Raw genomic sequence first — 450,384 nt, forward strand, 5'->3', positions numbered from 1 at the left:
GCTTTTTCTTCAGGTATGCGACGTGTGGGCTCCAGATTAGGTCCCGATCTACGATGACACCAAAGAATTTATGACTGCTCTTTAATGCGACTGGTCTGCCATCGATGCACAATGGGTAGAAAGACGTCCGTTTACGTGTACACGCCACCGCTGCGCATTTTTCTGTGGCGATAGTCAAACCTTGCTGGCGAAGGTTATGCCGATGTCATTGTTGGCGCCTTCTGTATCCTTGTGCGCACTTGAGACCATGTCACGCCGGACACCCAAACACAGATAATATCAGCGTAGGGAGATATATAGGCCGTCTGTGGCAGCATGTCGGTGAGCCCCACCAGAACCAGGCTGAAAAGAGTCGGGCTCAAAACGCCGCCTTGTGGCACCCCACGACTTGTGAAATGCTTATTCGTAGACCCATCTTCAGTTAGAATGAACATGAATCTTACCCATCGAAAGACACGACCTCGCTTCGAGAGCATTGAGAACAGCTTCATGTGTCACGTTGTCATTGGTACCTTTCACGTCTAAAAACAGAGGTACCGACAGTCGCTTCTTGATTGATATGTGGGGTTTAACGTCCCAAAACCACTATATGATTATGAGAGACGCCGTAGTGGAGGGCTCCGGAAATTTAGACCACCTGGGGTTCTTTAACGTGCACCCAAATCTGAGCACACGGGCCTACAACATTTCCGCCTCCATCGGAAATGCAGCCACCGCAGCCGGGATTTGAACCCGCGCCCTGCGGGTCAGCAGCCGAGTACCTTAGCCACTAGACCACCGCGGCGGGGCGACAGTCGCTTCTTAGCTTTCTGTTGCTAAACAGAGGTGACTAAGTCAATGACGCTATCGATTGAAGACCGACCCCGTCAAAAGCCAGTCATAGTATCAGAATAGATGTTATAATGTTCCAGGTACCATTCCATACGTGGAAGCAGCATCCTCTCCATGACCTTGCCGACGCAGCTTGCTAGTGCTATAGGCTGGTATGGGGCCAGAACTAATGTACACTTTCAGGGCTTCAACAAAGGCACCATGTGACTGCACTTCCACTCATCAGGCACCATTCCATTGTGCCAAGATTTATTGAAAATTCCCAGGTGACAGCGCTGCGCCTTCGGGCCTAGGTGACGTAGGGCAGCATAGGTCACTCCATCCGGACCTGGGGAAGATGAGCGCCTGCATGTGTTCAGTGCTCCATGAAGTTCTTTTATAGTGAATACAACCTCTATTTGCTGATCTCGTGTGACTGCGACGTCCTGTGGCAATAGGTCAATTGGTATAGAGATGTCACCAGCGATATTTGCACAAAATTTGCCAGAAACATCAAGCTGTGAGCGACGTTGATGCAGTGCCAGAGCAGCGAAGGGATGACGCTGTTGCAGATGCGAGTGAATGCATCGAAGAGTCCTCCATATGCGAGACAAAGGCTTTCGAGTGTCTAGCAAGTCACAAAAACTCTTCCATCGTTGTTCCTGCACTTTGTGCATTCGACGCTGGATTTTCTTCAGAATGCGTCTGGATTCTTTGAGGTCATAGATAGATTTCGTGCGTCTGTATCGTCTTTCTGCACGCTGGAGGACAGCTCGAAGTTGTTCCAACTCTTGGTAGAGTGCGGTACGTCTCGAATCTTGCAAACATATCTTCGTGGCAGTCTCCATCGCACAACAAATCACTTCTTCAATAGATTCCGTTGGTTGGTGCATGCACTTGCTGTCCACTGATATCTGATACTCTGCCCAGTCAATAAGTTTTGAGTGTCCTGGGAAAGGAAAATCGTGCAAACCTCTGGCTGTCACGTACGTGGGGATATGGTCACTGCCGTGGGTTTCAATATCTGTGAACCATTGGACTTTCGTGATAATACTATGTGACACTAATGTGAAGTCCAGGCAACTGCTACAAGTTACTCCTCGGAGATAAGTATGACTGCCATCGTTCAACACATGAAGCCCATGTTCTGAAGTGAGAACAACTAAGTTCGTGCCTTTTAGATTTGTCCTGATGCTTCCCCACAGTGGATGATGGGCGTTGAAGTCACCCATCGATATCCGAGGTGTTGGAGTCATCTGTTCACCTAGTCGACGTGACGACGCTATACATGCGCCTATCAGCGTAAACTGCAAATTCTTTCTAACTTATAGACATGCGTAGTGATTTCCATTGTTAGACTCGACTATTTGGCTAACATAAGTGAGTTCTTTACGGATGTACACAGCCCCTTGACTTCGCTCAAAGCACGATGAAAAATCGAATGATTCATACCCCGACAGGCGAGGTATTTTTGAAAAATGGGGTTCACAAATGACGATAATGTGAAAATTATTCTCGAGAAGGAACTGTCTAAACTCAGGCATTCTTCACTGTCGACCTCTGGCGTTCCACTGAAATATGGGAGCATGCTTGACTTTTTCTCGGAAAGGCTCATGTGGCCTATGGCACGCGATCTTGTTACTGAATGTCGTCAAGAATTGGTTCTAGTGTGTTCAAGACTTGGAGCGCGCATTTATCTGCAAAAATCTGTAGGCTAGCAAAGAGAGTGCGGATAACACTCATGAACGACCTAATACAGAAAAAACTTGTACCTCTTGGGTGGATAGACTGCCTGCTGGGGCGTAGCCGTTGTTTACTGTCGATGCTGTGGTTCCGTAGACACGTGTACCCGCGGTAAAGCGGGCCAGTCGGAATCAGATGTTCCCTTTTGCGCCACACTGTCTTTCGGTACCTCTGGACGTGCCCCGCCTGGTAGCGGGGGTGGGGTAGGTCACTGTGGTCGTGGCGCTGGTGGTGGTGGCGGAGGTGGCGTAATTAAAGGCACATTCGGCACAGGACTACTTTTTTTTTCTTAGAGCACCACCGTCGACCGGAAAACCGTCGTTGAACAACCGCTACCACTTCCTTTCGTTAGGATCCGCCTTTCACCATTTGTCTCAGAATGCTCCTCTCTTTCTATAGCACTGGGCAATCTTTTGATGAGATATTATGGTTTCCGTTGCAGTCGCTGCATTTTAGGCGAGTTGCTTTGCAAGCCTCTGCTTTGTGGGGTCCGGCGCAACGCGGGCATGCTTGCTTGTTGTTACACAAAGCATTAACATGACCCAGTTTTAGACAGTTCTGGCACTGTAGTGCCTTGGGATGAATGGTAGAACGACGTGACAAAAGTGACCAACCTTTACATGTGATGGGATGCAATCACCTCTGAAGGTCATCTTGGTGCAACGAGATTTGCGAAACCGGCACACTTGCAAAATGTCTGTTGCCTCAGTGGCTGGCTTTATGAGCACAGGAAGGTCTGCGTTCGGTATGGAAACATCAACGTCATAAATGACGCCATTCATCGTGTCACTACCCTGCGGAGTGTAAGCACTGAGGTGATGCCTCCAAGCTTCGTAACAGTTCGCAAGGTATGTAGCGCTGCCGGGTGCTCAACGTCTATGGCCAAGATATTCTTCCGTGGATTGAGTCTAATATCACTTATCTCATTAGGCACGATTGCTTCGAGACACACCGATATCACTTGCCTGTTCATGTTTTTCAGGTTGATCAAAGTGCCGACAGGAACAAAAAGCATGGTATGGTGTTTATAACTGTACGCAGCCTTCACGGTAGAGACGCTGACTGGCGAAGACGCAACGGCCATTTTCTTTTTAGCTTTACGCTTAACTGTAGGGATGAAATCGTCGTCGCTGTCTTCACTACTCGCCGTGTAGAGTTTAGTGCTGTCGCTGGTACTTTCGTGCTTCCGGCTGTTGCCCTTGGTTGAGGTAGACGATGAAGGCGACGCCAAGTTCGAAATGCGTACTCTGGGGTCTGGATCCACTGCGGCCCGCAGGAGAGCGATTATCCTCGAATAATGCGTGAAGTCACAAATAAAACACCAAACGAAATAAGCAGTGGTCGGCAAAAAAAACATTTTGTTCGTCGTCGTTCCCGCTTACAGAGAGGGTTCAACGCAAACTTAGGACGACAGAGAGAGTGATAGAAAACAAAATGATAGCTGTAACACGAGTAGACAGGAAAAGAGTATAGTAGTTCAAGAAAAGAAACTGGTGTTAAGCACATCTTAGTCCAAATTAAGTAGACTAAAAAAATCACAGCGTATCCACGGAGTGAATGATGATGAGTGGGGCGAAGCTTCGAAAAGTATTATCGGCAAACTCGTGAATCATCCGCTGGCCGCGTCTGCCTGTCTATCTGTCCATCTGTCTGTTCGTTCACCCGTCTGTCAGCCTCTCTGTGCATCCGTCCATCTGTGCCTCTGGCTGTTTGTCCGTATGCCTGGCCGTCCGTTCGGTCGTCTGTCTGTCTGTCCATCTCTCCGTCCATCTCTCCGTCCATCTGTCTGTCTGTCTGTCTGTCTGTCTGTCTGTCTGTCTGTCTGTCTGTCTGTCTGTCTGTCTGTCTGTCTGTCTGTCTGTCTGTCTGTCTGTCTGTCTGTCTGTCTGCCTGTATGTCTTTCCGTCCGTCCTTTCGTTCATTTAGTGTATACGCCAAGTACCCCCATTTCGCATCTTTCTATCATATATTCATCATATACAAGTACAGCCATCCAGCGGCCATTCGAAGGACTAGAACGCGATATGGCTACTACATACAGGAGGCTCACGACCTACGCCTTTGAGACCTTCACGCCTAAACATAGATTTGAGCAGTATATATAACGCGTAGACAGGATAACGACTGATAGTTAATACTAACAGACTGAATTTTAAGACAAGGTGAACGTGAGATTGGGAGAGCAAAGTTATGTGGGCAGGTGAGAGTTTGTTAGTATAACGTGGCAGGAGCAAGCACCGGACCGGGCTTATTGGCAAAATATCCTTAGTGCTGCAGTGGGCCCCATGAGGCTGGTGGTGTTTCGATGAGTCGGCACGCAATATGAACGTGCATCGTAAATGGCGGTTCTTGGCCGTTATCTCGCCCCGCCGCGGTGGTCTAGTGGCTAAGTTACTCGGCTGCTGACCCGCAGGTGGCGGGATTGAATCCCGGCTGTGGCGGCTGCATTTCTGATGGAGGCAAAAATGTTGTAGGCCCGTGTGCTCAGATTTGGGTGCACGTTAAAGAACCCCAGGTGGTCGAAATTTCCGGAGCCCTCCGCTATGGCGTCTCTCATAATCATATGATGGTTTTGGGACTTTAAACCCCACATATCAATCAATAAATTGGCCGTTATCACACATCAGCCGTTCTTCTTTCGCGAGTGGGAATTTAAGATAAAAGAAGGCAAGTGTGCAACAATCACACAGTGGAAGTCGGAACTACAAAAGCACGAGTATGCAGTAATGTCTGAGGTCACCTTATTTTAGATCAAAATGATGCCATATTTATCAGTCTTTATGATAACACGCGTTCCTTGTACCTGGGCGCCATTCGCCTGGGACACTCGGGCTCTCTGACCATGTGAAGAAATTCTGTCGCGGAACGACATGCACATTCAACCAGATGAACGGAAGTGTTCCTGAAGCATATTAAACGAGCTGAGCTTTATTTTCTCCCAATAGAGCGGTCATTTCTGCGTCGTCGGTCAGTTGGCTGGTGTCATGTGCCACAGGAATGTAGTTGCTGAGGCACGGCCATCCAAGAAACGCGGACTTTCGTTGGTCTTGCTGTCCAACAGTGTGATCTTAGCAACGTCTTCTGCAACACAGGGAGCAAGGAATCAATACTATGCAGATAATCTTACCATAGTGTGACCGCACATGAATATTTATATATGCAAAAGCGACCTCGAGCTTTGTGAAGTGCTTATCTGAACGCTTACTCTCGAAGCCTGTCAAGTAACTTCAGGCTACCAACAGAGCGTTTTAAATTTGTTCTGAAATAGCTTTAGAGCAATACCAAACTCCACACACAGGCATTAAGCTCTGAATATATACTGAAATCAAAAATGAGGTTGTAATAAGAACAGTGCTTTTTTACCTCAGGGTAAAGTTCTTATGATTGCTTGAGTCTTAAAGTAATACTATACAAAGTGAGCTGGGCTTTAAAAAGAGGTCAACCTGTGTTGTAATCACAATATAAAATTAGCATAGTATTCTTGACAAAATTGCACTAGTCTGTTTTCCTTCTTTCACCGCTCATACATCTGTATTTCAATAGATTTCCCATCACTTCTGTCCTCGTTCTGCTGGTATGCGCCTATTTCAAAGTTAGGGGTGCAAACGACCGGTCTGAAGTGACACAGTGACAGCACTTCCTGTGTGCATAGTAGGCTAAGTTCTAGATTGGGGCTTTCAATATGGGTCAATATTACCTCACATCACTCGTGATTTAGGGGCACTTACAAAAAAAAAGTTTGTCATAAAGTGTCCCCTCTCACAACATTTCAGGTATGCAACTGTCCTCTATTGAAATAAATGAACTGTTCACGAGTTTTTGTGGACTACTCATGGCAATGCATCGCCATGTGTGGTATAGTACTTCCGTATCGAGGTTGAGGCTTGCCTACGTAGGGGATATGCGCTGAATTATGTAGCCAGATTTAAAAATAAACCTGCACGCACTGCCCCAAATAGACATCCTGCATTGTTTTGCGGTGCAACTAGAACAGTCAAAGATTTTATTGCTATTTTAAACTGCTGTATTTTAGAAATAGCAAAACACAGAGAACTGCGTCGCTCAAAGAACAGTTGAGAATATTATCTATATAGGCGTGGTCACGAGCGCTTTCTCGGCAGACATCCGCAAAAAGCTCGCATAAGGGCTGTATTTTCAGTGTTTTACGTTTAGGCAAACGTCATCACAATAACCGATCGCCCCCTGGAGCGTCTGTATTGGCTTACACCAGCCTTTTGTAGAGCAGCGCGAAACTGGACACCATAAGTTTACAACAGCAGCGCAACCATTACTTCGTTTAGCAATACAATCTGTTCTTATCGGAATCATTGCTTGGCCATTGTGAGGAGTGATTTCTTTTTGTCTCCAGGCTTCCATGTTCTCCCAAACTTCTGGCTCATTTGAAATAAGACAAAATTTTAGAATGATGCGTAGAGTTCCGCAGTGAAGGCACGTTTTAGAGCAATAGCTCTGCTCCCGTTACAGATCTAGGATACGACTTGCACATGATATTGACTTTGAAGCTCGAAGTCATGGTGATGTACTGGGTCTATTTGTTTGCCTCTTTCACGCACTCCTCCCTGTCAGAGAGCCACGGGGCGGTGTGCGTGCCGACGCCGGTGGCTACGACCTCGTGACCTCCGGCGTCGGCGCGTCGGCGCGGTGGTCCTGTGGCTAAGGTACTCGGCTGTTGAGCCGCAGGTCGCGGGATCGAATCCCGGCTGCAGCGGCTGCCTATACAATGGAGGCGAGATTGCTGTAGGCCCGTGTGCTCAGATTTGGGGCATGTTAAAGAACCCCACTTAGTACAAATTTCCGGAGCCCTCCACTATGGCGTCTTTCATGATGGTATGGTGGTTTTGGGACGTTAAACCTCATATACCAATTGATCATCAAGCCAGTTTTGGCAATGCGAATAGCAGAGGGACCCACTCCGCTTATGATAGGCGTAGTTGGGTTATTTCCCACCCGAGTCACTTATGAACTTGCAGTTCGCTTGCCGTGTTTATGGCCAACCAAAATTTGTCAGTATATATAGTTCATTTACTGACCATAACTTTCACTAGTAACGCGTTTTGTCTTTCATTAATAACGCGTTTTTCGATGACTTGAAGTAGTTGGGTGACGAAGGCAATCATACGTTTGGGGATTCAACAAGTAACGTTAATCATTCTCTGGCAAAAGTGCTCCACCTTGGCGACAACAATAAAAAAGTGAACACGTGCTTGCGTTCTTAGTTACGCATATTTTCGTGCTACCAAAATAATTAGTTGTTTCTTCTAATCTCCTTCGTATTTCACTTAGCACACACAAGTTCAATAAATTCACGCTTCTTTTCGACTTCTTTTGTGATGATGATTGGCTTGTTAGCTAGGTACCATCTAGCGAATTTCGTAAAAAGACAACGTGCAGCTGTTCCTGCCGTAAGGGGGCGCAGATGCGCGGGACACAGCCATGGCTTGCGTAATACGGCAGTTGCGGCTATCGCACTATAAGGTTTGTTTTACACAATCCAACCAAGGCATTCCTTCGGCTGAGAACAACACTGCGTCCTCACCGTATAGCTTTTTTATAGTCGCTGCATCGACGCTACGAGGAGAGCCTGCAAAAAAATAAAACAAAGTTATAGTAGTCATAAACCTGAAAAACGAACATATAGGTCTGTTTCGGGGGAAGCTCCTTAGCACAGGGTCGTTCTCTCGTAGTATGTTGTATTAGCCACTCCTAGTTAGTTTTAAGAACAGCTCACTAGATGGCGTTGTGTGTATATGTCCTTCGAACTAATAGTGCTAGATGGCATTAGTGGTTTTCGTATAGTTCACACTGAAACAGGATAAATGGCGCTATTGTGAAAAAAACTTGTAGCGAACTCATGGAGTGAATGATGATGAGTGGGGCGAAGCGTCCGTTCATCCGTCCGTTCGATGTGTGCGCTATACTGTGACAAGAGCGGACGGATGGACGGGCGAGCCATGGACGGATGCTTCGCCCCACTCATCAACATTCACTCCGTGGATACGCTGTGAATTTTTCAGAGGAGCACTAAACGTGGATATCGGGAAGTTCGCGGCCTGTAAAAAACTATTGCCCCAATATAAATGAGGAAATCAGCTTCCACGTTCGTGATGTCAGTTACGTAGTTTTGTGGGAGGCTTCGGTTATAGACACCTCGAATGATTTTTTTTACTATTCCTGCATAATAAACCTTATCAAAGAAAATTGAGGTGTTTTACGTGTTAAAATCAAAACACGATACGAAGCATGCTGCAGGGGAGGACTCCAGGTTCTTTTTTCTAGGCTGAGTTCCTTTTACGTGCACCGAAATATAAATAAACCTGTTGAAAATCTACATATTGTGTATAATGTGCTAGGAACTACGCACTGCCGTGGTACCACGCAATGGTTTCTGTTCGCACTGCTGAAAAAAAGCCGGTGAGTCAGCATCGAGAGACCTGCTGTCGATGTGGTAAGAAAATATCTTTAAGTCTTGTTTTCGTGCAAGAAGTCCCACCCATTCACGAGCTTTATTTTCTGAAGCCATGTTTTCTTGAGGTATTTCATTTTGTAGAGTCAGTCGGCAATAATTGTGAATTAGTGCAGCTTTTCTGCATCTGGTTGACTTAAAAGAACATGAGATTCTGTACGGATGGCATGCTTTCTCTATAAAAACTAGGCCCAATTTTCGCTACCTACCTCACTCCCCACATCTTTCTTGTGAATGTTTAAGCGCACTGACAACATTGTACACTATCACGAAACTAATATCTTCACGTGGTGTGTGAAAATGTAGCTCTGCTGGTCAAAGCATGTTCGAGTGACTTTATTGAGACTAGTGCTCAAGCAAGAAAATATTTTTTAATCAGCCCGGTTCACACGTGTAATTTCTCTGCATTCTTAGAATCAACAACAAATATATATTTTGTGACCACTGTATTCGCAATTCAAGCGTCTAATTAGGATTTCGTACTTCGATGTTTGTACAATACATGAAATACTTCTCCGTGAAACAATATTTTTCCCACAATGTCATGAAGTGCAACAGATGTGAAGCTACCAGCCCATATATCTAAATTGTTGTTTTTCCAGTAATGCATTGCACGAAATGGCAACACCCAAGTTAAATGCAGAGCACTTCAGGGGCTTGGGTTGTTGTGATACGCCGCTTGGCGTTGGACAGGCAAAACCGTCTATAACATAGCCGTCATCTGAACGTTCATCAGTACTAATTATTTCCTAATGCTCTTTCATTATGGAACAAGTTACCTCAGGAGGTCGTTAATGCAGACACGACACAATTTTTCGCCCATCTCGTCAATGGTCTAACGCTTGATTTTTAATATGCAATATATTGTGTTCCTCATTAGTGCTCAGATTTTTTTGTATTTTGGTATGAATGTCATTACTGCTATGTATTATGTAGATTTTCCCTGATGTTGATAGTTTTCTTATTTTCGTACATAGTATTGTATTTTCTTATATTTTTATACTTTGTTTTGTCACTGACATTTGTTACCCACTCCTTCTTGGGCCCGAACAAGGTCTGCAGTGTTTGTAAATAAATAAATAAACAAATAAATAAATAAATAAATAAATAGCCATCATGGAACAGCCACGTAAGGTACAGTATACTAAGCAGCTGGAATAGGGAAGTCCACAGAGAGGAGCATACATGTGAGGATCAGGAGAATGAGAAACGGGAGTGCAGGAGAGGAGAGTAAGGCATTTCTATGGTGTGGCAAGAAGGTGAGAAGAGAAACTGATATTGATGAGAGATCTTAAGGTGATTGTAAATCATAACACAATCACTTATTAAAGCGCTGGGAAAGAGAAGTGAGATCGAGGGCGAGTGATGAGAAAGTGGTGACGGATTAATGGAGGGGGAAAGAGGGCACCACTACATCCTAAATTAAGGTTTTATTTTCCATCATGAGCGCCAACAGATTTGCACGTATGAAATTCTAACGCCAGCGCCTGCTTCGACCTTCAAAGCAAGCGCCACTGAAGCGCAAGCGAAACACTGCTCCGCAATTGCTTCAGCCATCAAGTTTCGTGCAACTACATACATTTTTTCGTCAGGGCGATAATTTCTTCAAATCGAGAAACTGTACCGTTCGTCCTATGAAAACATATCTTCGTTTAATGTATAATGTTTAATGTATATTGTACAGTAGTTATTTTACTGTGATAATTTACGGTAGTGCTCATCATAAACAACGGTTACACAGAACGTACAGAAGCTTATTTTACCAAATATTGTGTGGTATCGGCCTTGTTTCTAATGCCTCTTGTCATAAATGGTGTTTAGTGTTCCTCTACAAAACAGCGTGACGAATTCGTGTGCGTAGCAAAGGTGCAGACAATATGTATACCAGGTAGATCTACTTTTTCTTCTATTCCGACGTATTGATCGAGTCGTGTTTTGCCTAATCATGTTTCTTAAATTACGTGCGAAGCTTTCAGTTTTGGCTCCAAACAAAGTATGTCTTTTATAAAACGGCCAAATTGATGAAAGGTTAGCACACATTCAATACAGATATCATAGTGGCACAGCTTTCTGTACTCACGTGTATACCAAGGTGCATTGTAATGGACTCCCCAGAGGCCGTAGGAGAAATCTTTAGCGAGGAGAGACTTCATCAAGGTCACGTACCTGAAGAGAATACACGAAACATTATTGTTTAGGATGGTCACCAATGCATATTGAAAACCGTAAAGCTTCACAAAAAGTTCTTTCAGGACCTTCCGTGAAGAACTCTTTGTGACGTCCTAGAAGGACTGCCTCAGTTGTGAGCAATCATTCGGACCGCGTCCGTCACAGAACATAGGTGGTGTCTTCTAAAGATTGCAGCGTTATGTAGGAGGCCCAACTTGTGCAAGTTGTTTGATTACCATAAAAATGTTGCTTTCACCCATAGGATCCGCGTGTTTCGGCGTCCCGCCTTTCATAGAGTTGTGTCCCCAACCAGTGCCTCCTCTATTTTAGAGGAGGCGCTGCGCCACCTAAAACAGATGGTTCGCAAGTAAGTGTGTTATTCAACTAAATCACGTGTTCGAAACATGGCCAAAGTGACACTTCGTGAAACATACTTCGTAAAAAGAGGCACTTGAACGAAGCGGTTGCCAGCCAGGTCAGCTAAGCCAACACCACGTGTGGAAGCATAGCCACCACCAACCACCACACTCTACCAAATACATGTCTCAAAGTCATCATTGCTTTTTAACGTGCATTCAGTCATTACGCAAATTTGGGAAACGATACTGTTCATGCAAATAAAGTGCATAGCACTCCGCTGAATAACGATATTATACGGGATGAGAAAACCCAGATTTATTAACCAGGCCTTTCTTTGAGCGAATCCTAAAATTACTAAGGGCACGTAAATACAATTAACAGCACTGAAAACAGCTTCACTCCAGAAGTTTACCTTGGCCGGTCCTCTTGCAACACACATGTAAAACCAGATCTGTCCCAGATAATCTCCATGGGTCCGGCACACTCGCTGTAACATGAATATCGTTAATTGTAATTCACGCGTTTATTCATTCGAATGCATGCATTATCGGCCTTCTTTGGACACCTAAAAACACAGACTTAACCACGTTTGCAACGCAACACAAAGATTTACTAGTCAGAATTCCGGTCAAGAAACAATGCATGTCAATTTTTTGTACTGCCGGTAAGGATGCTACGTGACGCGTCGTGGTTTTTGAGCAAACACAAGTGAGGTGACGTCAAAAAAGGACACTCAAAACAATAAGATATTGCAGACGTTAACTTTGTTCATTGCAAACTCATCGCTTTGCTGGTATTGTCTCAAAATAAGGAAGAAAAAGGTGTGAAAGTGGATACAGGACAAGACAGGGCTAAAAAGACATTACAGTTTTTTTTAAATACAGGTTCTAGTATACAAAATAGATTGATGGGTAATTTAAGACCACAATATTATGAAGTGTACTTCATTTACTACCTAAATGTAATTGTTGTGTGGGGTTTGATATTCCAAAACCACCATATGATTACGAGAGACGCCGTAGTGGAGCACTCCGGAAATTTCAACCACCTGGGGTTCTTTGACGTGCACCCATATCTGAGCCCACGGGCCTACAGCATTTTCGCCGCCATCGAAAATGCAGCCGCCACAGCTGGGATTTGATCCCACGACCTGCGGGTCAACATCCGAGTACCTTAGCCACTAGACCATCGCGGTGGGGCACCAGCTGGTAGGTGCAGAACATCAGGCGGTCATTTCTTCGAAGTTAGCCGTCTTCTTTCGCTGTGTTACCTACATCACTGCTTAGTATCGATTCAATCTTTCAGACCTTTCTAGTGTGTCCTTCCCCGGTACTAACTAGACCATGTTTTCTAATACTTGGTTCATGCTCAAGAAATGTTAAGGACGCAACCCACGTAACCAGAGGAAAGAGACAGGATATCCCGTCAATTTGCACTGACTATATTTTAAGAAAGGCTCCTTTTTATACGCATGCAGACAAGTGCGCAATTACGGTTGTGCAGGGCAATGCTGAACAATCTCACGCTTACAACATTATTACACAAAAATTTTCAAAAAATTGTGATTTTGTTTTATGCAGGATAGCAGACGTGTCACTGATTGTATACATCTGGTTTTACATTGATAAAATATACCCGGTGCCAGAGTATTTTCTCTCTCTCCATGAATTCGAATACTTCCAAGGTCCAGCCGACATATGCAGGATTCGCAGTGCGTAGGTGGTCACTGATCTTATTTTTAATCGAAAATACCCTGCAATGACGCAGCGTCTAGCCTGGCCTATATAAACTCTGCTTCATGTGAGCGGGCTAAACCATGAACCCCGCGCAAGGCACTAACGGCTTCGAATGCTTTTCACCACAAAGCGTTAGTTTTTGCGGCACTGTGGTGCGTGGATAGAGTTCGGTCAACCTCCATGAGGCTGAAAAAGAATATGTACCTTGTACCTAGAAAGTGCTATTTTTAGGGCGAGTTTGAAAGTCACACTTGGAAAGGTAGCGCCAATGGACACGGGCGAAAAAAAAGGCACAGTGACGAACAGACGACAGCACTTTTAGCAACAAGTTTGTTAATAAAAATCCACCTTTGATACATACAGCTTCCATTTTTGTCCACGTGAAAATTTCAGTGCACTGATGAATTCAAGAACACCATCTTTTTTTCTGACAACACTATCAACGGTGTATTGACATATTTCTCTTCTTCGATATATATTCAATCATTTCGCGAGTGCACTTTTCTTTGAGGCAACTGATTATGATACATTTTGAACTCATAGGTGAACAACTACAATCGTCGCAATGTGTGGACAGGTGCCCATGTCTCTGCTGCCAAAGTGTGACCTTTTGTTAGATAGTTGGCGTACGTGGTGTAATAATATACTAATTGTTTAGGTTCAACGTCCGAAGACCATGGGTGTAATTATTAGAGGCCCCTACTGAAGATTTCTAAAAACGTCGACCATCTGCTTTTCTTTAACAAGCACCTTAATCTAAATATACCAGCCTCAAACACTTTGCCTCCATCGAAAATGTGCCCGCTCTGTCCGAGATTTGATGGGCATTTTTGTTCCCTCCTCCACCCGTGTTCTCCTTTCTTGTAGCCACGCCATGGTGGTATAGTGACTAAGGCACTCGGCTGCTGACTCTCAGGTTGAGGGAATAAATCCCGGCTGCGGCAGCTGCATTTTGATGGAGGCGAAAATGCTGAAGGCCCGTGGGCTAAGATTTGGGTGCCCGTTAGAGAACCCCAGGTGGTCGAACTTCCGGAACCATCCACTACGGCGTCTCTTATGATATGGTGGTTTTGGGACGTTAAACCTCACATATCAATCAATCAGTATTTCCTTTCTTGTATTCGGGTTTGTACGCCTCAGCTTTTTTTTAATTAGTACTGTCTAGTGCTTTTTTAAAGATGAGCGTAAGAACGCTATAAAATTTAGTACACGCTGTCGTGCGTTTTGCACCCCCCCCCAAAAAAAGCAGCCAGAATACTTCCGTTTGACGCCCCATTTGGGAGAATCACGTGACCTGAAAAGAAGCATCCCTCATAACGTCACTAATACAGCGGAACATCAATGTAGATTATGCCACTGAGAGTAGTAATGCTCGTCATTTTAATGACAACTGGGGTGCACCTCGGCAAAGGTTACTGGCCCCGAGTGACACTGGTCGAAGAATCGCAGGTAAGATAGCTGCATTTCTGCAATGGCAGGCTGAACCTATCCAATTGATTCTAAATGCGGCCAGAGTGAAGTCACACGCGACGTTTCACTCAGTGTCACTTGATTCTCCCGCATGTTACGATGACATGTAGTAAGGCCGCTGTGCGTTTTAGACTATATACAAAACATTGGCCCCGTATCTGCATGTCTCCCTGCAAATGTCGTCTCCTGCATGCGGATAGAGTGAACAAAGCGTTTTTTTTCGTGTTCTGCGAAAAAAAATGGCGAATTGTATTCTGGAAGCGCAGGCAGGCAGGCAGGCAGGCAGGTAGGCAGCCAGGCAGGCAAGCAGGCGGGCGGGCAGGTAGGCAGGCAGGCAGGCCGGCCGATCAAAATTTTTGCTCCGAAGTACCCCAAGAAGGACTATCGTCTTTAAAAAACGTCACGTCACCTCGTATGTTCCACCAGCTACGAATAAATGATCACGTTGATATATTTACCTTTTGAAGTCAAAAATATTGCAAATGAATATTCTGACTGACTTGTCAGGCGTCTGCAAAAGAAGGTAGTGTTCGATTTATGTCATTACATGTTAGAAGTGATCTATATCATGCCACAGCCTGTAATTCATGTTTATCGTGCCCGCCATTCATAAGATACACATCCCGTTTAAACCGAGGTAACGAAGCCACCAACACCGCATCGGAATCGTGTTTTGCCATTTGGTGCATAACATGCATTTCAAGAGATTGTGGTTACGTAGCTCACTTTCAGTTCAGTTCTTTTCAGTTCATTTGCACATATTGTGAACTTTTTTTAGATTCTGGCACGTAGTGCGAGAGAACTCGTATAACGGGGAGGGAAAATGAAACAACAAAGAGAGCAGAGATATTACCCCGTTGCATCTGCGGTTGGCTATACTCTGCGCTGGGTGAGTGCGAAAGGCGAGTGGATAGCGTGGAATTGAATGAGATGAGAGCTTGGAATAGAATGAAAAAACATTTTTTCTTGTTCTGCTGCAGAACCAGACGACAGTGTTGTGCTTGAAGGTACTCGGGTCCACGCTACGGAGGACGCGTAAAGCTTGGTCGGAGACGACTTCACGTTTCAATGCTTTGATGGCCAGTCTGGAGTCACTTCAGTCTGCTTCCCGAGTGTTTTCGAGCACACCTATGGCTATAGTTACTGGCTCCGCTACTTCAGAGTTTTGGGTGAGGATCGTGGCAGGGTAAAGAATCTGCTTTGCGGATGAGACCGCGACCCTGGCGAAGGCTCGGCCGTTGCGATAGGCAGTGGTGTCTACGAAGGAGACGTCACCGGCTTTCATGTCTATGGGCTTGAGAAAGGCGGTGATCAGTTGTATTCGGTGATCACTCCATTTTCACAGAATGGGAGTGATCCTGATAAGGTCACGGGTTTCACGGGAAATCAGTGTCAACTCTGGGAGATCCATGGCCGTCGAGGAGAAGCCTAGCTCGCGCAGAATATGGCGGCCCGCCTTGGTGGTCATGAGTCTGGTCAATTGCACTCGTTTTCGAGCCTCGGCGACCGCTTCTGGCGCGTCGCGTATGCCCAACTCGACGAGTTTCTGCGTCGCAGTGGTGATAGTGAGGCCGAGAGTTCGTTTGATTACCTTTCAAATAAGGGTATTGCGTTGATCACGCTCAACATGTAGCCATTTGTGTGCGGTCGTGACGTAAGTAAAGTGGCACAAAACAAACGCATGTATGATACGCAGCAGGTTGTTTTCTTTGAGGCCAGGGTGCTGGTCGGCTACTCTACGTACGAGTCGTATGGCGTTCTTGGTCTTAGTCTTGAGCTTCAATATCATTTGGGTGTTGGTTCCACAGACTCTATGATCATGCCAAAGACCCTGACGGCGTCCGCCCTGAGGACTGTATGACCATCTCTGGTATTTCAGGTGAAGTTCCTTTCGGCCGGCGGTTTTCTCCGTTTGGGTTTGGCACCTCCGACGTATTAGCAAGTATATCAACAGCTCCGACTTTGCGGCTGAGCACTTGTGACAGGTATGTTTGAGGGAGGAGTAGGCGGATTCGTTGTAGGGCGGACTCAATGACGCCATCTGACCCTGTGTAGCACCATATGGTTAGGTAGTCCACAAAGATGGTTTGATTTAGCCCGCCGATTTACGAGAGTCGTCCCGAAAGCCCGGTCATCACGAGGCTGAAACGCGTCAGCGAGTGAACCAATCCCTGATGGGTGCTCCGCTTTCCGAGCTTTACTTCTTCCGGCACCAGCTTTCCCACGTGCAGAACGGTTCTGCGTCGAGTGAGGAAAATGCAGTCAAAATACTATAACGGATGTCCCAGGACGAGATCTGCAATCAACTTCAAAATGGACGAGTGCGTTATGGTATCGAAGGCCTTTTCTAAATTGAGGCCGAGTATTGCCCGAGTGTTTCGAGTGTTTCATCTATCGAGAATTCAATGCTTTAGAAGTAGCAAGGCTCCATGGGCGTATAGTCCTGGTCGGATTGATATAATTGATATGTAAAGTTGAACGTTCCACAACCACCATATGATTATGAGAGACACTGTAGCGGAGGGCTCCGGAAATTTGCACCACCTGGGGCTCTTTAACGTACACCCAAATATGAGCACACGGGCCTACAGCAGTCCTGGTCGGAGGCCAATTATGTGGTGTGGGAGGCAGTCGTTATCTTCGAAGTATAGACCGACCCTATTGACGACGACATGCTCAGCTACCATGCCCACGCACAACGTAAGCCATATGGGGCGTATGTTACCTAGCCTCAGTGCCTTACCCCGTTTGAGAATGAGGATCGTGTGAGCAAGTTTCCAAGCATTGGGTAGCTGACACTTTTCTATATTTATTTAGTGATGTCGCCGAGGTATGTGACGTAGGGGTTGTCCAGGTTGCGTAGGAGCTTGTTTACGATGTCATCGGGGACAGGGGTGCAGTGGCCATTAAGCTAGTGGAGATTTCGGTGCTCTTGTTTGGTGGAAAATTCAGCGTCTAAGAGGCGTTGTCACTACTTTCACATTGCAAGGGCCAGAGGAAAACGGGAGATATTTCTATACAAGTTTCTTTGCGACGTCCTCCGGTGGTACGGTCCGTTTCTCTTGATGGAATATCGTAGCTTATAAGATGGTAAGTTGGGCCAGTTGGTTAGGATCCCTCGCGAACTTACAGCGCAACACCAGAAAAAAATACAGGACAGGGAAGGAGCAAAAGAGAAAGAAAAGACGGCGCTGACCCTGTCCTGTATTTTTTTCTGGTGTTGCGCTGTAAGTTCATGATGGAATATCTTTGCGATTGAATGACGCTGGTTCGCGTGGGTGTTGGTTTTATCAATGATGTGTTTGACTAGGTTCAATGTTTTAACTTTACGAACCTGACCATCAATCAGGTTACAAACTTCGTCCCGATGCTGCTTTGAAACAGTGCGGCAGCGATTCAATATGCTCCTGTTTAGCTGAGATATGCGTAATCGTAACCTCTAATTAAGGCGCCGACCCTTCTAGCGGGCCAGCCGAGACTTTTCGGCCTTGAGCAGAAAAGGAGTAATTCAAGAATCAATTCGCTCTAATGCGTTCGCGGAGGTAACGCTACACATTTATAATAGTCAAAGGCGTTCACACAGGGCTGTAGTCCCCCAAAACGCCAGACCTGAGCAAGAGATATTGAGCAGACCTCCCGAAAGCTGGAAGAGTAGCCTTTGTAAAGCCCGGTCTGAACTAAATTCGGGTACCTACTGCAAATACACTCACAATGTGCGCACTACGCCGTAACTCATCATAGCTTTGTGAAATAGTAAAGCTGTCACTATACTAATATTTGTGATTATGTAGAGAAGAGACGCAACCACAATACATCTGTAAAGCGTTATTCACATTTGTTGATGTTGGAACGAATGACAAAGCACTGCGGTTGAGCTCCGTGCAATGAGTGAGTACCTATCTGCCAGTCATTACGTAGTTGAAATTGTGTGACGCTTGGTGAGCATTAGGTAGATATCCGCTCGACATTCAGCTCCGCGAAAAGGTTGGCCGCCGAGGCACTTTATCATGGAAGGTCATCAATAACAATGTCTCGAGTTTTACTTGCCGAAACCACGTTAAAATACGACGCATGCTATAGGGAAGGACTCTGGAAATTTTGGCCATCTGGTGTTCTTGAACATGCTCGGACATCTCACAGTACACCAGCCACTGGCATTTCGCCTTGGTCGAAATAACACCACCGCGGCGGGGATCGTACCCGCAACCTTCGGGTTGCTGCTGAGCATCGTGACCACAGCAGCACGGCAGGCACACGTTATGCACCTGGCACTAAGACAACATTGATAACATTTAGAGAAGAAACACGAATATAGCGAGGGCGTAAGAAATGCATTCGGCGACCTTAGTAAGTCGCCACGGGTCTCGGGATAGATACGGTAGTGAGCAAATCCTTGCTCCGGCAAGCTTTGTTTGTTCATCTTGTTACCACCGAATTAAAAGGTGCAATTCCTTTTGTATCAGAAACAAAAGTGACATGCGTTTGTCTTACCTGAAGAACCTTGCACTTGATTACAGGACAGACGGACTCCACAACTTGGAGATCGCTCTCACCGAAGTATTCGTGCACACACTCTTCTACGAACTCAACGCCGATGACACGATGGCCCATGTCACGAAACCTGGCAACGAAGGGAATTCCCAGATTCCCCAGGTGTAATTTCGCTTTCATCAACCACATGTGTCTATAGTATAACTATTGATTGTTATGTTATAGCGCGCTACTTAACTACGAGCACTTGTAATGAAGCAATGCGCAACAATGTAACAATGACTAGCTACCAACTAGCCCGAGAATGTACCCTTCTAGAGACACATTTTCTTGAATACAACGGCATGCCTTGTAGGTCGTATCAAGCCCGACGAACCATCTGGAAAGACTATGTCCCTTAAGAAAAACACTCCAGCCTTCTCCACTCTGTAATGTGAGCGACCAGCAGAAAGCCCTGCTGGCGAGTGCGTGAGTCTCTGTCGGGAATCTTCTACAGAAGGAGAGAGAAAGAGAAAAAATAAACATATCTCTGTAGAGGGAACCCTGAGTAGTATGCGAAACAGGAATGGGTCTATTTGAAAGTTTTTTAATTCATTATTTATTGTCATCATCATTCTCGGGCCGTTCATTTTTCATATATAGTTTTAAGCTCACAAGAACGCTTCCCCTTGAGTATAACGCCCTTGTGGTCCATAAATTATAGCTATAATGACTCTTGATGCATCGGCTGCAGCTCAAAGTTTGAGAATGCAATGTCAAAGCACGCTTCCCTGATAGTTATGACGCTTGCAATTGTACGAAGTGCACCAGAGAGCATGACGGGCCATCATGTGTTAGACTAGCCAGTTGTCATTCATGATTTCCGCGTCAAAGTCCCCGCTCAGGACAAAGGGGTTCTTTTTGTATTGAGTATCATTATTGCATAGCCCGCGAAACACAGAAGCGCCGGCAAGCGGATCCGGATGCGGCTCGGGCGCGCAATTGGCGCAGCCGCTGCCGAGCAAGTGCTAGTAGAGAAAGCGAGCACTTGGTACCGCTGCGCCTCTAGCGGGCGCGCTTAGCACCAGCGGTCACGCCGGGGCGACAAGCCTCGTTCAAAAGCTGCTTCCCACCTAAAGAACTTTTATTCGCGCAAATTTAAGCGATCTTCCTCGTTCGGGGGAGCCCTTAGTTCAGGGCCCCATTGGCTCGGTACACACGCGTTCCCGCTGGACCAGCCGACACTGCTCTAGCGGCTCTGAACAGGTCAGCGCTGTCTTCCAAGAGAAAGGTGAGGTCGAAGAGATAGGGGAGTAGCTCACGGGGTGTTGAGATTTTCAGCTGCCGTGATAAACTGGATGTTTCCTTTTGCGGTATAGGGGCAGTATGAAGGATACTGCGTGGAGTGGAAGACGTGTAGTATAAAAAGACGAAAAAGAAGAGAGAGATAGAGGGATAAATAGAGAGGAAAGGCAGGGAGGTTAACCAAGCTTGGCTCAGTTGGCTACCCTATTACGGGGGGGGAGAATAATATAAAAGAGAAAACAAGAGGAGTAAGAAAGAGAAGGATGAATAGTCAGCTCGAGACTACACAACATAATGTCGCACTGTTTTTTCACAAGCGGTCGTGAAGTCTGGTGGTCCTCAAGAAGTGCAAGAGGGCTTTCGTGGCTTTGCGTGTACGGGAGACCGTCGGCCAAGGTCCCAAGATCTTCTCTTCTGTAAGCGGCCCTGAATCCAGCTGACGGAGCTTGGCTTCCATAATACGTCGTTCAGACTGGTGTGCTGGGCAATGGCATAGAATGTGCTCGAGCGTTTCCTCGCAGGCGCAGATGTTGCATGCCGAAGTGCTCGCCATTCCGAAGCGACAAGAGTACGCATTCGTAAATGCCACGCCCAACCTCATGCGACACAGTAAAGTTTTAGCGCATCGTAGGAGCCCGGATGGCAAACGAAGTTGCAAGTTTGGGTCGATCGAATACAGGTGCGTATTAGAGAAACCCGGTGTATTTCATCGTAAGAAAGTTATACGGCGAGCAAGTTATTGCAGCCGCCTTGCAGCGTCCGTTCTCAAGAGTGGTATGGGCGTACGCAGGTCCTAGTCATGAGCCGATCGAGGAACTTCATCCGCGCGCTTATTGCCGACAATGCCGCAATGACTCGGCAACCACCGAAATACAACATCGTGACCTTCCTTGAGCGCTTCGTGGTAGTCATGTCTTATCTGATAAACGAATTGTTCATGTGACCCGTGCTGCATAACAAATCGTGGTGTCTGTAAGGCCGACCTCGAGTCGAAAAGATGGTCCATTGGTTAAGTTGCTGCCGAAGAATGTACTTTACTGCACCTTGCAGCGCTGCGAGCTCTGCTGCTGTCGACGTCGTGGTGTGAGAGAACTTGTATCGAAGCAACACATTATCAGATGAAACAACCACTGCTCCTGTAGAGCGGTTGGAATTAGTGGAGCCATCGGTGTAAACATGTATGCGGTCGAAGTACCTTTCGTCGAACAAACGCAAAGTCAATTGTTTCAGGGCTAGCGGTGACATGCGTGCCTTCTTAACGATTCCAGGAACTGATAAGCGCACGTCAGGTTGACGAATACTCTATAACGCAGCTGCTGGATGCATCGCAAGTTTGAATCCAGACGGTAATATGTCCTGATGTTTTGTCACAATACCGCAGAACTAATTATGGCGCCTCCGCGCTGTCAAAGAGGCTAAATGATGTGACGGCAGCCGCGACAAATGCCGAATGTGCGCTCTCAGCGTCTCGACATTGATATGCGTTGTAACCGGCTGTTCTTGTGCGATAACAATAGTTGCCACTGTCGACGAGCATCTTCGAAGGCCAAGAGATGTCCAAAGTGCTTGGGCTTGTACACTCCTTAGTGCACGGATGTTAGTCTTGCACGTGTTGGACAGGACAGGAAGGCTGTACCGGAGAATTCCGAGAAAGCGGGCTGTATAAAGCTGCATTATGGAGTGCACGGATGGGCCCCATAATTTTCCGTCGACGAACATGAATACACTCTCAATGCCAATGAGCTTTTTCTTCGGGTATGCGACATGCAAGCTCCAGGTTAGGTCACGATCTACGATGACACCTAAGAATCTATGACTACTCTTATATGCGATTGTTCTGCCATCAATGCACAATGGGTAAAAAGACATTGGTTTGCGTGTAAACGCCACCACTGCGCATTTTTCTGTGGCGATAGTCAAACCTTGCTGGCGAAGGTATGCCGATGTCATTTTTGCCGATTTCTGTATCCTTTCGCGCACTTGAGGCGGTGTTACGCCGAACGCCCAAATGCAGATATCGTCAGCGTAGAGAGATATATAAGCCGTCTGTGGCAGCATTTCGGTGAGCCCCACGAGAACCAGGTTGAAAAGAGTCGGTCTCAAAACGCCGCCTTGTGGCACCCCACGACTTCTGAAATGCTTTTTCGCAGGCCCATCTTCAGTTAGAACGTACTTATATCTTAATGTTAGGTAGCTTCTTACCGAACGAAAGACACGACCTCCAAGTTCAGCTGCTTCAAGAGCATTGAGAACAGCCTCATGGGTCACGTTGTCATAGGCACCTTTCACGTCTAAGAACAGAGCTACCGACAGCCGCTTCTTAGCTTTCTATTGCTGAACAGACGTCACTAAATCAATGACGCTTTCAATTCAGGACCGACCTCGTTGAAAGCCTGTTATAGCATCAGGATAGATGTTATGACGTTCCAGGTACCATTCCATGCGTCTAAGCAGCATCCTCTCCCTGACCTTGCCGACGCAGCTTGCTAGTGCTATAGGCCGGTATGATGCCAAATCCAATGGAGACTTTCCGGGCTTCAACAAAGGCACCAGGCGACTGCACTTCCACTCATCGGGCACCATTACATCATGCCAAGACTTATTGAAAATTTCCAGAAAACAGCGCTGAGCCTGCGGGCCTAGGTGACGTAGGGCAGTATAGGTCACTCCGTCCGGGCCTGGGGTCGATGAGCATCTGCATGTGTTCAATGCTGCATGAAGTTCTTCCATAGTGAATGCAACCCCATTTGCTGATCTCGTGTGACTGGAGAGTCCTGTGGCGATAGATCGATCGGTAAAAAGATGTCGCCCGCGATCTTCGCACAAAATTCACTAAAAACATCAAGCTGTGAGCGGCGTTGATGTAGCGCCAGAGCGGCAAAGGGATGACGCTGTTACGGATGTGAGTGAATACCTCGAAGAGTCCTCCACACGGGAGACAAAGGCTTAGTCACAAAAACTCTTCCATCGTTGCTCCTGGAGTTTGTGCATTCGACGGTCAATTTTCTTCTGAATGCACCTGGATTCTCTGAGGTCATAGATAGATTTCGTGCGTCTGTATCGTCTTTCGGCCCGCCGGCGTACCGTTCGAAGTTGTTCCAACTCTTCGTAAAGTGCGGTACGAAGAAGTATGAAGCAGCCGCTATGCAATCTCTTCCTCTCGCTTGATCGATTTGTATTGGGGCGGCACAAAGTTTGTAATGTGGTAGAGTTTCAGTATAGCTCAATGGGGCCATGACATGATCTCTCAGCAATTTCTGGTTTTCAGCGAGAAACCAAAATAGACGGTCAGTAGTTCGTATACGTATATGAAATATGCCATGGACAAGGATATTTCGGTATGTATCAAGCCCTATGAGTTGCCGGCCAAGAGCCATACCACGGCCACGGCCGCTGGATGAAATAGCGCCACGGAAAGTGACCACCCTTTCACCATGGTGTGTGTGACGTCATGTGCTGCATCGAGCGAAGTCACTGTCTTCTATCAAGGTTTAAGCCACTAAAAATCGTTCAATTTGAATAGCAACCGGATTAAAGCTGGAATGGCTAACTAGACAACAAGATTATTAGCCGCAACACGGACGCTTGAGCAGCAAGCTGCTTCTTACGTGATAGCTGGCGCTATGGCTTGCGGGTACCGCTAGCCACCCGCTAGCCATGACGTAAAAAGCAGCTTGCTGTGCCAGCGTTGGCAGTCTCTGAGGCCGCTGGCATCTGTTCTAACTGCGCGACCAAATCAGCTAAAATTTCGTCACGGTGCTTCAGGGCGCACAAAGTTTAACCTACATAACATGGCTTACGATTGAAAATTGGACTCATGACCTATCTAGTGGTTCAGTTTGCCAGCTCTTCCGGCGGCACCTGATTGGTCAGCTTTCCAGCTAGTGGATTAACGCATACATTGCGATGGATAGTGGTCTGCCCAAGTGTCCAAATGGTACGCAGCCTGTTTAACAATGCGGTGCGTATTGATGGCAGGATACGTTGTGTGCAGTGCAATGCCATTCTTTTAAAAAGAATTCTGCAGGCGTTTTGTGAGTCGGTAAGCACGGTGAATGGTTCACCTCGTGCAAGTGTTCCTGGGGCGCGTATGATGTATACCAAGGGCAATAGCGGCTTCATCCGCCGTGCCACTGATTTCAGTGTTAACTGTATCGAAAAACCGCACAGAGTCGGCATTTGGATCAATGAATTTTTCGGACGCGTGAAACTGGCTTGCACAAGAATATACAACAATCTTTTTGTCAGGCAAGGCATTATTCCCTGATTACCGTTTGTCAAACGATATTAGGAGAGTCGGAAAGCGTGAGTCACGTGGGCAAGACGTGTTGGCAGATTTCTTGACTTCACAACTAATGCTTCTCCGCTGACTTCACCCAATATCATTTGCGCAGTGTGCCCTTTTAAATCTCGAACGTGTTATTTGGCTGATCTTCTCCGTATATTCCAATCACATTTAACTGTATAGTACAGAAAGTCAGTGTTGACAGTACAGCGCACCCTGACACTACGTGTCTCGTCAAAAGCTATGCGCAGGCCCAATTGCTGTGTTCTAGTGGCTAAGGTACTCAGTTGTGGACCCGCAGGTCACGGGATCGAATCGCGGCTGCGGCGGCAGCATTTTCTATGGGGCTAAAATGCTGTTGGCTCTTGTGTTCAGATTTGGGTGTACGTTAGAGTACCCCAGTGGTCGGAATTTTCGAGGCTCTTCCCTACGGCGTCTCTAATGATCATATGGTGGTTTTCGGACGTGAAACCCCACATATCATCAAAGGCTATGCGCAGATAAAGTATAGTTTATGCCTCAACTCTTCTTTTCTGCATAATTTTATTGTAAACAATCTACTTGTTAAGTTTTCGGCCATTTGCCAAGAGACTGTTGTTGGAGACAATTTTTTTTATAATTTGACCATTTAATACTACCAGCAAGAAGCATGCCCGCAATAATAGGCGTAGCAATTCATCTTTAAATGAAAGAAAGCACCGAACACGGTAAGAATCACAATAAAAAACACTTCTTGGCTTCCCACATAATTTTCACAGAAAGGAAACTAAATCTGAAACATGTTCACCCCCCACCCTGCCACAAAGGTTCAGATCTGTGTGCCACTTGGGCAGCACGCCCAGTTGGGTTGTTAAAACTAGGAAAACCCACAAATATTTTGACGTTAAAGTAGCGCAAGTCTAGTTCTTGTCCACGTCTTGATATTGTTCTAAAGCATGCGCTAATGTCTTTTTTGTGTAGAACTTTGGTTCTGAAACCTGCACTCAATGCAGCTTCAGTCAGTGCGAAACTTGCGAGAGTGCGTAGCACAGGCAACTGAGCGATTCCTTTCGTGATCGCGCTCTTTCCAAGGAGGTGGCACCCTCTTTCACTTGGCGCTGGAATCGAGCGAACATTTCAGAAGGATTTTGCGCTCTCTTAGGTGAATTATTGCGAATAATTGTTGATTATTTTTGAAGTCTACATATAAGCCTTGGATTATCTCACAGGCTGTGAGCAACGTTAGCCTACTTGCGGGCCTGCCTTGACCACTGCATGACCATACGGCATTAAACTGTTCATAAATGGAAATGTGGGCCCTTGGAGTGCTACTCGCCTAAGACTAAGAGGTCGTTCAGCCATGGAGCTGTTTTCTTGCAGGCACTTGTTTCTATCGTTGAACTCGCTGCGACGAGAACCATTTCTCCCAGCTTAATCTTGAGCTAATTCCACAGAAAAACGGGCATAAACCGGTTCCTCATGCGTCGGGCTTCGGCACTAGCTCAAATTTCGCGCGGCTTTGGCGCCCCCGCGGCACACATTTCGATGTAGAAACTCAGAACTCTCGTAAATGTCAAAAATAAGCTGCGTGGACGAGATTTTCCAGGAGTAGTACACAAAGGTTTTTGCACAGACTGCGAAAATGCATATATCAGTGAGACAGGCAATCTCGTCCGCCGCGATGGTATAATGATCATGGTGCTCGGCTCCTGACCCTGAGTGCATGAGTTCGATCTCGGCCGATATCTTACGAGTGCACGCGAAGTGCTGCAGTGCTGCAGACCTGTGTGGTATGTTATGTGAGTGCACGTTAGAAAAAATTAGGTGCTCGAAATTACCGGAGACCTACGGCATCGCTTAATATCATATCGTAGTTTTCAGACGTTGGTGTCTGAAAAATGGGTCCTGAAACACTTTTTCAAGTAACCATAGAATGAATTTTCTGCAAGAGCTTATTTCCTGAAGAATTCAATGCCGCAAAATTTTTAAAAATGCGTCCAGTGCGAGTGGAGTTACAAAAGTTTGTCGCAAGCTGCAATTACATTCTCCTTTCTCTCACCCCGACGAAAGCTCTGGAAGCTAAGCAGAGAAGGATGGAAGGGCCACAAAAAAACGACACACGTACCTCGTGACCTTAAGCACTTTTTTCTTTTTTTCTCTCAAATGCGCGGCTTTCTCAGTGTGATCGCCCGTGCACACGTGGACAAGTAGCGCCTTCCCGCGGCAATCTCTTTAACGAGTGAGCGCGTCATTTTCAAATCAGCCAATGGCGGATATATGGGCAAGCTACGTCTAATTTTGGGAGATATTTCGTGATTCATCGAGAGAAGAGAAAGCAATTTTTAGCTGACTTTGATAATTTATTGTGAATTCCAGGACACATTTTGCGCTATAATATTTGGCTCTATTGTTGTCGGGAGCTTATACTACTGATCGGCAGTGTTTTCTGACCATGCTCAAAAACTGATGCAGGGCACCTTTAAACCTCAACAAATATTAGGCATGGAATTTCGAAACAGCCTCACACAATGTTTAGTAACGTAAACCACGATAAAAATGCTTCTAATGCTCTGGTAATCATCTGGGGACCACTAAACGCGAATTATCAGTGCGACGTGCGCATCATTGCCACTGAAAGAAAGCTTATCCCGCGATGCAAATATATAATCTCATGGCAATATCCATTGGCGGATTCGCAGTGACCCACGAAGTTTACACTGGAGCACTCCATTCTGGCGGAGGGCAACAGAAGGGAATCTACCAATTGAAGAAACGCGCTCCCACTGGAGCAAATGGCAGAGTCAGATTGAAACCCGATGCGCGCTTCTCTCTTCTTGCTTGAGTAGGCACGCTGGGCACAGCGACGCCACGCTAGCAAAACGTTAGCTCTGACGCAAGGCGCAGCTGACGCGGCTGCGTCTGTTGACGCGCCCAAAGTTGGCACCGCTTCTAGGCACGGGGTGCTTGCGACTTCTGGTAAAATCCACCGATTTTCACGAAGTAAAAAAGTTGCCTCATGAAGTGTATCTCGCGACGGAGCTGCTCCAGATCTGCCAATGGAACATACAAGGAACCCTCTGAATCCGCCAATGGACAAGACTTGCTCCGCATGAACCAGAAGAAAGTATTACCGAAAGCGCTCCGAATCTGCCAATGGATCACACCATGAGATAATTCTAACTAATGCTCAAACAGCCAACAGAAAACAAGAACTCTCCTCTCTTCCTTACCCCGCCAGCCCCTTACGTGTGTATTGCAGTTGAATGTAATGTGCTACGTCATGGTAAACGAAGGAAGTGCTTAGCAGCGCAAACAACAGGAGGGGATAGAAGAGACGAGAACAGATCCCCTCCCGTCGTTTGCGCTGTTAAGCACTTTCTTCGTTCTACCAGGCAGCACCAAGCAGCCCAATCAAGCACCTTGTTAATGTACTACGTCATTTGTTGCTATTGTGGACAAGGCGTCCATCCTGGAGCCGGAACTTCTTTTAAAGTTGTACTTTTACCGCAGTAAGTCTTTTATTGCTATAGCAATAACATGGACACTCTCGGCTGGACTTCGCTGCCGGCGTCGACGCGGATGCACCATATACCTCTATATATATATATATATATATATATATATATATATATATATATATATATATATATATATATATATATATATATACATATATATATATATATATATATATATTGTAGCGAAGCCTCCGAACTCGAAATGGGTCGAACTCTTGAGTACCTTCTAGTGGGGCTACCCAACAAGGACGCCGCTCGCACTGAGAGCCCGTGCTTGGCCGTTACTGTCGCCATTGTGCTTGCTCGCTGTGGACCGGCTATTAAACGCCTTAACATTTTGGTGGAGAGTGCTGTGCCCTTCAAACATCTTCGGTTCACATTCGATGCCCTTGGAGCTTAGATCCCGTACCGTGCCTTCAACCATGCAACAAGACGCCGCCCAGCAAACGCTTCCTCCTGCGCCGACGCCATGTTCCGGTGTCCCCCGCATCCGCGACCCACCTGTCTTCACCGGCGCGGATGGCACCGACGTCGAGGACTGGCTCGTCATGTACGAACGCGTCAGCGTCCCCAATCATTGGGACGAGGCAGGTAAACTCGGCAACCTGGTTTTCTACCTCGCGGGTGTGGCCGGCATGTGGTATAACAACCACGCTTCTGATTTCGCAACCTGGTCCGATTTTAAGACCGCTATCACCAACGTTTTTGGCCGCCCTGCCGTTCGTAAGCTGCAAGCCGAGCAGCGCTTACGCGAACGCGCTCAGCAGGCCGGTGAATCATTCACCAGCTACATTGAAGACGTCTTGGACCTATGCAAGAAATGCAACGACAGCATGTCCGAATCAGACAAGATCCGGAACGTCATGAAGGGCATTGCCGATGATGCCTTCACGATGCTGCTGGCCAAAAACCCAGGCACAGTAGCTGAGGTCATCACGCTGTGCCAGAGCTACGAGGAGCTCCGCCGGCAGCGTTCGATGACCCGTCGCTCCACACCACGAGATGCAGGGCTTGCAGGCTTGGAGGCGAGCTGTGACCAGGTGGCACTGCTGGCAGACCTCAAGTCCTTCATACGTGAGGAAATCGCACGGCAATTCTCTCTCCTGCCCTTCGCCCACCCACCGGCTGCTCAACAATCGGCCACTACCATTTTCCCCCCCATCCGCCGAGCGATTGAGCAGGAAATAGCGGAGGTTATGCCTGCGTACCACCCACAACAGCTTCCGGCTCCTGTACCCCCAAGTTACGCCCAAGTGGTCGCCAGGCCGCCTCCAGTCGTTCAAGCGCCCGCCCCACTGACTTACGCCGAAGCTGCCGCACGACCTCCATCCTTTGCAGCGGGTATGCCGGCTACGTATGTTGACGTCACCTCTCAGACTCAGCTCCAGCACCCCCTGCAGCCTTTCCAGCCACCGTTCCGTCCATCGGCTCTTGCGTCATGGACAAGACCTACCCCGGCGAACCGATGGCGCACATCCGACAACCGGCCCATTTGCTTTGCCTGCGGTTACGCCGGCCACGTAGCACGTTATTGCACTCGCGTACAGACGCCCCATATCTCGTCGCCTGTTGCTGGCCAGATTAGGCGTACCTATCACGAGGAAACGCCGTCTATGCCACCGCCAACTCGCCTAGCTTCATCTTCTCGTAGGTCACCGTCTCCACGACGTCGTTCCCCGTCCCCCATGCGGCCAAGTTCAGCTGCTCACGAGCGGGAAAACTAGTCGTCGCAGTCCCCGAGGCAAGGACTGCGATGCTATCGCATTGTGAAAGCCCTCAGAGCCGCCCATCTAATGTCATTGACGTGCTTGTGGACGGTGTTCACGCATCTGCTCTTATTGACACAGGAGCTGCAGTATCCGTTATGGACGAAAAATTTTGCCGCTTGCTTCGTAAAGTGACGACGCCAATTTCTGGATTGTCCCTTCGTACCGCCGGTTTGCATCGTATCCATCCTACAGCAGGGTGCACAGCTCGCGTTGTCGTTCAGGACGTTCTGTATGTCGCCCAATTCATCATCATTCCCGCATGCTCTCATGACGTCATCCTGGGGTGGGATTTTCTCTCCCGCAACGACGTCGTCATCCATTGTGCCGCCGCCGAAATTGAACTCTCCCCCTTCTCGCATTTGACGCCGGAAGACAGTTCTTCGAAAGTGAGCAAGATTCTCGTGAAAGACGATACCATAGTGCCTCCAAGCTCCACGATGGGTGTATCTGTCTACTGCGCTGGACTCTCCGACACAATTGCACTCGTTTCGCCATCCGACCGTGCTTGCCGAAGGAAAGGGTTGCTAGTACCTTTCGCGACCGTGCAAATCACCCAGGGCAACGCCTCTATTTTCGTGACCAACCCATCCCCGTACACTGTTACCTTGGTTCGAGGGGAATGTCTCGGCAGAGTGGAACCAGTGGATAACGCACAAGTCCTGGACGTACCTGATGACTCGCGTTGTCCCAATTTGCGTACCATCAGTGCTGTTTCCACTTCTGATTCCTCATCTCCTGATGTATTTGGCCCTTGCATTGATGACAACCTCACGTCGGTACAGCGTTCCCAGCTTCTGAACCTGTTGCGAGAATATCGTTCTTCTTTCGATGTCGGGCGAAGTTCTCTCGGTCGTGCGTCCGCTGTTACGCATCGTATCGACACTGGTGCCCATCCACCATTACGGCAACGTCCCTACCGCGTGTCGCCTGCTGAACGTCGGGAAATTAACGAGCAGGTTGATGATATGCTCAGACGCGACGTTATTCGGCCCTCGGACAGTCCATGGGCGTCTCCTGTTGTTCTTGTTGCGAAGAAAGATGGTTCTGCGCGGTTCTGTGTAGACTACAGACGGCTCAATAAGATCACTCGCAAGGATGTTTACCCACTGCCGCGCATCGATGACGCAATTGACAGCCTTCACGGAGCCGAATTTTTTTCTTCTCTCGATCTGCGCTCGGGGTACTGGCAAGTACCCATGGCTGATGACGCTCGACCGAAGACTGCGTTCATCACACCCGACGGCTTGTACGAATTCAACGTCATGCCGTTTGGTCTATGTAATGCACCTGCGACCTTTGAGCGCATGATGGACACCGTTCTGCGCAACTTGAAATGGCACACGTGCTTGTGTTACCTCGATGACGTTGTTGTGTTCGCTCCAGATTTCTCTACGCACCTCCAACGTCTGAAAGAAGTTTTTGCACGTGTCAACAATGCCGGCTTGCAACTAAATCTGAAGAAGTGCCGCTTTGCAGCACGGCAACTCACCATCCTTGGGTACGTCGTGTCCAAGGATGGCATTCTTCCTGACCCAACCAAGCTTCGGGCCGTGGCCGAATTCCCCAAACCTGCGTCCGTCAAAGAACTGCGTAGTTTCGTGGGCCTGTGCTCGTACTTCCGACGCTTCATACGAAACTTTGCCACGATCATATCACCGCTGACGAAGCTCCTTGGAAGTAACGGGTCCCTCAATTCGTGGTCGTCTGAGTGCGACGACGCGTTCGTGAAGCTCCGCCATGTGTTGACATCTCCTCCCATTCTACGCCACTACGACCCTACGGCCCCGACGGAGGTGCACACAGACGCCAGTGGTGTAGGCCTCGGCGCTGTCCTGGCGCAGCGCAAACCCGGATTCCCTGAATATGTCGTAGCATATGCAAGCCGTACGCTCACGAGAGCTGAGACAAACTACACCGTCACGGAGAAAGAGTGCCTGGCGATCGTCTGGGCTCTTACAAAGTTTCGACCGTATTTGTATGGTCGCCCATTCGATGTCGTCACCGACCATCATGCACTATGCTGGCTTTCATCATTGAAGGATCCCTCAGGCCGTCTCGCCCGTTGGGCTCTTCGTTTACAAGACTACGACATCCGCGTGCTGTACCGCAATGGACGCCAGCATGCTGATGCCGACGCCCTCTCGCGCTCCCCTCTGCCTGAAGGTGATGTGCTCTGCTCAGTATCCTCGGCTGCTGTTTCTGCCATTGACGTTGACATAATCACTACCGAACAGCGAAAGGATAATTGGATCGGCCCGCTGATCGACTTGCTCTCTGATCCATCCGCAACGCCATCCACGCGTGCATTGCGTCGTCAAGCTCGCCATTTCGCCATTCGTGACGGCCTTCTACACCGACGCAATTACGACGCCGACGGCCGGCAGTGGTTACTCGTGATACCCCGCAGTCTGCGGTCAGAGATATGTGAATCCTTCCATTCTGATCCGCAATGCGCGCACTCTGGGGTATTCAAAACCTACCATCGCATTCGACAACGCTACTTCTGGCGCGGGATGTACCGCTATGTGCAGCAGTTCGTTCGCTCTTGCCTCACTTGCCAACGCCGTAAACCGTCAGCTCACATGTCGCACGCCAGTCTACAACCGTTACCTTGCCCTGACCGTCCCTTTGGGCGCGTAGGTATCGATTTGTATGGACCACTTCCTCTGACGTCGGCTGGTAACCGCTGGGCCATCGTTGCCGTTGACCATTTAACGCGATACGCCGAAACCGCCGCTCTCCCTGCGGCTGCTGCGCGCGATGTTGCGTCCTTCCTGCTGCATCGATTTATACTGCGCCACGGACCACCCCAAGAGCTTCTCAGCGATCGAGGCCGTGTCTTCTTGTCGGAAGTCGTCGAAGCCATTCTGACGGAGTGCCATTCTGTCCACCGCAAAACTACTGCTTACCACCCACAGACGAATGGCCTCACCGAACGCTTTAACCGCACCCTCGGCGACATGCTTTCTATGTACGTCGCTGCCAACCACACTAATTGGGATAATATACTGCCCTTCGTCACCTACGCCTACAACACCGCCCCTCAGAGCACGACTGGTTTTTCACCTTTCTACTTGCTGTACGGAAGGCACCCGTCGCACACCATGGACACGATACTCCCGTACACGCCGGATCCATCTGATTGTACACCTATTTCCGAGACAGCCAGGCTTGCTGAAGAGTGTCGCGAGCTTGCCAAGACTATTACGACGCAAGAGCAAGAGCGGCAGAAGAGTATCCGTGATGCCAGCACCACTTCTGAGCCCACGTTCCTTCCTGGTGCGCTTGTATGGCTCTCGATCCCGACCTCTGCCGCTGGCCTCTCTTCCAAACTACGTCCCAAATACGAAGGCCCCTACCGTGTCATCGAGCGCACCTCACCCGTCAACTATCTGATCGAACCCGTTGAACAATCTTCGGACATGCGCCGCCGTGGGCGAGACATCGTCAACGTGGAGCGCCTGAAGGCTTATTATGACCCGCTCATAATAACAAGCTGTTAGGTCGCCAGGCGGCTCCCTCTTCGACCCGGGGTAATTGTAGCGAAGCCTCCGAACTATGAAATGGGTCGAACTCTTGAGTACCTTCTAGTGGGGCTACCCAACAAGGACGCCGCTCGCACTGAGAGCCCGTGCTTGGCCGTTACTGTCGCCATTGTGCTTGCTCGCTGTGGACCGGCTATTAAACGCCTTAACAATATATATATATATATATATATCTTTATATATATATATATATATATATATATATATATATATATATATATATATATATATATATATATATATATATATATATATATATATATATTTTTATATATATATATATATATATATATATATATATATATATATATATATATATATATATATATATTCATATATATATATATATATATATATATATATATCGCGGACCGCACGCGAAAAATCCGAAATTGCGTGCGGTAATGGCGGCCCGCATGTGGCCCGCAAGCGCTGGTTTCGAGGCTACGGTGTCGCTGCAATCGTGCATTGCAGATCGCAGCAGGGAGGGCAAACGCTATTCTAAAACTCATATGGCGCCCGCCACGCTCGCAACGCCCGCAGCGCTTGCAAACGGTCTTCTAAAACTCCCTATTTCTGGCAACGTTTTCTAGCTCATGTGTCGTAGCTAACGCCGCTTTATTACTGTACAATTAATATTAAAATCGCGAGCCTTCATAAACACTACATCTGTTATATTCGAAGCACTGGGCTGATCACATCCTGACACAGCACCGGCTTCAGCACTTTCGCGTTCGTGTTTCTTATGAGTGATAGACAAGAAGTGCAGCTGCGCTCTTTATCTGTGAGTATCACCGAGAGGAAGTTAAATAGTTGTTTTCAGCAACCACGCCTAAAGCTGTACGCACAGTTCCATTTTGTGGACGACCACTGGATGCGTGTTAAAACATTCAAGGTTGCCGGATTCAAAACACGAACAAATCATGCTCCTAGATCTCGATGCATCCGCATTTGTGTTTTATACTTTCTACGAACCAGGATACGTAACACCTGGGCGGAACGATAAGTAAGCAGCCCTTAATATCCTTACACCACGTGCACAGAGCAAACATGTCTGCTGTTCTGTAATTCAACTTTGTATCGCAACCGTTTCCACAGCTGTGTTTATTCGTATTCAAAACATGCCCTTGGCTTTGCAGCGCAGACGTACATGACTAGAGTTCCGCGTTAGATATCCTTGGGCGAAACGTGAAAAAATTGAACAAGGTGCCAGCGCATAGGCGTTACAACACCAACAGCCGAAGCCCGGTGGTGGCGAAGCAGGCAGCAAGTATTTCGCTAATAATTGATTGGCCAATCAATCAATTAATCAGTCAGTCAGTTAATCAGTCATTCAAAGCGCTTCTTACACACTTTGGCTATTGTAAGTGTTCCGTCATGTTTGTTAAAAGGGTACAGTGAAATCTTACTAAAAAACACAACTTTCGCAATTCGCTTCGCATTCATGCCCAGATTTCTCTTTTCCAATTTTGAAATGTTAAATTTACTTCTTCTATTCATGGGAAAAGAGAGCGCAAGAAGGGAAAGGTAGGAAGATCAACAAGCCAAGCGTCTTGTTTGCTACTCTGCGTTGGGGATAAGGAAACGAGAAATAGACGGAGAAAAAAACAGGGTTGATCCATCTTTTTAGGAATAGATATAACACGAAAGTGAAACGCGTCCTCGCAGAGGTAGGTTACCGTGCATCCGGTATTGTTCCTTTACAAGAGTGAATAAATGAATGCTGCAGTAACAAATCGGAATTTCATGTGAAGAACAGCAAGCAGCTCGAAAGTCGCAGCGCACAACTTAAGCAGAAATCATGCGCGAAATAGACATACACAACACGAGCGCAAAAAACTGTTACAGCTGGACACTTGGAGCACTCTGCTCATACAGAAAGAAATACGCACAAAAATAACGCACAGGTATGCAGAGGACGAGCGTGACCAACGGTCACAATTCTTACTTCTTCGTTTGGGAGGAGCGCGCTACTTTCGTAAACGCGGCTGCGACAGTGAGCGAAATTACATCCGTGCTCTCTTCAACTACTGTAACTTCAAAGCAAACTTGTGGTGGCAGGACGAAAGCTACAGAGCACCCGAATTGTGAGATAAGCGCGCCCGAGGGAGCCATCGCGCTAGAGAACGCCTATACGCACTTTGACCACGCCAAGTGGAGGCGCGCGATCAAAGCGACACGCGGCGTGGCCCAACAAAACGACCTTTAGAGCACGCGTGTCGGGCACGTGCACCCCTTTTGCTTTCTGGCTACTGGTGACAAAAACACGCTGAAGTACGGAGCTCTGAGTACCACTAGTACACGGTGTGTATAAATGGCTTGCCAGTAACATGATGTCGGATTCGCTTTGGTGGCTTAGTAATTAGCATCATGCGCTGTAGAGCGCAAGGTCACTGACTCAACGCCCCACTGAAGAACTCTTGCTGCTCGTTCTTTTTTCTTTGCATTCTGTTAGTAGTTATTTTACAGCGTCATATTCATGACGAAAATATGTCATCGATCCGTGATGAACCACGACATAAAACATTGTCGTGTTAAAAGAGCGAGAAGGAGAGCAGTTTACATATAATAAGTCAGTGAGACTAAATCATCTGTTACAACCACCACTTCAGCCATAGACATTTGATAGAGAAATCGTGGCTTTTAAGGTGATCCCGGACAAGCCATGGTGATTACGAAATTATGGAAACATTACATTAGGAACCCCCAGCAGTTGCTAAGCACTTCGGCTTGTCGGGGAACTCAAATCGTCTGACAAAAGTAGAATTATTGCGGCAATGTCTCGGTGTCTTCCAGACAAGTCGGGAGGAATCAGCGGAGTCGTAGACAACTTGATCAATGTCTGCTGATACCATTGCAGTCGTTCTGGATTGTGGTCTGGCATGGGCTGTGGCTTCGGTATTCCCGGCTATGCTTGTGTACGTGTGCTCTGGTGCCTCCTGATGCTTGGTAATTGACTCGGACGGGTCTGTACTAGGAAGCAAAGGAGCAGTGAGCTCTGTGAAGTGCAAAGCTGCACTTCACAGAGCTCACTGAGCGTCACGTTCTGGCGACAGCAACGACAGCAACAGCTTCCCGACGAGCCGAACGCTCTCGTACCATATGCTTTAGGATATTTTTCTCCTGTGTCTTGGTGAAGCAATTTGACGAAGCGCGATAGGACCCTACGCAGTCGCGGCACCTAAGGTGCATAGCCACACAAGAGTGGGCAGTTTGTAGTTCAACGCAGCGCGAGCAGATCATTCTGTCATGATACATGGTGCTTATGCGTCCAAACTTCCGACATTTGAGGCAATGAAATGGCGTTGGTATGGACTGTCGTACGAAATGCTGAAAGTACTCTGCCTTGACATGCGATGGCAAAAGTTTACCTTTCAATATTCTCCTTACATACGACTTGTGTCTATGCGAGACTTGTATTATAACGAAGTCAACTATCACTGGCTTCACTACACTAATAAAGTCTCTGCTGCAGACAGAGACGTCCACGCCATAGATGTGACAACAGCAACGCGTTGTTACTGTCCAGTTAGATGTATGAGAGGATGTTTAAGTCATAAGTTTCTTAATATTACTCAAGGTGCTCCGTACAGTCACGTGCAGCATCGATACTCAGAACGTTCTTTATGGGTCCTTCTCGTCTCTGTAGACAAGAGAGTCAACTTTGAGAAACCGGGACCGACTGCCCATTTGGTAGCCTTAGGTCGTCGGTAGCGACTTCTGGCAGACAAAAATAATCGTACCGACTGCAGCTTTCTGAGTAGATGTCAAAATTGACTTGCCTGAAGACAGAGAAAACCCGGTGTTTCTTCGCTTGGTCTTACGTTTTCGTAAGAGCTGAAAGCCGTCTTCTGGTGTGTCTCGCTGCTGAGGGAAGAATCCCAGAGGATACACTTGTTTGGCCACTCTCCGCGGTGCTGTCAAGCCCAGTGAGCTTCGTTGAGATTGCCGCCGCTGACCCCATCATCCCCAGCGGGGGAGCGGGAACGTCTACACTTGCACTGGCGCCAGACGGGAGTTTATATACTGGCTTTTTGCAGTGAAAGGGGTTTGCGGATATCTCTGCACATTCGCGGTGGTTTGACACTGGACACTGTGTTTATAGCGTTATGGTCACTGTCAAACACGTAAGCCGGGTACTTGATTAGGGAGAGCAAAGTTCCATCGCAGCACCTTTCTTCCCCTACTTAGTAAGTCGAGTCTTAAGAACAGGCATGGCAACAGATGCAAAAGAGGAAATGAAGAAATGGCGTCATGAGTCTCATTCTTTGCCCCTGGCTTTCTAGAAGTAGGGATGCCGAGTATAAATAGTTCTTAGAATGTGACAATTGGTGTCTTAGGCTGCCACTATTTTCGAAAAACACCGTGACCATGCCCCGACGCTTCAAAGGATAACGTACAGATCTATCCAAATGAGCAAAACATTGGGAGCACTTCGCACTTCTTTAATAGATGGTCCGTGGGTGCCCCTTTCCTCTTGCCTTCCCTAGGCGCACCCATATGCTCACTGAAAGACACTACCTTCTAACGCAGTATCTTCAATGGCCCCCAACTCGAGAAACTTCTCATGGCAAAGTTTGTCAGTGTCATAAAATATCGTGTGGGTACCATGCCCAAATCACTGACATTTTGAAGAAAATTCTGTCAATGCTTTCTCCTTACGCTCCTTTCAATGCTGTATAGACCGGAGCACGCTTATTTCACTCCAAGACGACCATTTGGTTTTGAACAGCCTAGGCGTATCTGTTGCGCCATATTGCCACGTTCTGTTTCTCAAGTTTTGTTATCGCCCCATTGCACTACACAATTCTCAGCGCCAACCGCACCTGCAGTTTCCGAGAAGCTCCAGGACTGTAGAAAATCATTTCGATAAGATCACGCCCTCTGCGAAGTGTACAAATTATTCTGGAACCTACATCACCGCCAGCGATAACGCTAGAACATTCGATGGCAAGAGTATAAATGCCGACGCACTTCGCCGCTTGTCAGTAGTTGATCGAAGGCCGACGCTCCGTTCACTGCTATCTGTGCAACACTGCTACTATAATCATACTTTCCGTGTAGTGGGCACAGGTTCGCCCCAAATAAACAGTTGAATCCCCAACATAAAGTTTTCTGTGTTCGGCCACAACCCGACCCCATGAGATGTGGTGGAGGTGCTACTTCTTTGATGTACCCGACGCCCCCGTTAAGCCGTGAACCCAGCCCACGTCGCGGAGAAGACACCGACGCCAACCAGGAGTAGCGAACAAGCCGCCGACAGCCAGGTCAACCACCGGAGTACGGGATACTACAAGACAAGGTGCGGAAGACCAAGGCCACGACCTTGACTGCAGTGACAATGACAACCGCCGCGTCCCAGCCTGCGATCGCCATGCATCAACCCAGGGAACCACCAATTTTCCATGAATCATCGTTCGAAGACCCGGAGACTTGGCTAGACACATACGACCGTGTGGCCGCCCTCAACCACTGGGACAATGACGAAAAGCTCCGTCGTGTGTACTTCTATTTGGAAGACACCGCAAGGACCTGGCTCGAAAATTGGGAGTCCATGCTCCGAACGTAGGATGTCTTCTGCAGCGCATTCCTGCAAACGTTTGCGAGCGTCGCTCACAAAGAGAGGACCGCTGCTTTACTAGAGACCTGAGTTGAGCTGCCAAATAAAAATGTCGCCATTTTCACAGAAGAAATGACCCGCTTATTCCGTCCCGCTGAGCCAGACATGCCTGAAGAGAAGAAAGTTCGTTTCCTCATGCGAGGGGTCTAACAGGAGCTATTCGCGGGACTAATCAGGAATCCATCGAACACCATCCAAGAATTTGTATCCGAGGTTACCACTATCGAAAAGACCTTGGACATGCGCACCAGACAATATAATCGTCCCTGACTCCAGAATACGCTGCTGCTCAAGCCAGTGACTCCGAAGGCCTGCGTAAAACGATCCAAGCGATCGTGCGGGAAGAGCTGCGCAAGCTGTTGCCTTCGGCGCAGCCTCAAGTGGATTCGATCACCGACATTGTGCGAGAACAAGTTCGGCAATCGCTTCGAATTCCCCAAGCACCGCTGCCCGAGCCGGAAACTATGAGCTATGCCGCTGCAGTGCGCCACAACACTCCTCCCCGTCCACGCCAAAACGCCACCCCATCGCACTACCGTCGCCAGACGCCACCACCGCCACCATCCCCACCAACGTCCTACCGTTCGCCAGCGGGCCAGCACAGTGCGCTGAGGAAAACCGACGTTTGGTGGGCACCTGACAACCGCCCGCTCTGCTACCACTGCGGCGAGGCTGGGCACACATACCGCCGTTGCCAGTATCGACAGATGAGACTGCGAGGCTTTGCCCTCAATGCACCACGTCCGCAGCCAGAGGATCAGCCACGTGACATCGCCGACTATCTGACAGGAACTCAGTGAACACCTCGAAGTCCTTCCCGTTCGCCGTCACCCTGCCGCCACATGTCGCCGCGCCACCGGCAGTACTCCTGCCTAACGCGGGGCCGGTCTCCTAGCCCGTGTGGTTAGTGATGGTTAGTGATGATGTTATGGTTAGTGGTGTTAGTGAAGAAAAAAATGGGACCCTATGTTTCTGCGTCAAATATCGCCGCCTGAACAAAATCACAAGAAAGGACGTGTATCCTCTCCCACGCATAGACGGCGCACTTGATCGGCTCCATAACGCCAAGCATTTTTCGTCAATGGACCTCAAGACTGGCTATTGGCGAATCGAATTCGACGAAAGAGACCGAAATAAGACGGTGTTTATAACACCGGACGGCCTCTTCGAGTTCAAGGTGATGCCCTTCAGTCTTTGCTCAACGCCTGCAACACTGGCAGGACTGAAGTGGCAGACTTGCCTTGTGTACTTGGATGACGTCGTCGTGTTTTCCTTGAGTTTCGACAAGCATCTTCGGCGCCTTGAAGCTGTACTTCAAGCCATCAAGACGTCCGGACTCACACTGAAACCAGAAAAAAAAAACAGAAAAAGTGCGGATTTGCGTACGAGAAGCTCTTGTTCCTGGGGCACGTGACTAGCAAGTTTGGAGTTCGTCCCAATCCACGAAAAACAGCCGCCATCGCCGACTTCCCGCCGCCCAGTGAAAAGAAGGTGGTGCGCCGATTCCTGGGCCTGTGCGCCTATTATAGGCGGTTCGTGAAAAACTTCGCCCGTATTGCCGATTCACTCACTAACTTTGCCAAGGCCAACGTCGAGTTCAAGTAGGAAATGCCGCAGGATCACGCTTTACAGAAGCTTAGACATCGCCTCCAGAGGCCTCTGTTTCTTGCCCATTTCGACGAATTCGCCGAGACAGAAATACACGCTGATGCAAGCAGCGTAGGTCTCGGCGCCGTTCTTGGGCAGAGGGCTGACGGACTTGAAAGGGTTATTAGTTACGCCAGCCGATCGCTATCCAAAGCAGAAGCCAATTATTCCACAAGAGAAAAGGAGTGCCTCGCCATTATCTGGGCTACGTCGAAAGTTCGTCCCTGCCTCTACGGCAGGCCCTTCAAAGTTGTGAGCGACCACCACGCCTTGTGTTGGCTAGCTAACTTGAAGGACCCTTCAGGTCGCCTCGCACGATGGAGCCTGAGACTTGCACGTTAAAAAACCCCAGGTGGTCGAAATTTCCAGAGCCCTCCACTACGGCGTCTTTCATAATCATATGGCGGTTTTGGGACTTCAAACCCCACAAATCAATCAATCACAGTCGCTTGACAAATCTGCTTTCAGCCAGCGTCACCGTCGCGCAATAAAATTGTGCTCTTCCTGGTCCTTTCCCACCACATGTCAGTGCCTAGTGCCAGGTATGACTGGCAAATAATGAACACATGCGGTGCACGAGCACTAGCCGGAGCGCTTTGTGGCGTTATGGTGACGTTGAATGGAAGCATAAGTTTTGACTAGCGATAGTCAAGCGATGTCGCCGTTCGACTGCATCAAAAGTCACGCTTTTCACTGCACACGTTTGTTTCTATCGCGATAGTACGTACATGATAAATTTGCTCCTGCAGACTGCAATTCATGTCCTGCATATATCCCGGACTGTCGAAGGTCTCCTCAACGTTTCACAAGAAACCAACACAGATTTCCAGAAGAAAAAAAGCGCGAAGCAGGCTCTAAACTGGACTAAGGCTGGGCAGTTTCATGTTTGAATGGTGGAGCGTCTGCTAGCATGCCAGCTCATGGTTTCACTACGCCACGCTTGCGACAGACGGCGCGACGTGGTGCCTAAGTATGGCGACACACACTGAACTCCCTGTGTTCCGGTGTATACAACAATCACCAAGTCATACATACAGTTTGCTAAGACTTGAAGCATGTTTGGATTTCGTGAAGAGACTCACCATTTTAGTTCGTGAGCTTTTCCGCATAGTGGAATGAAAACTTGGGCATTCGTCTTTCCAGCGAGGATCACGTCCTTGTTCGCAGCCAAGCGCCTGCATATTACAACCATGGTCAGTATGATTGCATCAAAGAAAAGCGAGAAAATTTCTATAATTACATTTACCGGCTTTTTAACCCTAATTGCTTGCATCGTGCCGGCAGTTTTTCTCCCAAAGAACTGCCTACGTACGTTGTACCTATATACCAAATAATTTACGACCCGTGTGTGACCTTACAAACGATCTTGTGCTCGAGGTATGCTGGGGGCAGAACCAACCACACAATTAAACGGTGTTTTGAGGAATACCGGCAATTATTTAAAGCAATCTGCTTCGGGGCAGCATATTCCAAGGGTGAACTTCATACGCGTTCTGGGTGATTATCGAGGCTATTGTCAGAACGGCCGCACGATCGACCATCAGACTTCCAAGGCGAAAGAGGTCATCCGACTAACCTCACGCATTTACAACAGTTGGGAGGAGGGTCTTCAAGAGCACAACCTCCTCAGGCTGTTCCATGCATTCTTGATGAGCCACATAAGCTATGTCGCATCTATGCACATGTGGCAACTCCATGAGAGAAATAAATTGAACATCCTCATAAGGAAAAGCATCAACAAAGTTCTTGGCCTTTCTGTGTGCACAAGCACTGGGAACCCTATGAAACTTGGAGTCCACAACACGCTTGAAGAAATTATTGACGCTCAACAAACGGCACAGGTCACCAGGCTTTCGATCACACCAGCGGGGAAAAAGATTCTGGTTGACAACGGAGTTGACCCCCTGACGCTCGAAGTGCAAAATACGCCACTTGATGATTATATACGCTGTTGCGTCAAAGTGTGTTCCCTTACCTGAAATATGCATGAACAGTACAACGTGGGCCGGCCTGTCGCTCAAGCCTCCCCGCTTTTAGCTCAAGCTCCCACCCACTCGTCTGCTTCATGCTTTGTTGATGCCGCCATGTACAGTGTTTTCCCTCACTTTGCAGTAATGTCCGTAAATGCTAAGGGTCAGATTTTATCCTCAGCGTTAGTTCGACCCACTTCTTACAAATCAGAACAGATGGTCATTGCACTAGCTCTCGTTGATCTACAAAGAACTGATATTTATACGGACTCTAAACCTGCTGCTAAGGCCTTCGCTTCTGATTGTGTGTGCAAGGAAGTTTTTAGAATTCTCGCTCACAAGGAACACGCGCATTACACTATTGTTTGGTTCCCTTCACACCTTGGCTTGAAGGTCGGGGGCCTTCTCAATGTCAACAAGCTAGCCCACTCCAATGCGCGAGGCTTAACTTACCGCGCCGGGACTTGTGCTTCGAGAAGAATCAGCCTTCATTTCAGGGACCTTTTGACTACCTTAGCGAGATCACGAAGCACTATCAATTAAGGCATAGGTCCTTTCCACTGCCACACGAAAAGTTGTCTAGGCCACAGGTAATCTCTCTTCGCATGCTTCAGACGGTAACGTACCCTAGCCTCGTAACTTATAGCCATTACACCGATATTTCAGAGGTTTGTCCAGACAGCCACAATCGCAGTGATGTTAACCACATGCTGTGGAGGTGCCCCTTTTCACAAATAAAACATTAAGAATTTTCCGAAAACTTTCATTTAATGCTCATGAGTCCGGTTTTCATACAACAACTCAAAGCTCTCCAGAAGGCCCACGATGCGGTGGTGAGGATGGGCCTCCCCGCCCCTACGTGAGAGCGGCCCGCAATCCTACCCCTAAAAAACGGGGGTGGAATCCTTCCGGACCCCAATAAAAGTTTTTCATCTATCCATCCATTTATCTGCACTAAGTCTTTGTGTAAATGTCATGTTACCATGCGATGTCATGCTATATTTTAAGAGGACATGCAGGTATAAACGATAAATATCAGGGGAAAGAGAGTGTTCCCGGAGCCAACGCGAGTTGGTTCTAACAACAGTCTCCACAAGTTTATGTGGCCTCCTCAGTTGCGTGCGAAGACAAGTTGGCCACTCGGGAGCATCTTCATAATAAACTTCTATAAAGCTAATATCCTACTATACATAAAATCTTCATTTAGCATAAACTCAGTGGGTTGAAAAACAATAATAAATCTAAATATATTACTAAGTGTTTTGCCTTGAAAAATATATGCTATTGTTACAACCAGTAATGAATTTGCAGAGCCTTTGTGAGCTATTTTAGTACGCAGTATTTTTTTTCTGGCTGCAAGCGTTCAAACTTAATGCTTTGATTGATTTTGCGAACAAAAACATAATCAGAAGCACTCATGGTAGCGCGAAGGAGGTATCACGACTATAAGTATTTTATGGTACGACGTCAAAAAAATGACCTTAATGTAGGGACACTCGCGGGCACCAACCATCGCTTACGGGCAGTGCCCGCGCGGCGGCCTGGTGCAGACGGGCGCGAAAGGATATATGACAGGCAAGTGCAAGAGTGGAGAAGAGTGTCACTACTTATCATGTTACATGACTGACTGTTAAAACATGCGGTGGCAGAATACGGCACTTGGTAGGGTGTAATATATTCTGATTTTGCACGGAGCGTGATGGTCACGACGACGGCAACCGCGAAACTGCGTCGAGAGAGCTTATGAAACTGCCATCACAATACAAATCGAAAAGGAGCGTGTGCGTACTACAAAGTGCCCAGTAAAAAAGCAACGCCAGATCCATGGCTTGAGCCTTTGAGTCGTCATCTTCGCACGCGTGAGGGACACAGCTTTTTTTAGGGGTGAAGTTCCTTACGCTGAGGGTCGTACGTCCCGTGTCGTCATAGTCGTAGTAGTAACCAGTTGTATTGCATTGCATGTCAATAAAAATGACGTCACAGCGTGTCCCCGGAGTGAATGATGATGAGTGGGCGGAAGCGTCCATCAGTCCGTCCGGGGTTCCGTGCGTTCGTCCATGTGTGTGTCTGTGCGTCCATGTTTCTCCCATTCTTAGTTTGAAGATCGACTAGGGCGATTAACGTCCCTGCCGAGAGCTTCGCCGCAATCGTCGTTGCTCACATCGTGTTTACGCTGTGATTTCTTTAACCTCTGTCATACTTTCGAGGTGCACCTTCGACCAACAGTTCTTATTGCGTCGATTCTGAAAGCCCGGATAGCAACGCATTCAACAGTAGAATATTAACCTGACTAAAATACAAAAAATAAATATACCGTGGAGGCAAAAAATTACAGACAAAACAGAAAACACTTCCTTTCTGTTCTGTCCGTAGCTTTTCTTCCTCGATGTTACGCGTATTTTTTTTTATTTTCGGTAAGCATGTACTAACTAGCCCAACAAAGAGCTTTATTGTTGGCCTTGTCGGCGTTGCATCTTCAAAAGTTAAGCGCAACACTGAAATATCAAAGCACATTTACAGCTTTTTTGCCCTTTATCGCTGTCCCGTGCTTGTAATTTTATCACCGCGTTTAAATTTAGGAACAAAGCAGCATTGCATGCTCACCTACAAACGCCAGGACGTTGCCAAGTGGGACTACCTTCCTTCCACCATGTAGTCCAGAAATCCAGGCCGTCGTTTACAGCTACAGTCGTCATCGTGCAAATAGCTTTCACTGTTAGGGGTACGGGCACCGAGTGAGAACACTGAATGCGGTGTGCGCCTTTACGCCGCCAGCTTCGTTGGCAATCGAGGTCGATTTTCCTCTGACAGATGGTGCCGCCAGTCAAGGACATTTGAGATGCACCGACGCAACACACTTGGGTTTCACCGGAAGCCAACCTTTGTGTTGCTGCGTATGTTTTCTACTTGAACGCAAGTGTTCACCTTCAGTGGAATGAGGCGTTGTGTCGATTCCAGTTTTTTTAGCTATCAGATTACTGAGGCCAGCGCTAAAATCTGCACACGTGGTGCATGTCGCTTGGCGTGCGGCCTGGATAACATTTCAGCCGAGGCCACTTCAACGATGCTTTCGCATATCAAGGACAAACATACATTCCGTTCCCTCTGCCACCAGCGTATGCAAAGCAGGCCCAAATGTTACCTCAAAATCTACAGCTAAATGAATCAAACAATTAGTTAAAACAAAAACCGCATAGCAGCAATTGATTCCAGTTCCTACCTATAATGATGTAATTATCGCGTAAATATAAATGAACAAAATTGAATGATAATCTACCGCCTCACCTTACGCCGCCTGGCAAAATGTGTGTTCAAGACTCCCAACTTTTTACTGGGGTTGTGGTGGCTAACGTTCTGAAAGATCAGCCGGGTAGAAATACCCTACGAGGCTGACGGAGATGCACCGCCCGTGGTAGCTCTTTTAGTGTAGCATCAGACCCGTAAATCAAAAGCTGTTGGTTATGATCCCACCGATAGAATCAGTGTATAACGTCCATTTTAATTATCTTCCATTCACTGTGGTTGAAAAATACCAGTAAATGTTCTGTGCTTTCTATGGCCTCAGTGTGTCGTATTCATTAAATTGTGTAAAACAAAAGAACGAGCCCTTAAAAAACTGAGATCGTCTTCTTTCATTGTCGCAACAGACAGGCGCTTAAAAGGGCCTTGCAACACTTCTTCACGTAGCCATGGAATGCACTCAACAAAAAAAGCTTACTACCTCACGAATTCACTGCCGCAAAAGGTTTTAGAATTCGCCCAGTACGAGCGGAGTTACAAACGTTCGTCGCCTGCTAAGATCGCATTCTTCCTTCTCTTGTCGTGACGAAAACACTGGAAGCCAAGAAGGGAAGAAGAGAACGGGGAAAAGTGAGTACGTTCCGCGTGCCTTGTGAACTTAAGCGCATTTAGGAGCTTGCTCCTTGTGCTGGGGGATTGTCTCTCGTCGTTGTGCCGGTGTGTACGCTAGTGCTCATTGCTCCCACTAAAGGCATAGTCGTGCCCTTCGTTTCTAGAGTGCTCACGAGATGGTGCGCCGCCAGTTAAGCGATACTCGCTTGACTCTCGGCGCGAGCTCTAGTTTGATGGAACCACGCCTATATATTGTCACGCACCGAGAGCCATAGAGACAAGACAGGAACAACGGGGCAGAAAGACACGAGCATGTTCTACAAATGAAGCGCTAACACACACTTCTTCGTTCTCTTTGCCCTTTTCGGCTGGCTAGGGCTTGCCGGCTTACAACTCTAGGTGGCAATATTCCCCTTTCCATTAGAGCATCGACTCGATGCTCATACACAAGGGGACGGCAGGACCCATAAAGAAAAAATGGAAGAAAAGATACTTATAGTGCACAGGGCATATGCAAGTGCAAAAAAGTCTGTGCTTGGTCATAAAAAAAACATTAACACAGTTCACAGTTCGTTCGAGACCCAACGGACAGTGTAAATAAAAGGAAATGTCAACTGCTCTGGCGCAATAAGGCGAGTATCACCGCGTAAAATAAGGTTTTAGGCGGACGACATGCACAATCTCTGTTCGTGGTGAGTACCGCTGGCTTGTTGCCAAGCATCCGTCTGGAATAACCTCATAGTTGACCTCGTTCAACTGCGAAAATACCTTGTAAGGTCCAAAGTATTTGCTCAGGAGTTTCTCGCTGAGACCTCACCGTCTAACAGGAGCCCAAACCCACACTTGGTCGCCAGGTTGATTGGTGACTTGTCGATGTTGGATATTGCACCTTCGGGCCTCTTCACATTGCTGCAATCTTATGTGCACGCGAGCTAGTTTACGTGCTTCCTCTGAACGCTGAATGTAATCCACGACATCAAAAGTTAGCAGCTCGTGCTTCTCGATGTCACAAGGAATCATGGCGTCTACCATGGTTCGCACGTCTCGACCACAAACGAGGTGGAAGGGTGCGAACCTTGTCGTTTCCTGGGTTGCGGTGTTGTACGCGAACGTTACGTACGGCAGGATCTCGTCCCACGTTTTATCCTGCACATCCACGTACATAGAAATTATGTCCGCCAGCGTTTTGTTTAGCCTTTATGTCAAGCCGTTACTCTGGGAGTGGTATGCGGTTGTCTTAGGGTGCTTCGTGTAACTGAGCGTGACGATGTCGTTCAACAGTTTTGCCGTAAACGCTGTCCCTCGGTCAGTTATTATGAATGACGGGGCGCCGTGACGAAGCACAATGTGGTGCATGAAAAACTGGGTGAATTCAGATGCTGTACCACGTGGCAGTGGCTTTGTCTCAGCGTAATACCTCAAGTAATTAGTTGCGACAATGATCCACTTGTTTCTGGAGCAAGACAAAGGAAACGGTCCAAGGAGGTCTATTCAAACCTTGTCAAACGGCGTACGCGGTGGATTGATGGGCTGTAGGAGACCTGCAGGCTTTACAGGTGTTGACTTGCGACGCTGACATTCGCGGCATCCTTTCGCGTAGCGTTAGACACAAGCTGCGAGTTTTGGCCAGAAATATAGCGGTCGTACTCGGTCGAGCGTCCGTGAGTATCCCAGATGGCCGGCTGTCGGCTCGTCGTGGCAGGCTAATAGGATGCTATCACGAAGGTCTTGAGAAATGACTAGAAGATAAGACCTACAGTCGACACCGGTGTTTTTCTTGTATAAGCAAAATAACGGCAACGTAAGGGAAAGTGGACGAAGAACAGACGCGATAATACCTTCTAAATGATCAATGATGGTCCTTAACTCGGGGTCCACTCATTGCTTACCGAGGAGGTCCGCCCCTCTGAGAGTCCCCAAGAAGGCACTGTCGTCTTCTACAACTGTATAGTCCGATTCCAGAGAAGCTCGTGATAGCGTGTTGGCGTCTTCATGCTTTCTACCTGACTTGTATAAGATGGTTACATCGAACTCCTGAAGTCGCATACTCCATCGTGCGAATCGTCCAGGGGGGTCTCGGAGGTTAGCCAACCAATAATAAAGCGTGGTTATCAGTCACAACTTTAAATGGGCACCCAGAGAAATAAGGCCTGAACTTTGTCATCGCCCATATTACCACGAGACATTCCTTCTTTGATCTTGAATAGTTGGTCTGGGCACGTGATAGAGTGCGGCTCGCGTAGGCAATCACATGCTCGGTCCCATCTTGTGTTTGCACCAAGATAGCTCCGAGACCAATGTTGCTTGCGTCAGTGCGCACCTCTGCGTCAGTGCCCTCAACTAAATGACCAAGTACGGGAGGAGTAGACAATTGATGTTGCAGTTCTGCAAAGGCAGTCGCTTGTTCGTCGGTCCACATAAATGGGGTGTCGTCACGCGAAAGTCTGATGAGTGGCTCCGCAATTTCAGACAAGTTTTCAACAAAGCGGCGATAGTATGCGCAAATCCCTAGAAATCGTCAAAGACTTTTCTTGTCTGTCGGAGCTAGAAAAGCGGCCACAGCGGCAGTCTTCTCGGGATCAGGCCGAACGCTGCAGCGCTCACAACGTGACCCAGGAACTTCAGTTCTCTGTAGCCAAAAAGGCACTTCTCAAGCTTGAGGGTAAGGTCAGTGGATCTTATAGCTTCAAGAACACTCTGAAGGTGACGAAGGTGCTAATGAAACGTTTTTGGAAAACAACCACATCATCTAGATAGACAAGGCAACTTTTTCCACTTCAAGTCAGCGAGAACAGTATTCATCATTCGTTGGAATGTAGCCGGAGTGGAACAGAGGCCGAATGAGAGCACTCGAAATTCGTACGAACTGTCAGGAGTTACAAAAGCCGTTTTTTCGGGATCACGTTCATCGACTTCAATTTGCCAATAACCACTTTTGAGGTCGATTGAGGAAAAGTACTTTCCTCGCTTCAGCCTGTCAAGAGAAACGTACACTCGAGGCAGCGGGTACACGTCTTTCTTTGTGACGTTATTCAGCTTCCTCTAATCAACACAAAAGTGAAGTTTACCATCCTCCTTCTTTACAAGGACCACTGGCGATGACCATGGGCTGCTTGATGGCTGTATTACATCGTCTTAAAGCATTTCCTTCTTTTGCTTTTTAGTCACACGTCGTTCGGTTGGTGAAACGTGGTAAGACTGTTGTTGTATAGAGTTCCCGTCGCTGTAGTTGATACTACGGTGTTTGGTAATCGATGTCGGACAAATTCTCGATGAAGGTGCAAAACACGCGCGGAATTCTATCAACAGGTCGTTAAGTTTTTCTTTGTTTTCGTCAGAAAGCGTTGGATTTATGTCGACGCGCTGGAGAGGTGCTTCAGCAATATCGGTTGCCTCGGTAGCGAAACACTCAGCCACATTGGTTACCGGGTAGGCATAGGCAATGACAGTACCAGGGAAAAGGTGTTGGCGCTCGTAGCTGAAGTTTGTAAGAAAAACCTCGCAGTCGCCAGCCTGGAGGTCTACTTGACTTCGTGGTACGCAGACACCTTGGGAAAAAAGTAGGGATCGATTGCTCTCGGCCAACATTTCACCGTGTGCTGATTTTTTACATGCCACTTGAACCGTAACACTTGAGCGTGGTGGTATCGTCACAGCATCGTCAAATACACATACAGGTACTCGATCGTGGCAGGTATTATGCTCTGGTGTGGTGCTTTTTTGTTGAGAACGTGAGGAGGCGTTGGCATATGTCGACGATAGCACAGTGCTCCCTCAGAAAGTCCATGTCAATGATCAGGACTCGAGAACACTGATGAAGAAGGCTCAAGCTGACAACAAAGGTAGAACCACGAATCTGCATTCGTGCTGTGCAAATGCCGAGTGGCGTGACGATGTGCCCGCCAGCAGTACAAATTGTCCTGAGGGGCCAAGGCATCGTCACTTTCTTCAGGAGAGCAGCCCGTTTTTCACTTATAAAAAAATCCGCACCCGTGTCAACTAAAGCACTTACTTTGCGACCGTAGAGCATCCCTAATGTGTATAATGAAATCTTCGCGGAACCAACTGGTGTCATCATCATCGGGGAATCGTCAGTTTGCGGAAGCGTCGGTAGGAGGCCTTGAACTTGTCCAGTATGAGCTACCTCACCACTGAAGGTCGTTGTGGCTAGTTGTCCCGGCGTGGACGGTGTGACCGACCCTGCACCACACTCAAATAGGTACGGCGATTAGGCGAAAGTCGCCGCGGTGACATAGAGAGCGGCTGGTACATGGATGACAAATTTCCGCGCTGCTGAGCCACATACTCTTCAATTTCAGGGAGCCACTGACCGAGCCTGAACGGTGGTGAGTTCGTCGAAAATCCGCGTAGTCCAAGTTGTCGGTAAGAACACTGTCGGTACAGATGCCCAGCTTCGCCATAGTAGAAGCAGAGAGGACGTCGATCTGGCGCACGCCAGACGTCAGATTTCCGCGAGATCAGGTGAGGTGCACAGTAATGTGGTACCGCATGGACCGTCTGCAGCATAACTGGGGCCACGGTGGAATACGAGATTGCAGGTGTAACAGGTTGCCGCAAAGCTTTAGCATATGACATGCGGGGGAAGTCACTGGGTGGTTGATACTCCCACATGAAAGGCGGTTCTCTTAAGGCATGCTGGACTTCATCTCGGACAACGCTGGACAACGAGGCGATAGTGGACTGTGAGGGCACTGACAGCTTCTGGAGCTCATCGCGGATGACTGAACGTATAATCTCTCGGAAGAAATTCATTTCGCCACCAAAAGCTCTCAAGTAGTCTGTAGTTGTAGCGTTGACGTGCCATTCGTATGACGGGGCCCACTGCAAAGTGCTTCGATGGTGACGGCTTCTGTGAGAAATTCTGACACAGTCTTGGGTGGACTGCGCACAAGCCCACCGAAAAGCAGCTCTTTCAGCCCGCGCTTGAGGTACCTTACCTTTTTTTCTTCTGGCATGCCGGGGTCTGCTCGGTAGAAAAGACGCGTCATGTCTTCGACATACATCGCAACCCCTTTGTTCGGAATTTATATGCGGGGCTGCAGATCGCGCTCAGCTCTCTCCCGACGGTCAGGGCTGGCATATGTCCCAAGAAGTGGTCGTTTGAAGTCTTGCCATGATGTAAGAATACCTGCCCCGTTCTCATACCATACACGTGCGCCGTTCAAAAGACTGAAATAGACGTGTCGCAGTTTGTCTGCTTTGTCCCACTGGTTATGCATGCCAACGAACTCGTAATGAACAAGCCAATCTTCGGCATCCTCAAGTGCAGTGCTATAAAAGGAATTTGGCGTTCGTGGTGTGAGTAAGGTGCAGTGAAGCGGCGTTGTGCCATTCGTGCCGATAGGGTTGGTGTTGGTAGGGCTGGTCGGAGCTGCCATGTTGTTTGCGAGCAGTCCAAACTTAGGAGATCGCCCTCCGATTCTTCTGCTGGCGCGGTGCACAGGAGTGACCACCGGTACGACGCTTGAGTTCTTGCTATGCGGAGGGGTACGGTGCGTAGGTCACCCAGCACGTGCACGAGTTTGTCACGCACCAAGAGCCGTAGAGACAAGACAGAAACAGCGGGGCAGAAAGACACGAGCGTGTATCTTTAAACGGAGCGCTAGTTTGTGTGTTTGTTTCCCTAGACTCATGGCTCATACGCACTCAGGAGGATTGGTCAAGAAAGCGTACTGCAGTTTTTTTCTGTGATCATTTTAACTGTGTAATGAATTTGTATTACAATATGACCAATGTAAGGAAAACCACATAAAAAGAGAGCAAACTAGAAAAAATAGAAAAGTCAAGTTGAGAAATTTTGAGATTTCAGGTGTTGTGATTACCACTCAGCTGCATTGTTTCACTTTGCCATTTAGAATTTTTTTTTGGGGGGGGGGAGTAATAAATAATAATTATTTGATTGAAGATCACATAGGTATACGTTTGGATGCCAGAATTAAATCGCAAACGGCATCGAAAGCATCTCTGTGGCAATGTCCCAAAACTGAGGCACCAAAGCTTAGTGCAGTATCCACCGTCAATCTTAAGCCTATTTTCAGAAATGGAATAACTAGAAACCTTTTTCGAAGTATAGCGTATCGGCGACAATACAAAAAATAATGTTCTAGTGATTCCACTTCTTCGCAGAATGCACATTGTCTGACTAGCTCTGTGTAGATACAGGCTTAGGGGGGAGGGGCACGAGATCGGAATTTAGTAATTAAAACTTCGAGCTTTCTGGACTGGCTCCAGTGGGGTCGCCATGGAAACTTGAGGTGATTATATTCTGTCCATGTAAGTACTTTTTCTATCATACGAAGCGCTAATACACACTTCTTCGTTCTCTTTGCCCTTTTCGGCTGGCTAGGGCTTGACGGCTCACAACTCTAGGTGGCAATATATAAGCTCACTCGTGCGCTTCCTCTCTCTTTCGCCATGTTCTGCCAGTCAACTCGGTCCATTGCTTGCTGCTGCCGATTCACACCCGCAAGCTTCCTAATCTCATCTGCTCACCTAACTTTCTGTCTCCCCAAAACCCACTTTCTTTCTCTTGGAATCCAGTCAGTTACCTTTGATGACCAGTGTGTACCCTGCTTACGGGATACATGCCCTACCAAGTCCATTTCTTATTCGTGATTTCAACTACGATATGTTTAACCCCGCTTTGTTCCCTGATCCACTCTGCTCCCTTCTGGTCTCTGAAGGGCACACAAATCCTTTTAGGTTACCATCTTTTGCTGCTCAATTTAAGCTGAACCCTCTTTGTAAGCCTTCGGGTTTCTGCTGCGTAGGTAAGTATACCGATGAGATGCAGCTGTTATATACCCACTTCAAGTATACCACTACAATGTTAGCCAAATACAGTGACATTGTAATCAACTGACATGGTGCTATAATCAGGTGAAGTAGCCGGCCGAATTGTCCAACTGAGGGGGACCCTGCATGAATGAGAACAAGCCATCGTTATTGAGCGAGCTTAGTCGTCATAGTCATCGGTGACATCGTAGTTCTCATCAGAAAAATCTTCAATCACGGCTCTTCAAAACTCCTCAGGATAGTCCTATACAATGGAAGACTTCGACCATGACTTCTTATTCAGTCTCTAACAATTTTTGTCATTGATCTTGTTTGAAAGCCTCCGCTTTTGCTGAACTACCAAGTGACTGTGGCTGCCCGAATTCGGTTACCCGTTTTTGATCATGATAGTTTCTCGCACAAACCCTTGCCTTTCCCGTTCTCTAGTGGTTGGTTGGTAAGTTGCTTCTTGGAAACCTGGTGCAACCTATCCAGGGGGATCGGCCGTGAATCACGCGGTGTTGTGCTAACTGTTGGGCTTCTTTTAGGGGTCAAGCAGCTTAGGGTCTAGGATTGTCCTTAGAATACAGGGTACCCACTATACGCCCACCGTAACATTTATGAAATAGGGAAGCACTCATTGTGCCACAATGCCATTCGTCATTCGGGTGATAAGTGAACTACCCGCAACACAACTGTAGGCAGTGTGTGAACTTCGACCTGTGGCTGATTACAATGAATAATAAGCATGTTACATACTACACAATACTTTTCTGCCACAGATGAAAATGAACGTGAACGCACGCTCGCGAGCGAAAGGCGATGATCACCTAGAGAACAAGCTAGCACAGAGGAGGGAGTTCGGGAAGCAGCGGCAAGGCGGTGACGCCGACTACAAGCTGCTACTCCGGAGGCGAGAGCACGGTATAGGGCAGCTCAACGTCCAAGCAGACATCAAGCTACCCCGGAGGTGAGAGTTCGGGAAGCAGTGATTAATCACTCCGCGGCTGCCGTTCACGAGCATCAGGCATTTCACGCACCGCAGCAGGCATTACGGATTGAGTAGCTGCATTAACCAACTTTGAGAATAATATTGGAAAAACAACAATGACACGATTCGACTCGAACCCGGGTCCCCTACATTCCAACCCGTAATTCTATCACTCAATTACGCTGGTGCTTGGAACTCTGTGGCAAACTGACCTTATGCAAGCCTCATGTCGTGAAAAAGTCACATTATTATGTGTAATAAAGCGTTTGGAACAGCAAAAGAACAGCCAGGCGTCCAACAATGCAAATTACGTAGCGAGTGGGTCATCGAATGGTACAACTCATTACGAAAGCGCCAGGCATACTTCGTCACCGTCGCAAGCTACAACATAAAAAATATTGCACAATTTCCTTGCAAGTGTGCAGCGGGTATCTGCGCCGACGAAGATTGGCGAAAGATGGCATATTGAATGCCTGGCCTGTAATTATGACAAAGTATGGCATAGAGCGTGCCCTACAATTGTGCCTGTGGCACCAACCCAAATAATGTTTACCCCTTTCGGCCCCAGTGTCCAATTAAAAGGGCACGAAAAAATTCTGCTCCCAATCTGACAAAATTAGCTCACAAATCAAAAGAGGTGTCTGAGGTATTCTCAATACATACGCGAAAACATGGGCGATAGTTTTTTTTTGTCAGCGTCTTTTTCGGAACTCTGCAAAGTGGAAATCAAGATGGCGGAAGGTGAAAAAGACGACGCTCACCACAATCGAATATTTTGTGATATCTTCTGCATTGATAGCTGTCATATGATTCCGTATTGTTTCTAACATTCTTAACTTCTCACTTGAAAAGTGCGCCTTCTCTAAAGCTAATATGTCGCCTGTAGGAATACACAATCTTCGCGCCCCAATACAGAACACCAGGGCTCAGTGGCTGCCAGAGCTCTGAATGTATTGATGCCAATTCGTATTTCTTATTATTCTCTCGATTTCTTGTTATTCTAGTCAAGAAACCTGCCCAGATATGTTATAGTTAATTTGCATGCTCTCTATAATAGCGAGATAGTAGGTATTGTATTTGAATTCGTTTTTTTGCACTTCATGAATGGTGCCTGAAAAAGATAGAAGATGACGACTAGACGACTATGAAATGCAGTTCAGTCAGCTTGTTCTTGCAGACATGGCCAATAATAATTTTGACACTGCGAATCTGAATTTGGTGAATCCTTTATTATGTTGGTGAATCTTTTATTATGTTGAATCTCGAAAGAGTCCAGTTATTACATGACGGCCATTCAAGTGCAATGGCAAGCTGTGTATCACAAGTGCGAATCCTGCATGTGGACCTTCCAGACACTGTAGCTAATGAGTGGTTCCTGCGTGCTAGTTTAAGAACAATTACATGAGATAACAAGGCGAAAATATATTTACTTTACCTTACCATAATTTTTTACGACTATTAAACTCACGGAGTCCTGTATGTATGACATGGCTTCATTTTTTGTATATTGGTGGGGAGCTCAGAAAACATCGTTTTTGAGCTCTTAGGGTTCTGGTAAAGCCAAATCAATTAACAACAAAAACCCGCACCCATTGAAAAATTCAGGGCTGAAATAGTTTAAAAGACTCTGAAAGGCCGCTCTTCTAGCTTTCGCTGCGACTGTGCTGCGCGTTTCGCGCAGGCCTTGTGGTTTATTATTTTATTATTTACTTATTAGGTACCTGCTTCACCATAAGGAATTACGGCAGGGAGGGTACAGTATATATGATCAAAAACATGAAAAAAACATTCACAAAGCATCTAAAAAAGTCATCACTAGAATCAACAGAGACTATATGCGGTTGCAGAGTGTTCCATTCTCTTATAATGGGGACAAAAAAAGAGTAGCGAAAAGCGTCACCCCCAAAAGAAATCTCTCATATTTTTATATAATGATCGCGTTTTTGAGAAACATAGTTGGGTGGTTGAAAATACAATTGCCTGATGATCGCTGTTCTCGAATGATAAATTTTTTGAAGGAATTTTAATCTGAGGTTTTGACGACGGTTTTCAATAAGATCCCAATGTAATGTTTTTTCTGCTCTCTGTCACACTAAGCATCGTGTCGTAATTTCCCAAGGACAAATCGAATTGCTCTATTCTGCACTTTTTCAAGTTTAGCTGTACGTTGCTTAGTATATGGGTCCCAGCAGACGCACGCATACTCCAGTATACGGCGAACGTTTGTAAAATAGAGCTGCTCTTTAAGTTTTTGTGGTAAACTACTGAAGTTACGTTTCAGAAAACTTAATGTTCCAACCGCCTTGTTCCTAACGTAAGTGACATGTTTATTCCATCTCAAACCAGCATTGAAAAATACGCCTAAATATTTATATTCCGTGACATGTTGAAGATTAACGTTATTAATCGTGTTATGATTTCTGCAGTGCCAGAGTTTCCTGGTGAAGGTGACGTGGACGCTTTTTTTTCACATTCAACGACATTTTCTATTTTTCACACCATGCGGCAATTAAATCTAGAGCACTCTGCAGTGCTTGTTTGTCAAGGTCGCTATTGATGGCCCTATATACTTTACAGTCATCTGCAAACATTCTAAATTATGCTGTGATACCGAAAGTGATGTCATTTATGAACAACAAAAATAAAAGCGGACCTAAGACTGATCCCTGTGGTACACCAGAGATCACAGCAACGTATGTAGAGGAACAACCGTTCAGAGCCACAGACATCTGCCTTGAGCGAAGATACTGAGCTATCCAAGCAATAACTCTATCATCCAGTTTGTAATATCGAAGTTTAGTGATCAAGAGACTATGCGTAACGACGTCAAAAGCTTCTCTGAAATCAAAAAAATTACAGTCAACACTTTGCTGGTTGTCGACAGCTGAGGCAAGGTCCTGAGTAAATTCTACCAATTGCGTCGTACAAGAAAAGCCCTGCCGGAACCCATGCTGACTAGGATGAAGAAGGTTATCGGCAACAAAATGAGACATTATGCTGCTATAAATCATATGTTCCATAACTTTGCATACAATACTAGTTAACGACACTGGCCTATAATTCTCACCTCTGTCGCTCTGTCCACTTTTATGGATTGGTACCGCGCGGGCCAACTTCCGATTCCCAGGAACAATGCGGTCATTTAAGGAATTTCGAAATAAACGACAAAAATATAAACACAGAGTGCCCGAATAGTTAATAAGAAACGATGCAGGGATATTATCAGGACTACTCGCTTTCGTGTGTTTCAAGCCTTGCACTAACCACTCGACTCCCGTCGCACTAAACACAACCTCAGGAATTTTGTCGACTTGGACAGAAAAATCAATAACTGTAACTGCACTAGCATCTGAAAAACCAGACTGAAATACCGATGAACAGTAATTAACAAAAATTTCGACCTTACTTGGATAATCATTATTAATTCGGTCAGACCAGTGCAATAGTGGAATATAAGTGTCCTCCTTATAGTTTATTTGAACGTATTTCCAATGTTCATTCAGATCGTCTACCAGCCTCTGGCATAAGTTAGCGAAGTACGTTTGTTTGGCTGATCCAGCGAGCTTTCTAAAATTACGTTTTAACTCTGCTAACTGTATGTAGCAACTATCAGATTTCCGAGTCTTGCTAAGCCGATAGATTCTTCTGAGTTTTTTTAATAAACAACCGACTTGCCTGTTAAACCACGGTTTATCTTTCGAACTTTTGGAAGAGAGTGTTTGAACGGGAACAAATTTATTTGGTTTAGGATCAATCACATTGCTCATGTCATGCGCCATTACTGCTACTTTTCCCCTGTATTTCTTTGTGAATTGTTTTTCTGCTGGCACCGTAAAAATAATGGTCCTGCGAGGCGCATCATTAAGTTGACGATGTGCAGCGCGCCCGCGAACTCACACTCGTCAAACAAAAAAAAACAGCTGCTTTTTCTATCCGCGGGGACTTGGCAGTTGTACGTTAATATTGTAGTTTGTTCTATTAATTTCCGCTTCACTTGTTTCTTTTATGCCCGCATCAACCTCCCCACGCACGGCCGTAATGTTTCTAAAGACAATAAGGAACCACGCTTTCCGTCATGACACTGCTACGTGTGTTGCTTGCGACGTTAACTTTGTTCCAGCTTTGCAATAAATTCTGTCGTTAGAAACGTACATGTCGCACGTTCAAGGTACACATGGGCCCTTCAGACCAATATTTGCGCAGTCGTTTATCAAATGAGATGCGCGACATTTTTGTTACGGCTTCATTTTTTTATTTTTCTTATTAAGACCACTTGTGGGCTTTTTCAAGACAGCAGCTGTGCTAAATCTGCCGCTGAACGCGCCAGCTGTATATCCTCATTTTGTGTTCCGCTACCTTGTTATTCAGCTGTTTCTAACTGCAATTAATGACTAGGGTTCATGAAAACGGAAAAATAAATAGGTGTACGCTTGAGCTTCACCATCGCGAGCAAAGTGTGACATTGCAATCGGGTTCTATGCACATCGTCTTCTTATCTGCTAGCCGCGCAACGGTCCTCCGTGGATGCTCCAACAGCGCCACGAGAAAAGGAACGCCTGTTCATGTAACACTGGTTGTTGCAAAATATATCCTAAAATACCTATGGCAAGCAGAGTTGCGAAGGGACCACTGTGCCGTAATTCTTCGTTTTGCGAATACCCTCTATAAGTATCCTCAAGGCAGCACGCGCATCTACGCAGCTGTTCACTTCGTTCATGTTTTTGCAGCTATCATCATCATCATCATCATCATCATCAGCTTGACTACGTCCACTGCAGGACAAAGGCCTCTCCCATGTTCCGCCAGTTAACACGGTCCTGTGCTTTCTACTGCCAATTTATACCCGCAAACTTCTTATTGTCATCTGCCCACCTAACCTTCTGTCTCCCCCTAACCCGCTTGCCTTCTCTGGGAATCCAGTTAGTTACCCTTAACGACCAGCGGTTATCCTGTCTACGCGCTACATGCCCGGCCCATGTCCAGTTCTTCTTCTTGATTTCAGCTATGATATCCTTAACCCCCGTTTGTTCCCCAATCCACTCTGCTATCTTCTTGTCTCTTAAGGTTACACCTACCATTTTTCTTTCCATTGTTCGCTGCGTCGTCCTCAATTTAAGCTGAACCCTCTTTGTAAGTCTCCAGGTTTCTGCTCCGTAACTAAGTACCGGCAAGATACAGCTGTTATATACCTTCCTCTTGAGGGATAGTGGCAATCTACCTCTCATAATTTGAGAGTGCTTGCCAATTGTGATCCACCCCATTCTTATTCTTCTAGTTACTTCAATCTCCTGGTTCGGCTCCGAGGTTATTACCTGCCCTAAGTAGGCATAGTCTTTTACAACTTGAAGTGCACTATTACTTATGTCGAAGCGCTGCTCTTTTCCGAGTTTGTTGTACATTACTTTCGTTTTCTGCAGATTCATTTTAAGACCTACCTTTCTGCTCTCCTTGTCTAACTCCGTAATCATGAGTTGCAACTCGTCCCCTGAGTTACTCAGCAATGCAATGTCACCGGCGAAGCGCAGGTTACTAAGGTACTCTCTATTAACTCTTATCCCTAACTGCTCCCATTCTAGGCTTCTGAAAACCTCCTGTGAGAACGCGGTAAATAGCATTGGGGAGATTGTGTCCCCCTGCCTTACACCCGTCTTGATTGGTATTCTGTTGCTTTCTTTATGAAGCACTATGGTAGCAGTTGATCCCCTGTAGATTTCTTCCAGGATGTTTATATATACTTCATCGACGCCCTCATTCCGCAGTGTCTGCATGACGGCTAATATTTCTACTGAATCAAACGCCTTCTCTTAATCTATGAAGGCTATGTATAGTGGTTCGTTATATTTTGAGCATTTCTCTATTACCTGATTGATAGTATGAATGTGGTCGATTCTTGAGAACCCTGTTCGAAATCCTCCTCGTTCCGTTGGTTGATTGAATTCTAATGTTTTCTTTACTCTGTTAGCAATTACTTTTGTGAATAGCTTGAATACTACAGAGAGCAAGCTTATCGGCCTGTAATTCTTCAAGTCCTTGTCATCTCCTTTCTTATGTATTAGGATGATGTTAGCGTTCTTCCAAGACTCTGGTACTCTTCCCGTCAGGAGACACCTCGTAAACAGGGTGGCTAGTTTTTCTAACACAATCTGTCCTCCATCTTTCAGCAGATCTGATGTTACCTGATCCTCACCAGCAGCTTTGCCTCTTTGCATGCTCTCCAAAGATTTTCTGACTTCTTCTATCATTACTGGTGGGGTGTCATCTGGGTTACTGCTAGTTCTTATAATATTAAATTCGTGGTTGTCCCAGCTACTGTACAGATCTCTGTAAAACTCCTCCGCTATTTTAACTATCCTATCCATATTGGTAGTTATTTTGCCTTCTTTGTCCCTTAGTGCATACGTCCGATTTTTACCTATCCCAAGTTTCGTTTTCACTGCTTTGACGCTTCCTCCGTTTTTGAGAGCGTGTTCAATTCTCTCCATGTTTTACCTTCTTACGTCGGATACCTTACGCCTATTAATCAACTTCGAAAGCTCTGCCAGTTCTATTTTGTCTGTTGTACTTGAGACTTTCATGATTTGACGCTTCTTAATGAGATTCTTTGTTTCCTGGGAAAGCTTGCCAGTGTCCTGTCTAACTACCCTGCCTCCAACTTCCACTGCACACTCCGTAATGATACTCGTCAGATTATCATTCATTGTATCTATGCTAAGGTTGGTTTCCTCACTAAGAGCCGAGTACCTGTTCTGAAGCAAGACTCTGAATTCCTGTACTTTCCCTCTCAGTGCTAGCTCATTGATTGGCTTCTTGCGTATCAGTTTCTGTCGTTCCTTTCTCAAGTCTAGGCGAATTCGAGACCGTACCATTGTATGGTCACTGCATCGTACCTTGCCAACCACTTCCACATCCTGCACGATGCCTGGGTGTGCACTCATTGTAAGGTCTATTTCGTTCTTATTTTCGCCATTAGGGCTCCTCCATGTCCACTTGCGGTTTCCTCGTTTTTGGTAGAAGGTATTCAAAATCCGTAAATTATTGCGTTCTGCGAATTCTACTAGTAGCTCTCCTCTGGCGTTTCTAGTACCGATGCCATAATCTCCTACTGCCTGGTCTCCAGCCTGCTTCTTCCCTACCTTTGCATTAAAGTCTCCCATCAGTATTGTATACTGTGTTTTTACCTTACTCATTGCCGATTCCATATCTTCATAGAAGCTTTCAACTGAAGCGTCATCATGGCTGGATGTAGGCGCGTAAGCCTGTACCACCTTCATCTTGTATCTCTTATTCAGTTTAATTACGATACCTACCACCCTTTCATTAATGATATAGTATTCCTCTATGTCGCCAGTTATGTTTCTGTGGATTAGGAACCCCACTCCCAGTTCTCTTCTGTCAGCCAAGCCCCGATAGCAAAGGACGTGCCCATTCTGTAGCACCGTATAGGCGTCATCTGTTTCCTAACCTCACTGAGCCCTATTATATCCCATTTAACACCCTCTAGCTCCTCAAATAGTACAGCTAGACTTCCCTCACTAGATAAGGTTCTCGCGTTAAACGTTGCCAAGTTCAGGTTCCAATGGCGGCCCGTCCGGATCCAGAGATTCTTAGCACCCTCTGCTGCGTTGCAGATCTGACCACCGCCGTGGTCAGTTGCTCCGCAGCTGCTGGGGACTGAGGGCCGTGAGTTATTTGACGTATGCATGTGGGAGTTAGTGGCCAGATACTGCACCAGGGTGGCCATTCCTTCTCTGGTGAGGGAGTGCGTTCCCGGCGGTGGTTACCGGTGAGGCCGCACCCCAGGCCTCGTAATGCAGTTCCATCACGATGCAGATTTTTTTTTATCCGGTTGGGAACTGCACGGCACCGGGATTTGAACCACGGACCTTTTGCATGCAAGGCGGATGGTCTAACCACTACGCCAGCGCTGCTTTTTCCACTAAAATTACACGTGAAAAATTACAATGCCCGCGACATAGTTCCTGCATTCAAACAACGCGCCCATCACCACGTGCACAGGGACATACATGCGCCCCGTCTAGTGTTGCGCAGGGAAGATGATGATAGCATGAGAACCCAGCTGGCCCCGGCTGATGTGCGCCACGCGCTTGGGACTCTTCTTGAGGAAGTAGAAGAAGGAGACATCTTTGGCGTCATTCACTGCTGGCCACGTTCATGCAACGTGGCTGAACGTTGAAGCTTGCTCTCGGGGTGTGGCCAAGAATTAAGTAGCTGTGTTTGGTTATTTGATCTATCATCGTTTCTTATACTGCAATAGTTGTTTGATAAGTGTTTTTTGTGCAGTTCAGACAAGACAAGATGCCCTTATCTTTACCAGGGCCAGGGACTTTTCTTTGGTCTGCTTCTACGGATCCGAAGGAGGTGCCAGTGGATCTTTTCTTGCGCAACGGAATATCATCGGTTCCAGTGGCTCTAGTCCCGACCAATGACGGCATCATTCGGATGAAAAACCCAAAAATCATTCAGGTGGAAATACGGTCAGTGATGGCCCATTTCCAGTCCATAACGGAGGTCCACCAGTTCGGCAGAGGAGGCATACTGTGCTTTTCGCCAGACCAGTCATGTGTCCTAAATCTACTGAAGTGCTCGATGTTTGCATCCCAGCCGGTGAGCACGTTCATACCTTCACATTTAGAATGTACCCGAGGTCTAGTGCGTGGCGTCGATGCCAACATGCCACCCTCCGAAGTACTAGAGCTGTTTTCGCCAGCAGGTGCTATTTCAGTTTATCGGTGTGGACGGGTGGTTGATAAGAACAAAATACCAACTGAGTCTGTAATTGAGACTTTTGCGGGATCAGTCTGACCATCAGAAATGAAGGCTTGGCCTTTAAGTTACAGAGTAGAGCCGCTCTCTCCTCGTCCGCTCCAATGCATAAAGTGTTGGCGTTATGGTCACACAATGAAAGGTTGTAGGTAAGCGGTCAGGTGTAAGGTATGCGGGGAAGGTCACAATTCTAGCGACTGTCGGAGTGATAAAGAAAGGTGTTGCCTATGTAACGAAGCTCATGTGGCCGATAGCTCTAGTTGTTCGGCAAAGGTACATGAACTGCAAATTCTAGAGATAGTAAAACGAAGACGGTGTTCGCGTAAGGAAGCAGCACTTGAAATACAAGCACGAACACAAGACTACGCTGGTGTACCAGCTCGTAATATGCCAACAATGGAAGCTCTCTCTGTCCCTATTGCGGAAGCGATTGAGAAGGCAGTGGAGAAAGCAATGGAGCGCATCGCTGGGAATCTTTGTGCGTCCTTGGCCCAGATTCTATCGCACTAGATGGCTCAAATGTTGGGTGCAGCGGAAAACAACCTCCGCGCACCACGTAACATTAGTGACTCCTCGGAGTTTGCAAAGGAGTATGACTCTGATACGCCACAGCAGGCTATGGAAGCCCTTCACATTTGTGACTCCCCTGAAATTTCAAAGGAGTATGGCTCCAATACGCCACAGCAACCTACGGTAGCTGCAGATTCATAGAGGAAGGTAGCGTATCTCAATGCGAGCTTACCAGGAACGTGGAGGACTCGGACGAAATGGAGATGGATCCCCGATCACTAAAGCGCTCGAGATCCCCTTTATACAAAAAAGGCATCGCGCCTGTCAATTCAATAACCAAAATATACCAGAAGAACATCCTGTCTAAAGCTGATTTTCTTAAAGAAAATATCCTAAACAAGGCCATCGCCGAGGCTATTTTAGAGCAACAATAGGGTCACCTAAAATCCTTCATTGGAATTGCCGATCGATTCACTCTGCAACAACTGATTTAATATATTTGGCATCGAAATTTTCTCCAGATATTATTGCACTACAAGAAACTTGGCTTTCAATGCATCAGTCTTTTCAATCAAATAGATTCAGATCTTTCCGTCTAGACCGTTCATCGAAAGGTGGAGGTTTGGCATTCTTTATTAATAATAGAATAGGTCTCAAAGCAAAAATTGCGTATAAGCTCATATCACCTGACAGGGAAATTCTCGCCTTAAAAATAACCTTACCAGACTGCATGCCTTTTTGGTGGTGAATGCATACTTTCCTAAAGGTGTAATTGATACTCGATGTTTAGACGCTGCAGTAACTTCTAGTTATCAAAATAAAATTCTAATCGGCGATTTCAATTCTCATCATACGTGCTGGGGTTTCCGAACTGATCAATGCGGTAAGATATTGTGGGAGTGGACAGCGGATAATAACTTGTCTGAATTCAAGAACACCCACTTACATTAGTGATAGGTCTCATTCAGCCTTAGATTTAAGCTTTGTGAGTTCATCACTCACTAGTTTGTCGTGTAGTGCGTGTGGTTGTGCAACTAACAGCGATCATTTGCCTATATTATTCGAGATTGCTTGCCAAGTTATAATGTCAGGCTGTCAGACTCGAGTGTTTATTAATTACACCAAATTTAGGAAAGATTTAGAATCTGCTTGACAACTCGTTCTGAAGAGCAAGAAGATACGAAAGCCATGAGGTTAAATGCGCTGATCAAAAGAACATAAAAATAGCAGAATTTGTTGTTTAATCCGCAAAGAGCACAACCCGTAGTCTGTGGTGGAGCTCGGACTGTGCCCGGGATTTTCGATGAAGAAAGGAACCTTGGAAAAAAAATGTTGTACAACCAGTGCCCCTAAAACTGGTCTGATTACAAGTATTACGCTGCAAGTTTTAAACGCACAGTCTGTTTAGCTAAGGAACAATATGATAGAAAACATTGATCACCTTTCAAAACCTAGTAACATAAAAGCGCTGTTTAGGTTCATGAGATCACGTAAAATGTTGCAATCTCCAAACAATATAGAATGTGAGATTATGTCCTCAGAAGAAACAAAAAATCGTTAAATATCATAGCTGAAAGCCTGGAGTGTAGATTTACATCAACTAAGCCTTACGATTCATAAAAAGCAGCGTTAACGATTGAAGTTACTGAAATTACAGAGGAAGAGTTAGCACAAGTGATACAAAATTTGCCCTCGTTAGCTCCTGGTCCGGATGGAATCACAACTGCTATGATAAAAATATTATTCAAATTATTACCATCTGATCTACTAAACACTGTAAATTATTCTTTAAAGTATGCCTGGATTCCGTATGAGTAGAAATTAGCTAAAATAGTGCCGATACAAAGCAGACAAGGATTCGGATATGTCATAGAAAACATTCGACCCATTTCTTTTACATCAAATATTGAAGCTCATCGAAAGAGTGCTCAATAAAAGAATTCTAATATGGATGGAGGAAAATTTGACATTAAATCCAAATCAAATTGGCTTCAGAACAGATTGTTCAATCTGGTGTGCACACGCAGATTTAGAAAGCTGCATTCAACTTGCTCGCAAAAAAAGACAACATGCGGCACTAGTGACATTGGATATAGCTAAGGCATACGATAGTGTAGAACATTCAGTTTTATTAGACATATTAGAGAGCCACAATCTCCCAAAATATATATTGGCTTGGGTGAGGGAATTTTCGAGAGGAAGAGAGTTCTATTGTTTTAAGGATGGTTGCGCATCGTTAAAGTGCAAACAAACACGCGGTGTCCCCCAAGGCGCTGTATTATCGCCAGTTCTATTTAACATCTTATTTAGCACTATACCGCATTGCCAGGACGTGAAGGTGTTTGTATATGCTGATGATATTGCATTTTTCCCGGCACATAGTGACATATAGTCTTTATATCAAAAGCTACAGAGATAAGTCAATATGCTGGAGAGATTGCTAGATGCAGTCTGCATGACCTTAAATGTAAATAAGAGTGCAGTATTGATATTTCCGTCATCCGATCCCATCTCAATTTCAGTATGTTATAAACAAGAGCCCATTCCGCAGGAGGAATCTCTTAAATATTTGGGAGTAATTTATAATGCCAACCTAAACTGGACTCCCCACATAGAAAGCATGGCATTTAAAGCACAACGCGCTTAGGAATTCTTCGTAGACTGAGCAGCCGCCGATATGGTCTACGCAGAAGCACAATGGTGATGATCTATAAAATGTATATGCGACCAATCCTAGAATTTGGGTGCGTATTGTTTTCAGGTGGCCCTGCTTATAAAATAAAGCCTCATGTTATGCCGGAACGAGAAGCCTTGAGATTGTGTTTAGGACTTCCAAGGTTTGTAACAAACAATGTTTTGTATCAGGAAGCACGATTACCTACATTGCCTTGCCGTTTTCGTATCCTAACTTTTCAGACGTTTCTGAAATTTTATAGCTATGCGCCAAGACGATCTGAATATGATTTTATAAATGACACAGACAGCTTTTTTCTTGCCCATTGGCCACGCTTTCGAACACCTCAAATTACAACTCGATAGGTTAAATGTAAAAATTCGAGATGTGATTGCGGCGCAGGTTACAAATCAAATTCTTAAGATAGAATTCCATGATATTTTTCCTTCTAAGCCCAAATTACAATCCTATAGGGTCTTAAATCGCCGACTTCAGGATTATCTTGCACACGCAGAAACGAATAATATTATAGCCACAGATGCTTCAGTAATGGATGAAAAGACAGGTGTAGGTATATACTCCCATTCGCTTGACTGGTCTTTTTCATTAAGATTACCGGATTTCACCCCAGTTTTTGAAGCTGAGCTGTTGGAAATAGTTCTAGCGCTGCGAAAGCTACCTTTGAATGCCGCTAACGCGATCATAATCACGGATTTCCTGTCAGTATGTACGTCGATTATGGCGTCAACAAAATCAACGGCCTTAAAGACGCTCCTTATGCTAGTTCCTCCTCACCTGCAGCTACTGAAATTAGTATGGGTACCGGGTCATTGCGGCTTAGAAGTAAATGAAATCGCCGACTCTCTAGCACGAGCAGCATTGGAAGGGCCAGTACTATCAGTCCTTCCCGAAGTGGCCACTATAACTGCGACAAGATACAGAAAGTTTGCGCTCAGTGCAGACGCTATGGAAGCAATATTGTCAACACCAGAAGTTACTCATTTAAGATTTCCATGAAAAGTTCATTGGTGTCCTACAAGACAGTTGGAAACCATAATAACCAGATTTCGATGTCTTGTCCCCCCGTTAAATTTCTATTCACATAGCGCTGGTCTGGCGATATTACCACTATGCAACTTTTGTTCAGAATGGGAAACAATAGAGCGCTATTTTTTATCAAGTCACCGATACAAATTGCTCAGGAAAACATTCTTAGTCCTCCCGTTCGCTAGCCTGGGGCTGAATTTCAGTATAGAAAACATACTTCCCTTTAGTGCTTACGATCTGGGCTTCAGCCATGAGAACGTTTTCTATGCAGTTTGCAAGTACCTTAATGAAAGTAAAAGAATTAAGCTTTTAATTGCGTGATTATTATTCGTGCAAAAAAATTCCAACGAACACAAGAGCACTGTTTAACTATGCTGATTCTTATTCAAGGTAATGAATAATTGTCTTATCTGAACCAGTGACAAACAACTATTGCACTCCTTTCATTCTGCCTAGGGTGTCTTTTCTTTTTTCTTTCTTTTTTCTGGTGGGTGGTTTCGGTATTGAAAAAAAAATAAAAAATCTTAGTTAAGTCATTGATTCTTGGCTGATCCTCTTGAGTGGGTACGAGCCATGGCTGTGAAATCATCATCATCATCATCATCACTTTGGTGTTCTGCTGTGACGTGCTACGACCATCGTCCCTTTGAGTTGTGGGCACAAGTTCACCCTTTAATAAATACGTTTTATTAAACCCCGAGTCCTTCAACATCGTTACATTATTACTGGCTTAGGTTGTTTTGGAGCAGGTTTTCGAGCAGGCAAACATGCATTTGGAAGAACTTGTCAGTAGAAACAATCTTAAGACACGTACTGCGTCCATGACAGACGACCAATAAAAGCACAATTTTCCGCTCACTATTCAAGCATAACAAAAATATAAAAGCACAGAATAATACATATCAACCACGTCTAACCTGACCTAGTAGAGAAAGCCAATGGTGAAATATAAAATCATAGCACCTTGTTGCAAAATGACCAAAGGTGACATTATTATCAATGCTTTCATATTCGAACAAAATAAGAAATGCCTAGAATGACAACTCCATGTTTTATCAATTTCAACCGAAGAAAACACACGACTGATTAATTAAGCTCATCAACCACACACTTATTTTCCTACAGCCTAAGACCATAAGAAACTGTGTAGGGTGTTTTGAACCTTTGAACGACCGTCTGAGAGTAAACATTTCTGAATACAGGGCAGTTACTGTGTCAGTCCAAGAGTAAGCCATGCCCGCGTCATCCCAAGCACAAAAATAGTCTTTGATGCACCAAGCAGAAAGCTTCCTGAACTAGTGAACTGGTCGACTTTGGTCGGTGCAGCAGCTGTCTCAGGTGTGCACCCAGCAACGCGCATGCTGGCCACGTAAATATTTGCAAATATGAACAAGTGACGATTTTCCGGAATCTGAAGTTTTCAGCCATGCTTAAAAATTCAGATGCTTTCGCAGCACAGTTGCAAGCCCCATACACGGCAATGTAAAAAAACGCCTGCAGTTTCAGATGCCAAAACTCTTCGGTGCCCAATTTTTGGACTGCCACTCACATGCCAGGTCTGAAACATAATTACTCAAAGCTTCGTTTCTACTACGTCTACCATTTCATGGACTCGAATTGGCGCTTTCTTGCCACCACAGCAATGTCTAAGTCAGCTTTGTCACCGTGCTTAAATGGTATGGGGAGAAGCAGACCAAAAATCAAAAGGCGCCACCATCACATCACAGTGGCGCGATGTCTTCACTGATATGCACTGGAGTCGCACAGAGGCGAGACGGAAGCAACACAGGAAACGAACTAGTACGAGTTAACAGCGAACATGCCTTTATATTAAGCATCTTCAGTTAACTACTCGGTAGTGCATGTGCCCTGGCCCAGCTGTAAGCGTACGGCACGTTTTTAATAGGCGATAACTCAAAAGTGCTGCGCCACAGTTCATGCTGCCTCTTTGTTCAACACCAATTCACTAACGAAAACAGGTCGTCATCGCAATTTTGTGTGCTGTCACAGAGTTGGCATCAAGAACACTTTTTGACAAAAGCGAACGTACAGCACAGCAAGCGCCCCAGTAGTAACTGGGCAAACTGAGCTTGCAATGTTCTGAACACAACTGGAAACGATCGGCTTCTTGCACCAGAAAATGCTGCTTGTCTGCCGAAATTCTGCATCGTTAACTGGCAGACACGCATCAGAGAAGTCCTAATAATACGAACGAGCCCGCTTTTCTCTCTTTGTTTGCCGAGCCATCGTTTGCAAACACTCGGCGCGTGACAGCCATATAATGTAATCGATGCTTTGCTGGTATCGGCAGCACTCATCATGAGATGCCAATTTGCAACTGGTTGCTGGTACGTGGTTAGGGGGTTTGCGGCAAGTCCCAAATGCATCTACGAGGGTCTGGCCGTGCACCAAAATGGCTGATAAGTCTACTGGGAGGCATTTAAACTATTTCGGTCATGGCTGTGAGCAGCTGACTGCTTGAGCAGGATAAAAACAACGTAAATTCATCTTTTCGGATGATTTCGAGGTTCCTAAGTAGTCAGTGAAATGGGACATTGACCGTATTGCAACAGCGACCTTCTGCTCAGTTTGACTCACATTGCCTCATACGCAGGGTCCACCGTGACGTCACTTTCAATAGAAGAACTGCAAGTAGTTGGTCTTGTTTCTGAAAGTTGAAAAATACCCTTTGGTACAGGTTTGGTACAGGTTGGAGCAGTCTGCTCCAAACCTGCTATATGTAGCCGCTGCTTGTGTGATTGACAGCTAGCCTACTGAATTACAGTTTGAAGGAGTCGCTCTCCGGCTTCGTGACGTCATATAACAAGCAGGCAATTTAGTGCCACACAGAAAATTCTAAAAGCAAAAAAACTAATGAAAAACAGTATGCCGTATCAAAAATAGTTTAGGTTTGCTCTCCCACTCGCGAAAGAGTTGGTACGCCACTGGCGATGGCTATCATAAGTCATGACAGACCCCATACAGACGGACTTGCTTTTAAGCATTACCACAACAGAGCTGTGTAATGCAGTGAAGAACACTATTCAAAGAGAAAACCAACCACTTAGCATGCTACCTGTGACCATTGGTAATCAGAAGTAGCCACTTATAAACTTCTTTGGAAAGGTAGTTGCGTCGCAGCACCCCGACCCAAAGTGCAGTGCAAAAAGCATCAGCCGGCTCCCCAGCTTACTGTACCCGACGCTTCCGTACATCTTCCTCGCTGGATGGATGAAGTAAGAGTTGAGCTTGCCGGTGATTTGCTTTAAATTTGCCATATCATCCTTTGAAAACTTTAAGTGAGCCGAGAATATCTCTAGCCTGCGCAACCACGATGTACAGCATACTTTGTCAGCAACATACAAGCCTGTAGCGTAGACGCTATCTCACAACAGCACAAAAAATTGAAATTAGCAGTGAAATTGGAGGAAGCACTTGCTCGGGCCGGTGCGTTTGCTAGGAATTTTAGTGGCTCAATCTTTGAGATTGTCATTCTTCGGTTCTTCACTTTCCCATGACAATACACTAAAAGTGCACACACATGGACCACTTGCTGTGGTTCTAAACTACATAGTACTATAATATGCTTTAAAAAGGCAATACTGTAGAGACGCTGCCTCACCAGTTCCAAAACTTCGGTCCACTAAGCTGTCAGCCAGAACAGGCAGTTCTCGGCTGATTATGGGATGCCTAACTCTGCGCCCGATGCAGTGAGCATAGCGGGCCTCTTCAGGGTGAACAGCCGAAGCTGTGTCAGCAAGCATCATCTCTAGTCGGGTGGTTGCAACCTCGATCTCTGCCACACACACATAAAGAGTTTCACTGTAAGCATAGCCAAGAAGACTAATTTTACGCCAATGGCTCCTATTATAACATCCTAAAATACACTAAATGAGCCCTGCAACAACTTTATAGATTATCACAGAATGACATCACTATTAGATTATTTATTTGCAAATATTGTGCCAAAAAACTTTTTGGATACATTAATTATTAGGTGAGGTTGCAGCAAAAATTGCATGATTGTGCGATAGTACATAGTGCAATTATGCATGGTGAGTGCCTTCTCACAATTTTTCTAAGGCATAGCTGCCTCTGGCCTTCGAGGGTTAAAAAATCCGAACTACTAGGATTTTCAGATGCAACCATTTGTGTTTCTGATTACTGCTTAGAATTTTCAATTCTCAAATTTTTTTATGTTACGCTTGGCTTTTTTGCTATTCTGTGGTACTCTACAGCAGTGAAGGGTGAGTCGGAAAAAAAATGGGGGATTAATAGCTTGTCAAGCTAGTACATTAGCAAATTTATAGTAACAACAAGCAAGTTGTAATTCAACTGGAATATACCAATAATGTGTTTCATAAGATACAATACGTCGTCTCACAAACGACTGCCACTTTCATTTCGCACGCGCACCCCATTGTCCAAGGAAAAACGCTTTTGTGTTGGGAAGACGACATCCAGCGACTAACGACCGAACAATGGCGCCACCATGTCTTCCCTACACCTATACTGAAAGGGGCAGACATGTGTTCGAAGAAAAAGAAATTAATTCCTGAGAAGACGCGCCACGAAAAAGTTTTGACTGCTTCAAAATCTGGAGTTGACGTGCAACCAGCAAGAAACGTGGTTGTCAGTGTCGCGAGGCTCGCGTAGGCGGCAAGTATCGAGTGACCCGCGCAACGTATTGAGACAGCTGCAATACCGGGCACCCTCGTCGTCTACTAAGCTGGCGAGATCTCCAGCAGCACTCGTCAACTCCCCTACGTGTACCAAGAGCTGGCCTGGTTCGTATGGAACTTTTTATTGTGACTTTTTTTAACTGTTATTTTATTATACCCTGCCTTTCAATAATTGTAGTTGTGTGCACTGCGTGGCACGTAGCAATTCAAAAGCGCGACCATGATTTTTTCGTAATCATTTCTTTGCATCTCTTTTTGATTTCCATCATGTGATTACTTTATTAACAATTCACGAACTTGTGTTTTGTTTGTACCAGTTATAGTTCTTCTTTCATCTCGTATTAGTGTTTTTCCTTTGTTATTTTTGTAATCTCTTGCCTATTGCCCTTGTTTTATTTAAATGCTTGTTCATTTTGTATGAAATTTAGGTGTCTGCTTTAGAGTACGTCGGTCAGGCTCATACATCACCTCACATGCTAACCCGCACGGGTCGACTGACCTAGAAATAAAATTAAGATGTACCTCTTCGAGGCCTTTCAGGTGTCGCAGGCCAGAGCGTAAAGTGTAAGCCTACGAGTCTGCTGCACATCGATGTTAGATCTGCGGGGCCTCACCCGAAGTGTGTGACACTTCGTTAACTCAAACTCTAGGGGTACTTGTTTAAATAAAACAGAATTCAAAGTAAAAAAAAGTTTTAACAGCCCCTGATGACTTGCACAGCAGCTAATAATGATTAAATATGTCTGACTACTTTGTAATGCGTCGGTCTTTACAGGACCCATTCATAGCGCGGTTCACACATTTTGACGCCGGGCGTGATTCCATGCCTCTACCACGCAGTCTTATAAGCTCCAACGAGAATCCTATCGCTACAAAACATTCATATTTGTTTTCTTATGGCGCAGCTGAAAACAGCGGCATGGCAAGTGCTCGAAAACACCTGCTTGCCACTTAACAAGCATGCGTTGGATTTTGAATCGAACCAAACATATTAGTTATCTAATTTATTTTCACCCTTCTCAATTTTTATCTCGCTGACAGAACTCAATTTTCGCACCCTACTGACCACACTAACAACGACACCAGAATTTCGGCGAAAAAAAGGCCCTAAACGCTGTTCTCTCTGAAACCGGGCTACAGATTTTTTGACGGGAATTAAAAGTCACAGCTTTGCCACAAAGGCCAAGTAATGAACGCCATAGCAACAAATTGGAAGGTCAAGTGCAGAATGGCAAGCATATCAAAACGTGGCCCACGTTTCTCACGCACAAATGACGCATGAAACGTACTCACAGTTATAGATAAACGTGCATAAGTGTCTCAGTTGTTACTTCGCTGTATCTCAAAAGTGCACTCTTTTCGCGAATGGAGACTGTGCAACGATAGCAGCTACTTTTGTGTGCCCAGTAATTGCAACAAAACGGTTCCGGTGAAAGGCCAAGCTCAGTAAAGACGTACGATCCTCCCCACCCCGAGATAAGGGCGCGCGAGTGAGCGTCATACTCCCTCCTCTCAGCGGGGCAAAACACGCGTGGGAGATGAGAGCGCGCACCGCTGCGTCATGACGATGTGGCGGCGCGTAGAGTAACTGTATATGGTTCCTACGGGACCAGAGTAGCGCAACTGTTTTCCAACGCCGCTGGCCCCGCCAGCAACCATGCATTGTAGAGGAGCTGACGCTCAAGTTAATTTTGTGTGTTCCGACGCCACTGCGGCATTGGCATGAATCATCGCCAGGCAAGTTCAAAGCGAATCCGGCTTGTCTTCGCGCATTTTCTGAGCGCGCTTTATGGATGCGTGCGGGTGACTGTGGATCAGCTCTATTTGCGCACGAGGCCTGCAGTTCTACGATCACAGTCATCGGAGTATTACAGTGACTGGGTAAACTGGTAAAAGGCATTTTACCAGTTTTACCAGCTGTTGAGTGCTCCTTAGTTTGTAGTTCACATGTTAAAAGAGAACTGCACTGTTCTTTGTTGTGCATTGATAGCTGTTCAAACTGAGCCTGATTACCTATTTTCATGAAAAGAAGATATATTTATTCGATACTGTTGTAGCTAAAATGGCGCGGTTGTTGAATACCCTGAATGTTAGAGCGAAAGCTCTCATGAGATGACAAGTCTATTTCCGACGCCGTAGATTTTCGCCTTTGCCGGTGTCTGTGACCACTATCGCACGAAGTTTAAAAAAAGAAAAAAAGCCTACGTAGAAAAAAGCATGCGTGACGCATTTGGTAATCTAACCCACGTCTTTTGCGTAGCAGTCCTGCACTCTACCGCAAAGCTACGCCAGAAGTTCGAGCTGATCTCTAAACTGACTTTATGTGTAGGCTACATATCAGGCGAGAATTTGCGTTTACATCTTTAGTAAATTGTTTTAGAACGTTGAAGTAACAACCGTGCGTCACACAACGTGAATTGTGCAAAGAGTTCACCGTTTTGCTCTTATACGCACTTCAAAAGCCTAAGGCATAACTCTTCATGGAGTTTTATTCATCATGACAAATCGGGTATTTTCATGTGGCGTCAAGGTCAAAAGATGTCGCATTTCCCCAGCGTAACGTAAATACTGAATGTCCCCCTCGTTATCCGGTCAAAAGTTCTGAAAAGTAGCGAAATGTGCATGTCGCAAGACAAAACAGTTTGGTAATGTTCACGCTGCACTTTTCGCCATACGCTGAGCAAGAACGTCACTTTTTACCACTCTATTTAGTGAGCTCCTACGCTGCACTTTGTTGGCAATCGGGCAAAAAAGTGGCCTTCAATCCCTGCTAACAACGCGTGAATGATGCAAGCCAAGTATGTCGATATGCAACATGACAAAGAAAACAATGGCCGGGGTCGCTTGCAAAAACAAAGGGCGATTTCGCCACATAACTGTGGTTGCTAGCCAGCCAAGATGGCAGACCTATGCACTACTCTGGTCCCATAGGGACCATATGCAGTTACTCTAGCGACGCGTAGGGAGCCTGCATGACCACGTTTTTTTAGGATGGAGACATGTCAAGAAGAGCCATAAAACAAAACTAAACCAAAATCAGCGAGCTGTCGGGCACGCTGTTGCCTGCTTCATGCCAAATTTAGCATAATTTTTTGCATGCCGCCCTTTTGGGGCCAGCCGTACAGTCCCCCCCTCAGCTACTCGTCATCTGTAAGGTTATTAGTGATTTGCTGTGTATTTTCAAAGGCCCTTTTTCAAGCTAATACCTTATTTTTAATGCAAAAGCCTTCAATATATCAGGCGTGAAAAGTCGGTGGCGTCCAGCGTTGGTGTGAACATGAAGAATTAGATGCATCTAGCGCGAAATGTAGCTGTCGGTGGCATCATCCAGCATCGGTGTCAACACGTTACCAATGCCTCCCGTAACATGCATCAAGCTCGAAACGTAATCGTCGGCGGTGTCTAGCGTCGCCGTCAACGCCTAACATGAATCAATCGTGAAACGTAGCCATTGGTGGCCTCGTCCAGCATCGGCGTCAACACGAACCATAAGGTGCATCAAGCGCGAAATGTAAGCGTAGGTGGCGTTCAACATCGGCGTCAAAACGTTACATGCAAAACACGAAACGCAAGCATCGGCCAGGTCGTCAAGCGTGAAATGTAACCGTCGTTGTCGTCCATCGTCGGTGTCAACACGTTACATGCATCAAACTCGAAACGTAACCATCCGTGCGTCCATCCGTCCGTTCATCCGCGTCGGCGCACTCGTCATCATTCACCTCGTGAATATGCTGTAATTTTTCGTGCTACCTGGGACTTTTATGTACCTAACGCTTCGTGTTGACGCCGAAGTCGAACGCCACCGACGGACACATTTCGCGCTTGATGCATCCGCTGTTTCGTGTTGACACCGATGCTAGACGCCATCGCCGGACACATTTTACGCTTGATGCATCTACTTTTTCGTGGTAACATCAACGCTGGACGTCACCGACGGTTACATTTCACGCTTAATGTATCTACTGTTTCGTGTTGACGCCGATGCTGGACGTCACCGACACATTTCACGCTTGATACATCTACTGTTTCGTGTTGACGCGGATGCGGGATGCCACCAACGGTTACATTTCACGCTTGATGCATCTTCTGTTTCGTGTTAACAGCGACAATATACGACAACTACAGTTACATTTCACGCTTGACGCATCTACTCTTTTGTGTTGACCTCGACGCTGGACACCACTGACAGATACCATTCACGCTTGATGCTTCTACTCTTGTGTGTTGATGCCAACGCTGTACAACAACGACAGTTACATTTCACGCTTGACGCATCTACTGCATCGTGTTGACGTCGACGCTGAACGCCACCGACGGACATATCTCACGCTTGATGCATCTACTGTTTCGTGTTGACGCCGACGCTGTACGACAACGACGGTTACATTTCACGCTTGACGCATCTACTCCTTCTTTTTGACCTCAATGCTGGACCCCCCCGACGGTTACGTTTCACGATGGACGCATCTACTCTTTCGTGTTGACGTCGGCGCTGTACGACAAGGACGGTTACATTTCACGCTTGACACATTACTGTTTCATGTTGGCGTCGACGCTGGAGGCCACCGATGGACATATCTCACGCTTGATGCATATACTCCTTCGTGTTGACGCTGACGCTGGACGCCAGCAAAAGACACATTTTAAGCTTGATGCATTTACTGTTTCGTGTAAACGCCAACGCTCTACAACGACGGTTACATTTCATGCTTGACGCATCTACTGTTGCGTGTTGACGTTGATGCTGGACGCCACCGACGGACGTATCTCACGCTTGATGAATCTACCATTTCGTGTTGACACCGATGCTGGATGCCTGCGATGGACTCATTTCACGCTTGATGCATCTACTGCTTCTTATTTACACCAATGATGGGCCACATTCATGAGTACGAAGTCGAGCCAGGCGTACATGCAGTGCAGGCCACAATATGGCGCGATTGCGCAGCATTGTCATCTGGCAACATTATGTTTTGTCGGTCGGAGGAGCGTTGGCGGCATGTAGTGGGTCGATGGGTGCCAGGCGGTCATGTAGGCTCCCTAGCGACGCCCTGCTCATTGCGCCATCTTGTTGGTAATGCTCAAAACACGATAGCTCCCCCCTAGATGCCCGTCACCAGCGGTAAGTGGTAGATATAAATAGCTTGCCGTTTAAACGTTGATGGAGGTGCTTTAAATAACGAAAAAGATTTTCGTAGCTCAGTGATTAACGCGCCTTGCACTCACACCTCACGTATGCATATACGGTGAGTGACGGCGACACTGATCTTGACGCCGGAGGCAAAATCCAGACGAGTGTCAATATACTACTATAAAAAACGCCGCCATGCAAGGATGCGCGTGTCAGTGCAAAGTCATCACACCCTTGGCAGTGAATTTTTTGTAGATTCATGCCTATATGGCGCAGCCTATGGCGAGGATTATGGTGGTGCCCAGGAAGCCATGTGTGAAAAGAACTATAGGCGGCAAAATCGTCGCCGTGGTAGTGTCGATAGGCAGCAGGTGGCGCGTTCTCTACGGCGCGCATACAGCGGCACACGGGCAGCAAACATTATTGCTTCATTGTGAGTGGTTTGAGGTGATTTTGGGCAAATAAATGTGCTGGCCACAGTCCACTGGTAATCTCTGTGCTTTTCCCCGCCAAATCGCTGCAAGAAGCTTATCCAGCGACACTCTTACTATGGAGGGACGCGCAATCTGCCCGTGAAAGGAATTCTGGCTCCAGGTGACAGCCGTCGCTTTCGCACTATATGACGTTTCTTGTTCTATTTGTGTTTAGCTTGTGTTCCACCTTCTACGCACTGCAGTAGCACAATTGAGCTATTTCGGCATTTACATTCAACACATATGGACACAGGAAAAAATACAGTCGTAGGCATGTGCTTTTATTTCAATAGCACTGTTCACACGGGTACGCAAAAAGGTGATCTGCTTCAGTTCTTCATGAAATGAAGGACAATTTATATGTTAGGTAATAACGCTGCGTGACTTATAGCACATATTATAACTACAGATGCGTTTAACAGCTGCAAATATGAAGAACGGGGGTAACATTTCATCGCAGAGCTTTCATGACAGTGATGCGAGAAAAAACTGGCAGATCCCACGTGCCGTGGAAATCGATGATATGCGAAGCACGAATGAGGAATGGTGATAGGTCACTTTAAAATCACCACAACGTTTCGAGGTGAACGTCAATTATGCCGTACATGACTTCCGCATCATGATTATTATGTTTGGATGTGTCTTTTACCTTCTTCATCTATGTACCATGTAGAAATGTTTTACTTGAAACGCATATTATGATTATAAGGTTTGGGGGTGTCATTTACTTTTGTCTTCTATTCACTTCCCGTGATATTAAATTTGGTACATGTAGAGCTAGCGCAACGGCGGCAAGTGCGTCATCAAGAGCCCTTTACACTCCGCCGAAACGTTGACGCACACGCAAGCTGGGCGCAGCGACACCACGCCACCAAAACGCAAGCACTCTATTGTGTGACGTCAGGCGCGACCGGCGCAGCCACCGTCTGTCGGCGCGGCCTGGTGGCAACCGTCGCAAAATGCGACATGCTGCATTTCGCGCCGACGACGTTACTGACAGCACCGCATCTGCCTCACTACGTGACGGAGGGACGCCGTGTGCGCTCAAACGCGCATGCGTCACAGCAACGCAGCGTGGCCCGCGCCTGCGAGTATATGGCATGCAGATCCACAATGAAGGTCAGTGGGCAGATCCACATATCTTTACTAATCTCTACTAATCACTAATCTCTACTCATCCACGCATGACGTGGCGTAGCTGGCGCGACGCAATAAAATGAACGCCGGCGTGCACGCGCGCCGGCTCACGTCGAAGTGTATTGGCGCCTTGAGTGTGGCGTGTATTAATGTTATTACATGACACACAACTCATGATTATCATGTTTGCACTTGTCACACACCTTCGTCATTCATTCACGTGACGTTAATACCAAATTTTTGTTTATGTGAAGGTAGGGAAATGGCCGCGAGCGCATCATAAGTGTGGGACGTAGTCATGTTGTTACATGACACGCATGTCATGATTATCTTGTTTCGACGTGTCATTTTCCGATGTCGCCCGTTCGCGTCACGTAATACCGAATTTGGTACATGCAAAACTAGCGAAACGGCCGCGAGTGCTTCATGAGCGCAGCATGTAGTCATGTTTTTACATGACACGCATCCCACGATTATCATGTTTGCACCAGTCACATACCATCTTCATCCATTCACGTCCCGTTATACCAAATTTGGTTCATGAGAAGCTAGTGAAACGGCCACAAGTCCATCATGAGCATGAAATATAGTCATGTTGTTACATGTCACCCATCTCAGGATTATCGTGTTTGCACCAGTCACATACCTTCGTCATCCATTCACGTCCTGTAATACAAAATTCGGTATATGCCATGCTAGCGAAACGGCAGCGAGCACATCATAGATGCAGCATGTAGTCATGTTGTTACATGACACGCATGTCATGATTTCGATGTTAGGGTCTTTCGCTTGTGTTCGCCATGCAGTCATGTCATACCATACCAGTTTTGCAACATATCATGTGAATGAAACCACCACAAAAGCAGCAAGATCATGACATTAAAATCGTGACATTTATGACACACATGTCAGGACTTTCATGCTGTGACAAGTCAGCTATGTTCGTCATACAGTCATGTTATATCATACGAAGTTTGGTATTGATACCGTAATTAAAACAGCCAGGAAAGCTAAAGGTCGTAGGTGGCTAGATAGATAGATAGATAGATAGATAGATAGATAGATAGATAGATAGATAGATAGATAGATAGATAGATAGATAGATAGATAGATAGATAGATAGATAGATAGATAGATAGATAGATAGATAGATAGATAGATAGATAGATAGATAGATAGATAGATAGATAGATAGATAGATAGATAGATAGATAGATAGATAGATAGATAGATAGATAGATAGATAGATAGATAGATAGATAGATAGATAGATAGATAGATAGATAGATAGATACGCTCACCGTCACCGAAGTTCACCAAGAAATGCTGCGCATTTAAAATCTTACTATTTTATAGGACAAGTTGAATGTAACAGCGCCGTACAAATGCTCCATATAATGTAAAGAATTGGCCCCATATCTGCATGTAATCTGCAAATGCCATCGAAAGACGATAGTCTTGCGTGTGGAGAAAGTGAACAAAACTGTTATTTGATGTCCTGCACAAAAAAAAATTGGTGAATGGTATTCCGGAGGCGCTGCGTTTAAGTGCCTCGAGCATGCAGCAGAGGCGAACGAGTGCATCAAGTCACGTCACACGTGAGACATGAGCGCCATCTGGCAGTTTTTGGAAAACAAAGCGCGTGGCCCTGAAACGGGCGTGCGTGCTCGTCTCGGAGACAATAAGGTGTAGAACGCAAAGCGATGGGTAGGTGCCACCACCATGTCGTCTTAGCAAAGCGTTGGAAACACTCACTTCTTCGTGCAAGCGTTGCATGATCAGCGCAGCGTGATAAACCCTACGGCCCTTAGAATTACTTATGTATGCTTTTTTAGTAGAAGACGAACATGCAGAATATATGTGTGTTGTTATGGCGCCTCAGATATGTGCAATACGTTGCTTTCAATTGACAATCGTACACGCAAGAATGCTGGTCCTTGAGCAACATTGGTGGGCACTGCGGATGGGGTCGGCCGTTCGGGGTATCAGCTAGTGCTGTTTAGAATACCCGATTCGCGGTAACGGTGGACAAACAGAGAAGTGTAATTACAGACAGACAGACAGACAGACAGACAGACAGGCAGACAGACAGAGAGACAGAGAGAGAAGACCAAAGTTTTTGCGTGGAAGGTCCCCAAGAAAGACTATCGTCTTTAAAATGGTGTTACAGAAACATAAACGCCCTAGACATAAGGCTAGCCGACCTAAATTAATTTGAACACTTAAGTTCTTTAAAGCGTAGCTTCATCAAATCACGTTGTTTCACATTATTAAATTGCGTCCCTAGTTTCCCATTATCGTGTTTCGGGTGGCAGCACCTTCGACCGCCGGGATATGTGGTCGGTGGTGCGCGTACAATTGTAGGCAGCACCACTCTTTTGTGAGAAGTGCAAGCCGAATCTCGGTGAATAAAACGCGCTGACTGTGTGTTGCCTGCTCGTAATATGTCGTTTGTTGCCGAATGAATGCATGAGGTTCATCGAATGTCACTATAACTTGTGAGAGAAACGCAATGTGCTATTGAAAGGGGTGTCTGAGCTTGGCGACTGCGTTTTCGGCAATATGTCACGTTTCTTCTATTTTTCTTTGTAAGTGTCGAGCTTGTGTACCGCCCAGTATGCTCTGTGACAGAATTCACTCTTTGCTTCATGCATGCTGGTCTTGGACACTAAAAAAAATGCGGGGCTAAAAGAAAGTCTATACTTTTGGGCAATCAGCGAAAATGACTGCAAATACGCATCCAAATTTTAGTTTTTTTCCTTCAGTTCTCCACGATATGAACGTAGGACAGTTGATAAGTTTATTAGGAAAAGCTACATGGCTGAGATCACCTTATGGCGCTAGTTTTTACTCAGAAAGTTTGGCAGATCTCGCGTACTCAATGTTATGCGAAGGAGGCACATACAAGCTGACTGTGTTGTAACTTTTTATTCAGCGAAACGTTACGAAGTTGCCATAAAGATCTGTACAAATGCAGCCACAGACATATATTAAAGATCCGTATATGTTTTATGCCACCAGTTGTTTACAGGTGCGTAACGATGCCGACAGCAACATGAATCAAGACCAAAAGCGGTAATCTTATATAAAACGCTGCTCCTCGCGAGGATTGTAGTCCTGGATACTGCTACATAAAGTAAGGCGGATCATACCTGACAACAATTGAAGCTTACCCGACGTGTCGGTTGCATCGTAGGTATAAAAAAACAATCACAGCATGTCCATGAGGTGAATGATGAAGAGTTTGGGGCGAAGCTCGTGAAGCAATCATGATTGCAGCGTGAAATCTTAAGTGGTTTCGCCAAGCAGTGATCAAAGCGATAATGTGTGTGTGCAATTAGGGGCAAAGCTCCTTAAAATGGCACCCGTTCGTCCTTCGTCGTAGTCGTAGTACGTAACCAATCTTACGTTTTGACCTGCAAGGTGGTGCCGGTGGGAGATTTTTCTGTGCGTTGTTGAACAATAAGAAATTCGCAGCGTGCGCGTTACCTAAAAGCCGAATTCTCCTGTCTCCCAATCCCCATTAGCAGCCATTGGCATGTACATTGAGCACTATCTGACAAGAAACGGTTGCTACGTTATACTCGCTGGGCGTAACCTCCTTGGTTTTAGAAATTTTTAGCGATCGTCGGGCCGCAGTACCATGAATACAGTGAATTAGTATATACCATGAACTCGAGGTGGTTAAAGGTGGGAAGTAGATACGAAGCAAAAGCCGAATTCTCCTGTCTATTATGCCGCATTAGCAGCCATCGGCATGTACATTGAGCACTATCTCACAACAAAAGCTGGCAACGTTATACTCGCTGGGCGTGTCCTCCTTGGTTTTTGGAAAGGTTTAGCGAGCATTGGGCCGCCGTGCCAGTGAACTAGTATATACCATGAACTCAAGGTGGTTAAAGGTGGGAAGTAGACACGAAGCGCAAGCCGTCAGAAAGTGTGCGTGTGCCACCTCGATCTCGTTTAGTCCTTGGAATGTCCGCTGGATGGTGGTGCTTCTATATGCGGAATTTATGATGAAAAGATGCGAGATGGTGGTACTTGGAGTGTTGACTAGGTGGTCGAATGGACACGCAGACAGATGCATGGATGGACGCATTGATGGCTGCCCGGACGAATGGACACATGGACGGACGCAGGGGCGGATGCATGGACGAACGCAGGGACGGACGCACGAATGGACGTGCAGACGCACGAACAGACGCACGCACGGGCGGGCGGATGGACGCACGGGCGGTCACACGGACGCATGGACGGACGGAAGCAAGAACGAATGGACGGACGCATGCTTTTCCCCACTCTCCATCATTCACTTCATGGATATACGGCCATTTTTTTATTCAAACTTCAACGACCAGTTGTCTTTTCACCTTCATATCTACCGCCTTTTGGTCGGCGAAATAGATCGATAGGAGTTTTGGCCCGGACGTGACTTTAAATTTTGCCAAGACAACTTTTACACACGTTCCTCTGTCCGTGTTGGGATTCAGACGACGAGTACGAGCTCCAGCAGCCTTCAGCTCTCTGCGCTCCTTGTCGTGCATGGTCCGCCAAGTAGCAATATCTGGCAAGCGCACCCGTCCGGCAACAATACGGGATGAGAGCTCGCCGCCAGGCGCAATGACGCGAAGCCCGCGTGCAGCCAATCGGAGATGGATGGATGGATGGATGTGGCTGTACCCTTTAGGTCGGGCGGCGGCTAACGCCACCTAGCCGTAATACTTAGTGAACGAACCATTACATTTATCTTTTTTTTCCTTTAAATAATGAAGTTGAGGATTCGTACTTCGCAGTGAAGGGTTTAATTTTCACTCGTGCCTTGACTTTAACCACCAATCAGATAACCTCCTTCTAGTTAAGTCTACCCACTTAAAGTCTATTTTGCCCTCGCTGTCCCTAAATCCCAGTGCTTTGAAAAACTCTGCGCCATCATCCTGAACTATAGGGTGAAGCCCTTTACAGAACATTATCAAGTGTTCGGCAGTTTCTTCTTCCTCTCCACACGCACTGCATATTGTGTCAACCCCTTCGTATTTGGCCCGATATGTCTTGGTTCGCAGTACTCCCGTCCTGGCCTCAAACAGTAGAGAACTTCCCCGAGTATTATCATAGATCCTTTCCTTGGCAATTTCCTGCTTAAAAGTTCGATAGATCTCTAGTGCAGACTTCTTAATCATGCCCATTCTCCACATCTCAGTCTCCGTTTCCTTCACTTTTTTCTTAACCGATAGTTCTTTTTGGTTTGGCCACCTGCTGTTTTCTAAGTATTTACCAGTCAACTTCCTGGTTCGCTTCCTCCATTTTGTATCGACATTCTTCATGTACAAGTAGCTGAAAACCTTCCTAGCCCAACGCTCTTCCCCCATTTCTCTCAATCGCTTCTCAAATTTTATCTTGCTGCTAGCTTCCCTGCCCTCAAATGATGTCCATCCCATATCACCTTGTACTCCCTGATTTGGTGTATTCCCGTGAGCTCCTAAAGCAAGCCTACCTATTCCACGTTGCTTAATTTCTAATCTTGCTTGAACTTCTGATCTCATGCACAAGACCACATTGCTGAACGTCAGCCCAGGAACCATGACCCCTTTCCATATTCCTCTCACAACATCATACCTATTGTAATTCCACAGTGCCCTATTTTTCATGACTGCTGCATTCCTGTTACCTTTAGTCGTCACGTATATTTCGTGTTCCCTCAGATACTCGGTCCCATTGCTTATCCATACGCCCAGATATTTGTATTTATCTGTTATCTCTAGCGTGACCTCCTGTATTCTAAGCTCACTACCTTCGTTGTCATTGAAAATCATGACTGCTGATTTTTCCCTACTGAATCTAAAATCTAACCTATCTCCCTCATTACCGCAGATGTCCATCAATCTCTGCAAATCTTCCTTGTTGTTGGCCATTAGCACTATATCATCTGCGTACATTAATGCTGGTAGTGCCTCATCAATAAGTTTTCCTTGTTTGACTAAAGAGAGGTTGAAGCCCAGAGCAGCTGCACCACCAACGCCATCTAGCGTACCTTCACCCAACATCAATATTGTACGCATGTCTATGGGCCAGCGCCTTCTCGGAAACGAGATGAGAAATGGGGATGACGACACAGAATCCGTAGAACGCCATCTACTGTATCGTCAGCCTACAGAAGTTTGCTTGCATCTCTATGGGACAGCGCCTTCTATTGCAGCTTAAGACAACACCCGCAGAGGCGTCTGCATAAGCAGGCATTTGGTGTGTAGCGACACCACGGACTCGAGCTAAGGGGGGGGGGGGGGGTCCCACCAGAGAAGGATTGGCCACCCTGGTGCAGTATCTGGCCACTACCTCCCACGTGCATACGTCAATTTCTTCAGCTTAAATTGAGGACGACGCAGCAAGCAATGGAAAGAAAAATGGTAGGTGTAACCTTAAAAGACAAGAAGAGAGCAGAGTGGATTAGGGAACAAACGGGGTTAAGGATATGGTCGTTCGTCGGTCCGCATGGACCGACGAACGACCACTCACCCGGTCCCGCTATAAGGAGCTTCGCTCTCAATATGCAATGCTTATAAAATTGGAAAGCTAGCAGTGCAACCGCAATTGGCACTTCACGAACATTAGGGCCATATTAAAAGGTGGTTCCGAAACCTGGCGTAGCTCTGTGGTAGAATCTTTACACGTAGAATATTGTGGTGCAATGCCTGCTGGGACAATGACAATTATTCTTTGCATTCGTCCGGTCAACGGTGCCGAAGTCCGCTTCTTCCTAACGATCAAGCGTTATACTCACCCTTGTATGTCCTCGCCGTTCGTTGGCCAACATACTGTCTAACACTTGTGGTACATACCTACATACCTGTGGCACTGATTTAGGAGTGTTTGATGACGTACGCGACGGGATTGTGACATTACTCATGTCTTGGCCAGTGAGTCGTATTCGTCAAATCATTATTTCCCATATTATTTTGATTTAGCACACGTTATGGCGGTAGATCATGAAAGTACCGAAACCAAAGCAAATAGATAGATAGATAGATAGATAGATAGATAGATAGATAGATAGATAGATAGATAGATAGATAGATAGATAGATAGATAGATAGATAGATAGATAGATAGATAGATAGATAGATAGATAGATAGATAGATAGATAGATAGATAGATAGATAGATAGATAGATAGATAGATAGATAGATAGATAGATAGATAGATAGATAGATAGATAGATAGATAGATAGATAGATAGATAGATAGATAGATAGATAGATAGATAGATAGATAGATAGATAGATAGATAGATAGTAAAACTGTCTGCAGTACGCAAAGAAATGCTTCGTGTTTAATGACAGTATAAAAAGGTATCAATTCAGCACGCAGCTTTCTTAGGTTGGTGATCTGCATTACATTGATAAAACCAAGCTTTGATTATTTGATAGCACAAAAGATTTTTTTTTTTTTTGTAAGCGAATAGCGCTCCATCCTTCCGTTAAGCAGTCTATTAGAACGTCATGCGGATGGATGGATGGATGGGAAAACGTTCATTACAGAGGGAAAAAAACGAAATAAGGGTTCGAGACAGGTGGGTAGGGCCCTTAGACCAGGGCTCCACTGGCCTCAGCAGCCCCCCACGCCTGGTTCAAGAGCGCCACTTGGGCCTCCTTTTTCTCGCTGGCGAGCAAGGTCTCCCACTGCTCCATCGTGATTTTTTTTCGCCGAAATCTGAGGCGTATTAATTTTAACTCGCCTTGACTTACATTCCTATTTATTGTGTGCAAGTTTTGCCTGTCCTCCACACCACGGGCAAAAACCCGCGTATGCGGTTGGGTGCATCGCATGTTTTAAACGCAGGTGCGGATATGTTTTTGTCTGCATGTGGCGCCACTCATGCGCTTTTTTTTACAACGTCATAACAGTGCTCAAGATAATGTAAAAAAAGATTAAGCTCTGGCATGAAATTATGCGTGTTTGAGACATGCCGACTGGATTTTTTTTTTTTTGACAATCTTGGTTTTCAACGAACCCAAATCTAAAAACACAGGTACGTCTGTTGAAATGTCACGCAATATTAAAATGGTGCAAGATAACTGAAGTTGTATCACATTCATGTGATATTTGCTTTGTTTAAGGACAAATCGGTACCCAAGTGTCCAAATTTACTAGACAGCAATGTCGTGAGACCAGGACCGTACATTAAAAGAATATCTCAAGCACAAATAAAGCTCATCGCACAACTGATGAACAAGAACGCCACAATTAGGCACCTAACTACAATGCAAAACTTCGTTTAACACTGAGTCGCTAATACGCTGTGTTCACACGATGCTTAATATTCATGTTTTGGACGACGCTCAGTACACTTCAGGATGTGCTTCAAATAAAAAGCAGCACCTACACCGACATCATACTGGCGAATGGTGGGTGCGATGACAATACACAGTACTCGGGGCAAATGCAAGAACAGACCTTATTGCAGTGCATGTACAACCCCGCAAGGCCAAGTACTTCTGTATATATTGCTAGGTAAACGCACAAGCAGTTAAACTTGCGCTGAAAGCGGGACAAAGCACCTTTTGAGGACTAGCGCCCCGTACACGCACACGCTAGCCTTGTGTGGTTAGCAGACAACGCGCGGAGTGATCCACCGTGGGAGAACTTCAGCCAATGGCCCCCAGGCGGTGACTCCGCTCGATCTCCACGCTAATAGTTAAAATTGTGAGTATACAATGAGTCTGAGCCCTTCGCAGTGAAGTCGCTTGGGCCCGGGTTTATGCTTCATCGGGAGGTGGATAAAGCTTTCTTTGTTCTCGGTGCTGGCTGAGCCAGTCTCCGTGTCTGAGCGCCAGGTCATTCAGATTTGGTTCCTGGGACCACACCACTTCCCGGTTCATGTTCCGTCGGGCTGTCTGGGGAGCCCGAGGAGGCTGGCCGCAATAGTGAAAGATGAAAAGCTACACAAGTGCATTAACTGTGGCCTAGCACAGGCAGGACAAGACTACGTATGGGTTGGCCCAATAACCCTTCACCCGAGGAGCTCCTGCAGCCATCTCCCTCACTGGAAGCGTGAGAGAGGTCCTTAAAGAGCCTGAATTTGCATATACAGGCCAAGCTGGCGGACTGGCCTGCTAGCGTTGCGGCCCCTTGGGCCCCGACCTAGCCCCTGTCAAACTTGGTTTCCCCCACTTCAAGTTTATTTCTCCTCCAAGTTTATTCCTCCTCAAGTTTATCATGTTTAATCAAGTTTATTCCTCCTCCTCCTCCTGGTTAAAATTGTGCGCGCTGTTACAAATGTGCTGCGACCTACCACTACAAATACTTCCAGAGGCAGTGCCTGCAGCCAGATTACCTGGAAGGTGCCGCACGACTGGCCTGCAGTAGCGTGCGTAACGCGCTTCGCGTTGTGCAGTGCTCTTGTCCTTTGGTGGCCTTCCTGCAGAGACGCTAAAAGCGTCCACCAGAGACACTGGGTGCGTCCCTCAGACGCTGGATGAGTCTCAACCACAAAGATGCACCCTCCTCCTCCAGGGCCTACAAAAGGCAGGCACAGCTAACGTCGAAGCTGCTTCCTCGCCCATGCGTTTTGTACGTACGTTGTAAATTGATCATTTTATTTCCTTCAGGCTGCCCTTCGCTTTTTCACTGGCTGGATGTTCCCTTCTCGGCGTTGGTTCTCGTGAGAAACTACCTAAGAGACAGCATGGCCTTTTAACAACGCCAACTCCGTTTTATCACTTACGCGTGACTTCATCCACCCATGTCGTTTCGGATGGTCTCTCCCACCATTTCTTCACCTCCGTCCGAGAAGCAGACGAAAGCAGAAACGTGGCACCTTGGCTCACGTGATATAGAATGTCACGGCATTCATCACGGCTCATGAGAGGCGGCTGGAGTGAGACGCTGTGCGGACGTGTTTCGCATGAGCTCCGGCCCGGTGACCGACTATCGGTGGACGCGCTTTTTTCTGGACTTGCTGTCAGTGGGCTCGTCTGCAGGAGGTTGCCCTGTACCTACTGACACCACTCGTTTAGGCAAGTTCGTCCCCGTTTTTGGAGTTTCCGAGATTTTCCTATCAACCCCGCGGTGGCAAGGCTAGGCCTAACTCCTAGGCCAAGCCTGGCCTGGACCGCGTCGCCCGGCGTCTGACTTGCGCCCGGTGACCGTGGGCCTTGTTGGGCTGAAGATGGAATACTACGTCGAAGGGGAGACTATAACACCTGAAGATTTTGAAGCGGGAGAGTGGGCTCCAGTGCTGAAGGCACAGGACCGATTTAAGAAGACTCAGCATGGCGACAACGCCAAGAGTAAGCCTTGCGAGACGCAGGCCGGCAGCGACGGGCACAAGACGCACGGAGCGCGGCAAGTCAAGCGGGGGAAAGCGCCGGTATGGAAAAAACGCGGACCGTTTCTCAAGTTGCCAGCCACGGATTTCAAGATTGTGTACAGGCCCCAGAACTGGAACTTGAGTGTTGTGACAGAGAGAGAACTCGGTTGTGCACTGAGAGCAGTAGCGCGTCTAACGAGCGCGATTGCCGCAGAAGAAGACATTGTGCGGGTTAATGGCACAAACAACACGTTGACGGTGAGCACACCGTGCATAAATCGCAGTGGGGCATATGCGACTGTGAAGACGCTCAAGCTGGGTGATCGTGACCTGCCGGTTTCAGCGTTCGTAGCGCCGTTGGAGAACTCCGTGCGGGGAGTGATTTACAATGCTTATGATGGATGCCCAGTGGAGGAAGTTCGGGCGGGATTCCTGAAGAAGAATGAAGGCATAGACATCCTGGACGCGATACTTCTGGGAAAGTCAAAGGCGATTCAGATTACGTTCGGGGGAAAACGCATACCCCGGCAGATTACTTACTGGAACTGTCTGTACGCTGTGATCCCGTACAGAAATTTAGTCGAGACCTGCTACAACTGCAGACGAGTTGGACATCGAGCGGACGTTTGCTATCGTCCGAAGAGCAACCTATGTCACCGTTGCGGGAAGGACCATCCTGCCCCGCCAGAAGGAGAGCCACCTACGTGCACGCCGGACTGCATCGTGTGCCATGGTGCGCATCACACAGGAAGCCGGAACTGCAAGTTTCGCCTGGCTCGCAAGCCACCGACAGGCCGGCAGCAGAACATCGAAAGAGAGAGCGAAGCTGGCAACGATAAACGGTCCTCGAGGGCCACGGAGCGGTCACCGAGGGGTAAAGAAGGCAGAAGCAAAAGCAGGGACCGGTCGAGTTCCTTCCCGCCATTGCCAGGGCGCGGGGACGGCCAAGATGGTGGACGAGCATCCAGTACCAACAGCTGCGCACGCGACACCAACAAAAAGGTGAGCTTGTCAAGCACGGCCTCCCAGAACGAAACCGCTCCAGAGAGGGAATCAGCAGCGCTGGTTCAGCGACAGGGAGACTTGATTAAAAGAATGGAAAACGAAATTGCAGAGCTGGAACGCGCACTTAGAAACGACAAACGGCAGGGGACATAGGCACCAGCAGTGCAAGGCCTACAGAAAGCGACGCAAGAGGCGTCTGCTCGCGTACAGGAGAGTGCAGCTATGGAAGTGGAGAATCGGGGGACAGTGAAGAGACCACTGCCGGGGGATGAAATAGCTAACGCAAAACGATTAGCCGAAACGTCACCAGTAGACATGCCACAGCCTGTTTTTAAGGTCATTAGTCTTAAGTCGGATGTAACAACACTTGCGGATAAAGTAGGCAAACAAGGGAAAAGACAGGATAGGTTGGAGGCTCGAGTCGAAAAGATCGAAGCCAGATTAGACACAATAGAGGAGCGTCTCGGCATGCTCTCCACTGAATTTAGGGATTCCCAAACCCAGGTCATGGGCATGTTTCAGCAGCTTCATACTCTATCGGAGGCAAGACTGCCTCCCGTGGGTGGCCAAGTGCCATTAGTCAACCTGGTGCCTCATCATGGCGCCTCGCCAGCAAATTGAGGTTTGGCAGTGGAACTGCAGGGGCTTTCGTCAAAAGTGGGGTAACCTGCAGTTGCACGTACAAAATCTGGACAGTAAACCAGACCTAATAGCCTTACAGGAGGCTAGTGGTTCCGTAAAATTACCTGAATTTAAGGCATTTACAGCGCCAGGAATTGATTCAAGGGGCGTATCACGCGTCTTCACAGCCGTGCTAGTCCACCGCAACATCACTGCCATTCAGCATTCCGTAGATAGCAGCAAGGAAGACTATGTCTTGCTTGAGATTTTGCCTAAGCTAAAGTATGAGAAGAGTCTGTTTTTACTTAATGTGGATAGTTCTCCAAAAGATAAAGGATTGGGCTTGCCACAACTCCTGATTCAAACTCAACGGTTAGCAGCTCGCGCTCCGCTTATAGTGGTAGGAGATTTCAATGCGCCTCACCCGGAGTGGGGTTATATTCGAGCCAGCCCAAAGGGCAATCGGCTTTGGCAAGTTGCCCGGGATCTGCGATGGACGCTGTTAAACAATCCACAAGATCATACGAGGATAGGCAACAGCATAAGCATGGATACCTCCCCAGACCTTACGTTTTTTAGAGGCATCAGTAATGCAAAGTGGATTAACACGGGACAAGCCCTAGGAAGTGATCACTATATCCTTTCCACGACGTTTAGCGCTGCGAAGCATAAAGACAAAGTGAGGGGGCATAGAATTACAGATTGGGACAGATTTAGGAAAAACAGAGCAGACACTGTAAACGGGAAAATTAATGACCTGGATGCATGGGTACAGGCGCTCAAGGAGGATGTAAATAATACCACGGTAGAAGTGCCAGTCGAGCAGGAGGAGTTCACCGCTGACTCGAGACTATTACACATGTGGGAAGCGCACGCGAGTCTCTTGAGAAGGTGGAAGAAGCAAAAACATAATGGCGTCCTTCGCAGAAGGACTGCCAAGTTAGAACGTAAAATCGAAAATTATACAATTGAGTTGCAAGCCAAGCAGTGGGGCCAGATTTGTGATCGCATGAATGGACAGTTTGGATGCAAAAGACATGGCAGCTGTTAAGGCATCTTTTGGATCCGGCAGCAACAAAATCGGCGCAACGGGGGCAAATGACTCGATTAATGCATCAATATGAAGGCACAATTGGAGAGTTTATACAGGAACTCCGGAATCGGTACATAACTGATGGTGTAGACGGTTGCTTACCACACTACTCGGGGGTGGAAAATTCAGACCTAGATGAAGAGTTCACAATTGCGGAGGTGGAGTTTGCCATGGGGCAGCTGCGTACTACGTCTGCCGCAGGTCCGGATGGAGTTACTAATAAAATGCTGAGAAACCTAGATTTCAAATCGGTCGGGGCGATCACTGACTTGATAAATGAGTATTGGGTGGCCGGGGAGATCCCAGCACAATGGAAGCATGCTAGGATTATATTTATTCCGAAGCCAGGCAAGAAACTCTGCTTGGAAAACTTGCGCCCCATATCGCTGACATCATGCGTGGGAAAATTGATGGAGCACGTGGTTCTCAACAGGCTTCAGAATTATGCAGAGGACAAGGCCATCTTTCCCCCAACTATGATAGGTTTCAGGGCCAATTTGTCCACACAGGATGTCATGATACAGTTAAAACATGATGTAGTCAATGCCGGGCATGGCACGGGCACCAAAGCTGTATTGGGGCTTCACCTGAATAAAGCTTTCGACAATGTTTCGCATGAGGCAATATTGAATAACCTATCGGAAATTGGCCCAGGGGTCAGGACATTTCGCTACATCAGATCATTCTTGGAGGGCTGAACTGCAGAAATTTCAATAGGAGATATCAAATCGGACTCATTCGCGTTGGGAGGCAAAGGGACGCCGCAGGGTTGAGTTTTGTCACCGTTCCTGTTTAACATCGCCTTAATTAAAATACCGCCGAGGCTGGAGGAGATACCGGGACTCAAACACACATTTTATGCAGATCATATTACTCTATAGGTAACCAGGGGTAGTGACGCGCATCTGGAAAAAACACTGCAACAGGCAGTTAATATTGTCGAAGAGTTGGCAGGGGAGGCGGGACTTTCATGCTCTCAGCCAAAGTCCGAGCTCTTTGTGGTTCGGGACAAACCTAGAGGGCTATAGGCAAGACACTATATTCCGCCACCGCCGTTAGAGGTAAAGGTAGGGGGTAGGCCGGTAGCTGAAGCTCAAACGATTAGAATTCTTGGCCTATATCTGCAAACTAACAGGAAGAATAGGGTGGCCCTTGAAAAACTTAAGACCACGGTCAATGCTACTGTCAGGCTAATCAGAAGAATCGCTAACCGTAAGAGCGGGGTTAAAGAAAAAGAACTCTGTAAGCTGGTACAGGCGTTTGTGCTCAGCAGGATTACTTACGCGACACCTTATATGAAGTTGGATGCCGCAGAAAAAGGTAAGGTCGAGGCTATGATCCGGCAAGCTTACAAGGCAGCGCTTGGGTTGCCTAACAACGCGCCTAAAGAAAGGCTGTTAAAACTAGGGGTACACAACACCCTGGATGAATTATGGGAGGCGCATCTGGTGATGCAGCACGCTAGGCTTTCGACAACCAAAGCGGGCAGGATTTTATTGGAAAGGATTGGCATTGGAGCAGAGGCTCCCACTGGGGACACTGAAATTCAGGTGCGGCGAGAGTTACATAAGGCCCTGTACATAAAACCTTTGCCCAAAAATATGCATCTGATTCACCATACGCAGCGCAGGCAGGCAAGAGCCAGAGCTTTGCACGTTGAGTACGGCGAGTACAAAGCGGCAGTCTATACAGATGTTGCGGAATATAAGGACAAAGACGCTTTTGTGATTGTGGTGGTGGACAGGCGGCGGTGCTTGGTCGCCTCTGGATCGGTCAAAACCCGCTCCTCGGAAACTGCAGAGGAAGCGGCAATAGCGCTAGCTATAACTAATTCGCAGTCAGATTAGATTTTCAGTGATTCAAAGACAGCCATCCGAAATCTGGTGAGGGGCAGAATATCGGCGACCACCGCCCGATTTCTGCATGGGGCCACGGGACGAGAAATGAGAGAAATAAAAATTGTCTGGGTACCAGCACACTCTGGGAACCCTGGGAACGAGGTGGCTCACCTGAATGCTCGAGGTTTCGTCAGCCGAGTAGGCGAGCCGCCAGTTCCGGGGAGGTCCGCGAGAGATGGGCTGGTGTCCTTTCATGACATAACGAATCATTATAAACTAGAGCGGAGGTTTTATCCGCCCCCGCACAAGCGGTTGACTAAGGCGCAGGAATGCGTCTGGAGAAAACTGCAGACGCGATCTTTTCCCAACCCTTACGTGTTGAACAAAATGTACCCGGAGGAGATTAAGCCGCAATGCAAATGGTGTCAGGCTGTGGCAACATATGATCACATACTTTGGGAATGTAGCATAGTGCCGCCGCCGGTGGATATTATGCGTGATCTCTCTCTTGACAAAATGGTTGATTGGGCGAGTTGGTGATACATGACTAATTATGAAATGGAAGCGCACAACGTAGAAGCAGACGGAAAGACAGGGACAAGCGCTAACTACCAACTGAAAGTTTATTCGGAAAAAATATGAAATATATACTAAAAGATGATACAGTGTCAAGGCACATACGATAACACCAAAGCACAGACCAAAAATGGCAACACCGATAGAATATCTTAGTGCGTCAGCCCTACCTTACCATCGCTTACTGTGCTTTTCATTGATTAGTTAACTTCTACGGCATCTGCTAATGTTTAAAAACGCTAGCTCCTTATCGGACAAAGCGATTGATGGTTTGCTGACGCAAGCCCCGTGTTCCGCTATGTGTGCTGCTTCAATTATAAGCCTTGTGCGCTCATCTTTGTGCTTTTGGAGAACTACTGTCTTATCAAATTGTACTTCACAGCCACATCTAGTGACATGCTGGGCAAGAAAACCATCATTGCCGCTACGAACATTGCACGCATGCTCACGCAACCTGTCGTTGAGGCATCTTCCAGTCTGCCCAATATAACAGGCACCGCACGAAAGTATGATCATGCTTCTACGTTGTGCGCTTCCATTTCATAATTACTCTCTCTTGAGCACTGGGAGGCCGTGTTGACGAGCTCAGACCCAGTCGTCCAGTTAAGGGTCGTGGAGTGGGCCACACAGGTCGCCGCCAACCTTGGGTTGATGGCCATCTAACACGGAATTTATTTATTTATTTATTTATTAGAATACCCTCAGGGCCCGTAGGGCATTACAGAGGGGGTGGGTACAACATTTATAACACACAAGAAAAAAAAGACAAAATAAAGAAACAAGTGTCAGATGCGCAAATCAGGAAGGCAACATAAGTCAACTAAAAATGTGTAAGTAAGAATTCAAGCACATACAAGACAAAGATAGATAATGGAAACTGCGTATAGTTACAAGCATTGCTGAGAAATTGCAGTCTTGAATAACAAAGGGTCTGTTATTGTTACAACATAGGAATCATCCTCAGTTGCTTTCTGACAAAATAAAGTTTTTCCATCCACCATCCATCACGGCTCAAATGGGCCTATCATGTGTGACTCGATGGAGCGGAACGCTTCTGTCGGGATTTGGAACACGTATAAAATCGGACCGCAAGTGTCACTTGGACCATTAAGTGACCGTGGTGGCACAATGCTTACGCCGGTGAGTTTTACGAGGAACACGGGCACGGTGGCCGGGCGCCGCGTCGACTGCGTGAAGGCGGCGCTCACCGTTTGAAGGCGGTGCATGGCCGATCGTGTTATTTGTACAGTGCGTGAATTTATGACGTGAAAACACTGAAACCACATTCGTCGTTGTCAGTAGATCTTGCGCGTGTTCTTTTGTGCTTGTTTCGTTGTCGGCGAGCTGTTGCTCACTGTTAAGAATCGGTCAAAATGATTTCACCAACGCTGTCGCGCTCGCCAAGCGTGTTGAGAAATAACTTTAGTTTCGATGCTTTCGGTTCACCTCGACACGTGGGCTGTGCTGTGCACGTGCTTTCCGCGCCGGAGAGAGAGTCACGTGCTTCTGCTGCACATTCAGATGAAAACAGGGGAGGAGAATTTGCCCAGTCAATATGGCCGACTTCCGGCTTCCCCACGGCTGCACAATGAATGACGTCAGGGCTTTTCCTCAGTGTTTTTTTTCGTCTTTCATGCACTGCCCCGTCTCAAAGTCGCTAACCATTGGCCGTTAGGGGCACACTGAAAATAGGCGCCCCCAGTGTAGCTCAGCCACAATCCGCCTATTCATGCAGGGCACGAGACTGTGTTCCGATACTTAGACAACACGTGAGCAGTCTACGCAGACAGCTTAGAAGACAACATTGATCTCATGACGTCTGAGAAGTGGAACTGGAACACGTCTAGATGGCTTCTACGCGACAAGGCGCCACTTCGCGTCTAGAAGAGAAAGGTAAAATAAACAAACGTAAACGTCATTTTTTAGCTTATTTCCAGTAAAATCTAAGAAAAATTGAACATTACTTCCATTGAGCATCGGAAGAAACGTCTGCTTGAGTGCAGACGACTACTCGGGCAATATCCGAGCTTTCCGAGCAGTTTGCACTGAGCCGCCATCTTGTTTAGACAGCGAAGTAGCCTGCATCGTATTTGTTCGCGATGCGGTCTTCTCGAAGTTTTGCTGGCTACGTGAAAATTAGAATCGGACTTAACATGGCAGCCGTCCACTTAGCTGTCTATTTAGCTGTCTTCGGTGAGTATTGAAACACACCCTGAGACGCGCGCATCGCGTTCTATTTTGACTGACACCATCTCAATGTTGCTCTTTTAATCCGCTAGGCGATGTGTTGTTGGCGCTGCAGCATGATAAGCTCATGGGAATGCACATAAATAAAGGTGGCTCCAGAAGTCTAGGTAGTGATCACAAACGAATCAAGCTGAGTTTTGGAAGAGCAGTGAAATTGGGAAGGAGACAAGATGAGCAACTACAGAAAAATTTTTATTCAGAAAGGTAAATTGAAATAGCCACTAAACAAATTGAGAAAGTAATCACTGAGGATAATAAAACAGTGTGGACATACACGAACTTAATTGGACTGTTTGAGCTAGAGCTTGCTAAGGCACGTGACAAGTCCCCCCGGAAAAGAAGACACAAAACCAAAAGTTGGTGGGATGAGGAAGTTAAGAGAGCCATAGCAAAACGTCAGGAAGCCTCCAGGAAACACAGACATGCTCAGCAGCGGGGTGAACCGACAGATGATGTTTAAAGAAAATTGGAATCTTTCTAAGCTGTACAAGGGATGCGTCTCTTCTGATCAATGAAAAGATTAGAAGAAAGGGAGCTCAGTGGCTGGCACGAGTACATAAAAAAGGTAGGGAGCAGCTGCGAAATTTTGGAACCAGCTAAACTCCCTAAGAAATGAGACGAGCCTAGTGCAGAGGTTTATAACTAGAGCGCAAGGTGCTAGGCTAGAAGGGAACAAAGCTATTGAATATATAAAAACAAGGGTGACAGAAAAAAATTCAACAAAAAAGTGCTTTATGCACCACAATAGACAAGGATAAATCAAGTGGCGCAATGGCTCCATTTTCACAACAAGAGTGGCAAAGGGCTCAGAAAAGGGTTCCTAGTAGTACATCAACAGGCCCAGATGGCATTCCGATTATGCTGATAACGACATTAGGTCCGAAGTCTAAGCAGGCTTTGAAAGAGGCAGTGAGCAAAATAATAATTCATGGAGAAGTTCTAGATGGATGGAAATTTAGCAGGATGAGCATGATCTATAAAGGAAAGGGGGACAAAGCTGACATAAACAACTACCGACCTATAACAGTGACATCAGTGGTCTACAAGATGGCGATGCAGATTATAAAGGAAAGACTACAGGCATGGATAGAGGGTGAGGGGGTGCTGGTGTAACTGCGGAATGGGTTTCGGAAGCACAGGAGATTGGAAGACAATCTGTTCTCACTGACGCAGAGCATCGAAATAGCAGAAAAGGAACACAGGCCCCGGTGGCTAGCATTTTTGTATATCAAGGGAGCGTACGATAGCGTGGTTCAAGAGGAATTGCGGGGAATTCTGGACACACTAGGCGTGGAAGATGGAGTCACTAATCTTTTAAAAAATATCTATAAAAGTAACAAGGCAGTTACAAAGTGGGAAAAACAGGTATCTAAGCCCACAGAGGTGAAACGGGGGCTTAGGCAGGGGTGTCCCCTGTCACCCTTAATATTCATGATGTACCTACAAGGATTAGAGGCCAAATTAGAGGGAAGTGGACTGGGCTTCAACCTTTCTTTCGTCTAACAAGGAAAACTCATTGAACAGGCACTACCAGCATCGATGTATGCAGATGATATAGTGCTAATGGCTGACAACAAGGAAGATTTGCAGAGATTGGTGGACATCTGCGGTAATGAGGGAGATAGGTTAGATCTCAGATTCAGTAAAAAAAATCAGCACTCATGATTTTTAATGACAATGAAAGTAGTGAGCTTAGAATACTGGAGGTCACGCTAGAGATAACAGATAAATACAAATATCTGGGCGTATGGATAAGCAATGGGGCCGAGTACCTAAGGGAACACGAAATATACGTGACGACTAAAGTTAACAGGAATGCAGCGGTAATGAAAAACAGGGCACTGTGGAACTACAATAGTTATGATGTTGTGAGAGTAATATAGAAAGGGGTCATGGTTCCTGGTCTGACGTTCGGCAATGCGGTCTTGTGCATGAGATCAGAAGTTCAAGCAAGGTTAGAAATTAAGCAATGTGGAATAGGTAGGCTTGCCTTAGGAGCTCACGGGAATACACCGAATCAGGAAGTACAAGGTGATATGGGATGAACATTATTTGAAGGCAGTGAAGCTAACAGCAAGATAAAATTTGAGAAGCGATTGAGAGAAATAGGGGAGGAGCGTTGGGCTAGGAAGGTATACAGCTACTTGTACATGAAGAATGTCGATACAAAATGGCGGAAGCGAACCAGAAAATTGACTGGTAAAACAGCAGGGGGCCAAACCAAAAAGAATTATCGGTTAAGAAGAAGGTGAAGGAAGCTGAGACCAATATTTGGAGAATCGGCATGATTAAGAAGTCCGCACTAGAGATCTATCGAACTTTTAAGCAGGAAATAGCCAAGTAAAAATATATGATAACACTCGGGGTAGTTCTCTACTGTTTGAGGCCAGGACGGGAGTATTGCGAACAAAGACATATCGGGCCAAATACGAAGGGGTAGACACGGTATGCAGTGCGTGTGGAGAGGAAGAAGAAACTGCCGAACACTTGATAATGCTCTGTAAAGGGCTTCACCCTGTAGTTCAGGTTGATGGCGCAGAGTTTTTCAAAGCACTGGGGTTTAGGGACAGTGAGGGCAAAATAGACTTTGAGCTGGTAGAATTAACTAGAAGGAGGTTATCTGATAATAATAATAATAATAATAATGGTTTATTTCCACCAATACACAGTTGATGGAGGGGGTGAGAATAAAAGCGATTATCCGCTTGACTAAGTTCTCACCCCCCTATGTACATAAGGCAGTGGCGGTGGCGGCAACAGAACACCACAGCTGACAAAAATACACAACATTAACAAAATTAGAATTGATAAAGCCTTCAAGAAAAAAAAAACCCACACAGACACAGTGCAATAAACATATATAGTAATATAAATCAAAAGTCGCAATATGTAAGCACGAATACATTAAACATATTATTTACATGCAGCGGTGACTGCATTTTCATCCTTTGTGTTTTTGTTTATTGTTTTCCCTAGTTGTTATCTACGAACTTTGAAGATAAGGTCTTAATTGTCAGGAGTGTTAATAAGATATTGGCGAAGTTGAGAAAGGGTGATATCTGCTATGTTGACACCTGATGAATATAACCTGTTTAATTGTAACGGTAGCTGATAAGTAATTTTTTGTTGTCCATAGTTAGTTCTTATACGAGGAAGCATCCAAGGTGGTTGATGACGGTGAGGGTACTTTGATTGATAACGTATCATGGAAGCGATATCTGTGATAGTAAATGAACGTTTTTTTTGTTCGATCTTATAGCGGCGTAAAAGCCTGTAAATGTATAGGTGATAAACATTGATGATTTCATGTTCACTAAACAAGTGATCTGTTGTATGTCTGTGAGGAAGGTTGTAAATTAGACGGAGGATTTTATTATGGAGTGATGAAATTTTTCTTAAATTAGTTTTAGTCGTTGTCGCCCACACTAACGTGCAGTAGTTCAAGTGTGAAAGGAATAAAGCGTGGTATATAGCAAGCTTTGCCTTTAAAGGTAAAACAGATTTATGTCGCCAAAGTATACCAACCGCTCTCGATGCTTTTAATAAAATGTTGTGGACATGATCATTCCATTGCAAATGTAGTGTGAAATAAACTCCTAGTGATTTTATTGACCTGACAATTTCAACTGGCTGGGATTTATACAGCAAATGTACTAAAGTATCAGATTTTTTATTAATAGAATTAAAAATTATAGCTTTAGTTTTATTTACATTAACTGACAGTGCATTTTCCTTTGTCCAAACTTCTAGCTTACCTAATACATTGTTACCACGGGAAGATAGCTCATTGTGTGTATCAGCTGACAAAAGGATTGTAGTGTCATCCGCATAAATAATAAACCTGGATTGATCATCAATGTTCACAATATCATTAATATAAATGTTAAAGAGAAGAGGCCCAAGTATACTGCCCTGTGGCACACCGGCTGTAATATCACGCGTTTTGGACTGAAAATTGCTGATTTGAACGTACTGCTTCCGATGAGATAAATAGGATTTTATTAAATCTAAAGCGTGCCCTCTAATACCACATAAATCCAATTTTCTAAATAAGATACTGTGTACTATGCAGTCAAATGCTTTGGTAAAATCTACAAAAATGCCTAACACGAACTTATTTTTTTCTAATTTATCAAGAATATATTCTTTTTGATGAATCAAAGCAATTTCCGTAGAACGGTTTTTTCTAAATCCATACTGAGAATCATTGATAATATTGTTAGATTGTAAAAACTTGTCCATGCGTTTCAGTATGATTTTTTCCAGACATTTAGAAAAAACAGGAAGGATACTAATTGGCCTATAATTGCTAAAGTCATTTTTGTCTCCCTTTTTGTAAAGCACAATTACTTTTGCTATTTGCATAGCCGAAGGAAATGTAGCGGTTTGCAGACACAAATTAAAGATATGTGTAAGCGGCACACAGATTAATTCAATGACATATTTTACTGGACGAATTTGTATGTTGTTTAAATCACATGACGTACTGTTTGAAAGCTCAAGAAACGTTTGCGTTACTTCACTCTCACCTACTGGTTCAAGAAAAAGAGTAGATGAACATCTGGCAGTAGGGGTGTCTTGTGAGTTATGTGGTGTAGAATGATCCCTTGCGAAGTACAAACTAAATGCCTCAGCTAATTTTTCCCCTGTGTAATCTTCTCCTTTATGAGTGATCTTGTCGAAATGCGTATCCTCAATGAAATTAGCGTCCAAAGAACGGATTTGTTTCCATAGTTTATCAGGATGCCGAAATGAATTTTCGAATTGTTTTTCATAATATCGCTTTTTGGCATTTCGGATGTCACTGGTCAACTTGTTTCTGTAGCTTTTAAACTCTTGAAACAGCTGTGTGCTTTTGGAGGCAATGTATGTGTTATAGAGTTTATTCTTCTGTTTAATGCGTGTATGAAGTTCATTACATATCCAAGGTTTTCTTATCTTTTTCATAGTACGTTTCTTTTTTAGCGGAAAGTGCCTATTATAAACACCGCAGAATTTACTAAGAAACTTTTCATAAGCTGCCTCTGCATTAGTTTCATTGAACACATCACTCCATGACATAAGTGACATTTCACTGTGAAAATTTTCAAGAGCATTAGGTGTGACGTACTGAACCATTGGGGTACATGTGTGTTTAGATCTAGGCTGCTTTTTCTGAAAAAACAAATAAATGCCCATGTGGTCACTTAAATCGCAACAGATTACCCCTGAATGTATAACAGAATTGTTAATATTAGTAATAAACAGGTCAATCAGTGTTTCTGAGTTAGTAGTTATACGAGTAGGAAGCTTAGTAACAATACTGAAGCCAAAACTTCTTAACAGCACATCAAAATCAATTGCATGGGCAGAATTAGACATCATGTCTATATTAAAATCACCGCCCATAATGACATCATAGTGATGCGCAGAAGTAAAAGAAATATATGATTCAATGTACTCAAAAAATACGTCAACATCTCCACTGGGTGGTCGGTAGAACACTGAATAAACGGTATTATTTGCCAATACAGAAACAACCTCAACAGCAGATGACATGCAACAAAGTTCCGAGATCAATTCACATTCGATTTTCTTATTAACGAAAATGCAAACACCTCCACCACGACCCACATTACGATTGACGGCAAATGTGGAAAATGATGGCAAACAAAAGCTACTGCTCAGCCATGACTCAGATACCATGACGAAATCAAAAGACAGGTTAAAACTGTCTAACAAAATTTGCAGTTCATCAGCCTTATTGTTCAGTGATCGTACATTCAAATGAAAACATTTCACTGATGAGCCCAACCAATCGGTAGGCATGACGCTGCGAATGTTGCAAGGCAACACGAATCTATTGTTAGCCATTTTGACGTGATGTTCACATATTATGTGCTGACGTGCCTAACCACAGTAATTAGCCAGCTGACTCGCGTCCCTGACAACATGGGACGGTTCGCCATCTTTCCTGCGGATGAAGATTTTCCCGTTTGCATACCACACGTAACGGAAGCCATTATCGCGAGCCCATTGCTTCACAGTCCACAATAGTGTTCTTGCCCTGCGCGTTAGGTTTTCCGAAAAGTATATGTTTGCATCCTTTTCCTTTAGTAATCGCCTTTTCTGCAGCCACATATCCCTCAGCTTTTGGCTTTGAAAACGTATGATAATGGCGGGGGTCTTATTTGCCTTCGCCGGAAGGCGATGATAAGCTTCAAGGTCGTGATCGCTGACCTCAGGAACTTGGATCATCCTGGCTATCTCGTTTATCTTTTGGAGTAGATTCTCGTGCTCGTTGAAAAGTTTCCCATGAATTTCCAAGTTTCGGCTCCTGCTACGCATTTCCAGGTCATTCAAGTCAGAGTTTATCTGGTGTAGTTCCTCGTCAGGCCTTGCTCGTTCCAACTGTTCAGTTCTCTTACGGAGCTGCTCAATTTGTTTATCTTGGCTGTCCAATCGCTTCAGAATGGTATCGAAATGATCAGACATTGTTTGCACTGCCTGTTCAATGCTGTTCATCTTTTCATTTAGTGGCATTAGAAAATCAAGTTTTTGACTTAACTCCGCAAAAGCAACAGCAAAGTTAAAATCCTGACGAGCCGCAGCAGCGGCACCTGCACCGACGCATGGCGCACCAGTTTTACACGTGGAACACACATAGTTTTTGCGAGAATTGGTGCCACTTCTCGTCTTATCAAGCGGCTCAGTCAGTCCAGAGCACTGTTCGATGTGATAAGAATTACCACACTTTTTGCATTTCACTTTAGCATCAGTAGTTTCTAAGGTAAGCATGCAAGCAAGGCATATGTCCTCCCCAGAAACACTCATCTCTCATACACCTCGAAAAGCATAACTACGACGACAAGTTTGGCAGTAGCAGCAACCAGCAGAAAAATAGGAAAAGGAAAACACTGTGTGAATGTGTGAAGACAAACCTGTGAAAAATGCAGATGAACACGTCAGAACGGGCGTCTATCGCCGGTCACCGCTACTGCCAAACTGCCGATAACAGGTGGGGGCAGGGGCGTCTCAGATCATGACGCAATCCCAATGTTTGCGATGCCAGATTCCGTCGGCCGCCGAGTCCTGGACATCCAAAAGAAGAATAATGTAGCAGTTGCCGGCGTTGCAAGGTACCACGCTCGTCAGTGCGGCAGAACCAGCTATCCAGAGAATAGGACCACCGGTATCAGCGGCAGGACAGGGACGAACCTGTGAAAAATGCAGATGAACACGTCAGAACGGGCGTCTATCGCCGGTCACCGCTACTGCCAAACTGCCGATAACAGGTGGGGGCAGGGGCGTCTCAGATCATGACGCAATCCCAATGTTTGCGATGCCAGATTCCGTCGGCCGCCGAGTCCTGTGAAAAATGCAGATGAACACGTCAGAACGGGCGTCTATCGCCGGTCACCGCTACTGCCAAAACTCACAGATAGAAAGGCCGAGGCCATTAGTGGCTAAAGCCAAGGCATGAGTGAAAATTAAACTCTTCAATGCAAAATACGAATCCTCAACCTCACTATTTAGGCGAAAAAATAAATCTAGTTTTGGTTCATTAGGTATTACGGCTTGGTGGCGCTAGCCATCGCCCAATCTAAAGGGTACAGCCATATCCATTGATCCATCCATCCAGCCATATTGAAAAATTCGACTGCGCGGTGCCTATAGCGAAGTTTGCTTCGTAAATTCACTTGAAAGGAGGAGGGCAGGGTCAGAAACCTTCTTCCCCCCCCCCCTCTTCGCTGAAATAGAACCGTGCACACGTTTGTGGGTATAACGTATAGCCGCTCTCAAATTCGTGGCAATAACTCAATATGGAAATAGGCGTGTCACGTTGTTCTTGTGTTTTACTTATCGCACTTCTTGTGTAATACAGCATAGATTGCGGTGTTCCCGTTTTGCTATACAAAATCACGCAAAAATTTACACTGTGTTCTTTGATAAAAATCTATTCAAAAGGCCCCATATCCGTAAGATTCAGTGATCACGAAAACTTGAACCGTGCCAAATAACAAACTTATTCAAGGATCATTTAACGCTTCCTGCACTACAGCTCAGGAACAAACTACCCACGCACTGAACTACGCTCGTGTATGTGCTAAAAAGCGTGACTTGTCATATCGACTTCTCCCATATTTCTACCGTTACACACTATTCTCGCGAGCAGTTGAGTTTGTATAGCAGAATATCGCGTCCTATGTCTTTCTTGCCCCCTGTTATTTATACCTTTTTTTCGTCTCTTTCATTATTCCATTCTCTGTGCATTCCTTTTTGCTCTTCTCCCCTTTCTCTCTGTTTTTCGTCTATTTCACTCTCACTCTATTTCTCTCCACTTGTGGTCGTTCTCTCGCCCATTCGATGTGTTGCATCCCATGCCGGACAAATCAGAGGAGGGCGAGTACCGACCGGGTTATTGTATTGCACGCGATAGAAAGGCCGAGGTCATTCATGATGGTGATAGTTTTTGCCGCCGCGTAAAAAGCACCACGAAACTTTGTTTCGCGTCACTCACGTATCGCGTCACTGACGTATCACACCGTGAACGCGAGCAACGCGAAATCGTGTTGGCGCTGTGTTCTGCATGCATTCCACACAACGGCGATGACTACTGTGGCACTTGCACTTGCTGCTAAAAGAATATTGATTCCTCCGACCCAGCATTATGAAATTAAACTTGCCTTATAATATAAAATATTAGTTATCAATATTACTGATGAGAGGACTTTGGCAAATATTGCACGATGTCACGCAATGGTTGAGACAATTAGACTGGACGATTCTAGAAACTAATCTGGATTCTGCTCGGTTATTTCTAGTTGTTGATCAAGTAGTGCAATTGGGTTCTAGATTTTTTTCAAGTTCTTGCGCAGCTTCAAGTAAATAATTCCTCCCCCCCCAACCCGCCCTTGCTGGTTGGGGAGGGGGGGAAGAATTATTTCCAATGCTTATCATTTCCAACGCCAATGCCCGCCGGTGCCCCCCCAACCCACCAAGGGCGGGCTGGGGGGGCACCGGCGGGCATTGGCAGGCACTGGCGAAAAGTTGGCCGAAGGCTCTATGAGTGAGACGCTGCTAGTTACCCTCAATTCATGAATACAAAGCATTCCTGACGCAACTTCATGGTGTACTGTGCGAGTTGAACCGTGGTCGTACCAGTTTTGCAATCTGGCATAAACAACAAAACGACGTTATCGTGAACCTGCGATGAGAGCCTGGCACTCGATCACGATAAGCGGAGTAAAAGTCTCCTCCGAAACTGAGAAAGTAGCCATAGATGCACAATTCAGTTAGTTGGTACCCTGCGGTTCTGGCGTTGTTTTAAGCTGTCCCCATGGCTGTCAAAAGTTTGTGCTTGTATACTGAATGAAAATAAGGAGAGTGGGAGGTGCACTTTTTCAGCAATACTTTCTATGCGCTGGTCGAAAATGACTTCACATTACAGAAAATTATTTTTAGTAAGTTTTACAACCTAATAAGCTGTGACATTAGGTGAAAGCCAGTGCCAATATTTAGTGACACACCTCTTATTGGCGTTAATCCAGCTCGAGTGAGCGCCTTATAAATGACTCTCAACAGACTGTCACTAAAAACTCAAAATATCTATAAATATACAGACAGGATTGCACTTCATAACGAATTAGCTGATCATTGATCGAAAAAGGTGCACTTTCCTCGCGGATTCATGGGCGCTTTCTCGGAACAGTGGAAGGCCTCCGCGAAGTGTCTTGAGTTTTTGAGCGGCACGTTGCACTCGTCGCCCTTTGTCTGCTGCCGCTTCGAGCACATGGCGTAGCAGTACGTGAGAAAAAACACTTGCTTGTCCGTGAACGTCTCCAAGTGTTGAACCTTGTAATCATCGAGAGCGAGGTGGTCCGACGCGACCGCCGTCATATAGTGGTGGTAGGCGGTCTCCAGAGCGACCACTGCTGGAAAGAGGCGCATCGGGCGCCACTCTCCGCCGTACGATGTAGCCCGGACGTTGCAGGCGACCTTCTCGGCGTGCACTGCAGCCGTATGGGGACTCAGCCAGATACCGCTTTGGCCCGTGTGGTCAACCGTCACCCCTATATCGTCGAAAGACTTGACCATCTGGCGAGCTGCGAAGGATCCCAGGCCACCGTGAAGGATGGCGAGGGTGGCGTTCAGGAAGTACAATGGAGGGTACAGGTCGATGAAAGCGAGTTTCATCAGGTTTGGAAGGTACAAGTACATCTCGCGTCCAAAGCGGGCGTACACGCGGATGCTGTAAACGTCGGCAAAGTGCGGGTTGCTGCGGAGTCTGCGATACACATCTGAGGCCCCTACCAGGTTCGTAACAAACGTTTTGCCGGTCATGCTGGGAAACACGCTGTACAGCTCATCGCGATTTTTTCTATTGAAAAAGCTGTCGTTCGGCATCACCACTTCAATTAAGTTTTCCAGTTTGCGGTACGCCGTGCGCTTGCTATTCTCGTCCATCCAGGTCAGATTCTTCACCATGTGTCTGATGTTTTCGTTGATTCTGTACAACAAGCTGCCGATGTGGTTGCGGTTTTCGCTCGCACCGTAGCGTAGGTTGATGGCGTTGGGCAGGCCTAGCAGCCCTAGACGGGAATCCACGTATTCCATGCAGCCGCGATGACCTAACTTGGTGACCATTTCAGTCGGACCGTGGAACCTAATGGATGGTTCGCCGCACACGGCCCACAGGTGCGACTGGATGAACATCCACGAGAGAGCGATGATTAACTGGTCGTGGTTGAATTCTTTCATCAACTTGTCTATGCTTTGGAAAATAAGCGTGTCCTCCACGATCAACGTGCTATTGGCAGCCCACGAGAACTGTTTGTCGTGCTTGGCAAGGAAGCGTAGCCAGAGGGCCGCCGATACCATTTTTGTCCGGCTGTCTAAGTCGCTCAGCTTGAACCACCTTTGACGTGGGGCGTCGTATAGGAACGCCACTTTGGCGAGCAGTATCGCCCTCTCCATCTTGAGCAGTTCGGCGGTTTGCACATCGACCCGTTCTTCGCTCACCCCGAGTATCCCGTAATACTTCTTCACGTAATCCTCGTACTCGTACAACAGCCACGTGTGCTGCGCGCTTCGCTCCCAGCCGACGTCCAGCCGACCACGCGAAAACAGCAACGCCGTGGATTCGCGCACTGCCACGGCACTCAAATCGAAAAGGAAGTTCATTTCCCAGTTTATGGCCAGGTTTACCATGACTTCCACAGGGTGAATGGAGCCGCTGGGCTTTTGCTCGGGCCAAACTAGGCCGATGGAGCGACGGAGATCGGCGAATTCCTGCAGGTTTTCTTTCCTCTGGGTACCCGCTATGATGCAGCTGTGAAAGAACTGCGTCGCCTTACTCTCCTGGCCTTTGTCGTCATTCATCTCGGCGATAGCCACATCAGCGGTGGTGGCCATCATGTGCGCCTCGGTGGACTCTTGGCGATTGGGGTCGTCCCAGCCTCCGCACACGTAGCTGTGGAAGTCAATGCAAGGGTCGGCTGTTGTGTTGATCGCGGCACGGAGCTCCGTGCCGAATTTGGCGCAATCTACCGTGGTGCAGACTCCTGTGCGGGGCGGAATTTTCTGCATTGAGAAGTACGTGGCCAGTGCCGCGCCGATGGCAAGTACAGCGGCGCCCAGTAGTAGCAGTTTGCAGAACTTGCCCGCTTTTCCTTTGCCGTACTGTGAGAGAGAAAAATTTCGGCACCTTCTTCAGACCAATTGATTAAGAAGTAGATACATTACAAAGGCTCCGCAATACTATTGCCACATAAATAGCGTTTATTTGGTAAACTTTTTTGCAATTAGTGCACATCAAAACAAAACTCCCTCAGTTTTCAATTGTCGGAATTCCCTCCAAAAACCTTCACATATTTTTATCAATGTAAGTTGCATGCGAAGACACAATTGAGTGTGCAATTATCAAAATAACAAATATTCCACACTACAAGCTGCACATATGACATATGACGAAAAAATTTAAGGGACCCTTAATGCTTCTTTACCACTCGGCGATATGCGATGTCGTAATGAAGGTGCACTGCCTGTTGGAACTTTTCATATTGCCAGGTTGTGTAATCTGGTGCCTCTGTACAATTTCCAAACCTTCACTGCAGGTTGCTTGTGTCTCAACCCTCATTCAGCGTTCAGCTTTGAGGACGTCGACAGATCATCCGTTGTCATTAAAGGAACAACAAAGTTGTGTTCATAAAGCGTAATGAGCAGGGTCCTGCAAGGGGGTGGCACACCGGCCCGTGCCCCCCCCCCGAAATTTTGTTTCGCAATTGCATGGAGAGTGAAAAATGAGCATTGCAAGGGGGGCCCTCCCTTAAATCGAAGAGCCCTCCCCCCCCCCTCCCGAAAAAAAAATTCTGGCTACGTGCGTGGTAACAGGAGCCATCACAGTGCGCATTGTGTTACCTTGTGTCCTACGTTGAACACTCTTCGGGCCGGCCGCCGCAGAGACCACTTGGACACAATGGGCACAGACACCGACTCCAAAGGCTGAGCAGCAACCTGCGAAGTTAAGTAAGCAGCCTCAAGAATCCACCGATACCGCGCATCAGCACAACTTTTGTTTCGATAGAAACATCTCGATGACGTCACACCATCGCCGCATAACCTGAAATAATTGATTGATATGTGGGGTTTAACGTCCCAAAACCATGAATATGAGAGGCGCAAGAACTTGAAAAAAAAATGAAAACACTTTGCATGGTGCATCATAAGTTTAACCGTTTTGCCAATTTAAGTGGCTGGCCAATGTCACTGCAATAGTTTTCTATAGATAAACTAGGGAGAACTCTGGTGCTATAGTGTCTATGGGAGCTGCGACGCATTGCGCTTCAGCGAGCATACGAGCTTCTTTCTTTTGGAGCGAACGATGAACATTTCCCCTTCACCACCTTGGGCTTTTTTAGGCTCGCGAAATGAAATCAGCCGACGAAGTTCACAACGATTCATTCTTTTATTCGAAACAAACGCAAAAGCATGACAGTAAAGAAACCCGCAGGTGAGTTCGATGCCGCGAGACTGGAAAATTGCTCAAACCACACGTCATTCTCATGGAAGCTGACCCGTCGCAGCGTCTAAGTTCCTTTCAGGTGATATTCGGAAACTATGTGTCATTTACATACACCATGTCGCTTCATGGTCCTCAAGTTTTTCCGTAATCAATACACACTTGACACCAACTAGCCGCTCTAGCCCTTGCGTCGTATATATGACGCTTTTACTCATCCGTTAGCTTCGCTACTGTGTTTTTTAGTGTACTGAAACAAGCTACGTGGCAATGTTCAGTTGCCTTATGGTGTGCGTGTAGATGGCGCTAAAATGGGCAGATATTTTAATTCAAGCTACCTATACACTTAACGATTTTTTCAAGGGCGAGGCGCTTTAGGGTGTGAGTCGTTCCTTCCTCCGCCTATAGTACATACATAGCATGTAACAAGCTCTAGCTTATGAATTGCTTACTAGAAGGCATTGCGTGGTTTTAGGGCACTAGACGGTGGTAGGGTACTCTTATAGTTTGGTTTGGTGTACTCTTATAGGTTGGTTCGGAATGTCACGGTGGATGGACGTGTGAGCGCTCCGAGTCGACTGCGCGGATAAGTGTTTTTGCATGTTTTGAGCTTGTCTGTATAATTATAGGGCAGCAGTTATTTATTAGTTAGTGCGGGTGTGTGTTTGAATTTTTTGTTGTTTTTTTTTGCCACCCCGTGGGAAGGTGCGCGTACATTGAACCCGCAAATTTTTGTAGTAGAGCTTAGACTTTCTTTTTTTTTTCGTAGTGCAGGGCTCGAGTTTAGTAATTATCGAGTATAGGGACAATTGGTGTCAGAAAGGCATGGTTAAAAAGACTGTAAAGTGTTCAGGATGTGGAGTGGGTTTGAAAGTGGACCCAAGCGTAGAAGCGGATGGAGAAGAGGCTGATGCGCAGTGTAGGCAATGTGAGGTCGAGGAAAAAATGGAGAAAATGATGGTTGCCCAGAGTGAACTGCTGATGAGAATCGCCAAACTCGAGACTGCGTTGGCGACAGAGCAAGAAAAAACGAGGGCAATGGGAGAAAGACTGAAGTCCGCCGAGGAAGTGCTAGCGAAGCTGAACAAAGAAGCGACCTACCGAGAGAACAGTAGGGAACCGGCAACCAGAACGGTGGAGAAGGAAAAGCAAGCAAGCTTGGAAAAAACAGGTTTAGCCGGTTCAACTGTCGCAAGGCCCAGCTTCAGCGAGGTAGTGGTGGGGCAGGAAGGGAACAAAAGAGCCGGCGTCACAGGTGCAAGTAGCCCCCAGGTGCAGAACGCTCCAGCGGAAAAGTCACAGCATGTGATAATCGCCGGGGACTCAAATTTAAATCGATGCACAGAAGCCATCAAAGAGAGGGTAAGAGGTGACAAGAGGGTTGCAGTAGGGGCGTTCCCAGGACGCAAGCTGGAAGCAGTCATGAGGCAAGCGAGCGCAAAACTCAAAACTACAGCTGATAGACGAAACCTCGTGATAATTTCAGGTGGTTTAAACGATGTTTTAAATGAAGATACGGCAGGACTAGCAACCACACTGGCGAGAGGCGTCGATGACATGAGCGCCACTTCTCCTAAGGTACAGGTAGTGATATGCACGATACCGGAGGTACCGGTGCGTGATAGCAACCTGCAAAGAGCGGTTATCAACGCAAACCAAGAGATATGGCAGATGAGTCGAGAAAGAGGCTTTGAGGTGGTGGAAATAAACAGAGAGGTGCATAGGTGGGGTGGTTTTCAACGAGACAGATTTAACTTCGATGGGCGGCTAGGTCATGAGGTGGGTTGGCGACACTCAGGACGCGCAGTAGCCTTTTCGGGGGGCAAGAGGGCCCTTCGGGGTGCAGGATAGCTAGTAACGAGGAAAACAACCAGGGAGAGCCTTTGACAGGTGGTATGGACAGATACGATTCCAAAGTGGCACCAGTATCTATGATAGGTAGAGTCCGGGGCATAAATAGACGTAGCCACGAGCGCCGAGCCAATTCAGACATAGGGTATATTAACATGCAGGGTGGTAGGAACAGGCTGAAGTGGGAAGAGATAGAACAGCTAAGGGAAGAGAGGCCGATGGTATACGGTTATGTAAAAACACATCTCAGGGACATGGAACAACCTCCGAACAATGCGGACTACGCGTAAGAATATTGTAATAGAACAGAAGGCAGCAAAAGGGGGGTGGTATTGGGGCATTCATTCATAAAAGTACGGATTGCCAAAGGGTTAAGCAGGAGTGCAAGGAACATCTATGGCTAAAAGGGAAAGTGGAAGGTCAAATTACCTTCCTTGGTTTCGTGTACTTGTGGACGGGAGCAAAGACCAGAGAGGAAAACCAGGCAATGGTAGCGTTTATATCAAAGGACATTCAGGAGTTAGGAATAGACTGCGAGATATACATACTAGGAGACATGAATGCGCACGTAGAAGATATATATGGGTATACCGACCCGACAGGCAATATGATCATGGATATGTGTGAAAGGCTTGATTTGATCATTTGCAACAGTACCGAGAAGTGTGAAGGGCAAATAACATGGGAGGTAGGAAAGCTGCAGTCGACGATAGATTATGCACTGATGTCACATAGGATGTATGATAAGCTCAGGGGAATGCACATAGATTAAGGTGGCTCCAGAAGTCTGGGTAGTGATCACAAACGTATCAAGCTAAGTTTTGGAAGAGCAGTGAAAGTGGGAAGGAGACAAAATGAGCAACTACAGAAAAATTTTTATCCAGAAAGGCAAATTGAAATCGCCTCTAAACAAATTGAGAAAGTAATCATGGAGGATCATAAAACAGTGTGGACATACATGAATCTAATTAGACTGCTTGAGCTAGAGCTTGTTAAGACGTGTGACAAGTCACCCCTGAAAAGAACACACAAATCCAAAAGTTGGTGAGATGAGGAAGTTAGGCGAGCCATAGCAAAACGTCAGGAAGCCTCTAGGGAACACAGACATGCTAAGCAGCGGGATTAACCGACAGATGATGTTGAAAAAAATGGAAAACCTTTCTAAGCTGTAGAAGGAATGCATCCCTTCTGATCAATGAAAAGATTAGAAGAAAAGGAGCCCAGTGGCTGGCAGAAGTACATAAAGAAGATAAAAAGGAAGCTGAGAAATTTTGGAACCATCTAAACTCCCTAAGAATTGAGACGAGCCTAGATCGAGCAGAGGTTTACTACAGCCCAAGGTGCTAGGCTAGAAGGGGACGAAGCTATTGAATATATAAAAACAAGGGTGACAGAAAAATTTCAACAAAGAAGTGCTTTATGCACCACAATAGACAAGGTTGAATCAACTGGTGCAATGGCTCCATTTTTACAACGACGTGGAAAAGGGCTGAGAAAAGGGTTCCTAGTAGTACATCAACAGGCCCAGATGGCATTCCAATTATGCTGATAAAGACATTAGGTCCGAGGTCTAAGCAGTGTTTGAGAGAGGCAGTGAGCAAACTAATAATCCATGGTGAAGTTCCCGATGGATGGAAACTTAGCAGGATGAGCATGATCTATAAAGAAAAGGGGGTCAAAGCTGACATAAACAACTACCGTCCTATAACAGTGACATCAGTGGTCTACAGGGTGACGATGCAGATTATAAAGAAAAGACTGCTGTCATGGATAGAGGATGAGGGGGTGCTGGGGGAACTGCAGAATGGTTTCGGAAACACAGGAGGTTGGAAGACAATCTGTTCCCACTGACGCAGTGCATTGAAATAGCAGAAAAGGAACACAGGCCCCTGGGGCTAGCATTTTCGGATATCAAGGGAGCGTACGATAGCGTGGTTCAAGAGGAATTGTGGGGAATACTGGACACACTAGGCGTGGAACATGTTGTCACTAATCTTTTAAAGGATATCTATAAACGTAACAAGGTAGTTATAAAGTGAGAAAACAGGTATCCAAGCCTGCAGAGGCCAAACGGGGGCTTAGATAGGGGTGTCCCATGTCACCCTTATTATTCATGATGTACCTACAAGGATTAAAAGCCAAATTAGAGGGAAGTGGACTGGGCTTCAACCTCTCTTTAGTCAAACAAGTAAAACTCATTGATCAGGCACTACCAGCATTAATGTACAAAGATGATATAATGCTAATGGCCGACAACAAGGAATATTTGCAGAGATTGATGAACATCTGCGATAATGAGGGAGATAGGTTAGATTTTAGATTCAGTAAGGAAAAATCAGCAGTCATGATTTTCAATAATAACGAAGGTAGTGAGCTTAGAATACAGGAGGTCACGCTAGAGATAACAGATAAATACAAATATCTCGGCATATGCATGAGCAATGGGACTGAGTACCTAAGGGAACACGAAATATACGTGACGACTAAAGGTAACAGGAATGCAGCAGTGATGAAAAATATGGCACTGTGGAATTACAATAGGTATGATGTTGTGAGAGGAATATGGAAAGGGGTCATGGTTCCTGGGCTGACGTTCGGCAATTCGGTCTTGTGCATGAGATGAGAAGTTCAAGCAAGATTAGAAATTAAGCAACGTGGAATAGGTAGGCTTGCTTTAGGAGCTCACGGGAGTACACCAAATCAGGGAGTACAAGGTGATATGGGATGGACATCATTAGAGCACAGGGAAGCTAGTAGCAAGATGAAAGTCGAGAAGCGATTGAGAGAAATGGGGGAGGAGCGTTGGGATAGGAAGTTTTTCAGCTACTTGTACATGAAGAATGTCGATACAAAATGGAGGAAGCGAACCAGGAAACTGACTGGTAAATACTTAGAAAACAGCAGGTGGCCAAACCAAAAAGAACTATCAGTTAAGAAATAAGTGAAGGAAACGGAGACTGATATGTGGAGAATTGGCATGACTAAGAAGTGCGCACTAGAGATCTATCGACCTTTCAAGCAGGAAATTACCAAGGAAAGGATCTATGATAATACTCGGGGTAGTTCTCTACTTGTCTGAGGCCAGGACGGGAGTGTTGCGAACCAAGACATATCGGGCCAAATACGAAGGGGTAGACACAGTATGCAGTGCGTGTGGAGAGGTAGAAGAAACTGCCGAACACTTGATAATGTTTTGCAAAGGGCTTCACCCTATAGTTCAGGATGATGGCGCAGAGTTTTTCAAAGCACTGGGGTTTAGGCACAGGGAGGGCAAAATAGACATCAAGCGGGTAAACTTAACTAGAAGGAGGTTATCTGATTGGTGGCTAAAGTCAAGGCACGAGTGAAAATTAAACCCTTCACTGCAAAGTACGAATCCTCAACCTTACTATTTAAAGGGAAAAAAGATAAATATAATGGTTAGTTCACTAAGTATTACGGCTAGGTGGCGTTAGCCGCCGCCCAATCAAAAGGGTACAGCCACATCCATCCATCCATCCATCCATCCAGTTGACGATCAAAACGTGGGTTGGACGGACGGACGGACGGACGGACGGACGGACGGACGGACGGACGGACGGACGGACGGACGGACAGACAGACAGACAGACAGACGGACAGACAGACAGACGGACGGACAGACGGATGGACAGACAGACAGACAGACAGACAGACAGACAGACAGACAGACAGGCAGGCAGGCAGGCAGGCAGGCAGGCAGACAGACAGACAGACAGACAGACAGACAGACAGACAGACAGACAGACAGACAGACAGACAGACAGACAGACAGACAGACAGACAGAGAGACAGACAGACAGACAGACAGACAGACGGGTGGACGAATTGACGGACGGGCGGGCAGACAGATGAACGCTTTGCCCCACTTATCATCATTGACTGTGTGTGTATGCTGTAATTTTAATCAGCGAGTACTACTTACCATCTGAGTTGGTATTTAGGGTGAAACATTAGTCCATAAAAGCTCCTTGAAAATCAAAATACTACATGCTTATTTGTTCTCGTCCGATTCGACAAAAGGGTGTTTTCCTTGCTTAAAACCATAGGGGTGTAAAGCGGTTTAAAGGGGGCAGCTCTCAATCACAACGTAATGGGGTGGTGCCGCTCAAAAATCTGAAGTCTTTGTTTATGCAAGGCAGCGGCGATTTGTAATTCAATATATCTCTATATAATTTATAAAAGAAGCCTCATATCAAAAACTACGCGTATACGTAGCTTTCCTCAATGTTTTCTCGCGTGAATGACAACTGCCTAAACATACCGTAACCTAATGAGCCGCACAGTTGAACAGTGTGGTTACTCCTTTTGCATGGTCACTTCAGTTTCCAGAAGGATAACCTCGCATACGCGAATGCTGTTTTTGTGTATATTTTAACACAAATATACATATTGCAGGTAACAACGCAAAGTTTGAATATCATCACCTGGCTGGCTAGTAACGGGACCAAGTGTACGACACATCTACATAATTCAGCTAGTAGTTTCAGCAGGGACGAAAGACAATGAAATCAGATACAGGCATAAGAACAGCACTTATGATTCAGCCATACAGATACAGTGGTGAAAAAGCAAGGTAGTCGCCAATGAGCCCTCTCTGGTCGTGAAGCGTGAGTGTTGTTCGGGCGCGAAGCTATAGCGTATACTGCGGGGGGCCGAACACTTCTGCGAATATATTTTGAAGGTGGTCGAAGTGGACATTGACACCCAGCACCTCCAGCACTTTGTGAGGGGGTTTATTAATGGACGTTGATAACAGATATATGAATGGCAGGACAAAAAAAAACATTTCAATAGGCTTGACGCTATCAGCGCTCACGCTTTACTCCAAAAAAGTGTCCCACGGGTGAATGCTTCACTCCTTGACCACTACGGAGAGGGTAAGTACAATCTAAATAACATAATAATTGCCTATTTACTATATATAAAATTCTTTATTAAGAGCGTCGTGAAATGCGATTACACTTCGACCGTAGGCAGTTCTAGCCACAGGTAAGTTAATAAAGCTGTTGGCTACAGCTTTTCTACAGCGAGTAGCTTATGTATAAATTGCTTAATGGGAGGGTGATCGTGTTTGTTCGCCTGTGTCCCCACAATACGCGAGCCACAATGAATACGTGAACAGCATGAAGCGGAAATACACACATCAGTTGAGACACTTGTTTCGTAGTACCCCCCTCCCCTGTTTTAAAATGTAATTATCATATTTACCCTGTTTCGTTAGAGGCTAATAGACCTTAGGTACGTTTATGACGTACTGTCCTACGAAGATATGCATGCAGCAGCTCAAACTACAATGCACGCGTGCGGAATATAGGATGCTCGATACCTTTCCGCCGAAGCATTCGCGGGCTTTTTATAACGTTTTGCAACCATATGCGAGCTCCGAACATAGCTCACCTATAGGATATCGCCAGTTCATACCTGAATTACACATGACTCCTTAATACTTATTGACGTTCCTATCTGCAATAACACAGCTTTTAAAGACAACTCAACCTAAAAATCTTGCTGTTTCTTCCAAGAGTGGAACACGAGATATCAAGCTCTATTATTTGGGTGAATGTACTAACAACTGAGTCGTTAGTAAATTTTGAAACTGAGTTGTTAGCACAACTGAAACAATCAAAGCTACGGAGACAAAGGCATGAAAGACATTAGGAAGTTTTATAATAGCGCACCGCAAGCCCTTGCGGTGAGGTCACTGCCACTGTGCATGCGTCGTAACACGAGCCGCCGTTCGCGTTCGCGGCCCGCCCGCGGAAAATCCGAAAAAGCGGGCGATGTGTGCGGCCCTCATGCGGCCTGCGAATTGCAGTGTGTAGCTTCCATGCATATGGGTTTGAAATCAGGGCGAAAGTCCCTTGACTTTTCTCTATAGGTGAAGCAAGCGCTATTCTTAAGCTCATATGGCACCCGCAGCTAAAGCAACGCCCGTAATACCTGCAAACGTTATTCTAAAGCTTCCTACTTACGTTGCTGTCCTAACAACTCAGTTGTACCAAGTTGTTAATGCAGCAACTTCAGTGTTTCTCCAGCCTTAATCCCCTCCCTACTCCTACGCACACTTCTCTTTTCATTTGCTGCTTGAAGAGTTATAGCTATGGACAGACTTGCTCCGTTGAATACCGCGTTGACGTATTTGCTGTTTTCTGTCAGCACAAAGCGCCTTCATTATTTTCGTTGCTTGGTGGCAGTACAAGATCTGCGTTTCATTGACGCCTGTGGTTGAATCTGCGCGTGCCTGGTGCCCCTGTCCCAATCAGCCCGATTCCATGTTTGTAAACACAGGTAAGCTGATGTCATCATTATGGGTAAAATTATAGCGACGTCCACACGTAACTTACGCCATAAGCGCTGAGGGCTGTGATGTGCGCCAACCAAGGAAGATTAACGAAAAATTGCTGGAGTGGAAGCTCCCGCAATGCCTTGCCAGCAGACGTGAAGCCACCTTTTGCCACTGCCAAGATGGTGGAAACATGTTCTTTTCTGATGATGCCCACTAAAGATCACGTGGCTTTCATATGTTATGTCAATGCTACGTTAGTTATATATTAAAAGATAGTTGTTACCGACGAAATAACACACAGAAACGAGTATAGATGACTGAATCTTCAAAGAACTTTGCCTCCAAGTAAAGGCTCACTAAGGAAAACTAGTAAATGTAAGACGCACTTCGAGCACTGTATGACACCAAAAAGTTCCCAAATTAAACTCGTTGGGCATACGCTTCGTTTTTAATTGCTGAACGGTTATACTTTTTCATGCCCCTAGTAAGACAGCCGCCATAGCCGCCATCTTGCCAAAGGACCGGCTTCACTTCTGAGAAACCATTTCCACTCCAAGAATTTTTTAATCCCCTTTGGCGCCAGCAAACAAATCTAAGTTGCGAGACGCGACTCGCATCCAACCGCGACGCAGCTCGTCGGCATGCCGTTTTTTTTTCCTCGTTGCTTAACTGAGAATACCCCATGCACCATTGAAAACGCAGCAGAAACTGCGGTAGGCAGAGCATCTTCTGCCTACCAAGACAGCGCCACCACATTTTCATGACGTAAGTCTGGTGAAATTTGTCTATAAAAAGCACTCCTAGCGCCGCGGACGCAAACTGCAGTCAGCCGCCATTGTGAGGGCACCGCAGCAAACCAACACCACCTAGACTATTGACATAGTCTTGGTGGTGTTGAGCAGACGAAGCAGGCTGTGTGTCCCAGTGAGGCAGGTGCGCGTTTCTTGCAGCGCACCACAGACACCTCTTGCGTTCCTGCAGGACGCGGACCACGTCGGGAGGGCATGCCGATGCGAGTCTCTTGCAGGCCGGATCCATGCATTGCCAGTCATAACAGCCAAACTGCTCTTGCAACACGTTGAAGGGTACAAAATATTGCTCATGGTGCAGCGGAAGCAGCTCATAGAGCTTGTCGGAGAGTACTAGGAGCTCGTTCAAGCTAGAAAGCGGTGTGATTGCAGCGGATGATACAGAGAGCTGGCCGCCATCACAAACATCACAGCACTCATGCATTTTACGGCCCGCTTTCCATGCTCTGATATGACACAAGCTATCCCACGCTCATTTGCAAAGCGAAACTGACGAAAAGGTCACCGTCAGGTGGCGTATTTATAAAAAGGGTCTATACATTCGTATCCTCACTCTAGCACAAATAGGCTTCGCAAATCGGCCTCAAGTTCACATACAAGACGACCAACAATTGAGCGCGCACACCGTGATAGGAACGCTGATTCTCTCTGAAAAAGATTTCACCTAGAAAAACTTAAATGATTCAGCTACACATTCACCAGTAGAACGCGATAGCATAATGGGGTTTCACACGTATCACTTTCTCATTCCAGCTCAACTTCGGATCGGGGTGCATGCCTCCACCGAGCCGTAGGAAAACGATCGACTGTAAGCGTGACTGAGCCCGTTTGAAGCTATCCTAGAAAATCTACTGCAAAAAAGTTGTTGAGTGTCCATTGCACCATAATTGTTTTTGGGAATGAGAGAGGGGCCCACTGCGTCTGCAAGGAAAAACGCGAACCTGCGCAGCTGCTCGCTCTGTCGACGCTTTTGTAGCTGATGATGATTGAATAGGTCTCAGCGCTTTGTAATGGGTAGGCGGCCGAAATTTCCACTGCCGGAAACTCACAAGCTTTGACTCGTGGCGCACATGGCACACTTACGCCGCGCGATATTACAGTCTTTAAGGAGACCCATATGACAGTTAATGAGTGCTGTTTTCTCACGGCAGTTCTAAGCAAAAGCATGGCTCTGTGTTAGAACACCTGCTTGCCTAGCAGATGGCTGCAGGGCTATAGGTTCTTATTCGAACGGAAGACTTTTATTATTTAATTTGCATCTTTATTTATTATTCACAGGCAATTTTCGCTCACAATCACCAACGCCGACATCGACACCAACACCAGAACGTCTGCAAAATCATTTTTATGACGCTATCGCGTTAAATCCCATTAAATTATGTTCGATTGCTTCGATATCCGTACTGACAAAACATACCGAGTTGGACCATTTATGTAATAAACCCTCTTATGTCGATACGAGGAGCGAGAAACAGCCCTCTATTACAATGGACCACACGAGGAACACTGTCTTCATATCGGTCACTTTCTAGCATGCTTTGTGTCAATCTTATCACAATGAGTGTACAGAAACACTGGCCTTACAGGGCCTAACATTACATCAAAATGGAAGATACAAGACGTTTAATTATTTCTTGTCATGACCATTTTGCTATTAGCTATTAGTATAAGCAAGTACTCTGACGTGTGTGTATGTGTGCGCGCGCGTGCGTGTGTGTGCGTGTGTACGCGTGCGTGCGTGCGCATGCGTGTGTGCGCGTGCGTGCGTGCGTGTGCGTGCGCATACGTGCGTGTGCGTGTGTATGCGTGTGTGTAGCGCGTGCGTGTGCGCGTGCGTGTGTGTGTGTGCGTGCGCGTGCGTGTGTGTGCGTGTGTACGCGTGCGTGTGCGTGCGCATGCGTGTGCGTGCAGCGCGTGCGTGTATGTGTGCGCGTACGTGTGTGTGTGTGCGCGTGCGTGTGTCTGTGTGTAGCGCGTGCGTGTGTGTGCATGCGTGTGTGTGTGTAGCGCGTGCGTGTGTGTGCATGCGTGTGTGTGTGTAGCGCGTGCGTGCGTGTGCGTGCGCGCGCATGTGTGTGTGTGTGTGTGTGTGTGTGTGTGTGTGTGTGTGTGTGTGTGTGTGTGTGTGTGTGTGTGTGTGTGTGTGTGTGTGTGTGTGTAAAAATACTTGCTTTTCTCTTTTCAAGCGCAGTACTTTTGCCAGCTCAGTGTTTTCGAGAGCGTTACTTGCTTTACAAAAGGAAAGTTTTATATTTCCCAGGAAAGCTTAGCTACACTTTACGTCAGACGTTCTGAAGTTCGTTTATACATCGCATCGCAACCCCAATACTTGTCCATTGAACCATCATGCACTCGCATGACGCAATTCGCAGGGGAAGCCGTCATCTTTTTTTTCTTAGTCAATGTAATTATTTGCTCTGCCCCGGCCCCTTCATTATTACCCCTCTGAAGGATCTCTGCCTCTTACGTGGTTTTGCATTGCCTCCGCGATCAGCTAACAATTCAACAAGCGACGATACCAAGTGATGGAGTCATCATGGAACGCCAATGTGATGTGATGATGGCGTCACTGATCTTTGCGACTAATGGCGTCATCGCGTGATGGTGATTTGTTGAATCACATCAGCTGATGCCAGTGCCGCTGACGCTGACGGTCAACTGCCGCATTTGGTTAGGCATCTAAGGATTTGTCCTTTATATAATAATATTGATACATAACAGCTGCTACAACACAGTTGCATGAAGAAGAGGACGAAGTTTGTTTTTAGTTGATGCTGGACTGGCCCCATCCTGCTCGTCGAGTTCTGTGCATTGTGGAGAGATTACTAAAGAAGTTACTCGTAACGTTATTGGTTGAGGTGTGGGGTACTCTACTACTTGGTACCAGCCCCGATCGAATGTCCTCACGAAGCGCCTCAACAGGACCATAATCGATATGCTTGCCAAATACGTTGCGCCAGATCACCATGATTGGGACATTCATTTGCTGTATGTGACGTTCACCAACAATTCATCCCGTCACAACACTGCCGGCTATCCGCCCTTCTATCTCCTATATGGCCGGGACCCAACGATACTCTTAGACACTTTGCTACCTGCAGCCACTGAATGTGCCAGGGAAACCATAGCCCACGCCGACCGCGCACGCCAAGTCGACCGTACCCGTCTACAGGCCTTACAGGCGCGCCAACAACAGCTTTACCATTCTCACCATAGGGACGTGCCCTTTTCCTCGGGTTCTCTCGTGCTCCTCTGGTCACCCACTCGGAGTGTGGGACTGTCTGAAAAACTGTTGTTGCCCGACACTGGACCATTCCGTATCTTTCGCCCAAGTGACAGAGGTCTCGTACGAGATTTTCCCAAGCGATCCAACAAAGTCATCGTCAGCTCCAAGCGACACCGTTCACGTGGCTCGGCTAAAGCCCTATTACCCCACTTCGACATCATCTGCGTAGATTAAGCACCGGGACGGTGCTTCTACCACATGGGGTTGTGATGCATAACAGCCGCTATAACGCGGCTGCTTGAAAAAAGAGGAGGAAGTTAGTTTTTGGCTGATGCTGGAATGGCGTCATCTTGCTCGTCGAGTTCTGTGCATTGTGAATAGATTATTAAAGAAATTACTCGTAACAATATCTTGGCTTTTGCATACCAAAACTACGATATGATTACGAGAGACGCCGTCGTTGAGATCTCCGAAAATTATGACTACTTGGTGTTTTTTTTTCACTGACACTGGCACCGTCTAGCACACGTGTCTCTACCGTTTCAAATTCATCGAAATGCGACCGACGGCACCAGGGTCATACCCGCGACCAACAGCCAAGCAGCATGACCACTACATGCGCTACCATGGTCCTCTCCTTACGATGCTTACAGTATCATTTAGGTATCGAGGAACCAAACCACACTTGCGATTGTAATTAATGGCTATTCCTAACGTCCACAGGGAACTGTAGGCAAAAGCATGGCGTAAATAAAGTTAAAAATGCCGTTGAGCACAACAGCAACGCCCCCAAACGACCGATTACGTTCGGTTCATACCTGGCCAATCAAATCGTGCACGTCGTCGCCTGGTGGCTGCGAAGGCTTGGCGGCCTTCGCGGGAGTGGGTTCACTGGCGACGTCACGCGGCGGGATCGGTTGGTCCCGAGTCGGGGTTTTCCGAGGAACGGAGCCCCGTGCGACGTCCTCGCACGGTGTCTCGGGCTGCTTCGTCATTGGCTCCCCTCCCAACGTGACCTCACACTGCAAAGCTAATGCGTCTGATGTTGGTGTCTTCGCAGGGGTGACGCTGGACGAGACGTCACGCGAGCGGCCTTGCGAGGCTGATCTCGGAGTCTTCGCAGGAGTGGCACTTGCCGAGGCGTCACGCGAACGGCCTAGTGGGGCTGATGTTGGCGTCTTCGCAGGGGTCACGCTGGCCGAGGCGTTACACGATCGACCTTGCGGGGCTGATCTCGGAGTCTTCGCAGGGGTGACACTGGCCGAGGCGTCACGCGAACGGCCTAGTGGAGCCGATGCTGGCGTCTTCACAGGGGTCACGCTGGCCGAAGTATCACACGATCGGCCTTGCGGGGCTGATCTCGGAGTCTTCGCAGGGGTGACACTGGCCGAGACGTCACGCGAACGGCCCAATGGCACCGATGTTGGCGTCTTCGCAGGGGTCACGTTGGCCGAGGCATCACGCGATCGGCCCTGCGGAGCTGATGTTGGAGCATTCGCATTTGCTTCAAGCGGCGTGCTCGTTTCTGCAGATGGTTCGCCCGTTGGCATGCCCCCTGCTTCCTGTGGTTTTAGGTGAAGAGAAAGAAACCAGTACAACGCCGATGGTTTGTTCTCCAAGTCTTGTAGGCACTCGCCTTATAGAAACACTGCACAGATATATGACTGCAACAGATATACGATTGTCGTAATAATACCTAAAGTGTTATTTAGAACCCAGTTGCATGTCTGAGGAGTAACTTTACTGTATGAAAATTACGAAAACCAAAAAAAAACATCAGTGTTTGGCCACTAGGATGAAGCGGTAATGCGGTAGCAAGAAGTTATAATATTACATCACACAAAGAACGACAAACAGCTCGATAATTAGACCGCTGCAGCACGAAGAAGGACGCTCGAGAATAACGCATGGGTATATACAGGACAAGTGAGCATGAACAGTCGTCACATAGTTACGTGCTTGTATTTGAGGGACACGCTAAAAGTGTCTGCGATTCCATGACTCATTTTTTATCACATGCTCTGGCTGTGCCCTGCCCTTCATGCCTATACACTCATCCCAAAGGAGTAATGGAATTCATCTCTCGAGAGCAGCAGTCATCATACCCAACTCAAGGCCGTCCAGAAGGCCCACGACATCGCGATGGAACTTCTACTTCCCGTCCCATCATGGGCGAAGCCACCGGCATGATATAGGAGGGGTGGTCTATGGTTCCCATAAATATCTTTCCTTCAGGACCTAAATAAGCTTTTTGTCATGTCAAGTCGATGCACAAGCTTACGCTGTTTGACTTCACAGTTTTTTTTTTACTCCCCAAACTCGTGCCCGTGAAATGACCCCTCTGAGTTTCCTGCCACGTGGTGGCGTTTGACGCCTAGTATGCACTGTGCCTCCTGTTATTTTTTTTTCTCCTACATCATGAGTGATACAAAAGGGGGCCACTTTTTCTTCCTTGTTTCAAGGGTAGTTTTCAATGTGGAAGAGAATGTGAAAGCGTTGGTGATAGAAAACACGCTCCAGCTGTTTGAAATCTGCGTACCGCAAGCAGTAAATGGTGCATAGGAATAGCTCGCCGTTATATCAACGGCACTAGCACAGCGCATGGTGGTGTTGGCTAGCACAGTGGGCTGCCGAGCAATGAGTCACTGATTTAAATCCTACCCATGTTGCTTTAGAAACTTTTGTAGTGATTATTTTTATTTGTGTCATATAAAAGGACATATACATATCTACGACATGACGGTGATGGCAAAATCAGCCGAGAGTATTCATGTAATTGCCATCCCAATAAAACAATATCAGGAAGAACACTTCGGAGGTGGTGACGCCCCCGTCAGGTTCATGCACAAGCCCGCCTTGATACCACAGACTTTGACGACCTCTGCCAGGGCCCACAGTTTTTCATCGGTAAAACTGAACACCTTTCCTTGAAAGGAAGCCATAGGTTGAAAACGTTTCACAAAATTTAACCGTAAAGTAAGACAAATTCATAACCTTACACTTGCATTCAGGACCGAAGATTCGTCGCAAACTAAAAGTGAGAAATTTGACTTTCACTTACTCATCTGATACCGTGCCAGTTATAATTACGCTGACCACGATACAGATGCCAAAGAACAACATAGTATTAACTAATAAGTTTTTATATTGCGCACTTCAGCTGCTCCAGGTTACATGTTGATTAAGCTGTTTGTAAACAATTGACGATGCAACTTCTCTTTGAAAATTGCCATGTAGTGAGTGGCATTTCTCATCGTGAAGTATTGAAATTATTCAAATTATCATGTACAGCAGAAAGTTTTGCACCATCTCGACTACGTACCTACCCGTCAATCTGACTAACCATGGAAACTGCCAGCATGTTACCCACGCGACGGAATTTTGTCCGCCAAGTTGGCTCATTCTTAAGTGACGGTATATGACCTAATATGGAAAAATTAGAAAATTCGTGTTTCAGGTTGTCCATCACAAGAAAATTTGGACTTCCTGTTTTACGTGGAAGAATTTAAGCAAAAACTCTAATTTTGATTTCTAAATAGCCTAAAGTAAACGCAAACTACAATTTCTGTTTGTTAGAACATCATAACAGCAGTGTGTTGTAACAACAGTTGATCGAAATTTCTAGAGTCCTTCTTTGCGGCATTGCTCATAGCCATATCGTAGATTTGGGACATAAAGCCTTAACAATTATTATTATTATTATTATTATTATTATTATTATTATTATTATTATTATTATTATTATTATTATTATTATTATTATTATTATTATTATTATTATTATTATTATTATTATTATTATTATTATTATTATTATTATTATTATTATTATTATTATTATTATTGCTAGTCCCAGCAAACTACAACAAGAACAGCCCAATAACACGTTTTCTGTTTAGACCTACTGGGCAAGAAAAGAGATACTCATGAGGAAAGGAATCCTCAGATAGCCTTCACAACTATTCCTTTCAAAATTCATTTGACTATCACACTAGTCGAATGAAGAAACTTAATTGCAAACTAAACTCTGCAAAACGCACCTTAACCTCCCTTTCTCTTCACCATAATCATCAGCCTGACTACGTCCACTGCAGGACAAAGGCCTCTCCCATGTTCCGCCAGTTAACCCGGTCCTGTGCTTGCTGCTGCCAATTTATACCCGCAAACTTCTTAATCTCATCTGCTCACCTAACCTTCTGTCTCCCCCTAACCCGCTTGCCTTCTCTGGGAATCCAGTTAGTTACCCTCAACGACTAGCGGTTACCCTGTCTACGCGCTACATGCCCGGCCCGTGTCCATTTCTTCTTCTTGATTTCAGCTAGGATATCCTTAACCCCCGTTTGTTCCCTAATCCACTCTGCTCTCTTCTTGTCTCTTAAGATTACACCTACCATTTTTCTTTCCATTGCTCGCTGCGTCGTCCTCCACTTTCTCTTAGATGCTCATTATATTGCATGTTTTCCTAGACGCACTTGTCTGATAATGCAAGTATGCAAAGCAACTAAGAGCGATGAAAAAGGAATTTTTTCAAGGCACTTCTTTCTTTATCAGACGAAATGAAGTGAATCCAAGAGCATCGAACGCGTTGTTTGAAGGTAATGGGTTAGGATCTCGCCGATGTGAAGTGTTTTTATTCGGCTTTGGTTTCAATGAGCGTTCCTATCAATACACTACAATTCAAGACAACAATTATTGTCTCGTGCATTTTCCTTGGCCTGATTGTTTTACGATAGCATCCAGTGAAAGACGAGCATTTGGTTTACAAGCCTAACAATCGAGCCATGAATCATTGTCATTGCGCAGGGTCATTGTATCAGAGAGCATGACATCAAAAACTTTTCTGCATGGACAGGCTGGTCTTTGTCTGCTTCTGTCCATTTATTAGTCAACGCGCTCGTATTTCAAGTACCGAGCAGCCTATGGACTCACGAGAAGAGAATAGCTCTTAGGGTCGCTTAGACATTCATCTAAGACGGCTGGAAAGCTAAGGTCATTTTCTTTTAACATGAAAGTGTCTTAAGCAAGGATTCAGTGACTAATTTCGGTCACGGAAATTACGTCGGAACACAAACATGATTCGAAGACAAAACGTTCCGCCAACAAAAGCCAAAACCAAGGCCTCTGGGCCCGCAACGAGACATGCTGAGCAAGATATCCGCTGCGCTACAGTAACATACCTTGTAGCTTAGAAAAATGCGCCTTTTGTATATACCACTGCCTCGCCGTGGTGGTATAGGGGCTAAGGTTATCGGCTGCTGACCCGCAAGCCGTGGAACCGAATCCCGGCTGGGGCGGCTGCATTTCTGATGGAGGAGAAAATGCTGTAGGCCCGTGTATGCAGATTTGGGCACACGTTAAAGAACCCCAGGTGGTCGAAATTTCCGAAGTCCTCCACTACGGCGTCTCTCATAATCATATGATGGTTTTGGGACGTTAAACCCCACATATCACTCATTTATATACCACTGCCCTCTCACTGCCTTCTTGGTGAAGTGTAGTATTGAATCTTGACCGTGGCATCCCCTATTAGTTGCTTCTACGCGTTGCTTCAAAGCGTCCGTCCCATTTGGAGCGTTTCAAATGGACATTTTTTACGAAGATGAGGATTTCCTTCTTTCGTAGCTGTTGCACGAAAGTACAAAAGCAGACGTCACAGCCTCGGCAGTTCATTTTTCGGGGGATCACGCGCACTAACAACAGCCCAGAAAGGACTATGATGGTGCCCAGGGAGCCTTGAGTGAAAAGGTCTATAGGAGAAGTGCAATTTTGTCAGTGCTTCAACACACCCCCTGGTGACGACCTCACTGCAAGCATCGGCGTCGCTCATAGCATGCATCTATACCGAACGCAACCAAAACCAGTGACACCCACTGGCTTCACCTGGCTCTCACTACGCGTTGTCCACTTAAGTTCGCCCCGCGAATAATCGCCGCCGACCAAAGGGAATATTCGACGCGCATTGTGTTTCCTTCTGGTCGGGCAGTGGCCTTCAATAACGAGCTGCGAGTAGGCAACCATAGCCCAAGTTCAGAGTTCTAACAGTCACACTCTTTTGACAGTCACATCGCTTTCTCTGTGGAGCAAGGCCTCAGTGGTTTACAAGCCTAACAATCGAGCCATGAATCATTGTCATTGCGCATTGTCATTGCGCAATTTATGAAACCACACCTCAGTGTGGTGTCATAAATTTTGTGTTTGTGTCTTTTTGCATACATATATATAGATACATATACATATCCGAGACTTGAGACCGACAGAGTATCCTTGAGCAAAACTTGTGTGTCAGGCTAGCAGTTATGCAGCACCAAAAGTGAGACAGCTAGTTTCGCCAAAGGGTTTCTGTCTCATGAAACCACCGGTTTCATAACCGATCCCCCGTGGTTGGTTGGAGCCATACATCAAGAAACATGCAAGGAAGCAAGCATTTCCGACCACCCGGTCGTTTCTGGCATCGACGAACTCACTGCAATGTCTGGGACGATCTGAATATAGGCGTTTTGCTTAAGTGCATTGAAACCGTACTTCTCGCTATACCGTGACTGGTATCACCGATGTCGACTGACACCAAGAAAGGAAGCGCCGGGCAAACGCAGGCGAGAACTTTAAGTAGAGTTCGGCCTTTATTATGCCATCGCGTGTCGTACGAACACCTGCGGAACAGCTCGAACAGAATGACAGTCGCTCTGTTGAGAGGCGTGCTCACATACGTGCTTAGAAACAGGAACGTGCGACTGCCTGCGCGAGTAACGCCGCAGCTAAAGCACACATTCGCCCGCGTTCACTCGATTGTGTGTGGTTCCTAAGTCTCTTAGCCTTACATCGTAGAACAGCCCGATGTGTTGCTATCGCATTCATTGCTTCAGCCCTGTGGCCGAACTCTTTTTTTTAACTGCCTCGAAATATCCGAGAAAATGCTAGCTTCCTGCCCCTCAGCTGGTTATGCACTGCCTCCGTGATCAGCCCAACTTCGACAAAACGACGTCACAAGCTTTGAGTATTCGTGACATCATAACGTTACACATCACACTGATCACAGGGCACAACGACGCCATGACGTTATAATTTCCCGCATCACTCGTGCTGACGCCGGTGGTCAGTTCACGCGTTTTAAAAGGCATCTAAAGCTTTCGACCTAATAATGTCATAGCGATAGACACACACCTCAAGAGGCCGCAAGCTTTCCTTGCTGCCGGCTTGATCAGCGTCGGGAAGCTTTGGCTGCTTCCTCTTCTTATCTGCGCTGACCTTGCTCTTCGCAGATGTGGACGACTTCGACGAGGAGGAAGACCCGTACCTCGTCCCGGCGCCACGCGAGCGGGGTGCTGATGCGGACGTTGAGGGCGCCATCTTCGAATCATCCCTCGACTCGGACATGCTTCAGCAACGAAGAACTGCCGGAGCAACTAGGGAAAGGCTCGAAACGCAGGGGGTCCTCGGGAAGAGAAAGCGTCTTGGACAGCCCGAACCTCAGGATCCCCACTTCTTCTTCTGAGCGAGGCACGAGAGAGCACGCTCGGTGACACTGCCGCGAGTGCTGTTGTTGTTGTTCACCTATTGATTGTGGCGCATACCCTCTATGGGGGATCGGCCAAGAATCGAGTGGTTTTAAAAATTACTGTTCAGATTTGGAATGATGGAGATATAACAGAAGGATTACCGATAGCCTAGGAAAGTGTGGTGCTTAATGTAATGCATACAAATATTTACATAAATGAAGTTATTCTTAGAACAGAGCAATATTCTGATTTTATACGTAAATAATTATGTGGACATGTTAGGATAATGGAACTAGTTAATTAGTCAACCTATTATTTTCATAAATATAGTCCCGGACGGCCGCGCATGCTGTCACATTAGAGAGTCCAGAAATGGAAGCCCAAAAAGACAAAATGACAGGCACAGATAAGTCTATACCAATACTACGTAAAGGTATTTCTAAACAGGATTTTCGTACTGTGTTAAACCACCTGTAGGTCAAAAAGAAATGATCTATTGTTTCCAGTTCATCACAGAACGCGCACAGTGGTGAAGGTGCCTGAGCAGACCTGTGTCTATAGAAATTTAGATATTGTACCCGACAACGGAGGCTTGTGATAGCTACTTCATGTTTACGAGTGCGGCAAAAGTCTCTTCGCCAGGGATATAATAAATGGCGATATTCTGTAGAGTTTGTTAGTGCTGAACCTTTAAAGACTTCCATAAGCGTACGTCTGCGGAATCGAGCAGCACTCAAATAAGCGGATGATGGACAGTGCGGTAGAATCGGTTTGCTGATTGACGACTTAGCTAGGAATCGGATATTTTATTTAGAAATAAACGTTTATGTCCAGGCACCCAAACTATTCGTACTTTTCTCAAATGCTCAGGTACTAGTGCACGGAACGCCTTTGTTATTTGATTATCAGCACCAACAGAAAGTGCCGCACAGAGAGATAGGGAATCTGTTATTATGACAGCTGGTGTGATTCCTGTATCTAACTTGCGTAAGCACTACTACCGGAAATTCAGCCACAAAACGGGTATAAAATCGGGTAGTCGAAGGGAATATATCCAATCTAATATCAGGCTGAAAATACCAACTTCTGACTTTTCGTCATATTGCGGTGCGTCTTTAGCAATAATAACGTTCGTTGTAATACTGCGTAGGTGATCTTGTAGAGAGAGAGAGAAAATTTAATGCGGAAAGGCAGGGAGGTTAACCAGAAAACATATCCGGTTTGCTACCCTGCACTGGGGAAGGGGTAAGGGAAAAGGGAGGAAGAGAAGCACAAACACACACACACACACTCGCACACAGTAGTGTCATAATCGTTCAACGAGGCGGGTCGCTCGCAGAAACTTCATCAGCGCCTTCGTTGCTTTCTGGCGTGAAGCTCGATCTTTCCGACATTCCAAGATTGACTGCTCAGAGAATGGCTGGTCGTCGAGGCGAGCAAATACTGCTGAGAGGGACTGTCGCTGAGAGCTGTACTGGGGGCACTGACATAAAATATGTTCAATTGTTTCGTCATTGTCGCAATGGTTGCATGTAGCGCTGTCTCTCATTCCGATGCGGCAGGCAAAAGCGTTCGTGAAAGACACCCCAAGCCACATACGGCAGAGAAGGGTCGTCTCGGATCGGGGTAGGCCAGATGGAATAGTAAGTCGTAGGCATGGGTCCAGGCGGTGAAGACGGGTGTGGAGAAAACCGGGCGTATTCCGCATAGACCTTGCGACATCCTGCGCAAGCGTATTAATCTTTGCTGCTGCGTCGCTTCTTGATAGTGGAATAGGTTCCATCACTCCATTTTCGTGAGCATTCTTAGCTGCAATGTCGGCATGCTCGTTACCGATGATGCCGCAATGGCCTGGTAACCACTGAAAAGATATGTCATGTCCTTCGTCTATTAGGTGATGGTACAGTTGTCGTATTTCGAGCGCCAATTGGTCTTGAGGTCCACGACGTAGAGCATTGTGTAGACATTGGAGAGCTGGTTTCGAATCAGTAAAAATGCCCCATTTTTGTGGTGTCTCTTGGTCAATCCTGCGGAGTGCGCTGCGGAGTGCCGCGAGCTCCACGGCTGTCGATGTCGTCTTGTGTGACGTTCTGAACTGGATGGTTTCGGCTCTTGCTGGGAAGATCACAGCTCCTGCAGATCCTCCAACAGTTGTCGAGCCATCCGTGTAAAGTTTGACATGATCTTTGTATTCTTCGTGTAGCATGAGTAGAATCATCTGCTTTAAAGCTGGCGCCGAGAGCTCCGCCTTCTTGCGAATCCCCGGCACTGTCAAGCGCAGTTTTGGTCGGTCCAAGCACCAAGGAGGTGTTAGTATCCGTTCCGGAGGCGTGTAGACTGTTGGAAGGCACTCACGGAAAGTCAATACTCTCTTACAGAAGGAGGCACTCGGTCGATCTTCTGGAAGCGAAGCTAGGTGGTGGGCAGGGGCGCGAGCAAGGTGTCTAATATGAGCTCTAAGCACCTCCAAAGTAATGTGCACTGTGGCCGGATGATCTTTGGCGATTGCGATGGTTTCCGCTGTTGATGTACAGCGTGGTAATCCAAGACAAACTCTGAGTGCCTGGCCCTGGGCGTTTTCTATTGTGCGTATACTGCTTTTGCAAGCGTTCGTCAGAACCGGCAAGCTGTACCGCAGGTACCCCAGAAACAGCGTTTTGTACAAATGCAACATCGCGTGCACTGATGTGCCCCACGTTTTGCCTCCGAGGAACTTGAAAAGTTGTGCGATGGCCGTTAGGCGCTTCTTTAGAGTGGCCACATGGGGACTCCAGCAGAGATTTCGATCGATCGTGACCCCCAAAAACCTGTGGGTCCTGGCGTAGCAGACACTGTGTCCATCGATGGCGATGGGATATGACGTCATTACCTTCCGCGTGAACGCGACCAGCGCCGATTTCTCAGGAGAAATCTCGAGGCCTTGTTCTCTAAGGTACGCCGATATTGAATTCGCTGCTTTCTGGAGTCTCGCACGTACCTGAGGACGTGTTACACCTGATGTCCAGGCACAAATATCATCTGCATAGAGAGATATCTGCACGGAATCTGGTATGCGTTCAACGAGACCGATCAGAACCAGGTTGAACAGTGTGGGGCTCAATACACCACCTTGAGGAACACCACGGTGTGTATAATGTTCAGAAGTCGGCCCATCATCAGTTTGCATAAACAATGATCTCATATGTAGGTAGCATTGGATCCAGCGGTACACTCGCCCACCCAAACCAACTGACTCGAGGGCGTCAAGTATGGCTTCGTGAGAAACATTGTCATATGCTCCTTTGACATCTATAAATAGTGCGACAGATAACCGTCTGCTCATTTTCTGGTGTTGTACGTAGGTCACCAGGTCAATGACATTGTCAATGGAGCTCCGAAGACGACGAAAACCGGCCATGGCGTCTGGATATATTCTATGGCGTTCTAGGAACCACTCGAGTCTGGCAAGGATCATTCGCTCCATCAGCTTCCCTACGCAACTAGCCAGCGCTATTGGGCGATATGATGTCAGCTCTAGAGGCGATTTTCCAGGTTTGAGAAGTGCAACCAACCGGCTTGTTTTCCACTCTCTGGGGACCGTTCCATCTCTCCAAGACTCATTGAATACTTCCAGCAAAGCACTTCGTGCTCGATCACCGAGATTGCATAATAGGCGGTATGATATGCCATCCGGCCCAGGCGATGACGATCGATTGCATGAAGCAAGAGCCACATTCAGTTCTTCCATTGAAAAAGGCAGGTCCAGGTGCGGGTCAAGTGAATGTGGCGTGTAATCAGCAGTAAGGGCTTCTGTGCAATTTGGCGGGCCCGCAATCTTCCTACAAAAATCTTCCGCTACCTCGATATCCCTTCTATTTTGGAAAAGGGCCAAGGCTTTAAACGGAAAACGTTGTTGGGGAAATATGCGTAGGCCTCGCACGGTTCGCCATATTTGAGAAAGCGGTTTGCGAGGGTCTAGACTCGCGCAAAATTTCGCCCACCGTTGAAACTCCAGTTTGTCTATACGACGCTGGATCTTCTTTTGCATGCGCCTGGCCATCCGTAGATCTTGAATGGATTTTGTGCGTCGATATCTACGCTCCGCACGCCGACGAGTCGCACGGAGTCGCTCTAGCTCCACGTCCGTTTCTGAGGGCCTTGAAGAATATGCCAGCGTGCGCATCGCACTCTGCGCTGCTTGTTTGATCGCTTGCTCAATGCCAGAGGTTAAGCCTTTTTCACAAGCGTGTTCAATGTTGGTTGTGAATGCTGAAAGATCGATCCTCCGTACGGTTTTCGGCGGGTGGTCGCTAGCAAAGCCTTCGATGGTGAGATAACTGGGGATGTGATCGCTACCATGTGTCTCGATGTCTAAAAACCACTTAACGCTTGTGGCGAAGCGACGTGACACGAACGTCAAGTCCAAACAGCTGCTGTACGTTGATCCTCGCAGAAATGTAGGGCTCCCATCATTAAGTAGAGACAGTTCATGAGTAGATACAAATGAAGCCAGCCTCCGGCCCGTGGTATTGACTTTTGAACTTCCCCAGATTGGGTGGTGGGCGTTGAAGTCCCCTATAATTATCCACGGATCCGGGACGCTCGAAAGAATGTCATCCAGTCTTTGGCAATCAAAACGGGCTGAGGGAGATAAGTAGACACCTATTAATGTGAAGGTGAGGGTTTTCTGCTTCACAGTCAGGCAAACATATTGGTTCTCATCATGAGGCGACACAGGTTGAATGATGTAGGTAAGCTCCCGACGAATATACACAATGACCTTGCTGCTTTCGTTTCGGGTTTTGGACGGGATTGATTCGTAGCCGGATAGTCTGATCGGGTTTGATAATTTCGGTTCACATATTACGATGATTGGGAAACGGTTAGAAAACACGTACTGACGAAAATCGGAAATCCGTGATCTAAGTCCTCTTGCGTTCCACTGGATGACTGATGCTTCTCTGACGTCTTTGCGGAACGATTGTTGATCTCCTGCCATGACTCTACGCGAGGGAGGCGAGGACTGGGCTCAGCGCGTCCAACACCTGTAACCCGCTTCGAGCGGTTGGAGTTCCCAGGCTTCTTAGTATGTCTGCCATGACAGCGACGAGGGATCGTAACATCGGGATGATCTGTCGATCGACCCTTGACACATCCTCAACGGAAGTAGACTCGGTGGAAGGTGTAGGGCGGCGAGGCCTCGCAGGAGGCTCCTTTGCAGGCTGCGTACGCGGAAGCGTAGGCCACTCATCCGCAGCTGTGAGCTTCTCCACTTCATTTCGCTTCGTGCTTACTACTTCACTCGTGCTCGGAGGAAATGGGTTATGTGCAACACTCTGTCCTACACGCCTCCGTCGGCGACTACGTCGCCGCCGTACCCTTTCAGCAGCCTCTCTGTGGGTTGAATTGTCCCTAACCATTTGTTTGATAATGGCGATTTCCTTCTTAATCCGAGGGCATTCCTTGGATGCAGCATCATGCGGACCATCACAGTTTCTGCACTTCAGACTTGTTGCCCGACATGCGTCTGCAGTGTGCGGCTCAGCGCATCGGGGGCATACTGTGGTGTTTGTACATACACTCTTGATGTGCCCAATTTTCATGCAGTTATGGCACTGGAGTGGTTTAGGGACAAATGGTCGAACAGGATGTCGAAAGTGTCCCACTTTGACATGCGATGGAATGGAATCTCCTTTGAACATTATCTTTACACAACGGGTGTTTCCGAGGCGAAGTACGTTCGCGATGAGAACACCTTCGTTCGCTGGTTTTATGAGAGTTGGGAGGTCCGAGTTTGCTATGGCCAAATCAATGTCGTAGATTACTCCCGCCATGCAGGCACCGTCCATTGGAATAACCGGTCGAACTTTGATGCCTCCCAAATCTGATACTCTGCGAAGCTTGTCTATGGCGCTGGCAGTCATTGTGTCCACAGCTAGAATATTCTTCCGCGTGTTCACCCGGATATCCTTAATGTCGTTTGGTGCTACCCCCTCAAAGTACATAGAGAGAGCTTGCCTGTTTACTGCTCGAAGGCTGATGGTGGAGTCCTCGGGCATGAAGAGGATGGTGTGCGGCCAGCATTCTCCTTTTGACTGAGACGTTAATGTCCCTGCTGGTGAAGACGGCTTGGTACTTCTTCTTTTGGCCTTCCTGCTTCTCACGGTCTCGAAGTCGTCTTGTAGTAAACCATGCAAAATATTATGGGGAAGTAATTTGGCATTATTAGGAAAAATGTCGTCAAATTGAATTTCCACCGGAGCTGAATTATCACGACTCGGCATGATGTCGCATATACGTACGTTTATAGGCTCCAGTAAATTTTGCACAATTATAATTTGTGGGGTGTGAAATCACGGCCATTTAGCACCAGAAAATGATTCCGGGGTGAAAATAAAAGCTGTTTCTGAATGTCGTAATGGTGGCTCATAAATTCTTAAGAATGTCTGAACAGTGAGAAGGAGAATTCTGCAAGAAAGCGGAGGGACCCTCAATTCGAGATGCAACACATTGTAAGCAACAGTTTTGGGAAGGCCAAGGCATAAGCGCAAAGCTTCTCTTTCGAGAAGAATTAGAGGCCGCATCTAGTAAGCTGGAACTCCAGAGAAAAGTACACAACCAAATTCCAAAATAGGACGAACGTACATGCGATATATCATTACCAATGTGTCTCTTCCTATACCTATGCGGTAGTTGCTTAGCCTACGTAATATGCCAATGGCCCGCACACCTTTTCCGGCGATATATTCGATATGAGGCCTCCAGTTAAGCGATGTGTGATAAATTAATCCAAGGTATTTAACATATTCCTGTGGTATATCCTCATGATAGTAAGACAGAGTTCACAGGGTGTTGCAGCGGGAAAACAAGGAGGTCACATTTACGCGGATTAAGTAGAAAGCAGTTGCCATCGAGCCAGCTCTCCATTATATTAAGGTAAGTCTGCAGCCCTTCATATAAGGTCTCAATGTTATCTGCCATTCCAAAAAACGCGATATCGTCTGCATAAATTTGTTGTTTACGTGGAATGGTGCTCATTAGTAAATCAACAGCACCGGGGAAAGCACTGAGCCTTGCGGTACTCCCCTCGTTTGGGTATGAGTAGATGATGAAAACCCATCTTTGAAATAATAAAATTTCCTATCTGCAAGAAAATTGTGAACCCACGCTACTATGTATGATGGAAAATCAAGGTATTCTAGTCGATCTATCAAAATACAGTGCTCCACGGTATCATATGCTTTAGCGATGTCTAAGGTAACTAAAGCTGCATATTTTTTATGTAGCCGAGCTAATTGAAGACGACTTTCTAAATCAACGTGGGCATCCCAACTTGAACAACCAGCCCTGAACCCGATTTGACAGGGGCTTAGAATTGACCTTATGGTAATAAGTTTATTAATTCGTATATTGATGATTCTCTCAACCTATTTCACTAAGTTTGATGTCAGTGCGATCGGCCCTATGTTATCCAACATGTATGCTTCATTTTCATTTTTTTAGCAACAGTACAATTTTGGCAAGTTTCCATCCTACATGCGACTACTGCGGAGCTGAAGAGACCATCGAACACGTCCTGTGCAGCTGCGCTTGCTACGACACACAGCGATTCCAGCTCCGGATGGTTTTGAATCAACTTGACCCCGGACCATTTTGTGTGCAGAAGATACTAGGACCTTGGGCATCTGCCTCAGTTGCGCAGAAAGCAACTAAAGCACTGCTAATTTACCTAAAGTCAACAAACCTGAGCGACCGCCTATAGACTGTGTGTGCTCCCCGAGTGTGCTCGTGATTGTGTGTACCTTCTCATCTCTCCGCAACCTCTTTTCTCCCCTTTATCTGAATCTGGTTTGCTTCCCCAGTGCAGGGTAGCAAACCGGATGTGCGTCTGGTTAACCTCCCTGCCTTTCCTTGCATCTTTATCTCTCTCTCTCTCTCTTTCATTCTGGGGGTATCCATGCGTTCCCTAACAAATAATTCACTAGTTCTAGCAAAAGATTAGGCGATTCCTGGAGTAAACATTTTAACATAGAGTTCGTAATTCCATCTGGTCCGGGAGCTGTCTTATAGGTAAGCATAATACTGCCTGACTCAATTCAGCTAAAGAAACCTCTGGAAATTCTTGCAACTTTACCATGAAGGACCGCATAGCCGAAAGATTAGCAGTGAAGCGGCGTTCTAAACCTTGCGCTATGTCTTCTAGAGAGGTGTTCGTTTCTTGTGGCGTCAAGACACATGACTGCAACGTTAAAGATGCTGGCAGTGCTATTCTTGTCCGAAGATAAGCGAACAAAGCACGCTTAATTTTCGATTTAGAAAAATAATCAAAATGCACGAGGAAAACACGACAGCACAAAAAGCAATGAATAAACAACTGCAAAACGAATAATAGGATGGCAATTGGGAAATCATACAGTAGGAGTGTGCAGGCAAGCCAGCGTCCCCAGGATTCCGGCCCACGAGCAAGAGGCGCGCTTTCCCGCAAGGTGGGGGCGGGGCCCAGCGTCACTCTATGGGACCGGAGAGCAAAACGATGATGACTTCTCTCCCTTTCTGATTTTCTCATTGCTTTCATGGTTTCAAGTAGCGACTGTATGAACCTTTCTTCGGCTGGAGTTACAGTATTGTAGTTGCAATAGTGCGAGTTCCCTAGCCTATTAAAAGATAATGCACAGCTTCTATGGGTGCTCTCGGAAGTATCGGCTGTTTTACCGCGTTTGAATCGCTTCCCCGGAGAAGTGCCTTAAGATATCCAATTGCTTTCTGGGATGTAGGTACTGGCATATGTCTAGTTTATGATGGTATAGAGCGTGTTTGAATCGCGTGGTAAAAAAACGTTCCCTGGCCAGTTTTGTTCAGGGTGCGACAGCCGTCAAGCCCTCGTAGCTCCATCTAGCATTGAGATGATGTACCTGACAGTGCCACGTAAAAATAAAATAGTGTGCGCGTAAAAAGAGAGCATTCTTGTGGAAGGCACATTCATGACCCCGTGAAACTATATTTAGGGTTCGTTGAGGTAAAGATCGATAGTATAGCACATCAATGAGGTATTTTGAAAAAAAAAAAAAAGACGAAGTGCGTGTTTCCGAACATTCAGTGCATGTACCACATAGACCCCTGAATTAACAGCACATTGTCGAGTTTTACAGCTTACATGGTAATTACAGTAATTTACTGATTGGTTAATTAGTGCTAAGTAACTAACGCATCCCTGGTCAGGCTTTGAAATTGCGAGTAATATTCACCGGGCGCGATATTATGGACGGTGGTATCAACTCGCCGTCCGCGCTGCTTAAATCCGGCATATCTCAGGGATTCGTCCTCGAGTCTCTTTTCTTTCCGGTTTATATCAATAATTCCACCCGTGATACCCAGCAAATCTAAAGCTTTTTGCAGATGCCTGCGTGCTTTAAAGTAATGAACGCTTCCAGCGACCAGGTTCCTTTAAATAACTCTTCATCTAAGATTCAACATTGGTGCACAAAATGACAGATGACCTTTAACGCGAGAAAAACTTTGGCCATAACCATAACCCACAAAAAAGATCCATTAAAATTTCAATACAACCTCGGCAATCAATTCTTGTCCTTTGTCTCACAGTATACGCACCTTGGTCTTGTCATCACATCTGATTTAAGATGGAACTAACATGTGTCTTATACTGAGAAAAGGGCTTTGAATATACTAGGCAACCTAAGATGGGCACTCGCTAAGGCATGCAGTGAACCTAAAGGACCTCGTGTGAAACGTACGTAATACCAATACTAGAATATTCATCGGCTGTCTGGGACGCGCACACGCAAGCTAACACAGATAAAATTTAATCAATTCAGCGAAAAGCTGTAAAATTCATTTTCAATGCCCAAAAGTAAGACATATCCGTCAGTTCTTCTGGAAAGCGCTAAACTGGGGACCCTGGAATGGAGACGTTATCACGAAATAAGGAAGCTGTTCTATCTCATATATGCTCAAACTTCCGCAAAAAAAAAAAAAACTGAACGATAAACAGGCGGTTCTGGGGCGAAACAGGCCGTTCTGGGGCGAACAACAAAATTCGCAGCGCTAAGTCTCGATTCCATTCTGACACGCTTCCATCATTCATGCAGTCTGAGCCAAAAAAGTTTTGGCGCTACTTGTCTAAGCAGCATTCTGATATTACCCAGCTCACATCGTGCAACAAAATTATCACGCAACCAGACCAGATAGCCGATGAATTAAATGCCTTCTTTCACTCAGTTTTCGCGCATGGGTCCTCTGGAGCATCTTTACCATCATATCCTTTAATTAACCCTATGCCAGAATTGCAGATTAATGAAGAAGGTGTTCAGTGCCTACTCCGCAACATTGACACTAAGAAGTCTCCAGGCCCAGACAATATTTCGAACACCTTTCTTAATAATTATGCTGACTGGATAAGCCGATATCTACATAAAATCTACACCACTTCAATAGTTATGCAGACAATCCCTAATGACTGGCGCATGGCAAAGATTATTCCAATACATAAATCCGGTTCTAAACTACAATTCAGTAACTACCGCCTGGTCTCATTAACCAGCACGTGTTGCAAGATATTAGAGCATGTAATTTTTAAAGCCATTATAACACATTTAGAAACTAACAACCTACTCTACTATAGGCAACATGGATATCGATCTGGCTTATCGACAGTCACGCAGCTAGCCGAGATTACCAACGACATTGCGAATGCACTGAATGAAAGAGGACAAATAGATGCCGTTTTTTAGATTTTGCAAAAGCATTTGACGTCGTTCGCCACCCTGATCTAATAACTAAAATGCATGCAATTGGTATTGAAGATAATATTATTACATGGATAACATCATATCTACACAACCGCAAGCAGTTTGTCGCTGTGAACAACCACACGTCAAACAGCCTGAACGTCCTTTCGGGCGTACCACAAGGATCAGTCTTAGCACCAATTTTGTTTCTTATCTACATCAACGACATTCCTATGGTCATTGACTCACCCGTTCAAATAAGGCTTTTCGCAGATGACTGCGTTGTGTACACAAGGGTAAATCGAACTGAGGACCAGATTAACCTTAATCACTCATTGACAAAAATTCAAGCCTGGTGTTCCCAGTGGGGAATGACATTGAACGCGCGGAAAACCGTAGCCATAACTTTCACGAATAAGAAAAAACCACTCAAATTTGCTTATACAATAGACAATTTAGAAATTACTAAAAGCGATCAAGTTAAATATTTGGGAGTTACATTAACATCCAACCTTAATTGGGATCCACGTATAACTGCTATATGTTCGAAAGCGCAAGGTAAATTGGGCTTCCTAAAGAGAAAACTCCGTAACACTCCCCCTGCAGTAAAGCTAACCGCCTATAAGACCCTGATTAGACCAGCACTAGAATATGCCGATATAATTTGGAGTCCACATCATAAATTTCTTATTAGTAAAATTGAGCGAGTGCAAAACTTAGCAGTTCGATTTGTGTTTTTCGATTACTCCAGGTATATATACCAGTGTTACTAATCTGCGTAAAAGAGCCGAACTTCATTGCCTTTCCGAACGGGGAATACATTCTAAACTTAAATTCCTGTATCTTCTTTATCATGGGAAATATACAATATCCAGATCAGACTATCTTCTTGAACCTTTAAGGCATTCCACGAGAACTAACCACAATAAGACAATACGACTGCCCACAAGTCACAACAACATTCACAAAAACTCTGTTTTTCCGTCATCAATTGCATATTGGAATCAACTTCCATTAATAGCTGTGAACTGTGACACCGTAGAATCCTTTATTGAAAAGATTAAAACTATAAGTTTTGAACAATAGACGCAAATGTACGAATAGGGTTTTATTGTGAGCAGTTTCCCTTTGACTGGTTTGTCCTTTTAGCATGATTCTGAACGTTGCATTATGACACTGTTGTTTTGGCTACTTGGAATTCAATAGTTTTTTTTTTTCTTTTCTTGAATTGTGTCGGTGCCTTCCTGTACGTGACATCATTGTTTGTATATCCTATGTACCACTCCTGCTTGGACCGAGAAGGTCTGCAGTATACCTAAATAAAATAAATAAAAAATAAAAAATGTATGCAAACGATAACGTTACGTAGTGTGAAAAAGGCACACTACGTAACGTAGTGTGCCTAGCAAGTGTTGAAAAAGGAATGTGAGGTTGAGGAAGCGGAAAAGAGGGGGTTACGCCCCCAACTCCTCTGCAGTCTTCGCATTACTTGTGCTTGTGCGCAGGTGAGCCACGAGTTTAGGATCTACATCTACATTTACACCTACTTGTGCGCAGCTGGCCCCTCTGTTTTTGGCACTCCGATTTTCGGCAGGCCCATGGAACGTGGTAACGAGTTGGGAATTCCTAAAATAGCAAGCATTTATTGTAATATATTGCCATATCGTCATTAAGGGTAACTAACTGGATTCCCAGAGAAGGCAAGCGGGTTAGAGGGAGACAGTAGGTTGGGCGGGCAGATGAGATTAAGAAGTTTGCGGGTATAAATTGGCAGCAGCAAGCACAGGACCGAGTTAACTGGCGGAACATGGGAGAGGCCTTTGTTCTGCAGTAGACGTAGTCAGGCTGATGATGATGATGATGACGATGATGATAATGATTGTTATATCAATTTTGTCAAGCACAATCAGTTTCTGACATGCATTAGTCTTCAGTTATCATCAAGGAAACGACTGTTTGATGCTGTTGTGAACACGTGTGCCTCAACTCCATCTGAGAATAAATACTAGAAGTCTGTGTACTGCATTACGGCAGTGCACGTCAAAGAACACCACATGCTCAAAAGTTCCGGAGCCCTCCATGATGGCGTCTCTCACATACATGTCATCATTTGAGAACGTAAAACATCACTGGATATTACTATATTATAAAAATGTTCAACAGGATCACATCTTAGCCTGTCTACTTGTCCGCCTCTATTACTATCCTTATCTAAATCTCTAAAACATTTCTAAAACTTAGCTTAAAGATTTTGTAGTGACACTGCCGCTACACCAGAAAATGTGCCTAAAAATCTCACATCGCGCACACCCGAACGCATGTTCACTTTTTCATTGATCGATCCGTCAGTGCCACCTGCTGTCTTCCCAGCCATGCCCCACTTTCATGGAAAGCCGAACGGCGTACTTACCTAGTGCTGGGTCTGTGGTGATCACTGAGGCCGTTAACACTAGTTTCCGTGGCTTAGGTGTTAATCGCTTTTCCACATCTGGTCGCTGCTCACGTAGTCTCTTTGCACGCCTTCCAATAGCTGCGGGAGCTTCTAGGGGCGAAGCTCCTTAAGCCGTGACTCTGTACATGCATGTCGCTTTTGGTACGTCACCGCCTAGTTGTACGACTCACTCAGCAGGTGCGGACGGACGGACGGATGGACAGACAGACAGACAGACAGACAGACAGACAGACAGACAGACAGACAGACAGACAGACAGACAGACAGACAGACAGACAGACAGACAGACAGACAGACAGATGGACGGAAGATTACAGTTTACCGATAAAACCCTGCAAAGCTTCGCCCCGCTCATCATCAATCACTCCGTGGATATGATGTAATTTTTGTGTGTATGTGTGGTGTTATAGGTGCGAAGCTGTTGCAGTAGGTCATCGCCGTCGTGCTCTTTCCGATTCTGGAGCGCTTATACTCCGAACTTCTATCTTTTTTCGTCGGAGGAATGGTTCTTCCTTGGGGAGGAAGAAATTCTTCAACAATAGTCATGTCATTTCCTGTCGGTAGTTGATGGACATGTTCGGTTAGTATTGCACCTGACCTAGTTCCTATAGCCACGTCATCTGTCAATGTCCCATGCCTGTTGTACATATTTGCTAACGTTTTGTAAATTCTGTACATATATTATCAGTCTTGTATAATGTGTACATAAATTCTGCAAATTCGATATGTCTTGTAAATTCTAAACATATATCATGATGTACATTGGGCTTATTGTGACTAGCGTACGTATGCTATACATTAGTAACATGTGTTAGGGACACCCTACGTACTTGGGCATTTTATTTTAAAAGTGTCATGTATGTTATGCTTAGTAATTTGTTTGTTATACTGTGCTTGTTGCATAGACGGTCGTTTTATGGGCTTGTAGTGTCCCACCATAGAATATTTTTAACACATACTTGCTGACATTTTCACAAGTCTTGTATATTTTGTATATATATCATCATGTGCATTGTGTATTCTGTGATAAGTGCGTGCATCTTGCTCATAAGTAGCATGTGTGGACACCCTGTGGACCAGCACTTTTTTTTTCAAAGGTGTCACGTACATTGTGCCCATTAATTTGTTTATGTTATTGTGCTTGTTGCATTGACACTGTTTCCATGTGTTTGTAGCATGCTACGACAAATTATTTTTTTTTCTAGACAAGTAACGTCTCCGCGTTCAGGCCTGTCCATTGCACTGAGGTGAAGCATGCCACTTTCCCAAATCTGGGTAGAAGGAGCATGTATTTTTGGTAGTCGGGCTACGCGTCCACGCCAGCCCTTTCCACAAATTTAAACCTTGATGTATAAGGCCGAACGCTTCACAAGTGCTCGCTAAGTGCGTTGTAGAGTAACATAGCACTGTCCAATCGAATCGTTGCATTGTCTTCTGACACTTTCATAGCCCTCAACTGCCCAATTGACCCTAGAGCACGGGGCGGTTGTCGAGAGCAAATGGCCTGCGCTTCCTTTTTCTGCTTTATTGGCGCAATTTTTAGCGCTACCGCTATAACGAGCTCCTGCATGTCGAAGAAATTCTGGTGTCGGCGTCGTTGTTTGCGAGAGCGAAATTATTATCTTATCCATGGCCGAATCAAATAACATAAGAAATACACATGTAGTATGTCCGCGTGAGAATCCAACCCAGGCCGTCTTTGTGGCAAGCAGCTGTCCTACCATACATATACGCTATTACCTGAAACGTCAAAAAATAAATAAATAAATAACTCTATGACTGTCGGATAGCGCAAAGAGCCTCCTCACGGCATGTAGGATTGCGTGGCAGAAGCGTCGAACAGCACCAGGCGTCAAACATGTGGATTAGAGTGAGAGGGTGTTTTAAAGGCCCGCCTATTACAAACCCATCAGACATATTTTTCGGTCATCAGCGGTAAAGGTATCAATACGATGAGCATCTGCGTACGTTTGCGTGTTGTCTTATGGACGCGTAGGGGGCGTTCACTGATTCTAAAAAGGGTGTGAGATACAGGATGGTAGTGGGCACCGAACTGTACTTGAAGTAGGCCCTTAATGTCGCTTGAAACAATGTCACACAGGTCCCGTTAATTAGGGAGGCGATCGCCGGGCTAATTTCAAGGGCCGAAGTATCGGCCCCCCGAACCGCACCACGAAAGCGTGGACAATTTAGAAGTGGTCCTTTTTGGCGCGCCAGCGGACGCCGGCTGTGGCCCAAAGAACAAGTCAGAGCCGAGAGTTGATAAAAAACAGAATTATATTCTCAATAATGGCAGATCCAAAACAATACACAAGTATGCACACTCTACAATAGTTGAATACAATATGTCTCCCACCAAACAACGTACTACACAGTACAATCAGCCACACTCGAAACAACGGACACAGACAACAATATGCACTACAATGCAGTCGCATGCATTGAACAACCAAGACACTTAAAGACTAAAGAGATAGAAAACCTATTCAGTCCAAAGTTCTTGGAACAAAAGTCTAGATGATACTCTTCCGAGAATGACTCACTCAAAGTCCAGCGTTGTTGTCGTTCCGCTGCCCCCCCCCCGAAGTTTCTCTTCCAGGAAACCTCACGTCTTCAATAGGCCACTCTCCAAGCTTCAAACTTCTTCGCCCGAAACACGTCGGCTTCACACACGCAGCTGTTGCCACGCGTCTTCGCTCAATAGCGGTAGACACACACTCTTGCCTGTACCTCGAGTCGTCACCCCTCAGGTGGAAATCATCTTCTTCTCCTGCTTTGTCTCTACGGACAAAACCTTCGCCGACTACACGGCGGAACCCCTACGCGCTCTGGCGCTAACTTCCGTCTTCTCCTGATCTCTCACCTCGGCTGCTCGATTGAATACCCTCCGCGCGAGATTCCAGAAGGTTCTCGTCATTTCGTCGGCGCGATACGCAGCGAAGGTTGGGGAGAGGGCGAGACGGTTCGAATGCTGGCCGCGACAGATGACTCAACCCGACTTCAACCACGCCCCTTTCCATCTAAAAAATTCGAGTGCTTGCTCGGCCGCCGTGGTGGGGTGAGGAGGTTCGTCGGCGAGACTACGCTTCCGAGGGAGAGAGTCGCGCCCGGGGAGTCTAGATGTTTGTTTTCTCTTTTTTATCGTTGACCTCGCGGCGTCACTCCGGCGTTTCGTCGTGAGGAGTTGGCGGCACGCCCTTTTTTTGAGCACTCGTTCTGCGACACTGCCCCCCACTTTAAGAATATTATCTCATAATATTCAAAACCACACAAACGAGCGCGAACAGTCACCACACACTCTGAAAGACTGTAACACAAACTGTCACTCATGACACTTCACATTCACAATAGATGACTCAATACAACTGTACATTGCAATTCAATCTCACAACACATAGAGTATAGCCACAGGTACATGAATACAATGCTCCATCACATATTCCAGACAATACAAATGTACAAAGTTCTTTCATTACAACCATTGTACAATGCTATACATCACATCACCGTAACAAAAATTTTGACTCACTCGACATACAGTTGTGACACAGAATAACAAAGCACAACACATTGAGGCTCAACACAGACAAACGCATTCCAATTTGACCTCAGCACCTATCCTGAGTACTTCGAGCTGCGCTTGCGCCTTTTTTTGCGGTGCTCGCTCGACCTCTTCTTGTTTTTCCTCGTTCTTTTTCGGCGAGTCCATTCCAACGACGGTATCTGAGGTGGCGTCTCAGCCATCGTTGTCACTTCCTACACCGTTAACGGGTCATAACATTCGACGGGTCCTGTCTGTTTATTTACCAGCTTGATCATGTCTCTACATTTGGCCCGGCTGGCCAACTCCGTCTCCTTTACACTGTCGCTCGGTTGAGGTCGTGCCGACGTAAGTCCAGCTGCCCGGCCCGTGAACTCATCCAACACGATCATCTTCTCATTCACTGTCTCTTGCGCCGCGGCTTCACCTTGGGCTCTAGTGAGATCCGTCACGGGATGCTCCTCCACTGTATCTCGCGGTCGCTGGGTTGGCGAGGGCTCTATCTTAGGGTCTTCTCCCAAACATTCCGGATCGTTCGGTCCTCGCGCCCCGTCGATGTTTCCGATGACAAGGTCGTACAGGGGGGTCGTCATGCATAAAGCAGTAACCTTTCCGCTGAAGTACGGGGTTTTAACCTCAATTTCTGCTTCGGGAAGCATCTGAACCGTACGGTCAATTAGGCAAACCGGTTTCGTTTTGCCTGTTAACTCACTTTCCTGTACCAAATCTCTCCGCACGATAACAGTGGAGCTGCCGGTATCTCTTAACACCGCAATCTTTTTGTCCGCAACTTTTCCAGGCAGCGTTGGCATTCCTTCGTAACACCGGTTGGCTGTTTTGTCATTACAGCACCCACAATAGGAATTTTCTCCCCATTTTTCAACTCTACGAATCCATCTGTGACGGCATTATTAGCGGATTTCGGTGCCGCTCGCACACAGGATACCTGGTGAGTTTGACTCGCTCCCTTTCGACATGCGTCTGCTTTGTGCCCAGTCTGACCACACTTAAAACATTTTACTACCGTAGGGCTCGTAAAGATCGTTCGACAGTTTTTCGCGCGATGACCCACTCGGTTACACAGAAAACATCACAGAATGCTCTCCGGTGCACGCTTCTTTCCTTCGGGAGCCGATTTCTTCGAATCTTCGAGACAATCCTTCTTGACCTTGGCCAAATTAGTGCCACCTTGCGCTTCCAAGAATTGATCAGCCAATTCAAGCATTCCTTAAAGTGACTCAGCCTTCTTCTCTTTCAGGTACAGCGACAGGCTTGGGTGGCAACTAGTAAGAAATTGTTCTCTAATTAGAAGCTCCCTAAGCTCATCGTACTCCTGCGCTGTCCCTGAAAGTTCAATCCATCTGTCGAAATAATGGCAAAGTCGGGCGGCATACTGCGTAGCCGTCTCACCATCAGCTGGCTTTCCTGTCCGAAATCTGTCCCGGAATCCTTCCACAGTAAATCTAAATCGCTTCAGCAAAGCAGCTTTCCCCTTTGCATAGTTGGCTGCATCGGTCGGCGTCAGCCTACCGTACACACTGAGCGCTTAGCCACTCAAGCAAGTACTCAAAGCAGTTGCCCATTGATGTTCCGGCCAATTCTGGTTCCTCGCAATTGTCTCAAATCGGTGAAGGTACGCGTCAAGGTCGTCCTTCCTTTCATCAAACGCTACGAGCAGCTTGCTTGGGTTCAAGCTGAAGCCGTGGTCCTCCCGTTCGCTGCTTTCAACTCTACCTTGGACCGGAGTTTCACTTCGCTGTTCCAAACGGAGCCGCTCGAGTTCCATCTCGTGCTGCCGCTGCCGCTCCCTTTCCTCTCTTTCTTCTTTCAGCTGTCGCTTCCTCGCTTCTCTTTCTTCTCTCGCCCTTTCGGCTGCCAACTTCTCTTTCTCCAGCTCGAACTTCAATTGCTGCTCTCTTTCTTCTTTCAGCTGTCGCTCCTTTGCCTCTCTTTCTTCTCTCGCCCTTTCGGCTGCCAAATTTTTTCTCTCCACCGCATCTTTCTCCTTCTGGCTTACCCACTTCCGTAGTTCGGCGCCAGAAAGACCCATCTTCTCACCAAGAGCTACTAACTTTTCGAGATCCATTGTGTCTCGCAAATGAAGTCTTGCCGCGTGCAAAAAGTATCTGCCTAAATCAGTCTATTGGAACACTCCACTGCACTCGTTAACGAAAACACTGATCAACCCACAAAATCGTTCCGATAGCAGTATACACAACTCGAGGCTCTTTCTCACTACTTTGGACACACGGTGCACAAAAAGGTCCTGTCGCAGACGCCAGATTAATTGTCACACAGGTCCCGTTAATTAGCGAGGCGATCGCCAGGCTAATTCCAAGGGCCGAAGTATCGGCCCCCCGAACCGCACCACGAAAGCGTGGACAATTTAGAAGTGGTCCTTTTTGGCGCGCCAGCGGACGCCGGCTGTGGCCCAAAGAACAAGTCAGAGCCGAGAGTTGATAAACAAAACAGAATTATATTCTCAATAATGGCAGATCCAAAACAATACACAAGTATGCACACTCTACAATAGTTGAATACAATATGTCTCCCACCAAACAACGTACTACACAGTACAATCAGCCACACTCGAAACTACGGACACAGACAACAATATGCACTACAATGCAGTCGCATGCATTGAACAACCAAGACACTTAAAGACTAAAGAGGTGGAAAACCTATTTAGTCCAAAGTTCTTGGAACAAAAGTCTAGATGATACTCTTCCGAGAATCACTCACTCAAAGTCCAGCGTTGTTGTCGTTCCGCTGCCCCCCCCCCCGAAGTTTCTCTTCCAGGAAACCTCGCCGAAGTTTCTCTTCCAGGAAACCTCACGTCTTCAATAGGTCACTCTCCAAGCTTCAAACTTCTTCGCCGGAAACACGTCGGCTTCACACACGCAGCTGTTGCCACGCGTCTTCGCACGATAGCGGTAGACACACACTCTTGCCTGTAGCTCGAGTCGTCACCCCTCAGGTGGAAATCATCTTCTTCTCCTGCTTTGTCTCTATGGACAAAGCCTTCGCCGACTACACGGCGGAATCTCTACGCGCTCTGGCGCTAACTTCCGTCTTCTCCTGATATCTCACCTCGGCTGCTCGATTAAATACCCTCCGCGCGAGATTCCAGAAGGTTCTCGTCATTTCGTCGGCGCGATACGCAGCGAAGGTTAGGGAGAGGGCGAGACGGTTCGAATGCTGGCCGCGACAGATGACTCAACCCGGCTTCAACCACGCCCCTTTCCATCTAGAAAGTTCGAGTGCTTGCTCGGCCGCCGTGGTGGGGTGAGGAGGTTCGTCGGCGAGCCTACGCGTCCGAGGGAGAGAGTCGCACCCGGGGAGTCTAGATGTTTGTTTTTTTTTTTATCGTTGACCTCGCAGCATCACTCCGGCGTTTCGTCACGAGGAGTTGGCGGCGCGCCCTTTTTTGAGCGCTCGTTCTGTGACAAACGATCAATGTTACACCCAGAGTAGTTTGTTAGACAGCAGCACGGTTGAAGCATGCAACGACTGACAAAACAGTCCACACGGATCCGGGTTATCCTATCGGGTTCTACTCTTAATCGCAAAGCTCATGAGTCCTCCAAGTTTTAGACGCGAAGCAGCTCGTGGTGGAGTTCTATCTGGGGGTGGTGACCACCCTTACTACGCATGCGCAGCAGCTGGCCAAAGCATTGCCAGAACACGCTCGCGCTTTCCATCCCAAGTTAGGGGCTGGGTAAGAAGCTGGGAGCTCTCCCCCTTATATTCTCTCAGCGAACATGTGATGGCGTAGGTTGACGAGATTCTGCAGACGCGCGATGAACCAACGCGTTCTATCCTGGCACGCGCGGGCAAATGCTAGCTCATGCGGGCCTGCGTAGATGGTTGTGTAAGAGGCTGTGGCCCCTACCCCTTACATTTCTCAGCTATCACGTGAGTGAGTGAATAAACTTTTATTGGGTCCAGCAAAACGCGATAAAAGGCGCACCTGAATAATCCCATGATGGGGCCGACTGGTCTAGCCTGCCGGCACAATAGCGTGCACGCTGGACGGCCAGGATTTTATCTTCATGAGCGTGACTTCACAGGAGCCTGTCCCACTATTCTTTGGTGAACCACGGGTTCAATGACCTGCACTCCCAGAGCATAGGCGACAAAGTAGTTCCCTCGCCACAGGCTGCGCAAGAGCTGTTTTAGGTAAATGTTCGGGTATGTTCTACTGAGGGTCACCAGGTTTGCATATGAGTCAGTTTGCAGGGGTGTAAGCATGACCGCTTACGGCCTGCTTAGCCTGGAATAAGGCAGCGGGAACACGCTTCTCACTATGTAAATGAATTTAGTAATTTCATTCTGGGTGCTACGAGCGTACTTGTGTCATGGGAGAGAGTCATCTCACCCGAGAGTTGCGCGGTCCGTGTAGCCACGTGAAGCCTCGTGGGCCGGCTCGTTGAGGTTAAAGGGGTCCTGCAACACTTTTTGAGCATAGTCAGAAAACTATATGCCGATCGGTACTGGAGGCTTTCTAGAACACGTGAGCCAAAGAGTATAGCCCAGCACGCGGCCTTGAATTCACAATAAATTACCAAAGTCAGTGAATTATTAGTTTCTCTTTTGTCGAAAAATGGCGGATGACGCTCCAAAATTGAGCGTAGAAGCCATCTATCAGCCATTGGCTGATTTGAACCACGACCTGCTATGAAGTTTAAATAGAAGGTTGTGATTTGAACATGGTGCGCTCGGTCGTTACAGGGATCGCCACGGGAGGCCGCGGCTTGGGCACGCGTGCGTGCAAGGTCACAAGAAGAAACCACGTATTCTAAAGAAAAAAAAAGCGCTCAAGGTCTCGAGGCGCGCGTGAGATATTTACTTTGCCCGTGCCATTCCTCCCTGCTTAGCCTCCAGAGCTTTCTCCGGGACGACAGAAGAGAGAACGCGATCGCAACGTGCTACAATTCTTCGTAACTCCGCATGCACTGGATGAATTCCTAAAATTTTTGCGGCGTTAAATTCGTGAAGAGGAGGAAATAACTTTATTAAAGAAAAAAAGCGGCAAGATGTGGAAGAATCGTCTCCTTCCCCTAGGTGGCAGCCATGAGTCCTTCAGCTCTGGCGGCATTCTCGGCTTGCCGAATGACGTCTAGTTGCACTTCTGGGTCTGCGCTTAGCTGTGCGGTCTCCCACTGATCTCCATTGCTGTATTTTTTATATTGCCCTGACATTGAAGGGCAAGCCCATACTATGTGATTAAGATCCGCCCTTTGATTGCAGAACTTACACAAATCTGAGTATATCTCTGGGTAGATGTAGTGAAAAGTTACCGGGTTCGGGAACCTGTTGGTTTGTAAGAGGCGCCATGCCGTCGCCTGCTGCTCGTTGAGCGAGGTATGCGCCGGGGGGAATCGGACCCTTCCTAGCCTGTAGTGTTTTGTGATGTCTTCATAACTAATCATGCGGTCCCTCTCCGCCTCCGGACTTCGTGCTGCGCCTGTTTGGCCGGCCAGTTCTCGAGCCAGGTCGTACGCGATTTCATTTCCGGGGAGGGAGGAGTGAGCAGGTGCCCATACAATGTGAACTACCCGCTCGTCGCAAAAGTTTGCCAGAATTCTTAGCGCTTCCGGTGAGATCCTTCCATTGACATAATTTTTAACAGCGGTTTCGGAGTCGCTGATCACGACTTCGGCTTTTGTGTAGGCTATTGCTAGTGCTATAGCCGCCTCCTCTGCCACTTCTGCCCTAACTGTACGTACACTGCCACTGACGTTGGTATCCCTTTGAATATTTGTTGCTACGATTACCATGCTTCGGCCATTCTCGTATTCTGCTGCATCTACATAAACCACGTCCCGGGCGTTGCCGAACTTTTTATGTAAGCTTTTCGCCCTTTCTATCCTTCTAGCGCGGTGATGCTCAGGATGCATATTTCTAGGTATTGGAGGCACCACTATATGCCCCCTTGCCTCCCGCGGAATGCCCTTTCTTACCCCATGTTGCACATTGTACGTGGCGCAATTGTGTCCAAAATATGCCTGCCCGTAGGGCTCTGGGTTAACCGATTATACTGCGCTATCATGTGGGCCTCTATTAGCTCTGCGAGCGTGTTATGTAGCCCTAGAGCCAAGAACTTGTCATTCGACATATTTAACGGTAGACCGATTGCTTTCCTAATCATGCAATCTATTTTGCTCTGTTCGGCTGCGTGTAGTTTAAGATATGGGGCAACGTACACAATGGGACTGATCACAAAAGCCTGGACTAAACGAACTAAGTTGTGTTCCTTCACACCATAGTTTTTGTTGGCTATTCGTTTGATCAGCCTGCTTGTTTGGTAGACGCTGTTCTCTAATAGCTTAATAGTTTCTCCATTGTGCTCATTCTCGGATATACGGAGGCCGAGAACTCGCAGGTTCGCTACCATGGGTATTTTACTTCACCCTGCAAAAATCGTGATGTCTGGCCTTTCTTGTATGCTTTTGCGTCCCCTACATGTGGGCCTATAAATGAGCAATTCCGACTTTTCGGGAGAACATTTTAGCCCCTTACCTTTTACATATCTCTCTACAGTGTCAACAGCTTCTTGTAGTATGTTTTCAAATGTCACCGTTACTGCCACCGCGTCTGCATATATGCTATGTCTGAGGCCCTCAATCTGGTCAAGTTTTGCGGGTAGGCCAATCATCGCCACACTAAATAACAGGGGAGACAGCACCGAACTCTGTGGCGTCCCCCTACTGCCCAATTCAATCTCTTCAGACCTTGCCTCTCCGACCGCAATTCTTGCAGTGCTGTCGGATAGGAAGTCTCTCACATATGCGTAGGTGCGCTGTCCTATCCCCAGTCCCTGAAAATTCTCTAATATGGCTCTTTGTGTGATGCTATCGAAGGCCTTAGTGAGATCAAGGCCGAGGATAGCTTTAGAGTCTAAAGATCTGGTCCCACGTCGAGTATTTGATGCTTAATCTGTAACATGATTTCCTGCGTTGATAGTTTAGGTCTGAAACCGATCATGGTATGTGGGAAAAGTCCGTTCTCCTCCATGTAGGTAGTGAGACGCGTAAGGATTACGTGCTCCATGAGTTTGCCTATACACGAAGTCAGTGAAATCGGTCTAAGGTTATCCAGCTGGGCTTTTTTTCCCGGCTTCGGAATTATGATGACCTGAGCAGTCTTCCATTGATGTGGGATAGTCCCACTCTTCCAAGACTTATTCGTGTACTCAGTGAGCGCCTTAATGGATTCGTCGACCAAGTTCTTGAGCGTCTTATTAGTTACTTTATCAGGTCCCGGAGCAGACCTCGGGTTTAGTCGAACGAGCTCGAATCTAACCTTGGCCTCCGTTATATCAAATTCATGAGACAATAAACTCTTTTAGTGAATTCAATTTATGGTTACTTGAAAAAGTGTTTCATAGCCCATTTGAAAGTAACCCCCTCGATTGCCCCGAGGTGGGCAGGGAAATAGAAGACAAAAGATTAGTGTATAGAGAGGCCACTGTTTTTGGCAGCTTTCAGAATTTCAACTACCTGTCAGGCTACCCAGCCTTTCTGGAATGCCCTAACGGGCCCGTTCAACCGACCTTCTTGCATGGTGAGTGCAATGGCCACTTGTTCGGTTACTTTGAGGAATGTTGTCCAAATGCAGGCGCGTTCGATGACTTGGCACACTGAATGGATGACGAAACCGCAAAAGCCTTGCCGTCCCGGTACCCTGCGGCGTCCACAAAGCTTGCTATATTGTAATCGGTGATGTTTTTTAATGGATCATTGAAGGTCTTGCGTTGAGAAGACCTGTGTTCTCTACAGGATCTGCATTGCGGGGCAGCGGAGCGACGACGAGCTTCTCTTTTATTTATCTGGGTATCTGCGCGTTGCCAGCTAATCCCTTGGTATGTGGGCAGATGCGCGGTGAACCCACGTGCTCCCGCATGGTGTGGCGAGGAACTCACGTAATGGGCTCCAACTAGAGTTTGGAACGAGTGACCACAACAAAAACTACACTACATTCAAGGTGTACTTTTTATTTTGTTTATTTGCTATACCACTCCTTTGTGGGTGAAGCCCGCATGCTCGGACAGTCGCAAACAACAGTGATCCCGTCCAATGGACCAATACTGTCACGCTTTGTGTGTATTACTATTGTCGAGAACTGAAATGCTGTGCGCGCTTTATCAACCCATACGGCAGCACTGTAAACACTGCAAGTGCGACGTACATAGGACGGTGTTTGCCCCACACCAATGACAAAGGCGTGCAGCAACTGCCAGCTAAGAAACCCACCTTAAGACTACACTTGCAAACCGGAATGTGCCCTGTGTGGTGGAGATCACCCCACGGTGTCATCGAAGTGCATTAACAAACTCAAACGCGTCCCTCAAAAGAACGCGCTGTCGCACAAACATAGCACACCACAAACTCAAAAGACGCTGATTGAGCACGGACCACGAGGACTCTGCACCACCAGGCAGGGCCCGTTCTAGTTGCCGATCCAGATCTCAGTCCACATCCCGATTCAGGTCCGGCTCTCAAGGCGACTCTAACTCCCGGAATGACCACCAGAAGCGGGCCCAAGCAAAGCAACAACAGCACAAGGGCAAGGAGGCACGGAACAAGAAAGCAATGAACAAGGTGAGCTGGGCAGCAAAATCCTCCCCACACTTACACCAAACATTAACTCACGTGCTCAGAACGTGAATTGAAGATAATGCGGGTGAGAATAAGTGACTTCGCGATAGGCAACTAAAAGCAAGAAACGCAGCAACTGCAACAAGACTGAACCAGCCCAGCGTAGCCAGAAATTGCAGACGCGAGCGAATTCAGGAGGCGACTCAATAACTACCCTGTCGATGCTGAAAAAAACATTACATGTTATACAGACAGTTATAGAGCAAGTCATGATAAAGGTAGATAGAAAGCTGAAGCTTGCGGACTAGAAATTTCACGCACAACACATCGAAATCACGAAAGCCTTGCGAGAGCGCGCCATGGGGGCCAACATCTAACAAAAAGCTGAGAAAATTTGCAACAGGCCTGGACTGTCGGCCATGAACCAGGAGTCGCATAATGGCTAAATATCAAACGCAGCAATAAGAAGAGTGCGAAATATGGCAGTAGAGCTACCGTAGTTTCAGGAGCAAAAGAGGGCAATTGTTGTAGCTGGCGACCGATGATGAATTACAGCAATGCCAGCAATAAGACAATTTAGCAACATTAGTCGGTAACGCAATTACAGCCACATGCCACAAGCCCGTAGAAGGGATAGATATATCCCGCATCTCATAACAAAAATCGCTAACAAAGGAAGTCATGGAAAGAGCGCCTTCGTACTTAATATATAAAGTCCTCCGAAACAAAAGAGAGCGACGTTAGACAAGTTGATTCAAGAGACAACGAAACAGGCTAAAAAGAAAGAGGTTATACTAAAACTTCTGGAGTGGCGGTCCTGCATACCCCCCCATGTACCGAAGTGAAGCCGCGGCGGCCATTTTGCTCAGGGCAGAAGGAGGCGGCGCCTGCCTTGTAGCGCCGTGTACTGCTCTCGGCACTTGCGACCGTGCGTTTCGTTATAGTACAGTGAACTATAGTATAGCTACTACAGCACCGGTTTATTATTCTTAGGTGGCGAGAAAACGTGGGGGGGGGGGGAACATTATTGCACATATGATTTAATTTTTCTCTGACTTTTAGCGTTCTAAGCGTGCGAAAAAAAAAAAAACGCCCGGCCTGCGCAGCACAGTCACAGCGAAATGTAGAAGAGCGGCTTTTCAGAGCCTTTTCTGAACACTCTTTAGGATGCTACAAGCACACTCCTCGGTACCCACAGCACAATAATTATCATAAATTTTGTGTAGTACGGCACCATATGCGATCCTTCGCCATTCTTTAGAGAAGTGTGCGCGCGCTATGTGCTACACACTTGTTGGAAATATTGTGCATTTTTTATGCAGTGGCTGACGACGATGAAGAAGTATGCTTGAAGCGGGTATGCGACACAGTTGATACGTGATGCATTGAAGAAGAAAGGCGATTTGGGCTAGTTGGTTTGAATTCATGATAATAAGGGTTGCAGCGCTCGTGTTGTCCTCTTTGCCTTCCGTGCCTCGACTTTTGTCTGTTTCTTCTAGCACATTCGTGCTCGCACTGCAACTCTTATTATCTTGATACGTGATCAAGAACAAGTTTTCTAATGGTTTGGGGCATTGGACGACCCCGTCATTACGCAATTCGCAACGTGTGATGCCTGGCTGTTCCTTTGATGTTCTACAACGCTTTATTACTCACAATAACGCGATTCGTTTCCCGACATCAAGCTTAGCTAAGGGCAATTTAGAAACGAGTTTCAAGATCTGGCGTGGCTCAGTGGTAGAATACTGGGCAGGCACCCAGCGGACCCGGCTTTGAATCCCATTGTGTTATTGGTGTTTTTTTTCCATTTACCGAGTTTGTTTGTTTTTTCATCTAGTACTGTTTACGGGCAGTGGCGGTGGCGCACAACTACAGCTCCACGCGTGACCCGTAGTCTCATTTCATAACAGCTTTCACTGTAAAAAAAAAAGTACTCCGGGATATCAATTTGCATACGTTTACACAGTTACCTCACAGCAGAAGTAACCAGTGAGGACATGCAGCGAAAATAAGTTTCACTTGCACACAACCTTTGGTGAATAACAGTGCAGACTCTTCTTTAGAGGGGGGGGGGGGAGCTATTCAGCTTTTTACGTACTCGTTTGAGAAGCTCTTGGGTATCCGGAAAAAACGATGCTTGGAAAGCTTCCAGTCCTTCATCTCATAAGATGTTTTGCCATATTATCTGGTCAATAAAATTCCAAGAAGCCTCACTATATTTTAAAAGGCCCAGTTAGTGTGAGGCAACCATTAGCGGCGTGTTGTGTGTAGCGCAATTAATGCGGCTGATGCAGAGTGCGGAGCCAGCTCCCGACCCGTCAACTAACGAAGCTGATCGGTTCCGCGAAGGCGAACGCGGAAAACCCAAGCACGGGAAAGGAAGGAGACTCCTTCATTCACACAATTCCCGAGTGGAGCCGAAAAGGTCGCCCCCGTCTGGGACTAGAAGGGGAAGGCTTCCGTTCGGATGCACGTGCGGAGGTGCTGCTGTTGCGCGACGCCCGCGCAACAGCAAGCCCTCCGCACGTGCATCCAGCAAGCAAGCTCTGTTTCATACGCGTTCACTCAGGGGCGAATATCACAGTGGTACGAAAGAATGAAGTGTCCGCTGAGATTTTGGGTCAGAGTAGTGGCACGATAGCGCTAACCGACGCTTTTGGGCGGGGTGTGACCGCGCATATAGTGTGGGTACTTCTCAGACTTCCAGTCTCGCCAGGAAGTGTTGCTGAGCCAGTGAAATTGCGGTCCATGGTGACCGATCAGTTGGCTACGAGTGTATCCGTTTGGCTCACTCCCGCTGATTATAAGTGCCTTCGTCGTCACCGACATCACAAGACGTTTTTCCCGGAGAGGAGGATCTCCTTCTTTCTGGGCGGTTGCACGAGAGTACAAAAGCTGACGTCAACGCTTCAACCCTACATTTTTGGGAGGTCACGCATGTTAAAGGGGCACTAAAGTCAGATAACCATTTACGTCAGAGTGAAAGCTCAATGTATGACATCTAAAACGGCAATATCATAAACGATTGTGCCCTACTTAGCGAAAAATTGAGGTAAATGCACAAGAACACAAGCGCCGCAGTTGGACATCTTAGAAACGATCCCAATGACATCAGACAGACCACCTACAATTATTCACTAGTAAACGATCTAACTGCACTAAAGAACCTTCCGTGCATCATGAGACGCAATAATATGCTGCCTGTTCATTTTTGTTTGATTCATGGAAAAAAGAACCGCCGGACGATACTATGGGGAATGGAGCGAGTGGTTCAAACACTCAATTTTCGCGTGGTTACACGGGACAGGTGGTACCATCTAGCGGAGCGCAGTTGAAATGAAAGCGCCTGCAATCTCGAAGCCAGTGGCGGGAAATCGATCAATGGTTGTTGTTGCTGCAACGGCTCCCACTGCTTTCGGGCTGCTGCTACTAGCGCAGTGAAGCCGGGCAACATTGTGCATGGAGTCGGTCCAGTGCACGGAGGAAGGGGGCTTTTTCCTTCCTCTGTGGTCCAGTGAGTCCGCTTCTTGAGGCGGGTAATTTGAAGTGCGCTAACCTGATGCGGGGCACTGAAACGTGATTTTATTTCAAAATAGGCCCTTTCTTGGCAGAAAAGTAACACTACGAGGTTTCTGAACCGCCATTTCTACAATCAACTTTGACTTAATAGTTGAATTTAGTGTACTTTTAACAACAGCACAGAGGCGCTTATGGCGGCGCCGAGGGAGCCTTCATTACATTTTAGTGGCGCCTGGGAACTCTAGTGAATTTCTCCGCTATCTTGATAATTCTTTTTAAATTTTCAACATGTGGTATTTGGGGAGAGGGGTTATTTGCGCCCGGACTCACACACAGGTGTACGAGGTCTAGGTCGCAGCTGGTCAAACTGGAACTCTAGAGAACTGTCTCGCGCAGCAGTTAACACTGACTGACACGCGTTAAAAAGCAATTAAACAGCATCGAGCAGCAAAATTTATCGAGCGCATGCATCCTCCGGTCTCATGGCCCACGTTCACGACACTGGGGTAATTCCTTAGCCACGTATACCAGTGTACATTAGCGACCACCGCCCCGTTATGCGACTCTACCTCCTTGCGGAAACGCTGACGGTTCAGAGACCATGGCGTCTCGATTGACGCGTTCTGAGGACTTTCAGACTACGTGAAAAAATCACAGCATATCTACGGACTGAATGATGAGTGGGGCGAAGCGTTCACGAGTTCGTCCGTGCTACCGTCCGTCTGTTCATTCTTGCTTCCGTCCATCCGTGCGTCCTCCCTTCGATGCATTCGTCCGTGCGTCCATCCGTTCGTCCGTCTGTGTGTCCGTTTGTCCGTGCATCTGCATGTACGTCTGCGAATCCATTTGTCTGCTTGTCTGTCTGTCTGTTTGTACGTGCATCTGTTCATCCGTCTATCCGTGCATCCATCCTTCTGTGCGTCCATGCATCTGTATGTCGGTCCGTCCGTCCTTCCGGCTGCTTTTCTGTCTGTACATCCGTGCATCCATCGGTCCATCCATCAAGTGAACACTCCGAGTACCGCCACTCACATCGTTTCATCATATATTCATCATATAGAAGTACCGCCATCCAGCGAACATTCCAAGGACTAAACGATATGTGGTTACTGTTACGACCGGCCCTGGGGAGCCAAGCAGGAAGAGGTTGGGGAAGAACCGGTTCTTGACCTGACGGTGTCGTCCACCCCCACCTCCCCATTCGGGTTCCTCCTCGCCGGGAGAGCTCCGGGGTCTGCTGTGCGTTCGTGACCATGTTTGGTAACATTTTAGGGCGCCGTGACCATATATGGACCTCGTGTTGGGATGTGCCACTCCATGTGTTGTGAGGTGTGTTTCCCCCTCTTTCGTGGCCGAGGGGCCGGAGACACCGTATTGGCTGACGATGCGGACGGGGCGCCCAGTGTCAACGGCGCGGCGCTATAAAATGCCGAAGACGTTTTGTATCACACGCACTCTTCTCTCTTTGGGTCAGTTGACCACTTCTCCACATGTAAATAAATCTATGTTGTTCGTTCGGGCGCTTCTTCTCGCTGAATTGTTGGACGATGGATCCTGCGACGGGGCCAGCTACCGAAAACGAGACCGGCAGGACCCGGAGTCACAACAACTGGATGGCAGCGGTGGGATGCTGATAACCCCGAAAGCGACCACTGGACGGAGTGAGCCCGAAGTTCAACAACGGGACGACAGGAGAAGGATTACAAGAGCTCATCGACTTCCAGAGGGAATCGAACGGCACTTCTGAGAGAAGCACGACGCCGGAGACATGACTGCGAACTGGGTGAGTGCCGGCTTTCTCTGTTAAATTTTACCAGGCATTTACTCTATGTGTTAAGTAAAAGCTGGTAGAGAGGGGCTGTCTTGGTCATTGGGTTAACAGGTAACTTGCGTCAGGCAGAAATTGTGTGATAGCTTGGTTAAGCTCTTTCTGTCAGTGGCGTCAAGGTTAACAGTGACAGGGCAGGATTCCGTGTAAGAGCTTTTGAAGCTTTATTTGTAGACTAAGTTAACGGAAAACTTGAGGCAAGGCAGGTATCTAGAGCTGTCGTTGCCGTCAAGGTTAATTAGTTGCAGGACAGGAATCTTTGTGTAACAGAGACAGCGGTACTGGAAGCAGCCATGAATCTGAAATCCCTGCGAAAGTCCATGTTGTTGCTACTTGCAAGAGAGTTGAATCTGGAGGTGTCGGACTCTCAAAGAAAGCCAGAGCTGATAGAGGCGATTCTCGCATTGGGGGCGGAGGATGACGAGCTGTCAGAATGTGTCGAGGAGATTCAGGAGAGGCAAGCGGCAGAGGCCGAAAGAAAGGCGGCCGAGGCCGAAAGGAAAGCGGCAGAAGCTGAGGTAGATAAGATGCGAAAGCACGAGCTTGAAATGAAGCGCCTCGAGCTAGAGATTAGCCATAATAGTAGAACAGGAGGCAGCGAGGCATCCGGTACCGCAGAGCGGGTCAGGTTCAAAATGACGGACCTAATGAGATCGTACAAGCTAGGGGAGGACAATGGGCTGTTTCTCGTCAACTTTGAGAGAACTTGTGAAAGGCAAGGTTTCAGCCAGGATACGTGGCCTCAACGCTTGTTGTCCCTACTTCCGGGGGAGGCCTCAGAAGTAATCGCGCGCCTCACGAAAGAGGAGGCTGACGAGTACAGTGAGGTAAAGTCGAGCCTTCTCAAGAAATACAGGTTGTCAGCGAAAGGTTTCAGACAAAAATTTCGCAACGCCGTAAAAGAGAGCAATGATTCATACCCGGAGTTTGCTTACAAGTTAATGGCCAACATGGGGGAGTGGCTGAAAGAGGCAAAGGCGTATGGGAATCATGACAAGGTGCTCGAGTGTATCGGTCTGGAACAATTCTATCAAAGGTTACCAGAAAAGGTGAGGTTCTGGGTGCAGGATAGACCGGACGTGAACACCGTAACGAAAGCCGCAGAGCTCGCTGAAGAATTCGTTACGCGCCGCGCCCTCGGGGCAAACAGCGAGCCTAAAAGGGAAAAATTCCTACTACCGAATAAGGCGCCGTTTAGAAAACAACCGACAAGTCTCGCACAAAAGGGTGAGGAAAACAATTCATCTAACCATGGGGCGTCGGCAGAGGCAAGCAAAAGGAAATTTGAGGCGAGAAAACCGGCTGCTTGTTTCAATTGCCACGAAACAGGGCACTTCGCGAAACACTGCCCGAAAGAAAAGGTGGCCTTTTTATCTATAAAAGAAGCCGACGAGAACATGAAGTTGTTAGAGCCCTATATGTACGACCTTACCGTGAACGGCAAGCAGTGTCGGGTTCTTAGAGACTCCGCAGCCACTATGGACGTAGTTCATCCGTCTTTTGTTCAGTCCGGACAGTATTCAGGAGACTGTGCCTGGATTAGACAAGCCGTAGAAGCAAACAGTCAGTGCCTCCCCGTAGCTAAAGTTGTCCTTAAAGGCGCATTTGGTACGTTGGAAACGGAAGCCGCGGTATCGCCATATCTACCCCCTCAGTATCCTTACTTATTTTCAAATAAGTCAGATCAAATGCTGAAGGAGAAAGGTCTAACGTTAGGAGAAGGCATAGTGCAGGCACTGACTAGATCGAAGGCACGTGCGCTGGCTGCGAGAGCAACATTCGCTGAGGCAAACAAGCCTCAAATCGACAACGGGCCTGGTTGCGAGTTGGACACCACGGTAACAAATCGACTTGTGCGAGAACAGGCTGCAGAAGCCGTAGTCGCGGAGGCAACCATTCCTAAAGGCGACGTTGAACCTCCTCCCGAATTGGAAGGGGTCAATTACGCCTCGTTGACCGAGCAAATAGAAAATGCCGTTGCTCTCAAGCTGATTCCTGGTAGTACAGAGGATAGCACAGAGGGTGACACATTCCAGGTACTAGGAAATACAAAAGAGTTGTGTGTCATGCCAACTTCGGATAATTTCAGTCGGCTGCTGCAGGTGAGCCCCGCTTCATTAATAACCGAACAAAAGGGGGACCCGACGCTTAAGCAATTCCAGGACAGTTCGAAAGAGGGAATCGCCAAACGAAATGTGAGATTCCAAGAGAGGAGCGGCATACTCTATCGAAAATATCTAGATAGACGAGGAGTAGAGTTTGACCAGGTAGTCGTACCTCAGGCGTATCGTCAGGATTTGCTTAGTTTGGTGCATGGAGAATCATGGTCAGGCCACTTAGGCGTAAAGAAGACGAAAAATCGTCTTTTACAGGAATACTACTGGCCTGGATGCTTTAAAGATGTAGAGAGGTTTGTAAAATCTTGCGATGTGTGTCAGCGAGTGGGTAAGCAGGGAGATAAGGCGAAATTTCCAATGAAGCTGGTACCCGTAATCACGGAACCCTTTCGTCGGTTGGTAATTGACACAGTAGGTCCTTTGCCCAAGACAACTTCAGGCTACCGTCACATCCTGACCTTAATCTGCCCAGCTACTAAATTTCCAGAGGCGGTCCCGCTAAAAGAGCTAAGTTCCGTCGAAGTAGTGAACGCACTTCTGTCCGTGTTTGCCCGGGTAGGCTTTCCTGCCGAGATACAATCAGACCAGGGCACCATTTTCACGAGTGCCTTAACGACAACCTTTCTAGAGCGGTGTGGCGTGAAATTATTGCATAGTTCAGTCTACCATCCGCAGTCGAACTCGATAGAAAAGCTTCACTCCGTGATGAAGCGAGTGTTAAGAGCCTTATGTTTTGAACGGAAAACTGACTGGGAAATGTGCTTGCCTGCAACGATGTTTGCACTAAGAACTGCACCACATGAGACAACAGGGTTTACGCCAGCGGAACTTGTTTACGGCCGCAGACTGCGGTCTCCTCTTCGTATGCTGAGAGAGTCGTGGGAAGGTCAGGGTGATGATCCTGTAGTAGTGGAATATGTCCTCACCTTATTGGATCGTCTAACAACAGCCCAAGAACTGACCGAGAGTGCGATGACCAAAGCACAGCGGAAGGCTAAGCTTTACTACGATCGGACCGCTAAAGCACGACACTTTGCTGTAGGAGACAGGGTCATGTTGTTGAGGCCCTCCCAAAAGAATAAGCTTGAAGTGCAATGGGTCGGCCCGGCCGAAATTACTCGAAAATTGTCTGACACCAACTATGTGGTAAAATTACCAGGAAGTCGTAAGGCACACCAGGTGTATCATAGCAACTTACTCAAACCCTACAAAGAGAGGGAAGCCATCGTGAACATGACTTTAAATGTTCCGAAGAGGTTCCGGCAGAAATCCCTGAATTAGCTCCCGAATCGGACGAAGTCCCGATCGAGAAAAGAGTTGAGGATTTAGTATCAAAGTCACAACTAACAACGAAGCAGAAGCAGGAATTGCGTGGTCTTTTGACCGAGTTTCAGGACAGATTTGTAAGCGAGCCAGGCCGGACATCCGTCCTCACTCATGACATAGAGCTTACCTCGTCGGAACCGGTAAGATCTAAGACGTATCGGGTGTCACCTCGCCGGCTTGAGCTAATAAAAGCAGAGGTTAACAGGATGCTGGAATTGGGTGTGATTGAGCCGTGTGAAAGTGATTACACTTCCCCGTTAATTCTCGTGGAGGTACCCGGCAAAGATCCGCGTCCTTGCGTAGACTATCGTAAGTTAAACCTCATCACCAAGGATCAGACATACCCAATTCCCCACATTGAGGAACGCGTCGAGAGGGTAAGCAGCGCGCAATTTATCTCAACGCTAGACCTAGTGAGAGGTTACTGGCAGGTGCCGCTTACCGAGAGGGCGAGCCGGTATGCTGCATTTATTTCACCATTGGGGACATTCCGCCCTAAAGTGTTGAGTTTCGGCCTAAAGAACGCGCCTTACTGTTTTTCCAACTTAATGGATAAGGTTTTGCGTGGTCAAGAGGACTTCGCATTGCCTTACTTGGACGACGTCGCCGTGTTTTCCTCGTCCTGGCCAGAACACTTGACGCATTTGAGAGCAGTACTGACACGCCTACGCGAAGCAGGTTTAACGGTAAAGGCGCCCAAGTGTCAGCTAGCACAAGCAGAGGTACTCTATCTCGGGCATGTTATCGGTCGAGGGCATCGCCGTCCCTCTGAAATGAAAGTGGCAGCTATCCGAGACTTTCCCCAGCCCCGAACGAAAACCGATATTCGGGCTTTTCTTGGAATAGCTGGTTACTATCGTAAGTACATCCCTAGATATTCCGACATTGCCAGCACTCTTACGGACGCGTTGCGCAAGACCGAGCCGCAAATGGTCGACTGGGATGAGGAGAAAGAAAAGGCTTTCCGCGTTTTGAAAGCGGCCTTGTCGAGCCAACCTTTGCTTAGTTCACCGGACTACTCGAGGCCTTTCATAGTCCAACGCGACGCTAGTGATAGAGGCATGGGGGCAGTTCTTAGTCAAAGGGATGAGGGGGATCAAGAGCATCCCGTCCTATATGTTAGCCGGAAACTCACCCTTCGCGAGCAGGTTTACAGCGCTAGCGAAAAGGAATGTGCGTGCTTGGTTTGGGCAGTCCAGAAACTGGCTTGTTATATTGCCGGAAGCAAGTTCATTGTGGAAGTGGACCACTGTCCTCTCACCTGGCTACAGACCATGTCCTCTAAGAACGGCCGCCTGCTGCGTTGGAGCCTCGTTTTGCAACAATATACGTTTGAAATACGCTACAAAAAGGGTGTACTCCATGGCAACGCTGATGGCTTAAGTCGATGCCCCTGACGCGAGAGGATGTCTCGAGAACTCTGGCATTTTTTTTCCTGACCTAGACAAGAGCTAGTGATTGTTTTTTTACTCTTTTAGGTGTACTTGTTTGAAAACGTTGAAGACACGGCTATCCAGGGTTTCGGGTTCGGTGTGCTTCCAGTGTTGTTGTTTTGTGTCACCTTAAAGTGTGAGTAACATTTTGAATAAATTGTGTATTTCCTTTAATATCAGTTAAAGGGGAAAATTGCCTGGTGGAGTTTGGCGGAATTGTCCGGCGCTCACCGGCTGAGTAGTTGTGTTTTCATGTGCGTATGTGATGTCTGTTGAGCCCTCAATGAAGCAGGTGTTGCCCTCTACTTCATCAAAGACGGTCGTCACCAAACCGACTGCCGGCGATGATCTCTCCGGACAGTGGCTGCAAACCTCAGCCCATCGAGATCTTCACCCCCCCGCGCGAGAGACTGTTACGACCGGCCCTGGGGAGCCAAGCAGGAAGAGGTTGGGGAGAACCGGTTCTTGACCTGACGGTGTCGTCCACCCCCACCTCCCCATTCGGGTTCCTCCTCGCCGGGAGAGCTCCGGGGTCTGCTGTGCGTTCGTGACCATGTTTGGTAACATTTTAGGGCGCCGTGACCATATATGGACCTCGTGTTGGGATGTGCCACTCCATGTGTTGTGAGGTGTGTTTCCCCCTCTCTCGTGGCCGAGGGGCCGGAGACACCGTATTGGCTGACGATGCGGACGGGGCGCCCAGTGTCAACGGCGCGGCGCTATAAAATGCCGAAGACGTTTTGTATCACACGCACTCTTCTCTCTTTGGGTCAGTTGACCACTTCTCCACATGTAAATAAATCTCTGTTGTTCGTTCGGGCGCTTCTTCTCGCTGAATTGTTGGACGATGGATCCTGCGACGGGGCCAGCTACCGAAAACGAGACCGGCAGGACCCGGAGTCACAACATTACCTACTACTACTACGACAACTAACACAGCATATCCACGGAGTGAATGATGATGAGTGGGGTGAAGCATCAGAGGGTTTTATCGGTAAACCGTGAATCGTCCGTAGGTTCGTCTGTATGTCTGTCTGACTGTCTGTCCGTGCGTCTCTCTGTCTGACCGTCCATCTGTGTGTCTGTGTGTTCATCTGTCCGTCCGTCCATCTAGTGAACACACCGAGTACCGCCATCTCACACCTTTTTCATCACATATTCATCAAATACAAGTACCGTCATCCAGTGGACACTGCAAGGACTAAACTAGAGGTGGCTACCTACTGCTACTGCATACGTTGAGAATGCAGGACACTAAAATTGTGCCGAGAAGTACGCGCATCGCTCGTCGGCATGAATGTAGCTGATTGAGACCGCCTCAAAAAGCAATGGCGTCACCATTCGAGTACGTAGGTCAGGGGACGGCGCACTCGCGTGTCTGAGGACGCGTCAGTTCTAATGAAAAAAAAAAAATTGGCCCGAATCTACATGTCGCACTGTAAATATCGTCAAAAGACGATAGTCTTGCCTCTGGAGAGAGTGAACAAAACGTTTATTTGATGTTCTGCGTAAGAAAATTGGTGAATGGTATTCTGAAGGCGCTGCGTAGAGCTTAGAATGCCTCGAGCGTGTAGCGGGGGTGAACAAGCGCATCTAGGCACGTTAGACACGAGCGCCATCTGGCAGCTATCTTCGAAGGCGTGCGCGACCGCGGAGAAAGATGCGTGCCAGTCACGGAAGTGATAAGGTGTAGAATGGAAAGCGACGGGCAGGTGCCACCACCGTGCCGTCGTAGCAGAGCGTTGGAAACACCTTCTTGAGCATCGCGTTGCACTGTCAGCGCCGCGCGTTAAACGCTACAGTCTTTAGAGTTCTATTTATCCTTGCAGTTCTATTTATCCTTGCATTCGAACCCTTCTTGGGAGCCGTTGAACACGACCCACAGATTCAAGGCTTACTCCTACCTGGTAACACTCAAGTAAAGGTCACTGCATATGTCCATAATGAACATTCACTGCAACATGCACTGAAACTTTCCATCATTTCGGCATTATCTCCGGTGGAAGGCTATAAACTTTGCTTATTAAATGCCAGTATTCCTTTTTTGGCAAACCCAACGGTCGTATCAGCATCACGTAGCCTTTACAGTGCTCTCCAAATGTTACCATACTGGGCGTCACTAGCACTACATTTTGTGCACACGACAACATCTGGTCGTCTGTTTTACAAACTCTTCAAAGTGATGTAAAAGCTGCCAGACACTTCGGCTTCCCCGGCTTAGAACGCCGGTACTTATCTCAATCGGTTTACCTTGGGAAATTTTGATATCTTTGTCATACTGCAAAACCCCCATTCCACGTCTCCAAGAAAGTTCAAAGTTGTATCAGTTCATTTTTCATGTCGGGTGGCAAAGAATCGTTATGTCGTCCGGCGTTGGCTCAACCACGAAATCAAGACGGTTTTACATTCCCCGAAGTTTCCCTCACGACTTCTACCTTGTGCCTCGCACTTTATTGCCAATACTAAGCAATGACGGTACGCCCGCTCAGACACTAGCTCGCTACTGTCTGGGGCCATTACTACGTGTCTTCTTAGCAGCTAGCCAAATTAACTGTGGTCACCAATCAACTGAATTGCCTTCTTTGTAGCGAGCCCTTCTGCCATTTCACCGAGATCTGGAGGCTACGTGCCCAGAAATAGAGCGGTCACCGAATCTAAAGTGGTGGACAAAATGGCCGCCATTCTGCGGCCACGGGTGCCCCATAATAATGTATCTACAATTGACCGCCCATGGAAACGGATAGCTGCAGCTGAATTGCCAGGCAATCTCCGTAACTTAACGTGGTTGGGCTGGAATTAGCTCCCCACTCGAGATCGGTTTGCAACGATGGCAGGCGGTACGCACCTCGACTTGCCCCATCTGTGTAATGGTCGAGACCAATCGACATGCGACCGTTGAATGTGTGGTCGCCCGCCTTTTCTGGCGTGCGGTCTGTGCTGGTTTTCAAGGACAGGGAGTGCGAACATTCGTGTCCGGCGGCGGACGTCCACGTGGGCACTTCTCGGTTCTTTTAATAGTTTCGGGGCTGTACATGTAGCCTTTGGTGAAACCGATGAGAGAGGCCGTGGTGGGGAATTGCTGCCGGCGTGCCTTGTAGCCGATACTGGGGCGAATGAGACGAGATATCTTCACATTCCTCTCAGAGGAGCTTTTCTTCCGCGAGGAGCATGGATTCTTGCGGCTTTAGTCATGTCCTCTCGTCAGTTGATTGATATGTGGGGTTTAACGTCCCAAAACCACTGCATGATTATGAAAGACGCCGTATTGGAGGGCTCCGGAAATTTCGACCAGCTGGGGTTCTTTAACGTGCACCCAAATCTGAGCACACGGGCTGTCCTCTCGTCAGTGTAGAACACGGAAGGATACAATTGACTCATTTTTCGAAATATTGATTCATGCTTCGTTTGTAATAAATTGTTTCATTGCATCTATTGTATCATTGTACCATTGCATTGTGACATTGTGTTCTCATATACAAAATGCATGCCACATCTGCCATGTAAAGCGGAGCCCTATTTGTCACAACAAAGTCGTGCCACGTAGATGTGCCGATGTTATAGAATGTTACGAAATTCTTGTTTTTGTACACAGTGTAAATAACTTTTTTTCTAAACAAGACTTCTTGTCTTTTCTACATATTGTAAATAAACTTTTTTTGTCTAAACGGTACTCTTTAGTGCTTCACGTAGATGCGTCGCCAGACCTACGCGCAACTTGCTCCCATATCACTAACTCTAGGTGCCCTTTACTAAGAGCTTTACGTTACGCGGAAGATTGTTCATCTTTTTAACAATACAGTTCATCTGTGGTTTCTATGAACTGATTTAAGGTCGTGATGGCCAATGCACAGGGAAGCTCCTGGGAAATCACGGCGATGAAATGCAAAGTGATGCAAGGCTGGGCGAACAGAACCTCTGCTTGCCCACCTGCATGTCTCCAACTGGCCTCAGCTCACTTCCACACCTCTTGCTATATTATACATGGCCTGGCTGTGCTCTTACCCTCTCCCCTTGTCTCGATTTCCTTCCACACCAACTTGCTATACTGTACTACACATGGCTATGTGCTACTCTACAATCTCTTGCCACCTCCTCACCCCACTTCAATCACTATGCTGCAGACGACGGATGAATGAAAAAAATTACACAAACTCCCACTAAAGCAAAAGATAAAATATTTGACGCAGCGTGCGCTAATGACTACACTGGCAGTAGCGTTGACACTGGCGCTCATCGTGGCGTTAGGCAGGAGAGAAACCTGAGAAGGTGCAAAGCACGCAATGAACCAGTGTTTCCTACTGGAACATGCCAAGTGTTGCTAATGGGCAATAAGATATATAAGACTCCAATTGGACACAGAGGCCTCCAGTTCGCTTTAAGTCACGCTGCGAATCTTGTTCAACAACTCACAGGATAAATCTCCCACCGGCACTACCTTGAAGTCAAGATCCAGTGCCTTTATATACGGGGTGGCCAGTGAACGGTCGTGCAGCACGAGCAGTCTTTTTTTGTTTTTAATCAAGAAACTCGCTATCAGGTGCTGCCTACGTCGGCGTTGCGAGGTGAGAGGGGCAAGCGTAGAAGAAGACAGAGAGGAGAGGGAACACGCATGTGCAATCGGGGTGAAAACGCCGCTGGGAGGCATGCCTAGAGAAGAGAGGGGAAAGCAAGAGTAGGCCAGCAGACGCTGCCCGCCTCGGTGTTGCAAGGTGAGGGGCAGCATAGAAGAGAGAGGGAGGAAACACGCATGCACAGTAAGGGTGGCCACGCCGCACATTAGATTGACCTTAACCATAAGATGCTTCGCATCTGAAAACTTTGCTCCGTCATAAAGTAGGTGCGGAGGATACTTGGTTCATTCGAGTTCGGCTCCAATCGCTCTGCTGTAAATGTTTCTCCCTCTTATAGAGACCTACCTGTAAGCAATGAACTCTGGTATGGAGATAATTCGATGATCAGTTTGAAGAGTGAACCCCTTTAAATGTTCGATGCTGTTGATGAGCTGTGTTTGTCCACACAGTTTTTGTAGAAACGACCAAGAATTAGTTCGGCTCTCCGATGGTGCTTTTTTTTTCCTGCCATTGCCACAGAGAAGCCGACTTAGTTTCGATGCAGCTGTGGTCTGGCAGATGAGAGCATGCACACATCCTTTTGAGTAATAAAAGCAAGAGTCAATTCACTTGCATTAATAAATTAAAGTGTTTTGGCAAGAGGGGGCCACAATGAGTAAACTCGACCCCTTTCTAGTTGGAGTCGAGGAGCACATCATGGCATGATAGGAGCTAAGAAAGTAAGAAGGCAGACACACTGCTAAACATTAGGCTTGCATTCAACTCTCATTTATTACACCACTCTTATATTCCTCCCACCTCCACTGGGCAATAAAAAAAAAGAGACAGGTGGTGTCTACGAAAATAAAAAGCGTCAACGTAAATGTGGCAATCCTAACATCACAGCTAGCAAAATTGTGTACACACTCGTATACATACATACATATATATATAATACAGATTCATGCGCAGCAACCACGAAGGAAGCCTACAGGAAATTTCAGGCTTATCAAAACCATTACAAGCAGTAATGTGCCTACACATACACACAGGGAAAAACAAAAGTTTGAGTACCGAGAGTATAACTACAGAGGCATCGCAACCCAAACGTACGTCACAAAATCGAGAGCGTGTCTGCTGGCCTGCTTGACTGTTTCAACTTGGCGACCGCTTTTTATCCATACGAGGTCGCACTTATAATTCAACGGTCAATTTTTGATACAACACACAAAGTGCTATATAAAAAAAATCTGGTGACTTCCACTGAAGATACACTACGGAAACTTCAAACGTACAAAACAAAGATGTACATAGGCATCGGCCAAAGTACAATCAGAATTTTGGTCCAATCTGTATCACATACATTTTTGCACAGTGTGCAGAATGTCACGATGATCGACAAAAGTTCCAAGAAATAGTAACCAGCTCAGAAACTCGAGTAGAGTAAAAGAAAGAAAATATGCAGCATTTTCATGTAAGCAGCTCTTTCTGAGCGCTCAGCAGTTCCCGAGCATCCCAAATCTGAGCTAAAGAAGAGAACTCATTGTAGATACGCTCTTAAGTCAATGAATGTGAAGTAAGAAGGGCATCCCTAGCACATGAGGCTAAGAATGGGTCAAAATGGTCTTATATTAAGCAATTTGAGACATTGCATAAGGATGCACAATAAAGTCACTAACAGAGGTGACTGTACCACCCAATCCACTCCACCAAAAAGAACTGTCTTAAAATACTTTCCAGTAGTAAGAGCTTGCATACTGCGACAAACATACAAGCAGTAAAAGCAGCAGTGTGCTTACATGATGCCTACCACTAATTAAGTCGCCCTCCACATATGCTAATGCTAACACATCTTTGCAATGTTGCCACCAGCACAAGTCAGCCAAAAACCAACAGTCTTTTCCACACCGTTTTATGAAAACTATAACACCTAACAAGGATTTTCTCATGAGGCAAGTCTAACGAAGATCAACAACCCAACTAGCTCAAACCATACAAGGTCTGCTTTCCTCATCGCGTCACGGTACAGACAACGCATTCCAAATCCAAACTTCTTCAGTTTGTTCGTCCAGAGTTTACTGAAGCACACTTTCAAGCCAGTGGAAAACACACTTGCTCAGAAATACATTACTGCACTGGCGTGCTTGCTATAACGGGTATATAGATACATGAATGTGGGCATGATGAGAAACGACCAGGATTGAATGTGATCCTAAGAGGTGGGCAGTTTGTTTCACTATGTACACCATCATAACTACGATCTATAACCAGTGGATGAGTCAGAACCATTTTCGACAGCACTTCAAGTGAGCACAAATAAGTCGCTGCTTGAGTTTTGTTGTTTTAGACAATGACCATTGATGCCTACAACAAGTGAGTAAAAAGGCAAGTACACAACACTAGTCCAAACCATTTACTTTTTTTTACCTGCAATTTTTTTAAACGGGTCTTGAGCCCCCCAAAAATTTTCATTATTATTATCAATTGAGATAAAACTTCCTGAGGTTTTGTGTATTTGTGAGCCGATTCAAATATGCAATTGTTTTTGTAGCGCAGTAGTCAGTAGTTTTTTCAAATATCAAACATTTTATATCCTTTCTTGCAGCAAGAGCTTGTCTAAGCTGATAGGGTCACCAAGTAAATAAGCACATCAAAATGACCAGGACCGAGACATTAATAAAGCAAAACAAAAATTGATGTTTCTTAGCCATTAAAAAAAAATTATGGCAACATAAAGATTTGAGAAAGTCTAGGACAAGCCAGTGTATCAGTCACGAATGTTCCACACGTCATAACTTCTGTTCAAATAGGTTCCAATGATCCACTGTCGTTTTCTTGCGCTCGGCTCTCATTGTGAGTCACTCTGATGCACTTATTTCCTTTGTAAATCTCTCTGTTTAAGGAAACTACGGCTCTGAAAATGGCATACGCAATGGATATTTTAATAACTATATATTATAGTAGAAAATATTACATTTGAAATGAGCCCAGGAATACACATAAACTCAAGGAGTTTCCACCGAAATCAACATAGAATTTAAAGGAGAGTTTCAAGTACAGCCTTTAAATCGGTGCAAAAATATAAAACAAATGTCACTTAGAACCACTCTGTGAAATGTCAACTGCATTTTCACAAAGCGCATGCGCCAACTAACCACCGCAGTTTTAAACAAGACTCGAGACGCACTGGCACAGCTGTCTTATAGCGTCTGTGATGAAGTAGCAGAGGATACACGTGCACAATACACGTGCACAGTTTGGTGACTACACAGACGACTCTGTGCGGAGTGTAATCATGGAGGTCTGTCCAAACTGTTAACACAGTTATATGCAACACAGGCGGTTACGGCTACGGCTAGGACTGTGGATACAGTTGCCACATGACCAGCCTGCCACTGCACTAAGCTACATTATCGAAACTTTGTTCACTTATTTACACTCATAGTTCGTCAGCTGGTATGCAATGAATACAAAAATAAAGAATGAACACCAACTAGTCTAACCTACGGTTCTCCTTTAATTTGAAAGCTTCCGCAAAGACTGCACGAAAAGAAATAAACATGAGCGCAAAAAATCAGCGATGGTGAACAGGGAAAAAAAAGAGTATTAAACGAACTCAAAAATTAAGCTTCCCCATAAACAGCCTAGTTCTCAAATGTCAATCAAAAAATTAATATCTGACAGGCTTAGAGAAGTCAGCAATGATGCCAGTAGTATCTCGTATTGACATAGTCCCTAGGCTATATGCTCAAAAACCTCCGATGTCATATTTAATTCCACCCAAACACTATAGCTGAAAAGCTTGAGACGTCTGTATGTTATCTAAATAGACTCTATTGACCATTGAAAATAGATCCTTATCTTATGCTTTGTCTGCTCTTGTAGCTTTATTTCTATATTTGTATGAAGAGTGACTTCTCTTTCAAAACAATTTTTATCAGGAACGTACAATGTCAAAAGTAGCTGCCCCACGGTTAAAGTGACTTGATTGTTTGTCACCCCTTTCTAAATTACAATTACCAATAATGAACCTAGTTATGGATGCACCTCGCTTTACAACTTGTGTTTTCCAAGCTCCTACGAATCACAAATTTTCCCATTCATGACCGAGAGTTTAATGAAAGATGGCATCAGTAGAACTATGTATGCTTTTGGGAACAAGCGGGACAGTTGTATCCTTGTGCCTTCCTGAATGAAAAGAAGTGATACACACGAATTCGATCAATACTTAATAAGACGAAAGGAGGGACGGCGCTTCCGGGAACATGAATCAGAGGTACAGGAAGTACCAATGCATCACTGAATCTCAGCTGTCACCTTAACATGGCTTTTGTCGACACTAACATAAGCAAAACATACTTGCACTAGTTACGACTTATGTCTGATGTTTGAAAAACATCGCATTTTTCTTTTTCAAAAGCCACGAAGTTCAAACTAAAGCTAACCGAAATCTTGGAGTTCTGCAAAAGTAGACTTTTATTATCTCTGTCAAAATCAGGTAGGGCTGTAAGTTGCCTCGAACACAACTGCAAAACTATTATGCACTCAGTAAACTAGTCTATCTTTCTGCCATTCCAAATTATTAACAAAATCTTATGCAGATGCTGTTTTGCAAGCTCATTATACCCGAGGAGCAGTTCGACAATGTACACATCTGATTGTGCTGAAAGCTTGCATGACTTGCGGCTATGGTCGACGTACAAAAGGCACTGGCCTTCACCGACATTACACATAAGCCTGTAGCCCGTACAATTCTCATATGGCCATTCAGTTAGCCTTTTCAAGCAGAAAGAGCCTCACAATTTTTTCATCGCAGTGGGAACCACACTCCTTATCAGTCAGACAAATTCACTTAGTGACACAACCACATTTCAACTCAGTTTAAGGCGCAAGGTTGTACTTTGAAGGCGAGTGGCATGTGTCAATCTGAATCGCCCATCATTGAAACCAAGCGTGGTTTGATCCACTGGAATTAACACAGCAAGACAGTAACCCCAGCTCTGCCCATGTTTTAGTTGAATGAGCAGCTGTGATATAGACTGCAAGAGTTACGAGCTCTATAAGGGACATTGCTTCGAAGCGTAGACAGCATATCTGCAAGAACTAAATTCAAATTACAAATGGGGTAATTAAATATAAAGCTGCACTTGTGAAGATCGGTGGTGTACAAAGTGCAGCCTGAGAGCTGCATGTGGTTTTTTTAGGTCTGCTGGTGGCCAGTGGCCCTAACTATGCCATCAAAATATTGTTAGTGTTTGTTCAATCAAGTATCTTAAACAAATTTTTACATTTGTTATTGCAGACCAGACTAGCACTTTAGCAGCGAAGAAAAGCAGTTCAAATGCTGCATGTGATCGACCTTAAAACTATTGGGTTTCACTGCAACTCTAAGCCATAATGTGAGCTTTCTGGAAACTTTTGGTATGCCTCTATACCTACCCCTGTGTTCAATGGTACATTACCCAAATAGGTTTCAGCTTTAGTATCGAATGAGCATTACCAAGGCGACTGCTGCAGTTTTTATTGTTGTCTTTCCTGCTTAGGCGTAAGTGTGCTCTTCGAAGAAGGCACACTTCATTAGAAAGTCCCAAAATGTAACAACTCTGAAGAGCTGTAGGTTTCCTAAAAGGCTCCCACTGAATTAGGGATCGTGATTCCAAATTCAGTGTGATGCCAAACGACGACACTTGCATTGGGTGTTACAAGATGGAACCTTGCATTTTTTTAAAACATGTCAAGAGCTGGCATGCACTGTTGTATCAACACGTCCACTAATTGGGCCTTCTTCGCTTTACACACGACGTCCTGAATTCGGCCTATAGGTCTAGTAAAGCACGACGTAGTGTTGTCATAACATCTGACTCTCGGGGAAAGCTCGACACACTGACGTGGAAAAAAAAGGCAGGTTTGTTAAGGTGCATAAGTGATCACTGTTCACTGTTAATGGAGAACACAAATGCCCAAGACAAGCAGTAATAAAATTTCTAAACAGAATACTACGGAAGCATAACACAAGTGAATATTTCTGTCACTGTTTACTCATTTTGCATACGGGCATATCTAATAGAAACAATTAAGAACCAAGTTAGAGCGTTCTTTATGCAAGACAGGACTGGGCCAAAACCTCATAGATTATAAGCTGCAAAGCCCCTCGAGACATAAAAAAACAGCTTATGCAGCTCTTTTATGTCTTTATATATTACTCGGTTCTACAATTAAACTAGGAAATTCTTCGGTTCTACAATTAAACTAGGAAATTCTTAAAATGTGACAGGATTGACTTCATATTTTTTCAAGCCATCCGACATGCAGTAATGGTTACGTCATTACAACATCTCTATTCTGAATCAAATCTGACCTTATTTTTTTACTTAGGACTTCTCGGTAGAATTAACTCCCCATTTCATAAAGCAATATACATACAACTTCTATGCAACTTGACCACACTCCCTCAGTAGACCACACTCCCTCAGCAGAGTTCAATAAAGTCCTGTATATTCCGATGAAATCAACTAGGATCTGCTAGCAAGACTTAGGAAATGAAGTTGTTGTGTCCATAGAGTGACAAAATAAAAATGACAGGGCTCTAGCTTGGACAAAACATTTGCTAATGTTGACCTATGAACACACAATTCCACACGGTGTCCAAAACAGCGACCCATCAGTATCTAAAATGACTTCCCATTATTCCTCCACTCATGACTCGCAAGGCTTATAGGACCTTCTATACCAGTCTCTGCACGCTTTCGCTAAGAAGCACCACATGAAACTGTTCAAGGTGTGCTCATAGAAAATAGTAGCTGAAGCGCATGCTTCATTGTGCAACGCTGCAAATAAACAGCTTGTCAACATAAAAAGTCCTAAAACGAGAGCAGCTCTAATAAAACAAAAAACCCCTCCGGAGTCGCTTGACACACTTAAGAAAAGAAGTGCGCCCTAACATTTGTCTACCGCTTCCGCAAAGAGCAATTTCATTTGTCTATACAAAAATAAGTGTGGGTTTCAATATATGTACACAAATAAATACCGACCAACTGTAGACATGGACAGATGAACATAGGGAAAAAAGTGAATGAGACAAAGAAATATTAAAGAAGACCTGAAGAAAGAAATAACTGTGAACAATCACTCCATCTGTACAGCTCATCATCATTGTCGCAGACTAAAGAGAAATTAAAATACAAAGAGAAAAGAATGCAGTGAACAAGAGATGAATTCTATCTCAGAATCTGAGTAGCAGTGACACCTGGCGGACGGCAGATGATGCACTTTCGTCAAAACTAAAATGCCGATGACTCTCTCACTTTGCCGAAGCTGCAAGCTCAGTAACGCTACAGAGTGCCTGCTTCGGCAATGATGAACGCACCCAATGTCGTTCGGACAGTCATTGAAACTGCGTGCAGGTCCCGCTTCTAGCATTTCATTTACAATTTGTCTGCACTAGCCCAAACTCACGTGAGTGTGTTAGAAGACCATAGTTGACTCTCAATTCACTGCGTACCTCATCCAGAAACGAGCGTGCACACACAGCACAAACACATGAAACGCGTCACTCGAAGCAACGTCCCACTGTCTCCAGAATCCATGTGTCTGTCTGTGACATCGCCGAACGAAGTTCCTCGAATCACAGTGTTGAAACCGAAGACCGGAAGGATTCACGCAGTGACGACATTTGCAAACTTCCCGACCAGTGCAAAGAGACCGGCATTTCCCGTCTTGTATCAGTTTCCAAAGCTCTTCGACGGACCACAGCAACGACACTGGCGTCTTCAGAAGCGGATGAGTGAGCTTCCGCCTTGCAGTGAACTTTTTTTCACCGGCCATTGTACTGCTTCGGATGCCCCAGGAAGGTTGCAAACCAGATGCCACACGGCCATTGTCCTAGTAACTGTTCTCATGGCCGGCAAGGATGTAGATGTTGGAAGGTCCGGTGGGTGTGTCCGTCGCTTTACTCTCGAGCACAACGATCCTGCAAAGAGAAAATACTCGTCAGGCTCGTCAATCCTTGATCTCACCATGCAATCCTAATCTACGACGATCAGCCAAACAGCCAACGGGGTTATGGCTCCTCGAGAAAGACACTGTATTTACTTTCTGCAATTAAGCTCCAAGCTATAAACAGCTTTCATATGTTCCGAAAAACCTAATCGCAAAAGATCACGCCAATAAAGAAAACACTGTAGGGTAGATGCAACAAAATTTCAGCGTTACATAAGCACAACAAGGAACTAAACTCCTATACAAGAACTTTAGAACTTTAAGAGAGGAAAGCCCAAACACGCTGGATAACATTCCAAGATTGTAAAGCCTACCAACAGATTAAGTGCTTACTCAAGCAAAAAGACTCACTCAAATATTTAAAGTTAAGACCTCTAAAAACTACTGTATTTGTAAAAAGCCCTATAAAATCTAACTATTTTTAAATCTGGATGGCTCACAGTTGGGAAATCCCGTGAACGTCATTACCAACTGACAAATCGCAAACTGAGAAAAGCCTGAACTTTAGATTAAGAACATGATCGGTGATTGAAATAAGACTGCCGTAACTGTCACCCTAAATTTTATAACCTCATTGTGCACACTCTTCAAACATAATGCACGACACGAGCCAATGCCACGCAAGCCTGTTCTGTAATTCTCACACAGTGCGCCATTATTGCCTATGCATCCACACCAGTTTGAAACACGGCAGCGGATGGACCATAACACCTGATGTGTTACCTAACAAGCTCATTGCCCTGCTCCCCTTTAGCCAGGTTTAAGAACAACACAGGGTTGTCCTTGAAATTTGAAAAAAGTGACAGTTTTTCCAAAAGGGCAAAGCAATTAATGCAATAGCAACATATTCAAGTGTTTTACGAAGCAGGGTTGACTCTTTTAGGAGCAATGGTAATTGTAGTAAACATGTGCTTGCTAAGTAACCAAGTTTCCTTCGGCGCAGCCGGAAGACCACTACAAGCCTCATGCGTAGTGACGACAATGAAATACGAAGTGAGGCTGGTAGTCAACTCATTGAGATCCAATCTCACGTAACTCTACAAAACGCTGGTGTGAGAGAACATGACCATTCCAGGTACACTTCTGGCACCGTTCTTTCATGTTGAGAGCGCAGCCTGTGGAAGCTCCCCCCTGCTGTGGGGGCACAAGCTGAGCGCTAATAGTTGCCATGATAGCCTCCTCCTGTTCCTTGTTCGCTCATGAGATAAGTGCGCGTGCAGACGACCCCAGCGGAAAAGGTGATGTTCGCTTCGCAGAAAGAGGAGGCTAGCGCATCCTTCCCCGCATATATACGTACATTTACTAATACGAGAATGACGGTGACGACGAGGGAAAAAACCAGCCAAGACTGCCGATATAACTGCTATCGCAATAAAACAATACAATGCATACATGGGTGTTTTCTTTTGGTGCAAATTTATGTTCTGGTAAGAATGATTAAGCAGAGAAGTTGGCACTTTCATGCGCCTTATATGTCATTAAAGATTACAAAAAAGTAGAAGTTGGATTCGTTAGTGCTTCTAGTGCCCACCTTGCACATCTATCACTGCCAAGTATGCATTCTTTTATTTCCTGACAAACCAGGTACATAATGTGAAGTACTGCCCTCGCTGATAAAGATCACAAAATAGATTCAAGCACTAACAGACTTCTGGTAAGTGCTAAGCTATGGGTCCAAGTGTCAAAAATGAAGTGTTGTGAGATGCAGTGTTCAAGACGAGAGTAGTGACGGCATACACAAGCTTCCTCAAGCTGTTTTATTTAAAGGGGCACTAAAAGGATAACATATTTTTCATGTGTACCGGTGCACATTGGCGCTAGCTCTGTGCCAGTGAGAGAAAGGACGACGACGTTTGTGTGTAGCGCTCTCTGCCTCCTGTTTTCTGTGCTGCAGCTGCCTTGCTTGTCCTGGTGAGTTTCTTGCTAAAACTCCTCTGAAGAACACGCTTGTTACATTTGGTGGAGCGCTGCTGCGTCGTTCCCCTTTTTGTCCTGGAGCTCCGCAACCGGACTTTACCATCTGCCCCCGAAATGGCCGAGGACGCTGCTCCTTCTCAAGCACCACCTACGATCATGTGTGCTGGGACGCTTCATCAACATGACCCTACGATGTTCAACGGCGCCGATGAACTTGACGTCGAAGACTGACTGGTACAGTTTGAGCGTGTTAGCGGTCCTAACAAATGGGATGACCCTGCTAAGTTGACGCGCTTCAGCTTCTATCTGACTGATGTGGCGAAACTATGGTACTACAACCATGAAGCCGAGTTCACCACCTGGTCGGCATTCAAAGAAATCATCGCTTCGTTCTTCGGTCGGCCCGGATTGCGCAAGCTTCGCGCCGAACATCGCCTCCATGCCAGAGCCCAAAGAAACGGTGAGACGTTTAGAAGTTATATTGAGGACATCATCGATCTGTGTAAGCGCGTGAATGCATCTATGTCCGCGCGGAGTCTGACAAAATAAGGCACATACTGAAAGGCATAGATGACGATGCATTTCATATGCTGGTAGCCAAGTGCCATCAGACAGTAGCACAGGTCATTGAACTGTGCCAAAGCTTTGACGAGCTGCGCAAAGAGCGCCTTTCTACCCGAATATTCAGCGCCAGTGGCGCTAAATATTCCACCTTGCTGTCACAAATTAAGCGATACATCCGTGAGGAAGTAGCTCGTCAGCTCTCTATTGTCACGTCTGTCACCGAGAGTCCCACGGCACTGGATCCCTCGCTCCGTCGTGTCATTCAGGCTCGAGTTGCTAAGGCGGTTCCACCTCTTGCACCACCAACGCAGCCTGCAGCACCTCTCACCTATGCTGAGGCCGTTACCCGTTCCTATGCTCGACCAACGCAAACACCATCCGCCCCCGTCACCAACTTCAACTCGCCACCACGCCCTGTTCACCCAATACGCCCGGTTCTCGCGCAACTTCTCTCGCCTCCCGGACCACCTCACAACCCTTGGCGACTCCAGACAACAGGCCCATCTGCTACGCCTGCGGCATTTCTGGCTATGTTGCGCGTCACTGTCGTCGTAAGCACAGTGTTTATGCCAATGATTACATCCCCAACCTCGACTACATGCCACAGCAGCCAGCATACCATGTTTCCATCGACTCATCGGGCGCTTATTCGTGCCGTGCCAGTTCCCCCTCACGTCGATCTCCTCCTCCCCGGCGCCGCTCCATTTTTCCTATGCTCCGCTGTACCAACCCCACGCAAGAGCAAAATTAAGAGCCGCAGTTCCTGAGGCACAAACTGCGTTCTCGTCGAAAATTTCAAGGCCTCATCTTTCGCCTCCGAACGAGATCGCGGTTAATATTGGTGGTGTCGCGACAAACGCTCTTGTCGACACAGGAGCTGCCATTTCTGTTTTAAGTGAAATTTTGTGCTGCAAACTGCAGAAAGTGACGACAACCGATTCTGATCTGTTATTGCGGACGGCGAGCTCGCTGCACGTTAAGCCTTTGGCGGCGTGCACGGCACGTCTTTTTATGAACGACGCATTCTACATTGTGGAATTCGATGTCCTACCAAATGCGTCCCAGGACGTGATCCTTGGTTGGGACTTCCTTTCTACACATGATGCGCTCGTTGACTGCGCTGGAGCTCGACTCGCTTTGTCCCCTTTCAGTACCACAGTCGTCGACATCCCGAGCCCGGTGCCTAAACTGGTTGCGCTGCTGATGCTATCATTTCTCCGTTCTCTGCCACCCTGGTGTCCGTTTCCTCTGATTCTGTGATTTGACCGCGCCCTGTTTACACCGTCTGAAGACTGTGGACGCCGAAGGAACCTCATACTCCCATTTGCTGTCGTTACCCTTGCGCATGGTGCCGATGTGGTCTACGTGTGCAATGCCTTTCCTTGTTCGGCAAACTCTGTTCGCGGTGAATGTGTTGGACATTTAGACAGTTTTGAGGCCATCTTCCCTTTGGATGTAGCGTGCGAAAAGACACAGTTTACGATAAATGCCGTCGCCTCCACCGTTTACGATAAATGCCGTCACCTCCGCCGCAGCTACAACCTCCCATGTCCAAGACATCCTCCCGCGTAGCATCGATAACGCGCTTACGCTAGTCCAGCGCACAAAGGTCGTTCAACTGCTTGAACGCTACCGTGCCTCTTTTGATGTTGGCCAGCTATTATTGGGGCGCAAGTCTGTAGTGGTCCATCGTATTGACACCAGTCATCATGCTCCCCTGCGACAGCGTTCCTTTCGAGTATCGCAGGCCGAACATCGCATTATTAGCGACAACGTCGTTGACATGCTGAAACGTGGCGTGATTCAGGAATCGAAAACAGTCCCTGGGCCTCTCCTGTCGCGCTGGTGCGGAAAAAAGACGGTTCAATAAGATTTTGCATTGACTACCACCACCTAAACAAGATTACGGGGAAGGATGTTTATCCCCTACTCCGCATCGACGACGCCCTAGACTGCCTTCAACCAGACGAATATTTCTCATCACTGGATCTGCTCTCAGACTACTGGCAAATGCCCATGGCTGAAGCCGATCATCCGAAAACAGCGTTTGTCACCCCTGACGGTTTATATGAATTTAACGTAATGCCTTTTGGCCTTTGCAACGCACGTGCTACCTTCAAAAGGATGATGGCCACAATTCTCAGAGGCCTCAAATGGCAAACATGTTTATGCTACTTAGATGACATAGTGTTTTTTTCTGCAGATTTCCCATCTCATATCGCTCGCCTTGAACAAGTTCTTGAGTGCCTCACTAATGCCGGCCGGCAGTTAAACCTAAAGAAATGTCATTTTGGAGCCCGTCAGCTTACCATCCTAGGCCACGTCATCTCTAAAGAAGGAATTTCGCCAGATCCTGCCAAACTTCGAGTAGTTGCCGAATATCCCAAGCCCAGCACTAACTACGAAGCTTTATTGGGCTGTGCTCATATTTTAGGCATTTCATCCACAATTTCGCTTCCATTTTGTCCCCCTTGACACAGCTTCTCGCCGGCAGCAATGACCTCTCAGCTTGGAATGCCGATTGCGATGAGTCACTTACGACGGTTCGCCAACTCCTCACGTCTCCTCCAACTCTGTGCCACTATGATCCCAACGTGTCTACAGAAATACACACGGATGCTCGCGGTGTCAACCTTGGAGCGGTACTTGCTCAGCGAAAACCAGACTTTGGCGAGTACGTTGTAGCATATGCCAGTCGTACTCTCACAAACGCGAAGTCAAATTACTTTGTCACAGAAAAGGAGTGCTTGGCAATTGTTTGGGCAATCGGTAAGTTTCGCACCTACCTCTATAAGCGTCGGCTTGATGTCCTTACCGACCACCACGCGCTATGCTGGCTGTCGTTCTTGAAAGACCCGACTGGACACCTGGCTCGCTGGGCTTTATGATTACAGGAGTATGATATACGTGTGATTTATCGCTCTGGTCGAAAACACTCAAACGCTGACGCCTTATCTCGATCGCCACTGCCTTCCAACTCTGGCAACTCACCAGCCTCCACTTGTTATTCATCATCTCTGACCATCACCGACATGCCAGAAGAACAGCGCAAAGATCCCTGGATCGCCTCCCTGCTTGACACTGTGTCTCAACGGGCCCTAAACTCCGCCTCACACACCCTACGTCATCAAGTTCATCACTTCGCACTTCGTGAAGGCTTGCTATATTGTCGCAGCTACCTGACCAACAGCCGCAGGTGGCTCCTCGTGATCCCCCGTCATTTGCGCGCGGTCATTTGCAGTGCCTTCCACGACGACCCTCAGTGCGGTCACGTTGGCTCGTTCAAGACGTACTCGCGTCTTCGCCTAAGGTACTACTGACGAGGGATGTATCGATACGTTTGCCGGTACGTTTAGTCGTGCCGTGCAAGCCAACGTCGCAAGGTTCCTACTCACAGCACTGCTAGTTCTCTACAGCCGTTGCCCTGCCCTACCCGACCAGTCGACTGCGTCAGAGTCGATCTCTTCGGTCCACTACCGACCACTATTGAAGACAACCGCTGGATAATAGTCGCCATTGACCACCTCATGTGGTACGCAGAAATATCTGCGCTACCAGCCACCATCGCGAAAGACGTCATGTGGTTCCTTCTTCATCATCTCATTCTGCGCTATGGGGCCCCACGTGAATTACTTAGCGACCGTGGCCGCGTCTTCCTCTCAAATGCAATCAAGGTTATGCTCTAAGTATGCCGCATTGTACTCCGCACCGCTTCTGCATACCATCCTCAGACTAACGGCATGACGGAACGCTTCAATCGTACCCTTGCCGACATGCTGGCGATGTACATGTCTGAAGACCACATAAACTGGGACCACGTACTCCCTTTCGTCAGCTACGCTTGCAACTCTGCCTCTTAAACTACCACTGGCTTCTCTCCCTTCTTTCTACTGTATGGACGTGAACCTTCATGTTCTATGGACACCATTCTGCCGTACCAACCGGACTTTTCTGAAGGCAAACCCATCTCTCAAGCTGCTGCTTACGCTGAAGAATGCCGTAAACTGGCTCGCTCGTACACCACGCAAGATCAGTCGTGCCGAAAATTCCGTCATGACACCTCTGCGTCTGATGCCCATTACTGTCCGGGAAAGCTGGTTTGGCTTTGGGTCCCATCCACAACTCCCGCACTTTCTACCAAGCTTTTGTCACAGTACCACGGTCCTTACTGCATACTGGAGCAGACATCTCCCGTAAACAACGTCGTCGGGCCGGTCGACCTATTGCCCGATCATCGCTGCCGAGGTCGCGAAACAGTTCACGTCACGCGACTCAAACCCTGCTACGACCCACCTATAGCGTCTTTTCCTTAAGTGGCCATCGCCAGGATGGCTCCTTTTTGTGTGGGGAGGAAATTGTACCGGTGCACATGGCGGTAGCTCTGTGCCAGTGAGAGAAAAACTACGACGTTCGTGTGTCGCGCTCTCGGCTTTCTGTTTTCTGTGCTGCAGCTGGCTCGCTTGCCCTGGCGAGTTTCTTGCTGAAACTCCTCCGAAGAACACGCTTGTTACACATGTATTAAAAATTACGATTTCACAGTACAAGAAAACACAACTGTTGCCCCAAGAAGACATTTAGTTAGCGAGTAAATGCACAAAGAGAACATGTGAAAAGCACTACCACCTTCAAATTTTCACACTAAAGGCCAAAACGTAAGACACCTTGACAGTGTTTACTAGGTTCTATGTGGTTTCTATTCAGCGAAAATGATGCCCATTGTACTCTGAGGAGGCCAGAGGACCGCATACCAAGTTTCGGAAAATTTCGTTGAGCCAATACAGCCAAAACAAGAAATAGTACACACTTCGAAAGTTATGACGTTGTACCCGGAGATTTCGGAAAGAAATAAAAAAAATAAAACTTTCAGCTTGATTTTCTCTTTTGTTGCTAAACTGGTGGTGACATTAACGACGGTGGAATTTTCAAAATATAACAAATCAGTATAAACTGATGCATTTCACTTCAGTGCAGTTTTAAAGAGCTGTCTACTACTCTGAAAAAAAAAAGTGTACAGAAAATGAGAACATCGTTCATCACATCGGTGGGAACGAACATGCCTTTCCCCCCCATCACACAAAACAGGAAATCATAATTTTAATGTAACATCGAAAGTCAACAAAAAATGACCGCTAGCGCCACTCAACAGCGATGTGGTCAATCTACTGGCAAGACCGAAAATCCTCCAGGTACGCTCAATTTTTTTTAAAACCAAATTCCGTTCTAAAGTTTTTAAAAAATTTCTATTCACTTTTCAGAGAAACCACCACAAGGTAGGACACTTCAGGCAGTATGCTTATTATAGTTACATACAAAAAATAGAAGCGATGAAGGATGATAGACAGTCTCTTTAAGTACTGACATCAGTGTGTCAAAGTGACAACGTGTATGAGGAGAGACGCAGAAATAGATTTGTTGCTTCAAGAACACCTGATCGAAGAACCTGATGGAATATGCCCATAACAAGACCCTTTGTTGGACAGAGGGACACACACGTCCCACTTCTTACTCCTTTTTTCAGCACTGTTGCTCCTTAGTAGAGCTCACACTACCACTTCTAAACCACCAACTTCATCTATTGAGCATGCTACAACATAGCTTATGCAATTTCATGACATTTCTACAAGGTGGAAGCATGCAACAAGTCAAGAAGCACTTTTCCTTTTTTTGCCTGTCCACATTTCAAGTTTTGTGTTTTTGTGACCTAATTTAGACCAAGACAGAGATGTCTCCTGAATAAACCTAGTTTTTCTTGCACTACGGTAACCACTCAACAAGAACTATCATCAGCGTTTTGCGATGTTTCAGCGTGAATGGATAAACTGAACATGTTTTATGAAAAACAGTGCGATTCACAAGCTCAATGTTAGGCATACAGTGCATAGCGATAGTGTGGGGTCAGTGCGTATCGATTGCATAGTTTTACCTCAAAGCTGCTCAAATTATCACAATGTTGTGCAGAGACGCCAGAAAACTATCAGCATCATGAACCTGCATGCGCTCCCTTTGCGGTCTTCTTCATCTTGCTCTTCACTAAGAACACATGCACCAATTTGCTCGGCACGAGATGCAACAACTCCGATGGGCGAGAATATGGGTGCAGAGAGAGAAAGAAAGAAAAAGAAAGATACATAAATAAATAAATAGGAGAGAAAGAAAGGGAAGGCGAGAGATGAGTATGTAGAGAGAGCTGGAAGAAAAAAAGAGAAAGGGAAGAAAAGCAATAGACAGGGACACAATAGACAAAGAAACAAAGAGGTAGAAAAAGATGACTATGAAAGAGATAAAAAAAAGAGAGGGCACATGTAGCCGTGTATAGTACAGCATAGCAAGAAGTGAGAAAGGCAAGCGAGTGTGAGGAAAAAAGTAAGGATGAGGGCAACATCACCAGCTATGCCATTTACTCCGAGTTCAGACCACCAGTGCATAGCAGCCCCGATTTTATTTAATTTTTTTTCTTTCTAAAGGTAAGACTTTTACTTTAAAGGAACCACTAGAGTTACTCTGAAGCTTGTGAGAGAACTTTACAACAGTTGTGATGACGTAACTTCTGGTCACACTCACTACCCCTTCTTGACTGGCACGCAACGGTGATCCACTGGTGCTCAACTAGCGAAAAAGTGCGCAAGAAGCGCATGTGCACTATGTGCCGCGTTCCGCTACATGCCGATTGCTTCACACCATTTTACAAAAATATATGAATTGTCTCAATAGACAACGGGACATCCGAGTACCACTTTTTTTTTTTTTGAAATAATGAAACGCTCGTTAACTTTCAGGCTGGGTTTTTTTCTTTTTTTTTTCTGGAAATGAAGAGTGACTAATAAGTCACCAGAAATGTTTCCAAAACAATAAGATTTGCTCTTTTATGTGTCCACTAAAGGGTTAATGTGGTTTCAGGCTTGAACAGTAATATATGCCATCATCACACAAAATGTATCTCAATGTTACTGAAATAGCAAAACAGGCAAGTGCTGCGCATCAAACAGCAAGGTTCAACCCAATTTCTTTAACAAAGGAACAGAGGAGCTCAATGTTTTCTTCAAGTGCCCCTACTTCATCTTGAGCTGTCATGATATTAACGGAGGCACCTTGTACATTTACAGTTTACAGTAGCAATACATATCCCTGTGAAAGAACTATTGCTTGCAAGATCTGGCTGGCTTCTTCTGTAATTATAGTTTTTTCAGGGCTCGATGACAATTCGCGCTAAAAAACTGAAACTCAAAAGTGGAAAAACCAAAAGAAAAAAAGAAAAGAAAGACAAACTGCGAAGCAAGAACATGAAGACTGACCTTTCTGCCTGCTCGCACGTTGGGTCGGCTGCCGTGAACCCAAAATACTTTGCGCTGAACGGGCGGAAAGGGAAAAAAAAAGGTGAACATAAAAACTTGCACAACAGGCAAACTGAAAATGTAAGCGAACTTTATAAGAACAAAACAAAAATTAATGGATAAAGAGCTAGCTTCAAGGAATTGTCTGGGGAATTGTGGCCTTACCCGCTCTTTGCCGTTAGCAAGCTCGACTCGCATACATACTTCTCGCAAAAATGGCCACACAAAAACTCAGCTCAGCTCATCGGACAAACTAAGTTTGTCTCAGCGTTCCGTGATGGTTTAAAGAGATGGAAGCACATGTCCCAACGAGAGACAAAAACAAGAGCAGGCTCGACAGTGACAATGAAATGACACAACATGTTAGCAAGTGTGTCACAATGAAAAAAATTGCAAATTCTTGGTCAGGAATTGCAATCCAGTAAAGCCTCGTTGGTTCGGATTTCACAGAACCAAAAATAAGCACCTACATGAATGTCCACCGAGTAGAAATGAAGCCTGTTCACTGCAGTCACTCAAGAGTTAGTGCAGTTGGTTTTTATGGCGCAAGAGCAGCAATGCCCCGGTGGACGGTGATCACACTTTGCTAATGGACTGCTAGAAACACAGTGTCACACGCAGTGGTAGACGTGGCGGCAGTGTAGCAAGCAGTAGCATGGCTTTTTTTAGTTACTTTACAGTTTGAGCTGATGACGATGATAATGTGGATGAAAGAACCCCACTTCACTTGGATGTGAACTTTTTTTTTCATCTGTTGAGTCATGCATTTGCAGTGTTTCACGCTCAGCCCACTCTAAGGATCGTTTGAACTGAATGGTCTGCAGTCAAATATAACCAAAGTAACGATAGTTTGATGCCATTAAACAATGCATGTGCCTACTTAAACAAAAAAGTCCCAATTATTAAGCTTTTACGGCTTTAATAAACAAATATGGTGGGCTTGACACCCTTCCACCCTTTCACCACTTGCAGAACCTGCAAGCATAGCCTTTGAGGTTGAGGCAAACTATTCTGAGACATCGGTGGTGATGCAAAATGGGACACCCTTTAGTGCCACTAAGTCTTATACACCCTGTTCACCTCCAAGCTCTACGAGATGTCCAAACTAATCGAAGTACGAATAAATATGTCTGAATTACCAAGAGATTTGTGCCATAGAGTTATGTACATGTCGGAAGGGACAAGATGACACGTCCAAAATTTACCAAATTAATGAGGCTTTGCTAAAATGTCGAGGAACAAACAGGTTTATAGAATAAGAACATCAAGCAGCTGTTATAAGGGATCATGATTAAGTGCCTTTATAAAAAACATAATTTTTGTTTTCATTAAATAAAAACCTAAGATAGTGTTTAATTGGGACTATCTGCCAAGTGCAAAGTGTGTAAAATGAGCGAATGACTGCTATTAAGAAAACAAGACTTGTCAGCAGTGGGCTATGTGATCAACGTCTCCGATAAAGAAATCAACTCTACTTAAGGGGGGGACACGGGTTGTGGAGACCGAAAAATCGCGAAAAAACTAGTTTTTTTAGCATTTTTGAAATCTACAGCTACTAGTGCACTTATACCGTGAATTTCATGCCTAGAATATCATTATTTTAGCCGTTAAGACCCTTTATACGGCGCTTTCTAGCTAAATCTGAGCTGAAATCGATGTTGAAATCGCAAACATTCCGTGACGCGCCCTTGCCCTTTCATGTGCGCCAGCACGACCCGCTTGGTCTCAGTTGAGAGAGCCGTCTTTCGCCTTCAAATTCCTGCAAGAATGGGTCCGATTCAACCATTGGCAGCTTGTAAAATGAGCGGCAAAAAGAAGTATCAGAGAGCCTTCCTATTCGCTACTTCGCGCATGTGACTTGAGCTTGCCTCCCTATTGGTAGAGGCTCCTGGCTTTGTCTGCTCCGGGTATGAAGGCGCGCGTCCATGCGCGCCATTTTGCCTCAGTGTCAGCGTAGAAGTTTCATGATGTCAAATACTGAGCGCAAATTACGCACGTGGCACAAGTTTGGTGCGAAAAAGGTGCGAAGGAGGCTAGTTGTGAATTTCAAGAAGCGCTCTGTGATACAGCAAAAACCCCCCAGACGCTACACTCTCCGCATCCCATGGCGAAGTCATCGACGCTCCCACGGAAGGCCTAGCTACCGCATCAGTTGTCACGGAGCCTGTGCAAAGTCCGTCAGCCGCGGAGCCTTCGAGCAGCGGTCGCGTGCGTCTAGATACTATCTATCGGCAGCAATCTGACTTGGAAGAGGAGCGAGCTAAAGCCGAAGATAAGTTATCGGAGTTGTCGTCCGCTCAAGCGACGAAGCGGAAACGAGCATTCGTGGTTGACGGTGCCGACGAAGCAGCTCGGCCGCCTGATGGAACTACGTTCACAATTATAGATTTGGACACAGTGAACAGCGCTTTGTTGGCATTCCCAAAGTGCAAGGCATGCAACAGAGAACTGCAGATTGTCCGCGACGACCGGGAATTCGGACTCGCCATGAAGTTGCGTTTTGTGTGTTCGACCTGTGGGGAGACTGCGTCGTTGTGGAGCTCGCCCCGCATAAGTAGCGATGAACGTATCAAACCTAGTGCTGTTAACGTTTTGGCTGCGCATGCCATGCAGGCAACGGGGAACAGACAGACCGCGCTGAATGATGTGTTCTCGTTGATGGGCATCAGCCGTCGCGGTCTTCACACGAAAACGTGGCAACACTACGTGAAGACGAAGTTGGCACCCGCGGCCGATCGTGCTGCACGCAATTTGACGAGCAACTGCGCGCGGTCGGTTCGCAAACTCTACGCCGAACTTAATATAGGCCACATGGGAAACATAGTGGTGTCGTTTGATTGGTTATGGATGACTCGCAATCATTCGTCGCATATCGGTCTCGGCACCGACATAGAATTGTTCAGCAGGCTGGTCCTTGACTTCGTTGCTTTGAGTGACTTTTGTGCTGGATGCGAGTCGGGCCCAAAGGTGATTCTTCTTACGCAGCAGGAAAGAACATCACCACTGTCAGAAACACTGTCAGAAAAACAGTGACAAAAAGGCTGGGGAAATGGAGGTTGAGGCTGCTCAAATCCTCTTCAGGAGGTCACTTGAGCGGCACAACCTTCGCTACACCACGGTGCTTTGCGATGGGGACAGCCGCAGTTACCTTGCGCTACAAGAAGATATGGTTTATGGGTATATCTCAGTGGAAAAAGAGAACTGCATTAATCATGTCCAGAAGCGGGCATTGCTATGCGAAACTTGATTGCAAAACACAAAGGCTCTGGCTTTGAGAGTCTTGGGGGAAAGGGCCGCTTGACAGGAGACCTGATCTCCAAGCTCACCAATTATTATGGGTGGGCTCTGACGACAAAAAGTGGTGATGTTGATGCTATGCACACAGCAGTGATGGCCACTTATCATCAACATCACGTCCAATGATAATGTGGCAAACCACACTCAGTGCCCACCTGGTCCAAATTCCTGGTGCAAACAAAATGCGGCAAAGGCCAAGGAGGCATTCCCAAACATCGTCGAAAGCTGCCTCCACATGTCTGCTAAGCCTTACTTCCCATTTATGAGCGCTTGTCAGACAGAAAGCTGTTGCGATGATGTCAGCGAGAGAAAACCCAAAATAAGAATGAATGCCTGCATTCAATGATCTGGGCGCTGGCACCAAAGGAGCGACATGCTTCGCTATTCACGGTGGGGGCAGCTGTGGCAGAAGCAGTGCTGAAGTTCAATGCAGGCAATAAAAAGGCATAAGAGGACATTATGAAAGAGCTGAGACTAAACCCCAGCTGGCAAAGCCGCAGCCGCATGGCTGAAAAGGATAGACGGCGCACGGCAGCATCAGTCAAGAAGCGACAAGGAACGAAGAACATGCACCAGTCCCTGAAAAAGCGCCACACAGGGACTCATAGTCAAAATGACTACATTCCCGGTGCATACTAAGCATTTTCAAGTGCAGTTAAGTAAACAAATGAGTTTTATTTATTTTTCTGTTTTCTGAAAACGCTTTTTGGTGACTTTACTAGTTTGTTGGGTTGATATCTCGCAATCTAGAACAGCTAGAGCAATAATTTTTTCATTAACGTAAAGCCCAATCTGAGTATTACAAAGTGCTTAGAGCAAAATTTCCATTTCCTGCCCATATAAATTTAGAAAGTATTAAATTTCTTTGTATGTGATAGCCATGAAATGACTCCTCAACTTTCATCATCTGCAGAATCACTAGTTTTTCTTTAATTTGAAATCTGCTTGCACCATTGCACTAATTGCTAATTGCACTGTCTAGCAGCTATGCAATAATATTTAATTTTTGATAAGCCCTTTCTTTTCTATTGTCTCCAAAAACAATAGAAAGGCAGTATTGTGTATATTCTAAATTAATTGACCTACAATGAAAATTTTTGCATACTTGAAATCAGCAGGAGAAACGGAGAAACTACATAAACATGTATATTTTCATCATGTTTGGTCCACAAATACAGAAAATATCTCCACACACCATGTCCCCACTTAAAGGAAACCATGTGTAGATGCAAAGCAGGGGGCGCTAATGCTTACACTGGCGGTGGCGGAAACGTTGACGCTGGCGCTTATCAAGCGAAAGCCAAGACGCCCTTGCTTGAATGCCGAACGCGCAATCCAGTGTCTACATTGAACCACTGAACTGTTGTGCAGAGCGAGCAGTCAGTTTTTTACTAGACGACGGCCTTGCAAGGCAAGAGAGGGGAAGGGGAGGGACAGTTTTTCAGGTGTCTTATGCGGCGAGCGGCGACAGGCTAGGGAGAGAGTGATGTCAACATGTGCGCACTGCGAGGAAAGGCATGACCTACTAGGCACCGCACCAACACCTGAGGAGGGACAGCGTTACACAGGCAGGTCAAAGAGCTGTTTCGCATCTAAAAAAAGTTTCACATAACATTTCACATAAAAATACAATCCCAATACACATGGGAGGTGTATTCCACGTGGAACTTAGCCAGCTGTACAAGATTTGACCCTGGTAAACCGCCTATGTGAGATGGAAACGTGCACTGACCTGTCCGATCCGAGGACACGGAAGATGCGCGTGGAGTCGCTGATCTCCTGAACGACCTCGTTGTTGAGAAAACTCCGGCCCTGCATGCCGTGTTTGTGGAAGGCCAGCACACAGTCTGTCAAGCACACTGCAAGGACCGGCACAAGGGGTAAGCCGTGCACAACAACCAAAGTTTCGCTACTAGGCATGTGCACAAGGTAAATTTTATTTTCGAAGCAAATATGAAGCGAATAGCGATTTAGTTCAATATAAAATCAAATTCAAATACATCTATCACACACTGTAAAAAAAAGAGCATATTTGTCGATGCATATTAGAGAAGACTATGCCTGGGACGGGAGCCCCAAAAGCACTGCCCTACCCTTTCGGTTTCTTTTCTTTGTTGTGTGACCGCCTAGATAGACAGCGCGCACAATCGTGCAGTTTCGGAGGCTATGTCTTTCTGGGCAAGCAAATCTGCAAAACATTTCCTTTTTCGTTAGCCTTATCATCATCATCATCATCACATGCCGGTAGGTTGTTTATGTTTTCTGGTGTTTATCTGGGTAATTGTGCACGTGGTTGTATTAGTGGTGTGCCAAGTGTGGTTGAGCTGTCATGCATGTCAAGGAACATTCGTCACATGCTCACTGCTGTTTGTGATTGCTCAGTAGCACTCTGTGGTCACGGTGCTTGGTTGTACTGTACTAGTATACTGTAGCTCAGCCACTGACCCGAAACACGGGGGTTTGATCGCGGCCGCGACGGTGGCATTTTGATGGTGGCGAAATGCTGGAGGCTCACGTACTGTGCGGTCTTCGTGCAGGTAAAAGAAGTCCAGACCGTGCTATTAAATCCCAACAAACTGGCGAGACGTTGCATGCATCCTTTTGCGACCAGCATGAAGTTTTGTTAGCTTGGTTCCATGGAGCCAACTTTGCCACCCACAAATGATCAGCGGTAGCGATTGTCAACGCACTTGTCACCGATGCCATCGTAGCCCATATTGAACCAAATTAGCCCGTCTCCAAGAACAGCATGAAGAATGGCATTTTGGGTATTTTTTTAAGGCTTTTCTAAACCAAATAAACTTCACTTGCATGGCTTGACCATTTTTTTGGGCCGTTCAATTTTTCAGACCATTTTGCGGTCCCCACCAGGACCGGAAAATAAGTCGGCGACTGTAAATGGCAGAAACGCTGCCACAAAGCTGCATGAAAGGAAACCCCTGTCCTGAAAAGTTCTTGAGCTGTAGCCGAACTTTCTGCAAAGAAATTGTTGGCGTTTGTTGAACTGGTGCTCTTCAAACGCACTTCACAAACGCACAACTAATTGCCCGCACGAAGCAGCCAGCTACGCCACTCCCTTTTGCTAACATCGCTCTCGCCGGCTTCAACGGTACAGTTGCCAGCGCCACCATACAGCACCTGTTCGAAACGTATGGCAGCGGTCCTCTAATCTTAGAGCTTCCGATAAAGACACTAGAGCAGTGGTTCTCAAATTGGGGTCAGCGCAAAGCCTTTTCTATGATCCGCGAAACCCTCACCCGCATTTTTCTTTAAGCGTGACTGTGCCCCGTATTGATGAAATGTCCAAAATAAAGTGATGTGGCATGTTTGTTTGTTTGATGTTTCTGGTAGCAATAAAAGGAACCTGTTTTATGCTCCAGTTGTGCTAATTTACCTACGTACCCCACTCCCCCTCTCCACTGCAAGGGTTCCCCTATCACTTCCACCAGTCCACAAGGGGTCCCAGACACATCCGTGGCTGCGAACGACTCCACTAGAGGGTGCTCTGGGACCAGTGTCTATGGGAGCTGCAACGCCTAACACTTCAGCGAGCATGGGAATGACGGGCAGTACATGGATTTGCCTAGTCATCCCACTTTTGCCTTCGTATGGCTGTGTGTGGCTTGGAGGTGCTTTGTTATGAAACGACAATGAGGCAGTTCAACTTCACCACGTTGGCGTTTCAGTCTCGCCGCTTCAAATTGGGTCATAAACTTCACAACGGTTTGTTCTTTTATTCGAAACAAAATGAAAACACAGCAATAACGAGAGCCACAAGTGCGATTTAAGGACTGCAAGCACGAAGACTAGGCAAATCTGGGTACAACTCCATCATTCCCATGGTTGCTGAACGATCACAGCGCCAGAGTCCCCTCTGTTAACTTTAGGAAACACTGTGCCTCTAATGGCAAAGCTACTGACGTCGCAGGCATAGCATTTTTCTAGGAGGCTTTGTCCTGACCTAACTAATCTACACAATATTTTTTTCAATATGAAAAAAAAAAAAAAAGTCGTGTGAAAATGTCATTCTTTTTGGTTCAAAGAAAAGTGGAAGCAACATTGAATAATAGCAGGAGTTGACTTTCATAGAATGCAAATAATAACCTGTAAAATATGTTATGATTTAAAATTTAGTTAAATTGGAGCATATAAGCTGGTATAGCAGGCTTTTAAACTAAAAAAAGAATGATGTACTGATGTGAGGGTAGTCAGTTCATCTAACCAGCTAGCTGGTTGCTTTGAATTCACTTGATTTGAAAGTTTACTATTCGCACAAACCTACAAATTGGTCCATTTGAGTTTAAGGGGGGGGGGGGGGGAAGAGGCGCTTTGACATAAAGCATTTTTTTATTTAAGTTAGGACGATGAAAAAAACTTAGGTGATTATGTAGTTACATGTGCATATGTCAAATATGAACTCAATTTTTATGTACCCCTTACCATCATTTTTTTATGAGTCATTAATTAAAATTTCATTTGGTCACTTTTTTAATGAACAGGCTACACGGATTATGCTGAATGAAATGTCATTGCATTCTATAGATATCAAAGAGTGCAAGAAGCATAATTTTATGGTTCTAGGCTTCCTGCAACAAAAGTTATGAAGCTTCAAAGTTCACCATTCAATTACCGTGAACACATATTTTTCTTATTTTATCTTTTCTAAAAATTTATAGCTTCCTACAGTAACATATGGCACTTTATTGCACTCACTAGACATCCAGCTTTTCAGCAAGACAAAAATTATCAAAATCAAATGTACCAAAGCTGAGAAACGCTTGACGGAAGAACGAAAGGTGGCCAAAAAATTGAAACTGAGAAAATCGCAAAAAACAAAACTCCGTGTATTTAAGTAGTGCCACACAAATAAAAACTCTTTAATTTGCAAACAAATGCCTCAGAAGGCACCAGGAGAGTAGTCCTTATCACATTTTTGTCGTTGCCGCCGCTTTGCTTGTTGCAAGAACCTGGCCGATGCTGAACGCTTCCGCTCAGCACTCATTATTCGAAGAGAATCTTTTTCTTCTGCCCGTTTCTCACTCATGGAGTTTGGTTCCAGCTGAAGTTCTCCAAGGATACGAGCGGACGCTTCCTTCACACCGTAATTGAAGCGCATCACTGCCTCAGCAACTGCGGTCTCAACAGCTATCAGTGAAGCATGCTTGTCCTTCCGCATTAGAGACCATATAACCGAATGGAGTGCCTCGTTTGCATTTTGCGTCTTTCCTCTCTGGCAGCATTTCAGCAGCTCCATGTCAGAAAGTCGCTCGTAGACTGGAAGCAGTGCATCACGGACATTTTGAGGAAAGTTGTAGGTGTGTTTTGGCAGCGGCTCTCCTTTTGCAGCAGCAGCATTCTGCTTGCACCACGACTCACTCCCACTTGGGCACAAGGTGTGGTTCAATTGTTCATCAGTTGATGTGACATGATAATATGTGGCCATGGCTGCCCGGTGCATCGCATTCACATCACCGACATTGGACTTTAACGCCCAACCATAATATCTAGACAATTTCTCTATGACATCACCTGTCAAGCGGCCTCTTCCACTTAGTGTATCCCCAGAAACTTTATGCTTTTGCACAAGGTTGCGTAGTGCGGTATTCATTCGTTTCTGGACATGGTTTATACAGTCCTCTTTTTGGACCTGTATAAAACCATAAACTTTTGCGTCTTCCACAGCACGAAAGGATCTACTGTCCCCATCACACAGCATCACTGTGTATCGCAAGCTGTGACGGGAAATTGAGCGCAAAAAGAGGGTGACTGCTGCCTCTACCTCCATATGGCCCGATTTGCACTGTGTGTTCTTTTGGCAGGTGTGCGTCGACTCCCAAGCCAAGTAATTTGGGTCCTCTTTTGGTGGTGCGCGCTGGCAGCCGGCACAAAAGTTTGAGAGGACAACATAGTCCAATACATAGCCTGTAAACAGCTCTATAACTACACCCACACCAATGTGCGACAGGTGGCCTCTGGTCATCCATGTGCCATCATAACAGATGGCCGCATTTCCTGGATTGTCAAAGTGCAGCTCTTGGTACAAGTTTTTCACGGTCGTGGCACAGTCAGAGAGGACCTTCTCTGCAGCTCTTGTTGCAGCAGAATTCAGTTTGTTTTTCAGATGGCTCTGGTAGCTTTTGTGATGAAGTCCCCTGTGGGAAATTCCCATAACAGAGAAGACGTCGTTGAGGGCTGCCTGGCCATTCCCTGTGCTTTGCATGGCACGAGCCACCAGGAGATTCACTTCAAATTGGGCGCATTTAGCCTGACTGGGTGCCTGCTGAGAGCTCCACTCACTGCCAGTAGGTCCACATTTGGTGCACTCTAAAGTCAGTTTCATCGCAAGTCCATAGTCACACGCACCTTTTTCAATCGAAACGGTCCCATTGCACGTCCGGCACTTAGTAGTTCTTTCAAGCAGCTTGTTTGTTGCGGAGAAATCGACGATCCCGTAGGTAGCCGCCGACGGGTCAGAGTCCTCGCGCGCTGTCACGAGCGTTCGCAGCTTGCGCTCGCTCGCGGAAGTTGCAGATAAGCTGGAGATCTTATCTTCGGTCTGCTTCTGCTGTCGCGCACAATCGGCGCTCATCAAGAACGTCGTGTCGAGCCTTGTGCCACGCTGTCTATCACTGACGTCGTCCGAGGCGGCCGCCGAGACAGGTGGAGAAATCGACATTTCGACCGATGAAGTCGCCACGCCGTCCTGCGCTGGTTGCGCTTCTGGTGCACCCGCGCCATAATCTCGCTTTGCCCTAGTCTTTTTGCGCTTCTTTCCGAATTTATGAGCAGTGCGGAACTTTTGATATGGCTTCGCCATGATCAAAGGTTCAAAACGTGTCCGAGAGCGTAGGCCTAACTCACTCTCGGCGGCTGCGACGTACTTCGGCTAGCTCGCTTGGCACCGTGCCAGTACGCCGCCGCAACGTGCAGTTTTTGTCGAGGAAGATCAAAAACGCTTGCTCTAATTTCTTGCCAGCTTGCGCAGGTTGGGTAAACCGACGAGAACAACACAGATACGACAGCGAGGTGAACTTGCCGCTTCGAGTGTGCTGCGCCGCTGCGCGCAGCAGACAGCGCGAGAGGCGCGGCGAATCAGAAGGCGCGAGTTGGTCACGTGCGCTCACTGCGCCAATAGGCTCACGTCGTGAGATCTTTTTTCGGCGCGGATTTTCTGCACGAATTCCGAGTGGATGGAAACAAGCGCGGCGGGATATTCAAGAAAAAGCGCGGCTCGTTCGAATGACACCAAGATGGCTGCCGTACGAAACGTAGAACGGCAACTGCGCGGCGTTGAAAAAGCCCGTTTTTCACGCGTCCTTCGCTAAAAATTTAGCTCGCTGATGTCACATAAAACGCTGTCACGGCTAAAATACTGATCTGGGACGCATGAAAATTGGCGAGGTTATGCATCAGTAGCGGCAGAATCCAAAAATAACATTTTCAAAAAATCTATTTTTTTCGCGATTTTCGGTCTTAAAGACCCGCTTCCCCCCTTAACTGAGAGAAATGCAAAGCATGTCAGCATATCAGAATATCTTTGAATGACAACAGCATGCAATATAAAACAAACAATGATGTCCCTAGCCCATTTGAAGCAAAGTTGTGGCTGAACATTTGCAAGTTTTGATGCCAGGCTGTGTTTTGACAGCCAGAGGCTTGCTCCCAAGAGAAGTGCATAAGGAGATCTTCAGCTGCATATCGATCGAAAAACATGTACAAGACAAAGGACAGATAATATCAAGACATTGAAAACAGGCCGGCAGACAATCTTAAGCAACCATGCGTAGACTAGACTTGTCAAGGTAGCAACCACTAAATAGTCAAAGCCAGAAAAACTGGATCACAGAAGAATAGGAATAGCCACGTGAATAAATTTCTCATCTAACTAAAACAAATTTGGCTTATCTACCTCCCTTATAGTGTTTTTAAGAGTAGGGGTGCACCTGAATTTCACTGTAAAAAATCTGCTTTCGATTTTCAGCTTGCAAACGTTGGGGGCATAATATGATCAACAGGCTGACATCGAATGTGCTCGAAAAAAAGAAGAATGAAACAAACCTACAAGAACTTCTGCACACGCTGTTAATTGAAATGGTTTAGCTTGTGAACAATCTTTCCAGAAGTTTCATGAGATATGACTTGCATCATAAGTTAAACTACACCCATTGCCACTGGTCCTCGAGGTCTCTGGTCATGACAGTAAGAGATTTTACAGTCCTCGTGCCCCGGCTACATGGTGTGCCAGCGAACTCACCGATGTACTCGACCGTGAAGTCGAAATGCAGCTCGGCAGGCTGCACATCACTGGGCTTGAGCTGACCTTCCAAGTCCAACAACTTCACTTGATCTGCAGAGAAGTAGAACACATGGAAGTAAAAAAAAACACCTATTTGTGCGTCAAGCAAGAACTGGGCTACACCCGCATGCGCATTTTTACAGTTAGAGAGGCTCTGCAATACTTCAGAAGTATGAGATAATTTGATTACTGGTGATTAAGGTGATTAATTGTAGGTGGTAACTCTGATGTCATCGGGATCATTTGGCGAATATCCTACTCATGGAGCATGTGTTCTCGTACATTTATCATAAGAACCAGTATATACGTCGGATTGGAACACAGGCCGACCCCCCCCCCCCCCCCCCCCAACCTTTGAATCACTGAAAAAAAAAATTTTGAAAATCGCAAAGTATCGCAGCGCACCCTTACCTTGGTGAATACACGACACAACTAGTTCCACTATGGTGACATTTCTTTTCATTTGGACACTAATCTTATGTAGCTAAATGCCAGAAGGCCACAAAGCACTGTCCTTCAGATTCGTCCGAACCTGAGTCCGACAACGTCCGTTTTGCACTACAGTCGACGTCCAACTTCCCAGACTCTCAAGGGACCCTGAAAACGTCCAGAAAAACTAATGCACGCGAAAACACACCTTTTCTTTTGTAGGTATTTTTCGCTGACGGAGAGGGTAACGGCCGGAGTACAAGATTCCCATTGCAATTAAGCCAATGCATCACTTAGGTGGCTCTGAAAAGAGCAGTTTATATATATATTTATTTATATATATAAAACCAAAATGCGACGTGGCCTGCGCTACCTCTTAGGTCAGCACTTGGGCTCAAAAAGTCGCCTATTTTCTTTTGCACGGCGTTCCGCTTGCCCGCGATCATGTCTGCCTCGATATCAGTCAACGTCATGTTGCTGCTGTACACCGATGACAGTATCATCAGTCCTCGCGTCAACTTTGAGCTCACTGGCTGTGTAGGAGATGGCTCTTCATTCTCGGTGCCTCCGTAACTTGACGAATGATTTGTCATGACTTGTCCGCACAAAGCTTGAGGTCTTTGTCAGCCTCGGCGAAGCCCTCAAGGGTTATTTTGGCTGGAATTGACACGCTGGAAGCGTGCAGATCGTCGAAGGCAACATCTGCGTATGGCAGTTCATCGCACATGCTGTTCACTTGGGACGAGACGGCCATCTCTGCATCGAGTGTGAAGCTCGTGTGGCGAAAACAGTTCCGCAGAGTCTCTTGTGTAGCCGCCTTCCACGATTCTGCTAGCATGCTGACGGCAGACCTGAGGTCAACAGCGTAGCTTTTTTCGTTGTCGGAGCAAAGCACCATGCGGCTGAGCACGGTGATTTCTAATGGTGCTTCAAGTTCCGAATCACGCCTTGGTTCATCGGCTCCAGGATCGCTGTGGTGTTCGGCGGCAGAAATTCAATCTGCATAGCCTTTAAGTCCTTGATGTGTCCATGTGCAGCGCAGTTATCCACAAACAGCAGAACTTTTTGATTTTGCTGCTCGAACCTTCTGTCCAGCTTGCGCATGTACGCCTCGAATATCTGCTGTGTTACCCACGCCTCCTTGTTAGCTTCATAGAGAACAGGCAGAGTCACTGCTCCTTAGAAACATCTTGGATGCGTGGACTCGCTTATTACTTGTAACGAAAGCTTCTTGTTGCCTGACATGTTGCTGCCAACAAGGACAGTAAGCCGCTCCTTGCTGTGCTTACGGCAGTGGCAGGCGTCACCAGCAAATGCAAACGCTTTCTCTGGCAGCAGCTTGTAGAACAGTCCAGTTTCATCGCAGTTGAAAATATCATTAGGTGGAAACTGCTGAAGCAAGGATTGCAGTTTTCCATCCCTATATTCGGCGACAACGAAACCGTCGACAGCGCTGCTTTCCCCACACATATTCTAGAACTGTAAGTGATAGTGGCTCTTGAAATTGTGAAGCCATTCATCGCTGAACTTGAAGTCCTTCACACCCATCTGAAACGCGAAAACCTCCACCTTCTGCTTCAGTATGTTGCCTGACACCGCGATTTTCTTAGAGATCATGGTACTGAGTCACACGACGAGTGCTTCCTCGAGCTTCAGATAAACACCCTGGCTCGCATTTTTCTTTCCTGCCCCGGTATATTTGGCAACCACTTCCAAGACCTTCACCTTGTTTTCGATGAAGTTTGAAACAGTTTGCTTTGAAATTCCGAACTCCCTCTTCACCTCTGCCTGCAACCAACCGCGTTGAACCTGTTCAATAGTGGCGGCTTTCTTCTCCATCGTGAGCCTACGAGGGGGCTTTGTGCGCTTCGAAGGCGCGGACGAAGACGAAGGAGCAGTCGGTGCCATCGCTGTAAACGGCGAATCTGCTCGACGAAAAGCGAAGCACGTAACAGCTAGGAACTCAGTAGATGCTGAAGGTCGGGAAACCTGATCACTGAAGATAGCGCGCAGCAGCAAACAATTAACCGCAGACACGACCACAGAGCTGACAAAACAGCATGTGGACGAACACAATGTAGTTTGGCTTGGCTAAGCCGCTAAGCTATGGCTGTTAACGGATTGACACGTGCGGTTTCGAGGTTACGGCAGCAGCGGCGCGGTGCGGCAGTTGGGGGCGGTGCTGCTGGCCATACCTGCGATGCAAGTATGACGGGTTCGAGAATATGAAAACAATTAAAATGGCAGCATCAGTGATGACTTTCGGTCGGCGGTTAACAATAAAAAGTCCGGGAAATCGGATGCCGAAGGCTATAAGCGTCTGGAATTTCGGGCGTCCGGAAAATCGAACGTCGACTCTAGGTGGAACCCCGTTCATACGTTTTCCAGCGGACCAGGAAAAAAAAAACGTAATAGCCGGGAAAGAGCTAGAGTGAGGAAAGCTCTGAAAATTAATAAAAACAGAACTGCATTGAGTTGAAACAATTTATTTCAACAAGCTTTGAAAATATCTAGCATGGCTGACTATCGCTTCTCAAGCTCGCTGGAGAGTAAGTACCATGTGCTTTTCAATAACGTGAAAGGCTCCGTTATTCTTAGCGCAGCTTTGAGGTGCGAAGTACCTGCGAAGGAGGTCTGGGGCCCCGATGGCTTTTGCCAAATCCCCAGAATTTTGTGGCTCGTCATTATCCCCAAAGTCGGTGGCTTCACATGCGACTGAGATCGCAATGATCTCTGTGACGCTCTGGCACGAAGGCAGCATCTACCGAGACGATATGATCGTAGGTCTCTCCTGGGGCACCCAGCGCATTCATAGCCTCGGCGAGCCCCTGTTCACAACAGGCTATTCTGGTTCGTCAGCTTCATCCAGTTCGTCATTCGTACGGAAGCCACACCTCATGATGCAGTGCTGCGCAGTTGACGAATTCAGTGCAGTCCACGCTGAAACGGCGGTAGTGCATGGCGTCAAGTACGGAAATTGTCGTAGGCTACTGTTCACAGCCAAGACAGCACTTCACCATGCTTTTTCTGTACGAATGCTTCAGGCTTTTTATGACGCCAGCATCCAGCGGCTGTAAGTAGCTTGTAGTGTTTGGAGGGAAAAACAGAAGCCTGACATTCCGTAGAAACGAAGGATCCCTCGGGTGGGCACCACAGTTTTCCAGGAAAAGGAGAACACTCCTGTTCTGCGCACCAATCTTGTTATCAATGTAGTGCAAGAACTCCTCAAACAAAGCACAGGTCATCCAAGCACGGCGCTTGCTTCTGTAGGGGCATGGCAGTAGGTAAATATTCTTCAAGCACCATGGGTTCTGGTACTTGCCTATCACCCATGCTTCAGTTTGTCAGAGCCATCCATGTTGCAGCACAGGAGCACTGTCCGCCAGTCTTTGCTGTATTCGCCTCCGTGGCAGGTTTCGCCCTTTAGGCTTAAAGACTTTGATAGCTGCCCCCCCCCCCCTCCTCAGAAAGGGCTGTTTAGTCGACATTGTCACGAGGCTCATACCGCTCAAGAACAGATGACAGTTTCGATTTCCAATCGTCGACTGTTTGGATGCTGGCACCTACTGCATCTTCGCTTACAGTCTTGTAAGCGATACCTACCGTGCCTCTTCCCGAAACGGCCTATCCATCCATTTTACACAGCAAAGTCGGTGATGCCCACCCAGTCTGTCGGCTACCTTTATCGCCTTCTCACTCAAAATGCTGCTGTTGAAGTCAATACCGGCTGCGCGAGCTTGTCTAAACCAAGTAAGAAGGGTCTCAAGGAGCAACCTGTACTTGGCGACATGAGCCCACTTGACTTTTGGGCCGAAGAGCGCTACGTCCTTTATCTCTGCATGCTTTGCGATGATGCCATTAAGCTTCGAAAATTTTTTGCCAATGTCGACCCTTTTTCAAACTGGCTGCTTATTAACTGCGTGAAGCACGTCGAGCTTCTTCTCAAAAAAAAGCGCTCTCCCCTTGCACAATGTTATCAGGGCTGATTAGGACATGACGATGACAGCAGTGAACACGCCGTGCAGAGCCAGCATGAGTAGTGGAGCAGAGCCGGTAACGCGCAGGCGACGGCGATCGTGATGGCGGTAGTGCTACAGTTGAACTCCGCAACAATAATTTCCGCTATTCCGCTACAACGAAAAATTTTGGATTCCCCATCAGCAGTTCATAGGAGTCAATGCATAAATATTGTCGCCACAATGAACACTTTTTCTTTGGTTGTCCTGTTTCAACAAAATTTCACGGTGTAATTCCAGGCTAAGACACTTATTTCTATGCTGTAAACCCAATCTTTAACATTTCGATGCATTTTCAGAGCCTGAAAATGAGTCAACGAAGTCTAAAACACGCGTTGGCACCACCAGAAACCGCCGCTATACTGCCGCTGTTCAGCAAGCATGGGCGCCGCCATTGCTCTACAGCGATGGCAATGAGACTGCCTTATTTTGTTATGCCACTGGCTTGCTTTTGAGCTGCAGACAATCAGAAGCTGAAGCTTAGGCGCTCAGTTCATGGTTTCCTTCTTGCAGCTGCTGGGTGCAACAGCGGCACAATACTTTTTCCGATTCCGATGCTTATTATTATGTTCGCACTCGGCCAGTGTGGTAACTAATCAGAGCGGCTGTTCGTCCGCATTATCAACAAAATCAGCTAGCCGCGAGTGATGGATGATAAGATTGGCATAAAATAATGCAAAAGTCACCGCTTCACAATACCCTGCCTCCATTTCGGCGTTGTCGGATACTTTTGATGGCGGACAGCTGCTGGTGTTAAAGTGTTAATGCAACTGTTTGGTTCGTTCACGAAAACGGTTTTAGGCATTGTTTCAGCGTGCTTTTCACAATGGCCTCACTATGTATGGGTGAGAGTCACGTCGTGACGCTGCTGGGAAAGAATAAGAAAAGAGTGGCTACTTGGGTTGGTTGGTATTGCACTTTTGAAAGAAATATACTTCTTTAGTGCGCAGGGAACATCTTCCAGATGGAAGATAGAGCCGAAAGATAGGATAGTGCACTCTATCCCATCTCTCTGCTCTTTCTTTCTTGTGAAACGTTCCCTGCGCACTAAAGAAGTATATTTCTTTCGAAAATTCAAGAATAGGAAGCAGTGGACATTTTCTGAATTTTGAGAATTAACATTCCTTTGTTTTGCTAGCTCAAATAAACTATATTTTTTTCAATTTCACTACAATGAAATTTTTCCAGACCCCGTCAGTTTTGTTGTAGAGGGGTTCGACTAGCTTTCTGACTTCATGGCCATATAGTGGCAGCCTCTACAACCAACACCTCCTCTAAAAAGATGGGTGCAACATGAGCTGAAGAGTTGGTTCCCGGTCCTCTCCTGTTCTCTCCCTGTTTTCTCCTCCTGCACTACCCCAAACAGTGTCGGCTGCGAGCTCTTACGTGGCGGCCACTTTAGACCTCGCGGCCTTTGAGATTAAAGCAATACCTACTGTAGTCTTGAAGGCAACACAATTATGCATCTGTTATGGCCTCACTTCTGAATCCAGCGGAGTAGTGTCGGCAGTGTAGTAGTGTCGGCTGCGGACACTTCTCGTGGACAAAACACTGAACCACGAGGAACCTCTTGGCCCCATGGGAAAGTGTGCCACGTCTCAGGCATCTTTCTAGAGGAGGCATTGCTCCAGCTCACCTGTGGCTTCTTCCACCCAGTTTCGTAGCCAAGCCAGACCAAGACTGAAAAGTGAAATCAAAATGGCAGTGCCTGGCGCGGGCTCGCGGATTTGGCATGCCCAGTTGTGACGCGTCATGCGGGAACGGGCCAAAACTTCGATGGTACAGCGGGGTTCGTAATACATAGGATTCTATGGAACTTATGCCAAAACCGATAAGGTACAGAGCAACAGCCAGAAAAAATGCAGCAGTGGGGAACCTAACAGCGGGGTTCCACTGTAGTAACGTCCGAAAATGTATCATCCTCCGTTCCACCCAATGCATTACTAATGGAGCATTTGCAGAAAGATGGAACCTCATCACAAAGCGCTTCCGCTTCATATATCGGCGCAACCACGATGGCGATCCCTTAAATTGCACCCTCATGAGCCCAGAGTAGTGCAATATCTCGAAAGCTTCCACGTCAACCCACTCTGTTGTTACAGGTAGCGACCTTGCACACAGCTCCCGGACGAATTCGGCAAGTAGCGTTTCCAGCTCAGGGTTCACTGCACTCCATCCGTGAAACAATGTTTTTTTTTTGTGTGTGTGTTTTGGGTTGCTACAGGATGCAATGCACTCTAGTATCGAATGTTTTTCTTTGATGCACCAAATTACTGTTGTGCAACCAGGTTGCCATGCGCTTCGGCATACTCGTTAACTTTTGTTCTTAAAGCCTCTTGTAAACTGCCATCGACTGCTGCTCATTTCTGAAGGAAACAGAAAAAAGAAAACAGCAGACTGACAGCAGATAACAGAGGCAAAATGGCATTGCTAGGACACTGTAGGCCTTACCTAGCCTTGCCTCTAGACGCCACTGCTGATGCTCACAATGGCAATGCAGGCTTTCAACTTCAGCTGCCCATATGTACGAGACTTGACTTTTTTTTTTTTTTCTGCCAAAGACCGGTATATAGGACGCGGGTCGACTTTTCATTGCGTATTTTTTTAATTCAACCTATATTCCGGTTTTTACGGCAGTTTATTTTTCGTCAAGTAGGGCACTACTGTTGATAACATTGTATACGTTGCCAAACATTGAGCTTTCACTCTGACATAAATTGTTGTTTGCCTTCACTGTCCCTTTAATTAAGACTGCTGTATTATGCCAACTTTAAAGCACTACTAGCTTGCTCAAGCTATAGTATGACTAGCACTTCAAGCATGGCTATGGCAGTTTTAACACAACACTTACTGTCGTAGCAGACGAGCACAGTGTCCCTGTCGATCTGCGTCACGTGAACCACATGCAGAAGTTCGTGGCGAGGAACCATTGTCTCCAGGCCATCTGAGTCCTCGTCTTCGTTGTAACCAAACCAGCATGCTGATGAGTTGAGGTCGATGGTGTCTAGCTTCAGCTGGGAGCCATCGTACCTGCAACAAACAGTAGTGCATGTGAAGTTAGTGGGCTCAAGTAAGCCACTGAGAACGCAGTAGGCTGGAAGTTGCCTAAATAGAATATCTGCTAAATGGAACAACTGCACCTAATATGATTGGTTTCATACTTGAATTTCGCACTTATGTTCATCTCTCGGTAAACGAAAGGAACCTCTGTTAAATGAAACATATTTTCCCAGTCCCTTCAATTTATGTTCAAAGAAAGTGTGCTGTAAGAAGCATCACTAAAATATGCAACTGCTACTCGATTCGATTCGCTCTGAAATTTTACTATTCGAACTATTCGAGCTCTCTATAGGAATGTGAAATCGTTCGAAAAACCAGCGAGCCTGAAAAGGCAGATTCGAGCATTTCTATTCCATTTGAGTGGTCCAATCACCCCAACTTCATCCAGCTTTGATGCCTCCCAGTACACTGATCAGGAAAAATGGTGTCCACCCAAGCTCTCATGAACACATTCGGTACCTGTAGCAAACCCCGCTCAACTAGTAAATTTTTGTTCTGTAGTGAGCGTCGTTGATACCAGCAAAACGTAGAACAAACAAATTATGGCACTCCCGCATGGAGCGTTTGGCTGGGGCCGAAGAGCACATGACTCATCTGGCTTTCGCCAATACGTGTGTGTAGTTAAACGACCGCCGAATTTCCGGCAAAATGCAGCATTTGCTGCCATCTAAAGCCAATCATTCCTAGTTGTTTGCAGCACATTATCAAGTAATTAGATCCCATCACTGCATGCCAGGGTACATAATGTACTGTACACATGCATTTGTCGTGAAAGTGTTCCTAACAGCACACGGGTACGGTGATGGTGAGCTGGTTACATTGTTATGTTCGAGAAGGCAAAGTGTCTGTGCAGTGCACGTAGCTGTCTTGCAAAAATAGGCAGCGTGAACGGCAACGCAGCGGGCACGTCTGTGACGTATGCATACCACCAGCTGAGCTAGGCCACATGGACTATTGAGCATGTAGTATAAGACGCTTATTAGGAGGGTCGTTAGTGATGTAGCCATACTGGCGTGTTTGTCACATGTCGCTATCACCCCTCCGTGCATTTCAGGTGCTTATCGGTAAAGACACTGCCATACTGCGCCTTTACAATGGCCCCTTCATACTTTTAAAGTGTTTCACTGCACCGCATTGGGACATTGCGGCAAAGCTGTCTTTCAAGCTTTGCTATGGCTATAAATGGGACTTGGAAAAGTGCTGGTTCGAACCTATACAGTAGAGGTGGTGGGTTTAATTGATGCTGTTTCAGACCACAAAGTCCCCCCAAAATGACGAAGATTTTTCAGCATCGGACATTTCAGATGTTTTTTTTTTTTACACACTTATGTTTGCACAGCACAATCGCAAACGCTGACTCACTGGGAGCACGCCCTTGTCCGTCACATGAATTGGTTCTTCATGGAAGTTGAAGGCGAAGATATCTTGAAGAAATACAGTTTTTTTTTTTTTTCATCTCTAAAGTGTTATGATGCAATATTGGTTGCCCCAAGTCACGTAAATCAGTACAGTTCGGCTCCTCCGCACCTTCATTCTTGATAACACAACTAGAGAACACAACTTTTTCAGAGCTTCAGCAACCTAGCGAAAGGAACCACTTTTATGTTGCTATCTCATGAGACTGTGTTTGGGAATACTTTGCAACTTTTTTTGTGTAATTCCACTTCAAAGCATTCAAGAAACATTAGAGTAGTATCAGGAAATTATTTGATTCAATTTGCATTAAGACTTCAAAATCAAATCCGCTTTGAACCCAAAATTTCGCTCATCATTGCAGATTACTTGTACCTTCATGGAACTTGCAGCTGGAAGTTTATGATAGCTATGTAACTAAGTGCAAATTAGCACTCATTGATAGATGCCGACGCCTGCATGCAGATATACTCGAGAGCATATCAGTGTGTGCGTGAATTAATTAGTGCCAATACAGACCTAATTACTTCCCCATCTGAACTCTTTTTACTTCTCACACTCAAACCTCATTATAACAAAGTTGCATCTCGCGGGCAAATTGGTTTGTTATATCCGAAAATTCGTTATAAAGGTATACCGTATTTACTCGCGTATTGAACCCACTCGCATAATGAACCCACCCCCCCACCTTGATCCTTGAAAAAAAGAAAAAAAAATTTTAAATGTATCTGTTCACTTTATTTCGGTATGATAACCAGTGCTGTTAATGATCCAAACAATGTTTAATCACGCCATTACATGACAAAATAACGATGCAACGAAAGCCAAAAATAGTTATGCAATCATGCTAAACAGTTGCGAGCAGCGCGAGAACGGATGACGTCAATTAAAATTTGAAAGTCGTGCCTTGTACGGCAAAGCACCATCTGTTGAATGCAGGAGAAACCTCTTTGCTGATAGCGCCACGCAAACACGGCAGCATAAAAACAAAGCACGTGGCATCCAAAATGACGCTCGCACTGCATTATGGAACACACCGTGTGCTCACCATCTCAGACCTATGCAAAGCGCAACCGCACCCCCCGCGCCGATGGCGCGTGGTGCACCCGCAACGTCTAACACGCTTGTGCGCCGCCATCCGACGCTGCATTTTCGTTGTTAGGTTTGTCGTTGTGAACCTAGTTGGGACACTTCCTGTGCAGGGCGCGTTCGTCCGGTACGCTAGCTACACGGCTGGTTACTAACAGAATGTGCTGGAGCATAGGAATCGAGTGGCTGGACGACACTTCTTCATTGATCCATGCACTTTTATTACGGGACAAAACAAAAAGAGCTTCGGGCTACAAAAAAAATTTGTCTCGCATTTCACGGCTCAAAACAAGCAAAGTCGTCGCCAGAAATTTTCGCAGTTATAACTCACGTGACTTTTTTCTTCTTACCTAATGAACCCTCCCCCCAAATTGACATCAACTTTTATGAAAAAAAAAAAAAAAAAGGTGGGTACAATATGCGAGTTAATACGGTATTTCTAGCAATATGTCTATTGGAAGAGTACTCTTCGTTTACTTCTTTATAACTGATCTTTCATTATATCCCGGTTCTTTATATCAAGGTATGAGTGCATGGTTTTTTGGAAGTTATGAATTAATAATCCTAAACTTCCTTGCTAGGCTGCTACTGTAATAAATATAAGTAATAAAAATCTCTTTCTGGTTGCAGCTGTGCTTTATATTCAGCAAAATCTGTTTTAACGGAATCGCATTTCACTTGCATATGAACGTCTTCGTTATATGCAATGTTCGAGAAGAACTTTACAGTAGACTCCTAATAAATGAAACTCTCCTAAAATGAAACTCCCTTAAATGAAATTACTGCTTAATTGGAACACTGTCACTAATATGTTTGTTTTTGTACTTGAATGTTATACCCCCATTTATCTCTCAGTAAACGAAACTCCTCTTAAAGGAAACACAGTTTCCTGGTTCCTTCAGGTTTACTCATACACATATCCAATAATCTGTTACATCGATGCTCTACACGAGTGAAGAACGGTTCATTACGTAGTGCAACACGATGACACTTACTGGAAGTGCTGCATAGTCAACTCACCCTTTCCGGACACCAACGCAGAGTATGGGGTAGTCCAGGTCGGGTGTGATGATCATCTCAAAGACACTTAACCGTGCCGGCACCATGCACTCAAATTGCTGGAAAGAAAAAAAAAGCAGAGTTTAGCATATGGCCAACAGCGGAGGTGCCTCACGCACCATCAAGTGTTACAGTTCTTCCTTTCACAAAATGCTATTACAGTCGAGCCTACGTACAGCACTCACAGATTCAAACAAAACACCATATTTTTTTTAGTGCAACGACTGGTATGCACAACTGCTCGAAACAATCACATCATGTCGTGATGAATGTCGTCTCTCAAAATATTATTGGCTTTGGTTTAGTGTTCAGAGCCAAAATTAAGTCGATATGAGCCAAACTGAACACCGTGGCAACGAAAGTATGAGTGTTACATAACCCCATTTAAAACTTTTTGCTCATACCACCCCAAGGTTATGCGACCCTCAAAGCATCTATGGTAAAAAGTCATGCATAAAACAAAGGTCTTTGAGCTCAGTCAGTCTCTTCCTTCATAAGTCAGTCTCTTTGTAAGCAAACTACTACTTTTTGTACACTGGCGTATAAAGTGTTCCTTTGTAGGTAAGTGTTGGTAAGATGCAGCTGTAGGTCAATCCTCGTTAGTACCTCAAATACATTAGTCCCATAGAGACTAATGCATAAGCGGACCCGCTTGATAAGCCATAGTAGATCATCTTTTGCCAACAGGTTAGTGCGTACCATGATGGCATTTTGTGCTACAAAATTTTATTGCACTGCCTAACTTGCAGATGCAACAATGTCCTACAAACGGTCTTCCGTAATTTCGATAAATGCGAAGACCCGCTGATAAATCATTCTGACTTCCAAGCGATTGTGGCTATGCCTTTGCGAATAATCAATCATAATAAAAATTTAAATAAAAACAAAAAAACATGTGTGGTCGTCACCACTGACAAACATCCTGGTATGATTTATTGCTGATGAAAAACTTTATCACAGTAAGCATCCCCTGCTATCCGCTTGAGCACGTGTGTGCCGTAGAGCCAGCACGCTTTTAATAGGCAAGTGATGACGCTGGGCCGCTGATCGCTGCCGCCTCACTGTGTGGGACTGGGTTGAAATGCACACCACTGAAGAAATGCGAGCAGTTCGCAGTTAGGGAGTTTACCCTGGCGGAAGTTGCGGGCACTGAGAAACCTTGCTGTATTGATGCTAATACACTTGCTGTACAGCAATCGTAGTGCTGTTGTAATCATACTGCATGCTTTTGCTAAGTGACAGCCCAAACACGCCTCTGTCTGCTGCCAGGACTGGTACAGCGTTGCACATTGCCTGTAGTAAACCCCTCATCGCTGCGTTAACCCAAGAGGCTATTCGCTTCACCTGTGCATGGTCTGAATGAGTAGGGTGTATTCGACAAGAGCGTATCGTCAGCCATGGCTTACTGAGAGTAGGCAAAGCATTGAAGACAACTAGCCAGTAGACGATTTGGCTCTCTGTGACCGTGCAGTGTTTCAAAAAGAACAGTGTAAGTTTTCACTTAAAAGCAGATCATAAAACACATGTATCACGGTATGCTGATTATGTCCATTCTGTCGCTATACCACGCTGCATCTCGCAGACCCAACTGTAGTTTCTGAATGCGCCTTAGCGTCGCCATTATGTGCTATCAGTCAGTCGTGCGAAAATGACAGAATCTTTTCTGCACTTTGGCAAAAAGTTAAAAATGGCATTGTGGTGGGCACTTTAGGCAATATTAGCTGTGGCGCTGTATTTATTCTTTTGTTGGTGGCGATTCGCACGTCAGGAGATGCAACTTTGTAGCTGGTGGTCAATGTACAGTATGTTTAGTGCGTAGTTATGCTACCGTTCCCAACAGGTAGGTATTAACAAGGTTTAACTGTATATACCTTGCTCTTGAGGGATAGTGATAGATTACCATCATGATATGAGAATGCCTTCCAAGAGTGCTCTACCCCACTCTTATTTTTCTAGTTACTTCAGCTCTAAAATGTGGCTTCGTGGTCACTAGCTATGCTAAGTGCATGTATTCCTTAGCCTCTTCCATTGCCTCATAATGTGTTGCAAAGTGGTGTTTTTTTTTTTTTTTTTCAAAAATGTTGAACATAATTTTCTGCATACTATTCTCCCAGTTCTAGAGAGCAGAAAGCTGGAGGCTTACAAAGAAGATTCAACTTTAGTCGAGGACGACGCAGCGAGCGATGGAAAGAAAAGAAATTGGTGTAAGGATAAGTGACAGGAAGAGAGCAGAGTGTGTCAGAAAACAAATGGGGGTAAGGCTGTCATAGTCGACAGCAAGAAGAAGAAACAGACATGGGCCGGGCATGCAGCACGTAAGCAGGATAACCGCTGGTCATTAAGGGTAACTGACTGGATTCCCAGAGAAGGCAAGCGAATGAGCGGGAGACGGAAAGTTAAGTGGACAGATGAGATTCAAGAAGTTTGCAAGTTTATAATGTGGCAGTAGAAAACACAGGAGTGCACTGCTTGGTGGACCGTTGGAGAGGCCTTTGCCCTGCAGCGAAACAAGTGCACCAGGGCCACACCAACAATGCTAACTTGACCTGAGGCGCCATTGTCGACATCGCAACTGATGAAGCCTGGAGAAACATGGTGCAAGATCTCATGAAATGTGTAGGCAAAAGCATGAGATTCGAGATAAGTATATGCTCTCAGAAAATGGTGCTTATGAAATTAACTTTGTTGCATGCAGTTACCAAAAGTACCGCGAAAAACGTATCAGCAAGGACTCACTTCCAGATTTAACTGAGCCGCACTATTGCCATAGTTATTTTTCTCATACCAGCTGCACAATTCACGTACAGAAGAAAACAGAAAACCCTGACCATGGCACTAATGCAGAGAGCAACAAGAATAAAATAACTTACCTTGAGCAGCATGAACTTGGCGAGGGGATTGTACCACTGCATGAGGAAGACCCCCTGGGGGGAGAGACCGCACAGGTACTTGTAGCCGTTGTACGGATTGCGACCCACGCAGCAACGTATGCAACCCTTGGTGTCCGCCACCTGTTCACAAAACGAAACGCCGCATTAGATTTGGCGATGAGAAGGGCATGTGCATAACATGATAGTAAAGGAGCACCAACACTCACTTTCAAAGTAGACACTGTACGACACATTACCAACACATAAAAAGGATGACAGCAACTATAATGCTCTTGTGATACATCTGACGCATTAACTTGGCACTTTAAGGCTCTTCTCACAGTGCTGAACCTGACATCATCGTCATCATGATTCATTTATTCATTCCTTCGATATAGCTTCAAGGTGCAGCTACACAGTGCAGAAGCCATTGAAAAAAAAAAGCAAATAACACAAACAGGGTAGAGAATACAGACACATACAAACTCATACAATCTCATGCAAACTGCTAGAACATATCGTCCTTTAAACACATAATCAATTTTCTTGAATCTAACAACATCCTCTCCAGTGCACAACATGGTTTTCGGTGTAGATTCAGTACCATCACGCAGCTGACAGAATTTACACATGATGCTTTGATCGCTCTTGACTTTGGCCTTCAGGTGGATGCATTTTTCAATGATTTTTCAAAAGCATTCGACACTGTCATTCTTCTAAAGTGGTATATAAGCTCAATCTTTTGCTAAAGAACCCTCTGCTTGTTGACTGGATTGGTAGTTTTCTTTCAAATCGTCGCCAATATGTATCTTATAGAACATTACATTCATCCAAAACACACGTATCTTCCGGAGTGCTCCAGGGATTCGTGCTAGAGCCCTTACTCTTCTTATTGTACATTAACGACCTGCCATTGATTGTCATTGATTGTCATGATTTGTCATTGTTTGTATTTATTTCAATTATTCTCAGTTTCTTTCTTGTATATTTTCTGCTCTGTATCCACTCCTGCGATAGCCCTGTGACTGGGCTGCAGTATGTGAAAATAAGTAAATAAGTAAAACTAAAGGCAAAATAAGAAAACTCGTGGAAACTACAGTATAATGAAAGTTTGAAGAGAGAATGATGACACAAGCTCTGATGACGTAATGCCCCTGTGGACATTTTCTCTACAGCCTCGATTGCTTCAAACAGTGTAACTTGAACAAAAGATTTCCTTCCCTTTTGCTATATAACGAAAGAATCATCCTAAAGATACTTCTACAAAGTTAGGTACACGGCAGAATGAGAATTCAAGCACAGAACATACTGCCTTCCAAGATAATAACTTGCAAAATAAAACATAAGTGAGCAGTTCTCTAACACAGCACAAATAAAAACTTGCTTCACTAACCTTGGTCGTGGCCGCATACCGTCGAGGAACTAGCCGCTCGGGTAGCCGACCAACCGGCAAGCCAAACCGCTGCCCGGCTCTTGCATGAAGTGCAGCTAGGTCGTGCCTGTACAATTGCTGATTCTTTCCTGAATGTCAAACGACAACAATCATTCTAAAATCAACTCGCACACAACTCGATGCTAACGCCGAAAATTGCTGAGCAAGTAATAGTGATCCATGACAGTAGGATCAGAGCAAACATAACAGCAGGAGACAAAGAGGGAAGACTTGACAACAAAAAGCAATATGCATGTTGTCTCGTGTGTTTCTTTTTTCGTCCTGTGTTGTAATGTTTATGCTTTTTATACTGTCAATGCTAATGTGAGCAGGACATACCGGCTACAAATCACAACAGAACAATATTTATGACACGGAAGAGTCACACTAGTGCTTTGCTGCTGTGTACCAACAAGACCAAGCTACTACTTGCCAAGGACAGTTACTGAAAAATTGATACCATCAGTGGGATACTGCCCCAATAAAATGCGTGCTACTATGAAAGATAGTTCGACCAGAGCTTTCTCAATTTCACACTTTCACCTGGGAAATGTTCCCATCTTCTTAGTGCGAAAGTATTAGATTGTAAAAAAAAGCGGGATCACATTAGAAAGTTTGGGGGATATCATACCTTTTTTACGACCTCTGAGAAAGTGCCTGTAGAAAGCTTTTTTGTTTTTCAGAGTTCTGTACTGACCAGCCCAAAATATCTTTGGTGCCAGTGAGTATGAATGCTGTCCCCTGGCAGGTTGGCTCGCATGGTCAGCTGCCTCACCTCATTTATCAGCTGCTGAACCAAAGGTCATGAATTGATTGATTCCAGCCACGGCAATTGCATTCCAATGGAGATGAAAAGCTACAAGCCTGAGCAGTGTGTGACGTCAGTGCGCGTTACGCAACACCATGTGACCTAACTTTCTGGCCTCCTACTACAACATGCCTCACAATCCCATTGCAGTTTCGGCACGTGAAAACCCGTGTTTTATTTTTATTGAGTAAAGTGTACTTGTACAGCAGATTTAGTTTTTTAAGGGGGGAGGGGGAGTAGCAAGAAATACAAATTATAAAATCACCCATTAGAAAAAAGCCCTATTCATGATAATGAATGATCGCTGTGGTCAGCAATTGAAACAACAAATGTGGTTGGTATATTCCATGACATTCATGGGCACTTAGTACTGATATTAATGTATTTTCATTTAGCATGATAAAAAATAGCTTTTGTGACTCAGTAATGGAGCGTTTGTGTCACCACAGTCATCCGCAGCTCACTAGCAATCATCAAAGCCTTTGCATTTTACATTTCCATTTTCAATTGATCCTTACAGCAAACAAAATAAAATTACCTCGGGAAAGGTACTTAAAAATGACAATGTTGCCTCTTTGAGCCTCGTCACGTAGTCACTTTTATTAAGGCTGTATTCAGACTAAATTTTAAATCATAATTCGTTCACTTATGCAATCTGTAAAAGTGAGCCAATAACTGCTGACAAATTTGAGCCCATTCAGCATTAATTGCAATCAGCATGGCACCATGTGAAACCAGTACAAGAAACGAATTAACCCCACTAGGAAGGCAAGTTTTACTGAAATAACCAGCTCATCTTCAGAAGTCTTCAAGTGCTTCAGGGTCAAAGTTCTGTAAGCGAACATTGTATGTGAACAACGGGCCATACGCCATACAAATACTAAGCAGTAACCAAAGATGTGCGTTTCTCACCTGATAACGACATGAGAACATCCTTGATAACAAACATCCAAGATGTCCTCCGAGGAAAAATCTGCAAGAGGACAAAGAGTTTAGTTAGAACCCACGGTTACTAACAGAACTCCACAGCTTCACAATCTGAAAGAATTCGACTATAACGATAATCACTGATGATCTTTAATGAAATCTCTTTTAAAGTCGGGTGGTGATGAGCAACCATCTTGCCCATTGTAGTAAAGTGTTATTTCGCTTTCTGCAGTGTAGCATGTTTCAATACCTATTTTAAATATTTTATTTGTCCTTGCATGCCTCAATTTCAGTACCTTGTGGTTACCTACGTCACCAATGAACTTGATTTAATTAATTTCTGCCCCTGCTTTTTGTTTGTCTTTTTTTTGCATAAATAACAAAAAATATAGTGGCAGCTAGTCTCACAAAATTATCTCAAAATGGGCTCAGTTTTCAGAGTGGGCAAGTCATTTCAATTTTTTAGAAACATAATGAGTTAAACAGGGCTTAATGATTTAGTGCAATGGAGGGAATGTCCATTTAATACAATTTATGGCATCAAAATGTCAGAGTTGGTAAATGATGGCCCTAGTACATTTAACCCCTTAAGCAATTTATTTTTTTAGTGTTCTTGTCAAAAAGTTTTTTCCCAATTTGATATAAAATATCTTGTTTCCGAAAAGCTCAAAAAATTCAAATGAAATGTGGATTAGGCAAAATGGACATAACGAAATTTATTGTTCCACGGCCTAGTAGTGCCTTTAATGATTCACTAAACAGTGTCACTGATAAGAAACTGGTGAATAGAACAACTCATGAAGTCATCAGAATGAACTTGAGCATCTGAATAATTATCGTAATGACTCAAATCTAATGCGCGCCTTTTTTCCGGTTAAGCGAGTTCATAAATCGCATGGCATGCGTGTTAGAATCGAGCACGAAAAAAAAAATGACTGCGGTCATTCTATTGCCATCGGCATTTCCAAAATGGCCGCCCCCTACGTGCGTCGGCCATTTCTGCCTATGTGTTTCCCATGTGCGGCACTTCGTACGTGTGCTGAGGATAGTTATCTCCCCAGGAGTGTTGTCAACGATACTCTCTCAATTCGCCCCTTCACAGATGGCAGCAGATTCTTTGGCGAGTTCTTTTATTTTCAACACCATTCCGCATTTTTTTGCTACTTGTGTTTAGAAAATGTTGTTCAGTGAAGGCAACATGTGCTCTGCTCGTTCATGATCGTGGGAAAGCCGCTTTTTGTAACCGTACAACTACATGTGTACAGGGGCTACCGTATTTACTCTATGCTACCGCGCCCTCGATTGTAACGCACACCCGGTTTCCACGACGAAAAAAACAACAACTAAGACATCGATTGCAACGCACCCCCATTTTTCTCGGCCCGCACAATCACACCACTCGGGAAAACGACTCCTTTCGGGAGCGTCTTCCGTTTAAATATGATGTACGGGGGAAGCTTAGGCCTATCTGACATGCAACGGAGCATTGCCGTCACTCTAGTTTTACCGTTGCCCGATGTCAGCACGCGAACTTGCTTCGCCCCCTTCTTTTCGACGGTTGTGGTGCCAGGCATGTCGAAGTAAAGAGGCGTCTGATCGGCATTCTCGATTTGCCCAAGCAGGTAGCCGTTGTTGTGCCGCAAGTTAAGGACGAACCTCTGACAACTGTGAAGCTTTTCTTCGTACTCCTTCGGCAACTTTTGGCATATGCCTGTTCGCCTTCAGAGGGAAAAGCCTTTCCTCTTCATAAAGTTAGTTGGCCAGCACCCACTCGCTTTAAACTGGCTCTGCATTAGCCCTTTTTCTAAGGCTAACTGCATAGTCTGCACTTGGAGTAGTTCTGTCACGGGCCGCTCACTGCTCAATCATATCCTCGCCGAGCAGCTCTTCAATTTGCGGAAACCGACCCTGCTGTGGTCCACTGAAGCCTTTGCGTGAATGTTTGCTGTCGACAATATTCTGCTTTTGTTTCCGCCAGTCCCGCACGCACGTTTCGGGAACTCCGAACGACCACGATGCGGCCCGATTTTCGTCCGTTTCGGCGCACGCGATAACATTTCTTTTAAAAGCGGCATCATGGTGCACTCGTCGAGTTTTTGGAGTCGGCCCTTCCATGCCGTCGATGCTAATAATGCACTACAAGATGACGAACTCCTCAGCACAGAAGTATGGCAGCTTGGGCTAGTTGGTATGGCATGACGATAGTTATAGCGCGAGAACAAAACGACGACACAGAGACAAGAAGTACACGAAAGACACGACCGCTAGTTGTAGCGCTTGTGTCTTTCTCGTTCTACTAGACAACTAACCTTTGGTAAATGGAATATTCCACGAACTAACAACGTATATGGTGAACGGCTTTTACAGTTTGTTGGCATTAAAATCTGGAATGTTATTCCTTTTGAAAAATAAAAATGTGTTCCAATTTCACTAAGGCACTAGAAAAACACTATTTAGAAGAATGTACTGATTTATTAATGTCCTATCATAAATAGTCTGATGACTGTCTTGATTTCAATATGTAAGTAGGTGTTTATTCCGTTTTCGTTCTCTCGTACATTGTAACGGTTTAGTGCGGTTATTTCATGCACTGTAATGTTTCTTTGCCGATTCTTTATTACATTAGATTGTAAAAACTTTAGTTAATTCTTTATTGATATTGTATAACTTCCTTAGTTACACTTTTCCGAAGTGCCTTTATAAAATCTTTCTTTTTTGGACCCAAACTAGCCTATAGCTATGGGTCCACACAGTGTATGCAAATTTTTTTGTAAAAAGTGTGACCAATAAAATTCAATTCAATTCAATTCAATATCTCAAGCCTACGAGCCACACTTGTGAAAAAAGGTTGGGGCACAGTTGGGCAAGCTGTGCTTGTCCAAGAGGGTTGAGTGGTTTAGGAGGAATAACTGATATTTATTTCAGCTCACGTCATCCATCTGAAAGCAACATAGTATTTGCCTCTTAATTTGTGATCTAAACAAAACACAGGCGTGGGACTGTGCATTGCTTGACGGATTTGTCGCATTACAATGTCGAGGGCCTACAGCATGTCCGACTGCGAGAATCTTGGTGCAGTGACGTGAAACACGCACTGGTGAGAGTAGCAGGAACTACACAACAACAGAGAAGAATGCATGCATACCTGGTCCACGCAGGAGTCGTGAATCTCGTTGAGGTTGAGTGTGTAGATGCCCTCCTCACAGCCAAACAAGATGTGCTGATCTAGAGGTAACACAAGCAAAAGAAGGAAATTCTAAACAGTATCAACTGCTCTGTTCAAACCTCATCCATTGAACTCGCTGGACAATACCCACAATGCCCTCGTTCGCTGTAAGTGCCTTTATGCCTATGGTTTACAAGCGTCAACATGAACTGTCATATTGAACAACATCAAATAACCCTTTATTTATTCTTCACAATGTCAGCTCTATAGAAAATTTTGATTACTTATTTCAACATCACTCCTTACCTCAATTAGAAATGTCTCCGAATTCGAAACAGGCAAAAAACAAAAACAAAAGACAGCCGCCTTTATCAAACATTTTCACTGGCAATATCATCGCAACGTGAATGCCATATTATGAGCCCATGGCGAATTCCAAGTAATAGAAGTCTACAAATCTCAGTGCGACGCAGTCTTTTTGCAAGAGAGGCCTTCACTCCCAATGAAGAGCCTCTGCCTGTGTGTCTTCATTCTAAGCTAAGCAAAGCTGCCAAACTTCTAGCCATGCAAACTAAATTTGCATCAGAGGGTGAAACCAGTCTCCGACTATGGTGTTCGCCATCCATGTCCCAGAAATAGCTCCCTGTTACAATGGACTCCCAATAAACAAAACTCGGTAAAACCAAAATGCCTCATTAATGGAATTCAATGAGCTCATATGGTTGCATTTCTATGTGTTGTGCAGTAAAATTCATCGGTTAATCGAAACAGTGCTTATTGGTCACCTACGGTTAAACGGCACAAATTCTAAGCACAGCATAGACTCGCTCATGCCAAAGGTAGTCTCACAAACATGGCAACACCACGAGATCGAGACACGCCAATCTAGTAGCCATTCTCGTTTGTGGCTGTAGGAGCAGAGTCGGCGAGTCAATTGTGCGTTAGGCCTATTTGCGCAGCTAAGTGTGGTGAATCATGGTGTTGTTTCGGCCCGATAGAAAGGAAGTGGCCGCACTATGCACTTTCGTTTGAAAAAAGCTGCAAATTTCTCAGGAGCTCGATCGAAGGGGCCTGCCCAAGACGGAGGTGGCAAAAAAATACATACTGAAATCGACACTGTAGCGGATCTTGAAAGACAGAGAAAAGATTGAAGGCACTGTTAAGAACGGGACCTTTACATCTAAACAGATGTGGACGACGCCTTATGAACAACTAGAAAAAGTTCTTTTTCTGTGGTTCAAGCATGCACGGAGTTCCAATTTGCTCAAAAGGGGACCAATTCTAGAGCAGAAACCTTGAGAGATCACCCTGCAAATGGGTGTCAAGAACTCTGTGGTGAGAGTGGTGCAGTCAACAGGGACATTTGCACCGACTGGCAACAGTGGCGGTTTCAGGCAATTTTGATGAGCTTTGAGCCACGAGATGTCTTCCCCATCTACGAGATGGGTCTTTTTTATAAAGCGCTTCTATCAAAGACTCTCACCTTCAAAGGCGAAGCCTGTAGGAAAATGCAGTAAAGATCACATCAAAGATCGCATCCCTGTGCTGGTGGGTGCAAACATGGCAGGAGATGAGCAATTAAAGCTGTCGGTAATAGGAAAATCAAGGCACCCACGTTGTTTCAAAGGCGTTCGACACTTTTTCTTTGCGTACCATGGGAACGGAAGAACGTGGATGACCACAGCCATTTTCGAAAACTGGCTTCGGGAGGAAGATGCAAGATTTACGAGGCAAAGCAGGAAGGTTGTCTTTATCGTTGATAATTGCCCAGCCCACGGTCAGGTTCAAGGACTTCAAGCCGTCACCCTGGAGTTCTCTCCAGCCAATGCAACGTCAGTGATGCAGTCGATGAATCAAAGGGTTATTCAGAACAATAATGTTCATTATTGCAGACCACTGCTCCATCAAATGCTGCTTAGAGAAGGCAGCGGGAAATTTTACAGCACAGATTTATTGGCAGCCATTTACATTTTGGCTTGTGCCTGTGAGCAAGTGAAGGCAACAACAATACACAGATGCTTTCACCATGCTGGCTTTCAAGTGCAAGAAAGCAGTAACTGATGAAGGAGAAAGCCCTGCTGATGCTGACTTTAAGACAATATTCAGTCAAGTCGTGCCCTCTGCCCCTTTCACGCTGCAGGACTACGAATCAATTGATGAAAATGTTCGTACCTGTCATGAAGAGACTGTCAAGAAAATGATTGCCGAAGTGCAAGATGAGGATCAACCTTTCAGTGATGAATGTGATGACACTGCCAGTGCAGTGGTGCCACCCGACCGATCAGCTAAAAGGGCTGGTGAATTTTTGCAGCGCTATTTTGAGCATGAAGCTTGTCCAGAATTTCTAGCTAGTTTGTCAGGCATGGGTGCGTAGCTTGTGAAAAAACAACTTAAGCTTGCCAAACGAACCACTCTTCACTCCTTTTTTTTTTTCCTACTCATCCTCATGAGTAAGGTGAGGTTTGTGCAATTTGAATAAATGTCTTGGTTCACTAAATAAATGTACTTTGCTCAAATGAAACTTCTGATAAATGGAACAGTTTTATGGATCCCCTTCAAGTTCCGTTTAAGAGGAGTCGACTGTATCTCAAGAACTATATTTTTAATTACGGCACATACACACACTGAAGCTGCAGATCTTGGGAACAAGCCCTGGGTGCCATGTTTCTGAACACTTTTTGCGACTTCCATCCTGTCATACGTGGGGGGGGCCCAGGCCATGCAGCAGCGATGTTTACGCTCACTTTTAGCACAGCAGCCACATTGCTGCCAAGCTTGCCAGCTGATCTGCGTGTTGTGCTCTTTGTTTATTCTGGCCCTCTCCTTTCTATCATCAGAAGGCTTGCACAAGTAGTAAATTATAAGTTTGAAGCAAATTTGAAGCGAATTCAAAGCAGATACAGTCGAGCACGAATATATCGAACTCGAAGGCGATCGCAGATCCGTTCTATATATGAAAAATTCGATATACAAAAATAGAGGCCCCAAGAGCTTACCTGTAGCCGATCATCACCTACAATAGGTGCATTCAAGAATGACAACTAGTTCCTCACACATGCCGCGCCAGAATGATTTATTTGCATGAAAAAGACATCGCTAATCTTGGCCTGCTTCATTTTTGAAATGTTGAAGACGCTAGTCTCGATTTTATCAAAACTGTCCAGGTGCGACAGCCCGGTTCCCTTCATTTGGGCAATACAACAGCGAATGATACCACATGCTGCCGCCACTTCAGCGGCGGAGTACACGCGTGTAGCCAGCGCCTTGTCTGGACGACCCTCCTCGTCACATGAGCTGTCGGCCTGGACATTGCAGTCTGCTTCTACAAAGTTGTCCACAGACACTTCGTGGAAGTGCCCAGCGACCTCCACATGGTACCACGCCTCCAACATAACCCGAAATGTCCGAAATGTCCGAAAAAAGGTTAACGTCCGAAAAAAAATGTCCGAAAAAGGTTTTCTTTTATGCTTTTTCCACCTATGCGTCGGCTCAGAGAGCAGGAACGAAGTAGCCGACACCTAACTCATTTCGCTTTTTCTTTCATTTTTTTGTTGCTGTTTTGCGAGGTTTGATCTGCCAACCACAGCTCGCGTATTTTGCTGTTGCCCTTGCAGGTAGCCATCGCCTCGCGAGTGCTTTGTTGCTCTCGAGCTGTCGCGTTGCCTACGTACCCCCGCATGTGCAGCATTTCTCTTTTGCATACGTGGTGTGCAAAGCCGCTGCGAGCTCCTTGAATTGTCGAGTTCTCGTGTAGCTATGACCAGCGTCAGGAAGCGCAAGACCCTTGACTTTGCGAAGAAGTTAAAGGCTATTAGCGTGTTGAGGTGAGCGAGAAATGTTCGACCATCGCGGACGACTTCTGGATACCACGGAGCACTCTAGAGTACCTTGTTGAAAAACAAGGCAGGTATCAAGGCAAAGTCAGCGGAGCAGCGAACATCGGGAGCCTGTCATGTGTGCGCTTCTGCCCACGGGAATGTAGAAAAGGCACTGTAGGCCTGTTCTTTATAAATGCACGCGAAAATCATTTCGGTGGATGGCTCAATGCTGATAGCCAAGGCCAAATGGTTTGCCGCTGTAGTCAGTGAAACAACTTCGCCGACAGCAGCGGGTGGCTTCACCGATTTAAGCAGCGCTACAACATCGTTGGCAAAACCATTTTTGGCGAAAGCGAAGCTATCAGGAGCAAGGACATGGACGTATCAGGAGCAAGGACAGGAGCAAGGAGTGGCCGAGAATCTCCGCGAAGTTTTCTCTCGCAAAGATCTTCAATGCCTGGCGAGACGTGAAGATGGACACAGCGGTCAACGGCTTCCGCAAGGCAGGCTTCGAGACTGCGGAACTTGCGGAAACCAGTGAAGACGACGACGATGAGTGCATAGACTATGTGTTTTGTGAGTTGAGATAAGATTGAGACTAGCGTCTTCAACATTTCAAAAACGAAGAAGCAAGTCAAGGTTAGCAATTTTTTTTTCACGCAAATAAATCATTCTGTTGCGGTGTGTGTGCAAAATTAGTTGTCATTCTTGAATACACCTATTGTGGGTGATGATCCGAAACAGGTAAGCTCTTCGGGCCTCTATTTTTTTTTATATCAAATTTTTCTTATATTGAACTCGCGGTCCTTCGAGTTATACTGTGTATACAGCATATTATAAAGAAAGAAAGGCACATTTTCCATGACTTGGCTAAACCACAGAACATTGTTTAAAATTCTTTCTCTTCCGCCACTGTGTGCCTTAGCGGTTGTTAGTCGGATTGTCTACTCTCTTGACTTCTCTCTCGTGTCCCTGTTTGCATGTCCTGTCTATGGAACATTAATACCTACCAACTACCTCAGCTTGCTGTTACAGTTGCAGCTCTATATAAGAGGCAAGATCTGAGCAGCGATTCTCATCTTTTATATGAGATGTCTCTTATAAGCAGAGTACTTCGTATGCATTTTCCTACCAACCCATATTTTACTGCAGGCACACTGGTGTCTCTTATACCGATTTGTTTCTTATATCAGCGTATCTTATAAAGGGTTCGACTGTGCACTAAACCTTTGCTTTGTTATGAAATCTCCTGGCATCCGATCCCCTTACCATATAATCTACTACAGTCAAACCTATTTATAAAAAACACTAACATGACCAACAATTAGGTATAAGAGACACTGGAGTGCCTAAGTTGAAATAGGGTGCTTATAGGAAAATGTCTACGTGGTACCCTGCTTATAAGACACCTTATATAAAGGGCGAGACTTGGTCTTTAGTGTGAATCTCTTGTGAACAGGTTCACCTGTAGCTTCGACCGAAACCCTAGAATGCAGGCCTGTGCCCTTTCTGTGATCAATGCTGAGCACTCCGCACCACCAGTTTGAATGGGAGTCGACACCCCTCCTCCACCTCGTAAACACTCACCCCTGGTTTCAGGGTGTATCCAGCTGGTGCTGCACAGGATCTTGAGGGGGCAGCCGTTGAACACCTTCGAGAAGCAGGCACCCATGTGTACCTTGGGTGTCGGCGGAAGGCCATTGCTTACAGGCTTCTGCTGGAGTAGGTAAAGTGGGAAAACGGAAGAGGGCTCGTTAACCAACGTGACATGCTGCGAAGGCATTACTGCCAAATTGACAGATGACACTCTCATAGCATAAAAATAACTTGAATTTCTTGTACAAACCTTTACGAGCTTGAGTATTTTCAGTTATTGAATTGACTAGCGTCCTATTCAATACGGTCATTGAATCAATCAACTGCTATTTTAAGCACAAACATTTTCTTATAGATGTGTGTAAGAAACATGGTCTACCTAAGCCCTGTGTTCTTTTTTATTCTCTACTGTTTGTTCAGTTACAATTCCAACTGCTACCGTTGTCAAGTGGTCTTACACAATGTTACTAAATGTTACTACTTGAAAAAACCACAGCAGAGTGCGTAGAAAGAGCTACACATGATAGCACAACAATTGAAATCAAAGTTGACAACAGTGAAGGCACCTCGCTATCCACGCGAGATTGGGGACCTCGCTATCCACGCAAGATCCCTGGGAAACTAACATCAATCCTTCAGCCACTGGACGTAGTACTCAATAAACCCTGCAAATATCGCATGTGCAATCTTTACAGTGAGTGCATGCTGAACAGTCCCAAGAACATCACTCGCCGCCTACAACGTCCACCGCTCGCAACCGTTTGTGGCTGGGTGTCGTCAGCTTGGAAATCTCTTCCAGAAGAGATGGTGCACAAGTCTTTCCGCCAATGCTGCATCAGCAACACAACAAATGGAACGGAGGTAACTAGTGAGAAAGAGACATCGCTGGACTCAAAGTTCGGACAAGTCTGAGTGACAAGACTTTGTGGCCTTCTGGCCCTTCATTTTATAAGAATAATGTTGACATAAAAAGAAACGTCACCACAACGCAGCTGGCTGTGTCTCGTATTTATCAAGGTAACGGTGTGGCGTGATACCTTGCGGTTTTCAAAAAAAATTTTTTTGGAGATTCAAAGTTCGGGAGGATCGACGTATATTTTGTTTTTTACGGAACTAACCACTGAGCAAACATGGCCCACCTCCGCCTTTGCAGAAAACACGACACTAACCTGTGTGCTGTAAATGACGGAAGGTAGTGTAAACTTAAGGGCTCATTTACTTTGTTGAACACAATACTAATGACAACTACCACACAATTATGCAAAGTAAAGCACAGGGGATGTTATCAGGAGTAATTCTAACGTAAATGTGAAGAAAAAAACTGGACGGAAACATATCGTGCCACCAGCAGCCATCTGTATTTCGTGCATCCCCCCCCCTCAGTTATCAGGAACCAACAACAACTCACCCAACTTTTTCATTTTACTGAGAAAAGAATGCTGCAAGGTCCTACTAAGTAGATTGTCTATTTCGGCACATGCCGATTGGATAAGGCTTGAAAGCTGGCAGACTGTCACCAAGCCTCACTACCAGTTACAGAACACCAACCAATGAGCGTTCCATGAAATGGACAATCGGATTAGTCAATTCAATCAAAACGCTACTTCAACTGAAGTTGAGACCCTCGGTATAAAAAATTAACGAGAGGTAGCGGAACCACATGCATCCTGATTCACTGTCAACATCTGATATGCTGTTAAACTGAAAAATAAAAATTGGGTGTTTTAAAAATTTCAACTCTGCACTGTTCTCTGACAATGCAACAAATGTAACCAAATGTAGCGGCAGATTCATAAAGGAAATTGTTGAGGCTTGCCGTATACAGACATGCACCCAAGTATACTGTCACTTGCTCTGACAGACAAAGAACTGCGCTCTTTGGCAAGGCATTAGCATTTCTGATAATTTTTTTCAGTGCGTTTGCAGGTGAACTTAGTTTGTGGCACGTGCATGCCTGCTTCACTCGGAATATTCTGCACAAGTGAGCATCTATCCTGTCCGGACAGTTCTTCCTGTGCTGTGTTTTGTTTCACACAATGATTTCAAAAAGCTTTAACCCTTTACCGCCTAGTATCACGAATTCGCCACATACCAAAAAACTTCAAGCAAGCAAGTCACGGAATGCGTGCTGCCTTTAATGCCAAGTACTCAAGGGGAACGTAGCTTTTAGCATCAAGAATCTAGCGCAGTCTCGTGTAATGTATATCAGCTAGAACCAATTGCTTTGTAGCTGATGGCCAAGAGCACGTACAGGAGTGCTCACTTCTATGTTCTTTCTCGCCTGGGTGACGCAAGTTCCATCTTCAGTAATTTTGTTTAGTTGCCGTGTACGCATTCAAGACGTGGCACACGACATTCAAGACGTGGCACACGACATCTTGCGTAGTTCTGAAGTGCGTTTTTTGTTGCAAGGTTTTCGCTTCTGTGGCATGTGGAGAATTTGCAGCATACGTAAAATTATGCATTAAAGATGCATTTTAGATAACTGCGTAATCAATTAAATGTTGCTACTTGAAGCTTCAAAATGAAAACAATTTTTGTTTTCTTCAGAAGTTTCATAATTAAGGCATCAAAGGGTTAATTATGTTCTGTAATCTAACCTGATATGCTGTTAAAGTGATGTACAAGTCTGAATCCCGACTCATTTCTATGCCCATAATTCTTGCATGGACCCACACAAGCATATTGCTACGAGTTCACATGCTTACAAAGGTGTTTTTGTACAACCGCACTCTGTTTATTTAAGTTCCGTTCGAACTGTCCTGCATTACCCACTCACCATTGGTAGGTTGGGTACGAGATGCGACCGCCTCTTCTCCTTCTTCCGTGGTGGGGCTTCGGGGCGCCCTGCCGCATCTCTCGTAGGGGCCTCTGTCTCAGACAGGGGTTCCTCTTCCGCAGCTCCGGGTCCTTCCAGCGTCCCCGTTGGAGTCACGCTGCCTTCGCGGGCATCGTGGTCCTCTGGAAAAATAAGCCATCAGAAGAAGAAGAGCTGCAATGGCGCTCATGCTAACATTAAATGATTTGGTTATATTGAACTGGAAGCATGGGTGAGTTGGTACGATGCACTTGGGAATTAAGATGTTGCAAATAAGCTGACCAAGTGAAAAGAATAGACAGTGATAACACGGAACTGGAGTGTTTATTAGTCGCCACTGTGCAGTACAGATAAAGTGGAACCCAGCTCATACGTTTTTCAGCGGACTGGGAAAAAAAACGTAACGGTCGGGAAAATGCTAGAGTGGAGAAAGCTCCATAATTGAATACAAACAGGGCCATGTTGAGTTCAAACAATTTATTTCAACAAGCTTTGAAAAAATCTAGCATGCTTGACTGCCGCTTCTTATGTTCGCTGGAGAGTACCACGCACTTTTCAATAACGTGAAAGACTCCGTTACTCTCAGCGTCACTTTGAGGTGCGACGTACCCGCAGAGGAGGTCCAGAGCCGCAACGGCTTCTGCAAAACTTCGATTGGCCAACTACCCACACTCTTGTAGCTCGTCATCATCACCGGAGTCCCCAGCCCCACTTGCAACCGAGTCCACAACAATCTCTGTGATGCTGTGGCACTACGACGTCCCGAGGGCAGCATCCACGGAGACGTCGTCATAGGTCACTGTTGTGGCACCCAGCGCATTCATAGCCTCAGTGAGCTCCTGTTCCTAAGAGGCTGCTTCTAGTTTGTTAGGTTCGTCCAGTTCGCTGTCCATACGAAAGCCACACCTCGCAGAGCAGTGCTTCGCAGTTGATGCGTGCACTGCAGTCCACGCTGAAGTGACATAGTGCAAGGCGTCAAGTACGGAAATTGTCGTAGGCTGCTGTCCGCCATCAATACGCACAAGACAGCTCCTAACAATGCTTTTTCGGTACAAATGTTTCAGGCTTTTCACGGCGCCGGCATCCAGTGGCTGTAAGTGGCTTCTAGTGTTCCGAAAGAAAAACACACGCCTGACGTTCCGTAGAAACGGAGGATTCTCGAGTGGCCAGCACAGTGGTCCAAAAAAAAGGTGAACACTCCTGTTCTGCACGCCCATCTTGTTATCAAAATAGCGCAGAAATTCCTCAAACAAAGCACAGGTCATCCATGCACGACGGATGCTCCTGCGGTGGCATGCTGCGAATGTTCTTCAGGCACCGCGGGTTCTGGTACTTCCCTATCCCCCGCGACTTCAGTTTATCCGAGCCATCCATGTTGCAGCACAGGAGCACTGTTAACGGGTCTTTGCTGCATTTACCTTTGTGGCAGGCTTCGCCTTTTAGGCTTAACGACTTGGATGGCTCCACTCTAGAAAAAGGCCCATTTCGTTGGCGTTATAAATTTTATGAGGCTAGTAGATAACAGTGTCGATTTCCAAACATCGGCTGTTTCTATGTTGACACTTGCCGCTTCTCCCTTCACAGTCTTGTAAGCGATACCGTGCCTCATCCAAAAACCGTCTATCCATCCATTCGACGCAAGAAACTCGGTGACGCCCAGTCTGTCGGCTACCTCCATCATCTTCTCGTGCAAAATGCTGCCATCGAAGTTAACACCAGGGGTGCGAGCTTGTCTAAACCGAGTGAGAAGGGTCTTGTCAAGTGTCCAGTACTTGGCGCCACAAGCCTGTTTGGCCTTTGGGCTGAAGAGCGCCATGTTCCCCTCTATTTCGGCCCGCTTTGGGATGATGCCATTAAGTGACGATGGTGGCAGACCAAGATCTTTAGTAATGTCGGCCCTTTTTCACTCTGACTGCTTGTCGACTGCGTGAAGCACGTCGAGCTTCTCCTCAAGGGAATGTGCTTTCTGCTTGCGCGACGCCATCAGGGCTGATCAGGACATGACAATAAGACAGCAAACTCGCCGTGCGAAGCCCAGCCGGTAATGAGCCTTCCTTTGTGTCCAGTGCCAGCAGGAGTCGTGCAATGGAGCCGGTGGCACGCAGGTGACGGCGATCACGATGGCAATAGCGCTATAGCCAATAGCTTTCTGACTTGACGGCCACCTAGTGGGGGCCTCTCCAACTCACCTGTGGCTTCTCCCACCCAGTTTCGTAGCCAAGCCAGACCAAGACTGAAAAGTCAAATCAAAATGGCCGTGCCCAGCGCGGGTTCACGGGTACGGTGTGCCCGATTGCAACGCATCATACGGGAGTGGGCCCACAACTATGACGGTACAGCGGGGATCGCAATACATGGGATTCCATGGGACCTGTGCCGGGACTGATGAAATACAATGTAACGGCCCGGAAAACGCAGCAGTGGGGAACGTAACAGCGGGGTTCCACTGTAGAGTCTCAAACCTTGATATAATGAAACCAGATATAACAAAATATTTGTTATAACGAAAAAAATAAAGAATAATCTTGCAAAAGATATAGTGTTAAGAGTATACCTTTATGAGACTTTGCAGATATAGTGAACTTATCTTCGTGTAAGATGCAACTTTGTTATGATGATATTTGAGTGTAGCTGAATAATTCATAAGAAATGAAATAAAATATTCTACAAAAATAAGAGATCCCTAGGCTAAAGAAATGCCATTAGAATACTAGAACTCCAATTCCATTGTTGGATCTCTTACTTTCCATCGTTATGCCAGCGTTTTCCTTACTATGTTTCACTGTGGCCACTAATGCCATAATTGTTTATTTATTTATTATTTATTTATGAATACTGCAACCCCCAGTTAAAGTTTTAGCGAACTGGATAAAGTTTGTTAAGTTAATAAATTTTCAAAAAAGGATAAAAACAAGAACTTGGGTAGTATACACTTTTGAAAAAAAAAAATGGTTCACAACAAACAGCCTAACTGGCGTATACCGGATAGCAATTGCCACTGGAGGATAACCTCTACAGAGATTAGAATAAAAGAGCACCAGCATATTGCCACAGGCATGGAATGAGGTTTAGCCATGCCCGTGCGAGTATGTGCCATGGTGTGAAAAAGAAGAGGACTGTTTTTTGTGTGCTCGTGCTCTAACATTCGGTTCGGCTCGACGTCCTGTGCTGTTGCTCCTGTGAACTGACGTTGTGGTCTTTCTGTAATCACGTGACATTTTCAGGTGGAAGTGCTGGGTAGTGTTCTATGCACTGCAATCACCAGCAAGGTCCCGACACTAGTCTCGACTTGGAAGAACCAGCTGACCTACGGCGTAGCAGGCGACAACTAGGACCATTTCCAGAACTCGGCAGTACTATGGCTAATGCGGGAACGAAAACCCAAAAGACATCGATGCTGCCTCCTCCATGATTCTTCAACGCCCCGCGAACCCCGAAGCCGTTACACGGTGACCCTTACGAGGACGTCGACGACTGGCTTGACGACTACAACCGTTGCGGCAGCGTTAACGAGTGGAGCGAGCAGCGAAAGCTTCAGTATGTCTACTTTTATCTCGAAGACTCTGCGCGCACTTGGTTCGAAAACCATGACGCCACCATAACAACCTGGCCAGAGTTTTGCACCCAGTTGCGGAGTACCTTCCGAACCTCTGACCGAAAAGAGCAAGCGGAACGGCTCCTCAATTCTCGAAATGAGCGTCCGAACGAGAGTGTTCGCATGTTCGTTGAGGACATGTCACGGCTGTTCAGGCGAGCTGACTCCTCAATGACGGAAGAGAAGAAGGTGCGCCTCCTAATGCGGGGAGTGAAAGAGCAGCTGTTCGCTGGACTAGTGCGGAAACCTTCCAGCACTGTAGAGGATTTCCTCTGTGAAGCCACGACAATGGAGAAAATGCCAAGGCAGCGTTCGTGTCAGTATGAGCGTCCTGGCAGTTTTCGTCAGTGTCATCGGCCCTGCCAACACCTGACGTCACGACTTTAAAAGACCTGACGAAGCTTGTGCGCAGTATTGTGCGCGAGGAGCTGCAAAAGCTGCACGCGGTGTCTTCTCCGCCCCATGTTGCTACTCTAACGGATGTCGTTCGCGAAGAGGTCCGGCAGCTGGTGCAACCCATGACGACTCTGCGTCCAGCCGAAATCCAACCCATGACGGCCCCACGTTCAGCCAAAGCTCCACTATTAACGTACGCCGAAGCAATACGTACTCCTGCACCGGCTGTTGGCTATCCGTCCCGTCCATCCACCCGGCAGACGGCGCCGTCATTCTACTTAGGACCACTGCAGTATGGCAACCCACCCCTTACACGGAAATCCAGTGTACGGCGTGCTCCCGACAACCGGCCTCTATGTTCCCCGTGCTATCGCCGAATATTTGGCAAGCCAGCAATCCTCAACTCTTCCGCGTCACCAATTCCGCTCACCGTCCCCACAACATTCCACGTCACCTGGCCAACAATCGACCTTTGCTGACGTCCTTGCAGGAAGATCGCCTAGATCCACGAGCCCGCGACAGAAAAACTAAGAACAGCAACCTCTGGGGGTGAGGCTGCTGTTGCTCGTTCGTTACAATATATAGCAAAACACAGATATTCTGTGCCCATGAAACTTGTATAATTGCTACTGAAGGTGCATAGCAAAAATGTTAAAAGTTGGCTATGAAACAACTTCATTTGTATAATTTTCACTAAAACCATTTTGTATTTCAATGTTCTTGCTTCATCTATATGCATCATGTGACCTGAGTGTTTCTAAAGTTGCACTATTTTTACCCTGCCTGATAAAGTAAAACCTTGTTGATTCGAAGTCACTGACACCATGATAAATGTTTGAATTAGGTGCATTTTCTAATTAACTGAACATACAAAAAGTGGGATGCAAGAAATCTGAAATTATTCAAAGTAATCAGGGCTGGTCATTTACTGCGATGGTGCCGGCTAGTTTGCAGCTCCAAAGCTTATGTTTTTCAGCAATAACAGGTAACGATTTCGTTGCGAACAAGGGGGAAGGCCAAGCCTCGCTGCTGCCACCGAGACAAACAAAAAAAAGGTTGTCATGATCAACTGAAATGCACAGCAGCGAAACGCAATACATCTTCACTGCAACACAGTAGTGACCCGCGAACAGCATGTCGTGTGCTCCTCGCTGTGTCAGCACGCCATAATGAGACGACTCGTTCATTCTTTCTAATAAAAAATAAGTTTATTAATAGACAGTGTGATGGAATTCGCAACATGTTTTGGCTGGATATAGAATCATTAAAACTTTCCAACTGAGTTTTCGAAGTAGGCATTGAAGGCAAGAACATTGCCAGCAGTGCCAGTGAGAAAATTGCTAGAACAACCAGTACATGGAGGTTTGCATAAATTGTAAATTCCGCCAGACTGTCGCTCATATTCCCAGAAAAAAATAGATAAATCATGACGAGCCAACGTTGTGAGAAGCATGCAACATGCTGCTTGCGCGTGACTGCTATGTTGCAGGGCAGTGAAGCTTATCACATGACCTCTATTATTTATTTAATTCTTTACAATCTTATTTTTCGAGCTGGACGCATTAAGTTTGCTGTGCTTCAGCTGCTACTCATTAGTATTGCTACAATACATTGCTTAGCGGCTCTCAAGGTACGTCGTTCCCCCGGTTTTGCGGCAAAATCGGGATTGAGAATCGGCACACTGCACCCAAAGTTTTCAAATTAACCAGACTGGTGCTGACTGCCGCTTCAAATTATTCACTGAAACTTACATTGCGAAATATTAGACCGTGGAAATACTTTGAATTGAGCAAGATTTCCGAGTAACAGAGTTCGAATTAATGAGATTTTACTGTATGTCCTCTCTTTCACATGCACTTGTCACGATAGTTAAAAAAAAATTAGCATCAGACAAAGATATCACCAGAAGCTCATGAAGCACTTCAATTCATGGCTATCAAACATTGCTACTGTGTCGGTGATAGCAGCCAAAATTGAGTTAGTTCTTCTTAAGTGAGTAACTTTGCCCAATAAAGTACTCGTTAAAATTTTTTTTTACTTCCTCGCTGCCTTATTTCTACATCATGTGACAATTTTATCCATAGGTGATATAAAAGCAAATGGCCTACAACCATTTGCATGTTCATATGAACAGCTGCATTTGTAAGCCGCAAAGCTCGGCAGATTTAGTTTTTATGCCACCTGAAACACTCAGGCATACAAAATACCAACACTCTATCCCAGCTACTGTCACAATTTTTTTTCTGTTTGTAATATGCTCTTTTCTACTGCCATCATGATTGATAAAACATTGGCACGTGCTTTCCAACAGCCATGTGTTTTAAAACATAGCTGCTCGCAAAGGGATGTAGATATTCTGCAAACAATCCAACATCAATTAACAACATCAATTAAAAAAAGTACAAGAAATCAAACAGCCTTTAATGTGACCGCGCATACTGGTGCTTGCTACTATTTCCTAAGTTGCCCGCCCTACAGCATCCCTTCTTACATCTGTTGGTTGGTTCATCTGGTCTAGCAGGCATTTAATCCTTCACAATGACTGTCAATGCTTCTCACCTGGGCTGTCTCCCAGGATGTCGGTCTCGAGCATGGCATAGCTCGTGGCTGGTAGCCTCGTGGTGGTGGCAATGGCCTCCAGCGTGCCGTCCCTGACAGCACTGCCATCTCCTCGGCTGTTGTGCCCACCATGACCGTTTTCGTGCGGTGGACCCGATGGCCAAGGCTCCTACGAGGCGTGGTGAGTAGGCCAGGTGAGATTGGGACTCCTTGCTCTGATGTGTTCAGCTACAAATACGCGGCGTGCTTTGCCCGTGCTGCACTGAAGCTTGTTTTATGCCTGTCTCACAGGGTGCACACACTAGCAGTGAATTCCACTGGGAGAACAGGAGCAATCAAAAGCATGCTGAAAGTGCTCTCTTCAGAGCTCATGTTTCTATAACTGAACAGTAGTAGCGAGAGAGATATTGAAGAGCTGGGAGCAGCTGTAGTGCTCACGCTTGAGAAACAAAGAAGGCACATAACGACGAAAGTCGCGCGACTTTTAAATGTCCCAATTTCTGCGTTTGCTTCAATTTTCCTACAGTCAGCGAGCGCAGTGGCACTGGTGGCAACCATGTGTAGTTTGACACCACTGATGTTGGCCGCATTGGCGCCATTTGTATGACTAGCAATGAGGACAGCTACGAGGTGCATGAACGTACGTTTTCTGGATGTGTTGTACAAACGCACCACGCAACTCTGAATTAGGATAACGGCGAACAGGCAAGTGAGAGATTTGACACATACTTTGTTGCTGTGCCTCAGAGAATGCCGGGGCTTCAAATGTTTCGATCATGCAGTACATTTTTCTCCGGACGTCACCCTCTCACCAACTTTACAGAAGCGTGCCACATTCCGGTGGCAGATCTAGAGTGGTTTTGCTCTCAGTGCACTGCCCCCACACGTCACTGCACGACGTCCTTGCACCTGTTCTCTCAATAGAATTCATCATAAGTGCAGCAGCTCTTCAGCAATCTATTACAATATGGCAAAAGGAAGGTTGAAAGCATAGTTCCTTCACATCAAATTCGCATTTAAATGACAAACGAACTGAAGAGTGAATTCATAACTATTTCAATGGAGATACAGCAGCTCTAACCCAGCACCAATGCAACTCGAAGTCTTGCAGTTCGCCCATCTACCTGGGAATCTATAAGTATATACATTGTATGTGTCTTACATGGCCCGTAATCAAAAACTGAAATTATCTACAAAAAATTTTAGCTTCTCTTTCCCGACAACACACCACCCCTTGCATACATATATGCCAATTGTGTTTGCACAAATATACATGAATACAATTGCTATACTGCCATATTGCTGCTAACAGCACATCTAATAACTTTAATGGGTCACAAATGTCCCAGCAGAATTTCTAGCTCAGAATGCTAGCAAGTTGGTTACATAAAATTTTATGCAAAGCTTAAGAACCGGGCACAGAAACACAAGACAGGCACCGAGCACCAACTGTTGTGCATTTACACCAACCCTAAGCCACCATTTCTGCAAAGTCAATGTTTGCTTTTGAGCTGTAGTATTATTACGATAAGCATTTTCTAAGACCCCCTAGGCATGCGATTTGCTTTAAGCCCCAATACGCAACGTAAAAGCATGATGTGACATGTGACTACAAAACCATGTTCCCATCACTCTAAAAACTGCTACTGCAGTTCTTAGGGTTTGAGAAATAATGGTTGTGTGGTCATGTCTTGTGTCTTCAAGTTGATAGATGCCCTGCCAGCAACCAGAGATCCTACACAGCCACATTGGTCTCCTGTCACCAGATGAATATTTTGTTTGACTGCCGACCGGCTGGTGCACTCGTCTATCGTGAGGTGCACCCGACGCCACAGTCGCGTGACTCATGGCCACGTTTTATGTACCTCCTGTCCCAAACAAAGCGGACGACAACTTGGCAACCCGCATTGACCCCTTTGCCATCAGGAGGATCATGCAACTACTTATACACATCTACCATACGTCTATTTGAGTGAAGCACGACCTTTACTATTTGCGCTGATTTGCTCTTTTCCTGTTCTGCCCGAGCGCTTCCGTGAGTGTGTTCATTTCCGTGAATTTTTTGGCTTACCAAGTGCCTTGATCGTGACAAGAGCATTTGTTTCCATCAACATTGCGGAAGGTGACGTGCTATTAAGAATGTGTGGATAGTGAACTCTAAGACCGAATCAATTACTATTTAAATAGTGATGGTTCATAAGCGAATCTGAATCAAACACTATTCGAATAGCTTTCAAATAATAAGGCAACCATATCAAAGCAGCCCTGGAACAGTAATGTAACTCTTCCAGAAATAGCCCAACAATTTCATGACATGTTATTTGACACAAATATTCAAAACCTATAACGAGGAAATATTATGCTGTCATAATTAAGGGGAAAAACTAAGAGGACTTAACCTTCAAGAATAGAATGTGACATTGTAATCAGACCCCAATTCTTTTATGGGCAAGTTACTGTAATTATTTTGGCTAATTCTCTGCAAAACTGGACTAAATTAATCAACTTGAAGTATAGCAATACTGAATTGAACGAAACTTCAAATACATAATGAGCCATGAAGCTATCTTTCCTAGAAGCATACCCACAGAAGTTTTTTTTACACTCATTCTTTACTATAAGGTATGCAGTAATTTTCCTCTTTTCCGAGTCTTCAACCACCTGGCAGATTTTTTGGAAGGGACCGTTTCCCATGAGTTTTGCTCAACCCCAAAAAGAGATCTTGATGCGACTTACCGCATTGTCTGCCTTGTCCATTGGAAGTGTGGCCCTGAGAGCAAGGAGTGTAAAAAGAAAAGTGCTGTGACAAACGTAACAATACCAAAATGCTCTTCTGCACGAATGCTGCATAAAGGATTTCAAAAATCGTGCCAGGCAGTACTGACACAAAGGGGAAATTTTGTGTGAAACGTACACATCACAGACATAGCATGCATTTTACGAACTTGGACTTTGGTCTAGTTGAAGAGTGGCACTCAAAAGCACAATAGTTGCTGTATTTTCTCACATATAACTCGCACAAAATATATAGCGCTTCAGTAGCTGAAGTCGAGTTGCGTGTTGTACATGAATTTCTATGTGCATTTGGCTTCGCGACACTGGTTCACGATGTGCGAGAAAGGCAGCTTCAAAGCAGTACGTAAGAACTGTTCTTTTCTAATTATTTTCGTTTTCTCAAACCTTGTAGTTTGACTGGACATAACAGTTATTGCTGGGGCGAGTTATGCACGAGAAAATACAGTATCTCCATATTCACAGATCTCCTTTAAAATTGTTCCACTTAGCATTCTCTTTGTAGAAAGCAGCGCTGCACTCTCTCTGAACCAGACACTTTTAAAGAACACTCTTCAGACATGTCAGTGCCGTAATTTTGTCCTCGAGAAAACTTGGTGTCCACTTTAAAACTCCATCAGAATCAATGGACTGAAGAAGTATATTTCAAAAGAATCATTCGTGGTACTAAACAGAGAAGTGGTGTTACCAAGGTACAATAGACCAAGCGGCAATCGTGCCCTTTAGTCAGAGAAACAAAAAGAGACGTTGGAGTAGAAGCAAATCTGTGGATCTTGATGATAGGCCAGCCCCAAAAATGAAAGCTGGGTATTTGAAAGGCTGAATGCAATAAAGAACCTAGATTTGCAGTGTGTACTTGTTGCTGACATGAAGTCCAGATCGTAAAAAAAAAAGGAACAGATGAGAGAGGGAGACTGGAACACTGCCATTGTGAATTTGTCTCTCCTTTGTCCATTTTTCCAAGACCTAAATTTCATACCATACACAAGTGAAGTCATGAGCGGTATGAAAGGAAACACTGAGATTACCTTGAGAATGGTATAGTCACAACGCGGTTGCAAAACACAAACTTGTTCATACCACTAAAACTTCGAGCGGTAAGGTACGTTTCAGAAATCAATACATAAAATTGGTATCCGAACATCAACAGTAATTGTTGTTTGAGCACAAATTCAGCGTTCCCTTTCAAATGGCTAGTGGACAGTAAAGCTAAGCAGCAACTTGTATGAGCAGTTCTTTCAGCAACTCGAATAAGAAGTTCTTTAAGCAAGTACCAGGGGTTTTTAGCATAGGCAATACTAAAACAGGCTTGCACTGAACATGAAAAAGCAGAAAATGTTCGACTGCAACAGCACAGAGAGCGTAAATGAGCAAAGAAGTAATCAGGCATTCAAAGTGCAGCGCTCAGCAAGCAGAAAACTAAATAGAAGAAAATTAAGAATGTAGTGTTCTGCAAAAGTGCCCTATTACAGAAATTGGGTTAGCACTGGCTACAGCCCTAAGAGCTAAATGTCAATCTCTGAAGCCAAGCCAAGCCAAGCCAAATCACAATTTGCCAGTTATAAAAGTTGCAGCAACAGAGCAGCAGCAATAGCAAGAGTGGAATTCGCAAAGAGGTAGAGTGGTTTTCCTAATCTAAACACAGTCGCACCCCTTCATAAAAGACACTGATATAAAAGACAAATGGCTATAAAAGACACCAGTACAAAGTACCCTGATTATGAGAGACATCTCACATAATGGACAAGAATTGCTATCCGGTGCATGCTTCTTATAAAGGGGTTTAACTGTACATGTTTCTGCGAAAGGTGTGACCATGGCTATCTATTGCAGCAAACGTCGCAGAGTGTTGGCACAGCAGCACACAGCCCCAACAGCATTGACAAAAGAGTGTTGCGATATCGGTGTAACAGAGCACACATTTTGCAAAATGTAGATGGTGCTCCAGACAGAAAGAAGACGGAGCAATAGCAACAGCATCAAAGCAAAGGGATAGAAAGCAAGGCAAGAAGATATTGAGAAGAGTCAAGACAAACGTAGAAGCAAGCACGTGGAGAAGGCAATAAAGCATTACTGCAGCTACGTCCCTAAATAGGAGCAGCATAGGCACTCTTATGCCCATTTGCTTCCTACAAAACGTGCCCTGTTTGATAAACATGGTCCAACACTCCTGGCAATAGGACTGAAGTGAGGTTTAGTTGTCTTTGACTTTCTTTTTTCTACTCCCTTAAGAGCACTTCTTAGGTCGAAGAAAGTACAGCAGATTGATTGATTGATTGATTTGTGGGGTTTAACGTCCCAAAACTACCATATGATTATGAGAGACGCCGTAGTGGAGGGCTCCGGAAATTTCAACCACTTGGGGTTCTTTAACGTGCACCCAAATCTGAGCACACAGGCCTACAACATTTCCGCTTCCATTGGAAATGCAGCCGCCGCAGCCGGGAATCGAACCCGCGACCTGCGGGTCAGCAGCCGAGTACCTTAGCCACTAGACCACCGCGAGGGGGCAGAAAGTACAGCAGACTAACGATAATTAAAGCTCTGGTAATTCATACATTTGGTTATTTCAAACAAAATTTCATTTTTGGTTGGCCCTCTATACCTTCAATGTGTTTAGAAGCCTCTTAATTCAAACTCATCATTTGGTTAATTCATACTTTTTGCAGTCCCATACTGGGATATATCTCCTGCTTTCCCACTACTATTTAAAGTTTGCGTGCCTATATAATTCTAACAGTATAAAAATGGCACACAAGCGCCTTAGGCCTTCGAGGAAAAAGGCTTTGCTAGTAAACAAATGTTTTAAATGAAGCACGCCCACGGTAAACCATAATGCTTCCAAACTGGTATAGAGAGCTTTGTGCTGAAGACACATATAGCAAAGAAGTAGCTGGCAATTCCCGATTTCTTTAAAAGGTCTGATCAGCAGTAACTGGCCAATAAACTTGTGAACTTTACACCCCTGCTTTTTGTCCATTGGGTGCAGTTTGGGCTTAAAAACACTTACAAAATTTTTAAATGTGATAGTATTAATGCCTAATCATAATGTGTAGTGTTACCTAGCCCAGACTCATATAGTTGAGAACTTCTGATAGCTCAAACTTCTTGAGGATTCGAATAAAATTCAGAGGTCCTCTCGAGTTTGAATTAATGAGAGTTGACTGTACTTTACTCCAAAAGCTGCTGCAACCTTTGCTATGCTTCTATTACAAAACACCCCAAAACACCTCAAAAACACTTCAAATGCCTTCTGTGGGGTGTCTTTCCACTCCAAAACAGCAGCTCTATCACAGCTCGCTCCTGTTTACTTTCATGAAAAATTTGCTCGCTAATTTTCTACCAAGGACGTTATGTTGTGGTAAAAGCAAACACCATTCATGACCGGGAAGCACCGGTCCACCATGACATAATTGAAAGGAAAGGCACGGAAGGTTCATGGCACTATTCTTGTGACAAAAATACACCCCAACGAGTCCAACTATTATTCAGTGCATATATGAACTTCCCTGTCACACTTTTAGCACGACTCTAGATTTTCAGCAATAGTTTTTTTTATTTTACAATAATTTAAAATTAATATAACTACTGCATAAGAAAGGGTTGCTATTGCGACAGCAGATTACTAAATCTCTATCCTTCATTCTCATTTCAATGAACAAATATGAAGGGTCGGGAAGCTATGTCACCTGTAAACTAAGTCAGCTGAAGATCAGTTATTGCTTATCCTTGCATTTTATCGCGTTTTTTGAGATAAGTGAACATGACATTTACATCTGAACTGGCAGCATTACAAAACATCATTCTACATAATTATATAGTACCCCTGTAAGAAGAAAAAAAGAACTTTTACATTATACATTTTTTTGTTATAGCATAAAAAAAATTTCCGACTTGCCAGAAGTCAGCTTGAGTAGATGAAGTATACATTGTGCAGAAATTACATTCACACTTTTTCCCAAAAAAGCCAAGCCTCAGCTGAACAATCCATCTTGCAGACCCAAAAAGGTAAGCGTTCAGTCCAAGACATTGCTATCTAGAACAAACCTCCTGGGTTGTTATCAATGCAACACAAACGAAAGCAAGACGGCAGCTCTTTTTGCATATGGAAGTATTCGATATCATGCAGCAGTTAAGCAAATGATGACAATAAAGAAGTGAACAATTAAGTCAACCTGACACTCTTTACAGAAACACCTGCAACCTATAAACCCACAATAGAAGGGCTCCGAACAATCTTAACGTTATGATAAAAGGCAACGGCTTACAAGCCCACAGTGCAATTTTTGAAAGATTCATTTGCTTCTGTGCACATCTATGCATATAACCTTACCAAAGTGCACATAGAAAATGTATTAAGTGATGAGTTCACGAACAAGACCAGGGTGCTGTAATTCTAATCACAAAAGAAATGAACAAGGCAGAACTGGCAGGTTAGTGTGATGATTATACGCACGTTTAGATGCAGTGAGTTTACACAGAAGCCAGAAAAAATACTTCATGCCACCAGATTCTGATCGAACGTAACATGCAAAAAAGCTATAATAGCCAAGTACATTGCAAATAATTGGGACAGCGAACAATTGGAGAAACACTTGTGTTTGGAATTCAAAGTGCTAATTTTTTCAGAGTTCCTTAGACCTATACACAAAAATCATAACGTATACATCTATACGAGTAGTTTCATATTACTAATCCTTCCATCAGATCACATCTTCGAACTATATTACATGTTAAGAAGTACATCAAACAAAGTTTGCTTAGAAAAAGAAAGCCGAGACTGTATGGTATTTCAAGAAAAGCAAACTACAAACTTTTACGAGCCATTACAATAAAAGGTCAAGATTAGCTCGGTAGACAAATTCATCATTTAAATTACGACTCCAGACTCCATTCCTACAGCAGCTGATTCGTGGTGTCATCAACGACTGTCTATTAAAATGTTGCAAACAGCAAAGGTTCCACAAACTAAAGTGTCAAATATGTAAAATTTTTCCGGTTAGGAAACGAATTTACTCAAGTTGAGTTTCTGCAAATAAGTAGTATTTCAGTTTATTCAATTATTGGTTGCATAAACACAAGCTTCATAGTGGTAGAGGTGACGTGACGTCAATTTTGCTGAAACAGAAAAGACCCGCCATAGCTGTAACAAATCCGGTGTACGTTTTGAACATAAAGTGAACAGAATTGTCAGGTAACAGTTATTAATGTACTATCAAACTCAACGTACCGCAAAACAGTCCTGCTTTATGACATGTTGGCACAAGCAAGCCTGCCTAGAAGAGTCGTGCATAGCTGGCACTCCCGATTACAAAACACTAGAATTAATTATTAACAGTCATTAAAGTAAATACAGAGACTTGACGATTTCAAATCCCAGTTTGGAGCTTTGAATATTAATGGTTTTAATGCTATTTTTTCATGTAACAGGCATGTTGCATTCTCAAGTCCACAGGGCAAGCTCACAAGCGCAGATAAAAAAGTAGTGCACACAGAAACAAAACAAGTAAGCTGGCTGCACACTGCTAACAAACGCATCAAAAAGCTGCAAAGGCTGCACAGTAGTACGCAGCTACATATAGGCAGCGAAGCATGACATCGAGGCAAAAAAAAAATGCTGGCAAAACTGCAACCACGGTTTCACTCAACATTTGCTTTCCAATAAAAAGCACACTTCTCAGCTGTCACAGTTACAATGATTTCTTGACCAGCAAGTTTAGCCGCTACTGTGGCTTAGACCACTTTTGAACTTGGCATTGAGGGGATCACGATCGTTATCATAATTGATTTTTAGGCTCTCAAGATAAAGATCTGTGGGCAATGACCTGCAGTAATCCCTGTTCCGTGAGCCCCACTGAAGAATTAACATTTTCTAATCTTACTGCACCACTCAAGCACTTTCTCTAGGAACTGAACTTTCCTCCCCTACGCACCTGGTTCTGCTATTTTAAAGACGATAGTCTTTCTTGGGGACCTTCGACGGAAAAATTTTGGTCTGTCTGTCTGTCTGTCTGTCTGTCTGCACAGTTGTCAATTTGTTCGCCCTCAGCGATGCCTCAAACGGCACCAAACAGCCGACCCCATCCGCAGCGCGCACCAATGTTGCCCAAGGTTAAGCGTTCATAGTATAGTTGTGCGATTGTCAATTAAAAAGCAATTATTGCACATATCTGAGGTGCCATAACAACACGCCGATGTTTTGTATGTCTGCCTTTATACTAGAAGAGGCACACACAAGTAGCTCAAAGGACTGTAGCGTTTATCGCACTGCGCTGACAGTGCAAGGCGATGCTGAAAAAGGTAAGTGTTTCCAGCGCTTTACGACGACAACGTGGTGGCACATGCCCATCGCTTTGCGTTTTACACCTTATGACCTCCGAGACTGGCGCGCATCTTTCTCCGCGGGCGCGCACACCTTCGTTTTTGAAGATAACTGCCAGATGGCGCTCGTGTCTAACGTGCCTCAATGCGCTCGTTCGCCTCCGCTACACGCTCGAGGCACTCTAACGCAGCGCCTCCAGAATACCATTCATCGATTTTTTTGCGCAGAACATCAAATAAATGTTTTGTTCACTCTCTCCAGACACAAGACTATCATCTTTGGATGCAATTTGCAGTGTAACATGCAGATTCAGGGCCAATTTTTTACTCTTAGCCTCTTGTACGTGACCTTAGCACACCCAAAGCAGAACTTCTAATGTCTCTTCTCAAGAACTCTTGAGTAAGTTTAATGCTCTATATTTTGTTTTCGCACACAAATGACGCCATAATGCTGTAACATTTTACACGGTAATAACACAAGCAGAACTAGACGTACCACATGCACGAAGGCCAACTATCTCCTACACTTACGTATTTGTTTTCTCTAGGTTCATCAATGAAAAGTGCTGTTTTAAATGAATTTCCTGCATTTACTTATGGTGCAGATTTGGCAAAGCACTTTCATGAAATACTTTGGGAGGTTTGCAGCTGTGAATATCACACTACTTCACTTTGTCAGCTCTTTGATGTAGTAAAAGAGATTGGAAGGGAGCTTCAAAGACATTTGAACAAGCTTCTCTACAGTGTCTCAACTAACACATGGTTACAGTAAGGCATCAGCTTTTTCTGTCACACATCAAGCTTTTTATTATCTGCTCAAAATAATAGTAAAAAGAATTCACTAATAGTTACGGTACTACCTAATGAGAATTCTTAGTGCAGCTCAGTGTTGGGGCAAGGCCAACTGAGTTGGAAGTTTTGCCTATTCACAAGGTATCGATTACGCCACAAATCATAGTTTATGTGTAAAGCAGGACAGCACCCACTACGCCAGTACTAGTCTCTCTGTGTATAAGCCTAGTACCCGCTACACATCTGTAAGGTAAGATGTGCACTTTCTTGACACTGGGTGTGGCTGATGACGACGAAGTATTACGGCTGAGCACTGTGCAATGGATGAAAAGCATTAAACCATGCACTCAATAAGCAATTAGCAATGCATGACGCTTGGTTGTTATTTTACTTTTCCACCACACCATATTATGTAAATTGTTAATGTGATTGCTTGCCCGACAGAATGCCTGTAAACGATCTTTTTGCGAATGTGTTTCCAAGCATCATCGGGGCTCTGTGATATAATACTCGACTGCACCGCAGAGGGCCTGGTTTCAAATTCTATTCAATCCTGGGTATTCTTTTCTCACTTTATTTTTTTCATGCGTATCAGTTACTTTTGCATGTCTATCGGTTACACCATTTACGGAATTGATGACGACGATGCTCAATAAACGAACGAGTGTCTAAGAGCTGTGCTTCAAGAAAGTACCATTCCATTTACCTGTATTCTGCTGCTTTTCTCTTATTGTTTCAAAATTTGTTTTAAACAGGTAACATGCAAAAATGATCAAATTTCTTTAAACTCTAGCCTAGCAAAAATCCACGAATGGTGCACCACATGGTCAATGTTGCTGAAATTCCGAGAAAACTGTACTGCTACGCGTAAGCAATAAAAGACAACCTTTGTTATACACGTATAAAATTAATGATGACACTGTCGCAGAAGCCACTGGGTACAAATATTTGGGATTGATGATCTCCAACAAATTCACATGGTCCTCTTACATCGAAAAAATCTGTACAGCAGCTACTTGCAAACTTGGCCTACTTAGGCACAGACTGAAAAACGCGCCACCCTATGCTAAGCTTCTCGCCTACAAAACTTATGTTTCGCCTAAAGTTGAACACGCTAGCGTAATTTGGGATCCCCACCACAAAAAAGATAAGCATAGGCTCGAGATGATATGGAGGCGGGCAGTACGCTTCATATTCAACAAATATAAGAGAAAAGAGAACAGATTTACCATTATCTTTAATGCTGGCAAATAAGATTCCAACCTTAGAGCAGCGCAGGAAAATATCAAGACAAATTTTTATTTATGCTTTATCACAATAGACTTAATGTGAATGTATTCAGCCATTTTCGTCACGTACATCAAGAAATCGACATGCACATAATCTACTTCCTCATCAAACGCGCACTAATCCTTTCAAGTACTTTTTTTTCCCACGAACCATTGCTGATTGGAATTCGCTGCCTGAAAATATTGTTTCTTTAAAATTTGCAAGTGCATTTGAAAGAGCGCTACTTATTGATTTGAAAGTGCCCTACTTATTGATTTGGAAATTCAGTAAACCAGTGAATGTTCATCGCTTTAACTTTTGCATTTTGTCATTTTTTTCACTATGTGTTTTATTAATGCAGTGTTACTTCATAATTTACGCACCAGACGTATTAATAATGCAGTGTTACCTCAGTGTTCAATTAATGATGCATTGTTCAATTGATGCAGTCTTCAATTAATGATGCAATGTTACTTCATAATTTACGCACCCAACGTATTCCGAGAAGTTCTTTTTTGTTTACTTTTACACTTCTTATAGTGTGCGTCACTCTCCTTAGAACTGTATTATTTTTTTATCCTGACAGGCTGTGCTGGTAATACTTCTAGATATGCCGTAAGATTGCTTTGTTTCCCTTTTCTGTGAGCTTGTGTGCCTAACGGCTCCATTTGTGCTTGTAAACTTGAAACTGTATATTTTCCCACCTGCATGGTCCTTTGTGACCGCAGCATATTGTAAATAAATAAATAAATAAATATTCAAACACGTGTTATCAGCTTTCCTATACTTTGACAACTGCAGACAGAGTGATCCTAATATAATCCTATCATGACACAAAGAAAGATTCCTAGGTGTGAACTCCAGAACAACGAAATTTTCGGCACCAGATATAAATTACGAACACACACAGAGCACATGGTTGAAATGGTGCAATCGCTGCATCTAGGTGATAAGACGTGAAAGGAAGCACAATCAATAGACGGCTATACAGTAGAACCCCTTTATAAGAGACACCAATGTAACAGACACGTTGGTATATGAGGTACCAGTGCACATACATTGATATAGGGATCGATAAGAAAAATGCATAGCATAGTACGCTGCTCATAAGAGACACGTCATATAAAAGACGAGAACTGCACCCCGATGCATGTCTTATAAAAGGGCTCAGCTGCATATGACAGCAGTAAAAGCTGCCCAACAATGCAAACTTTTTCTTGCTAAAATTTCCATTCAGAGGGCTTGTATACGTCCACACAAATATTTCGGTCCCATCTGGAAGAGGCCCTGCAACACTTCGAGCAGTCATCGAGTGACATCATTTATTGCAGCTTATCGGCTCATGCATTGAGTGACTCGAAATGTTTTTTATATGTCCTGTACAAGCAGAGTTACAGGAATTTGTCACACCCTTTAAAATATTTTCCCCTTTGTTCGTCCCGATAGATTTACTAAAAGCTAGGCAAGGAGGGCCGACAAAGCGGTAAGAATTGATGACAACACGTATCATGGTTCTGAGCATTTTCTCCAATTTGTTTGTTCTTTAATTATGTCAGCTCACTTTCTATGTGATCACAAGCGTGTTAGTGTCATTACTACAGTGTGATTATAGCCTCCTACACCGCATGCCGTCATCACGCATTCAGCACGAGAATGCTCAAATCAGCCGCGAGCCGAGTACTTTTCTCAGTTGAAGTGGTAGGGCCCTTTGACAACAGAATTTGGCGAAAGGAGAGTGAGCAGTTTCCAGCTGTCCGTATAACATAACTGTGAATTCTCTACTGCATGATACCATATTTGACTCGCATGTTCACAGCAGCCTTCCCAACTGATCGGCAGCATTCACTGACCATTATCAAGAAGTGTCGCGGGACCTTTTTAATATTTCTCATTTTCCCTACAGTGCACACATTCTCTTCACCACCCTGACAATGTCCATGCACGAAACTAAAAATCAATATCCATGCATGATTCTGTATTGAGGCAAATGACTACGAAACGCAGCCCAGTAGTTTCATGCAGCAAACCTGTGGAAACTGGCGCAGTTGTAAAGTGGTGTGGTAGGGCATGCAGTGAAAGGTGTTAAATTCCAATCCACGATTCTTCTAAACCAGCAGTGTAATGCCACTTACAAACCTGTAGCCAGAAAAAAGCCGTTCAAAACTTGCAAATGTGTTGTTAAATATGTATCAGGTGAAAGCACTTGCTCGAGCTAGCTTTTCATAGTCAGCCAAAGGGGCAAGTGACAGCTGAGAAGATAGGCTTGTCGTTTACAAAAAATTAAAAATGCAAAACATGAGTCACCGAGCAACAGGTTAGTGCTGTTAGTGACAAAGTAACAAAATCACCAAACGATGACGGATCTCGCTTATACGGGAGAGAAAACAGCGGCGTGCAACGGCGGCTTACTGTTGTGAGTACTTGAGGTCCCGGTCAGACAACCTTTCAGTGTGACCCCTGCACGAAAGGTCGGCGCGGTTTTGAGCATCCTGCTCGCATAAGGGCAGCAGCAGACTGAAACGTCCAACATGTTATCAATGCAACGAAAATAACTTAAAAGCAATCACAGAACAACGTCCCACAGTAAACATTTTTCACTTCTATGGTAAACAGTGAACGTAACTGTGATAAAAATGAAGAAACAGGGAAATCTCTCTGCATAGTAAGCAAACGAGAATGAGCAATGCATGACACAAACTGTAAAATAGTAAGGCATGTTATCACAACTCTGCGAAGCAGAATCAATCACAAGTCTTTTCTACAGAGCATATGCGCCATTTATTGTTACGGGGAGATCACAAAAGACGGGTGTACACAATCAAAGTGATCGAGGCAACAAGGGCCTGTTTGCGCCATCTAGGCTGCTGTTGCCCTGATCCCTTTGACTGTGTAAATATCATACAAACACCTGTCTTCCGAAGTCTCCCCGTAACATCTTTGGTGGAGGAGCTTGGTGTACACCACGGAACTTCGTAGCGGCACATAACAATATAATGGACAGATGCGTCATTTAATGATGAGGTGAAGATATTAAGCAACAGAAATACTACCTGAACAAACACCTACCCAGATAAGATTATTTGAAAAAGAAAAACTTGGCTAGCAACGCTTTCATGAAGTACTTTCTAAGGAAGCTCTTGAAGTATGAGCACAGCAAGCGATTCTTGCACGTCTTTTGGTCGTGCCAGGCAAGTATGGCACAGTTACAATACACAGTGGGGAAAAGTGCACTCTTATCAACCACATGGGTCTATCATGTTGGATGCTGGCAACTTTCATGACTAATATACCTTCTCTTGAGAACACCACTCTGTTTTCAATCTCGATAGTGTTGTTTGCACCATTTACTCTGACCAAAAGCATCTTGGTGCATTCTTGGCTGATGAAACCAACAAAAAATGGTTCAAGATAAATAAAAAGGCTAGGGTCTCCAGGAATGCTCACAACACATATTTGCTCTAGAGACAATTGATGGTACCAGCTCCACAAAAAATGATTCTAGAAACGATCACGTCTGGTCTGAGGTGTGTGTGAACAATTTGGTACGCAGCACAATATGACATTCACAGCACCTAACACAGATCTGCCAGCACAGATACAATGCAAGACACACGGTGACAATAAATTTCTAAACACAAAACACACAGATTCAGTGTTACACAAACACACATTCTTTGAAAGAATGGTTTCCTCAGCCAGTTGGTAGTTCATCTGATGGAGTTCACCAAAAAACAACTACTACAAAAGAAGAGCTGCACACTATGGGTTTTTCTTCCTTTTTCCAGAGTTACTCTGACACAGGCCATACTGAAAAGCGCACGCTTAAAAAAATTAAAATAAAAAAACAAAGATCTAAGATCACTAGAACTTCAACGCCCACCTTTATGAAATCAGTGTCACCATATGTTTCCATACCAAATTATACGATAGCAAAAAGAAATGTTTGACTACCTGATGCTTTCTGAAGCTTTCTATTGAGTGAAAACCGAAACCACAAATTACGACTTGTGACAGTCTTCCCACAGACAACACACATCTGTGCACAAGGTTTTAAGGCAACACAACACTACGAGAGGGTGTAGACACGCATCACGCCGGTACCACTAATTGGTGTAGTAAAACTGTTATGCACGTGCTACATTTTATCCAAAAAGCCATGCGTTCATAGCCTTTGAAAGTTATACAACTTCAGGTGTGCCCTCGACAGTGTTGTGTTTATACTCAAATCATTCACCACAATAACAAGAATCAATATATAACATTTACCTAGGCATAGCTGTGGTATTTATCTCCATGTTTACCATAAATGCTCATTTAAGAAGGTTCACTTGTTTCCTGTAACGGATAGCATTTGAGTCACCTCCACAGCATTCCACTAGACACATGCTACTGTCTTGTTGCGCACACTCCATAGAGACTTCAGCTTTTTGAAATAAGGTTTGAGCTACAGAGACTTTGTACAAAAAACACACAATGAGGACAAGTATTGAAAAAATCTTGTAACAGTGTACTTGACATTTCAATAAACAAATCTACGTGGAGAGCCAGCTTTGCACAACTGTGTAAACAAAGCTGACCAGATAGAATATGACTACCGAAAAAAAAAAAAGCTCTTCAGTTTTTATAAGCTGTCATGGAAATATTACTGTCATGGAGGTGTTAGTACCTGCTCCTCTGTCGAGATACAGCAAGGCAAAGCTCCCATAGCAGCATGGAATATTTACGAACGCAAATTTTACCATGTAATCAAAGTAAAGGGAGCGAGAAAAAAATGCTATCTGCAAATGATTAAGCTTGGAAATGAACACAATTCGACATTGTCCAGGACTAGAGACAGCACTCTTTGTTACAGGTACAGTATAAACACTAATGTTGACAGTGCTGCATGCTTAAAGATGAAATTTTGCCATATATCCACAAAATGCCACAGGAAGCGCACAATCAAGCATAAATTAAATTATTCATTAGACATTTTCGAGCAGGAACACTGCTCCTGAACCTTGAGATATTCTTCAATGTACTGCATAAAATTGTAACAGCTCTAAAAAAAAGTGGGGCAGTATTGAAACTAGAGTATGCCAGCAGTACAACTTGCATAGTCTACAAAAAAAAAAGGCAAAAGACCGTAAACAAGAGACTGGTCTATGCTCAATAGATTGTGCATTGGGTTCTTTTCTTTCTTTTCACGCAATATTTGGTACAGTAGATTTGCTGCCATCACATTTAACTAGCTGCACTCAATATAGACTGCATAGGCACACAATAAGCTTACTGAGAATATGCTTATTTTTTTCCACGCCCTAAGTAAGTGCCTGCAGGTGTAGTTTTTTGGTAGCCTGCTTTAAACGTGTCCCTAAAGATAACCGTTCAGCAGTTTCCAATATGCTCTTACAGTAAAGTTATGTAGCAGTAACCATCTCTCCCCAGAATGAATAAAACCATTAAAAAGGCCACTCGTTGCGAGCATCATTACAGAGGTGCCAAAATCTGGGCCTGAACGCCATGGAATCTGAGTAGCAATGAAGTGTTGCACCCGCGGCCACCTACCTCTTTCCAGTGTTGTAAGCACAAAGTAGGAGCACAGCCAGTCCTGGACGCTCGTATGACAAAGCGCACAGCCATTTGTAGCTCCAGTGACGACACGTCGGCCACACGTTAAATCCAAAGCCAAATTGTAACTGAGAACAATGTGCTTCAAGCGATGTGGTCATAAAACTTCATAAGCACAAGAGCTTCCTCCCTGGCTCTGCGAGCTGCGCGCATTTTCACGTTACGGCTCTGGCCTATATCACATAAGAATGCTGCTCTGCTGCTTTCAAGCTTCCCGTAATCTTTTTTACGGCAGACTGCGAAATGCACATTTAGAGCAAGACATAAAAAAGCGTAAAATAATAAAGACGTAACGAAAGAAAGTACGCCTATCTATCAACAAGTATACACAGCATGAAAGCAAAATACAAACTGCTGCGCAGCTGTTCTGAAATGGCAGACAGATTTGAGAGCAGCTGCAGTTCATGCCTGGAAGGAGGAGACGACGACGACGATGCAAACAGGTGGTATAAACGGTCGTGGAAAAAAAACCAACAACAATAGAAGGAAAGCAAACAGCTGTTCTTTAAGCTCATGAAAATGATGAGCACGCTGAATACAGCACAATCACACGTTCTCTTGAATTGTGCACTGTGCAGAGACATGCCTGAAATTGTATGCTGCCTTCTTAATTAAAAATATACGGTTCTAATGCCTTCCATTCCAGGTGTAAATTGCCGGCTGGTGAGACTCGACAGAAATAATAAGCTTCCTTACGTTAACTTGGTTTGTTTCCTTTTTGTTGACTGAGAAATATAAAGGTTGCCACTCATGGCCACTTTGTGCCAAAGTGGCTACTTCCCAACCCTGTCTGTGATGAAAATCTCAGGTTCGCTTTGCAGCTACTCTCTGGTTACATCAAACTTCTATCTTGGCGCACTCAGTAGCACCCTTTTTGCTATTCAAAGAGGAACTATAATGTTTCCACATCTTTCTGATGTGTCAACGAACGCATTTTATATCGTATAGAGTTTTCCTGATGGTCCATGATGGCTTGTTGCACTTGGGAGCACTTTCGATTCCCCTATCATGACACCTTTCCACGACTACTTCATAAACAGTGAGGTTTCAAAAGAGCTAAAATTTCCTTGTTTATAGCTCGTAATGTGACACGCCACAAAGGAGGGTTGCTGTTGGTGGCTACTTGCTGCCATAGTGAATATTTTATGAATCACCTGGTGACGAAAATTTCAGGATAGTTCGACATCTACATTCTGGCTGATTGTGAACCATATTTTGAAGCATTTGAAGCCAATTTTCTATTTTATTATCTGCTCGTAAAATAACAAGCGATTCTAAAGACTACACTTCATTTTCGAGCCTTTGTATCATGTCAGCTGAAGCATGTGTAAGACCTCCCTATGTTTTCCATTTGTGTTTGTTTAATCAAAATGATATTATTTATAGCCCAGAAGCACATACTCTAGATTTGTCAAACCTCTTCTGTTTGATTTGGCTGCAAAATTTATTAGAAAATTTAATAGAATAGCTACTCTTGCCTACTTTTAAATGCCTCTGGCTTGAGTTCTGGCTACTTTTCAAATGTACCCAATAGCAACTATAGACAAGTCATAAATTTTAGCCTAATTTGCTTGCACATCATTAAGCTATCTCAAACAACAGAGGAGAAATGGACAATATCACATGCTCTAGCACAAGATTTTAATTGCAGGCTGGCCCACATGCATTAATATAGCCACTACAAAAGTATTCTAGTAATTTGTCATTTTAACAAAGTCATTTCTGAGATATTAAGTATTAAAACCACAATATGACCGCAAGGTACACTGTAATGAGCAGGCTAAAACTATGCTGTGAGCGCCCTGGGTTTTTACAGCGAAAGCAGTTATGAAGTCCCAAAAAGGGTAGAGCGTGCCGTTGTTGTCCGCTGCCGCCCCTGCCACCAGTGTCCGTATCTACTAGCGCACGAAATAAGAAAAAGACTTAGCATAAAATAACAGCAAGGACACAATGGGATTCGAACACGGGTCCCCTGCGTGCCAGGCCAGCATTCTACCGGAGAGCCAAGCCTGTGCTTTGAAACACAGGTGCAAACTGGCCTTAGGCAGGCTTGATGTCGGGAAAGGAGTCGCATTAATATGAGTAATGACTTGTTTTAGAACAGGAAAGGAATAACCAGGTGTCATGCAATGTGAATTGTGCAACGAGTAGGTCATAAAATGGTCCAACCCATTGCAAAAGGTTCAAGGCATAATTCTTCATCTCCGTCAGGCGCATCATAAAGAAATTGCACATTCTTTGCAAGTGTGTAGCGGGTACCACACTTTTTATAAGAATAACGAAGGATGGCATAGTGAATGCCTTTTCCCTTTTTTGAAAATAGGTGTTAGGTTGACGGTGAAAACGGTGCTGAACTTTGGTGCCAAAACGACTTTCTCTTGGGCGAGCTGGTGCTCAACTTGCTTAGGTACGGATGACTGAGGCACGAATATATACCGTGAAAAAGGAGGAGCAGAAGAGAAGAAAGAGCAGCCCCGACTACCAACTGTTCCATGAGAGCCTGAAAACTGCACAGGAAAAGAAAAAAGGAGAAGCAAACAGCGAGAGAGCTCTTGGAAGCATTCTTCATAAAAAGAAAGAGTCTAGTTTATAACGTTGTATTCGACAAAAATGTGCTTTCTCGATGGCTTGTTGCCTTGATCATGTCGCTGTACATCACTTGTTGGCTGTTCACACATGCGGGAAAATGTCTTCTTTTTTACTGAGTGGTTCTTAGACTGTCATAGAACAGTTGGTAGTCGGCGCTGCTCTTTCTTCTCTTCTGCTTCACCCTTTTTCCGAATCTTTCTTTTTTTTTTCCATCTCAGTTATTCATACCGAAGCATAAAATTTAGTGCCTCTGTTTTGGCACATTAGCACAGGGACGCATTCAATGCAGTTTGCGATTTTATTCAGGCTACCAAACAGGTCCCACTGCAAATCTCTACTCTGGTAAGTGCTTTTGTGCAATATTAAAGTGTTTAAACACAAATTCTGAATGGTTGTGTTAAGTAAACGCAGCTATTTGGACATCTAAATATCTCAGATGTTTACTTCTTTGTTTTTTTTTTTGCTTTCTCTCTTTCTCCTTTTTTGTTTTTCATTACATCATTTGTATTTTATAGCAAATTCTTTTGTAAACATAGTTGCAACGCTCATAGAAAAATTACGCTACGCTTTCTTGGCCATTCTTGGCCAATCTCCTAGAGTGGGTATGTGCCACATTTTAGAGGAATCAAATCAACTCAAATGAATGCCTGTCTACTAAACAAAGTTATGATGATTTATGGTGTAGAGGGTACCATTCAAGCTGGCTTGCAGCAGCAACCCAAACATCTCTGAAAGGTCGCTCTTCCAGCTTTTGCTGTGACAGTGCTGTGCGTTCCGTGCATGTCTGAAAGTTTATTTAGCACGCACATAAATCGACATTTGCATCTAACCCTTCTCAAAAGGCCACTGCTGTGGTTGAAAATTGCACCCATGCACTCGAACATAGCAGTGCAACACCGCAGCTTCTAAGCTTCCTAGATAGTAGGTCACTAACAGCAACCAAGGTCTTTAACATTTTCCTGCACATATTACGTTTCATGTAGTACTTGCTACTCAATACATAAACAGATTATAGTGACACTGGTGGTTACTACATACAGATTGTACATTCCTATTGCTTTGGAGAGCTCTACGTAATCTGTGCGTTTTTGACGAAGGAAAAAGGAGGCACTGCATGTCAATACTGACATCGTAGGTGAAACATAACAAGCACTGTGCGAGTGAGCAAATATGCGGCTGTACCAGCAATAATACTGACCCCTTATGGCCGTTCACGCCCATGTCTTTTGTAACCTGGTACCCAACAAAGACTAAAATGTGTGCTAACAAGCAAACACTTCTGAGTAGCAAGTACATAAAACATTTCATAGACGAGAGGACAAACAGGAAACTTATACACCGACTTGTCACCATAATTGCAACAGTACAGCCTTGTCATTCACAGGCTCTGTTAGTGTACGTAATATAGGCAAACACACAGATGTACAATCTACGTTGCCAGTATAATTCCCCACAGGCTGCTGTGGTACTAAATTTCCTCAAAAGCTTCACACAGGGGCACAGTTAATCACAACAAATAAGCACAATTACGACAAAGCACGGGCTGTGCAACAGCTTCCACATGACAACGACACCACATCAGTATTAAACATGTCTCGCATTATAGGAAGAATGCACGAGAACTGCACACTCAACACAAACAACACGACGACAAAAACTGAAAACCACCTATCTGAAGTACAAAGACACCAATAAATCCAAACGAATTTCCAAAAAAAAGCTTCTTGAGTGACGAAAAACTTGTCCTGGTCTAAGGATCAAACCAGGGACCAACACTTTTCTGGGGCGGTCGCTCTACGAACTCGGTTATCCAAGACGCAAGCAATTGGCAGCGCAAGGGTGAATTAATCAACAGCTCAAAGCATGTCGATACAGAATATTGCAAAAACGTCAACTGGCCCAGGTTACAGCACAAATAGATGCGTGCAATTCCATATAAACACTGCTTGCATTCTACATTACAGACAAAACGCACCACATGACTAAAAACGTACGTCAAAGAACACACAACATACAAATTACGCCCTGGGTAATGCATAGAAAAAATGAAATGCAAAATTGGGAATAACTGGAAACCAGCATAAATATCTTATTAAGAGTATGGCAATGTTTCTTATAATGAGCCTCCAAGCAACTTTTAGAGTTGCAGGTTTTACAAGGATAATGTTTGACCGTTCAAATATAACATTCAGTTTTGTTGCTAACTGTCCTTGCTCCTCAAGCTTTCATAAAAAACTTTATTATTACCTATACTTAGAACTTTAAGCTATGCATCTTATATTTCTACCCCAAAGTAGGTGACAACATTATTGAAAGATTCAAAGAAAGATGTTTTCGTGCATTTTATTGTGCTGTGTGTGTTAATTACATCCAGGCGCATGAGAAACCTGAGCCCACAGCGGGGAACCAGCGAGCACACTGCCGGGGAGGGAAACTAAAAAATAAAGACGCTCTCAGATTGAACGCCATACATGTCGGTCGTACACTTCTTGCCCTCCGCGAACACCACTTATAATAGGATACACCAAAGCAGGACTGTCTGACCTGAACCATTGAATATTGAATAAGATCATAATCTCTGTAAAAAAAAAGTTACTTCTCGCTGACCAATTGAAAGAAAAAATTTTTTTTTTCAGGCTTCAATGTGAATATCAAAAGCACAGCTGCTCTCAATTATTGCGATAGCAATTATAAAGACACTCACAGCGGATTTTTGCCATTGCTGTCATGTTTCGAATATATATATGTATGTATACACATAAAAAAGACAATAAAATACAAATAAAAAATTTGCCGAAGCACTTGATAGGGGATTCGAACAAGCAACTCCTTGCTCCGCAGTGTGTTTTGAAACAAGAGCTCAACCACGTGCCATGCATGTCCCGGAATTATGACAGCGGGCTATTTACACCATTTACCACTGGTGGTACACATACCTTGGGGGAGCCCGAGCCTTCCCTTTTTCACGCAACGCTCCTACATTTTCATTCAATTTGAAAACTGCCTGTGGACGCACACAAAGAAGCGGCTCGTTTCTGTAAGTACTCATGAGGGGGACGAAAAAAGAACGCCAGGACCACCTTGGATAAGATACCAGTGATCGGCAAGAGGTGCAGAGCGGTCACTACACGTGCCACTGTTTAAAAGACAAAGCAATATCTACAAGCGTCAGGTTATGCACTGCCGAAACTTGCAGCGCATTGCTCAAATACAAAGACGTAACAACCATCACGTCTGTCCTGTGTATACCTGCACGTGCGTGTACAGGGTCCTTATTGCTTCAGCAGTGCGCTACAAGTATAAAGCTGCTTGTCATTCTTCCCGTGACATTCCAATTTCTTGCGATCGCATTCACTGCTTCGCCCTCCCGGTAAAACCGTGACTTTTTTACATCTACGAGCATTTACCAGTGAACCATCTAAGCTTTACCATGAGCTATAAGACGTGATGGCAACAATTCCTCCTGGATCTTTGAAGTGTTTATGGTACAACATTTTTCGTCTTGTGCTCCCTTTCTCAGCCTCATCCATGTTACCTTTTATCAATTCATCATATGCATAATTGCACAATTCGTGCAATGAACGAATTAACAACAGAAATGCTCTGCTATGACAGAGTCAATTCTCACTAAATTTCTCCAAGGGCCTTGACTGCTGAACAGAAGGAACAACTTTAGACTGCTAAGAAGAAAGACCTAAAGGAGAATGGATATAGCAAAATATGATATCATAAGAACAAAACTTGTGCTTTGCATTTTTTTATCTTAATATGTAGTGGGTACATCTGCCCACCCCATCTAATTTCGTGAACTCAAATATCTAATATTCCTAGGCAGACAAAGCACAATGCACATTACGCTCTGCACTGCATCACATACTAAGGGAACCAGATGTGACAGTGACGCATTGTGATGAACCAGGAATACACGTATCAGCATATCAGCACATGCAACATTGCAGTGGACATGATCAATTTCTGTGATGTAGGAACGTCTTGGATTTTAACCTATACATCAGACTGTGTTCGGTACAAACACCCAGAATCAGTCGGATCAAAATAGATTGTGAATAATCAGAAACCATGAGCTATGCGTTGAACCCATGATAGAAAAATCTCTCTTCAGCTTGTAAGCACTTCCATTCCTGATAATAAAAAAAGCTCTTAATTGAAACACAAAAAGATAAGAAAGAGGTAGCAAGGGATCGAATAAAATTCTAGTATTGTTGCCTCACAACTTTATCTCACTTCATTAGACCAAGTGCAGATACAAGAGTTTTGCTTTGTACCGTTTTTTGCCTTCTCGCATTAGCGTGCTGTGCTATATGCAGTTGTGAGGCAGCGCGCATGTTTTCTAACACAATCACATTTCATGTAAACAAAAAACACAGAGAGCCACAACACAAAACACACACACTAAACGCATATTTTGAGACTTAACAATCATCCGGTGCTATGGGAGTGTGGATGAGCAGTGAAACATGGGAACATATCGACACAGAGTTGGAAGGATAGCAAAGAATACTGATATGCAAATTGCACAGTAAGTCATCACCAACAGAGGACCCAGAAGGTTATGAGAAGCGCAAAATACCCAAATAGTAAAATTAAGGATAGCACTAGCAATAGTAGTAGTAGTAGCAGCAGTAGTAGTAGTAGTAGTAGTAACAACAAGTACAGTAAACTATCACTCGAACAAACCTCAACTTTACCAGCTATAACGGAGTATTCAGTGGTGGAAACTTTTCGGGAATTCCCCCTCCCCCAAGTGTCATTAAACAACTGCTAATGCCTTTCAGTTCAAGGAAATGCAGCGAAGAGTACATTTAAGTTGTATGAGCATATTTCATAATACCACCCAGTGTCGCGGAGTTGCCACTCTGAAGTTGGATTGAATCCGGAATCATTCCACATTTTCGCGACCTCGGAATGGAATGAGAATGGAACGGTAACAAAGCTTGAAGGAATAGAATGGGAATGGAATTAGGCGCATTTTCCATGGAATGAAAAGTGAATAGAATTACGTCTTTTTCCGAAAATACAGCACATTTTCTTGATGTCCTGCTTTTCAAATTTTGAGCATTAGTAAGTCAGACCGTCGAATTTAATAATAAAGCAGTAGTTTAAAAAGGCTTGGCTGATTACAGTATTGTACGTACTACATTTATAATCAAACCACGAACTATAATTGTGTCTTCAATGGACTGTGTTGCTTTACGTTTTTCTCTATTCCTCGTGTAACTACAGCTCTATGCCATGGTATCCGTCTTGCAGAACTATACGGTAGCAGCGTACCTACCTTAAACTTTGTGATTTTTTGCCCCTCGATGGCGCCGCAGCCGCCTGCTGTCTCGCCATCTTTCATTTTGTGTTTGCTTCTGCTACCGTCGGCGGCTCGGACGCATATCCGAAAAAGTGCATCTCCAAGTTGTGATGTGTTGCTATGCTGGTACGATTCTTGTGTTTACCAGAAGCTTTTGTGTACCAGCTTGCGCACAGTCTCGCCCCATATTAAACCCCCCTCCCACCCCCCCACCTTTTTTTTCAATACTGTCCCCAATGCCTATACATATGGATGCGTTTGCCCGAAACTCTATCGCAAATGTCTGAAGGTCAGCGCAGCAGACATTCGTAAATGATCAACTGTGTGCTGTTTGAACTCTGTGTGCGATGAGCTGTTGTACAAGATGAAGTTTACAGAGAGAGAGAGATAGAACATACTTTTGAAAGCATTGGTATGGGTCGCCAGCCAAAGCAGGTGATCCCACGTAACGAAGGCGGCGCCTCCCCGGATCTATACGCGACGATTTGCTATGTCGTCATTTTAGCATTAACACATTTAAGCTTAAACGATATTAAGACATCATTCGTTTAAACATGCACTCTCGGATGAAAGGCCTACTTACTCACTAACTAAATACTAACCATTTACTTGTCACAAAAAAAGCCCTAACCCCCTAGTAAGTGAAGATAGCATAACTCTGATTGGTGAAACTTGCTAGTTTGCAAAGTAGTTCTTGAATAGTGCTCACTCGAATAATAATTACATAACTGAATGTATAGTTAACAGGCATTTATATTTGCATGTACACTGCCACATCAATATAATTCAATTACACAAGTATATATAGAATAATAGACAAAGGGCAATTGTCCACATAGAATATTTAGTGGCCACTATAATTACTTCATGTAACTACCATGGCAAGTACAGATCACAGTGAGGTCCATATAGGCATAAACGAATCACAGATGAGGACGTACACGCAAACAAGCACATAGAAATAAAGACTTAGCCAGTATCGTATACTGTAGCAGCCGTCTGAAGGCTATTTATGCTCCTACTTTGGAATAGCATACTGTGTACTGGTTAGCAGCCATAGAGTTTAGAAAAATAATGAATGTTTTGTACACATCCTCATCTGCCCATCTATATATGTGTGGCATCACTTAGCACAAAATATTTATTCCAAAGTAATTGACAAAATGAGGATTCCTCAAAATTTTTCCTAAGTTTGTCACGATTACTACAAGATATAGAGTGGTGTTTATGAGAGATGTGGCAACGCATGTGCCTTAGTCGTTACCTAATTAAAAAGACCAAGAAATCATTCCTGGTTAGTGACAGCAGAAGTTTCAAGGTTTACCAGCTGCGAAGGAATAAACTAGGGTCGAAACAAGTAAATGCTTATGTAACTAACTGTTTACCAACTATCTTAAATATTTTGCAGACCATGCAAATACGATAGGTAGCGGGCGATCTACCCCTATGGGGACTAGTAGTGTGGTTATAATGCACAAGATAAGTCACCATGCCACTATCCTACGACCGTGGTAACGTAGCGTAGTTTTGCAGTTTTTATGCATCTAATGACATTAGCTTTGCCTTGTTACAATCATTCTTAGCTCGATAAAGCTATCAAGATATACCTTTTCTACGTTGAAGAATTGTAAAAATGGAATTGACCAGCCTGACCGTTCCCAGAATAGGAATGGGGTAAGTTTTTTCATTTCGAGGAATAGAAAAGAATGGAATTACGGCAAGTTGCAATTCCCCCGAATATAACTGGAATAGGATGGAGGAACACTCATACCATCCAATGCTTCCCGCATCCTTTTGACCCCTAAAATAAATGCTGCCTAACTTTTTGTAGGTCAGTTTATCTATGGCCTCTGCAATCAGCTCTACCGATGGCACACGATCAAAGCTAATCGGGTGGGCCCAAGTTTTACGTTTAGAAAAGTGCTCCTTTATGATGAACAGTGGGCTAAAGTCTTGCGTGCACAAGTTAATGATTGATAGTAGGGTTTAACGTCCCAAAAGCACCATACAATTGTGAGAGACGCCTAGTGGAGGGCTCCGAAAACTTCCACCACCCGAGGTTCTTTAACCTGAGTGCGCAAGTGCAACAAAAGATTTATAGCATTTTCCACAAAATGCTCAACATGTCTAAATTCAAATGAAAATCAGCAGCAGGACCAGGGTTGCCATTGGTAGCTAACGTGCACCAAATTGGCTACCTTAGGATCCTGTCCGGCGACAAAAATGTCAGTTTGGTGCCATGGCAACTTTCTGGATACACTGAAGATAGGCTCTGGCGAACTCAGCCAATTTCCTTATTATTTGGATGTAAGTAAACAAGCAAGCCAAAAGACCACCCACAGTTCTCAAACTTTCTCAGGCGTGTAAACCAATGCGCGCGTGACCTCGGTCCAGCAGCAAACTGGTGTACATTGCACAGCGCGCTAGCAAAGGCGGAGTGACCAAGTTGCGTGCATTTCGGCAAATGCGTAGGTAGCATGCTGCCTACACTGCCCACCATATTGCCAACAGCAGGCAGTGGGTCGACAGCAAGAGCGGCTCTCAATCTAGAGGAAAAAGAAGATCGCGTGCTTTCTTCTCTGCTCGAGAGCCAGCCACGACTCACGCATTGTCCTAGAGCTAGCTACCCGGTCATTCAATAAATCCCCCAGTACTTCTGACTCATCGTGACAAACTGGTGGAAGGTGCTGGGTAGTCTCACGGATGCTGCAGACCCCCCCAGGAAGCCGTAATACGAGCCCAGTGCCAGTCAATACTCCCGTGCATCGGACCAGCCGCCGAATCAGGGGATTGCCTCCGGAAGTCAACGATACTGCTCCCACCACGTCAACAAACATGACCAGCACTTCGGTACAAACCTTGCCAACCGGCACGGGAAGCACGTCGTCGAACCGCTATACGTTGGAAAGCCCACGGGCACCGACGACGTTCCATGGTACGGAGCGCGAAGACGTTGAGGACTGGTTGACGGACTTCGAGCGCGTAGCCAACTTGAATCAATGGGACGACGCGGCGAAACTGGGTCGTGTCTACTTCTATCTCGAAGACGGGGCTCGCACGTGGTATCAAAATCGAGAGGAGCAGCTGACGACGTGGCCCGAATTCTCTCGTAGACTTCTGCAGACATATGCCAGCGCTGACCGCCAAGAAAGAGCTGAACGAGCTATTCTTGCCCGCGTCCAGTCGCGAAACGAAACTGTGACTGCGTACGTCGAAGACATGACGCGTCTCTTCCGACGGGCAGATTCAAGAATGACGGAGGACAAGAAGTTGCGTCACTTGATGCGCGGTGTCAAGGACCAGCTTTTCGCCGGCCTCGTGCGAAGCCCTCCGAAGACGGTCGCGGAGTTCTTGTCTGAAGCCGTGACAATGGAAAAAATGCTGCAGCAGCGATCAAACCTATACGACAGGCAAGTCAGGGGCATGTCCACTGCTGACATTTTCGCCGCCGCTGGGACCAGCAATGACTCCTTACGTGAACTCATCCGTAATATCGTACGTGAAGAGTTGCAAAAGGCTGGTGTAACACCTCATCCTACGGTTAGCTCTATTGCAACTGTGATCAAGGATGAGCTGCACCAGGCCCTCCGGGACACCTTGCCTCCTGATACAGCTGCGTCAGCTCCTGCTGAATACCACCGTGGGACAACCTAAGCGGAAGCCTTAAAACGCCCTGCTGCATCGCCGCCATTGTTCGTTCATCCTGTCCCTGCAGTTTCACTCGAGTCAGCGCAGCACATACCATACTACGAACGCACGTACACGCCACCACCCCTGCCCTTTGTCCGTGGTGCTTCTGTCGCCCATCGTTCGGTGCAACCGGTCCAGTACATCGACGATCGCCACTCGTCTCCTCGGAAGTATGATGTCTGGCGCACACCCGATCATCGGCCTCTATGCTTTCACTGCGGAGAAGCTGATCACTTGTACCGCCAGTGCCCTTATCGCCGTCTTGGGCTTCGCGGCTTCTCTGCGTACTCGCCGCCACCCCGTTACGGTCAGAGACCACGCGACATCCAAAACTACCTCTCCCAGCAGCATGCACCACCGTCTCCCGGGCGCCAGTCGCGCTCGCCATCACCGAGGCGATTTTCATCAACGCCCCAGCGGTATTCTACCGCACGATCTCCCAGCCCCCGCCGGGAAAACTAGCCGAAGCGACCTCTGGGGGCGGAGTCGCTGAACGTCGAAGCGCTGAAGACCTCCTATTGACGCAGAACCGTACAGAAACTGGTCCGACATCACCTGCTGCTGCAAAGGATAGCCGGCTTTCACTCGACATAGCAGAAACAATTGATGGTTGTGTAGTTAATGCGTTAGAGGACACCGGCGCAGACTATTCCATACTGAGCGGGAAACTGACAACGCAGCTGAAGAAAGTAATCACGCCGTGGCATAACTCGCAGATTCGGACAGCTGGTGGCCATGTCGTTACTCCACTGGGCGCCTGCACAACTAGAGTACAGATTCAAGGGTACACATTCGTAGCAAGCTGCCTTGTTCTACGTGAATGCTCCCGTGACGTCATTCTGGGAGTTGTTTTTCTACAGGAAAATGGAGCTGTCATTGATCTGCAAGAGCGCTGCGTCACGTTCTCAGCCCAGCGAGCAATCAACGTGCAGGATGACGGAATGCGTGTCGACGTACTCTGTATTTCTGAACAGAGCGTGACGCTTCCTCTCCAAGCCAGTGTTCTAGTCGACGTAACATGCTATGGTTTGAGCGATGGCGATGTGGTGGCCGAGACAAATTTAGAACACCTCCTGCCGCAAGGCATATGTGTAGCGAGAAGTGTAATACACGTTCGTGACGGCCGATCTGAATTGCTTGTTACCAACTTTAGCAACGAGCATCGACACCTTTTCCGTGGCACTTCGATAGCGTTTGCCCACGAAGTAGCAAACGTAACCAACTATCTCACGTCAGAAATAGTGCATAACGCAGACACATCAATGAGCAACATTGACATCAATCCTGATCTGTCCACTGATAACCAGACTGCGCTGCGAGCGCTCTTGTTCGAGTACAGGTCTTGCTTCGCAAGTTGCTCAAAGATCCGCCAGACGTCCATCACTCAACACAGGATCATCACGTACGAGGACGCACGCCCAATACACCAGCACCCTTACCGCGTGTCGGCTAAAGAACGTGAAGCGATACGTACGCAAGTTCGTGAGATGCTTGACGATGGCGTTATCGAACCATCCAACAGCCCGTGGTCATCTCCAGTCGTGCTTGTCAAAAAGAAGGACGGGTCGCTACGCTTCTGCGTCGATTACCGAAAGCTTAACAACGTGACCAAAAAGGATGTGTACCCACTACCGCGTATCGACGATTCGCTAGATAGACTTCGTCGTGCCCATCTTTTCATTTCTCTCGATCTCAAAAGCGGGTACTGGCAAATCGAGGTAGATCAGCGAGACCGCGAAAAGACAGCCTTCGTGACTCCAGACGGCCTATACCAATTTCGAGTACTCCCTTTCGGCTTGTGTTCAGCGCCGGCAACTTTCCAGCGAATGATGGACACTGTCCTCACAGGGCTGAAGTGGCAGACTTGTCTTGTCTACCTTGATGATGTGGTAGTCTTCTCTGCCACGTTCGAGCAGCACCTTCAGCGCCTGCGCAGCGTGCTGGAGGCTATCCGATCGGCGGACCTCACACTAAAGCCACAGAAGTGCCACTTCGGCTATAAAGAACTAAAATTTCTTGGACATGTAGTTAGCGCCGAAGGAATCCGTCCCGATCCGGACAAGCTTGCCGCTGTTGCCGAATTACCAGCTCCTGTCGATAAGAAAGCTGTCCGGCGCTTCCTTGGTTTGTGCGTCTACTATCGCCGATTCATTCATGGCTTTTCACAGATAGCAGAACCTCTGACTCGTCTCACAAGTGACAACACACCGTTTGTCTGGGAAAACGAGCAACAAGCAGCTTTTGATGAGCTGCGACAGCGCATGCAATCAGCGCCCGTTCTCGCTCATTTCGACGATGATGCTGACACGGAGGTCCATACCGACGCCAGTAACATCGGGCTCAGTGCAGTGCTCGTTCAGCGTCAAGAGGACATCGAAAGAGTGACAGCCTACGCCAGCCGCTCTCTATCCCGTGCCGAGGCGAATTATTCCACTACGGAGAAAGAGTGCCTCGCAGTCGTGTAGGCAATCACCAAGTTCCGCCCGTACCTTTATGGTCATCCCTTCAAGATAGTAACGGACCACCACGCCCTCTGCTGGTTGGCAAGCCTGCGCGACCCTTCAGTAGCTAGCACGGTGGAGCTTGCGGCTGCAGGAATTTGACGTCACCATCGTCCATAAGTCCGGCCGTAAGCATGAAGACGCTGACACACTGTCACGTGCACCCCTTCATGTCGTCAGTCAGGAAGCAGAAAAAGACGAAGGCTTCCTGGGCGCCATTAGCTCATCAGACTTGAGTAAACGGCAGCGGGATGACGCAGAGATTCGTCCGATCATCGTTCATTTAGAGGGCCAGGACACAATCATACCACGTCATTTACTCCGCTCGTTGCCGTCGTTCTGCCTTCAAAATGGTGTGCTGTACAAGAAGAACGCTCATTCGAACAACCGTGCCTACCTCCTGGTGGTTCCTCGAAACATGCGAGACGGTGTCCTCGTCGCTTGCCATGACGAACCCACATCCGGTCATCTGGGCTATTCACGGACACTTGCCAGAGTGAGTGAGAGGTACTATTGGCCAGGACTTTCGGCAAGCGTCAAGAAATACGTCAAGAGCTGTCGGGAATGTCAGCGCCGAAAGCAACCATCTGTTAAGCCAGCTGGTTTGCTTCAGCCCATTGAAGCACCTTGCACGCCATTCGACCAAGTCGGCATGGACATTCTCGGGCCATTTCCCCTGTCTGCGGACAGCAACAAATGGGTGATCGTCCCGACCGACTATTTGACACGCTACGCTGAAACCCAGGCGATCCCACGAGCCATGGCTTCTGAGGTAGCACAATTTTTCATGCGCCACATCGTTTTGCGACACGGTGCTCCTTCCAGTGTAATAACAGACAGAGGGACGGCATTCACGGCGCAGCTTACGGACGAAGTTTTCAAACTGAGCAACACCAGACACCGAAGGACAACTGCGTACCACCCGCAAACCAACGGACTCACCGAGCGACTGAATAAGACCCTCGCAGACATGATCTCAATGTACATCGACGTACAGCACAAAACATGGGACCGGATCTTACCTTACGTGACCTTCGCGTATGATACCGCCGTGCAAGAGACCACGCGATTCACGCCATTTCGGCTTCTCTACGGCCGCGAAGTGCAGACCATGCTAGACTCTATGCTACCGTGTCAAGACGAAGACGAGTTGGCAACTGACGCCGAAGAATTCGCAGAGCGTGCTGAGGAAGCCCGGCAGCTCACGCGACTGCACATCAGCCAGCAACAGCAGGCAGACGCACGACGCTATAATACCCGCCACAGAGAAGTGTTTTACAGCCCCGGAGATCAAGTTTGGGTGTGGACGCCCGTCCGCCGCCGTGGCCTTAGTGAAAAGTTGCTGAGCCGGTACTTTGGCCCATATAAAGTGTTACGCCGCGTCAGTGACGTGAACTACGAAGTGGTTCCGGACTCAACACCCCATGCACGGAGCAGGACACGGCTGAGGCCGGACGTCGTTCATGTGTTGTGCATGAAACCATTTATTGCGCGTTGCTCGTAACTTTTCCTTTACCGTACAGCATTCTTTGTGTTTTTTGTTTATTTGTATGAACTTGCTTTCTCGTTCATTGACGTTTCTTATATTGGCACGCTCTTCAATTTTTACTTTCATTTTACCCGAATTTCCAATTTCTTTTTCACGTGCCTATGTAGTAGCATCGCGGTGATGCTATGTACTTTTCTTTCCTCTTTTTGGGCCTTGTTTTTTTTTTTTTTCGGAAGGGGGGATAATGCCACCAGCACGTAGTGGGTCGACAGCAAGAGCGGCTCTCAATCTAGAGGAAAAAGAAGACCGCGTGCTTTCTTCTCTGCTCGAGAGCCAGCCAGGACTGACGCATCGTCCTAGAGCTAGCTACCCGGTCATTCAATAAGTCCCCCAGTACTTCTGACTCATCGTGACAATATGTACAGACGTCAATCTCTAATGCTGATCACCAATCTTTCAAACCAAAATTGATGCGAGTCTGAAAAATGGTAAACCTACCATAATCTCAATTGCTTTTGGTCCCCAGAATCCCGAAAAGCTGTCTCAGCATTTTCCCGCTTACTTATTGGCTTAAGGGACCCATAACTGCTCTGTCTCGGGCCAAAATTTGTCCTACAACCCCTATCTACAGGTACACTAAATTTATACTAACTATTCCGACGTAGTTACTGTGCTACCTGGCAGAAAATGTATTGAACTGAATGTCAGGAAATGCAGGGCTATTGGTACCACCCAAAATATAAACAGCCTGCTCATTTGCATCTTGTAAAGCATTGCATTAGAACCTCATCACTTGTCATGAATATTTACATGATACGGTATCATGTATTATGACTGGGAAGAATGTTACATTCTTTTTAACTGCAATCCCCTCTAGAATTACAGCCCTGATATCCAGCTTTTCTCCTCAGTCTTTAACAACACATTGAAAGTTTCGCTGCTTGAACTTACCGTAGCTTCGTTCACGACCCCTTTATTTCATCACCCCACCATAGGTGTGAGTTCTTTGATTATTGTTATGAGACAGGTATTCCATATTGTAAAACCCGACGATTCTTGTCTAATGTGCATACCAAACAACTGAAATCAATTTCCTTACTGGGGAAGTGGTGATCATGCGCTGCACAATGTACAATGTACATTTTCATAATCAATTCGGCAAGTCTGCAGATGGTTCTTTTTTACTCACTGTACTTTGTCAGATATTTGTTCGTGTTTTATGTATCATCTTATCTAATGACATTATCCTTGAGAATGAATTAATGAAACATTCTTTGCAACACACGTTTAGCTTGAAGACCAAGCAAAGCCGGGAAACTCTGAATCTACTTGTATGTTTCTGCATATTCAAAATCATGTTTATCGGGTAATAGTGAAAATAACTCCAGTCATAATAGTAATGCTGTTCTATTTGGCTACAATTGCGGTGATAAACTTTAATTTCATGGCTACTTTGGCTACCTTTAGCTTGAATATCAGCTACTTTTCTGATCTACCCAACACCTACCCTGGGCAGGAGAATAAGTTCATTTGAACACTGATGGTTCCTCTAACTTGTGATAACAACCAGAAACATAACAGTTTCAGTTCAACAAACTTTCACTTTAACAATCTTTTTTTGGAGGTCCCTTCAAATTCGTACTAGTAAAGTTTCACTACAGTAGAAGTAAGACTTTAGAGGTAAGACGTGTAGGTGTGTTAAGTGTGATAAAGTGCAATTATACAATCAAAAACGAAGAGGAAGTCATAAAATCAGTAAAATGCCATAGGACGCCATGAAGTTGTTTCAAGAACGGCGCTTGCCCTGTAGGAACCAAAAGAAGCTTGGTTTGAAATATACTATACTGTTTTTCTTTTTTTCTACCACACTATACAATCATCCACTAACTTTTTTTTCCCAGTGCGGGGAATCACTCTACGATTCAGATGCTTAGCAACACACCACTTCAGTTATCACAGACAATGACAACCATGCATTCATATCCAGGCAACAATGAAATATGGCAGTGTGAAATGGCAAGTCACCTTGGTAACTTCAATGCAAGATCAGATTAGTGTATCTGAAGCGACTGATCAATGGAAAGTCCCCAATCGAGAGAGCATCAATAATTGTAAAACTGTGCATACAAGTATCATCGTGGCTGACGCCCTTTCTAGGACCTAATTTGTGTGCACCCAAATTTTTCTGTACACTTTCCAACAACGGGTTTTTTCCCAGTCATGCCTACAATGCCTAATTTTGAGGGAATACAAGCTTCGCTCCAAAAGCTACAGCACCTCTTCAACTCTCATTAATTAAACATTGCTTATATGAAAGCTCGAACGATAAAGGTTGTACAAAATTGATGTCACAACATTTGTTCCTTCTGCACAACCCATAAATTGTGACAGCCGAACTGAATAAATATTCAGGACCTCTACAGTGTTTTGGAGTGGTAGTAAGAACACATTAGTATGCTCTACCAGAATGGTGGTGGTGAAAAACATTTATTTACAAAAGAGAGGTGTAGGACCTCTGTAGAGGCCCCTACCAGAATGGGGCAGTATGCTGTCTTCGCAGCAAACCAATGGGCCGCTTTTGTGATGATGCCACCAGTAGGGTGCCACCATCGAACGGTGTGCCCAGCACACGTAACTTGAATTTGCATTATAAAATTTTCTGCAGTTTTTGAGTAAAATAGTCACTTCAGATGACTGAAAACTAAAGGTATCCGCAAGATTAAAACACATTTAACACATTACTATGCATTAATATTAAAAATTAGGCTGCTCCTGCGTCGTATAAGCTTGTACAATTCCTATTGCAGAACAGGGACCAGACAGTTAGCTTGCTTACTGTTTCAACTGCAGAAGAGGTAAAAAAGCACCTCGCTGTTCATCCCATGCGCATGTACACCAGCCTAGCTGTCAGACTAATCCGAGTCTTTGTGACAAAACGAACGAGGAGGTACGGAAGGATAACGTAAACATCATCAGGTGAGTTCCACGACCACCCCTCACCAGCATGAGCCAGAAGAGTAATTTCACTAATCATTTTTATACATGTTACGACCAGCACGGCAACTACAACTACCGATCTTGGAGACTTTGTATTTCAGCTTCACATAAGTTACTTCAGAGGAGGGGAAACAGGTGGCACCACAGTAGTACGGTGTGCTTCAGCAGCGTTGGCCGTCATTGCAAAAAGAGCCATGCATTCGGCACCAGACAACACACTGCCCCATTGCAGAACATCATAACATTAGCACCCTCTATGATATCAAAAACAACAGGCTTGCCGGCAATATGCTCAAACAATGTTTGACATCCATCTTAGGGACCCGCAGTTGGTCATTATCAATCTTGTACCACATCCCTGCTGAACCGTACGAAGGACATATCTGACAGAACACGATGTGAGCACACAGAAACGAGGAACATGTAATACACAATGTGGAACATGCCAGGCATATGGGCAACATATGGGAAACATAGAGAACAAGGAGAACATGCGCATCTTGTCCATATGAGAGCCTAGCTACAAGGCTGACCTGCTAATGTCTATACAAGCACCTCAGGATATATAATAAAAACAAATACATGCAGGGCAATGCAACAAAACAAAACACAGAAGCTAGGTAGTCCAGACAAAGTAACAAATATTATGGAACAAGTTAATTGGAAGCAAGTTGGATGAACTATTTCTGTGCAATCAAATATAATGGCAAAATTGCTTTCCGAGTTTTAAATGCAGCAAAACGAACAGTTGATTAGCAGAATTGCCCGAAAAAGATTGTTTCAAAAACTATGTGTGAGACACCATTTTTCACTATATATCATGTGAAGAGCAATTGAATAGATGATGGCCATGAAGCATGTACAAGTTTTAATCACTGCAAAAGAGAAATGTTGATGGGCGAATACTTCGGGGATCTGAAAGTTTAGGTTACGAAAGCGGAGACTTGAAGCTGTGGCATAGCTAGAGATACTCCGGCCAGCGCATCCGAAGAGATGTTTGGCCATTATTGCCTTGAAAAATTACTCAAGTCCAATTAAATTTCCTGCATTTCGCTACTCACAGGAAATAAGTAAAGCTCACTGTTCTCCTTTCGCATGAGTAAAGACGCACATTCTGCTACAATGACATCTAAGAATTCTACAACCATCCAAATCTCTCTTCCCGTTTAGCAAGATCTCACAGGCGATGCATTTTGTTCTGAGATCTCACAGGCAATGCATTCTGTTCTGAGAACTCTTCAGCTTTGTTTTGCACAGAGCAACACTATAACGCAAATGTAAGCAGCAAAAATGCACACAAACACAATGGGTCAGCAAGTTTCACACGAAAACGTTCCAACAAAGGAGAGGGGTAGGTTGAAAACACACACACAAACTAAACAAGGAAAAAAGCAGGCTTGGAAACACGGGTATTTAAAACAGAATAAACAAATATGAACGTACACAAATACAGCAGAAGTAGAAGAATGCGAGGTCGAGAGCCTACACAATACTGACTCTAAGAAAACGTAAAGTCATCATCGCAAGGTCAACATCGGCCTCTACGAAAAACGAGACCTGAATAGCCGCACAAATCATCCACTGTACGTGTTGCATAGTGCCAAGAGTTGTACCACTCAGCATCGAAGTGGACTTAGCTGTGCAGGCATTCTAGTGAGTCGCATCCACAAGCAAAATATTAAGGGGACATTAAGAAAAACATAGATTCTACTGGTAAGAGTTATTTGCTTTCCTGCAATACTAAAAACCACTCTTTCCGTGAAGTTACCGCAAGAACATGCTTATTAGGCTAGATAATATGCAAAAATAAAACATGGGGGCCGATCCTGCCATTAAAGATCTCGCACCAAGTTGACCTGACGCCATGGATTTTGATTGTGTCTTCAAAGGCCTTCGTAGCTCTTCACTGGTGGAAATAAATTACACTGCATTTTGTAAGGAGTTACTTAACATGGCAACTATCAGAGAATATTACTGAGGTAATTTGATCAAACGACGAAAATATGACACAAAAAATCCGACACGTCATGCTGATACTCGGGCGCTGGAATCGGGTACAAAACCTAATTAAACTTTGGCCTTTGTTTTTTATTCTAATAATGAACCCATGATCACAAAAGTAATGATGACAGAGTTCCTGGCAAATAATTTATTACCATAATTTGATTTTCCCTTTAGCATCCCCTTAGCATAAAATACACGCAAAAGTATTAGTAAGTGCAATCGTGCATAAACGAAAACATGCCCTCACATGGCATTAAAGTTGGAAAACAAGAGGAAGCCACAGATTGTAACACGATGCCAAGGAAAGTAAAAACGCTTGCAACACAAGAACAAAGAGGTGGTGTAAAAAAGGGAAGTAAACAAGACAAGGTTCACAAAGACACCCTTGAAGCACTCAGTGTCAAAAGGGGTGCAAAAGAAGTGCAACACCAACACTTAACGAAACACGCACAGAGACAGTTTCGAGGAAGGTACGTGCAAATAGATCGGCATTGACGAAATGGCCCGTCAAGCGTTAAGCAAACGAGAAAGTGCGAGAGTGAGACGGCCAAAAGTAAACTAACGAGAAATGAAGAGAAAGCGTCTGCAAAGAGCGATACGTCACGGAGCAAAAGGAACCGCACGACGGACGGCTTAGCACGAGTAGTGTGGCAGTGAGATAGAGTGACCAAGAGGTACCTGTGTCGCAGCTCCTCGTCCACAATGTCCAGCAGGCTCCTGAGGGCAGCACAAAATTTCGCCTCAGTGTCGTCATCCGCGTCGTACGCAGCCGCAATCGGCCCAGCACTGTCACCATCCACAATCCCCAGCGCAACCGCCACCATCATCATCAAACGCCAGCGACCGAGCAAGTGCAGAAGCCGAGCAGACGACAGGGAGAGGGAAAAACAAAGAGAGAGAGAGAAAAAAAGAGGAAAATAAAGAGCAGATAGAGAAAGAAAACGGTCTTAACAAAACAAAGCAGAAGAAGAAGCACACAGGCCACTCGTGCCAACTGACCGCACCTCCTCCCATGTGTTACCACCAGAGAGTTAACCACACTTGGTTAATGAGGGACTCGATTATGTCTTGCCTGTTTACTGCTCTGTTTTTTTTTCTTGCTCTAGTCTCACTTCTCTATATAAGAACGCATAGAACAACAATGGCCATCCCAATAGCTCACTAACATTACCTCTGTACTTTGCCAGCCTTTATGCTACGGCTTCTATAACAATTATTTTTCCATCAGTTGCCAGCTTTCAAGCACACACAATACGTAATGCCTCTGTTTCAAAGAATACTCCATGTCTATAGACGTGGCCATCAGAGACACTATTTAACATTCCCAAGGCTAAATTTGTAGATATGCACTAATTCCCAACAGTTCGCTACTACTTCATTACTTGTAAATTAGTTCAAGTGGTTGCTGCACGCACAACACCAAAAATGGTTTCGCCTCCACCTATGGCATGTGGTCATTATATCCACTTCCAGTTTTTAGTTATAAAGAGCAGTCAATATACCTCAAAGTTTTCTCTGCCTCAATACATTTCAATGGTCAGTAATGATTGAGAAATCGAGTGGCTTGGTTTTATGAATCATTCTGGCTCAAACTGCATACACAACTACTTCGGGCGTGCCTCCTATGTCCAGTGAAATTGCCACATAACTGCCAACTTTTTCTGCACAGACAAGTTTAGCTTGGTAACCTACTTTTTTTTTATCTATAGGCCCCGCCACTCAAACTGTTTTCCATTAAAAATATTCAAAAGTAACTCACTTTAACTAGCAGTATGAGAAAAAGTTACAAAATTGGTCTTTTGCTTCTGTCTATCGAAATCGTTGTTTCCCATTGCTACATTCTCACATATAAAGACATAATTCACATAGAATTCGCTGGCTTTTGTGCACGGTAGTTCACTGACGACATGTAACAAAAACACTGCAACAGAATCTCCAGTAGAATAAACTCGGCTCTAAAAGATTACTCGGCACCATGCAAACTCAGTAGGGTGTGAGCACTGCAAAAACCATCATGCTTTTGAAGTGGACGAGGTGCGGTCACTTGTTGCGCGAGTTTCCGAGTGAAAAACAAAAAGAGCGAACGATTAGAAGAAAACACAGAAAACATTGCATAAAAGAAAACAGTACGGAAACTGAGAAAATAATAATATCAAAAGACTGCAGCATTATTCACACGGCCGGGCCAACACATTCCTGCAAGCCAAGCATTTCATAAACCCCTAGACAACCATAGCACAACCCATGTAGTGTGACGGGCCAAGACAGCTCCCCAACACATGTCAAGCAGCTCTAAGCTAGCAATTCAAGGTTGAGACAAGGATTAGTGCCCAAGCGTCAAGAACATAGTTAAGGCAGAGTGTGGGAGGCATTACAGAGTGCTATGTTAGCACGGGACGTTTTCATTGCAGTTACATACAGCGAAAGGTAGTATGACTGTGTGGAGGCTTTATTTGAAATTCGCAGCTCAAAGAACTAGGACGCACATTTTAAAAAAGAGAATATGGAGAAAGATGAATCAGTCAAGCCTAGCAGACTTTTCCTTCAAATGCTGCACTTGCAGGAGCTATAAGTAGCAGTCATTACAAGCTGAGAAAAAACTAAATAAGGCCGAGTTCTCATTTAGAAGTTTGTTATCAATTATTAGTGTCTGCAATTATGTGCTGTAGTCAATATGATTCCGCATTTCTACTTCCTGGGTTCTTTTACAATATGAGAGCTTGAACAGAGTTTGTAGGTTCTGTGCTTGCTCATTTTTTTATGACGCTCATAGCTTTATTTTCCCCTTTTTTTGTTATAAATAAAAGCTTTCTCAGGTGAAAATGCGCATTGTCAAGATCTTCATAGTTTTGTGCTGTTACTGTGCAAATCCCCGATTAGCACTGCAAGTATGGAGCTCTCCGCTTTAATGCTTTGTGTGCCACCGAACTCGTACTTGCACAAAAGCAGAAAACTTTGCAATTGGTAGATGTGCAATTTCCTACTGTCTGGAACTGTAGCATACCTCCTAAACTAACAATGCTTTTTAAGCAATGACTCAGTCAGAAAAGTTACAGTTCATTATTCTAGTTTGGGATGCAGAGTGAAGTCATACGCACGAAGAATATAACCAAGTGGAAATGATGTATTTTCACCAGCCGATGCACAACTAAACGGAAGAACTATGGTTCCATCAACTTGTTAATTGAGGGTACCTACCAATCCCAACATAATATGCAACTTCATTGAAGTGACCTTTCATATTAATCAAGGTGCTCGAGCAAAGAGGATCCTATTTAGAAATAGGCACCGGCCAAAAGTCTTCCCACCCAGCTTTGCTCAAGGCACACACCACATGAACAATCATCGCCTAGCTTTTCGTTTTCCCATGCTGAAGCATTAGCCCAAGTGCTGCTGGCCAAGTTGAAGAAATGTAGCATTGCTAAGATGCCATTTGCGCCGCTGCTGTTGCCACTGTGCAGCATCGAAAGTGTTCTTGTTCCGCTTCCTTCCATGTGGATGAGTGTTCTCATTTCTACTCGGTGAGTGAAATGAACTGCACAGTTCGTTGTTCATCTACGACAATCTACTACAAGGAACTGAGTGTCGACACCTGAACGCTATTCAACAACCAGTAACGTGACGTTAGTCACCAGGTAATAGCCTACGGTTAAGTGTCAAACACTAATTCAGACCAAACGCAGAAAAAGTAAAAAGGCATGAGAGAGGTTCGTTAAAACCACACAAGAACAGCGATACCATTACATTCGGGGACATTACCTCAATGGCGTTCACTTTTAGTGCATTAAAGACCAAACCTAGCAAGCACGGTGTTTAACAATCATTGCATCAGTTTCCTAACAACACTGGTAAGGAAGCTGTCAGCCTCTATGAGCTATGAATCTTTGCCATAATGTTGCTAGGTTATCTGTAAACAAAACCAAACTCCTGTGGCCTGGTACTTGCAGCGTAATTCTGCGTCAATATTTCTCATTGTTTATCTGCATTTTCTTTGTTTAATGATGTAGACCAACTGCTTTTCTGTGTGATACGCCATCGACTGATGCGAGATGCATGAAGCTCTAGACAGAAAAGCGCGAGGCACACATTACAGAAAACCATATGAAAATGACTTGTGATGCTTCACTACAGCTCAAAAAGTGTAAAGTCATTAAAAGTGTAGAATGCCACTACACCGATACCAAGCATTCTGATGATACTACTAGCCGATAGTCGTCACTACTAGAATTGCTGAATTAGTACTAGGAAGTGGTACCCCCATGTCACTGATGCTACAGGATATGGCGTTCGTGTTTTTTGCATCAACTCTGCCTTCAAAGACGACAGCTTGATGTGCTGCCCGACATCAGCAGAGGGACAGACAAAGAGTAGAGCAGCGCAAAACAAAAGAAGCGGCAGTGAACAGATGGTGACAGTGCACTGCAACAACACATTGGCAGCACAAAAGATGTTAACACAACACCAAGGTGCACCTCTTGGTCTGCACTAGAAGAATTTCGCTGCGACGTCACCAGCACTCCCCAAAAAGTCGCTACTTGGGAAAGCACCAGGTGCAAACTGAAGCTCGCTCACAGGCGAGCTTCGTCGATTACATGACAGCTACGAGTGTCTACAGAAAGCACTCAACAAACAACGGGTGTCAATCTTGAAACGAACTGGCAAATTGGCGGTACATACCACTGGTTTCTGCTGCGACTGCGCTCAACAAGCAGAGATGTCAAACTCTGTGCTGGAGCGTAACTTTATGAATGAATAATGCAAATGCATTCATAGCATTCAAACAACCAATTTCAGAGTGCCAAATCGCACGGAACTGTTTAAAAACGACCAGCCGAATGTACAATTTATGTGCACAATCAAACACTGTACAATGATACAAGCTCTCTGAATAGACAGCTATTGCCTCGCTCTGCTGCTACCACCAAGTTTTTCTGAGAACACTGCAAAACTTTGCTTCGAGGCAACCAAACTAATGCTTGAGAGCGATTGAAGAGCCCTCTGTACTGTAATCTTAACAAAGGGCTGACATCATACATAGCTTAAGTTTCAATTGCAACGCAATATTTTACTCAAGGTAAGCCTATAATATGAGACTCAAGCTAGGCTAATGGTTACAGTTTGCTAGAGCAACACAGCAGCCACTATGCCTCCACTCCGATTGCATTCAAAGCTTCATCCTTAGAAATAGCGTTGTAAACCAACGCATGCGTTGTTCATGCAAGACCTCACGGTCTATTATTTAACACAAGCCTCTTGAAATTGTTCCTGCCTCTATTTCGGCTCCGCTAAAAAGACTTTCAGGAAAGATTAAAAGATGAATTACTTTTCCACCAGGCAACGCTTCTGTATGCTACACTCTCTTATGATTTATGCAAATATTTGAGCAGGGGAGGGCTCCAGGTTAGTTTTGGCTACTAGTAATCGATGAGCATGCATGCAAATCTCGATACACGAGTTTCTGGGCACTCTATTTCCACTGAAGCCTCCACCAGGAGGTGGCTGCCACGGCCGGACTTCGAGCCCTCAACCTTAAGCTTGCCATTAAAAAAGATAAGCAACTAAGCCAACGCTGTGCTATGTTCTGCGTCTATCTGTTCCAAACAAGCGCAGTCTCTCCAGTTAAAAGCTACAGGGAAAGCACAAGCATCACTGACCGTTGAATCTCCTCCCTCTCGCTGTCCCCCTCCATCCATGCTGTCGCCAGGTCATAGTGGTTGTTGCCCTGGCCATTGTGCACTGGTGCATTCTGCGAGAGTGCCGATAAGACACAGACCAATGGCATTTTACACCACACTCGAAACAAGCGTTGCACTTGCACCATCACCAAGATGGGCTCACCCAAGTGTGAACACGGTACAACCTCCGGAGAGCTAAGTAATTGTAACTTTAATTTGGTTATGCCGTTCAAGCTACCAGTTGAATAGTGTAGGAAGTGGTGTTGGTCAAAGTTAAAGGTAAGACAAAATGCAGTGCAATGTCAGAAAACTCATGCATGGCGGAAGCTGTTGAAGATGAAGAGCGCCAGTGGCAGTCTGCATGCTGGCATATGTACTGCACAGCATTGGCCCAAGCACAAGATGGAAAATGGCTAGATGCAGGGGTATAGCCCAAAATTTTTATTTTTTCACAGCGAAAGCTGTTATGAGATAACAACCAGGGCCGATTATGGCGCCGTAGTTGTCCGCCATCGCCGGTGTCTGTAACCACCGTCAGTCGAAATAAGAAAAAAAACTAACTAAATAAAAAGTACTGCTGACAAAATGTGATTTGAGCCTGGGTCCTCTACACTGCAGCCCAGTACTTTAACAGTGAGCTACACCAGTGCTTGAGACTCCATTGCAAACTGACAATACGCAGACATCATGTCGAGTAAGGAATCGCGTTGGCACATGTAATAAAGAGTTTTATAACAGTAAAGCAACAAAGAGGCATCATAAAATAAAAATTGCTTAACGAGTGTGTCATTGAATGTTGCAACCCATAAATAAAAGCCTCAGCATATTTCTTCCTCGTAGTCAGCCAGTGCACTTAAAACCTTCAAATGTGTAGTGAATACCACGCTTCTCTCAAGAATGGCGAATAATGGCATACTAGACGCTTCCCTACTATACAAACATTAACGTAATAATTTATGATGCAGTAGGTACCATGCAAATGTGCTTGAAGTACCCTCAAACTTCATTATAATCATCAAAAATTTGCTATAAACATTTATCTAGAACTCTGTATTTGTGACTACACTATATTTTGTTTACTTCGTTATAATATCTGTGTTTATTATATTGAGGTTTCCACCAGTTGTCCCCAGAGTGTTTAAAAATGCTCCAGAAAGACTGCTTTTCCAGCTTTCACTGTGACTGTGCTGCATGTTTTACGTAGACCTGGCAGGAGTGTGTGCATTTTAGGAAGGGTGGGGGCGTAACGCCCTTTATATGTGTGCTAGTTCAGGTGTTTGTATGTGTGGATGTATGTACAGTAAAAGCTTGTGAGTTTGACCACCATTAATCACAAAAACCGAATGATTTGGACGTGTTCCTGGTCATGGCAAGCATATGTATTGCTTAGCGGTCTCAAACTCTCAATAATTTTCTCATATTTAGCCGCAACTCGGCTAATTCTGACAATCCTAGGAGCACACCAGACAAGAAGCACCACAAATGCATGATGCAAGGGAGAGGAAAAAGTGTTCACGAACTATCAAGACCACTCTGTGTGTTCAGAAAGGCACGGTCACCCTCCCTGACTGGGCATTACCAAGTCCGGTTCACTCCAGCTTCATTTTGACTAGGGTCAATGCTTATGCAACGTCAAAAAACTCATGCATGGCGGAAGCTGTTGAAGATGAAGAGCACCAATGGCAGTCTGCATGCTGGCATAATCCTGCCTTACTATATTGTGATGGAGATACAATCAATTGCAGGCCCTTTCCTGGTGAAAAAGTTATGTACACGCACGCCGTGGTCATAGTGATGGCAGAATGTAATGAAGGTGGGTTAATTTAAGACATGGAGACTCGAGTTGAGGTCAAATTGGGAACGAAGTCATGAATGATCAATATTACAGCTTTCACGCTATTCTTATGTGAACTAAGTTCTGGATTTATGTGTTCATCAAGAAAACGAAAATAATTGATGTAATAAGCCATGTGCTTCTTTTGTACGTAGTTTTTGCATAGGGGCCCCAAAAGGTTGGGGCGGCAAAGAAATAGTGTCAAGGTAACTGCTCATGTGTAAAACCCAAACTGCGTTTGGGTTTTACACATGTGCAGTTACCTTGACACTATTGACACTATGCCACTTGACACTATGCAAAAACCAAACTGCGTTTGGGTTTTGCAGATGTGCAGTTACCTTGACAACTGCGTTTGGGTTTTGGGTTGGGGACGCTATTTCTCAAATTCAGCAGGAGCCCCAAAGCCTGCCCCAAAAGTTTTGCGTCCGACAAACGTGATGGCACCTACTGAAGTGACATGACCAAGAATTGGGTGAGTATCGAAAGCACTGCAGATGCTATTCGAAAACTGTTCGCTCTTGCTTGACCCAAAGCGTGGATCTGCAAATATCTCTGGGGCCCCGAACTTTTGGGGTCCCTATTCGAAAACTCCCTATTGTTTTTTTGACACTTTAGATAATTTGGCATCCAATTAATTTGAACGTTTTCTACATTCTCATGATATCTTAATTGATGAACTTTTACTGTGTCCACATGCAAAATTTAAAAATTTCAGACTTCAAAGGGAGAGGGCCCAAAGCCTCCCTCTCCTGCTATGCTTATGGCTAGGTGGGATCTTTGATGCCAGAGGGCAACACTGAGAGGAGCTTAAAGAACTTAAATTAAATGTAGGTGCCCCCAGTGTTCACGTACATCTGGAGTCTGTAGAGTTTCTAGTGCCTCAACAGCATTTAACAACATTAGAAGTACCGTAAAACACCAGGCAAGCACCCCTACAGTGAAACATAAATGGACAAGTGTTTGGTGGGGGAACTGGCTTGGCCACGAACCAAAATCGAGGCGGCAGTGGAGGAGCTTCTGATAAAACCTACCTATGCTTGTCATGAAATGCTTTATTCATTATGCATGCATTTACTGTTTTTACTGAGCTATAGGATACATTGGGGTGAAATTTCATGTGTTATGACGAGGGGGGTAAATAAAGACGTTCAAATGAATCCCCCTCTACCCCACCGGACAATTTGTGCCAACGAAAAATGCAACCCTGAAGCCCAGCTTTGTAAAAGCCCTAAAGAATTGTGCACACATATACGAATACCAGAACTTTGGTTCCTATGAACCACTGCTGCAGGATTTCGTAGCAGAGAACCCGCTGGAAGAAAAAATGGAAGGAGGCAAGGGCGCACTTGTCCGAAATTACACAAACGCTTCTTGTCTTGGGCTATACATGCATAGATGACTGCTTGAAGGCAACCTTTTGCCCTGCTAGCCAGAGTTCATAAAATTACCGTAAAAGAATTGAAGTAAGTGCTCCAGAAATAAACAACTGAAAGAAAGTCTTACCTGATTCGTTGCGTCACCGAGCTCTGTGAAAACTCGTTGTTCAAAGCTGACATTGTCCACTACGGGAGAAAAAAGAAACATTGATTAAACACTTAAATAGCGTGCTTTCAATTTCTATCTACAGTAGACTCCCAATAAACGAAACTCGCTTAAAAGAAAATGCCAGATTAACAAAACTAAGCAAGCTCTTATCGCTGGATTTCTATGTGTTGCGCAGTAAAATTCATCACTTAACCAAAACAGTGCTTATTGGTCACCTACAGTTAAACGGCACAAACTCTAAACACAGCATAGACTCGCTCATGTCAATCTAGCAGCCATTCTCGCTTGTGGCTGTGGGAGCAGAGTCGGCGAGTCAATTGTGTTATGCCTATTTGTGTGGCTAAGTGTGGTGAATCATGGTGCTATTTCGGCCCGATGGAAAGGAAGCGGTCGCCCCATGCACTCTCATTTAAAAAAAAGCTGCAAATTCTTCAGGAGCTCGATCGAAGAAGCCTGCCCAAGACTGGGGTGGCAAAAAAATGCATCCCAAAATCGACGCTGTCGCGTATCTGGAAAGACAGAGAAATGATTGAAGGCACTGTTAAGAACGAGACCTTTACATCTAAATGGATGCGAATGCGGACGACACCTCATAAACAACTAGAAAAAGTTCTTTTCATGTGGTTCAAGCGTGCACAGAGTTCCAATTTGCCCATAAGCGGACCAATTATTGAGCAGAAAGCTCGAGAGATCGCCATGTAAATTGGTGTTAGAATATTGTCCTAAGCGACGGATGGCCCAGCCGCTTCAAAACACGCCATGGCATGGTCTTCAAAGCAATCTCAGGCGAGGGTGGTGCAGTAAACAGGGACATTTCCACCGACTGGCAACAGTGGCGGTTTAAGGCAATTTTGATGAGCTTTGAGCCACGAGATATCTTCCCCATCTACGAGGTGGGTCTTTTTTATAAAGCGCTTCTATCAAAGACTCTCACCTTCAAAGGCGAAGCCTGTAGGAAAATGCAGTAAAGATCGCATCACTGTGCTGGTGGGTGCAAACATAGCAGGAGATGAGCAATTAAAGCTGTCGGTAATAGGAAAATCAAGGCACCCACGTTGTTTCAAAGGCGTTTGACACTTTTTCTTTGCGTACCATGGGAACGGAAGAGCGTGGATGACCACGGCCATTTTCGAAAACTGGCTTCGGGAGAAAGACGCAAGATTTACGAGGCAAAGCAGGAAGGTTGTCTTTATCGTTGATAATTGCCCAGCCCACGGTCAGGTTCAGGGACTTCAAGCCGTCACCCTGAAGTTCTTTCCAGCCAATGCAAAGACGGTGATGCAGTCGATGGATCAAAGGGTTATTCAGAACAATAATGTTCATTACCGCAGACCACTGCTCCGTCAAATGCTGCTTAGAGCAGGCAGCGGGAAATTCTACAGCATAGATTTATTGGCAGTCATCTACATTTTGGCTTGTGCCTGGGAGCAAGTGAAGGCAAGAACAATACACAGATGCTTTCACCATGCTGGCTTTCAAGTGCAAGAAAGCAGTAACTGATGAAGAAGAAAGCCCTGCTGATGCTGACATTGAGACAATATTCAGTCAAGCGTGCCCTCTGCCCCTTTCACGCTGCAGGACTACGAATCAATTGATGAAAATGTTCGTACCTGTCATGAAGAGACTGTCAAGGAAATGACTACCGAAGTGCAAGATGAGGATGAACCTCTCAGCAATGAATGTGATGATACTGCCAGTGCAGTGGTGCCACCCGACCGATCAGCTAAAGAGGCTGTTGAACTTTTGCAGCGCTATTTTGAGCATAAAGCTTGTCCAGAATTTCTAGCTAGTTTGTCAGGCATGGGTGCGCACCTCGTGAAAAAAACAACTCAAGCTTGCCAAACAAACCACTCTTCATTACTTTTTTTTCTCCTGCTCATCCTCATGAGTAAGGTGAGGTTTGTGAATAAAGGTCTTGGTTCACTAAATAAATGTACTTTGCTTAAATGAAACATCTGACAAATGGAACAGTTTTATGGATCCCCTTCGAGTTCCGTTTAAGAGAAGTCGACTGTACTTTCCAAAAACAAGCTTTCAAATTATTTCGCATATCTGATTCAACATCCTTCTCACTGATCACTATCGACATATTCTATCCAACATTAAGTTTTCTCGCAGCAGCCTGCCATTCAACTACTTTTTTTTTTTCGTGTAACCTGTTTATAGCAATCATCAGATATAATAATGAAATTTCCATATTGGTATAAGTGGGTTCAACTGTATATTCGAGTCAGCCAGAAAAAAAAAAAGGATGCATGCAACTCACTGTTGAGTTCAGAGTTTGGTCGCTCGGCTGTTCTCGCAGACCGTTGAGACGCAATCCTTTGTGGCACGTTGTACAGGATCTGCACAGGGCACATCTCGGGTCAAAGCAATGTAGTAACATGCAGAATACTAAGCTGGCTCAGACAATAGCAAATTTCGAGAAAATGCTGAGTAAAATGTTGAGCAGCATCATCACAGGCATTCGCTATTCACTGTGGGTGCCTTGAAGCAAGTTTAATATTTAAAGAGTGAAAAGAACCAGCAAAGTAAAAACGTAGATCAATTTAATCAGACAGTTCAAATTTTTAAGAAAGCAATATGCTTCCTCAATACAACAGAAGCACAAACGAATGGTCATTAACAATTTCAGGGGTTTTGCCGTACATATACAGCAGCACCTAACATGAACCAAAGGGTTCTTGTCATATATGTACAGCACTGCCTTTATGTTTGAAGCGCACACCTTTTTATATAGTTTTTCTAGCTTGGCATGTGCTGGCATCTTTCGAGAAACTGAAATTTTTGTTATGTGCCGATGTCTCTCCGCTGTTACTTTTTTTTTAGACTTTTCGCAGGATGGCGCTCTGGAAGTCGCTTGCGAAGTGCGGCTGGTTTGACATGCGTGCCTGATCGATCATTTTTCTCGCTAAGAATGTGGTGCCCCGCTTTGGCATGGTGAGCAATTTTTTGCAGACACCAACGCCTCAAGTTTTTTTGTTGTCGTTGTCGTTGTTGTTGTTTTTCCAAAGTGGCATGGTGGCTTACAGCTGCGCATCCGAACACACGCACGCAGTGCGGCTGGTTCTGGTTTAGTCCTTCGGCTGGTTATCGCTGCTGGCACCCGCAAAGCTGACTGATCACTGCCTGGTTTCAAATCTGTCGAATGGTGACCACTTGTGATTCTCCTACTTATTGCTACCTGGGGCGCGATTACATGTTTCTGTGTGGCGCTAAACTACACAAATGCTACTGCCGTGGTTGCGTTTCTCGTTTTGGAGACTCAGAAAAACCAACTGCGTCTGGCTGGCAATGAGATATTTTACAGATTTTTCACTCATTTTGCTGGCTGGATCGCCACACAGCTATAAAGATTTCTTTCGTACAATCACTTGCACAGTTAACTTATGCTATGGAAGCGCGCACCGGTTGCTCTACTGCTAGTGAGTTCTTCCAATGTGAACTATTTCCCAAGTGGCAAATCTGATTCATAGAATTTTAGTTGGTGGCGAATCTGATTCATTGGATTTCAGTTGATCAGACGAGGATTCACTCAAGAGTTTGGCCTTGAATAATCATGAAGGAGCGACATCTCTGAAGTGTGTGAGGCAATATGATTAGGATTAAATCAAAGGTGACCATTTAATTTCCCAGTGCTTAAAGCAGAAGCATTTTTAACCAGAAAAGAACTCTGGTGCACTTACTTTTGTACGCCTGTGAGCTATGTTTATTATGATGCATAATTCTTATTCATAAAGAATAGTAAAGGTGTTTTTGTTTACAATTTTGCTAGATGTTACTATGGATAAACTATATGTGTGTAACACAAAATAATTGTTCTCTAACTTTGCGATCATGAAAAAAATTTGATCATTTTTTCTTAAATAAAATGGCCTAAAGAATTTATTTTAGCAATAAAAAAATGACACATTTTTGGCATGCATTTCACTAAAAAAAGTTCAACCCTAAAAGGGTTAATTTTAGACCGTTATTTAGCCACATGCTTCTTTTCTTTTTTTCTATCCAAGCCTTGTGGTGATGAGAAATTTTCAGTCCACTTTTTCATGTATTTCTAGCACTGCATGGCCTGGAATCATTAAACCAATGCTGTACAATTGTAATGTCGGTATAGGAATATAGAATGTTGCACAACAAAGACAGGTATCAAGTTTATACTCTGGTTAGGCTGCGCAATGCTTGCATGCAACACTGTGTGTACGAAATAGCTAGCACGCACCCCTTCATCGTCCGGGTCCAGGTCGTTATAGTTGTTGTGCGGGTTGTTGACTTTCTCCAGGAGTTCCCGTGCCAGTCGCTTGGTCAGGTGGTCTCCGTTGAGGAAAGGGTGCTGCAGAGGGAGATGGAGAGACTTGACGATGAATAATAATTTCGAGTGTATCACGAACCAAAGCTGCAATATGACTACGAGGGACGCTGTAGTAAAGCGCTCAATAAATTTCGACCGTTTGGTGTTCTCTAAACAAAACTGTTGGTTAGGCTGTCTTGGTACAACATGACTAAGAGCGCAAATTTAGGTTTGAGGCGAATTCTAAAGGAATAGTGACTTGGTCGAATAATTCTGAACCGAGTTCAAATACAGTCAGGCCCACATATAATGGTCCCACTTAAAACAAACTTTCGCTTAAAACGAACAATATCCGCGTGACCGTGAAAATATACATTGGTTCAATGGCACAAAATCGCACTTACAATGAACGTCTCCGAGCGCCGCTGATTGGTTACAGCGAACGAGTCAGCGGTCTGCCGACTTCCTGGAAATCCGATTTTGACCTCCGATCAGGCATTGGCGAGGCACCCATACATTCTTTTTGTTAAACGCCGACCCTGCCTCCGCGCCCCTTTAGTTGCCGCTCTCCCCGACCGCTTTTTGTTACGCACCCCTCCGTCCTTTGTCCCCCCGCTACTCTGAGCACCCCGCCAGACGAGACGCGTGTTTTCACACAGCCACCGATCTTTCGAAGACAGGTCGGTGATCTACCCTGTTTTTGATCGCTAGTACTGTCGTTGGCGTCGCCGGCCTGGAATGACCAGATCATTTGCCAACATCGTCGGCCACCGACTGTATCCGATAGTCTGGGTCTAGTGCACGCGCGTACGCTACCCCACCAACTCTGATAACTTGCGATTTGTTTCGCGTTTAGGACTTGTTCTCGCTCACTTCGTACTCAACTCAGCATGCTTTCCGCGCGCGTGCGAAAGCGCGAAAATGCTGCTAATTAGCGCGGAACGAATCACGAAATATCGAAGTTCGTGAGACGTTCGTGCGGCCATGCAAACCCGCCGGCGCAAAGAAACAATTTTTTGTCCACGGCCGCCGATTCTTCGAACACCGCCGTGCGCGCCGATTCAGGCGGCCATGCACTCTTTCTAAGTTTTTCTACGTGCGAGTTTCGCGGACCTTTCAAGCAAGCTAACCAACCTGCCTCCTTCCCGTGTGTTTCAGTTTTCAAGGTCCCCTCCCGCCGCATTCTCCCCTCCCTTTATCACAACTCCTTGCCCTTCTCTCGCAAGTCAAATCACCTCTCTTGATCACAACCACTTCGCTCGTCTACACCGCTCCGCGACGCCCTCCACGCTGGCTCGAATTAGTTTCGTTTTCTGGCTGGAAACGGGCCCACAGCTGTTCCACGCACTCTGGCATGCGCATCGCGTGTTCGCATCTTGCTCACACTTGTTGTGCGTGTGTGGTCATGATGGCCGACGGGAGGACTAGCACACTTTTTCCTGCCGCTCAACAAAACGTCGAAAGTGTGACCACTTGGCTTGAGCGTAATCCGCGCAATGGCTGCCGCGTTGCGGAGGGCTTCCTCATAGTTGTTGACCACTTGGCAGCCAACTTGCTGCTTCGGGCGTCCCAGTATTCAGCTGTGGAGATGGTGAATATTTCGGCGGCGGCGGTGACGGCTACATGCGCGCGAAACTGTTTTCGCGAGGCCGACTTCGTCAACGTCGGGCCCGATGCCGAGCCTGAAGCTTCCGAACTGCAGCGGCGGTTTGTGGCAGCGCGTCGTCGACTTCGACCTGGGAGAGTGTAGGACATCTTTTGCGATGGTGTAATTACGGCCGATGATGATGCCGACACTGCGGAGCCGTGCACGAATTGGGACATTCTGAATGAAGTATGTGGCAAGAGCAATTCGGAGGAATCGGATTGCGAGAACGACGGAACTTTGGAGCCAGTGCCTCATGCAGCTTATGCCATGGGCCTTGGCGAACGAGCACCCTGCCATTTTAAATGAACTCGAGACTGCCCTTATCGCTTCTGCTATTCGAAACACGTGTATCACGGACTTTTTGCGGCATAAAAAGTTTGCGTTTTCAGTCGCAACTTTTTTTAAAAGCTGTGTTTCATTTACTACAAACTTCGGGATACAGCGAACGGATGCCGTGTCACGCTCAGGTTCGTTATAAGCGGGCCCGACTGTAGTATGATCACATATTATAGAGAAAAACGAGCATGTTTGCGATTATCCAACTAACCTGCGCAATGTTTTTGAAATTTAAACAAGGCATGTGCAAATGTCACCCTTTTTGGTTCAAAGAGGAGTGAAAGCAGCTCCGAATGGCAGCAGGATTCACCTTTCATTAGAATGCAAGTTACAGTAAAACTGCGTTAATTCGAAGTCACTGGGGCCGCGAGAAAGCTTCGAATTAAGTGAGTTTTTGAATTAACATACAAAAAGTGGGATGCAAGGAAATTAGAACTAGTCAAAGTAATTGGTGCTCGTCGTTTGCTGTGCCGGCTAGCTTGTGGCTCCAAAGGCCATGTTGTCCAGTAATACCTGGTCTTCATTTTGCCGCAAACGTGGAGGAACCGTGGGTCTCGCTGCTGACCGAAAAAAAGAAAAAAGAAAGAAAACGCAGTAGTGATCAACTAAAATGTGCGCCTGCAGAAAACAAGACATCTTCACTACAACACAGTAGTGACACGCGGGCAGCATGTCGCCTGCTTTTCGCTGCATCAGCACGCCATGATGCGACCATTCGCACATTGTGTTATAATCATGAATTTATTAATGGCCAGTATGACGAAGCTCACAATGAGTTTTGACTAGAAAAAATGATCTTTGAAACTTTAGAACTTATTTTTCGAAGTAGGTGTTGCTGGCAAGTACTCCGTCAGCAATGCGAAGATGCGAATCGCTGGAGCAACCGGCAATCGGAGGTTCCCCTACATCGCGATTTTCGCTAAACTATTTTTTACGAACTTTTTTACAATCCCACAAAGAATGGGCAAACCATGACCCACTGACATTGCGAGAAACATGCAATAAGTTGCCCGCATGTCACTACTATGTTGCAGTGAAGCACAGCTCGTTTTCCGCAAGCGCACGTTTCGGTTGACCATGAGACCGTTTTTTGTTCTTTTTTTTTTGCGCCAGCAGTTGCAAGACTGAATGCTTCAGCTGCCACTCATTATTATCGATACTTTGCATTGTTTTGTGGCAATTAATGGCCGTCATTCCCGTGGATTCACGGCGAAATCAGGATCTGGAATTGGCACATGTCACCTAATGTTTCCGAATTAACCAGACTGGTGCCGGCCGCCGCTTCAAATTATCCACTCAAACTTACATGGCCAAATACGAGACCACAGAAATCCTTCAAATGAAGCGGGATTTCAAAATAACCGTGTTCTAATTAACGAGCTTTTACTGTATAACCTGTAAAATATGCTAAGATTTAAAATCTACTACACTTTCAGCATACAAGCCGGTATATCAAGCTTTTTAAAACTTAAAAAATGATGAATATATATATTAGAGCACAATGTTTACTAATCCTTGAAGTGAGGTTTGGAGGCAGTGCAAATTTGCCTTAGACATGTCTATTCATGGCAGAGCATCTCTACTCTGCAGTGAAATTACTTTTACACAAGAATTACATGACCTCAAGTATGCCCTGAAAATATTTGTTCATTTCGACTACTTTAAAACTTTAAATAAGGTAAATTTCTGTCAATGCAAATCCAAACACTGCAACATTCATTCGAATCTTCAAAGTTCTCGAATATTCGCACATGCCTAGTATATTACCATTCACTACAACTTGAAACCACAGAAGTGACATTCCCACAAGACTGCACATTTACTTTTCCCTAGTTACCTAGACAACAACACCGCTTTCTGTGAGAAAAGCTCTGCGACCATATTAACTGTCACATTGGGCTCCTCAGTTTGCTCCTGTCTTTTCGTCCATGGCTTACCATGAGTAACCGCTCGGCTGTAGGCCTCTTCTTGGGGTTCTTGGTCAGGGCCACCTTGACGAAGTGGTGGAAGTTCTGGGACCTGCAACGTAGCATCACAAGCACATGAAAAGCACCAGCATGAAGCATGTGCAACAAAACAAAGTCGAAAATGCATTTTTGTCGTGAATTTGTTTCTGCCCCCCTGCAAGTGCACATGCATGTGCAATGTAAAGAAATATGTCGATTCAGTGAAGGCTTATAGTTTCACAAAAATACACGAAGAGGACCGTGTGAATACTTGAAACTTGCAAAAAAAAAAGACTCATATGTTGTTCTGTTAGGTGGGGTTTCCGAGTCAAATAATGATTACAGCAGAGCATGAATAATTTTTACGAGCAACAAAATTGAGTAAGAATTAAGGGCATACATCTCCACGACTATGAGCCCCGCCACGGTGGTCTAGTGGCTAAGGTACTCGGCTGCTGACCCGCAGGTCGCGGGTTCGATTCCCGGCTGCGGCGGCTGCATTTCCGATGGAGGCGGAAATGTTGTAGGCCCATGTACTCAGGTTTGGGTGCACGTTAAAGAACCCCAGGTGGTCAAAATTTCCGGAGCGCTCCACTACGGCGTCTCTCATAATCATATGGTGGTTTTTGGGACATTAAACCCCACAAGTCAATCAAATCAATCAATCGACAACTATAATATTACATTTTCTCACATATACTCAGCAAAGAAACACAGACCATTAAGATTCATGAGAAAGGCAGTAATTACACGCAAATATTGTACGAGGGTGGCTTCAGGACAGCGCTTTGCAGCAATGTAAGGAAGCTTACACTGGCAGCAACAGCTGAGGCTGAAAGTTCGTGAGGATGGGGGAAGTGGCACCGATGAGCAAAACTAAATGCAAATTAAATGCTCACAATCATAAAGCATAGTGTTTCAGGTTGTTTCAATTACGGTGCAGAATTAACTTGCACACTAGAAATGTTGAGTTCATGAGCGGAAACTTTAAAAAAATATTCTAGGTGTTGCACGCAGGGTCAGGTTACAAGCAACAAAATAATGCGTGCAGGATAAAAGGATGACATGTGATTTATGCGCAGAAACAAAAGCAGTGTTCTTTCAGTGAGTTAGACATTTAGATGTGAGGCGCCTTATCGACTCTGGCTGTTGGCATTGCCTGCCTTTGTGGCTTGTCGTGGTGTCTTCCGTCATTGCCCGTCACAGTAACGCAAGTGGCAAAAAAAACAGCGCCTTCACTTAGGAAAAGTTTGTGAAGGCTCTTTCAGAGTAACAAATAGGACAGCGCAGTTAGCTCAGGAAAAGCTTTATTTCTGCGAAGGATGCCGTCCACGATGCTCTCTGTAATAGTAAGAGAGCACTGTCCTCCGATTGCTATTGATGTGTTTCTGTGAGAAACACTGGTGCTTCGCACTTCCCCAGGTTTCATGTAAGTGAAGCTGTTGTCCTTTTGTTTTTCGTTTCTATTTACCCTAAGAGAAGACACTGCTCATAAAAAGTGTTTTTTTATTTCTCAACCTATTTTGATTAAACCTTCCCAAGTTTATGTATATTTGTGTGCTGATTTCAAATATGCAATTATTTTTCTGGCATAAGGTGTAGTTTCTGAAATGAAATATATTTGATATGACTTTTGGGGAGAAAGATTTTTTGTCTAGAGAGAGAGTTTCAAAGTGAATCAGCATATCACAATCCTTTGGAATCACAGCTGATTGAAGCGCAACAAAAATGGATGTTCTAAACCCATCAGAAGAAAAGATATAGTACATTTAACATTTGTGAGCGAGTCAATTTCAAGCTAAGATTTCACTGGCAAATGTTCAGCATATTAGAACTTTTTTTCTGATTGCAGCATGGATGCAAAAAACAAGGGGAACCAGTAGGCACGACATACCCTCCCATGTCTCCGATGCAGAATGTAGTCCATGTCATGTCGTAAGCAAGCTTCCTTACGGTGAAAGAAATGGAGGGGACAGAGAGAGGCAAGCGCCCGAGCAGTTCTGACCGACTACCCATCAGCAGATTTGGGTGTTCGGGTACGGCATTCTGGGGACCGTAATTTGGGGGAAGTCCTCATAAAAACAGACTTCTCATTTGCAGCTCATTTTATGTATGACTGCAGTCGCCTGCTCGGCGAGGGGCGAACCTGTCCAGAGCTTCCAAAAATCCAGTCTCTTCGTGTGCCTACCTGCGAGCTCACTTAGGCGGAACGGGGAGTCCAAATTATGCAAGTAAATACGGCATAGTCAATCGATACTTTAGTATACACATTATGATATTGCCATGCATGTTTAGTGCTTCGTCGCTTCACTTTTATGCAGTCACATTACATCCACAAAAGCTGCTAGCAACGCTTGGCGCAGACCACGTCACAATGTTCGGAAAGCCTCACAAACGTCCGAGATCATTCTGTCAACATTACACACAGGATGCAAATAGCAAAGTTAATTCCAGAGCTCTCACAAGCGCCAGCGGTAGGGCCAGAACCTTTGACGCTGATGTATAAATACTGATTCACCTCACTATCAGTTCATCGAAAGTCAACGCTCTGCCCGTTGCTATCAGTGTGCAGCGTGCATTGGGTTTGAATTTCCTGGCCTCAAGTTTGGCTGAATAAAGTATCACCTTGGACACTCCAACTGCTGCCTTTATCAACGTCATGACCCCGCGACAATATACCGTATTTACTCGCTTAATCCTCGCACTCGCATAATTCTCGCACCCCCCACATCGCCCAACAAAAATACGACTTTTTTTTTTTCCTGGAGTAATTATCGCACCCACAAAAACTGCCGCAATAATGTCATCTGCTCTTTCCAGCCACTGACGATAACGACGCGCGTCATATGGCGCCATCTCTTAAGCATCAAGCATACTATGACTGCACGGAAATTCAATCTAATCCAAGCCAAGCCAAAGTGGCAAGTGCGCGTTGCGGCGTGTTTTGTATGTTGTGTTAGTAATCTTGTGACGTTACGGGGCGATACTGAAGCTACATGGCTGCTTTCAAGTTGAAAGTGATAGATCATGCACTAAACAACGACAACAGGGCCGCCGGTAGGCCCTTCGGAGTCTACGAGTTTCGTGTTCGCTACTGGTGACAACAGCTGAAAGCCACCAAGACACGTTGGGCCTGCTGTGTGCATAAAACTGGGTTTGATCGTAAGCTTTATTTATTTTTTTTCAGAAGGAAACTGCGGACGATTCTATTAAATAGCCATCAGCCCAATACTGACGTCCTACGCTTACCTTTTGAGGGCTCCTGTTGCCCGACGAATGCTACCGCTACGGCCGCAACACCCACAAGCTTTGCATATGGTATTCTAATTCTCGACTATTTGCTTGCACTTTTAGTGTCTCAAATAAATTTTGCCTTGCATTGAACCAGTGCTTTTAACGTTGAGGTAAGTTTTAATTAGTACTTCTCAAAGCTTGTCATTAGTCTCTGGTGCGAGAATCCCGATTTGCGGCCACTTCGTTTTCTTTTTTGCACTGTACGTTTTCGTGGAAAGTTTTCCCCGCGTAATTCTCGCACCCCCCAACTTTGCATCGGTTTTCCGCCAAAAAAAGTGCGAAGATTATGCGAGTAAATATGGTATGAAGCAAAGAACACTTACCGTCTTCATGCACAGCTCATCATGACATGCAATGCGGTGACAGAAGCTTCATACTCTCACGAATAGCAGGACATGAACTTTGTTTTATGTAATTTGTGAAAATGTCTGCTCATGCCATGAGAAGTACCTGAAAGTCTAAGAAGTCCCTTTTCGCACAACAATACAAAAGTCCTTAGACACTATAGTGGAGAATGCTACGGTAAAATTTCAACCAATTGTGGGGCTCCGAGACAGAGACCTCAGTTTACACACACAGGAACAGTTTTAAAAAGTTCTATACCTCTAAAAACACATATAGAACGTCTGTGTTCGAACAAGTTAAAAAGTTTCAAGAAAATGCTAAAATGTTGATCATTTCCCTCTGTGAACGTGGGTGAGCCACAACGCTGACAGGTGGATTCACATCTCTGCTCTTACTGGCGTTCTTCATAAGCACGGTGCTAATTGGGTGTTCTCAAAATGCACGGTCAACCCACAATTTCCATGCACAACTAAGCCAATCCAGCACCTAGCCTCAACTTGACGTGACAAAACACATACGAATAGTGTGCCACTCCACTGACCCTTTCTGTACCTCATGTGGTGATGCCCTACATTTAGAATCTTGGCCCCCAACTTTGACAAATGAAAAAAAGAGATAACACCCACCACTTGACCTTGTCCTTGAGCTGGGGTGGCTTGAAGCCCGACTTGGACATGAGGAAGAGGGCCCGCATGGGGTGCAGGTCGAACATCGGGGGCTGCAGCTCGGCCAGCTCGATCGCCGTGATGCCCACCGCCCATATGTCGCACTGCTGGTTGTAGCCGCCTTTACGCTCCACGGCCGCTACTTCGGGCGCCATCCTGCAAACCCATATCATCGTTGTCTCCCATCTGTACCATTGATTGAGTACTGAGATGACTGCGGCATTTTCTCGTCAAAGGCGGATAAACAAAACCCATCACCAACAAAAACAGACTGCCAGCAACGCTACTGTTGGATAGCATGCAGTGCTACAGAAAGCAAGAGTTTGGCTTTCTCCTCATAACAACAACTCTAACAAACCGATCATAAAGAAATTACTTGGAAATACATGTTTTAGAGCGTGAAAATAGTGCTTGAGTGGGACTACTTTTTTTAGTAGCACGGCCAATTCGCTGCGATTCTTTGTAATGTGGGCTGCTGACTGTCTTCTCAAACTGCACACTGCATTCATTATTTTGCCATTAGTTAGTGATTGCAATCACTGAGCTATTGCTCCTGATATTTCCTGCCCCTGAAATATTTATGCTATGTACAGGAAGTCCCCAGTCAGTTTTTTACTATGCGATCTCCCTCAGTATACGTCGACCTATATGAAGTTACGCCGAATTAATCAAATTTATGAATTTCGGAGTAGTTATGTGCCAAAACTACAATATCATGACTAAGGAGCACCCTTCTTAGGATGCCATCAGAAATTTCAACCACCTGGAGTTACTTAATTAACTACATGAGCCTCCAGCATTTTGCCTACACCGGAATCAGAGCACCACGACTGGGATCAAACAACCTGCGACCTTGAGGTAAAAAAACAAACAAACAAAGAATGCAATTTGATTCCCCTTCATTTTTACCATTAAGCCAATAAATTTTCTTCTCTTGTCTATGATAACAAGTACAGTGCCAAAGATGGATATTAAAAGCAAACTAATGAGAAACAAACAGTAAGCTTACTATGCTAATGTATTGTATGAAAAGTCTTTTTCGCAGCATCAAGATCAAGGCCTCATTTCTTGACCTTCAGACTGAAACCTGAGCATTGACATGTAGGCTTGATGTTAGCTGGGAACCTGTTTCATAAACACATTTTTTTTATCAACAGATTTTCATAAAACATTCATAGCCTATGTACTTTTTCAAAGTGCTGATTTAAAACATGCGACTATTCTTCTACTATGCCCCTTCCTGAAATATATATTTATCGTATATTTATAGCATGACTTTCTTCCAACCATGTGTAACAAAGCAAATCAACATATCACAATATAATAAAGGATGAGAACTGGATGCATTGAAAGAAAACAAAATCCATGCGTATCAACAAAGTGAATGCTGGTGATGGAACCAAGCAGTGTGCATCAGATCAACTATCTGTGAAATGGGTATTCTGAGCCCATATGAACAGAAGCTAGAGAGCGTTTAACATGCATGGGCGAGTCAACGACACGCTGTTATTTTGGTCACAAGAGTTAAACGCGCAACAGTTTTTGTTCCATTAGTCTTTACCTTTGGCAGACGCTCATTTCTAGTAAGCAGACCTAAGCTATAGTTGGCAGGCTCGCATTGTAGTAAGTAGACTTGCGATAATTCAAACTCTGATAATTCATGCTTTCCATTATTTCAAACAATTTTTTTGGTTGGGCCTCTATTCTTTGAATGTATTTAAAAGCCTCTTAATTTAAACTCCATCATTAGGTTAATTCATACTTTTTGCAGGTCCATACCATAAAATATCAGCTGCTTTCCCACTACTATTTAAAATTTTGTGTGCTTATATAATCCTAACAGTCAAAAAATGGAAAATAAGCAACTGAAGACTTGAAGGAAAAAGGCTTTACAAGCAAACGAATGTTTAAGATGAAGTAAATGCATGGTAAACGGTAATGCTTCTCAACTGGTATAGAGACCTTGTGCTGAAGGCACATATATACAGCAATGAAGCAGTTAGAAATTCACGATTTATTTAGAAGGTCTGATCAGCAGTAAATGGTCAATAAACTTACGGACTTTACACCTCTGCTTTGTGTTCACTGCGTGCAGTTAGGGCATAAAGACACTTAAAAATTTTTTGAATGTGACAAAATCAATGCCTGACCATAATGTCACCTCACCCTGAGTCATCCATCTGAGAACTTCTGATAATTTGAACTTCTTGATAATTCGAACAAAATTCAGAGGTCCCTTCAAGTATAAATTCATTACAGTCAACCGTATATAATCCATAAGTTACAATACACCTGTGCTAGACTAGCCTACATATCTGCTTATCCTCTGGATTATTTTACAAGGCTATGTTCCCTGCACTGAGTAGTTCCTCTCTATCACAACCCACAAAGCCTCACACACTTAAGCAAAATGTTCTCATGCGAAGGCAAGTGCATCAATATTTCATCAATGCTTTAATCAACTGCATACGAGCGAAATTTTCTGCCTTTACCCAACAAAATTGAAGCAATCACATACTTGACACCCCAAAGCTGTGGTTATCCAATACTTCATCAGCTAACGTTTTAACTTTTTTTTTTCTCGCTACATACAGTAGACCTCGTTAATTCGAAGTCACTGGGGTTGCGAGAAATCTGAATTAAGCGGGTTTTCGAATTAACAGAACATTCGAAAAGTGGGATGCCAGGAGCTTAGAACTGTTCAAAGTAATCAGTGCTCGTCGTTCGCTGTACCGGCTAGCTAGGGGCTCCAACAGTTATGTTTTCCAGCAATACCTGGTTTTAATTTTGCCGCAAACACGGGGGAACAGTGGGCCTCGCTGCTGCCATAGAATGAAAAAAAAAAAAAAAAAAAAACGCTGCTGTGATCAACTGAAATGCGCGCCTGCAGAAAACAAGACATCTTCACTGCAACACAGTCGTGACACGCGGGCAGCACTGGAAGTAGCAAGGCTGTGGTGCTTTGGCTAGCTACCACTCATTAGTAACGCTACGTTGCATTGCCTTGTGGCCATTAAGGGCCGTCTTTTCGACGGATTTGCGGTGACATCGTGATCTGAAACTGGGACATTGCACCCAAAATTTTAGAATTAACCAAACTGGTGCCAGCCGCCGCTTCAAACTATCCACTCAAACTCACATTGCAAAATATGATATCGCGGAAATCCTTCAAGTTAAGCGGGATTTCAAAATAACTGAGTTCGAATTAACGAGGTTTTACTGTATGTGCCATATTTTTACCCCAACTGTGTCGGAAGTGTTAGTTGTAAAAGTAGAGGGCTTTGAAACATGTAAACATGAAACATGTAAACATGAAACCGAAATATAGTGGTTATAACCGATAGATCGTTAAGATTTGGAATAGCTATAAGTGAGTTCGACTGTGCTTATTTTCCCAAACCTCACCTTTTTTTTAAGTGTGTGCTAGTCATACAAAACTAAGTGAAATAAAAAGCAGGCTAACTAAATTCCAGATTTACTTTGTCATACAGAATAATTCTTTATACCAATGTTCTATTTGTAAAGGTTTAACTGTGCTTTACACCACTGTCAGCCTGTTGAGTGGACACTCACCAATAGGGTGTTCCAATAAATGACTTCCGCTTGCTGATGGTGGCAGTGATCTGGGCAGACACGCCAAAATCAGCTGCAAGAGATATGGAAAAAAAAACATATAAGCAAAACAACCTAATGGCAAAACAAAAAACTTTGAAGGACAACCAGAATTGATAAGTGCAGTTTTCTGTATGTCACATCCACTCAAGTTTTACTTCACATAAAAAATTTCTACTGAGAACCTCATAGTATTTGTATTTTTTTTCATAACAAGACATTTTATATAGTATTACCATAATGCTTACCCTTCAAACTTAATTCAAACACTTCATTCCTGTGTATTAAATCATACGTACTTCAGTTTGTTCTATAATGTGACACAAATATTGAAGTGCCTCTCTTACTTATACAATGCCAGGGGCCTGAAGAATATTCTCAGAATAATAGATTAAAGGCACTGACATCATGATAGCTGCAATACATGCATGCCAGAAACTTTGTCCTCACAAAGTGCATCTGAAAACATTATTGCGATATGGTCCTAATATAACGCCCCTTACGCAGACAGTCCACACTTACCCTACAACCCATTGCAGACACGCCCTACCATAACTGCCCACAATAAACAAGTTGATTAAGGAAGGAGTGAGAAACACGAAATCATAGAAAAAAAAAAACAGAAGCATGCTGGCCATCTTTTCTATTCCATTCACCATCTTGCTCACACCTTTCTCACATCATCACCGTCCAGCCCAGTCACAGGTGTGCCCAGCTACGCCACAAGCTAGTGTGGTGCGGAGCATGCTCGCACTATCCGATGCTCCCATTGAGCGGCCTTTCGGGGAAGACGGCAAGCCCGCAAATAAATAAAGGCGATGGTGCACTTACCAAGCTTGACATCACCGTCATCGGTGAGCAGGATGTTGGCCCCCTTGACGTCCCGATGCATCTTGCCCACGTAGTGCAGGTAGGCAAGGCCCTTGAGCGTCTCCCGACACATGTACGCTATCTGCTGCTCACTCAGGGGGCCCGTGACTGCAAGTGAGCACAAAATGACAGTAAGTCAGTGTAAGTTTATAGTCACAGCGAAAAGGCATTCAGTGTGCACCAACTCATCAGCACCAAATTTCAGAAGGGCAACTGCCTCTGCTATCTGTTCTTGCATACCATAGAATCTCGAGCAAGCACGCCTACTCAAACAGGCACCCCCTTCCCCTTTTTGGAAGATTCGAAGTATGTGAGCAGGAAGACGAAGTGATTCTCTTGTGGAACACATCTTGCGGTCTGTGCTGTTTTTTCTGCGTTCCACAGCGCAACAGCGGGGTCTCCAGCCTCCTACATCGTGGTCATGGATGTACAATTCCCGGAGATCCCGCCCAGTACCAGTTCATCCACGAGCATTGCTTCAAGAAAGCGTGGTAATCCATCTAGTGAGAGCGAGGACACCGAGCTGTACTCTGCATCAGACTACGAGTCCTCTGAAGACGACTTCGAACCTGTGCTCTACCGCAAGGCCAAACGAAGAATCATGAACGCATCATCAGCATCAAGTACAGCCACTGTGAGGACAGCGCCTCAGCGATGGCCTCACTCCATTCTGTTTGTGCCGCAGACTACTACTGCCAATCTACGCTTCCTCAACAGGCAAGCACTGTCCTTGTACCTTGAAAACATTGTGCCTAACGAGATTAAGGACATCAGGATAAACACGAGGAAGAATATTTTGGCAATCGACGTGAGGAACCCAAGTGCACTGAACACGCTACAGCATGTGTCAGAGCTGGGAAACATCAAAGTCCGATCCCTCATACCAGCGAATGGTGACACCGTAACAGGAGTTATCTATGACATAGACACTGAAATCGCCAATGAAGATCTTCCTGTACTGACAAAAACCAGTGAGTGAAAACAACGTCATTGTGCATGCTGGTCGCCTAGGCAACTCTCGTTGTGTGCGACTAACATTCGAAGGTGACTGTCTTCCCTCTTACGTGAAGGTGGGCCATTTCCGTCACCAGGTTCGCCCATTTATTCCGAAGCCTATGCAGTGTTTCAAGTGCCAGAAGATTGGCCACGTGCAGGGCGTTTGCAGAAATTCCGCAGTGTGCCCCCGATGCGCTGAACACCACTCAGAAGACGACTGTATGCAACTACGTTGAAATGCCCCAACTGCCAAGGAGCTCACAGTGCTTCCTCCAAGGACTGTCCTCAGATTAAGAAAGAGATTTATATTCTGAGGCAAATGGTGCGAGACAACTCGACTCACAGAGAAGCTGCGCAAAAAGTAAGGCGAAGGCACCGCCATCGTCGAAGGTCCTCACGAAGGACAGTGCAAAATCTGACGAGAAAGTCAGAAGCTCAAGTGAAATCGACAGGCGCGGCTCCTAGCTCGGCAAACATCTGCGCTGAAAGAGAAGATGCTGGAAGATCTCTCTCTCCAAAGGAATGGCCACCCCTTCAGCCTAGACGATCTGTTGAGCCTCAACAGAAGCCGCCTACACGACCTGTAGAGCCTCAACAAAAGCCGCCTCAAGAACAAGCGCAAAATGCTGCAACGGCTGGGAAGCCAGATCATCGCGTGATGGTGATGCTAAGATCATTAGTGGATACCATTCGCATGTTGTTAAGCGACATGAATACGCCGTCAGCCAAAAGTGCCCTTCAAGTACTGGACGCGCTTAGTCCAGTGCTAGCAGCCCTAGAGTAGACCATGGCTAACCCACCACTGTCTTTCCGGGATGAGGTTCGTAAAGCAGCAATACTGCAGTGGAATGCCAGGGGACTGAGATCGCGCATTGGTGACTTTCGTCCATTTGTGTACGTCAATATGTTTCCCGTAATCGTCATTTGTGAGCCGAACTTATCGAGTGCAATACGACTCTCGGGATACGAACCTTTTATGTCGTCTACTGTTACTGAAAGCAGCAAGGTTCTGGTGTACATTCGCCGACACCTCACTTACATCCTTCAACCTGTACCACCTCATGACCGAAACCAATACGTATGCTTAAGAGTGAAAAAGAGGAGGCTCAACATCACTGTGGTTGGCGCATACCTATCACCATCAAGCCGTTTCGATCAAAAAAGATTACGAGACATCATAGCGTTACCTCCTGACCCGTGTGTTATCATTGGGGATTTTAACGCTCATCATACATTATGGGGAAGTCAGAATACCAACATGAAGGGCAGAAGCTTGGTGTCTTTTGCCTTCGACAACCAACTTTGGTTACTGAATGATGGCAGTCCTACATTTTTACGTGGCTCCACATACAGTAGCTGTCTCGACTTGGCTTTTGTTTCGCAAAGCCTAGTGAAACATACTGAATGGTTCAGGGATATAGAAACGCACGGGAGTGATCATATTCCAACATACGTCAAGATCAGAGGATTGTCGCCTCCTAAAGTGCGCGACATCGTTAAAAGAGTGGACTGGAAAAAATTTCAGTCCTGTATGGAAGACCAATGCCAAGAACACATATCCGATTTTCAAGAGGCCATCAAGAGCACTGTAAAAGAGACTGTGTGTACGATCCCATGCCCTGTAAGAATCATGGACATCGACATAGAGCTGGAGCGGCTTCGAGCCTTGCGACGACGAGCTGAAAGAAGGTACCGGCGCACGAAGGACATAGAACATTTACGGACTGCTAGACGTATGCAGAAGAAGATCAAACGTCGGTTGGACAAGCTAGAATTCCAACGCTGGATTACTTTCTGCGAGTCACTCGACCCTCGTAAGCCTTTATCGCAGATATGGAGGACGGTTAGACGTTTGCGGTCATCGCCCATTCAGAAGTCACCATTCAAGGCCTTAGCCCTTCACCAAAATCGACCAGATGTGGACATTGCTAAAGAGTTCTGTGCCGGATTATCAGGGCAAACTACAGCCATCAGCAGCTCATCACTTTCGAGCAATTGTCTGCCACCACGTGACTCCTGTATGGACTTCCCGTTCACCATTCAGGAGCTCAAAGCAGCACTCGCTTCATGCAAACAGACCTCCGCACCAGGACCTGACGGAATCTCCTACAGAGCCCTGTGTCATCTGGGTGAGCGCGCGAGAATAGCTCTACTTCACCTACATAATGATTCTTGGCTAGAGGGCACTGTCCCCTTAAGTTGGAAAACTAGTCGTCTAGTACCATTACTGAAACCTGGCAAATCATCATTAGAACTCTCCTCCTATTGCCCGATCGCATTGGCTAGTTGCGTGGGTAAAGTGATGGAGAGAATGATTCTCGGCCGACTCGAGTGGTACTTGGAGTATCATGAGATCTACCCAAATGCCATGGCTGGTTTTCGACGTGGTCGATCATCGATCGATAGCGTCATCGACCTAATCACGTACGTTGAACACGAGAAAGGCCATAAGCGTCTTTGCGCCTCTCTGTTCCTTGACGTCAAAGGAGCCTATGATAACTTTACACATGAAGCCGTCCTTACCACACTAGAAGAGATTGGAGTCGGTGGCCGAATGTTTAAGTGGATACGCAGTTATCTCCAAATGCGATCCTATTTTGTGAGTACAGAGACCGGGAACACGTCTACACATTTCAACTGTCGTGGCGTCCCTCAGGGTGGTGTACTGAGCCCTGTGCTATTCAATATAACACTAATCGCTCTCCATATGCACCTACCAAACAATATTTATCTATCAACATATGCTGATGACATCTGCATCTGGACATCTGCGGTAACTCGCCTGCAGTTACGAGTGAGAATACAGAGAGCTGCTACTGCAACTACTTTGTATCTACGCAAGCGAGGCCTGGAAATTTCCTCCGGAAAGTGCGCTCTTCTGGCATTTACACGCAAACCCATGTCGAATTACAGAGTGTCAATTAACGGTCAAAATATACCGTATCGTCGATCTCACAAATTTCTAGGTGTCATAGTCGACAGAGACATATCATGCAGCCCTCATGTGTCGTATTTGAAAAAGCGACTGACAGGCATATGCCATCTTTTCAAGTTTCTCGCTGGAAAGACTTGGGGAATGCAGCCTAACGCTATGTTACGACTGTATAGGGTGCTTTTCCTTGGCTTTTTACGATACAGTCTGCCTGCATTATCAAACGCCAGCAAAACAAGTCGACGCATGATACAAAGCGTTCAAGCACAGGCGCTTCGAATATGTCTAGGTCTGCCTCAGGGTGCCTCAACAATGGCGACTATAGCTATAGCCAAAGACCACCTCGTGCAGACCCACATTGAAATTGAAGCTTTGAGAACACACATAAGGCATGTGGATCGGACTCCGCATCACCACCTAGCCTCTCTGCCAGTGGATAGACCTCATACGTCATTTTGTCAAACAACAACTACACATGGTGACTCCCTACCAACTGGTTTTACGCCCGCGGCGAGACCTTCAATTCCTCCATGGTGCCTCAAACAGCCAGTCATCAACCTGACAATACCAGGCATCCAGAAAAAACGAGATTTCTCAATACCAGCCCTCAAGCAGCTCGCCTTACTTTTGCTGTACGAAAAGTACCAAGACTGCACCCACGTCTACACCGACGGCTCCGTCCTGCCAAACAGCTCAACAGCGGCGGTCGTTATTCCAACGCACGCCACAACCATCAAATTTAGGATAGCTCATGCAACCACAACAACGGCAGCAGAGCTTGCAGCGCTTCGCGCTGCGCTGCATTTCATTAACGACCAGAGCACGCAACGGTGGACGATTTTCTGCGACTGCAAGCCGGCACTGCAGTCACTTCTGTCAAATCTACGCCGTGGTCCACACGAGCAGTTGGTATTTGAAACAGCAGAAATGCTACACCATATAACAGAGAAAGGGCACCACGTTATATTTCAGTGGTTGCCAAGCCACTGTGGAATTATCGGTAACGAACGAGCTGATCAAGCTGCCCGTTCAGCCCATACAGAAGACAACGACCAGTCAATACCTCTCTCAAGGACGGACGCTGCTAGGAGGCTCCGCATGCTTGCTCGCCAACGCTCCCTGGCTCTTTGGAATGAGCCTCTCTTTACGCATGCAAGATTACGATCCCTTGATCCAACGTTAAGCATGCAGCTTCCAACAAAAATTCGACGAGGCGACGCTACTGCTCTGTGCAGACTATGGTTGGGAGTTGCGTTTATCCGTGCGTACGCGTTCCGCATAGGTATGGCCGACACTGCCGACTGTGCACACTGCGGAGATGAAGAAACAATTCGACATATCCTGTGTGACTGCCCGAAATACAACCTGGAAAGACAACATCTTTCTAATAAACTAAACAGGTTAGATGACCAGCCGCTGTCAGAAGAAAGTATACTGCACCATCGTCATGACTCATCGTCACAGAAGAAAGCCGTGCAAGCGCTACTGGGCTTCTTACGAACTACTGGCCTGTCGGAACGCCTCTGAGTGGACTGATTTTGTGTGTGCGTGTGTGTCGGTGTTTTTCTCTTATTTATTTTTTACTCTCCCTTTCTCTTTCAACCCCCTATTCCCCAACCCCCGTGTAGGGTAGCATACCGGATACTATCATCTGGTTAACCTCCCTGCCTTCCTTGTTTCTCGTTTCTCTCTCTCTCTTCGAAGTATGTGCCATTGACAAAGCAAATGCCTCCCCTTTCCTCACATCATTTTTTTTTAACTTGTTCTCTGCTACAAAATCCTGCCGCAGTGGTTCCTAGGAACCCAAATTCCGAGTCTTAAAATCTGTGCACAATTTAATGCCTTTACAATGCTTTGTCTTCGGGATGCATTCAGCGCTATCAGGACATTTGAAGAACGTCTTCCTCTTTGTCATAAACACGTGAAACTTGACCTGAGGATTCCCTCCTGGTCATTAAAACCAGTGAATGCATGTATATTCGATAGAGCATTTCTTTGAAATTATAGGTGTGCATTCTTCAACAAGGTGGGGGTACAGGAAGAGGGAGGCTTGCTCGGGATATTCTACAATAGTTTATGCAGGAAGGCATAGTTGGTGTATATTGGCGAGCCAATCAATCTTCATGCTTTGCTCTGAGTGTGCATCCTTTCATTGCAGGGAATGCTCACATGCGCTTTGTAGAGTACTATGCTAACTCGGTTGGTACGAAACATCTGCTGTAATATGGCTCAATTCAAACAAAAAAGAAACTACTGCAGACTACTGATCACAGTGCCACAAGCAGATTTACCCCCTTTGGGGTTTTAGAAGCTAGGTCCGGGCAATCCTCTGTTCTAGTACACTCTGCTACTGTGTTTCAGTGAAGATGCCTTGTTTTTTGCAGGCATGCATTTCAGTAGACACGACATTTTTTTTTTTCCCGCTGGCAGCAGTAAGGCCCGCCATTCCACCGTGTTTACAACAAAATTGAAAGCAGGTGTTCCTGGAAGACGCAACTTTTGGAGCTGCGAACTGTTCGGCACCGCAAGTGGCCAGCCCTGATTACTTCGAATAATTCCAAGTTCCTTTCATTTCACTTATTGTATGTTTCGTTAATTAGAAAACCCACCTAATTCGAAGGTTCCTCACGGTCCCACTGACTTTGAATTAACGAGGTTCTACAGTATGTCTCCTGGGGTGTGACATACTCAAGCAAGACGTGGTGAGCCCATTAACAACAACGATCGCAAACATTCCCCCCCTAAGTGAGACAACACAAAATGCTTGGTGCACAACGAAAGATCATACAAGATGAAATATCAATCCTTTTAAATCAGTCCCAAATGATTAGTATTGCTATCAAAACATTCAAATGCAGAGCTGGTAATTGGAAATTGTTTACATGCAGCATTTTCACGCCTGAGCACACAACAAGGGACCTTGGTGATTCACAGATAAGAGAAAAGGTCCGAACAATAGTTTTCAGGGTTATCAGTATGCCCCAGATGCTAACTTAGAGCCCTGCACAAAGGAAGTCAGTCCAGGAAGCTTCTCCGAGTTTTAAATTTTGTGCCATTTTTAGGGAGCAGCAAGGGCAGCATATTTGCCAGCTTCAATGATCTACACATGCACATTTCTGTAAGATTATTTCAATACATCCACTGTTATTTCAGAATCAAAATATTTCACTGGGGCTGTTCCACATCTACGCTAGCTGAAACTATTATTTTTATCAACAAGAGTTTTATTTACTTATATATATTTTTTCATAGAGGGTCAGCTAGAAGACTTCAGTGGTTACAATGCCGAAAAGATAATGAATATGAGGCTGCTAACTAGGGTTATGGTACCTACACGATTGCGAGAATGACATCCCAAATAAATAAATATCCCATTCTATCTTGTATTACTATTCCAAACTACAGATGGACATAGGTTGAAGTAACCATTATTGGCAATAATGTCACGTCGTATCCTATTCAAATAGTATATAGAGATCTATATGTTTTTCAAACATTTTGGTACACACTACATCATGCTGCAGCAACAGTTTTTGTGAGTGAAACCTGATCACATTAAAAATAAAGACACATGTGCACGTGACAATACTATCTACCTTTATATTCACAATGCTATTTGAGTGGTAGGTGCATTTTGTAAAGCAGCAATCGCTCTTTCTTATTTGCAAAGCTTTGTAGTAAAAGCCAACAATGAGCCCTATCAATGCATCTGTCACTACATTGGAATAAACAATTCATTCGAGGACATGGACACACCAAGTTTCAAGGAAAACTTCGGCCACAACAAACTCCAGTTGAAGTTTTGTTTTTTTTGTTCTCGATCCCTATGGCAACCAAAAAGGCAGATATTGTGCACATGGTTGCCTTCAATGCTATGAAACATGCACATGCTGAGGCTGTCATGATGGAGGCTGCACGCTATTCGCTAGCCGGAATTTGTATGGGTGTGTTTGAGTATCAGCTGTACTTTCATTGGGTCAATAAACAAAAGGAAACTTGATTTGGTTAATTAACCACCTTGTTCCTATGTCTTCATTTCCAACAGCAACGCGACGCAACAATTGCACCGTGATGAAATCCGTAAAAATACAGCACCAAAGCAAAACTTCCTTAGGAGGTAAGCGAATGCAATGTTGAGGAGCTTACTGTGGTAGATGTCCTGCAGCGATCCTCCTCCGCAGTACTCCATGCAAATCCAGAGCTTGTCACGCCGTAAGTAGGAACCAAAGTAGGCCACAATGTTCGGATGCCGGCAGTCCTTCATCATCAGGATTTCCTGCTGGATGACTCCAAACTCGTCCCCTGCAATCCAAGCAGGGCTAGTGAGTGATCTCAAAAAGGCAGCTTAAATCAAACGCTTTATAATGGTGAACCACTACGAAGAATGGAGACTTTAAAAAAACACAGGAGAGGAAACTCTCCACTCTTTGAAGTGCTTCGTCACCGTGAACGTATACCAACACCCTCACATGACAGTCATTCAACATCAAATTGCTTTTAAGGTACTTGTAAGCTTACATTTTACAACAATTCAGAGGTTTATTTTTCGCTACACTACTTTTCTGTTTCCCTCCCCTGTGTTAAATGGGAAATGCACCAGCCTGCCACTAATTTTATTACAGTTATTTAAATTTTTCTTTTGAGTTGTTCTGAATTCCAGAAAGCAAGATTGTGTAAAAAAATGCAGCATTTTTTATAGTTGTTTTGTATGAAAACATGTTACATGCTGATATGAAGTATGGTTCACCAAGCTTGAATTTATCATCCTGAAAGCAACAGCTGCCCACTTATCTGTTAATATAAAACTAACCACAGAGAATAAATACAATTGATACCTATAATTTCAAGCCACTATAGGCACTTTTATTTAGTAGCATGAGACAGTGCTGCAACTGTTAGGCCGAATTTCAATGTAGTATCCTGCATTCCTGGTTGAAAAGTAGGAAAGTTTTTTTAATGCTTCAGTCACAATATTAATAGAAATTATAATGACATCTTAGCAAATTACTGGTGTGGTTTGGCAAAAATTAGGAAACTTGCATAAAGGTGTTGCAGATGCGAAATGCCACATTACTGCTTTAACAATAGAGCAGTAAAATAATAATGATAATAATAACCCCACAGTGGAGTGAATCGTTCATAAAGGAGCAGGCGTTAGATGTTAGACAAAAAAAAGAAAAGTCACTTGTATTTTGAAAGATTAAGTGTAATAGTTCACACTGCAAACCAAAATTTTATGTGTTAACAATGTAAGGCAAAGAACAGACCATGTGGGTTAAATATAAAAACACACACGTTAGTAATATGAGTCGCCCGCATGCAGATATGTATGCAATTGAGTTGGATGCCTTTTCTTGCTTGAAGTAAAACGGGAAACACTCGTGGTAGGTTTCAAAAAAGCGGATCAGCAAGCCAATAAAATGCCCACACGTAAGAAATAAAACTCACATGTCCCGTACCGCCAACCTAGAAAAGAACAGCAGCCAGTATGTACATTGCAGGTGTAGGCCTTTTTTATTAAAACGAAACAATCCTAGACCATTGCTAAATTGAGCATTTATCTGCCGTCATAACCATTTAGTTATGCTGCTAAGCTCAAGGACCCTGGTTCAATTCCAAGCCATGGTGGACCCAGCTTAAAGGGCGCAAAGAAACCCAATAACACCCATATATTAACATTAAGGCGCACTTTCGAGAATTCGGGCAATAAAATTTAAGCCCAAGCCTCCCAACAGGGTGTGCCTCATATACTTTTGGTTTTCCCACGCATGACATCCCCGATATTTAATTTTCCTAAATGCACAACACATCGAAGGACACCAAACAAAAATGTTGATGTTCTGTTATACCAGCAGATTGCGTTCCAGCAATCTGCAAACTTAGAAGAATAATGAGGAATAAATGACTGGAAATTCTGCTACCAAGGATGAAGCAAGAAATCCTTCCGAAAGAAGGGGGACGAAAGAGGTGGGCATACCTATCCTAGGTTCGGGTGTGGTTGTATGTGCGCACATATAGTACTACACACACAACCAAATAAAAACCACAGGGAGGAAGGGGTGCACTGCGACCCCCAACCAGCCTCCAGACTATGTCATTGATTACCACCTACATAATGACATACCATGGCAACAAGATTTTTTTGACAGTGCAAGTGCAATGCTAATAAACTGATGGTCAATGAACATCGTGAAAAGAAAATGGTGCTGTGCAAGGTTTGTTCGAGCTTAAATACTCTAGGCTGTAGACTAGAATAACAACACACTGTTCTTTTAGACCCATTCCCACCAATTCACGAGTACTATAGTAATCATGAGACTTTGTTCTAAAATAACTGATGAATGATCATATTCATCGTCAACAACAAAAATTTACCCCACAAGAAATCAGTCAAGACTATACTTGTCACAGTTGTGTTTTTTCACACAAGATGTCCACGCCTGTCCATGTCGTGCCATTTGTGCCTTGGCTTTTTTATTGCCATCTTTGATTGTATTGCCATGCAGTAAAGCCATCTTCGAGCTAACTTTTCTGGATAACTAGTGAAATAGAGGAGCCACACAGAATTGAAATAATGTTATCGTTATGTCTACAAGACTTTGTAGACATACACAGTCATCTCAGTTATTGTATTACATCATGGGGCAATTCATATTCAGTGCACATTTGGCTGTTGAAGGTATTGCAAAAACAAGCAATGCGACTCATAACTTTTGCTTCACGTCAGTTGCCATCACATCCCATTTTTTGCCAGCTTGACGTATTACCGGTCTCCCAAATGTACGTTTATAATGTGTTTTGTTTTTCAAGGTTTTCCACTGCACCATCACTATCGACATATTTCCTACTGCCTCGTTGAATAATACCAATAAAACAAAATTCGCAGTCGTCAATAACCTGCCATTACCGAAAGTTAGCACTAATTATGAAAAAATTGGCATCATTCTTGTTTCCTCAATTTTATTATGGAATTCTTTATCACATGATATGAAAAACATAAAGCACATTCATGTTTTTAAGACATTGAAAAAGTGTCTATTAAATGTATAACTGCTACATTTTGTTAATTTCCTATATCTTGCTTTGTTTGTAAAAAAAATTTTCGAAACGTTGTTGACTTTCTTTTTCATTATTCGTACTTTAGCTTTTTTTTTTATTAGCATAGGAGGTCCCACCTGCAGTTTACTACCTTGAGACCTCCTTCTGCATATTTACTTACAATGCCCTACATTTATGACGCTAATAAAGAAAAATTAATTGATTGATTGAAAAGAAAAAAATCTGCAATTTCAACGAAGACTGAAGATTTCCAGTAAAGTATATACAACTTTATATATTTTTTGAAGCAGGGCAAGGATTAAGGGGAGATGAGAGTCAAAAAACACAACTTTTTTTTCCTCAATTATATATTTTTCATTCTTGTTCACTTTGGCAAGTATAGTTTTTCTACTTCCACAACAAAAAAAACAAAAAACAACTGAGCATTGTAATTAAACTCAAAGTAGGTTAAAATCACTTTTAAAGAGCACAAGTGGATACTAAAAACTAATAGGAGCTCATTGTCTGAGTGCCCTGGAAATAGTCACCTGTCTCTTTACCATTGCATTTTGCATGATCAGTTCACTAAAGCAACATGATTGAATTAATCATAATTTTCAAGCTCTCATTATAGAAGAAATCTTAAAAAACATGTTTTCCACATAGATGATCTTTCACTTATACCTTTAAAATGCAATTTTCTCAAGACCAACTTTTCGGCATCTTCTCGAGTTTATACATCATGTTTTTGGTATTTCAGATAGCCCAATTGTGATGAAATTTTGCCTACATATTCTTTGCAAAGGGTGCAAGTACCTTTTTTCAAACTTGACATCACCTGTATGATTATTGCGAACCTAAAGTGAACAACTAATATGGGTCAAGGACTCTAAGCATTCTCATATTACAATTTCTCTTCTCCATGAAAATGTCTTAAATACACATTCTTGATAGTTATTTGTATTCTAAAGTTAATTGAGAGCAATATGCCATCAATGGCTGAAAACCATAAATGCTTAGTGGCATAAAATATTGCCCGAAACCAACAATACGTTAAACATTGTCATGACATAAAAGTAACACTGTGCAACTTACCATCAAACAAATTACATAATTGAAATCAGCATAAAAGCCTATACATAGAGAAAATTTCAATGCCTTAAGCAGATTAATGCAACTTTTTTTTTTTCTATTCACATCTCCCCTTAAAAACAGCTTTTTCTTTATTATGAAGAAACTGAGCACAACCCTTTCATCTTCACCAGTAGTGTGATAAAAGCCATGCCACTGTGTCATCAATAAAATTCGTAATCATCCCACAGTCATGACAAGAAAGGAGAGCAGAGAGAGAGAACACAAAGGAACCTAAAGTCGGTTCTAAGCAGACATACCTCGTGGGACACATACATACCACCATAAGTGTGATTTTCCCTTGCCGCATAGTCAACAGAACAGCCACATTCTCACTCTTTAAAGTCTCTTGATTTCATGTACAGAATTTCTTCTCACCGGGCCAGCATTTTTTATCATTTCTCATTTAATGTTCCCTCATGCTTTTGTCTGATATAAGTGCAAATAATTCGTCCTTCAAATGAGAATTTCTTCTTAAATTAGGATCAAGCACCTGGCAAATTCAACAGCAGTTCTTCTAGGCATGAGTTCGGTCCCTGCTCAACTTTTGTCTTCGCATAACACTGCTTTATTAAATCATGAATGTGTATCAAAAGGGTCCTCTTTTACATCTTAGCACAGCACATTTATAATCGGTAGAGACAAGCTATGATACAAGAAGTCACAAAGAAGTGATGGCAGTGCCATCAGCTGAAAAGTGACTGTAATATATGACTTTGTTTCCTTTGGAGTTTTCTCCCGCATGTGGCCATGACTCTGGAATGAGTGCCAAGATGCTCGGTGAGGCCAAATTTCCGTTAATAATAAAACTAACGTAAAAAGGCATGTTCTTAAATGCTATCAACCAAGCAATAACCAATTACACCATCAAGCAGAAACTATAAAAAAAGTGACCTGGAATGTCTTTTTCACCCTTTTTCCATCCACTGACCGTATACCAAAAAGTCCAGCGGTAAATACAGACACGGGGCCTTTTCTACACTGTCTACTGACCATTCAGTAGTTTCCAAAGGGCCTAAGGACCGCTACATACAACTTAACAAGGTAGAAGAGATCTCGCTTAGATGAAGCGCTGTAGCCAATTGCCTCTAAACTGAAGAAATAGTCTCACTCACGTATTTCGCAACGTTCTCCATCGGTAGGGTCGCTGACCGTACGGCTTATGACATCAATATAGAGTGCTTATTCATTTGTACAGGGCTGCAAGGCAGCGGCATTCACACTCGAAAGGCAAACTCTTAGCTATGCTTGTCCAAGGCTCAACTGTATCAGTTGATTGTACAAGGCTCAACTGTATCAGTTGTACTTGGCTATACTCACCAAGAGTAAAACTGGCAGGTTGTGAAGAAATACCACGACCAATTCGGTATGCATAAGACTGCGTCACTCGGAACACAGCGTGGCCACCAGTTTGCTACGAGACACTTGATCTAGTGGTGCAGATAAAATTAATGCCCAAAGCACCACTTCTTCAAAAAGTAGTAACAAACCCACACTGACCTGGTTCCAACTTGATGACTTTGATGGCCGCCATCTCACCGGTGGATAGCCTCTTCGCCTGAAACGACAGCAAAGAGAACAAGGCACTTTGTAAGTGCAGCTGATGATAACCAGGAAAAACATAAAGGACGCAAAATCAGGCACGCGTTTCTGCCTACGCAAAAGGAGTACAGCGACAACAGTTACGCGACACATTTGAAGAACTCGCATTATGGTAAATAGCTTCCCGTATTAGGCGAAGAAAAAAAAAACCTGATCAGCATGACAGAGTTCTACGACATAAGTATACAATGCTCACATAGAGAAATGCAACCAATTAGAGCTAATTAATACACATTCATTTAAACTAAAATTAGTTGATCTCATAGTGGTGTAACTTTCAACAGAACACCTCAATCAGAGATATCGTTACTGTAGACCCCCGTTAAACAAAACTTGAAGGGACCAGGAAAATGTGTTTTGTTTAATACAAGTTTTGTTTAAATTAGAGGTAAACAGGGCTGAAGAGTTCAAGTACAAAAGCAATCATAGTACAGTCAGCTCTATCTAAGCAGCAATTTCCTTTAAGAGCACACTTTTACAGAGGGTACAGCACTTATAAAGGTGCGATTTGTAGTAACACGACCAGCTTATCTTACGCAAGTGCACGTACGAGTCAATACTGTAAAAGCTTTGGCATGTTTTAATTCGTCAGCACTGTATGTCCTTGAGTGTGAGAAGTATATAAAATGTGTAATATATTGTCACGAGGTGTTATTGTCAATGGAATCCACAGAAGAGGGTGCAGTAGGCAAGCTTTATCACTCACGAGGCGAAACATTTGCCTCCTACAAGAAACAAAAAAAAAACTGTGAAACAGAGCAACGTGTGCATGGACAGCTGCTGGTGAGCCAAAATAACAACCTGCCGCTTATGTGCTACCAGTATTGAGGCACTGTGTAGCCACACAAGGCACGCGCATACGTGTCATCACATATTTCCCTGCTTGATAGGACGGGTCCATCGGAAGTTTAAGGCTCATATCAGTTGGCTCTAACTTACGTAAATGGCGTTAATGGTTCCAGCTGCAAAGCTTGGCACAGTACCGTGACAATATTTTAAAATAACGTCAGTTCTATCCCGCTCACACTCAACAAGACGCCACATTAACTTTGGCATCCAACACCCCACAATCGTGACCATCAGCCTACGTAGCAAGAAAAAGCAATACAACACAGCACAGCTTGCCACCGCATCCAGGCCTTAACAAAACCAAATGAAGTCGTGTTACAGTATCGTGCACAGAGAGCTTTGTCAAATTCTTGCTGTCTAAGGTTGGCCCTCATGTCAGAATCCAATATTGAAATTATCTTTTTATCCTGAATGCAACGAAAAGTCACTCCTTGCATTACGATCGCGTAAATACAACATATACTGTGAAATTCTGAGAAAGCACCTCCCCACGTTGAAAGATAATGCAACCAGATTTGAAGCGCAGGAGGGCGGCGGGCTTGGTCACAGACCAATCAATATTCAAGATTCTTCCGATTAAGTACTTTACTAAATATGGATGCATTCACCGTTATTCGCCCTTGTCGTGTGAATAAAAAACAGTGAATGAAATGAAGGTTTACAACATAAGGAAATGAAAAGTTTACAACATAAATTTTTTAAAGATAAATGCATATGTTGCATTTGTTGCATATGTTGCTCCGTTGCATATGTTGCAACGGAACTGTTAATTCTCAACCCCTTTTTTATTTGACCTTTTTATTCAGTTAAATCAGTTAGATACACTTTGTATGTGCCATCATTGCTTTCTGTGTTCTGAAAATTGAATTAAAAAAAAAATAAATTGAATGCATCTCTTCAAAAGATGTAGTGTGTGTGGCGTGTGCGCGCGTGTGTGTGAACTGTGACAAAAAAAAAAGAAAAGCTACAGATGAAAAGAATAATTCAGCAGCTGGTATGAGGCCCCATATGGGCATCTCGAAGCTCAGGGCCGTCGATGCAGCTGCTGCCCCATGAGTAGGCTGCGTCAAGGAGTATTTTGAAAGACGAGAAATGAGCCGGACAGGGTGTCACGAGGTTCTGGCTGTCCATAGAAGACACCGAGGTGGCGCCTGATAAATGATGCTTAATGGTAGGCGACACCAGAGGGCTCGCGTGTCTCCTCCGCGGACGAATGACGCGATATGACACGCCACGCGTGGGAACCCGTTCGTTCCAAGGAAGTGGCGTGCAGCAGGCCCGTAGTCTGAACTTCCTTTTTTTTTTTGCGATGCCGAGAAGAACGGGGGAGGGGTTCAACCAATCTTAAAGGGCCGTGTTTTTGTTTGAATGTTGGCGTGCTTATAAATGCATGCAAAACTAAACATTTTTCGGGAAAAAAAGGGGGGGGGGGCATTTTCGAAATACCGCCACTGGCTTGTTGTGAGACGGGTTTTATGAAATACCGCATCGAAGTTCTAACGCAGTATCCATTGGTAAAGCCACAGTGGGGTGGTGGGGAGCGGGAGAACCATGAACTTCGATTAAATTTTCCATTTATCATGTGCGTATACACACGCACGTGTACAGAGTATACATGCATGCAAATGCACGCGCGGACATACATGGTTAAACTTTCCCGACAAAAATCTCGCTACGCGTCTGTGAGTGTAGTATTTTTATTTTTAGTTATAAATTTCCGAACGCGTGCTTTCCTGTCCGCCAATGCTGCATAGAACTATTCATCAGTGAGTCTTCTTCTGGGAGAGTGCATATCAGCAACAGTTTGCTGGATGGGGGGTTCAAGCTCTACTGCTACGGTGCACGCTGGGTGAGTTACGTAAACTTCGGCCTAAGATGATGTCGGATGACAGCGGCCGCCTGGTAGGTGTTCCGTGCAGCGCCCACGAAGCGGCGGTCGACGCGCGCGAGTGAATGCATCTCGGCCGCCCTCTCAGTTGGTTTCTAACCGCTATAGCTCGCTAGACAGCAACTCCCACCACTTGCCCTTGCTGCACTCAACTGCCGAACGGAAGTAGGAAGCGGGTGCTCCATCGTTTAGGGCGACCACGATGCAACGAGGCAAATGGCGTTCAGCGTCGCCTTCCGAAGGATGACGGATTGCATGAGAAGCGGTCCGGCCATTAGCCGAGCGAAAACCCGTCGTGTGGTTTCCGGGAGGCCAAGCCTCGGCCGCAATGACACGAGCAGCGACAAACGTCAGGACTCTGGTTGACACACATACGGCTTGGCAGCTTGGCGCCGTTCCGACGAACGTTTGGGAAGTTGCTATTATACGCGCGCGTCGTCGTCGACTACACAGCCAATATCAACAACACGGAGAAAAAGAAGAAATTGGGGAACCCTCCAGCTTCGCCTTCAAGATCTGGTCGCGAACGGGACACACACACGCCCACACACACATAGCCTGCCTTCGCTTCTCTGTGGAGACCTAAAATGGGCAGCAAGGAAAGCCGAAGGGCAAGCAACCTCGGGCTTCACCAAATTAGTAGTGGCTTAGCTTCGCTTTGACAGGATGTACGTAGCGCGAGCTACGGACAAGCGGACAAACTAACAGAGCACGGACAAATAACGGACGGATGGGACGAACCACGGATGGAGATAGCCAAATACGAACATTTCCACAAATTCTCTTGACCAGAGGACTTGTCCATAAAGTGCTCACATATTGAAACAAGACAATTTAGGGCTACGTAAATGTCACAGGTCCCGTTAATTAGGGAGGCGATCGCCGGGCTAATTCCAAGGGCCGAAGTATCGGCCCCCCGAACCGCACCACGAAAGCGTGGACAATTTAGAAGTGGTCCCTTTTGGCACGCCAGCGGACGCCGGCTGTGGCCCAAAGAACAAGTCAGAGCCCAGAGTTGATAAACAAACAAAATTATATTCTCAATAATGGCAGATCGAAAGAACACACAAGTATGCACACTCCACAATAGTTGAGGACAATATGTCACCAATCAAACAACGTACTACGCAATACAATCAGCCACACTCGAAACAACGGACACAGACAACAATACGCACTACAATGCAGTCGCATGCATTGAACAACCAAGACACTTAAAGACTAAAGAGATAGAAAACCTATTCAGTCCGAAGTTCTTGGAACAAAAGTCTGGATGATACTCTTCAGATAATCACTCACTCTAAGTCTAGCGTTGTTGTCGTTCCGCTGCCCCCGAAGTTTCTTTTCCAGGAAACCTCACGTCTTCAATTGGCCACTCTCCAAGCTTCAAACTTCTTCGCCGGAAACACGCCGGTTTCACACACGCAGCTGTTGCCACGCATCTTCGTTCGATAGCGGTAAACACACACTCTTGCCTGTAGCTCGAGTCGTCACCCCTCAGGTGGAAATCCTCTTCTTCTCCTGCTTTGTCCCTACGGACAAAACCTTCGCCGACTACACGGCGGACTCCCTACGCGCTCTGGCGCTAACTTTCGTCTTCTCCTGATCTCTCACCTCAGCTGCTCCATTAAATACCTTCCGCGCAAGATTCCAGAAAGTTCTCGTCATTTCGTCGGCGCGATACGCAGCGAAGGCTGGGGAGAGGGCGAGACGGTTCGAATGCCGTCCGCGAAGGATGACTCAACCCGGCATAAACCACGCCCCTTTCCATCTAGAACATTCGAGTGCTTGCTCGGCCGCCGTTGTGGGCTGAGGAGGTTCGTGGGCGAACCTACGCTTCCAAGAGGGGAGGGTCGCGCGCCAGGGGAGCCCTTGGATGCTTGTTTTCTTCTTTTTTTTCGTTGACCTCGCGGCGTCTCTCCCGCGTTTCGTCGCGAGAATTTGGCGGCGCGCCCTTTTTGAGCGCTCGTTCTGTGACAGTAAGGTACATACTTCCTTTGCACCGTCTTCAGTGCGGGTAATATCGTAATCTCGACCAGAACGCGTATATCACAGCCAACGCTATATTTACAGATCGGTGTCACCGCCGTATGGTTTATTTATTTATTTATTTATTTGTTTATTTATTTATTTATACATACTGCAGCCCTATTCTGAGGTATAGCGCGAATGGGACGTTATACAACAATAGGTAACAGAAAGAAATGCAAGCAAATAATACAAATCCTAAAGCAAGCGCACACGTAACAAAGCGAAGTGAAATGAAATTCACGACGCGTTAGTAAGACGCTCATGTTGAGCAATCGCGGACACCAGCCGTAATACTGAATCCACCAGTACCATGAGCGGCCTCAGGGTTCCCCATAAAGGCAGGGTTGGGGGGGGGGGGGGCAAGGTTTACTGCAGCGCTAAAGTCGTACTTTGTGCCCCTGTCCCCTCTCTTTGAGGTGACTAAGCCACTCTGCCTTGCCCATGGGCACGGCCATGTATACGGTCTGCACTGTACACGGTGATCCTCTCAGGCATGCATTGATGTAATCTTATAATAGTTGGAGGAGCCTAGAGCGTACCAGCTCAGACCAACTACTCTGCTTTCCAATAAACTTTCTCTCTTTCTCTCTGTTCACGTCCCAAAACCACGACGTGAAATGAAGGGATACGAGAATTTGAACTAATTTGGCGTTCTGTTACGAACACCAAAACGAATGTAAACAGACGGGCCTCAGCATTTTCTCCTTCGTCGAAATGCGGTAGCCACGGCCAGGATTTAGTACCGCGACGGTTAAGTCAACGCGCGTAATACGTAAAAATTAAAAATACAAACGTGCCTTCACGAACGGCAATACGGTGGTGGTGGTGGTACTGGTTAGAAAAAGAAGGCGCCTGATTTTAGCAGCCAGGTAGGAAGCACGGCGCAGCTTCTATAATGCGGTGTAAGCTAGCACGTGCTCTCATGCACTGCGCTCCAAATTTTAAGACTATTCTAGCACCGCTTATTTTTATTTTCTTCCTCCACACGAAACGCACAGACACTTCCTGGCGAAATTCCAGTGGCATTATGCTTCAGCGTAGCCGCGACAAGCAAAAAGAGCGAGGAAAGAAAAAATGTTCCGAGAACCAGCATAACTTCTCGGCAACGCATGCAGCATCCTCATTTCTTTCCTTGTGTCAGCGATCATAATGGGTCGCTAATAACGCAATAATTGCGGTAATTCAACATCCGTCACCACATGGCGCTCAAGTGCCGAAGAAATCTCGAAACACCCGCGTCTATTCCCCGGGCCCAAGAACACGATGTATACTTGGTGCACACGAGTGCGCGTAAATGTGGTGTGTGCACGGAGATTTGCAAGACACGATGATCAAGCGTGGCAAACGAAAACAAGCACGCGTTCCGCGGAGCTGCTCAATTCGTCTGCAACCCGAAGGTCGCTGGTTCGATCCAGGCTGCATAAGCCACACGTCGATGGAGGCGAAATGCTATAGAGGCCCGTGTCGTGTGCGATGTTAGGGCACGTTGAAAACACCTGACAGTCGAAAATATCCGGAGCACTCCACTGCGGCATCCCTCGCAATCATGTCACGGTTTTGAGTCGTTATACCCAGCTTATTATTATAATACTTGGTGATGTTGATGTTCTTGTTAATTCGAAGTCCTCATTACACGGCTATTGAGTGCGCAGGTGTGACGTAATGGCTCAAAGCAGACGAAGCAAGTGCCCTTCACAAATGGCGGCATTACCAGTCTAGCAATTTCGGCAAACCAGCAATAGCAAAATAAAAAAAGGGGATGAAAAAAATTCAAGTACGATGTAATAACCTGGAGGATCACTGGCAGAACTGCGAATGAATGAATGAATGAATGAATGAATGAATGAATGAATGAATTTCAACATACTCTGTTCCCACTGAAGATACCACGGTGTCGAGGTTCATACATGACGTGCAGACAAAAAGCAGGAAAACGGTAATGCACGAATATCTACAGGTACACAGAATGCGCTTGAACATATGTAAAGTTATAGATTGAAATGTTAGAAAATTTAGATTGTGAGAGCTAAAAGCACGGGAGAGATTACCTAAATTAATACAGCCATTGACTGCACTGAAGTGATCTCAATCACACGATTCTTCAATTATACGCTGCGACAGCCTGCCTGAGCAATAGTAGACAGTGCACCGAACTATACAGGCGAGTCTTCGTGGTGCCACGCAATGCAGCCGACAGAGACAGCGCGTGGCGGGCGGCCAAGTTTTCTTCGACGCGGAAGGAGGCCTTGGTTCGTAACGAGCGGGCACAGCCGCCACACTTTCAGCCAAACACGGCCACCAACGACACAGAGACAGACAGCGCAGGGAGGAGCTCTTTCATGCAGACCACGTGACGATGACAGACACTGTGGTAGAGAAAAGAAGCACGCGGCTCGCATTCCGCGACTGCAGTGCCGCCCGTTTGTTTGCAGCCGATCCTCACGCGCCACGCGAAATCGCTCAACTGTTCTTCAGACATGCCACGTGCACGAGCACACGGTGATTGACGGGCAGGAGCGTATAGACAAGAATACTTTTCTGGAAAACAGAACAGGGGAGGTGGGTCCCTTGATGAACAGTACGTTCGTGCGTACGTTCGTGTGTATGCACACACGCACACACACACACACACAAATTGGGGAGGGGAAGGGAGAACGTCAAGTTCTCAAACCACACGTACCTTCTGCCTACGCTATATCTGAAGGTATGCGTTAGTTTGGAAACAGAAAATGACAGTGCGCGTGGAAGCAACTGGACACAAGAAGTTAGATGTGGCCGCAAGACTGTACGAGATGCTATATAGGAAGTTAGCCACGTCAAGAGAATAGAGAGCGCTGGTCTGGGCGATCTGCTGGCGTTCTGTTAGGGTTGATGCTTGGGCAACTTGGTTCGTGCTTATAAGAGGGGAAAAAACAGCACGAAATTCAGACGAGACACGAGATGAAGAAGGCACGACAAAAGCGCGTTTGAGTGGCGTTCTGTGCCACTCGCTGACATGCACACGACGACCACAGCAACAGTAGCGTCAGCACGTACTTCTACTATAACTGCTGGTAGTAGTAGTAGTAGTAGTAGTAGTAGTAGTAGTAGTAGTAGTAGTAGTAGTAGTAGTAGTAGTAGTAGTAGGTTCTCCATTAATTAAGGAGAATGGAAGAGCTTCCCCGCATCCCCAACCCCTTACCATTAGAGTCCAACAGAAAACAAGCCTCGCAATGGACGCTAAAAAAGAACATTTAAGTGGCGGCGTGCTTCTCACAACGGCCTGCCTTCTCACTACTTGCGCGTCCTCAACGCTAAAATCAGAGGAGAAAAAAAAAAAATAGAAGCACCTAAGCTAAAAAATACGGGTATTTGATATCATCTCGTGTAGCTCTCAAGTGAGAAATACTTAGCCGAGAGGTGGGGTCAGGGTTTAATTGAATTCACAAACAACACTGTACTAACTTTACGAAAGAGAAGGAAAATAAAGATACTGCAGATAATTGGCTCTCCAGGTATACACCGTTATTCGTGTAAGCCTCGTCGTCAGAAAAAAGTAAATTTTCCGCCGCAATGCGTGCTAGAAACACTAATTCGTTCGCTTCTCAGCGGGTAACCATGCGTACGCACGTTCGTAACCTGTGACGCAAGGTATAACGACACAATGCCGGTTCGATCGCCGCAAAGCGGCTTATTCCAATCTTTTATTTTTTTTTTCCAAGTTCCGTTGAAGTACTACAGACGATTACTCCAGTTCTCTGTTCAGTGCGACGAGGCGTTGATGCCGCGTTCCGGTAATGCAGCCGGCAAATGAAGAGAGCGCGGAAATCCGTCTCTCCAGAGACAACGGACAAGTGCTTCGACTCGTGCACGCCCATTGCCAAAACGCCGGGTACAGATCTCGATGTGCCTCCCACGTTAACCGGTTAAAGGTAATCGTGGAATACACATGGAAAGAACGTTGCAACGACTACTGCTGCACAATTACGCACCAGAGTTGCCAGTTTCTCTTATCATCAAGCGGGCTCGGGATTTTTTTTTTTTTTAGCCGAGTCGCTCGCTCGATTTTCCAGTCCCTATTAGCGTTTTCTTGGGCTTGTTTGCGTTTTTTTTTTTTTCGCAAACATGGTTGTCATAGCGATCATTACCTTAACGAACAGTGCGTTTGTCGGTGATTTTTGGTGTTTCGAGAATTGGTCATTGGAGGAATCAACAAATGACCTTGATCATACACTGACAAAGTGAATTGAACTGAATACTATCTTATAGAAGTGAATATGTTCTTTCATTCATATTTGGGTATACCTTTTCGCTGTACAAGCTAATTAAGCTTATTTCCTCACATGACCATCGTATTTGAGTGAATAATTGTATTATATAAGTTGAAATATTTCACGAATGGGAAAATTCATCAAATTTTTGCTTTTTGAGGCGTTATTTAGCAAGGATTACTTTTTGTCCGATCACGAGCCTCTGGCAACTCTGTTACGGACTCTGTATCGAAGGCTCCACCGCACTCCATTCCATTTGCGAGCACATCGGTAATTCCACGAGAGATCGACACGGGTCGAAAAGTTGATATTTTAGATTTGATTGTTTATTTTATATTTTGTGCACATACCACCCAGTAGCCCAAAAGTGCACCTCGTTTTTTTTTATTATCTGCATAGTTTACGAGAAAACAAATATTGAACCTATTTTGTATAGAGGGGCCAATCTTGTCTCTTATCATTTTCGAAAGTTAACAACAATATAAAAACACACATATGAGCTTGATGACGATGATCTTTTTTCTCGTAAATACACGCGTAATGAAGAGTGAAGCAGCATTGTTTGAAGCTTGTATGCTGAAGCAAAATATTGTTTCTGAAAAATGTCTGAACAGGTGACATTTTTTAAAAGTTGCTTCATTTGAGATATTTTTTCATCTTAAGCTAAACAAACTAGTGTTTCATAACTCAGTGACCTATTACAACCCAATGTTTACAATATTGCCTGTCATTGCCGTGGTTGTACCTCAAGCACATAATTTTATAAATAGCCTCAATCTTTCAAATTCGTCGACAGTAAAGCCTAATGAAAAATCAATATTTAAAAACCCCATCTTCGATTTTTTTTGTTAAACTCTCATAAAGCGTTCCTCACAGATGATAGAAAAATAATATTCAAAAACATATTGCATTGTTGTATTTGCAGCGACAACAATAGGGCTGGAAGTTCCAGCTTTTCGAGCATGCACTTAAGCAAAAAAAACGCATAAGAAATCAGTCTAAAAAGGTAGTATTGAGCTTCTGAGTCGTTTGAACAGTACCACATTTACAGAGGAAAAGCAGATTTGGTAAACAGGAATGACCATTTTAAGCACACCCTTCTGAATACCTCAATTTGCCGTTTCAAGCCGAGGCTTGAGAACCCCAAGTTTTTTGCACTTCAGTTAATCACCTCGGTTACACGAGGCAGTTATTACAGTCATCTGCTTTTAACGTTTTGGTCCAAAACACATAAATGGGAATAGGCTCACGAGAGGCACCACCACAGCGTAATGAATATTGAGATTTACCCCCGTATTCCAGAACGTCCCTTCACTCAACGCTTCACCTTCACTTGAGAAAACCGATGGAAGCGCTCCCCCTAGGCACAAGTCACTGCATATCAGCGATAATGTGGTGGGATTCTCGAGCAGCACAGCGTCAATTTCAGCCGAGAAGTGGCGCAACTCTGTCAAGTGAAGGGTAAAAAAAGTCGAGTCGAGGAGCATTTGTGAATACGGGGGTTAGTAACGCTGCTGCCGCCTCCTTAACATGAACACGGTTTAGCGTTTCCTTCCCCGGTCGCTTGCTTAACAATTTCGTGCACGCCTCCTCTTGTAGGCAATGTATTATATCATAAGGTTTTAACTATAGGATACGATAAGAAATCTAATTTTAACGGAACATAATTTCGTGAAGCCTAGCGAAGCACGACGCCTCACTCTCCCACCTAAGAGCAGCATGCTTGGGAGTGAATAAGCCGGCATCTGAAATGATGTAGTAGAAGACAATATGGCTGAAGAATGTCAAAATGCTCTATGCGAATGGAGATTACCTAGAGACCACTCGTTACTTTAAGATTGTTTTAGTGCATATTTTTGTCATGTGTTGCAGGCCTATGTTTTCGGTGCGTTTGGTCAACCTCACCTAACGATACAAATAATGGTCATGTTTTGTTAGTGTCAAGCACTGACCAAGTCATCTGAAAAATTGCGGCGTTTTGAGCACACCATAGCTTTTGTTCAATGCATTCCTCAGCTTAAGAGGAATACGTATATATTCTGCCTAACAACAACACGTATATATTCTGCATGTGCGTCTTTTACTAGAAAAGGCATACATAAATCATTTTCAGGACCCTAGCGCGTATTGCGCTGCGCTGACCATGCAATGCTTGCACGGAAAGGCGAGTGTTTCCAACGCTTTGCTAAGACGAGAGAGTGGTGGCGCCTACCCGTCGCCTTGCGTTCTACACCTTATCACCTCTGAGATGGGCGCGCACACCAGTCTCGGAGCCACACGCTTTGTTTTCTAAGAAAACTGCCAGATGGCGCTGATGTCTCACGTGTGACGTGATGGGATGCACTCGTTCGCCTCCGCTGCACGCTCGAGGCACTCTAACGCAGCGCCTCTAGAATACCATTCACAGATTTTCTTGCGCAGAAAATCAAATAAATGTCTTGTTCACTCTCTCCACACGCGACTATCGTCTTTCGACGATCGACATTTGCAGATGATATGCAGATACGGGGCCATTTTTTTTTAACTTGTTGTTCGTAGGGCCATAGGCAAGCAGCCGAGTGAAAGTTATTAGGTTAGGTTTCACTCATATGTTGATATATACCTGCAGCAAAACGTCGGCGAACCGATCACTTTTCTCAAAAAAAAAAAAAAGAAAAGAGCAACAAGCCAACAGATAGTCGTCATACATTAACCATCGTAACGCCATCATAGCAAGGTGTGGCAGCGGGCTAATCATAGAGTTACGTGCTCGCCAGAGCTGTTAGTGTGCGACTAAACATAGCAGATAAGAAACAATCGGAACTTACAAGTTGTCGTCATAGGCCTCGAAGACATCATATTGTGTCACTTTACAGAGCGGAGGGTGATAAAATTAATCGTCTGCAATAAGCAACACCGCACAGGCGATCCACTAACAGTATACATAACACGTTTTGCAGACATTTGTTATATAACGTCCGCCTCGGTCGAACCGCGGCTACAGTGCTCCACTGCTGATTCAAACGTCGCCGATTCGATCCCGCGGTCACCGAAGTCGCATTTCGATGGAAGCGAAATGATGGAAGCGCGCGCCGTTTACTGTGCGACGTCGACGCACGTTAAAGAACACCAAAAGGCCAAATTTCCGGAGTCCACACTACGGTGTCTCTCATAATCATATCCTGGTTCTGGGACGTGAAGCCCCATATATTATTGTTATATAACGAAACGACGTAGCTCCGAGATCCTTGGATTCACAGGCAGCCTGCGGGAACGCGCCGAACGAGTTTCAAAATTGTTTGCCAAAAAAAAAAAAAGGCGGTAAAAAACTGGCAGGCGAACCCGACCACCCCGGAACTGCAACGCGCTGCTCCAGCCGGGTTCGGGAACGGCGACGAACTCGCAAGAGTCAACACAAGCGACACACCGCATCTCCGTATACCACCGGGTCATGCGCGCATGCCTATACGCCTACGCCTTTTAGGCGGCTCTCGGTCCCTGCCATGACGGTAACGAGAGGAGACTTTAAAAATACGCGAGGGAGGTCGAGACGGCGCTTACGTAACCGCCGAAGCGACGCCGCTAGCATATACAACACCAGCCTCCTCCGCCTATTCCTACATGGCTGTTTCGAGGTGTACGCCTTGCAAGACGGCAACCTTTCAGCCTTGCAAGACGGCAAGACTATAACCTTTCTTCGAATACCTGAACGCCAGAAATTTTGGTTGGTCTGTCTGTCTGTCTGTCTGTCTGTCTGTCTGTCTGTCTGTCTGTCTGTCGATCGTTCGTTCGTTCGTTCGTTCGTTCGTTCGTTCGTTCGTCCGTCCGTCCGTTCGTCCGTCCGTCCGTCCGTCCGTCCGTCCGTCCATCCATTCATCCATCCATTCATCCATCCATTCATCCATCCATTCATCCATCCATCCATCCATCCATCAATCCATCCATCAATCCATCTATCTATCACACGACTCAGCCACCTGGCAAAAGTTTGAGCCCTTTGGCCCAGCCATCTTGATCTGGTGGCTGCTTTCATACTTCTGAACACTGTCGATCAAAAAGCGAATATTACGCATATCTGGGGCGCAATCTCAACACGTAAGTGTTCCGTAGTGTCTTTATTTATCAGAAAATTCACAGATAAATAATTCTAAACACCGCAGTGATTATTTTTATCATACACGCTGTGCTGACAATGCGACGCTTTGAACAAAAAAGCGGGTGTTTCCTATACGCTTCGCTATAGGACGGCACGGTGCTGCGACCAAGCAGTGGATCTGCGTCCTACACAAGCTTTCGTTTCCCGACGTCACCGTCAGACGGCGTCCATATCTCACGCAGCGCCTCCAGAAAGAAGACTACCGTCTGTATTATTATTAATATTAGTATTATTATAAATATGTTGATATGATCTACACGGACGTCACTCGATCATAAGCGCCTTTTTTTTTCATTCGACAAGCATGCATCATGTGCTGATACACAACGGTTAAGCAAATGTATCTTATATATGATGTCTGGTCATGGCACTACGGGTGACAACACGAAGACGTTAACTACAAGACGGAACGATAAAGATATAGTCCCTGTATAGTCCTTGTCTCGTAATCCGCCGCGCAAAGAAGAGATCATGAACCGTCACCACGTAGCCTAAATCACCGATCTGCCAAATGTATATCTTAGGACCGGATATCAATATTTCAGTCATTTTGAAAAACGGTATTGATATGTGTTGCTGAAATCGTGGCGCCAAATCCCCCCACAGAAATGACCCATACATGGGTTTGAAAACGTCTTCTTTCAAAAGACAACGTTATCTAATCTTTTTGTAGACACAAATGAAGTAATAGGTATACAAATCTGGCGCCGCTGCCTCAGCCATCTGGTATACGTCACTAATTTTGAAACGGTGTTGAATTTTGAAACAACACGGCGTTGAAACGAGCGCCCATTTTCCTCGAAAGCTTTTATTTTTCCTTCAAAAGAACAATTCACTGCCGTTTTCTATGTAGATCACGTATACGTGCACCAGTGCTGCAAAACGTATCTGAAACCACAACACTTATGAACGGTTATTGCCCCCATATTTCTTTAGTGCCATACCGGTGACGTGCACGAACATTGAACGTGCGTGAAAACAAGTCCCTTCTTGATCGATTCAGGGGGCATATTTTAAAGTCAATTTCGCGATGAAAAACCATTATGCATGTATTACACAGAGATAAAGCTAGACTGAGCGAAGAAAGCGCGTCGGGCATTTTGTTACGCGCGATCGACGTACAGTGAAAACACGAAACCCGCATTAGCCTTGGCAATTGTCCCCACACAACGTGAGTGGAATGCGCAAGTGCAGATGCCCCCGTTGGCTCCGAGCGTCTTGAGTGTCGATGATAGATGTTTTTCTAATAATCGAAATGCTGAATAAGATGTCGTTAGGACAGCGATCACGCAGATGTTCTTTACTTGTCATGCGTTAAAGCTGCACTATAGCAGAATCATGAACTGGCTAACAGTAACGAATTTTTTATATCTATGACATTTAAAGACGCGGGTGTCACTCAAATGTGATTGTATCCGTAACCCTAAACTGTCCTATATTTCAATTGAGATACCAGACGCAGAATATTAAAGTCGACGCGTCCAGTAAGAGGGACATTATACGGGACAAGGAACGTGCGGGAGTGGTAAGCATGCCTTTTGCTATGGTCGCCCAAGAAGTAAAAAGCACTTTTAATAATGATATCGTGGTTTCGGAACGCCCCAGCAATTATTAAGATAGATAGATAGATAGATAGATAGATAGATAGATAGATAGATAGATAGATAGATAGATAGATAGATAGATAGATAGATAGATAGATAGATAGATAGATAGATAGGTAGATAGGTAGATAGATAGATAGATCGATAGATAGATAGATAGATAGATAGATAGATAGATAGATAGATAGATAGATAGATAGATAGATAGATAGATAGATAGAGAGTTGCGGACCGTCTATAATGAATTGATAATATTATTTGCACTTAGCGTGAACGAAGAATAAAAACAATGAAAGAAAAAGAACCACCACCGTAGCCTTTTTTCTTCCTTTTTCGTGAGCGCTTCAATTATTTTCAGGACACCATCCAATTGTATGGCCTCTAAGAGCCCGAGGCAAAATCGCGTTCTGTAAGAGCGCGGTATACGCAGCTGTCACGCATGAACACGCACAATCCGATAGATGCAGTGTATGCAATTATTTTCGTGCGACGCACACCACTCGGTGCAAGAACACTGCTTAAAACACGAACACGCCACGGCGTCCAATGCATGTACAGTTATCCCAAGCTAGACACTGACAGAGCAACAAGCGAATCACGAGCGCTTGGTTTAATCGGATTGTAATTTAAGATGGCATTCTTGTATACAACCCGTTTGGTCACGGTGTTCAGATTTATGCATGCAACTTCTTTTTACTGCCTGGTAGTTTTGTGTCAAAAAGAAACAAATGAACGCTCAAGCACTCCGTACAGATATCTGGTTAACCAGGAACTTGCGTTCAGACGGTGTTCATTACTCGGTAATTCTTAACGGTGCATTAAAGTATTTCTTGTTAAATTATAGATTACATGTGCCAAGAAGTTTTTTTTTTAATGAAGTTTACAATTTTGTGCGCCTGTCTGCACAGCCTATTAGCGTTGACGGGGAACCTTAGCAAGTATAGCCCTCTCATTTAAGTTTTGTAGGTGTGCCTTGCCAAATATTCCAAATACATTTTCTTTTAGGCTATTAAATTGCAAAAGTTCGTCCTTAACTCTAAGCACCTTTTTTTTTTGTCTGAAAGCAAAATAAGAATGTTTCCTTACTCTAGCACAACTTACCAAAAAATCACAGCATGCTGCGATTTTGTGAATATGCATATTCACGGAGTGAATGATGATAAGTAAGGCTTCGAAGGGTTTTTGCGGCAGACCGTGAATCATCCGCTGCTGGTTGCGTCCATCCACCCGTCCATCCGTGTGTCTTCCTATCGTCTGTGTGTCTGCCTGTCCGCATGTTCATCTGTCTGTCTGTCCATCCGTCTAGTGAAACACTCCAAGTACCGCAATCTTGCATCTTTTCATCATATATTAAACATAATATACAAGCACCGCCATCCAATGAACATTCCAAGGACTAAAACAAAATGTGGATTATATATATATATATATATATATATATATATATATATATATATATATATATATATATATATATATATAATGCCTTGAAAAAGACAGGGTTCCTGTCGAAACGTTGGCACAATAAACAGTTGTTATGTGAAAGCGCATCTACTTTCATATATATATATATATATATATATATATATATATATATATATATATAGTGCACTCTGATACCATGCGCTAAGATTGGAATATGTGTGAATTACGTGCTTTGTAACTAGGCTATGATATTTATTATGTGTTTTATTATGCGCGAAATATGATGTGTATTTCGGCAGTGATGCTCTCTTTTCTTATTTTTCACTAACTTCTCTGTAAACTATATGCTTAGCCATTATGATATATTTGTTGTATGTGCTTTGAAATGATTTGTTCCAGTAGTGAAGGTTCTTTTTCTTATGTTTCTCTTATGCACATTTCTGTTTTATATGAGTCAACTCCACTCCTGTAATAGCCCGCAAAGGGCTGACAGCATCAATGAATGAATGAATGAATGAATGAATGAATGAATATATATCGGAGATGCACGACCCACGCCTTAAGGAGCTTCACCCCTGAAAAACCACGAGACTTAAAGACTGTTGAAGCGAGCTCGTTGATACGAATCCATTAGAACCCACAGGGCTCAGGGTACACAAAAACACATTAGACAAGAACGACAACGTGCGCTGTCTGGTTCTTCGAACGTACAATGGAAGGGCAGGTAAAGTAGGCAATCGCGGGTCTTTGTGAGAAACATGTCAAAGTGCAAGAGTTGAAACTACGCAATGGTGGCCACGGCTCTTCTGAAGAAATTATCGGCACTAGATGACTACACACGTGTACGACGGGTGTATTGCGACAGAGGGCAACGCAGTTGCAGCTTCAAGTTCCAAAACTTAAAAAGATAGATCAAGGCACAAAGTACGGCCTAGTGCATGCGAGCAAAATAACTTTCGTCTTAGATCGTTTTCGCACTTCCTCCCGTAGCAATCTTAGGTCGAAACACAAAAAGCTGCATTACGTCCTCGTTCTTTTCTCGTGTGTTTTGTGCTCCCAATGTGTTTCATAATTATAAAAAAAACCTTTCTGCTTCCGTGTTAGGGAGTGTGCCCCACCGCAGTGGTCTAGTGGCTAAGGTGCTCGGCTGCTGACCCGCAGGTCACGGGATCGAATGCCGGCTGCGGCGGCTGCATTTCCAATGGAAACGGTAATGTAGTAGGCCCATGTGCTCACATTCGGGTGCACGTCAAAAAGCCCCAGGTGTTCGAAATTTCCGGAGCCCTCCACTACGGCATCTTTCGTAATCATACGGTGGTTTTGGAACGTTGAACCACACGTATCAATCAATCATCATGTTAGGGAGTGATAACTGAAGTGACCGGAAGTTTATTGGGTAGCAACTCATGCTGCTGCTATCGCTATGTTGAAACAGACCGGAAGGGCGAATAGTATGGATTCATTTTAGTGGACGAATAATGAAACCTTGCCCTATTTCTATGGCACATGCGGGCTAGCAGTTCTCACGTAAAACATGGCGGACTAATTTCGACTTCGCTTATATATAGGAATTTACGCATTGGCTGTAAAAAAAGACAAAACACATGAGCTTTCTATATACTGAAATCCTTGCGCACCCTATGTGGTTTCGTTATAATTTTGGTGTCATTAGTACATTATACTATACACACAATGACGGCCGTTATTGCTCGTGGCACAACGTGTAGCAAATTAGCATTAATTTTAAATGTGCACATGTGCACTCGGCACTAAGCATATAGTTTTCAGACGCATATCGTAAGTTTTGCGTCGTACAATTAAGTTGAGCATACGCTTCAAAGCGATGATGATTGAAATATTTGCATGAGGGTGCACGTAACGGACGACTGAACGCAAGAAAAGCATATAAACATGAATAACTAACAATAATATTTGACATAAATGTACATCCGCCCGCAGAAGTTTACGAAACGCGGGATCTACAGCAAATGCGAATTCTCGCTCTGTTAATTCACGGCGCTTGTAAACTAATAGCGAGGAGTCTCTATAGGCCGCCAGATCTATAGGCTCGAAGGTTTATTTGGAAGCCATGTTAATTAAAAAAAGCGACAAAATGTGTACGTGCTATTTCTACTTGGAATAGATGGAGTAGCTCTACAAGTGTATACGTATACCAACAAGCCCACCTAGCCACCCTTTTGAAGGCAATATAACTTCCTTTCAAATTTCACGTTCCCCGAAATTTCGTGGGCAGATGTACACCACACAGATATACCACATCCTGCCAATTTCACTTTCCTTTAACGCAGTCTGCAGCGCGTCGCAACTGAGCACAATCGCCGAGGCTCCATCAACTCTTGACAAAGGAGGGTATACGCCTTTGACAGGCGACCGAGCCTTTTCTATAATGGCTTCAGAATCTCGCGACCAAAAGTTGGAACTTCACGTAGGTCATCAAAGCAGTGAACGATGAGCGTTCGCCAAACGCGCGGCGAACGCAGCACCTTCTTTATCACGACGCATGCAGAAACCGCTTAACAGCATTTATCATTCTGGCTTGCACTGGTCAGGTGTTCCAACAATTTACAAACCGCGGTACAATGCGGCTTATATATAGTATACTGCCCAGCTTTGGCGTTGCTGCGTTTTCAGCACAGCAAGACGCGATCGTGCCTGCCTCGCTATAGTGAAGTGAGCTCTGTGTAGAAGGCGGTCCCGGTCGTTTACGCAGCGCCGTGACCACCGACAATCGTTGCTCGCGGGGCAAGGTATACCACGGCGCCGCGTTCGTGTCGATTTCGACACAGCATGTTTTGAGCACATTTTGCAGCTCTGCCGGACACGAAAGAGAGTCGTCTCCTTCCGACGAGCATTCTGCAGCGTGACGGCTCGCCCGCACGCCCCATTTCCGGACCGAAATGAATCGCAAGGTGCGCCAGCGAGGCTGTTGAAGAGTCTCAAATGAAATTCGCAGCATATCGCGAAGGTGATGCAAGTACACAGTGGAAGGGGAGGTATAGTAAGTAATGTTGCGAATTTTTGTGAGAAACAGCCCAGAGTGTATACACGTTGAAACGACGCAATGATGGCCAAGACTCTTCTTATCGGCTCTATATGACCATGCACGTGTACGACGAGCGCATTACGAGATGCATGCATCACAACCGTTGCGATCTCAAGTTTTTGAGAGAGAGTTAAAAAAAGAGAACGAGGCACGAAGTATGTCCATTGTGAACACAATATAAATTCATCTTTCACCATCTTAAGGCGTCTTACAATACAGAAGTGCTGCGGCAATTCCAAGCACCAAGGTCGAAACACAAGCCTTCCAATATGTACGCGCAATACAACCAAAAGCGTCACCCTTTTTTAAGGCAAGTATCGCCGTAATGAAAGCATAATAACACGGGGGCCAATCTTCGCGGCAAAACAGACCTCGGTTCTGCGTGTGTGCACTGACTCACTCGGCTACAAAATCACGTGCGAATGCGTCGTCCGAAGACGGGCCTGCTCCATCGACGGCGCCATCAGCGCGAGTCACGCTTCAAAGCACACGGGAATCGCTCAAAGCCGATCGTCAAACACGCAGGGCTGGAAAAGGTAATCGAAAGCAACGCTCGGCGCGATGCCTGAGTACCAGCGCCCTATTCATGTCGCTATAGAAACTTCAGGAAACGTCAAAGTTGACGGCATGCAGGCAGGTTGCGTTAACGCCTCGTAGAAACAAGTGTTTTCCAAGACGCAAGCGTACAACAAGCGACTGAGAAAGACAATCTGGCGTAGACGGCTGTACATATGGAGGTTGGCCAGTTCTTAGATTGCTGGCTACCGCAGTAAATAGTTAATGCATGGGGTTTTACGCGCTGAAACCACGGCATACCTATGAGGCACGCCACAGTGGAGGGATGCGAAAATTTCTACCGCGTGGCGTTCATCGTTGTGCATAAATAGTCTCTCATTATTTCTTTATGTGCTAATTCACAATTATGTTCATTTCTTTGCCAAATGGCTTGATGTCAGAAAAAAATTGTAAATGTTTGATGGTATTGTATGCATTCCAATTTAGTACTGCTATATATAACCGCTTATGTATGTGTGTACACTGGGGGTTGGCACTTTGTCAGGCTTTCTTTGCCTTTATGCCAATCGCCTATAGACAAACTGTGTATACGGGTTGTCTGAAATAACATTTTAAAAAAAAGAGGCCACTGTCATCGCTGAGTAAAGTGGCCTCTCAGCACATCGCTTCCATCAAAATCCAATTGCCGCGGCCGGGATCGAATCCGCGACTTTCGAGTGAGTAGCCGCTAAAACTAAAGCAGCGGACTTTCCGGCTACACTAAAAGGACCGACCACACGTGACCTCTCACACCACAGGGAGAGGGCGCGGCATCGCGTAGAAAGCCCCGAGCTAACCCGCTGCAACGGGTATACGAGTGACGGTTAGGCCTTAAAGGTAATAAAATACAATAGAAAAGAGGCATTTTATGGAAAGTGCATGAACGACAAATGCATGTGATGTATACCAGATGGCAATCCTTAAAGCCCATTTGTAAGCCCGCAAGGAGGTCAACAGCGCGTTTAAAGCTCTGTCAGTATCCAAGTACAGTCTCAGCGAGATTACGATGATTTTGATGAAAAAGCGATGTTGCCAAACCTGTCTAAAGGCCTGACCACACGTGCGCGTTGCGGCGCGTCACCGCCAGGCTTATTGACGCGGCTCCGCGCCCCTCTACGCGCCCTCTCCATATGAAGAAGGGCGCGTGGCTACGCGAAGCTGCGCTCTCTCTCTCTTCAAATGGGAGAGGGCTCGGCACCGCGCCAGAAGACACGCGCCGATGCGCTGCGACGGGTACGTGTGGTCAGGCCTTAAGAAAGCAAGCGGCCTAGGAGAGGAGTCATAACAAACTCAAACGCGACACTTGTTCTTTGCGGGGAAGTTGGGAGTATAACGACTGCAATAAGCAATAGCTCACGATAATAGCGTTCACACGTCTGACAGCTAAGGGCAGTATTGCCCCTAATATAAATGTGCGATTCAAAAACAGACCGAAGTACAGAAGCATTCAGTGGCACTAAATTTTCACGGCTCAAATCAAGGATATTGTATACGACCAAGGTGTAGAAGCTGTACTCCTACACCTCCATTATAGTCCTATACAACCTTCGTAATGGAGCAGAGGTGAGCTCCGTTTGGCTCGGCCGGTCAGCGTAGGCGACACAGTTTTCGCGATCTCCTTTAATTTAATTAAGCACCTCCATCGGGCAGCGAGCGCGACCTGCACGTCTCAATTACCACTTCTGACGAAAACTCTTCGAGAAGCCTTGCAGCATGCTGCACACACCTGAGCCGCGACGTGTAGCGTGAAATATGACTAATTCGAGGAAACTTCGTTGAAAAGCGCGAACGACGAAGATGGAACACGTACAAGCGGCGCTTTGCTTGCAAGAGGCGTTTATTTGAAACGAACGTTGTGAAATGCCGGCGCGTCAAGCTCATACATATGCACACTTAATCCCACTTTATCGCATGAATAATTCACAACTTTAGCACGAATGTGAAACAGCTGTATACTTCACTCTTCGGCGTCATTGCTGCGTTAGCTTATTATTATGTTATTTTTTGCAGCTCCAGATGAAGCGGAACCACCATTCTACATAACTCTATAAGTGGCCGCCGCGAAAGTTTCTACTTCTAAGTTCTACATATACATACTCATATCCTTTCTACTGCATTATGTTTTCTACCAAACTGCAGCACTCATCTATTTTTTTTTATTTTTAGACGCTTCAGACGAGGGTAGCGTCAGCACTGGAAATAGTTCATCGTTGTCGACAATCGTAAATTCATGCTATCTACTCTCGTTCGCATAAATCTCAAACCACACGTACGCGCTGCAACGCGTCAACGAGTGACGTGTAAACTCGGTATCACGCCCTTTTCCGCGCGGAGGGACAAAGCGCCTTTACACAAAGCTGTGCTAGAGCACACTAAAGCTGTAGCGCACCCTCTCTCTCCACACAGAGAGTAGGGCGGCGCCAAGTGTGTACAGGCACTGACGCGTTCCAACGCGTATATGTGGTTTAAGCTTAACAATATTATTAGATGCGGTTTGCTGACGCCAAATCTTTATTTCTCTGTTCGGGATATACGGAAAGAGAAGATCGGATGTGAGGTGTAAACGGCGCATACATTCAAGACACCGTTAGGATATGTTTTGCACGTAAAAATCGCGATGCGATTACGACGCACGCCGACTGCGTATCAAGTTAGACCGCCGCTCTTTCGGGCGCATCTTAACGAAGGCATGCGAATGTCCCAGCATTTATACACCACCAAAACGATGCTGCTGTGAGCAGGATTCAAACCTGTGCCATCGAGATAGCAGGTAACGAATTTATCCAGCTGAGCTGCTACGTTGAGTAACTCTCGTTCACAGCGGGCAGTCTTAGGAGCAGAGCCAGCTAGGTGAGGTATGTATACACAGGCATGAACATACAACACCTCCTGGAAAACTTTTCTGGCTATGTTACTATTGCAAGGCAGTAATGTTTCATAGCAACATTTGCTCCTTTTTTGTCCCCGTGTTTCGTTGAAAGTTGGTAGGCGACGAGCAGGGCGCGAAGGCCGCGAACAAAAGCAGCAGCAGCAGCTCGCGTCGCTCTAGTTTCCAAGCGGGCCTTCCACGCGCGCAATTACCGTTTTTCTTGCTCGTCCTCGCATCACTCAACGCGGCTCCAGAAATAGCACGAACATCGGGAGACGCGCTCCTCCTTGTACGCACTGGAGCTCTTTATTCGCACGGGTGAGCAAATGGGGCAATTTCGTGCACGCGAGTTGCTTCATTTTTTTCTTATTCACAATCTTTCTCCTTCGTGCGCTGTCCCGTTTCGCCACGTAAAAGCTGCTTCTAAGGAAATGATGAGAGCTTGCGGTCCCAAATGACAATTAGAAATAGCGTGGATCACGCAAGAGCTTTGGGCGAACAAATAGGCGTCAGCTGGGACCTGCGCGTATGCTATTCCATTTCTCTAAAAGTCGCATTAGCAATAACAACATATGGGGTTAACACAGGAACCAACAGCGCTGCACATGGGACGATGATAGAACGACATACGACGCGTTCATCTGGGGTATTACATTGTACAGAACACCGACACGATTGTGACGGACAGCGCAGGGCTCCGGAAGTTTTGACCATCTGGTGTTCTTGAAATGCACCGACATCACACAGTAATCACGGGTCTTGGGCATTTTGCTTCCGTCAAAACGCAACCACAGCGACGGGATCGAACCCACGACCTTCGGTCCAGCAGCCGAGCACCACTCTCGCAATGGTCTCTATTACATACTATAGCACGCTATCAAAGCGAAGTTCTCCCAGGTTTGGAGTCACCGGTCCACCGAAAAGAGAAGACGGACAGGCCAGGAGAATGTGGTTTTACATTAATTGAGGGACTCGGAACCGGGAAGGCAGAAGATCGCCGCCAGCCGGGCTGCCAGCGTCATGAAATTATTAAACATGAATGTTTGTGTGTGGTGGGGTCACGCGGGCGCAAAGGGGGGCCCGTTAGGTTCCAAATTCCTCCGCAACAAAGCTTTTTTTTTCAACACGGCGTCGTTATCAAAGCCTTCCACGTACAAATCTCCGCGCGCACGCACACGCACACATAACGTAAAACGCGCGGCCTACGCAAGCAGCGTCCCACGAAGTGAGAACAAGAAGCACGCCGTCGACGACCCGGGTAACAACCGGCAATGTGCCAACCGCCGCGATAAACAAACACGGGGGCGAGCGCTGTTGTCGGCCAAAGCGGCTTCGGCTCGCTTAGGAAGACTCGACCCCCTCTCCACAAAGGGTCGTCGTCGCCTTGTCTCCATGCACCCTTCCCTTCTTCCGCTTCCGGGCTCACTTGAGAAACGGTCAAGAGCAATCTGGAGTGCTTCGGTCCAGACTCGAATTTCTGAGTCGGCGGCCGTTTCGCCTTTATTTTGCTTCTGCTTTTGTAACTCGATATGCCTCCACTTGTTCTTTTCACAACTCTTCAGACGCTTCCTGAAAGTCACTGATAACGGGCGTAGCAGCCGATAAGTTTACGATAACAGTCAACAGGCACGGATGTGTTGAGATCGCGCCTTTGTACAGCTCACGGTGTAAGAACAAAAAAAAAAACATGTTTCTTACACCTTGCTGTAATAAGTAATGGTGCGCTTGTGCCGAGAAGCGACAACAGCGAAACAAACACTGCGTTCTTTGTGTCGGCGAAACGCTAAAGCGGCGCTCATCATCCACCGTTGACATGGGCTACGATTACAATCGGGCCACGCACACGAGGTGAAATTAAAACGCGAGCAAGTATAGAAGATATACTCGAACTGCAAATTTATGCTACCAGTTTCTCCTGCACTCGCAGCTGCTGCCTTGTTTATAAAGGAAAGTTATATACGCGACAATTCCATGCCTATAAATCGGCGTACGGTGCAATTGTACGCCTCTTTCACACACAATAACACTAAACAATTAAGGTTTATGGCCAGCTATTCCTGCTCGCTTTTCAAATTTACGTGAGAAGTTTGGATGAGTCTGCTTCATGATTCTAGCATCGCACTGCACTGTATGACACCAACTATTCGTTGCCTGTGTTTGTATCCTATTTGGATCTGCGACGTATAAAGGACGGTAGCAGCCCGGACACCCGTGTCGGCATCAAACGGCATGGTTTCCTTGTTGTTTTTTTCCTTAGCTCAAACAGCCAGGACCAATTGGCTTGCTGGTCTTGCTTAATGGCCAATAGGTCATTAAGCAAGGCTACTTGGACAGAGACAAGGAGCAAGAGAACATATGCACGTACAACATAGCACTCGATGGAACATGCGGCACTCGTGGCCTGCGCGATTCGAAACATTGCGCATGGCTTGAAAACATGCCTTAATTTCACGAAAACCTGTCCTGTCAGATGGGAACTCGCTCCGAATATTTTTTTAAACTAAAACTGTTCATTTCTTTTTTCTTCGCCATCATCCCCAAACGGCAGAACAGCGTTTAATTGCGTAAATAAGGGCTAGAGGAAGCCGTATAGGGTGATCTTGAAGATCGTGAGACAGCAGCGAGTGCTCCCGTGTTGTGCAAGTCGTGTTGAGCACGACAGCGCGTTCGCATTCTTCGTGAGTCAGCGGCCATCGTCTCGAAGAGGAGCCCCTCCGCAATAACAACAGGCAAGCACCTCGCGGTCCAGAACAAACGGCGTGAAGCCATCCCGTGTATAGCCATCTGCGGGGCTATTGGCCTTGTCCCACTGCATCTTCATCGCCGCTCCTCGCATGTAAGTACAGTGAACTATAGAATGTGTCATAAGTATACCAAAAATATGCCACGCACGACGACGGGAAAAGACGCAGCTAGCAGGAAATGCCGCGAGAGAAGGAGCAAAATAAATAAAAAGAAAGGAAAAGCGAAGGAAATGCCGACGGTGACGAGAGGGGAAGCCCTTTCGAGGACCACGGGTGTCCTTCGCCATTCTCGCCGCTTCGCTCCGTGTCAACGGATGAGGGCATCGGCATTCCGACGAAGCAAGCGAACGCGCGTACGGAGCAGCCCGGCCATCTTTTCGCGAACGCGACACTCCTCGGCGACACTCCTTGTTGTCGAGCGGGAGCCAGCACCGTCATTGCAGAGATGCTACGTGAGAAAGCTGCGAGTCTCTGCTGCTTTTTGTTAGCTGTCTGCCTCACATCGGTTGTTTTCACACTTAACGGCCAAAACGCTGGTGAACGACAATTGATAATGATTCCTGTCAAGGAAACCCATTACAAGCGAAGAAGTATATAAACGCAACACTGATTTATACATGTATTTAACTGCATATGAAGGCAGCACGTACTGAGCGGGAGTCTGCACGTACAGCCGCCCAAATTTTTTTAACTGCCACGCACGAAAGGCGACATTTGGGTGCGTTACCGTCACATGACGGGGCCAAGTTCAGGGCGAGCGTAAGCGCATGGTCACAAAGCACCCTCAGCCATGCACTCAGCGAGCTCGGACCACTTTGAGAACGGCACCCCTTCACCACTGTACTTCACGCGAACAGTCGGCGTGAGTGGTGAAGGGTTGTGCTCGAACATTTCGTTGTTAAGTTCGGAAAGAACGCCACAGCAAACAATCCTGGAAATGAAATTCAACGATGCACGTCCGCACTCACGAGATAAGACGAAGAACATGGTTATTCCGAAGTGCCCCTTTCTACGAGGTGACGTCCTTCAAACGAAACAGCCTAGTAGAGACGATGTACCCTGCTGAGGTCGTTTTGCACACATGCGCGTACACCTTCGCCCAGTTTGAAATATCTCTCCGTCATGTGGCAGTCGTGCACGCTGAAGTCTTCGAAGTAGATAAGGCATTGGGCCAACATAAAAAGAAAGATTTCGTGTTTTTTTTTTCTTGCAAGCCTGGTGGCACACATGTTACCACCCCGTTAAAAAGGGGACGCCCATAGCATCCATCCGCCTGGACGGCTGTACGATCCCTCCACTGACCAAGCGAAGAAACGGCTATTGAATTTAAAATGACAAGAACGACAGAACAGTAGAAAAGTACACCACGAATACCACGAAATGTGGAAGGAAGGAGGGGGAAAAAACCTTTATTGATGCTGGCTGTGCCAGATAGCCCTTATCCCCACCGGGCTGGTTGACATCCCTAGTCCGGGACGTCATTAGTCGAGGCCGCCACCCGAGCCCGCTGGACTAGAGTTCGCTGTTCCTCTAGTGTGGAGCTATTGAGTAGGCTCGTCTCCCAGTCCTTTTTGGTGGGGTTGGGAAAGGGGGTTAATTTTGGGTTCATTTGGCAGGCCCAGACCATATGGTAAGTGTTGGCCACTTCCCCACAGTACTGGCACTGCCCACTTGTTTTTTGGGTCGTAATATTTGAGTATGGCTGGACAGAGCAGCGTATTTGTCTGTAGGCGCCGCAGGATGCGCTCCTCCGTTTTCGAGAGTCCCTTCGCTGGTGCGGGATACAAGCGGCGTTGCTCAATGTAGTATTCTTTGATTTCTCGAAACCGTGTTAAAGGTGTGGGACGTTCAGGTCTATCAGGGGAACGGGGAGTTTCCCGGGAAGTAAGCACGCGGGCCGCTGCATGTGCAGCCTCGTTACCCTGTAGACCCTGATGTCCCGGAGTCCATATAAGACGCTTTAAGGTAGGATCGCGGTTCCTGATGCTGAATTTTAAAAGTCTATTAGCCAATGGAGAGATTTCTCCTGCAAGATAGCTCTCGCAGGCTCTTCGAGAGTCTGTAACTATTTGTTTTGAGTTTGGATAGGATACTGCCAGTGCAGTGGCCACCTCCTCCGCCTTACTTGAGCTTGTGGCTTTGAAAGTGAGGCCGTCCACCTGCGTTCCTTGATGTATTACCGCCGCCGTGTAGTATCCCCTAGGTGACGGCCCGGCCACATCGACGTAATAGACCCCATTGCGGGAGCCAAGCCGTCGTTCAAGTGCCTCAGCGCGCGCTTGCCTTCTACCCTTGTGCGCCTCCCGGCTCATATTGCGGGGAAGCGGGGACACCCAGAGTTTTGTTCTCCAAAGTTCAGTAATACGCTCCGCGTTTTCAATTTCGCATTCGTGCCGGATCAAAAGGCGGTCCAGTACACACTAAACAAAAATGACCTGAAATAACCTCAAAAACTGGTTAAACCATTTGTCCTCTAGCGCACTACCTTTCCTGGGTTTTTTTTACCACCTACTACCGAGGTAAAAATTTACTCTCGTGCTAACTGAGTTTTTGAACGTAGCGAGAGTAGTAATTATTTACCCCAGTGAGGTTTTCAGCGAGTATAGAGAGAGTAAATTTTTACTACCTTCACAAGGTTTTTGAGGTGATTACTGGGAGTTATTTCTGGTGGTAAAAAAATAAAAATGACGGGTGCATTCGCCCAGAGTCGATAAATTTATTGAATAGCAGAATTAATTGAATTTATTGAACGGCAGAATTGGTGACACATACATTCACATACAGACAAACACGCACACACAACAAATGCAGAATAATACACCACTAGCACAGACTGCACGCGTTGCTCAACTACACTTCGACAATCCGGTATATATATAGGCACGACTTTTTGACCAGCAATGTAGTACCGGTAGGAGAGCTCTTTTTTTGCATCGATTAACACCAACGCTTGAAGGTGCAAGCGTAAGCTTCAGGTGGGCTGCAGGGCACTGAATGTCACACCAACCTTTTATTATAAATCTACACGATCTCACCTTTTTGATTATCCAATAATTGCTTGGCACACCGGGCTCTTTGCCCCACGCGTGTTAGCACTGCTGATGCACAAGTCCACAAAATATACCTAAGTACGCACAAAGCATGGTAGCTCAATGATTTTCATTCAGCGACGGTGCACAAACACAGTAGCAGCACGTATTCATCACAACGGGCGTAGAAGAGCGGTCCACGCCTGCATACAAGCTGCTTACCGACGGCGTTCTAGGCCTTTTTGAGGAGCACGGCTACCCGACAAAACACAGCTGGTGATCACAGAACACATATCCTGTGCGAATTTCGTCGTCATTTCAGACACAACTGAACATGTCACCGCTATCTTACGGGGACGGGGCGGTGTATGCACACTTCCAACGAAAGACCACCATCCGGGTTTTCTTCGTGCTCACGGGCAGCCTCTTGTTGTTTCCGTCTGCCTCGTATCGGCTTCGCGCTACATGTTTGAGAACAGTTGGTGCATGATGTGGGCAATTCGGGCAGCACTTTACTCATGCAGACATCGCCTACTGTGGAACAAAATATATGCGATGCTTCTTTCGCCTGCCCCGGCGACACACTCCCACTGGTCACTGGTGGCCACGGCTCGGTGACGACGACAGAGTGAAGCATTTTGCTTATTGCTTCTCCAGCAGGCAAGCACGGACGATGACACCAGATTGATTTTGTTACCACTGGCAGATCTTCACGATTCGGCTCGGAAGTGAGATATCGGCGACGTGCAGGTTCGGAGGCGCTCGGAAGAGCACGGTCGCTCGGTGATGTGGGAAACACGTGAGATCCATCAGCCCAACCAGACACACAGAGACCGAGCTTCTTGCACTGTCTGTCTCCAAGGCCACCGCCGAGCAAAAGCAACATTTTGCGAAAATATGCAGGACAGCTTTCCACAGCAGGTTTTCTTTCTCTTTTTTTTCTCTTTTGAGAGCCCCCCCCCCCCCCTCCCGTCTTTTTTTTTTTTTTCGTTCAAAGAATGCTGTTCTCGCTTGTTGTGCTTATGCTGCCCCCAGTTCCAGTGAAAGTGCGCTGACTCGAGGTCAGTCCAGAGGCACGGCGATGCAAAAAACAAAAACACAAAAAAAAACATCTGTGGGCTTCGCGTACCTCAGTATTCACTGAGAGCGTCACAAGGGGGGTATGGGGCAAAAGCCGCCGAAGCAGCTGCACCTTGCAGTCACGTGGTAATAAACTCTGAAACGCAGGTTAAAAATCACGTGATAGAAAACTCCCTAAGTGGTAAAACTGGATTTTGACATCCTTTTACTACTTGCCTGAGAGGTGGTGGTAAAACTGTGTCATGTACCGTCTTTTACTCCTACGCGAGGTAGTAATTTTAAACCCGAGAGAGTTTTCAGAGGTCATGAGCCGGAAAAACCCCAAACTCGGATAGTTTTTGCTTACAGTGTAGGCGCCGCCCGGGGGGCGTCTGCGTAAGACGCGTATATTGATTTGTGAAGTGGGCTTCTTGGAGCTCTCGTATAGAGTTAAAGACTCCCAATGCAGAAAGTTTCTGATTTGAAGTGCTGATGGGTAAATCAAGTGCGCGCTTAATTACTTTCCTAAGAAAGAAGATGCGCGTCGACAAGCCCAGGACAAGGACGGCTTCCGTCTCTCCACAGCGTCAAACGACCCACACACTCGTCAAAGCCACACATTTATTTGCCAGCCGCGTTCTTCGACGAAGAGCTCTGCCAACAAGCGCTCATTCACTCAGCACAGGTCTCCTCCGTTGAGGTCCGTTGGGAGAACGAAATCTGTAGTGCACACACATCAGCGCGAGGCCATTTTTCCAAGAGGCCAAGGCTCTTTGCATGCGCTCCTTCAAGTTAATTTTAACCGCAGCGCCCAAACGAGTGCAAACTCGCACAAATACTACACAGACTGGCGGCCTTCTCGGTTATCCAGCAAACAAACGAATCGCGGAGCGCGTAACATTTTTCGAGTCGTCTCTCTCCTTGTATATAGTCGACGCGTACTCTTCAACAAAGTGCGCCTTACGAAAGAAAACCCACGCACAACGCATTCTAGAGCAAGGTACAAAGTGAGGTCGAACAAAGGCTGCAGTTGCGCGGACACATCCGTCTCCCGAAACGCTGCAGAGAGCTTCGAGGTTTACACGGTCGACAAGTTTAACCCCAGTAGTTATTGTGGCAAGTAAGATAAATCACTGCGTCCGCTTCACTCAAATGCAGTTCTTCCAGCTGGTATCAAGTTAATATGCATATTACCCATGAAGGTGTGCGACGTACCAATCCCCGCTTTCCAATACATCAAAAAATAAAAAATAAAAAGAAGAAGAGAGAGAGAAATTCAATATGTCCTCATGAAGCCTCCACCTATACTTTTCGAACTCAACTGCTGACCCGATGGTCACGGGATCGACTCTAGCATTCCGACGACAGCGAAATGCTATATAGGGCCCTGTGTACTTAGACGTGGACAGTAACGAACTCCAGATGGTCGGAATTTCTGGAGCCCAGAGATACGGTGTCCCTCATAATCATATATCGCGGATTTGCAAGTAACATCCCGATAATTCTTATTATGAACATGCGTGCAAGGCCATGAGGTCACTAAACTCGCCACTGTGAAGCGGGAGTCATCGCCACGAGGTCCCAACAAATCTCTAACCCGACATCACCACCGCTGCTGACTGCATTCGCAGCGGAGAAATGTGTATAGTTTGTCTATCTACTCCCCTTATTTTTCGTGTGCCTATATACCGTCCAATTCGACTATATTATTCAGTTTGCAAGGTTACACAGCCTAAGCTTTCACACCTCACTAGCATTCGAGCTCATTGCGACAGTGCCACGCGTATCTCCGTGCAACCTTCAAGCCCGTATACGTGATACACATGAGAAATCCGTTGTACCTTTTCGCCTAATCCCCTAAATGCGTCGCAGAACAGGCACATTATTTTGAAATGGGGGTTCATTCATTCAAGAATATGTTTGCTGCAAGCACCGCTCGCCTAGTTACTCGCCTAAAGTGCCAACCACTGGCACGCGTATGCTTGCGCCTACGCGTCAAAAGCGTCTAGTCGCGCCTGTGGAGGAAAAGGGCGTGCAACTACTGGCACGCGTCGACCACGTTGACGCCCACGCGTCCAAGGCCGATGCGCAATGTTGCTTGATCTTTTGGCTTGGAACTGTCCAAGTTCAGCACAGAACGGCACGTTCTCAACTGGAGCGGGAATGTATGTTTCAGAGGATATGAGAACACGTTAACAAGTTGATAGTGCTTCAACCACCACAGTTTAGACTATTTTAGAGGTAATTGACATTTCAGTGCCCAAAGTAACTACAGCGGTAGCACCAGAAATCAACATCGGTGCGTGTGCCGCTCCCGCGAATGAACATTCGCGTCTAGCATACTGTACGGCTATCATAGGCGTGTGCAGGGCTCTCCTTAAGGGGGGGGGGGGGGCAAAAGTTTGTCCCAGTGCCCCTCCCCAGGGCTGACTTAGCACCCCCTCCCTATTATGTTAATATATGGAATTGACATTGAGCTCCCCCCCCTCCTCTCTGCGGTGAATGAGGCGTGGCTGCCTTCCTGATCAGGTTTACAAACCACCGGGTTTCTATACCTGCACTACCAAAGTTACTAACAATATCTTGTATATGCTGGTACCTTCAGTATATTTACACAACATATTTTATATCAGTCAACTTAATAATCACGCCTGCAACTTCATGATCTGAGAGATTTAAGTCAGTCATAAGACTACAATTGAGGCCAGAGTAGCAGGCTTTCGGTTGATGTGTGTGTTCGAAATATCCTCTAATGCAACAAAGCACACCCGGTTCTTATTGACACAAGAGATATTGGTCATAAGATAGGAACCAAATACTGCGTAGAATGCCTTCGGGCATTTTCCATAGCTGAAATGTGCTCTAATGCAACTAACTGTGCCTGACACTTCATGATGTGACAGATATTGGTCAGAATATTTCAACTGAACCTTGCACTGGAAGACTTCTGGACGTTGTCTTTAGTCAAAGTATTCTCTAAAACGACAGACGACACCCAACTGTTCATGAAGTGACAGATATCGGTCATAATATTAGAACTGAAACCTCAATACAAGACTTCTGAACGTTGTCTTTAGTCAAAGTATTCTCTAGAACGACAGACGACACCCAACTGTTCATGAAGTCACAGATATCAGTCATAATATTGGAACGGAACCCTGTATGGAAGACTTCTGCACGTTCTCTTTAGTCAAATTATTCTCTAAAATGACAAACCGCACCCAACTGTTCATAAAGTCAATGTTATCAGTCATAATATTGGAAGTGAACCCTGTATAGAAGGCTTTTGAACGTTGTCTGCAGCCGAAATGGCCTGCAGCCAAAATGAACGTTGTCTGCAGCCGAAACAACGCACACCCTACTCTTCATGAGGTGACGGATTTAGGTCATGAGGCTGTAATTGTGCCCTGTTCAGAGGGCTTTGAATGATAAGGGTATTGGAAATATCCTGTCATGCAAGAAACCGCATCTGGCTCTTAATGATACAACAGATACTGCCATAAGAATGGAACCAAGCACTACGTAGAATGCCTCTGGGCATTTTTTGTAGTCAAAATATGCTCTAATGCAACTAACTGTACTTGAAGTTTTCATAATAAGACAGATATTGGCCATAGGGCTGCAACTGAATCTTGTAGGAAAGACTTCTGGATGTTGTCTGTAGTTAAAGTATTCTCTAAAACGACAGACGACACCCAACTGTTCATGAAGTGACAGATATCGGTCATAATATTATAACTGAAACCTCAATACAAGACTTCTGGACGTTGTCTTTAGTCAAAGTATTCCCTAGAACCACAGACGACAATCAACTGTTCATGAAGTCACAAATATCGGTCATAACATTAGAACTGAAACCTTAATGCAAGACTTCTGGACGTTGTCTTTGGTCAAAGTATTCTCTAAAACGACAGACGACACCCAACTGTTCATGAAGTGACAGATATCGGTCATAATATTAGAACTGAAACCTCAATACAAGACTTCTGAACGTTGTCTTTAGTCAAAGTATTCTCTAGAACGACAGACGACACCCAACTGTTCATGAAGTGACAGATATCGGTCATAATATTAGAACTAAAACGTTAATACAAGACTTCTGGAGGTTGTCTTTAGTCAAAGTATTCTGTAGAACGACAGGCGACACCCAACTGTTCATGAAGTGACAGATATCGGTCATAATATTAGAACTGAAAGCTCAATACAAGACTTCTGGACGTTGTCTTTAGTCAAAGTATTCTCTAGAACGACAGACGACACCCAACTGTTCATGAAGTGACAGATATCGGTCATAATATTAGAATTGAAACCTTAATACAAGACTTCTAGACGTTGTCTTTAGTCAAAGTATTCTCTAAAACGACAAACGACACCCAATTGTTCATGAAGTCACAGATATCGGTCATAATTATAGAACTGAAACCTGTAAGGAAGACTTCTGAATGTTATCTTTAGTCAAAGTATTCTCTAAAACGACTAACGACACCGAACTGTTCGTGAAGTCACAGATATCAGTCATAATATTGGAACGGAACCCTGTATGGAAGACTTCTGGACGTTCTCTTTAGTCAAATTATTCTCTAAAATGACAAACCGCACCCAACTGTTCATAAAGTCAATGTTATCAGTCATAATATTGGAAGTGAACCCTGTATAGAAGGCTTTTGAACGTTGTCTGCAGCCGAAATGGCCTGCAGCCAAAATGAACGTTGTCTGCAGCCGAAACAACGCACACCCTACTCTTCATGATGTGACGGATTTAGGTCATGAGGCTGTAATTGTGCCCTGTTCAGAGGGCTTTGAATGATAAGCGTATTGGAAATATCCTGTCATGCAAGAAACCGCATCTGGCTCTTAATGATACAACAGATACTGTCATAAGAATGGAACCAAGCACTACGTAGAATGCCTCTGGGCATTTTTTGTAGTCAAAATATGCTCTAATGCAACTAACTGTACTTGAAGTTTTCATAATAAGACAGATATTGGCCATAGGGCTGCAACTGAACCTTGTAGGAAAGACTTCTGGATGTTGTCTATAGTTAAAGTATTCTCTAAAACGACAAACCGCGTCTAACTCTTCATGAAGTCACAGATATCAGTCATAATACTGGAACTGAACCCTGCATGGAAGGCAGCCAAAATGTTCTCCAATGCAATAAATATACCCGACACATCACGATGCAACAGATATTAGCGACTAGATTGGAACCGAGCACAGCGTTGAACACTTTCGGATGGTATATTTATTTATTTTCAAATACAGCTGCTCACTGTGAGGCTACTGCAAAAGTGGCATACATATATACAAAATGAAAGAATATAAACAGTAATATCACATTAAGTGTTCCAAGGTAAACAAATATCACTACCCTTGAGTGCACCCCTGTAATAAATGAGAGAAATAGGACATTATTATAATACAAGTGCCTCCAAAAAGTCAGACACACTGGGATTAGGAATCAAACCAAGTAGATCAATCCAGTGTTTGATAACTTTATTTGAACGTGTTAGAGAACTCTACAAATGACTTCTAAGCTGGGTGGTGATTGCGGATCAGTGCTGTGTTGAAGACTTCAGCACTTTGCTGGTAGTTTAAATATCCTTTAACATCTACAAAATGCATCTGACACTTCTTGATGAGACAGACATTGGTTTTGAGATTACAGCCAAGCACTGTGGCTTTAGCATGTCATTAATTGTCAAAATACACTATAATGCAATAAAGCATGCCAAAAATTTTTGATGGGACAGATACTGATCAAAGGATTGCACCAGAGCACCGTAAAGAAGTTTTGGCAAGTTTTCCAACAGAACTACACAGAATATGCTTAAGTGAATGCGTATATATAATCCAAGTTAATGCATAGTGAGTGAGTGAGTATGAACTTTATTAAGGTCCTGAGAGGAAAGAAAGCGGTGCCGAAAGCCCCGCCATCAATCCGGCGGCTCCACCCAGGTCGGGACCGGTAGACAGAGTCTCTCGGCGACGGCCCGGGCCCTCTGGACAGCCTTGAGCTGGGCGATGAGCTCTGTGCTTCGAAGGGCGGAGTCCCAGGAGGACTGGTCAGAAAATTCTGTACCCACGTTGGCAGGGCACAACCAGAGCATGTGGTCGAAATTGTTATACTCGTTTCCACAGTGTGGACATGCAGTGGAAAAGTCCGGATTAATCCTGCTTAGTGTCGTTGGTGTGATGTATGTACGTGTCTGCAATTGTCTGTAAGTGATTGCTTGTGCTCTGTTCAGATCTCTGTGAGGAGGAGGAAAAGTTCGACGTTCTAATCTATGATGTGAGGTGAGTTCGTGATATGATACAAGTGGGTCTTTGTAATCGAGGTTCCTGCAGGCTGCATTTAAGCGAGGGGGCGAACCACTGACGCGGAAAGTGAGCTCTCGCGCCAGTGTGTGTGCCCGCTCGTTTGGGTTGCCAGCAAAGCCGGAAATGTTTCCCATGTGGGCTGGGAACCATGCGATGTGTGTAGACCGAAAGTTTTCCTCCTTCGTCTCGTGGTTGAAAAGCCTGTTAACGACCGCAGCTGCCTTCGAAGAGACTAGGGCCGCCGAAAAAGTTCTTATAGCTGTTCTAGAGTCCGAGTAAATGACAGAGGCTTCAGTGCAGCTTCGAAGGGCTAGCGCAATGGCCATTTCCTCTGCTTCGTGGGTGAAGTTGGTAACTACCGTGGCTGCGTTGACGAGCGAGCCGTGGGCGTCCACCACAGAGACTGCATAGGCACCTCGATTCCAATATTTTGCGGCATCAACGAAGAGGACCTGCGTATCGTTGCACATGATCTTGGCGAGTATTGCCTTGGCTCTCGCTTTTCTTCGTCCTTCATTGTGGGTTGGGTGTATGTTTCTGGGAATCGGGTCAACTGTTATCGCTTTCTTGGCTTGTGTGCAAAGTTGGGACTTTTCTGGCGGCATGAAGAAAGGCTGAAGACCGGCTTCAAACAATATCTCGTTGCCCGCCTTTGAGAGTGAGAGCCGACTAATCTGTGCATGCCGCTGTGCCTCAAAGAGTTCGGTAGCTGTATTATGCAGGCCCAATTGTAAGAGTCGTTCCGTACTAGTGTTGCGAGGGAGGCTCAGGACCCTTTTCAATCCTGTTCGAATTAATGTATCAATTTTGTTGAGCTCTGTCTTCTTCCAGTTGAGGAAGGGGGCGGCGTAAGTCACGTGGCTGATGAGAAAGGCGTGAAATGCTTTCATGAGGTTGTCCTCTTTCAGACCAGCCCTTCTACTGTTGACCCTTGATAATACCCTGGTGAAATTGAAGACACTTTTCTCTATACGTTTGAGGGCCTCCGCGTTGTCACCGCTGTAAGCACCAACTACCATGCCCAGGACCTTGATTGTGTTGCATATTGGGATACTACCTCCGCCCTTGGTGTGTAGGTGAACGGGGAGGGAGCTAAGAAGCTGTCCCTTTCTGGGGCCGTGTTTACACAGAAGGAGCTCTGATTTGCTCGTAGATAGCTTCAGCCCCGTATTTTGTAGGAAAGCTTGTGTGGTGTCTAGGGCATGTTGTAGGTTCTGCTCCAGGGAGCCTAGTGGGCCACTTGTGGACCAGATGGTAATGTCATCTGCGTAAATCACGTGTCCTACCCCATGAACTTTCGAGAGTCGGTTCGCCAGATCGTGCATTGCGATGTTGAAAAGAAGTGGCGAAAGCACTGACCCTTGGGGGGTGCCGACGTTTCCCAGCTTGTGCTTACGGCTTCTGATTTGTCCGATGTTTATGGTAGCCGTACGGTCCGCCAAAAACGATCTGACATAGTTGTGAAATTTTTCTCCGAGATGTAAACTGGAGATTTCGTTGAGGATATGTTCGTGCCTGACCGTATCGAAGGCCTTCGTTATGTCGAGCGCCAGGATGCCCTTTACGTCCCGTGATTTATTGTCTATCACAGCACTCCTGATAAGGAGCATGGCATCTTGTGTTGATAGTGATTTTCGGAATCCTATGAGATTGTGGCGAAAAAGGCTGTTTGCTTCGATGTGCTCTGCAATTCTATTGTGAATGACATGTTCGGCGACCTTTCCGAGGCACGAAGTAAGGGATATTGGTCTCAAGTTCTCGGCATGGAGCGGTTTTCCGGGTTTGGGGATGAGAATTATATTGGCAGTTCGCCATTCATCCGGTACGCGGCCCGCCGTCCATACCTCGTTTATTTTCTTTGTAATGATTTGTATGGCTTGGTTATCTAAGTTTCTGAGAAGTTTGTTAGTTAATCCGTCTGGACCAGGGGCCGAGCGGCCGTTAAGGCCATGAAGGGCGTGCACAATCTCTGAGACCTCGAATGGACGATCCAATGAGCGTTGAGGTGTCCCCTTGTACTCGCATGCCGGGTCGTCCCAGGGGACTGATTTGCTTTCTGTCGGCAGGTATATGTCTGCCAGGGTGTTAGCAAAGTCCTGAGGACTAGTGCCTTCAATCGTGTGCAGGTGGACGAGTCTGTCGAGCATTATTCGAGCATTGCTCTTGGTCGGTTTGTTGCTGTCGGCGAATAGGTTTTTGAGGAGGCTCCACTTGCTTCCCCGTCTCATTTTACCATCCGCCTCATTACAAACCTCATCCCATTGTTGCGCACTCAGCTCTCTGGAATGTTCTTCGATTTTTTTGTTTATTTCCCTTAGTTTAGATCGCAGCCTCCTGTTTAGCTTCTGCTTTTCCCATCGTCGTCTTAGCGCATTCTTCGCCTCCAGGAGGTGTGCGAGTCTGGAGTCCATGACTGGAACCTCCAGGTCCAAGGTTATTTCTTTAGTGGCTTTTGCCACCGTACTTTTCAGATTTTCCAGAAGCTCTTCAAAGGTTTCCCCTTGGCTGTCCTCGCTACCCCTTATTCTTCGGAAAAGGTCCCAGTCGACGTATCTGTACGTCTTAGGTGGAGCGGGTGTGATGCGGACGTTGATTTCTAAGATGAAATGGTCGCTGCCAAGGTCCTCTTGCAGATTGTCCCATGACCCTTCCGCGTTTCCGAGGAACGTCAGGTCGGGGGTGGTGTCTCGCTGAACAGAATTGCCTCTGCGTGTCGGAAACCTTGAGTCCGTGATTAACTTCAAGTTGAGGTTGTTTGCACACTCCGCAAGGTTAAGACCTTTCCTGTCATTGGTACTGTAGCCCCAAACGTTGTTGTGCGCATTGAAGTCGCCGGCAACGATCAACGGCCGGTCCTTGGCTTGCGACACCGCCGATGACAGGAGTTTGGTAAAGTTCCTGAGTCGGTCGGTCGGAGAACTGTATACGTTCAGTATGTAAAGGTGAGCTTTAAGAGTTCGACTCGGAATGATTTCTGTTATCATGGATTCCAGGCCTTTCTTGTATGTCGGAGTGTCCCTTTCCATAAAGCTGATGTCCTTACGGATGAGGGTGGCAATGCCCCTGGCTTGTTTGAAGTCGGGGTCCAGGGTTGGCCTGGAAACCCTGTACCCCGAAAAGGACATGTTTTGAAGGTACTTTTCCGCCCCGCACTCCTGTAAAATGATGACATGTGGTTTTTCTTTACATGATCGTACTAATTGCGTTAGGTTAGCTTTCTTTTTGTTGAATGAATTACAGTTCCATTGCCAGATCTTGAAAAATTGTGGTGTGCTATCCATGGTGCTGACTTGGCATGACCCCCTGTGTGTTCGCTTCACCTATTGGACCTGGTGGCTGAGGGGATGTCGGCAGCGCAGGTTGGGGTCCCTGGGAAGACATGGACCCCGGGTCCGGCGTGGGAATTCTTCTCGTGGCTCTGGGTTGAGCAATTGGTCTTTCCAGACGATCGAGTCTACCGCAAATTTGTATGAGTGCCTCTTTAATGTCGGCAATTGCTGATTGGAATTTACTGAACTTACTCTTCGTCTTGCGGTGCTTTTTGGCTTTGTTGTCACTAGCTAAGGCGTTAGAAGGAGCTTCGCTGACGTCGGACATAAAGTCGTCTACGTCTGATGTGTCGTCATCTGTCTCGGTGTTTACGGCTCTGCGTTTATTTGGGCTACATGATGCGACCACAGATCCTGATGATTGAGGGATGGGTGGCGGTGTGTCTTTTAGGATACGTCCTTCTAGCCTGGCGAGAGTTGCCTTCAGTTCAGCTAGTTCCTGTTTGAGTGCTTTGTTTTCCCGTTCTAATGTGTGTATTCGTGGATCTGCCACATGCTCTGGCTGTACCTTACCTTGCTTTGAAGTTGTCGGTGTTGTCGGTGCAGAGCCGCTGTCGCGAACCATGTCGGCCCAGGTCATTTTCTTGCCAGGACATCTCGACCAGGATCGGCCCCTGGAGCAAGAGCGCCCGCTGGATTGAGAGTGCGCTGTGGAACGGGAGCGCCGTCTGGAACGGGTGCGCCGTCTGGAACGGGAGCGTCCTCTGGAACGGGAGCGTCCTCTGGAACGGGAACGCCCTCTGGAGCTGGAGCGCCGCTTGGGAGTGGAACCATCTGCCATCTCCGGTTGCATGTCCGCGAGGTCGTTAACCTCGTCAGCGTTGGCTTCTTTCTCGGAGCGGTGGCGTCTTTGTCTTCGGCGTCGTCGCACGACATATGGGATGTGGTATCTTTTGCTGCAGCAACGGTCACCTGTTGGGTGATCACCTTCACAGAGCTTGCATTTCGGAGTGCAACGATGGGCTTCTGCAGCATCGTTTGAGAGTGCGTCTCCGCAGTTGTGGCATTTACTTTTCTCTGCCTTGCTCTGGTGGCATACGTCGGCCCGGTGCCCGACTCGGCCGCAGGCGTGACAAACATCGACTTGGCGTTTGTAAAGGGAACACGGCACTAAGGCCGTTCCGCACATGACGTTTTTGGGAACTCGAAGCCCATCAAAGAGTATCACAACAACGTGCGTGTTTTTGATTCTCTTGACTTCAATGGCGGTCGGGTTTCGTTGGTTGACAATCATGCCTCTGAGGGTGTGCTCTTCTATCGAGGGGTCAACATTCCTGATGACGCCTTTACAAGTGTTTTCCGGGGCGGCTAAGTAGGCAGAAACATCAAATGCGCCGACTTTCGTGTGAAGTTTCTGAATTCCAGCGTATGCGACTGCGTTGGATCTGACCGGAGTCGAAATAACAAGAATATTCTGTACCTTGTTGGGGCAGACTGTATCTTCCGATGCTTCTTGGTCAGTGAGCCCAGCTGCCATAGTCAGAGCTCTCGACAGCAGTACCATGTCCGTCTTCGAAACGTCAAGCCCTCCGCGGGGCCGTACAATGACCTTTATCTGGTCTCTCGGCAGCCGAGGGAGTCGCGAAGCGGCTACAACCTTCTGCACTGTTGAGAGGGAGCGAGCGTTGAAACCATGCTTCTTTGCTGTGTTTGCCGTAGACTTTGCAGCGGTAGCAGACGCTGCGTTCCTTGCCGGATCTCGTTTCCGCCGGACGCCAAGGGCGGTGGTCCACCCCGCTCCGTCGAAATCTTCCGGAGTGATATCCATGCCTTCAACTGTCACCATCTCGGGCATCCTCGCTGCCTAGTCAGGTGCGGCAGGGGCCTGACGAGGCCCGGCGCTGCCTCGAAGTGAACCCTAGCTCCGTGCTCGTAGCCGAGTGGTTAGTCCTAGAGACGCGTCCCTCGCTTCGCACACTTGAAGTTCAAAAACTCGCCGAAAAGTTCACTCACCCCAACGAGAACGATGTCGTGAGATAGCTTGCACAAAACTGGTTTAGGAAAGTCCAATGGATCGGTGGAGAACACAAGAAAGATGTCCGAAAACATTTAAAGAAGCGGGAGCAGACGCGGCCACGTCTGCACTCCCGGACGCCACCTAACGGACCCCAGTTAATGCATATACTAAAAAACCGAACAGAAATGAAGGACTCCTTGGAAACACATACAAATATTCAATGTTCAGAACCATCGAATATATTGAGCTCATTACAGTCTGGAGGCACAGATAAATACAAGCACAGCTCTGAAAGGACTCATAAGTCACATGAGGTACTTTTTGCATTTCTTCTACACAAAGTGCAGTACCATACTAGTGTACCTTCATTCATTCTGTGCATACATGTGGTGATCTTCTCTTCCCACAATCGTGTCATCGTGCAGCTGATTTCAAATCAGGTGCTTCTCACAAGGTTTTCAGTTATCTGTCCAGCTGTAAACAGATCGCGCGTTATGTTATAGTAAACTGTAAAATGACGGAGAAGCGCCATTGTATGCCTATAGCTATGAGTATCAGAATGAACTACAATTAAGAATGTGTGTGTTAGAATGCCTCCAAACAACGTATGTGCTACTGAGCGTAGCACAGAAGCAGAAGAAGCGAGAAGTGAAATAGCAGGCAATACCAGCAGCACTTAATCATGCAACTTTCTTTTTCGATCACCACAGCGACGCACGCTCGAGTTTCTGTCTTGTACGTGAATGGAAATGAGACCGCTGACAGCCCAGTGTGTCAGCGTCGCTGGTACCCGACACGAAGTCGCATCTCACTGCTACCAACCAGCGCACGCTTATGATTAGCTTGGCAACACACAAAAACGATTAGCACCGAAGCCAACGAATGTTTCCGCGTCATACAATTCGCGAATACACTTATATAAGTACGTACGTTTTCACATCACGGAAATGTGTTGGCTAGTGCAAGGTTCGCTTTCAGCGATGATGAATATTGATGTTGAAAACAAACACAAACACAGTGCAGATAAAAACTCCTCCGTATGACCTACGCGATATTTCGGTCGTCGTATATGGTGTCTATGTTGCGACGGAAACTACCGTAGAGTTTTTTTCAGCCGATGTGCCTCGCATGTGCTGGTTCATACGAACTAGATGGTAGAGGCCTGCGCTGGATGCAGATGACACCGATCTGAATTGCCTCCGCGGTAGGCGAGGGCTCACGCTCAAACCTTCGAACCTCCGAAGTATGTTCGCACTCGTTTTTAGCACAGAAAGTCACAGATGAAAGCACAAGAACACCGACATGCTCCTTTCGCTCGGCCGACGATCGCACAGGGGTCCGGCGCTAGCATAGCCGGCCGGCATTCGCTGGATTTGTCGGCGTCGCTCGAACTCGGCACGAAACCGCGTCACGCTGGTAGCACTCGCAGTCGTTCGTCATTTCGTTGTCGTTCTAGATTACGAAGCGGTCATTCAGGAACGTTAGGAGTAGTTTTCATGCTTGCTTTCAGCACTCGGCTGTGCCTTCGAAGCGGCGGCCATTAGGCACAGCATTCGGAGCCATCGCGGCCTCTGGTTGGTTGGCGCGCGGCCTCTGGTTGGTTGGCGCCGCTGTACGCGTGGTGACGTAGCGTACGCGAGGCGAAATATCAAGCCCGGCTTGATCCCTCGCGCCTGCTCGCGTATTCCCCTCCGAAGCCGACGCCGAGAGGCGCATTTGACGCTTTTGACGCGTAGACGCGAGCGAACGCGTGCCAGTGGTTGGCACTTAAGCCGCATGCACGAAAAACAGAGTAGTGGCCTCGTCGTCACCCGATGTCTCAGAGAGCGAAGGATGTGCCGAGAGAGGCCCACGCTCCGCGCTAGTTCCTCGAAATAGCTGCTCGCACGGACGAGCGCGAACTGTCCTCGGAGATGTCATGGTTCACGCGTTGAGGCCGCCGTTCTTTTGTTCCCGAGCCTCCGGCTGTAGTAGTAGTAGTAGTAGTAGTAGTAGTAGTAGTAGTAGTAGTAGTAGTAGTAGAAGCAGGCGCAGCAGTACATGCGCGTTTAAATGCCCCAGGCACGAAAGCAACACGACAGCGCAATCTTGCAGAAAGAGATAGGGAGAGAAGAACAAATGCACAAAACAAGTTTCAGAGGGAAATTACCGGCCATGGTAGTAAATTTAACCTTTTTTTTCTGCCACGTTGGTGACGAAGGACGGAGATAAGCAAAACGCAAAAAAGGCGCCGGTTCAGTATACATCAGCACCGGCATGTTTTCCGAACATGATTTGGCCTTATGCCTCCCCGACGCATAGCAATTTTTAAGGTCAAGAAAGCGTCTCTTTTAGCTCATGTTTGGGTTGGTAATTAAAGCGAAGCGCAAATCCGCTGTTCACGCTATACTGTTAATGGTCATGATGATTAGTACGCTTTCAAAACTTGGAGGTAAAAAAGACCCATAGCTTCTGTGCGTGTTGCGACACAGTACGTGTTAGTACGAAATAAAGAAGAATCACCCGGGGAGCACGGTGTTCAGATTTATACACAGTAAATCTCGCCTTATACAGGTCGATAAGATTAGCGAATTCAATACAACGCAGTTTCACGTAGAGCAGAGGGTAACTGCAGGCGTCTCGTCGAAGCCGTGCGCTCGATAAGCTTTACTTCATAATTACGACGACGGTGGCGGTTAATCGAAATGACGCCGAGTAAATACGGTGCTTCCAATAGGCGCACACCATGAACCAAAACTGAAATGGGTACGCAAAAAAAAAAAAGTGACAAACATTGGCAGGCAATTCTTATCGCTCGGGGGTGCACCTGCAGCGTAAATCGAGCACTGCACGCTTTTGTGCCCCGTAACTAGGACTCGACTTCAAACGCGGACCATTATTTCTCCGTCACGCAAGTCAGAAAAGAAAAAAAAATGAAATAAATAGCTATAATGCGCGTCACAACTTATCGATCGTTCACGCCTTTTTAACGTTCAATGAACGGCTCAGTATGCAGAGCACACTTGTCTACATACCGATGACCTAATTACGCGCGTCTAAGTGAATAGCTCCAGACATAGGCAAATATGAATAGTCACGTCCACTGTCGATCGAGTTGGGTGGGTGGTCCAGAAGTAGACTAGACTGCACTTGTAGGCATGCCATTAAAATGTTATGAAAAAATGATCAGAACCACAAAGTTACATTTCCTAATTCATTGAAACTTAAAAACCTAAAAATCACACGTGCACGGCATAAGTTGCGGGTGCAATTCGAAGCCCGTGTCGTCGTCCACATTATGGGTGAGATTAATTTAAATACTTTATGTGACTTCCGAGAAGCAACACCACGATTAAATTACTGTACACTTCGTGGTGGGGGAGGGGGGAATACGATATGAATTGGCTTCAAAATCTTTAACGGGCCACAAAAAACTTACAAGTGCTACACGCCAACTGCGTAAGTGCTAAATATAACAAATACATATCCACGTGGGTATAACAACCCGTTTACAAAAGGGTCAAACGTAACAACGTACGCACAGAGCTCTCCAGCGAAACAATGGGAAATGGAGCAGCCGCCAAAGCAGCGATCACTGCAGCGTCTCACGGGCGTCACGAAAAAAAAGTAAATACATCAAAAGCCTCCCGCAATCGTGCGCGGGAAAATAGGTGTCGTCTACAACGTGTGGCCCATATTCACTTCGTGGCGAGAACGTAATGAGAGACAAAACCGTAGAACGTGGGCCACGACGCAAGCGCCTACAGTAAAAAGGACAACTATTAATAACCAACCATGAGAACAAGAGCTCGAGTGAAGTATAGTTTGAAACACAGACATAACAAGTAGCAGTTCGGCAATCGGACAGAGTCGAGTGCGGCGTTCTTGTTTCCAACTACTCATCCACAGCAACGTCATGCATTTGCATTAAAAAGAAGTCCCACACGGCTGCGCACATATATGTCAGCCAGCAGGCCAAATGTGTTGAACGCACAGTAAGAAGAAGCAAGAAAGGGAGCGAGAGATAAAAGGAAAGAACGGCTGACGCAATGTGGAGTCTCGCGACCTTTCGGATATGCAACCTAGCAAGAGCACATGCGCTTGCACTTGAGCGAACACGCCCGTGCTCGGGTAGAACGCCTTTATATTAACAATGTGCGGAAAAAAAAAAGAACCATTATTTGTACAGTGCAATTTCTTGTCAAGATAGTATACACCTTGATTCTACGGGACGTAAGAAATCCTGCGTTTTTACTTTTAGAAGTAATTTCGTAGTACCGTAGCGTCGTACGCTATCCCCTGGCTCATCCACGTTAGGATGGGAAAACAGCGAACCATACCGCATACTCCAAGACCAATTAGAAACACATATCCCTATTCATATAACCAGAGACAACTATATACGTATTCCAAATACGGCTAAGGTCTCGGTGGGGTATCTCGCAAGCCTACAGCTGTAACGGCATTAGATGCACGTTGATATTCGTAGCCCAATGCGGCTTGCTTCGAAAAGAGAGGAGTCGTAAGCACTTTACGCGGCCCATGTAGTTGCATAGAAGATGAAATACAGGTACAGTTTCCAAGGTACCACTACGTACAATACAATTACTACACAAGTGCGTGAAATAACGCAGTGAGTACCGTACGCGGAAAGAGTGATCGTGCCGGATTAGCATTACAAACCCCGGTCCTATGGCTTATGTTAGGTTACTTGTATAGATATATATTAATATACCATCAGAAGTTCATTTCGAGTGGGGGAAGACAATGGCTTAGAGTAGAGGAAATGGCACGAACAAATGTTTTGAAGGCAGAATAAAAAAAATGGGGGTTACATACAATATCCAGTGATTTTCGGAAAGGAGGCTGGCTTTCCGATCCCCACATAAAGACCCCCTCCCCCCTCCCGCCACACAAAAGTCACATGCGAGTGAGTGATGAACATCCGCGAAAGACCATCAGACTCTATTGAGTGACAGGTATACTACGTTCGGCCAGCAGCGCTGCATGGTTCGCCTCCGAAGAAGGACCACAAATAAAGATAACACTCGCGCGAACCTCTATAGAGATTGTGGCCAACTCGAAATAAGCTGCCTACGGGAAGCGGCCGGCGAGGACGCAGCTGTTCGCTGATAAGGCCAGATAAACAAAAACAACACAGTGTCTATCTCTCGCGCCTGTAAACATCCGACATATGCCCCACACGTCACCGCACTCCGTCGCGACCCACCGCGTATACATCACGCGCTTCCCTTCACTCGTATAAGCTCAGACACCGTTTACTCTTTGCGGGCATCCGCCGAAAGCGAATGCTGAGCGCACGTATACAGTGTACATCCGACATTTTTATGAAAGGGAACACGCGAGCGCCCTGTAAAAAAAATGGCCTCGTACCACACACATGTGGCTTGGCGCAGTTGCGAAATGTGAAAATAAAAGCGCAGAGGGCGGTGCCATTCCGTATATTGGCAACACCCCTTGTTGCCATTTTTCTTTTCTTACGATGTTGTGGCGGACGAAGCGATGATAGAAACCATTATCGAAGGCAATTGTTGTTCGCCGAAATGTCCCAACAGAAGATAGATATCAGCAAGGAAGCGCACTCGTGACAGCAGAGTAGGCAATAAAAGGGATTGACAACCACATTTAAAGTCGATATAGTCTTCCTAAAGATACTTGAACGGAGCAATCTTGGTCTGTCCTGCCTGTCTGCCTGCATGCGGCCATGTCTGCATGAATCGTGTGACAAGTGAAGCAAGGATTTGAACTTTGGCCGAATGCATCCGGCCAAAGCTCAAGCCCTCGCTGAACGCCCAGCCATCTTGAACTGGTGGTGGCGTTCATATACTTGCGAACACTGACGATCGAAAAGCAAACATAACGACGCATATGTAAGGCGCAGCATCAATACGTAATAGGTGGTGTGTTTATTCATTCATTGATATGTGGGGCCTAATGTCCCCAAACGACCATATGATTATGAGAGACGAAGTATATAGTGAGACTCCAAAAATTTCGACCACCTTGGGTTCTTTAACGTGCACTCAAATCCGAACACACGAGCCTATAGCATTTTCACCTTCATCGAAAATGCAGCCAGGATTCAATCCCGCGACCTGCGGGTCAGCAGCCGATATATCTTAGCCACCAGACCACCACGGCGGGGCGGACTAGGTGGTGTGTTGGTTTACTAGAAAATGCATATATATGCAATTTTAGGGACCGTGGTGTTTTCTATAAGCTGCGCTGAAAATGCGACACTATGCACAAATAAGTCGGCCGGCACAACACTGCCATCTTTCGACGACGTTTGCAGCAACGCACGCAGATATATATATATATATATATATATATATATATATATATATATATATATATATATATTCACTCAATTTTTTCATTCCGCCACTGCGCCGCGCCAAATGTGCGGTACGAAGCAATTCGCCGCGCACTCAGGCGTTGCCTTTCACAAAAAACAACGGCTGTATACGTGACGAGCTCGGTGTTTGCATACACGCGTGCGTAAACTAACCGATATGAGAGGCACGAACGATCGCCGCTGTCCAGATTGACACTGAGGAGCACGACAATTGCTTATCGACCTCCTCGCACGGTTACGATGAGTGACCCTGCAGTGGAGAAACGCCCTGCCTAACGAAACCACAAAGGGGGAACACGTTGCGCCCCAGCCTTCGCAAAATAAAATATTACGGCAGCTTCACACTATAGTGACGCCAAAACTGAAGGAATCGCGGAGCTGAATATATCCCTGCTTGTTCTCTCTTTTTCTTTTCTGTTTTTTACGTCGTTCTTGACTGCGTTAAGCCAAGCAACGACCCTCCTCCGCCCTCGATATGATCATCGAGACGTTCGAAGACGAACAAGACTATTTCTCGGCCCGAAATGCGTGCTCAACATCCTGCAGTGGCTATCTATCTATGGTTTTGTCAGCGATACGCGAAGATGAGACAACAGCGTGCGGCAGCATACACCAAAGCCCGGAAAGTGATCCGCAAGTGGAGAGAGAGAAAACCCGTCTCGGCGCCTTTCCCAGAAACATATCTATATAGAACCTCCATGTCCGCTGCTGTGGTGTAGCGCTTACAGTGCTCGGCTGCTGACCCCAAGGTACCGGGTGCGATCTTGGCCGCGGTGGTCGCAATTTCGGTGGAGGCGAAACGGTAGAGGACCATGCACGCTAAAGAAGACCACGCATATAGCTGAACTTTATAGAGCCCTTCAGTGCACGGCGTCACCCGAAATGCCACCGTGGTTGTGAGATGTAAAACATGTATTATCACAAGCCAAACGCACCAAAAAAAAAAAAGGGGGGGGGGGGTGGAGGGTGGTCAGCAAGCGTTCCCTCTAACGTGAGAATGCGCTGTTCCGATAATACGAGCGTGTTCATCATTCAAGGTATGACCGGAGCACCACATATCTATAAAAAAAAAAAACAACCACAACACTGAGTCCCTGTAAGAAAACGTTTATTAACGCGAGCTGTCCAGCCAGCAAGGCAGGTGTCGGATTAAAATGCTTCGGTATGCCAGAGGCGTTATCTTAGGCGAATGTGCTCTCATTTATTACGGGCTAACAACCTCTCAACAATCACAGCCCGTAATTGTTAGAGCATTGGAGAAAGAAAGAAAGAAAGAAAGAAAGAAAGAAAGAAAGAAAGAAAGAAAGAAAGAAAGAAAGAAAGAAAGAAAGAAAGAAAGAAAGAAAGAAAGAAAGAAAGAAAGAAAGAAAGAAAGAAAGAAAGACCAACAACTTTGTTCACGCCGCCGCGGTGGTATGCGACGCAGCTGATCCGCAGGTCGCAGAATGAAATTCCAGCGGCGCTGACCGCATATTCGATGGAGGCGAAGATGTTCGAGGCCCGTGTGCTTAGATTTAGGTCCACGTCAGATAACACCACGCAGTCGACATTTCCGGAGCCCTACACGACATCTCTCATAATAAATCATAATCGTGGTTTTGGGACGTTAAATCCCCAACAATTTCACTTTGTTGAGTTCAGGCTCTCTCCTCTTTCTTTTTTTAACTCAACAGACGTCAATCGGTGAACCTATAAATGAAGCTTCCGCTACTGACTCCTTTACAAATGGGCTTGAGTCCCGCCATATTGGTCTGTTAACTTTTGTGTTGTTCCACAGGTCGCGGGATCGAATCCCGGTGGCGGCGGCTGCACTTCCAATGGAGGCGGAAATGCTGTACGCCCGTGTGCTCAGATTTGGGTGCACTTTAAAGTACCCCAAGTGGTCGAAATTTCAGGAACCCTCAACTACGGCGTCTCTTATAATAATATTGTGGTTTTGGGACGTTAAATTCTACATATCAATCATCAATGATCAATCAATCAACCTTTGTGTTGTGTACCTCTAACTAACGGCAGAGGCATACGCACGAAAATGGTTGGCTTTCGCGAACACGATGTTTCGTTAAACCGACTAATTCACGTCACGCTACAGAAAAACGAGAAAGCATTCGCTTAACAGACTGAGATGGTGGCGCCCAAATGCCTCCCGGAAAATGTTCTATAGCACCGCGGCGTGTTTTTTGAACCCTTGACAGGCATGCCGAAGGCGAAAGTATGGGAACCAGCGAGGAGGAAAGGTCAACAGCAGTCAAGACACCGCCGGAACACGCCGCGCGTGCTGTGCAGCAGGAAGGGGAAGCAAGTTGCCGCAGCGCACGAGGAGGAAGCGATCGGGGCGGCCGACGCGTATCCGGACACGCCCTCCACGCACAACGCGACACGAGGCTCATCACGCGGTCATGTAATACGCGGGGAAACCGGAACGACGATATGTAGACAATCGAGCAATCAAAGCACGCTTCAGTGTCATCGTTCACGCGCCGTTAGCACACATGGCGACGATAACCCAACCCTGAGAACGGAAGCACCGAGGTATTCTCCGCTGTGGTGGACTAATAATAATAATAATAATAATAATAATAATAATAATAATAATAATAATAATAATAATAATAATAATAATAATTGTTATTTCACATTCCAAATCCACGATATCAGCATGAGCGACGACGCCGTAATGAAGGCCTCCGGGAATTTACAGCACCTATAGGGTACACGGGCCTCAGACATTTCGCCCTCCAGCGAAATCCAACCTCCGCGGCTAGGATTCGAACACGCAACCTTCGTGCCAGCTCTATTGTGATCAAGTGCTGACATCTATACACGAGGAAAACGACGCATTCCACGAGCAGTTTTCACAAAGCTCCGGCACACAAGCGTTCAACGGCTGCGTCTCCAACGCAGAGATGACGAAATCACTCCTAAAGGTAACTGAATGGCAGTAGCATTTACATTAGTATTGACTTGTGCTAGTAATTATATTCGTAACTAAATTACATGAATAACTACAGCACGCTCAAATTAACCACTTATTATTACAATTACTTGCCTGAAGTATTGTGCTAAATTCAGAATTCACACTGAGCTCCCACTCTATACAACACATATATACACACTGAAACCTCACAGATATTTGTACAACTTCCCGGGCTTGACTTTTCGCACTCAGATTAACTTATTAGTTTTCCTTCTTTCATGAGTCGATTTTTGTGTCATAATGGAAACGAACACATGCCATATTTTGGTAAAAACTAATTGGGGAATTCCTGAGGTTGCTCGCATGATTTCATTCATGACATTACTAGACTACCAGTCCTCAAAGATAAAGCACTGCACTGCTCATTAAAACAAATATAGTTTAATTACTGTAATGCCACTACTGCCGAGTATGCTCGTCACATATACGGCGTAACAATTTTCTTACACCTTAACGGGGCTGTTTGCCCCGAAAGGGTAAATACCATTTGTTCCGCGTATACATTACACTGGATACTGTGCGCTGATATACAGTTTCCATTTAGAAACGCTACGTCTTTCACAAGCACACCATGTTTGTGACGCAAAAGACACCGGGTGCACAGCTTTAATAAAATCGTGCAGCCCTAGTAAAGGACTATATCAAACGCGTTAAGGAAATAACACGCTCGGAGGAAGTAACCTTAGTTCTTTGAGAACCATAAGCTCCAAAGGATACGCGACTATTTCGGCATCGAAGGCAGCGCGACTAATCCCGTTAATCGGATTATACCCCTCGACGGCTCCCACATAGTCCCAGACGATTCGGAGCTCTTCTGGCAATGACGTCAAAGCGGGGGCAGGGGTCGAGAGCAGCCTGCCGCCCCATGAGAGAGAGGGGATATGGATAGATAAACACTTCCCCGCTGCGCAGTCGTACCCGGTCAACCGCACGAAGTATCATCATCGATCGATACACACACGGTCACCTCTCTCCCTGCCTGCACCGTCAGCCATATCATGCGGGCTTGCGTAAACGAACAACCCGCACCTTCTCCGTCCCGCAGGAGCGAACGGGGTCGCGCCCGACAAACACGCCGAGCGCACTGCAGGTACACGAGAGAGAGGCGCGCACGAAGGACCTCGGGCAAGCTGGCCGGGCTAATTTTGCGCCCGCTAAAGAACCGGCTGGGTGTTCACGGCGCGCGAACGTGCTGCGCCGTCCGCTTGCTGCGTCTGCGGCATTCACGAAGCGTCTCCGCTGCGCTTGAAGGACGGATACACATATGCTTCAGCGAGCGGGCCCCAGTCGCGAAATTTAGGCCCCTGTGTTGACAAACCAACATTAACCCTCATCCTACGTTTTCCTTAGGGTTCCGCACGTTCTACATAAGTTAAAAGGGCATAAAAAACAGTATAACGCGGTGAAATAGAACTACAATATCCGTTTGTAAATGGCGGCCTATACTTTGCTTATCAAACGCACGAAAGGCAGAAAAACGGGTAAACAAAACTCGACATAATGATAATGTTAGTTGATGAACACCCTGCAGGGCACAAATAAGAAAGTTACAGAGGGGGGAGAGGTAGAGATTGAACAAGGTTTAAGCTAACACTGACATTCGCATTAGAAATAAGGCCTTTCTCATATCTCTAATATGGGTTTACAAAGGATTTCTCCAAGGGAATATGTCATAAGAATTCCAGAAGCATGTCATTATCCATCTTCCGAATGATTGAAATATCGACGTTAATTCTGAAGTACAGTTTTCATTCCATGGTAATATGTTGCGGCACACAGTGACCGCATGGGGATGCCTATTGAGAAAATAAGAAAAAATCTGGGACGGAGGTCACGTGAGGAGTACGGGCCGCTACGAAGAGATCCGCGAGCCAGGTGTTTGCTGTGCTATAGATATAGTACAGCTTACAGAGAATAAATAGTACAGAGAATAAATACAATCCATCACGGTGAATCAGTCCACGGTGCTCAGCCACTCACCCGAAGGTCGCGGTATCGAATCCCGGCGGCGGCACCATCGTATTTTCGATAAAGGCCCATGTGCTGTTTGAAGTCGGTGCGCGATGAAGAACACCGTACACGGCGGGGATCTTCCGAGTCCTCCGCTGTACGGCACCCCTCGTAATCATTTTGGGACGTTATAAACGCTACACATTTTATTCCTAAGAATAAATATAACCTCCAGCCGCAGCGCTCGCTGTGTCACACAGCGATAACTACAGCATAAACGCCCGCGTACGATTGTATTTGCTCGTTTCCTAGACGTCAAACACATTCTGCTTCTTTCGGGTGTACCGTATGCGGGCTCGCGTCGTGGGTTTTCAGGTCGAAAAATTGGAAATAGCTGACAAATTTCGCCGATAATTCTGACATCCCTGCTCCGTCAAGCGTATGACCAGGCAGTACTGGACCATCATTACCACACGATGTACAACACAATAACGCTATATGTCACAATGTTTGCGTCCCGCCATGCATGTTGGCTGTCTGACGTGGGTGCTCCAGTGACGTCAATGCGATAGACATCCATGGAATCACAGGCGCTTCGCAGACCAAGGGCTGCACGAGCTTCTATTCCGTTACTTCTAGAGTTAGCCTTCTGTCTCGGCTATTTTTTGTCTTTTTTCTCTCTCTTTCTCTTCCTCGCGACCACTAAGCCACTGTGGACGCTGTGAAGAGAAAATCTCATTTTCTGCCGGATGCGCATACGTCAGTCTGTTGCCGTGAGCGGAGGCCTCTCGCTGTATGTCCAGACGAAAAGAAACAAGCAAACAACAAAAGAGATAATACGAAATAGACAGCAACATCGATTTCCGACTCTTCCCGCGGCGTAAAGTTGCCACATACAGTGAACGCACACAAGGTTCTTCGGGAAGGTGGTTGTACCAAGGCGCCCGGCGCAATTCCGGTCCATCGCCTAGACTTCCGTCTCGGTGTATGACGACATGTCGCGCGCGAAGTTGTGTGCCCGACGTGCATGAGGGAGCCCTTCACGTTACAACAATGAGCCCCTAATGCCCAACTGCATCGGTGTACTCCGGATAAGTACTTCGTTCATGCATTCATTCACAAAACTTTATTTTGTCCTGAAGCCCGGTCTTTTCAGACCGAGGCGGGCCGCGTCCACGTCGGCGCCGTCAGGCCGAGCCTCGTGGCGTCATTGTGGACCTTCTGGACTGCCCCTAGTAGGTCTCGATAAGACGCCCTTCGCATCATCGTCTGCAAGTAAATCCATTGTCTGATTGTTTTTCGCGATCGTGAACAGATTCGCAATATGCTGCACACAGGCAAGATCGAGTTTCGAGGACGCATGAGAAGTAGTATAATGAATGAATGAATAAACTTTAAAGTACGGCAGTTTTACCGGGCGAGGTGGGGGACGAGAGGATTAACCCCTGTCCCTTCCCACTCCCCGTCGATTATGATGGCGGTGCCTCAGGTGAAATGCAAAATTATTAGCGCATGCGGCAACCCGCCAAATAGAGCACCAATACAACCGAAGCGCGGCCCTGAAAGCTTTCGGCTCATGACAGCACACAAGTCCAGAGCTTAACTCATATAGCGCACTCCACCACTGTGGAACAGTGGTTGCGGCATGCTGACTCCATGGTCACGGGTTCGATTTCCGGTAGCGCTGCGACAGAGGCGACGTGCAAGACGCCCGCATGGTGTGCGAAGTGGACGTTATAAATGAGCAAGCACCAGACGTCAAAAAATTCTTCCGAGGCCCTCCACTCATACCATATATCGTGGTTTTGGGACGTCAGGCTTCAAATATTATTATTAAAATATATAAAAAGAGCTCTGTTCACGCGACGACGTTTACAAGTGCCGAAGCACTGAAAAAACATCCATCTGCAGCCGCCGCTTTTGTGCCTTCGCCTTAGTCTACGAAGGTTAGTCGAACTCCATCATTCGACCACACACCAATATATTGCCTTCCGCACGGACAGACAAGACGACAAAAGCGGAAAGCGCTCATAACACCGACTCGGAACGCTATGACACGCGGCGCAGCGTGCTACGCTCGCAGCGCCGCGGCCACGCTAGCGGATTTCCTGGCAATTCAAAAGCGATTACGGGCACGAGCGTGTATATGGGCCGAGAACAGCCAATCACAGTTTTATACGAGCGCTCGTCGGCAGCTGCTGCCGCCACCAACCGACCTCCAGCGATTACTGCCAGCTTACCTTCCCCCCTTCCCTCCTTCAAGCACACTCGTCTACCCCCCACCCCCGTATAGACCCCTTACATGCTCGAGTGCCCACTCACGCGAGCACCCGAGCGAAGCATGCGTGGAGAGACGAACGCGCAGATATAACTGGCCGAAGGAATAAACGGCACACGCCGCATGCAATGCCAGCGGTCGTTGTGCATGGCACGCGACCGCAACGGTTTTAGATGCAGTGCGTTGTGACCCGGAATATTCGACTATGGTCGTTTGCGTTCTTGTTTATCGCTTTCACGAGCACGAGTTCGCTGCCGCACTGTTGCGCATACGTGCATTGCGGCCTCGATTTCGGATGGTAATCACGCGGCTGCACGAGCTGTACTGGTATAGAGATTTTATTTAATTAGCAGAAATGTCTTTCAGATGAGAGAGGAAGGACCCAGCCTATACGGCGGCCACGGTCCCACGGGTCCTGGCGGTTTCTTCGGACTGCCGTATTAAGCGGGCTCGTTGTAATTGCGAGTCCGAGCTGAGAAGCGCGGTCTTCCATCCACTCCCGTCTGGATTCGCCCCTGATGGGGGCCTGCAGACATACCCATAGAACGTGGCTCAAGTCAGCCCTCTTATCACGAAATTTACACTTCTCCGAATGAAGTTCCGGCACGCAGCGGTTCATCGTTATCGGACGATAGACCACGGCTGTCACACGACTGTGCACTCTTAGAAAAAAGGCGGTAGTACTTGCTAACTTTGGGGTAGTAATGGTTTGTCACATGTTACAACCCGGTAGTAAGCGCAGTTAGTAACGGAGAGGGTGGTAACAGTTACTACCCTTGTTGTTACTACCAGCATTTAGTAACTGCTACTACCCTAGCCGTTACCACCCATGGGTAGTAACTCTAAAGGGTTTAAGAAAAAAAGCAGTGACCGATACTACCTTGTTTATTCATTTTGGCATATTATTTCTCCAGTGCTAATGTTCGCCAATCAATGTCTTATTACTATATAGGCAACTTCGGGTAATGAAGCGTGGTGCGTCATGAACGCTCAGAATACATAGACCAAACAAGTTCACTATTTTTTACGCATGCATGTAGTATGAAGTACGCATGGGGTATATATAGCCCCTACTTTGCAGGGGCATGTCTGGCACAGGGGAGCACTTGTGTCTCAGGATGAATTATAACAAATTTTAACTTACAGCACTATAATATTGTTACGTCTACGAGGGGTTTATTCGAAGCAGACGTAACGGTCGACTCGACGGTATACCGCAGTGAACGGGCAGCAGCGAGCTTTTGCCACCAACCGAACGTCCTCCTCTTCTGCTACCACCATGTTCCCCGCTACACAGGTGCACATACCTAAATTACACATGTGGTAACAATATACTACCTGGTTACGTATGTTTGAGGGCGTAGCACAAGACTTTTAATGAGCCTTACTTATAAAAAATTGTATGTCAGATTTATTTATTATAAAAATGTCACAAAACGGCATTATGGGCAGTGGCCGAAACAATGTTATGAACTCCTTCTCAGTTCATTTGAATGCTTCACACGGCTAATATATCAGCGTTTACAAGGTAATATTCGTTTTTTCGGTTTGACGCGCCAAAACAATGATGTTTAGAGACACGCCGCAGTGGATTGATTGTGACCGTTTTCGGAGCTAATTGTGACCGTCTGGTTATTTTGATCCACCGGTCTTGTTAATATGTGCTGTAATTTACTAAGTTTGTTGCAATTGTCGATTGCAACACGTGAACACCTGCCTATGGTTTGTTAACTTGTACTTCTATGTTTCGACAATATTAGAATGACGTTTACATATCTCAATTGCATAATTTAAAACAAAATGTATTTTCTTTATCTATAAATATCTTCTGCGCCATTTTTTCGTTTAATGATAATACGACGAGACGATTCCCCTCATAAATAATCAGAATCGGAATCACACACTATTTTGGACTAAATAGTCAATAGCCGGGTAGCAAAAAGGTAGTAGCGGGGCAAGAAAGGTAGTAACAGTGGCAGTTACTACATCTTTCATTCCATTTACTAACTGTTTACTAACGTTGGTAGTAAACAGGTCGCAAAAAGTTAGTAGCGGTAGCAGCTAGTAACTGTTTGCTAGCGTAGATAGTAAATAGGTAGGAAAAGGGTAGTAACGGTCCTAGTAAGGTAGTAACCGCAGCAGTTACTACCTATTTGCTTGCAGTTGCTACCTTTTTACTAAATTTCTTTAAGAGTGTGTGGTCGGAGTGTTCGTGCCAGCCGAACACTCCGGTGCATGACCTAGAATACCTTGGCACATGCATGCCGCAAATCGCTGGGCGATGTTGCCGAAATAATATCGCAGTGTGATTGGACAGTCCGTCGACATGCATGGGCGAAATCTAGGCAGTAGAACTTATAGAAAGCTATGCGACGCTATAGCATCAATCAAAGCGTTTCAGAACAAGCTGCGGAGCGTTCGTGTTAATAAAAAATGGCAGCATATCCACGGAGTGAATGATAGAGAGCGGGGCGAAGAATTCGTCCGTCCATTCGTTCTTGCTTCCGTCCGTCCATGCGTCCGTCAGTGTGACCGTCCATGCGTCCATCAGCCCGTCCGTGCGTGCGTCTGTTCGTGCGTCCGTCCCTGCGTTCGTCCATGCAGCCGCCCCTGCGTCCGTTCATGCGTCCATCCATGCATCTGTCTATGTGTCCGTTCGTCCATCTATTCAACACTCCAAGTGCCACCATCACGCATATTTTCATCATATATTCCCCATATAGAAGCACCGCCATCCAGCGGACATTCCAAGGACTGAACGAGAGGTGGCACACGCACACTTTCTTACGGCTTGCGCTTCGGGTCCACTTCCCACCTTTAACCACCTCGAGTTCATGGTATATACTAGTTCACTGTATTCATGGCACTGCGCCCGAACGCTCGCTAAACCTTTCGAAAACCAAGGAGGTTACGCCCAGCGAGTATGACGTAGCAAACTTTTTCGGTCAGATAGTGCTCAATGTACATGCCAATGGCTGCTAATGGTGATCGCAGCGTGCGCGTTAACTAAAAGCCGAATGCTCCTGTCTCTCATTCCCCATTAGCAGCCATTGACATGTACATTGAGCACTATTTCTTATTGTTCAACAATGCACAGAAGAAGTCTCTCACCGGCACCACCTTGGAGGTCAAAATGTTATAATTGTTACATACTACGGGGGACGAACGGGTGCCGCTGTGAGGAGCTTCGCCCCTAATAAGCTTGCTGACGACTGTATACATGCTATAATGTATGTGTCTATATGACCTTGCAGTATCCGAACCCTGGTGCACACCCGCACGTGCTAAAGCGGAGTGTCGTCGTCCTGCCTGGTTTCAGACGATGATAATTGTAAACTACTAGGCGAACATCTTTACTGTAAATGAAGGCAGTGGACATGGGACTTGATTAAGACAGAAGATCGAGACTACCACGAGCGATCGCTGCCCACACTGCCAGTTAGTCCTTGTAGTAGGAAGACCCACGTCCAGTTTTCGCGACTCTTGCCTTTAAAAACACTCTCGTATGACTGCAATAATCCTCTAAAACAAGGCAGCGACAGCATGATATTTTTTTTTAATTTTTTATAGCTTTTCAATGAACTTTCCGGCACCCACGCTCGGAAGAGATACAAAAGAGTAACTCGGTGCTCGAGCTACTAAAAATGAGACCTGGGAATACCGCACACATTGAGCACGTGGTGAAATATGACCGTTGCTGTTAAAGAGAGCGGCCACGGGCGGTAAACACCAGACAACTATGGGCGACACGAGCAAAAGAGGCATCACGCTCGCACTAAATACGCGTGACAATCAACAAACGCTGCCGCAAACCATCAACGGATCAACGTGTCATAACTATATTTTAACTTGCTCCGTTGCTCTTGTTGATGAGACGGCACTACCACTCCTTTGCACCTCGCAAGCGCCCTGCAGCGCAGCGCTGACCGTTTCAATTACGCGGCCAGCCATTAAAACGCCCTCGGCCTAGTGGGGTGTGTATGGAGACACCATCTCGCTATGGACTCTCCTCCTGCCTCTGCGTGCCGACCTCAACAGACGTGGCAGCGCACGCAGTGGACGCGAGGACCAAACAGCGTGGGGGAGGGTGGCACGGCAAGGACGTTTCCATGGATAAGGCCGTATGCAAGCCAAGTACGCAGAATAACGATGGAAAGAGAGAGACAGTGCCGAGAGCAGCGCTGAACGTGAGCGCGCCTGTGAGCGCAAAGAAGCCCCGTGGCGCCGGGTGTCCCATTTGCGAATCGCGCGGCAACAGAAACAAAACAAAAGTAACAATGACGATAAGAGTCGGCAGCCCAAGTGCAGTGACCGATGGTTCTCCACACATGTGGTCCTTTTTTTTTTTTCCCCCAAGGCACGCTGAACAGGTCATTTACATGCCGCTTGTCACCATTTCGCACGGCCATGGCACAGTTTGTACGTTTTACTTTTTCCTCTCCTTCCTCTTTTTGTACTTGCCTTACTGAAAGCGAGCGTATATCTGTACTGCAGCCGTTATTTCGAGCCACTGTTACCCTTTTATAAACGACCACAGTTGCGGCGTGCCAACGTGAGCGGAATCTGCAAGGCTCGTTTAAAGACGCCCAAACGCAATGCAAGACCATCTATCGTGCTGTTTCTCTGAAAGCGCAGTGTTAAAGCAGCCGCATTCCGAGCGAGTGACAACAATTTTAACAACAACAAAAAAAGGCATACGTGCCCCGCCACGGCGGTCTAGTGGCTAAGGTACTCGGCTGCTTAACCGTAGGTAGCGGGATCGAATCCCGGCTGCGGTGGCTGCATTTTCGGTGGAGGCAAGAATGCTCTAGGCCCTTGCGCTCAGATTTGGGTGCACGTTAAAGAACCCCACGCGGTCGAAATTTCCGGAGCTTTCCAGTACGGCGCTTCTCATAATCGTATGGCGGTTTTGGGACGTTTAACCCCAAATATCTATGAATAAAAAAAGCCATATATGAACGACAACACTGCGTGATTTCCGCGACAAAAGCTTGTTGCGATGCGCCATTGTGGTCGAGTTTCGTTTCAGATGCGAAAGGACAACGCCGCTTGTGAAAGTTCCACAGGAAACCTTCGCGTCCGCAATGCTCCGTAATGAATCAAAACAAATATATGCCAGGGGCCTTTTATTATTTATATTTTTGGACGAGCAAAATACGGCTGATATTCAACGAGTGAGTAAGCTAAGACATTGGTGAAAAGCTCTACTATAAGAAGGGCCAGAGTAAGGGCTTGTTGGTTGTACATGGTTGACCCTCACGACGCGCAAGAATTGAACACTAAAAGGCACACTGAAGCACAGGCAGCGAACCATCGAATGTACATGTTCTTTCAACGTCATCTCATATCCATGTTCATGTAAATGACGTCTGTTTTGTCATCATCGTTAGAGAATGTTTAAGAAGGAAACGTTCTGTAGAGTGTTATTGACGTTTGTGACAATAATTTTTTTTCTAAACAGGACACACACGAGAGCTCGTGTGTGTCCTACCTGTTTTTCAGTGTGACTTTTAGTTTTCAATTCTAGCGCGTCGTAAGCATCGGTCATCTACTATTAGAACATGCGAGTAGAAAATATTAAGACTATTAGCAGTTTTACGGGCCAAACTGACGATATATGATTACATAAAAGACGTGATCGACCACCTGCGAACCTATCATTCTAAGTACGCCGGCCTCTAGCATTTCAGTTCCATCGAAATGTGGCCGCCGTGACCGGGATTGGATTCCGCGACCTCCATCAACCCTATGACCACTACAGCATTGTGGCGGACGCCAGTACATTGTGTCGATGGACTACATCGGCACGCCAAGTCTCCTCTGATTTTCGATTTTTTTTTTAATTTTTGAACGCTGCGGGCAAGACCTCTCGTTAGTCGATGTAAATTTAAGCAAGGCGCAAGTAAACCTGAAAGAAAAAAAAAAAGACTAACGGGAAACGCGGCACTACCTGTATGAAGCGAGATTGCTTCTCAATAACAGAAAAAAAAAACGAAAAAAAAACCGCTACGTTTTTCGCGGTCAGCGTAAGTCACCTCAAGAATTTCCGGAAAGAAATGCTGCTCAGTGTTAAGCACATCAGCCAGCCCCGTTCTCGCAGAAAAGGGCGGCGCATAGATATACCCGCTCGCAGTTCAGGCTCACTCAACTGTAGTCTCGGATAAGTAGAAATAGAAGGCCCGTGGAGTACATCCCCACGACGATTAAAATACATATAAAGAAACGAGGTAACTTTCAAGTGAACGATGAAAATTTTGCGTAATGCAATAGCTTGAGATCGATTCAGTGCCGCAGCCCGCTTGCAAATCCCGGGAACCCTGAGCGTCGTCTTGCAGGAAGAAAAAAAAATCTACAGCAAAAGACACACACGCGCGCACAATGAGATAAAACCATGCAAAAGAAGGCAATGAGAAACGCGGGCGTAAGCACCACCACTCTTCCCCATCTGGAAAAAAGAAAGAAGAGAAAAGCAAGGAAGAAAAAAAAAACGCGCTCTCTCCGCGGATATCTGCGGCCTGGTTTTCCCTATTTCTGCATATTTCGGCGTTTTCCTTGTTTTCTTCAGCCTTAACGTATGCTTCTTTGTCTTTTTCCTCCCGCGTCGACCACCAGAGGGCCGTGTCGGAATTCCGGCTGTGGCGCCGCCTCCTCCTTCGCCTCGAGGGAGGCTCTTGACCCGAACAGAAGAAGGACGGAAGCTCGTTTGAAATTCTCCACCGAAGAAGGTAAGAGATTACGGTGGGCGCTCCGAATGCGCGCATTCTCCCGCATCGCGTTTGCATACGCAGAGCAGTGCCGCCCCAGTACGCTACGTGCAGTCTACTCTGCATACGGGCAACTTCCAAGGCCTCGACAGAACACGTACGTGCTAGAAGAGACCTTTGTCTTCGTAAACTGAGAACGTGGCGAAGGTGAATAACAAAACACACGCACAAATTGAGCTGAGAAACGAGAAGACCAGCAATAATGCTACAAAATAATGACACTTCTTGTTTTTTTAATTACTTCGGGACCGAGTAATAAATACGAAACGGGAAATGTTGCCACACGCTTTCTTTAAAGTCCAATCTAAACATTTCATCTGTGTTACGTACATCAAAATGAAGCTGCATGAATGGTCTTTTATACGAGTTAGAATTTTACACAAGCGTTATGCATAGGCATGCAAAGACAACGTAAAACACTAGATGGGATAAGCAAAACTCAGTGAGCGATAGAGCAAGAGTACTACAGTTCGAAAATTCGAGATACGCAAAACATATGTATCGTTGCCTCTTTTCTTACTTTGCAAAATTTGATACACATACCTCAACAATATATTTGCTGGACTTCAAAACAAGCGCAGTACTCATGTCCCATGACGCTTGTCCCTTCAAGGAAACGGTAACAATAATAATACTAATTGTTTGGGTTTAACGTTCCAAAACCACCATATGATTTATAAGAGACGCCGTAGTGAAGGGCTCCTTATAAATTTCGACCACCAGGGGTTCCTTAACGTACTATAAAAAAAAACGTTCCAAACAGTAAAGACAAATGTGTTTCACAAATGTAGTGGAAAATTCATTCGTTTTTGGATCGATTTCTTCAGCTCAGAACAGACCTATCACTTCTTGCACAATTCTGACTTGCCGAGAGCGTGTCTCGCGAATAAGAGGGGGGAGGGGGGGGGGGGCTGGCGTCAAGATTGAGAAGCTCATGGATGCGCTCACGTCACAAAGCTTCTGATGACTACCGAGCAGACATAAAACAAGGCGAACAAACGGCAGGCCTGTTTGGCTACTCTCAAGAGAAAAGAATGCAAAACTGAGCTCCCCTATTCGAGTACTGGCTGAACTATAATAATAATAATAATAATAATAATAATAATAATAATAATAATAATAATACGTTTATTTCATCATCATTGTGTACATGATGACTCTCAGTCGAATCCTCATTCGCATCACTCTCCTGAATAAAATCTGAGCTGTCAAAGTCATCTTTGTACGAATGGCTTTTCGGCTCACCGAAAAAAAAAAAATGCCGTCGAAGCAGCGGAATCAAGCGATTCCCGTCAGCTTCTTTCTGCGAAGCCTCACGCGTGCCCGACGCCTTAGTCCGCTGCTTTCGCTACCCACAAATCTCTCTCTTTCATGTCTCGCCATTTTCCCTAAAAATGACGGTCTTGGTAAAAACCAAAGGCCTCGTGAGAAAAGTACACGCTATAGATAGGAATGCATGTAAAATCGCGCCAAGTTTGAACTCGAAAACGCACGCAAAGGTGTCGCTTATCTAAAAACGATGCTTCAATGGGCGGCGCCGAAAGAGTTAAAACTGTGAGCGCGGTTGGCCTGTCAAAGCCATCAGTGGCTTGAACGGCAGCACCTATTAGCCAGCAAAGAGAGAGGAAATAACGTGTAGACAGAAAACACGGTGAGAATGGCTGAACCATTTGACTGGATATATGGTAAGTAGCAGGGATATTATTTATTGTATACATGTCTCCTCTCTGTGTGCGTGTGTCAAATCACACCAACAAACACACGCACGCACGCACGCATACACGCTCCCGCACACGCACGCACGCACGCACACACACACGCACGCACGCACGCACACACACGCACACGCACGCGCACACACACACACACACACACACACAAGAAGCCGCCGAAAAGAACGCGTGAACTCTCAAAAAAGAAAAGAAAGAAAAAAGCATTCGCCGTGGACTGTTCTAACTGCTATGTGTAAATAATGTAAATATAGTCCTGTTTCTTCAAATGCCGTGACCAATTATTTCGCAAAGTGGTGCCGAAACCAATCCGGAGTACTCACCGGGACAATACATGCTACCAGTGCTCATCGGGAACTTTCGTACGGAAGACAGCACGTCTGAAGGTCAGCGGCAACCTTATGAGAAAGCCAGAAAGGAAATCCTGTAGGGGCATGTGCCGCTGCTTTTCACAGTGACAGCAAACAGACCAGTCGATTGAGGTGAGCACGGTCACGCATTGTTGAAGCAAGATGAATCGCGTCAGAGCGCTGAAAGAGAAGCGAAGGGCACGACGACAGATGAATACGCGCCTGATCAATAAAGCCAAAGCCGTGATGGAAAGTGCTGACAGTGCGAAAATTTCATCTTTGATTGAACGGCTACAAGGAAACAACGCAGATTTAGATAAAGTTAACGCCGAGCTGGAAGAGCTTATTCCAGAGGACGAGTTCGCTACAGAGTTTGAAGCTGTATTGACAATATCAAGACGCTGCACTAGGAATGTTAAAACAGCTGAAGGCTCGGAAGTGGCAATTGCGTCAAACCCATTGTCCTACGACCTCCCAGTCTCTATACCTGCAAGGCCATTCCAAACGCCCGCAGATCGCACACCGCGCAAGGAAATCAACCTTCCCACACTCCAGCTGCAGACATTTGACGGAGAGCTCTACCACTGGCCTTCGTTTTGGGAGCAGTTTAGGACCGCTGTTGAGGAAAACGGAAACCTGACAAAAGAAGAAAAGTTTCAATATCTAAAAACTCTTCTGAAAGGGGACGCAGCCGCCGCAATTTCTGGGCTGCAAGTAACGGCCGAGTGCTATGACGATGCCATCGAGATTTTGAGAAGTCGTTTCGGAGATTAACCAGCGTATTGTAGAACTATCTACGCCAACTGCGCACCCCACCAGCAGTTGATTCTTCAGAAGACGTCTACAATCTTCGAAAGCTGTTGGATTCTGTGCAGGGTCACATCAGAGGTCTGAAAGGATTAAGCGTCAGTCCTCCCAGTTATGCAACTATGATGACGGATATTTTGTTAAAGGCAGTGCCAACAGAAATCATCGTTGGTTATTACCGGAAAGAAGCCAACCTAAGGTCACCACCCTCTACGACAGACAATGCAGGCTCGGGACAACGACAGCATGACTCATCGACAGCCACAGCCGAGAAGGAATTGCAAGAACTCCTGGAGTATCTTCGCGTGGAAGTTGAAAGCCGTGAAAGAAGTGAAGCTCATGAATTTAAAGGAAAGAAAGGCACCGGTCCACCCGAAGAGAAAAGGAACTTGAACGTTACTCTACCAACAGCAGCGGTCTTCGTCGAAAGCCAAGGATAAAGGCTGTCTGTTTTGTGGGTCTGCAAAGCACGCAGCTCCAGTTTGTGACACCAGTATTACCCACGAAGAAAAGTTGAATAATTTGGCCGCCAAGAAGCGATGTTATCGATGCACCGTAAAAGGGCATCTAGCCAAGAACTGCTACAGAAAAGTAAAGTGCGGAACATGAGGAGGTAGACACGTTTCTTCCGTGTGCGATCCCAAGTGGAGACCTAAGAAGAAAGAACACGAAGGCTCCGTAACTGCAAACAGTATGCATACCAGCTCTCATTCGTACGTGGACTCTGATGTCTTATTGCAAACATTTAGGGCATGGGTCATGGGGAAAACTCAAAAGGCCTATATTCGTGGCATTGTGGACAGCGGAATCCAGCGTACATTTATTCGTTAAGATATATCCAAGACGCTTGAATTGAAAGAACTTGGATCGGTTAATTTAGAGATAAATATATCTGGACAGACAAGTTTCATTCCGAGACAACATCATGTCGTCGAACTAAAACTTCACAGTCAGTATGACACCAAGGAGTACCTGTTAACCGCCATAGAAGCACCATTCGTCTGCAAGGATGTTTTGCAAGTTCCAGTCGACCATGACTTTGTCAGAGACATCGAAATCGAAGGCCATATCCTTGCTTACAAGTTGGTGATTCCTTGCATGACTATGGTTCCAGGAATCAGCCTTTTGATCGGTGCTGATCAGCTCGGGCAATACATGTCGGGAGAGACAAGCGGTACCATGGACAGAAAAGCTTGGTGGCTATGAGTTCTGCTTTTGGATGGATGTTGCAAGGACCACTTTCTGTTGACACCCCTTTGAAATCAGCCCTCAACGTATGCGCCTTTCGACTAAGTACGACTGCCTCTACCGCCGAGATTCAACGGAGGTTCAGGAACTTGGAGAGCATCGGGATTATGCCAGCTGACTACATTCCTACCAAAGAAACGAATACGGTAAAAGAAAGATTTGAACAGGACGTTACCTTCTTCACTGGTCGCTATCAAGTCACGCTTCCTTGGAAAAAAGGTTGTGGACAAATAGATGGTAACCGAATGCACGCAAATGAAGCGACTGAAGTGTCTGGGGAAGAAAACCAAGCAAAATCTGGAGTTTACTGTGGAATTAGAGGCTATGACGACCTATTCAGCTTCTGTAACTGATGAAACTGTCTTCGATGTAATGAACTCAAAGGGCGCGACTTTGCGGTGGGCGGAAGATATTGAATATTTGTCTTTCCTTGAAAAGATGAAGAAGAAGAAGAAGAAGCCGAAAAGAACGCGTGAATTCTCATTAATGTAATTATAGTCGTGTTTCTTCAAATGCCGTGACCAGTTATTACACACACACACACACACACACACACACACACACACACACACACACACACACACACACACACTAGTGCAAACATTACCTGCAAATAGCCAGTTGAGAAAACAAGGAAATAGGGTATCGTACATCATCCATGACCAGCTTAGCGCATGCCTAAAACCCAAAGAGCCACACGTGCAGCATATTCGATCGATTTCACACGGCCATCAGAAACTGAGTGCTAAGTCGCAACTGCTACCTACAGAGATGCAAGTCAGGATCACGCGGTGCACAGCTGCGGTCGCACAAACACCTCTGCTTTGTCAATCACACTCCGATGGGCCGGATCGCTTCTTTTGTCCAAGTATATACGAGAAACAGATCACGCGCAGTTGACGACGAAAGACTCCACACGCATGCACGAAGCTGGGGCGCGTGCCCACGGCACATGACGCGCAGTTTTGCCATGCAGGTGGGCCTCACATGACCGCGTCGCAATTGCCATCGCAGGCCTCCTCAAGCTGGCCGCGCAAGCATGCAGCCACCCTGAGAAACCTAACCTCATGGTCAATTTGGAACTTTATATTTATTTGGTATCACTAATGAGAACCAACACAGGTCAAGCCAAGGGAAGTAAGTACTAGAGGATGTTACCTGCAAGTATGATAAAAGAGAGAACACCCCAAATAACGGCTTCTATTCTTTCCTTGGCTTGATTGCCTGTTGCTTCATAAAAGTTACGGAAACACACACACACACACACACACGCACACACACACACACACACACACACACACACACACACACACACACAAATTCAAAAATCCCATTATTTCGTTCACTTGAAATTATACATGCTAGCGGTAGCACTTCTCAGAGACAAAAGGAAAATTATTAACTTTATTTTATAGCAACAGGAGAGATGGAAAATAATCACTCTTTTTTGAGTATATACTCCAAAGCCAGTTCTTGCCAACTGTGGTTTCAAGCATACTTAAAGAAAAAGAGTCGTAAGGTACGCGTGGCGAGTTGAGAGTCACTTTTTATTAAAAAAAATGTAAAAACTTTTTTTTGCAATGTATAAGAATCCACGTTTATCCGACATTTCCAGGGATCAACGTTCTTTAAAGTTCGAAAAATCCATGCTTCGGACTTCTGCGGCTGCGTTCACGAGCTTCTCGTGCTCAAGTGCTTCTGCAGCAATTGGTCAACCGGCATCGCTACAGTATGTCCTGCGCCAGGATAGGCTAAAGTGTTCTCTTGCGTACAATTGTATAGCACTTAAGACGTTTTCTACTTTTTCTCAAGTGAACACCCGCCTTCAATGCAGCCATGACGATGAGGTCGCCCACCGTACAACAACGGTCAGCGATATACGCAACGTCGCGGAGACCGTTTAAAACTGAAGATAAATAGGAATGATTATGACTAAAGATTGCGTCGAAACCGAGCACGGCAGCACACAAACGAGTTGCGCAATGCAATGGACAGCCGGCACAATGGATCGTTTTACACAGTTCCTGCAGTGAGGCCCATAGCTGCAAGAGGAATGACAATAAAATAAATCAACTACAGCCGCCGACAATGCACCTCGGTTTCCGTTCTACAAGAACGCAACCCGTTGCCATTGACCTCGAAGGCAGCGCCAAAAGCGTTTTTTCACATCACCAGCAAACGGCCGCGGCCATAGGTCCTCCTCCACTGAGGGAGAGAGAGAAACGGGGGCTAGCACAATCGACGTCCTTCGACAGATAACGGCCCACATTTCAAACGACGACGACGGCCGGTGACACGCTCATACACTGCGCCGAACGTCCTCGCTCGCAGCATCACTACAATCCTACATGGACACACACAAATCATCGGGAGGACAACACAGCGCTGGCCAAGTGGGTCGTCCGGGCGGGCCTCTCGCACTCAAGGTCCGAGTGCGCCAGCGATAAAAGAAAAGAGAAGGGGGGGTGACGCCAATGGTGATGTTGGACGATGTATCGATTCGAGAGAGAGAGAGAAGGGAGTGGATTAGACGAGGAGAAAAGAGGAGCGCGCGGATCGAAGACCCGTGAAGACGTCGCAGTCTTCAAACACCACGGACGGACGCCTTCGGGGAACGCCCCTCGCGAAGAAGACAATCGCCGCTGCTATAGGGCTGAGCAGCGCAGTACCTACACGACAGCGCGAGGCTGCCTCGTTGTCGTACGATGATAAGAAGCGGCCGGTGCAAGCCATATAGAAGCGAAGGGTGGGCGTGCATGGACGCGGTCCTGTACACCGTGTACTGTACGTGTCACTGCACAGCATCGGTTTGTGCGGCTCGCAGCGGGAACAATGGTGAATGCGGGGCGGCCATCGCGGTGATGTGTGCGTGTGTACCTATGCATACGAGGCCCCTTTTCACGTGGAGACGGCGCACCTGGCTTTTTTTTTTTTTTTGTACGACGTAAGGTCGCAGCATATGCGAGAAAAAGCCTTGTTATACCTGCAGCCTCTTACAGATCGTTACCATCAATCTCCACGCGCACAATCGGACGAGTCCTTTCAAGAAGACCTGTCTTATAAACAAGTCCAAACAGCCGAGTTAGAGAGCTACAGTGCGTCTTCGCCTCGCTGCCCTAGGCACCCCTTTCCAAAGAGCAATCCACAAAACATATAAAATGAAATTAGAACAAAAATAAAGCCAACACTTTGCAGCAGATGTGATACAACGTTACGCAGGTACTTTAAGGTTGATCGGTAGCATGGGTCAGTGAAAGAAACCTAAATAAAAAAATCTGACCGGAAGGAAAACGGCTTACAACCTTGCTCGCTGAATGAAGGAAAGAAAAAGAAAGGGCATGGCGATTAATGATAAAGACACACAGTACAGGAAGAACATTCCTTTCGGAAAGTGCCATTCGTGGTCATTAATAAAACACCCACGAAAGAGACGTCCCGACCTCAGAAAAAAGAAAATAAAACAAGTCACCTTGATTTCGTTGATATACGATGTTTTACTCTGGGTCCAGTGTAACGTTTTTAATACAACGGTATTGTTTCATGTTAACATCTTGCAGAACGAACGTCATGAAATATATATTCAAAAAAAAAATCTCAGAAGCAGTGTTTAGGCTTTCCTTTCAGTGAACGCAAAAATTTTCATGGCAGTGCTGATGTTTAAATTCGTTGGCTCTTTGGGTACTAACAGTACTGCTCATGCCAACTGAGTGTGTATTGAAAGCACTTCGGAGAAAAAAAATATACTACCACCCCCTATGTCACCACTTCGAGGCTAAGAAACGGCGACCAACTTATATCTTCAATATGGAAAAAAAAAGGGTGGGGTAGGGGGGGGGGGGATAACATATGTGCGCTCCAAGAAAGGAAATGTCAAGATATTTTGGGATATCTCAAAAAGTAAACTCGCTAACATGTAGGACAATGGAAGGTAAGCTGATCCCCTCTCCCATTTTTTTATGTTGTAAGCCCCCATTACTTCTCTCGTCACTCAATCAGCCACCTAATTAAAACCCATACATCGCCACGGCAGTGAGTCATCTCCCGAATGATTTTGACCATCTCGCGATTCAAAGAAGTGCAACACATTTTAACTGACGCCTTTGAATTCAGACCGTGGTGTCGTCTGCTGCAGCCGCGCGACCGGATTCCGAGACGAGAATAGCTTGAGTTGGTGGAGGAGGGCTGAGATTATCAAGGGAAAACAAGATGCCGTGGTAGCAGAACAATGTATTTTCCTTTTAGATGCGGAGCATCTTATACTCGCGCCTTGTAGTGCGCCGTCCGCGTCGTCCGCGCCGTCCACACCGCTTCTCGAACATTCGACAGCTGACGCGCGCGCATGCGCCGTCGCGCCGTCGCCCACTCTTCCACCATCTGTGCATCCCTTCCTCCTCTACACACCGCGCGCGCTTCACTCCTCCACCATCTGTGCACCCTTCCTCCTCTACACACCGCGTTCGACATCTACAATTCTCCTGATTCTCCAGTGGACGCGCATGTGGCGTCGCGCTTCGAGAACATTCAACAGCTGACAGTGCATGCGCCGTCGTGCTGTATATATACTCAAGGTCGGCGCTCGCTCGCTCAGTTGCCGCTCGTCGGTTGGTTTGTACGGCGCGTCGACGTCCAAGGTCGCGGTGAAATGAATTCCAACGAATCCACAAACACAATGATCGACGTCCCTTCGACCAGCACCGCCCTTTCGCATACGTGTGTACGTGTTCACTCATTTAACACCCCCTCCTACAACCACGTTAACCAATTTAGCCATCGACCCAAGTAAGTCGCAATTTAACACCCCATTTCACAACCACGTTAACCAATTTAGCCATCGACCCAAGTAAGTCGCACTTTAACACCCCGTTAACCAATTATATGGTCCGCATCCTCCTCAGTGTTCCCCCGAGGGAAGCTGCGGGCAATTTTTTTCCTGTTCTTTTCTTCGCGGAGAGCTTCCCAGCCAATTCTTTTCGCACTTCGGTGATAGCGGCTACTGTTGCTGTTGCTTTTGGCTTGGCGAATATTTCAAGCTGCAAGACCGAATTAACAGAACAACTAATCATTTGAATACGTGAAGTTTTGCGTCCGAAAACCATAACATGTCTACGAGAGACGCCGCAGTGGAGTGTTCCGTAAATTTCGAACATCTGGCGTCCTTTAATGCACTACGCAGACATCGCACAGTACACCGCGGACCCCTAGGATTCCGCCTCCATCGATAAGCGACAGCCACGGCTGAGATCGAACCGCGCATTGAACAGAAAATCAGGCCAAACAAAGTACAAAGGACGCCAATGGTTAAATGTAGGGCACTAATTGTGACCCACGTTGAAGTGAATTGACATGGACGAAAAAGCCCCCCTTCCACCGGGGGGATGCCAGCTACAACTACTTTCGAAATAAGCGTATAATTAATTCAAAGGTTGCGGGTTCACATATCACCGCTATAGCAGCAAAGCACGACTCGATCACCACTCATTGCCTCGTACAATTCCGACTCTAAACTTGGCGAATTACGACTCTCGTGTCCGCCGGTTACGTTGATTCCTCGAGATGCCGCCGTCACCAGACTCACTGCGTCATTGTGTAACGAGGTTTCGAACAAAAATTAGAAGCTGCCTTTATAATAGGATTCACGCGTTCACGTCATTCCTGTATATACAGTTATCTTGGTACTCATCCCGCTTGCTAAAATCGTGCTTGACAGTGCCATAACGACGTTGAGCGCTGAAATCACACATATGATGTAAGGGCAACAAGTAACGCTACTCATGGGCAGGTCAATGTTAACTGAACAGTGGGAACAGGCCTAATTTTTCAATGTATTTTCGCTGTATATACGAAATCACTAACGTCCCCTTTTTTACGTTCGCATCGTTTTTGAGTGACATTTTACCACAATTACAAATATTTTCAGGAAAGAAAAATAAGAAATATCAAATTTCCACTTCTTTCGTATATATATATATATATATATATATATATATATATATATATATATATATATATATATATATATATATATATATATTGTGGGCACTTGTTATACCCATGTTCAACATCTGTACATCATCATCATCATATCTTGATCATGCATCCTCATCGTTCTCGTGTATGAGCATCATCAATCTTGGTCCCTCGTAGCTGTCGGCTGCCGAGTCCTCGGGTCTAATCCAAACCAAGACCTCTTAAGTGGTGGGGGTGCTGGGTACTTGATGAAAGTTGCAAAGCTTTTTTCGGGCTTCTTTTGAAATGATAGTTTGCTTGTTAGTTCTACAGCAACTTAGCCCTTCCCCTCACGTATACCAAGTACCCGAATATGCAGCGCAAGACAGGTGCACAGGGCACAAGAAAAAAAAAAAGATATTGGCATCGGGAAGCCTAGCTGTACACGACGACTCTTTGCTAGTTATCTTCTCAGCCCTGACCATCTGCCGTATACTCTGCTGCAATTTCAATCCCTTGGCATCCACTCCTATAAGGAAGCAAAGCAACTGCTGTCGTCCGCTAGCAGAGCAATCAACACCGAAAAGCGAGTCGCAACACGCTGACTCATACGCAGCTCCCGCCTGACTAAGTATATCACTGAGTGCAGTCTCGGTTCTGTCTCAGCTATCCTTCTAGACGTTGCAGCGTCGCGTAGAAAGATAACGCACTCCTCGCGTCTCACAACCTGTGGCAACACTGAATTTTGAATGCTGTGCCGCAGGTTTTGCCACGGATTACTTGGGAGCACTTGCAGTTCTTTCGCATTCATCCAATACATACACCACAGTAGAGCAAGAATAGGCGGGGTGGAAGAAGGTTTGCATGCGAGTACTACAGCACTTTATGAACACGCGGTAAGACCGTATAGCTGTGACTTATTATATGGCACCCACCACTAATGGGAGATGTAGCGGGTTCGATTCCCAGTGCTACCGGGCAACCACTGGTTTAACGAACAGAGAGAGCGGTGCCCCAACCTGTATAGCGTCCCACTGTACGTTCCCAATTTCCAGTAACTTTACGCGAACCTGGCACTCGGTGTTATTACTAGTCATATCAGGAGAATATGGCCTGTCCTTTGCTCTCATATTTTTTTTTTCACCTCTGCGTCCAGTCCAAATACAATGAACCTAGTTTCCTTACGGGTTGCAGAAATAAGCGTCCGCCTTATGCCCGAACCCCCACTATATCACTGATAAATAAATAAATAAATAAATAAATATATATATATACATATACATATATATATATATATATATATATATATGTTTAGTGACGTCATCGAGGTCATTAGAGACATATGTTATGTTAATTGTCTATCGTCAGCAGCCACTGCGCATACGGGACAGCCACACGACGAATGCGACGTCGCATTGCGCTGCAGAAGCGCTAAATGCATACACACTGAGCTACTTCGTAAGGCATTCAGAAGCAACAATCTAGACCGATAGCGACGATTCTGTGTGACGACACTAAAGACCCGGTGACACTATTATTATATTGTATAGCTTTTTGTTTCATATGCAGAGGCTGGAGTGATGAAGCCTATACTAAAGACCTCAATCTGCCATCGTTGCATTGTCGTTTGGGCACACAGGGGTGAGTCGTTCCCTCCAAACGAGTGCTATGGCTTTTTTTTTTCTTCATATCCGTCAAGAAACAACGCTGGTCTCGTACACGGTCATCCCAAGTTCAAGGGTGGCCGCGACATCTCCCGTTGCGAGAGACCCATTTGCGCTTCAATGAGCGCACATTCACGAAAAAAAAAAGAACGACAAAAAAAGACGCAGCGAAGACGTTCGCCGAATACGCCTTTCGCACAAGACAGGCGAGTTCGCCGCAGGCAGGCGAAGCTCCGTAATGAGTGAGTCATCAGTTCTCATCATTCCCGGGTCGACATTTACCCGCTCTCTCTCTCTCCACCAGAACGGACGTTTGACGGAGGACGACATCAATGTCCGAAACAAGAAAAAAGAAGTTAAACACGGTGCAAAAAACCAAGCGCGCGCTTCTAGGGAGCTGTGCATTAATGGCGGCGCCGAGGTCAGCGCTGTTGCTGCCGCCGCCGTCGGTGTGCGTGGTAGGGTTCGGGCTAAATCGCGCGACATCGGTGCATCGTCGTGCTGGGCTAGTGAAGCCACCAAAGAAATAAAATGCAGTGTGTTTTGTGCAAGCGCTTCCGGCAGGTTAGGTCCAGTAGTACCGGCTTCTGACTGTGCACAGCATTCCATTCTCGGAGTATGAACGCTAACGTACTGCTTTCTAATAATAATTATGGCAATACAAATCACTAGCCCCACATTTATTTCTTTATCTCTTGACTAGGAGAAGAGAGGGAGAAAATGGAAATAAAATGTCGACAACAAAATAGCACCGGTGAATTCAGTCTTGTGGCATGGTTTATATCCGGCGAGGGGAAAGGGGGAGATAGAAACTGCACTCGCATGACTTGGTTTACGCACATTTTTGCAATCACACATTTGTCTGTATACATCACCTAAACGTGGCAGCCAATCAAGATGTGTCTCCGAGAATCACTAGCAGTATACTCAAAAGAACAGCCTTTGAGATTAGCGCCTGTTTGAGGAAACCGTGGGCCTCTGTGCCACAACTCTTACAGTAAGAAACGGCACAAGTGGGGACAAGGGAAATCCTTCAACCTATAATAAATATACCATTATCATCGCAGCTCTATATCGGCCCAAAGCTCACACTGGAAGAGTTCGGCCACATCCGTAAACACTTGGGCCAGTTTCCTGGTTATTTCACGTGTTTCATTAAAAGAGAGTAGTATAGCCTCAAATTTTGTGTTGACGTGTGTCTTTAAACGATAGTGCTTATAGCGACATGTGCGGACATATACATTATTATGACATTATTACGTGGGTATATATAACTCATACAAGTATACCCTATATGACATTTCCGCAAGTAAGGACGCACGAAAAAAAGAGTAAAATTAACCCCTCTCGGAGTTAATGGCAGGCACCTGAGCTTGAACTTCAGTGGCTTATAGGCGAACCGGCACGATCAATTGCGTAACTGATGACACCGAGAAATATATTGCCGACGATTTAGTCAAGACTACCTCCTTCCCTTTATAGGTTCACGAAGAGTAAATTATTAAAAGATTAGATAGCAACACGGCGTTACAGTTTACTTGGCGAGTGAATTACTTGTGAATTACTTGTCAAGAGCAACCGGCATATCTGGGGGAAAGCCTTTGCACCATGTTGACGTTATACCGTCGGCGGATGTTTGAAGTAGTCTTGACGTCACGAAAACACGCATCACGTGCATGCGTATAAACATATACAGACCATAACTCGAGCCAGCATGCAGCTTTCGTCAAGGCAGCGGGCGATCCCACTTAACGCCGGCGCCAGATGGAAGCTATGCGGCGTGAGTCACCCTCGGCACCGATTATACACACGCACAGTCGGGCCTTCCCCAGCTTTTCCGCTATCTCTCGGCGTCAACTGTTACGTCTGCCTGGCGTCTCCGCGAGCAAAGCGCAGGACGCGCCAAAGAGCTGGCACATATCGCAACGACGGGTTTGCAATGCAATGCAACAGTTGCGTCATACGCAATGTTCAACCGTTCAAAAGTGCATTATACCGTTTTGTTCGTTTGTTTGTTTTCGTAAACGTCACTCCGTCAATACAAGGCGACCAAACAAATTCAGACTTAATTACGCGCTGCTTAGCGTAAACAGATAGAAAGCTCGGGATCAACTTTCCCGGGCTTGCATTAACAAGGTATGGGGTTCGAGCTACTTGGTACCGCATGATCTGAACTACCTCTTGCGCAAAAATTCTTTGACAACTGAGGAAATATCTTGCGTGTCTGTTTCGCATCTTCCCTAAGAAATTTCGCTCAAGTAGTTGATGATGGTGTTTGAAGGCCAGCGTCGTTGGGAACGGGCCAAGAGAAAGACGAACTATCATAATATTGAATTATAGTTTGTTTAAACTTCGAGAGCCCACTGCAGCGCAAATGAAGATAAAAGATACAACTTTTTGTGCTGTCTGGTATTCTGTTCTTTTTGTCCTCTATGTGCGCTAAAAGGTCACGTTATTGAACCACGCTATATACGTTTACTTAAACAAGTCATTACCATTTGTTTTAATTTCATCTGCAATGATACTGCACGCAAAACATCTCCGTGTGCTCATGCAGTGCAACTTCATATCTATACCAAGCCCGCGAGTAACAATCAACATTCTAGGATGTTTATTTGCTTCTTTTTTTCTTCTTCAATCCGAACGTTTTCCAAAGACATGCACGATTAGATATATAAATGGAGGCCGGCCTCCGCGGTATAAATCAACAGCACTCTATTATGGATGGGCCCATAGACAGCCCCGTATCACAGTCCACTGGTCTGTTGTTTATAAAGACGCACAGTTTACAGGTATGGCGCCATCGTATTTGGTTAATGCCAGGGCATGTCCATAACAAGGGCTTGATGGTAGCCGCGAACACATCAGTTGTACAGAACGGGCAAGTATCCCTAAATGATCGAAATCATCCAGAGCCCTCCACTATACGGCGTCATCCATAACCCGGGCTTCTTTACGACGTCAAAACCCAATAAACCAACCAACCAACTAACCAGCGGTGCCCAGCAGACGAGAATGTGTATGAAAGCTGAAGCGGGCAACGAGTGTTACTGTGAAGCATCATATGGCTGGTGGCGTTCGTCAGACATACAAAAAAATTAAGGGCAACGAGAAATCGCCCCCTCCTCCTCCCCACCACCCGAACGCGTAGCAGTAACTGCATGCTAACAAAATGAGCAGGGCGTACCTTAGCGAGATTAACTTTATTTTACTATTATTAGTGAACGATTTAAGTTTGCAAGCGAGTATTCACCGAAGACCTCGATGAAAACCTCTACTCTTTCCACTTAACCGACTTCTTTTTTTTTTTTCGCATATAGCGCACAAAGAAATGCAAGTATCGAATGACAAGTAACGAAGAATGGCGTTGTATTCGTAGTTGTGTGTTTTTTTTTTTCACTCGATTCTGTTTCGTGTTGTGCGCTAGATGCTGAAATGGAATATCAACATTCCCAGACGTGTACAGGTTGACATCTACCTAGAGCAAAGACGAGTTGTAACGGATATCCCGAAAAAATAACCTCACCGCGACCACTATTTTCAGCAGACTGAAAGACAAACATTGGCGTACGTTCTACACGTGAAGCGAATGGAACCGAGCCGCAGCCCGGCGAACTCAAACGGGCCGCAGTCCACGATCTGCCACCGCCGTGTTTACCTTGGCCACTCGGGCAGAGTTCGGAAACTGAAAGGGAATCAGACAATGCCGGCCGCCGCTGTTGCGAAGGCAATACGACTACCGCAGTTCCATGCCGCTTTCCGCTACACGGGTATACTGCGTCTAAAATTGCGGCTAAAAAGCGTGCACGAAGAACCGGCAATTGTTTGAGAAAAACCTACACCGTGCTCTGTGTGTAAATATGACTACATCTAACGTGATGCAGACAGGGACTTATTTTGTACGCTGACACTTTAGACAAATTAATGCATCAATGATTGCCGTTCGTTTCCTCTTTGGCTTACACGCTTCATTCAAATCGTATTCGCAGGCTTCCTCTATTTGTTGACGTTGCATGCAATTGAAACTGTGCTGTTTTGTAAAAAAAAGAAAGTAACTGCCGGCCTTTGTCAACCTGTCTTTACAAAGACCTACTTTCACATCCAGCTTTTGCCCATGGAAGTATTATTATTATTATTATTATTATTATTATTATTATTATTTGTCAGGAGAGGGAGCCTTGAATATTGCATCATGCATAATATGTGTCGATATTTGAACATTTGGTGTACCTATTTCCATTTCCCGATTTTCGCGCATCCCAAAGTCTGCGCGCGATACAGCGTAGAATGAACGAATGAATAAATGAAAATATTGACTGAAACCATGTATACAACAAACAGTACACCTGTTTTTGTTCTCGAGCTCAACAGAGAGTTGAAACTCGTTCCGAGCATGCGATTGCCTTTGTACCACATGGCTGCACCTACACAGTCGCATACCGTGTCCGCACGCTCGGTTAGGGCCCTAAACTTAATGCTCTTGTCGCGGGTCACGAAATCCGAAACCTCGATCATCCGATGTTTTGTGCCGATAAACAAGCACACTGGGAAACGAGCAAACCTCAAAAGCGTTTGATGAAGAATAATGCTCGCGGGAATGCTACTGCAGTTTCCTATATGTGCGACGTCGAGATGGAAGCCTTTTCATCGCATTCCATTTTATCCTCAACACGCGGGCCTCGCAAAATTACACAAGTTTTCCGGCAGGCACATTTCGTGTCTCTGCAGCTGTCGGCTTCCTATAGCTTCAAGTTGCAGTCAGTCCTTTCGTTTCATTGACCTAGTTACTCTTGTTCTCCCCCTTTTTTTTTTCTTCATATGCTTTAGCATGCAATTATCCCAAGTTAAAAGGGCGTAGCTGTTCCACCTTGCTTTGCATAGCGCCATTGCATTACGCTACTTGGATTTTCAGGATACGCTGCACTGCTCTATAGCGACGCTATTACAGAAGTGGCAATTACGGCATACACAATGTACGACGTGGGAATCACACAGACATGCAGCATGCTCGCAAACGTAGCCGAGAACGGGCCCAACTCGCTCTTTAGTCGAAGGACGGTTGAGCAAAACAAGACGGGCAAGGAAGAGGAAAAAGAAAGAAAACAAGCCGACACGGCACATCGAAGCGGCCGTTTTAGCCGAACGACTCCGCGCAGAGGCAACTCGGCGATCGGAGCTAACGTAAACACGCGGCTCTGGTTCCGGATGGCCTCGAGTTACGCGCGTCGTGTCGTCTTTTCCTCGTTGCTCCACAGCGATTCATATCGCAAGCTCCTGAGCGATCTCGAGTTCGAAGAACAAATTAGGAGCATAGTCAGTAACCTAACAAGCCATAACGACGATACGATTATGAGAAACGCCGTATAGTGGATGGAGTGCGCCGGAAGTTTCGACCATCTCGTGTTCTTTAACGCGCACTGCCATCCAACAGTATACACGGGTCCATACGCCATTTGGCGGGTCCCTACCATTTCGTCTTCGCGATGCGGGACCGCCACCGTGGGGATCGAACCCGCGACATTCGGGTCAGCAGCGGAGCACCATGAGCACTGTTCCACGACGGCGGACTAGCTAGTACCGATGCCAGCCGTTTTCGTGCTATATGTGTTACTGCTGTGTTAATATTTGTTATAGGTTTACACCCCCCATACATCACTGCTGAAACCTGGAGACTTACAAAGAGGATTCCGCTTATGTTGAGGACGACGCCGCGAACAATGGAAAGAAAAATGGTAGGTGTAACCTTAAGAGACAAGAAGAGAGCAGAGTGGATTAGGGGACAAACGGGGGTCAAAGATACTATAGTTGAAATCAAGAAGGGGAAATGGACATGGGCCGGGCATGTGGGGCGTAGACAGGATAACCGCTCGTCATTAAGGGTAACTAACTGAATTCCCAGAGAAGGGAAGCGGGTAAGGGGGACGCAGAAAGTTAGGTGGGCAGATGAGATTAAGAAGTTTGCGGGTGTAAATTGGCAGCAGCAAGCACAGGACCAAGTTAACCCCTGCGGAACATGGGAGAGGCCTTTGTCCTGCAGTGGACGTAGTCACGCTGATGATGATGATGATGATGATGATGATGACATCACTGCTCCCGATTACGAGACGCGTGCATATTGTGCCAATCTTGTTTTGAAAGGCTATACCCGTCAAGCGACGGAAGATCAATTAATTGAATCATTAATTGATTGAAAAGGACTACTTCGCGACATGCCCCACCTCAATGTCGGTTATATGGTTTCAGAACGTAGAAAATGGTGGTGGGTTTCACTGGATTCCAGGAGACGTACCAAGAGAATTTTTTTTTTATTTCAATCTGTCGTGTACAACGAAACAAAATACAAAACAAACTTTGGGCCTCCAAATCTGAGGTCACGCGGCTACAATTGAAAACAAAATACGAAGTCTCTCTGAGAAACGACGGGGCTCGTATGTCATCGACAATTTATGCAAGTGTCTGTAATTAATGTTACAGTGTAGTGCCAATAAAGTGGACACAAAAACAACCATCACTGAAGCCATTGGTAGAAACGGGAAGCATTATCTGATGGTCGTAGGTTTAGTCGCTACCAGCGGCTGTAACTACGCCCCTTCCATTTATTTGATACTTCTTACACTAAAGCAGAAAATAAAAAAGTTAGAAAACAAAAAAACTACCAATTCACTCCCTCCGTGCCTCCCTTGGCATTATTGTACATCGGTTTCATTTGGACTGTGTCTAAGAAAAAGAAACAAGCCCTTAGTCCTCGCATTTATTTTGCCCCTTCTATCATTCTTGCATAGGGACAAAGCGAGAACGAGCGATCGGCACATTCAGCAGCTCCCTCACACAAATGTCGAAATTCCGAGAAAACTGTGCCGGCGCGGCGTCAGTCGCCAAGGGGACTTTCAGAGAACGCCTACACACACAAGAGTATTACCCCTCAACGTCCCCGATGACGTCACTGATGACGGCATCGACCGCAGCGCAACAGTGCACAAGAGTCCACCCTGCATCCCGAATCACTATGGAAAACGCCGCGGGGGCGAGGGGGAACGAAAATGAGGCGCGGATATCACCATGCAAAAATCGATTACGGTATACCGAAAAAGATAAGCGGCAACGGGAGAGATATACTCTCTGCACCAGAGCCTCACGACAGTCCGGGAAGCAGGATACCCACGATTTTGATTGATATGTGAGATTTAACGTCCCAAAACCACCATATGATCATGAGAGACACCGTAGTGGAGGGCTCCGGAAGAAATTTCGACTACCTGGGGTTTTTTAACGTGCACCCAAATCTGAGCACACGGGCCTACAACATTTCCGCCTCCATCGGAAATGCAGCCGCCACAGCCGGGATTCGAACCCGCGACCTGCGGGTCAGCAGCCGAGTACCTTAGCCACTAGACCACCGCGGCGGGGCACCCACGATTTTGAAGACGCTAGTTATAAAGCGAGAACAAAACGACGACACAGAAACAAGAAGGACACGAAATCTTGTCTCTTCGTCATCGTTCCCTTCTCGCGCTATAAATATCGTCATGCCGTACCAACTAGCCCAAGCTGCCACACTTTGAAGACGCGTTTAAACTGCGCGAAGGAGACAACACGTCGGACACTTGTAGAAAACGCACACACGAAGTTCCACCTGTCCCACGCGTTGTCTTCTTCGGGCAGTTTAAACGCGTCTTCAAAATCGATTGACCAACTGTAGCCCAACTTCATACATGCGAGCTCAAAACGAAGGTCGTGAGGACAAGGCGAGACGTATGCCTGACCGTTTACTGCGATGAGAAGAGTGGACCTTTCACAGAGCAGCACTTGTCAAAGTGCTGGAAATTGATGTCCGAAAAAAATTCACCATCCAGGTATACCGTTTTTACGATGAAGCTGCAAGACTAACGCAAAAAAAAAAGACTGACCCAAGCTCACAGATTGTTAACCAGAGAAGTTGAGACGCACCACTTTGTGGAGTACTGTGCTCCACCCGACAGTTCCATTTATATTCTAATAAGTATTGGCACTGCTTTGCCGGGGTGTTAATTCACCTTTAAGTCACCGTTAACCTTTTCAATCGCTCGTAATGTAATTCACCTAAACACACATTTCACTCCCCTCACGTCTTGACTATCATTTCTAATCTCTTGGCACATAGCCGGTATTGCACCACCTCCGGAATCGGCCAACCTGACAAAGCAGCTAATCGTGTTCAAGCCACCAAACGCTTTTGTTTGCTTGCCTGTTTGTTTCACACCATACTAATCAAACTCATCAACAGCGACAGTGCGATCTATGGGTGATTCAGCATGAAGCCATCTTAGTCGCTTACTGCATAGAGCGACTTCAGTACCGCACGATGGACGAATGGATGGATGAATGCAGTGAGCGCCCCCTTTTATAACGGGGCGACGATAAGCGTGTCGCCATGCTCGACAAATCAGGAAAAAAAAAAGAATTTGTCTTTTGATTTGATTGATATGCGAGGTTTAACGTCCCAAACCACCATATGATTATGAGAGACGCCGTGGTGGAGGGCTCCGGAAATTTCGACCACCTGGGTTTTGTTAACGTGCACCCGAATCTGAGCATACGGGCGTACAACACTTCGGCCTCCATCGGTAATGCAGCCGCCGCAGCCAGGATTCGATCCCGCGACTTGCGGGTCTGCAGCCGAGTACCTTAGCGACTAGACCACCGCGACGGGAAAAGAATTTGTCTTTTTTTCAAGTTGGCTTAATGCATCAACTGTCTATTTCAATTAAATATCTATAGAAAAAGTATCCATCTTTTTCCAAATATCTATTTGTCCTTTCTCTCTAGTTTACCGGCTTTTGTTTCTACCGTGGGCGTGTTCAGCTTTCCATTGTCGTCCCTAAAACCGTAGCTTTCATGTAGGCTCGTGCCCAAGTGTACATCAAGGCTGATATCTTCACATTCAATCAGAATGCTCCGCAGCTTCTTTTTTTTTTCTTCTTATCTTTCCCACAACACATGCATTGTTTGTCTTCAATAGATCTCGCTTCACAACAACGCGATCAAAGGCAACCAGATTTCGCTTCACACAGTAAAGTGCCTCCCGTACATCATAAAATCCCTCCCTCCTGTGGGAACCACCGCGGTTTCCCCACACCGCCTTCACGCGGCCGCCGCTGGCTGAACGGCTTTGTGAGAGAGCGCGAGTCTCCGTTGCGTTTGACGAGCAACCCTTTTTGCCGCGGCCGCCGGAACGGAAGAAAGGTTGCCGCCTCACTTCGTGGAGATAAGGAGCAGCGCCAAGACGTCCTGCTGCTTTCATGTACTGGGCGGTGCGCGGTTGCAATTACTCGACGGAGCACTGCTGTCGTTGGGGCCGGCGCGGAGATGCGACACGCGGCGTCTTCGTGCAAAGCCACAATGCCGAGTTTCCACCGAAGACGGACGTCGGACCGCCACGCTGTGCGTCTCTGACTGATGGGCCACCGACGCTCAAATCAGCACCGGATGCCCCAGGCCCTCGGAGGCGCCTAGACCGCGACCGCCGTTGGACAAAGCATGGGTGGTGGGCCCGAGAGGCGAGATCATAGACACATTTCACCCCTGTTACGAGCCGCGTCGGTGGCCGCAGCGGACCCAGTAGGTAGCATGGAGCTGGGTTGTGGTCGTCATTCCGCAGGCCACGTGGACGTTCTGAACCCTCGAGAGCTGAGGCAGAGGGACAGGCGTAAAGGAAAACTTAACAAGACGTTTATTTGCAACATGTTGGACAGTAACGTCCGAACGACGACTCTTCTCACGACACTCTCCTGTTTCCTTCTGGCGGGCTGCTCCCCTTGCCTCGCCGTGCAGTTCCAAATGTATAGGCGGAATGTCTCTTCGGGGAACCAACCACTAATACTGAGCACAACACAAGTGTCCCTTCACACACGTGGCAGGTGCACGTGGCACACGCGCGGGGACTCGGAAGCGACCACGCAGGAGAAATTCACGGCAGTCCCTACTGTAGCACACAACCGGCCTTCCGCACATTCCAGAGGGACCCGCCCGTAGCCACTGCCCCGCAGGCAAAGCGCACAGCCGAGACAAACAGAGCCGGTGCAGGTGACGACCCGCCCCCACACAGAATGTCCGAGATGACGGGAAGGCACGCTTGGGGCCAAACAGAGCCGGTGCAGGTGACGACCCGCCCCCACACAGAATGTCCGAGATGACGGGAAGGCACGCTTGGGGCCATCCGGCCCAAGGACTTCATTACTGCTTTGTAACACCCCGCTTGCTGGAAGCAAGATTCGCCGGATGAGAGAGCATCACCGTGACCATAGACGTGTTTGGTTTGTGTATGTTGGGGGCGGTGCCGGCATAATGACCCTGGTGTGTGCTGCGGGACCTTTTATCAGACAGTGTAGTATGGACATATTTCCCTGTCTAGGAATCTATGGAAATGAGACTGTTTATAATTAGTCCTCGCGGGCTGCTTGAGGTGCTTGTTCAATGAAGAGCATTTCAATGTAGATCTTCGGACCAGAGAGCTCTTGCCATATAAATATTGTAAATAAAGCCGCTCTACTAAGTTCAACTTTCTCCTGCCTCGGTATCTTCATCCCGGTTCTCAGGTGCCTGCAAACGAAGGTCGAAACACCGTCGAAATTCTAGTCGTGACCACTTCGATGAATCCCGTTAGAATCTCCCGAGTGCCCCGTGCACGGAGGAGGGCACGACTTCATTAAAACCAAATTTCAGAGCTTTGCAGCTGGCCGCCTGTCTCCGGCAACCTCTTCCGCCTGAGTGATGAGCTGCTTTCTGAAATTGTTTTGTCGGGGGACCGCATTATAGAGGGAGTACTAAAAACTAATTTTTCTCGTATTAATAAATTACTCTTTGACAATATCGAAAACGCCACGCCGTGCACCGCGTGAGGACGCCTGGTAAGCGAGAAAACGCGCGAAAACAAAGCGCGGCCAGCGCAGCCAATTGGAAGTTCACGCTCCATGCAGTCGCCATGACGTCACAGATATCACGGGCCTCTATACAAGGGCCTACGTAGTAGCTCTTTATCGGTAAAAATGTAGCACATTGTCTCGGGACCGAGCCAGCTGAAGTTTCGGGAAATATCGTTGAGCCACTGTGGCCAAAATACGAAGCAAAAAAGCCTTTCAAATATCAGCGGCGTCACCATCGGAGACTGGCGGGTAATCTAAAGGTTATTGATTGATATGTGGGGTTTAACATCCCAAAACCACCACACGATTATGAGAGACGCCGTAATCGAGGGCTCCAGAAATTTCGACCCCTTGAGGTTCTTTAACGTGCATCCAAAGGAGTAAAGGTGACAACTTCGACATTAATATTGTCATGTATTATAAACCTATAGTCGCGTCTCTCATGATCATATGGTGGTTTTGGGACGTTAAACCCCAAACATCCATTAATAAACCTATCACTGTGAAATTAAATACACTAGACTTTTCATAATAATGTATATCAGCGTGAACTAACTGACTGTATCCCTTTTTTGTCTTTTTCAAATGGACATTGAACCAGTTTAGCGATTTCGATTGATTGATATGTGGGGTTTAACGTCCCAAAAAGGTTTTGACGATTTCGTACAAACACAATGGGCCGGTAGACCAAGTCCCAAGGGTCATTTACAAACCGATTTGAGCTCTCCGTCTGAACTGTGCAATTTATTACAATGCTTTCAAGCTGCGAATCGCTCCAGATCGCTGCGACTTGACGAAACGCGTTCTCAAACGCCTATTCACAGAGCGGCATGCTCTGCCCACTTGACGTCACCGAAACTGCTGATCTGATTGGCTGCGGAACGCACGGTACTGGCCCCGTGAAGGCGGAGCTAAGCCCCGAGCGCTCAAAGGAAGGGTTGAAGTAGTTGAAGGTGAAAAGCGAAGCGGAGGGGGAGAGTACCTGTTTATTACTCGTAGTTCTGTTAATGAGAGGTGTTTCGATTGAATTATGGCGTCAATGACTTGCTCCAGTAGTGACCTAATAAAAAATGGAACGCGTAAAAACTGTTGTAGGGACCCTTTAAAGTCTTCCACGTCGCTTTATAGGGAGCTGGAAGAAGTTCTCTGGGTGGGGGAAGGCCCTCGCATTCCCAAAGGATATTGTTTTGGTTTGCTATAGCATGTTCATCACAATTTTCGCATACGGAATCTACCTCTCCACCCGTGAAGAGCGCTAAGCGGTGAGAAGTGGTTCATGTGTTAGTCTTGAGTTCGGCAAACGATAGTTGTCTGCGCTTTGGTGATGTTGCTGCGCGGCATGGGGAATAGTCTGTCATCGGAAAACTGATATGGTGAAGGGGTGAGGCAGTAAAGGAGGGGGAGGCCCTTGTTAGTATGAGAATGGACGAGCACAAGTCGCGACAAATCGACCGAAAAACAGACACGACCGTGAGAACAAAATTCGCCCGGAGAAACGGAATAGAGTGCCGGTGTGTGAAAGTAAAAAAAAAAAGATCAATAACTTCCGTACTTAGCGAAAGTAGCGAAGGACTCTGGTAACAAAGTGATCGAAACAGCGTCGACTGCTCTCTCTATAATGCCGATTAACAAAAACAGCACGAAACATTGGAAACGAAATTCGCAACTTTCGCAGAGAAAGTCTCGGGGAACGATCGACGAACCGGGCAACAAATGACCCTGTCGATCAGAATGAATTGCGGGCCGATTTGAAGCCAGCAGCAGCGAGTTGGTTTTTGCTCTGTTCTGAAATATCGGAATGGGAGCGATTTCGCGCGGGTCCACCAGCAGCGCTCGCGAATACCAAGAAAAAAAAATCACGATCGAGCCCTGCAGGGAAAATGGGGAGTCACACGAAGCTCGGCCTAGAGCTACTTCTCTTTCTTTCCACATTGCGCCATGCTCCCTAATAACGTTCTTCTTTACTTCAAGCATGCCGGGAATCAGATCTTTATTCTCCACTTGCACGACAGCGCAACACTCCTGCTGCAACGACCGCCACGCATCCAGGCAACCCGCGCTTAAGGGTGAGACTGTCACACCAGAAACGTTTGATCGTCAACACGTCCACGATCATCGATAATTGGAAAACAGGCATATGGGCACCGCCATCTTGTAGTTGTTAAGGCGATGTTTTCATGTTCTTGTATAATTCGACGTCAGAAACATATATGCACTAATCCAACCATTTTTATCCCTATGCGTCCACCACAACACTGTTCGTTTCGTCGTTAAGATGCGAAAGAGAAAGGTGAACAGCCCGACAAGGCGGCACTGAAACCTCTGAGTGAAATATAGTGAATTGAGGGCCGCATTTCCGTGCGCTTGCGGAGACCGGAATTTCTGTTGAAATGTGCGAATTACCGCAACCTTCGCTTGGGAAAGAAAAAGATAAAATAAACTGCAACAAGTCACCAGGACGACCACTTTTTACAAGTTAACGCACGCTTGCCTCCACGCTATCAGCACCGCCTACGAAGGGATCCACAGTGCATGGGACCCAATTTCAATGGCCTCAGTATTCAGGGCATGCCTATCAAAATGTCCGCGCAAGGGCATGTTTGCGTATAAATCGCACTCTTGCAGGAGAGCCCTGCGGCCGCCAGTCCGACCCATGACATCGCGTACGCGCTTGCACGGCCTGCGAAGCCAATGTTCACTTTGCTCGTGCAAACATTTATTCGCCGATGGGGCTCGTCACAATTATATCGAGTCAAGGAAGAATTCAGCGCAGGATATACTCAGTTTAACAACTTTGGTAACGTTGCAAACAGAAGAACAAATAAAAGAAACAGTCTACACTGACAACGCATCGAATTTCCCGGAACTAGAGATGCCGCGGCAAAACGTTGTTTTCAGAAAGTTCTCACGTCTGCTTGTCGATCCATAATAAAGCACGTCGAGTAAAGAAAAAGCAGGCATTAATTAGTAACTAAATACTGGAATTATCACATGCCGGAATTGCGATGAGTCGCTGCGTACAGTAAGTGCTTCCGGATTCATTTTGACGGTGTGGGGTTTCGCAACTAACCTATAAGTATCCGATTGTTTACCATCTCGACCACATCGAAATGCGGCCGCCATAGTCGAGGAATACTGCCGGTGTCCTCGAACTCACCAGCGCTGCACTAGAAAAGAGTTAGTTACCTGAAGGGTTATCAGCAATACGCGTATTGCAATGCATTGGCGCGGTATATCTCTCCCAAATTCATGTTGTAAAGGGACACTAAAGGTCAACATTGGTTGTTGAAATAGCGGTGATGAAACCTCGTAGTGCTACTTTCGTGCCAAGGAAGAAAATAAATTCACGTTTTAATGGCCCGCACCAGGTTAGCGCACTTCAAGTTACGCGCCTCAAGAGGCGGACCAACTAACGACACTGTTGCCGTGCACAAAGTTGCCCGGCTTTACCGCGCGGTCACCAACACTAGTAGAGAGAACGAAACGAGCGAGAGCCACAGCAGCAACAATGACCACTGATCAATTTCCTCCCATTGGCTCCGAGAAGGCAGACGTGTTTAAGTTCAACAGCGCCCCGCTAGATGGCACGACTTGTCCAGTTCAACCACGCGAAAATGAATTTTCGAACCACTCGCGCCATTCCCCATACTAACGTCCAGCGGTTCTTTTTTCCATCAATCAAACATAAACGAACAAGCAGCTTTTCATTGCGACTCTTGATGCACGGAAAGTTATATATTTAGTGCAGCTAGATCGATTACAAATGATTAATTGTATGCGGTTCGTCTGACGTCATCGGTATCATTTAGAGAATGCCCTACTGCGGCGCATTTGTTCTTGTAAATTTACCGCAATTTCTCGGCAAGTAGGGCACTGCTGATGATAATATTGTCGTTTTAGATGTTGTCATACATTAAGCTTTCACTCTGATGTAAAATTTTATTTGACTTTGGTGTCCCTTTAACACTGTTTAGTGTATCACACGAGATCTCCTGTGAGTAACCTGCGTTTGACAGCTTATTTCAAAACGTGACATCTTGCTTCTTCGATACACAGAGACCCTCCTGAGACCCGATCCCAGTCACGGCTGTCGAATTTCGATGGAGGCAAGATGGTAGACGGCCGTGCGATGTCGGCAGTGCACGTTAAAGGAACACAATTGAGAAAAAAGATTTCTCCAGTATTAGCACAGTACAAATTCACAATCCCGGAAACACCACCGCATGGCGACGCTTGACGAGCGAGAAAACGCGGGAAAATAAAATGCGAATGGAGACGCCACCTTGAGATTCCCGCACCAAACACCGTGACGTCAAAGATTTCGAAGGCGCCTACTGGGCCCTATAGCTTCTAACCGATAAAGACAAAGTCCATTGTCATCTGTGGATGCCGTAGACCTAGCATACGAAGTTTCGCAAAATTTCAACAATGGAATGTCGCGAAGTACGAAAAATACATTTCGTAACTATTTGACGTCACGTGCGGAGATTTTGGCGCGAAATTTAAAAATCAAAATTCAGCCTTCGTTGTTTTCCGCTTATTTTAGCGAAAATTGTGGCATTAAATATCTGAGAGTGCGTTTTATCAATCTAAACCAAGAGACTGTTATTCTATAGTTTCCCTTTGATCGCAGAACGTGGGGGTGCTTTTAATCAAACAAAAAGTAGTCAATAAATTCTTATGACAAAATGCTAATTCGCCAGGTCAGAAGCATTGTCAAAATGACTACCCCGCTGATATGCAGATGCGGACATACCAATCCATTGTAAGAACTTTTCCCCGCAACCGATGCATTTCTAAGAAAAAGAATCGAGCGAAACAAATCAAATATAAAAAAACTCAACATTAGCCGTTATATCTTGTCGGCATCAGGATAGCACAATGGAGCCACCGATGACTGACAAGACTGGCAAGGATGCATTACGGACGCCTTCATAAGCAATGCACGCTCATTTGATAGTGCCCGATTTCCTAGATTGCGAACACGTTTCCGATAATGCCGGTCCAGACTCGTACGACAATCTTATCAGCGAACGGAAACAACCCTCTTTCAAGAAAGATCCTTTTTAATTAGCCGCACTAGCCTGAGTAGCAGTGATGATGCAATCGTATGCGGATCTCGGACGGTGCACTTTCGATCATCATCGAGCCCGATCCAGATTGAATTTCTCAACCGCAATTGGATAGTTTTCTAAGCTTGCAATAATAAGCCAATCTCAAGAGAGAATCAATCGCCCACAGTTTGCAACCATGCATGAAGTTTAGAAGAATCGAAAAACACATAACCTAATTTCTTTCGTGCTCCTTTTGAACAAAAAATCAACCGTCACCAGACAATCTCGACGTTCGGACACCGATGGTCGATATAAACTGTTCTAGGTGTTAGATCAATTTTCAACTTCACAGACTCTCTTTACGTTTTTTTTTTTTTTTGCTGTAGCTTTATTTTATTTTTTGATATCATGAAGCCGTTTGTGTTCAAGTAAACATTTGGCGAGACTCCTATCAAAATTCCCTGTATACTACGCTTATTAGTCGACGCGATCGCTACTGAACCTTACTCGCGTGCGTTGTAATTATAATCTGAAGTGTACATTTGTGCAGTGAACGCCGTAGTCTGCCAATACGGGTCTTCAGTGTCCCAGTAAAACTGCCAATAGCAGCTTTACGAAGAACAAGCAGAATATTCTGATAAAATAAACTTTTTATTCGACTGAGTATCCGCCACGTGCACTTGTCACGAAGCACGTCGAGCAACTGCGCACCCATTCGAAGGATCGAGAAAGAAAAAAAAAGCACCGTCATAACTAAAATGACCAACGCGATATCCTCAAAATCTTATCTCTCGCAGAGCCGACTGCGAATACAGTAATAACATGAACGATCATATCGCTGCTGCTATCGAACCCACTTCCTCCACGTTCGCCGGAGTTCGAATGATAAAACAGAAACCAATATCTTCTGCTCTATCGTAAGTGCGAAACGTTTAAACGCCGCCCCATTTTAACGAGCCACAGAAGATGCCAGAGAACTTTTTCGAACACAAGGGCTACATTTCGTACTTGAGGGGTCAGAAAATGTGTTCAGAAACCAGAGCAGACCTGGAAGAAAACTCTGCTGGGCAGCAAGGTACCATTTCTAAGAAACAGGCTCAGACACGGATATTTCGCGACACAAACCAAAACCTCCGAGTGAGGACAAACGTTAGCGCTGTTCTGCATTTGCGATACTATCATGAAGGTCTCCCGACTAGCACTACTAGTGGGTCCTCTTCGACAAAGAAACGAATTTTTATTTAAAGAAAAAAAAGCTAGACGTTTAAGCGCGCACAAAATGATGTAGGCCTAGCGGAGCGCCTTTCCCCCAAGGCGCCAAGTTCGCGACGTCCGCGTTCCTGCAGTAGAAAAAGAAAAACAAAAGGCAAGCACGCAATCGCAGGCTGAGTGACTGGTTACTTGGGGCCATCCAGTCTTGTTACCCACGGCAGCAGCGACAGTCCGCGAGCGTGCAATTATTCGTCAAGCGACGAGGTAGAGCCAAACGGTGACTCGTTACGAAATCGCGCCGACGAAAACAGAAAAGACGCATCGTTGCGCTGTATTCAGTGTCGGCTGTACTTGACGAACAATACTGCAAGTCCTTCCAAAAAACGGCAAGACAGCTTTGGTTTTGGATCAAGGCATTGCAACCGCGCAAAAACTACGCAGTCGCGAAAGCAATCGACGCGCCGAAAAACGCCAACCGAAAACGCCGATCGGGTCGGCGCAGCACACGCAACTCACCTTGTAGACATCTCCGTACGTTCCGCTGCCGACCCGCTGCACCAGTTCGTACTCATCCTGAGGGTTTCGCCGCGATATATCCGTAGGCGACAGGGATGCCATCATAGGAGGCCAGTCAGCTCAGGCATGGTGCGCTCTCACGAATCCATTGTAATTCCTCCGAGAATATTTGCCGAGCGCGCTCTTCTTGGGAAGCAGTCGCGCAATAACGCACGATCACTGAGCGGGTCAGCACAGAAAATAGAAGCACGGTGTGGTGGTTCACTCAAAGGCCACTCATCGCACTGCCCGTTGGAATTTCTTTCACCGAGCACACACAAACGCACTCCGATAACCTCCGTCGTCGCTCGGGCACCTCCTGATGCTGGATTGACTGACTAAACGGATTGCCTCGTTTCGGGCTTGTCTCTGAGCTTGGCTGGGCTTCCGGTCCTACGGTAGCCGACCACTGTGCAAGCAGCGGCCGGCACTACGATCGGCGCTGTGGAATGAAAATTGTTCCCCTTTCCGTGGCTGGATAGGAATTTCCTTTCGATGTCCCGGTGAGACCAGATCCTGCTCTCCACGGCGCACGTTGCAGGAGCTAGCCACCAGCCGAACGTGCTCTGCTGGGTCTCGTTTTTCTGGGTAGCAGCCGCCTCCCATTCCGAAACAAAAACAAAACTGCCAATTTGTGGCTTAGTTGCGACTGTGTCGCCCTCTAGTTTCTCACAACAAAAGGTGTCTATCTTTTCGTGTTACGTCTGTCTCCACACACTTAATAATGAAAAAAAACAAGAAATATTTATTAGCTAGCAGTTTGTTTTATTTTTCACTTATTAAGGTTTGCAGTTTGCGACATTGTTTTGGCCACCCAATTAGCTGCGTTCTAGCGGCGGCTTTGCTGTAAGGAGGTCACATGACACTAGTTTATCGTCTGCAGCAGTAGCACAAAAGCGCAGGTGAAAGTACTCAACAAGCTTCAGTCACTTCAGTTCTCGAGTGCTCAACGGTACGCAACACAAAACTCCACACGCAGCATGGCGCCCACTATCAAAAAAGTTGCCATATTTGGATCGACCGGTTACACTGGACAAGCGGTGCTTGATTATGCCATAAAGAAAGGTAACGTGGGACGTTTTTCTGATCACTGAGACAACATAGTTTCCATATAAGTCCAGTCATTGCTCGAAGAGTTCGCTTGTTTTAAATGCAGAAATACTTGTAAACGTTACTTTTGCCTTGTTAGTGATCGCTGGGGCAGGCTTTATTAACTAATCTGAGGAAAATGTGTTCTTGCGATTTTGTTCAATGCGCGTCGTCCCGATTAGCGTTTATTTTCGCTTGTTTAATCACTTAATTGACCTGTTACTTCCAAAAAGCATACTGCGCAAATTTGTTCACAAACTGCGTTACGTTTTCAATCGCTACATGACCTCGACCGGCGCACTTATGTCACTTATTCAGGACGTACTATGCATGCGCCTGCCTGTGGCTGCTTGGATGCCTGCGTAGAAAATGAATCGGGGTAAATAAAGCGTTGTTGCGGCTCAATCTAACTCTTGGCTCGCATGCACCATTTTCGAACGGATTAATAGCCTAATAGTAAAAATTTGATATGCCGTGACGTACAGTAGTGACGCCCACTTGCTTATCATCGCACCTCGAGGGTTGGCGCTGCTCTTTGTCCAGACTTGTTGTCGTGTAAAGGAGGGACAAACTTTTCGGTGGAGCAATCTTATACTTTAGTCGTGCTACTGTCGCATAATCGGACCGTATGCGTATCTTGATAGAGCCTCGATCTCCATTTCATCGTTTCCATTCGCAAGCGTTGTCCATTAGGGAGGCGTGGCCTTGTTTACAGCGCACAGAAATATTGTCGGTTTCGAGATTGCGCAGATCCAAATCTTGGAGGCAATGTCAGTGGGGTACCGGTTACGAGGAAATTTCTTTCGCTCCGTCGCGGCGGTGGTGGCGTTGTCGTCGCCTCTTCTTGAAGCGTGCGGCCGGTGTGGCGTGGTTTGTGAGATAAACCGCTTTCGTGTCGGCAGGTATTCGATTGTATTGTATTGATTGCACCGTAAGGAGAGTTAAACGGCGGACTCCGTGCAGATAGTACAGAGAGAAAAGTCTTTCGCTTCCCAACCACAATGGTGGCAAATCTGCTCGTCCGCGCGCTGCAGCGACCAGCCGCCCGCGTTGGCAGCTGCTACCGTAGCGGCGGCGCGTGCCGGTACCTCTCCTCACAAACTTCTTCCGCCACGTTCCCGACCACGTCGGACGAGATAGTGGTCGAAAAGCTCACCGGTGAGCGTTCAGGCATCGCCGTCATCGGCTTCAACCGACCGCGGGCCAAGAACGCAATCGGCAAGGTCTTCCTCAAGCAGCTCGAGTCGACCTTGGACTGCCTCAAGTACGACGACTCCCTCCGAGTCCTCATCGTGCGAAGTCTCGTGCAGGGCGTCTTCTGCGCCGGCGCCGACCTGAAGGAGCGCGCCGCCATGCCCGTCCAAGAGGTCGGCCCCTTCGTGGCTCGACTCCGCGGCACTACGGTCGCCCTAGAAGAGATGCCCGTGCCGACCATAGCGGCCATGGATGGTGCCGCCCTGGGAGGAGGACTGGAGTTTGCCCTGTCCTGCGACCTGAGGGTGGCCTCTAACTCGGCCAAGATGGGGCTCGTGGAGACCACCCTGGCCATCATTCCCGGTGCCGGCGGGACCCAGCGGTTACCGCGGGTCGTAGGCAGAGCCAAAGCCAAGGAACTCATATTCACCGGTAGAGTCCTGGACGGCGAGCAGGCGGAGGGCATCGGACTAGTAAACTACGTAGTGGAACAGAACAAGGAAGGCGACGCCGCCTTTCAAAGGGCTCTCCAATTGGCCGAGGAAATCAGGCCGCAGGGACCGATCGCCCTGCGGATGGCCAAGCTGGCCATCAACAAGGGCATGGACGTTTCTATCAGCAACGGGCTGGACTACGAGAGGGCCTACTACGTGCAGGTGACGCAGTCAAAGGACAGGGTAGAGGGACTCGCCGCCTTCAAGGAGAAGAGGAAACCCAACTATGTGGGGGAGTGATGCGCTACCCAGGTGTTGACGTGAATAAAAGAACCGGTATTCTTGTTTCTGTTAGGCGTGTGCTATGTGCATTCCTTTGTTTGTACACAACAGTGTGCATATCCAAGATGGTGCAACCATTATAAACTCTCCGCGACTAAAGCCCAAGATGAACGATAGCGTTATCGGCAGTATACTACAGTGTGATTGAAAGGCCAATGTTGTGTGGTCATAATATACTGCAACATGTGACTGCATAGTAATCCGGTGCAAACTCTAATCTACTGCAGATGTTCTGTCATAGTTTGCTAATCTGCATGTTGAGAATACATGCAATTCCATAATTGGAAAGTTTTGACATGTCCTGCGTTCCATTAGGTACATTGGCTTTACAGTACCCCAGGCATCGGTTGACATTTTGTTAACCACTCTTTGAGATATGTTTCTCCACATGTCTTCACGTCCCAAAAGCATCAGAAAGGCAACTTGTTCATTGTTGTGAATAATTTAAGGTGGAAATGAAATAAATGCTCTCAGTTTCAAATTTTGTATGCCATCACGGTTGCTCACATATATAGCTACTGTAAGTGAGTGCGTAAACAGTAATAAATTTGCAGGCAGACTGAACCTGTATTGACTCCTCACTTTGCCTCACGCATTCAGCGTTACCTACCCACAGGAGCATTTGCAAAGTACTTTGGTTTTGTTATAAAGGCAGGCCCCATAACTCAGAGTTGTCAAAAAGAAGAAAGCCAATATGTAGGGCTGCATCTGCTTACGATGTATTGAAAAAAGAATGAACTGGCATTATGGCAAACTGCTGAGATGTTGTGACTCTTGCGATTTTTTTTCTTAAGTTAATTTGTACCTTCACACAGTGTGAACTAAAATTGGTTAGGCCAGCTTTCATGCCATAGTTTTTTCTTCTAGACATGCTTCAAATACAAATATAAACTAGCTGATGCTACTTGTGATCAATTTTTATACTAATTGTAGGTTCAAGATAAGATTAATGAAATTTATGCAGGAATGGGAGAAGGGCAGAGTTGTGAAAGGTGTGTGTTATCCCTCATCTAGGATGTTTTGGGCTGTATCTTAGAGCATGGCTCATCGCCACTTCATGTCGCTAGTCATCAGGTGCCAAGTTTGCCAAAAAGAATAGAAAAAAAAAGAGGAGCACTAGTGTCTTCGACTGTCAGCATCACAGTTTGATGTTGAAAGACATTTAATCCTCAGCGGAGCATCCTGAAGACTGCGAGTGGTGAATCAAGAATCAATGAGAGGAGCACGCTTGATTTACATAGAGAGGATGGTGGTCGCATTGACCTCTCCCAGCTAGGAATGCTCATCTCATCTACTCGAGTATAGTTATTGAAACTTGGGTTTTGCTAAAACAAACCCGTGAGCCACCCTTCCTGTACCTCTGTTCAGAAGACTCTACTGCTAAACCCCTTTATAAGAGATGCACACCTGTGTGCAGTTCTTGCCCGAAATAATAGGTGTTTCTTATAAACAGGGTACCCTGTTGCGATTTTCTGATCAATGCCTATTTCAATGTTGGGCGCAGTGGTGTCTGTTATTGAACAGTTGTCTTTTTGATCAGCGTCTTCTATAAAGGTGTTCAACTGTATTAAGTTCTCTAAATTATAGCTCGGACATTTCTTATTGCTTGTGGGGGCACCTTTCGATGTACAGTGACACTTTCACAATCTCCAAGAATTTTTAGCTGAGGTGCACCAAAGATGCGGGTTAGGAGAGGGGACAAGATAGTGCATACATTTTGACTGCTGGGCTCTTCCATCTCGATTCATTGATTGATATGTGGGGTTTAACCTCCCAAAACCATCATATGATTATGAGAGACGCCGTAGTCGAGGGCTTTGGAAATTTCGACCACCTGGGGTTTTTTAACGTGCACCCAAATCTGAGCACATGGGCTTACAACATTTCCGCCTCCATCGGAAATGCAGCCGCCACAGCCGGGATTCGAACCCGCGACCTGCGGGTCAGCAGCCGAGTAGGGCACTTGCATCTCCAAATTAAGGCTTGGCAATGAGCATTAACCAACTAGCCCAACTCTGCGTCTTTTCACGCGACCAACATTTTCCTCTCTGTCTTATTTTTGTTCTCTTTCCCACACTCAAATACGAGTGCCACACGGTCACTCTTCATGACAGTTAGGGGGAATTTGGACAGCATTTCTTGATTGTGATCAATAATAACCACTGCTGCATGGTCAAATTTAATGTTGATGTTTAATGTTAATGTGCAGACATCACTCAAAACACAATATGGCTGTGCAGCGTGAGATTATCTTCATCGTGATCGGGGGTTGATTGCATAGCCATCTAAATGCTTTCCTGGTTCGTGTTCTTTCTTTTTCATCTACTTTCTTTATTGCAGGGTACGAGGTGACCGTGCTCGTAAGGGATGCCTCTCGGCTGCCCAAGGAGATCACGCCTCACCACGTGGTTGTGGGTGATGTGCTGAAGAAAGAGGACGTCGACAGGGCTGTCAAGGATCAGGACGGTGTCATCGTAGTCCTCGGCACAAGGAACGACACGAGTGGGTAGCCTTTATTCTTGTTTCTGTGGCAGCATGTTGCCACAGTGGTGTTGATTGTGAGATTGGCTCTTCATGAAAGCGAAGGCATTATGGCTGCCAGCTTTATAAAGGTGTTAGATTTCATATCAAACTTGAAAATTGACAGTCAGCATTGGCAGTGCCAAATGGCACAAAACATTGCCAAAGGACGATCATGAATTCCCCAACTTTGTAACGCCATAGTGAAAATTGCGTTAAATAATGTCTTTGCATGACATCATTACTTGGTAAAAGGTGAGCCAATTAAGGAGGCAGTGCAAAACTAAGTGCAGAAATATCTTGAAGGGAGGCGGGAGAGGACATTCGTTTGTTTTATGCCATGGTCCATGAAGACTTGAGTGATGTATTTTCGTCACGGACATGATGAGAAAATACGCACGATCAGGAAGGAAAGGAATAAGTTTCGTCATTGGAAGTTGAACCCACAATTTTCGGGTTTGTGACAACAGAGGCCGAGCATGCTACCCACTGCACCATAGCTACATGCACTTGAAGCTTTACAAATGCGCCTTCTATATCTAGCGTTGTCCTTTCACAGTGCTCTAGGTAATTTGAAGTAATGCATCAACCGTGAGATCTGATTAGTTTTTCAGCTTGTCATTTCTGTGCGTCCCTCCCATTCGTCGCGTTTCCAATAGAAGTGTAATTTTGTCAATGCATTAAAACAACCCCAGAGTTTGGCGTCCATTTGGTGACTGCTCTCCTGGCTGTCCCACAACTTCCTCCGATTCTGCTCTCACCAATAACTACTACAGCTACCACAAGTGTCTATGACCTCAAGGGTTTGATTAATCATTCATCATGGACGTTAGTCATTGGAATGAAGATGTATCTCTAAGGATAAACGTAGGTTGTTATTGTTGACACGTTTTTATTCACGTTTATGCCCTTGTAATGCTTTGGTAAATGTAAGGAGAGAGACGGATTAAGTAAAAGAACACATGAAAGAAAGAAGTGTGCTCACATTGAGCAGTGCTATAGCTTTCAAACATCAAGACATTGTGCAAGCTCTCTTATATCAGTGTACAGTAAACATTCAACTACTTATGTTAGAATTTTAACTTTTGTGTTTTAAAGGTTCCTATGACAGAAGAACCAACCATGTTTTCTATTTATTATTTCAAAAGTTCACCTAACAGCATGTGCAATCAAATATATAAATGGAAGCTTGTCTCCACGATATATATTAACATCACTCTAAGATTTGGCTCATAGGGCCATTAATGATAGTCTAGTGGTCTTGTAATATGAAGGCCCATCATTTCACGGTGGCACCATCGTATCTGGTGCAAGCTAGGGGTTTCCATAATAAGTGCTTTACGGGAGCCGCAGGTGCCTCAGCTGTACATTATGGGCTAGGGTACATCAACTGAAAGGAAAAAGATGGCTTTTGCCTTCAAGTCATCTTAGGTGAAAGCACGAAGGAGGACAAGTATTTGGTTCCTTAGCTAGTGTCACAGTAACACGGGCACCAAAAGATTACAAAAATAGCAGAGTGTGGCAGAGGGCTGGAGGGAGCAGTCAGATGAAGATTTTCACTAGCGTAAAATGTAATCGAATCGCGCAAGTGGTGTTAAACTGGTGATGATGCGAACTGCGATGGACCCATAGTGATGACTGAACAGTGAGCTTTTAACTTTTGTCAATCTTGAATCGTAATCTTGAACTTTTTGACAGTTGTACATTTGCCTCTTTTCTGCTGATTTTCAAATGAAAATGAAGTGTTGTGAACATTCATAGCGTGAACAAGGTTGCCTTAACTAGGTGACCATATTTCAACTCGGGCATGAAGACTGTTTGCTTTTAGCTACATTCCTTTAGACTTCTCCAATCCCTGCTGTGTGCCTCAAAAAGCTTGACACACTATGAATGCATGAGCACGCTGGAAGGCATAAATTAATGTTGATGTTTATAGGTACAAATATAAGTACAAATGCAGCAACTGTAAGCAGTGCTTGTTGTTTACTTTCCCTGGGCATGTGCAGGAGCATAATTCTATAGAAGTTAGAAGCAGGTGAATACTGAGACAGGACATCTACTTTCCATTTCGATGAGGGAGTGTCTTTGCCCCATTCATTCAATGCAATTCAATTTTATTCAACATGCGAGACATGTTTGGTGCATGGACAAAAAGTGTCAAAAGGCTTGACAATATCCGTGCACCAGACTATGGCATAAAGTGGTGTGAATTAGAACAGCGATAAAGGTAGAAAGCAACACATAAAGAAAAAAACATAAATACACCTCAGAACTATGAGAACCTTTCTAGGTTGCAATATTTAGTAATAATTGACATATTTAATTTGTACATATTGAAACTACTGGAAATTTGCCAAATTTCAAATCAAAGTAACAAACATGAGTAGTACATTGAACACAAAGAACAATCACTGTTGCACATAAATATTCCATAACTGATTTAGAGTTATCGAAGCTATACCGTAACATCTCTGGCAAGTTCATATAGTAGTGTAGGTAATGTGTACCTGAGCATTTGCTTTCCACAAGTTGTGCAGCATTTTTGAACTTTGCATTTCTCGGGATGCTGTGTGTGGCATGCAGGGTCATTTTTTGTCAATTTCGCCAATGTCTTTAGAAAGGAAATATACTTTTTTGTTTGCAACTTGTTTTGCCAAAGCAACATGAGATTGTAAATGTTTTGTATGCTTACAATTTTGAGCTAAAACGTTCCCTGTCTGTGACTGAAGTGAGGAGTGTTAAAACTATGCGTATTGCTCGTTTTCGGAGTAAGAGAAGTGTTTAAATATTTTCTCGAGTTGTCATCCCCAGACGAGTGCACCATAGAGCAGAGTAATATTGTTACTTGAAAGAGGGGAAGGGGGTAAACCAATGTCGACGCATGAGGCCAGTTACCTTTGACAGTTTTTCCAGCAATTAATTGATGTGATTATCCCAAAACAAGTTACTGGGGAAAAATGTGTCTAGCGTTTTGAAAGTATTTACAACTTCTGTTCCAGAACTACTGAGTAATCATCGGGTGACTGCACAGCATTCGTTTCGCGAGTAAAACAGAACAGCCTTAGCTTAACTGATATTTAGCTTTAGATCATTATCAGTAGCCCTCGAGTGAATCTGATGAATTCCTTCGTTCACCCAATTCGAGAGACATGCAACATTGAAGCCAGCGAAACAGGGGCTAGTATCATCAGCGTATAGTACATGATTTGCTATATGATCGATGTTAATGTCGTTAATATAAAGAACGAAGAGAAAAGGACCGAGAATGCTCCCTGTGGTGGACCTACATTGGCTGGTTTAATTGAATAAGAATGACCATTCAACATAACAAATTGTGAACTATTTTTCAGATGGGATGAAATAAGCGACAAAGCTGTTCCTCGAATACCATAGCGCTCCAGTTTTTTTAATTAGTATAGTATGATTCATAAAACCAAATGCTTTTCTGAAATACAGAAAGATACCAAAGACCAAGTTGAAACATTTCAACAATTATTTCTTTTTGAAGTGTCAGCTCAGTAGACCTATCCGTTTTGAAAACCGTGCTGCAAATTTGTTGAAATGATGCATCGGATAGTGAATGAAACTAATTGGGCCAAAGTCAAAACCATTTGAATACAGCGGCAGAATGGAGATTGGATGGTAGTTTCCCGAAATCATTTTTATCACCTTTTTCGTAGATAGCTGTCTCCTAAGCACATTGCATCTTACTTGGAAATACTGCACATGAAATACAACTTTTAGTTATATATGTTAAGCATGGTGCAATTAAGTAGATAACAAATTTTACCAGCTCAATTTGAAGCTCCGCATTATCTGCAGCTGTACTTTTTTTTAAGGCTAAAGTAGTTTGCAATAATTTCTAATTCAGATGTAGCCCACAGAAACATTGTGCTCGCATCGTGGCTGCATGTAGAGGAAGCTGTCATTTCTGGTTGATAATGGATTGTCGCAAAGAAAGGAATCGTTAAATGCATCTGCTTATTTTTCACTGGAAATTTCTAGATTTTCTTTTACTATCCTAGTAATATGATCAGTTCCTCTGCCTATTATCATAGTTTGTTTCTGCCACATGTCCCCAGAGCTTTGGCTCGAAGTAATGAGCTGTTGATAATACCTGTTTTTAGCAGCATGTAGTTTTTTAGTGATATAATTCCTATGTTTTTCAAAGTGACTAAGCACATCAAGGCATCTAGTTTGAATAAATTTTCTATATAGCTGGTCTCGTTTTCATATGAGAAGTGAATGTTTGCTCATTATCCATGGCTTACGAGCTGGTTGGTTAAATTTTTTTAGGAAAGCATGCATCGTAGATAGGCGTAAATCATCCTGAAAATGTATCATAGGCTATTTCTCGATCGTCGTCGCTAAAAATATCAACCGAAGTTTAATGCGAAATGTACTCACGAAAAGTGGTTAGATTTTTAAAAATCTATATGATGGTTACTTTAGTAAAATATGAAAATGCTTGATGCTCAAAGACAATTTATCCGCCCAGTTATCATTCTTGAAATGTACAGTGATTATTGTATGGGCAATGTGTTTAATAATGAATAAGAAAATATACAAGAGACTTAAATGATGCATTAAACTCCAGAAGTCGTTTGGAATATTTTGCTATCTGCTCCGAAAGCACCAATAGCTGCTCCAGGCTGGCATTTTTTTTTTTTTCTGCACCAAAAACAGTCAAGGCTGCTCCAAAGCACCATTTCTCCTGCTCTATAGTGGGCTTCGAAAATCTAAATGTCACTTGCATCACTGTCACAGCTGTGAGTATTGAGAGGTAAAAACAATGCTTTTTCCTCTGGAAATGAGAAATTGCAACCTTTCAAACATTCTATGTAATGTGGTTGTCTTATTTCCAACCGGTTGTTTATGGCAGGACATATCTGCCGTGCTCTAATGAAACAACAGTGGATATGTAGGCCATTCACTTTACCAGGAACGCAGTCTGTGAACCGCATTTGGCCTGCCAACATCGTAGAAAACTGGGATATACAGATGACGTTCTAGTGAGCCTAAATCGATATTGAACGCGATAGTAGGGTGGCCACAATTCAAAAGTGCAAAATTCAGCCACTCCAAGCTGGCCCCAATTTCCGTAAGCACTCCTACTAGTAAAAGTGCCTTCATAGCACAAGTTGTCTTGCACATTTGTGCCTTTCCATTTAGACATTGATGAATTTGCTCTTGAAGTCACACCATCAGAAATTCAGAAATGGTTTTATTTTGTCATCGAATCAATTGCAAAAATTTGTGTGTACAGAAGGAGGTCCCATAGTCAGAGACTTAATCGGAACCTCCTACAGTAGTGAATACAGAAAAAATTAATTGATGCAGCAAACAGCAGTACAGGAAACAGGTAATGAAATACATCGCAGGTAAAAACGAAAAAGGAGTTCTACTTAAGAAAAACATAAGCAGAAAGTAGCAACAAAAAATGAAATGAGACAACATAAAAAATATAAGTAATTCAACTCTCCTAAGTAGTTTTCAGATAATTATTATGGTGAAAGATAGTAAAAATAAACTACGAGAAAAGAAAGCTAAACAGTGACATCTGATATGAGCAATGTAGGATGATGATGTGGTGCTTTGTTAACGTTAGGTTGTGAGAAAGCATGAAAGGGAGCGGGAGTAATAGAAGTCGCCAAAACTATCCAGATAATGGAATGGATGAGAGGAAAGTCTTCATATCTTTTTTGAATATGCCGATTGATTCAGAGTCCTTTATTTCTGAAGGTATAGTATTTCAGAGATGGATTCCAGTGAAGTGGGCTGTTTGTTTGCCATAGTTAGTATGAACTATAGGTAAGATAAAATTGTGATATTGTGCAAACCTTGTCAAGTTTGTATTCTCTAGATTAGATGGAAGGAATATACACAAGGGAAGCTGATTTTTTATTTGCTTGAAAACTAGTATGCCTAGATTATATTTGAAAGTGTTCCCGACTGTTAGGATGTTATTGGCATGCAGGAGTGCTTTAGCATCCCTGCGATAATGACTGTGGGTAAGAATTCTAATAGTGATTTTGCATAGTTTTAAGGGAGACAAGATGACTGCTGTAGGTATTGCCCCAAGAAGTGATACAGTAATTAATATGAGAATGAATAAAAGCGTAGTACAATGAAAGTAATGTGGGTTTGAAGCCAGTAGGCTCAAAATTTTGTAGAATTGAGACTGCTATTAGTTTCGCGAGCTCAACACAATTTTATTAGCATCAGTTTACGAGTTGATGTTCTTTTAAGTTATGTAGGAATTCATTAATTTGTCTTTGTTATTTGCTTGCGTGAACCCCTTTAAAAGAAAATTAATCCTTGTTCAATGAAATGAAACAAATTTGAACTCTCACCTTTGGCGATTCTTCACACACTCTACATAGCCTATTTCTGCAATACAGAGCTGCGGAAAGCTGCCTACTATTTTTTAACGCAAGTGCACTAAGCTGAACGTGTGTGCCAGTTTCCTTTACACTATCTCTGTAAATTTTCATAGTGACACTGATGAATAGAGCAGCCCTTCAAGGTTCCATTCTCTAGTTATGATTTTCCTGCTGTCCTGCAGAGCCTTTCATCGGCACAATGCAGGCATTTTTGCAGTGTGTGCAGCGTGATACAGTGTGCTCTGTAGCTTTATAGCCCACAGTATAATGTGCAAGGTTAGCATCGCTGCATTGCTCTATATAGTCAACAAAATAAAATGCAGTAGACGCTCATTGAACGGAACCTGAAGGGACCTGGAAGATAGGTTTCGTTTATTCATTTACGGAGAGATGAACAGGGGTGCAGAATGCAAGTACAAAACCAATCTTATCAGAAGCTTTGGTTAATTTATGCCGCAGTTTCGTTTAAGAGATTTTTCTTTAGTGAGAGTCTACTGCAAACAACACAAAAGCAAAACAAAACATGTGTGTCTGTGCACAGAAAAGTGACACCTTTCTCGTGCATGTTGTTCACCCTAAATTGCTTCATCATGACACCTCTTTTGTGCATGTTCTGTTTACCACAAATCACTCTGGCTCAAAACCCTGTCAGTGAGATTTTTTCTTTCTTTGTAGACACCTTTTTCCTCAAGGCACACTAACACAAGGAACTCTTAAAACCATGCAAAACACCAGTGAAGCAAACAAGCTTCCATTGCAAGGGGTTTCAATTTTGTCTCCACCATGCTAGCCGGCAGTGCCTTCGGATGTCGCAGTCTATCACCGCTTAGCGAAGAGATCACTCGGGCTTGACACCTTGGGTCAATGATAACACTGCTCCCTTTTCGCACCTCTCCATTGTAGCCACCGTAGGCATAGCGAGTCGGACTTGCCCTAGGTAGGTAATGGCTCAGAATCAAAGGCACTCAACTCGAATCTTTGCATATCACATAGCTTGTGGCAGCATACTACTAAGGCAGATAAAAAAAAGCTCAAGGAAAATGCAAGTACAAACTAGGCAAGCAAAAAGAAGTCCAACTTCAGCCTAGTGGCACAGATTTGACTTTTTGGAAATGAGTGTGTTGTTCCATGCTTTGTGCAGTTCAGGTGTCTTCCCGGTATTTTTTGGGGCGACGCACTTGTGCACTGCAATCAGTAGCGGCATACAACCAGCTGCCCGCAACCTTAGCTCTTATATCATGCAAGTTGTTACAAGCAGTGGCTTCTCTATGGTTAACTGATAAGACTTAGTATAGGAAAAGCTTTTTAATTTTAACCCTGTTAATATGAATTTACAGTTATTCCGAACTGATGCCCTTGCCTCAAAGTAGCCCTGTGTATTTCTATAGGACGAAACTTTCGATAACTCAAACATATATCTGTATTTACAATGGTTAATCCAAACTGGCACCCCTTGGCATTTGTCGCTCTTGCAGAGGTCTGGCATGCGTGATTAAAGTGTATTGCGAAACCAAACCAAACAAAATTTACTAGAGATGCAAAACAATGAAACAGCAGCATTTCTCAGTAAATGAGAGCTCACACGCTGTGCTGGGGCTTTTGGGCAAGCTGAAAACAACTCATGGAGCCACGACACTCCATAAGCATTGTCCTATCGTGGCTCCATGAGCATTGTTCCATGGACTGGGCACAGCAATACCGGGTAATCTCGCGCACATTTGAGGCCGCGGTGCCCCAAGGAATCCCCGCTGACCTCCTTTAAGCAGCGTAACCGACCTCTGGGCAGGTCCCCTCTTTTGAGAGAAATAAAGTTTTTATTATTATCATCATCCTGACAGAAGCAGCACTAACAAATGCAAATTGCTGATTACTTTCAGTTATGCTTGCGTTAACCCTGCCTTGTAAATGTATGCCTTTTGGAGCACAAATATAGTCATATGTTCTGACATTAAGGCTCACTACTAAAATGAATGCACGTTGACGCTTGTTTCTGTGTATAAGTGACTGACCAAGTAATTCTGTTCACAATTGGGGCTCCATATGCTTAGCTTACAAAATCGGGTGTCAAAAACCTGTAGTAATGCCTAATATATAATAACGAGCACAGAAGAGACTCCTTTGAGTTCTGCCCGCATAGCATGGGGTTCATTGTAGAGCCTGCCCACTTATTCCAACTCCGCTTAATTTGAGCAATTTTATATTTGCTTTTAAGTTTGCAATGATGAGCTCCTATTTAATCCTAACCTGACTCCCTGCTTCAGCCTTGCACTGCAAGTTTTATGCAATGAAAATTTGTGATTGAGCAGCTAAGTGTTCTCTGAGATATGATTTATTTGAAATATTGCTTTGAGACAGCTGCCTTTTTTTTTTCAGGCCCCACAACAACAATGTCTGATGGACTGAAACATATCTTGCAGTCCATGTCCGACCTTGGAGTGAAGCGGATTTCGGTCTGCGTGTCATGTGAGTTGTCATGTGCTGTGTGCTTCCCTACTGTAACTTCAATAGAATGCGAGTGTTTTGGCTTTTAGCACTTTCTGGTCCCCTAGGTGCTTATGTAACCCAGCAGGGTCATTTAAAAGGGTCCTGCAACATTTTCAGAGCACAGTCAAAAAATACTGATAATTAGTAGTCGAGGTTTCTCAGAACAAGAGGAAAACGTAGCTCAGCACACAGCCTGCAATTTCCAAATGATTTTCAAAGTAAGCTAGAAGTCACTCTGTTTTCTCGACAAAAATGCCATATACCCATAATGACCAGTTAAAAGCATAATTCCCATGACCATTAGCTGATTTGAGTATTATGAGCTGCATAGTTCTTGGTGCAGTCAGTGCAGGATGCCACGGTGTGATTGCACACACTCACAATCGCACTTAAAGCCATGCATTCAAAGATAAAAAAAGTGCTCAAGGTCGTGATACATGCTGAAGAACAGACTTGCTTTCTGGCCCCCTTGTGATTCCAGTGTGCTCGCGGAATAGATTCATGTAACTCTGCTATCTTTTACTTGACAGATTCTAATAATTTTTGTGGCAGTCAATTTATGAGGCGGTAAACTGTTTTGATGAAGTCATTTGATGACTGCTTGAAAATGTTTTGCAGGGTCCTTTTAAGAGTTCTTTAAGTCAGATTGAAGTTAAAGTGAGCCTGATTGATAACACTTCATTTTTTATTTTACCTTCATGGCAGATGAGAGATGCCTATTGATCAGATAGACGTAAGAATTGAAAGCTAGAACTTAAGGGGGGACGCGGCACTTCGGGACCGAAAATCAGCCAAAAAATCGAGTTTTCGCGGACCTTCTTGTCGCGTTCCCGACATCATTGCGCACCTATTTACAAAATTTCATAGCCGAATACCATCAACTTTTATCGTTATTCAACTTTAAAAAACCGAAAACGGGCGTCCTGCCCTTTAAATTGAGGGCGAATAGCGCAGGTTTCGGCTCTACGATACACGGGAACTACGCGCTCGATCGGCGCCATTTTGGTCTTGTTTGAAAGAACGCGTTTTCAGCTGTTTTTTTTTATTCGGTAAGCAACATTGAGCGTTTCCCCGGCTCGAAAAACGGGGCCTCAAAGACGAAGAGCCGCGCTCACTGCCATTGGCTAAACGGCGCACGTGACTGAAATGGCGCTTTCCGGTTGGCTGGAAGCTCGCGGCTTGCGCCTGCATACGCGACCCGACGCCATTTTGAAAGGGTTACCGCTGTGACGCCTCGAAATCGGCAGAGCACTCTGAAGCTTCTGATCGTAACGCCATGCCTGGAAACGCAAAAAAGTATCGGACCGTGCACGCATTTGGTCGCAGGAAACGCAAAGGTCGTGGGAGAAAGTCTACGAAGTCATCAGAGCCCTTGGTTGACTCCGACGAACGATGTGTCGACGCTCCGCGGCCGTTCAGCGATGGTGCGACCGTGCGCGTTGCCTTCGACGACGATGACGGTGAAGCGAACTCCGGACGACTACGAATCGACGCCAAGGTGGTGACAAACGCCGAAGTTGAAGAAAATCATGCCCGGGAGAAAGCGACGCTCGACCGGCTTTCATCGGCGCCAGCAACTGCACAGAAAATTGACTTTTTCACCGCGAGTTGTAGCGAGGCAACCGCACAGGACTCGAACCACGCTGCTCCTTATCTGCTTATGCATCTAGATATCCTAAACGCGATAATGGGTGCCTTGTGTTGCAAAGCCTGCCACGGACCGGCTACGATCGTCAGAGGGGATCGGGACTACGGACTTGCCGTGAAAGTGCTAGTGCAGTGTGAAAGGTGCGGCGAGATCGCGAATGAATGGACTTCGCCCCGCGCGAACGGCACGAAAACGTGCAATCCGTTTGAAGTAAATCTTCTCGCTTCGAGGGCGATGGTGGCTACCGGCAACGGCCAAACGAAAATGAACGATATTTTCGCAACAATGGGCATCTTACACCGCGGTATGCACCACAAGACGTTTCAGCGGCATTTGAAGAACACGCTGGCACCCGCTGCAACGCGAGCGGCTGAGTCCGCTATGAGCGAATGTGCGGAAAAGGTTAGAACAATTTATGATGACTTGTGCTTCGGCCACCGGGGCAATATTGCCGTTAGCTACGACGGCACATGGAAGACGCGAGGCCATTCTTCCCACATCGGCGTGGGCACAGTTATCGAATTATTTAGTGGCTACGTGTTGGACTACGTCGTTCTTTCCAACTTTTGCCTAGGCTACGAGGTGGGCCCAAAGCCTAGTAGTGAGGGCTATCAAGAATGGAAGGCTAACCACAAATGCCAAAAAAATACGAACAGCAAAGCGGGGCAAATGGAAGTGGAGGCGGCTCTAATTCTATTTCAGAGGTCGCTTGAACGCCATGGCCTGCGCTACACAACTATGCTGTCTGATGGAGACTCTAGGACATTTTGCGCCATACAAGACGCCAAGGTGTATGGTTACATTGACGTGCAGAAGGAAGACTGTATTAATCATGTACAGAAACGGATGGGCACCGCATTGAGAAACCTGGTGCAGAAACAAAAGTGCGATGGGAAAAGAGGCCTTGGTGGGAAAGGCAGGCTCACAGGTGAGCTGATCACCAGGCTGAGCACATATTATGGCCGGGCTCTGAAATCGCATGAAGGTGACGTGGGCGAGATGCAAAAGGCTGTGATGGCCACATACCGCCACGTCACCTCCACTGATGAATGCTCGGACCCCAGTCTGTGCCCAGCTGGTGAAACTTCATGGTGTCGGCACAATGCCGCAAAAGCAAAGGGTGAGCCCGACCCCAGGCATGCCTACAATCTACCGAAAGACGTGGCAGAGGCATTACTACCGGTTTATACCCGGCTTTCGGAAAGAGCCCTGCTTCAGAGGTGCGAACACGGCAAAACGCAGAACTCCAACGAGAGCCTACATTCGGTAATCTGGAGTTTGGCCCCCAAGGAGCACCACGCGTCCCTGTTCGCTGTTGAAGCAGCTGTTGCAGAAGCTGTGCTGCTCTTCAACACGGGCAATTTGAATTCTGCAACGGCAATCTTAGGTGAAATGGACATGAATGCGACAAGTACTGGTGCCAGGAGAGCGAGAGAAAAAGACCACCGTCGCAGCATTGTCTCCAACAAGAAAAGAACAGCCTCATTGGAACTCCGGAAGCTAGTGAAGAGGAGGCATGAGCACAGAATGCATTCAGACTATGCTTCTGGTGCGTTTTGAGGTTGTCTTGTTGCATCTTCTGCAATAAAAATGTGTGCCCACGTTTTTTCTCGATTTCTCAAAACGACAATTTTCATGTGCTTCCCATTATGCCGGAGCAATATCTCTTGTTCTATCTGGGTTATCATTACGATTTCTTTTTTGTTTCGAAGATAAATGCAGGGGATGTGTCGTAAAGTAAGTTTTATTGTAATAATTTTTGGAGAAAACTCTCTAAATGGATCTTTTGTTTCAAGTGTAGATGGGGAAATTTTTCATGTCATATTCAACATCCCACAACTTTGCTTCGAAATAGCCCAGAACAATGATTTATACTTTATTGCACACTGTGAACATACCGAATTGGTTCTATAGGTTGCACATCAATATCCAAGTTACAGTTAATTAGCTAATTAGGCCTTAATTGAAAAAGTCGCAGTTCATTATATCTTTAAAACTAATTGTCACAGCAAAAAAAGAATTAGATTTTTGAAATCAGCCGTAAAATCTACATAGGCTCTCCAAATTTGACTGAGGTACTCGCAAAAATAAAAGAGTTTTTGGAAGGTGTAGCATCCCCCCTTAAATGATATTCGTACAAAGTATTGGGTTGCAGTTTGTGATCGAATGCGAAAGTGTACTCACCCACGGAGCAGAAACCTGGAGGTTTGCAAAGAGGGTACAGCTTAAATTGAGGGCAACACAACGAGCGATGGAATAGAAAATGATAGGTGTAACCTTAAGAGGCAAGAAGAGAACAGAGTGGGTAAGGGAACAAACTAGGGTTAAGGATATCGTCGTTTAAATCAAGGGAAAAAAAATTTACATGGGCTGGGCACGTAGCACGTAGGCAGGATAACTGCTAGTCATTAAGGTTAACTGACCGGATCCTCGGAGAAGGATGAAACACGAAGGGGAGACGGGAGGCTATGTGGTCTGATGATACTATTAAGAGTCACAGCTTTGCCGCAAAGACGAAGCAATAAACGCGATAGCAACAAATTGGAAGGTCACGCGCAGAATGGTAAGCAGATCGAAATGTGTCCCGTGTTTCTCACGCACAAATGATGCACGAAACGTACTCACAGGTACAGATGCACGTGAATAAGCGTCTCCAGTTGTTACTTTGCTGTGTCTAAATAGTGCGCCCTTTTCGCAAAGGGGACTGCAATGATTGCAGTGGACTTTGTGCGCCCGTTAACTACAACAAGATCGTTCCAGGTAAAGCCCAAGGCCAACCAAAACACACGATCCTCCCCTCCTCCCCACCTTAAGATAAGGGCAGGTGAGGGAGGGTCATGAGGGAGGGTCGCTCCCCTCCTTTAAACAGGGCAAAGTACCCATGGGAGATTAGACATGCACTCATTGCACCATCTTGCTGGTAATGCTAAAAACAGGATAGTTCCCCCCCCCCCCCCCCCCCAAGATGTTCGTGTGGAGCGGTAAGTGGTAGAAATAAATAGCTTGCGGTTTGAACGCTGAAGGACGTTCTCCACGGTGGCTCGGTGGTTAACACCTTGCATTCACAATTGAGAGTACCCAAGTTCCATCACGTATACATATACGGTGAGTGAAGCAGACGCTGGTGGTGAAATCCAGCTGAGAGTGTCCATATAATTTCTATCGCAATAAAAGTTTGCCGGTATAACGTGGCAACGAAAAGCACAAGACCATATTGATTGGCACATCATGGAAGAGGCCTTTGCCCTGGAGTGGGCGTAGTCGGGCTGATGATAAATTTTCTGAACAGGGAGAAGTTTTTTTCACAGACTATGAAATTCCCGGATGCTAAACCACATCCAAATCAGCATTTGAGGTGTGATATGTAATGAATGTGTGGGATGACTGCCAGGTTTTCTCGCCTCTTACGTACTTCATTGCGGATGTCACAAGAGGGCACTTTATTTTCTCGAGAAATTGATCAGCACAAGGGGAGAAATTCAGCCTTGCTGGCAAGACATTGGGCTGTATTTAGCGCAAAGTAGTACAAGGACTACAAGAGAGAACATTGTGTTCAATAACATGTGTGTCCTCAACAAGTCTGTCCTCTTGTTGTGTCTGCCCTGCTCGTCCTTGTGTTACATTGCCCTAAATATCGCCTAATGTTGACCAGCAGTGGACCAAACAACATGGTGCTGGTATTTTGTACTAAAAGCTTTATGTAACCGATTCTTATCCGAGGTTGACGTCTCTTTGTTATAAGTGCTGACAGGCATCTAATTTATCTTGGTCATCACAAACTTATAGCATCCTGTGGAAAAAATACTATAGTGATCATCTTAAACGGGTATGTGCTATGGAAATGGATAAACTCCACCACTGGTCTACTCAAAATGAAGGCAATAGTTAAACTAACAACAAATGGCTGGCCCCGCCGCGGTGATCTAGTGGCTAAGGTGTTCGGCTGCTGACCCACAGGTCGCGGGATCGAATCCTGGCTGCAGCGGCTGCTTTTCCGATGAAGGCGCAAAGGTTGTAGGCCCGTGTGCTCAGATTTGGGTGCACATTAAAGAACCCCAGGTGGTCCAAATTTTCGGAGCCTTCCACTACGGCGTCTTTCATAATCATATGGTGGTTTTAGGGCGTTAAACCCCACAAATCAATCAATCAATCAACAACAAATGGCTGTAAAGCGACCGCAGTAATCCCAAGACTTGGAGTACGTACAATGAGAAAATACTGCCTAATAGGAAGGGCAATGACGGCTGTGAGAAAACATCAGCGATGGAAAGCCTATGCCAATGACAACGTCCTGTGCATAGGTGCGAACGCTTGGTTTTAGGGGGAGGTTCTGCCTCTGGAGTTACGACATCTATGTTGTGTCTGTGACCGTCGTTGGGGTTGACTTAAACCTATGGGTTGGTAATCGACATAAAAACAACCTAATCACCTAACAATGACCTTGAAGCAACCAGAATTATTTCTCTGAAACTTCCAGCTTCATTGTTTCCGGGCTCTTGTGACTTAATGCAAGCTATGCAATTTGTTTTTTTGCTTTTTCTTAGAGTGTCATCTGTTTAACTCGTTAGCATAACGCTGCACACAGCCTTCCTCTTCTGGGAGCGTGCCAAGGTGCCACCAAAGATGGTGCCGTTGACGGAGGACCACGAGCGCATGTACGAAGCACTCAAGGCTTGCGACCGCGAGTGGGTTGCCATCTTTCCTCCGCACATTGCAGGTACGATGTAAAATATTGAACTTGAGTCCTAACAGTTGTGGTGGGCTTGCTCCTAATCAGATGGAAATTCAGCACCACTACAACACTTGGGCATTATCACATACAGCGGTTCTATATTTGCTACATAGTCTGTCCACATTCATGATAAGTGCTCACTGTTTGTTGAGCACTGCTATTGGTGAAAAAAAAACAGAAATAAAATTATATAAGTATAGGCCTTATAAACCTTTAAGCTTCACTTTTTTATTTCTAATAAGGAGTTAGCTGTATCTAGGCTTACGAAACTGAAAAATCGACTGCCCTGAAATCTGCTTGTTTTTTCTGTGTGCATATATTATTGACAACTCGGTGGGAAAAGGAAAAGGATTCAATTACCTTAACTCAACAGTTGCTTGCGAAGTGCAATTCTGCTGTGCTGTACTAATTCTGGTGAATGGCATAACAACATTGTTAAAATGCGAAATAAAGTCACTTAGCATCAAAAGCTTTCAAACTGAAAAATCTCGAGAAAATTTAGTCAATTGTCTACCTGTTTTTTGATCATATGCAGTAACACTATACTACAGTGCTACTTTGTTTGCATACTATGGCTCTATGTCGTAGTACAAGCCGGAAATCTAAATCCCAGGCTTCTGCTGTTGAGTGTGAAAAATGTGCAGCATATTTATATATCCTACCACCTGAAAATGAAATGGATTGGAAAAGCGTTCAGTAAAAAAAGAAAGAAAGGGGTTTCAAGAGCAGATGGATGGGCCCCAGGTCGGGGGCGCCACTGGTCTTCATACTTCGGGTGACGGCTGTGTATTCATAGGCATACACAGTTACCCACGTTAGAGAGGGCCACAACAAGCCTGACGGCAACCCCTAATTTTGCCTCTGTCTAAAAAAGAAACTCTGCCTTGCTAAAACTTCAGTGAAACATGAAATTAAATTTTGTATTTTACTGCAGTTACAATGCTATACTCGGCAACTATGGCCAAACACCTTCAGAAGTTATGTAATGCAGTTGGACACAGTCTGAACAGTTCCCTGCAAAACAACAAAATTGTACGGTTCCTGCGTGAGGTTCCCTTTTCCACATTTCATTTGAAACCTTTTTGCATTTGTCCCAATTCGTTTTAATATAGAAATGTATACATGAGCTTCCATGTGCTGCTCACAAAATAATAAAAGCCTCTACACTGCATTTGTCTCTTCCCTCAGCTATTAGTGAGGACGCGTACACCTTTGACCCTCCCTTCCTTTTGCACAGTACACACCTACTGGCGCATTGTCGTGGCAACAAGACAGTTGTATACACTTTCAGTTGCAATGTAAAACCTGGCCTGTCGCAAGGCTTGATTGTATACAGTCGCAGACCGATTTTCCGGACCTGGCGAGAACCACAGAATAGTCCGAAAAATCGGAAAGTCTGAAAAAATGGTCTAGCAGTAAAAATTCATTCATTTATTCATTCATTTGTTCAGACTTTATTCAAGACATTTTACAATTGTCTTAGGAGATGCAGCAAAAAGCGCGAAAAGTGCCTAACTAGGCTACCTCACCCACACAGCAATTACGGAAGTGCGTGATGTCATTCAAAATTTAACATAATGGTAATAGCACTTGTATAGTATATAATAAAAGAAAATTTTAAAAATTGCGCTTGTAGCTTCGAGAAGAAAATCCAACAGGAAAACAAAAAGCAACGAGGCAGTTGTACAAGTACGGCAGTGTCCGTTAAAAAAATGGTTCTACAATATACATTGCACAGCATTTTACAACAGTTCAATAAATAGCTGAGCACTACATTTTAAATCTTGGAAAACAATAGTTCTTTTACTTGCTTTTTGAATTGAGTTCGGGAGATTCTATTTTACAGTGGGTATATTATACCTGGGTATTGTTTTAAAATGTCGGGTAATAATGCCGTCATTCGTTGTAAGCCGTAGTTTGTTCATGATCTGGATTTGACAATTTTATTTTTACATACTTCATAGTGAGTGTAAAATGAAGGTAATTTTGATAACAAAGGCCTAGAAAAAATCCCAATAATGCCATGCTTCACGCTGTTTTTACGGACGAGCAGATTTGGTTCTATTCGAGCTATGTAACATCGTTGGCAAGCGGTTGACAATCGCTGCCACCAACTGTTGCGGGCGAGATATCCAAGCAAACAAAACTTGATGGGAGTCGCAAAAAGGTGCATGCAACTTCTCGCCTGTTTGGTGGGATCGAACAACACGGTCTGGGTTACTTTTATCTGCACCGACACCGCATAGTAACTGAGCCTTTAGCATTTCGCCACCATCAAAATGCTACCGTGGCGGCTGCCATTGAACCCGGGTGTTCCAGGTCAGTAGGGGAGCATCGTGGTCACCCCCTATAGTGCTGCTGAGCAATCGCGTGTCCAAAAAATTTGACGGGCACTGCATACTATGTAACCAATTTAGGGTTTAACATTCCTAGCAAAATATGCCACTGTGGCAGTTTCAGTGTTTTTGGCACATGAAGCCCTAGATATTATTACGAGTGACTATTTGTACTTGTTGATTTGGTACACACTTGAACACATTGTACAATACACAAACACGTAGAAAAATGGGTAAGTCTGTCTTGCCTTCTCTTTCTTTTTCCAATCTGGAGCCACATGTGCTCAAACAAATCTTTAACGGCTTATTTGCATGTTTTCTTTTCATAGAGAAAGACGTGACATATGCAAGATAACTGCCATAAAACATTTTTCATGACATTGGTGAAAAACTTTTTGCCGTCTTCTTTCGTTAGCTTAGTTGAACAGTGCAACCTGCCCCAATTGCACCTGAAGTTTGCAGGATCAAATCCCAGCCATGTACACTGCATTCCAATGAAGGCTTGAGGCCCTTGTACTTACGTTTAGGTGCACATTAAAGAACCTCAGGTGGCCTAAAATTCTGGAGCCCTCCCATAGGACGTATCTCATACCGTATTTACTCGCATAATCCTCGCACTCTTTTTTTGCCGGAAAACCGATGAAAAGTTGGAGGGTGCGAGAATTACGCGGGGAAAACTTTCTACGAAAACGTACACAGCGAAAAAGAAAACGAAGTGGCCGCAAATCAGGATTCTCACACCGGCATCTAACGGCAAGCTCTAAGAAGTACTAATTAAAAATTACCTCAACAATAAAAGCAGAGGTTCAACACAAGACAAGATTTATTCGAGACACAAAAAGTGGAAGCAAATAGTCGAGAATTAGAATACCATACGCAAAGCTTGTGGACGTTGCGGGCGTAGCGGTAGCGCTCGTTGCTGAACAGGAGCCCTCAAAAGGTAAGCGTGGGACGTCAGTACTGAGCTGATGGCTATTCAACAGAATTGTCCGCAGTTTCCTTCTTAAGAAATAAAGTTTACCATCAATCCCAGTTTTGGGCACACTGCAGGCCCAACGCATCTGTGTGGCTTTCAGCAGCCATCACCAGTAGCGAACACAAAACTCGTAGACTCCGAAGGGCCTACCGGCGGCCCTGTTGCCATTCTTTTGTGCATGATCTATCACTTGCAACTTGAAAGCAGCCGTACAGCTTCAGTATCGCCTCATAACTTGACAAGGCTACCGACGCAACATACAAAACACGCCGCAACGCGCACTGGCCACTTTGGCGTGGCTTGAGTTGGATTGAATTTCCATGCAATTGTATGCTTGATGCTTCAGAGATGGCGCCAGGTGGTGTGTGCTATCATCATCAGTGGCTGGAAAGAGTAGACGACATTATTGCAGCAGTTTTCGGGGGTGCGATAATTACTCGAGGAAAAAAAGAAATCGTATTTTTGTTGGGCGATGTGAAGGGTGCGAGAATTAAGCGAGTGCGAAGATTACGCGAGTAAATACGGTAATCACATTGTGAAAAGACGATGACATCGTCCAAGTAACATAAGCAGATGGACCACTTATATCCTCGGAGAAGGGAGTTCATCATGCTCTCCAAAGTTGCCGGTGCATTACATAGTCCGAACAGCATGACTTTGAACTGGTAGAGGCCGTCAGGCATAACAAAAGCGGTTTTTTCGCCATCCATGGGGTCGACAGAAATTTGCCAATAGCAGGACCGAAGGTAGATTGACGGAAAGTATTGGGCACCATGGAGGCAATCGAGGGCGTCATCAATCCGAGGCAAAGGGTGGACATCTTTACGAGTGACTTTGTTTAAATGGCGATAGTACACGCAAAAGCGCCAGCTGCCATCCTTCTCAACGAGCATGACTGGGGAGGCCCAGGGGCTGGATGATGGTTCTATGACGTCTTTAGTAATCATTTTGTCCACTTCATTCTGAATTACTTGGCGTTCTTTGTGAGATACGCGATACGGACGCCGCCGTATAGGACTGGCATCACCAGTGTTGACCCGGTAAGTCATGGCAGTTGTTTGGCCGAAAGTGTGGTGGTCAAAGTCGAAAATGTCTCTATATGATGTTAGCAGACGACGGAGGCCAGCAGCTTGCGCTGGAGGGAGATCGGGAGCAATCATCTTCTTAATGTCATCGGCAGGCAGAGTGTAATTGCGGCCAAGACAGGGGGATGTAGCATCGGTGTCCAAACCAGTAACGTTGCAGGTGTCAAGTGGATATAGGGTGGCCAAAGACATGTCTTGCGGAAAACTTCAGTCAACAGACTGACGTCTCCATTCAACCCCACTCCTGCCTACCCGGAAAACTAAACGGTGCAGCGCCCGGAGGTGACGCTGCATTTTCGACTCCCCACACAAATCCTCTCTTGACGCTTCCGACCAGAAAAAGTTTGTTAGACGACGTTAATGGTGTGGCTATTTCTGCCCTTATAGACACTGGAGCGCAGATTTCTGTAAGGAGTGCGAACCTTCGCCGACACCTACATAAAGTGCTCACGCCTGCCGCTTCCCCTACACTCCGAGTCGCTGATCGGAGGACCCCTGCTGTTCAAGGGATGTGCACAGCCCGTGTGTCCATTGCCAGTCCTCCTACATTAGTTCAGTTTGCCGTCATTGAAATGTGTCCTCATGACCTAATACTTCGCTTGGACTTCCTGTCAAGTCATTCAGCGCTCGTTGATTGTGCCACTGGTGCTCTTCAGCTTGAGCTGCCGCAGCTTGCCGATTTTCCAGCTGACCATTCTCCACATTTATGCTCTCGTCACCACGTTCGCTTGCCTCCGCAAGCTGCTACATAAGTCACTTTGTCGTGCTCACGTAATGTGCCCGATGGTGACTACCTCGTCACTCCTATAGTCGACGTACTGATGGCCCGAGACGTCGCCCTTGCTCACACTGTCTCCGTCGCTGATAATACAGTGGTTATACCCCGGCACCTCCACCAAGTGTGACGGGGCGAGATCTAGGCTTATAGTAGAGCATTCACAGAGAATCGGCAGCCGAACAAGATGGCTGAGTTGCCCGAACAAGATGGCTGAGTTGCCTCTTGCGCCAGCGTCTAATGCACAGGCGTCTTCGTCGTCTTCACAAAGTGCCACTCTTGCTCCTGTTGATGATGCACCGTAAAAATATCATGGTTTTAGAGCTTGAAACCCCTCAGATTTATTATTTGAACAGTTCACTCCTTGGAAATGTGTCGTGCAGCCTTGAAAGTTCTCTAATGCTCTTGTCTTTGTGATTTGATTCTTCTTTAAGCACCTTTGTGGTGAAGACTAATTCGTAGCTCCTGCCATGCAAAGTCGCAGCTCCTCCTAGCACCATGTCGATGATATTGAACAGTGTATGGTGTATCCGTGTATGCGCATGCAGATGAACCCGCACGTGGGGGCTACAAGATGGTCAACGACGCACCTGTTGGCCGGGCCATCTCCAAGTTCGACTTGGCCGAAATTCTAGTCAACGCTCTTACCATGGACGAGCACATTGGACACAGTGTTGGCATCGGCTACCCGTCTGCCTGAACAAGGGCTCAACGGTGCTCCTCGTTCTTGCGAACATTCCACCTATTTTGACAGAACTACTTACCTCTCAGTATGTTTAAACACCCCTATAATTGTTTGCACCTTGGTGTCGGTGTCGGTGCTAATAATATATTGAGAGATATGTTTGTATTTGTTCATATAGCTATAAAATAAAGTTTATTGTGCCGCTATAGGCACAGAAGTATACTCTACTTGTGGTTATTTTTTTCAGTGTCATTTTTAACGTTGTCGTTATAAGTTGTTACAGCACGGTTGAAACTTGGGCTTGCTGGTGCATACTTTCGGTGAAGAATACCACTGGATAAATAGGAACTTGAGAAGACACAGCACCTGTGTTGTGTGTTCTCTTCTTGTGTGTCTGTCCATACAGTGCTGTTTTTCATCAAAAATAGTTGTAACAGCTCTCTTAATTTCCCGTACAGTTCAAGTCATGTGCCGTATCTTCGTACATATAACCTTCACAAAATACACGCAAAATTTGGGAAGAAAGTTGGGCTGTTAAAACACAGCTTAACAAAGTCATGACTTCACATGAAGCAGTTCGCTCAGGAACGTTTGTGAAAGCAAGAAAAATTTGTTGGTTCTTCAAAACATAAAACTGCTTTGTGGAGACACCAAAAGCTGCCGTGGCATTATACTTGCTGCTAATTTATGTCTGCACATGCGAAAATGCGAAAAGTCTCGGGAGGTAGCATAAACAAGAAAACTTTCATGTTTCGGGTGACGCAGGCCAGGTAGAAGTGAATGTGAAGCTTGACGGCATGCTGATGTGCAAAGGCGAAGAGAACAAAAGCAGTGATAGTGAAAGAAGACTAGGCGAAAGAGCTTAGTGGAGATGATTGGGTTCACCTGTAGACTAGATGAGGAAATAATGAAACTAACCAGTGTAGGGTTGCTTTGGGAGTACCCATTTAAACGAACCATAAACCACCGCTGATCATAGTGCCACCTTGTATGCACTGTAGTGTTTGTTATTGGAGCATAGGCATGTCATCAGAATACAGCTAAGATCATGACTGTACTATAGTGGCTAGACGTTGTAGCATGATAGCTTTAACAGGCAGGCTCAAAGAAAACCCCATCCGTGTCAAAACTAAATAAAAGAAATCTCTGCTGTTCTCGGCAAAATTTTCACTAAACTGGGTTTGTTGCAAAGTAAGATTTGATATTTTGAGCTTAGTACTGCAATAAGCCTAACAGATACATGTTGGGGAACCAAAACTTTCTTTGTTTCATTTGGAACTTCATAAAATCGGGTTTGGCTAAATTGAGCTTTAAAATGCAGGCATATTTTGGTGTGCAAGTTGGCTTCATGGCAATGCTGCACTGTAATGCAAGCATGCAAGACTAACAGCAATATATGGACTCTTCTTTTTTTTTCTTTGAGGTGTGGCTTATATACAGTGTCGTGGTATATGTGAGAAAACAGGTACTGCCTTTTTAATGGAACCTCCTATTAAACCTGCTTTTTTTGTTTATTTTCGTTTGTTTTTATAAAGTAGCTTTGCCTGCGAACACAGTGGAGTTAAACCTGCCAGTTATTATTGCGCAACTTCATATTCCTTTTATCTCTTTTTTTCCATGTTCATCTGCTTACTTTGGGTAGGTCGTCAAGCTACAGTGGGCTCACGCATAAGAATGTTTCAGTAGATCTCGGTACACTTATTACTTGCCGATAAAATGGACCCTTTTCTTGATTCACAAGTCCGCTTCTCTGCACTGCATATTTGAACAAGTAATGGCGGCGCCTCTTGTGTTTGAAGCAGAGACGTGGTCCTTGTTCAATGTGCTGAGACTTGTCTATTAAGAGTGTTTATACCATTATAGGACACTCAACATTTTCTACCTCATTGCTTAAGCTAACAGTGCTTTAACAGGCTAATTGCACTAAATGACAATCTTCCATTAGTTGTTCAAATTGTATAGCATAAAAGCTAACTGAACAATTTTCAAAAGGGTTTATTACCTGTAGTTAATTACAGTTATAATTTGTTCCGAAATTAGGAATAGTTTTCATCACAACCCTAATATCAAATGTTCAGACATGCAGTACAAAATCTCTTTACATCGTGCAGTCCCCATTTTATGGAAGCAGCGATACAGTCATAGGACTTTAAAGCTTCCAGATGGCTTCTTGAAATTTTGAAAATAATTAAGTGCACATTTTTTTTGGTATCCATGAACCTACTACTCTTAATTGAACCTTCATTGTCCCATTTTATCCCCATATTTATGGCTATGCAAAATTTATTGGTCTAAACCCACTTTTCGCAACTCCTTTTCAAAGTTTCAAAATTTTTAGTGAGTCGCCCTCTCACTGTTGGGTGTGTCTGGACGTGATGCTTTGTTGGCTTGGTTTGCGAACATCAGGGAAGCTTGAAACGTGAAGAAATGGCTATTTGTGAAATCACAATATTGATGAGAACTGATGAACAATTATGCCGAGGAATGTATAGGGGAGTGATTAGAAGAAGTTGTAATGGAAAAGAAAGAAAAACGGACGAAAAAATAACTTGCCGAACCATGGACCGAACCTGCGAGCATGGACCGAACCTGCGACCTTCGTGGACGGGGGGATAGATGCAGTGGTAGCTCAGCTGGTAGAGCATTGGATCCGTTATTTGAAGGTCGCAGGTTCGGTCTCTGCTCACAGTAAGTTCTCTTTTCGTTCACTTTTCTTCATTCACAATTACATTACGATATTACTTCTCATAACTTCTTCTACACCTTCCTTGGCATGATCGTCTGTCAGTCCTCATCAATATTGTGCCTAACAAAAAAAATGTGCCCTTAAATTTACCTTTTCTTCTCCAATTGTGATGTGAGGGTGACAGATAGGCAGGGAAAAGGAATACAACTTTGTTTACTGCTGACAGAAGTGAGCTTGGCTGGTGTGAGTGGACGAAAACAGTGATCGAGTCATGTTTTGATCTATTGGAGAGGCAACAGCATGCACCTCTGCACTAAATGGGCTGTAGCAGACGCACCAACAGAGTAATAAAAACAAAACAAAAATACTCTCAACTTTTGGCAGATAACCGCACCTCCCTAGTACCCATAATCGCATTGTCATTTAGCCTGAACCAGTAGCACGTGGAGTGACCATGCACCACAGTAAAGACAGGGGGGTGCGACCACAAAGTACTCTTTGATACATGTACCAAAACAGCAAGGGGCGAAAATAAGTGCTTCTAGAAAGATAAGGTAGGTGACACAACTATATAATCACTATAAATCATGCCAGCTTTGCACTTCGGCACAATTTTTAAATTTTCTCTCGTATATGTTTGACATATGGGGACATTCAGATGGATTAGTTCGCTCGTATTTGAATGGTGCATTTAACATTACTTCTTGAGCTATGAGCGGAAGTACGATTTCAGTGGGTATATGCTGTAACCTTTGTGCATCTTTAAAGGGGCCCTGCAACACTTTTTGAGCATGGTCAAAAAGCTGCCAATCGGTTGTAGAGGCTCCCGACAATACGCGAGCCAAATATAGCGGAGCACGCGGCCTGGAATTAACAATAAATTACCAAAGTCGGCTAACAATGTCTTTCTCTTCATTCGACAAATGACGGAAGGTCCTCAAAAATCACTTGTAGAAAGCCCATCTATCAGCCATTGGCCGATTTGAACATGGCACACTCGGTCGTAACAGAGATCGCTGTGGGAGACCGCGACTTGTCCACGCTTGTGCGTGCGATCACGCTGGAAAAGCCGCACAATCAAAGATAAGAGTTCTCAAGGTCACGTGGCACGCGTGACATATGTTCTTTGCCCCTGCAAAGAACATATGTCAAGAGCAGAGAGAAGGCAATTGCAGCATGCAACAAATTCTAGTGACTCCACTCGCACTGGACGGATTCTTAAAATTTTTGCGGCGTTGAATTCGTGAGGCAATGAGCTCTTCCAGTGAATTCGTTTTATGGTTACTTGAAAAAGTGTTTCAAGGCCCCTTTAAGTATAGAAATGCTGAGGGGATGCTGAGATGTGGCTTTTAAGCATACTCTGCAGAACAGCAGTTTTTGAAGACTTGGATGCACAATACGAAAAAAAAAATAGTTTGTCAATCATTCATTCATGATGGCATTGCACTTCACATTACACAGCAATGTGCCAAGCATATAATTTCTTACAGTGATGCATAGAGTAAAATGTGGTGCCATCGCCTATGGAAATTTCTGAAGGTGCACAGTGCCGTCAAGGTGATGACGGTATGTGTCTGTAAAATATTACTGTCTGTAAAACAAACTATGCATCTGTGAAGAATTATTTATGTAAAAAGAAATTCAGTCACTCCTATTATATTTTTGGAATAAAAGTTCTCAGCTCTACGGCATTACCATATGCTAAATGAAGACAGCAGACTACGAACTTTCCCCGAGTGAGAGCTGACCTTGTCGTCAATCTTCAAACTGTTGTGGCCGTTCGCTAATTTTTACATTTTCATTAAAATGTATACTAAGGCAGACATTATCAAAGCAAAATGATACTGGTTTCTGTGTAATGCTTAGAAAGAACTAGCTTACTACATCTTGCTTCAGTACAAAATTTACCATTTTGATGCAAGGGATGTGTTGAAGCAAGCCATCAAGACATGTCTCCAAGGTGTCCAGGCTCCTCATGAACAATGCCAGTCCACATCTGGCACATCTTGGCATTTTCATGGCTACAAAAGGGTTGCGATTGTCAGCTTTTGCTCTAGATATATGTATGTAATTTTATGTGGTACCTTCAAGTAGGTTCTTCTTGAGATACCTTTATCGACAACAACAGTCTAATTTGTGCCTTACCGCATGTCATAACCCAACACCCATGTATACAGTCGAATCCCTTAATAAGATTGATTTGTGGGGTTTAACGTCCCAAAACCACCATATGATTATGAGAGACGCCATAGTGAAAGGCTCCGGGAATTTCGACCGCCTGGGGTTCTTTAACGTGCACCCAAATCTGAGTACACGGGCCTACAACATTTCTGCCTCCATCGGAAATGCAGCCGCCACAGCAGAACTTGATCCCGCGACCTGCCTTATTAATAAGAGACATTGATGAAAGAGCCAAATGGGTGTATAAGAGACACCAGTGTGTGCACATTGAAAGAGGGATTGATAAGAAAATGTGTATTTGACACACTGCTTATAAAAGACCTCTCAAGTAAGAGACAATAACTGCTCTCTGTCACGTGCCTGGCATCCTTTGTTTCATGAAATCTAGGGCAAGCTCCTTTCGTAAAAGTGGCTGCGGCAGCGTGCGAAGTGACCTTCGTCCTCTCCCGAATTACGATCTGATAAGCGCGCGCTAGGGAGACAGGCGTGGAATGAGACCTTCACCCTTTCCTGAATTAGTATCTGATAAGCGTGCGCGCAGGGGAAACGCGCGTAGGATAAGACCTTCATCCTTTCCTGAATTATGATCTGATAAGCGCGCGCCCAGGGGAGACGCGCTCTGTGGGAACGGCGCTTCGCGGAGGCGACGACCTAACGCTAGAGGCCTCGATGTGCGCTCCCCCGCTTATAGTGTGGCTATTCTTTGAAAGGGTCATGGAGGAAGAGATAAACGAGGAGAGGCCGTTAGGTCACATTTTGTGAAGCCGGCAGTAGGGAATAGTAGAGTACTCCTCACAATGTTGGGCACGCTGCGGTGGCTTGCGCATGCGCAACGGGCACCAGCGAGAGGGAGGCGAGCGACGCGTGCAGATTTAGGACCTGTCGAGCGGCACCACCTCCGCCTTCTGGTGGACGAGCTGGAAAAGCAAAACTTTTGTGCTGATTATGAGCAAGCGTGCTGGAATACTCGCTTGTGGAGTGCCTGTGTGCCATTCGCAGCCTCTTTAGAACTCATGTTGTGAATCTACAATGAACTCAGTACAGTAATAGTTAATTTGAATACTGGTAGTTTGAACTTGTAGTTAATCCGAGGTGACGCCCTGGCCCCGGCATGATCCTGTGTACACTAGTACCTCGTCCAAACAAACCCGGATATAACGAAACATGGATTATAACGAAGTAAATTAAAAATACTCTTCCAATATATAGTGTTATAAATATATATCTATAACGAATTTTCAGGTATAACGAACTTGTTTTGGTGTAAGATGCAACTTTGTTATAATGAGGTTGCAGTATCTCAATAGAGAACTCCCTTAATTCGAAACGCATGAGTAGCCATGACGTTTGATCCAAACTGACACCCTCTTGCTTTTGCCACTCTTGGAGTAGTCTACCAAGCGTAATCACAGTGTATTGCAAGACAAAGCCAAACAATATTTGCTAGAGATGCAAAACAATGAAACAGCACCGTTTCTCAGCAGATTAGAATTGAAATACTGCGCTTAAAACAATGCTCGTGGAGTTACGACAGAAGAAGCGCAAGCAAATGAAAAATGCGGGTTACTTTCAGTGTTGGTTGCATTAAAACTGCCTCCTAATTGAATGCGTTTTTGAGCACAAATATAGTAAAATGTTTAGACATTAAAATTCACTGCTGACATGAATGCATGTTGAAGCTTGTTTCTGGCATATCAATGACTGATCAATTAATTCTGCTCGCTATTAGAGCTTCGTGTACTTAATTTACAAAATCGCGTGTCACAAACATGTAGTAATGCCTAATTCATAATATTTGTTCCATAGATGGCCTATTTTGTGGCCTACCCGCATAGTATGTTGTGATGTCTATTCATTCTAACGGCCACCAACTAATTCGAACTTCGCTTGATTTCAGCAAACTTATCGTCCTCTTTGAGTTTGAAAAAAAAAATTGGCAGATCCCATTTACAGAGGGAATCGATGATATATGCGAAGCACGAATTTGGAAGGTTGGTATGCCAATTTAATACCAGCACAGCATTAAGAGGCGGAGGTAAATTATGCCCTACATGACTTCTATGTCATGATTATCATGTTTGGATGTATCATTTACCTTCGTCGTCTGTTCACGTCCCCCGATACCAAATTTGGTATATGTGGAGCTAGCGAAACGGCCGCGAGCACGTGCTATGGGTGTAGCTTGTAGTCACGTTTTACATGACACACATGCCATGATTATCATGTTTGGACCTATCATTTACCTTTGTCGTCTATTCACGTCATGTATGCCAAATTTGGTATATGCTGAGCAAGCAAAACGGCCATGAGTGCACTGTGAGCGTAGTATGTAGTCATGTTTTACATCACACGCATATCATGATAACCATGTTTAGACGTGTCGTTTACATTCGTCGTCTGTTCACTTTACGTAATAACAAATTTGGTATATGTGAAACTAGTGAAACAGCCGCGAGCACGGTAAGGATCGTGGCATGTAGTCATGTTTTACATGACACGCCTATTATGATTATAACGTTTGAGCGTGTCATCTATCTTTGTACTCTATTCACATCACGCAATACCAAATTTGGTATATGTGAAGTTAGCGAAACGGCTGTGAGCGGATCATGAGCGCGGTATAACTTAAATTGGCCACCTCATATAACACGCGTTACGGCCTCGGCCAACCAAACCATTGGATTCCTAAAACGCCATCTCCCCCATGCACCACGTCATGTAAAACTTCTAGCATATAAGTCACTCGTACTCCCGAAGCTAGAATACGCTTCTTCCATTTGGCCACCTCATCAAACATACCTTATCAATGTCCTAGAAACCATTCAGAACCGCGCAGTAAGGTTCATTCAATCATCTTATTCTTATTATACCAGCGTATCACAACTAAAAATTCAGTCTGGCTTGAACACGCTGTCGTCCCGGCGCCGCATCAATTCAATAATCCTTTTTCACAAGTTTTTTTACAGCTCACTTCATCATGCCCCATATATTCTGGCCCCGCCACCGCGCACATCTCTGCGCACAGGGCACCATTTACAAGTTACTTGTCCCCGCAGCCACACTATGGCTTTTTCTGAATCTTTCTTTTGTCGATCATCAGCTGACTAAAACGGCCTGCCCCGCGATATCGTCGAAACTATCTGCTTATCCTCATTTTCCAAAAAAGTAAAACTTGGTATGTCTCAATAAGTGTACTGTAGCCACTATACTGTACGTGCATTGTAGTCACTATCTTGTAATGTATGTAACCACTGTTTTGTGTGTAGCCACTATTATGTTAACTTCACCCCTTATGTAATACCTCCCTGCGATGTCTTTAAGGAAAATAAAGTGAAGTGAAGTATGTCGTCATGTTCTCACACGACATGCAATGCATGATTATCATGTTTTGGATGTGTCTATTACCCTCGTCATCCATTCGCGTCATGCAATACCATATTTGGCAGATGTTCAGCTAGCGAAACAGCCGCAAGCGTATCATGAGCGTGACATGTAGTCATGCTGTTATATGAAACGAATCTTACGATTATCATGTTTGATATGATTATCGCCGTTCATTCAAGTCTCGTAATGCCTGTGAAGCTAGCAAAACGGTAGCGAGCGCATCATGAATGGCCCAATATACCCCTACGTCACGTTGACGCGCGCGCACGCTTGGCACGTGCGACGCTAAACTAGCGAAACGCGCAAAACTAATATATATATATATATATATATATATATATATATATATATATATATATATATATATATATATATATATATATATATATATAGCTTGCATGAATGGCGGCGACGCTATGCACTCTGGGTAGGCAGTCATTTTTTTTTTTTTTGTCTGGGGCGGTCGGAAAGTGCCACAGCACAGTCGTGTGTGAGAGCGTTGGCGTAGCTTACAGGCGTGATCGAGTGCGACCACGACGCAAATATGACTCCAAGAAGTGTCGTGCTTGATATAAGCCTCATCATAAGACTAGACCGCAACGCTGTGCCAGAAAGACCTCGAGCAGTACAAAGAAGAGATGAGAATTTGCTCCGAGTGACCCATTCACGCTTCGTGCGGGCGACTGTGTAAGTGACGTGTACTTGTGGCGGCGCGTCGACAGCTCCGATATTCATGAATTTTTCCTTCCGAGGGTGAGTTTGAAAACCCGGGAGAAGATGAAGCCTAGAAAGGCCCTCAAGGGTCGCAAGTTTGCAAGTTTGTGTAGAGTGGCCGGGTAAGGGAGCCGTGGGTGAAGAAATTCGCCGCCGATACCGTGATCGTCGTCACTCAACACTCTAAAAAAATTGAGCGAGTAAAAAGGGTGTATTTTTGTCCCACAACAATAATCGTCATTTATATTGCGTTCCACCCTTGCGCTATCGCCCCGCGCCTGGTACATTCCGGTCACGATCGTTGTGCCCATTATTAGGGTTACATTGCATTCTCGATAGGAAACTGGCCAGCGCCGAGTTTTCAAGAAAGGAAGTGCACGCAAGCCTGATGACCATTATTGTTGTGGGACAAAAAGGCACCCTTTTTACTCGATATTTTTTTAGAGTGAAGTAAGACGTGTTAAATTACTTGATTTTGTCGTAGATGCTAATGTTTGTTTCCGTTCAGATTAAACTTCCAGTGTGTTAATAATCCGCCGTCGACGTCTTGTTCATGGGCAAGAGGGATGGCGAGGTCCTTGCCGTGCACTGCACATGCATGGCCGGGAACAGTGAAGCGTGCTCGCAGGCAGATATGGCAGGCAGATCGGCGCCTGGTGTGGCTTCACCGGCGTGACGTGATGAATTGCACGCCGGCGAGCACGTGCGCCGGGTCAGGTCGAAGTGTATTGACGTCTTGAGCGTGGCATGTAGTCATGTTCTTACATCACACACGCATCTCATGATCGCCATGTTTGCCCGAGTCACATACCTTCGTCATTCATTCGTGCCGCTTCGGCTTCCCTTTCTCGTACGCCGGGAGCTTGTCAGTACCGCCGCGAAGCTTCACGGCACGCTTCTGCCTCGCGTGCTCGCACATCAAGGTACCGTCTTCGAGCACGAGCCGCCGCCGCCTTTCACGCACGCCGCTATGCAGCCTTGTCCGTCCACTGACCTAAATGCGCGTGCGCGCCCGAACGGCTTTTATTTTGCTATACCGCACCCTGTGGCGTATGGCGCCTCCGACGAACATGCAATCGCCAACGTCTTCGTGTGACGTCATTCCTATTTTCTCGTGCGCTCGCACATCGGGGTTCTGTCTTCGAGCGCGAGCCGCCGCCGCCTTGCGCGTCGCATACTTTTTATCGGCAAACCGTGAATAATCCGCTGGCCGCGTCCGTCCGTCGTCTGTCTGTCTGTGTGTTTGACGCATGGACGGACGGACGCATGGAGGCTTGGTCGGACGCAGGGACGGATGCATGGACGGATGGACGCATGGAAGAACGCAGGGGTGGACGCATGTACAAACGCAGAGACAGACGCACGGACGGACGGATGGGCACACAGATGGGTGCACGAGAGGACACACGGATGAATGGATAGACGCATGGATGGACACATGAATGGACGGAAGCAAAAACGAATGGGTGGACGGAAGAGTGGACGGACTAATGAATGCTTCACCCCACTCATCATCACTGCATAGATATACTGTGATTTTTATTGTTTATTATACTACAAGTTGCGTTTTCTAGTATCGTACCATTTTGCATTTTTCAGCGTATATGCATTTTGTTATATTGCTACCTGTAGCAATATTTACAAGTAACGCCCTCTACGGCCGGTTCAAGAACTAACGAGAGGTGGATACATACGATTACGACGGGACGCTCAGCCCTCACCTTTAGCAGCTTCGCTCCTAAAAAAGCCGAGGGCACAATGAGATATGTCTCAGTAGGTCTCTGTATGCCCGTTACAAGCCGATATATTTACTTGCAATTGATTAGTTATATTTTCTTCCAAATAGTAAGAAATATGTTCATCCGCAACTCAAAACTCCCGTGCAGCACAAAATTAGTTTTCATAGTAAGCTGCACAATTCCTCTGTAAAACAATGCCTTTGTGAGCAAATCGTATTCACTCGTATCACAGTATAGAATAAATGTTCAGAGCTGTACGGAATTACCGCACGCTGGAAGGAGGAAGCAGAGAACAAACTTTGGCCGAGTGAAAGCTGACCTTGTCATGAATCTTCAAACTTTAGTGGCCGTTCACTATCTTTAATGTTTTCAAAAAGTGTAGACTGAAGCAGAAGTTTTCAAAGCGAAATAATACTGGTTTCTGTGTAATACCAAGATAGAAATAGCCGAATAACTCCGTGTCAGTAAAAAAATGCCATTTTGGTGTAAGAAACGCATTGAAGCTACACATGTCTCTGAGGTGTCCAGGCTCCTCGTGAACTATGCCAGTCAAAATTCTGGGCATCCTGTCATTCCCATGACAGAAAGAACGTTGCAATGTCAGCATTCCTTTTAGCTAAATGTATGGAAGTTTATGTGGTGATAGAGCAGAGTTAAATTCGCTCACTCTTGAGGTACACTTATCGACAACAACGGTCCAATTTCACTCTTACCACATGTGGTAACCTAACAGCTAGGTATCATAGTGGAACCCCTAATAAGTGACACCTGTGTAAGGGGCTGGTCATTAAGGGTAACTAACTGGATTCCCAGAGAAGGCAAGCAGATGAGGGGGAGAAAGAAAGTTAGGTGGACAGATGAGATAACGAAGCTTGCGGGTATAAAGTGGGAGCAGCAAACAGAGGACCGAGTTCTCTGGTGAAACATGGAAGATGCCTTTGTCCTGCAGTGGGCGTAGTGAGGCATATTATGATGATGATGATGCAAAAGACAAGTGGATACAAGACACACCAGTGGGCCTGCATTGAAATATAGGTTGATAAAAAAAGCGCATACGTGACACCCTGTTTATCAGAAACAACGGACGTAAAGGACAAGAATTGCTCTTCAGTGTGTATGTTTCGTACAAAGGGGTCGAAGGGAACCCCGGCATCTTTTAGTAGCGAAGCTCCTCGTCGTAATCGTACGTAGCCACCTCTCGTTAGTTCTTGCACCGGCCGTAGAGGGCGGTACTTGTAGAAACAACGAAATGCATGCACACTGAAAAATACAAATGGTACGATATACTAGAAGACGTTACTTGTATTATGATAAATAATAAAGATCAAAGCATATCCATGGAGTGAATGATGATGAGCGGGTTGAAGCGTCCACCTGTCCGGCCACGCTTCCGTCCATCCGTTCGTTCTTGCTTCCGTCTATCCATGCATCCAACCGTGCCTCCGTGTGACCATCCGTGTGTCGTACGTCTATACGTGCGTCCGTTCGGGCATTCATACTTCCGTCATTACGTTCGTCCATACGTGCGCCCGTCCATCCAAGCGTACGTCTGTCCATCCGTTCGTCCATCCGTCCGTCCGTGCATCAGACAGACGAAGGACGGACGGACGCGGCCAGATTGCCGATAAATAGTATGATACGCGCTAGGCAGTAACGGCTTGCGCAAGAAGGTGGAACTCCTATATGCGAACGCGCGATAAAATAGGAATGCCGTTACACGAAGATGTTGGCGATCGATTGTTCGTCGGCGGCGCCTTACGCTAGGGGGCGTGGTGTAGTAAAATAAAAGCCGTCTTGGCGCGCGTTCAGAAGGTCGGCGGATGCACAAGGTATAGTGCCTAGAATACACTTACTAGTGTGCCGACCGCCGAGCGTTTCCGATGGGAGACGCTAGCACTGCCGATGATGCCTTTATCCGGAGGCTACCAGACGGCGACACCCTTAGGAACCGTGCTATCCGAGTAGCGGGGCGCACCGGGAGCGCGCGTCGCTTGCGCCTTTTATGCCTTCGGATGCGGGTTCGGTAACCCAGTCGGTTGCCGTGTAGTTGAGGGGCATTTCTGCTGTTGCGCACATAGCGCATGCCTCCGCATGTCTTTGCCGTGTTTCTTTTCTGTGCCCGTTGTTCACGCTTGTGTCCCTTCACAAAACCGGTATGTCGTCGCTGAAAAGAAGGCGAAAAAAGAGCGCCCGTTTTTTTTTTTCATATTGTCTGAGTGAATACTGCTCTAACAACAAGCACATCTTATTATTCAGTGACCCTGCAGACCCAGAACGCTGAGCCGAGTAGGACAAAAAAACATAAAGCGGAAGAATCGAAGACTAACAGCGGCGGCTGTCGTTAGTGAGAAACATTTTAGCGATTGCTACATTCAGCGTTCCTTCAAAATTAGTCGATGCAGTCATCAGTAAAATTCCCCATGAAAAACTCAAACTAAGACTTTCTATCCTTCTTTTTATTTGCAACTCTTGATTTCTTTTCACGGTGAAGATGATTTGCCGCTTAAACCGTCGTCGACGACACCGGCCCTTCTACGAAATGAGCTCTTTAATGCTGTTGCGTTAATTTCATTATTTTTCTTGCACCACTCGACAATGTCCGCATCAGTACCGAGTGTTTCCATAAATGTGTCCGAAATCCTCAAAATTGAAAAAAAAGGATATGTGCTGAAGCACTCGGACCATATTAGCTATGAAATTAAACTATTTACGTTTAATAAATTCACCTAGCGTCAACGTTACTTGAGAATTGATGTTCATGCGAACAACTAATTCTACCTTTGAGCAATAGAAAAATTGGCTTATAGTAAGTAAATGTTGTGGCATAATTAAATCAACCAAATGCCGCGTGTATGATTGTTGAATTTTGTCGAACGTCAATAAGTTTCCCTTTTTTCTCGGAAACTATGCATATTCATTTATTATTTGGTAATATTTTTATTGAACACACGATATAGTGTACTGTATTAATGGTAACGGGGTGTACGTACGTTTGTAAAAGTGCAACGAAAAAATTGGCCCCATATCTGCGCGTAATCCGCAAATGTCGTCGAAAGACGATAGTCTTGCGTGTGGAGAGAGTGAACAAGACAGTTAGTTGATGTTCTGCGCAAGAAAATTGGTGAATGGTATTCTGGAGGCGCTGCGTTAGAGTGCCTCGAACGTGTAGTGGAGGCGAACGAGCGCATTAAGTCACGTTACACGTAAGACATAAGTGCCATCTGGCAGTTGTCTTAGAAAACAAAACGCGTCGCGATGAGACGGGCGTGTGGGCCCATCTCAGAGGTGATAAAGTGTAGAACGCAAGGCGACGGGTAGGTGCCATCACCGTTTCGTTTTAGCAAAGCGTTGGAAACACTCGCCTTTCCGTGCAAGCGTTGCATGGTCAGTGCAGCGTGTTAAGCGCTACGGTCCCTACCTTAAAATTACTTTTGTATGCCTTTTCTAGTAAGAGACACACATGCAGAATACATACGTGTTGTTATGGCGCCCTGACATGTGCAATAAATGCTTTTTAAAGGACGATTGCACAAGCATGAACGCTCAACCTTGAGCAACATAGGTGGGCGCTGCGGATTGGGTCGGCCGTTTCAAGTACCCGATGCCGCTAGGCGTGGACAAACAGACAAATGTACAGACATACAGTCAGTCAGACAAACAGATTGACAGACAGACAGACAGACCAAAATTTTTGCGTAAAAGGTCCCCAAGAAAGACTATCGTCTTTAAAAATTGCCCGCAGCTTCCCTCGGGGGAACACTGAGGAGGATGCGGACCATATAATTGGTTAACGGGGTGTTAAAGTGCGACTTACTTGGGTCGATGGCTAAATTGGTTAACGTGGTTGTGAAATGGGGTGTTAAATTGCGACTTACTTGGGTCGATGGCTAAATTGGTTAACGTGGTTGTAGGAGGGGGTGTTAAATGAGTGAACACGTACACACGTATGCGAAAGGGCGGCGCTGGTCGAAGGGACGTCGATCATTGTGTTTGTGGATTCGTTGGAATTCATTTCACCGCGACCTTGGACGTCGACGCGCCGTACAAACCAACCGACGAGCGGCAACTGAGCGAGCGAGCACCGACCTTGAGTATATATACAGCACGACGGCGCATGCACTGTCAGCTGTTGAATGTTCTCGAAGCGCGACGCCACATGCGCGTCCACTGGAGAATCAGGAGAATTGTAGATGTCGAACGCGGTGTGTAGAGGAGGAAGGGTGCACAGATGGTGGAGGAGTGAAGCGCGCGCGGTGTGTAGAGGAGGAAGGGATGCACAGATGGTGGAAGAGTGGGCGACGGCGCGACGGCGCATGCGCGCGCGTCAGCTGTCGAATGTTCGAGAAGCGGTGCGGACGGCGCGGACGGCGCGGACGGCGCACTACAAGGCGCGAGTATAAGATGCTCCGCATCTAAAATGTTGCTTTGATTGCGCATCGCTTCCCAACCAGCGTTCTACAGTTCTAAGTGGGCTGGATGAGCCCAGCGGCGCTTGTCGCAAGCGCGCGTTGGAAAAGAGACGGCCGCGGCCGTGGTAGAGACGCGGCCCACACCACTCCGCTCGGGCCGCTCGGCCATTGGCTCGGCATAGCTGGATGGATGGATGGATTGTTATGGCTGGTCCCTTTAGATCTGGCGGTGGCTAACGCCACCAAGCCGTAATACTTAAGGAACCAAAAACTAGATTTATTTTTCCTTTTAAATAGTGAGGTTGAAGACTCGTACATTGCAGTGAAGGGTTTATTTTCACTCGTGCCCTGACTTTAGCCACCAATCAGATAACCTCCTTCTAGTTAATTCTACCCGCTTAAAGTCTATTTTGCCCTTCCTGTCCCTAAACCAAAGTGCTTTGAAGCACTCTGTGCCATCATCCTGAACTATATATGGGTGAAGCCCTTTACAGAACATTATCAAGTGTTCGGCAGTTTACTCTTCCTGTTCATACGCACTGCATACCGTGCCTACCCCTTCGTATTTGGCTCGATATGTCTTGGTTCGCAATACTCCCGTCCTGGCCTCATACAGTAAAGAACTCCCACGAGTATTATCACCGATCCTTTCCTTTGCAATTTCCTGCTTAAAAGTGCGATTGATCTCTAGTGCGGAGTTCTTAATCATGCCAATTCTTAATATTTCGGTCTCAGCTTCCTTGACCTTCTTCTTAACTGATAATCATTTTTGGTTTGCCCCCCTGCTGTTTTCCAAGTATTTACCAGTCAATTTTCTGGTTCGCTTCCTCCATTTTGTATGGACATTCTTCATGTACAAATAGCTGAATACCTTCCTAGCCCAACGCTCCTCCCCCATTTCTCTCAATCGCTTCTCAAATTTTATCTTGCTGCTAGTTTCCTTGCCCTCAAATGATGTCCATCCCATATCACCTTGTACTCCCTGATTTGGTGTATTCCCGTGAGTTCCTAAGACAAGCCTACCTATTCCACGTTGCTTAATTTCTAATCTTGCTTGAACTTCTGGTCTCATGCACAAGACCGCATTGCCGAACGTCAGACCAGGAACCATGACCCCTTTCCATATTCCTCTCACAAGATCATACTTATTGTATTTCCACAGTGCCCTGTTTTTCATCACCGCTGGATTCCTGTTGCCTTTAGTCGTTACGTATATTTCGTGTTCCTTTAGGTACTCGGTCCCATTGCTTATGCATACTCCCAGATATTTGTATTTTTTTGTTATCTCTAGCGTGACCTCCTGTATTCTAAGCTCACTACCTTCAACGTCATTAAAAGTCATGACTGCTGATTTTTTCTTACTGAAACCAAACTCTAACCTATCTCCCTCATTACCGCAGATGTCCCTCCATTTCTGCAAATCTTCCTTGTTGTCGGCCATTAGCATTGTCTCATCTGCGTATATCAATGCTGCTGGTGCCTGTTCAATGAGTTTTCCTTGTTTGACGAAAGAGAGGTTGAAGCCCAGTCCACTTCCCTCTAATTTGGCCTCTAATCCTTGTAGGTACATCATGAATAACAAGGGTGACAAAGGACACCCCTGCCTAAGCCCCCGTTTTACCTCTGCGGGCTTGGATACCTGTTTCTCCCACTTTATAACTACCTTGTTACCTTTATAGATATCCTTTAAAATATTAGTGATTCCATCTTCCACGTCTCGTGTGTCCATTATTTCCCACAAGTCCTCTTCAACCATCGCTCCTCTTCATCCTCTTCAGCTATCGTGCGTTCCCTTGATATCCAAAAATGCTAGCCACAGGGGCCTGTGTTCCTTTTCTGCTATCTCGACGCACTGCGTCAGTGAGAGCAGATTGTCTTCCAACCTTCTGTGTTTTTGAAACGATTGTGCAGTAGTCCCAGCAATCTCTCATCCTCTATTCATGCCTGCAGTCTTTCCTTTATAATCTGCATCGCCAGCCTGTAGACCACTGATGTCACTGTTATAGGACGGTAGTAGTTCATGTCAGCTTTGACCCTCTTTCCTTTATAGATCATGCTCATCCTGTCAAGTTTTCATCTATTGGGGACTTCACCATTGATTATTATTTTGCTCACTGCTTCTCTCAATGTCAGCTTAGACTTCGGACCCAATGTCTTTATCAGCCTAATTGAAATGCCATCTGGGCCTGTTGATGTACTACTAAGAACCCTCTTCTCAGCCCTTTCCCACTCTCGTTGTGAAAATGAAGCCATTGCGCCACTTGATTCATCGTTGTCTATTGTGGTGCATAAAGCACTTTTTTGTTGAAAATTTTCTGTCACGCTTGTTCTTATATATTCAATAGCTTCGTACCCTTCTAGTCTAGCACCTTGAGCTGTAGTTATAAACCTCTGCTCGAGGCTCGTTTCATTTCTTAGGGAGTTTAGATAGTTCCAAAATTTCGCAGCTGCTTTTCTATTTTTTTATGTACTTCTGTCAGCCACTGAGCTCCCTTTCTTCTAATATTTTCATTAATAAGAAGGGATGCATCCCTTCTACAGCTTAGAAAGATTTCCCATTTTCTTTCAACATAATCTGTCGGTTAAACCCGCTGCTTAGCATGTATGTGTTCCCTAGAGGCTTCCTGACGTTTTGCGATGGCTCTCTTAACTTCCTCATCCCACCAACTCTTGAGTTTATGTCTTCTTTTCCTGGGTGACTTGTCACGCGCCTTAAAAAAACTCTAGCTCAAATAGTGTAATTAGATTCGTGTATGTCCACACTGTTTTATTATCCTCAGTGATTACTTTCTCAATTTGTTTAGTAGCTATTTCTATTTGCCTTTCTGAATAAAAATTTTCTTGTAGTTGCTCACCCTGTCTCCTTCCCACTTGCACTGCTCTTCCGAAACTTAGCATGATACGTTTGTGATTACTACCCAGACTTCTGGAGCCACATTCATCTATGTGCACTACCCTGAGCCTATCGTACATCCTATGTGACATCAGTGCGTAATCTTTCGCCGACTGAAGGCTTCCTATTTGCCATGTTATTTGCCCTTCACACTTCTCTGTACTGTTGCAAATCATCAAATCACGCCTTTCACACATATCCATGATCATTTTGCCTGTTGGGTCGGTATACCCATCTATATATTCTATGTGCGCATTCATATCTCCTAATATAATTATCTCGCACTCTCCTCCTAATTCCTCAATGTCCTTTGATATACAGTCTACCATTGCCTTGTTTTCCTCTCTGGCCTTTGTTCCCGTCCACAAGTACACCAAAACAAGGAGTGTCATTTGCTCTTCCACTTTCTCTTTTAGGCATAAATGTTCCTTGCACCCCTGCTGGACCATTTGCCAGTCTATACTTTTATGAATGAATTCCCCAGTACCACTCCCTTTTCTACTGCCTTCTGTTCTATTACAATATTCCCACGTATAGTGAGGATTGTTAGGAGATTGTGCCATGTCCCTAAGATATGTTTTTACAAAACCGTATGCCATTGGCCTCTCCTGTTCTTCAACTCTTCCGACTTCAGCCTGTTCCTGCCACCCTGCATGTTAATATACCCTATGTCTGAATTGGCTCGGCCCTCGTGGTTACGTCTGTTTCTGCCCTGGACTCTACCTATCTTAGATACTGGTGGCACTTTGAAATCGTATCTGTCCATACCACCTGCCAAAGAATCTCCCTGGTTGTTTTCCTCGTTACTAGCTATCCTGCACCCCAAAGGGCCCGCTTGCCCCCCAAAAAAGCTACTGCGCGTCCTGCAAGTCGCCAACCCACCTCATGACCTAGCCGCCCATCGAAGTGAATTCTGTCTCGTTGAAAACCACCCCACCTATGCACCTCTCTGTTTATTTCCACCACCTCAAAGCCTTTCTCTCGACTCGTCCGCCATATCTCTTGGTTTGTGTTGACAACCGCTCTTTGCAGGTTGCCATCACGCACGGGTACCTCCGGTATTCAGCATATCACTACCTGTACCTGAGGAGAAGTGGCGCGCATGTCATCCACCCCTTTCGCCAGTGTGGTCGCTAGTCATGCCGTACGTTCATGTAGGACATCGTTTAAACCACCTGAAATTATCAGTTTCGTCTATCAGCTGTAGTTTTGAGTTTTGCGCTCGCTTGCCTCATGACTGCTTCCAGCTCGCGTCCTGGGAACGTCCCTACTGCAACCCTCTTGTCACCTCTTACCCTCTCTTTAATTGCTTCTGCCCATCGATTTAAATTCGAGTCCCCGGTGATTATCACATGCTGTGACTTTTCAGCTGGAGCGTCCTGCATCTGGGGGTTACTTGCACCTGTGACGCCGGCTGCTTTGTCCCCTCCCAGCCCCACCACTACTTCGCTGAAGCTGGGCCTTGTGACAATTGAACCGGCTGAGCCTGTTTTTTCAAACTTGCTAGCTCTTTATCCTCCGCTGTTCTGGTTGCCGGTTCCCTACTGTTCTCTCCATCGGCCGCTCCTTTGTTCACCTTGGCTAGTGCTTACTCGGTTGACTTCTCAGCCTTTCTCCCATTGCGCTCGTTTTCTCTTGCTCTGTCGCCAGCGCAGTCTCCAGCTCGGTGATTCTCATCAGCAGTTCACTCTGGGCAACCATCATTTTCTCCATTTTCTTCTCGACGTCACATTACCTACACTTTGCGTTAGTCTCCTCTCCATTCGCTTCTGCACTTAGGTCCATTTTCAAACGCACCCCGCATCCTGAACACTTTACAGTCTTTTTAATCATGTCTTTCTGACACAAATTGGCTTTATGACTTGTCTCACTCGATAATTACAAAACACAATCCCTGCCCTACGAAAAAGAGAAAGTCTGAGCTCTACTACAAAAAATTTCGAGTTCTGTACATGCACCTTCCCCACGGGGTGGCAAGAGAAAAAAACACAAAGAAACAACCACACACATGCACAAACTAGTAAATACCTGGTGACTGGCTCCTGGAAAAGCCGTACAATGTAATAAGTGCTACAAAAATTTTAACTGCTGCCTTATTAATTACAAAGGCAAGCTCAAAACATGCGAAACCATTTATCTGCGCTGTCGATCGGGAGCGCTGAAAAACACGTCCATCCACCATGCCAGTCCGAACTGAACCTGCGGCTATCGCCGCCTGGTAGCCGCCGGTAAAATGCATCATTCTCAGTGCCACCGCGATGGCCGTGGTCTGAACACTAGTAAGTATATTCTAGGCACTGTAACAAGGCTGCAGAGTTGCGTGCGCGCAAGGCGGTGGCGGCTCGCGCTTGAGCCCCGATGTGCGAGCGCGCAAAGCAAAAGCCTGCTGCGTAGCTTCGCGGCGGCGCCGACAAGATCCCAGCGTACGAGAACGGAAGGCCGAAGCGGTGCGGCAGTGGCGTGTGGACCCAGCTTCGCCCCACCCTCCATCATTCACCGGGTGGATGTACTGTCATTTTTTTTATATTCACCGACTTAAATAAAACTTTTAACATGTGTTCTCGTCGGTACCTTGGTGATAACCGTAAGTCATTCAGCATTTTAGAAAAGAAATCTTGAAATGGGTCGCAGATTTTGGAATGAGGCTTGTAAACGTGGGGCACCCTATGTGACGTAAGTACCTCTTTTTTTTTCAAAAACGCCGCCTTTCCCAGGAGACGGACGCAGCGCGCGCTTGTCGACGACGACGCGGGCACAGTTCTGTTTTTCAGCTGCGTGCAGCGTGTTAGTCGCGCTTGACGTGGTGTCTTATAATATTGAGCAACGAGGAGATCAATTCGGGGCACGTCACTTGCTTTTGCGCTCAGATAGCAGCTGCAATCATCGCTGAACTTGTCACTGGTAAGTTCAGACGAGCTGGCACAGCTTCATTCCACGTCGGATGACACCGCCAGTTTGCTTTTCGCGCGTCAGAAGAGGCTCATGAGCTATGTTTACACTTTGCTGGCTATAGCCGGTGGTAGAGTGTAGCAGATCTCGCGATGTTATCGATGACAGGTTAACGTGACGTCATCTGATACTCATCATGAAGGACAGAATAGCTCCCTTTTCCGGTTTATGTTTTGACTCATCATTAAATGCTGACTGGTGCTGGGGCGTAATGAACCACCCTCGTTGCTGAAGGACTGTCAATACTGTTTCAAAACAGCATTATCTCAGTATTGTGAAAAATGCACTGGAGTTCTCCTTTAAACTGCGGTGAAACCTTTGCGTTGTTTTCATGCAAGAAGTGCATTCCTGGCGCATCTTGTGCCACAAGTGTCCACTCCTGCAGTGGGGTTGTGGGCTGCTGTTTCTTGCACGCTTGGATGTCGTGGGGGAGCTATTTGGTTAACAAACAAACCGGCGAAAACTAGGCAGTGTGCCACACTTTATGTATTTTGACTTTAACATCTTCATCGTTCCTTGCCACAGAGCCTGCTTCACTTTGATTAAGGCTCTTACATACTCACAACTCGGAAATGAAATCAATTGCTTGATAACATGCCAGCTGGCAACTTCATATACTGCAAAAAAGAACCGAATCAAAGAGATCAAAGCTGGATGCCTCGCTACTGAAGAATGCTTTATGGAAAGCGAGATATCTAATCATACTTATTGAAAATATTCCACAGTACTACAACTGAGCAGTTTTTGCCACCTCCATGCAACGGGCCTCAGGTCTGACTTACCACTCGACATCTAACACTAGATTCGTGGACTTTACCACCATTCTTTACTAGA

General features: G+C 45.6%; 5 protein-coding genes across 19 annotated transcripts; 2 read left to right on the forward strand and 3 right to left on the reverse strand.

Annotated features, from left to right (window-relative positions):
* Positions 1-5,450: 5,450 nt before the first annotated feature.
* LOC119168102 (putative thiopurine S-methyltransferase) lies at positions 5,451-104,046 on the reverse strand. Of its 4 annotated transcripts, XM_075866046.1 has the most exons (9): positions 103,838-104,046; positions 103,561-103,711; positions 41,993-42,085; positions 19,264-19,393; positions 15,231-15,283; positions 11,979-12,053; positions 11,118-11,203; positions 8,111-8,155; positions 5,451-5,634 (listed from the first exon to the last, which is right to left on the reverse strand). In XM_075866046.1, exons 4-9 carry the CDS (start codon positions 19,381-19,383, stop codon positions 5,522-5,524), a joined length of 492 nt encoding a protein of 163 aa, XP_075722161.1. In that variant the 5' UTR covers positions 19,384-19,393; positions 41,993-42,085; positions 103,561-103,711; positions 103,838-104,046; the 3' UTR covers positions 5,451-5,521. The 4 variants fall into 4 exon arrangements, with proteins under 4 accessions (XP_075722161.1, XP_075722160.1, XP_075722158.1 ...); XM_075866045.1 differs by having other exon boundaries at positions 103,561-104,046; XM_075866043.1 differs by lacking the exons at positions 103,561-103,711; positions 103,838-104,046 and adding an exon at positions 45,485-45,640.
* Positions 104,047-106,273: 2,227 nt separating this feature from the next.
* LOC142765883 (neprilysin-1-like) lies at positions 106,274-109,510 on the reverse strand. Its single transcript, XM_075867688.1, has 3 exons — positions 109,478-109,510; positions 109,040-109,135; positions 106,274-108,301 (listed from the first exon to the last, which is right to left on the reverse strand). Exons 1-3 carry the CDS (start codon positions 109,508-109,510, stop codon positions 106,274-106,276), a joined length of 2,157 nt encoding a protein of 718 aa, XP_075723803.1.
* A 67,335-nt stretch (positions 109,511-176,845) lies between these two features.
* Positions 176,846-402,414, reverse strand: hppy (MAP4K3-like protein hppy). Of its 12 annotated transcripts, none has more exons than XM_037419103.2 (27): positions 401,874-402,414; positions 310,907-310,964; positions 305,384-305,539; positions 297,271-297,417; positions 296,401-296,473; positions 292,789-292,983; positions 288,515-288,596; positions 284,525-284,635; positions 282,572-282,650; positions 280,264-280,322; positions 276,903-276,994; positions 271,927-271,965; positions 247,458-247,505; positions 236,610-236,643; positions 233,874-234,042; positions 227,285-227,466; positions 224,497-224,626; positions 219,071-219,150; positions 215,911-215,971; positions 214,152-214,279; positions 212,759-212,899; positions 209,850-209,947; positions 206,119-206,297; positions 198,781-198,873; positions 192,259-192,385; positions 187,191-187,244; positions 176,846-177,388 (listed from the first exon to the last, which is right to left on the reverse strand). In XM_037419103.2, exons 1-27 carry the CDS (start codon positions 401,976-401,978, stop codon positions 177,301-177,303), a joined length of 2,808 nt encoding a protein of 935 aa, XP_037275000.2. In that variant the 5' UTR covers positions 401,979-402,414; the 3' UTR covers positions 176,846-177,300. The 12 variants fall into 12 exon arrangements, with proteins under 12 accessions (XP_037275000.2, XP_037274998.2, XP_075722167.1 ...); XM_037419101.2 differs by having other exon boundaries at positions 247,458-247,562; XM_075866052.1 differs by having other exon boundaries at positions 224,497-224,623; positions 271,927-272,034.
* A 355-nt stretch (positions 402,415-402,769) lies between these two features.
* Positions 402,770-428,817, forward strand: LOC119167602 (flavin reductase (NADPH)). The gene is made up of 5 exons (XM_037419100.2): positions 402,770-402,977; positions 407,312-407,473; positions 416,248-416,337; positions 422,592-422,723; positions 428,459-428,817. The coding sequence occupies exons 1-5, from the start codon at positions 402,893-402,895 to the stop codon at positions 428,608-428,610; spliced, it is 621 nt and encodes a 206-aa protein (XP_037274997.2). The 5' UTR covers positions 402,770-402,892; the 3' UTR covers positions 428,611-428,817.
* Positions 403,910-404,983, forward strand: LOC119167601 (methylglutaconyl-CoA hydratase, mitochondrial). Its single transcript, XM_037419099.2, has one exon. The coding sequence runs from the start codon at positions 404,003-404,005 to the stop codon at positions 404,927-404,929; it is 927 nt and encodes a 308-aa protein (XP_037274996.2). The 5' UTR covers positions 403,910-404,002; the 3' UTR covers positions 404,930-404,983.
* Positions 428,818-450,384: the final 21,567 nt, after the last annotated feature.

The sequence above is a fragment of the Rhipicephalus microplus genome, chromosome 6 (assembly GCF_043290135.1).
Source record: "Rhipicephalus microplus isolate Deutch F79 chromosome 6, USDA_Rmic, whole genome shotgun sequence".
NCBI classification, from domain to species: Eukaryota; Metazoa; Arthropoda; class Arachnida; order Ixodida; family Ixodidae; genus Rhipicephalus; species Rhipicephalus microplus.

Excerpts from the sequence above, each read along its gene's own strand:
- LOC119168102 (XM_075866043.1), bottom strand. The coding sequence starts at position 45,576 with ATGACGACTGTAGCTGTAAACGACGGCCTGGATTTCTGGACTACATGG. Across the intron at positions 15,284-19,263 it reads TCAAGTGCAAGGTTCTTCAG|ACGCCTGACAAGTCAGTCAG; the intron begins GTAAGACAAACG and ends CTTCTTTTGCAG. Across the intron at positions 12,054-15,230 it reads AATATTTTTGACTTCAAAAG|CGAGTGTGCCGGACCCATGG; the intron begins GTAAATATATCA and ends TTCATGTTACAG.
- LOC142765883 (XM_075867688.1), bottom strand. The coding sequence starts at position 109,510 with ATGTTCATCGTTCGCTCCAAAAGAAAGAAGCTC. Across the intron at positions 109,136-109,477 it reads GCTCCAAAAGAAAGAAGCTC|GTTGCTGCTCAGCCTTTGGA; the intron begins GTATGCTCGCTG and ends TTAACTTCGCAG. Across the intron at positions 108,302-109,039 it reads TGTTCAACGTAGGACACAAG|TACGGCAAAGGAAAAGCGGG; the intron begins GTAACACAATGC and ends TCTCTCTCACAG.
- hppy (XM_075866048.1), bottom strand. The coding sequence starts at position 401,978 with ATGATGGCATCCCTGTCGCCTACGGATATATCGCGGCGAAACCCTCAG. Across the intron at positions 284,636-288,514 it reads CAGCCGAGCGGTTACTCATG|CACCCTTTCCTCAACGGAGA; the intron begins GTAAGCCATGGA and ends CTCCCTCTGCAG. Across the intron at positions 219,151-224,496 it reads GATACACCCTGAAACCAGGG|ATCAGCACATCTTGTTTGGC; the intron begins GTGAGTGTTTAC and ends TGTTACCTCTAG.
- LOC119167602 (XM_037419100.2), top strand. The coding sequence starts at position 402,893 with ATGGCGCCCACTATCAAAAAAGTTGCCATATTTGGATCGACCGGTTAC. Across the intron at positions 407,474-416,247 it reads CGGCACAAGGAACGACACGA|GCCCCACAACAACAATGTCT; the intron begins GTGGGTAGCCTT and ends TTTTTTTTTCAG. Across the intron at positions 416,338-422,591 it reads GATTTCGGTCTGCGTGTCAT|CCTTCCTCTTCTGGGAGCGT; the intron begins GTGAGTTGTCAT and ends CGCTGCACACAG.
- LOC119167601 (XM_037419099.2), top strand. The coding sequence starts at position 404,003 with ATGGTGGCAAATCTGCTCGTCCGCGCGCTGCAGCGACCAGCCGCCCGC.